This window comes from Ochotona princeps, chromosome 4, assembly GCF_030435755.1.
Source record: "Ochotona princeps isolate mOchPri1 chromosome 4, mOchPri1.hap1, whole genome shotgun sequence".
Taxonomy (NCBI): domain Eukaryota; kingdom Metazoa; phylum Chordata; class Mammalia; order Lagomorpha; family Ochotonidae; genus Ochotona; species Ochotona princeps.
In genome coordinates, this window is record NC_080835.1 from 1,897,489 (window position 1) to 2,458,987 (window position 561,499).

The window sequence follows — 561,499 nt, forward strand, 5'->3', positions numbered from 1 at the left end:
CTGGAGCGCAAGGGTGGCCATGGCCGTGGCCGGGTGCTGTCTGCCTGCAGGCCTGGCTGGGAGGCTTGCTGTGTGTGTCGGTGTGCAGGGAGGTCACTAGCTGTCTGTGTTGGGAGCGCAGGGGCTGTTTTCCTGTTGCGCAGGTTTGCAGGTCCTTTGAAGAGTTCATGAGGTTCATGGAGAACAGAATGAGAAGACATTTATTTTAATGCCAAGGATTTGGGAAGCCACGTGTGGTGTCCTCATGGCACGCCCTTTCCAGAGTTCCTGCTAAGCTCGTTGTCCTGAATAGGGTCCCTGCAGGCCTGGGCCTGTGCGGGGGCGGCCGCGTGGATGTGTGGCTGGGAGATGTTCCATGTAGCGCTGTTTGTTTCTGAACCGATCTGTGACCGAGGCTCTTTTAGTGCCCAGTACTGCAGCACCCAGGAAGCAGACGAGAGTGGGCCCTGCTGGTGTGCGGACTGTGCCAGCCGAGTGCTGCATGGCCCAGGCCTGCCCCGTGCCCTCCCGCTCGCCTCCCGCTGCCGCATGCCCACGGCCCCTGCCTGCCTGCCTGTGTGCTGAGGGTGCGGCTGCCGCAGAACTTGCCGTCCGGTGGCTCCTGTTTCCTGCTGCTGGCTGCTGCTGGCTGCTGCGGGCCTGTTGGCATGTCTGCCAGCCTGCAGCCGGCTCTGGCTCGCACTGACCCTGTCTTTGACCACCTTTCAGACTACTCCAAAGGATTTGGGGGAAAATACGGCGTGCAGAAGGATCGGATGGATAAGGTGAGCAATGCCGGCCCAGGCCTCCCGGGCTTTTCTGCATGTGTGCTGGGCTTGCTCCCGAGGCCAGGCGTGGCTCGCTGCCGTGCAGCTCGGGTGCTGCTGCAGGCCAGGCCAGAGCCCAGGCACGCTCGGCGGCCAGTGTGGGAGTGTGGGACGACAGTGACATCAGCTTAGGCAGCGGTCATGGCTGCAGGGGTCCGAGGCTGCCACTTGCACACAAGATGGACTCAGAAGGCATGGCCACTGCAGGGACACAGAGTGCTCCCCAAAAATGCCCCTGGGACGAGGGCTGGGCCAGTGGAAGCCACTTGCTGCATCTTGCTGTTCCTAGTGATGGCAGTGTCCCAGGTGTGCGGCTGTCTTGTTTCTTCCTTTCCAGGAGCTGGGTGAGGAGCGGAGCAGCCAGGAGGCTGCTTAGCCGGTAGCTCTCAGCTGCCCGCCCTGCCCCCAGGGTGTCTCTCTCAGCCTTCACCCTCAGGAGATGTAGATGTGGCAGGAGGAGTATTAGCCTGTTGCCACCACACTGGCCCCAGTCACTGAGTTCATGGACTGTGTGGGCCGTGTGGGCTGTGTAGACTGTGGGCCATGTGGGTTCTGTGGCTGTGTGGGCCGTGTAGTCTCTGTAAGGTGTATGGGCTGTGTGGGTCGCGTGGGCCTTGTAATCTGTGAGCTACGTGGGCCGTGTAATCTGTGTGAGCTGCGTGGGCCTTGTAATCTGTGAGCTGCGTGGGCCTTGTAATCTGTGAGCTGCGTGGGCCTTGTAATCTGTGAGTTGCATGGGCCATGTAATCTGTGAGCTGCGTGGGCCGTGTAATCTGTGAGCTGCGTGGGCCTTGTAATCTGTGAGTTGCATGGGCCATGTAATCTGTGAGCTGCGTGGGCCGTGTAATCTGTGTGATCTGTGTGGGCCGTGTAATCTGTGAGCTGCGTGGGCCATGTAATCTGTGAGCTGCGTGGGCCGTGTAATCTGTGTGAGCTGCGTGGGCTGTGTAATCTGTGAGCTGCGTGGGCCGTGTAATCTGTGAGCTGCGTGGGCCGTGTAATCTGTGTGAGCTGTGTGGGCCGTGTAATCTGTGAGCTGCGTGGGCCATGTAATCTGTGTGCCGCGTGGGCCTTGTAATCTGTGTGGGCCACGTGGGCCATGTAATCTGTGAGTTGCGTGGGCCATGTAATCTGTGAGTTGTGTGGGCTGTGTAATCTGTGTGATCTGTGTGGGCTGTGTAATCTGAGCCACGTGGGCCGTGTAATCTGTGTGCCGTGTGGCCCATGTAATCTGTGTGGGCCACGTGGGCCGTGTAATCTGTGTGGGCCTCGTGGGCTAAGGCTGAAGAATTGTAGGTCAGACACTGTGCCTTGAGGCCGCAGCTGAGAGGCTCCTTTCCCCCGGGAGTCCGTGGTCAGTGCTGGCCATGGGGATGCCATGGGGGGACATGTGTGAGGTGCTGCCCTGTGCCGTCTCTCCTGGCCCTACCAAGGACCGTCACTCTTGCCTGGGCTGTGGCCACACTTTCAAAGATGAGTGGCCGGTGGGGTCCTGGGATGAGGGGGTGCCATTGGGACCCCTGCTGAGCTCTGGGCCCTCCCTGAGGGACGGGGTCCTCATTGGTCCCTGTGGTGGTGGAGACCAGGGAGAGCGCCAGCAGATCCCAGCTGACGTGAAGACTGTGGCTTGGCATTGGCCGAGGTGCCAGCCTGCCCGGGCCTGAGCGAACCCGGAGTGCCGTGAGACGGAGGCCAGCTGGAGGGAGAGGCGGACGCTGAGGTCATGGGTGCTTCCTGGGTGAGGCAGCCCAGGGGGTGACCTGGGACGGGCGGAAGTTTGGGGTCTGGGACAGAAGGCCCTGCTGGCCCACAGGAGGGCTGTCCTGCCTCCCCGGTGGGATTGAGGGCACGTGGCAGGGTGTGAGGCTGCTGGATATGAGGAGCAGAGGGTCTCGGTGTGAGGAAGAACGGGCAGCCAGATGGACCGGGGGGGCATCCCTGCAGATGGAGTGGAGCACGCCAGCCTCCCTGGTGGCAGGAAGTGAGTGTGAGGAGGGGAGGCTGCGGGCAAGTGGGTGGGCGGCCTGTCACACTGGCCCTGCCCACTGTGGACGGGATTGCCGAGTAGGTACAATTCTTGCTGAAAGGTTTTGTTAGCAGCCTTGTGCAGTTGGGTAGCTGCCTGGAGAGCACCTCCTGGGAAGGTGGGGAGGCGGTGCAGGGCCCTTAGCGGCCACCGGCCTGCGCCTCCTGCCCCGCCCTTCTGCCACTGCAGGATCAGGGCTGGGAAGCGCAGAGCTTTGGTCGCGGGTGGCAGCCGTGGTGCCCAGTAGCTGGCGTACTGGCATGGCCGGGTCTAGAGAGGCTCCTGGCTCCTCTGGGCCAGTGGCAGAGGACGGGACGAGGCCAAAACTGGTGGCGCTGAGCCCAACTCTGGTGGTTAAGGCCACTCTGCCTGGCCTAGGGAAGGGTTGGATTTTGCTTGGACCTCAGGGTGCCCATCTGGTTACCTGCTGCTTCTGCCCTGCCTCCTGGTTGGAAGGTGATGCCAGCTGCAGGGCTGCGTTGAAGAGCCCAGAGCTTTCGGGGGTTCCTGACTAGTGGCCCCTAACGCCCACCCAGGGGCTCTCAGGGGTTCCTGACCTGTGGCCCCCAACGCCCACCCAGGGGTTCTTGGGGGTTCCTGACCTGTGGCCCCCAACGCCCACCCAGGGGCTCTCGGGGGTTCCTGACCTGTGGCCCCCAACGCCCACCCCACCCAGGGGTTCTCGGGGGTTCCTGACCTGTGGCCCCCAACACCCACCCCACCCAGGGGTTCTCGGGGGTTCCTGACTAGTGGCCCCCAACGCCCACCCAGGGGCTCTTGGGGGTTCCTGACCAGTGGCCCCCAATGCCCACCCAGGGGCTCTCGGGGGTTCCTGACCAGTGGCCCCCAACGCCCACCCCACCCAGGGGTTCTCGGGAGTTTCTGACCACAGCCCCCCACGCCCACCGAGGGAGTGAGACGACGGTGTTCAGCAGCAGGAACCACCGGACACGTCTGATGGGGTGTGTCCATTTACTGTGAAGCAAGCACAGACTTGCATAGACAGGGAAGGGCACAGCACTGACAGTTGGCTGGAAGGCATGTCTGTCTCTTTGGACCCTCCAGTCACGTAGTGGGTCACGTTCAACACGCACGGCTGGCAGGTAATGTGGGCCACACCTGACTGCTCAGAGGTGCTTATCAGGAAAGTCCCAGTACAGCTTGTCCAGGACAGAGCAGAGAAACTAGGGTGCAGCCCACTGCCCGTGGCTGTACAGCCAGAGGTCAGGTTGAGGTGGTACCGAGACCATCACTGCCGGGGCTCCTCCGGGGACGGGAGTGGCCTCTACGTGCGCCGCGGCCATCACTGTCCACACAAGGGTGGAGCGGATGGGCCTCTGAGCCCCGGGCCGGCAGGGCTGCGCACGTGAGCTCCCTCCGGGCCAGGCGGGAGGCACACAGGGCCCAGGGCGGCGCCTGAGCACTGGAGGCGCTGTGCCTGTTCTGTTCTGATGTTGATTCGTGGTCACCAGTGTGTCAGGGGCCTGTGGGGGAGGACTTGGGTGGAATACGCATGCAGGAGCCACGGCCGGAGGAGTGGAGGGAGGAGCCTTCCTGAACCCTGCCCTGCTTTGCAGAATGCCTCGAGCTTTGAAGATGTCACCAAGGTGTCCTCCGCCTACCAGAAGACTGTGCCTGTGGAACTTGGTGAGCACAGGTGCCGGGGCATGGGGGCCGAGGGGGGCTGCCCTGTGCCTGGGAGTGCGCAGCTCCCAGGACACTGCTGGGGGCCGAGGGGGGCTGCCCTGTGCCTGGGGGTGCGCAGCTCCCAGGACACTACTGAGGGCCCGAGGTGGGGGGTGCGCAGCTCCCAGGACACTGCTGGGGCCCGAGGGGGGCTGCCCTGTGCCTGGGGCACAGCAGTGTGGCCCCTGGGTACAGGGTCCCGAGGCTTTGGGCCATCCTTGATTGCTTTCCCCGGCCACAGCAGGGAGCTGGCAGGGAGTGGGGCCCTGGAGACGAGAGGCAGTGCTCGTGTGGAAAGCTGCTCACAGGTGGTAGCTTTGCCAACCCAGACTTTGATTTTTCCCACTGGTGGCAGAGTGTAGTGACCACTTGATGTGAAGCCTGTCGGGCACTCCCCCAAGGCCCACTCCTCGCGCTCCGGGACACACAGCGGCTTGTTTGTAGACCAAGTGACTGTCCGAGCGTTTGTTCCTTGAGGCGCCATCGGCTTTCGTGCGCAGTAGCAGTACCTTGTGTATTCTCAGGGCTGAGTGACAACTCACTGTGAGTGAGTGTGACTGTGTGTGAGACTGGTGTGTGGCTGGTCTGAGTGTGTGTGAGTGATGTGTGACTGTGTGTCTGTGAGTGTGACAGTGTGTGGCTGGTCTGAGTGTGTGTGAGTGATGTGTGACGTGTGTGAGACTGGTGTGTGGCTGGTCTGAGTGTGCTGTGAGTGTGGTGTGACTGTGTGTGTGTCAGTGTGGTGTGACTGTGTGTGTCAGTGTGGTGTGACTGTGTGTGTGTCAGTGTGGTGTGACTGCTTTTCCAGGGACAGACACGCATGCAGAAGTGGCCTTGGCATCTTTCAGCCTGAGTGAGCGGCGGGTGTGACGTGTGGGTGAAGGGCTGCTCAGGCCCACCGAGCGCGCTCTGAGGCTGGCCAGCATGTGGTTGCAGGGAAGTGGCCCGGTGTCCTGAGGTGGCCTCTTCTGCCTCTGCAGTGAGCAGCAAGACAAGTAACATCAGAGCTAACTTTGAGAACCTGGCGAAGGAGCAGGAGCAGGAGGACAGGCGGAAGGCAGAGGCAGAGCGAGCCCAGCGCCTGGCCAGGGAGCGGCAGGAGCAGGAGGACAGGCGGAAGGCAGAGGCAGAGCGAGCCCAGCGCCTGGCCAGGGAGCGGCAGGAGCAGGAGGAAGCCGCACAGAGGTCGGAGGTGAGCGGAGGGTGCGCGGGGTCGGGACTCCCCTGAGCGCCCCTGCAGCTACCCCGGACAGCTGGGTGTGCCAGGACTGCTCCAGGCATACCTGCCGTGCTGCAGCCCATGGGGCACCCTTGGGTGCTCTGCAGAGTGGCCAGGGCTTCTGCCAAGGCTCTTGGGAGCCGTGGGGCAGTGGCATCTGGGTGCCGCCCTTGAGGCCATCTGGTACACTGGGAAGCTCTGTGTCCGTGTGGGTGGTCCCCGCCTCAGCAGCAGTGGGGCTGCGAGGACCCCATGGCCGGAGGAGGTGTGCACAGTGTGGCTGGGAAGGCAGGCAGGTGAGGCTGCAGCCAGGAGCACCCCTGTTGGCGCCAGCGCCCGGAGTCGGACAAGTAATTAAATAGTTCTGCTGCTGTAGCCCCTGGCACGGGGCTGCTTTCCCGAGCTGCGGAGCGCTCACACACACGGGCACTTCCCTATGCCCCGTGTTCTGGCTGGGAATTCTGATGCCAGCTCGGGAGCCCCTCCCTGCTGCCAAGGGACTGTTCTGCTGGGCCCTCTGGGCGGGAGAGGTGTGCCCCAGGAGCCAGGCACTCACACGTGCCTGGGGCTTCTGCTGAGAGCAGACTCAATGGAGGCCTCTGCCCGCACCTCTGGGCACCCAGGATCCCGTGACTCGGAGAGGCCGGTGCCGGGCCAGGGCGGACCGGGGAGAGAGTTGGCGAGAACTGCTGGGTCCTGTGCCATGTGTGGGGTGCTGCCTCCGAAGGCACGGCTGAACCCCACAGCCAAAACCCATGCATGTGCCCTCAGGCACGGAGGTCAGCGGCCCTTGTGGCGCCCGTCTCCTGGCCTCCCCGTCTCCCAGCCTCCCCGTCTCCCGGCCTCCCCTGCCCCTTTCCCCATCACGGTTCCTGCATGCCTCCTCCAGCTTGCAGAAAGCGTGTTTGAAAGCTGGAGAGATGAGCAGACCCCTGGGTTACTCCCCAGAGGCCACAGCACTTGGAGCTGGTCCCAGCAGATGCCCAGGGACAGGAGCTCCGCCTGCCCTCTCCCTTGTGGCAGGGGCCCTGGCCTGAGCTGTCACCTGCTGCCTCCCAGGGAGGCAGGAAGCTGGCTCAGACACAGAGGACCTGGACTGTGGGGTGGCGTGATGTTGTCCCAGCTGGTGGCTCACCCACTGTGCCCAGTGCCTGCCCTGATGGCAGGGCCCATCGGGCACTCCAGGCCCTATCACAGACCCCTTGGGTCAAGTGCAGTCCCATTGCCTAAAGGATCGCACACACACAGGATCTGTGGGTTGATGGCAGCGGCTCTGGGGCCACTTTGTTCACTGTAGGCCAGAGCGCCACATCTTTCCCACAAACATAGACTGACCCCTGCAGGTCCTGGGTGTCCTGACTGGGAGCATCTGCTTGAGGTCCCGGTGTTGGCAGCCACATCGGCCACCATGCTGCCACCACCTCTCTGTGGTCCTGGCAGTGAGGCCTGGGGATGTGTGAGCCACATGCCACCTTGCCGCCTTTGGGATGACCAGCCAGAGTGTTTTTGATTGCAGGAACAAACCCGAGCCCAGCAGAGTCCGCCAGCATCTCCTAGTCCTCAGTTTATGGAAGAGAGGCTGCCGTCCAGCCCCATCTATGAGGTGGGTGCTGCTAACCCCTGGGATGAGCGTGTGACCCCGGACACCAGGCTTCTGGGCACAGCAGGCCCTTGTCCGGTCCAGAGGTGTCAGTGTGACTGCGGGGACTGCTTGCTCCACTTCCTGCAGGTGGACACTGGTTGCCGGAGTGAGCTGCTGATGCTGAGTGGTTCAGAGGGGACCCTGGTGGCCGAGTGTGGCTCTGGGTTGGCCTCCCGCCCTCACTGTGCCTGTGGCTTTACCTGGAGTGGGCACAGCAGCTCCACAGGGCGGGGATGGTGTGGCTGGGTGGCTGTTGCCCTTGGGAAGCCTCCCTGGCTACACAAAGTGTCCCCTTGCCCTTCCAGGACGCTGCTTCACTGCGAGCAGAGCCGGGCTGTGACGACCTCGTGGGCCCGGACACAGTCGACGAGAGCTCGGAGGGCCACTACCAGTCAGGTGCGTGCCTTCCCTGAGGGGATCCTGGGGAGACCCCTCACCGTGTTCTGCAAGAGTCCATGCTCTGCATGTCTGTCTGCAGGGCGCCTGCTGTGCCCTGGGGCCTGGCAGGTGCGGTGGGCACGTGTCTGTAGGGCGCCTGCTATGCCCTGGGGCCTGGCAGGTGCGGTGGGCACGTGTCTGCGGGACGCCTGCTGTGCCCTGGGGCCTGGCAGGTGCGGTGGGCACGTGTCTGTGGAGCGCCTGCTGTGCCCTGGGGCCTGGCAGGTGTGGTGGGCACGTGTCTGCGGGACGCCTGCTGTGCCCTGGGGCCTGGCAGGTGCGGTGGGCACGTGTCTGTGGGGCGCCTGCTGTGCCCTGGGGCCTGGCAGGTGCGGTGGGCCTGTGCACTGGGCCTTGGCTCCTGCTCAGCTCCCTGTCCTTCCTTGCAGAGGACAATACCTATGACGAGTACGAGGACACGCTCGGGACCACGGCCACGGCCCTCTACGACTACCAAGCCGGTACGTGCGGGAGCAGGCGCGCCTCTGGAACCTGAGTGACCCTGGTGTGGTCTGGGGTTAGAGGAGAGCCATCCAAACTCAGAGAACTCCAGTGTGCGCGCACACCACACACACACACACACACGTCGTGTGTGTCCACACGCATCCCCCATGGCCTCCTAGTATGTGTGCATCCTAGGACTAGGGAACGGTCTTCCCCCAACACTCCACCCACAGACCACAGCCCTGTGGCCTGGCCCGGGCCCCGTCCTTCAGGGCCACGCCAAGCCTGTCCTCTGGGGGCAGGAAGGCTCCGGGCCCCGTCCTTCAGGGCCACGCCAAGCCTGTCCTCTGGGGGCAGGAAGGCTCCGGGCCCCGTCCTTCAGGGCCACGCCAAGCCTGTCCTCTGGGGGCAGGAAGGCTCCGGGACCCCTGGGGTTTGTGCGTCTCACTGTGGTTGCATTGCGCGCTGTCACCTCAGCCATGCAGGCCTCCTTGGCAGCGTGTGGGCATTCTGTGGGGTGAAATGGCGGGGCTGGACCAAGGCCCGCCTTCCACCGTCACTAGGACCTGTTGCCTTGCCACCTCTGTGGGTTCAGCCACGCTGAGGCAGCGCCCTGCCATGGCTGCTGCCCGTGGTCGCCCACACAGCATGGCGCCCTCTCCAGCCCCCCGCTCTGTAACGACCTTGGCCCATGTAGATGGGGCCTTGGCTGAGGAAGCAGAGCCACCAGGGCCTGGGCTGGGAAGGGGCAGGGTGTGGGTGGCCCTGCTCAGTGGCCAAGCAGGACACGGGGCCACAGGCATCTCAGCGTCTCTCCTTGCATGCTTTCCCACAGCGGGCGATGACGAAATCTCGTTTGACCCTGATGACATCATCACCAACATCGAGATGATTGATGACGGCTGGTGGCGCGGGGTGTGCAGGGGCAGGTACGGGCTCTTCCCCGCCAACTACGTGGAGCTGCGGCAGTAGCCCGCTGTGCAGCCCGCCCTCTCCCGCGCGGCTGGGGGTTGATGGTGAGGAGGGGGTACTCGTGTCGCTGTTGTATGTGATGCTGTGGTTGACGCCTTCAGTAATGTGTGCGCCACGAGATCTGCTAATAGATTATAATCACGTTCCTTCAGCAGACTTGACCATTGTTTTCACGCATTTAAGCTGTTTTCTTTTTGTTTCTTTTGCCAATGGACTGTCCTGTGCAGCTGTGTGGGCCCTCGGTCCTCCCTGGCTTGGTTGTGCATGTTGTCCTGTGCTGTTGTGGTCCTCTGGGCACGGCCACACATGTGGTCCCCACCAGGGTGCTGTCCACAGAGGGAGGCGTGGTGTGGCTCTGTGGTTTTTGAGAAAGAGGCGGCTCGCTGGAGAGTTCAGCTCACGCCATGACTCAGGACTTGCTGTGGCCACTGCAGATCAGGCGTGCAGCCGAGGCCCTGGCCCCGCTCCTCAGCCTCCACGCTCACCCCTCCGCGATGCCCAGCAGGCCGCTGGGCCCGTCCTGTCTCACCCTGCCAGGTGTCGCCCCGTTGCTTTGTTGTCCCCTCCTCTGCTTGTCTCCAGGTGTTGCTGCACCACAGCCTGGTGCTCCGGGTCGGGTTGACACTGGCTCAGGGCTCCATGTGACCCATAGGCGTGGTCTGTGCGGCCACGTGGCTGTGGGAGGCAGGGACCTGCCCAGTCATGGACTGCCCAGCGTGGTGTTTTGCCTTGAAGTCATGCTGTTGTTGCCAAAATAATCCGTTGAATTCTGGTGAACTGTGGCAGCCGGCCCTGCCGAAGGTCCCGCGCACAGGTGGGCGGACTGCCAGAGGCCCAGAGCTGCTGGCCCTGGGCACTGCCGGCCACTCTGTGCTCAGAGGGTGTGGTTGTCCCAGAGGCCAGGAGTCCGCATGGCTCCCGGAAGCCCCTCCCTGCCGCATCTTCCTGCAGGTGTGGTTCTGCCTAATCCTTGCGTTCCTGGGGAGGCTCGGTTTTATATGCAACTTCTGTATCAGGTTCTGAGGCACACCTCACAGTCTGATTTTTTAAATTAAATAGCCAGAATACATTTTTTGATCCTCTTGCTGTGTGGTCTGGTTCCTTTGTTCTGGAGGAAGGTGTGCCGCCGCCGTCCCTGTACAACCCGTGCTCCGTCCTGGCTTTAGAGCCCCTGAGCCCCCGAGGGGCTGCTCCTGGGAGAAGCTGCACCTGGGAAAGGCTCCGGTCCTAGGAGAGGCTCCGGTCCTGGAGAGGCTCTGGTCCTGGAGAGGCTCCGGTCCTGGAGAGGCTCGGTCCTGGAGAGGCTCCGGTCCTAGGAGAGGCTCCGGTCCTGGAGAGGCTCCGGTCCTGGAGAGGCTCCGGTCCTGGGAGAGGCTCCGGTCCTAGGAGAGGCTCCGGTCCTGGAGAGGCTCCGGTCCTGGGAGAGGCTCCGGTCCTGGGAGAGGCTCCGGTCCTAGGAGAGGCTCCGGTCCTGGGAGAGGCTCCGGTCCTGGAGAGGCTCCGGTCCTGGAGAGGCTCCAGTCCTGGGAGAGGCTCTGCTCCTGGAGAAGCTGCTCCTGGGAGAGGCTCTGGTCCTCTGTGCGCAGCACCAGCTCTCCTGGATTCCAAGCTAGATAGAGTGCCACGTGTGGGAATCGCGTCCGCGTCAGGCTTTGCAGGCTGGCCCTGGCTAGTCCTGGTATGGCTAGCTGTGCTTCAGGGTCCCAGTGTAAAGGAAATGTTCTGGGGCCCCCTGGACCCACCCTTGGCTGACCAGGGTCAGTGAGAAAGCAGTCAGCCATGTGGGCATGGCGGAACAGCCAGGCTAAGTCAGCTCTTGGCCGGGCAGACCCCCAGGGGCAGTTTGCCCAGGCCCGTCTCTAAGGTGGCAGCTCCCAGAGCCTGTGTGCAGGACAAGAGCAGAGCGAGCCACTGGCCCTCCTTTCTCCTGTGATGGGCCTGTGCGCGACCCTCGGCTGCCCGGCTGTCACTGGGACACGGCCAGACCCTGTATGCTCTGTTCCCTGTGTGCCAGGGTCCTGCGCTGACGGGGACCTGGTACCTTCCCACTCTTGCCCCTTCGCAGCCCTGCCTGGGGAGCTGCTGTACCCCCTTGAGACCTGCTCTGGAGGCTGCTGTGTTGGGGCCTTGGCTTTCTCAGTGGTTCTGGGGACCTGCTGCGCCCCAGGTGTAGTGGTTGCCTTGCCCTGCAGATGGAGAACAGAAGGTGGCACCTGCTGTGCCAGCCGCCCCCCACCCTGCACCCCAGGAGCCCCGTGAGGCTCCATCGTGTGGGGGCTGCCCAGGGGTGTCCGTGGCCCCTCCCATGGCCGTGCAGAGTTGGCCCTCAGGCCCCTGCGCCCAGGTGTCAGATTCCGTGAGCTCCCACTTCTACTCCAGCGTTCAGACTCGACAGGCCCTGGGCTGGTGGCCACTCCTCTGTGGTGGGGCTGCCAGGCCCAGCAGGCGTGCAGTGCCCCCTCCCGTGGGAGGACAGGCCAGTTTGCAATTTAGGTCAGCAGCGCCGGAGGAGCAGTGGGCAGGGCTGGGATGCGGGCCTGTCAGGGAGATGGGGCCAAGGCCCAGGGGCGCCTGCCTGGCTGTGCCTGTGACCACGGGAGTGGACAGGACTCGGGCCGAGCAGCAGCAGAGCCACCCTGCACGGCTCTCTGGCTTGCGCTTGTCCACCAGGCAGCCGAGCATGGCGGGGCGCTTGGACATGCGTGCCCTCCACCCCACCGGGCTGTTTGCTTCCTTCTTCCCCTCTCTGCTTTTTTCTTTCTCTCTCTCTTTCTCCTTTCCTTTCCTTCCTTTCTCTCTCTCTCTCTCTCTCTCTCTCTGTCTCTGTCTCTGTCTTCTATTGCAAAGGCACTTACAGAGAGAAGGAGAGACAGAAAGAAAGTCCGTCTGCTGACCCATTCCCCACATGGCTGAGCCAACCCAGGGCAGGGCCGCCGCATACGGTCTGTGTAGAGTGTGGTGAGCGTGGAGGAGTGTGCCTGTGAGGTATGTTTCTTTTTTTTTTTTAGAAGATCTGTTCATTCTTACTGGAAAGGCAGATGCATGGAGAGCAGACAGAAAGATCTTGCGTCCGAGGGTCCACTGCCTAAGTGGCCACAACAGCCAGAGCTGAGCCGACCTGAAGCCAGGAGCCTCTTCTGGGTCTCCCCCACAGGTGCAGGTCCCAAGGCTTTGGGCCATCCTCTGCTGCTTTCCCAGGCCACAGGCAGGGAGCTGGATGGGAAGTGGGGCCGCCAGACATAAACTGTCCATATATGCTGTCGGCACTTGCAGGTGGAGGGTTAGGTAGCTGAGCCTCACACTGGCCCCATGTCACACTTGTGTGTCCCTCATTGAGAGTGGGAGCGGGCATCCCTGGCCATGTGCTGGGACTCCTGTGGGCTTGCCAGAGCAGAGCTGTGAAACGGGGGATTTGACAAAGAACTGAGCCAGGAGTTGCCCTAGTTCAGATTGCATGTTCCCTGGCCCGCCCTGTAACATGTGCCTCTGTCGCCGCGGAGAGCAGTCACCCTGTCCTGTGTGCCTCTGTCCCTGCGGAGAGTGGTCACCCTGTCCTGTGTCCTGTGTGCCTCTGTCCCTGCGGAGAGTGGTCACCCTGTCCTGTGTCCTGTATGCGCCTGTCCCCGAGGAGAGCGGTCACCCTGTCCTGTGTGCCTCTGTCCCTGCGGAGAGTGGTCACCCTGTCCTGTGTCCTGTGTGCCTCTGTCCCTGAGGAGAGCGGTCACCCTGTCCTGTGTCCTGTGTGCGCCTGTCCCCGAGGAGAGCGGTCACCCTGTCCTGTGTCCAGTGTGCCTCTGTCCCCGAGGAGAGCGGTCACCCTGTCCCCTGCACATGGCACATGCACGCTTGGCTTGCCGTGGGGACAGCGGTGTCTGGTCAGGTCGCTTGGCAGCACCATGCTGTCCTGACTTGGTCTTCTTCCTCCACACAGATTTTGAGAATTCTGATACTGTTTGCTTGTTTTTTTGTGTGTCTCTTGAGAGTGGTCTTCTATATACTGAATTACTCATTTTAATATGTTCTTTATTTGGAAGGTCGAGTGGCAGAGAGGGGGAGACAGATCAGCAGGTCACTCACTGATTTGCTGCACAAGTGGCCACAGCAGAGGCTGAAACCAAGCGCCCCACACAGGCTCCCACGGTGGCAGGGCCTGAGCATGTGGGCTCCTCTGCTGGGTCACAGCCTTGTTCTGACATGACCTTAAAAATTGTATCCTGGGACCCAGTGAGGTAGCCTAGCAGCTAAAGTCCTTGCCTTGTGTGCCCCAGGATCCTATATGGGTGCCAGTTCGTATCCTGGCTGCTACACTTCCCATCCAGCTCCCTGCTTGTGGCCTGGGAAAGCAGTCGAGGATGGCCCAAAGCCCTGGGACCCTGCACCTGTGTAGGAGACCTGGAGGAAGCTCCTGGCTCCTGGCTTCGGATTGGCTCAGCTCTGGCCATCGTAGTGAAGCAGCAGATGGAATAGCTTTCTGTCTCCTTCCGATGCTGGCTTCACTTCGCTGGAATCTACATTGGTACAAGTTAGCGTCATCTGTCTCAACACCCGGTACTGATAACCCACTTTTGTCATGCGCATATGTGTTTGGGTCTGTTGCTGCACTTTTTGGCAGGCAGAGAAGCAGAGAGAGGAGAGAGGGCTTCCAGCTGGCTGTCCACTCCCCACGCATCCTGACCACCAGGGCGCTGGGCCGCAGCTGGGAGCCAGGAGGCTGCAGCTGGGTGCACGGCCGTGCCCTGCGGAGGGTGCAGACCACCCTAAGGCGCCCGCCGACTCCTGGCTACTTTATTGAGATTTGTTTGTTTGAACGTCAGAGGCAGAGGGGAGCGGGACAGGTGTTCATGCCTTGCTTCTCTGGCTCAGGCTGTAACAGCTGGGGCTGGGCCAGGCCGAGGCCAGGGGCCAGGAGCTTTCCTGGTTTCCCATGTGGGCGCAGGGGCCCGAGCACGTTGGCCATGTTCTGCCTTCCCAGGCCACAAGGAGGGAGCTAGCTCAGAAGTGGAGCGGCTGGGATAGTGCCCGTATAGGATGCCGGCAGCTCAGGCAGCGGTTTATCTGCCACGCCACAGCGCCACCCTCAGTTTCTGGAGTCCGTATTTGTTCCATTGGTCAGTTTGTCCTGTCACGTGCCACCACAACAAGGATTTAACCCCATGGCGGAGACCTGAACAATATATGGAAGGAGGTGGCCCTTCGCTAGCGCCTTAGAGACAGCGACGTGGGGCCGTGTTGTGAAGGTGTGGCCCACTGTCTGACGCCTTCCCACAGGGCCTGGGCCGTGCTCCGAGGCGGATGCTGGCCCGTGGTGGCCAACCCCACCACACCGCAGTGTGCTCCGAGGCGGATGCTGGCCCGTGGTGGCCTACCCCACCACACCGCAGTGTGCTGCGAGGCGGATGCTGGCCCGTGGTGGCCTGCCCCAGCACACCGCAGTGTGCTCCGAGGCGGATGCTGGCCCGTGGTGGCCTGCCCCAGCACACCGCAGTGTGCTGCGAGGCGGATGCTGGCCCGTGGTGGCCTGCCCCAGCACACCGCAGTGTGCTGCGAGGCGGATGCTGGCCCGTGGTGGCCTGCCCCAGCACACCGCAGTGTGCTCCGAGGCGGATGCTGGCCCGTGGTGGCCTACCCCACCACACCGCAGTGCTGGCTCCACCCCCAGCATCGTCTTCCACAATGACATGCTGGAGATGACTCAAAAAAGCACGCACGCTCTGCGCTGCTTGCCGCCACACGTGTCCCTCACTGTCACCTGGCGACTGACCGAGCCACAGCCACGCTGCTGTCCTGAAGGACCCCGACACCACAGAACAGAAGTCAGCTGCAAGGGCTGCATGTCTCCAGGGAACACAGGGAACACAGCAGCATGAGAGAATGGCGGACTCCCTTGCCCGTGAGGGAGGAGGGGCGGGGAGGGGAGGGGCGGGGCTGCACCTTGCTGGCACATGCTGGGGGTCAGTGTTGTGTCTTTCTGAAGCGCCTTGACACCCACATCTTGGAGTCCCCACCCTCCTAGCTCACACACAGCCCCTCTCCCGGCTCCAGGAAGAGATGTAGTGCCAGGAACCGGAATGTTTGGGGATAGTGAACTGCGCGGCCCCCCAGGAACTGGAAATGGGGGCTCACACAAAAGTGCCCGCAGGGTAACAGCATCAGGCCCTGGCATCCATCCGCCAGGAGGTGCAGTGTGGCATGTCCACGCTGCGCAAGGTCCGTCAGGGCCAGGGACTGGGGGAGGGGCCCGAGGAGGGAGAGCCCCAAAGCCAGAGCCTGGGTGGGCCGGTGCCCTGAGGCCAGCCACCTGCCGGTGGCTGCTGCTGGCTGAGGACAGAGTCTTCCCACACCTGAGCCAGGAGTGGGGCTCCCAGGAGGCACTGACAGGAGCTCTCTAGGCAGCCTCAGGCAGGTTCCAGGCGATTGACTATTTACAACAGCAACTCAAAGACTGCCTCCCAAGTGGGGAGGAGGGAGGACTCTGCCTAGGGGCTTAGGGCAGGATCCGGTCCCCAGGGGGCCCAGGGTACTCTGCACTCACACCTGCTGTGTGGGCTGTGGGTCAGGCGGACCTAGCATCGCCAGGATTGGCCAGGGATGGGTCTGCTTGGGGTAGGTGGTGGGGGGGAGCCAGCATCCCCTGAGGTGGCAGCCAGGAAAATGAGAACAGACCGGTCACCAGGTCCTGGGGCTGGCGACCAGCAACTGGGGCCGGAGGCCGGGCACTGGGTCTTGTGACCAGGGCCAGGACCTGGTGACCTGAGCCTGGGTCTGGTGACTGCTGTGCCCCAGCTCCACCCTGCTGCCCTGGCAGGCAAGGCCAGCAGGAAGATAAGGGTGACGTCCTGGGTCTTCAGCTGGTCTTGTTTTGGGGGGCTTAAGTGGAAAGCCGTGAGGGGGCACTGTGGGCACCGCCAGCTGGGTTGGCTCACAGGGCCCGGTTGCCGGGTGTCCCTTGTTGAGGGGCAGGGTCCCCAGGACCAGGGAGCCTTGTGCTTGCTGTGAGGCCTGGGGTCCACGTTGGGGACATGGCTGAGAGCAGGTTGGAGACGGGTTAGAACCCTCAAGTCTTATTGCTGAGGGGGAGGGGCGAGTCTGGAATTTTCTAGGCCTCTGTGGAGGCGAGGCCGGGACTTCTTTTGATATTTAGAGGGGATTATAGCACCCGAGGCCGGCCCTGACCTGGCAGGAGAAAGGGGGGCGTGCAGGCCCCAGCACATGCCAAGCCAGTCTGTACACCCTGGGTTCCCCTGGAGACCCTGCTGCCCTTGCCCTGTGTCTGCAGCGCTGGGACGGGCGTCCTGCAGGGACCACACGGAGTCCTCCGTGGATGTGGGGCCGTGGGCTGCTAAGGTGCCTCAGCACGGGACGTGACCGTGACCACGAGGGCCACACCAGTGCATTTCCGGCTTGTTCTCGTGAAAGGGAAGCCCGGCCGTGCCACTCCTGCTGTTGGACAAATGGCAGTGGTGGGTCTCTGTGCTGAGCAGCCTTGGCAGCACGCCCAGGGCCCTGGCGGGGCTCTCCCTCCCGGAGCGATGGGCTCTGGGAGGCAACAAGCAGTGAGCACGCAATCTCATTTCAACTTTTTATTTATTTTTTTTTACTTAAATGACTGAGTCTTGGTAGTCTTGGGGCGAGCCATGTTCCAGCGTGGCGCCTGGGCCTGGGGGCATGCCTCCTGCTTGCGTTCCGCTGTGTGCTGTGCGTGGACGTGGGCCTCCCAGCTCAGAGAACAAGGCACTGGGACTGTGTGACATGAGTGTGTCGCGGCGTCCGTCCTCGCGCTCGGAAGACAGCGTGTTTTGCGCAGACCAGGCTCAGAACACCCGAGGGAGGCACACACTTTTTCTTTCCTTTTGTGTGTGGATTTGGAGGCTTGTATTCAAATTTCTGAATTGCTGTGACAGAGTTGGCGAGCAGCAGCAGTGGCCGGCGATGGCTGCAGCGTGAACCCGACGGTGAGGGCATCGTGTAGGCACAGAGGGACAGTGGAGACGCAGTCGCCCGTAGGGCTGGGCTGCTCACATCTGGAGTCCGAGCCGAGTCCCCTGCCTGCCCGCGCCCACACGGGCCTCTCCCCTGCGTGGACCCAGATGCCTCCTGGCTTGCCTGCTGTCCGGCGCCTCCAAGTTCAAGTGCCAGTGAGTTCTCCTGCCATGCTTCCCCTGGCCAGATGAATCGATATATTTGTCCCAGAATCCCAGTGAGGCGGGAGGGCTTGGGAGGGGGAGTTGCCGTGTGAAGGACTCGGGTCCTACATGAGTGTGGAGACACACGGGGACTGGAGCCCACGGACTTCCCCTGGCCATGAGGCCACGCAATGGGCCCCTGCGTCCAGGGTACAGGGGAGAGCCATGCCTCTGCACGTGGCAGCCAGATACCAGCTCTGCACGTGGGGTCACTGGCCAGCCCAAGATGCCCAGCGGGGGTGGGGGCCGAGTTCTGAGGGTGCAAGTTTGCAATCTGCTCATGCTCCCTCACGGTCCCGAGCCGATCCCCAGTGAGAGGCCTGAAGGGATGGGGCTGGCCAGGGCCTGCCTGGAGGCAAAGCCGGCTGGAACCCTGCGTGTGCCCTGCCGCGCAGCCTGTGTTGCAGGTGGCCTGGGCGAGCCCTGCCCCGTCCTCACAGTGGTCACCGTTTGCAATCAGAGCCGGACCCTTAGTGCAATAGTAGATTTATTTTTTACAGTAATTTTGGTTGCCATACAAGAGATTTAAGGATTGGGAGAAAGTGCAAATTACAGGAGCTTTTTTTTTTTTTTTAATAAAGTCTAAAAAGAATAAAAGCACAAAAGTCAAAAGTAACAAGAATAAAGATATTGCGAACACAGTTGTTACACAAACTATAGTGTGAAACGTTAATATTTAAAAACCAAAAAAAACCCATTAATGAGAAAATCAATATTTGTGGCCCACACACAGTCTGCCATTGACTGGGTAATGCTTTGTTCTGTAATTCAGGAAGGTCGCCGTCGCAGGAACTGGAGTGCCACAGGTAATCCACTTGGTGAGACGGGGGCAACAGTCACGTCGCATTTCTGTCGGTGTGTGAATGAACGAAGGGTGTGCGCCCGCACCCCGGAGAAGGGGTCCTGGCAGGGCTCCAGGGTGTGCGCCCGCACCCCGGAGAAGGGGTCCTGGCAGGGCTCCAGGGTGTGCGCCCGCACCCCGGAGAAGGGGTCCTGGCAGGGCTACAGCGCTTACATCTGAGAGCTTTTGGTTTTGTATACACAATATTACAGAAACTAGGCATGGAAATGCAGTTTATTTAAATTACAGTATATAACAAAAGGTGATCTTAAAACCTGGAGTAATCGTAACAGAATCGTCGGGTGAGCAGTTGTAACGTTTGTTCCTCCGTGCGGAGGGTCATGGGGCCGGGCGTGGTCTGGCGTGTCCTGCGGCCGGAGGACCTACTGCTCTGACCATCCGGCAGAGCCCGAGGCGGCTCGGCTGGGCAGTGTGTGTGGGGGGGCGGCCAGTGCAGGCTCGCCTGGGCCCTGCTGCCGCTCCCTCTGCAGAGGGGCCATTGGCTCGCTGCCGGGCTGGCAAGCCCAGGGTCCTCCCCCTGCCCCCCGCGTGGGTCCCACCTCTTGCCTGGCACAGAGGCTCGAGGCACACCTGCCTGACCATGGAAAGAGGAGCAGAGGTGGAGGGAGGTGCTGGGCTGGATGGAAGACACTTTAATGGCCGAACCAAGGGCAGCTCCTCTGGGGCGTGTGCGGCTGCTGCTGGCGGCCCCGGCGGCCACGCGTGACCTGGTATGTGGCAGGAGCACGGTGGGTGACGCTGGCACTGGCTTCATTCCAGGTGGGACTGACGCTGGGGGCAGAGGCTTTGCACCCAAGCCGGTCGAGCCTTGGTTTCAGGTCCAGGGCCTGAGGCTGGGAGGTGTGTGTGTGTGTGTGTGTGTGTGTGTGTGTGTGTGTGTGTGTTGGGGCGAGAGACTGCCGTGATGTGGACTGTAACCACTTATGAAGAAAGAATCGTCCTTCAATGGCAAAGTTCTAGCAAAGACAGAAAATGAACACAGCGCCGCTGGCTCCAATGCGTCCAGATAAGGTTGGGAAAAAGGTCACCCTTGTGTAACTATTCCACAGAAATAGCAGTATTAAATCACAAAAGGTTTTTTTTTTCTTTAACTTTCTAGCACTGAAGTGGCACAAAGGCTCCTAGTAGACCAGCCACTTTTTTTTCTTAAAATATTGTGCTTATAAACTATCTGTACAACTATTTAAACTTGCAGTAAAGAAAGATTTTAAATTGCTAAATTTTACGTGTTCGTTCTAGAGCAGTTCCAGACCTGATCAGACACTTGGCCGTGAGCATGAAGAACACAAAGATGGTTTATAAGAGGAGATGGGCCAGGCTAGTTCTGAAATCATAAAAAGAAAAGAAAAGAAAGAGAAAACAAACCCCCAAACCTGACATTCGGGTCTTCTCCAAGTGTGGGAGAATGTGCTGGAAGCCTGACTGGATGTTCTGCAACCGATGACCTCCTGTGGGCACTAGAGGAAGGACGCGGGCATAAGGGGCCCGCCGCGAGATCTGCACTCACCGTGAGCCCACAGCCTGGCGCTGCGTCGGGTCTACACTCCATGCCCGTGGGGCCTCCGAGAGAGACCCTGTTGGACGGTTAAGACAAGCTGGTGGGATACCTGGACACCCAGGGAGGAAGGACCGTCTCCCCTCGCCTCTGCGAGCCCAGGGGCTGCGCCCACCCAGCTCCGGGAGATGCTGTCTGCCCTGGTGGCGGGCAGGCCCACTGTGCCAGGGTCTCCTGCCCTTGGAGTCAGAGTGGACGCTCCCCCCACTTGGGTCCTGGCCTGCCTCAGCAGCCCTCCCTCCACCCGCGACAGCCCCTCCGCCAGATGACAGCTCCCTCTGGGGCCTTGGGTCCCGTGGCCAGGCCCCCTCCTGCCCGGAATCGTGACTCTGTGCTTTGACTAACTCCACATGCCGTCTGGCCACCTTGGAATTACTCTAGTAGGTGTGCAGAAAGCAAGCAAGGCAAGCAAAGCCGAGCGCGATCCTGTTACACCCCTGCCGCCAGGAACCTCGGCCAGAGAGCCGCGGCTGCACAGGAGGCGGCCGGGCGCCAGACCAGGGCCGGCAGAGGCTGCTGGGAGCACCTCACTGCACCTCAGTTCAGGACAGAGAAGGGGCCTCCTCTGAGAGGCGAGGCCTCGTGGGGCCTGGGGTGACGGGCAGCTGCCGAGTGCAGAGGAGGGAGGCCTCAGGAGGTATGTGGAGTGCAAGATTGGGGGGCCCGCGCAGACCCCACGGGGCCTCTCAGCTGCAGAGCCAGGCAGGCTGGGCATGTCTCCTCTTGTCCCCTGTTGGCAGGAACCGGCCAAGAGACCCACAGAGAGCCGGGGCGTTGCCAGGCCTCGGCTCGGCCGCGCGGTGGACACTGTCAGCGTTTCTTTGGGTACCAGGAGACAGACCCATGGGACGGGGTTGGCGCTCACAGGCTCTGCCCTCTCCGTGTCAGCCCATCTCTACTCAGAACAAGAAGCAGTCTGGGGGGAGGCACAGCCACCCTTATCTGTCTAGCAGCTGTCTCAAAGCCCTTTCTATGTTCATCCTGTGGCCGACGCGCGTCACGCCCAGGTCAATGAGGTCCTCCTTCTGCAGGTTGGGCAGGTGGCTGCCATCGATCTCGTTGTCCAGGAAGGTCTCCTTGTGCTCGCCCAGGTTCAGGCTCTCCAGCCAGTCGGCCACGTCGGGTTTAGTCCACAGGTGCACAGGCTTAGTTGTGAAAGGCTTATTTGAGATTGGCTGTTGCAGTATTGAGGGGGACGGCGACCTGCTGCGTCCCGCCGGGTTCAAGCCAAACAGGTCCCCTGAAGGAGGCTGGCTTGGAAGGCTAAAGACGTCAGACAGGGCAGGGGAGGGCGACGCGGCGGCAGAGAGCGGGGCGGGCAGGAGCTCTTTGCTCAGCTCTGTCGGCGAGACCACAGGGCTTGGGGCACGTCTCGGCCCTGAGGTCCTACTTTCGTAGTCGGGGGGCCGGCTCTGCAGGGTGATGGGCTGGGAGGTGCCGGGGCGGACAGTGAAGGTGACCGTCGTGCTCCGTGTACCTGAGACAGTGCTCATGACCTCTGGGCTTCTGAAAGGGCAACAAGAGACAACTGTCACCTGCCAGCCGCTCAGGAAGGGGACACACACACCCAGACCACGCCAGAGGCCCATGCGCTGGCAATGGCCCACCAGCGGCCATGCCAGGACAGGGTGGAAGGGAGGAGCGGCAAGAGGGTGTTCAGCACAGCACGCCAGCCACTCAGCTGAACCTGGGCCGGGGGCACGGGGCCAGGGGCTTCTGTTCCCAGGCCCCTGGCGGCCCATTGCCAGGCTGGCCCATCTCAGTGAGTGGCAGGCCTGTAACCACGGAGCAGCTGAGCAGCTCAGCCCAGCCCAGGACACAGGCAGCCACAGCTTACAGCAAGGTTGTGTCACTGTGAGGTAGCGGGGGGTGCGCCGGCTGTGAGCACCCCTCACCCCTCTGTGGGCGATTCTGGCGGGACGCAGGCCTTGTCACAGTGATCGGAGAGCCCTTCCTCAGTGGCATGCCCGCATCCGGCCCTCCCTGGCCCTGGAACGTGGGTAACTGCCCACAGGGAGGGGCGCCCATCCTTTGGATGGTCCAGGCATCTCCCCCACACACACACGCAGGAAGATAGAGCTGCCCTTGGGCCCCAGGCCATGCCCTGCCGGCCCTCGCTTGCAGCCGTGGCCAGCCTGCCGTCCTGCGGAGGTGCCAGAGCTTTGCGCCTCCTGCCTTCCATGCTCACCCACCTCATGGGAGGGCAGTGCCCCTTTCTGGAACGATCCTTGCTCATTAGGCCCTGCCCTCAGGTGTGGCCCAGTGTCTGAGGTGCGATTTGAGCACCTCTCCCTGCGATTAGGGGACAGCGGGCTGAGTGAGCCCCAGAGAAACGCACCGACATGGAGGTGACCGCAAGGCCCTGGATGGCAGCAGCTGACCGTCCTGTCCTTGGAAAGGAGTCATGGGCGGGAGGAAAGACCCTGACCCCGCTTCTCCCGCTGGCCACTCTGCATGCATGGGGAGTCGTGGGGGGCTCCAGCTGACCTGCAAGGCCCCTTGCTCATGGAACATTTCTGCAGGCGGTGGGATCTGCTCCGCGGCCATCCCCACAGCACCCCCCGAGAACAGCCGGCCAGGCCCTGGGATTCCTTCTGGGGCCTGCAGGGAGGTCACACGGCCACTTCCCCGCTCTGCTCCTCTGGCTGCTTGCTGCCTGCCTGCTCAGCACCCAGGCACCTGTTGACCTGCGGAGGTTGCTGACGGTGGCCGTGGGCATTGGCAGGCACGGCAACTGGCAGGTCTGCCACGGACTCAGCTCAGTCCTGCGTGGGGCTTGACTGTCGTCCCCCAAACCGTCTGCGGTACTGGGCTTCCCCAGGTGCACAGCTCGAGGGGACCCGACCCAATAGTGCCACACATGGCCACTCAGAACCCACAAGCTGGGCCCCGGGGTCAAGACTTCCGTTGTTGAGTGAGGGGGCTGTGGACACAGGAAGGACCCGTGGGTCCTCTTGGTCTGGAAGAGGCCCTGCAGTGCAGCCTGCTGGCAACATGTCCACCAGGAGCCACGTGGGGTCTGAGCCAGGACCAGGAAGAGGAAAAGGCTTTGTAAGGAAGGAAACAGAACACCTGGGGTGGCTGTGCCTCCCAACCCAGCACAGCTGGACCCGGCCAGGCTGCCGCGCAGGGATGCTTCCGGCGGTGAGTGCACCCGGCCCAGGACCCAGTGCCCACGCTGGCCTGGCCGGGGAAGGGAGGCGAGGCTTTGCAGCAGGAAGTGGAGAGGCGCTGCCCAGGGCCCTGGCAGGCGAGAGAGAGAGAGAGAGAGAGAGAGAGAGAGAGAGAGAGAGAGGCACACGGAGGTCACGCGGTCTCTGCAGGCAGCACTTACTTCTGTTCAGCATGACCCTCTTCTGTTAACACCGTCATGGAGCACATGCAAATGACAAAACAGGCGACTTGAGACAGGACTGCCAGGCGGCGGAGGAGGGGACAGCTGCTTCTGGGGAGGAAACGAGCGTGCTGCTGGCAGCCTCGCTCCTCGGGACAGTGTGAGCCACTTATCAACAAAAGGACCAAGGAGGAAGTTGTGGGAGGTTAGTCACCTGCTGCTCTCAAGGCCAGCGTTCCCCGCTGGAGGGCTGCGTGGGTGCCAGCTGCTCCACTTCCCGCCCCGCTCCCTGCGGATGCGCCTGGGAGCCAGCGTGGGGGCTCCCGGACGGATGTGGCCCCTGCCGCCCCGCCCACGGGAGGCCTGGAGGGAGTTCCTGGCTCCTGGCCCAGCCCTGGCTCTCGTGGCCATCTGGGGAGTGGACCAGCAGATGGAAGGTCTCCCCCATCACTCATTTTTCAAATCAATGAATCTTTTGGAAAGGGAGACACAGAGGTGCAGCAGCGGGACACGTCAGTCGCTGCCTGGCGCCCCAACCGGGGCTCCTGAGCAAGAGGCCCCCACAGCCATGGGCAGGAACGGCCATCCCAGCCCACCCCGAGTGCACACACCAGGGCGTCTGGCCTGGCTTCACCAGTCCCTGCCTGGCACTGCTGGCACAGCGGGGAAGGCTGTCGCGCTGCGGCAGCACCCTGCTTGTCTGGTCACTCGCACTGCCACACACCGGGCCTTCCCTCGCACAGCTGCTTCCGTGGCGGGCAGAGCCCTGGGTCCTCCCGCTTCTGTGGGAGGCAGACCCGGTGTGCACGCACCCTCTCGCTCTTTGCTTCTGAATCATATCCAGACAGAAACAGGAGAATCCAGCAGGACCCGGGTGTCGGCGAGACGCTGGGACGCACTGTGGTGGCGTGCAGGCAGCCCCCTATGCTTCCAGCCGGGCTCTTGAGCAGCGAGTACACATGGGCCAGAGGCCGCTCGCTGCCCCTCACAGCTGCCTGCTTTTGGTTTGAAATTTGTTCCTGCAGCGTGGTCACATCTCCACATCTTAATGTTGGCCACGCTGCAACCATGATTCCCACCAGCTCCTTCCAAGCCAGTCTCACCACATCACTGTCCGCACTCTCCTGAGAGTGGGGAGGGCACCAAGCTAAGCCCAGGCCCGACGTGTGGGGCTGCACAGAGTGCCACTGCCCAGCCTGGCCCCAAGCAGGGATGCAGAGACAACTGTGACTGGCTAATGGACCTTGGGCCCAGGCCCCACAGCACTGTTGAGGAAGCAGACCCGGGCATGGGTTCGGCTGCCACCCACCAGGGCTCCAGGCCTTGCTGCCGGGAGCCCTGAGTAGCCACTCGCCTTTCAGGAACTCGCCTCCCCACACTGTTGGCCCCTGGTGGCTGATGGGAGCTGAGGTGTCTCTGTGGACCAGCCTGGCCTTTTCCACCCTGCTTGCTCACATCATCGTCAGAACTCAGAGAGCCGCCTGGCACTGCCCAGGCTGTAGGCATGCCAGCAGCTCTCCCTGGCAGGCCGGAAGTCTGCTCCTGACCAGCTGGGCAGAGGAAAGGTTTAACAACCCAGACCAACTGGAAAGCAAGAAGCATTCAGCCGGGCCGGCGGGGAGGCAGACACTGCAGGTGGGGGGCGGGGCCCTAGAAGGGTCCAAAGCCTCTGGGGGTCTCCGGATCTCAACCCTGCAGACGGTGACTTCCGAGAGTCCCAGGAGCCAGCAGGCACCGTGCCTACTCCCTGCTGTCCCAGGCACAGGGGAGGGCCGCACAACCCACCTTCCCACAGCAGCATGCCTTCTTGCATTAAAAACCACCACCTGCTATTTCTCCTTCTGGGGTGTAACTGGGGGCGCAGCCGCCTGCATCCCCCGGCACGTGAATCCAGCAGGCGGGGCGCCTCCTGACGATACCTGACCCATCCACCTGCCCGTCTCCACGGCGCAGCCCCCCTCGTCCCAGCCAGCACCTCCCAGCTGCTCCTGGCACACAGACGATGCCTGACCCATCCACCTCCCTGTCTCCACGGCGCAGCCCCCCTTGTCCCAGCCCACACCTCCCAGCCGCTCCCAGCATGCAGGCCCCCTCATCCCAGCCCGCACCTCCCAGCCGCTCCCGGCACACAGGCCCCCTCGTCCCAGCCCGCACCTCCCAGCCGCTCCCGGCACACAGGCCCCCTCATCCCAGCCCACACCTCCCAGCCACTCCCAGCACACAGCTCTGGGCTGTTGCCAGGAGACGGATGACCGTGCCTCTCCCGTGGCTGCCACCATTTGGAAAGCGGTTCCCTTCTTCCTGGGGCCCTGCCTGGCCCTTGTCGCTCGGCTGGTCTCCCAGGCCTGGCCTCGGCTTGGTGTTCACCGACCCTGCACATGGGCACAGTGCCCCGGGCTTTCTGAGGTGGCTCAGTGGCTGCTCCCCCGTGTGCACTCGGCATGTGGGCACACTCCCAGCTGTGTGTTAACTGTGGCCCACTTCTCTCCGAGACACCCAAGGAGAGGGGTGAGGCCTGGCCTGGCTGCCCGTGACTGCTGGGCCCTGCTGATGCCCCCTCCTGCTCCCCGGCCGGGGTTCACCAAGGGCTCAGCACTGCGGTGGCCCCCATCGCGCCTACGTGGTAACCCAGAACTTCCCCAGAACACCCTTGGCCCACCACGTGGTGAGAATGTCGCCCAGGCACGTCCAGGGTGCTGTGAAAACCCAGCGCTTCAGCAGGCCGCTCACTGCTGGCCTATGAAAGCAACGAGGGCTGCAGGGTCCCTGTCGGCACCAGTGGGCAGATGAGGAAACCGAGACCCACTTCCTGCCCCACAGTCACTTCCTGCCCCATCGTCACTTCCTGTCCCATGGTCACTTCCCACCCAATGGTCACTTCCCATCCCATGGTCACCTCCCACCCCATGGTCACTTCCTGCCCCACGGTCACCTCCCGCTCCATGGTCACTTCCTGTCCCACGGTCACTTCCTGCCCCACGGTCACTTCCTGCCCCAGAGTCACCTACCGCCCCACGGTCACCTCCCGCTCCACGGTCACTTCCTGTCCCACGGTCACCTCTTACCCCAGTCACCTCCCACCCCACGGTCACCTCCCGTCCCACGGTCACCTCCTGCCCCATGGTCACCTCCCGTCCCATGGTCACCTCCTGCCCCATGGTCACCTCCTGTCCCATGGTCACCTCCCGCTCCACAGTCACTTCCCGCTCCATGGTCACCTCCCATCCAACAGTCACTTCCTGTCCCATGGTCACCTCCCACCCCACAGTCACCTCCCGTCCCATGGTCACCTCCCACCCCACAGTCACCTCCCGTCCCACGGTCACTTCCCACCCCACAGTCACCTCCCACCCCACGGTCACTTCCCATCCCACAGTCACCTCCCGCTCCATGGTCACCTCCCGCTCCATGGTCACTTCCCACCCATGGCCACTTCCTGTCCCATGGCCACTTCCCGCCCCATGGTCACTTCCTGCTCCATGGTCACCTCCCACCCCACGGTCACTTCCTGTCCCATGGTCACCTCCCACCCCACGGTCACTTCCCACCCCACGGTCACCTCCTGCCCTTTGATTTGGCGATACTTTTCCTGTAGTCAGCAGCTGCTGGCTGCTCTGGACAGAAGGCCAGTTCTATCTTAATTAGTGTGGTCACCTTCCTGTAACTCCTTTTGAAAGGAGACGACAGAGGACGAGCTGCCAGCCCCTGCGTCTCCCTGGTCTGCTCTGGGGCGGCAGGCCATGTACTCTCCACGGCTCTCCCAGCGTGCAGTCAGCAAGAAGCTGGAAGGGAAGCGGGGCCAGGACTTGAACCTGGTACTCTGACAACGGGCCGTGGCCTCAGGACTGTGTGAAACTCCCTGCTCTGGACATGGTGTTTCCATCCCGCGTGACAGCCAGAGTTCAGCAGATATACCCCGAGGGTCCCAGCCCCTGGACTCCGCCGGCCGCCAGCAGGAAGTGGTACAAGACAGCCTGGAACTTCCAGGGCCAAGTTCAGCTGAGGTTGGTGTCCTGCAGTGAGTGAGCAAGGGACAGTGGGCCCTAGAGGGGGTCCCCTCGAGGGCCTGCCGTGGAGAGGGCAATTTGCTGCATTGCTCGCCTGTCATTTCAAAAAGCGTGACTGGTTTTCAATTTCCCTTAGAAAAACTCATTTCTTTCTCCTCAGTAGGAATTCCCTTCATCCAATTTCGTGCCTCATTTTGCTCAGGGTCAGTCACAGTCTTTAAAGTTTTTGAAACATTTGCATGTTGATGAGCCGCCTGGGTAGGCTGGGCCCTGTGGGTGAAGGGCCCTGGCAGGGCAGAACCGGCCCGAGCACACTGCCACGGTGTGGAGTGCTGGGAGGGGCACAGCTCACTCAGCCCTGGCTGCTGGGGACTCCGGCCCTAGCCCCCTGTTCTAGGCAGCTGTCCCGCTCCCAAGCCCCAGGCCTGCCCAACACTCTGTCTGATTGGTGGGGGAGACATGGACTCCCTGGCTCTGTGACTGACCCTTGCCCTGCACCTCGGCCCCTCTGCTCCTGGCCCAGTTCCGTGTGTGCCCCTGGGCAGGAGCAAGGCTGACGGACATGGGCTCTCGGTGCCCAGCTGAGTGGGGAGTGTGCAGGACCAGAACCATTCCAAGGCCCCGGGCAGCCCTGTGGCACCTTTGGCCATCCCAGCCATGCTGGTGGCCATCCCTGGCCCCAGGAGCTGGGCCCTGGCTTGGCTGTCTGCCCACTGCAACCTGCTTCCTGCCAGGCTAAACATGGGCAGGTATAGACCCTGTCTCAGGGGTGCCGGGGAAGCCTGGGCCACATTTGGTGGGAATGATCTCGTTATGGACAACCAAACAGCCAAGCACTGGCCAGAGCTGCTCTCAGGAACCGCCAGAGCCTGCCGGGAGACGCCCTTCAGCCCCGCCTGGGACAGGCAGGTAGTCCGCAGGACACCGCTCTGCGGAAGCTCCGCCCCCAAGGCCAGAGAAGGCTGCCAGCTGCTGTTCCCAGAGACCCCACGGGCGTGGTCCCAGGACTTGCTGGGCGCACACACGGGGCCGTGGCCCACGTGGGCCGTCCCACAGCCTGGATGGGAAAGTGTCCTGTGAGCTGCGGGACCATTGCTTTTCAGCTCCTGTGTGAGATCGCGCCAACGCGGACCTGGCAGCTGTCCCGGCCGTGGGCCCTGCTGGCCAGGCCTGTGGGTGACCCCGGGCCTATTCGTGAAAGGGGTGCCGGCACTTGCTTCCCGCCCCCACTGTCCACTCGGCATCCATGGGGAAGGACCCCCGTGCTGGGGGGCAGACAATGGGGGGCCGTCTCAGAGGGCGCTCCTTCCCCCAAGCCCCAGCTGGGTGTCACGGTGACTCCTTCAGGGCCACACAGGCGGCCCACACCCCGCGTGGTCGTGCTGCTGGCCCACTCGGACCAGCACAGGTGTTTCCTGGGGTAGCGGAGGCCAATGGGCAGCAATTCCAGCCGGGCCACCCCTGCCCTCAAGCCCAGGCAGAAGAGAGCCCTCAGCCTGTGCTGGCCACGCCCCGTACCCCAGCTGTGTGGCCGCTGCCCCCTCAACAGCTTCAAGTTGTCTGGGCCTTGGCAAGGTCCTAGCGGCCTCTGAGGGGGTCCTGGCAGAGTCCGCAGGGCCGTGCTGCACCTGCCAAGGTGGACGTGGCCTTGCCTGTGCTGTCCGGGGTTCCTGGCGGCTGCGAGCGGAGCACGTGTGGCCGGCACGAGGGCGTGGCGCGTGCCCCCGTCAGGTCGGCCTGGCCAGCATCGAGCGTGAGCACCTGGGCCGTGGCGGGACTTACCTGGCAGCGAGGCTGGCGGACTTGGCTCCGGCCAGTGAGTCCAGGCCTTCCCCCGGCTTCACCGCTTTCTCTCGGTTCATTTGCTGCAGGATTGAGTTCAATTCACTAATAACGTTGGCCTTGGGGCCGGAGAGGATGGGGCCCTTGACCTCCGTGACGTCGCCCCACAGCTTGGAGGTTCGCGGCTGGAGGACCTTGGCAATGGCCGGCGGGATCCCTCCGGGGGGCGGCGGGGGTGCGGGTGGGGGGACCCCGCAGCCGTCCGCATCCTCCTCCAGGAGCGCGTCCTGGTACAGGGCATTACTTTTGTGAATGATGGGTTTCACTTTTGGCTTCGGAGGTACCGGGGGCTTGTCAACCACAAACGCTTGCCCGTCTGCATAGACCGTGCAGGTGTCTGCGTTCTCGCCGCCTTCCGACGACAGCGTGGAGATGCTGGACACGGTGGAGATGGTGCTGGTCGTCTCCAGGTGGTGGTCGCTGCTGCTCCTGCTGTCCACCTCCTCGATGCCGGAGTCGGCCACGGCGTCGAAGCTCTCCGGGGGCGGCAGGAGCGAGGCGGGCAGGCAGTTGGAAAGGCTGGTGGGCTTCTTGCCATCGGCTGAGCTGACCGAAGGGGTCGGAGCCCCGTCGTTTCTCTTCTGCTTGACCAAGTCCGTGAGCGCGGGGACGGAAGCGACGCGGTCGTCGGGGATATCAAAACTATTTGCAAATTCCAGGGGAGGGGGCAATGGCTCTGTAAAAATAAACTCCTCGTCCAGATCCAGGGACGCCAGAGGGGGAGGAGGGATGCGGAACGGTAAAATCACCGCCTCTTCCACGGAGCCCGCCGCCACGATGGTCCTGCCGGGCGTGGCGGGGGGCTCGGGGGCTGCGGCGATCTGTAAAGCACCTTCGGTTTCGGAAATGCCTTCTGGCACCTCAGGCGGCGAGTCGTCCGGCTCCAGGTCCGCGCTCTCGTCCTCCTCCTCCAGGGCGCCATCTGCCTTGGCCGCGTCCACCGTGTGCACCATGAGTAGGCCGGCAGGCTTGCGCTGCGACGTGTCCACGATGTCGATGAGCATGGGCCGCTCCTTGCCCACGTCACTCTCGTACTTGTTCTCCGTCTCCTGGCGCCGCAGGGGCCCACGGGTGTTCTGCCTGGTGACCGGAGGGAAGCCAGCGTCCACGCTGGGCCGCATTTTGGTATCGATGTAGAGAGGTTTGTTGAGGTCGGCTTTGGGGGCCTCCCCCTTGGGACCCTGTTGCGACTCCTTCATGGCTCGGTCCCTGGCCGAGAGGGCCAGGGCCAGCGGGGAGCTGGGGTCCAGAAGCCGGCCAGTGAGCGGGTGCACGTAGCTCTCGGCTGTGGGGCTGCCCTCGGGCCCCTTGGCTTTGGGTGGGGGGTTTAGGGGCCTCCCTGCCTCGCCCTGGGTGCCGGCCTCGCCTCCACCTGTGAAGTGATCCTCGGGCTCCCTGGACACAGCTCCTGGCGTGGGGGGCGTCAGCTGCTCAGCGCCCTCCTCGTCGCCAAAGTCACCCTCCTCGGGGAACTCGGGGGGCCGTATCCTGGGGGCGGGGGGCCCCAGGCCCACATCCTCGTCCCCCAGGTCCGTGGACAGGAAGGCGGGGGAGTTCCTCTTGGCCTCCAGCCGCTTCTCCCGGTCCCGGACCGCCCCGGCGATGGCGGCGGCGAAGGGGCTGCTGACCGTGAGGGTGTCGTCGGGCCGCAGCGGGCCCGGAGGCTCTGCGGCCTGCGGGTCAATCTCCACGCTGCTGCCCTGGCTGCTCTTGCCGCTGCTGCTGGTGGAGGGCTCCTTGACAATGATGGTGGGGATGGGGATGGAGCAGGTCTTCTCCGGGCTGTCCTCCACGTTGGACTGCTTCACCAGCATGCCCTTCCGTCGAGCCGGCTTGGCGGGCACGTACACGGCCTTGCTCGCGATCCTGCCCACCTCCGAGTAGGGGTTCTCGGGCATCTGGCCCCGCTTGCTGCGGAAGGTGGCCTGGGGGGCGGCGGTGCGACTGTACAGGTCCTCCGAGTCCAGGGAGTAGCGGTCGAGCTCTCTGCGGTAGAACACACCCTTGTCGCGCATCACGGCGGCCACCGTGTCCGACCTGGTGGCCGGGGACACCTTGGCGGTGGGATTCTGACTGAACGCGGGCTTGATTGTCCCATAGACCCTGGGAGTCGGGGACTTGGGGCAGTTGTAGGTGGTCGGGGAGGGCGGTGGTGGAGACGGGGGCACCGCCTGGGGAGGGGCGGGGATGTCCTCCGAGGTGTCCGGCATGGACAAGCTTCTGGTGAACTTCAGCATCGGAGGGGCCAGGAACTGCCTCTCTTCCTCAGTTATTCCTGTAGGCGGAAGACAGGGCTCGCTGTAGGCCGCGGCCATGAGCAAACCCCAGGCGGTTCCCGGGCGGTGCAATCTCCCAGTTCCCACAGACACACACCGACCGCGTATGAGGCCACCAGCTTAGCCCATGCGGTGCTGCGGAGCCAAACAAAGATAAAAAACCTCCAGACAAGAGGGATGCAGGGGCATGTCAGGCGCATGCTGCCGGCAGGTTCTTCCGGGCACAGGTGGCATCCAGTCAGGCCCGGGGGTCCTGGCCCCTGAACCCCAGGCTGCTCTCTGGGCACAGCCTGAATGGGCCCAGGGGCTGTCCCAGCACACCTGTGTATGCACACATGTCTGCTGGGGGCTGGGCTGGCTGGATCAGCAACCGTCCACCTTGTCCCTTCTGGGCTTGCCAGGGTTACCCCACTGGAATGAGGGTACACAATGCCGCATCTGCTTGCATGGCACGGGCAGCCTGCAGCACCAGGCCCCGTGCCCTGGGGGACTTGGGGGAACCTGGAGTCCCTTCCAGGAAGCTGGCTGCCTGCTCTGACCCCGTGGGCAGTGCTACCTGCCAGCCCCTCTCGGCTCCGCAGACAGCTGTGTGGGAGCGGGCTGCACGGGCCAGCCCGGAGGTGGGCACTCTGGCCATGGCACACACCCAGGAGGGGAGACATCCACCACGGTGCCGCACTAAGGAGTGGGGGGGCCTGTCAGGGCTGGGGTCCACATGCTCTGGGCTGGGTGCCAGAGGCCACGCGGGGCACAGGAGTGCAGGTGTGGGTTGGCTGAAGCATCCACAAGCGAGCGGTGCCTGCGCGTGCTGAGGGACCCAGGGAGGGGTCCTGACTTGGGGCATGCAGGGGCGTCAAGCAGGATGAACTTGAACTCAATGCTAGGACAAACCAGCAGGATGCACTGGATGGGAACTTGCATCCAATAAGGGTATTCCAAATTTACTGTACTCCTGTGGGAGGGAGGGCACTGGACTGCCGCTGGGCGCCTCCCGGGCCACCGACCACATGGCGGCTGCCGGGCAGGGTGGCTCCCAAGGAGTAGTGATTTAGAATACGCCTTTTGGTGGTCACAGTCTCAGGGCAGTCTGAGGCGAGCGTCACTAACCTGATAGAAAGATTCTGCTGTCTGATAGGAGAGATCAGGCGTTATTAACCAGGACAATAGCAGCGACACAACACGATGCATGTCACACAACGCGGCCCTCTGCCGGGTCCTGCCTGCTGGGGCTGCGCGGGGGCCACAGGCAGCACTCCAACAGCACCGAGGGCTCCCAGAGGCGGCTGCAGGGCGCCCCTGCCCTCCACACGCACACTCTGGCATAGACGCACGTGCCTGCACACACACACACACACACACACACACGCAATCACATTCCTCCTCTTACACTCTCACACATGCGCTCCTCTGTGCACGGCAGGGCCCTCCAGCGTCTGGCTGCCGGCTGCTCTCCCTGCTCTCGCTGGCGCTGGCTCCTCTTCCTGAGGGTCCAGCGTTCCTTTGTGCCCATCAGTGGGGCTGTCTGGGACACTCATGGGCAGGGAAGCTGCTTTCTGCGACCCACAGTGCATTGGCCCTTCACCAGTCTCTGGGCAGCAGCCTGTTGGCAAGGGACCCACCTCCCAACTGGTTGTGAGTGTGCCGGGGGCCCAACCTGTTCTGCAGGCCCTCAACTGGGCTGCTCTACCACAGACACTGCCTTCTGAATGGGAGATGTCACCATGGTCTTGCACTGTTGGTAGAAAAGCATCCTACCACCTCACCTGGTGGGCCAGGCCAGGTCCCTGCCCCCTGGGGAACGGGCAGGTGCTAGCCCTGGCGGGCCTGGCGTGGGCCCGGTGGCCAGCCCTCCCAGGGGCCCTGGGCTGCGCTGCTGAGCCAAGAGCGACTGTGCGGGCGAGGCCATCTTACCTATGGACTTCTGCCTTCGCATCGTACCTCGAGGGAGACCCAGAAACGGGCCTTTTGGGCTCCCGGGAACAGTGGGTGTCATCACAGCAATGCCTTGGCGCTCGTACACGGACTGTAAACCAGAGAGCCCCGGTGAGGCACGGCCCGGGGCCGCCACAGTGCTGGGACCCGGAGCAGGGGGTGAGGAGGGTCTGGGGACTTCTGTCACCTGCTGCCGCCTGGGCTCCTCCGGGCCCACGGACGTGCAGGGACGCTAGCCCCGCTCCACGCCTGCTCCTCCCCGGTGCACTCTGGCAGTGTGGACACCATACCTCCCACACTCTGGATGCGTGGCCCAGAGGCAGGGCTGGGACAGGTGCTGGCTGCTTTGGGAGTGGGCATGCTAGCTGGTCGGCTCAGGCAAGCCCCAGACCACCCTGGGTGGGGCAGACAGACGGCTCCTGGGACCACCTGGGCCCTAGGCTGCCCCAGGCAGCTGCTTTCCGCAGAATCACAGGCACTGGCTGGCATCGGGCAGCCACAGGGAGGTGCTGGATCCTTGGTGGGAAGCGGTCCCTGTATGAGTGAACTCAGGGACCGGGCACAGCCACTGTGAGGTGAGGCAATGGAGCTGGGCGCTGACGCTCGGGCCGGGCGGGGCTGTGCCCAGCAGCAGCCTAGGCCCAGCTGTGTCCCTCTGCTGAGACAGGCAGCTGGTCTGGGTAGACCAGCTGGGATATTCCAGCAAGTCAGCACTAGGCCAAGGCTGGGCTACAGAGTGAGTCAATGTGAAATGGATTCGGGGAGCCCAGTACGCCTTCAGGGAGTGTGTGGGTCTTGCACACAGGGCTGTGTGTGCACCAGCCCATGCCTCCTGAGCTGCCCGGCCCTCCTCAAGGCCCAGGGGAGGGCGTGTTGAGGGCACCTGCTCTGAGCTGGCCTCAGCTGCCTCAGGGTGCTGTGAAGCCTGAGCAGTCTGGCAGCTCTGTCCCTGAGGAAGCTGTGGCCGGAGCCCTGGGCACTGGCCTGCGCCCGGGCAGAGCCCCATGCCCCCAGGGTCCCTGAGCGTGCTGGACCCGGCTGGAGCTGCACAGGACACCAGGAGTGGCTGCCAGCTGGTCCGTGTGTGCACTGCAGGTCTGCGCTGGGCCAGGGCACTCCCCCTCGGGCCCCTAGACTGTTTGGGGAGCTGAGTTTCAACACTGGCTATCCCACCCAGCCAACCCTCCCGGGTGACCCCAGCCCCACCACCCCCGCCACTGCTCATCCTGTCCCGGGTGGTGTGACTCACATTCATGTCCGAGGTCGCTGGGAAGCACCGGCTGGTAGGCCGCTGTTTGATGGTTGCCACCCTCGACTCCACAGCCACGTTCTCGGCGGTCCGGGAGGGCTTGGCCACCGGCAGGACCTCGTCGGGTTTATCTGCAGTACAAGCACGGCGGTTAGAGGCCCTGGGGCGCCGACGGCTCAAGCCTTGAACGGTGCTGAAGGGCACTGGTCACCCAGGACAGCAGGGGGGTACCCGCCTGCCGCGTTTGCACCGCGAGCCGTACTGACCCCAAAGTGTCCAATGACAGAGGGCGGTGGCGGTGGGGGACGCTGGGACTCCTGAAGTCAGTTTGTAATTGAAAGAGTACTTGAAAGGCAGTGTAACACACAGAGGGGACACACACACACACACACACACACACACACACACACACGAACAGTGCATGGTTTCCTTCCACTGGTCCACTTGCTAGGTGCCAGCGTGGCCACAGGGAGGCAGAGCTGAGCCACGCTGGAGCCCTGGGGCTCATTCACAGCAGAAAGCTGTGAGCTATTTGCTCCTCAGAGACTAAGAAATCATTTTAACCCCCAGAGCCGTCTGGGAGCCCTGGCTTTGTCCCCGAGGGTCTCTGGGCTGTGAGGACACAGGGCCCCGTCCACGGAGGCCAGCAGCGCCTGTCCTGAGGGCCACCGGACACCTGGCAGAGGCCAGGGTCTGCTGCCCTCCGAGACACAGCACTGCCCTTGCCCTCTGGAAGCGGAGCGACCAGCAGGTTGCGTCCACGAGCCCAGGTCAGAGTTAGGAAACGCTCACCCTTTCCTGGGCCTGGGCGTGCCTGTGATGTGCACAGCACCCAGGGACCCAGGCCCATGATGGTGAGAGGCCCCGAGGAGGGACACGGCCCTGGCTGTCTTGCAATGGGGGCTTCTCAGGAAGAACTGGCCTGCCAGCTAAGGCCCTGAGCCACAGCCTGCTCTGTCTCCTCCGGCCTGGGGCCGCTGGAGGCCAACATGGCAGGGCAAGGCAGAGGACAGGAAGGGACAGGGACCTCACGGAGTAGCCAGTGGTCCAGACAGTCCAGGAGCTGGGTTCCCTGTGTGTTCCCATGCAGCCGTGTGTGTGTGTGTGTGTGCAGTATCATAAATAACAATGATAAGGACAGCTTATAGCACAAACCCCAGGGCCTGCCAAGGCCAAGTGGGAACCCATTCTGCCATGGAAAGCGAGCCCATGACCTGCACCCCAGGCCCTCCTGAGCAGGGAGAGGTCACCAGCCCCCAGAAACATCAGCTCCCTGCCCCGTTCCGCAGCCCGCTCCCAGCAGCCCCAGCCTGCTGCAGCCTCTGCGCTCCTGGCTCCGCCCCACGATGCTGGGCCCTCCTCTTCACACGCCTGGGCTGGGATGCCCGCCCTGCCCTGCCCCCTAGACTGGCCAGTATCACTAGCCCTGGACGTGGGCTCTTGGTTTTCTCGCGGTCGGGGCTCTGTGGGTGCTCCAGTGGACACTGGGTCCTGCTGCGAGGGTGCCGGGCTTTGTCCCCTTTCACGGGGGGCCGCTTGCTTTCACCAAGGAAGGCAACCGAGACCCCTTTTCAGCTCTGTGGGGCACACCGAGCCAACGGGCCTGTGGAAGACCGGCCAGCCCCGCTCAGTGGCCATGGGGCATTCGGGGTTGGGAGGGATCAGAGACGGGCTGCTGGTGTGGCAGCCGTGCACCGGCCGCTCGTCTCGAAAGCGGGGGCCACGTGCTGAGAGGCAGCAGGCCCCTGAGGGCCAGGGGGCACGCCTGCATGCTGTGCTCAAAGCCCAGTGGTTGCTGGGTCGCTGTGGCTGGATTAGCAGGTGAGTAGACAGCGCTCCCAGGACCAGCGGGGGCCCGGCTATGATGGCGATCGTGCCTGGGTGTGTCAGCGGTGCAGGACGCAGCAGTGAAGGTGGACTGTGTCAGGGGCCAACAGGTGGTCCTGTGGGTCTTCCTGAGGCCAGGGCTGCCGGGGCTGCCGGGCCGAGCTGTCTGACTTCGGGCATTAGCCGTGCCCTAGACACGATGGCTGTGCTGGGACGGATAGGTGACCACAGTCCCTGAGCCCGGGGAGGATTGAGGTCTCCAGCCTGTTTGTCATCCCAGTGAGAGTATGGCTGAAGGATCTGCAGTTGAGAGCTTGAGCTCACACCAGGGTTCTATGCCCACTGTCCGCAGGGTGCCCAGTTGCCGAGGGCCCGGCACGGTAGCCTAGTGGCTGGAGTTTTTATCTTGCATGTGCCGGAATCCTATGGGCACTTGTTCATGTCCTGGAGGCCCCACTTCCTGTCCAGCTCCCTGCTTGTGGCCAGGGAAAGCACTCGAGGACAGCCCAAAACATTCGCGTGGGAGACCTGGAGGAGGCTCCTGGCTCCTGGCTCCTGGCTTTGGATCAGCTCAGCTCTGGCTGTTGTGGTCAACTGGGGAGTGAATCAACAGATGGAAGATCTTCCTCTCTGTCATTCCTCCTCTCTAACTTTGCAATAAAAATAAATCTTTTTTTTTTTTAAGGAAGGCAAGAAAAGCAGTGTAGAGCCAGGCCCTGGCAAGGCCTTGCATCCTTGTTGGGCCACATAGTTGCCCTGGCTGTGGGCGTGCTGGCCTTGGCTTTAGGGGCCCCCTCTGTCCTTCCCCCAGCCCCAAAAGTGTGTTTTCAACCAGAATGTGTGAGAGCACTCGGTGTCCTGGGGCGGTGAGGCCGGGCCACATGTGGCCTGGTCTGGGAGTGCCGCCCGTCTGGCGCCCAGTGAGCCGGGCCGCTGGCTCCCAGCTCGCCGTCTGGACAGGCAGGCTCTCAGAGGTGCCGGGAGGCGTAGTTCCTGTTTCTCGTTCAAGGTTGCCAGGAACTGTGCTTCATGTGTAAAGGGTCCATTCCAAGGCTCGGATAAAGGGGAACCATGAACTGGTGCCCGGCTGGGCTGATGGAGGCTGGCAGAGCCTTCTGAAAGCTCTCATGTCTACCAGCCAACCCGCGTGGGACCTGCGGGACAGGCGACCAAGGCATTGGCTCTGGCAGTGACCTGGGGATGATTCCCTAAGCAGACTCTCACACTCTGAAGACCAGCGTGTTGTCAGCTTGTCGGCGCGGGGAGGACAAGCCCCGGAGGGCAGGGGAGCCACGTCAAGGCCCAAGGCCCCAGCCCTGAGCTGCCAGAGGGAGCAGGCAGAGCCTGGCACACTCCGCCGCTCACTGAGCACGAAGCTTTGTGGGATGGCATGCTGGCAAATTGTGGTGTGGAAAGACCCTGAAGACCCTGGCTCAGGGGCAGAGGGGGTCCCGGCTGACACAGGCACTGCGCAGCCATGGTGAGGCCTGCTGGCCAAGGTTAAGACCAGGAACCGTGGCAGCGGTCCTGGCTCCAGCCCCTTACTGGGGTTCTGCTGGCAGCTGGCCCGCAGCCTGCTGGGCAGGTCTTGGCAGGGAGCGCCCACCTGGCTTGCCGAAACCTTGCTGGAGCAGCGACCAGCAACCTTGGTCCAGGAGCCCTGGTTCGGGGCTGTTACTCTCCAGGCCATGTGGCCTGGTGCACCATGCCCGCCTCCGGGTGGCAGAAGCAGGGGCTATGTGCTGGCAGCACTGCACACCAGGCCACCACATGATGTCGTCTCCCCAGAGGCCTGGCCGGTGTGGGCTGTGCGGCTGGGTGCTGGTAGACAGCTTCCATATTCTCAAAAGACAGGTCTGAGGGGGTGGCCAGAGGCGCCAGCAGAATCGGAAAGGGGGCTCCTTGGGGCCTGGGACAGACGCTGGTCCCACCTCTGCCCTGTTTGTTCTCTGGGCACCTTCTTCTGGGCTGCTCCTGGGCAGCCTGCACCTACTGGGTATGGCTGGCGGGACCCAGCAGGACCCTGAAGCTGTGCTACTGGGTGTAGACCCCGTGGACGCCTGAGCCCGCCTTCCCAGTGCCCCAGGGTACACAGCAGGCGGAGCCAGGCTGTGCCTCCCTGGCCTTGGCAGTTGCAGTACAGCCCTATTTTCATAGCCCTCTTCGTTGTCGTGTGAGCCCATTTGCATAGATTTCCAAAGAACCCATGGGTTCCAGGGAGACAAGACACGGGGATGGGCCCAGGACAATAGCCTAATGGCTCAAGTCCTTGCCTTGCACGCTCTAGGATCACATATTAGTGCCAGTTCTAATCCCGGCAGCCCCACTTCCCTTCCAGCTCCCTGTTTGTGGCCTGGGAAGGCAGTCGAGGACGGCCCAAAGCCTTGGGACCCTGCACCCGTGGGAGACCTGGAAGAAGCTCCTGGCTTCAGATCATCTCAGCTTTGGCCGCTGCGGCAGACGGAAGATCTTCCTCTCTGTCTCTCCTCCTCTGTGTACATCTGACTTTCCAATAAAAATAAATAAATCTGAAAAAAGAAAAGATTTAGGGTACAGTGTGGAGACGCGGTCTGTCTGGGATGTCACGGCTCTCCACAAGAGGCCTCTCCACAGCCGGCAGGGGGCAGTACTGGGCTGGGGGGCGGAGCCTTCACCGTGCACCTGCTGCGGGCAAGCCCTGGCAGGCCCAGGCCCACGTGGGACTTGCAGTATGGACGGGGGGGCTAAGGCCCCACTCCACTGTTATCGACGGCGGGTGCCCACAGATGACTCCCGCCCCCTCTGGCCCTGCTGGAGCCTCCCACAGAACGGGCTGGCTGGCTGCCTTCTAGAATCTGTGGCCCACAGCCCCACCTCCTGTCCAGGAGCTCAGATGAGATGTGGCTCTCCGGTCCCCTGCCCCAGCCAGTGTCTGGGCCCCACATAGTGGCGTCCGACCTCCGCCCTGAGGAAGAGGGAGCAGTGCCCACCGAGGCCTCACCAGCCCGGGGCTGGGCTCACGCTGACACACAGCCCTCTGCCCCGAGGGAGCAGGCGAGCATGGCCTGGCCCCCGCCTGCCCACCACACAGGTGTGAGAGGCCCGGGCCACAGCGAAGGCAGCAGGGGGCGTCCCCCTGCTCTGGGGGCACAGCTGCAGCCGAGGGTGCTTTTCAGTGCTGTGAGGCGGCTGAGAACCCCACATGTGGCGCTGCTGTGGAGTGCTGTGCGTCCCCAGCAGGGGGACCGCAGGCCAGGAAGGCAGTCAGGACTCCCACTGAAGCGCCCCAGTCACAGCCCCACACACTCAGCACTCTACTAGGCCCACACAGCTGGGCCTCGCCGGGCCGGGGCAGGCCTGGCGGCCCCTGAGCGGGGGACACAGCGGGCGCTGGACAGCCACACGGACACACACGGGACAGGCCAGGCACACAGGACGGACTGAGGGGGAACACAGCCCTTGGGCAGAACCGGGCAGGGAGAAGACAACACGAGGCACAACCCGGACGCCACGGGATGGCCACAAAAGGGGCTTCCTCCCCCCAGGGTGGGGGGCGCAGGGGCAGGGGGCTGGAGACAGACACTGGCTCCCCTTACCCTTCTTCTTCCGAACTGAGGCTTGCAAACAGAAAGGGCAGTGTGAGCCACGGACAGAGGGGGACCCCCAGCCACGGACAGAGGGGGACCCCCAGCCTCCTCAAGGGCACTGCTCGGCGAGGCTCAGGCGTGAGCCATGGGCAGAGGGGGACCCCCAGCCTCCTCCAGGGCACCGCTCGGCGTGGCTCAGGTGTGAGCCACGGACAGAGGGGGACCCCCAGCCACGGACAGAGGGGGGCGCCCCAGCCACGGACAGAGGGGGACCCCCAGCCTCCTCCAGCGCACTGCTCGGCCAGGCTCAGGCGTGAGCCACGGACAGAGGGGGACCCGCAGCCTCCTCCAGGGCACTGCTTGGCCAGGCTCAGGCGTGAGCCATGGACAGAGGGGGACCCCCAGCCACGGACAGAGGGGGACCCCCAGCCTCCTCCAGGGCACCGCTCGGCGAGGCTCAGGGGCTGGGCTCAAGGCGGTTACAGCGGCAGCACCCCAGGGCTCCCCAGCCGGGCACCTGGTCCTCTGCCCTCAGGTGACTGCTGCTGGCTTGCTGGGACCTCAAGCCTTCCGTGCAACCCCAGCACCCTGCAGAGGAGGAAGTGGGCTCCCCAGCGGCAGTGGGCCCGGTGTGCCCTGTGACCAGCGCTCTGCTGTGTCGTGTGTGTGTGTGTGTGTGTGTGTGTGTGTCAGTGTGTGGTAGTTCACACCCTCTCCCTGCCCTCGAGGTGCGGGCGGGTGGACAGGTGGCCTGGCTGGGGATGCAGGGCCATGTTGGGGCAGGGCAGGCAGGGCAGGGCGGAAGGAGGCTGGGGACACTGCAGGCCGTGAGTGGGGCCTGCAACCGGAGTGCAGCCTGCGCCACCAGGCCGGCCTCAGCCCTCGCACCTCGTGGGGCTCTGCCCTGGTGTTCCCCACTCCCCGCCCAGGGCTGCCTGGTGCCCAGCATGGTGAGAAGGTGATGAAAGGGGCACCCAGGGGTCCCCAGGGAAGGCAGCGCTGGCTGCACGTGCTCTTGGTCAGAGCACCACCAGCACCCTCCCACCAGGGCCGTCCGTGGACCTGGCCTGTGGCCCCATGATCGGCTTGCTCCTGTGACATCTAGGCTGCTCCCAGCCCGGCAGCTCGGGGCTGTCCTCAGCAGACCTGGGGCTCCCGGGCCAGCACCCCCCCATCACAGCCACCCACCATCACAGCCACCCATCCCCAGCTGTGAGACACAATCAGACAGCTGGAGCCTCCCGGTTCTTACAGACCTCCGGCCAAGGTGTGGGTTCTGGGGGTTCACAGGGCTGTGGGCGGAGTCCCCGAGGGTGCAGGGCCCCGAGGCAGAGTTGCTGGGGAGGGGGCTGGAGGGCAGGGGGAGCCGCTGCGGGGCCCCGTGCGGAGGCTTACCTTTGTCCACTAGCGAGAGGCCCAAAAATGCAAAACAAAACAATGTTAGACGCACATTAAGGACTCACACCCCGGGGGGCTCCCATTGGAGGCCACAGACATGGGGGTCTCCCAGCATGCGGGGCAGCCCGGGGCTGTACGTGGGCTGGGGTGGGCGAGACGGGCGACTCTTACCAAGCTCCTCCAGCTCCGAGGTCATGGACTTGGAACGCAGGGTGAGGGCCGTGGTCGGGGCTCGCTTTGGAGGTGGGGGTGCTGCAGAGCGGACGAAACTCGGGTGAGGGGCCGGCCACAGGCGGCCCTGGGCCCCAGGCGCAGGGGGGCTTCCCCAAGGGCGGGAGCTGAGGGGAGCCCCTCCCACGCCGCCGTGGTCCCACCTTTCTTCCTGGCCGTGTCGTCGGGGTCCAGGTTCCGGCTGACCGTGACCACCTTGAGGAGCAGGTGGTTCCCTCCTTGGCGGATCATGTTCACCACCTGCCTGTGGCCGACCTTGACCACATTCTCATTGTTGACCTGTGGGGACACGGTGGTGGGGCGTCCGTGACCGCAAACCAGGGCAGGCTGGCCTCGGGGAACCCGAGTGCCCCAGGACCCTCTTGGGCACCTGGAGATGGCCCAAGTCACCAGCCACGTGCGACAGGCTCCTGCTGTCCAGTGTCTCCAGCACTTAGCTGCTGCTGCTGCCCGGCTCTGGGAACGCACGTCACCTCCATGTGGCCCTCCTTCAGTACCCGTGCCCCCACCTGAGGCCCCAGGAGGCATGAAGCTTGGCCAGCCAGGGTCTCTGGGGGATGGGTGCCTTACCCTCCCGTCTGTGACCCTGGGGCTGCCTCCCCACGGACTGTCCCCACGCCCAGAGCACGTGGGCCCGTGGAGCCTGCTCCCTCCGCTGGCTGACAGGAGGTATAGACTTACAGCGCACGGTTGGGCCTTGAGCTCCCATGCTCAGCCAACTGGGTACACCCCCAAGCGACACATCCATCCTTGCCCGTGCCCACCATGGCCTCCTGCTGGCACAGCCCGAGGCTACTTCCCATGGTGTCTTGTTAGCACCTGGTACCCCTCCCATGCCCACAGAGGTCGCCACGGGCTTGGCCGCTGCCTTCTGTGTGGGACCTTCTGCCAGCTTCCAAGCAGAGAAGCAGGCCTTGGTGACCTGTCACAGACAGACACGTGGCACCACGGGACCCTGGGCAGCACCTCTCTCGGTTCTGTACTCTGTGCAGCCCTGTGGATCGCGAGTTTGGCCTCACTGCCACTCCTGCCGTGTCTGGAGGTGTGGGCAGGTCATCTGGCCATCTTCTGGAGCGTGTGTTCTCATGGGGTGGGGGTGTGGGGAAGGGTGCCAGGGCACGTAAGGGCACAGATGTAGTGGTAGTAAGAGAGGAGGGGCCGGGCCCTGTGGCAGGGCCACAGCATCCGGCTCTGGTGGCAGTCCTGAGCTGCGAGTGGGTGAGAATGGAGACCCCTTCAAGGAGCGGGGTTCAGGTGCCAGAGCCTTGGGGAGCCGTGGAATGGGAGGAGTCTGATCTCCATTAGACCTGGTGGGGCGGGGCAGGGGAGGCAGGAGGAGGCAGGGGAGCAGGAGTGGCAGCAGAGGGCAGCGGGGCAGGAGTGGCAGCAGTGCCATGAGACAGGGCTGTGGCCTGAAGGCAGGGCGGGAGAGGAGGGACCCACGGGAGGGCAGGTAGGACTGGGGCACCGGGCACTGAGTCTGCTCTGAGCAGCCATGAATGCAGGTGCCATCCCAGGTGTGGGCAGCACCGCCCGGACACAGCTGCTGTGTGCCCTAGGCCATTGCCCAGGCTGGGCCAGCCCCACCCCGCTGGAGACACTCATAGCCAGGCGCAGGCAGCAGCAGAGAGAGTGCCCTTCCCTGCTGCTCACCCTCGGGGCTGCAGTGGGGCACGCAGGGAGACAGTGTGGCTGGCACAGGCCGGTCAGCAGAGGGGCTCATAGCTGGGCCTCACACTCCAGTCCCTGAGAGCCCAAGCTGCTTACTGAGCCATGCAGCCCTGACACAGCCCCTAGTGCCTTCATCCCCAGAACCTCCTGTGCCCACGTACTCCTGGTCGCAGCCCTTGGCTGGGTGTGTCAGGCTGGAGGGTCCCAGGCAGACACTGTGGCTGTCTGGGGCACATTGGGGTGTGATTTGCACGCTGAAGGTGAACCTGGGCCTGGACGAGCCCTGCAGACAAGTCCATGGCCACAGCCTTGCTCATGCCCTCCATGGCCACACGGCCTGGCAGATGGAGGCCACTGCAGGCCCACACGTGGGAACCTGGAGACAGCTAGGCCGCTGGGCCTCCCTGCAGACCAGGTGGCCCTGAGGAGCCGGGCTGCAGCCACGGATACTTTAACTCCTGAGGTGTGCCTAGCCCGGCCCCCACAGGTTGGGGTTCCCGGATGCTCCTCCCTCTCCCAGCAGCCTTGGGGGAGTCCATCGTGTGCCCATCCAGGGGCTCAGCGACACCCTCCTCCCAGGGTACAGACGGTCCTTGCTAAGCCCCTCCAGCCCACACAGCGCCCCACACCCTGTGGGGTCCTGGCTGTGTCGCCCCTCCAGGGACCCTTGGACAGAGGTCCCATGAACAGCCTGCCCCATCGCTGCTAAGCCGGGAGGAGGGCACTGTGCCAACAGGGTGGCACAGCTCTACACGCCCAGGATGCCCTCCTGGTCCCTGAGGGCATCCTCTACATGCCCAGGACTGCTGAGGGACTGGCCCTGCCCACAGGGGTTCAACATGTAGGGCATGGTTTTAGTTTCCAGCAACCTGGGGACTCCGACTTCTGCAGTGCAGTGCCAGCTGGGAGCTGAGCAGCCTCCCTGCTGGGAGCCTGGGCCCAGTGTCACCTCCCTACACCTGTGACTCAGTGGCTCACCACTGGTTTTGGAGTCTGGGAGAGGGCCAGACGGCACAGTGCCCTACCCACTCTCCAAATCCATCGAGAGGATTTTATGAAATGGATTCTGATGCGCTTGGGGGTTAGCAGGTGAGTGGTCTTAGTTTCCAAGACCCGGTGTGTGTGCCGGGGCCAGGGGTGGTGAACTCTGCCCACTGGTACCCGCAGAGGGCAGGGACCCACCACTGCCTGACCGAGGAGAGGTACCCTGCCCACGGCATGAGGCCTCACACCTGATGGACCTTCCTCAGCTCCGTGTCAGTGCACAGCCACAGCCCCATGTGGCGGTGGCCTGACCGTCCCCTCCCCTGCTCTGAACACCACTTCATGCGGCACCCATGGAGGGCAGAGCCAGGGGCTGCCAGGTCCTAGGTTCCCCTGGGTTGGCAGCTGCTGCCAACAGTGCCAGTGGAGCCTGCCCTGAGTGTGCAGGGACACCCACTCCCACAGAGGAGCTGGGCCAGGGTAGGGGCACACAGAGCTGGTGCCACGGCTGGAGGGCCTCCCCCCACCTTCCCCCACTTTCCTGGCAGCGGGGACAGCCGACCTTGAGAACTTGGGGTGGTGAGGTTCCTCCCAGCCAGCCTGCAGTTCTGGTGTGCGGCCACCAGAGGGTGTGGGTGCTGGGGGTCAGGCGCAGCAACAGGCCACTCTGCCTACACGGTGGGCAAGGGGCCACTGCCGGGCAGAGGGCAAGAACCTCGCCTGGGACCAGGCCTTGGTGAGAGCAGCGTCACGTCCACTGCTCCTCCCCGTGTCTCGCCTCACCAAGCACCTGCTCCCGCCCCGACTCGGGTCTCAGTCGAGATGTCTGTGTATAGACAGCTGTGACGGTCCGTCCCCCCGGCAGCGACACCCTGCGCGGCAGGACCGCCCGATCTCGTCTGGCAGTGCGTGTCCCTTACAGTGTGCCCAGAAAGGCCCACAGCAGGCTCCGAGGAGCTGTGTGGTGCCGCCCTCACCCTCTATACCCCACTCAAGTCCAGGCCAGGCCACGCCCAGGTCCTTCACGACTGTGAGCAGGCAGTGCCCACGGTGCTCCGTCTGTGTGTCTGGCCTGAGCGGGACACTCTTGTGTTTACCTGCTTAATCTCTGAGGCACGTTGACTAGCAAACACGTCCCCAGTGACGCCCGTCTCCTCGTAGAACCTCAACACCACAGGGATCTCTCCCCACGGACTTGTGGGCAGCTGGGGCCTGTGCCACCCCAGCAGTGCCCCTCAGGGCCCTCCACCCTGGGCCAGTGTCCCCGACCCCAGAAACGGGCCTCTTGGTTTGACACTTCCCACTCCTCCCCGTCTCTCCTTCACCGTTCCAGCCCGCCTCTCTCTGCCTGCCTGGTGGTGGATAGAGCCACTCCCTTGCCGCTGCCTTGGCCGGTGCAGAGCTCGAGGCTGGAGGTAAGCTATAAAGGCTGCATAAAACACAAACCCCAGCTCCACACGAAACTGAAGCGCTTTCCTGAAGCCCTTGGAGACAGCAGGAGGGCAGGTGGGTTTTGCATGCACATGGGAGAACCGGAAGCCTTGGGACACAGACGGGCGGTGGTCACTGCAGCTCTGCAAGAAACTGTTGCCTCACTAGCCGGTACAGTCCAAGGGGCAGGCCCAGAGAAAGGTTGGGGTGCAAACTGCACCCCGCTACCTGCCCTGGGCTGGAGTTTGAGCCCTGAGCACACAGAACATGGCTATGCCCAGGCGCCAACCCGTGAGCTGCCACCGCAGGCCACACGATGGCTGGCAGTCTGTATCTAAGCAGGCTAACTAGCCCAAGCCAGGGTGCGGATGGGGCAGGGGACACAGGGAGCCTCGTCCGAGGACTGTCAGAGTCTGGGGCCTCCCCGGGTAGCACACGAAGCATTTGGGATATGGTTCTAACACACTTCGCAGAACCATCGCTGTTGTAGCAGCGAAAAAAATGAAAAAAAAGGAATGGATGAACACGTTGGCACGAAGCATACGAGACCCCAAAGCTACAAATGTCCCAGAGCGGCCAGCGCCGCAGTGCAGGGCGCAGGCCAGTGTGCGGAGCGGAGTGAACGTGACGGCCGCCCGACTGTGAGCAGACAGCAAGGAGGTGAGGGGAAGCTGGGCTCGGGGCCCGAGGGACAGTCTGGAAGGCCCAGCAGGGAGCAACCCGCGTCTTCAGGGCGCAGAGCAGAAGGGTCGGAAAAGCTCCTTGATCCACGAGGCAAGACGTGGAAAGGGACAGCATCACACCGCTGAGTGACCAACAGGACAAACACGGGACGATGAGCCCCGGAGCAGGGGCGCCGAGTGTCGTGGGAGGGAGAGTGCCCTCGAATCCGGGGTCCTGCGGGGGCCCACTCAGGGAGCCGGCAAGCCGAGGGTCCTGCCTCTGATAGCCCGTGTCCCGAGAGACGCTGAGGGTAGCCGGTCTTGGACACAAAGCACGCCCAGCAGCCAGCGCCCACCCATCCGGGGTACGGCGGACACAAGCCCTCCTCCCCAAAAAGAAACACGTGTGAAACACAGTACATGTATGAAACACACATGACCGTCACGGTGCAGAGGAAAGGCCTGCCATGGGGTCCCCGACGTGCAGCTGCAGCAGGCGGGGCGAGGAGGCGAGGGGTACGGGATCCTTTGCTGCCAGGAGGGTGCCAAGGGCAGCGCTTACAGCACTCAAGGCAATGAACAAAACCCACAACTGCCAGAACCCACAGGCAGGCAGAGGTGGCGGGAAGACCGAACACGGCCCGCAGGAAGCCATGCGGGACCCAAGGGGCCCCAAAGTCCTGGGCTCAAAGAGCAAAGTCAGAGCTGGCACCATCTGAGTCCAGCGCCCCTTGTGGAGGGACAGACGGCCAGGTGGACAGCACGCAGGCCGCTGGCCCTTGATGAAGGAGTGAGGACAAGATCCGGGCGTGGGCCGGGCTGCCCAACACCAGCCGGACACAGGCCGGAACCCCAAAGAGGCCACAGGCGCACACATGAAATGCAAACCCACCCATTCCTGGGCGATGTCACCTGGAGGCCATCCGGGTGATCTGCCCAGCGCTCTACTGAGTGAGTGAGGGGATGGTGGCTGCTGTGGGGGGACACTGACCAGACCCCCAGAGGGATGGAGACTGGAAACTCACAAACCAATCCTACAGTTCAGCCACGGGCAGCCAAGTTCAAACACGGGCCAAGTCCTGAGACACCTTGCCCTTGCCAGGGGACAGCACCTAAGCCACGGTGACACCAGTGTCCACCAGCCAGGCTGGCTGGGCTCCCCAACACCATCAACGGTGGGTGCCGGTCACAACGCGGGGCCATGTTACCACGTGGGGCCACACGACACTGACCACTGCCGGTGGGAGCACCAAGCAGCCCAGCCAGGTGGGAGGACGCGTACATAGCCCACCATGCCCTTAGCTCTGGGCACGTGGGCCCACACAGAGACCTGCTCACAGGGGTCCGTGGCCAGTGTCCTCATCCACCCAAGTCGCAGACACAGCCACAAGCTGGCGTGTCCGTACAAGGAAACACTGCTCAAGGACACAGACATGGCTGCCAGGGGAGGACTCTCATGTGGGCATGACCAAGTGAATGGAGTCGCATGCTGGGTAGGTGCCACTCCATGGCATTCCAGAGGGGCAGCAGCCGGGATTGGTGGAGGCAAGGATGGGCGGGGCTGAGAGGCCTGGCCACACTGGACGCTGCCCCGTTGGGTGCTAACAGTGGGAGACATGTCCCTATGACGTGACCCACAGACCTGGGATGGCTGCCGGAGCAGCTTTGTAGCCCTGGGACGTGCACGGCCAAGATTTGAGTCCTGCCCTGCTGGGCCATCCAGCTCCCTGCTGACAGCCCACGGAGTCTGACATGTCAGGCCCTGGCCATGTGGGAGACTCGGATAAAGTCCCTGGCCTCTGGCTGGTCCAGCCCTTGCTGGGCACTGACCAGCGGGTGGAAGATCTTTCTGTCCCTCCCTGTAATTCTTTCAAAACAAATCAATCTTGAGAGGAAGTGGAGACACCAGTGTACTAGGGCACATACGTGTGTACGTGTGTGTATTTGCACGTACAAGGCATGTGCACATGTGTATAAAAGTGGACACACACCAGGTGGCTCTGCAGGCCAGACGGAAACCTGGGGGGACAGGCAGCGCCACCAGGTGGCACCCCATGCCCTGTACACCACGCAGGCACTCGTGTGTCTGCACTGGGAATGTTTCAGGCCAGCTGCACTGGGCGCTCCCTGCTGTGCCCACGGAGCCCTGCCTGGGGAGCTGGCAGGGTGGCCTCGCAGCAGGTGGCAGGGGCGCGAGGGTCTGCCTGCGTCCCATCCCAGACCCTGAGTTGTGGAGGCTGGAGGCAGGCAGGCCTGGCGTGTTGGCCATGGCTCCCGAGGAACGCACATGCCACACTCGAAGGGCGGGCATGCGGTGGCAGTGTGAGGTTGAAGCTCCCCAGAAACACTGGGCACCATGGTCCACAGCAGTTCTCCTAATTGTGACCAAGTGCTGGCTGGCAGGTGCAGAAAGGCCTGTGGTGCAGGCAAGATGAGCGGGGTCATGGCCACGCCACGCATGGCCTGCAGGGACCTGCTAACCGGCAGAAGCCAGGCCCCAAGGCCATGCATAGGACATCTCGCCCAGGCTCTGGGGATCATCACCTCACGGAGAAACACCCTGCCCTCTGAGTGGCGCCCCTACACGCCTTGCCCCTGGGCACCTGCCAGCCCTGGACAGTACATGCGCACAAAGTTAGCCCAGCAGCTCTCTGCTGACCCCTGCTTGGCTGTGGGTCTGCGCCCACCCACATGGTGCCAGGCCTGCCCCTCGTTCTGGGTGTGGGTCTGCGCTCACCCACATGGTGCCAGGCCTGTCCTTTGCTCTGGGTGTGGGCCTGTGCCCACCCACATGGTGCCAGGCCTTGAGACGTCACCATTCCTTGCACCCTGGATCCTCTCGTTGGCAGGCCCACTACCTCCCGGACTGTGGCTGCCCCTGCAAAGGAGGAAGGACAGCTAGCACCTGGAGTTCTCTCCTCTGGGTGCAGAGACTCACTGGGCCCTTGTGCAGCCCTGGAGACAGGTCCTGACCATCACTGCCCACAGATGGAGCCACAGTGGAGGACCAGGCTGGGCCTGCACTTACATCAGGCTCCGGTAGGCGTTCTCTGCTGGGCTGGGTGGGCTCCTGAATAAGGTCAGCCAGATCAAAGCAGGGCTGCGGGGGCATGTCATGTTTCCATGAGTGACAGCTGCACCCCCAGGACTGCAGATCCCAGGAGAGGAGGATGTGGGTAGGGAGGGGAGCCCCATTCCACGTGAGCATCTGGACCCCAACTTCACCGAAGGCGAGCTGCAGGCCAGGGAGTTCGTTCAGGTCGGATAAGGGCTGGGGCTGCCAGATTTCAGAGTGAAGCCACGGAGGGACAAAGATGGGGCGCTGGGGCCCTACCCAGAGCCCAAGGACAGCTGGATGGGGGCCTCTGGTGGGGACATGCTGGGAAGCTGCTCCCCTTCTCCCAGCTGAGCAGGACGGGGCTGACCTGGATGGAGGGCAGCCCCCCGGGCAGGCTGGGCAGACACACAGGGCACACAGCCCCCCGGGCAGGCTGGGCAGACACACAGGGCACACAGCCCCCCGGGCAGGCTGGGCAGACACACAGGGCACACAGCCCCCCGGGCAGGCTGGGCAGACACACAGGGCACACAGCGTTTCCATCCTCCCCCCACAGTCACCTGCTTGTCCACACCCTCATCGGACCACCTCTCCATCCGCCCACCCGTGTAAGCTCGTCCTCTCTCCACTCACCCACCCACCCATCATCCACCTGCCCATCTTTGGGCAGGCATTAGTGGTCCACTCTCTGAAGTCGAACACTGTGCAAGGTGCTGGGGAACACGCAGCTCACGGCCCTGCCCCTGAGGGACGCAGGGCGCAGGAGGGCGGCCAGTCATGGGGGGCTGTGTCCACTGCAGGGCTGTGAGGGGACAGCCTCCAGCGCACAGGCCCCAGGGGAGGGGAGAGGACCCAGGTACCCGGGGAACTTCCCTCCTGGGAAGACTCCCCATTTCCCAGGAGCGCCCAGAGAGCCCTGCTGCTGGGTGCACTCCGGAGCCTTCAGTGGGCACCCAGCTGCCCAAGGCCACGGGTTCCCAGAGAGTCCCACTGCTGGGTCCACCCCAGAACCACCCAGCTGCCCACGGCCACGGGCTCCCAGAGAGTCCCACTGCTGGGTCCACCCCAGAACCACCCAGCTGCCCACGGCCACGGGCTCCCAGAGAGTCCCGCTGCTGGGTGCACTCCAGAGCCTTCAGCGGGCACCCAGCTGCCCACGGCCACGGGGGCCGCCCTTTCCGTGGGATCGTTTCTGACCCGCAGCCAGCAGGGCTGTGAGAGGACACGCCACCACTCCTTATGCAGGCCTTCCATGGCAGTCCCAGGTGGCAGCCTGGGGACCTCTGAATGCCCTCATGCAGGGACCCTGGCTAGTCCCTGCAGGCAGTGGCCCTGGAAGCACTGTGGGTGGTGTGTGGCAGGGGGTCAGGGCAGGCTGCTGGTGTCAGCTGAGGTGTGTGACACAGGTCCCTGCTGAGTGGCTTCCCTGAGAGCCCCTGGCTGCTGACTGACCCCAGAGGGCGGGACAAAGGCTCCGGGATTCACCTGTGTCAGGAACTGGCCTGCAGGTGCCTGCTGCCATCAGACCGTAGCCATGTGGCCACACACCTGCAGGTCAGGTGCTGAGCCGTGACCGTGACGGCTGCGGGCATTGGCGGGGCTGGGGACAGGGCATCACAGGATGAGGCCAGTCTGTAACCGCCCCTGCCCGTGACAGCTCCTGTGTGGACACAGCCAACAGACCCACCTCCTCTCTGGGTGTCGACCTGTCACACCTGCACCCCCGTCGTGCCCTCAGCTCCGCGAGCCCCTGGCAGAGCCAAGACCCAGTGCCATGGTCAGATGTACCTGGGCTTGCATGAGGCGGCCAGGCCTGGGGAAGACAGGTCTGGGCCCTAGTACCCTACCTGGCCTCATGGTTCTTACCCATAAATGCAACTGTCCCACACCTGCCCTTGAGGGGACCTCCAAGTGCAACCCCTGCTTGGGGGCATCGGCTGGCTGCTGCGGCTCCTCAGCCCGGGTGGGGCCAATGTCACGCCCCATGCCAGTCAGCAAGGCATGCGGGGCCACCTCCTGGTAAGTGACGTCCTCCCACACGGCCCCCCACCCCAGGGCTGGGCACAGGCCGGCCACCGTGGCAGTGAACGGGCCTTCCTGCCGACAGGACTGTGACCTGGCGCCGCCACCTGCTGCGATTGCACGGGTGAGACCCCAGCCTGCCCCCACTCCAGGTGACCCACACCTCTGCCCACTGCCTGCAAAGCTGAGGTCAGCCACCTGCCAGGGCAGTGCTGTCCCCAGGCTGATGGCGCGGGCTGCAGCCTCTGCTGGGGACAGAGCCTCCACGGCTCCTGCGGTGGCAACACTGTGTTGTTCCTGCAGCAGACGCCCCAGTGAAGGGACAGCCGGAGGCCCTGGTGGGGGTGGAGCGGCAGGCGAGTCACCACAGAACGAGCTGTTGGGGTGGGGGGAGGAGGCCTCAGTGGAGAATGCTGCCCAGTTCCACAGTTGCCCAAGCCTGAGCCCAAGGGGCAGGCCAGGCGCCCCCCGAGAGGCAGGCGAGGGGTCCCTGAGGAGCAGGTGAGGGGCCTCTGAGGGCAGATGAGGGACCCCTCGGGGCAGGTGAGGGACCCCTGAGAGGCAGGTGAGGGGCAGGCAAGGGGCCCCCGGGGATGGGCAGGCCAGGCGCTCCCCGAGAAGCAGGCGAGGGGTCCCCCAGGGGCAGGTGAGAGACCCCTGAGGTGCAGGCCAGGAGTCTCCCCCAGGAGTAGGTGAAGGCCCCCCCAGGGGGAGGCGGGAGGTCCCCCAGGGGCAGGAGAGTTGTCCCCAAGGGGCAGGCAAGGCATTCCTGAGGGGCAGGCAAGGGGCCCCCAAGGAACAGGAGAGGTGCCCCTCAAGTCCCTGGGTCTGCTTGGGGGCATGGGGTGTCCGCCTCCCTGTGGTCCCTGGGCTTGTCCATGACTTGGCACAGGAATCCCCAAGGTCCCTTTGCCTGTGGCACCACTCGCTGGGTGGACCCTGCCCTGTGACTGCCCTGTTACAGTGATGGCTCCTGTCCACTTCTCTTTGTTGCCAGTCACCACCCTGGCCGGCCCAGTCGGAGCAGGTGCCTCTGAGGTTACACAGCCCCAACCCACTGGAAGGAGGGGCAGACGGACCTGCCGGCTAGACGTGTGACTGAACCCTGGGTGAGAGGTGCCCGCTCCTCCCCTTGGCCTAGGCTCACAGCACAGCCGCCCATACCCTGGTGAAGCCCGTGCCCGAGGTCCACGGTGGCAAAGCGCCAGAGCAGAGATGGGCATGGCCCTGGGTCCCCGGGTGATTTACTCTGAGAACTGGTTGTGTTGCAGCTTGTTGACAGCTGCCAAGAATGCCCAAGGTCGGTGGGCGGCATACACGTCCCTGATCCATCCCCCACCATGACCCCATGATCGGAGAGCTGGGGTGAGATCTGCCGGTCTCCTTGCTGGGGACAGCAGATGGGCACTGCCAGTGTCCTGGCAGCCACTGCAGTGGGCATGTGCCCACTTGCTCTGCTTCTCCCTGCCCCACACACAGCTCTGGGCTTCCTTTTGGAACTATAGTCTTCCGATGTAAGCCTTAGACAGACATGCTCACGCGGGCTGTCCTAGCAGCTGACTCCTCCCGGGCCACAGCCACCCAGACAGGGAGGCCCGGACGTCCAGAGCCATCCAGAGCTGCCCAGCTTGCGTCCTGTCACCCAGGGCTGGCCCTGGGTACATGACCCCACCCCTCCCGGGGTCCCTGAGGACGGCCCCTTCTGGACCTCCGGGCAGGTGTGAACTGGCCAGCGGAGCCAGCTCTGTGACCTTGCTATTGGCACTGCAGCTTGTGCTGAAAAACATGCCCGGAAGGTCTGTCTGCATGTTGACCCTGGAGCTTCTGACAACGTCCTTGTTTGAAAATGTGGTCTCTGCCCATCTGGTCAAGTTAGGACATGGCCATCCTGGACCGCGGTGGGGCCCCTGACCAGTGGGACATGATTATTAAGAGGGAAGCTACCCAAGTGGACAGTAGCCACGGGGGGGTTGTTGCATAGGCAGGAGGAAGAAAGCTCTGCCCTGCTCTTTGGAACAGTGGCCCCCAAGCTGGCAGAGGCCAGCTGGACAAAGGGACGTGCCCCCACCCGGAGCACGGGACATGCCCCCACCCGGACCATGCAACATGCCTCCAGCTGTCTCCAGACATGGGACAGGGGTACCCTGGGCCCCACTGCATGCCCCACGCCCCCTGCATGCCCCATGCCCCACTGCACAGGCTGCAAGCCCTAATTGGGCTTGACGCTTTGTCTCATTGCTGGGACAAAGAGGGACTTCACAGCAAGCTGATTCGGGGGTCTCCCCTGATACCTGTGCCATAGTCCCTACCCCATGGCCTCTGAAATGACAACCATAAAAGTAGTGGTGACCTCCCAGCAAGACCCCGGGAGTCAGCCCCAGGAGCTGAGGAGCCCGGCTGCGACAATGCCCACAGGCTGGGGCTTCAAGACCAGGGTGGTCAGCTCTGGGTCTCTGAGGCTCCGGGGGCCCTTTTTGGTACTGGGCACGGGTTCTGATGGCCCGGCTTGCTTTCTTCCCATCCCGAGGTGCACACCCTGCCCACGGTCTCTCCTCTCATCTGGATGTCCCAGACCCGGTTCTCAGAACCCTAGCTGACACAGCCACAACGGTACCCCTGACTCTCACCCACACACAGGGGGCTGTGCCGTCACGTCCCCCCCGAGGGACGCCCCAGCGTGCATTCTGCCACCACTCTGCCCCGTTCCGGCGCCCACGTCTGGACTCTGCATTCAGACACCCTGGCCTGTGCTGAACCCAAGTACAGATGGGGCTTTAATTTAGGGGTGCTGTGATGACCCCAGGATACACGTGACAGTAACCATAGTCACCACAGTGCCAATAATGACCCCACCCGCTGAATGGGCCAGAGGGAGTCAGCCCCGCTCCCCCACCGGGATGCATCAGCTCCATTTGTGCACCTGCCGGTCATGGATCCAAGGCCCCAAGGCCGTGGGCTCTGAGTTCTGAAGCGCAGGAGCAGGTCCTGGGCTGCTGAACTCCCCACACAAGGCATGGAGCAGGGAGCAGCGCCAGGGAACGTTTGCAGGGCCTCCTGGGCACCGAACGGGAGCACACAGATACCTCAAGTAGCCCCTGAGAGCCCATTTACGTGTGGTCAGCCCTGAGGTCAGGGTGATCACCAGGAGAGCTGCATGGAAGAGGCGGCCTTGACCATGGGCACAGGCTGACCTGCCCTGGTAGGTGGGAACAGGACTGGGTACCCCAGGGGTCCTCAGGCCAGGGAAAGCCTCAGCAGGTGCCTGGCTGACCCCAGCCCCATGGAACAAGCAGCCGGATCTGACCTTGACCCCTGCTGGAGTGTGCCCCCAGCCCAGGGAGATTCATACTAATTTGCTCCTGCTCATTCCTCAGCGTGGTATGTGGTTTATCGAGTGTTTCCAATCGCAGACTCTAGCTGAAAAATTAATCCCAGCAGCCAAGCAGGTCTGACACCTTACTCCCACAGCCCTGACTGCCAGCGGTCCCCGGAAAGGTGACTGGTCACTTTCCGGCCGGGGCGATGCCGTTGGAGGCGGCCCTCGGCACCTGCTGTGGGGGCAGAGTGGGCCACGTGAGGAACCGGCGCTGGTGGGCACAGGGGAGGAGAAACGCCACGGCCCCACTGGCCATTCACTCAGGCCACTTCTGGAACATTCCACTCCCTCCTGAGACCCTGTGGGTCCTCAGGGGAGTCCTTTGTGTGATGCCTCCCAGGCCAGCAGCAAGCTCTGCACCTATGTGCAGCTTTGCAGGACATTTCAGAGTGACCTCTCTGCTGTCCGTCCCTTGGACTTGTGCCGGCAGCCAGGAGTAAGAGGCACCTGGCTACGTTTTACCTCAATTATGTTCTTTTCTGGAAATTCCTGGACATGCAAAGAGACTGGGCAGAATGCTCAGGGCTGCCAATGCCCCTCCTGCCCACCTCCCGCTGAAGTCGGCACGTCTGCTTCCATCGACGGCAAACCCTGATGAGTCCCTCTCAGTAGATGCACATGGGGGCGCTGAGGCTCCCGTCAGACAGACGCACATGGGGGCGCTGAGGCTCTCGTCAGACAGACGCACACTGCTATGGGGGGCGCTGAGGCTCCCCGTCAGACAGACGCACACTGCTATGGGGGGCGCTGAGGCTCCCGTCAGACAGACGCACAACGCACACTGCTATGGGGGGCGCTGAGGCTCCCGTCAGACAGACGCACAACGCACACTGCTATGGGGGGCGCTGAGGCTCCCGTCAGACAGACGCACAACGCACACTGCTATGGGGGGCGCTGAGGCTCCCCGTCAGACAGACGCACAACGCACACTGCTATGGGGGGCGCTGAGGCTCCCCGTCAGACAGACGCACAACGCACACTGCTATGGGGGGCGCTGAGGCTCCCCGTGAGACAGACGCACACTGCTGTGGGGGGCGCTGAGGCTCCCCGTCAGACGCCCACTGCTATGGGGGGCGCTGAGGCTCCCCGTCAGACGCACACTGCTATGGGGCCCTGTGGTTCACGGGCTCTCACAGACAGAAGGATGAGAGGTGCTGAGACGCAGCCCGCAGGTGCCAGGCAGGCAAGCAGCAGCCTGTGGCCGGCCGGGGGAGGTGTGCGTGCTGTGGCGCTCCTGGGAGTTGAGCACTGCGTCCGGGGCGGCAGCCTCTGCATGCACAGGGCCAGTGAAGGACAAAAAATGTCTCCAGGGAACTGTGCGTGCCCCCTTGGCTCTCAGCAGGTGGGTACAGGGAGACCCAGCAACAAGGGCAGCCACAGGCCAGCAAGACAGGACTTGGCTTCATGGAAGAAGTGGCCAGCATGGCAGCAGCTCCAGAGCCTGGAGTCTGGGCTGTGATGGGTGGGCCCAGCAGTACCCGGATCGCCCACTGCTCCCTGGAGACCCCCACCATGGGTCTGCACCCGGGCAGGTGGGCTGAGGTATAAGGGCTGGAAGGGGTGAGGTGCCCGTCATGGAGGGTGCGCACCAGCGAATCCTCCGCCAAGAGCCAACTGCCAGTGCTGAGTCCTCACACCAGGGCCTGCATCCATGACACTGCACCTGTCACGGGCCCCCAGGCTACTGTCACCCTAGGTCACACATGACCGAAGTCTGTAAAGCTCTCCAGAGCACTGCCAAGAAACGTACAGCGACTGGGCCAAAGCTGACGAGACCTGCGGGCACCTGACCTCACCAGCCGCCCCTTGGAGTCCCGGGCCACCCGGGCCACGCCCGGCAACGGGTCTGGGTTTCTGAGCCGGTATCCATGGCGGGCTCTGGGCACCGTGCACCAACAGAAGTGTGGGAGCCTGGCTGTGGGGTTGCCCAGCCTAACTCGAAATGCCATAATCTCACTGTGAACATTGCGAGAGAGCAGAACTAAAGTCCAAAGTCCTGAATATCACAGCCCCGAAAAATTAAAATCTCGAAGTTTGTAACCTAGAAGCTGAAATGTCTCAACTGTGATTCTCTTTAAAAAAAAAAAAGGAAAGAAAGAAAAGAAAATAGACAATATGGGGGCCAGTGCAGTGGCAAGGTAGCTTAATCGACCACCTTCAGTGCCAGCATTTTAAAAAAAATGATCCATTTATTTATATTGGAAAGACAGATTTACAGAGAGAAGAGACAGAAAGATCTGCCCTCTGGTTCACTCCCCAGGTGGCCACAATGGCTGCAGCTGAGCTGATCCGAAGCCAGGAGGCAGGAGCTCTTCCAGGTCTCCAAGGCGGGCGCAGGGTCCCAAGGCTTTGGGCTGTCCTTGACTGCTTTCCCAGGCCACAGGCAAGGGAGCAGGATGGGAAGTGGGAGACCTGGAAGAAGCTCCTGGCTTTGGACTGGTCCAGCTCTGGCCACTGTGGCCACTTGGGGAGTGAACCAGCACATGGGAGATCTCTCTCTGTAATTCTGACTTTCAAGTAAAAGTAAAATGTATCTTAAAAAAAAGAAAGAAAAGGAAATGATGCGGCTTGTGGCAGGGGGTCGGGGTGAGGGGCTGTGAAGGACCCTGAGCTTTGGGGGGGGGGGGCTGTCCCGCCGCGCAGCCCAGCAAGGACAGTGTATGCTGAGAACGGCCCTTCGTGCGCGGTGGGTTCCTGCTGCTGGACGCTTCCCTGGAGTGCTCCGTGAATGCAAACCAGCCGAGGGTGTGGGCCAAGCCCCCGACTGCCTGTACGCTCAGCAGGTGCGGGCAGCGTGGGGAGACCCTCATGCTGCTGTGCCCCCAAGGGCTGCGGTCAGTGTAGGGGGAACACGTCCTGTGGTGCCTCGCGCGGGGCCACACGTCGCAGTCCAGCCAGGCTGTGCCTGTGGACAGCCCTCAGGCCCCTCCCTGCCGGCCATGTCCCCCGTGCACTTCCGCATGTGTCCAAGTTTCCTCTGTGTTCGACGTTTTCTTCCCATTATTTCACATTGTTAGCCTTAATCGGTCTAATAGAGCTTTCTAAGCCACGTCTTTAATCGTCACCTCATCTCCAGTGCTGGACTGTAACTCCTGTGGACTTCCATTGTTTTTAACTTGTTTCACACCTTTTTAAAAATTTCAGTCTGCCAAACGTGGTGTGGACACACTGTAGCACAACATTGGCTCTGAGTGTGAGCACTCGTGTGCGCGCGATGAGAGCTGCCCTTGCCGCTGCCTCAGCTCCCGCCTCTGCGCGACTGAGCATGTGCGGGTAGCCCCTCTGGGCTTTCATCAGACCTCACTGGAGGACGTGGGTGTTCCCGACAGCTGCACACAGCCACCAACCACAGTGGTGGGCACCTGTTCCCAACTGACGTGCCCGTGTGGCCAGGAGTGCCACACCTGCTGGTGTTGGCCACTGTCTTGTGCGAAGTGGCTTGTGGCATGTTTCGCTGTGTTTCTAGGTCTCTCTGATACACCCCCTTACGTGATGTGTATTCGTGACTTTTTCAGCGCATAAGCTATTTTCTCCGGGATTACGTCAGCTGGTGGGCGGAGCAGCCAGAACACATCTGCTGGTTATCAATGCGTCTCATAGATGCCGTGTGTGGTGCCCCACACAGTGACCACGTCCACTGGAGATTGTGGGCTGCGGGTCACACCTCAGCAGGTGCAGGGATGAGGGCAGAACTGCTGGCTCTCATGGGAATGACTAGGGGGAGACATCAGGTCCCCCAGCTCGTGAAGAAGCAGCACCCAGCATCTTGGAGCGCGACACAGTGAGCTGCAGACCTGGCAGGCCATCCTGCGCCGCCGACGGGCCTCCGGGGGTGGCTCTGGGCACAGCCACGTTCTCTGCAAAGCCCGTGTGCTTTCTGATGCGAGCCCAGCTTCTCCAGCCTCGTGCTGTCCCCTCGGCGAGCAAGTGGGGACTCTCCAGACATCCTGGGTCACGCTGGGGTTGGAGGACACTTGTCCTGAGGCGGACAATCCTGAATTGTAGAGGCTTCCTTACGGAACAGGCACGGCCTGTCCTGATAGAAAAAAAGATGGAGCCGTGGGCCCCGTGGCTCGCAGCTACGAGAAGGTGCTGTGGGCCCCGTGGCTCGCAGCTATGAGAAGGTGCCGTGGGCCCCGTGGCTCGCAGCTACGAGAAGGTGCCGTGGGTCCCGTGGCTCGCAGCTATGAGAAGGTGCCGTGGGCTCCGTGGCTCACAGCTGCATCAGGCTGGTTGTTCTTCCTACTCCTGTGACTTTTCTACCTACCCACTTGCCTCTTTGTCATGCCTCAGGTACACAAATGTTTAGCTTCTTTGAAATAAATGCCTTTGGCTCTGCTGTTTTGTTCCGATGCCCACTTTGATACCAACTGAGGCATTCCGATTGTTTCCAGCGGTTCCGATTTTCTTAGACTAACTTCGTGTCTTCTACCTTCTCTGTGTTTCTGTCTTTATAACTGAAATGCGACCCCAGGCAGGCCAGAACCATGCGCCGTGATCCCTGGGTTAGCTCTGCCCTCTTTCTGTCGGGTTTCTATTTAACCCTTGTTCCCCAGTTGTTTTTCCTCTTTTTAGACTTTTTAAAAATGGAGCAAAATGGGGATGGCACCATGGCACGGTAGCACTACTTAGTGGTCCCGTTTTGTTCTGTTTTGTTTTGTTTAAAGTTTATTGTCTATTTTCATTCCAAAGGCAAAGAGGCAGAGAGAGAGAGAGAGAGCTCTCCTGTGCACTGGTTCACTCCGCACCTGGCTGCCAGACTGGGCCAGACGGAAGCCAGGAGCCCAGTGCTCAACCTCGGTATTCCAGGCTAGCACCAGGGTCTTGAGCTGCTCTGCTGGGTGGGCGGCAGCTGGAAGCTGGATCGGAAGCGAGAGGCTGCCCCCTCGTGTGGACGCCACTGTCCGGAGTGGCACAACACCCACCCTCCCACTGAAGCTTTTGAACATACGAGCCAGTTGCAGTGACTAGACTGTCCCAGCGTGCCGGCTCCGACATCTGGACCAAATTCCGCTGTAGTTCCCCAACACATTTACACCTCAGTGGCGGGACCCCCTGCTTCTCCCTGGGCCTGGGGACTTGGAGGGGACACCACACACGCTGAGTCTTCCTCGCGTGGTTCATGCAGGAACTTTGACAAGCTCACAGCAAGAAGGAACCTGGGGTGTGATCGAGCCACACAGAAGCTGGCCTGTGTACGCAGACACGTCCTGCGGCTGACTGACAGCTGAGGCCTGGCCGCTCCCTTGTCTCCTCTTTGGGACGCCCCCCACCCTCACGACATAGCTGCTATGGTCTCCCCGGACCCTCGGATCTATGTCTGCAGCCTGGGGGCTCCCTGTCCTGGTATTGCAGCCTGCACATGCTTGGCGTGGGGTGCTGGGACAGAGGCGGGCTGGGCCTGCTGGTCTTCTGTCCTTGGGTGGTCCCTGGCATCTGCTGCCCATGTCCGGTACTGTCCTGTGAAGGTTCCGACCACCACAGAGGCCCACGTACACATAGGAGCCAGCACTAGCATTGCTTTTTCATTTGAAAATATGCAGAAACCAGTGGGGATTAGGGGTGGCACAGAGCAGCCACGACCCCCTCCAAGTGTCCATCTTGGCCCAAAAACCCAGCCACAGCTCCCCGGCTTCCCCCACAGCACCTCTCTGCCCCTGGTCGCTGCTGGGGTGGCCCCTGACGGCGGGGCAGGAATGGCCCCCAGGCTCCAGGACTGGCTCCTGCTGGACTGCCCCCAGCTCTGCCCCTAGAGGATTCCAAGCCATCAGTGTCGCGCACCCCCCTGGGAGGCAGAGGGCACCCCAGCAGCTCTGCTGCTCACACGGGGGCCGGGATCAGACACACGTCAGTAGCAAGCAATTCATTTAGTCCCCATCACAACCACTTAGCCGTCCGCGCTCCCTCCACTGCCTGCTCGGAGCCCTCCAGGGGCGTTCATCTGAATAATTGATTTGAGCGGGAGGCCGCCAGCCTTTGAGGTTCCTCATTAATACCTGGTGGGGGGAGGAGGAGCCTGTCCTCGGCTGTCCTCGGCCACACATGCACAAACAATCCTCTTCAGGTGCCAGCTCCCATGGGTGGAAGAGTGCTTCTAGAACATTCTAGATGCTAGCAGGTATCTGCCCTCCACCCCCCACAAGTCAAACATCCCTGCAGGAAGGACATGTGTAGGTACCTCCCCTCTGGTACGGTCAAGGTCTGACCCCCACCCCCATTCCTGTGTTGCAATCCTGACCCCTTGGGCCCTCTGGAGGCAGCTACATTGGGGGACAAGGCTTTCCAGAAGGACAACGAGGGTGCTGGGACGGTCCTTACTGCGTTGGACTGGGATCCTCATGAGGAGAGGAGATGGGGACACGGGCTCACACGGGCGCACACAGCGAGGTCTGTGAGCCCGGGGCAGCAGCTCGCCCTGGTCACCTGGCCCTGGGGCAGACAGTGCCTCCAGCTGTTGATGGCTAAGCTGGAACTGTTGCCTGAGTCTAGGTGGACCCTCAGCTCTGGCCTGGGTGCTGGGGTGGGGCAGCCACCCAGGGAGAGCCGGTGTGGTTGGCTGGGGCGGCCCAGGCAGTGCACCCAGGTGTAGGCAGCTGGGGTGGGATGCAGGTCCTGCCCAGGATGGACCCCAGGAGGGGCTGGAGCTCTGGTTCCCGTGGAGTTGAACATCCCTCCAGCAGGCCCCTGCAGGGAACGAGCTATAGCAAGTTATAGCAAGGAAAGAGAACCCGAGGGCGCTAAGCTGCCTTTCATCTCTGGGGTGTGTCCCCCAAGTCTGCTGCCCTGAACGCTCCAAGCACTCCCAGAGCCACTGCCTGGGGCTGGCTGGACTCTCCCAGTGCCATCTAGAGCCCAGCTGGAGAGTGCGCCTGCACATCCCCCCCGTGGCTCCCCCGAGGGTGATGCTGGGTGACTGGCCTCCTGCAGGCCAACAGGTGGTTCTGTATGATACACGGCGAGCAGTGGGCCAGGGGTGCAAGGCCAGCGTGGCCAGCGGTGGCTCCCCTGGTTCTGGGTGTTACCAAGCATCCCGGCAGGTGGCACAATGAGGCCTGGCCTCGTGCCCAGCAAGAGTGCCTGGAGCATCACTCCGCATGGCGCCTTTCCTCTGAAGGTGCCCTTCCTCCACCTGCGGCCACATGGCACCTGGGTACCATCCCCCACACTGCGGCAGAGGGAAGTGAGTACCCAGCAGGTGCACAGGGAGGACTGGGTGGACAGTGCAGCCCCGGGAGGCCTCCACACCTGCGAATGCTGGGGCCCTCACACCCAGAGCGGGGTGGGCAGGCAGAGGGAGGGCGTGGAGGAGGGCCGGACAGCCGGCCCCCAGCCCCACGGCGGCCCCCTCACGGGCCCTCTCACTTGCGGCTCCCTGGCTGTTTCCTGACCTACAAACAGCAGCAGGCTTCAGAAGGCTGGACAGCGCGGCGCAGGCACTTGTGGCGCTGGCCTGCTCAGCTCTGGGTGCAGAGGCCCTCTGAAACCTTTTCCTCTTGGGGATTGTGGGGGCTCACGAAGCCAGGCGGACTGCAGGTCATTCCTGCCCTGCGGGATTTTGTGGGAAGCCATGCAGTTGGGACAGAGGGAGCGAGGGTGTGACTAACCGCTCCTGGGTGAGCAAGCTACCAGGAGTTTCTGGCTGCGTGGCCAGGCCCAGCAGGACGTCTCTGGTCACCTCGGTATGATTCGTGTAAGTGGTGTAACACCTCAAGCTGGCCGATCACGTGATGGTAAAAGCGTCTTGAGCAATGTAAGGCTAAAAGCATGCAGCAGGAAAATTGAGCCCACAATGTGTCCAAACATCCTGCTCTGTGCCCAGCTTTGTCCTGGAGCTCGCCCGAATATAAGTAATGTTTTCCTTAAGAAACGGCTTGATAACATCTTGGAACAGACGGTACCTGAAGGTACAAAGAGTTTGTTTACCATGCACCTCGAACTGTGACACATTTTGGTTTCTCACCACGGAAAGCTGAAAGTACACGGGCATCTTCTAAAGGGGGACAAATGTGAACCCCAAAGAAAAATGGCTGAAAACTTCTACCTTATATTGGCCCTTCTATTTAGGGAAAGAAAACAGTTTATAAAGAGAAAAGGAAGGTTCTTGCCAAGGCCCTCTGTTTGTAGAGTGGCTGAGTTGCCCTTTAACAACAGAACAAAAAACGTTTGAATCAGTATCAGGTGAGGGTGATGGTGATTAATGCATGATTGATTCTAAGATTTCATAAAGAATCTATGATACACGCTTTTATAAGTTCCCTTCCTTTATGAGCTTCCTAATTCTGTAGTCTTGATATTTTGAGTAATATTAGTTTATGTTTAGTGAGCACTGACTTTGGATGTCAGTAAACCACTTGTCACTGTGTAACCGCATGTGCTGCCGACCGTGGAGCTCCTGGCTTCAGCCAGATCACTGCAGTCTGAATGAGTAATAGCTTGCTGAAAATATTTTCTCTGAAATAAAATAAAAATAATTTTTTAGGATTGTTTTTGTAATCATTCTTTTATAATGAAGTAACAATGAAACAATTGGATGTTGTGCAAAGCTTGTGATGATTGTGTATAAATAAAGAAGGGATTTCTGAGTTTTCCACGTGGGCATCATGCCGTAGTGGTCCATGTCACCTCCTTCTTGCCTTCTCGCCCAGCCACGCATCCTTTGAAGGTCTCCGCTAGGATTGAGTTTCTAAAAACTGCATTTCCAGGTGTTCAGGGTGGAACTTCAGACAGCTGGGGTCCTGGTGCAGGAAGCTGCTGCCCGGCTCCCTGGAGCTCCGGCCTGGGGCACCCTGCCTGCACTGCCCATGCCACCTGTGCCTCCACAGGGAGGGCGGGGGAGGGCCAGTGGGGTGTGCAGCTGCCCGCCATCTCTGTCACTTCACCTGGGCCAGTGCTGCCGTGGGGAGCCCCAGAGTGTGTGGGACCAAGCCTCACACTCCACGGGGCTCCCAAGGGCAGTTCCAGCAGCCTTGGATCAGCCCAGTGGCCAATGCAGTGTGAGCCCAGGGCACCCAGAGAGCCCTGTGAGGACAACGCAGGAAACCCACTGGTCGCCACATGGCCTGGCCTTGCCAACCAACCTGTGCTTGTGCTCTGGGCACCACAGCTGGAGCGGAGGTGTCAGGGAATGGAGCGACAGGAGTGGGACCAGAGAAGACGCCTGTGTCCCTATAGGATGCAGTGAGAGCCCGAGAGGGCCAGAGCAACGCCACATCACACAGACATGTGGACTGAAGCCGCTGCGAGGACCCACCCCCTCCCCGGTCACGCTCAGGGATTGACTGCGTGCAGGGCACTCCCAGCTGGGCACCCAGAACAGGGCTGTCGCTCATGGGCGTCCGCTTCTTCCACCTGCCCTGGCTGGCCCTGTCTCAGGACATCACCAGGGGAGCCAAGCCACAGCCGCCCCCAGAGACCACGCAAGCAGCCACAGTAGGGACTGCCATAGAACCCCATGAGTGCGTGGAGGTTAACGGGGCCCTGGCCACCACAGAAGGCCTGTCTCTGGGTGGGGGAATGTCACGCTGGGGGCAGGCGGATGGTTCTGTTCATGCCACACTTGCAATGCTCAAGTTTAAGTTGGCAGCCGACGCCACACTCAGGCTCCTGACTGAGGGCTGCCTGTGTGCTGACGCAGTGGGGGCAGTGGCATCGGCACGACGGAACACAAGTCATTGCCAGGCAAACATGACGGTCACCTCCAGGTCCCCTCAACTGGCCAGTTCAAGGAGCAGCACAAGTCCATGGCTGTCCCTCATGAGCCTCTAGCTGCCTCTGGGGTGAGGGAGGGCAAGCGGCCACCCTGCCCAGTGCTCCAGGCCCCTAAGCCCTGCCCTGGCTCTCACCATGCCCTCCTTCTCTCAGGCAGGACTCCGGGTGCCAGCACCATGTCCTGCTCTCGGCTGGGCCCTGCCCATCTCAGCCCCCTCCCACCTGGGCCGAGTTCCTTTGCTGTGGCAGAACTGCGCCGGGCGGCTTTGATCTGAGGTCTCTGTACTCACATGGTCCCTGCCCAGTCCTCCTCAGGTTCTGCTGGGGAATGCTTCGTGACACAGTGGGCCGCTGCTCCTGACACCGGCATCCCATCTACCCAGCTCCCTGCTCATGACCTGGGAAAACAGCCCAAGGCGGCCCGAGGCTTGCACCCTTGCGTTCACGTGGGAGACCAGCCACCCAAGTGGGTGCAGCTTCCAGCTTCGGCTTGGACCAGCCCTAGCTACTGTGGCCATGTTGAGTCAATCAACGGAGGGAAGATCTCTGTCACTCTGCCTTGCAGATAAATAAATTTTTGCTTAATGAGTAACTTTGACATGAAGGCAGTATATTGAACACGAGAGGTGGTGAGGCCATGGGCATTGTTGCCCAGCACCCCCGGGCATGTTCAGGGCTGTGGGTTTACTATTGGGCAGTGGCTGAAGGGGGCCACCCTGGTGCCCTATCTGTCCCTGTGCCTCTCCACCCTCCGCATCCCTGGGTCTGTTTCTCTGTCTCCCTCCCTCTCTGCATGCTGCTCTGTCTGGGAGGGCACACAGGAAGTCCTCCCCGGATGCTGCCCCAGCTTCAGAGGTGTGAGCCAAATTAAAAAAACCAAACCTCGGTGGCTGATCAGATCCCCAGTCTGTGGTGTTGGGTACGGACCAGGGAAACCGACCCGGAGACCACACCTGGCGGGCGGCCACATGCGGGGGTCCAGGCATCCTGGGACGGTAGCAGGTGGGGCGGGGACCCTGGAGCAGGAGAGCAGGCCTGGGTCATGCTGCCGCAGCCTGCTCCGGCAGCCACAGCTTCTCGCTCATCACTGGCGGTCCCATTCACTCGCTGGCTCACCGGGCAGCCAGTCTCCCCTCTCTATCTGGCGCCTCCCATTTCTGCACACTGCAGGGGCTTCTGGGAGCAGGGGAGGAGGCGGCGTCTGGCTGTGAGGGTGGCTCTGGGGCCCCAGCCACTGCAGTGTGACACACTGGGGCGATGGAGGGTGGATACAGGGGTTACGGAGACATGGAGCGGTCTCAGCCCTGAACTGGGAAGTGAGTAGGAGCATCTCTGTTGAGGGTATGGAACGTGGCTACTACAAAGCCTGGCCCTGCGTCTCCCCAGACCACCGGGGTGCACAACCTTGTAAACCGCTCACCCTGTTCGCCATGCATGGAGCCCCACCCAGTCCGTCCTTCCAGCAACAAGGGTACCATCCTGCTTCAAAACCTTTGTCCCAGGCCACCCCACACACGGATAAGCCTCCTCCTGGGCCAGCAGAGGGTCCCCTGGACCCCGTCCAAGACTGGCAGAGCCCCTGGACAGGAGAGTGAGTTCTGTGCTGGGTGGATGTGGGGCACACAGCTGAGAAACAGGGTGTGTGACTGGGAGCTGCCTCCCGCCCCGGGCTGCCCCGCATCCCGAGGCCACCAGCCCATGAGTCACTGCCACCTGGAACCACCTGGTGACGGCCTGGCTGAGCACTGGGGCCCCCGGGTGTGAGCACGGGCCTGGGTCCACAGCTGAGAGACGTGGTGGCTTTGCTGCATGTTTAGGGTGGACAGGGATCTGACTTGGGGTTGTGGGAGTGCCAGGCTGTCCCTCTGCTCCAAGAGTCCCCTGCCCAGGAGCCTGTCCTTCTCCTCGGGGCTGGCCGGGGAGCCAGGGATCCCAGAGACAGCATGGGATGAGACCCTGCTCCCTGGGGAGGCAGCTGAGCCCAGAGGGCAGCATGAGCTGGGGTCAGGACGCCACGCCAAGTCCAGACTCAGGGCTCATAGCACAATGACACAGTGGGAAGAGCGAGTGGGCATCACACACACAGCAGGAGGGCAAGCCACAGGCACGGTCAGTGGTGGAGAGCCACCATCCCGGCTGGTCCCAGGCCCCACCATCAAGGCCGACCATCAAGGGTGAGGGTACCGGCGTTGGTGAGCGGATCGGGGAGGCTGGGCCTGGCTGAGACCCCCAGAGCTGGGGGCTTTCTCATTCTCCCCTCCCACCCCCAGCCTGGTTTCTTTGTAGGCAAGGCAGTGGAAGGCCGCTCCTTTGAGTTGAGCCATGCAATGGTGGGCGTGATGTGCCTGGCCACAGCCCAGCCCAGCCCTGCACACCCCGGGTCTCTCCTCCATTGCCGATCTGAGACAGCTGAGCTGAGCTGGGGGCTTGTAGTCTGGGGGGTGGGCAAGCTTGGAGCTTAGCCTTCTCCTCGTCCCCACCCAGCTTGGTCAGCATCCTTGGCCACGGCAGGGTCACAGAGCTGTCACACCTGCCCTTGGCCTCTGGCTAGATGCAGCTGGACCAGTTAGGCTCACTAGCCCTGGCTCTGCCATGACCTTCTCACCAGGACAGCCCCTCCTTCAAAAGCAAAGCACACACCTTCCCGTCGGTGTCCACCAGTGGGAAGAGCCCGTCATCCCCTCACGCGCATCGCTGCCAAACTTCCAACCAAGTCCACAGCTCAGCGGGTAACAGCTGGACAAAACAGGGTGGACTGAAAGCAGGCCCAGGACCTGGCCTGTGACAGCCTAATCTGTCCAGCACAGCTCCTGACCACGCAGGTGGCCAGCAATGTCCTCCCCATCCCGTCCCACACCTGGTGCCCGCGAGGGCCGGCCCTGCCTCCCCCCGGGAGCGGCTTCTCAGTGCGGGAGATGGATCCCAGGATGGGCCTTCCAGCAGAAGAGCTGACATATGGAGGGCTCAGCCATGACAGGAGAGCATTGGGTTTGGGGCAGAGAACATGAAGGGTGTTGGCACCCAGAAACAGCCCACCCAAAGGGGCAGTTAGAGGGGTCTCGCGGCAGCCAGGGCGGAGGTGCACCTAGAAACTCCTCTGTTGGGACGATGCCACAGGCCCCTTAACTCTGAGTTAACTGACTGGACGACACAGGGCCCACTCCAATCCACGCCTGCCCCCCGCTGGACAAGCGCGGCCTCCTCCCCTGGCCACCCATGACCCTTGTCATTCTGCCTGGACAGAGGCAGCAGATGACACTGCTCGGCCCACACTGGAGCGACATGGTGGCGCTACCTGCAGGGGCCATCACCCCACTCCCCAGGGAGAGGCAGGGAGGTAGTGCGGTGCCTGGGACAGCCTGAGAGGGGCCACTGTCCATTCCCCCCTTCCACAGCAAGAGACACGAATCCTGACAACTCGGGGCTGCTGTGCCGGACCCAGGGCTCTGAGGGCATCAACTCAGCCTCAAAGCACAGACATGCCCACCCTGCAGCCTGTCACACCCTAAACAGCCAGGCTCGTGGTGTCTGCTTGGGCACCCCATGGCTCCCACAAGGTACCTGTCCACCTCTGGGTCACGGCAGGCTGGGCGTGGCTTTGTCACATGCGACTGCCACCAATTTCCGGAGTTTACACCCATTTCTGTCCAAGCAGGAATTCTGAACCCACCAGCTGTTCCCAAAGGGTCGCACAACACTGAGTGAAATGTGGGTACAGAAATAAAAGCCTTACAAGCCTGGGGACATTAAGAAGTCAGCTGAGATTCATGTCCCACACCAGAGCACCTGGACTCCACACGCACCTCTGGCCCCTGGCTGCAGTGCCAACTCTGGCAGGTGGCAGGCGGGAACTGAAGGCTCGAGTGCCTGGGCCCCTGGCATGCACGTGGGAGACCCTGGCACTCGGAGTCCTTGGCTCCCGGCTTCAGCTTGGTCCAGCCAGATGGGGGCATGACCGGCAAGTGGGTGCTCTCTGCATCCCGCCAAGAAGTAAATTAAAAACATAACTCACTTTCCTGCCTGAACATTTTCCTACCTGCCTTTTGCTCTCCAGCCCTCACGTGTCATCCTAGCTCTGCGTGGCTCTTGGAAAGTCCTCGAGTTCTGAGCCCAAAGCGTCATGAAAAGTGGGGTCCCCCAGCCGAGTGAGGCAGCTACCCCTCCCACTTCTCTCATGGGACACCCCAACACTGCTGGCAGCTCTGGGGTCCATGGTTAGGGCGGGGAGTGGGGCCCCTATGCCCAACTCTGGCCCAGCAAGGAGTGGCTGCCCTTTGTGCCATGAAGGGGCCTGCCAGGAGCCCCCCCAGTCAGGGCCTGAGCGTGCAGGTGCCTGGCTGTGGGCAGGTGCCCGGTGGACACACAGGCCCTGGGAGGGCAGTAAAGCTGAGGGGACCAATCCAGGGCTGGGGCAGAACCTGCCCTGCGGTCTCCTGCACCACGGACACTCACCTCGACCATCAGACCAGCGGCAGGGCTGCAGGAGATGCTTCCGGGGTCCCCAACCCCATGCTGCAGCCACACTCACACCCTAGGGTCAGCAGATCAAGACCGGGTACACTTGGCCTGGGACACTGCCCCACCGGGGTCCCTAGAGGGACACCCCCATTGCAGGAGCCATCCTGCCACCCTCCCAGGCCAGCAGTGGTCCCAGAGACTGCAGGGCCACAAGGCTTAGTGTCCGCAGGAAACTGATGCTTCCAAAGGGGAACCTGAGGGGGCAGACGTGGACACGGGGGACAGCTGGCCTCCAGGGTCCTGAGCACACGTGCAGCTGGGCCTCCTTGGTGGCCTTAGTTTCTCTGTGCTTGGGCACAAGTGAAACCCCACTGAGGCCACCCTGGTCAGCAGCAGGAGTTCAAAAGCAAACCACATGAAAGCCAGGCCAGGAAGGGACAAGCTGCGGAGTTCCGACCCAGGACGAGGTGGAGACAGCCGCTGTGTTTGTTCCAGAGAATTCTTCCAGGTAAGGCACTGCCTCAGTGGGCCTCCGCTCAGTGCCTGCCCACACGGCCAGGAGGGGCTCATGCCAGGGGTCGGTGGACGGGCCAGCAGCCGCTGCAGCCCTACCAGGTGGCCATGTGCTTGGGCCGCAGCCGCCCCAGCCGAGATTTCCACATCCCGAGGGGCCTTTCCTCTAGTCCTGTCTCCTTTAACTGCCTGTGGCCTACTCTCCGTCCAGGCTCAGGCGACACTGCAGGCCGGTCCCTCTCGGGGCCCCTGGGGTAGGCCGGGGGTGGCCTTCCAGGCATACAGCAGCCTGCTGGGTGCCCAGTGCCAGTTCCCCACAGCACGGCTCCTGCAGCTGAGCCCACTCGCGCTTGTTAAAAATATACAGCACCATCTGCGGCAGCTCGTAATTTAATCAATGTGCCTGGGATGTGGCGGAGGCTCGTTGCAAAGGCCTGCCCTTCTCCCAGGAAGCCACCAGCCTGGCCCAGAGCCCTGTGTGCCCCCAAGGCTGTGGGCCCTGGACACTCCAACACTCACCACCACCGAGGCAGAGGCAGCCCTGGGCCCAGCCTGGAGCCCAGGCATGGGCGAGGTGAGGAAAGCAGGAACCAAGGGGTTTGTACCCCCGGATGTGCCAAGTGGTGCCGCCCCAGAGCTGCAGCTCCCAGAGTGTGGGAGAAGGATAGTTCCACCGGATGGCAGGGGTAGGGCTGGGAGCCAATGACTGGTGCCCCGTAAGAGAAAGGATGGGGAGATATGAGTTGTGGGCACATGGGGGGGACCCCATAAGAGGCTGGAGGCAGCACAGGCCAGATGTTTCTGGCCAGGGCTGCAGGCAGCAATGGTGGTGGGGGCAGAGGTGGGGCTCAGAGGGCAAATCCAAGTGGCCATCTGGGGTTCCAGGTGAGAAGTCTTCCCACAGCCCTGGTGGCCACAGGCACATGGCAGGAGCTTAACAGCAGCGGGAAGCAGGTCTGGCTGGAGCTTGGCCCAATCCTGGACTCTTCCCTGGGTCAGGCCCCGGGGTTGTCCCTCTGCTGAGCCAAGAGGGAGGGCGTGAATGCTGGCATGCAGAATTGACCCAGGGAGTGTCTCAGGGTCTAGTTCCTGACAGGTGGCTCCAAGGGGTCTGCTGCAGCCTGTGGGGGCCTCATTCTCATTCTCTGGGCAGACACAGGCCTGGTGTCCCTGCTGCCCGGAGTCCCTGATGCTTGGTGTCCCTGATGCCAGGTGTCCCTGCTGCACGGCATCCCTGCTGCCCGGCGTCCCTGCTGCCCAGTATTAGGACACAGAGTCGCAGCTCTGCCCACTCAGCTCAGGTCACAGGTGCTTTGACGGGCAGGGGTGGCCTGGAGCTGGGCTCTCCCTCCCCCACCTGCTGCCCTGGGCTGCCTCCCTCTTGCGTCTGCCCTGGCTTTCTCTGCATACGCTCTTCAGTGGCTCAGGCACAGCAACAGAGATGCTAAGTCTGAAGGAGACAGAATTTATGGAAAGGCACATTTACAGAGAGGAAGACAAAGAGGCTCTTTCCTTGGCTGGGTCACTCCCCTGGTGGCCGTAACGGCCAGAGCTGAGCTGATCCAAAACCAGGAGTTAGGAGCTTCTTCAGGGTCTCCCGCACGGGTGCAGGGTCCCAAGAACTTGGGCCAACCTCGACTGCTTTCCCAGGCCACAGGCAGGGAGCTGGAAGGGAAAGTGGGCCTGCTAGGACACAAACTGGAGTTCACATGGGATGCCAGCTCCTGCCGGTGGAGGATTGCTAGCCTGTTAAGCCACCACGCTGGCCCCTACGGAACCAAGAAATCCATGCAGGAGGCAGACAGTGGCTGGTAGCAACAGGGAGGGGACCCTTCATCTTCAGGCCTCACCTGAAGCATCACGTCCCCCTCTCTCCCCAGAAGTTCACCCCCAGACCAGGGGAGCCTGCCAATGGCTCGTGGAGGCTGGGACATCCCCTCCACTCCGCACGTGGCACATAAAGTCATAGACTGCTCCTCGGGGGTCCTGGTGGATGGGTCTTTCCATCTTGGCCATCAGCCGAGCTGGCCAGGACCCTACCAGGAGAGCTGCAGGTGAACTCCACTTCCAGCTGTGGCTGAGGGGACAGCAAGGGCACAGGGGCCTTCAGCACATGCTTGCTGAGTGACTGCAGGACACACAGGCAGGACACGGCCAGCTGGGGGTGGGCCAGGTGAAGGTGGGGCGGGGGAAATGCTGGCCTTGGGAGGGCTGGGGGGCTGGGGGGAGGCGCAGGCATCCCGGGAAGGGGTCAAGTGGATCTGCTCAAGTGACTTCAAGAGCACACATGCTGACAGGAACTGAGCCGGAGCTGGAGGTGGGGGCTGAGTGGCTGCCCATCGGGGAGGGAATGACAGATCTAACCAGTCAGAGAAGGGGGAGGGGCTCCCACCCCGTGTAAAGTCAGCTGGTCAGAGAACGGGAGGCGTGGTGTGGCTCACGCCCTGGCCCAGATCCCAAAGCCCCGAACGGCGCAGTAGCACATGGAACTGTGTGGCAGCAGCACGGGAGGTGGGCTCCGGCCGGGGCCCTGAGAGTGACTGGGTGGAAGGCCAGCGTGGTCACTCAGCAGAGCCACGTAACCTTGGCATGGAACACAGGGCGAAGTCAGTGTCCGCTCGGCATGCTGCGAAAGCGCCAGGCCTCCTTAACCCAAGGGGTTGTGTGGCCAAGACGCCGGCCGTCCATGGCTGCTCTGAAGAGGAGTAACAAGACCAGCTCTCTCCGACATGGCCAGCAGGGACAGAGCGGACACGGGCAAGGACAAGACACCACCAACAGGTGGGGTGGGGGCCAGCAAGCGAGCTGACGCAGTGGCTGCACAGCACACAGTTGCAGTCACCCCACGCGAGTCAGCAGCAACACTGTGTCCCCACAGAGATGGCAGGTTTCGGGAGACGTGACTGCGGTCACCACGGCTGTGGAGGAAGAGCTCTAAGATGGCTCTCTGTGGAGGCAATGCTGGGAACAGCTGGGAAGACATCGCAAAGACCCCCAGGAACGGGCAGCGAAGTCACACTCCAGGATCAGCAGACAGACTCGCAAGGTGTCTCTGCACCAGCGCAGCGCTCACCAAGCCGCGCAGGGCTTTCGGCCTCCGCTGTCCTGTGTCGGTGTGACTCAGGGAGCTGGTGAGAACCTCGGTCCGGGGAGGAGCCAGGCAGGCTGGGTGGCAAGGGGTGGCACTCAGAGAGGCCAGGAGCACACGGGACGGGCAGTCCCCCCACACAAAAGCTGTCCCGGCTCATCTGCTCACAGTCTCAGGAAATAGGCCATGGCCGGGTGTCCACATGAACACAGAGCTGGCAGCATGACCGCAGTGCCATACTTTCCCTCGGCACTGGCCCTGCCTGAGGCCAAGGTCAACTGGGGACGAATGGCCACACGCACTGAGGACAGAGTCTCTGTGTCTGCCCCCACCTACGCGCCATGTTGCAACAAGGAAAATCACCACGTCCAGTCCCTGGTAGGTCTGGCAGGCCACATACAGAGAGCACGAAGACCTGTCCCTTCAACTTTTCTTTCTAGGATAAATCACACTGCACTCCATCTATGACAAATGTCCTATAGTACAAAATAAACACACAGCAGTCATGCCAGCTCCTAGCGGAAGGTGTGTAGCTCTGGGTCAGGACAGGAGGCCACGCAGCGAGCCGTGGGCATGTGGACACACGGGGAGCCGCTAGGCCTGGAACGCAGGGAATGAACCTAGAAGTGGCAGGTCAGGCTGCGCAAGCTCCATCAAGAAGCTGCAGCCCAGAGGGCGAGTGCAGGGAAGCCCCTCAGAGCCAACGGCCTCCCGAGACTCCCCGGCAAGGCCGGCACCTGCTGCACGCGGGGAGGATGGGACGGGCACAGAAGGCACACCTCACCTGCCGCCTCTAGCCACTCCGTCTCCACGCATATCAGCCCGTGTGCCCCCGTCTCCATCAGCCCGTGTCCCCCATCTCATCAGCCCGTGTCCCCCCGTCTCATCAGCCCGTGTCCCCCGTCTCCATCAGCCCGTGTGTCCCCCCATCTCCATCATCCCGTGTGTCCCCCCGTCTCCATCATCCAGTGTGTCCCCCGTCTCCATCAGCCCGTGTGTCCCCCCATCTCCATCAGCCCGAGTGTCCCCCCGTCTCCAGGCACACCAGTCCATGAGCCACCCCCACTCACGGACATGGCTCAGGGCCCCTTCCCTGCCACAATGCTCAGGACATCACTGGCTTCGTGACTACTCAGGTCTTACCTAGGTGATAAAGTGCCACCACCCTGGGATCACCCAGCCCGCACTCCCAGGTCCCTGGGTTCCTGCTGCTTGTCAGGCCTGGAGGCCACGCTTAAGTCTGCAAATTGTTTTCTCAAGCTGTTCACATTCTGCCTCTTGGAGTGAGAAATGAACCAAGAAAAGGAACCATCTCTGTTTTGTCAGGGCTGTAAACCCTTGCTCTGCACGAGCACAACGCGTGCCTGAGTAGACGGCCACGGAAGTAGATGAGGTTAGAAGAAGAAGCTGCCAGAGCTGCTCCATTCACACACATCCCACGTGACAACAGCCCGTCACACAATCCCACGTGACAACAGCCCATCACACACATCCCACATGACACACCAGCCCATCACACACTCACAACCCACGTGACAACAGCCCATCACACACATCCCACGTGACACACCAGCCCGTCACACATATCCCACGTGACAACAGCCCATCATACACATCCCACGTGACACACCAGCCCGTCACACACTCACAACCCACGTGACAACAGCCCATCACACACATCCCACGTGACACACCAGCCCGTCACACACTCACAACCCACGTGACAACAGCCCATCACACACATCCCACATGACAACAGCCCGTCACACCCATCCCGTGTGACACACCAGCCCATCATACACACACATCCCATGTGACATCAGCCTGTCACACATATCCTGTGTGAGAACAGCCTGTCACACCCATCCCGTGTGACAACAGCCTGTCACACACAACACGTGACAATAGCCTGTCACACACATCCCACGTGACAACACCCCTTAACACACATCCCACGTGACAACAGCCCGTCCGTCACACAATCCCACGTGACACACCAGCCCTTCACACACTTACATCCCACGTGACAACACCCCTTAACACACATCCCACGTGACAACAGCCCATTCGTCACACAATCCCATGTGACACACCAGCCCTTCACACACACACACATGACATATGAAGCCATACGACTACATCTGTTCTGCATTAGCCTGCCGCTCATGTTCCCTTTCACACAGAATGTCACTTCTGAGAACACGCACAGCCTTCACAGCAAGACCACTGCACTCTCAGGGCAGCCTGGGTTAACCCCACCTTAGGTACAACAAACAGAATGGCAGAAGGACAGGGCTGGGATTTCTGCTCCCATCTGCCCTTGCACTGTCACAAACAGGCATGCACACAGTGGGTCAAGGCTACTGGGCAGGGGCAGGGAGGATCTGAGCAACCCGCAGCAGCCGTCCCAGGTGGGTGTCCAGTCAGGCCTTGGCTGGGGCCTGGGGCAGGCCTTGGCTGGGGCAGGCCTTGGTTTAGGGCCGGGCTCTGGCTAAGCCAGGCCTTGGTTTAGGGCCGGGCCCTGGCTAGGACAGGCCCTGGTTTAGGGCCGGGCCCTGGCTAGGCCAGGCTTTGGTTTAGGGCCGGGCCCTGACTAGGACAGGCCCTGGTTTAGGGCTGGGCCCTGGCTAGGACAGGCCTTGATTTAGGGCTGGGCCCTGGCTAGGGCAGGTCTTGGTTTAGGGCCGGGCCCTGGCTGGGACAGGCCTTGGTTTAGGGCAGCCCCTGCTGAGGTGCTGGAGTTCCTCACAGCTCAGGAAGTTTGGGGGCAGCACTGAAGCCTTCTATGTCTTCCTGGCAAGACAGGCTGCCCTTCTGTACACAAAGTCTCCTCACTCCCAGATTTGACATCCTGGTTCTGGGTGGACTTCACCCTCTGCTGAGGCCAGGGGGCAGTGGGGCAGGGGGTGGTGAGAGGTGGAGCCTCAGGCAGAGACACCCAGCCCTGCCTGGGATGGCCCCCATTGCCACCTGGTGGGGACAGACCGAGTCCTTGACTTCCAAAGCCCGGGTTCTCACACCCGTTTGTGACCACTGCCTGGTGTGAACTCTCTCACACATCTCTGTGGCCCGGGGCCACCAGTGACCTTATTTTCAGCTACAGTGACCACTTGGTGACACACAGATGCAGCCGACACACAGGGAATGCTCTCCAGAGAGGCGGGTGGGCAGGGCCTCACACCTCTGCCTCTGCCGGGGTACACAGGCAAAACGCAGAGGAGACTTAGGTCAGGAAGTGGCAGCCAATCCCTGGGGCAGGCTGGTGCCACAGCCCCATCCCTGTGACATTCCTGTCCCCTCTTTCTCCTCCGAGGGAGCTGTGAGCAGAAGCAGCATGCTGGTCTCCCCTTCCTGAAAGCAGAGGTACCACAGCAGGATCCCTGGATGGGGGGACCTCAGGCGAAGGGCTCCTGATGAGCCCTCGTGGGGGGACTTCGGGCACAGCACTGCTTCCCACTGTGGGGTCCCAGCTGGGGCAGCAGCAGGGTGACTGTGACCCACCCCGCTGCCACTCCACCTTGAATCTGGAAGGATTCTACAGAGCAGTGAGACCTTTGCACACAGAGCCATCCCAGCTCCAGGAAGCCCTCTGTGAACCCGCTCCACCTGCCACACCTCCCACTGCACGCTCACCAGCCACTCCTCCCAGCGCACACTACGGCCATGTTGCACGCTCACGGCTGTGTTGCGCACCCACTCCAGCAATGTGTGACACCTCAGGCCCTCCTAGACTCCCTGACGCCTCAGGCCCTCCTCCTGTGCTGACGCCTCAGGCCCTCCTCCTGTGCTGACACCTCAGGCTCTCCTGGACTCCCTGAAGCCTCAGGCCCTCCTAGACTCCCTGACACCTCAGGCCTTCCTCCTGGACCAGCTCCATGCCTTGCCCCTCAGGGACCCTTCCCAGGAGCTCAGCAGTGCCCGTGGCAGCCCTGTGATGGCCTCCTGGACACCTTGTGGCCTCTGCCCCCATGCTTGGTCAGGCAGTGGCAGCAGCAGCAGCCACTGGCACAGCAGGACAGAGCAAGGCAGCAGTGACTGGCAGATCTTAGCTCCAGACGGGAGGGCCCTGAAGTCTCAGCATTACCAGGTGGAGGGGCAAGGCTCAGGCTGACTGCCCGCATCTGCAGCTCCGATGGAGGTGAGAGGCCGGCCAGCGAGGACTCTCCGCACCTTAGAGGACACACCTGGACTTCTCTCCCAGCACCGTGGTTCTACGGGCCGTGGGGAGAGCTGACCACGTGGCTGCCTGACCACAGCAGAGGTGTTCAGCGCTGGACACCATGACCCTCTGTCCGATTCCTGCCACCTCCCAGCTCGATGTGGGCTCTCACACGCCTGGTGGACCTTCCCTGCCTCTCTCGCTGAAGCAGCCCCTTTTGCCATCCCTGAGAGAGCCCCTGTGGTGGCCTGCAGCCTCCAGGACAGGTCAGCCCAGGCCTGCAGGCAGGCCAGTCCTCTGAGCGCTGGGACCTGGGCGAGTCACCTGGCCGTGGGGGAAGAGCAGCAGCCCCCGCTCTGTGGCCAGTAGCAGGCAGTGGGCTACATGGACCTGTCCTCACGGGCCTCACCCTGCTCCCAGCAGAACCCACCACAGCTAGGGCCAGGGCGCTGCTGACCAAGGACACGTGGAAACCCATTCAACTTCATCTGTTTACAGCCCGGGATAGATCTAGGTCTCAAATTACAACCCTCCCAGCTCAGCGCGCAGCCTCTTACGCAAAACCTCATTCAGAGGGTTATAAATAGCCCTCTCACGCACTCCCCAGGAACTCTCCGGAAAGATGCCACCCGATTCCGAGCAAGGCGAAGCGATGCTGACGGCTCCCCGCCCAGCGCTCTCCCCTCTCCCCTCTGCTGGACGCGGCCAGCACAACCCGACCCTTGAGTGTGGGGAGCAGACAGGTGGCTTCCCCACAAGCAGGCCTGTGGCCGTGGTCACGTGAGGTCACCCCTGGAAGGAAGGCGGGACCCCGACACTGAGCAGAGCGGAGAGCGTGTTGCTCAGGGGCTGAGACACCTGCGGCCCGTTCTGGACGGCCAGCTCTCGTCCCGACTCCAGCTTCCTGTTCACGCAGAACCCACGAGGGAGCAGGTGATGGCTTGAGGGCTTGGTTCCGTGCCACGTGCGTGGGAGGTCCAGATGGAGTCCTCTGACTCCGGCTCTGGCCTGGCCTCGTCCCAGCTGCTGCAGGCATATGGCAGGATGCGACCAATGGGGAGGCGAGGGGCGTCTCTCCATTTTTTCCTTCTTCTTCTTCAATACATTTTTAAAAACCCTCACGAGATACGGAGATAGGGAGATACGGAGCTGACAACCCTCACGCAGCAGGTCAAGCAGCCCAAGGATAATGTTGGGGTTCCATGGGGGAGCACCTGCTTGGGCCTTGGCTGCCTTGCCTCTGGCCTGGCCCCTGCTCATGGTCCTGGGACAGCAGCACACGTGGGAGACACCGGTCTGGCCACTGCGGTCATATGGGGAGGGAACCTGCAGGTGGAATCTGTGTGTTTCCATCACCTCGCCTTTCAAGGCAGCTAAGGAATCTCCAAGGAGGGCTTTGGCACCCCTGATCCCATAAACCTTGAATCTTCTAACACAAGGCTGGGGCCCAGGGTCCCCACCGCAGCGCTGCAGGAAGACACACCTGGGCTTTGTGCCTCTGCCCTGGGGGCCATCGCAGCAAGACCTCTGCCCAGGCCACACGTGGCAACTGATGCCGACCTCCGCTCCCCCACCGCATCTGCGAAGGAATAGCTCCTTCTCTCCTTGGTTTCCTATTAACTGCCGCTCAGAGCTGCTGGGCAGCGCCCCTGGAGGGAGTACTGCCAGCAGGACATTCTGTGGCCTCAGCCCTGACCATGGCAGCCCAGGGCACCAAAGACACCCATGCTGTGTGCCCTGAGGAAGCCCCTGCCAGTCCCTGCCAGCCCCTGTGGGTCCCTGCTGGTCCCTGCCGGTTCCTGCTGGCCCCAGCATCTTTAAAGTAGCTCTGAGATCCCGGGGGCAGCCAGGGCCCAGAATCTCTGAACATTATCTGTGCTTCAAAGGTTCTGATTGGGCAAAGCACATGCCCTTTAAGGATGAGTGTTGCTTGGGAAGGCGCCTTCTCCAGGACAGCTCAACAGGAAGAGCCTGGACCACCTAAAACACCAGTTACAGCTCTGGTCCTTCCAACAGCCCAGAGATGTGCACACAGATGGTGCGCCCACTGGCAGGGGCCCTTGGGGAGGGTACCCTGGCAGAGCTGTCCCCTGAAGGACATCACCGTGGGGGACACTGGCCAGGACCGCGGGCTGCACCTGTATCCATCACCCGCTCACATCCCTAACTGCCTGCTGTCTGGCTTCGTCTTCTCAGAACTTTCTGTGAAGTGTGTTTCATGTTGTGTTTCCATCCGTCTTTTCTGATCTTATCCCTCTGTGGTGCTCAGGACCCGGCCCTCCCACCCACTCCTGTCGCTGCTGGGCCCACATGTGTGCCGGGGTGCCCCCTCCACACGCACAAGCAAGCAGCCACTGCAGGGTGGACCCTACCTCAATTTGCCCCTGACTCCCACAGTTTGGAGATGGCGTCAGACGCCACGGGTTGCGGAGTGGCCCCAGGGCTGATCCTCCCCAGGGGCTGAGTGGCTGGCCCCCACAGCTGGCCCCTCTCCCCAGGGGCTGAGGAGTGGCCCCACAGCTGACCCCCCAGCTGATCCAGGTCCCACTGACTTTCTGAAGCAGCTCCCGGATCCCAGGAAGACCCTTCCTTGCTCATTTACAGGATAACAGGGGCATAGACGGGCAGGTACCCGGGGGACAGCGACCTGCACAGAACTCCACAGCCCTGGCCATTCGCTTCCTGGGGCTAGGCCCTGTGGGATTCACGGAGGCCTCACCGCATCAAGGTGGCCACTGCTGGCTATGGTGCCCATCAGCTCGGCCTCCCTCCCTCCTTCCTGGGAAATCCCCCAATCCCACCCTGGGCTTTGCCGTCACCTCCACCCATCCAGCATCAAAAGGGACCAATCACCTTGAGGATTCCAAGGATTCCAGAAGTTGTGAGCTATAGCAGAGGGGCCCAGGCCAAATCACAGCTCACAACATCACCACCTGCCACCTACTCGGTCCCCACGGCAGAGCAGGCTTCCATGCAGGAGCCACTCACACTCCCAGCCTTCCTGGCTCCTGGAGGACTCCGTGTGTGTCCTGGGCTGGCCCACGTGTGTGAGTGTGGCCAGGCAGGTTCGACAGTGGGCACGTCATTAAATCCAGTATTTTCCATACAGGTTGCACTCAGAAACATTCTAAACACACACACACACACACACACACACACACACCCCAAGGGCAGAATGCCCACACGCAACCCTGTTGCAGGTGGACCTGTGTTGCCCCGGATCAACCCCACGGGCACGGGGCATGGCAGACATGACAAAGCAACAGAGAGGAAGCAACGAAGCTGCCGTTGGATGCATCCCATCCGGCGTGACTGGTCCTTCAAAGAGGGAAAAGTGCACGTGGCTTTGAGCCAGCGAGGGGCGATGTTGCTGACAGCCACGGAGAGCAGGCAGGGGCAGGAAGGAGGGATTCAGGCAGCTGAGCCACAGCAAGAGTTGTGACGTGCTTCCAGGCTGGCCGAGGCACTGCCAGGCTGGTGCTGCACCAGGGCCTGCAGGTGAGGGCAGCCTGAAGGGTAACTGAGAGTGGAAACCTGAGCCGCAGGAAGCAGAGACAAAATCCAGAGTCAGGAGCCATGTGCTCTCACACGCATGCAAGAGTACACGTGAGCATGCCAGAGTGTGCAACAGGTGTACGTGTGACAGGTGTGTGAGCACGTGTGAGAGGTGCTGGGGTCCGCGTGGTGGGTGTGGAGGACACAAAGGTGTGAAGAGGACTGTGCCATTGCAGGCTGGGCCGCAAGGAATTTCCCGCTGCATGGCAGGGCCCGCGGATGTCTGCATCCACCTGAAGGCAGCTCCACCTCCCTGTGCTTGGACACTGGACCTCCCCGCTGAGATTTCTGTAATCTATTCAGGCATTGTCTGTGGAGTTGGTGTTTACTGCCAATGTGAGCTTGGATGTTGATGTTGCTGATAACGTCTTGGCAAAAGGGCCTTTTACTATTCCTGCTGTCCCGGCTGCCCCCACTGACCATATATGAAGTCCCTACATGTAGCAGGAACCTATGCTTAGGGTTCTCCTCCCCATTGACCATATGCTAATCAAGGGCGCTGAGTCCCTGATGTAGTGGGAATCTACGTTAGGGTTCTTTCCCTGTTTCTCTGATCTTTAGCTCCCTCCTTCTGTGATGCCTTTCCTCCCTTAACTGACTCCAGACTAAGCTGTAGAATGAGGGTTGTAGTAGGAATATGTTACTGATTGACATATGGCATCTATTAAGAACCTCCTGACCATAGAATCAGGACGGCTGATATCCTGCCTCAAAGTGAAACAATTGGCGGAACTATCCTTAGGAATGTCCGCTTGACCAGGCGTGAAGCCTGTGCCAGCCTTTGTGACGGCTTCTGTATAAATAAAGGGGACAGCTTCCTCGCATGGTCCAGTATGGTCCCGGAATCTAGTGGTCCATTTCTTTTCACTCTACGCCTACTCCGCGCACCCTTCTCGAGTTCCGAGCTCGGCTGGACCTGGATTCTGGCAGACAGGTGTGACCATGTCTGATGTGTGTGTGAGCACATCTAACAGGGAGTGTGGGAGGGTTTATAATGTGTCTCACGTGAGTGTGTGGCTATAGGCAAGTGTGACGCGAAGGTGTATTTTATAACCTTTCCTTACATAAAAGCTGTTCTGTCCTGAAGGCCATCCGAGACAGAGTTTCTCGGTTGAACTTGGCCTGTGTGCCAATGTTTACCAAACCAGAGAATGAAGCAGTGTTTAGAACCCAGGAGCAAAGAGACCTGAGGGAGACCAGGGCAGCAGGGTGAGCCACACAGCCGTTGGCTCCGGGCTTCCCAGGGGACTAGTCACAAGGGGACGCTGTGACCAGGGACACCCAGTCCCCTCAAGTCCTCGAGCAAGGTCAAAGTGCAGAGAGTGAGATCACGGGTGGAACGCAGAGCGAGTCACGTCCACGAGGGAGGTGAGGTCAGTCTAAAGGCACGGTGACTATAGGGTGAATCGGGCCCCAGTCGGATCTGAAACATGCGGGGCTGATGCCTGAGTCACGGCCCTGAGGTCCCCAGAGCTTACACCTGCCCAGCCCTGCAAGGCATGACACTGGGGAGGCTGGGGACCAGTCCCTGGGCTCCAGGTGGGCCAGGCCCTTGGCCTGAGAGCCCAAGCATTGCTGGTCCTAGGACTCAGTTACAGAGTCAAACCCGAGTCTGCTCGCACCATGAGGACAGGCATGGCGACCCAGCTGCCCTGAAGGTGACTGCAGTGCCCTGTCCACTCCCGTTACATGAGCCAGCAAGGGCATGCCAATGGAAAGAACCCTCACTTCTCTAGCTGGGCATCTTCCATCCTGTTCTAGAATAATCCTCTGCCCTGGCTGGGAGAACTGGATGGCCATTTGAGGACAGACCTACACGTGGCTCCCAGGCTGTGAGAAACAGAAGGAAGCTGCCATGTCCTAGAGGTGTGTCCCTGAGTAGTGAGCTCGGCCAGGGACAGGTGCTGCTTCCCGCTGTCCCCAACCCAGGCAAGCGGCCTGACCATCGCACTGTAAGAGGCTCAGGTGTTGGGGCGAGCACACAGGATATGTCAGGGTGACCGCTCGGCTGGCCCCTGCTGGATAAGGAGGGCACTGGGCAGGGAGGGTGCACCCCTGCAGCTGACAATCTCCTGGTGCCAGCTGCCGCTCCCCAGGAGGGACTCTCTGCACTGGGCGGGGGGAGCCAGCAGGAAGGCTGGTGGGACACCGGACACGTGGATGGGTTGCTCCTGAGACAGTGGCCTGGGTCTACCTCTCCCTGTGTGACTCGGAGCAGCTATACTGGGGTAGTGCCCATATTCAGTGGCTAAAGCAGGCCCAGGGCATCAGGATGGAAGTTCTGAATGAGCCACAAAGCGAGCTTGGATCCTGACTCCTGCACCAAGGCCCCTCTGCTTCCTGGGGCACTGATGCCACCCTCCGGGATTCCACCCTCGGACCTCATCCATCCGGGCCCTCCTGACGCCCTCCCACTGTGAGCCTGAACTATAACAGACTGGGAGGAGAGGGTCTCCCCAAGCACTTGGGGTTCAACCCTTCCCCAAGGTCACACTGGAACAAGCATGTCACCGTGGGGAGAAATGGAGATTTGGTGGCAGTCAATGACAGGCCTGCCGAAGCAGAACAGGCAGGCCCAGACACACAGCGTGTTCACTGTGGGCCTGGAGGACACAGCCCTGCCTGGGTCCACTGCCCCTGCCATCCCGCTCGCTCCTCAGTAACCCCACCTGAACGGCCGTCTTGCCCTCAGGCCAGGTGTGGGGTCGGCCAGCAGTGAATGCCTGTGTGACCACAGCTCACGCTGGAGGGGGCTGCATGTGGCGAAGGGATCTGTGAGGCTAGCGACAGCACTGGTGCCAACCTGGCAGGAAGGCGGTAACCGGAGGCCAGCTGTGCCAACCTGCAGCCCCGTGTCCTCACCCAGCACCCCGTCCCCAACCTCTGGGCCAGCCCTGTCACTGGGGTTGCGTGTGCCATAGACGTCTGGTCTGAGTCAAGACAGCCAAGATGTCGGTCCTCAAGATGTCCCTCTGTCCTGAGCCCACAGGAGAGATGTCCCTCCGTCCGGAGCCCACAGGAGAGATGTCCCTCCGTCCTGAGCCCACAGGAGAGATGTCCCTCCGTCCTGAGCCCACAGGAGAGATGTCCCTCCATCCTGAGCCAATAGGAGAGATGTCCCTCCATCCTGAGCCAATAGGAGAGATGTCCCTCCGTCCTGAGCCCACAGGAGAGATATCCCTCTGTCCTGAGCCCACAGGAGAGATGTCCCTCCGTCCTGAGCCCACAGGAGAGATGTCCCTCCATCCTGAGCCCACAGGAAAGATGTCCCTCCGTCCTGAGCCCACAGGAGAGATGTCCTTCCATCCTGAGCCCATAGGAGAGATGCGGACAGAGGCTCCAGGTCACAGCAAGATGGCAGTGTGTGTCCCAGAGCGTGCAGCCCCGGATAGCCCTGGTTGGTGACTGTCACCAATACATCTGCAGACGAGCCAGGATAGCCCACGGCTGTGAAGGGGACCAAGTGATGCCTAGACACACGCCAAGGACGGCTCCGAAGGCTTCCGAGTCAGGGAGAGGAGCAGCTGTTGGCAATGGTGGGGTGCTGAGCCCGGGCCTCTCCCCTGTGTGTGCTGTGCTATGGTGGGAGCTCTCACAGCACAGCCCGTGAGGAGGGCACTGGTCCCCCAGGCTGCCCCAGAAGCATGGAACAGTCAAGGTTATCTGTGGGTCGCCGGGGGAGTGGTGAGCACAACGGGTGGCCAACCGTCTCAGGCCCTGCAGGTGCACTCTCGCAGGGCACAATGTCATGTCCCTGGCTCCCACGACAACCCACCTATCCCAGCTGCCAGCGAAAGCTCATGGCCATCAGGCTTGGGAAAGCCTTCCACACAGGCCCCGCAGCCTCTGCTTTGCCTCCGACTCACACCTATGCATCTCCCCAGGCCCCTGGATGAGGGCCGTGGGCTGCCTGGCTCGCCTCCGGGTCGGGATGAGGGCGTGGGCTGCCCAGCTCAACCCCAGGTCAGGATGAGGACCAATCCCTGGGTCAGGACGAGGGCTGTGGGCCGTGGACCACCCGGCTCACCCCCAGGTCAGGTGTTGAGAGGACAAGGAGCAGGCCCTGGAGCTGCCCGAGCACCCCAGCCTGTCCTGGGCAGCCTCCGGTGGGAATCTGGGTTCTCTGACATTGGGCGCTGCGCTCAGGGATCCGCTGTGATCCCAGGAGGACCCGTCTGAACCCAGAACTGACGACAATCAGACCCTGACTGCGGCAGCCACACCTCCCAACGAGCTCACGAGTGAATCGGGTTCAGTGTGGGGGAGGGGACACCATCCAGCCCACTGCACTTTGGTTCAGTCCTCACATGGAAACCAAACACGTTATAAACATGTGACACACGTGAACACACACGTATGTACCCATGCACACCTGACTGCCCTCTTGCACCCTCAGCACCCTGGGCAGCAAAGCGAAGCCTCTTGGTGCGTCCTGCAGGGTTCCTGCCTGCCTCACCCCGACACAGGCCCCAGCTGCTCACCTTTTGGGCCCTGGCAAGGGATGCTGACTGACACCCTGTCTGTCCTGAGGGGCGGGATCCTGTTGCTATGGTCGCTGCCTGCTCTCACCCCCCTCAACAGACCCCATCAACTGCTCCGAGGCACCGGCTGGGTGGCTGGGGGCCCGGGGCACGTGACACATTTCAGGAGATACAGGCTGGGAGACAGGGAAGGAGCGGGCCCGCCTCTCGACCTTCATCCAAACAGAAGGACCAATATGGGGTCACAGCCACCTTGGCTACTCACACTTGAAATAATTCAGTTGAAATAGAATTAGGGATTTACTGCCTTGGTCACACAGCTGTGTGCCGACTGCTCCAGAGCCACAGGGGGCCAGCAGGCCCAAGGCAAGCAGGTGAGGGCAGTTCTAGAAGTTCTCCTGGACAATGTTACTGCGAGAGGATGAGAGGTGGTCACCATTGAGGGACCCTGGGCTTCTCCAGACAGCCAGAGAGCCCTCGCAGGAGGGCAGGCAGAAGTTAGGGGCGTGTGTGGGACTTACAAATGTCAGGTGGGTCCCCTGGTCTGTGTCTGTGCAGGGAACGGCACGCTTGTGTGGGCGCCCATGCCAGGAGTGGCCTCCTCTGCCCAGCGGCTGACTGCCACAGACACGGGCGTGCAGAGGCAGGCAGCTCACATCAAGCATCGGACACACAACATGGAGGGTCAGTGGTCTCGCTTGTCCAACCCCACGGAGACTCCCAGGGGGTCCTGCGGATGTCCTGCTGCTCAGGCAGCCAGGGGCTGCAGGCCTGCTGGGCCCCCTCCTCCGCTTCCGCCGTCTGTTCTTGCTAGCTCCCCAGCAGCCTCCGTCCCAGCCTCCCATCCGGTTGCTAGGAGACCGTTGCCGAGAGTCACAACTCTGCTGGCAAGGGTGGAGGACACCCCCGGCAGGCAGCTCTGTGTGCCCGGCACACGCAGGGAGCCACGCCTGCCTGGCCCTCAGGGAGCATCTCCAGTGTGGCCTGCTGACTTGGCTTCCGGCGAGCAGGGGCTCTGGGTCCGGACGCAGCTGAGGGACACTCAGCAGCAGGTCTGCCCTGAGCATGGTGGGGAGACCAGCCCCAGGGCATCCTGCATCTGTCCCTCCAGCTGGAGAGGAGCCTGTTGGTCAGCCCCCAGGCAGCCAGCCTCCAGCCACCCTGCTCAGGGCCACCAGGCATGCCGAAGCAGGAGAGAATGGGGGCACCAACCCTAGGTAGAGGCCGGGGGTCTGTGCCCCTAGGATACACCATGAGACCCCCAGCCTGGAGAGGGCAGACCTCTCGCCAGCCAGGCTTAGGTGGGGGCGGGCACCAGTTCCTCAGCCCACACATCCTGCACTCCGTTGGCATCCAACCCAGGGATTTTTAAAGATTTATTTATTTGAAAGGCAGAGTAACAGATATTCCATCCGTGAATTTGGGTACATTCCCTAAACGGCCACCGCAGCTGGGGCTGCGCCAGGCCAGAGCTGGGAGCCCGGAGCTTCCTCTGGGTCTCCCGTGTGGGTGCAGGGCCCCAGCACCTGGGCTGTTCTCTGGTGCTGTCCCAGAAGCATTAGCAGCCTGCACAGGATACAGCACAGGGCCGCCTAGGGAGCCCCGAGAGGCCCTCAAGTGGGCCTTGGCATAGACACGCAGGTCAGAGGGGCCTGGAGTGGAGGTGGGAGCCTCGCTCAGGAGGGCTCCCCACCCCGCACTGGAGGTACTTACTTCTGGGCTTTGCCAGTCCTGAGGACTGTCCACCTGCCCTTGGATCTGCTGGTCATGGGGGCTGTCCACCTGCCTTGGATCTGCCAGTCCTCAGGGCTGTCCACCTGCCTTGGATCGTCCTAAGGGCTGTCCACCTGCCTTGAATCTGCCTCCTGCAGGCATGGGCAGAATGCTCCGCTCCCATGAAATTGCCATGGCCACCAGTCAAGCATTCCATGGAAGACTGATGCCACGCCCTGCCTGATTGTGGACACAGTTGGGGATGTCCTGTGGTGGAGCCTCACTCCCAGCCCAGCTTCCTGAGTGGGATCAGCTTACCCACCAGGGACGCGACCTGTGCAATTCTGGAGGGGCTGTCCCCACAGCTCGCCCCAGGCTGTGCTGGCCAGGCAGGGGTGGCACCCAGAGGAAGCCCCCTTCCCCAGTCCCAGCAGGAGAGATGTTCTCCACCTGCAGATTCTCAGCTGCACACGCTCTTTAAGTCAGGCCCCGGAAGCCCTGGCGGGACAGATGTGGGAGGCCACAGCGTGATGGGGCTATGGTGAGGCTTGCTGCCAAGTGAGCCATTACCGCAGGCACCGCAGCGGAGGTGGGCTGGAGGTGGAAGCCAGGCTCAGTATGGAGGAAGGGGGCTGTCAAGGCGCGGCTGCCCTCTCTCCCACACAGGCCCCACTTGCTCAGCCGTCTCTGGGTCCTCCCCATTCGGCAGAGGGGGAAAGAAAGACGAGGCCGCCCAGCCTGGGGAGGGTGGGGGAGGTTGGCGTCACGGGGCCTCCACCTGGGAGAGCTGCCTCCTGTGGGTTGCCAGCGAGGCCTCTGAGGGGCAGGGGAGTGTCGGTGGTGGCGGCTGCCACCCACCCATTCTGGACAGGTTGGGAATTGCAGGGGCCCAGGAGGCTGAGGCTGGATACACGGGTCCCTGCTAGACTCGGCCGAGACAGCACGCATAGTCAGGCTGACACTCCGTGTGGGAGAGGAGTCGATCCAGTCCTGGGGGACAGAGATGCCAGCGCTCACAGGGGGCTGGTCTCGGGCACACACTCGCTGTGTCCTGCAGGAGTCCACAACGGGGCAGCCTAAATTCCCCCAAGACACACACCCTGTTAGCAATCTCCCCTCAGCTGCTGGTAGCTAGAGGCACTGGGGCCCTCAGCTTGCTAGAAGGGCCACCTGCACTTCCCAGCCTGCTGCGCCAACCCCAGCTCAGATGTGGCCACCCCAGGCTGCACTGACCAGATACAAAGGGGTGAGCTGGGAGGGGCCGTGGGCGTGAAGCAGGTCCCAGCCCAGAGGGGGTTCCAGATCACAGCTACAGGCCAGACCAGCTGGTGCTTGGGGCTCCCCATGACCTTCAGGCTGCCCAGGTGGTTAATGCCCACGTGCGAGGGCCTCTCCACACACAGCCAATGTCAGAGGCAACAGGGGAAGGGTTCCTGAGCCACCTTGTCTGCTGTTGCTGGGTCTTGTAGCCTGCTGCTCAGACTGCCTGGAGATGAGCAGGAAATGAGTCCATCCGCAGGGTGTCCCCTGGACTCCCCTGCGCTCCCCCGGTGACTGCCCCGGTGCTCCTGTCCACCAACTTAATGCAGGGCAGGTGGGGGTGCTGGCTCACTGACGCCCTGGCCCTGGCAGCCTCTGGCAGGCCACACCCCATCTGGGGGTCTCGGTCTCCCCAGGAATGTGACAGCTCCTATCTGCTCTGCTCGTCACCACAGAGAGCCTGACTGTGCTGGGGGGCGGCAGGGTGCGTGTGGTAGCAGACTCAGCTGAGCCCTGTCCCCAGAGGTGGCTGGAGTGGACATGGGACCAGGTGTTCGTCCCTGAGACATGGGCGTGGCCACCTGAGGAGCTTCCAGAAGGCTCTCCACGAGAGGCGGTCCCAGCCTGCACCTTGGAGATGCAGGGCCTGTCCTCCATCCTCACCAGGCTCCCCCCATGCCAGGAGTTCCCTGCAGCAGGGGGACAGGGTGGGGGCTGTGTTTGGATCAGGAGAAAGCTGAGCCCCCCACCCGGCCCAGCACTGATCACACACATGGAGGCCAGGTGTGCCTGGCAGGGAGGACACACGGAGGGCAGCATGTGGGAGGGTGGCTGGCCCGTGGTGTCCACGTGGAGCCTTGGTTATTGCAAGCAAAATGAAGGTGGTGGGGTGCCCAGTCCCCTCAACAGCTCACGTCTCCTCAGATCCGAAGCAGGTGGCCTTCTCTGCAACAAGGCCCCTGCACAAGACCAGCTAATACGAGGTCTTGAGGGGAAGGGAAGACCCCACCCAACAGCAGATGCACGGCGGGAGTAGGGCGGGTGATGCGGCTGCAGAGCCAGGACGGCTGGAAGAGGCCAGCAGGTCCCATCTGGTCAGCCTTTGCAGACCCTGAGTTTGGACCCCTGGACTTCAGGGGGGAATACCTTGGAGAGCCTGGGAGCTGACCTGGGCGGGCACTCCGCTTGCTGGGGCTGGCTGGGGCCTGGGGTCTGGATGGTCATGGGGCAAAATGTGCAAACCCCTCCCAGCCAGCATTGGCCTCCCCAGCCCTGGAGCCCACCCTGGCATCTGCCATGAGCTGTGTGATTGGATCCCACCCTGGCTCGCTCAGGGGCCATCTCGGTTTCTGTATTACATTTCTCAGAACCCCATATGGAAGCCGAATGATTAGATTTCCACCTATTCTCCAAAAAAGTGAAAAAAAAAAAAAACCAACAAGTTGATGACACTGAAGACCCCAAGCCAAAGCCTTCTGCCCCAGCGGGTTGGCACTACGGTGTGGGGTGTCCGGCCCTGACTTGTTCGACGCAGGAGGTGTGGACTGTGCTGAGTGGCTGGGTGGCGGGGGACAACCGCCGACACTCCCAGTCCTGTCCTGGGCTCCGGAATGCCTTCTGTGAAGACAGCATTTCTGCCTCATCTCATGGCTTCAGTTGGTAAGGGTATATTCTTTCCGGCTGACCTACCCACAGCTGCAGACAGAATGCCACCGTGGCTGGTCTGTGCCCACAGCCAAGGCAGCCGGAACCCCCATGCCAGGTGCGCCCTGGGGACTGCTGGGGCTGGGTGGGGACCTGGAGTCCTGTCCTTCTGAGACACACGACGGAAGTGGGTGCAGGGAGGTACGACGGTGCTTGGGATGCTTGGGTGGGTGGACAGCAGTGACTTCCTGGATGGAACAGGAAAAGCGCATTCCACAGAAGACGGAGCGAGCAGGCAGCAGCCTTGGACTGGAGTCCACACCCAGGACGTGCGAGGATGCCTAAAGCGCGTGCGCCACGAGCAGCTCGAGGGACAAATGGCCAAGGACTCGAGCAGACGCCTCTCTCTGGAAGACACAGGCGGTCAGCAGCCACATCCAGAGAGGCTCACCTCACACGAAACCCAGATAACAGCAAGTGCTGCAGCAGTGGATCACTGGCGCCCCGGGGTACCCACCAGCACCATGCACCCTGCTCTGGGGCTCAGCGGGGAGGGGTCACTGGTGCCCGGGGTACCCACCAGCACCATGCACCCTGCTCTGGGGCTCAGCGGGGAGGGGTCACTGGCGCCCCGGGGTACCCACCAGCACCATGCACCCTGCTCTGGGGCTCAGCGGGGAGGGGTCACTGGCGCCCTGGGGTACCCACAGCACCATGCACCCTGCTCTGGGACTCAGCGGGGAGGGGTCACTGGTGCCCGGGGTACCCACCAGCACCATGCACCCTGCTCTGGGACTCAGCGGGGAGGAGTTGGCAGGACACACTACACACTCACCCTACAACCAGGCACCTCCACTCACAGGTCCACACTGTGTGGCTGAAAGCAAGTTTCCCCCACACACATGCCTGTGCCAGCCAAGGGGGCACCTGCCACCCACACGCCCACCCCTAGGTGAGCCGACAAGCCGTGTGGTCTCTGCACACAGTGGGGAACCTGCTTAGCTCAGAACGTGCAGGGGGCACTGTACCTGATCTGCCATGGCCACTCAGAGAAGTGTATTCCCATCTATAGCAGGTCCCAGAGGGGTCAGAGGCAAGGAGCAGGATGGGGGTGCCAGGGACTGGGGCAGGGAAGCTGGTGCTTGATGTAACCGGCATTCGGAAGATAGAGGCAGGGACAGCTGGGCAGTGACCCGGAGCCACGCTCGGACACGGCGGGAGGACGCATTTACATGACGGAGGCGGGGACAGCTGGGCAGTGACCCGGAGCCACGCTCGGACACGGCGGGAGGACGCATTTACATGACGGAGGCGGGGACAGCTGGGCAGTGACCCGGAGCCACGCTCGGACATGGCGGGAGGACGCATTTACATGACGGAGGCAGGGACGGCTGGGCAGTGACCCGGAGCCAGGCGCTCAGGAGGATGCATTCACACTATGTGAACGTCATCAGTCAAAACCATCACAGAACGTCCTGAAAAGCGAGTAGAGGGATGGGGAGTGTGCGCTACAACCTGTTCAAGCCCAGCTCAGCACGGGGTCTGCAGTTCCCAAAGGCTCCCGACTGCCCAGGGCCTGGTGCAAACTCAAAGGCCCTGCAGGGGGTGGGCCCTGCCCAGCCTCCCTATGCAAACCACCCCTCTGCCACACACACCTGTCCCTCTGGAACATTCCAGAACACACAGAGCCCTTGCCTGAACTCTTCCTCCTTTGCTAGGTCCAGCCTGAACGTCACCTCCGCAGGGAGACCCTGCCTGCTCCCTCCCTCTCCCAGGATGCCCTCTCCCTCTCCCAGGATGCCCTCTCCCTCTCCCAGGATGCCCGATGTGCCTCTGTTGGTTTCTTGGAGCTGCCCTAACAAATGACCAAATCACGCAGCTTTAACCCAAAGGGTGACATTGTCCTTCCCATCCTCAGGGGACGCTGGGCTGGACCCCCTCTGCAGGTGCTGGGGTGGGGCCTCCCTGCCTCCCTCGGGTCCCGGGGACTCCATCCATGTCCTCGTCGTGTGGCCAGTCACCTCCCCTATCTGAGCTGCCACTTGCCAGGACAAGAAGGTGGCCGTGAGAGCCTGCAGGACCATCTCCCAGGTCACGACCCTTGGGTGGCTGTGGCTCAGTGCACTGCCCTGAGCTTTGGCCTGTGTTTCCCCTGCAAGTGTGAGCTAGTATAACTACACGTGTGTGCATGCTTCCCCTCACACATGATCTGCTGGGTGCTGGGTGGCTCGGGTGCAGCCCAGTCCCCTGTCACGCATCCCAGGTGTGGGCTCTGCCCCCCGCCCGTTCTTGGCCCTGCCCCGTCCCACAGCTTTGCTGCTGGCCAGATTCCCAGGTGTTCCCTGACAAGCACTGAGCAGCACACCAGACATGGCACCTACAGACATCTCAGCAAGCCCCCTGCACCTACAGCTCCCCGCCCGGGACCTGATGTCCATAGACGAGGTGCAGTCAGGGAGTATAGGGCCAGCCAAGTCCCCCTCCAGCCCCTCAATGCTGCGTGCAGTATCTGTAGGCAGGCAAGAAGGACAATGGCCTCGGGAGGGGAGCAGAACCTTGGGGGGCCCTCCCGTGCACTGGGAAAGGATGCAAGCCCAGCACTCCCATGGGCCAGGCACAAGGGACACGGTCACAGAAAGGGGAGCCAGGGCCACAGAGCTTGATCGTGAGGTCCCAGCCCCAGGCCCCATACCTTTGGCTCTCGTACCAAGGAGCTACTGTCCCCACCTGCAGGCAGGCTCATGGGGGCTGGGGGCCTGCCAGGCCTGGGGGCAGCTCCTGCAGGCTCCAGCCTGTTCACCCTAGGGAGCCAGGGCTATGTCTGCTTCCAGACTTATGAGAGGAAGCCAGGAGGGACCCTTGGGACAGTGGACGTCCGAGCGGGCTGTGACACGCACATTGCCTCCTGCCAACAAGCTGATCCTGTAAACTGGCAAACAACATTCACGGTTGCCGCCTGCTCCTTCAGGGTCCGCGCCGGAGCCCAGGGCAACGGGCTCGGCACAGCCCAAGACGGGGACTGTTGGTGCCGAGGACATGCTGCCAGGAAATGAGCCGAAGCTGGTGCCAGGGCAAACGACCTCTGGCCCCGTGGACCCAGCCGTGGACAGGGCACATGGCCTCTGTTGTCCCCAAGTCCCCACAGGCCTGCTAAGCTCCACTCCCAGACCAGGAAGCTGAGGTCCCGGGGAGTAAGAGTGGCTCGGGTCCCTCTGTGGCCCCCATGGGGGAGCCAGGGGCCTCCTGGTCACTGACCCACGCCACCGCCCAGCAGTGCAGCAACAGCCCGCGGCTGGGCATGGGCGCCGGATGCACCATGCAAGGCGAGGCAGCCAGGGCAGCCCCCACTTGGTGCAGGATGTGCAGTTTCCTGCAGTTCTTTTTTCAAAAAGGAATTATCAGCATCCACAGTGGAAGATTTCCTAGAAAACTTCCATTCTGATTTTGTTCAAAGGGGACATGTTAATATGCATGGCGAGATGGATACTGCAAGCCCCAAGAGAACAAGACTGGCCCGCACGGCTCCCGCACGGCTCCCGCACGGCTCCCGCATGGCTTCCACACGGCAGGGTGCAGCTCGCCTTCTGATGCCTGGGCTGCGGGCACAAGACCGCCAGCCACATGGCAGTTTCTGAAGCAAAGAAATCTCTTGGGGCCTGGAGGTCAAGGAAGATGCCCCAGGAGAGGGGGGTGTAATGGGAGGGTATCCCAGAGTCCCTCCCCCGTACGCCTTCCCTGTACACTCCTAACCTCTCCAAGGAGTTCGATGTGGCTGGCACTAAGCTGGCAGGCCACCCAGGGTTCTGGCCATGGCACCTGCAGAGGGAACGAGACCCTGTTGACTGACCCCAGACCTCAGACTCAGAAGAACAAACTGGCAGTGTGTTTGTTAAAGCCAGCTGGCTGTGGTCACTGTTCGGCAGCCAAAGGACGGGGGGGCCCTGAGCCTGGAGCACAGATGTGTGACCAAGCAGACTCCACGTGGGCAGCAGCAGGGGAGGCCGCATGCCCAGCTCAGAGCGCCCAGAGTACCGGCTCCAGGCCGCATCCCGGCTGCTCCACTTCCCACCCAGCTTCCTGCTACTGGCCTGGGACAGCAGCCGAGGACGGGTTACCTGCTCGGGCCCCAGTCCCGACCAAGGAGACGCCAGCCTCTGGGACCATTTGTAGATTAAACCAGTGGATGGACTCACCTTCCAAATAAATAGATCTTCAGAAAGAAAACAGAGGGGTCAGCATGCTGCTGTCCTGTTTCGGGGACCTGGAGGGACTCGAGGCCCTCTTCAAGTGGGCTGTTCAGCACACGTAACTTGCATCGGCGTGGGCACCTAGACTTCCAGGGACACGGAGTGGCCCGAGGTGTCGAGTAGGGGACGGCACTGTTACCGGCGGCCTGCTGCCAGGCAGCCCTGTGAAATCGAGTGGCAACCGACCACGGGGACTCTGAACTGTAAATTTCTACTCTGTAGTTTTCTCACGAGTGAATCAGCTTGTCCTAGGATCTAGAACGAGGCGTTGGTGAGTGGCTGAGAACGGCTACTGGCTGTCCTTCTGGTGCCTCCCGGTGTCCCTCCGTGAGGAATGGCCACCTGACACGGTCCAGCAGAGCAGGATGGGGGCAGGAGTGCTGGGTGGGGCATGCCCCCAGGGGGATGCATTTCCCAGGCTTTTCCAGGGTTGGTGGGGGTCTCCGGGGAAAGGAAGTGGACAAGCCCCACCCCAGGCTCCCTGCAAGGTGCCCTGACCTTCGTCGGCTGTGCCCAGTCACAGGCTACTGGGCCGCCTTCCAGGGGCTAAAAATGCCCCTGGACCTGACAATTGTCTTTCCACTGAATTCAAATTTGAATCCACAGTTCCAGCCCTGGGAGGCTACGTGGGGGACGGTGGGGTGGGGTGGGGTGGATGGGGCTATGTCCTAGAAGAGCCCTGAGTGACAGACGGGACGGAGCGCAATGGCACACACGCTATGGCCATGCTCAGAGTGGAGTGGAGCTGCTGGGGCTTTGGGGACGGCAGCTGAGCCCCTCTCAAGCCAATGCCAGGCTGTGGCTCCCTGTGTCCGTGCCTCCTGGGTATTCCCCACCTGTCTGCAACGGCCCCTCCTTCAGCTCCCGGCACCTTCATCACTCCGGGAAATAGCAAGTGACATAAACAGGGCACGGATTTCCTAGAGATGAAATCCGCCTGGCTGCTGCACCTGCTGAGTGTGGAGGAGAATTCCAGTGGCTCTCCCCGCCGCCCGGAGTGGCCCGTGACAGACCCGCAGGCAGAGCTGCAGCGTCACTCACATGTCCCTTCCTAATCAGGTGAGGAAAAGGCTGTCTGGCCTTGTTTTATTTATTTGAAAGGCAGGGAAGGGCGGGAGGGAAGGCAGGCAGGCAGGAGGCGGTGATGGCAACCTCCGGATTGTCGCTTCGCTCCCAAATGCCCCCAGCAGCAGGGCTGGGTCAGGCTCAACTCAGGGGTCCAGAGCTCCAGCTTGGAGTCCACTGGGTAACAGATACTAACCACCTGAGCTCCCCACTGCCTCCCGGGGTGCATAGCAGCAGGCAGCTGGAGTGAGAAGCAGAGCCAGGACCTGAACTCAGGCAGGCACCCCACGAGTGTTTCCACCCTATGAGGTGTCTGCGCCCCACGAGGTATCTCCGCCCTATGAGGTGTCTGCGCCCCACGAGGTGTCTCCGCCATGAGGTGTCTGCGCCCCACAAGGTGTCTGCACCCAACCAGGTGTTGGCACCCCTCCCACATCTCGGTAAAACGTATCTTACTTATTTGAGAGGTGGTGGAAGAGAAAGAGGGAGGAAGCGAGCGAGTGAGTGAGTGTCCAAGAGCTGAGTCCGCTTTGTTGCACCCCACTCCGTTCTGCTCAGGCAGCCTGTCAGCACAGCCTCCCAGAGGTGCACAGCACCCACGCTCCCCCAGGAAAACCCAGAGCAGAGAGAATCAAAACGGCATTCCTGGCATACCCTTTAAAAAACCCAAAAAACGCAGGTACAGGCACAAAAACGGTTCAACATGCCTGCCCGCGTCATTGAGGTTCACGTAGCGGGAACCCCCTTGTGGTCGGGGTTCACATTGCAAGGACCTCCTTATTGTTGGGGTTCACGTTGCGGTGACCCCTTGTGATAGGGGTTCATGTTGTGGGGGACCCCTCGTGGTCGGGGTTCATGTCACAGGGACCCCTTGTGGCTGGGGTTCATGTTGGGGACCCCTTGTGATTGGGGTTCACGTTGGGGGGACCCCTCGTGGTCGGGGTTCATGTCAAGGGGACCCCTTGTGATCGGGGTTCACGTCATGGGGACCCCTCGTGGTCGGGGTTCACGTCCTGGGGACCCCTCGTGGTCGGGGTTCACGTCCTGGGGACCCCTCGTGGTCGGGGTTCATGTCACGGGGACCCCTCGTGATCAGGGTTCATGTCACGGGGACCCCTCATGGCCAGGGTTCACGTCCTGGGGACCCCTCGTGGTCGGGGTTCATGTCATGGGGACCCCTCGTGGTCGGGGTTCATGTCAAGGGGACCCTTTGTGATCGGGGTTCATGTCATGGGGACCCCTCGTGGTCAGGGTTCACATCCTGGGGACCCCTCATGGTCGGGGTTCATGTCATGGGGACCCCTCGTCATGTGCACACTCATCCCAGCCGTGCCGGTCCTCCTCCCTGGTCCCTGGGGCTGACGGCTCCTGCCGTGAGGCAGGTGACTCCTGCAGGAAGGCAGGGCCTGTGCTGGGTGTCGGAGGGGCAGAAGAGGGCCTGGTGTGGGGCACAGGGGACAGCGGGCGGGGAGGGGACAGCGGGCGGAGAGGGGACAGCGGGCGGGGAGGCTCCGAGCGGAGCCCCCTCCCCAAGGACTCTCCAGGGGCCCCAGGACAACTCACAGTCTTCCAGGACTGTGTTGGCCCAAAGTGGGGCTAAAGAAACACGCCGAGATGGAAGTTTAAAGGAAGTGAGAAACATGGTTTTCTCGTCTCTGGGTAACAGGCACAGTGGCAGGGGGGCAAGTACTCCGTGTCACACACACTGGCATCATGTTCATTTTTAAGTCTGCAGTGACAGGCATCAACTATATTCACATGTAAGACCTCACTTGGTGTCTCAGCTGGCCAATGTTCCACCTGCCCAGTACTTGCATCCTATATGGGCACTGGTTCGTGTTCCAGCTGCCCCACTTCCCATCCAGCTCCCTGCCTGTGGCCTGGGAAAGCAGTGGGGGACGGCCCAAAGCCTTGGGACCCTGCACCCGTGTGGGAGGCCTGGGGGAGGTACTCAGCTTTGGTCATTCCGGTCATCTGAGGAGTGACCCAGCAGATGGAAGATCTTTCCTTCTCTCTGACAACTTGGGGCACGTGATCCCATTGTGGAGGATGTGAGTTCAAGTCCCAGCTCCCTGCTAGGCACATCTTGGGAGGCAGCAGGTGGTGGTGCCAGTCCCTGGGAGAGCAAAATGGAGCTGCAGGCTCCTGCCTTGGGCTGGCCCAGCCCTGAACGCTGTGGGTAACTGAGGAGTGAACCAGCAGACAGAACAACTCACTGTCCACCGTTCTTCCTCCCTCTGCCTTTCCAATACACGAGAAACAGATCAATAGCAGTCGTTACGAGCGCACATCCACACTGCGTGCCCCATCACCACCCCAGACGGTTCCCATCTGCCCATAAGGAAACGCTGACCCCATTACACGCGCCCCCGGTAGTCTCCACTCCGTTTCCACCTCTGGCTCTGACAGCCTGAGGGGTCACCAATCGCTTGGGTCATTAACATCCATTTCCTGCCCTGGCCTCAGTCCCCTGCCCACCCATCTTCTGGCACTTCCCAGCAGGGTACCCTGTGGGCAGCAACAGCACTGAGAAGGGTGCCCACCCCAGGGTAGGGCCCACAGCCCCCTTTCCTGCCGTGGGGTCGCCTCTGACAGGGGCACTCCCTGGTGGGTCTCTCTGGATACAGGGTTGGGCCCTGCCAAGCAGGGGAGGGGTCAACACAACTCTGGGATCCTTCGCCAGCCCGACAGGAGCCCGGCTTGCAGTGCTCCCTTACTTAACTCTGTCCTTTGCTTACATATTCACGATGCAACAGCCCAGGGCTTCAGAACGGTACTGTTTAACTCGGGCAGGTGAGGGAGAGGAGCCCCCACGGGGCATGGATGAGTGAGGGGACCCCAGTGGGAGCACCTTGAAGGGGTGGACAAGCTGCCTTTGGCTCAGGGATGGCTGGGACATGCAGAGGGACATGCAGGCTGGGGACAGGCTTGGCTGCCGGCTGCACACACAACCAAAACAACACACCAAGCCGAGGCTTCCAACAGGCTCACGGAACACACCTAGAAATACTGACCCATAGAGATGAGGCCGGGGAAGGACAGGGAGGAGAACAAATGGCTCCCCAGCCCACCCGGGGGGCTGCAGAGGCTGCACCGCCGCCTCCATGACACGAGGCAGTGATGCCCGCTCAGGCCCTGGCAGCTGATGCCCTGAGCCCAGCGATCGTGTTGCTCAGCTCGCCTCCTACCAGGGTAGGGCTGAGGGGCCAGGATGGCCTGGAGGAGGCCGTGCAGGGACCACAGAGTCCCTGACCACTGTGCCCTTTCTGTGGCTACGCCTCGGGACACATGACCTGCAGCTGGACCTGGGAGAGAAGGGCTCGCCCTCAGAGCTCGCTGGGAAGAAGGACCAGGGCTCTCTGGGTAGATTTTATCAGCCAGGAACCCCAGGTCTGGCCTGTGCAGCCAGTACTCAAAGTCCAGGGCAGCTGTGCAAGTGTATACTGCCATCCGCCGTGACCCAAACACGGAAGTCAGGTACACGCCGCCATCCACGTGTGGCCCAAACATGGAAGTCAGGTACACACCGCCATCCACCATGTGACCAAACATGGCAAGCCAGGTACACGCCGCCATCCATGTGTGGCCCAAACACAGGAAGTCAGGTACATGCCACCATCCATGTGTGGCCCAAACACAGGAAGTCAGGTACATGCCGCCATCCACGTGTGGCCCAAACACAGGAGGTCAGGTACATACTGCCATCCACCATGTGACCCAAACACGGAAGTCAGGTACACACTGCCATCCATTATGTGACCAAGCACAGCAAGCCAGGTACACGCCGCCATCCACGTGTGGCCCAAACACAGGAAGTCAGGTACACACTGCCATCCACCGTACCAAAACACGGAAGTCAGGTACACGCCACCATCCACGTGTGGCCCAAACATGGAAGTCAGATACATGCCGCCATCCATGTGTGGCCCAAACACAGGAAGCCAGGTACACGCCGCCATCCACGTGTGGCCCAAACACAGGAAGTCAGGTACACGCCGCCATCCATGTGTGGCCCAAACACAGGAAGTCAGGTACACGCCACTATCCACGTATGGCCCAAACACAGGAAGCCAGGTACACGCCACCATCCACCGTGACCCAAACACAGAAAGTCAGGCACACACTGCCATCCATCATGTGACCAAGCACAGCAAGCCAGGTACACGCCGCCATCCACGTGTGGCCCAAACACAGGAAGTCAGGTACACACTGCCATCCACCATGACCCAACCACAGCTGTAATCCCACACGTGACCATACACTGGGGAAGCCCAAATGCTTGGTTCTATCCTGACATTTCTCTGCTTCTCAAGCAAATGATGACGAGAGGGAGGAGAGATGGGAGGCTCTAACTTGAAGGTCAACGCAGTGCCACTTGGTCACCTGGGCTTCTACCCAGTCTGCGTGTTAGAACAGCCCTTGGTGTCTCCCCGGCCGGAGCTGAGCCCAGCTTTCCGGCTAAGCTCTTCCTCTTGCTTCCTCCCCACCCTGCCCCCAGAACAGGAAGACAGCAACAGTTTTTGTCCCACGGGCCATTGATTAGCAACAACATCACTTACAGGCCACACAGAAACAGTCACTACAAAATCAGCCTGTAACAGACTTACCAGCTCTCAGGTCCCACCTGTAGCTCCCTTGTGATGTTCTGGGCCTCCAAAGTCAGGTCTGGCTGTGGCAGGTGCGGGGAGGGCAAGTGGGCGACAATGATGACAGGCGAAGACAAGGATACAATGACTACGGCCCATTGTCCGCCCCCAGCGCTGCCCCGGGACCGCGGTCATGTGACAGTGTGAGGTCGCTGTTGGGATTCCTGGATGCCCAGCTCTCATCTCTGAAGCCAGGTGAGGAGTTAGGCTGGATCCAGGCCATTGCTGAGAGCGGGGCTGCCTTGGAGTCCAGCACAGCATTCATGGGAGCTGGAGACTTCTTGGGGCAACAGGGGATGACAGCTGAGATGACCCCAGCCAGGAAGGGCCTGGAAGTCCTGGGAAGCCCCCCTGGTCAGGCCCCTGGTGGTCAGGCCTTCGCCCAACCTGGGACCAGCTCTGGGCACTCACGGACAAGTGGTCTGTTGGCCTCAGGACCACTCGGGCTGGGCCTTGGTTTCAGTTCCCTCAGGGCTTCAAGTGTCAATCCTGACCCCAACTGGGAGGCTCTGAGAATCCAGGCACCAAATCGGTGTTAGAGGAAGTCCTCACACAGGGCCCGCGCTGACTCCTGGCCGTGACCCGGCAGTCACACAGCCACACGCGCCCCATCTCTCACAGCACGACAAGCGCATGCCACCTAGGGACTCCCGCTAGAAGCCCTTGCCAGACGCGGCCTTGACCTGCAGAACCCTGAGCCAGCACGGACTCCTTCGCACTGTGACCACGCGGGAGTGGGTATGCACAGTCCCTTCACCCAACCATGTCGCCTGTGACGGGTGGGGACCCTATGTGCCCTCCGAGGACCGTGTCCCCCATGACGACAAGCAGGCGACAGGCACGTGGCAGGCAGATCTGGGCGTGCAGAGCCGAGTCCGTCTGCCCAGCAGTTCATCTTCCGCCTGGACATATTTGAAGCCCAGCCTTGCTTTGGGGCCACACTGCCTCCATTCTCAGTTCCGACCCAGCTCATCACTGCCCATGGACGGAGGCCTGTGACCAGAGGCAGGGTAAGTCCAGTCACTGGCTCAGGTGGCCACATGACCTGAGGCCAACCAATGGGAAGCTCTGAGCACTAAATGAGTTCAAACACACAAAATCCTGACAAAGATGCCCAGCACGTGGCAAGGGCTCAGGAGAGGGACAGTGCCACCATTGTCATGGTAGGAATAGCTGCCTGACATTTGAGCTTTGCCTGGGTTTGGCTCAGCGGCTTAAATACAGGCTCACCACCAGATTTAAGAAGTCTGTAGTCAGGCATCCCAGGGGTAGAGGGCACACCCAGCTGTGTCCCGCGGCTGGATGGGCACTGACCACTGCATGGGCCTCAGCGACAGCATGCCTGGCGACAAGCCAGACACAGACCCTGCACAGCGCCTGGCTCCATGGATACGACAAGGCCTGGAGAGGAAAACCCACAGAACACAGACGGGACCGGCTGCGGGGCGGGGAGAGGGGTAGGTGTGAGCCAGGTCAAGCTGGGCGCTTCCCTGGGGGTGGGGGGAGAATGACGGCTGAAGGAGTCCTGTGAGTGCCCCAGCCTGACTCTGGCCTGTCTCTACTTTCCTTGTGGTTGATGCAGCGTAGCTGAAGCTCAAGGTGCTGGTGCCATCAGACGCTGGGCGCTGCGCAGGTGGCAAGGGGGTTTACGCACCTGCCACTCGCTCCCTGCAGCTTCGGCTTGCTTTCTTTTGACCTAAGCCAGCCATCAGCTCCGGGATGCATTTGCAGTCTCTGACACGTCTGAGAGTGGGCCTGGGGGGGAGAAACCTCAGTTCTGACACAGTGCCTGCTCCCCGGGCCTCCGGGTGATGGATGGGAAATGGCTGGCCTCATCTATCCGATCAACAAACATGAACTGAGTTGGTGCTCTGCGCCAGGCCCTGCTGGTCTTAGGGCTGGGGTGATCCAGGGCATGGGATATGGGCTGGGATATGGGCTCTGGGCCCGTGGGAGGCACTGACCTGCCGGCCCGCGGTGCTAGCGAACAGCACATGGGTAGGCTGGGTTACACCTCTGGGCTGAGGAGGGCAGGGTCCTCTGGAATGGCGCAGCAGGGAGCCCCTCCCGGGCCCAGCCACTGGCAGGGCAGGGTTACGGGTTGGCCAGCCTTTTGCCAAACCTCAGTTCTGTTCTGAAGTCAGGCTGGGACCCGCGATCCGGGGATGAAGGCCATGGGGCCTTCCCATCAGGACGCCAAGGCTTGTCCATCCACGGGCAGGGCTCATCCGGCAACACCACGGTGGTTCCTTATGGAGGACCCTCTCTTGGGGGTGAAGGGCCTGGCTTGGAGGGACAGGTTTGGCACTGCTCCACCTGCTGTATGCCCTCCTCTCGGCCCCATGTCCACTCACTTCATTCTCACAAGCCTCCACGAGGCAGCTGCTGCTCTCTCCCCCGTTCGGCCAATGGGGAAATCGAGGCACAGAAGGACCAAGTGGCCTGTCCATGGCCACACAGTAGAGGAGTTAAACTTGTCTCTGGGCAGCTGGCTCCCAATCCTGCGTTTCTATGCCCTGATTCAGGGCAGTGGTCTCCAAGCCAGTCTGCCTCTACTTGCCTTCTCCAGCAAAGGCCTCCCCAGCTTGGCCATCAGCAGGTCACAGTCATCCTTGCCCAGTGGCCTGAGGCATCAGTGTGATGGCCAAGGACTTAGTTCAGCACTCCAGCCCCTCTTGAGCAGGCAGTGCCAGCTCTTGTTCTGACAGTTCCTAAACACCCCTGTCCACTCCTGCCCTCATGCTAGCTGTGCCCTGTCCCCACTCTGCCTCATCCTGGCTGTGCCCCCCCCCCCGCTCCTGGCCCCATCCTGGCTGTGCCCTGCACCTGTGCCTGCCCCCATCCTGGCTGTGCCCTGACCCCGCTCCTGGCCCCATCCTGGCTGTGCCCTGCCCCCCCGCTCCTGGCCCCATCCTGGCTGTGCCCTTGCCCCCCCGCTCCTGGCCCCATCCTGGCTGTGCCCTGCCCCCCCCCCCCCGCTCCTGGCCCCATCCTGGCTGTGCCCTGCACCTGTGCCTGCCCCCATCCTGGCTGTGCCCTGACCCCGCTCCTGGCCCCATCCTGGCTGTGCCCTGCCCCCCCGCTCCTGGCCCCATCCTGGCTGTGCCCTGCCCGCGCTCCTGGCCCCATCCTGGTTGTGCCTTGTACCTGTGCCTGCCCCCATCCTGACTGTGCCCTGCCCCTGCTCCTGGCCCCATCCTGGCTGTGCCCTGCTCCCATGCCCTCCTTCACTGAAGGAAAACGTACCAAGTGCTTGCCATGTGCATGGCTCTCACAGAACACATGCTTAGAGGCCACGGAGTGACAGTGATCTGTCATTGTGAGCAGATGTCACAGGACTTCCAGGAGTGGCTATGGGGAGGCAGAGGAGGGACAGGAAGTGCCTGGGGCAAGGGGCATGTGGCACATTCTGCACACCAGGCACATGGGGTGAGGTGGAGCATGTGCAGGCGTCCTCACTGGGCACCTCACTGCCCTGCCTGAGTGGCCACCGCTGGAGCCTGAGAGATCCCCCTCTTACGCCCTCATGGCCAGGGATGGCTACAGGCATCGCCACATCTCTGTACTGGCCCAAGTCTGCGGGAGTGGGCAGAACAGCCCATCCAGGGGGCTGGACTTGTGGGACAAAGTGGGAAACCCCTTTGAAGGACTTCCATGCCCGTGAACAGCAGCCGTGGCCTTACACACAGCCCCTCCAACTTCTCCCTCTCGCTCTGACTTCCTGCTGCCACACCCACACCCTCAATCCCATGGCTGACAATCTCCATCAATGACGAGATTCTACAGAGCCTTTGGCGTGGCCAACGCAACCACGTGGACCACAACCCATCAATGACGAGATTCTACAGGGCCTTTGGCATGGCCAACGCAACCACGTGGACCACAATCCATCAATGACGAGATTCTACAGGGCCTTTGGCGTGGCCAACGCAACCACGTGGACCACAATCCATCAATGACGAGATTCTACAGAGCCTTTGGTGTGGCCAATGCAACCACGTGGACCACGAGACACTACCACAAAAGGGCGGCACAGACAGAGGCAGATCGATGCCAATGGGAGCCTGCGGAGTGCATTGAGGGGGAGGTGGGCAGGCAGTGACCACGGGAGCCTGAGGGCGCAGGAAGGGACCCTGCACCAGGAGATGTCTGCTTGCTCTGCCGCTGCACACCTCACTCTACCTAGCCTGTGACTGTGTGCACACAACCCTGTGGGGAGGAAGACACCACGGATGCAGCACAGGGACTCAGGTCTGACCCCAGAACATGTGCAGACCCGGCATGCATGCAACATGCTTTAGGGCCATGCTGGATTTGAATCTTTCAGCGGCGTCAGCAGGCTTTTAGACTCTCCCAGGTTAAGTTTGTTACCCGTAAGCTGGGTCTGAGCCACTGATTTCCCAGAGGGTGGTGGTGGGAGGACACCCCAGAACATACATCTGTTGTGGGTCAGGCACCTCACCGGGCACTGCAGATACATCTGGGGTGCAGTTGGGCAGCGAGCCCGGCAGGAGATGACTCATGATTCATGGCAGCGATGGACACATTCAGCCTGTGTGTGCTCAGTGGCAGCCGGGAGTGCCCTGAGTGGGAGCATGTGAGCTGAGACCTCAGGGTGAGCACAGGAGATGCAGACACCCGGCCACGTGGTTCCCTCCACCCCTCCTCATGGGAGCGACAGCAAGGCAGGTGTGTCCTGTCACTAGAAGGGCTGAGGACATGGGGAACAGAGAAGGACTGTTAGGGGAAGGAGCGCGGGGATGGGATGAGATTTTTCTCCGGGCTCCCAGCACTCAGCTCTCTGGTTCAGCACCCTGGAGAGGGCCTCTGACCGGCAGGGTTCCATGCCCCAGGGGTTTCAGCACCGTGGACAGGGCCAGGCATCCCCAGCCTGGCCTCTCCTACCGCCCCCTGCCCTTGGCCAGCACGTGGACCTGCTGGAGCAGACATTCCTGGTCCTTCTGGAGTCAGCCTCAGCCATCCCCGGCCACTCCCTAAGCGAGCCCTGAACTTCCCTGACCCCCAAGCTGTCTCCTCCGCCAGGCCTCTCTCCCACTCCTGCCTTCACCATCTCCAGGGTCTGCCCTCATTCCAGGCTGTTCCCTCAGGAGCCCCAATCATGCCTTCCCCTGCTGCAGCCTGGGCGACCTCAGGCTGGCTACGGAAATGAAGGTGTGAAGTTGCAGAAATGGCTCTTACGGTCGCTCCTGTGGCTGTGCGCCTCGCTCAGGGTTCTGTTTATAGGTCAAGAAACTGGCTACCCAAGGAGCAACGTGTCCACATGCACACAGTGCTGGAGGGGCCGAGACGGACGGCACGGCCCGCGTGCCCTTGCCCGTGGCCTCGCTCTGCCGCTCCAGCCTGGTGTGCTACCATCTGCCAGGCCTATGGAGAACACGCACAGTAGCTACGGTCCCCTGAAGTGACTTGGAAGCTTTTTTTAGCCTGAAATTGAAATCACTGAACCTTCAAATTAGAGCCCCCAGAGCTGCTTCAGATCTGCCATAGCCAAGCTGCCTGTGTCCCCCTCCTCGGCACAACTGCAGGGCTGCTCGTCAGCCCCACCCACCTGTACCCTCTTGAGAGGAGAGGGACGGCGGCCCCAGCCCATGAGAGCCTCCCAGATGTCCAGGGGCGCCTCCTAGGGCAATGGTCTCTTGAACGCCACGGAAAGGCCAAGCCCTTCATGCAGCAGGACACTGCTGAGTGGCCACGCTCGAGCCCCAGGACAGCCTCTGCTTGCCACCAGCAGCCCAAGCAGCCGCACGAGCCCAGGTTGGCTCAGCAGTTGCCCTGGCTTCCTGTGAAAACCAGCTGGAGCTGGTCTTTAATGCAGTAGCTGAGTTAAATACACATTTAAAGCCACGTGAATACGTCACGAAGGCTTCATAGGGGTGGGGGATGCCGTGGGAGTGAACGCGGCTCCAGGAAGGCACATCAGGGCCATGACCAGGACAAGCGACGATGTGAAACACACAGGTGCTGCCTCCCCAAGAACATGCCACAGGGCTCTGGTCTCAGCTGTGGGATCTGTCACCGGAGGAAGAATGTCCAACACACACCCAGAACTGTACGAGCAGCCGAGCGCTTGGGGCGGAGCGGGGCATGAGCCTCTGCTGGCACAAGCAGCCACTGGCAGCTGCTGGCGGGAGCACTTGACATGTGGCGGCTTGGCTCTGTGACTGAGTGGCACCACTACGACACACTGACATCATCTTGTGCTCAACTCATGTCAAGGTCCTCTGTGAGTCAGGTGTATCGTCAATGACTACGAGCAACGTGCCCAGCCTCGCTGACCCACAGGCTTTGTGCCAAGGGTCTGGGGTCACACAGGTCTCTCAGGGGATTCAGTTTCTGCAGGTGCCCATGTAACTGAGCAAGAAACAGGGCCAGTGAGCAAGGCTGTTAATTCTTTTCCTCCAAATAACATTTAACCCTGGGGCTCGAACGGCAGGGCGGGGCAGACCTGTAAGCAGCAGGTGGACAGAATGTCTCTGCACCCCGACGTAGCGGGAAGTGGTGGTGCGGGCACCCGGGTGCAGTGCCCTGAACCTCCTCACTCAGACACTCAGACCCAAATGATCCAGCCCTTCTAGGCCCTCTCTGGCGCACACAGGAAGTTTGTGAAGCAAAGGGAAGCTTGACCTGCCTGTTTTAACTGTGAGGAAAAAAACCTATTTAGAGAAGTGAACACAAAATTAAGATTGGCCACTTCAGGGCAAAGGAGACAGTCGCAAGCCCACAGGAGACTGGGGACTCCGAATCAGGCCGGCCAGGGGAGGCCTGCGAGAGGAGTGAGGCCCTCCGGAGGACGCCTCCCTTGCCGAGCAAGCCCCGACACCTCGGCCTGGGGCCTGGGGCTCTCCCAGGACACGTATCTTCCTTCCTGTTGCTGTCTGTGGAAGGCAGAGGGACAGACGGAGGGAGTCAGAGCGCGCCCATCAGCGGGTTCACTCCCTAGTCGGCGGGCCGGCAGCCAGGAACTCAGCGTAGGCAGAAGCCCAGCGCTGGAAGTGCCACTTGCTCCCTCCCAGGAACGCATCCTCATGGTGTGCGTTAGCTGGACTTGGCAGTGGAGCCACCCAGGCCGGCCCGCGCGGGATGTGGGAGCCCTAAGCAGTAGCCCGAGTGTCGCACCACACACGCCTACCCTCTAAGAAATGGGTTTCTGCTTATTAGCAATGAATGCTGCTCTTCTAGAAAGCCTGAGAAACACACAAGCGTGAGAGAAAGAGGGATTTTTGCGCCGCCATCGTCAAGGGGTTTGGACAGCCTGCCTGCCTTGTTCTGCGCCCATCCGGGGAGCCGAGGTATTACTTAAGTGCACATCATTTTGATTCTACCGCTTGCACTAAATGTATCATAACCACTTCCCACTGGTATTAAGAGCTCCTCGTGAGCATGATTTTAATGCTGCCTTACAAATCCACGGCAGATGTTCACTGGCCCCTGCTTTTCCACAACACCGTGATGGCTGCCTGGCTTTCCACGGCTCCCCCAGGACGCCACGCGACTGCTTGATGGCTCTCATCCATTCTGTCAAGTGATTCCTAAAAGTTCACGGCAATTTGTTTTTTTTCACCTAGGAGTAAAAGTCTCCCACACTGGTATACTACTATGACTACTACTAATAAACAAATTTTAAAAAGCCTGCTAATTTGAAAATAGGCATTGGCGCCTCATGCTCTGTCTTCTAGCTTCAATAAACATAGCCCAGTGGCTCTCGGGCCTGGGCCGCACCCCCGGGCCCCCGGCCCAGCCTAGGACCCACCAGCCACGGCCGTGGATGAGGCATCCGCCCCCTGCGTGCCTGTAAGTGGAGGTGAGGATCAGATGGCAGGGCGCAGCGCCAGGGAGGAGAGGCTCCAACTATGCCCCCCAAGTGTGGCCAGGCCTTCGGTGTGTGCTGTGGACACACACCTGTGACCCTCATGCCCAACACTTGTTCAGATGTACGGTACTTAAGCCATGAATGAAACTAGAGGGGGCAGAGCTTGCTTGAAAAGCCAGTTGTGGTCCCGAGACAAGGTTAGCCTGGCACCTGCCGCTGACTGGGCTCAGCAAGTGCACTGCAACATGAGGCAAGGAAGAGATTCAAGTGCCAGCCTGTGTTGGGCAGGGGGAGCGGTGGTCAGGCTCTCCCCGCTTCTAACTCAGCAGGTAGTCAAGGGCCAGGCCCTGAGTGACCCATAGGCCTAGAGGACTCGGCTGCCTGGTCAGGCTTCCGCAGGGTAGGCTGACATGAGCACCACAGGATGCCCGGGCACATGCCAACACACATGGCATATCTAGGAGTCCCCCCATATCTTCCCCCTGGCCTCTGACCTCCTGCTCCCCCTGAGACGACCTCAGAGGGCAGCTGATGGGACTATCCTTGGAGGATGACCCTTCCCCAAAATTCTGACTGTGGCTCTCTGATCGCTTCTGCTACCATGAGAACCAGCCTAGACTGTGTGCCCTTCCTTATCCCTGGCTGGTGGGAAAAGCTGTCTTCCTGTCCTGCCCACTGCCCTAGTCCCAGAGAGGGCCAGGCTGCTCAGGAGGAGGGCAGCACGTGAGCCAGTCTGAAAATGGCAAACACACGCGGGCTCCGTACCCAGAGAGCCAACCAACTACAGATTGGAAACCGTTGGAAAGACTCACACCTGTATGGAACATGTGTATACTCCGCTCTTTGTCACGATTCTGTAAACAGCACACCGGAGCAAGTATTTACCCAGCAGTGACGCCGCCAGAGACATCACAAGGCAGCCTTAGATGCGAGGATGCGTGCCGCTTCCCGCACTTCCTGTGCCGTGGCAGAGGCCCCGGATTCCGGCATCTGCAGGGGTCCCAGAAGCCTCCACGGGTGCACACACCCCTCCCACCACCTCGGAGATGACTCTGCATGGTGACTCCAACTGTGTCATCTCGATTCTCCCCGGGAAGACGGCCTTTAGCCACCAGTTCTAATACTGCTCTTGACTTGGGCGGCAGGTGTGTGCCCGTTTTAGCAACAAGAATCAACTAAGGAACAAACTCTCCTTGAATACCCAGACAGGAGAGAAACGGATTCCAGAGGTACCCGTGCCCCCAAGATGATTGCTGGCGATGGAGACCCACCAGGCGCGGGTCCTGCTGCCACGCTGCCTCGGGGCTGCCTCCTCCAGGCGCAGCACCGGCTGGCAGTGCGCATGAGACAACTCCCTGACACACTTTCTGGCTCTTTCCCATCGTTGAGTAAAAGGCAGGCTCACCGAGGGGGTCTGTGGGAAATGAGGACAGTATGTCCAGGGCCGGCCAGCCCTCCCCACGGAGGCCTCAGGCTGACAGAGCTGAGGAGCCGCACCCACCGGGGAGCCTGGTGCCTGGACGAACATGCACCCTGGACATGCAAGGCTGTTTAAAATAACCCTGGTGAGGCCACAGGTTATCACCGAAACCACAGGAAAAGGACCCAGCATTTTAAGGCGAGGCGTGATTCCAGCAGTCTCAGGGCTAGATGTGAAAGCCCGGGCCCATAGCAGGTGTTCCACGTAGGCATGTACCCATGTAGGGGGGAGCTTTGGAGCCCCCCCTCACCCCAAGGCAGTCTGACCCCTCATCCCTGCACCTCATGGTGTCCGGGTGAGTCAAGCAGTCTGCAGGGCTGTAGGGAGCCTGGTGCGACTTCGCAGGGACCACACGGCCCTTCTTGCCTCCCGGGGGCACCCATGTGGGAACCCCAGGATGCAGAGGTTGCTCTGGGTGTGCCACTGACTCCATAGCAGCCCACGGAACAGGCGCCTTAAGAGGGACATGTGGAGGTCCTCGAGCCTCAGCCCTATGGCACAGACTCCGTGGACACCGCTGAGAGGTACGCTGCGCCCAAGGGAAGAGCCCGGGCGCCTCCCGTGTGCACCTGTTTTATTATCAGCCTATTCATCCAGGAAATGACCCACTGCATGGGCCACATGGGCTGCGCCTGCACCTTCTACCTTCACATACCACTCAGCGCCAACACAAGGAGCCCAGCCGACTGCAAGTCCTGGGAGGCCCCTCTCCAAGCCCCACACCGGCGCACTCTCGGCGCCACGCACCGCATGCTCACACGCCCACCACCGGCTTGGGCGCCGCCTCCCCGCCCAGGCCACGCCCCCTCTCCCTGTCTCCGGCTCCCGCACAGGAAGGGGACTTACATCACCATCACATCCCACAGAAGATAATTCAACTGCTCTGTGCATCTTCATGAGGGCTCCAAATCTAGTTAACGCAGGGAGCTGCAGCAGCTCCGTCTCCATCCTTCCGGACGCGCGTCCCACGGTCGCGGCACGGAGAAGCCAAGGGAGCTCACTGCCTGCTCCCATCAAGCCGGACACTGGGCGGCCATCATGCAAAAACACAGCTTTCGGCACAGAAAATGAGACTGTCGCGAGCCCCTTGGGAGAAGGCCACACACCATCACCTCCATCTTATCTGGCCTTCCTGGGGCTCCAGGGACATCGAGGAGACGCTGAGCGCCCCTGGGTACCAACACGTGGCTGCTCACGGCCATGCCGCTACAGGCATGTGCCTGGCTGCCCAGCAGCCAGGACCAGCAGGGACCACCATGGGGTCAGCTGGACCCCACACACCTGCTCCTCCCACTTGCTCGCGGCGTTCAAGGAACCATGTCTTGGGGTTCACACCAAGGAACCAAGAACCAAGAAAGTGACCTCCCACTGAGGGTCACACGAGTTGAAAAATGACAGTTTCCAGGCAACAACAGAGACAGAAGCGAAAGCCTACATCCCAGCCTCGGCGAGTGCCAGCCCCAGGCCACGGCCCTGCTACCCCACAGTGCATTCAGCCAGCATGAACTGGCGCTCCTTGCTCATGCTAAGCTCCTGGTGGTCCACGTTCAGATACTGCCTCTGTGCCACGGCCCATCTTGCCCAAGCCTCTCTGACAATTGCCAATCCACGGGCTATCGGCCACCGCTCACTAACCTCACTCCAGCAAACACCACGGAGAAGCACGGTGACCTGCCCTGGGGACACACAGTGGGTGCTAACGGTCAGTCACATCGAGATGGCCACAGACCCACACGTGTCCCCAACCTCACGGCCAGCGTATCTTTTTTCCACCTTCCACTTCAAGACCAAGGGTTAGGTCCCACATGTTTTCCTGCTTCAGGGACCCCAGGCCCCCACCATGAACCAGCACGCGCCCACGGCCGCCTCCAGCAGCGGCTCACAGCCTGCTCCCACGGCCACGCAGCCGAGACCATGGACCCTCTGCCCAGACGAGAGGCGGCGCTCTCTCCACGCAATTACAATACAAACACCTGGATCCCTACCTCAATCAGGAAGTCCCCAGTCCGCAGTCCGGCTTGCCATGCCACCCCACCTTCGTCCACGGACTCCAGGTACTGCAGGGCTGGGAATGCCGGCGTGGGTGTGAATTCTTCAATGGGCGTGTCGGCTGGAAGAAATGAGCCTCTTGTTACAGGCCTGCGGGTGGGGAGTGTTCCACAAGGTGGCCGAGCCTGACCTCCTCATGGGAGTCAGGGGGTCCTGCGCCAACCAGGAGAGCAGCTGCCCCAGGAAGAACTGGAGGGCCTCCTGTTCCCGCTCAGTACCAACTTGGGCACAGCTGTGGGCTGCAGGCTGGGGCCGCCATGTTTCTCGGCCTCCAAGCTGAAGCCACGGAGGAGGGCCGGGCTCTGCGGAACGAGGCAACGGGCCTGGCATGCTGTTTAAAGGCATCAGTGACTAAACATTTTTAGCTCTAAAAATGGAAAAGTTCCCACCGTGCCACACGGAGAGACAGCTACACCACCACCACACGGTACCACTTGCCGACTTGACGTCTGTGGGGACTCACTGCCCAGGGATTTCAACTTGGAAGGTGTGTCGCGCCCAACGCTGACCCTGCGGGTGGCCACACATGGGGATCTGCTCACGCGTGCCCACTCCGGGGGGCCGGCTCTCTGTGTGACCTCCCGTGGCCGGCGTCCACATGGGGGCTGTTCTACTCTTTGCTTCTCAGCAAACGGAGGCCTGGCTTCCGGGGCCCACACAGCTGCCACGAGCAACTTCACAGCCGGAACTGTACTTTCCCAGGCCATCACGAGTGGGTGGGGAGAGGGAGATGGTGGGGGAAGGGCAGCACATTGCTCAGGCAGCCACGGCTATACCCCCAGGGGTCAGGGCAGGCTCTCCCACCCTCTATGGGCAGGTCACCCTGGGGCTGCTTCCGGGTGGAAGTGGCCATGAGGCTTCCTGAGGCACAGGTGCAGGCCCCCAGCCCTGCAGAGATTCTGAAATGCAACTTCACACAGTTCTTCGCAACACACACAGGGGACAGGGTCTCTTCTGGCAGGAAGGCAAGCCCCCAGGCTCAGGCAGGCAGTGGGGACTCTGCCATGGACAGCACTGGAACCTTCCACCGCAGGCCACAGACCATGTGAGTCGCCAGCTCGGTCCACGGGAGAGGGGACCATCTTGCCACACTCCCTTTGCAAAGTCACCTTAGAGACAGGGACCCAGCTGCCTGCTGGCCTCAGAGTGGACGCCCACTCCCACTGTGGGGTGGTTTCAAGACACCTGCAACTCGGGGCCGGGGGGCTTCTGAGACCAGGAGCGCTGAGCGGAGCCACAATCCGGCCGTGCTGTGCCGAGGCATACCAGTTATCCCTGGCAATCAAAGCAAGCTGGGGGAGGGGGCAGCAGAGAGAAAGAGAGAGTGGAGGGGAGTCCCTTCAGAGCAATATTGTGTATAGAAAATGAGAATTATTCCTAAAGGAAGCCCCGGTGTTTTCCGAGTGAGGCAGAATATTAAAGAACACGGTTGTCTAGCAACCAGGTGCCCCCCGGAAAAATGCTTAGTGCAAGTGGGTCTCCAGGCCGAGTGGCATTGTTCACATCAGGCACGCACACGCGCGCACACACACACACACACACACACACACGGGCACGCCAGCCTCTCGGCCCCTACCTTTGGCCCCCCGGAGCACGAAGCCGAAGCCCTCGCTGTCTTTCTTCTGCAGCACCACCGTCTTCTCCTCGATGAGGCAGTCGCTGTAGAGAGAATTCCGGGGAGAGCGACCATGATTGTAGCCCGTCATCCTCACGGCGGCCGCTGCTCCTCCGCCCGGCGCGCTCAGCATCACGGCCGATTCATCCCCCGGCTCTCCGGCCGGCCGCGGCAGCATGGAGGCAGCTAGGCGGCGAGGGTGCCGGCGCGGCGGCGCAGAGGGGGGCTGGCGGGGTAGGCGAGCAGGGCACAAAGGGACCGGCAGCGGGGGGCAGGCGGAGCCAGCCCAGGGAGGCAGTCACACATGGTGCGGTGCGCGCTGCCCGGGCCTTGGCGAGGCGGGCTCAGGGCCCCCGGGGGCGGCCCAGAGCTGAGAAAGTAAGTGGCCCGGGGGGCGGCGGCGGCGGCAGCGGTGGCAGCGGCGGCAGCGGCGTGAACGGACTCTTTCGGCCTGGCCCGGCCACACGCATCTTTCAGGGAAGCCCAAGGAAATCAGCCCGAGGAGAAATGAGGCAGCAGTTCCGTTTTCGCTTTTCCTCCAGAGGGGTTACAGGGATGCGATTCCGTGCGCTCCCTGCACGAGCCGGCGGCGGCGGCGGCGGTGGAGACGCAGGACCTGTGCGCGCAGCCAGCGCCCCCTCCCTCGCCCGTCCTAGCGAGTGTGATGTGCGGCAGGAGCCCCCACAGTCATCTGATGAGCCCAGTACCTCGGGCAGCGGCTGCCTGGGCGTCATCCCGCGCAGAGGCTCCGCAGGCTGGGCTGGAGGCAGCCACCCGGGCGGGGGAGCGCAGCGCAGGGCTCCGGGGCTGGGCCTCGGAGGCGCCAGGCCAGAGGAGCCAGGTGGGGGGCAGGGGGCCCTGCTGCTGCCTACCACCTGCCCGCTGATGTGGCATATTCTTTTCTAAAGGCAAGAAAATAGAAACTCCAACTTGGCTCCCATCACAGCAACCTGTCCTCCTTTATCCTAAGGGTACTCTGTCGTCTGAGGGTCACCCCCAGAAGCCCCCAGGAGGGTAGAGCGGCTGCTGCAGCCTCCCCCACTCCTCCCCACCTCAATCAGGTTTCTGCTGCTGGCCTGGGAGCAAGTTGGGAGCTGGGGAGGCCTGGAAAGGAGCAGGTGCTGCAAGAAGGGTTTTCCCCAAGGCCTTGGGAGCTGGGCAAGGAGAAAGGACCCCCACGACAAGAGGTCCAGACAAAGAGGGCTCGGCTGGCCCCCACCCCAGAGGGAGAGGCCAGAGGGCAGCTGGCACACCCAGTCTGGGCGGCCCTGGGCAGGGGCGGAGCCCGTAGCAAGAGGTCCCCATTCCACAGACCAGGCAGGCGAGTTCAGGGAGGCAGGGTGCTGGCTGAGAGCTCACAGGGGTCCCCAGTGCCCCCACCACACCAGACCCTTCACAGGCCCCTGCCAGGTGAGGCTCCGGAGTGCAGCCCGACCCCAGCTGCACCTCCCGCCCAGGGAACCCAGGGTGACCTGAGTCCCTCTGGACTCAGCCCTCCTGCCCCCACTAGCTCGGGGCAGGGGCTCCATTCTGCCCCACGCGGTGAGGGCACACAGTCTCGTGGGACCTGTGGGATGTGGTCATGGCGGTGTGGTGTAGTAACCGCACCCCAGGGAGCCATCCCAATAACCGCAGCTCCCGGCTGAGGGCAGCCGCGAGTGGTGGCGCCCGTGGCCAGAGGCGAGGGGCCCCTGCAGGGACTACCACCTCCAGGGACAAGATGGACTCCCGCCCCTCAGGGGCAACCTCTGCTGGCTGCCCCTCCTTTCCCGGCTTCTCAGAGGCCAGGCCGCCTGCCTGCCCAGCACCTGCTTCACCACAGCCCGTGCCAAGCACCACTCTGCCCTCCACGCTCTCCTGCGGGACAGGCACAGAGGGCCGGGCAGGAGGAGGCTCCACCATGGGTGCTGGGGACACAGGTGGCTGGGGACAACCACCTCTGCCCAGCTCTGGAGTGACCCTGTCACACAGTCACAGCACGCAGTCCCTGCAGGTCCAGGTCCACCCCCAGGACTTTGCCTCACTTGCTGTCACTGTCCCCACGACCTGGCCATGCTTGGGGTGGCCCATGAGCCTGCTGGCCCTGCGAGAGCCTTGGGAAGCACTCTGGTGTGACCTCAAGGTCGCTCTGACCTTCAGCCCCAGGACCCTGCTCTGCATATTTAAAGGGGTCCTCAGGGGGAATCGGAAATGAGACACCTCCACCACCACCCTGCAGGCATGTGCTATGTGTGGGACACTGACCCCACCTCTGCCAGGAGGCCCTCCTGCCTTACCACCTGCTTGAGCTCCTGCTGGCACACATCTGTGAGGGGACCCCTGGTGTGGCCCCGACTCAGGACTCCTCATGGTTTCTAGTGTGTTTCCCCACAGTGTGACCGCATGATTAAAACAGCCCCGTCTGCCCACCAGTGCCCACTCATCCTCACTCATTCACAAACATGCCCGGGGCTGAATCCCAGCTCATATGCCAGCCTGGTTCCCCCGAGCCTCAGTTCATCCCAATGCTGAGTGGGTGCAAACCCGATCATTGCTCTGAGGGTTCCAAGCAGAGAGCGGACATTCTGTTCCCGAGAGGCTGGGGCTCGCTGCTCGGGGTTGGTGCCCTCCCCCTGCAAGCCTCTCCAAGTGCCCACAGTACGCACCCAGGCCTGGGAACAAACTCGGGGTGGCCAGGAGGACCTAGAGGGTACCTGGAAGAAGGGCCTGAGAGGAGGCACACCCAGCACTGTGGAGTGCCAGCTGAATGCAGAAGGTCCTGGAGACCAGAGAAGAGGAAAGGCAGCCCTGGGCCCAGGGAATGCGGGGCAGGCAGGAGCGCTGGGCTGGCCCTGTCCACGGTCACAGCTCTGTAGGGTCCCCGCCCCAAGGAACCACATCAAGAACCCCCTAACCATAACCCTCACCCTAACCCTGCTCCCTGGGGAAGCCTGGAGGAGCCCTGTGCCGATTGCCAGGCCTGTCACCTGCTCGGAGGTGACATACACAGTCTCCCCAGGCTGTCCTGGAGCCCACCTCTGCCCAGATGTCTCCAGACACAGCCCAAAGCCCCCGGGGACCTCTCATAGACCCCCCCCTCCCCCAACCAGCACTGCTCTGCTCGGGGTGCCTCTCACCACAGCACGTGAGGTACGGGTGAGCCTGTGGCAGTCACTGTGGGCTCCCTGGGACCAAAGTCTTGCCCCCCGTACTCTGAATCTCCCTGCATGGCGCAACGCCCACCTCTGCTCGTCAACTGAGCAACACACGGCAGGTCCTCTTCCCGAGCAGGGTGGGGGGCGGGCATTCAACACTCCCAGGCCCAGCCCCACTTTGCAGGAGCTCTGGAAGGCGGAGGGGGCGCTGGGCACCCAGCCGCACCAAGTACAACATGCCGCTCAAACACGGAAGACACTGTCTACACCCTGGCCATTCACAGCCGCGGATTTATCATGCCCACAACACACTCCAGGAAGCTGCAAGCACTTGCCTCTGGTTTGTACAAAGACAGAAGAGATGCCTCTGGCTGCGTAGGAAACATGGCAGGTGTCCATGCAGGAACCAAGTCAGCTTCTGTGAGTGACAGCCTATGGGGAACGCCTCCCAGCAGCCACAGAGTGGAGACCACCAGCAGGCTCCATGTCCATGGTCACCCAAGAGGCCCAGCCCCCTACGCTTGGCTAAGTAACTCCCAGAGAAGATGAGGGCTCAGGAGAACTCAGGGCTGGCCACTCTCTGGGCCCAGTGCCCTCACACCCTGGCAGGACCTGGCACCAGCCTCACACAGCCACCAGAAGCCAGGTGCCACGTGGGCTGCAAGGCCGATTGCCCATTTCTGGAGCCAGGAACCAGCGGTGTTATCTGGGGCAGGGTCTGTCGGACCCTGGAAAGGCTCCTTTGGCAGCCATACCTGAACCTGGAGGAGGCCAAAGGCACAGCCACAATGAGTCAGGCCTGGGCGGGCAGGCACACATGTGCCCCAGCGGCTCTGCCTGCCCCGTCGTACAGTCGTGGGCAGTTCAGTTTCAAGCACTGACATGTATGGATCCGGGCTGGGACGGCGTCTGTGAGGCCAAACAGCTACCATTTCCTCTCGATCCGCTAGGACTGAGTTTTGGTCCAAGACTGAATACAGAAGCTGTGGTGCTAACTAGGGAATCAGCCCAGCCGTGCTGGGCTGGGCACCTTTCAGGGCGTCAGGGGATGGGTTTCCGGGTGCAGCAGGCGGGACTGGTCCCCAAAGCAACACCCAAGTCCTGACTCCTGCGTCTGTGAACCTGACCTTATTTGGAAATCAGGTTCTGCGATTGGTTCGGGATGCTGAGGTCATCTGGATGTAAGGAGAGCCCTCCAACCGCGACTGTGCCGCCATCGAGAAAGACCGACGGAGGCAGAGGCTGTAGCAACGTGGCCGCGGCCAGAGGATGCCAAAGACCACTGGCAACAGGAGCTGGGACAGCAGAAGGCTGCCCGACCTGAAGTTTGCGGGGGCGGTGCCCTCAAGGCTCCGAGTCCCTTACTGCGTCACCTCCTCCTGCACGTGGAGGACAGTGTTGATTAGTGTCCACTGCCAACTCACACCCAGGGCAAGCGGCACCCACGAACTCGGCCACGCAGGATGTGTGCCGTGAGAACAGGGAGGGGGACCTGCAGGACTTGCCAGAGGAGGCGCGTGGGGCATGCTGCATGGGAACAGGCGGGGTCAGGAGCTCGGGAGGGTACAAGTAACAGAGCGTTTCAGACAGAAGGCGTACACACAGGGCAGAGGACGCGAGGGCCTGATGTCCAAAAGGCCCGAATGCAGCCAGAAAGTCAGCGAGAAGGCCATATGGAGTGTGCCAGGGCACAGCTGGGCAGCGAGCTCAGGCATCAGCAGGGCCCAGGATGGCTCATGCCTTTCCAGCCCAGGATACAGGAAGGCAGGTGGCAGGGCATCCTGCCTTTCAGCTCTCAGCAGGGAGGGCCTGCCAAGGTCAGAGCAAGTACTTGGCACAGGTGTGGCTGAAGTCTGAGGGCCAGCAGCAGAGGGGACCCTGAGGGACACAGGTCAGCACCCTGTAAGTATGCAGGGGCCGGGCCAGACTGCTGGTGGGGCAGGTCCCATCCACAGAGAGGCCCAGGCACCTGCTGTCTGTTTGCAGGCTTGATGGTGGAGCAGCGGGCCTCGCTGGGAAGAGCTGTGCTCTATGAGCGTCCCTGGGCCCTCAGGGGCTCAGCCCTGTCCTCGTCCCTCACAGGGCCCACAGATGCCAGGTGGGGAAGGGTTGAGAGGCCCCTGAGGCTGCTCCCCCACTCTGCAGCAGGCCCTGGGCGTGCCCACGGCCGGCGAGTGCACAGACAGTACCAGGGAGTGAATGAGTTACTCACAGATGATGTAGTTCAAAGGCAAAAATTATTCATCATTTCTGACATTTTTTTTTTTTTTTACGGCAAAAAGGTACATGGCATGTGTGCCATGCGGGCGTTGGTCGCATTGACGCACTCTGGGCTGGGACGGCTGGGGTTCGCTGCGTGGTGCCTGGCCTAGCCAACATGAAGCCCCTAGCGGCTCCCTCTTGGAGCACTGGTCAGGAGACCCCGGCCTCCCCGGGGCAGGAGCAGAGGCCGCACTTGGGAGTGCCTAGAAAGCGGAGCCTCGGGGAACCTCAGGCAGCCAGAGTGGATGTCCTAGAAAGCTCCACACGCTGCCAATCAGAGAGCCGTGGCACCTCCCGGGACCTGCTGGGAGGTGCTTGCAAAGGGGCAGCTCTCAACAAGTGGCCAGCTCGGCAGAGACAGCAGGCTGGGCCTGTGGCGGCCAGCCTGGCTCGCCATGGTAGAGCTGGCAAGAGGACAGCACAGAGGGCCACGCCACGGGCGGGCGGAACAGCCGTGCCCTGAGGAAGGCCTGGCAGGTGGAGGGCAGGGCTTCCCTGAGGCATCTGTCACTCTGCAGTGACGGATGGCTACTTGGCCCGTGCCCACACCCTGGCTCCCCGGGCATCCTGCTTCCACATCTACCTGGGGCTGCCTGGCTACGTCACCCTCCTCCAGCTCGGCTACCCCTCACAGGGGAAACACAGCCCCCTGCTCTGCGGTGTTCCGAAAGACAGTCGGCAAGCCTGTTCGGGTGGGTCCCACCTGCCCCGCACGCGGTGAACCGCGTGGCCACGGACACAGCTGCACCTCTAATGGCCTTCCTCCTGCTGTGGCCTCCCCCTGCACCAGCGTGGACCGGACTGTCCCCAAGGACCGAGGAGTACTGGGTGAGTAATTGTGAAAGCTGTTCTTCAAGTTGGCAATTAAGCCGACACCCCTCCCGGCGTCTCCCGGCGTCTTACGACCATTTCTCTCCTCATCGCTGGCGTGAGAAGCAACGCTACAAGTTTTCCCTAATAGAAACAATAACGTGAAAAGAACTTGATTCAAATTAAAATGTCTCATTACTTTGCAATAAATCACCCACAAGTGTGAGCGCCAGCAGGATGTTACCTGGCAGGGATGGCGAGTGGAGAAGGTAGACGGGGGTGCAGAGCGCTCCCCAGGATGGCTGGAAGCGATGCGGCCCTGATCACATGAACACAGGAACGTGGTTTGGGAGGCAAGGTTCAGGTGTCCCTGGCCACCTGACTTAGCCATGCAAGAGGGCCCTGCTGACGGTCAAGTCCTCACATGAGGCCAGCCTCATGGAGCCTCGACCCAGTGGGATTGATTTTTTAGAAGACATTGTTAGGGGCCACCATGGTGGCTCAGCAGGCTAATCCTCTACTTGCAAATGCTGGCACCCCATATGGGTGCTGGCTCATGTCCCGGCTGCTCCACTTCCCATCCAGCTCCCTGCTTGTGGCCTGGGAAAGCAGCAGAGGACAGCTCAGGTCCTTGGGACCCTGCACCTGCGTGGGAGACCTGGAAGAGACGCCTGGCTTTGATCGGCTCAGCTCTGGCTGTTGCGGCCATTTAGGGAGTGAACCAACAGATGGAAGATCTTTCTGTCTCTCCTTCTCTCTGTAAATGTGCCTTTCCAGAGTTATTTATCTCAAAGGAAGAGTGACTAAGAGAAGGGAAGAGACGAGGAGGAAGAGAATGAGATCTTCCACCTGCTGGTTTACTTTCCAAATGCCTGTAACAGCCAGGGCTGTGCCAGGCCGAAGCCAGCAGCCGGGAATGCCAACCTGTTTCCCAAGAGGGTGGCAGGGCCCCAAGTCCTTGAGCCACTGTTTGTTCCCCGCCCCCAGGCGCATTAGCAGAGAGCTGGATGGGAGACCCAGGGGCTGGGACTTGAACTGGCTCTGAGCAACAGGGTGCGGGATGCCAGCAGGTCATGGCAGCCTGAAAGGTTTATTTAGGGGGTCCCAGCATGGAACCCGGCACCAGCAGGGGTTGGCAGCTCCCTGAGGTGGTGGGAAAGCACCCTCTGCAAGCTCTCTGGGGACCCAACGCACAGTGGGGCTCCCGGGTGGCCTCCCCAGGGCTGAGGAATGGGGCGGCAGGGCATCCTGCATGCTGGGAAGAGAAGCACACCCCTCAGAGTTCCCAGGTTTGAGTGGCTGCCCTACAGGGGGTGGCATCTCTGTCGCAGAGCCCACGGGGCAGGAACCCTGGCTTCCCACCAGGCTCCTGAAGCTGGCGGGGTCTGCCTGGGATAGAGGGGGTCCCCTTCCCCACAGCCGAGCTGTCTGCAGGTGACCCCACAGTGTCGGGACAAGGCTGGCGGCTGCACGTGTGTTCACGTCCAAAGAGCTGGCACCACTCCACAGCAGACCCCTGTCATGAGCCGGACGGAAACCCCAATCCGCTGGCCTCATTCTACCAAAGCCCTCTGAGCACAATGCCTCTGGGCGGCCCTGCCAGCCCTGGACTTCAGCAGCCAGGCTGCTGTTGCCTCACGAGCAACAGAATGGCCACAAGTCTCCTGGGTGTCCCCAGTCCTCTCTTGCTCATCCTGCTTCTGGTCATTCTGTGTATTGGACTTGACCTGCCAATGGCCTGGCTCCCCGCCGGGAACAGCCTGGCCACGCACCGTGCTCCCGAGCCCTGACAGCACTGGCTACCACGGCTGAGGAAGAGGGCTGTCCAGCCGGCCCGTGGGAAAACTGGCCAGGCAGCTGCAGGACCCAGAGCGCCCTGTCTGCAGGTGGCTGGCTGCCCACAGGTGCGGAGTCAAAGCGAGGGCGGGACGTGTGTCAGCGTCTACGGTGCGGACGGAGAGAATGTCCTGCTGACTTGAGGCCCTCCCAGTCCAGTCCAGCGCCCACAGTGCTGTGTAAGACCACTCCCCCCGCCCTGCCCACCCCCAGGGACCCTGGTCCCTCAACCCTTCCCACTCCGGGAATCTCTGTGACAGCTGCTGTGGATCCGTACAGGGTTTGCCAGGGCCCCACGGCTCAGCCAGGGACAGGGGCAGCTCTGCCACCTCACTCTCAACTTGGAACGCAGTGTTCTAAGAAACCCCGGGCAAACAGAGCAAGTGCCTGGCATCCTGCTGCCGTGCCGGAAGAGGCTGCCTTCTCCTTCCTGCCTTAATTAAAACCACAAGACCAGGCCTGCCCCATCTGTCTGTCTCAAAGCTCTTGCACAGAGCCCGCACCGAGCGGGTTCCAGGACAGGCCCCGGGGCTCTTCTCTGAGGCCAGTCCTCAAGCCCTGGCCAGGGCAGGTGGGCTCCCCTCCCTGCCCCCACCGTGGGTGCCAGCTGAGGCCCCACACCCTGGAAAGAGGAAGCTGGGGGCTGGATGGGGGACTCAGCCTGTAGCCCCAGGCCAGCCGCGAGCCCACCCCAGCCCCTCACCTCCCCACACCTGTGAGGGCATAGAACGACTAGCTTCTGCTACGTGTGCCAACGTTTCCACAGAAGTGGCCCCATAGTGCGGGGTCTGCGACAGCAGCTCAGACACCACTTGCTGAAGCCCACGTCAGAGTTCCCAGGTTCGAGTCCCGCCTCTGTTTCCCACGCCAGGTTTCTGTTGAAGCGCCTGAGAGGCAACAGACGACAGTACAGGTGCCTGGGGCCCTGCTGCCCACGGGAGGACCTGGGTGGAGTCTAGGATCTCGGCTTTGACCCGGCTCACTGTGGAGGTTGTGGACACTCGGGGAATAACACAGTGTCTTCCAAATAAAGGTGAAAAGACAGAAGATATGGAGGTGCGGCGTTTTAAGGTGAAGCCCTTTAAGGCCTCTGTATGGGGTCTGGGCCATCTGTGAAGGCCCAGACAGCCACCATCCCGGCCTCAAGGGAAGATGGGCATGCTAAGGGAAGCAGCCATGAGAGCACGGGACCGAATGAGTGGGACCAGGTTCCACACGACTTTCTCCTAAGAAAGCAGGGGGAGGGCCCGATTTGGCCCACGGGCTAGAGCATCTAAAGCCATCTTCTACACACACGGCAGGTGCTAGGACAGTTCTGGCCGCCGCTGACCTGCAGCCGTGTGCAGGGCAGCTGTCCTTGGCCTGGCAACACGGTGCTGCAGGGAAGCCACAAGGAGGACATGCTGGGCAAGTGAGGTCGTCCCTGGGGTGCTGTGACAAGGCTGGCGAGGCTGGCACAGGTGCCCTTTTCTGGCCAACACAGCCACACTTCACCATGGCCTTAGCTTTGCATGCTTGGTTTGTTCAAAGTAGGGGGAAAACTGGATTCTGATTTAATGGGTAATAATTGAAAGCAGTAATTAATAATTTCACTAACATCATAATCGGCGTGCTCACGGTCTTCTGGGTCCCTGGCGGGTAAGGCACCAACGGTCCAGAGAGGCTGAGTCACCTGCACAGGCACACACGGCAGGTGGCAATGCCAGCTCAGCTCCCTGGGGTCCTCTGTCCCTCTCTGTGCATAGCGGCCAGGAGAGGAGGCCCCGTGGGTGGGGGGGACACTGCTTCCAGTGGCACCTGCTGCTGGCACCGTCTGCATCCCAGCTTCCGGGAGAACCCGGGACGGACTCCACAGTGGACGCTAGTCCACCTCAAGGAATTCAGCCAAGCGCTGTGGGCCAACAGTGGGGATGGAAGGCGCCAGCAGGGAGCTGAGGGTGTGGTGCGTGGGCTGTGGCCTCCCACTGGACAGCTGTGTGCATTGCTCATGTCAGCCTCTGACAGCACCTGGAGCCCCCGAGAGGCCAGTGTCTTTCCTGGGCCCCGGTCTGGGACCCTCCCCGCCATCGCTCCATCTCCCCTCCCTCTGCCTTTAATCTTTCTTCCATCATCTTGCATGGAGCAGGGGGCAGGACCTTCCTCCAGTCCTACAGTAGCAGTCACAGGACAAGGGTACACTTGCAAGCTTCATACTCCTCGTCCAGGCAGGGCCCACAGAGCCATGGGCCCTGGGCACTGACAGATGGATGTGCCTGGGTGGGGGGAATGGCTCATGCGGGCCGGACCCCATCCGCCCAGCTCCCTCGTAACTAACCCAGGGTGGGAGTGTCCCCAGCCACCTTAGGTTGGCTCATCAGCTACGAAACGCAGTCGTAGAGATGAGGCTCAGGCTGGGGGCACGTTGGCATGGGGACCAAGGCACAGTTGCGCTCTCCCCTCGCAAAGCCCCTCCCCCCGTCTGGTCGGTAGGGGACTCCAGGCAATCACCCACGCACACGCAGAAGGCAGGCTCTGCAGGTGCCTTGGATGGAGTGGGGGCAGGGCTGAACGGGCATATCACAGCACCTGCCCATTGGATTCGCTTGTACAGGAGTCTCCTGTCCGTGAGCTGGCGCCGCGCACTCTGCCCCTCACCACGGGCCCCCTTTGTCTTGGCAATGCCTGGTAGCGGCAGTCCACTGCATGCGGAAGCTGCAGACCCATTACTGGCAAGCAGCCCAGCGCAAGAGAATCCAGGGGACAAGTCTCTGCAGCGCACAGCCTACGGCCAGTGCCTGACCGGGCCCGTCTCAGGGGGCAGCGCCTGACCGGGCCTGTCTTAGAGGGGCAGCACAGCCCAAGGCCGGAGCCTGACCGGGCCTGTCTCAGAGGGGGCAGCGCCTGACCGGACCTGTCTCAGAGGGGCAGCACAACCCAAGGCCGGAGCCTGACCGGGCCTGTCTCAGAGGGACAGCGCCTGACCGGGCCTGTCTCAGAGGGGCAGCGCCTGACCGGGCCTGTCTCAGAGGGGCAGCACAGCCCAAGGTCGGCGCTTGACTGGGCCCATTTCAGTGGGGTGGGGCAGTGTAAGCTCCACCTGCAAATGGAGAGTTGGCTGATCTGCAGTCCAGAAACAGACAAGGGGAATAGAAAAGGCGGGTCCCTGGCCTGCCTCACCAAGCCTACGGCCTTGGGGACAGAGCAATCCCTCCGTGGCACCTGCTGAGTTCCCAGGGCATCCTGGGTCCCCTACTGGAGCAGGCACCCAAGCCTTGCAGGGCTTATCCTCCCCAAACTCAGGCCGAGTTCTGTCCGGGCAATGTAGGACGAGGACAGAGCCCCACGGGAGTGCTTTGATCACATGACCTGCTGGCTGTCATCATGGAGTGACAGTGGGTCAGCACACCAGCCCTCCCTGGCTACCCACCAGGGCTCGCGGTCAGGGACGGGACATACAGATGTCGACCAAGGCCACTACAGCAGGGCTTGGTGCATCTGGGGTGTGGTGGCCTATCCCACACGAGGGGCACAGCTTCTTTCCAGGGCTGGGGGTGGAGCTCAGCTCACCCCAACCTTCTGTTTGTTGAAGGCCCTAGCACCTTCACCATGGCCATCCAGGTACACAGGGACCAATCTGGTAGATACTGGTAGGGCTTTTCACAAAGCAGGTGGAGATATGGGTGGGGGGTAGGGAAGAAGGAGGCAGGAGGAGAGGTTGGTTGGTACAGAAGCAGCCCTAAGTCCCTGCCCTGGAGCGGGGAAGCATCTGTCCCCCACCTTCATAGAGGGAACCCCAGAGAGGCCTGGAGGCAGAAGAGATGGAAGAGAGCATGGCAGGGCAGCCAGGGTGAGCCGAGGGCAGCGGCCGCTCCGAGGGTGCGGGGTTGCCAAGCAGGAAGGGGTGGTGAAGCTGAGGCCTGGATAGGCTGCGGGCGGGTCAGCTGCCGAGGGTGGGCTGGCCCTCTGTGGTGGGCCCCTGCAGGTCCTGGCTCCCACCGGGCTGCCTGCCATGACATGGCATTGGAGCTCTGTCCTCTTTCGTCCCCCAGGTCCCAGGCCAGCTCTCGCCTGCTCGGGGCAGTCACTGAATGGTCCTCGGCCACCACACTGTCCTCTGCAGCCCTCACTGTAACTCTCATCTTGCTCGACCGGTGTTGCACCTGGCTGCCCACAGAGACCTTGGTTAGCTGGCAGGCCATGGCAACCACACATCGCAGCACGTCCTCTGGCTGCTGGGATGTAGGCACAAAGGCACCCCTTCTGGCCATCCCTGGGATGGAGAGAAGTGAGGCAAGGCCGGGCTGCGCTCTCACGGCTGATGCTCCAGGCCAGGTACCTCCCCTGCTTCCCCCAGCCCTGGCAGGCTGCAGGCGCCCCTGGGCCAGTGGCTGTGTCTGCAGTGTCCACCCGGGCAGTCCTGGGCCTCCTCTACTTCAGCCTACAAAGCCCCTGGTGCACGGATGGCATTCATAACCCAAGATCCTTCACTGTGACCCATGCAGAGCCCTCCCACCCCGTCCCCACACTCTGCCCCGCTCCGCTTTGGCCATTGTAGGTGACATTCACGGTACCAAGGATGTGACAGGCACATCTCTCAGAGTCCGTCTGACCACGGTGAGCCAAAACCTGGTACTCTTCTTGAAGGGATGAATGAGAAGGGGGGCGCTAAGGGCCGGAGGTGCCTGCCCGTGGTCCTTCGGATACCCGTGTGCCAGGGCCTCAGGGCCTCTGTCATCTCACCCACTCATTGTCCTTCACGTGTGGGAACCCCCTCTGCCCCTCAGAAGCCTTGACCAGGGTTGATCTGATCGCCTCCCGTTCCCCACCCCCTCGAGGGGAGTCTTGGCTATGGAAAGCCCAACCGACGTCTCCACGACGGGTTGGAGGCTGAACGCGTGTTCGGCAAGGCGCCGACGCCTCACTGCTCTCCAACACCCCTCCTGGTTCCCATGCACAAGGAGGGATGAGCCGCGTGTTCTGTGTGTCTCACAGGCGGGGACCCGAGGGGGTCTGGGGTCCTTCCTGGTCCCAGCACTCCCCTCCACTCTCGCCAAGTGTGCTACTCCAGACAGGGGCCCCTTCCGTGATCCCCGCTATGCCACCTCCTAGCCTTGCTCCTGCAGACAGCCAGGGCCCCACAGGCCCACTCTGGGGCAGGGCTGATTTGCCGTGCCAGGCTTCCGGTCGTCTCATGGTCCTCCACCTTGACCGTGGCTCGGGCAGGCAGATCTTCACCAGTCTGGGCTCCAAGTAGCCCAACCCTGCCCTGGCCCAGGAGTGTGGACTCATCTGACCGTAGGGGAAGGTTCCACAGGTGGTACCCCAGGACACCTGGGTGGACTGTGTCTTTCTGTAACCGAAAAGACAGGCAGGCCTGCCATCTCGCTGCTGCAGCACGGGGCAGCCGGGCTCTGAGGGGCAGGGAAGCTGCTCCTTCAGGGAAGTGAAGGCCTTCCTGACCTGCTCTTTGGCTCTAGGGTCACACAGGTCCCCTTGTCTGAGGCCACCTTGGATGACAACGGACCCTGTCTCTCAGAGGAAGGCCTGAGCAAGCTGCCCATCACAACACCTTCCTTGACTCTGAGTCACGAATCCAACCACTCAACATCCTCCACTCATTCACCCACCCACTCACTCACCCACCTACCACTCACCCATCCTCCATCCACCACCCAACCATCCTCAACCCATTCACTCACCCATCCTCCACCCACGCAGTCACTCACCCATCCTCTCTACCCATCCACACACCTGCCCTTTGACCTGTCCATTCCCTAACCTCCTCCTCAGACCGTGGACATGCCAGGCCCTACAACACAGGGTGGAGGGAGACACATCAGATGGCTGCGAAGGGCCTATCAGGAGAAGAACAGACAGCAAAAGCAGACACCCCCCCTTGACTGCCCCGCTCGGCCCAGGGAATGCCGAGTTACAGGTTGCCTCTTCCTGGGCCCCAAGGCAGGCATGAAGGCTCCCCAGAGGACGAGGCCCTTGGCGACAGATGGCGATGGACACAGCCTTTCCTGAGAGCCTGTGGGGACCAGGCTGAGTCCTGGCCTGGACACCCGCAGGGCTGATCTCCCTCGGGTGGTGTCCTGGAGACTTCCTGCCTCCTGGGTGCCCTGGGCCCCATGTCAGAGGGCTGACCCTCACTTAGGTGGGCCCTGGGCCCCTAGCCCTGCCAGGGGCTACTGTCCTATACACAGAGTGCTCCCCTGCAGTGGCCTCAGGGGTTTAGGCCTAACACCTACGATTTCATGACCAGAAGGGATCGTGGGACCACAACGCCATTTTCCCTTCGGACACTGACTGGTCAGGTCAGATAAAAGCCCGTCATCTGAACTCCTAGGCCTGGCCCCCTGAGGGCCCGGAACCCAATCTGCACAGATAACTCCACGGCAGGGGCTCAGTCCACTTCTGAGCCCGGAGTATGGGGCTGAGGCAAGCTGGAGCTGTCCCCCACCCCCACCACTCCTTTGCCCAACCCCCAGCTCAGCATTCAATGGCCACATGTCGGCAGCTGAGCACCCCAGAAACCAGCACATTATACTGTCAAGACTGAGTTAAGACAGGGGTTCGAGAGAGGCCCAAGAAGTGTGGGGTGGTCAGTGAACATAGGAAGGTCCAGGGTGGACAAGGATGAACGACCTGGGGTGGCTGACGACAGATACTCCTGAGCTGCCCTCGGCCATGTGAGCTGCAGTGGGCACCTGCTGCATGCTGGAGAACCAGGCAGAGCCCTTGGAGGGCACTGGGGGCTGCAGGGTGGCGTGGCTAGGCGTAGCCTGGAGGTGCGCCCGGATCCCAGCCTCCCCCGTTCCTCCTCCACAGCTTCTCTGTCATCCCCGCCCATCTGCCTGTACTCCCCCCGCCCAGACACCCACTCGCCACCTGGGAAACACACTAAATGTGGCCTGAGGATGCTCTGAGCCGGGAGCCGGCCTTGTGGGGAAAGGCTTGCCTCCAAGCCCCTAGGCAGGGACCCCTGGATCTCCTGCTGTCCTCCGCAGACAAGGCCCCGGTTTCCGGGAGCTTGGCTTCTCTGTGAGAGCCCCCAGCTGGGGGAGCCAGGGCCCAGGCTGGCACAAGCACCCCTCACCTCTCTCCCACCCACCAGGCCCCTTCTGCTGCCTTCACAGGACCTGAGCCACAGCTTCCTGCCTCGGTCTGCAGACCTGAGGGTCTGGGCCACGGCGAGGGCCCTGGGGTCACACTGGATGTGGGGTTGCTGAGCTGACTGGGCCTGCGCAGCTGGAGCCCCCAGCCAGCGAGGGGCTCATCCACTCCCCATCAGGAACGATGGCTAAACCTCGGTGTTAGTGAGGAACGAACACCAGCCTCCCAGTCACCGAGCTCACGGCAGCTGGCTTCCCTCCGGTCCGACGCCAAAGGGGCGGGCCTCTGGCACGGCGGGACTTGGCTCCAGGACCGGCTGTGAGCCCAGCGTCCTGGCCACCCACGCTCTGGGAGTCGGCAGTGATGGTGTGAGTGGCCGGGTCCCCGACACTGGCCTGGGACACCTGGACTGCAATCCCGGCTCCTGGCTTCAACCTGGCTGGTGCTACGGGGCTGGGGAGCGGGCCAGCGAACAGGAGCTCTGTCCCTCTGCCTGTGAAACACACTCTAAAAAGCTTTGTAAATGGCATGGCATTTGCATAGAGCTAATGAGATCCTCTTGCATACTTTAAATCAATGCTAGAGACTTGGGAGACTGCAAGCAGTGCAAACCCTGGCACGCCTAGAGTTGCTGGACTAGATGGTTCTGGCAAGCTAGCCTGGACACACACAGCATAGGCATGAGGCTACCTCCCTTCCCTCCTCCACTGGAGGTCACGGCCCTTCCCCTCCACTGGAGGTCACGGCCTTTCCTCCGCCCACTGAGGACACAGAGGGCACCAAGTGCCAGGCTTGTGCTCAGCTCCGCGACTCATGCCCTACATGGTGGAGATCCCAAAGCCCTCGGAGGCCAGCAGAACCATCGGTGCTGATCCACTCGGACAGCCGAGCTGGAGCAGAGCAGGAAGCCTTGTCTGAGCCACAGGCCAGCAGCAAGGGATTGGAGAAGCCAGGACACCTACATCGAGGGGCGGGGTCCTTTGCGCCCCACCGTCACCACACAGTCCTCCTGGCCAGGACACATCAACACAGAAACACACCAACCCTTCGTTTCTGCCTTCTTGTCCCACAGAGACATGTCTGCGTCTGCCTAGGAGCACCTGGGGGGCGGGGGGGCACACATCTTTGGGTTTCTTTCAGTGTCTAAAGGAAGCTATGAACAGTGGGTCCTGCCCTGAGACCGCCATCCGCACCTGCTGGGCTTATGCTCAAAGGTCAGAGGTCACAAACACAGCGGCTAGCACCCCTGAAAGGAAAAGCCGCGTGCCGGACAGTGCACCAGCACACCGGGGCGAGGGGGAGGTGAGGCAATGGCCCAGAATCCGGAGCAGAAGGCAGAGCCAGGGAAGCTGACGCGGGTGGGCGGAGCTCAAGTGGTGAGACGGGAAACCTGGAAAGATGGAACCAGGAGAGAAGATGAGAACTTCTGCATCCTCAAAGATACACTTGTTTATCTGAAAGGCAGAGCCGAGAAGAGAGGGGGAGAGAGAGGGGAAGAGAGAGGGAGAGAGAGGGATGGAGAGAGAGGGGGAGAGAGAGGAAGAGAGAGGGGGAGAGAGAGGTAGGGGTGGGGAGGGAGCTCTTCCACCCATACGTTCACTCCCCAAATGGCCACAGTGGCCTGGGTTGAGCCAGGCCAGGGGCAGGATCCTGAAACTCCACGCAGGTTTTCCCTGTGGGTGCAGGGGCCAGGCAAGGGCCCACCCTTCACTGCTTCCCCACATGCATAAGCAGAGCCCTGGGTCAGAAGTGGAGCAGCCAGGATTTGAATCAGCACCCATATCAGGTGCTGGCACCATGGGGGGTAACCTAACCTACTGCACGGTGACACCAGCCCCAGAAGAGCATGTTGGTGAGGGGATAATGAAGCGGTGCTCTCAATGCCAAAGCTGTGCCAGTCAGGACAGTAAGCCCACCCTGGGGCTCACCCTGGGGACCACTGCTATAAAACTTCAGGAAAAGGGGAACCCACAGCATTGCTGCAAATGTCCCAGGAAAGCATGGAGGGGGCAGGGCACAACCGTGGAGTGACAAGGAGGCAGCACTACCACCTGCTAGCAGCGACAGAAGTTAAGATGAGCATAAGGCAATGCCTTCATGGCTCCTGAGGACCTGGGACTCCACAACACTGGGAATGTCTGAGCATGAAATTTCCAAGATGCCGAAGTCAGCGCGCTAGAGACATTTGGTTGATATGATTACCTACGGATATGCCCCAGCAGCGCAAGGGCAAAGCCTGAGAGATAACAGGCAATGAGGGGGAACTGCAGAATGAGGGCCATGTTCTGGGATCTGGGATCCCAGCTGGAGCGCCAGAGACCTGCAGACACAAGGGGTAGTCCCAGGGACACCAGAAACACAGCGAGGCTTTAGCAGCACGGTGAACAACTAATTCCTCTCCCACAAGCAAAAAAGAAAGGCGATCAGAAACCCCAGGAAAGACAAACAACCCAAAAAGTCCAGGCAGAAATTACACCTTTAAGATGAATCTAAAGTGTAGGCTTACTCTGAACACCTGAGGAGTAGAAGAAAAAGACACATCAGGGAGGCTCTAACCCTGGGTCTGCAGAGAGAAGCTGCGTGTTTGCACGTCTCTGGGTGCTCCTGTAAACATACGTGTGGAAACAGACTGCAACACTTTCTGCTCAGGCCAAACACTTGAATCTGACCTGCAGACAGACCTAAGACAGACACAAAGGGCTAGCTTGTGGAACGAAGCAGGACCGAGAGCTTCGCTCAAAGGTCATCAGTGGGAAGGCCTTCCGTAACGACTCCAGGGGCGGGGACAAGACTCACCTTCCCCAGCAAACAGAAACAGGGGTCAGACCAGCAGAGCTGGGCAAGTCTCCATCAGGACACAGCAGAGGAAGGGAAACCCCGGCTCCTCAGCCCAGTGGGGTTGCTGGGTGGGGTGGCAAGCTCATGGTGTTCTTCTGCCCCCATCCCTGTCTGCTTAAGCAGTCAATTGTTGTCACTCTGCTCACGACATACCTGGGTCAGATTCAAGGGGGCGGGATGGCAAACCAAGAGCTTGCTGAGACTGCATGAGGGGACAGCTACAGGGGCGCGGACAGGACTCCTGCAGCCCTCACGGGAGGGAACAAGGCAGAGAAGAGCAATGGACACCCAGGCCTCCGCCTCGGGCACTGTGTGTATGTGAAGATGGATGCTACAGGGCAGAGCAACTCAGGGCGAAACCAGGACACGGGGCTGGACACACGGGTCCAGCTTGCTCTTGGTCTCCCCCCAAAGTGGCAAGGGCACCTGGAAAATCAAACCCACAGAAGTGCCCGGCATAAAAGGTCAAGCCTTGTCCTTTCCTGCCCCAAGCTGTACCCCAAGGACAGCCACAGAATCTGGTCCATCGCCAGGCCCGGCCCAGGATAAGGGGAGTCCACTCCCTCTTGCTTCCAGCTGGTGAACACACTGCAAGCTGGATAATACGCAATGCATACAAAATCCTAAACTGGTGGGAGAAAGAATGGGGGAAGGTAGTGTTTCCTGCCATCCAGTTCCTACTACCTACACATGGAGGAGTCTTTGGAGAACAAAAGTCGGATTTTCAAAGGAAAGCTGAGGACCCACACACACCGCTCTTGGCGCAGCACCCCCTGCGTGGCTGCAGCACGTGGCTCTGGATGAATCCTCATCCCTCCCTCGTGTGAGCCACACCGCAAGCCGCTGCACCTGAAGGCTTGGAGCGGGCGGTGAGTGGCCCAAGGGCACGCAGAGGCTTGGCCAGGAGGTCAGAGAGAAACCTCACAAGAGCATTTTGTTCAGGGGCTTTAAAAGGCCCCAGGCGACACACAACCAGGTTTCTGTGTGCAGAGTCCCTCTCTAGAAAGAGCCGAGGGACACAGGGGTAGAATGCTGGGGAAGAAGAAACGGGTTGGACCCAAACTTTCACCATGTAGTTTCCTATCACTTCTCTTAATGATGCAGAAATGACGGCTCGGTGCCATAAAAATCAGAAGGCTCCAAGAGCAAGTCGCCAGACACAGAAGGACCTATGTGACTTGTCACCACCCTCCTAAACCGGTCTCCACGGGCTCCCCGCCGAGGAGCTGGGCCCCCCATCCCTCCCCCGGCTGTACTCAGGTGCTCACACACACAGAGACACACCCTCCCCCGGATGTAGTCAGCTGCTCACACACACACAGACACCCTCCCCCGGCTGTACTCAGGTGCTCACACACACACACACACACACACACACATACACACCCTCCCCCGGCTGTACTCAGGTGCTCACACACATACAGATACTCTCCCCCGGCTGTAGTCAGATGCACACACACACACACACACACACACACACTCCCCCGGCTGTACTCAGGTGCTCACACACACACACACACCCTCCCCCGGGTGTAGTCAGGTGCCCACACACACACACACACCCTCCCCTGGATGTACTCAGGTGCCCACACACACACACCCTCCCCCGGCTGTAGTCAGGTGCTCGCTCACACACACACACACACCCCCTCCCCCGGCTGTAGTCAGGTGCACACACACACACCCTCCACACTCTGGATATGTGTGGTGGAAGTGCAGCCAGGCCCTCATTGCCAGCAAGGATTGGGTCTGAAGCCCTCACACTTCCACAATGTTGTTCTCTGCAGAAGCAGAGACACAGCTGAGCCGTCCTCTGTTCCACACCCTCGGGCCCAGCGCCTCCAGGAGCCGTTTCCATTCTGACTTCATCCCCACATACCACTCTGTCCCATCCTGCCCCACCAGCTCAAGCTGCCATCACCCCTGGCCTGCATGCCAATGCGGCCTCCCCTAGGGACTCCATCCAGCCTGCCCTCTCCTCATGAGAACGCCTGGCCTCCCTCAGCAGGCATTGGGTCTTTATCTAGTATTGCCTGCTCTGCTTGCTTCCAATGTACTGACAGGATCTCTTCTTGCCCCTGGCTCTGAATCTGTTGGGCCTCCTCAAGCTCTGGGTTCCAACTCTGAAGTCACCTCTTCAGAGGGACCTCCCCTGATCCCACCTGTCCAGGAACGCTCTGAGGAGGGCCGCTCCTTTCCTGTATGGTGTCAACCACACGTGAAACTATATTATTCAACGTCAATGATGAGTTGTCCATGAGTTGGTTTTCTGTCACCGTAATGACACACACGAGGGGAGCTTCTGGGAGGGAATGTGTGCTTGTTTCAGCCTACAGTTTGAACGTCCACAGTCTGACGGGGCAGTCCTGCAGGTCCGGCAGCTGAGCGCAGAGCAGGTGCAGAGGGAGGGTCACACGGGGGAGGAAGTGGGGCCCAGCACATCTGAAGTAGTGCTCCCTCCAATGAGAACTGCTCCCCAGGGCACATCTCCAAAGACTAGGGCAGGTTACCACCCGAAAACTTCCTAGGCCAAGTTTCCACCTTTCATCCATCCATTCATTAGCTGTCAACATATGACTTTGGGAGTTCAATGTCTGCAAATTTAGGGAGCTAAATCCAATTCAAGCCATCCTACTAGAGGTTAAAGATTGTGCTTGCCTCATTTGCCTCACCAACTTTAGTTCCCAGAATACTCAGGTCTTGATAAATATTGGTTAAATAAATGGATGGAGGAGTTCTGTGGATGGGTGGAGGCACAGATGGCCAGTAGGTGGATCAGTGGATGACAACAGATGGATGGATGGATGTGTGAATAGTTGGCTGGATGGTAGGAGAATGGGTGGAAGAATGGATGGATGAATAGTGCGTGGATGGGTGGATGGTTGGATGAATGAATGGGTGGATGAATGAATGAGTAGTTGTGGATGGATGGATAGTTGGATGGATGGGTGGCTGGCTGGGTGGATGGATGGATGGATGGACGGATGATTGATGGATGGATGGACGGATGATGGATGGATGGATGGATGATTGATGGATGGATGATGATTGATGGATGGATGGATGGATGATTGATGGATGGATGATGATGGATGGATGGATGGATGGGTGGTAGATGGTAGACGAATGGCTAGAAGAATAGATGGAAGAATGAATGCATAGTGGATGAGTGCAGGGATGGGCAGGTGCATGATGGATGGGCAGGCAGAAAGCAGGTGGAGCGACTGATGAATAGATGGTCAGAGGCCAAGTGCAGCTTGCTCAGATTAGTGCGAAAGTCCAAGGTCTCTCCATCTGTCTCAGGTGGACTCCTTCTGGGCCTCCTGTCCGACGGGGCTGACGAGATGAAAGAGGAGTAGATTCCCTGCACTGAGACACCCTTTGGAAAATTTTCTTATTTTTAAAAGGAGTTGCTTATTAATTTGAGAGAGAGAGAGAGAAGAGGGGAGAGGAGGGGCAGGAAGCAGAGAGAGGAGAAGAACACTAGCTTCCATCTTGCATGCCGTGGCCACTCCCCAGATGGCTGCAGTGACTGGGCTAGACCAGGCAAAAGCCGGAAATTTCACCTGGGTCTCCCATGTCAGTGGCAGGGCCCCAAGCACTTGGGCCAGTTTTGCTGCTTTCCCAGCAGGAAGCTGGACTGGAAGGGAACAGCAGGGCACCTGTGCCCACATGGGATGTCAGCGTGGTATGTATGGACAGCTTTACCTGCTATGCCACAACCCATTTTTAGAATGACACTAAATACTATAAATATGAATGAAGTTCTGCAAAGCCATGACCTTGATGGACGTGGCCACAGCTGGAAGCCCACTTCTTGTGCACTCAGGGGAGGGGGGCAGGGAGTGGAAGGTCAGAGCTGGGCATCTGCTAGGGCAACCGGGCACCAATGCCACAAGCAGGTAGGCTGAGGCACTAGGCTCCTTCAGCCAGCGTCTCTGAGCAGGCTCTGACATGAGGGGAAGGGGCAGAGGGACAGAAACCTCCCCCACTCAGAAACCTCTCCACTGGCTTTTCAGATCCCATCGTTGCTGTTGATTATGTTTGCACCTGCAGGGGCAGCCCCCGTCCCCTCTGCCTAGAGGTAACCCTGCCGCCTACGGAGGATAATTGGCCAGCGGGGCTGGCGCAGCACCGGCTCCCCAGCTCTCTGCTGCTTGTTGGGTCATTTCTAACAGGAATTCTGCAGTGGGCTAACGAGCTGTTGGCGGTCTCGCCTTGCGCTGCAGCGTGCACGCCCCGCTAATGTTCTCAGTCGGCACCATCAGAGGGGTGTCCCCAGCCTCCCCTTCAGTGCTCACACAAGAGCTGGGCCAGCGGCCAGGCCTCTAGGGGCACAGAAGACCCACCCACCTCTTCAGTGGCCGGCTCCCACACTGCCTGCCCATGTCCTCCCACTCAAGTCCACAGTCTGGTCTCTCACCCCACAGGTACCCTCAGGCTAACGTTTGCACCCTTGATGGACAAACTCAGCCACACATTAGCCAAGGGAACTTGGTTCCATCTCACTGAGTTGTGTAAGGGGTCAGTGAGGATTCTGCCTTGCCTGGATCTGGGCCAGACACGCCTTCACACAGGGCCTCACTTCACGCACTGGGCCATCCCAAGGCAAACCCCTTCCCTTGGCCTGCCCCTCCCTGCTCTCCAAGGTCCTGCAGGGTGAGTCTTGCCACGACCAGGGCAAGGCACTGGGTGCCCGGGGCACACGCAGCTCTCCTGAGCATTGAGAGCCACGAGGCCCCGCCTGTCTGTTCCTTTTGTCCCTTTCCAGCCCTGGCAGAGCTGCCTCCTGATTTTGGGGGAGGCAGGAGCTGTCCAACTTGGGCTCCGAAGCCACTGGTGACCTCTGTGCGGCCTGGATGCTCAGGTTCCATTGCACACACTAGCTCTGACCTGGACCTGGCCAGCATGATGGGCAACGGCTCTGCCACAGACACTCCCGAGGTCAGCTGCTGCCCAGGGCCCTTCTGCCTTTCAAAGCTTGCCCCTGAATCCTCCTGGGCAGCCCTTGACATTGCCATGGCAAGCAGCCTCCCAGTTGTGCCTGGGCCACAGGCACTGCAGATGGCCGGCTCTGCTGGACCCTTCCTGCCAGGACGGAAGTGCCATGTGGTTGCGGCCACCTGTCCAGGGCCCGCTTGTCCATCTTGCTGCTGCCAAAATGACCCATCTGGCTCCCTTCTGGCCTCAGCAGCAGCAGCTGGGGTCAGGTCTGGGTGCCCTGGAGCTACTGTCTCCGGTGGCCATGCTTGTGGCCAAGGCACGGACACCGTCTAGCCGCCAGGATGCAGGACGAACCATTGGTGGCCAGAGCTGCTCGGCATGGCTGTAGCACACCTAGGATGTGAGCGAAGCCAAGGAACAGCCCGCAGCAGACCCAAGTCTGCCCCAAATGCAAGTTCAAACTAACAGCCAAGCACAAACAGCCAAGCAACACCACTTGTCAGAGCTGAGGAGGGGCGGCCAGCCCCGTGCCTCTCAAGGGGCAGATGTGGTCAGCTCACCCGGCCTCAGAGACAGCCAAAGAGTCAGACAGGCAGCCTGGCCACACCTCGAGGACCACCCTGAGCGGAGCAGCAGCGGAAAACACACAGACAATGCTGGACTCCAGCAATGTGGAGGTAGACACTGCCAGGCACTCAGAGCCAGGAGGGTGCTGGGTGGTGTCTGAGGGGCACAGAGTTGGAGAAAGTTCTGGAGCGGGTGTGGCTGTGTTCAGGGTCCCTAAGCCATGCACCTAACAGGCCAGGATGGACACACACACTGTGTGTATTTTACTGCAATGACAGAAACTCCCGCATGGGTGGCAGAGGAAATGACAGACCCTGAGACACACAGCATGAGAATAGCCGGCCACTCCACAGCCTTCTTTTGGATGGCACACCCCGGAGACGGGCAGCAGCCTGAAGCCGTCGGGGGCTGTCGAGAGGGGCGTGCCTGCTGGGAAAGGCGAGACTGTTCTGGAGCTGGAGGAGGTGGGCTTGCCCGCACCATGCTGTGAACACGCTGCACGCCCCGGGCTGTGCACTTTCAAATGGCATATTTCATATCAGGTCAATTGTACATCCATAGAAACAAACTAGGCCAGGCTGGATCCCGCAGTGGAAGATGACGGCAAAGGGACCGAGACTGGACCTGAGCCACTCCTGCCTGGAGCCATAACGTCTCAGGCTGCAGGGGTGGGCTCAGCCGTCACCTGCCCTGTCTGTCCACTCCCCAGCCTCGTGCCTCTGTCTGCTCAGGGTCAAGCAAGGACCCTGTGGGGCAGGGGCAGGGTGGCCCATGGACAGGTGGCCTTCCTGCAGCCCTCACTGGCCCCTAGCATGGAGGCCAGGGCAGGGGCACACACGATTTGAGTCATGCAAGCCCACCATTCATGATGCCATCCTTCAGAAAGGGCATCCCCTCCCAAACTGGGTCAGCAGACCTCACTCCGGCCTCAGCCTCCAGCACAGGAAAGGACATGGAGACCTGAGGCTGCTTCCACAGTGTGTTGGCTGTGCCAGGTGTGAGGCTCTGAGTACAGCAAACCAACCCCAACAGGTGGGGCTGAGCAGCTCCACCCACTTCCCCAAGCCCCACCTTCAAGGACAGGACCCGGCAGCCTTGAGTATGGGAAAGGTACCAGAGTAAGTCTACACCAAAGGAACCGAAAGGCCTCCAGACACTCGTGGCTGCCCTCTGCCCTCTGAGCGCCAGCCCCATCCCAGGGGCCTTGGCTTCTAGGATCCCAGCACACGGACACAAGAGGAGTGTAAACTAAAGCCGCCCCGATGCTCTGGGGGTCTTGGCAGAGAAGGCAGACCCTACCTGGCCGCGTCAAAGCTGTCGTAGGAGCCGACTGTGTAGTGCCTAAAGAGCTTCTTGCTGCGGTCCACGCGGGTCTCTGCAGGAAGAGGAGGGACGCGGGATTAGAAAGGCGTTAGAGCCCACGCCCCGCCGCCCGCCCCCCCCCCCCGCTGCCCGAGCATGCCACACCTGCAGGAGGCTGCTGGCCCGCGTGCGTCCACCCCAACTCAGGCGAGCACAGCCCTTCTGCCTGCCCTGAGACAGTGCACCTCGGTGAATTACAGTGCTGCTCACTGCAGAGTTAGGAGCCCTGGGCCAGCACAGAGCCGGGAGCCCAGGGCCAGCACAGGGCCGGGAGCCCAGGGCCAACACAGAGCGGGGAGCCCAGGCCCAGCACAGGGTCGGGAGCCCAGGGCCAGGAGCCCCGGACCAGCACAGGGCCGGGAGCCCAGGGCCAGCGGAGAGCCGGGGTCTCAGCGGTGAAGCAGGCTGGGGTCTGGTCCTGGGATGGGGGCTGTCATGGGTTTCAGCACACAGAACCTGCTGGAGCCACACTGTGGATGGGCATCCTGGCTGGTCCACTGCCGTGGGGAGGCAGGGAGAAGAATGTCTAGTGTTTTTTTTTCATTCTAATGTTGCTTTTTCCTAAAACAAACAAAAAACCACTTAGCCACTATGACTGTTTGTTCCTAGAGAAGTCCCCTGCTTGCTACCTGACTCAGTGTATTGTGAACTGGATTTCACGGGAAAGGCAACAGCCCCATGATTATGTTAACTGAGAGGCAAGGTGTGTGTGTGTGTGTGTGTGTGTGTGTGTGTGTGTGTGTAGGGGAGGCCCACCTCCCACTCTAGGACCATTCGGACGCCCGCCATGCACTGTTGCCCGTCTGCAACACTCCACGCATGGCCTCTCTGCTGCCCCCTCGAGGAGCTGCACTGCACCACGCACTCAGCTGCAAGGAAACGCCTCCGGCCTGCAGCTCCGGCTGTGGGCTCCCCGGGTGCGGAGTCTCCACCCAGAGCCCAGCACGCTCATCCAGAGCTCCAGTGGGAACCTGGACAAGCGCATTGGCAGAGAACCCACTGCTGTGTGCCCAGAAAGGCTGGCAGCTTGCAGTTCCACCAATGGGCACACTTTCCTCTCTTTTGCCTTATTTGAAAGGCTGAGAGTGAGGGCAGGCTCTTCCACCTGCTGGTTCATTTCCCAAATACTCCCAATGGCCAAAGTCGGGAGCCAGGGACTCTGTCGGGCCCTCCTCAGGACTTGGGCCATCACTGGCTGCTTTCTCGGGCACATTAATGGGAAGCTGGATTGAAAGTGGAACAGCTAGGACTCAAACCAGTGCTATGGTACGGGATGTGGGCATTGCAAGCTGTGGCTTAACCCACAGCGCCAAAAGCCTGGACCCTTGGGAGTAGGAAAAGCTGGGGAGCCCCGGACTACATTTCCCTACTGCCCTTTCACCTGGGACAGTCATGTGACTAGCTCCCGCCAATGGCGCGTGACCACAGCTGGACTACATTTCCCTACTGCCCTTTCACCTGGGACAGTCATGTGACTAGCTCCCGCCAATGGCGCGTGACCACAGCTGGACTACATTTAACAGCTGTGGCCACGTGATCAACCTCCATGGCCTGTGATGGTAGCAGGGGGAGCTCGCTCTTGCCTTCCCTGCTTCTGAACGCTCTAAGCAGAGAGCTCCGAGCCCTGGAAGACAGCGGCGCCCACAGTGGAATCAAGCTGGGGCCCTGGGCCCTGGACAGCAGAGAAACAAGCAGGCCCGGCATCAGGCTGCGCTCTCTGGGAGCATCACCGTGCCTACTGAGGCCATCACGGACCCTGACGACAAGGCTTCTGTGCCCTGTCCGCCCCGTCTGAGCTCGACGAGCCCCCAGCAGCCACACGCTGTCCTTGCTGCCGCCCGCTGGGTGCCCCCTGTGCGCCAGCCTTGTGTGCAGCCAGCAGAGGACTCCAGGGCTGTGAATGCCAACCTCGGACACCCTATTAGCTAAATGAGTGATTCCGCTGCAGCCGCAGTGTGCAGCGCTCTGCCACGTCCAGTGTCCACGACATCACAGTCTCCTGCCACCTCCTCTGGTATCCAAGGAACACAGCAAACATGCCGTCCGTCACCATGCCCGACGGCTCATCTCCATACAGCCGAGCATGCAACATGGGCTGCCTCACACAGTGGACAGATTGCTGCCCAGGCGGCTGCCCTCCAGGCGGATGACCGGCGCCCAGTCACGCTGTACATAAGATCCCTGGGATGGAAAGCTGGTAGGCTGCTGGGTGCCCGTCAGCCCCGCATTGTCACCATATCACCTTGTCCTTCCCTGACACCGGGAACCATGGCTGCCTGGGCACATCAAGGGAGTGGGGCCACTGCTGACAGTACGGGTTGCCACACTCCCCTGCCTGCAGGGTCCTCCCCTGGCTAGGACGCCCTCCCTGGCCCCTGGGACATGCCACACACCGCCCCGTGCTCAGAGATGGGGATTTGGGTCACTTTTGCCCCTAGCACCCCCAATCCTGTGTCTGGGTTTGTCTCTGCCCTGTGCCCCAGAACTTGGAGGCCGGGTCCTTGGCAAGAGAATTGGGGTAAGAGGAGGTCACAGGCTCATGGGAACGGGGGACCCTGCAGACATCAGTGGCTGAGGAAGAGAGCTCCGAGCAGCGGTCCTTGCACTGCCTGGCCGTGGGACGGCCAGCGCTCTTTTGGGCACTGACGAGTTGTTCCCAGCAGGAAGGGCCTCCTCAGGTGTGCCTGGACAGTGCCACGAGCTGAGTGGACATTCACTCCGAGTGCCCCGGCCAACAGCTTCTAGTCACACAGAAAGTGGGCTAAGGCAGCCGGAGTTGACTCCGATTCAAAATGTGAATTGCTGACCTCAGTTAGGGACCCACTCTACAAGCAGCGCGCACACAGACACAGCCCACTTCCGGGAGCTGGCCAGCCCGGGGACAGTTCCAGCCCAGCTGCACACCGCTCCCCGTGCTTGGTGCAAGGCCCTCTGGTGTGGGGTCAATCCGGGAGCGGGTGAATTCCTTGGGAGGTGAAGCCCAGCAGCCCGCAGAATTCTGTAGGCGCGCAGCATGGTCCACGTGGCCATCACTCCGCACGGCCCCTTGTGGCAGCGCTGGGCTGCTCACCAGGAAACCCCGGGCACAGAGGGCTGACTGGGGCAGGATCCTGGGGCAGGCAGGCTACGCCTTCCAGGGCAGAGGGAGCACATGGCGGGACTCGTATGCATGTGTGGGCACGCATGTGTGTGAGGGTCAGTGCATGTGTGTAGGCGTGTGTGTGTGAGAGTGTGCGTGTGCACGTGCTGGTGTGGACAAGACAAACATCTATCAGAACCAGAACCTAACAGGCTGGAGTGAACTTCTGGGACCAGTGGTGTTTTCAGCGAAGTGGGGAGGGGGAGACAGTCACTGTCACCTCCGTCAGCATCATCTCCATCATGACTGTCACTGTCACCTCCATCAACAGTCACTGTCACCTCCATCAGCATCATCTCCATCATGACTGTCACTGTCACCTCCGTCAACAGTCACTGTCACCTCCGTCGGCATCATCTCCATCATCACTGTCACTGTCACCAAGTGCTTCGTTCTCTGCTGCCCACATGGGGAGGGTCAGATGGAGCTCCCGGCTCCTGGCTTCAGCCCGGCCCAGTGTGGTTGTTCAGGGCATTAGAAAAATGAAGCAACAAGCGGAAGATACCTCCTCCTTCTGTCATTCCTTCAAATAAACAAATCAAAAATTTTTAAAATGTGCAAGTCAGAATGGCAGAGAAAGAGGGCGAGGACTCTTCCATCTGCTGGTCCACTCCCCAAACACACCACGGCTGGGCCGGTGTCAAGCAGGAGCCTGGCCCTGCATGTGACTCTCCCACATGAGTGGCAGGAGCCAACTGCTTCTGGAAGCAGAGCAGCCATGACTCGAGTCAGTGTTCCCAAAAGGGATTCCGGCACTGCAGGTGGTTGCCCAGGCTACTGTGCCACAACACCAGCCCAGTACATGCAAGTCAGGGATCATGGTCTGTGAGGATGGAATCCCACATGGGTGCAGGTGCAAGTTTCTGCTGTCCCATGTCTGATGCAACTCCCCGTTAAGGCACCTGGCTCAAGCAGGAAGGCAGGCCCAAGTCCTCCGGCTCCTCCTGTCCACAGGAGAGACCTTGAAGAAGCTCCTGGCTCCCGGCTTCAGACCACCCTAGCACCAGCTGTTGCAGCCGCTTGGGGAGTGAACCAGCAGATGGAGATCTCTGTCTCTCTACCCCGGGTGTCCGCTGCAGCCACAGGAACCTGCTGTTCCTTGGAGGCAGTGAGCAGACCTGCACCTGAGCACTGCTGTTCCCTGCATGGTTAGTCCCTTGCAACGTAGCCGGGCACACGGAGCATGCCCTGTGACCACAAGGAAAAGCACATGGGTAAAACCCAACTGCCCTGGACCCTCTGCCAGCAGTGGCTTCCCCTGGTGTACGCCACATGGAAGATGGAGCGTGGAAGGCAGGGTCAGCTCCTCCCAGAGGCTGATGGAACGGTACATGTCGTGATGACTGCCACCAACCCTACCCCCACCAAACCCACAGGCCTATGTTCGGGCCCGATCGGGGCAGTGGCCACCTGTGAACTGCCCACTTCTGGCACTGTCGCCTGCTCGGCTATGGAACACGATGCCTGGGCCCGAAGCCTGCTGGGTTCCTGTTCTCCGCATATCTGCCCCTCCATGTAGCCAGGCACTCGGTCCTGTTCCCGGAAGATGGCCCCAGTCTGAGCAGCCCACACAGGCAGCGTTCAAGCTGGAGTGCCCCAAAAGCCACACTCTGGATGTGGCCTAAAAAAATCCATATACCTAGAAATTCCACTTCATTTATCACTTGGGACTTGTGCAAGGCAGCATGACAGCTCGCCTGACAAGCTTCTGAGTGCCAGGATTGGAAACAGCCCTTTAGGCAGAGCAGCTGGGATGAGGATGCCACGCGGCTTGGCAAGGGAGCCACCAGGGGGCACCGGGGAGATGCCAACAGCCCGTGAGCCCAGGGTGCATTTCTGGAAGATGAAGTAAGAGAACGTGTTCCCCCAGAATTCAGGACGGCTTGAAAGAGGAGAAACGCACTCGCCAGCAAAGGACCGTCGCGGGGTTGGGGAGTCTGCGGAAGCAGCTAGGCCAGGGACACCAGCAAAAAGTGGGTGATGGCAACAGGCCCCCTGCGCACACCGACTGCCTGGCACCTGGACCCTGTTTTGTGGGGGGCAATCCCTTCACCCCCAGATACCCTCGCACACAAAGGATGGAAAGACACATGTCTACACAAAACAAGCTTCATGTCCCCAAAGCCAATGCCCCCAACCCTGGCTCTGGCCAGCTCAGGCTACTGCGCCCAGGGGCCGGTGGCAGGACCAGCACAGCCTGAGCTGTGGTGAGAAGGGGACACAGCCCCACATCCAACATTCCCTTCTGAGTCCCTGGAATGATAAGGCCTGGCTTGGTCAGTCTGCTCTCTCTCCAGCCCTGCCAACACCTGCTGCCCACCACACAGGATGGTGCCTTCGAGGGCCATCGCCATGAGATGTCCTGCAAAGGGCAGGCTGGCCCAGGAGATGCCCCCAGGCCCCCTCCTACGAGACTGGGGCAGAAGCGGCCAGTGTCTGCCCCTTGGAGCTAAGGCCTTCTCAGCCTAGGTGAGCCAGTTGCTCCCATGGACAGAGAGGGACAGTGTGGCCAGGTACCTTGGACAAGCTCCACCTGCTTCCAGAACACGCAGGGGCGTGGCTGCCGAGAAGGGGTCCTGGGACCCTCAAGTAGAGTCTGGCACATCACTCGGCCCAGCTCACGAGAGCTTTATGTTTCTTGCCCGCAGGTCCTTCCGGGCAGCTTCCTAAAGGGATGGGGGAGGCGTTCCCGGGTTTCATCCTGGATCCCGACTTGGTGGCCCCCACCCTAAGCGCACAGCCCAGGACCCTGTCCAGGACACTGTGGGGCTCCAGGCCCCCCCCCGGCTCCTATCCCTCAACTCGGTCGGCCTCAGCAGCTGCCGGTCCACCGTCCCCACACTCCACCAGGAACAGATGCATTTGCTCACAACATGAACAGACTTGTCCCTATCAGGGTCACCCAAGCGACAGTCAACAGCATGACTACCACCGTGCTGGACCTCAGAAGTCCCCGGAGGTGCTGTGAGGTGGGCAGGGCCACATGACGAGCTCCTGGCACACCCTGCTCCCTTACACGTGGAGGGGAAGCAACTGCAGATTCAAGGCCAGTGCTGGCCACCCTGGCCCTACTCCCCACAGCTGGGTCAGGCCCTGCGCCTGGAGGCTGGGCGGTTAAAGCGCCACAGCCCTAGGGTCTGGGGAACCCCATGCAGGTGACACCCCGCAAGGTCTCCGAAACTCACTGGCAAGGGCAGAACATTCCATCAATGACTTCCTCTGAAAACTGGGATTCAGGGCAGAGAGCAGGCCAGGCTGGCCACTCCCAGCAGGCTGTGGGTCTCAGGCATTTCAGGAAAGTGGGTTATGTGGCAAGGCGACGGGAACAGAGAGAACTCAAGGTGGGAACAAGGTCGACCACGAACAGCTGCCAGTCTACAGCGCTGGTCTTCCGCTGCCCAGGTCAGGGACGACACAGCACGCCGAGATGTCGTGTAGTTCCCGAAAGAGGCGGAAAACACAACCGGAGCAGAGGATTTGGGGTGCATCCCCCTTAAAGAAGCAATGCGGGTTTGAGGAAATTGCTGGCGTAGCCTGACAGTGGCGCGTGCCTATGCTGAGCTGTCCCCACACTGCCTCTGACTACGCCGGCATTTCCCTCAGCACGGGTGTCAGACTTCAAGGACAAAGAGAAGCTACTACAGCAAAGCTGTTTTTGTGGCAATTGGCTTTTTTTTGTTTGTTTTGCTGTGCTGGGGACATGTAGAGTGCCTTCCTGGAACCCCAAGATGTAATTGGGGCCCTGGTGTGTGGAGCAGCAGCCGAGCCACCCACACACAGGGTGCCAGGGGCTGGGCTGGGTGTGTGGTAAGGTTAGGCTGGGGAGCCAGACAGTGCCCCCAGCACTGGCCCTCGCTAGGGCCTCCCACACTGTGCCGAGGGCACTGCCCGAGGGCTCCCCTGGTGCCCACAGGCACTCCCACTCCCGACCCAGGCAATCCCTGGCCAAGGTCTGAGCTCCTTGTTAGCCCCACCAGCCTGGAACTGTGGGAGGGATGGAACAGGTTCTGCCAACACCTCTCTCAGGTCCAGTCCAGGTGATGCTCTCCCTGGCCCCTCCCCTTCCCTCGGAGCCAATAAGAAGAGAGCAGGCACCCTCTGACGGGCCTCCCTGTGACCACGGGGCTCCACCCACGGGAAGGACCAGCCAGCCGGGAGGACAGTCCTGCTCCAGGAGACAGGCGCTGTCCTTACAAAGTCACCCAACGAGCTGGGTAGCCAAGGTCCAGAAGGATGTCAGCAAGTGTCAGGAAGCAGGCAGCTCAGCTGAGCAATCAGTGACCCGGGTTTGGAGCCGGGAGGGTTCAACCACTTGCTGGTGCCCCACTGGTGGTCCACATGGTGGGGGGAAGCCTGGCTCCCTGGAGGGCACAGTTCTTCCCACGTCCCCGGGGCTGTGTTCTCCCTGCAGGGTGAACAGCGGGAACTGCTCCTGGGAGCTGCCCATTTGTGAGGTTGGGAAGTGGGATCCATGACAACAGTCCCTTCATCTCAGAACAAGCCAGAACCGGTCCAAGTGCATGCAGCCAGGACGCGGGACATGCAGCCTCCTCCCTGGGGCTCTGCCAGCAGCTCCACAGGCTCCCCGAGTGCCTGCCACTCCGCCACTCCCCGTGGGCGGGCCCATTCTGTCCCTTTCCCAGCCCAGTGAGGCTGGGAACCCCGGTGGTGGGCTGCTACCCTGTGCTTGGAGACCACGTGTGTCCACTGCCCCCCTCCCACGTTGGTCACGCAGATGACTAAAGCTATCGCCTGTCAATGAGTTGATCTCTGCTCCACCTTAATTAGAGGGTTTAGAACTAGTGGGCCGGGAGCCTGAGAGCAAGCGTGGAGACCACTGCACGGGGCCAAGTGGAAACTGGGGTGACTGGAACCATTGGGCCTGGTCTGCTTACACTAACTGGACGGGGGGTGGTGGGTGTGTAGACCCAGGTGGCCTCCATCTCCCAACACTTCACTGACAGGGAACCCTCGGTGGCTGGGAGTGGCCAAGGAAGCTGGCACGCCCAGCAGCCCACGAGACACAGGTACACGGGGGTCTGGGACCCGTCTGGAAGCCCTCTTTCTGTCCTCAAGTCACCCCAGCTGAGCCCGGGGTGGGAGGGGGAGCAGCCTTTCTTTTTCCCAGGGCACCAATTCACAGCTGTTTTGTAGCCTCAGTTGGGCCCCCCAACACACACACACACACACACACACACACACACACACACACACACACACACAGCATGCCCACCAATGCCTGTGTCCTCAGCCCCAAAGCAGCCCTGTTGTCTGTGCCACTTGACAATCATCTCTAATAAACGAGGCCATCTGAGTGCCCACCACCGTGTCCTCCCACATGTCCTTGGCAGGAGGGGTCTCCCCTGCCCCCCCAGAGGACCTGGATGGAGGGCTTGCAGGTGTGAGCGGCAGAGCCAGGTTTAAATCTAGGAACCGCCCGGGGGCGGGAGCACTCTTTTTAGCTTCCTCATCTTTTTTAAGGACACTGGCAGCTGAGGATCAGGAAATAGGACGTGGAGGAGAGCGACCTGTTGAAGCTCGGGAGGCCGCCCCATCCTGCGGGCAGAGCCGAGTCTGTGGTGTGCAGCTCGGCGTCCGGCCCCCCGGCCTCCCGGGCTGAGCAGCTGGCCGGGGCCAGCTGGGTTCACCCTTCATCCCAGTGCTGAGCAGCCTCGCCTTGGCCACGACCTGTGCAGTGTTGGCCAGGCTGCTGGCCACTCACTCCTTGCTGCCTGTCTGCACAAGACACCCCAGCTCATGACCCAGAACCCCCACGCCCCAGGAGTAATGACTGGGGCAAGGGGGTGCCATGGTCTTGAGGATCCTGCATCGCATGCCCACCTGTGCCCCTCCAAGTGACATCAGGGAGGGAGGTTCCAGGAACAGGGGCCACCCCACCTGTGCCCCTCCAAGGGACATCAGGGAGGTGCCAGGAACAGGGGCCACCCCACCTGTGCCCCTCCAAGTGACATCAGGGAGATGCCAGGAACAGGGGCCACCCCACATGCCAGCTGTGTCCTGCTGTGCCTCTGCCCAGGGGCGCAGTGGGAGGAAGCAAGCGCTCCCCGCCATGGCAGAGGCCAGAAGAGAGAGAGAGAAAGCGAGGGAGAAAATCTGAGAAGGCACACAGAGCTCTCACACTCCTCTCCATAAGAGCACCCAGGCTGGCGCCCACCCTGGGCCAGCTCTGTGGACACTGTGGCTCAGTCTGCTGGTGAGCATCGCACACAGGGACCCACACTGCCACTGCCCGGGCCACGCATGCACCGCCCAATGCCACCGCCCTCCTGGAGGTGAGCTGCTGGGCTGCTAGGAACAGCTGTCCAGCTGCTGGAAGGGACTCGAACGCATGCCCCCCTGGGGTCACCCAGGAGTCCAACAGCCACTGGGCCACCTGCATCCCCACCCCCACTACCGCCTCCCCACAATCCCACAAGCTCTCCGGATTTCCACTCTCGATCCGATCGGAAGCAGGAAAAAGCCCCTCTGGGAACAATAGCCTCCTGGTACGTGGCAACCAGCGACACATCGCAAGGCACGCAGTTTGGGAGGTGATCGCCCACACAGCGCGCCACCCGGTCCCCTCCGGTGGCAGCTCTGCCTGAGAACAAAGACTCGCAGCACGGCAGCTGAGCGGGCTGGAGAGGCGCACCGTACCTCCGAAATGAACTTTCTTCTTGAACCGGGAGTTCTCAGCCATTGTTCCCTCCCCGGTGTGACCGTCTCACTCGGGCCGGTCCCGCCGCAATGCCGGCTCCACGCGGGGGTGAGCCCACGGGGCCGGCCTCATCACTACCACCGCTTGCTAATCCAACGGGAGACAAAGTTGTAGCCCACGGGGCTCAGATTTGAAGCAGAAAAGGAAAAATAGAAAGAAAACAATCAGCGGCTGCAGGAGGATGGCCCCGGGTGGGGGTTTAAATCCACAGCCAGGGTTAATCTCCAGAGAGGACTTCGGGAGACCGCACGCAGGCTCGCCTGCAAATTCGCTTCTTTGACACAAGTTGTAAGCCCCAGACTGGAGTCTGCATCCTTCCACTTCCCACTGTACCAGGGACTTTTTTTTCCTAGTGCCGGTTTCCATGGCAATGCATCAGTCACTAGTCTAAATAAGTACGGGTGAAGGACGCTTGAAAAACCAGTGCTATCACGCATGCCGTGAGCAGGAGCGGGGAGTGATTCAACCCGCTATTAGCTCGGGGCAGGGGTGTCGCTCTGCCGCGGCTGGCTGCTGGCCCCAGCCCAAGTAATTGCGCTCTCATTCGGGAAAGCTCAGCATTTTCGGGGGTGCAGCCACCACAGAGCCCAGCTCTCTGCAGATACAGCCAAGTCCATGTTGGCTGCCCTGAGCCAAGACAGAGGAAAGCAAGTCCTGCTTGGTGAAGCTGGTCCCAGCCTTCATCCCAGCTGGGCTGGCACCCCCGGGGTGCAGGGCTGGGGTCATGCCTGGTCATATTACAGATGCCATTTTTGGGGGGGGGGTGCAGAGCTGCACTGAGGAGCCCCGTGTCCCCCCGCCCCCGACTTCCCGCCGCAGCTGGGTCTCCGTCCCTCTGTGTCACTGGCCAAACCCCTCTGTTTTGGAGTGGTGGGTCTGCATTCACCGTGTGGCCCGACAGGATGACGCATCTCTGAGCCGCAGGCTACCAGCTGGTTGGGAACAGGATGGGAGGGGGCCAAGGGGGCCTTGGATGGTTCTCTGTCTTAGGTGGCCTAAGGGGGGACCAGGTTTGCCACTCACTGGGGCCTGACTTTCGGTCCATTCCCAACTTTCCCTATCGGCCAGAGGGGGCGTCTGCCCCTGGCCACACAGCCCGCCACAGGCGCACAGGCATGAGGTTAGCCCCAGAGGTGGGATTCCTCGGAAGAAAACAAAACAAGGCCTCGAATGGGGGTCTGGCCTGTGGGGAACTTCTTCATGCTGTCTGCAAGCAGCACCGTGGGATACTGCTGGCTGGGGGTTGGGGGAGCGGGGCTCTGTCCCTCCTGTGGGGGCCCCCGGCTCTCTGCAACCAAACTGATCAGCTGGGAAGCTCTGATGTGATCCACGGGCTAATCAGGGAGTCACAAAAATACCCTGTGTGTGGCCCAGGAGGGGCTGGGCACGGCTGCCACGCACCAGGGCTCTCGTGGGAGGCAGCAGCCAGAGAACAGGAGGTAAAAATAGCCAGGGTTTCCACACGAGCCCTGTAGTCCCTTTCGCCGGTGCCCGAGGCAGCCCTTGGCGCAGGCCTCTTCCACGTCTGTGTCCTTGGAGACGCCCGAGCTCACCAGGAAGGTGAGACACTCGCAGGTGCGGAAGCCTCCGCCCCCTTTAATTCCACCCTGTCAGGCTGCAAGCAGCCAGTGCCGCGGGAAGAGGGGGGCCGGCCCCTTACTCATTCCTGACTGCCAGTAGCTTCCTGGGCGGGAAGAGACAGCAGGCAGACAGCTCCTGCTGCCACGGCCAAGGACCCTGGGCCTGGACCCCAACAGCAGGGTGCACACAGCAACCTGACACCACACACCCCCAGGGCCTCATGCCCAGGGGGTCCTGGAGCTGCCCAGCACAGTCCCAGAAGGGCAACACGGACAACCAAGGCACCGTCTGCACTACCCAAAGAAGTGACATGTGTGTCCCGTGCACACAGGCACATACATGAACACACACACATGCATTCACATGCCATGGGCACACTTCACAATTCCTACACAACGCACTTGCACAGTGAGACATGCAAATGCAGAGTCACAAGCTCATGTACACATCACGTAACACGAACCTACACACACTCCACACACAAACCTACAATGCTTCCATATGCATCCATGCACACACACATCTAGGGAAAATAACCAACACGGCAACATATATGTAAGTCACCCAGGTAGAAATACTTACACAGGCACACCTGCATAAACAGAAATGCTCACACATGGACACAGGTGTGAGCCCTCACCCACACCTGCACGGACACAGGTGTGAGCCCTCACCCACACACCCGCACGGACACAGGTGTGAGCCCTCACCCACACACCCGCACGGACACAGGTGTGAGCCCTCACCAACACCTGCATGGACACAGGTGTGAGCCCTCACCCACACACTCGCACGGACACAGGTGTGAGCCCTCACCCACACACCCGCACGGACACAGGTGTGAGCCCTCACCCACACACCCACACGGACACAGGTGTGAGCCCTCACCCACACACCCGCACGGACACAGGTGTGAGCCCTCACCAACACCCGCACGGACACAGGTGTGAGCCCTCACCCACACACCCGCACGGACACAGGTGTGAGCCCTCACCCACACACCCGCACGGACACAGGTGTGAGCCCTCACCCACACACCCGCACGGACACAGGTGTGAGCCCTCACCCACACCCGCACGGACACAGGTGTGAGCCCTCACCCACACACCCGCACGGACACAGGTGTGAGCCCTCACCCACACCCGCACGGACACAGGTGTGAGCCCTCACCCACACACCCGCACGGACACAGGTGTGAGCCCTCACCCACACCTGCACGGACACAGGTGTGAGCCCTCATTCACACCTGCACGGACACAGGTGTAAGCCCTCACCCACACCTGCACGGACACAGGTGTATGCTGTCACTGGTCTCCTACGTCCATCCACCTACCCATATTTGTATACACTCACACTTTTGTTGGCTTGTCGGGTGGATGGACGCGGCGAAGCTGGTGATACGGAATTCTTTGGAGATAACACCCAGAACCCCAACAAGTTTTCCCTCCTTCCCAAGGAGTCCAGGCCTCTGTCCTCAGCCAAGCCCGGGCAGGCTCCAGTGTGTGAAGGTGAAACCGGTGAGAACTCGCTGTCCTGCAGCCCAGGCTGCTGTCCCTTGGTGTCCCGTGTGCCCCCAACAGAGCTCTGGGCATCTGGCCTCACCCGCCCGGGGAGGGGCTTCCTGGTCCGCTCTGCCTCTTCCGCTGCTGCTCGCTGTCACCCGCACGGGTGAGGATTTGAGGAGCTCTTCCTGACTGTGGGCGGCTCCCGCACACACGTTCCTGACCAGGCTCTAGCACAGTGCACAAGCGGGGTCAGTTCGCCACAGGGAGCAGGGACGCCGCCTCTCTGGGCAGGCCCTGTGTGTCGGGGCAGGTGCCCTGCTGGGTGGGCGGCCTGGCGACGCCCAGAAGTGCAGACCCAACCTGGAGAGAGGCCAGCTTTCCTGAACACTGTTAACTGGGTAACTGTCCCCATGGGCGTGTTCTGCTCCTGCCCGGGGGTAGCAGGTGGGCACAGTACAGGCCTGCAGTGGTCAGGAGCACTAGAGGGGCATGGCCAGCACGTGGTGCACGGGGACTGGCCATCCTGCAGACCGTCCCAAAGGCCTCCCACGCAGCGAGGGTGTGGGAGGCCCTTGTTGAGGGACATGAGCTGAGAGCACTGAGCCTGATTCTCTTCGCACGCTCAGGGCGCAGCGCGAACACTCGCAGGATGCCTGAGCGACACGACACTGTGACACCCAGGGCAGCACGCCTTCAGGCCCTCACCTGCCTTCGGAAGCCCGCTCGCGGGTCCCGCCGGCGCCAGGGCCTCCCGCAGACCGGCCTCATGCTTTCTGGACTGGCAGCCCCAGGCGTTGGCCCTGGTCTCCAGCCGTGCTCGCTCAGGCCCTGCTGTGCCATCCCCGCCTTTCTCCAGCTCTTGCCACGGGCATGTGTGCCGTCCACACCCTCACCGTGCCCAGTCCCCCACGCCTGGGACAGCAGTCCGCTGGGCTGTGGACACCTCGCAAGGCTGGGGTCCAGCTAGGGAAGCCCAGTGCCCCCCGGGATCCTCACTTTCCCTTCCGCAAGCCTCCAGCCCTTTCAATGCTTGTGAGAGCGAGTTCCTTCATTCAACCCCGACGTCTGAAACTCCGGCAAGTGTGTGCTCAGGAATTTGGACTTGCACGGACCAACCAAGGGCATTCATGCCCGACCCCCAGGAGGTGTTCCTCCCCCTCTTTTTTCCCTGTAAAGATTTTATTTAAGGAGCAGCACTGTACCACAGTGGGTTAAGCTGCTGCCTGCAATGCTGGGATCCCCTGTGAGAAGTGTCGTGAATCCCGGCTGCTCAACTTGCGACCCAGCTCCCTGCCAAGACAGCCGAGGATGGCCCAAGGGCTCGGGGCCTGCCACCCACGTGGGGGACCCAGGAGGAGCTCCAGGCTCCTGCCTTCACTGGGGCCCAGTCCCAGCCATTGTGACCCTCTGGGGAGGGGCCAGCAGGTGGAAAATCTCTCTCTCCCTCCCTCCCTCCCTCTTTTAAACTAATACATCTTTTAAAAGCTTCGTTTAAAGATAACAGGGGAGTCTTGCACACAGCATCTCAGACAATAAGCTCAGACGTGGCCGGACGAGAGCGGCGGGGCTACCGTGAGAGACGGCTGCTCGGGTTGAGGAGGACGCCGCCACTCCGCCCTGTCCTGCCCGCGGGCCTCCAGGGCCCCTCACAGGGCCACACCCCCTCGGTGCTCAGCAGCTGAACCGCCACCTTGGAGAGGCAGAACTAGACAACACCGGGCGGGCTCCAGCCATCTTGGGCTGCCAGGAAAGCGGTTTGGGGAGACCCAGCAACTTCCAAAACAGAGTTAGCTGGCTGAAGTCACACCCTTGTCAGAAACAAGCCATGGCTTCCCTTCGGCTCCTGTCCTCCCCAGAGGGCCATCTCGGCCACCGCACATGGCGGGAACCCCACCGAAGGCGCCCGCCGCGAGCCCGCAGCCTTCGCGGGGGAGAACACCACGCATGGTTAGGATTTCAGAGAACAGTGTTTCGTAGTTTGAGTCTTTGGGGGAAAAATACTTGGGCCACGTCCATGCTCAGACTGTCATTAGCCTAAATGGCACAGGCACAGTGCGTACCGTGGGGCGCACCGAAGGGCAGGGCTTTCCCGCTGTGGGGAATCTGAGTACATGTTTTCCTACAGTATTCATAAATGCCACCAACACCCCAAACCAGCAACATTTAGCCTATCTGCAGCTGGTTCTGTGTCATATTTAAAATGACTCATTCTGCAACACTTGGGGACCCGTAAAAGCTAAGTGAGGCAGAGGGATCTCCGTGGATACCAGGATAGGCAGCCATGTGGCACTGGCTTGCCAGTTGCCCGTGGTACACAGCGATCTCCCATCAGGGCCCCAGGCCCGTCCTCAGTCGAGACGGGGGGCTAGGCCCTGGGCCCATCATCAGCTGAGATGGGGGCTAGGTCCTGGGCCCATCATCAGCCGAGATGCGGGGCTAGGCCCTGGGCCCGTCCTCAGCCGAGATGGGGGGCTAGGCCCTGGGCCCATCATCAGCCAAGATGCGGGGCTAGGCCCTGGAGCCGTCCTCAGCCGAGATGGGGGGCTAGGCCCTGGGCCCATTATCAGCCGAGATGGGGGCTAGGCCCAGGGCCCATCATCAGCTGAGACGGGGGGCTAGGCCCTGGGCCCATTATCAGCTGAGACGGGGGGCTAGGCCCTGGGTCCGTCCTCAGCCGAGATGGGGGGGCTAGGCCCTGGGCCCATCATCAGCCGAGATGGGGGGCTAGGCCCTGGGCCCATCCTCAGCCGAGATGGGGAGGGTAGGCCCTGGGCCCGTCCTCAGCCAAGATGGGGAGGGTAGGCCCTGGGCCCGTCGTCGGCCGAGATGGGGGGGCTAGGCCCTGGGCCCGTTGTCAGCCGAGATGGGGAGGGTAGACCCTGGGCCTGTCGTCGGCCGAGATGGGTAGCTAGGCCCTGGGCCCGTCATCAGCTGAGATGGGGGGCTAAGCCCAGGGCCCGTAGTCAGCCAAGACGGGGGGCTAGGCCCTGGGCCCGTCCTCAGCCAAGACGGGGGGCTAGGCCCAGGGCCTGTCATCAACCGAGACGAGAGGCTAGGACATAGGGTCAGGTAGGGTCAGGCAGGATCTGATGCCCCAGCAGGCTCAGCTGGGACCTAGGCACAAGGGCAGTAGGCACCGCTCGGGGACACACCTTACTCCACAGAGGCCATGGGGCCAAAGAAACACAGAGAGGGCAGGTGTGTGCTGAGGTGTTGGGAGAGCCTGCACACCCAGGGCAGGTGTGTGCTGAGGTGTGGGAGAGCCTGCACACCCAGGGCAGGTGTGTGTTGAGGTGTGTGCTAAGGCGTGGGAGAGCCTGCACACCCAGGCCAGGTGTGTGCTAAGGTGTGTGCTGAGGTGTTGGGAGAGCCTGCACACCCAGGCCAGGTGTGTGCTGAGGTGTGTGCTGAGGCGTGGGAGAGTCTGCACACCCAGGCCAGGTGTGTGCTGAGGCGTGGGAGAGTCTGCACACCCAGGCCAGGTGTGTGCTGAGGTGTTGGGAGAGCCTGCACTCCCAGGGCAGGTGTGTGCTGAGGCGTGTGCTGAGGCGTGGGGACAAGGGTGTTTTACACAGCCTCCCAGTAACGGATACATTAGGTGTCTGACCTCAGGCAGCCATGGTTCCACAACCTGCCAGATGTGGAACAGAAATCTTGCCTCTCCTTGCAGAGTCCCATGGGAGATGGAACCTTGAACTCGGATGCACAGGGCTCCCTGGGTGGGTGTGGGCAGCGCTGGTGACGGCACCTACAGACCACGGCAGTCAGTAGCCTCTTCCCTGAGAGGCGTGGTGTGGGGGTGACTGACTTCGGGGTGTACCCGGCAGGCAGGGTGTCTCTCACAAGTTAGCTGTGCAATGCGGCAAAGGCATTTCTTCTTCACTGATGTGTGCTCTAAGTATGGAGAGTGAATGAATGCAGCCACAGTCACGTGGAGTACCGCCCCCGGACCCCAGGGCCCTTGGAAGCTCCCAGCATGGAACAGGATACACTCCCGGGACCCTCCCTGCATCTGCTCACGCAGGTGCGGGCCATGGTCCCCCATCCACGAGGCAGGTGGGCCCTGGAGGGTCCACACAGGACACTCAGGCAGCGGAGCTACTGCCAGGTGCTATGGCTTAGGAAGGTGGCCCCATTCTGCCGATGAACGTGAGATGGCCCAGCAGCCGGGCCCAGCCTCTAGGCTGCAGAGTCCAGCCAAGTCCAGGGTCAAGCTGAGAGAAGCCCCTTCACTACAGAGTGTGTGGATGGCAAGGGCTAGGCAGCCTGGTGGACAAAGGCGCAATGTCCCCCCAGCACAGGCAACGAGGCAGCAAGCAAGGGCCCTTCCACTCGCCCCAGCGTTCTGGGGACTGCTCTGCTCCCCATGCTGGCTGGCTTGGCTGAGCAGCAGAAAATGGGTTCCAAACGCTTGTATTTACACATCCCCCCACGCATACCCTCAGATCACATAAGGAAGCCGGCAGCTAAAAATATCCTGAAGGGGCCCTGGAAAATGATCCTCCCAGCGGGCGAAGGAACAGCACAGACCAGAGTAGGATCCCTTGGAGGGAACAGAGCTCCAGTCCTAGCCGTAAGCTGGTTCATGCTGCAGGAAGGGTGTGGGGCACAGCGGGTTAGGCAGCTGCTTGCAAAGCCACCTGATCAGAGCCCCAGTTCATGTCTCCGCTTCCGGTCCAGCTCCCTGCTAGAGTACCTGGGAGGCAACCTAGGATGGCTCAAGTGCTTGGCTGCCTGCCACCCACGAGGGAGACCCTGAGAGGCGTTTGTAGTTCCTGGCTTTGGCTGCTGCGGGCATCTGGAGAGTGAACCAGTAGACCTCTCTCCCCCGCCCCCATCACTCTACCTTTCAAAAACATAATAATAAAGTAAGCCTTGACAAAATATCAGACAAGCCCGCTCCGTGGGAGCACCCACAGCTGCGAGTTCCATCTCCAAGCAGAAGTCACAACCGCGCAAGTCCCGGGAGGGTGCAAGGGCCTGACGAGAAATGGGGTCTGAGGGTGCTGGGGGGGCTCTGGAGGCCCTTGGTAAGCATGATCTGGAACTGGGCGGAGGCTGTGCAAATACATGACGCCCTGCCCTTCAGGGTGTGCCTTCAAAGGCACTTCAACACCATAACACACGACTACATAACCACACACAAAACACAGCCAGATGACCCAGGGCCCATGCTGTTGAGCACATATGACTCCAGGTACATGGGCAAGCTGACAGCAGCGTATGTCATACGGGGACCGGAGATGTTACTGTGCCTGAGGCCCAGGAGGGGGTGCTCTGGCCTCCGTCCGACTGGCAGCTGGGCGTGCGGGCCTGGCACACTGGGCAGCAGGAACGTCTCCCTCTGGAGAGCGCTCGGCTCTCGGGCAGCTTCAACACTGTCCTGGTCTCCCAAGTGCCACCAGCCCTGGGGGCAAACCCACGTGACTCCGCCTCCACGGGCATGACATCACACACACACACCCCGACCTTGGGCGTGACATCACACACACACACCCCGACCTTGGGCGTGACATCACACACACACCCCGACCTGGACTCGCCACCCCCTGCCCTCGGAGCTGCCTGGAGAGCTGGTGTCTTCCTGGACTCACTTCTGCCCCAGTGCCCGTGGCAGAACCACCTGCTCCCGACCGGGCCCTTCTCCCTCTCCTCACTCCTGTGGGCGGTGCTTATTTTTGTTTATTGGGGGGTGATGACACTTGAAGACAGTTACCCATCAGCTTTGGTCAGTGCAACTGACCCTACCTTCACCTGGTCCCAGAACATTCCTGTCCCTCACAGGGCCCCTGCACCCACGAGCCCTGAGCTGTGGACTGCACTGTGCCCTGAGCCCCAACCTGGTGTGTGCCAAAGAGGTGACCAGGGCCTCCGCCCAGTCATTAAAGTGGGACCAGATCCCTACAGGAGTGGCCCTCGACACGGGGTCGGTGTCCCTGCAGGAAGAGGACGGAGGAGACGCCTCCTGAGTCCCCTTCCCCATTCTTCCTCACACTTCCGTGCCCACGGAGAGAGGGCGCGGTGAGGACACAGCAGTGGGGAGGCTGTTTGCACCACCTGGGCAGGCACTGCCAGCACTTCGCCCTGGGACTCCCATCCTCTGGGGGTCACAGGAAAGCAAGCATGTGTTGCTGGAACCCCAAGGTCACGTGGCTCAGCCCTCAGGCTACCGCGGGCCAGGCTGGGTGTGTGCCCCTCTCCTCCTCGGCCCGGCACGCAGGAAGCGACCCAGGGAAGCTGCGGGCATGCGGGGCTCCCCACCGGAAGCCCAGCTCCCGTAGCACAGCCTGCACCAGCAGGTCCCCTGTGAATGAATCAGTGCATGTCAGACACTGCCAATGACTAAGCCGTGACGAGGACACGGGCTGCCCGGAGACAGACGTGCTCGCCATGAGCAGGTGCCTCGCGCTCCGGAGGAGGGGGGCCCCTCGCACCCTGGAGCATGGCCACCCTGGCCACAGGTGAGACGCGACCACCACTTCCAGGCCATGCAGGAGGAGCAGCACAGCTGCAGGCCAACAAGCGAGAGAGGAACCCCACGCAGGAGGAACAGTGAGAACGGAGCCAGGAGTTGGTGTGGACGTTGCCCATGGCAACAACTAGGGCTGAGCCATTCACAGCTCACCGCGCCCCAGACCAGGGGCCGAGATCATCAGACCGAGATCTCTGTCCGCAGGCCTCACAGCCTGCTGTGTGAGGAGCAGGAGCTGACACTCAGGTACCTGCCAGTCAGACCTGCTTCTAAGGTCCATGAAGCTTCATGGGGACCCAGTCATCCCTGCTGGTGTCTGCAGCACTGGGTGGCAGCCAGGGCACAGCAGCAGACATTTCTCTTGGGCTCCTCGTATGCTTTGGCCAGAGTGGGTGGGGACCCCCAGGCAAGGAGCCAGCGGGCGGAGACAGGTGCAGAAAAGAAGAGAGGACGGGGTGGGCAGCTCTGGGCCCTGCCCCCGTGAAGGTGCCCTGTGCCCGTGAAGGCACACTGCCTCCATGCAGAAACAGCATGTGGCAGAGGGGATGGGTGACTCCCTAACACGTGGGTATGCTCCTTGTGGCCGCAGTGTGGCCCAGAAGCAAGGCAAAAGGTGGCCCATAGGCACTCGTAGCTCCCAGAAGCCAAGCCGGCCCCAAGGCAGCGAGCTGGGCGGTCACGGCCAGGCAGAGGGGAGCCGGCCCCAAGGCAGTGGAAAGCAAGGTGTGTGCTCAGCTGGGGGCCTGGCCCTCGGCAACGTGCATTCTGGTGTGTGTACCCAGGCTCCTTGGCACCGTGGTACCTGACGTTTCTGAGCAGGGACTGCACGACCAGGACAAGCCATGTTCAAGGGGCCACAGCAGCCGCAACACTTATGGCTCAGAGCAAGTACTCTGCCCGGGGCCAGGGTGCCTGGGATGGCCTGCTCTGCCCGGGGCCAGGGTGCCTGGGATGGCCTGCTGTGCCCATCGGCTGTGGAGGATGCTGGCACACACATGCTCCTGAGGCCTTGGTGAGACGCCCCTGGGAATGGTCTACCTGCCCCAGGGCGCAGCGGGGGGGAGGGCGAGAGAATGGCTGAGCACAGAGCACGCAGCCCACGTGCCTGGGCCTGGCAGATATTTCCAGCACACAGGGGGGACTCTGCGTTGCCCTGGAGACAAGCGGGCACAGGCCCCGGCACAGCTGTGCTCAGCGCAAGGCTCGCAGACGCCTGGACTCCAACGCACAAGTTGGGCAGTGGGCTGTGGGAGAAGCCAGGGCCACCCCCAGGGTAGTCGTGTCCAAGTGACCCTGCCCGGCGATCAGCACCCTAAGGACATGGGGCGGCCACAGCTCAAGACGGATGAGGCCTGGGACGCAGAGGCTCACTCCGTCTCTGACACGCATCCCAGGCTGAGCTGGGCGGGCCACGGCGTGGCTGGTAAGCTTCCTGCTTGGGGGCACAGCTGAGGGTCACTCTCAGCCTGGTGCCTTTGGACCCTGAGGGCCTGGCCAGCCCTCCAGTGTGCTCAGAAGAACATGTCAGGCACACAGAGCTAAGTCGGACTGGCTGAGTCCCTGAGCCTCGGGTCCACCCTGGGCACCTCCCAGCGCTGAGGCCAAAGCCAGATGCACCCTTCTCTGCAGGGGACCACCTGCAAATGCTCCCAGGCCAGAGGAACAGCCAGCCTGGGGCAGGTGGAGGACAGAGGATGAGCCTGCCTGAGGAAGGCGGAACCAGCGCTGGTCATGGATGGTAACATCGCCCTCGGGTGGTAACATTGCTAATGTCACCAGGACCAACGAGTCCAGGGAACAGCCTCTGCGGGACCACTCCTAATGGCACGGAGACCAGTTAGCCATTGCTCGTTGGTCTCAAGCTGGCAGATGACCCGGCAACAAAGCATGCCTTCGTGAGCCCGTGCAGGGCCAGTGTGAAGAGCGTTACACCCTGGCAATGAGGTGGTGGCCCAGGAAGCGGGGATTCAGGGCCACGTGTGGCCTCATGTCACTGTGAAGTCCTGCCAGGCTGCTGCTAAGAGTGCGCGCACACACACACACACACACACACACACACACACACACCGTGCAGTGGCACAGAAGGTGTAAGAGCTGTCTGACACGGGGTACGGGCTGTGACGTGTACAGACGCCAAGACATACGAAACCATGGGAGCCCAGGGGGTCCTTGAACCCACAACAGCCAAAGCTTTGGAAGAAACCAGGCGTGGCCATCCGCGGGCAATGCAGGGTATCAGGGGACGCCCCATGCCTCTGGCTGCCACCCGTAACCCAGCACACTGCCCTCACAGAGCCATGTTCTCAATGCCAGCACGGAGGCAGCAACGTGATGCCCGGGGCGCTGGCTTGGGACTGGTTGGCACCACACCCACAGCATCTCAAAAAGCTACAAATCTCCACTGTGTCTGGTCACGTGAGGCCCACAGTGATCGGACATTTCAACAAACTCAGGGACAGTGGGAGGATGGTCCCCAGCGAGACGGCCCTTCTGGCCTTCTGGGAGGGGCCGCTCACTGCATTGCACAGCCCGCCTCGGGGTCGCCGCTCACTGCACCGCACAGCCCGCCTCGGGGTCGCCGCTCACCGCACCGCACAGCCCGCCTCGGGGTCGCCGCTCACCGCACCGCACAGCCCGCCTCGGGGTCGCTGCTCACCGCACCGCACAGCCTGCCTCGGGGCCACGCGCAGGGATGACAGAGCCCCTGGCCACCTACCCATGCAACACTCACCCACCATGCTCTCTCTCTCAGGCTCAGTGCCCATGGGGAGTGGTGAATCTTGCCTTGTTTGGGGGCTGACCAGCGAGGGTTACAGTGTGCACCAGAGGGGCTGCACGGTGCCGTTCCTAGCGGTGAGCACTGGTGGACAGGCGGGGACGGCAGGCCCCTGGCCCCACAGGACAGGGTTATTAGAGGAGCTAAGGACACAGACATGGGCAGGGAAGACACAGGAGGACGCCCTACAGCCCAAGGTTGTAACAGGGACTAGCTGAAGCGGGGGTGCCAGCCTGTCTCACCCCCCAACATGCCACAGGCAGAGCGGCTGACAAGCATGCGACATTCCTGACGGCTCTGATGTCCCAGGTCTGAGTGCCTGCCTGACTGCTGGCTGGTCAACAACACCTCACTGCGTCCTCACATGGCAGGAGGGACGGGGATGCTCCCCCGGGGGCGGAGGCTAGGAGCACCAGTCCAACCCCAAGGGCTCCACCGCCCGCAGAGGCCCCCCTCCGGCCACTGGCCCACACACAGGGAGGGGACACAGGCAGAGACCAGAGTCCGTGCGTGCCACCACGGAGGTCTGCTCCCATCTGCTGTGACACGCACACAGCTGGTCCTCCAGAGGCCAGTTCAGGACCACAGCCCCTGGCCATGACAACAGGACCACATATGGTCAGGGAGGTGCCACTGAGCCCCAGGCAATGCCCAGAACTGTGGCATTCGGTGGTGAACAGGTGGGGGACAGAGCTCCAGCTGGCCCTTCTGCTCCCAGGAGACCTCGGAGGATGAATGGCCAGAGGGACCAGGGCTCCCACGGTGGACCAGCAGCTCCTGCAGTGGTCAGTGGCTGGCACCCAGCAGGTGCCCCAGAAGAGAAACTGGATTAAGAAGGCCTACAGGGGGTGGTTTCTTTAGGTCCCTGTACCACACGCCATGAAGAAGCCTCTACAGTCTGCAAGCCCTGGGGGTGTGAAGATACAGGAGACAGGGCCCCCCCAGCCCCACAGGACTCATGGAAACAGAGCCCCCTGCACCCCGCCCACCCTGCCAACATGCTCACGGAGTGCTACCTCATGTCCGATCCGTGTGGCTGGTGCCCGAGACCCCTACACTGGAGACACCCCCTCTTCCCGAGTCCCTCCCCTGCCCCCGCACTCACACTGCCGTTGTGAAGCGCCCCCACCTGCCCCCCCCCCTCGCTGAGTCGCTTCTGCCAGTGAGCAGCACCACCAGCAGGGGTTTATTTTAATCACATGACCGCCCGGGGGCTTTGCCGCTGCCGCAGAACTGGGAGAGGCAGTCCTTCCACAGCAGAGCTGTCGGGGAGCCAGGGGAGCCAGGGGAGCCAGGGGAGCCAGGGGAGCCGGGGAAGCCAGGGGAGCCGGCGGAGCCAGGGCAGCCCTCAGAGGTGCAGGAAGGAAGCCTGTCCCAGGAGCCAGCCCCTGGACTTCGGGGCACCCGAGGCCTGTCTTGCGCTGTCAGAGCAGAAGGCCTCTGCTGGGAGGTGGGGAGATGACCCCCGAGGACCTGCAGCCCAGGCCAAGGGGTGTACAGGGGTGCTGCTCATGGGGACTGGGCACCCCGGGAGGGCTTGGATGGGCGGCAAGGGGAGAGGGCGCAACATGTCTCCGCTTCTCTTCTCACCGTCCACTCTCCCACCCACCCATCCAGCCCACCCATCTGCCCACCTGTCACGATCCACCCATCGGATCCTCCCTCCTATCACACACCTGCTGTTCCCTGAACACCTGCTAGGGACTTCCTCCTCCCTTCAAACCCCCTCACCTTCCTCAGGATTGGGCCTCCTCCGTTCCTCCAGGTGCCCAACACTCCTGTGGCCCCTTGCCCATGGTTTGTCCTCGGCCAGGCTCCTCCATTGCCCCCTCCCAGCCATCAGAGAAGGAAGGCATGAAGGGACTTAAGCTATGACATGCTCACATGGTCACTTCCCACCTCACTGGGTAGTGAGCTCTGCATTGGTAAAAAAATTCATTATTTATTTGCAAGGCAGACTTACAGAGAGAGAGAGAGAGAAGGGGAGAGACATCTTTCATCCACTGGTTCACTCCCCAAATGGCTGCAATGACCAGGGTTATGCTGAGCTGAAGCCAGGAGCCTGGGATGTCCTCTGGGTCTCCTATGTGGGTGCAGAGGCCCAAGCATTTGGGGACACCTTTCCCTGCCTTCCCAGGTGTATCAGCAGAAAGCTCAATTGGAACTGGAACAGTTGGGATTTGATGTCCAATTGGGGTGCTGGCACGGCAGGCGGCGGCTTGAGCTGCTGTGTGACAGCACTGGCCATCCAAGCGGACTTCGGGCCCAGATCCCTTGGTGTGGCCCCGCAGGAAGGACACCAAGGACAAACTGCATCCACCCAGATCAGGACCGCACCTTGTCGGGTCTCCACTTCCTTAGGTGCAAAGTGGAATCACAATATCCAGCTCCTAGGCACTTGAGCTATTCACCTGGGCAGAGTGAATTGCAACAGCCTCCAGCCACGGAGGAAGGCTGCTGCCTTGCCCCGAGCCACACCCTGTGCAGCCTGCAGGTGCAGGGAGCAGCTGGCCTGCCCCGAGCCACACCCTGTGCAGCCTGCAGGTGCAGGGAGCAGGTGGCCTGCCCTGAGCCACACCCTGTGCAACCTGCAGGTGCAGGGAGCAGGTGGCCTGCCCCGAGCCACACCCTGTGCAACCTGCAGGTGCAGGGAGCAGGTGGCCTGCCCCGAGCCACACCCTGTGCAGCCTGCAGGTGCAGGGAGCAGGTGGCTTGCCCTGAGCCACACCCTGTGCAGGCTGCAGGTGCAGGGAGCAGCTGGCTTGCCCCGAGCCACACCCTGTGCAGCCTGCAGGTGCAGGGAGCAGGTGGTCTGCCCTGAGCCACACCCTGTGCAGCCTACAGGTGCAGGGAGCAGGTGGCCTGCCCCGAGCCACACCCTGTGCGGCCTGCAGGTGCAGGGAGCAGGTGGCTTGCAGCCCTCTAGGTAGCAGAGTTTCTTCCTCCAGTGGTTTCAGAGACCTCCTGTTTCTTCCTTAAAACCAAGAGAGTGGGGCAGGGACAGGGCATGGGTGGGCACTGGGGCAGAGGCTGGGGGCTAGGGCAGGGGCTGGGCAGAGGCCGGGGTCTAGGGCAGGGGCTGGGCAGGGCATGGGTGGGCACTGGGCCAGAGGCTGGGGGTTTGGGCAGGGGTTGGGCAGGGGTTGGGCAGGGCTGGGGCGGGCTAGGGATAGGGTGGGACTGGAGCTGGGGCATAGTGAATTAACCCCTAGCGTGTGATGTTCCCATCCCTTAACAGTGCAGTGGTTCGATCCCAGCTGCTGTTTCTGACCCAGCTCCCTGCTAAGGCACCCAGGAAAGCAGTGAAAGACGGCCCAAGAAGTTGGCTCTCTCTTGCCCCCATGGGAGACCCGGGTGGCGTTGCTGGATCTTGGTGCAGTGTGACTTGGAACCAGCTGTCTGGGTCATCTGGGGAGTGCACGCCTGGCTGGCTGGCTCTTTCCCCGTTGCCCTGCCCCTCAGACAGGAAGTCTCTGTAAGAACCCAGGCCGTGCCACTGCTCTAGGAATCAGGGCTTTTGTTGCTGCTTTTGTCTTCCAAAGCCTGCCCTTGACCCCACAGGCACGGGGCAAGAGCCCCTGGTCCCCGGCCCTCAAACCGCCTGAGAGTCCACTCTGGGCCGCTTGTCCCAAGGAAAGAGATTTCCTGTGTCCACACTGCTTCCTGGCGGAGGTCTTAGCAGGAACTGCCTGACACTGGCTATTAACGTGAGAGCTGGCCAGAGCAGCTGACCTCAGGAACCACAGAGCCCCGCAGGCGTCCTGCCAGCATGCTTCGCCATCTCCCCACGCCCAGTGTGCCAGCAGGACAGCAGGCCAGGCCCAGGACACAGAGAATCCCAACTGGCAGGCCCCAGCTGCCCTGCAGGGAACTCCACTGGCTCCAGGGATAAGGTGTGGGGGGGGCTATTGGGCTGGGAGGCAGGGTGAGGGGCTGGCATGGGGGCTATTGGGCTGGGAGGCAGGGTGAGGGGCTGGCATGGGGGCTATTGGGCTGGGAGGCAGGGTGAGGGGCTGGCATGGGAGCTACTGGGCTTGGAGACAGGGTGAGGGGCCGGCCTGGGAGACAGAGGAGGGACTGGCATGGGCTGCTCCCTGCTCCCATATTCCTGCTCAGACACTGGAACCTACAGATGGAGTCAGGAAGGTGGGGTGCCTGTCATGGGATTCGTGCCCTTGTAGGAGGCCCCCAAGAATTCCGTCCAGGTCACATGAGGTCCTTACAAGGGCGCATGATGGGGCTTCCAAACCCCAGGGGTCGGAGCCTTCTCGGTGGGCTCTGAGAAGCGGAATGAGGCCCTGGCTGGACAGCAGGAGCTGGGAGGGTGTCGGGAGCATCCGTGGGTGTGCATACATCACACGCGTGTGGGCCACACACGCCGGCCCGCATACACGGGCACGCACACACATCCCACCTCTCAGCACCCAGGCGGTGTCTGGGGACAAGCAGGGAGGTCCAGGGCAGCCCTGTCCTGACACCCACATGTAGGACAAGCGACCCCTGCCTCCTGCCACACAGCTTTTGGGACACCAGGTGACCAGGACCAGGAGATACCCAGGAAGGCAGACTGTCCAGGCAGCTGGCTGCTAATTGTCCAGGCTGCCGCACACCCCCCTTCGGCTGCTCTGGAGAGTAGAGCTGAGCCTGGCAGCAGAGCCCACCCCCTTGCTGTGGCCTGCCCTTTGCCCCCACCAGGCCATGCCCCCTCCACCCTCATGTCACGGGGTCTGGGATCCCAATGGAGTGCTGTCCCTTGGGGGTGTTGCCCTGGCCGGCCCTGACACTGGGAAGGGGGTGGGGAGCAGAGAAGGCAGGAGAGCCACAGAAGGCTCTGGAACAGCTGGACATCAGAATGGGTGCAAGCAGGCAGAGGTGGGTAAGGACCCCGATGTGCCCGGGGTCACGGAAGTCACCAAGGGTCACCTGATTGCGTGCTAATGACTAGGGGAGGTGGGGGGCAGGGAGAGGAGGTGGGGAGAAGGGGCTTGGCTGCCCAGTGTCCCACCTGGCTGTCTAAGGATGGCTGGGAGCAGGGCTGCCCCACAGCCAGGAGACGCCAGAGCTCAGAGGGAACCAGAGGCCCTGCTGTGGCCCCTGGCACCAGGCACACTCCCCACCCCCCCGGGACCCTGCGGGCGGCCATCCAGGCTGACCTGAGGGGCCCCAGTCCTTGTCTCCTGGCTAACAGATGTGGAAGAGTGGGCAGAACCGGGGAGCGCCTCTGCACTCAGACACAGGGCATTAGGGACAAGCTGCAGGACAGGCCTCAGCACCAGGAACAGCCTTGCCCACAAAACACGCTCCTTGGCTGCTCCTGCCCCAGGGCTGCGGCTGAGGTGACCTGCCCACTGGAGCCCAGTCCCTGCACCACAGGGCAGGAGAGGCTGGGCTCCCAGGTGCCCACGTCCAGTCACGCACAGGGGCTCCTGGGGAACACGGGGATGCCGCCCCTCTGAGGCATCATCACCACGGCTTCTGTTCTTGTCCACAGCCCAGGACAGCTGCCCTGCTACCGCTGTCCCTCCCTGGGGACACAGCAGACACCCCAGAATCGGACAGCAGGTACTCTAAGGGGCTCTCCTTGGCATCTAAACCATCGCTACTCCTAAAGCCCTTTGGAAGGTCAAGGATTTGTATAGCCTGCCCTACCCTCTAATGACACCTGCTAGGTGACAAAGCCCCCTCTAGGCCAGGCCCCAACCCAATTCCTCCCAGCTCTAAGGTGCGGGTGGAGCAGAAGGCCACGGCTGCGTCTCCATACACAAAGCCCGCACCTGCACACAGAAACACGCAAACCGTAGGTGCGGAACATGTGGGGCTCGCCTCCCACCATCCCTGCTGCTCTCAGCATTCAAGGGCAGAGCGCGCTTTTGAAATGTCCCAGAAAACCCGGCTCAGCAGAGCGTCTGCCTTCAGAGCTGCTGGCCAAGAATGCTGGAGGGGAGTTCCAAGATGGCGGCATAGAGTACAGACACGTTTCTCAAGGCGGAGAATCTTCAGGCAGGGAGAAGTACAATAAGTAGATTACAGGGAAAAAGTAGGGTTCAGGCAGTAAGCAGGGGGTACCAGGAACCCCCCTGGACACAGGGAAGCTGCAGAAACGAGACAGCAGTGTTGTAGTGGCGAGCAGCAACTCAGACCCCAGTGATCCGGTCTCCGACGATCCAGGCTCCAGCAAGCCGTTTCCAGCGCCCGCCAGACATCCAGCCGTGGCCTCCACACAGACGTTGTGACCGCCAGGTGAGAGCCTGGGTCCGCGTGGGGAGCTAGGAAAGCGAGTGTGGTCTGGGAGCAGACAGACAAGCTGAGAGACTGGGACCAGCTGCAGGGGAGAGAGTCGGGGACTCAGGGCGCCATCTTGTGTGGAGAGGCGGAACGCGGAGTTGGCAGAGCAACACACAGGCCCCTTTCTGGCTGTTCCTATGGAACTGATCCAAGGGTGGAGGGGAGCACCAGCCTTGCTCCCTGCAGGGTCGGTGTGGTCCCTGGAACTCAAAGCCAGCAGCTGCAGTTCTCCACCTGGTGCCATATCGGTGGCAGGGCAGCAAGTGTGGACCCCAAGTGGAGATCCGGAGTGGGCGTGTTGCTGGTTAATTGTGCGGAGCTGAGCCCACGGCAACAGCCTTGCAGCCTGTGGGGTCTGTGTGGTCCCTGGAGTTGACGGCGACAGCCCCTGGATCTTTACTGGTGCCCCATACGGGCGCCATCTTGGACAAGGCAGGCCACCAACTCCACCCAAAATAACCCCAGAAGGTACTTAGACTTATTGGCCAGCAGGGGGCGACAAGCTCAGTGCTGCTTACAAAATCAGTGCCGCGGACAAAGCAATTATTCAGGACAACTGTGCCCGCCAAATCCAGGGCACTGATTGAATAACAATCAACTTATAGACCTGTAGGTAATACACCATAGAGATGATTTCGTCAACCAGATTGGCAACTACAAAAGGTAAAAGACAAGACAAAAGCACTATGAGTGTTACTGAAATCTCCCCAACAAAGGAGCAAAAGCTTCCCCACTCCCAGAGTTAACTGAGGAAGACATTGAGAAAATGGGGGACAAAGAACTCAGAAAACTCATTGCAAAGCTGCTGGTCAACAATGAGAAGTACAAACAAGAGTTCAAAGAAGAAATAGCAGTAATACATCAAATTAAGGCCGATATATCAGAGATGAAGAACACAGTAGAGCAAACTAAAAATACAGTGGAGAGTCTCAACAACAGAATGAATGAGGCAGAAGAAAGAATTTCAGAATTAGAAGATAGTTCCTGTCACCATGAAGAAACAAGCAAAAGCTGGAAGCAGAGCTAGGTCAAGCTAAAAAAAGTATCCAAGAATTAAAAGATATAATTAAAAGGTCTAACATAAGAGTTATGGGAGTTGCAGAAGGTGCAGAAAGAGAAACTGGGATTAGAGGCATATTCAGTGAAATAATACAGGAAAACTTCCCTAATCTAAGCAAAGAATTAGAAAGTAATATACAGGAGGGCTACAGAACTCCCAACAGAGTTGACCAAAACCGAACTTCATCACGACACATGATAATCAAGCTCTCTTCAGTTGAACAAAAAGAAAAAATCCTTAAATGTGCACGGGAAAAACATCAAGTGTCATATAGGGGAATCCCAATCAAACTCACAGCTGACACTTCAGAGGAAACATTACAGGCCAGAAGAGACTGGAGTGACATATTCCAGATTCTAAAAGAGAACAATTTTCAGCCCAGAATAACTTACCCTGCAAAGCTCTCCTTTGTCTTTGAAAATGAAATAAAATTCTTCCACAATAAAGAAAAACTTCAAGATTTTGTCTCATCTAAACCTGCCCTACAAATGATATTCAAGGAAGTTCCTATGAAAGAAAAAAGAAATAGCAACCATCAGAAACAAAGGCAAATGTGGAGAACATCCAACTAAAAGGCTAACAGAAGACCCAATCATAGAACAACACATCGCCAAAATGACAGGACAAAACTGCCCCTTATCAATAATAACGCTGAATGTAAATGGCTTAAACTCATCAGTCAAACGCCATAGATTGGAGGATTGGATCAAAAAACAAAACCCAACTATCTGCTGCTTGCAGGAGACGCATCTCACCAACAAAGATCAGAAAAAATTGAAAGTGAAAGGATGAAAAAAGATATTTCAAGCAAATGGTAAGGTAAGACAAGCAGGAGTAGCCATTCTTATATCAGATAACATAGACTTTGATGTGAAGAGCCTCAAAAGAGACAAAGAAGGATACCACATAATGATCAAAGGATGCCTCCCACAAGAAGAGATCAGCATAATAAACGTTTATGCTCCAAATGCCAAAGCATCTAGCTACGTGAAACAAATATTAACGGACTTAAAGGGAGAAATAGACTCCAATACGATCATAGTCGGAGACCTTAATACCCCATTAACGCAAATGGACAGATCAAAAAACCAGAAACTCAGCAAAGAAACAATAGAACTCACCCAAACTCTAGAGCAAATGGACTTAGTTGACATCTATCGAACCTTTCATCCTACAAACAGAGAATATACCTTTTTTTCATCAGTACATGGAACTTTCTCCATCATATTATAGGCCATAAAACAAGCCTCAGCAAATTTAAAAAAGTGGAAATCATACCATGCATCTTCTCAGACCACCAAGGAGTGAAGCTTGAGACCAAGAACTCAAACCACCAAAGAAGACTTACAAACATATGGAGGCTGAATAATGTTACTAAGTGAGCAATGGGTTAGAGAGGAAATCAAAGGGGAAATTAAAAAATTGCTTGAAACAAATGAAGGCATCAACACAACTTACCAAAACTTATGGGACACAATCAAGGCGGTGCTGAGAGGAAAGTTCATTTCAATCAGTGCTTATGTCAAAAAACAAGAAAAGCACCAAGTAAATCAACTAACCCTACAGTTGAAGGAACTAGAAACACAACAACAAAGCAATCCCAAGATGAGTAGGAAAAAAGAAATCACCAAAATAAGGGAGGAAATAAACCAAATAGAGACCGAGAGGACTATACACAAGATCAATCCATCAAAGAGCTGGTTCTTTGAGAAAATCAACAAAACAGACTCCCCACTAGCTCGACTAATTCAAAAAAGGAGGGAGAAAATACACATCAATAGCATCAGAGATGAGAAAGGAGATATAACAACAGATACCTCAGAAATACAAAGAATCATCAGGAACTATTACAAGCAACTATATGCGAACAAATCAGAAGACCTAGAGGAGATGGATAGATTTCTGAACACATACAATCCACCAAAATTGAGTCAAGAAGCAATTAACAATCTAAATAACCCAATAACATGCATGGAGATTGAATCAGTAATTAAAGCCCTCCCAACCAAGAAAAGTCCGGGACCAGATGGCTTCACTGCTGAATTCTACCAAACGTTCCAAGAGGAACTTACCCCAATCTTACACAAGCTTTTTCAAACAATAGAAAGAGACGCAATCCTTCCAAACTCGTTCTATGAAGCTAATACCACCTTAATACCAAAGCCAGAGAGAGAAACAACAGAAAAAGAGAACTACAGACCGATATCCTTGATGAACATAGATGCAAAGATCTTCAATAAAATATTAGCCAACAGGATCCAACAACACACTAGGCAGATTATTCACCCGGACCAGGTGGGATTCATCCCAGGCATGCAAGGATGGTTCAACATCCGCAAAACAATAAATGTGATACATCACATCAACAAGTTGACTCATAAAAACCGTATGATCCTCTCAATAGATGCAGAGAAGGCATTTGATAAAATCCAACACCACTTCATGTTAAAAACCCTAAACAAGATAGGCATAGAAGGAACATTCTATAACACAATCAAAGCAATTTACAATAAACCCAATGCCAGTATCATACTAAATGGGGAAAGACTGGAAGCCTTCCCGCTAAAATCTGGAACTAGACAGGGATGTCCGCTCTCACCGCTACTCTTCAATATAGTTTTGGAAGTCCTTGCCAGAGCTATTAGGCAAGAAAAAGCAATTAAAGGAATACAAATTGGAAATGAGGAATTGAAATTATCGCTATTCGCAGATGACATGATTCTCTACATAGGAGAACCAAAAGACTCAGTCAAGAGACTATTGGAACTTATAAGAGACTTTGGCAAAGTAGCAGGATACAAAATTAATGAACACAAATCAATGGCACTGGTGTACACAAACAATCCCACTGCTGAGAAAGAAATTGTAAGTACAGTTCCCTTTAAAATAGAGGAAAGGAATCTTAAATACCTAGGAATTAAGTTAACTAAAGATGTGAAAGACCTCTATGATGAAAACTATAAATCATTTAAAAAAGAAATAGAAGAAGACCTTGAAAAATGGAGAACCTTACCATGTTCTTGGATTGGCAGGACCAACATTATCAAAATGGCCATATTACCAAAAGCAATATACAGATTCAATGCAATCCCAATCAAAATCCCAGCAACATTCTTCTCAGAAATAGAAAAGATGATACAGAAGTTCATCTGGAATCACAAAAGACCACAAATAGCTAAAGCTGTCTTGAAAAATAGAAATCAAAGCGGAGGAATCACAATTCCAGACCTCAAGACATACTATAGAGCAGTGGTTATCAAAACAGTCTGGTACTGGTACAGAAACAGAGAAGAAGATCAGTGGAACAGAATAGAAACACCAGAAGGAGATCCACACATGTATAGTCAACTAATCTTTGACAAGAAAACTGAAAACAATCCAGGTAAAAAACCTGGGCTATTCCACAAATGCTGTTGGGACAACTGGATAGCAGCTTGCAGAATAAAAAAGCAAGACCCGCACCTGCCGCACTATACAAAAATCAGCTCTAACTGGCTCAAGGACCTAAATCTACACCCAGAAACCATCAAACTATTAAAGGAAAACATAGGAAACACATTCCAAGATATAGGAACAGGAAAGACTTCTTAGAAAAGACGCCTAAAGCAAAGGCAATCAAATCCAAAATGAACAAATGGGACTATATCAAACTAAAAAGCTTCTGTACAGCAAAGCAAACAATTAACAAAGTGAAGAAGCAACCAACAGAATGGGAGAAAATTTTTGCATACTACACAAGTGACAGGGGGCTAATATCCAGGATCTACAAAGAGCTTCAGAAACCCAGGGATAGTGAAAACACAAACCCTGTAGCAAAATGGGCAAATGAAATGAACTGACATTTCTCAAAAGAACAGGTTCAAATGGCTAACAGACATATGAAAAGATGCTCAGGCTCTCTAGCCATCAGAGAGATACAAATGAAAACCACCTTGAGGTACCACCTAACTCCTGTGAGACTGGCCTACATTTAGAACTCGAAAAACAGCACATGCTGGCGTGGATGTGGGGAGAAAGGCACCCTCCCTCACTGCTGGTGGGAGTGTAGGCTAGTCCAACCACTGTGGAAATCAGTATGGAGAGTGCTTGGAGAATTGCAAATAAACCTGCCATATGACCCAGCAATCCCGCTCCTAGGAATATACCCAAAAGGAGTGAAATCTGCATATGAGAAGGGGATCTGTAATCCTATATTTACAGCAGCACAATCTACAACAGCAAAGTCATGGAAACAAAACAGATGTGCGTCCAAGGAAGAGTGGTTAAAGAAACTGGTACATCTACTCCATGGAATATTATTCAGCTATTAAGAAGAATGATATTATTCTATTTAAAACCAGGTGGTCCCAACTAGAAGCCATTATGCTCAGTGAAACAAGCCAATCACAGAAGAATAAATACCATATATTCTCTCTCATATAAGGAAGCCAACATGGAAAGTGTAACTCCAACAGTCCAATCTATACTGTTTTTTTTAAGTTTTATTTATTCATCTATTTTTGATTGTCTGTTTGCTCTTTTGGCTGTATATCATATGTTTTGATGTTTTTATGTCAGTTTGCTTGCTTCCAAATAAGCTCTTTTCTTTAGTAGAATTCATCCAGTGCTCATGAAGTATATGATGGCATCATCTTTCCCAACAGACTTCTGTGTTCCCTTTAGTTAAGCATGTGTTGCTTACTCGGTGGCACATTATTTTATCAGGGTGCTGCAATGTGTTGTTGATGCTGTTGTTGTTGTTGTTGTTGAGCTCGATGTGGCTGTTATGAAATGATGTCAATCCGAAAAACAGTAATATTATTGCAACCCCCAACTGCCTGTATCTCATGCAATAAGATATTGTGAAGTAACCAATGATATGAGGCAGATTGCTTATGATCTACTTCAAAGAATTGTAAAACCTAATGTACTTGTAAGGCCCCATGATACTTGGAAATGGGGAGGGAGAGCAGAGAAATCTTACATCACCCTAGAAGGTGTGAGGAAGACGGGAAATATAACCTATCAGGATCATAACTGGTAACTCATAGACAACAGACTCGAATTAGCATTAGACAATAGTAAAACTACAAAAGCATATGGGGGAATCAGGAGTAATCCTAACAACCTCTTAACAGGAGGTCATACGCATAGAGCGGGGGGGGGGGACCCCAGAGTGTAGCAGGCGGACAGGAGGAGGCTTTTATCCCAATCCTGAAGACTCCCAGATCCTCACCAAGGAGCACCGAGGACTACATCCCTACTGCCAAGGAGACCACGGGGAAATGGAGTGCCTTCAGAGACCAAGAGCTCTGAGGTCAATCGTCCCCATTTGGATCTACCACATGGGATGGAAGAAGCCCAAATCCTGCCTTGCAGGATCCAAGGTCATCGGAACAACAACCAGGAGCCCTGAGCGGTCCGCAGAAACAGAAGAACAGTAAACTTCCTTTGGGACTAGGGAGAGGAGCTTTCTCTGGTCCTTGCCTGGTTCCGACTTTGGATCCCCACCCCCTCTTGTAATAACCATCAGGAGCGCTCCAGAAACCCCTCAAAACAAACAAACAAAACTAGAATAGATAGACAGAGAACAACAAGGAAAGCTTAGAACCAGACAGGAAACGGCCAGCGGGGATGCACTTATACCTCACTGGGTGGGACACAAAGATTAGTTACTCCTCACTGGGGTATGGGAGATTTCTCTGCACACCCCTCCTAAACATGCTCACCTAAACTGTTGACATATATCCTGTTAGAATTATAGAGTTAGACCACCCGAAAAACAGCCAGGTTCGGCGAAATCATGCTTCAATGCTATAACCTGCTAATGACTAAAATTAAAATAGGCATGAGACAGCTGAATAGCAATCTAAGCCATTTTAAGCTGCATAGAACACGGCTGAATGTAAACCAAAATTGAAATGTCTATGAAGAAGTCACAGGTTGTGGTTGAGAACCTGCATTTTCCTATTAACATATTGGTTAATTAATGCCATAATGTCAATTAATGCCATAATGTTGTAATTGGTTGGAAATATTATGTTGGGACTTTTAATTGATTGGAATGATACTCTGCCGGCTCTACCTTCAGACCAGAGATGGTCTCACCAAGAAACCATTGAACTTACCAGGACAATAAGATGCTGGACTTTATGCTTGGTAAATACCTCCAATGAAAGAATGTCAACTGAATTTGAACTATGGAAATGCAACAAGGTGGAGCAATCCGCCGTGGGGGGAGGGTGTGGGGAGGGGCGGGGGAATCCCAGTGCATTAAAAAATGTATCACATAATGCAATGTAATTAGTTTTCAAAAAAAGGAAATGCAATAAAAATATATGTTAAAAAAAAAAAGAACGCTGGAGAGGGCCCTGTGTGGTCACCTAGTGGCTAAAGTCCTCGCCTTGCAGGCTCCGGGATCCCATACGGGCACCAGTTGGTATCCCAGCTGCTCCACTTCCCATCCAGCTCCCTGTTTGTGGCCTGGGAAAGCAGTGGAGGATGGCCCAAAGCTTTGGGACCCTGTGCTTGTGTGGGAGACCCGGAAGAAGCTGCTGGCTCCTGGCTCCTGGCTCCTGGCTTCGGATTGGCTCAGCTCTTGCCGTTGTGGCTACTTGGGGAGTGAACCAGTGGATGGAAAATCTTTCTGTCTCTCCTTCTCTCTGTAAATCTACCTTTCCAATAAAAATAAGTAAATCTAAAAAAAAAAAAAAAATCGCTGGAGAGCGCCACTCCCCTGACTGCAGAGAGAATACGCCACGCAGCACAAGCCACACAGTACAAGCCACGCAGCACAAGCCACACAGTACAAGCCACGCAGCACAAGCCACACAGTACAAGCCACGCAGCACAAGCCAAGGCTGAACGCTGCCCCAGCCCCCAACAACAACCCAGGGAGTGAGAAGCCCAGGAGCCCAGGGTGAGGCTGCACTTCAGGGGCTCTGCCTGGCAGGCACACTGCAGATGTGGTGGGCACCCAGGGTGCTCAAATCCACAGCAAAGGGCACCCGCCTTTCTGGGTGGAGGGCCCTGAGAAAGGGGCACAGGCTCCAAGAGGACGGTGAGGCCATGGCATGGGGACCCTGGGCTCTGGGTATGCACCTGCTGGACGCCCCAGCTGACCTCGACTCGTGCCTACAAGGACAGGCTCAGAGAGCAACCCGAGGCGGAGCCACTGCACCTCACGTCACAAGCCCCCTTCACAGGCACACGACAGAGGCTGCGTCCCAGACCGCTCACCCCCCACCAGCAGGAGACGCGACATCCTAACGTAGATGCCTGGAGGAGTGGGCAAGGCCACCCGCACGTGCGTCCTAACGGGGCCAGCAAACGCAGCCCTCAACAGAAGGGAGAAGGCAGAGAAACGGAACAAACCCTGAGAAGCCCAGAAAGCTGGATCCCCCAGGATCAATGGGAAACAGAGAGACAAAAGGACTGAAAATCCAGAAAGCATCAGGGCTCCCAAGGTCAACAGACATGGACAACAGCTAGATGTCAGAGTAGCAGGGAATGTGGCCAGGAAACAAACCAACCCAGAGGCTGGCACTGTGGTGCAGTGGGATAAGATGCCATGGTGGTGCTGGGATCCAACAGAGGCGTGCCAGCTGGGGTCCCGGCTGCTCTGCCCCTGACCCAGCTCCCTGCTCATATGCCCGGGAAAACAGCAGAGGATGGCCCCTTGGGCTGCTGCACCTGCCACGTGGGAGACCCAGAAATCCTGGGTGCTGGTTTTGGCTTGAGTCAGCCACAGCTGTCGCAACTGCTCGGGGACCAGACCCAGCCAGCAGTTCTCATTGCCTGTAGCCGTCACTGTGCCTTATGGAACAGCACGCACTTGCCACACGCCCCTACGTGGTGCCTGCCGCAGTGGGCGCAGCAGAGGCTTGGACAGAGGCTTGGAAAACCACACAGCAGCAAAAACGGTATGACAGGGAGCTCCGACTTCGGGTTATCACTGTACAAGCTACGAGTGTCCCTCGGTCCGGGAGTCACGGCTGTCCACCACTAGTGTCAAGGTAAGCCCTTGGAACAGGACATGGGAAGGGAAGAAGGGAATCTTTCCTTTACGATATTTACTGTCTCCCCCCGCCCCCACGGTGCCAGGCAACCCCGCCAGGGCACTGTGGCAGCAGTCTCAGATGCCCCTGACATTTGGAAGAAAGCCCAAGGGACTGGCCACAGGCGCCGGGGCTGCCGAAGGCCAGCGGCTGGAGGAGCCCCACTCGCGCCCCTCCAACGCCATTGAGAGCACACTTTAGAAAGCCTGAGGCCCTGTTTGCCAGCTGGGGCCCCACCAAAGGGGTTCCCACTAGGGCCGTGAGAAGTGCCAAAGCAACACGCGTGCCCTGTGGATGCCAGGGCCCCAAGGCCTTGGACCAGCTTCCACTAAGCAAGTGGAGCGGCTGGGACAGGAACTTGCCCCGAGATGGGGCTAACGCCACCAGAGGCCAGCTACTCAACTTCCACTTTCCATAAACTTTGGAAGTGTGTGTCCCACCATGTCAACAAGATCCTTTCAACGGCATCCTTTAGAAAACAAAAACATTCGCAAGCCGCCGAGGCACCCTCTCGTCTTGCGTGGTCAAGAACGCTGAGCACCCTTCCCAGGGGCACGGTGTTCCTGCTGTCGCTCTTCCTCCCCACTGCGCAGGTACTCGGGTAGGAGAGGACTTGGAGAGACTTGCGCACAAATGGAAACAAGTTTGCTTTCACAGCAGAAACTTTGGGAAACCCAGGTACGGTCTCTCCTTCTCAGGATAAGCCACCTGCCACAGCAGGAGACGCACTGCAGAGCACACGGACCGGAAACACAAGGACAGAGGGGCCAGAGGGGCCAGGCAGGTGCAGAGCGACACCAGCGAGACGCCAGCTCTTCAGGCAGGCCAGGCAGGTGGATGCCAGACCGAGCCAGGACCAGAGACACAGCAGCGGAAACCGCACTGTCCCCCCCGCCGCAGAGTGGACTCAATGTGGGGGGCGAGGGAAGACCACCAGCACCTGGGGACTTGACAGTTCAGGCGAACGTGCGCCCACCCTCGGCAAACGGAGAAGTCCAGCGCTGCCTCAGAAGCCGCTGGCACCGTCAGACGCTCAGCGTGCGCTGGCAAAGTGTTCGGAAGAGACACTTTCAGGTTCAAGTGGCCACACTGAGCGCTTTGATATGGAACAATAGTTCCACACGACTGCTGTCGGAAACAAGCAGCGGGGTGGGGGCCCAGTGCTGTGGGGCAGTGGGGTGAGGGCCTGGGGCAGCGGGGTGAGGGCCGAGGCAGCGGGGTGGGGGCCCAGTCCTGTGGGCAGTGGGGTGAGGTCCAGGGCAGCGGGGTGGGGGCCCAGTGCTGTGGGGCAGCGGGGTGAGGCCTGGGGCAGCGGGGTGAGGGCAGCAGGGCAGTGGGCAGTGGGTGTGAGGGCAGCAGGGCAGCGGGCAGTGGGGTGAGGGCCAAGGCAGCGGGGTGGGGGCCCAGTGCCGTGGGGCAGCAGGGTGAGGCCTGGGGCAGCGGGGTGAGGGCAGCAGGGCAGTGGGTGTGAGGGCAGCAGGGCAGTGGGCAGTGGGGTGAGGGCCGAGGCAGCGGGGTGGGGGCCCAGTCCTGTGGGCAGTGGGGTGAGGTCCAGGGCAGCAGGGTGGGGGCCCAGTCCTGTGGGCAGTGGGGTGAGGTCCAGGGCAGTGGGGTGGGGGCCCAGTGCCGTGGGGCAGCGGGGTGAGGCCTGGGGCAGCGGGGTGAGGGCAGCAGGGCAGGGGCAGTGGGTGTGAGGGCAGCAGGGCAGTGGGCACTGGGGTGAGGGCCGAGGCAGCGGGGTGGGGGCCCAGTGCCGTGGGGCAGCGGGGTGAGGCCTGGGGCAGCGGGGTGAGGGCAGCAGGGTGAGGTCCAGGGCAGTGGGTAACAAACCACGTGTGATCCCAGCAGCCCACGGGGAGAGCTGGCTGGAGTCCAGGCTGCCCCTCTTCTGATCCAACTCCGCGCTAATGCGACAGGGAGGCCAGGGAAGGACGGCCTGAGTGCCTGGGGCCCTGGACCCACGGGGGAGAGTTCTCTTAGCCTGCCCACACTTGGCTGTTTGCTGAGTGAACCAGTAGACACACAATCTCTCATGTTTCTGTCTTTCAAATGATAAGCAAAACTTAAAGAGTAATTTACTTATATATATAATCAGTGCCCAAATCCCCGCACACAGTGACCACAGGGCAGTGCCGGCCTGACAGCCACACCAGCGACTCTGGGTGTCCGCAGGAAAGTGGGTCCAGACTGTTTCCAGGCCCTGTGGACAGTGAGGGGCAACAGTCCTTCCAAACGTTCTGGGCCAGTCCCACTCACAGCCATTGGAGCCTCGCTTGGACCCCAATCTCCTCTTAAAACTCTGGCAGTACCCCCTCCTCTGCGGGATGGGGGCACCGTGCTAGCTCCTGGGGGCTGCCTGCTCTGGGGGGGCACTGCCTAGCTCCTGGGGGCTGCCTGCTCTGGGGGGCACCGCCTAGCTCCTGGGGGCTGCCTGCTCTGGGGGCTGCCTGCTCTGGGGGGCACTGCCTAGCTCCTGGGGGCTGCCTGCTCTGGGGGCTGGGGGGCACCGCCCAGATCCTGGAGCTGCCTGCTCTGGGGGCTGGGGGGCACTGCCTAGCTCCTGGGAGCTGCCTGCTCTGGGGCCTGGGGGGCACCGCCTAGCTCCTGGGGGCTGCCTGCTCTGGGGGCTGGGGGGCACTGCCTAGCTGCTGGGGGCTGCCTGCTCTGGGGGCTGGGGGGGGGAACCGCCTAGCTCCTGGGAGCTGCCTGCTCTGGGGGCTGGGGGGCACTGCCTAGCTCCTGGGAGCTGCCTGCTCTGGGGCTGGGGGGCACCGCCTAGCTCCTGGGGGCTGCCTGCTCTGGGGGCTGGGGGGCACCGCCTAGCTCCTGGGGGCTCACAAACTGGGTGGGCCTCACACGTGAGTGCAGACAGGAACTGCTGATCTTGTTACCAGGAAACCGAGGCACGGGCGGCCAGCACTCGTCAACACGACTTCCTGGACAGCAGGGCCTGGGAGCCCAAAGCCCTTGGGCAGGCCTCAGCCAAAGCCAAGGTCAGGGAGCACTCCCTTGACCACAGCTGGGTCCAGCGGCTGCAGGGATGACGGGGAGTGAGGGTTTGCGGTCCTCCCTCCTCTGACCATGTGCAGCGACTGCCCCCTCAGCCCCTGCACCTCAGCTGTCCAGCCCCAGGCTGCATCTTGCGGGTCCCCAGACAGGGCGAGTCCTCAGCCCTGGCCTGGGCCTGCAGAGGTGGCAGCAAGACCAGAACCCTGGACCTGGCCCCTGGACCCCAGCCTGGCAGCTCTGGATCCTGTGGGTGGCCATGGCCCTATAGCATCTGCTCAGAACATGAGTTACAGAGCCGGTTCTGCAGGGAGTCCCCCGTGCTCCTCCCCGGGCCACTCCCGGGCTTCTGTGTCCAGCGGCTGCCATCTAGTGGACGAGAGGGGCACCCACAGCAGGAACCAGCTTCCTAAGAATGGCACAAGTGAGAGTGAACAGAGGCGAGGGGTACAGTGACCACAGGGCAGCTTTGGGAAACACAAGCTCTATTTCTATGTTGGACAGGGCTCCCGTCCTCCCAGGCTTGGAGTCACTGTCCCACTCCTGGTTGGGTAAACCGGTTCCAGACCTAGGTGGCTGCAGACAGTCCTGGCCTCTGTTGGCTCAGGTGGACAGCGGGTGCTGGCCTCCCACTGCCTGGCCCAGCCTCATGCTTCAGCCGTGTCACCCCGTGCCTACAGTGAGCTTCCAACAGTACCACTTTGCAAACGGCCTCTCTCCCCTGGGAGCCCTCCTGGGCCCTGGGTAGATCCCAGCGGGGCCAGCGGGGCTGGATTAGGGGGCCCACCGAGCCCTGCTTTCGCCTGCGGAACGGGGGCCAGGCTCCGTGAGGGTCGTGCCACCCTCTCTGACAGGGGACGGAACTGCCACTTGGATGAGCTGCCTGGTCTTCCTGGCCTCCGTCTGATTACTCGCAGTAGAAGCCGAGGCTAGCCGATTCCCTGAGAACAGAAGCAGTCCCTCACAGCTCTGGAGGCTGAAACCCAAGGTCAGTGTGCTGGCCAGCCTGCGCGCCTTCCTGCTGGCAACCACAGGCGATGGAGAGACACGGGCAGCAGCCCATTCGGAACAACAGCTCCATGACACGGGTCTGCACTGGGCATCCCAGGTCCTTGCAAAGCACCTGTCACCAGGCCACGCCCACCCGAGCACAGGCCCCGCCCATACGCTGACCAGGGCCACGCCCACATACAGTATCAGACCCCTAATAAGGCGCTGGCCGGGCCCCGCCCACACAATCCCAGGCCACGTTCATGCACTGCCACCAGGTTCCACCCACCCACAGGCCCAAGACACGCCCACATATGACCACAGCCCCGCCCACGCACCATCACCAGGTTCAAGCCCCAACTCAATATGCATTACTAGCCCCGCCCACACGCTGTACTGGGCCCCACCTCCACATGCTGCCACCAAGCCCCGCCCATTCATGACCACAAACCCGCCCACACACCGCCCAGGCCCCGCCTCCAACGCAGCCAAGGATGTCCACTCCATCAGGAGCCCATGTTCACACGGTTCACAGCTTTGTTCATGAGGAGACCTGCGTGGCGAGTTAACAAGGAGGCAACTGCTGGGAACAGGCCCTCACCTCCTCCCGCCTCTCCCAGTCTCCCTCACCTCCTCCCGCCTCACTCAGTCCCTCTCCCAGCCTCCCTCACCTCCCCCAGCCTCTCCCAGTCCTCTCCCAGTCTCCCTCACCTCCCGCAGCCTCACCCAGTCCTCTCCCAGCCTCCCTCACCTCCTCCAGCCTCACTCAGTCCCTCCCAGTCTCCCTCACCTCCTCCCGCCTCACTCAGTCCCTCTCCCAGCCTCCCTCACCTCCTCCCGCCTCTCCCAGTCCTCTCCCAGTCTCCCTCACCTCCCGCAGCCTCACCCAGTCCTCTCCCAGCCTCCCTCACCTCCTCCAGCCTCACCCAGTCCTCTCCCAGCCTCCCTCACCTCCTCCAGCCTCACTCAGTCCCTCCCCCAGCCTCCCTCACCTCCCCCAGCCTCCCTCACCTCCCCCAGCCTCCCTCACCTCCTCCCGCAGCCTCCCTCACCTCCTCCCGCCTCTCCCAGTCCTCTCCCAGTCTCCCTCACCTCCTCCCGCCTCACTCAGTCCCTTTCCCAGCCTCCCTCACCTCCTCCAGCCTCACTCAGTCCCTCTCCCAGCCTCCCTCACCTCCCCCAGCCTCACTCAGTCCCTCCCCCAGCCTCCCTCACCTCCCGCAGCCTCACTCAGTCCTTCCCCCAGCCTCCCTCACCCCCTTTCCCAGCCTCCCTCACCTCCTCCAGCCTCTCCCAGTCCCTCTCCCAGCCTCCCTGACCTCCTCCCGCCTCACTCAGTCCCTCCCCCAGCCTCCCTCACCTCCCGCAGCCTCACTCAGTCCCTTTCCCAGCCTCCCTCACCTCCTCCCGCCTCACTCAGTCCCTTTCCCAGCCTCCCTCACCTCCTCCCGCCTCACTCAGTCCCTTTCCCAGCCTCCCTCACCTCCTCCCGCCTCACTCAGTCCCTCTCCCAGCCTCCCTCACCTCCCCCAGCCTCCCTCACCTCCTCCCGCCTCACCCAGTCCTCTCCCAGTCTCCCTCACCTCCTCCCGCCTCACTCAGTCCCTTTCCCAGCCTCCCTCACCTCCTCCCGCCTCACTCAGTCCCTCTCCCAGCCTCCCTCACCTCCCCCAGCCTCCCTCACCTCCTCCCGCCTCACCCAGTCCCTCTCCCAGCTGTTCTCCTGTCCCCTCTCTCCTCCAAGGACACCTGTCCCTGACCGCAGGGGCCTCCCAATCCAGAATGATCTCTCGGGAGATCCTTTGTCACCTCAGCACACCCTTTTCGGAAACTAAAGCACATACCCAGGTCCTGGGCGTGGGTCTCCCTCCTGCCACGGGGCCTCGGGGAACCACGCGTGGGTCTCCCTCCTGCCATGGGGGCTTGGGAATCCACGCATGGGGATGTGCGGGCTGCTCAGCCTGGGTGCAGCTGGGAGCGTTTCTGCGTAGCTCCCTGATCTTGGGGCAAAGCAGACACAGCTGTCTGCCCTGGACTCAACTGTGCAGCTCTCCCCCAGCTCCAGTGTGGCCGCCCTGAGCCTGACGGTTCTGCTGTCTGCTGTGTAGGACGGCCCAAACAAACAACTCAGACCTGAAGTGGCTGTGAGCCACACGCACTCTGCGGGAGGCGGCCAGCAGGTGCCATCTGGACCTTTCTCTGCTGGCACCGGCAGGCCTGACTTGTGCTGGTGGGCAGCGGCAGCCCTGGGGGCACACCATGGCCCTACACGCACTCTTCCATCATGGAACCTTCTGAGCTGCAGGCACGTCGTGCATAGGAGTTGCCTAGGGACACAGCAGGCCGTGGCAGGGCCTGGGCTCACACCTCTAACAGGTGCAAGGTGGCCGGCCAACGTGGCAGGCTGGTGCCCCATCAGGCTTCACACACAGGTCCTCGCGCCCTGCTGTGCTGGGAGCTACCGGTCAGGAGGTCACCCCACAGTCACTTGTTCTAACAGGTGCCCAGGTCTAGCGGCACCACTGGGGGCCCCAGGATCTGTCTCCACAGCCCCTCAACTCCAGGCTGGGTCACACGGGGTAAGGAAGACGAAGCCCCTGGGGGAATCAGGGACCCCGACCTCGCCCCTGTCTTGCTCATCCGTCTCCCAGCATCCTCTAATGAGCTTTGCATCTATAGCGTGGGCACCCAGGGGTGAGCCTAGACGCCCAGGAGACGGTGCTGTGACACGCTGGGTGCAGCTGGTGAGTCCCAGCTGCTTGCCTTGCTCTCCCTGCTGATGTGCTGGAAAGGCCATAGAAGATGGCCCCACGTGCTGGGCTGCCACGCCCACGTGGGAGGCCGCATGGAACTCCAGGTTCCTGGGCTCTGGCCTGGCCCAGCCCCAGCTGTCGAGGGTATCTGGGAAAATCTCCATCAACTCTTCCTTGAAACACGCAGAAGAACCAATCTTACAATTAAATCCAAAGCCAGGGAGTCACAGACACCCCATCTTGCGCATGGGGCCTGACACAGGGCTCATCTCTGAACTTGCTGGCTGTGTGACGGGGAGACAGCCACCACCCTCTCTGGGCACTGTCCTGGCCATGGTTACCCCAGGGAAAAGCAGCAGGCCTGTGCGGGAGACTATATCCCCTAACAGACACGCTACGTGGCTGCGTGACAGGAAGCACGCACAGAGGAGGACAGGGACAGGGTGCTGTGGGCCCCTGCGGCACCCCAAGCCTGGCGACTAGAGGCATGCTAGGCAGGACGGCACACAGCACATGAGCAACACGTATGCAGGGTTACTGGCATGTGTGTTGTCACGTGTGTGCAGCCTGCGTAGGGTGGGCACGGGTTGTTTGTGTGCCAAGTGTGTAGGGTATTTACAGTGTCGTGTGCTGGGATCCAGGCATGTGTGTGTGTGTGTGTGTGAAGGGCATATGAATGTACTGTGTGGTGTGGTGTGTGTGTGGGTGTACATGGTATTGTGTTTAAAGTGTCATGTAGGCGCAAACTATAGGGAGTGTGTGTAGGCCACGTGTGCTGTGTGTGTCATGTGTGGCATGCACACGAGGTTTGTGTGTGATATATGTGTGGTGTGTGTGCTAGCAGCACGCGGCACGTGTAGGTGTTCAGTCAGCCCTGCCTCTGCCATGGACAGGACGGTGAGGGTCCTCCACGCGCCAAGTGGCTGCCCCACGCGGGCTGCACCGCTCCTCCCCAGCACCGGGCCGTCCTCCGTGGTCTTCCAGGCATGTCACCAAGGAGCCGGGTGGGAACGGGCATGGCTCTCTCCTGCTCCGCCCTGGAAGGGCTAACTGACGGGGAGGAGCCCACACTCTGGCCAGAGGCCCCCGTGGTGGCAGACAGCCGCTCTGGCACCCAGGGCAACTGGTCGGCCTTGCATGGGATGGCAGATGTACCCGACGTGCTGGGCTGCCCTGAAGGGACTTGAGAGAAGGGGGAGGCAAGCAGCTACCTGCGAGCTACTGGGGCAGGGCGGTCAGCTGTCCACCCCGAGTTCTCCACTCACCCCTCAGAGCTCTCGGCCTCCTCGGAGACCATGCAGTAGCCAGTAAGAAGCAACACTTGAAGGCACAGTAGGCCACTTTCATGTCCTTAAAATCAAGGGGCACCTCTTTGGGGGAGGTCTCCTCCCCTCTTCTTCTAGTGGAATGTGGATATCATGGCTGGAGTCTAGGCAGCCACTTTGATCCATGAGGCATTTTATCAAGGACACTAGAAAAGCGAGCCTGAAAAAACCAGTTCCCTGTGAGCTTGAACGTGAGATGACGGAGAAGCAGACCCCGATATCTCACGGAAGCCGCGTTCTTCCTTGGTGTGCTATCGTGTGGACTGAAGCAAGTCTGGGCTGACACGGACACACCAGAGGGTTAGACAGTGTGGTTGGGCAGCCCAGCTGCGGGGACAGGACACAGCAAGGGGAGGGTGGGCCACTGCTGGCCAGCTAGGAATATCAAACTTGAAACCATCTCATCTAGGGTTTTTTTTTTTTTTGGTCAAACACCCCTGTACCCCAGTCTAAATTGCCCAAATAATGTTTACTTCTAAGCAGCGGAATGGAGCTGCATGTGGCCATGAACACCCTGGGACCACTCACGGCACCCCTGCATGCCTGGAACCACGCAGGGCATCCTCCCGTGGGACTGTGCCCCGGGACCAGGCCGGGCAGACCCGCTCCGGCTGTCCCAGCTCCTCACCACACACCTGTCGATTTTCCTCTTGTTTCGTAACAACTCCATTTTGTCACTCTAATTTTAGTGGGAATGTTTTTGTTCCAATCAGCGATCATTCTGGAAAAGTAGGCTGCGAGAAGCGCTCTCGGCATACAGAATGACAGACACGGGATTTTGAGCCACACTGAGTGTCAATCTGGGGCTGGTTAGCTCCACGTTGGAAGGCAACTGTTACCCAGGGTCCCGACACTGCGGGGGTGCTGGAGCGGACCCCACTGTGCCAGACACGGACGCAGGAAGGAGCTGAGCGGGACACGGTCGGGGGTTGGGGTGGAGCTGGACATGGCTCGGTGCACCAATGCAGGCTGCAAGGGAGGGGCCAGGCCCTGCAGCTCGGAGCCCACGGTCCTGCCTTTGCACCCAGCAGGCCCTGCCCCTTGGGCCTCCCTCTTGGAGGTCACGATTCCAGAGCGTCTGGAGGAACAAAGCACAGCTGCCATGGGACCCACCAATGCACCAATGAGCACCCGTGAACACTCAAGCCTGGCGGCTGTCAGGTCCCAGGGCAGGCAGGGGTCTCTGCGAGGGGACCACTGTCCCAGAGTCAGACACAGCTGGGACTGCCACTCAGAGTCTCAATGCCAAGAAAGGGCCCGCTCACTGTCACATGATTCAGCTGAGAAGTTGAGGCACACACACTGCCTGGAACATTCCACTCTAGGCTCTGGCCAGCCACTGCCACCTCCCTCAGCCCCTCCAGGTGCGGGCTGCCATCTGAGCCCACCCAACCCGCACCCTCCACTATATGCAGGGTCCTGGGTGGCAGGGTGCTAGAAGCAGGCACACTTCGTCCAGAGCTGGGATTCTGAGAGGGCCTGTGACATGGAGGTGGCCACGTGTCCTACCCTGCATCCATGGCGGAAGCCGAGCGTGGAGGAAGGGAGTGGTATGGCCAGCGTCACCTGCCTGCAAGGTCAGGGGCCCAGCTGGTGGAAGCACAGCCGCACCCAATGGCTGCAGCAAGCTGGGAGGGGCGGCCCGGCAGCAGCACACCCACACCCAGGGGCAGCTAGTGTGGCCAGAGCTGCATGCTGCGGGGAGCGGGGTCCAGGATGGCAAGGGCCTGCTGGAAGGCTGAGGGGGCAGGGGTCTGGGAAGGCAGGTGGGAGTGCCAGAACAGGTGGGCAACGGCAGGGTGGGCAGAGCAGTAAAGACAGGGGTGGGGCAGGCATGAAAGGCAGAAAGCAGCCCTCGCCCACCCCGAGCGGGACCCAGCAGAGCGATACCGGCAGGAGGGGCCGATTCCTCACGTTCCACAGCCAGTGCCTCCCAGGGCACTGTGGCATTGCTGGTGCCATGTTGGGCACCGACAGAGCCCAGCTGCCACTGCCTGAAAATCCATCCACCCAGCAGAGCTGACACCCCCGGCATGGCCCAGGCACATCGACTTGCTGGCCGGGGCTCTGTCCACGCAGGGACCCGTGCTTTCCCACCTACGCATTACTCCAGACAGGCTCTGGTGTCTGCATGAGGGCCGGGCCCCTGGCTGATTCCTACAGAGAGGGTAGCAGGCAGGTGAGCGAGTGCCCAGGCCCCTCCAGCCAGGCACGATGGCCGACTTTAGGCGGCGGCCCCGTGGGGCCTCACTGGGCTAAGTAGGACAGCCCAGCTGCACTCAGCTTGCCGGCCTGGCTGCCAGTCCCGCTCTGCTCTCAGGAATGACCCCGTTTGGATGACAAATGACTCGGTCAGCGTGGCAATGAGACTCCTTCTAGTGTCACCCAGTTTTTGTTTCAGGAGCAAAAACTAGGTCAGCTCTTCACTGGGGCTTTGTGTGTGAGCCAGAGCTCAAGGACAACGCATGGCCCAGAGCAATGTTCAGCCGTGCCTTCACACAGGCTGCGTTCAACGGGAGCACGGTGCACCTGGGGCGCATGGCACACCAGTGACACGCAGCACACCAGGGGCATGCAGCATACCTGGGGCACACGGCACACCAGGGGCACGTGGCACACCAGGGGCACACGGCACACCAGGGGCACACGGCATACCTGGGGCGCACGGCACACCAGGGGCACACGGCATACCTGAGGCACATGGCACACCAGGGGTGCATGGCATACCAGGGGCACGCGGCACACCAGGGGCGTACGGCACACCAGGGGTGCATGGCACACCTGAGGCAGACAGAACATGTGGGACACATGATGGGATTACTAGAGAGTGACAAATCACAAGTTGTGCATGAGCACATGACATGACGCCACATGTATCTGCATATGTATGGGTGTATCTGCATATGTATGGCTGTATCTGCATATGTATGGGTGTATCTGCATATGTATGGGTGTATCTGCAGCCCACATGTACACAGGGGCTTCTCCATGTCCTGCCCACATGTACACAGGGGCTTCTCCATGTCCTGCCCACATGTACACAGGGGGGCTTCTCCATGTCCTGCCCACATGCACACACACACACACACACACACACACACACAGGGGCTTCTCCATGTCCTGTCCACATGCACACACACATACACACACAGGGGGGCTTCTCCATGTCCTGCCCACATGCGCACACACACACACACACACACACACACACACACAGGGGCTTCTCCATGTCCTGTCCACATGCGCACACACACACACACACACACACACACACAGGGGCTTCTCCATGTCCTGTCCACATGCGCACACACACACACACACACACACACAGGGGCTTCTCCATGTCCTGTCCACATGCACACACACACACACACACACACACACACACACAGGGGCTTCTCCATGTCCTGTCCACATGCACACAGGGGGGCTTCTCCATGTCCTGCCCACATGCACACAGGGGGGCTTCTCCATGTCCTGCCCACATGCACACAGGGGGGCTTCTCCATGTCCTGTCCACATGCACACCACACACACACACACACACACAGGGGGGCTTCTCCATGTCCTGTCCACATGCACACACACACACACACACACACACAGGGGCTTCTCCATGTCCTGCCCACATGCACACACACACACACACACACACACAGGGGCTTCTCCATGTCCTGCCCACATGCACACACACACACACACACACACACACACACACAGGGGCTTCTCCATGTCCTGCCCACATGCACACACACACACACACACACACACAGGGGCTTCTCCATGTCCTGCCCACATGCACACACACACACACACACAGGGGCTTCTCCATGTCCTGTCCACATGCACACACACACACACACACAGGGGCTTCTCCATGTCCTGTCCACATGCACACACACACACACACACACGGAGGCTTCTCCATGTCCTGTCCACAGGTACACACGGGGGCTGCTCCGTGTGCTGCACAGGTATGCACGCACAGCTGTGGTCTGGGCTTGGTGACATCTGTAACACCACACGAAGGCGGTGGCCGGAGGCACATGACTGGCGGGGACTTCCCTGGGTGCCCAGGACGATGGAGTGAGGGAGCTGCCATCGCACGGGGGGCAGCTGTGGGGGTGGGCAGGGATGTTGGTCCAGGCTGCTCGCTGCCTCTCCGATGCGGTGTCAGTGGAGGAATGGACACAGGGAGACCAGGGGCGAGCGTGACGGGGAGGCGGGCACAGGCACTGGGACAGGACACACTGCGTGCCCATATGACTGTGTTTCCTAGGCCTGGGCACAGGGTGGAGCGGGTTCTAGACCGGGAAGCGTGGGTCTCTATGGAGAAGCCCAGTGGCCACTTGTTTGTATATGCGTGGGCTGCTGTTCTAGAAACTTCTGGAATCAGTGAGGGGCAGCTGCATGGGGCCATCCAGCACTCCTGGCAATTACTGTCAAAATGTCATCGACGTGACCTGGAGGGAGCTGGTGGCGGCTGCCTTCCGTGCTCCATGCCAGCCTGGGCTGCCGTGGTCACCCGTGGCCACAGACGGCTTGGGGTTTCAACATGTGGTGAATTCACAAACTTGCCCTGGAGCCAGAAGGCTTCGCCGGCGGGGGAGAGGGGGAGGCTCCTGTGTGCAAGACGTTCTGGAAGTTTCCAAGGCCAAACACCTTTGTCTCTCAGTATCTATGGCTGAGTGTCCTGCCCACTGGGCCAGGAGGGGGACCCACGTTCAAAAGGTTGACAAACCTTAGACACTACAGCAGCACGGCTCATGTCATGAGCCCAGAGTTGGGGTGTCCTGGTGTTCCCGGAGTGGGCAGGTCCTGTGTTCAGGGAGCTTGAACGGGGCTTCCTGGAACTTCTGAAAGGAGCCGGAAAGCTGCCAGCACGCCTCTGCCCTGGATGCTGGAGCACTCCCCGGGCCGAGGACAGAGAGCAGGCGGTGCTCACGGGGCCACGTGACCGGGCCACGAACAGAAACCTTCCACATGGCACCAGCACTTGGCTCTGTTGGCTCTGTCACAGCCCCTGCCTACTGTATTTCCGACTTGAAGTGCTTTCTGATAGAAGAGGCGGGATCGGCGAGGCCAGAGAGAGGCGAGCTGAAGGCCAGCCAGGCCACAGAATCACAAGCTCCCTAGGGACCGTCACCAAGGGTGCCTGCCAGTTTCTGCTCTGCGACCACATGAAACTTGTCTCAGGAACCAGTAACTTACAAAGCAAACTCCTCTCCCGCCAAAACCAGTGAGCCCAAGCAGAGATGCCAACTGCCACAGCGGCCAGGGACGGATGCGCACTGAGACAGCTCCCCACTCACCCAGCAACAGCAGGGAACCTTGCACGGGAGAGTCTGGGAGGACGCAGAGGACGGGGAAGCGCAACGATCACGTCATCGTCCAGAGTTGGGAGTGACCCCCAAGGACTGCGAGCGGAGGGTCCAGCCGAGACTCAGACCCAGTGCAGGGCAGCACCAAGGGCACGCAGTTGGAGCAGCTGTAGAGCGGGCACGCCCAGCCTGGCAGACAAAGGAGCCTTCTGCAACCACAAAAGGGTGCCCATGAGGCCGTGGGGGTGGGGGAGGGCGCAAAGCACTGTGTGCCCGGCGAAAACAGCCACTCACGGGATGGTTTGGCTCCAGGAAGCGTCCGAGCAGGCAGCCCCGGAGGAGGAGAGTACACCCATGGCGGCTGCCAGGGACAAAGGCGGGTGGGCGGCATGGGCAGCGGCTGTGGACAGGACAGGTCTTCCTGCCGGGGGTGGTGAGAACGTTCCGGACGAGCAGCGCTTCTAGAACAACTGTGAACACACGCAAGCCGACTGACTGTTGAAGGGAACACGCCACAAGAGAATTCACCTCCCAGGAAACGCGGCTGGAGACACACACAGCCCTCGGGCTGCCCAGTGATGGAAATCAAAGCAGGAGGGCGAGGGCCCCACAAAGCACTGATCCTACCACCCACCGATGGCTGACCAGAGGGAAGCTTCCGGAAGCCACCTGTGCTGGCTCCAGGCCCTTGCAGACAGACGGTCCTCAGGCCACTACTTGCTGCCCTCAGGCTCTGGTTCCCAGAACCGGTTTCCCTGGAACAGCAGCTTCCCCGCTGCTCCTAAGCTCGCACACCTAGCCAGTCCCCTAGCCAGTCCCCAGGCTTGCAGGGCTGCCTCCCAGGCTGGCCCCTGGCCGGTGTGATCAGAGCCCGGCCGTGACAGCTCCATGTCCATGTGCTCCGCCAGCGAAGACCTGGCCGGCAGCACACAGCCCCCACATGCCGATGTTTATTCATAACCCCAAATCTGCTTCCTTTCGACTATTTCAGAGCAGCCAAAAACAACATCTCCATTCAGCAGCCGAGCTCCGCACGACAGCTTTCACTTCCCACAATGAGCTGCGAGGCACGAGGCGGCGGGTGCGCCCCTGGGCTCCAGGCTTGGCCCCATTCCAAGGACTGGGTGGTGGCAGCGGTGGGTGGGAGGACCCTTGCACACTACCTTCAAGCCAGGTACCTCAGTGCCGCCCCTGCCCCTTTGGGACTAAGGAGTCCGCTCACACCCCTCTTTGAGCCTCTGGAACTCACCAGAGTCCGACGTGCTCGTAGGGTTGGCCAGAAGAAACAGCTCAGCCATGCTTCCCCAGCCCCGGTCCTCTGGCTTCAGGCTGATTGGGGTGGGGACCGGCAAGGCTGCTCATCCTCCCCACGGGAGGAAGGGGGCTGCCATTTCAACCCCCAGGGCCGAAGGCACCCAGAGAACCTGTGTGGGGTGCCCAGGACACTGCCGATGTGCCTCTCAGTTGCACATGGCTGCCTCACTGCTCACGAACTCTGGTTGCAAAGACATCTCACTGGGTGAGACCTACCAGCCTCAAATAGTGAGGGGTGCACTCCTGGGGTTACAGCGAGCCACGCATGTGGCAGAGCGTGGGTGTCCACAACCAGCCATCCAAGCACCCACGGGGCCACCCAGCCACTCATCCTTCCACCCTCCAACTTCCTTCTGCCTGTCCGCCCATCCTGTTTTAACCACCAGACGAGGTGCAGGGACCACCATTGTGAGCCTGTCGCTGCCACCTGGTTCTCGGTTCTTGGGGAGCTCCAGGCTCTGCCCCTTGCATCACTCTGCCTCATCAGCAGGTGTTTGCAAAGTAGCTTCCCTGCTCTGACGGAAACCGGCTCCACCACACGGTCCTCACTCTGCTGGGAAAGCTGCTCAGGCGCGTCAGGGGCCGGCAGAGCCCTGGCGCCAGCTCTGGAAGCACGCCTCGGGAAATGGGTTTAGAGCCACACACTGGCTGCGTGCGTGCGTGCGCCATGTCCTGTGGGCATCTGCAGCTGTGGCGCCTGAGATGGTCAGGCGGGAAACGGCTGAGAAGGGCTGAGCGGGCTGTTCAAGGTCACGGCGAGGAGACAGCAGGCCAAGGCCGTGACCTCTAGGGAGGGACCTGGGTCCTGACTAGGGCAGGGGATGCCTCCCGGTAGCCACCTGCACCAGACGTTGACAGGTGTCACGCAGCCCTGCCAGGAGGAAGGGGGTGGTCCCTGTCCCAAGTCACCCCTCCCCAGCCTGGAGGATGGCAGGTGCACCGGGGAGGGGCTCCGGCAGTCACCTGTGTAGCTCATGGCACAGAAAGCCCGGTCGCACCTGGAGCTCTGCATCCTGCCACAGCCCGAGCGCAGTCCCCCCAGAAAGCCCACACAGGGAAGCCCCGGCCCCAGGCGGACTTCATGTGGAAAGGGGAGCAGTTAAGATTAAGGAACGGCCTAGAAGTTTGTTTGAACCCAGCGGGTCTGGGGAAAGAGACACTGGCCACGCACCTGCACAGGGCAAGGTCCTGTGAAGCCCCAGCGGAAGGGGCCACCTGCCAGCCAGGGGGAGCGTGCCTGTCAGCACCCGGCTGACCACACCTTAGTCTGGGCTCAGCCTGAGATAATGTCCGTTGATCCTGGCTGCCAGGTCAGTCACAGGACAGCCCGAGCACTCTCCTGACTCCTTCCCTCTGCCCAGTGAACCTTGGTGAGAGTCCACAAGAAGACATGCCTGCCACCACCTGCGCCCCCCTCACGACCAGCTGCTGCCCCAAGGGTTCCCTGCAGGCAGGACATCGGGCAGCAGTCACAGGGGCTGCTGGGAAGAAGGGCTGGGCTGGTTCCCAGGATCCCCAGGTTGCCATGGCAACCCCAGGCTGGCGTCCCCCAGGGGGTCAGTTGCAATGTGGAGAGATGGACTCCCCCAGTGGCACCCGAGACAGCCAGGCCTGAGCCCTGGCGCAGCAGAGAGCCGTAGCTGAGCAGCAGCAACCCGCACCCCCAATGCTTTGGCAGCCCCAAGTACAGTTTAGTAAAACTGGTGGGGGTGGGGCCTGTCCGGCTCCACCGAGCAGCAGCAGCTGGGACAAGGGGCTCCCATGCTTGCTCTGTGCTTGTCAGGGGACAGCCAGTGACTTCTGTGGAAGCCAGCTTCAGAGACCTAATGGTGCTCACAGAGGCGTGGCCTGTATATATATTTTTAATACTCCAAAGATAACACAAACAGTGTTTTGGAAGACCTGCACACGGCCACGGTTTGCAGAGGGATCCCCAGAGGACAGCTCCCACCCCTGCTTTGTTCCTGCTGCCTGGGCAGGCCGGCTGTGGCCAGACGCGCCTCTGATCTACAGAGCTCAGACCCAGGGCTGCCCCAAACAAGGGACGTCTGTGGCCATGGCAGGCCCAGCCGGCTGCCGGTCACTGTGTCCTGGCTATCCTTGGCACACTGCCCTCTCACAGCTGACCCAGGCCTGGCCCGTTATGCTTTCTACATACACCTGGCTCCAGGGTGGGCCCACACGGCACGGAAGTCATTCGGGATTTCTGCTAAACAGCCAGAAAAGAGCCAGTCTTGGTTCTGCTGGGCAGGGGCCGCGGATAAGAGAAGCCTGTGGCTGTCAGGGACCCCCATGCTCAGCTAGTCAGAGAGCACAGACCACCCGGAGGAATCGGAGTCAGACAGAGCTTCCTGGGGACACCTGCTGAGCACCCCACTGCAGGCTGATCACCCTGGCCTTTATGATGGTGTAGGCTAACAAGGATTCTGTTCTGAGGGGCTCGTGCTGGATGGAGCTCTGGGATTTCATCCCTCCAGTTACAAGTGTGAGGATGGGCATCAGGGTGCGGTGGGCGAAGCTGCTATTTGCAATGCTGCCATCCCAATCAAGCAACGGTTTGAGCTCTGGTCACCCTGCTTCTGGCGCCTGGGAAAGCAGCAGAAGACAGCCCAAGGGCTTGAGCCGTGCACCTGCAGGTGAGACCCAAAGGCTCCTGGAGCTTGGCTTCAGCCCTTCCTGGTTCCGGTCTGAAGCCAAGAGGACCAGCAGATGGAAGATCTCTCTCTCTCTCTCTCTCTCTCGGTCTGAACGCGGGGCACTCCCACCCACTGCCCTTCCAGACTCTCACAGTGCGGGGCAGGGTCTGACCATGGGACTACCTGCCAGGATGTCACCCCCAGGTAGCACAGCCACCAGCAGCCCTGTCCTCACCTCTGGGATGCGCTCCCAGCTGGTTCCCCTTCCAGAGGCCCTGAGGTGCTGGGCAAGCTGCTGGATGGGTCTAGCCACCGCTTGTGGACAGGTGAAATGGGACACTGCAAGTTGCTAGGCAGGATTGTCCTGGAGGTTAGCAGGCACCACGGCTCACCAGTCAGTGTGGCTGGTGTGTGCCTTCGGGTCACCCTGCTGCCACAGGGTCCCAGGAGGGATCTGTGTAAGTGGCTGGTGCCCATTCCAGCCCCCTATTGAGGTTCCCTCAAACCAAGAACCCTAAAAGTCTTCAGAACATCTGGTCTTTGCAGAGCTAAGTCATGGCTGCTGCTTGCAGGAAGCTGGAGCGGGGAGCTGGGTATGGGACGCAGGCATCTAAACCACTGGGCTGAACGCCCGGCTCTGAATCCTCCAAGTGGAAACCAGCTTCCCTGGCATAGACAGACGGGCACCCACACTTGAAACAGAATGGAAAGGAACTCTTGGGTAGGCAATGGGGCTGCCCTGGGGTCTGAGCAACACCAGCCTTTTCCAATTGACCCAGCAGCCATATCCATATCCACTGTGAGGAAGACTTCACCTCCACTAAGGAGAGACCAGCTGTGCCTGGAAGCAGAGATCTGCGAATGTGGACCCATGCTGAAGGTGGGCTCTAGGGTTTACGCAGGTGACCACTGTCTTGTCCACGAGAAACAGCAGGCAGTGCACCTGCATGGAGCTTGGCCTTGGAATCCAGAGCAGGAAACACAGATGGGAGGACAGAAGCAGGCCTGGACACCTCCACCGTGCGGCTGGCCACCTCCATCCCCACACCCACAGCAGGACACGGCAGGGCACCTCCACCATGGGGGCTGGCCATCCCCACACCCACAGGACATGGCAGGGCAGCTCTACCATGCAGGGGGCTGCATGTCTGGGAGGGGTTGAAGGTCCATGAGGTCATGCGGTGGGGACCTCCAGACAGAACTGAGAGGACCGTCCTTGTAGGATGTTGGCCCTGTTGGCCCGACTCAGTGACCCGGCAGGGACATGCCGACTTGATCTGCCCTCTTCCTCTGCCGACAGGCCCGGGGTGGGAGGCCAGGCGCTGACCTCATGTGCCAACCCGATCTGCAGACAGCATGCCAACAGCAAGACCCCAGTTACCGTTGCGGGAGACAGGAGAGAGACAAGGCCTGCGACAGAAGCTGAGGGAAGACGCACACCCGGGACAAGGCGGGCGGGTGAGGACTCAGCGCACGGGGCCTGTGTCCCCCAGATGAAGGCGCCACTGCAGGCCCAGGGACGAGGCGGGCGGGTGAGGACTCAGACCACGGGGCCTGTGTCCCCCCCGCCCCATGAAGGCGCCACCACAGGCCCAGGGACGAGGCGGGCGGGTGAGGACTCAGACCACGGGGCCTGTGTCCCCCTGGATGAAGGAGCCACCGCAGGCCACCCATGGGAGCCAGGGACCCAGAACCACATGTGGCCTATTTCCGTTGGCTGAAAGACGCGTTGGTGGCCGCTGGCCACACGGATTCTGGTGCCTGAGTTGGAAGGGCAGTCACTACCAGGACAGGTCCTGGGCCCAGGCCCCTCCTGCACGCAGCACTGTCCTCTCAGTGTCCCCTCCTCGTCAGGGCCGCTCGTTACTTGTGACTTGTGACAACCCTGACGTCGGAGGCTGACCCGTGCATGGGGCCACCGTGGAGTGTCTCCCGTTGGATGACAATGGCCTCTGCTCGGGGCATGGGTTCAGGCCGCAAGCAGGGATCTAGTCCATTCCCGGGGTATCCCAACTAGCGGGGTCTGGAGGAGGCAGCTGAGAGGTGCACCTCTTGGGCAGTGAGCAGGTGATGCCCAGAGACGACACCGAGCTGGTAAGATGTGCCCTGCGAGCCTGAGACACATGGTGGCAAGTCTGAGTGCAGCCAGAGCTGGCTCTGCCAGCCCCTGGCCCAGGGCAACGCTCCAGGCCCCTTGGCACAGACACGGGGGCATTGTTAACAAGTACTCTGCTCAGTGAAAACCCGAGGAAGGCAAATGGCACCCTGGGTCGCCATGTGGTCCCAGGGTCACGCCTGGCAGAGTGGCTGGAAGGGGCAGTGGGGACACCCTGCTGTGAGAGCGCAAGCAGCCGCCCCTCCTCAGCCATGTGACCCAGCAACGGGGAGGCATGGGACTGCGAGCCCGGGCCGAGGGCCACCTAGGTGTGCACCCGCAGGAGGACGAAGTGACATGGCGTCCACGCGGGACGGCCGCCTGCCACACTGCTGTCCCCCGAGGGCACGCACGGCTCACTGCTGCCCACCCCCTACTCCCCTGCCAAGGCACGCACGGCTGGGGAGGACCACCAGCAGGAGACCGGACGCAGGGCCCCACCCGGGGAAAACACAACAGGCACAGAAGGTGCTAGAAAAGCGAAACCTGTTTGTTGTTAAACCCTAAGGAAAAACCACCACCAAATCACCAGGAGGCTCTGACACCGAGAGTCCCGCATTGCGCCTGACCGTGGGAGCCATCACAGCTGACCCCGCCGGAAGCCCTCCTGGAGGCTTCTGCAGACACACTCAACAAGCCCTCCCACCGTCCAGCTCCTGTCCCTCTGTGCTCAGACTGGCGCCACCCTTGCTTCTAGTTCTGCGGCATCAGAACAGCTGACACTGCCATCCGTTGCTCGACCTGTCACGGCTCCCTCGGGCTTCCCCGCTCGGACACGCACACAGTGGCCATCGCTGGCCGGGGCCTCCTGAGCAGAGCCTGTCAGGGTTGGAGAAGGCAACAGGCATGATGAACCCAGGACAGAAACCAGCCCCACGCCTGCCCTGCTGGGGTTGGGGGAGGAAGACGCTTCTGTCTCCATGGTGGTTGGAACCGCAGGCATGGGCAATCGTCAGATGTGTCACACTGAACCCTCCCTGCGAGCGCTGTGCAGTGTATACAAGCTGCGACCTGCCGTGTGGACAAGCTGCTCTATCCAGGAGTCAGTGAAGAAGAGGGCGCTGGGTCAGAAGCACAGAGAACAGAGCCCAGTGAGGACTCTGCGGACCCCTCCGCAGCCTCAGTACCGCTTGGGTTCTGTGGCCGGGGGCGCCCACTGCACCACCGGGACGGGGAGGCCTCCCTCCTGCAGCCCAGTGGGGTCTTCTGCCGTGTGCTTTGAGCTGTGGAAGGCAGCGAGGCCCCAGCTACAGATGCCCGCACTTCAACTCCCACTCTGTAAAGTGTGGCCTGAAAGGTACCAGAAAGTTGGCAGTGTGCCTGGCTCTGCATTCTCATACCAATCTGGGTGTTTAGGCCCAGGCAGCCCTAAGTGGCCTTTCTCAGAGGCCCTGGAATGGGAAACCCCAGCTGGGCGTGAGCCTGGGCCGAGAAGGTGCACAGAACCTGGGTGAGGCCACCCTTCCAGGAATCGGCAGCCAGCACGGCCTGCAGCTCCCTCCCAGGATGGGCGTCAGCCTGGCACACTCTGCCTCACCCACTCCGGGGTGGGGACCCCACCAAGGCTGCCACCAATCTTTTCCCAGGATGTGTGGCGACCCTGGCAGGTGGGCGGAGGGGAGGCAGGGAGGCAGGCTGTACCCAGCTGCCCTGCCTTTTGCTGCCTGCTCTCCTGAAGGCCACCACTGCCTGGAGAAGGGAGAGGGCAGTAAGCCCTCCCAGGATGCCCATCCAACTTTGGCAGAGCCAGCAATGCCGGTGCCAGCAGGCTCCTTCCAAGGATGGCTGCAGGGTGTGAAAGCAGGTGCTGGGAAAGGAGCCAGTGCAGGAGGGGAGGCCGCAGCTCCAGGAGGGGAGGCCCCAGAGCGCCACAGAATGAAGTGCCAAGGCAGCCGCTTGAAGGAGGGAATGCCGGTCACGAGCAGCCAGGGGCCTGCGAGCGTCGGCGGCTTAGGGCAGGTGTCCCTGCCTGCACCTGCAGTTCTGGCTTCGCATCACATCAGGAAACAGCTGCCCAAGGCCGCTGCCCCACAGGCCACCTGGGCGTCTGACTTGGAGACTCCATGAGCAGACGGAGTTCAGCACTAGTGCCCGCCTGCCTCATTTCAGAAAGTATCATTCACAGACCGCGCTGTACTGTGACCCCCAGGCAGACCTCAGGGGTGTGGTGAGGCACCGGGGGCAGGGAGGGACCTCAGAGACCCAGGGCAAGGGACTCGCACACAGAGCACAGCTCTGCTCAGTCCAACACTGCGTGGTTCAGCGGAACAGCTCAGGGGGCCTCCCCCAACCAGCTTGTCCATCGCCCAGTGCTCCTCCAGGGACCAGGACACGGGATCCCACTTGCTGGGACCACGGCTGAGCCTGCCTTTCAGCTCCCACACCATCTTGTAAGCAATTTCCGGTTTACACAGAGCCCAGTGGAACCAACCAAGCAACCTGCTCTGGAGTAATCCAACAGAACAAGCCGTCTGCTACCACACACCGCAGGAGACGCAGCATGCTGAGGCCGAGCGCAAGAGGCGCTCCGCGACGCCTGCCACCTTACCTGCCTGGCTGTCCTTGGGTTTGCACTGCACCTCCTCCACGCACGCTGCCGGGAACCACCCGACATGGCCACGGGCGCTGCCTTCCCAGAAGCCGCCTTCGCCGATGCTAAGAACTGGGAGAGAGAGCAAGGCAACGGAGTTAGCTGGAGGTGGGGAGGGGGACGCACGGTGGACGGGAGAGGAGGCTGGCAAGCTCTGGGCCTGTGCAACAGTCTGGGCCATGTGCCTGCTGCCCCCAAGCCTTTCGGCTCCTTGAAGAGCACACGCCTACTGCCCTGGCCACCTCCCCTTAGGTGGGGGTAGAGTGAAGCCCCGGGTATCCTTCAATCTGACACCTGTCACGCCCCACGTCCTAGAAGCCCACATGCAGTCCTGGCCAGCACAGGACGACCCACGTACCCAACACCGTGGGCTTCCGGTCTAAGAGCTGGGGACAGTCCGCTCCTGGGGAGGAACATGCCGAGGTTACCCGTGGCTACTTCTAAACAGGAGAAAAACAACCCATCCAGATCTTTTAACTCCACTGGACGTGCCCCACGGCCAGGTGACATCATCACTTTTGCAACAGGAAGGGCTGGATGCAGGGCCTCGCCTGGTCAGCACCCTAGGGACCCGGCCATCAGCCTGGCTGGCACCCTAGGGACCTGGCCAACCACCTGCTGACTTGCGATCACGTTTGCTGACGAATATCTGGGGTTTCTTCCTGGCCCATGGCATGGAGAAACCAATCCCTTCTGAGGGACTGGAAGTGGCTACCCAGCGTCCTGCCCTCAGGGACCACTGGGCACAGCAGGATGGGCACGGCTGCCGCAGGGTGGGGGCACCTGTCCAGGCTTAGATGTCCCTCCCTGAACCCAGCACTGGGTCCATGTGGGTCCCACAAACATTGCCTGCTTGAGAGAAGAGGATCTTAACTTTAAGCACGAGTGAGGCATCCCAGCCCTGACTCCAGCAAGTAGGGGAAACGAACAGCTCAGCACCCTGTTGGTGTTAGGGCATGGCAGGGCAGGGCAGGGCTGGGCAGGGTTGGGCAGGGCAGGACCATGGTGTGGGCTGCAGCCACCTCATGCCCTCACCCTGTGAGCATGCGTGGCTGTGTGGTGGGCAGGAGACCAGCACCATCCCTCCACACCTCATCAGGCAAGCCCCAAAGGCTCCTTCCTCCTCTAAGCCTTGGGATCAGACAAGCAGCACTGGGCTCCGGTTGCTGAGGGCCGAGGGGAAAGGAGACCCACGGTGCAGTCGGAAGCAATGATCTCACACAACAGGAGCTGTGTGCTGGCTGACCGGGACAACCCTGCAACCCCAACCCATGCTGGCCTCCGTGACAGAGCTGTTTCCCACAGAGTCCCAGGAACTCCCCATCTGAGCCATGCTGCAGAGAGAGGGGTGCCACAGACCAGCTTGAGCTGAGGCCCACAAAGAAGCCCACTGCACCCTTTACTCTTGGTGACCAGTGGGTTGTTCTGTGGCTTCAAGTGGGCCGGGGGACATGACTGTTAAGGTAGAGCTTGGGATTCTCTCAGTTAAGGCTCTGCCACATTCTGTTTGTGCAGCACATGGGAGACCATCTCAACAGCTCCTCACTGCTCGGGGGCACGTGGCATAAAGATGGAACTCCCTTTCCCTACTCATTTTCAGCCGGTGGCCCACTCTGTGAGAACCACTTCCCAGGTGGTGGATTTAAGCTCTGTCGGGTACCAACCATCATCCTCCATCCATCTACCACCTGATAACCAGCCCACCAACCATCATCCTCTATCCATCTACCACCTGATAACCAGCCCACCAACCATCCATCCTCTATCCATCTACCACCTGATAACCAGCCCACCAACCATCCATCCTCTATCCATCTACCACCTGATAACCAGCCCACCAACCATCCATCCTCCATCCATCATCTATTGCCCAACCCACCAACTATCTATCTACCACCTGTTAACTAATTCACCTATCCATTCACAGCCCATCGTCTCCTGGTTCACACACCTACCCACCCGCCCATGCAGGCAATGCCCATCTACCCACCTTCCATGCCTTTATCCACTTATCCATCAATTTGCCATCCATCCTCTCTTTAAATCACCATCCACCCACCCATCCATCCACCCACCCATCCATCCATCTACCCATCCATCCATCCATCCATCCACCCATCCTTCCATCCATCCACCCACCCATGTACCCATCCACCCACCCATCCATCCATCTACCCATCCATCCATCCATCCATCCACCCATCCTTCCATCCATCCACCCACCCATGTACCCATCCACCCACCCATCCATCCATCTACCCATCCATCCATCCATCCATCCACCCATCCTTCCATCCATCCACCCACCCATGTACCCATCCACCCACCCATCCATCCATCTACCCATCCATCCATCTACCCACCCACCCATCCATCCATCTACCCATCCATCCATCTACCCACCCACCCATCCATCCATCTACCCATCCATCCATCTACCCATCCATCCATCCATCCACCCATCCTTCCATCCATCCACCCATCCATCCATCCATCCACCCATCCTTCCATCCATCCACCCACCCATCCATCCATCTACCCATCCTTCCATCCATCCATCCACCCATCCTTCCATCCACCCACCCATCCATCCATCCATCCACCCACCCATCCATCCATCTACCCATCCATCCATCTACCCATCCATCCATCCATCCACCCATCCATCCATCCATCCACCCACCCATCCATCCACCCACCCATGTACCCATCCACCCACCCATCCATCCATCTACCCATCCATCCATCCATCCATCCACCCATCCTTCCATCCATCCACCCACCCATCCTTCCATCCACCCACCCATCCATCCATCTACCCATCCATCCACCCACCCACCCACCCACCCATCCACCCACCCATCCATCCATCCACCCACCCACCCATCCATCCATCCACCCACCCACCCACCCACCCATCCACCCACCCATCCATCCATCCACCCACCCATCCATCCATCCATCCATCCATCCATCCACCCATCCACCCATCCATCCATCCATCCACCCATCCATCCATCCACCCACCCATCCACCCACCCATCCATCCATCCACCCACCCACCCATCCACCCACCCATCCATCCATCCACCCACCCATCCATCCATCCACCCACCCACCCATCCATCCATCCACCCACCCATCCATCCACCCACCCATCCATCCACCCACCCATCCATCCACCCATCCTTCCATCCACCCACCCATCCATCCATCCATCCATCCATCCATCCACCCATCCACCCACCCACCCATCCATCCATCCACCCACCCATCCATCCACCCACCCATCCATCCACCCACCCATCCATCCACCCACCCATCCATCCACCCATCCACCCATCCATCCATCCATCCATCCACCCATCCATCCATCCACCCATCCATCCATCCACCCATCCAGCCAGCCACGCATTCACCATCCCATCTATCCTCCTGCTTGTTTATCTATATCTGTCCATCTGCCCACCCCTTCTTCCCCACCTCATCTATCCAAATTCCTAGTGCTGTGCCAAGAATGAGACAGAGTACAGGCCCAGCAGGGTTCCATCTACCACCTGCCAACCAGGCCACTAACCATCCATCCTCCATGCACCTACCACCTGCTAACCAGCCCACCAACCATCCATCCTCCATCCATCACCTGATAACCAGCCCACTAACCATCATCCTCCATTCATCCTACCACCTCTCAGGAACACTGTGAAATCACCAGCGAGCTGGCTGAGTATTCAGATTCTCAGGACCTGTCCTGGCAGATCCACGAGCAGCTGGCGGGAGCACCCACAGGCTGTAGACACAGGCACTTGGGGAACACAGGCTGAGAAACTGAGCCTGCAGGCGGAAGCCCTGACAGAGCACCTGGCTCCTCCACAATGAAGGATCAGGGTGCAGGCGGGCACGTGCTGGGCAAATCAGGGGCCCTTACACCCAAAGGAAATGAGGCTCCTGGCAGGACAAATGAGCAGCCTTAGCCTGGGGAAAAAATGTTGGGGAGCCACCCAGGTGCCTAGTATCCCACTCTCTCCTGAGGACGCAAGCCCCTGCCCTCACGGGACTGAATAGGAAAGATGTCACTAAATCGTGACCTACGGTGTTCTTGGTGGGAGCCCCTTCCCATTGTCAGCACCCCAGGATCTGACCCTCCTTGCCAGGCGGGAACCATGATCTCTGGAAAGTCCCTCAGACCCCAGCCAATCGGGCAGCAAGGCCCGCTGCCCGCTACAGGCTTCCCATGAGGCCAGGGAAAAGGATCCCAGCAGGCTGTGCAGTGGGGGCTGACCCCACCTGCACATTGCAGATCCACCAGGAGAGCTGCAGGAACTTGAACGTCCACTCAGGAGGCAGGCACCAGCAGCCGGGCCGGGAGGGGAAGAGGCCCAGTGAGTGCATACAGCTATGCTGTCTGCTCCGGCCTCCTAGCAGAACCGTGGGATTTGATGGCCTGGCCCATGGCAGGTGAGTTCTAGAAGTGAGGCCCATCTTATCCCTGGCAGGCAGACCCCGTCCTGCAGCACAGGGTGCATTCTGCTCTGCAGGTGACGACTGGGGAGCGGTGAGAGCTGGACCCCACCTGCTGGTGTGGGGCAGAGGGAGGAGCCAAGGGGGCTCAGAGCCTGGCCTTGGCAAAGGCCTTTCCCTGCTTGGACCGTGCTGCCCTCGTGCCTGGGGCGCCCCCAGCTGCTGCGGGGAATGGCTGAGGTGGGCATCTCCACAGCCATCTCTGTGGGGGCCTTGCCTACCTTATGGATCCCCTCCCACCCTTAGCCCACCTTCCACCCTGCCCTCGGGACAGAGGCAATAGCCTCAGGACGGACAGCTCCAAGGTAGGAGTCCCCCGCTTCCCCAGGCCAGAAGCTTGGGGTGCAGGCGTCCTTCAGTGCCCTCTCCTGCCCCTGCCAGCTCTGCATCTCAGGGCTGGGATGCTCCCAAGGAGAGGAGCACAGTGTGTGTGTGTGTGTGTGCGTGTGAGTGTCCACTGCCGTCCAGTCTGATTGCTCCGGTGGATCGTACCAGGCCCCTGCCCAGCTTGGCGTAGTTGAATGAGTCCTACCAGACCCTGCAGGAGCCACTGACCCCAGCCCAAGTCACTTTCTTGTCCATAAAGAGCTCTGAGGGGACCTGATGGAGGGGCAGGGTCCTCACCTCCGGCTCCCACAGACCTCCGGCTCCCCATCTCCACAAGGGAGACGAGATTGCATGAGGTGACCGGGAGGCTCCGTTCTGCCCAGAGGAACACGAGTCTCCTCCATCCTTCTCAGGCTGGGGGTGGGAGAGGGCAGGGTACAACTTTGAACCAAGGGTCTTGGGTCTTACCCACGTAGAGGTCAGCAGCATGGTCGTGCTGGCCTTGACCCTGATGCAGGCTGAGCCCTCCCAGCTTCCCGCCACGTGGTCCTGCCATCTGTTACTCATCAGATCAGGATTAGGATCAGGCTTGCAGTGGTGGGGGTGTGGGGGTCTGATCAGGCCCTGACTGCCGCTTCGCATCCTTGGGCCACACCTGGGGGCGGCTGGAGAAATGGCCTGGGGAAGCACACGGAGCCCTGCTCAGCGGCTGCACCCACCCCAGCTCCCATGACCCTGGCTCACAGCCCGGCAAGCATTCCCACAAGACACCCTCTGCAGTGACAGCGCCTGCCACTCCCTGGTGGCCAGTACAAACCAACAGGAGGGGGGCCAGGGGGGCCACTTCGGCTCCCAAGCTCTCCAAATTCAAGACAAAGAGGGTCCAGCAGAGACGCAGTCCCGCCCAGCCTCCTGCTCAAGGGCACACTCTAACACTCACTCACCCAGAGCCCAGCCTCAGGCTGCCCACTTCATGCCCTGGTCCTTGTCCTCCCCTCACTGAGCTCGTGAGGGCAGGGATTTGGTGTCGGGGGACAGTGATCCCGGGGCTCAGGGCCGGGCAAACTGGGTGGGACTCCCCAGCAGCCTGTGCTGAGACAGCGTGGAGGCGCCTCCCCCACAGTGACACCCACGGCAGACCGGGTCAAGGCCGACCTGCATCCACACGCGTGAAGCCCTCACCCCACAGCACCCCAGCACACGACTGCGAGACACCATTAAACCGACCAAGGTCATCCCTAGCCCCACGGCGTGGGTTCTTCCAAGAGAAGATGAGGAGAGAGGGAGGCCCATGTGAGAACATAGCAGGAAGAGGCCCCAGGACTGCGTGGCGGGGCAGGCCTAGGACACTGGGGTCAGGTACCTGAGGGACAGGGCGCGATGCCTCTGCCCAGAGCCAGTGTGGCTGACCGCACATGGCCCGCGCCTGGCCTGCTCTTGGCAGCTCACTCACACATCTCCACCCTCTCCTACTGCCTCAAGGTCATCTCTGCTTTATGGAGGACACAGCAAGCCAAGAAGAGGGGCTGCCCAGAAGCCAGCCTGGCTCTGTGCTTTCAGACTCCACACGGGAGGCACGGGCAGGTGGGTCCTTGTGGAATAAGGCAGGGGCTCTGCCCACTTCCACATGTGGGAGGAAGAGGCCTGAGCTGGCTTTGGGGTCACGGGGAGGGCCAGGGCACAGGCTATCCTCTGGCTCCTGGCTGGCAGATGCAGTTGGCCCAGGGGTTGCCCGGAAAGATGCGGAAAGCGCGTTTCTTGGCAGCATAGCTAGGCAACGGCTCCTCCACACGGGTGTTCCGGGCACCTGCCCGCCCCCTGCTTCTCAGAATAGAGCCTCCTCTTGTCTGACAATGGTCGCCTTCACATTTAGCACATGAGGCGGGTGGTCAGGGGCCGGGCCCAGAAGCCACGACTGCAGAGGGGGTTGCAGGAAGGCCCACTGGCCTGGCCTTCCCTGGTCCTGACTTTCCTGGTCACAAAAGCCACGCAGCCAAGAGGACGGTCAGCTTTGATGGGTGTGGGGCCTCCGGGCTGCACCTCGTGATGCCCTTCCACACCTGCGGTGCCCTGGGCATGACAGGGAATGCTGCAAAGGCAGCTGAGAGGCAAGGGCTCCAGTTCACACAGGCCGCACGCTCAGCCAGGACGCCTCACACCGGCCTCTGTGGGCACCGAGGCGGAGCTGTGGACAGGGCAGCTGTCGGGTCACCGTGCTCAGCCAGGACGCCTCACATCGGCCTCTGTGGGCACCGAGGCGGAGCTGTGGACAGGGCAGCTGTCGGGTCACCGTGCTCAGCCAGGACGCCTCACACCGGCCTCTGTGGGCACCGAGGGGGAGCTGTGGACAGGGCAGCTGTCGGGTCACCGTGCTCAGCCAGGACGCCTCACACCGGCCTCTGTGGGCACCAAGGCGGAGCTGTGGACAGGGCAGCTGTCGGGTCACCGTGCTCAGCCAGGACACTCGGCCTCTGTGGGCACCAAGGCGGAGCTGTGGACAGGGCAGCTGTCGGGTCACCGTGCTCACCCAGGACGCCTCACACCGGCCTCTGTGGGCACCGAGGCGGAGCTGTGGACAGGGCAGCTGTCGGGTCACCGTGCTCAGCCAGGACGCCTCACACCGGCCTCTGTGGGCACCAAGGCGGAGCTGTGGACAGGGCAGCTGTCGGGTCACCGTGCTCACCCAGGACGCCTCACACCGGCCTCTGTGGGCACCGAGGGGGAGCTGTGAACAGGGCAGCTGTTGGGTCACCGTGAGCCATGTCCACACAGGCCACACCTTGTGCGTCCTGGATGAAGCTGCCCCTGTGTAACCGCCACAGTCACAGTGAGCATTAGGGATGACAGAGGCCAGTCTACAACAAGCTTTCACCAAAATTCAAAATTGGTGAGAGGAGTGCTTGTAGGTATAATTCAAGCTCTGAAATGTTCTGTGTTACATTAAGTTGGGAGAGAAAATCTGAGGGCTTCTGTGTCAGGGTGAACGAGGACTCTAGGGGCTATCACCCGTGCAGGCTGTGCTAAAAGCTAAGCTCTGCATCGAGCACAGCCACCCCAAGGGGCTAGAAATGGGCTGGAAACAGCCTGGCTGTGAGGAAGACACGTGCCTGCCTGGAGCAGCGGGTGGGAGTGGCGGATGCAACAGAACGTCCCACTCCCACAGATACCTGGGTCACAGGCAAAAGTCCTGCATGGCTCAACAGGATAAGCCTCCACTCTGTGGCCCTGGCATCCTACAGGGGCACCGGTTCAACCACGGCTGTTCCACTTCTTATCCAGCTCACTACGTACGGCCTGGGAAAGCAATGGAGGATGGCCCGAATGCTTGGGGCCCTGCACCTGTCCTGGGGGATCTGGAAGAACCTCCTGGCTCTTGGCTTTGGATGAGTTCAGCTCAGGCTGTTGCAGCCACTTGGGGAGTGAACCAGCAGATGGAAGACCTTCTCTCTCTCATCTCTCCTCCTCTCTGTAAATCTGCCTTCCCAACAACAACAGACACATCTTTTGAAAAAAAATCCTACAGTCTAAATGGTTTGAAGAGCCAGCAAAGTATCACGCCTAAAAGCCAAGGGGCCGGACACTGTGAGGGACAGTCAGGGAGGGGCAGGCCAGGGACCGGACACTGTGAGGGACAGTCAGGGAGGGGCAGGCCAGGGGCCAGACACTGTGAGGGACAGTCAGGGAGGGGCAGGCCAGGGGCCAGACACTGTGAGGGACAGTCAGGGAGGGGCAGGCCAGGGACTGTGAGGGACAGTCAGGGAGGGGCAGGCCAGGGACCGGACACTGTGAGGGACAGTCAGGGAAGGGCAGGCCAGGGACCGGACACTGTGAGGGACAGTCAGGGAGGGGCAGGCCAGGGACCGGACACTGTGAGGGACAGTCAGGGAGGGGCAGGCCAGGGACCGGACACTGTGAGGGACAGTCAGGGAGGGGCAGGCCAGGGACTGTGAGGGACAGTATCTGGGGAGGGCTAGTAAACTCAAACTTCCCAGCATGTCCTCACCCTCAGTGTGTGCACCAGACACATATCAGTGCAGCCCTACACTGGCATCTGAACTCGTATAGAACTGTCACCTAGCCACCTGCTGAAATGAAAGGAAGAACTCACAAGCCAAGAGCATCCCACAGCAACACCCACATCTCATAACCCTATGTCCAGGACACAGCCGAGAACCACCAGAGAGGTGACACTCAACACCCTACTGTCCAGGTCACAGCCGAGAACCACCAGGCAGGTGATGCTCACACCCTATGTCCAGGACACACCGAGAATCACCAGAGAGGTGACACTCAACACCCTACTGTCCAGGTCACAGCCGAGAACCACCAGAGAGGTGACGCTCAACACCCTACTGTCCAGGTCACAGCCGAGAACCACCAGAGAGGTGACGCTCACACCCTACTGTCCAGGACACAGCCGAGAACCACCAGGCAGGTGATGCTCACACCCTATGTCCAGGACACAGCCGAGAACCACCAGAGAGGTGACACTCAACACCCTACTGTCCAGGTCACAGCCGAGAACCACCAGGCAGGTGACACTCACACCCTACTGTCCAGGTCACAGCCGAGAACCACCAGCAGGTGACACTCACACCCTACTGTCCAGGTCACAGCCGAGAACCACCAGGCAGGTGATGCTCACACCCTATGTCCAGGACACAGCCGAGAACCACCAGAGAGGTGACACTCAACACCCTACTGTCCAGGACACAGCCGAGAACCACCAGGCAGGTGACGCTCAACACCCTACTGTCCAGGACACAGCTGAGAACCACCAGAGAGGTGACACTCAACACCCTTACTGTCCAGGACACAGCCGAGAACCACCAGAGAGGTGACACTCAACACCCTACTGTCCAGGACACAGCCGAGAACCACCAGCAGGTGACACTCAACACCCTACTGTCCAGGTCACAGCCGAGAACCAGCAGAGAGGTGACACTCAACACCCTACTGTCCAGGACACAGCCGAGAACCACCAGCAGGTGACACTCACACCCTACTGTCCAGGACACAGCCGAGAGTCGCCAGAGAGGTGAAGACCTAAGACAACACAGCGCGTTCTCTAGAGAAGGGGCTCACAGGCGTCGCCACCTGCCAGGATTTTAATGTGGTGATTATACGAATCCACACGCTGTGAAATAAAACATGCTTTCAATGGGCTAGGAATTTCGACTGAGTACAGGAAGCCTTGGCAAATAAAGGGGCGATGAAAACATACATGTGGGAACTATTAAACATATGGTGTCAGAAATGACAGAAACCACAGAGGGGCTACACAGCGAAAGGGAAATTTCAGAGGGAAGACAACATCAACAGAATATGATCCACTGTGAATACAGATGGCTGACGGAACAAGGAGAGTTCCAGGAACCTGTCTGGGATGACCAAACACCCGTGCAGCCAGGTCCTGGGGTCCACAGGGGTGGGGCCTGACCGACAGCCGCCTCTCAGAGTGACTCAGGTGGAGAAGGAGTGTGATGGGCATGGGGTCAGCCGCCTGCTGCAGGGCAAATGGCACCCAAGTGGGGAAGGCAGGATTTGAATCTGGCCTGCTGACCATGAGGGAATACACTGTCCACTTAGGGCCGCCTGTCCTTCAATGGCATGACCTGGGCACGCGTGACATGCTTCCCTGCCCTCCGTGAGTTCTGGCTGCCCTTGTGTGGACAACCCTTGTGGCCCAGGGTGGCCACAGCCCTCGGATGCTGCCCCGGCCAAGCCCCCCTCCACCCGGCTGCCCTTTTGTGACCTCTGCACCCCAGGGTGGCCACAGCCCTTGGATGCCACCCCTGCTGACCCCCTTACATCCTACAGACACTGCCTCCTCTTCCTGGTGCCCACACGCCTCCTCTCTGTGTGCAGAGACCACCGCCCCAAGAGGTACAATGCAGCCTGACACCAGCCCTCAGGTGACTTCCCAGCTCAGATGGTGCAATGAAACCCCTCTCCCAATCCAACCTGTGCCTGGCGCTGCCCCACCCTGCTTCCCCAGCAGCACGGTTGTACTTCCCCAAGCGACTTGCCTTCCTGCTGGACGACCACCGATCTCCCTCAAGCCTGCCCTCCTGGGGGTCGGGGGGCGTCTGAGAGGTGCCACCCCAGGAGGATGGCCGAGGGCACCTCCGGGACCTCCCAGGAGGAGGTCCCCTCTCCTTCTCCCTGGCTTGACCCTGCTTTGGAAGCACAGGACACTGACCTTTGACCCTGTCACCGCGGTGCAGGGGGATTTCGCCATCGACTTGGGGTTGGTATGGCTTGACGACAACGAACAACCTGCCGGGCACTGCGCTGTAGAGCTTCCTCCTGGGCCCCGGGTACTCAGAAGCCGAGAGGGCATCCTTGCTGGAACCAGGAGCAAAAGGTGACCTGAATAAGGTGGGGGAAAAGAGAGAGAGAGAGAGGAGGGTCACAGGTCACAGCCATGTAGAGTGACCACTGTCCTCCTCACAGGGCACAGAAGGGAGGGAGGGAGGAAGACACACACTCACACACTCACACACACACATACACACACTCACTCACACACACACACACACACACGGTGATCCAGCAACAGTCTCAGCAGACCCAGTGCTGACTGCAATCAAGCCATGACTGGCCTGGGGCGAAGACCCAGCCAGACCCACCAACCCCAACCGGGGCTCAAACCGTGAGCAGCAAAAGCTGAGTGTCAAGGAAGCCCACTCAGGACTCAGGGAAGCCCACTCAGGACCACAGGGATGCCCACTCAGGATTCAGGGAAGCCCACTCAGGACCACAGGGAAGCCCACTCAGGACTCAGGGAAGCCCACTCAGGACCACAGGGAAGCCCACTCAGGACTCAGGGAAGCCCACTCAGGACCACAGGGAAGCCCACTCAGGACCACAGGGATGCCCACTCAGGACTCAGGGAAGCCCACTCAGGACTCAGGGAAGCCCACTCAGGGAGGGCCTGTGTGCCTGTGCCCCAGGAGGGCCTGTGTCCCACAGAGGGTCCACACCCCACAGAAGGCCCGTGCACCTGTGCCTTGGAGAGGGCCTGTGCCCCAGGGAGGATCTGTGTGCCTGTGTCCCACAGAGGGTCCATACCCCACGGAGGGCCCATGTGCCTGTGCCCCAGGAGGGCCCGTGTGCCTGGCCTTGCGCAAGATAAACCCGGGGAGCAAAACACTGATCCCCACGCGTAACCTCCCAGAGACATGCGTGCCACCCCAGGTGCATGTCAGGGGACGGGAGCTCTGAGCCCTACCTCTGCTCTGCCTGTGTCTCCCCGCCCCCTCCCCTTTGTAGGTCAGGATGGGCACAGCCGTTACTGAGGAAAGCAGGTCCCAGCTCCACTGGGAGCCAGCCTCGGTCCCGGTCCCGGTCCCAGTCCCCTTGCATGCCGTGTGTTCCTGAAGGAGGTTTCTGGGGTCCTGGGTGAGTGGACTCTGCAGAAGAGGCTGTGCCATGTGGCTTGTGTGCCTGGGCAGTGGGCACACTTGGAGGGCAGGCGGGGTTCGAGCCTCAGGGTCTGTCCCCTACCTGCCGGGATGTGCTACCCCTGCCCCAGCCGGCTGGCGTCCGTCCCCTGGCTGAAGGAACCCGCGGTCCTCCACTTCCTGCCCCAGCAGCCAGATGAGTCTCCAGCTATCAGCAGGTCAGCTTAATGACAAGCTGAGACATGGCCAACTTCCTGTAGAATTTGGCAGCTCTGCACAGATCAGGGCCCCACTTCACAGAGGAGACAATCGAAGCACACAACAGGCAGGGACTTGGGCCAGCACGATGGCTCAACTGGCTAATCCTCCACCTCCTAGCACCGCAGCCCACATGGGCACTGGTTCCTGTCCTGGCTGCTCCACTTCCCATCCAGCTCCCTGCTTGTGGCCTGGGAAAGCAGTCAAGGACGGCCCAAAGCCTTGGGACCAAGAAGAGGCTCTTGGCTCTTGGCTTTGGATCGGCTCAGCTCTGGCCATTGTGGCCATTTGGGGAGTGAGCCAGCAGATGGAAGATCTTTCTGTCCGTCTCTCCTTCCCTCCTTAAACCAGCCTTTCTGATAATATTAATAATGATGATGATGATACAGAGGCAACAGACTTGCCAAGGTGGCCCAGTGAGCCTAGCTGGGGGCACCCCTGACGTGTGGCCTAGGTGGAGTGGGGATGACAGGGTGCTGCCCCCCGAGATGGCGATGTCAGGTGTCCTCCCCAGGCAGTGAGGAGTGTCCTGACGCAGCACAGGGCTGTGGTGACGACCACAAAGGGCCCGGGGGACCCTGGCTGCACGGAGGCTACAGCCGGGGCACTGCACCCCAGAGCCGTGAGCACAGCCCAGCCAGCAGCAACCTGTCAGCCCGGAGGGAGGGCGGGGGAAGCAGCAAGGGCCAGCCTGGGCTGGGCAGCAGGACCGAAGCACCTCCCATCCTTTCCTGCCTAGAAAAGGCCATTGCCTCAGCCGGGCACGGAGAGCTGGCCCCGGCCGCCCAGCCGGGCAGTGCTGAGACCTGAGCGTGCACGGCGCTCCAGCCATGTGGGTCAGGGTGACCAGCTGGGGGCGGGGAGGATGGACAGGTCAGGGTGACCAGCCGGGGGCGGGGAGGATGGACAGGTTAGGGTGACCAGCCGGGGGCGGGGAGGATGGACAGGTCAGGGTGACCAGCCAGGTGGGGAGGATGGACAGGTCAGGGTGACCAGCAGGTGGGGAGGATGGACAGGTCAGGGTGACCAGCCAGGTGGGGAGGACGGACAGGTCAGGGCGACCAGCCAGGTGAGGCTGGAGGCAGGCTGGAGCAGCTCTCCCTGCATGGGAGCCATGGGCATGGATTTCGCAGACAGCATTTGAAGGTGGCCGCCCTGCCCAAGGGTCTGCCTGGCTAGGGGTGTAGCCTGGCTGAGCCCTGGGCCTGGCCCGGGTGGGGATTTGAGCTCCAGGGTCAGGGAGGATAGGGTACGGCTGGGTGCAGGCCCCCTGCCAGCTGCTCTCATTTCCTTCGTTAGCCCTGAGAGTGACGAGACACCAGGGGGAAGAGACCCCTGAGCCACAGCGCAACTCAGCAGCGCAACTCAGGGGATGGGTCGCCCAGTCCAGGCAGTGGGCTGCAGGGTCTAGCTGAGCACTGTGAGGATCACTTGGACACACTGGACATGAGGGCAGGCCTGTGCGCGCGCGCGCACACATACACACACGCGCGTGGATGTGAGGGGCCGACAGAGTTGGTGTTTCATCCCCGCACGCCGCACACATGCCGCACACACGCCGTGCTGGTCATGCCACCCTTAGTATCTTCCGAGGAGCTGTCGGGGGAGGGGACACTGTGACATTACAAGCACACTCCTGGCCTGGAGTGAGCGAGAATTGGAGTGGGCTGCCTCTGGGGATTCCTCTAATTTAGCTTTATCCACTCTCACTTAGCACCTGGAACCCGCCCTGGGGGAAGCCTGAAGCCTGAATTTAGACCAGAGCTGGGAGCCAATGGGCCACAGAGCTGCAGACCCGGGGGCTCTGGGCCCCTGGGGGCAGACCTTGACCCACCGAGGGGCAGGCACATGCCAGGTACATGCTCTGCCACAGCCCCTGCCTGCCAGCAGCATTGAGAAACATCCTTTCTCTTCTGGGATCCCTCCGTACACTCACCCTGGGCTTGCAAGAAGGAGAGCCCTTGGGGTCCCCTCCCTAGCACCCCAATTTCAGCTGGCCCCAGGCAAGCTTCAGGGTGTTAGGCTGGGAACCCAAATATCCCCGTGAGCCCACATGAGCCCACAACCACAGCATGCGTGGCACAGGATTCCTCGAGCATGGATACTGGCGGTGGTGGCCAGGAAGGAGGCGGGAGAGCTCCGCTCCCAGCACAGCGGGCCCTCCCTGCTGCTGCCCGAAGAGCTCAGAGCACAGGGAGCTAGGCCAGGCAGTCCTCCTTCCTCATAAAGCTTCAGAGGAGGCCCACACGTGCCCAGGAGGTGGCGTCTGCACATGCCAGCCTTCTCGGAGCCTCACTTAGCCCTGTCGGTCAGGGGTTCCTGCTGCTGCTAATCTGGGATGTCCACTTTGGACTGGGCACAGCTGTGGGCTGGACCACGACACACAGACCTGGCCCGCAGCCCTGCCACCTGGGCATTGCAGCTTGTGAAGCTCAGAGACACACCTACCCCGGGAGCTCAGCAGAGTCGAGGCCATAGCACCCCCCCACCCCGCCAGAAGCTCGGTCCGGCGTCCCGACTGACCCCGGGCCCCCGAGAACCAAATCCCCACGGCTTATCAGCTCCACTCGAGGTAAGGCGAAGAACGGGGCCACGCAGACTCGGGGAGGGGGCGGGGACTTCCCCTTATGTGTGCAGGACAGCCCCACCCTACTCGGCAGCTCCTTACCCCACGTGCCAGTGCGGCTGGGACCGCGTGCTGTCTTCATTGGCACCGCCCAGTCTGTTGAGTGACGGGGACCGGCTGCGGGGCCCAGGAATGTAGCTCGCAAGGGTCTTCACGGCGCTCTCTGGCTTGCCTGGCATCTGCTGCAGCAGCTGGGGTGACAGGCTGCGGTGGGCGGGGGCCGCGGGGCCCACGGCCCAGGCGGGCGCGCTGGCATTGAGGTTGTTGTCACTGTTGGAACGCAGCAGGACCCGGGGGGCAGCCAGTGTGTTGGGGGGCCGCCGCCTGCGGTTGGAGTAGGCCGGGGCCTCTCGGAAGGGCACTGGGTTGGGAGAGAAGGGGAAGAGGCGGTCAGTGTGGCAGAGGTGGGAGGCCGGTCCAGGAGAGGGGCCCAGGGTCCCAGCACTCATCGCATACACGGAACAGGGACAGACAGCAGGAAGCAGCTCAGAGCGGAGTCTGCACGCGGCCAGCAGCCGGGAGCCCCCCGGCAGGTGGCGGCATCAGGACAGCTGCTCCAGGTCCTCCTCCTGAGGCTCTGGATGGGGTCTCCGTGATGCGTGGATCTGCCCCTTCGCCCGCACGAAGTCACCCTCAGGAAGCCTCAGAACAACCTTAGAAACATGCATTGCCATCTGGCCCCATTTTCCACAAACCTGGGAAATGTCCTTGTGTTGCTGTCCTACCCCAAGACCCCAGGGGTGACTGAGCTCACAGACAGGTCGTTTAAGTCACCATGGGGCAAGGAGAGCGGCCCTGACGCAATGACGGGCACTCCTAGCAGGACACGGGGACACAGGCACACGGAGGGACGGTGGCGGGGTTGGGGAGTGGAAGACACAGTGAGGACATGCCGTCTGCAAGCCCGGGAGAGAGCCCTCGGGAGCTTCCAGCCCTGCACACCCAGGTCTCAGGCTGCAGCCTCCAGGCCTCGGGATGGGGACCAGCCCCCTCCAGCTGCTCCTTCCAGCTCTGGCCTGCAGGACCTGAGCGCCAGGGTGGATGCGGCCTCTGAGTCTGCCAGTTAGAACTGCTCCACTGCACCCCAGCAGAGTCCTCTCCCCCTCCTCTGTCCCGGGGCTTGCCGTGCGGGGCAGCATGAGGAAGAGCCGCACACCAGACTCCTGAGGAAGTTCCAGGCAGAGGTAAGGCTCGACGCTGCTGAGTTCTGTGTGCCCGAGCAGTGCTGTCTGGGGCGCTCAGAGGTCTGACTGCGACAAGGCTTCCTGCTGGCCTGCGCAGCGTGGGACAGTGGCCATGCTGGTGACAGAAGCGAGTCCGGGGCTGCAGCCACAGTGCCCGAGGCTAACAGGGCTGTCACCTGGCAAACCAGAAGCCACGAAGCTGAAGGAGGCACAAAAGTGAGGAAGGGACTTCATGTTTCCAAAGAGAAGTCTCAGAGATTAGGGGAGAGTCCCGGACACTCTCCGCCCCTGGCTGCCCAGGGACACCAGGGACAGCTGAGCCATTCACGGAGCTCACCAGCTCATATACACTTGGAAGCAGGGCGCCCAGGGGACACAGGTGGCCCTGAAGAGGTCACGGGGATGGAAGTGGCTGGCCTTGTTGATGGGGACAGAAGTGGCTATGGAAAGACTTTGCAAGTGACAGAGCTGGTGCTGGCAGGGCACAGAGGGCACACAGGTGGCTTTGGAGGGCTGCACAGAGCTGGTGCTGGCAGGGCCTCCAGGGCCCCCAGGTGGCTTTGGAGGGCTGGACAGAGCTGGTACTAGCAGGGCACAGGGGGTACACAGGTGGCTTTGGAGGGCTGGACAGAGCTGGTACTGGCAGGGCACAGGGGATACACAGGTGGCTTTGGAGGGCTGGACAGAGCTGGTACTGGCAGGGCACAGGGGGTACACAGGTGGCTTTGGAGGGCTGGACAGAGCCGGTACTGGCAGGGCCTCCAGGGCCCTCAGGTGGCTTTGGAGGGCTGGACAGAGCTGGTACTAGCAGGGCCCCCAGGGCACACAGGTGGCTTTGGAGGGCTGGACAGAGCTGGTACTGGCAGGGCACAGGGGGTAAAGGCAGTACAGACAGGGCTCTGTGCCACCCTCATCCCCCAGGACTCAGGACTGAGTAGGGCAGCAAGCCCTGTGAGCCACACACGTCTGGCAACCTTGGCGAGCCTGGTGCCTCTCAGCTCCTTCCTCGGGAACCTGTGAGGGAGGCAGACGCCCCAGCAGGAAGCCGAGCGCTCCCCAGCTCTTCCGGAGCTGATGGACTGGTGCAGCAGCCGGCCTGCCAGGGGAGTGGTCACACAACGCCAGCAGGAAGACCTGTGTGTGTGTGTGTGGTTGCTCACGAGGCGTGCCTCCTAGGAGCATGGGGAAGTTGGGGAAGTGTGAGATTCACCTGCCATGGGGGCACTGGGTGGCCTGCCACTCAGGGGAGGGGAGACCTTGTAGAGCAAGATGGTGACCCCCAAACTCAGCAAGCATGTGCCTGTCCCTGTCAAACACTGTGGGCTGCACGGCCACGTGGGCCTGAGAGCCCAGATCTCAGGCAGCTGGAGCCTGACACAGGGACAGAGGGACCGTGTGCCTGCCATCCAGCTGCCCTGTGGCCCAGCAGCATGGCACTTGGCAGCGCAAGGTCTCGGTGCCCTTGGTGGAAAGCTGATGGGGCTTGGGGAGGGGTCGCATCAGGGCTGAGCCAGACCAGGCAGTGAGGACGGTGCCTGCAGAGCACCCTGGAGGCTGGATTCCAGCAGCTAACAAGAGAATGGGCGGCAAGGAAGGCTGATTGTCCCAGAGGAGGGTGGCATGGGCTCCATGGGAGGGGACGGCAATCGGCAGTGAGGGGGTCCTCGTCAAGCATGCAGTGCCCGAAAACCCAGGCAGCGCCCGAAGCCATCCCCAGAGGTGACATTCACAAAGACCGCCCCGCTCCACCACCACACATCCTATCACGGACGAGCCGCACGGCCGGGAGACTTGCTCCATGCTGATTTTACGGCCAGCTTGGGCTGGGAGGCAGCCTCCTGCTTTCTCTCAAGTCCCTTCTCTTTCCCGGTTTCACCAAACGGGAGCTCGCGGCACGCCTAACCGCCACCAGCCACGGGAGGGATGGTTTTTGTGGAAAGGGTTAAAAATGACTTCCTGTCGGAACATGATTATTATTCCACCATACGGCTTCCTCCTCGGAGGCAAACTCCAGTGGGTGGGTATTTTCTTAGCTGTCTTACATGCATTCATTTATCCGTCTCCCGCACAGGAAAGATCACACGGGGCGTGACCAAAAGCGTGTGCACTCTGAAAGTCCTCCACGCTCCATGCTCTTTGCAGCCGGTGCCAGCCTAAGCCCAGGGGTGGCCGGGCAGTCCTGCGCCCTGGCCCGCCCCCCGGCTGTCCACAGCAGCCCTCCAGGTGCCCCGCAGGCCAGAGGCAGCGCTCTGCTCCTTTGGCTCAGCACTTATCAAACGGAACCTCCAGCCAGGTTCTTGTCCAAACCAGCTGACACCACGCCGCACACCCCTCCCCAACTCGGCTCGGCACAGCTGAGCCCCAGTCATTTCCAGGGAGCCCAAGTCCCCGTTTCCCTCTGAACCTCCGAGGGTCAGTGAGAAGCAACGGCTCCCACGCACACACTCCCCACAGCATCTCTCTTACCTTCCTTCTTGGTGAAGGCATTTAACAAAGACTTCATTTTCCTTCTGACCTTGGCAGTGGTCTGCACATTATAAAACCCTCTTGGTGGGGACGGAGGTGAGGCACGCAGCCCGGCCCCTGGGTGCTGGAGCAGCGGGGCCCCGGGGAGCGGTGGCGGCGGCGGTGGCGGCGGCGGGCGTCTGGGCACTGTGCACTCCGGAGCATCGCTGGGCATTCCAGACCCAGCGTGCCGGCGGCGAAGCCCACCCCATATTCTGTCTGTCAGCTGGGAGCCAACTCTGCGTAGACGGTGGGGCTGCTCTCAGAGCTGGCCGCCTCTCAAGGCGTCCGTCCTGGGAGCCGTGCTACTTGGCTTTTGTGCTCAGCAGCACTGCGCGGGGTTAGCCGGGATCAGGCATCCTGAGCTGGCAGCCAGGAAATCCCGGGAAGCACTTGTGAGCCGGAGCCCCAGTTATCCACAGAAACTCGGGCGGCTACGGCGGCGGCGGCGGTGGCAGCGGCTGCTGCTGTGTGCGCCATGCGTCTGTGGCTAAATATAATGCACTGTGCTCTTCTTTTTCTTTTAATCTCCAAAGGAAAAGCCAAGTTTATTTGTCAGCCTCGCAGATGTAGAACCAAGAGGACAAGCAGCAGATAAGCCTCGCTCCAGACGCGCAGGAGCTGGGCAGCCGCGCCAGCCTTCGGCAATTGCCGAGCGCGACCTATATTTCCATTCAAAGAATCCAACACAAGTACCCATTACTTCCCTGGCTCACCCCATCATGATAATTACCCTAGGGGAAAAAAAAAACAGAACGCCACCCCCTCCCACCTTCCCTTTATAAAGGGAATGAGGGAAACCATTACATTGCAACACAGCCCAGCGTGACAGTGGTTCTGGGCAGCTGGTCGGAAAAGAGCAGCGTGGAGTCCCTGCCCGTGTTCCTTCAGTCCAGGGGAAGCGCGGAAAGGTGGCCCCGTCCACGCTACCGGCAGACGGCGCTCGGCGGGGACAGTGTGTCCAACGGCAGGCGGGGCAAGTGCTGCCCAGGGACGGGGTCGTCCTGCCTCCCCCTCCCCCACCCAGGAGTGCCTTTGCAGCCAGAGCTGTAATTAGGTATGCATTTCTCCCGTTGCTAAGAGAACTGCTTTGGCAGGAGGGAAGGCTCTTTAAAGGAGAAAGACAAGAGATGAGAAGAAATCAACTGGAAGCCGAGCTGGACCACACATGGTTGACGTATTTGTCACTGTTCCAATGGTGGAGCGAGGGACAGAGGGATGCCCGGGACAGGTGACAGGAGGGTCCGGGGTGACACTCCAAGGTCTCAATTTATGGAGCATGTGCCCCGCATTAGCTGAACATGTGGACAGGTGGCAATGGGGGGTCCAGGGTCCAGGGAGGCACACCCTGAGGTCTTGGTTCAGGAGGCATGGAGCCAGCAATGTATTCACAAGCGTGTGTCCTGCGTTAGCTGAGCGCGTAGAACTAATTTCCCAGTGAGCACACAGCACAGCAGCCAGGCCCAAACGCCTCCCCGGAGACCCTTACCCAGAAGCTAGAACTCCCAGCCCATCCCCTCTGGAGGCACAGGTGTCTCCCCAGGAAGGGCCAGGGGTCTTCCAGAAATCACAGCCAATGCATACACGAAGACAAAAATGTTGCACCCCAGAACATGACTCTCAGCACACTTGTCTCACTCCACAGGCTTCTGACTCCACACCTGTGAACCTGCTCCTTGAGCTGTGCGTGGGGCCTTGGAAACGGGCAGCCAGGCAGCGCGGCGCATCAGCCAGGGCCTGGCTGCTGCCTCTGGGTGGTGGAGAGGTTGGTACCACGGTGTCAGCAAAGCAGCCCTTCCGCCCCACGCACATGCCTGGCCCGTGCCCAGCGAATTCGCCAGGCTCGGAGAACACCCTGGGAAGGTGGTCAGCATTCTATTGGCTGCTGATCCACATCTTGCCAAGGCACAGAGCCTCGTCCCTGCCAGTCCTGCCTCTAGCACAGCTGTCTACACCGCCAGCCACGAAGAGGAGGACGCATGCCTGCTCTTCAGGTTGGGGTGGATGGGAGAGACCCCTTGTCCCAAAGGCCAGTGGCCCGCCACCGCTGACCTTGCCTGGAGACGCTTCCCCGAGGCCCACGTGAGGACCCCACAATGCTTTGGAGCCAAAGGGGGCGGAGCCTCTGTCCTCAGAGGCAGGGAGAGAAGCCCGCTGCCCCAGCCAGCCGGAGCAGGACCGGGAAGCCCTGCACGTGAGCCACAGGTGACACACAGTGACGGCTCCTCACTGCGTAGGATCCAGCTCTAGCAAAGGGGCCCAGGGCTGGCCAATGAGACCAAGAGGGCAGCTTCACCCTCAGGAACCCCTGGGCCCAGCATGCCCACTCCAGCCATCCTCTGCTCCCACGTGTGGGCTTGGCAGCCCTGAACTAGGCAGGTCCCCAAACACAGAGGATCCTGAGTGCCTGCCTAGATTGCACAGGGGCTGTAAGGGAACCCTGGAAGCTAAGATGACCCCCGAAAACACCCCTCAGTGTGAAAAGTGACATGGAAGCTTCCAGAAAGAAGTCTCGTACTGTGATGAACTCTCAGGCGGACCAGTTCGTCCAGACTCCACTCACCGCGGTCACTGCACAGCAGTGGACCTGCAGTGTGTGAGCTCAGCTCGCTCTAACTTCACCACAGTGCCAAACCAGTAACACAGGTGGCCTCACGACCTGAGACATGGGCAGACAGCTGTGGTCTGGCGCTGGGGCTTAGGGGCCAGTGGCATCCTCCCCACAGACGGGCGCTGGGGCAGATTGCACTGAGGGTCCTTAAAGCTGCGACAGAAGCGGACATGATCCCACAGAGGTCTGCAGTTCTGGAATGTTCCCCCATCGAGCCTCTGTGCTCTTCGGGGAAGGCTGCTGAGGCCCACAGAGCCGGGGTCAGGCCCCACCTCACTGCTGTGGGGCTGAATTCCTGAGCCCAAATGCCCAAGACGGCCATGTGCTTCCTCTCTGCCAAGGCCCCTCGCTCCTGCATGGGTCCTTGCCTGGGACCTGGGAGGCCCCTGGAGGTCACACTGGCCAGGCACCAACTAAGGGCTCAGGGCACAGGAGCTTTCATCTTAGGCAAGTTTCCTCCTGCAGAGCAGGCAGCCATGGGTGCAAGCTGGGCTGGGGTACGGCAGATGGCTGAAGGTGGGGAGAGTATGGCTGCCTACTCATCCCTCAAGTTGGGACCCTTTGGGGTCCGGGGACAGACACAAAAAGCAGGAAGGAAGGTGAGCAAAGGAAGGAAGCAACTCAGCCCAGCTCCACCTCCTCGCTGGTCACTATGGTCAGGCTCCACCCAGCCTCACTCCAGTGCCTGGCCATGGTCAGCTGAAAGCCGGCCTTGCCCATGCAGAGCTGCAGTCGTAGCCCTGCGCCCACAGGTGCAGCTGGAGCCCCCCGACTCTGCAGTGCTAGGACCCTCCCACTGGAGTCCACATCCTGCCAACAACTGCCTGGCGACAGGCTGAGCACCCTCGGAGCCGCCTGCAGGAAGGGAGCCTCACATGTAGTCGCTGAGGCTCACCCCGACAAGAAAGCAGAGCCGGCTGCCACCAACATGCCTGCATGACTCAACGTGCCAGCAGGTCTCAGAAATAACCCCACACGTTCTCGCCATCCAGTGCCTGTTGCAGGGGCGGGGAGGGCTAGTCTGGCATGTTCTGTCCTCGCTATTCCCATCTGTAAAATGGGGAAGAACCAAATGACCCACAGCACTGGTGTGTGGGGGTCCCTTTGGCTCACATTTGCAGCATAAAGGGGGGCGGGCAGGTCCCTACTCCGTGATCCTGGGAAAGCCACCGGACCCCTCCCTCCCCCGCCCTGTCTTTGTGGGGACAGGAAGAGTGTTGTCTCGCAGGACAATGAGGGACCATACTCTGCCCCCTGTAACGCCATCTGGGCCTCAGGCTCCTGGTGGGCACTGGGTGGATTTACAAAGTCTGCATGTGGAAAGAGACCCAACTCACCGAGTCTCGCCCACCACCTGCATCTGTGTGAGAGCCAGCTCCTCCTGGAAGCCCCCCGAGCAGAGCGCCTGCAGGCCGGTCTGTGCAGCGGCTCCTGGCCAGGACACTCAAGCTCCTTGCCACGGTCTGCGCTCAGCAACCCCTCACTATGTTCCTCGTGGGAGAGCCTCACCAGTGTTCTGGAGAAGAATGAATGAATGGATGGATGAATGACGAATGGGCCAAGGCAGACAGATGTGGGGAGTCCTGGCTGCTCTCTGCTTGCTGGAGTGCTTCAGGGCACTTTCCCAGGTACACTAGGCTGCTCTGTCTGCAATTCTACTCAAGTCACAACTACTGTTTCCTGGGGTAGGGAGCATGTGCCCTCCACAGACTGAACCAGGGCTAACCCTGGCCTTGACCCACAGGCAGGTGCACCAGGTGACAGCCAGGCTTGGACCCTAGCGTCCACAGGGCTGGCCTCACCCTATACCTAATGGGGCACGCAGCCCAGTCTCTCCTGAAGTTCCACCAATCAGATCACGCACACAAGGAGGAACGCTCTGATGCCGGAGGTGTGTGAGAGCACCAGCAGGTGCAGAACTCACTTCTAGAAGAACGCAGAGTTTCAGCCCCTGTTGCTGACTGTCCACGGCTCCAGGGGTCCTTGGGCAGGCTCAGCCCAACTCCACTGGGACCTCTCCCTAGTGTGAAGGCAAAAGGCTGGCCCTGGCCTGGGACGCTCCTTCCAAGGACCGGCCCACAGCTTCAAGTATGACCTCAACCCCGCCCGAAGCCTAGGATGCAACAATGCAACCGCCAGGTATAGAGACACGACGGTGGATGCTGCGAGCAAGTGCCCACCGACTCCCCAGGACACCTGGACATCCTGGACACAGACCCCTTCACTTCCCCTCCCAGGAGCCCCTCCCCACATCTCCAGGGGTCAGGATACGTGCAGGTGGGGGCACCCAACCTGCTTCTTTCTCACACTGTCTGGGACATGCTCTGGCCCCCTGCTGACACAGCCTCAGAGCGCCAGCTGCTGGCCAGGCCTTGCTGGCCCCTGCTCTCCTGGGCAGATGCACCCACCGGATGCTGACAGGAAGCAGATGTGTGGGTCTAGCGGGCAGGTGGAGCAGCTGGAGGTGAGAGGCAGTTTCTTCCTGTCCATTCGGCACCAGACCCAAACCAGCAGACCTCCCACCGCCTGCCCGTGGATTTGGAGAACTGTGATTTAAATATTAGTCGGCACTTGTCTCCATCCCACGGCAATTGTTAGATGAATCATACTTTTATAAATAACGCCAGATATAAAAAGGCGTCTCGGCAATAATGCGGGGTTATGTTTGCACAAAGGTGTGGGTGTCTGGGGGGTGTGTGTGTGATGTGCTGTGGTGGCAGCCGTTGGGGAAGGCTGGGGGGGAGGGCACGGCGGCCGGGGGCACAGGGGAACAAACTTTGGAACCCCCCCCCACCACAGTAGGCCTGACCAGTGAGGTGGAGAGCTCCCGAAGGACATCCAGGAAGGTCACCAGCCCCAACACTGCTCAGGTCCAACTCCAGCCAGGTTCCACGGCACTCAGCAGGGTGGCCAACGTCCCCATAGCACTGACATCCACACCCCTGTTCTGAGCAGGAGGCCTGGCATGAACCTGTATCGGTGACACACCGCAGGTGGCACATGGCTGTCCCAACGTCAGAGAGGTGGCAGGCAGACCTGCCACTTTGGGAAGGCCGCTGGGCTGCAGGACCGAAGGAAGGGTCCAGCTGCCCAGAACAGAGCCCGAGGGCCTGTGCAGCTGTGGGAGACACACAGGGTTGTATGGATCTCTCTGGCTTTCCCAGAATTGCCACCAGGCAAGCTCCCAGTCATGGTCACCCTGCCCTGGGCACAAAACGGCCACCTTGCCCATCTGGCTTGGGGAAGGACATCCCTGTGCCCACCCCACCCAACCCCCTCCTGTCAGCTCAAGGCCAGATGGGGCACCTTCTCCAGTAGCCTGCCTCCCCTTCAGCACCGTGCAGGGACCTCCAGGCCCAAGCCAGGCCCCTCTCACCACAGGCCCACCCTGCCCATCCCGCCCTACTTCTCTCCTTCTGCCCAGACAGGACTGAGGCCCACCTCCAGGTCCCCAGGGGCCAGCTGCAGGCCCAGTGTGTGACCTGCTGACCCAATGTGCGACCAGGCGTCTTTCCTCTTCACTCAGCCCCCCAGGCCGAGTCCCTGCTAAGGCAGCCCTCCCCCGATGTTCAGGACGTGGCCCGGAGGCCCGTGCGGAGCTCAGCGTTACCAAGATAGCCATCCTGAGGGACTCTAGCAATTACCGACAGCGCTGGTTAGAGACAACCGCTGCTCCCTTTCTGCAGGCGCCGGACCCAGTCCTTGTTCCCAGCTTACTGTAGGGCCTGAGCAGCGGGTAGAAGACGCGGGCCCCGCGTGAGGAGGTGGAGGACGCAGGGCCTGGGTTGGCCTAGTTCTTGCAGCATCTGGGGGCTTGGGGCCCTTGTCTGTGGACCGAAGGGGTGGCCTCAGCCCTACTGATCTCATGACAGCTCTGGGGCCCCCACAAGCCAGAGGAAGAAGGGGGGTCAGAGACAGACCTCAGTGGGGCTCCTGAGGGGAGCGGCAGGTTCCCCACCGCCGGCCATACCTTGTGCGGGCTGCCAGGCAACGTCTCGCACTGACACAGTGATGCGTAACGGAGAGGGGTCTCCGTACATTTTTAGTAGGAGCTCTGCCTGGCTTCTTCCGTGGAGTGGGACACTCAGGACACAGAGCACACATGGCTCCCAGCACATCGGGGGACAGCCTGGAGACGCACCCACTCAGAATTGGATGCTTGCCATGTTCTATAGAACAAGAGAATGGGTCTGAAAGGATGGGCCAGATCCTGTCTGCTCTTACCCCCACTGCTGGAGATCCCAGGGGCATGGTACTGCCCTCCTGATGAGCCCAAGTCTGTAGGCAACAAGCAGACGACAAGAGACCGTGCTGCGAGCTGACCTTCCAGGTGCCAGCAAGGCTGAAGGGAAGAGAGCCCCCAGTGCAGGGGAAAGCCCTCACCACGAGAGCCCTGAGGGCCACGGAGCAGACCCGGTGCGTGGGCCCCTCCTGCCTCCACAACACCCATCTGCATTCATGCAGTGCCAGCACTGCCCAGGTACGTGCTCACTGGCAATGTCCAGGTGTCGGAACACCCACAAGCCGCCTGCACCCAGTGGCTGCCCATACCTGGTGGCTGCCCACACTCGGTGGGTGCCCATACCCGGTGGCTGCCCACACTCAGTGGCTGCCCACACTCAGTGGATGCCCACACCCGGTGGCTGCCTACACCTGGTGACTGCCTATATCTATGAGCCACCTGCACCCATGGCTGCCCATACCTGGTGGCTGTCCACACTCAGTGGCTGCCCACACCCATGAGCTGCCCATACCTGGTGGTTGTCCACACCTGGTAGCTACCCACACTCAGTGCCTGTCTACACCTGGTGGCTGCCCACATCGAGTGCCCAGTTCACTCAGTGGTGTTCAGCGATGGGGGTCAGGAAGTAACCAGGGCTGGCTGAGGCTGGGATGGGGCTCGTGACCCTGCTGGAAGGACAGGGGGCCATCTTGCTCCCTGCTTCTCTCTGCCACAAGCGAGCATGCAGCCAACAGACCAGGGCAGAAAGGCAACCTCACTGTGCCCGTCCCCAGGACCTGCGAGCAGCCTATGTCTCCTGTGTAAGCCACAGGGCAGCTGACCACACAGGCTGTCACCCCGAGGCCTGAACCACAGGGCAGCATGCTGACTGAGGTGCTGTGAGTGGCTGACCACACTACTCTGCCTGAGGCCTCAGCTATCCCTCACCAAGCGCCTTCATGCAGTCACCCTCAGTGGTCCAACTCGCTGCTCCAAGCACACCTAGAGGCTAGCGCCCTTGCTGCGCCCTTCCACACAGGCCCCCTGCTGCTCACGTACAGGTCCCTCTGGTGGGGACCATGTGCTCTCCTCGGCCACCACACTGGGCCTATCTTCCTCCCTTACATCTGTCAAAGCGGCTGAGTCAACGTTCTCACCCCTCTCCCTCTGCAGACACCTTCAAGCCGAGGGTGCAGCCCGGGGCTGCGGGGTCACCCTGCCCTCCTGACCAGGACCGAGCCAGCGAGCTGAGGATGCAGCCCAGGGCTCCTGGGCCACCCTGCCCTCCTGACCTGCAGGACCGAGCCAGCGAGCTGAGGGTGTAGCCCAGGGCTCCTGGGCCACCCTGCCCTCCTGACCTCCAGGACCCAGCCAGAGAGCTGAAGGCATAGCCCAGGGCTGCCAGCTCACCCCAGCCTCCTGGCCAGGACCGAGCCAGCGAACTGAAGGCATAGCCCAAGGCTGCAGGGTAACTCTGCCCTCTTGACCTCCAGGACTGAGCCAGTGAGCTGAGGGCGCAGCCCGGGGCTGCCAACTCACCCAGGCCTCCTGACCTCCAGGACCCAGCCAGAGAGCTGAGGGCATAGCCCGGGGCTGCCAGCTCACCCCAGCCTCCTGGCCAGGACCGAGCTAGCGAGCTGGGGGCATAGCCCAAGGCTGCCGGGTAACTCTGCCCTCTTGACCTCCAGGACTGAGCCAGTGAGCTGAGGGCACAGCCCGGGGCTGCCAGCTCACCCCAGCCTCCTGGCCAGGACTGAGCCGTCTCCCTTGCCAAGGCATCTCCTCTGTCCTCAGTGAATGGACAGAGGCAAAGGGGGCGCGTTCCCCCCACCCCACACCTCTTTCTGCATCAGCCTCATCTCCCGGCACAGTCCTTGCGTGCCACACCTGTCTGGCTCTGGGCTCTGGTGTCCTGCCCACAAGCATCCTGGGAAGCAATGGTGCTGGCTCACAGGGCTGGGTCCTTGCCCCCAGACAGGAGACCAGGACAGAGCTCCTGGCTCCTGGCTGAAGCCGGGCCTAGCCCCCACCCCTGCCAGTGTTAGGGACATGGATCAGTGGACGGCGACTCTCTTGCCGCTTCTCAGACTTTAAAACACTGAATGTGCTCACACGCCCAGCAGGACTAGAGCAGAGCTCCGAGCGACAGGATCCAGGACTTGGGAGTGGCAGGAAGGGGTCCTGCTCTCTTTGGGGGGAGTTGGCTCAGTGAGAGTTGGGGCTGGGTGCCCCAGTCACATGGCCTAGAGGTGTGTGCCCGCGGGGAAACGGCAGGTATGTGCAGGCAGACGGGCAGCGGCTGAACAGACAGGAGGGGCGGCCACCCTGGGCTCTACGGGCACCTGTGCAGCCTAGTGGGCGGGAAGGAGGCCCACTCTCATGTCTTCACTACTGCAGGGCCTGCAGGGGCGGCCCAGCGTGCTGGCTAATGGGAACCCTCGAAAGCATCAGGACATCCAGCCCTGGTGAGCGGGTGCTGACAAGGCCGGGCACAGAGGGCACCGCCAAGTGGACCCAGCGCAGACCTGTGTCCTGGGAGCTAATTAAAGCTGGGTGACTGCGTGGACCTCCACGTACACCCCTGCGTGCGGCCTTAGCCCCACGGAGCCCAGGCAAGGCCAGCCCTGAGGAAGGGGCAGGGGGTGCTAGGGGCCCCAGGGCTGGAGAATGGGAGGGCCGGGGCAGACTGGCCAGCTCAGCACGCCTGTCCCTTAGCCCCAAACCCAGGACCGCTGCCTGCACAGCTGAGTGCCAACGCTGGCCACACTTCGCCACCACGATGTCACAGCCCAGCAGAGGTGCCCGACTTCCTCACAGGGATGTTGCTGAGGGGCCCGCGGGGTTGGGGGGACTCAGTTGGAGCCCCAATGCAGTGTCCAGCTCTGAAAGGAGTGGACAGCTCCCTGATGTGTGCCTAGCGGCCCCGCTGCTCAGCCGGCAAGCCTCAGACAGCAGGTTGCCCCCACAAACACAAGGACCCTGCCTGCTCTGAGGGGCAACCTTGCCTGGAAGGACCGGGGAGCCTTGGGCCAGGGGCAGACACAGCAGAGGCCGGGTCTCTCCCCTAGATGAAGGGCATGCAGGAGCTGTGGGACCTCCAGTTGGAGCTGTTCTGGGCAGGGGCAGCCGGGCCAGGCTTGGGGCACAGGGTGGGGGCACAGCTACTGGCTCCAGTGGACAGACCCAAGGCACTGGGGGATGAGGACGGGCACACAGCCGACTGCTGAGGGACTTGGCTCAGGCCACCCTGCCCTCCCCGGGGCTTGACCCTAGAGAAACTGCTCTGTCACATGTAGAAAAGGCCAGGACACGGCGCCAAGACCACCAGAAAGCAAATCAGGCAGCACCCGCAATGGGCAAGCGGGCAGCAGCAGCCCCAGGCCTTGCCTGGCCCTTCTCACCACCCTGGGGACAGGCGGTCCTGCTGCGGTCCAACCCAGGGCCCGGAGGCCCAGAGAAGTGACCCAGACAGGCCGTGAGAGCTGGGACATCTCCATCCTGCCCAAATGCCCACAAGCAGCCCCAACAGGCTTCCTGCTCCAACACACTCGAGCTCCAGGCTCCGGCGGCCTGCTGCCCTGCGTGCCATGGCCTCTCCCTGGGTGCCCAGGTCAAGCCTGCAACCACTTCCTTCCCACAGTACTTTGCACACCTGGATCCAGCCAGCTCCCAGTCCTCCTCCTGCACATGCCCTGGCAGGTGTCCCTCGAGCCATCCCGCCACGGGAGTCCTTGTGTGAGCAACACGCCCACGGCTAGGACAGCACCACCCTGGAGAGCCCAGCTCCTTGTTCCCACTCTCAACGCTCTGGGCTCTGGCAGGACATGACAAGGACCCCGGCTGTATCGTGCTCGCAAGGTTGAGTCCACCAGTCACAAATGGGACAGAATGTGGGTTCCCAGGGGCACCGGGCCTGGGCCCCTTTCTGTAGGTACAACTGTCTGTGCTAACCACCTTTGCACATTCTACCGGGGAGCGGCGAGGTTTCACCCGCAGGCGGGCTGTTCTGGTAGCGAGGTTTGATTTCGTGCAGTGCCTCCCGACTCTCCCTCTGCCTGGCGGGCCCACGCTGCGAGTGCTCCCTGCGAGTGCTCCCTCCACAGCCATCCCCGTGACCCGACGCCGAGATCCTGACCACGCTGTACTGTCCCAACCGACCGCCACTCGACTATGGTGGATTCATAAACGCCACTTTGTCACAATTGCGTGTGTACACTGGCTGAGGGAGGGGGGTGGCCACAGACACCTCATTATGCTGTGGAAACATTTTTTAAAATGTCACTCATTCATTTTTAGCACAATTAGAGCATGGTTTTACCTTCACCTGACATGAGGCCAAAACAAAGAACAGACGTTCTGAGGAGCGCAGCATAGCCCCGACACCCAGGCAGCCAGGGAAGCCTCAAGAACCTTCCAGGGCACTGTGGGGAAGCCACACGTGTCAGTTCAGGCCACCGCCGCTATGGCAGACGCCTGACTGTCCCAGCTGAGTCTAGGCCAAGAGTCAACCACGCAGCTGGGCACAGGCCCGGCACCTGCCCAGCCCCCTGCTCCTCACAAGGCCAGAGTGCCCCAGAGCTGCCCCAGAGCCAGAGGGCAACATGGACAGGACATGTGTGTGTGTGTGTGTGTGTGCCATCTTTGGCTCCAGCCATCCTTTGTACAGGGGGCAGGGGGAAGGGCCTGGCATACAAAAAGAAGGCCATGGCCAGGGGCAGAAGGCCACTGTGTCCATCTGACCACAGAGTGAGGGCAGCAGGTGGACACCTCACTTCCTCTGACCTCCCAAGCTCCTTTCCAAGCAACGGCAGGCATGGCCCTGGGCTGTGCAGCCTTCAAGGGACAGCCAGGCCACCACTCCCTGAGCACAGAGTTGGGCCCCTTCCTGGGCCCCCGATAGCCCAGCAGACATGCGCCTCACGGGCACATGGAGGGGCAGGCTTGGGGCTGTGGGGCTGTGGGGCTGAGGCTGGGACACAGGAAGCTAGGGCTGGGTCGGGGTGGGCTTGGCGGACATGGAGGGTACGGATACAGCTCCAGGGTGGCCACACCCATGAGGAGGCTGGTAGGACAGGCTGGCCATGCCAAGGAGATCCAGCCTGGGAACTGGTCGGTAGGGTGGGTAGGTGGGCAGCGTTCAGAACTATGTCCCCCTCAGACGTCCAGCGGAGAGCAGCCAGCCCTGCCTGCCCCAGGACCCTGAGACGACAAACGTGCAGCTCTCCAAGCCGCACCAACCCACTGCACGGCCTCCTTCACGTACCACGCTGCTGCCCTGCCTGAACGAGCCCTGACCGCCTCACTTCAACTCATTAATACTTGAAGAAAAAAAAAAAGCTGTGCCCAACGCCCCACTTTCCTAACGGGGTCAGGCAAGCGGCTCCTGGGACTTCCGCCCGCACCTTCTGGGGGCAGCCCTGGAGCCAGCCCTCTCGGCGAGGCACACTTCCCAGCCTGGCACAACCAACACAACACCGCGGCATCAGGAGCCACGCCTGGAGGAGCGGGCCTGACTGCAGGCTGGGTGTACCAGCCCGCTGCCCCGCTGGGCCTCCCAGCCGGGATCCACTACAAATTCCCCCGCACCGGCCTGAGACGAGGAAGAAAACAGGCCCTGGGAATCTCCAGCCCCTTCCCGCCTCCGAGTCCTGCTCTGTGGACGAGGAGGGCCCGGGCAGGTGTCCCCTAGAGGCTGCGGGCTCTGCGCGGTGTCAGAAGGACAAAGCACTCCCGAAACCCTGTGGCGGAGCTGAGGGCCCAGCAAAACCGGGGCTCTCTGCCCGGCCCCTGGCAAGGGCGCTCATAGGGCCTGCCACTGCACGTGGGCCGGGGACCACCACAACGGAGCCCACAGCCCACAGCACTCGGGCATGGGGCCGCACCTCCGGGGAAGCCCTGTGGCGAACACAGAGCAGGCGGGCACTGCCGGCCCTGCCCTCACCCAGTGGCAGCAGGTGGAGCAGCGGTGGGCAGGTCAGGCCCGGCTCCAGGCACCCCAGGAGGACGCTGGCAGAGCCAGGCCGGGCTCAGCGGGCTCCCAGGGCACAGCTCACCCGGGCGCTGACCAGGCCGTGTCCAGGGCACGTCCGAGGTGGACATGGCTGCCTCGGTGTGTCTGCTGAGCTCCACGTCCTGTGTGGACGTGCCCAGGTAGGCGTGTCTGATGGGTGTGTCTAACATGGCCAAGTCCAGTGTGGGCAGGGCCAAGTAGGCATGTCTGAGGGGGAGCGTCTGACTGGACCTGCCCAACGTGGGCGTGCCTGGGTAGGCATGTCTGACCTGGGTGCATCAGACTGGGCGTGTCTGACTTGGGCACACAGGTGCCTGCTGGATGGCCACAAGGATGCCACAAGGGATCCCCCCCCAACACCCAGGTGGTGACATCAGCTCAGACAGGGTTGGTCGCCAGCCTGCAGCTGCGCTGCTGGTGGGAACCCCGGGCTCTGAGTCTTCTCTGGTGCAAACCACCGTGCTCCCTCCCCCGCATCCGGCACGCAGCACTGGGGGACCCACCTCCCATGGGTGCTGGGAACGCTGAATCAGACACGCCAAACTGGGAGCCTTCGGCGCACCCCGTCCACACAAGGGCAGCCACGGGTCCAGGGAGAGCATGGTGGGTGCCCCCCAGAACAAGACAGGCTGGCGGCTGCGCCCCCAGGTCCCTGCACTGCCCCTGAGAGCCCTGGGGAGACCTGACAGGAAGCTGGGGCAGGTGGGGGGCAGGTGGGGGACAGTGATGTCCACACCCCCTGCCACCCTGGGTCTGATGTCACAGGGGGACTCGTGGGGTGATGGTAGGTCTGGCAGCAGCTGGCATGCCCTACCCCCGGGTTTTTAAGCATGCAAGCTGTGCCAGGAAGAGAAGCCGTCAGTGCTGGGATCTGCTGTCGGTGTTAAAAATAGGGGAGGCGTGCTTAGCTGCCAGATTGCCCAGCTCAGAGGGGACTGCCCATCCCCCAACAGCATCACTAATTAATTTAAAATTGCTCGGGAAAGGGGACCGGCACAGCGCACCAACCCCCGCCAGGTGCCTCCTCTGTGTCCCCCAATTTCCCAGCGCCAATTAACTCGCTCTGGGCTCGGGTTCATCTAGAGTCTACCAGGCAAACACGCCCACGGCCCTGGGAGATGCAGGGGCCATGCATGCCCAGTTCTCCTGCTCGACCCCCTCGGTAGGCGGGGCAGGCAGCCAGGGGAGAAGACGGGGTGACCCCAGAGCCAGACCCCTTGGACGCATGTACAGCTTCCCCCAGGCTGTCTGGGAATGGTTGTGGTTTGGCCAAAACACGGGCGAAGGCGTGGGGCGGACAGCGGCCCTCGTGACGGAAGGCCCCCCCAGGCACTGCCTCGCCCCAGCCTTGGAGCCAGGATGGCTGCTGCTTCCAAAATGAAGGGGGGGAAAAACCCAAAACCAAAAGCCAGAAGCCAGTACGTTTATGTGAAATCTGATTTTTAAATACCAGCGCCTCGTTGCTATTTTATCAAAATGTGCCTTACAGTATGGGCTAAAAGAACCTCCTGCAGGCGGCCAGGAATTTGGGGGTGGGAGATTGACAGACAGCTTCTGTCAGGGCTGTGCGCTGGGGGCTGGGGGAGGGGCACAGGAGAAAAAGGCCCAGGGTTCCGAAATGGGGTTCCATGGCACCTGGCAGATGGGTGCTCCCCCAGTCGGGCTCAGGAGAAACCCGTGGGAAAGAGGTGCGGGCGACCTGGAGGCCCGACAGGGCCCACAGCAGGCAAGGCTTCCTAAGAAGCCAGACACCAGGTCCGTGTCAGAGCACCGTGGCCTCCTGCCAGAACTCAGGAGCAGTTCTGTGCACCTCAAGAGGCGAGCAGAGTGTACAGCGGTGCCATCAGGCAGGTGCCTGCCACCCTCCACCAAGTGCCAGCGTCCTCCCCAAGGTGGCAAGCCCGACTGTGACGAGGAGGACTGCAACGTGGGACTCAAGCGGCCTCGCGCTCCCACGAGGCTCAGCGGTAGGGGGTGCAATGAGTGGAATGCAGGGGGCTGGCCGACACCACAAGCCAGGGTGGGCAGCTGGCACTTCAGACCCAGCCCCCAGAGTCCCGAATGTTAACCTGGTTGCAGGCACAGCTGGCTCAAGAGAGAGGCAGCAGTGCCAAGGGTGACCCCAGCTCGGGCCAGGCAGAGATGCCACCCCAGGGTCCTGCAGGCTCTCTCCGGCAGCCACGTGGTCCAACGTAGACAGGTGTAGCACGGTTCTGGCTAGGGGCACCGCATGTTCCGCTGCCGCCCACCCTCCGACTTCATTACGAAGTATAATTAAAAATGCTCGCCCCGCATCACCCCAGCTCGCGTTCCCCTCAGTCACGTGATGGAGAGCTTTCAGGAAGCTAAAATAGCATCCGAGACCCATGAGGCAGCCGATCGACATGCTGGGCATGACTGGGCTTCTGAAAGCTCCCAAGTGGGCTGTCAGTGACACACAGCGGGCACCGTGACCCAGCCCACATACACAGATCAGCTCCCTCCTAGGGGAACCCACAGAGGATGGAAAGGACCTGTCCGGCTCAGTGCTGGTGGCAGGGGCTGGAGGTGGCACCAGCCCGTGGGGTAGGCTGGGAACGCACCATCTCCCTGAAACTCCCTCCATTGCCCCCCCTCCGCCCCAAGCCACTCCTCCCTCTACACGGCAGAGTCTTGGCCAGCCTTCAGAAGGTGCCTCGGCGGAATCAGCAGGGCACGGTACCTGCATGAACACAAAGTGCCAGCCCTGGGCACACGCAGCCTGGCGGCTGGACACAGAGGCGCCCTGCATGTCCCTGCAGGGCTCATGCAGCGTGGACGCTTGCTGGCAGGGTCAATGATGCTGAGCTGACCACCATCAACACTTTAGTGGCTGGAAGGACTTGGAAATCATGGCTCTAGCACGCGGCATGTCAAGGAGACCCAAGGCTGGCCACAGTGGGGGTGGGATTTCCCAGCATGGGTGCTGGAGGCCAAGGGATCCTAGTTCTCACCCGACCCTGCCCAACTTCCTGGGAGTAAAGGAATCCCTGAGCTCAAATCCTGGCCCTGACCTCAGAGCAGACAGCAGGCGCACATAGCAGGTAGCAGGGGGCTTGGACTGTGGAAAACCCACAAAGCTCACAAGATGGGAGGGAGGGAGGACAGTGAGTGAATGGTGGTAGTGGTGGATGGGTGGCTAGGTGGATGATGGATGTGTAGATGGGTAAATGGGGTAGGGGTGGGAGATTGGAAGACGGATCTGTGCGTGGGTGGGGTAGGTGGCTGAGTGGGTGGATGGGCGGAGGTGTGGAGGAGATGGGTGGATGAGTGGGTGGGTAGGCAAGAGGTAACCAGGCAAGAGGTAACAGACGGACAGAGCAGCTGAGTCTCAGGGCAGCCTTACTCCTTGGGTTCACTTCACCCATTTCCTCCTTGTACCATGTCAGCCTCACTGGGTTACATCATGACAAGTACTGATGGTCCTAAACAGAGCCCTGTGACATCAGAGCCCTGGCCAACACGCCGAGAGCCCAGCTAAGTCTGCCTGCCCGGGCCCTGAGCCCGCTGCCCATCAACCTCTCACAGCTCTCCCAGCACCCCACACCACTCACAAGGCCAGGCACCCACTGGACACTCACATAGGGCCCTGCCTGCCATGTGCTCCCGTCTGGCCTCTGCCACCCAGTGTGGGCACAACCATTTGGGGCTTGTGGCTCAGTCAGCAATCTGCTATACAAAGACACCCCCAGCACAGGGTTAATGCGGACACGTCCCAGGCAGTGGAAAGAGTTGGCTCTGGACTTCACAAACACCTCACAGGTTCCCAGGGCCTGGGGCCGGAGAGTTCAGCTCAGGATAGCTGACCAGGGGCCTGAAAGCCCAGCTGGGCCTCAAGATGGCCGACCCAGGGCTTGAAGGCTGACCTCAAGCTCCCTAGCTATAACATGGACGGGAGGGTCTCCACCAGACGTGTTTAAGGGTCACGCACAGCCGTCAGTGAAGACTCACCTGGCATAGGGATAAGCAGGAGGGGCCATGGTCACTGCGGCCTCCACTAGCCCCACCCTGGCATTTCCACTAGGTAACCCAGAGACACAAGGTCCGTGAAGTTACAAGACAGCGTTCAGAGCACAGACGACCCACATCACGGTGCGCCACCAATCCATGCATCTCAGTATCAGCCCAGGCCAGAAGGTCAGGCAGGGCTGCAGTCCGCCTGCACAGCCATCAGAGTCCACGGCCATATTCACACACGGCCAGCAGCAGTGGTGCCCAGCCTGTGCACCCAGAGTTCACGGTCAGATTCACACACGGCCAGCAGCACACTGGCATCACAGGGCGCTGGATTTGTCCAGCACTGTACAGCCAGTATGTCTTCACTTGCTCCTGCACACAACCGTGCCAGGCAGGTGGAGTAGGGAGGACTTGACGTTTTGCACATTGTGTAGAAAGCAGCAAGGTGGCCAGGCGGATCGCAAAGCTCATGGCTGCCTCCAGTCTTTGCCATCCATTCATGGGCACCCTTGGCAGCAAGGTAGGGTCCAAGACAAGAGGGGTTTGACCAAAGCTGGTCTTTAGAATGTGCCATCCACACATCTCCTTGGGGCAGACTCCTCCTGCCTTCTGTCTCTTAGCCTGAGCACTGTCCTTGGTACACCCTGTTGAGCATCCTTCATTCGCCCTTATCTCTTGTGACCTCATCAACTGTTCTCCACTGCAGCACTAGTGCCACGTCCCGGTTGAGAAAAACTCAGTATCCGACAGCTCCGGATAGACAGAAGGGTGGGCGGATACGTGCCCAGGGGATGGCAGATGCACAGTTGGTTAAGTAGGTGGGTGTGTAAATGAATGCACAGATGGATAAATGGGGAGGTGGGTGGACAATGGGGAGGTGGTTGGTGGACAATGGGGAGGTGGGTAGACAATGGGGAGGTGGTGAGTGGACAATGGGGAGGTGGTGGGTGGACAATGGGGAGGTGGGTGGACAATGGGGAGGTGGTTGGTGGACAATGGGGAGGTGGTGGGTGGACAATGGGGAGGTGGGTGGGCAATGGGGAGGTGGTGGGTGGACAATGGGGAGGTGGGTGGACAATGGGGAGGTGGTGGGTGGACAATGGGGAGGTGGGTGGACAATGGGGAGGTGGTGGGTGGACAATGGGGAGGTGGTGGGTGGACAATGGGGAGGTGGGTGGACAATGGGGAGGTGGGTGGACAATGGGGAGGTGGTGGGTGGACAATGGGGAGGTGGTGGGTGGACAATGGGGAGGTGGGTGAGTGGACAATGGGGAGGTGGTGGGTGGACAATGGGGAGGTGAGTGGACAATCGGGAGGTGGTTGGTGGACAATGGGGAGGTGAGTGGACAATGGGGAGGTGGACGCGTGGCTCTGTGAGTGAATGGATGTGTACATGGATGCAGCCCTGGGTAGGTGGACAGCTGGACAGATGTGTAGATATATGATGGATGGACGGATGAGTGGATGGATAAATGACCAATGGATGGATGGAGGGATGAAAGGAGGGGTGAATGGATGGACAGATATCACAAACCCCAATGCAGAGTCAAGAAAACTTCTTCAAAGAAGAAAATTCTGAACATAAGACACACCACAAGTGGTACACAGCTTGGTTCTGTGAGGTGAGCACACCTGCCAGGGGAACTTGTCACACACACACACAAGCTGGTCACCCCCAGGGGTGTTGTCCAGCATAGCTGGGGAGACACCCTATGCCTACTGCTCCCATCAGGACAAACGTCCCAGGACACCCAGAGGGCTCTGTAGTCGCAGGCATGCCCCACTCCCACTCAGCACCCCCATACACACCCAGCCTGACTGCCCCACAGCGCAGGTCCCTGCTGGGAGCTACCTCACAGACCTCTCAGCTGGCCACGGACGGATGGAAGCGCTTTTGGAAGTTAAAGTGACAAGTGAGTCAAAATCAAGGATGTTCATTCACAGCACCCGGCAGGAGCACCACTGGCCTGCACCCATGGGAGACAGGGCCCTGCCGCTCCCCGGGAGCCCACTCAGGGAGCTCTGCCTTCACTGCCCACCTGGCCTGCACCTGTGGGAGACAGGGCCCTGCCGCTCCCCGGGAGCCCACTCAGGGAGCTCTGCCTTCACTGCCCACCTGGCCTGCACCTGTGGGAGACAGGGCCCTGCCGCTCCCCGGGAGCCCACTCAGGGAGCTCTGCCTTCACTGCCCACCTGGCCTGCACCTGTGGGAGACAGGGCCCTGCCGCTCCCCGGGAGCCCACTCAGGGAGCTGCAGCCTTCACTGCCCACCCGGGCAGAGGGATGGATGTCTGCCTCTTGACCTCTGACGGCTATGAAGAGAGAAGCAGAAGAGAGATAGGAAACTGCATGGACAGAGTGAGACAGGGCCCATCCAGCAACACCCACCTTATGTCCTCCACCCATGCCTTATGCTCACTGAGCCAACACTGAAGAGGCACTGGCTGTGGCCAGGCACTGCGGTGGGCATACGGGACACGGTCATGACCAGATACATCCAGGAGCTTACTGCCTCATAGGGAGGGCTTAGGGCAAGCCCAAGAAGAATATATGTGTGTGGACCCCAAATCCCCTCCGTGTACCACAGCCACCCCCCAGGAGCACAGCACGGGCCTGGGCCCACATCCTAACCCCAGCACAGGAAAATGGCTTTCAATCAAACCTCAGTTGGCATCACTGGGCAGAGTCGGCTCCCTAAGTGTGGCATCGTGCCCAGTCCCAGGTGACGGACACTGCCCAGCACTTCCGAGAGCCTGGGATGGCAAGCCCCACCCTCCATGCAGGCTGACCACTGCCACGTCTAGCCCTGCCACAACATCTCTACTTCTACCTGTCAACAAGTGACTCCCCAGAGCGGGCTGCCTCCGATGCCAGCATCCCACATGGGCGCCTGTTCAAGTCCCAGCTGCTCCACTTCCCATCCAGCTCCCTGCTTGTAGCCTAGGAAAGCAATTGAGGATGGCCCAAAGCCTTGGGACACTGCACCCGCATGGGAAACCCTGAAGAAGCTTCTGGCTCCTGGCTTCAGATCAGCTCAGCTCCACCATTGTAGCCACTTAGAGAGTGAACCAGCAGATGGAAGATTTTTCTTTGTCTCTCCTCCTCTCTGTGTATCTGACTTTCCAATAAAAATTAAGTAAATCTTAAAATACATTCCAGCAAGGTCTTGGTGGGTGAGTGCCTGATGTCTTGGTAAGGTTTTGGGGGGAAGGGTTTGATGTCATTCAGACAGCATTTACACAAGCTCTGAGCTGAAACAGTGAGTCATCGGGGGTGCTGTGGTAGGAAGCAGCCATGTCCCAGCCTGGGTTGAACCCACCACGCAGCAGAATCCCACTTGGTGGGAAGTAGGCTTCTCAGATTAAACACGTGCAAAGGCCTATTTCAGCCTCCGCTGCCCTGAGGTATCCTCGTCCACAAGCCCGTGAATCCACTGTAGCTCAAAGTCAAGGTGTCTGTTCCCGCGAAGGTCCCAGGCCACCCGTGCAGGCCTCAGGGGCTCGGCCGGTGGAGGAGGATCCAAGGCCCACGGCGGACTCCTGTGTATGCCAGCGATGCGTCCGCCTCTCTGCCCGTCATCCACCCACGCACACGCCCAGCCGTCCACTCATGCATCCATCCACCCATCTGCCGCTCAGCGTCGGCTGCATCCTGGGTGCAAGTTCTCACAGAGAATAAGCCAGTTGTGGTCCCCGACTCAGGGAGTTAGGGGGTAGATAATAAAGAAAGAGCGAAATGGGTGGATATTCTAACCTGGGCGAGATCCCACGATCATGAGAAACATGGCAGAGCCCAACTTGGGCAGGAAAGACTCGGAGCAAAAGAATGGCACAGAACAGGGGACAGGGTGGCCAGAGCCAAGCACAGGGACAGGCCATTCAGTCGCCTGGGCTCTCTGGGCTGGGAGGATCCCAGGTGGACACCAACCCACAGTGGTGAGGGGCCCAGCAGTGCGGGCTAAGCGAGCGAGGCAGGACTGGCTCCGGGCCTCGTCTGCATGATCCTTCTCCATCCGCTGCGGTGGGCGCTGGGGCACAGGCAGCACGGAGCCTGGCGCGCAGATTCCTGCCCCGGTCCACGTGCCTGTGCGGCAGCCGGTGCTGCGGGGCCGTGGGAGCACTGAGATGTGGGACACGACAGTCAGGCCTGCATGCGGATAACATAATGAGGTCTGGCTCGGGGAATGCAGAGTGGATCCCAGCAAAAAGGAGCCCTCTGTGTGCCCAGGGAGAGGCAGAACGGGCAGCAGGCCAGAGCGCCGAGGCTGGGCACAGTGGCAGCAAGGACACGGAGCAGCCTCAGGGTTCTGGGCGACAAGACATTTTGCAGCCAGGACTCCGGGACATGTATGGGCAGTGACCAGCTAGGGGTCGTCAGGAAGGACTGACCGACAGAGAAGTGTCTGCCCCCTGAGTGGACATCACACGCTGACACGCCCTCCCCGTGGACCTCCCCACGTGGTCACACGCTGACACGCCCTCCCCGTGGACCTCCCCACGTGGTCACATGCTGACACGTCCTTGCCGTGGCCCTCCCCACACGGCCACACACTGACACGCCCTTCCTGTGGCCCTCCCCACACGGCCACACTGACACGCCCTCCCCGTGGCCCTCCCCACACGGCCACACACTGACACGCCCTCGCCGTGGCCCTCCCCACACAGCCACACTGACACGCCCTCCCTGTGGCCCTCCCCACACGGCCACACTGACACGCCCTCCCTGTGGCCCTCCCCACACGGCCACACTGACACGCCCTCGCCGTGGCCCTCCCCACACGGCCACACTGACACGCCCTCCCCGTGGCCCTCCCCACACAGCCACACTGACACGCCCTCCCCGTGGCCCTCCCCACACAGCCACACTGACACGTCTTCGCTGTGGCTCAGGCTGCCCAATGCTAGCCATGCCTGGATAAGGTCCGCTGGGTCCCCATGGCCACTTCTTGAGGCCCCTGGGCATGGCCGAAAGTGAAGGAGGCGGGGCACAGCAGCAAGGGAAAGACGAGGGTCTCTCTCTCTTCCCCCCTCCCTCCCCCACAGCCTTCCCTTCCTCCTTGCACTCTCACTTTCAACACCGTCCCATCAGAAGGCTCAGCTGTGAGGCTAGAACTCGTATTCACAGCCAGCGGCCCTCTCCTGCGGTCACGGGCAGGGGTCAGCAGGCAACTTGTGGTCTCTTCATGGTGGCTGTCAGAGTGGCAGTGTGTCCCACCCCCAAGCCCCGGACCCTGGGCCCTCGAATGAGATCTTCGCTGAGGTCATTACATTAAAGCGACATCATTCAGGTGGCCCTTCTCTGATGTGAAGGTGTTCATTCCTTTAAGAAAATGACATCAAAAGGCCTAGCATGACGGCTCAGTTGGCTAATCCTCCTCCTTCAAGCACCACATCCCCTACGGGCAGCGGTTCATGTCCCAGCTGCTCCTCTTCCCATCAGCTCCCTGCTTGTGGCCTGGAAAAAGCAGTGGAGGACGGCCCAAAGCCTTGGGCATTCGTACCCACATGGAGACCCAAAAGAAGTTCCTGGCTCTTGGCTTTGGATCGGCTCAGCTCCGGCCATTGCAGTCACTTGGGGAGTGAGCCAGTGATAGAAGATTTTTGTCTCTCCTCCTCTCTGTAAACCTGCTTTTCCAATAAAAATAAATACATCTTAGAAAGTTGGAGAGCCAGGGAGATGCCAGCTGAATCTGGGACTTCCGGCCCCACACTGGTAGGAAATTTATTTGCACGTGTGAGGTGGCTCTGTTCGTGGTGCCGCCTTACAGCACCCTGGGCAGAAGCTGCAGGACGCTATCATGAGGGGGACACACCTGCTGGGCACCTGCCTTCCTGGGTACACGGACAGGACGATGGAAGAACACCCCAGTGGCCCCACGTCACACCCCAGGTCCACCTGCTTCCTTGAGCTCTGCTTACCCAGAAGCGGAAGAGGCACCCCGCCTCCCTGCAACACCACTGGGAGACGGCTCACCCAGAAGCTGGAAGCCAGTTGCTGTTGCCATGGCAACCCTGGAGTGACTCAGCCACCTGCTAGTTTCCGAAATGGGGGGAGGGGTGGACTGTGAGACTGGGGAGGGGGGAGGGGCAATGAGGAAGACTGGATTGCCAGGGTGAAGCTGGGACCAAGAGAAAGTGGAAGAAAAATCCAGGAGCGACAGAGCCTGCATGCTGTCCAGAGTCAGGGGACAGCATGAGGACCCATGGTACCCACAGTCAGCCCAGGTGCCCGGTGTCAGCGGCTCGGCCACACGGATGGACAGCCAGGCCCCTCATTGCTGGATGCTGCACAGGCGCCCCTCGACTGGCAGGCAGCTGCATGGTGGGCAGCTGAGCAGCCCTGGCACGGACTGAGGCCACGGTCCCCTGGCTGCACACACGGGGCTGGTGTCAGGTGGGGATTTAGTCATCAGTGGCACCCGGACCTTTACTGAAGGAACACGGGAGCTTGGTCACCCTGGTCCCAGCCACCAGCCACCAGGGCTGTGGCCACAAAAGCCTATCCTTCCCAAGCTCCCCAGCCCCCGTCCATGGCTTCCTGGCACAGCAGCCTGAACAAACTCGGACACTGCACCCAGAGTCCCTGTTGACCCAGTGGTCAACATCAGGGCTTAGCAAGCAAGGCTTTGGCCTGCAGTAGCAGCAGCCCACATAGGTCCAGGTTTTTAGAGTCTCAGCAGCTCCACTTCCAGCCTCCTGCACGTGGTCTGGGAAAGCAGTGGAAAATGGCCTGCGTCCTTAGGCCCCTGCCCTCACGTGGGAGACCCGAAGGAAGCTCTGGTTCCTGGCTTCAGATGAGCTCAGGTCTGCCCACAGCTGCCATTTGGGGAGTGAGCCAACCGATGAAGACTTTCTCTTTGTCTCTCTTTCTCTTCGAGTAATTCTGTCTTCCAAATTAAGAAAGAAAGAAGAAAGAAAAGGAAGGAAGGAAGGAAGGGAGGGCGGGCGGGAGGGTAGGTGGGTGCACTGCCCTGAAGCCCACAGCGGGTGGCAAGGGGAGACTCCACTTCTAGTCCCAAGCCTGGCCCTAGCAGCATAAATTCCCTGGCCAGACACGCTCTGCAGTAGAGTGATGAGGGCCCAGGACAACGTCCACCTTGGGCCTGACAAGGACCAACAGCACAGGTACAGAGTGAGGACTTTGCCAGCGAAGGTACAAAGACGGAGGGCCTGGGAGACTAGCTCGACCCCCTGAACACTGTGACGTCAGAGCGCCAGGGCCAGGCTGGGACCACGGTGCCACTGTGTGCAGCCCGATCCCCTCCCGGCCCCTAGAGAAGGGTGGGGACTCAGACCGTGTCTCTGTTCCTTCCTGCCTGTGGTACTAAGCCCAGGCCTGTGCCACCTGCATGCCCACTCTGACCTGGCAGGCAGGGCCACACCACGGCCACGGGGAGGAAGCAGGGTGCTTCCCACTGGCACAGCACTCCAGGCCCAGGACACGGAGCCCTCCCACAGCCTCCACGTGGCTTCGGTGCTAAGGCAAACAGCTAGGAATGAGCACACACCTAAAGCGGGGTCTCAGCAAACTTCCCCAGGCTCCTAGGAGGGCTGGGAGCCACCAGGTCACGCCACGGACCGACAGACAGGCCGGAGGGTCCAGTGTCCCCATGCATCCCATTGCCAACGCAGCATATGAACACATACCCCACACATCGCTGTGATCCAGCGGGAGCCCTCCTGAGGAGGTGCCCGTGGGGTGTGGGGCCGGTGGCTGGGGGCAGCCATTGCCTGGCATGCCCACTGGCCTCCAGCCAACCTGTTCTCTCCAGCCTTCCTCCTCTGCCCACCGCCAGGCCAGCGGACAGCTGTTAACCTTCTCCCCTCTGCCAGGGCGACACTTGCAGGACTGAGCCACTTCCCTTTTAGGGAAAAAGCAGCTTCCAAAAGACGTCAAGGCTCAGCATGCCAGGGGCCTCAGCTCTCTGGGGCAGAGGGGGCCAGGACGGGGGAGGGGGGTCCCCTAGAGACAGCCTTGCACATTTGACTTGTCCTTGTCAGGCCAAGGTGGAGAGTACAGCCCAGGAACAGGACCTTGTGCGGAAGCCCCCAGAGCAGCCATGCCCAGTGTGAGTCCCAGGCACTGCACACTGTCTTGAGGGGTATGGAGCTGGTGCCCAGAGGGGTGCGAGGTGGGTGAGGCGCATTTCGGAGAGAGGGTTCCCCCAGGGAGGCATACCCACCTGGGCTCTGCCAAGCTCCAGCACAGAATAGCCCAGGCAGGCAGAGGGAGCCCACCAGGTTCATGGCCCAGTGAGCATCCCTGCCACCTCTCCGAGATGCCGTGACCTCGGGCTCACAGGGAGCTGAGTCATGGTGGCACAGGAAGGATGGGGGACAGTCACTTGTGGCACTGGGCTGCATGAAGCGAGGCAGGGAGCCTCGCCAGCAGGCGGAACTCCAGAGGTCGGGCACTACGGGATCTGTTCGTATCTCCACCTCTGCATACATTAAAAACTTGAAAAAAGAAATGTGGTTTGACTGGACTAGGACGGGCTCAAGGCTCACCAGGGGCATCCTGGCAGCAAGGGGGCACCCAGGAGTCTGGGGCGATAGAGCAGCACAATGGTGCAACGTGCCACATGTACGGCTCAACACGGCGGACGGATCAGACAAGAGCCTCCACTTGGACACACCGACTCCCAAAGAGCCTCTTTGCAGACACTGGGGCGTGGGCGGAGCTTGATCAGGGCGCCCCATTGCCACACCTCCCTGTACCCCTTCTCCCACCCCACCAGGGGGCAACGCCTGTGCTCCCCCACCCCATGCGAGGTCCCAAGCAGCACCCTGGGCTCATCATTATGTCATGGAAGGTTCCTGCCGACACCCCTGTTGCCTTCAGGAACCCTAGGCTGGGACAAGGAGGTGGCTCCGCCCCCAAGCCGGCCCTCCATGAATATTCATTAGGCCCCGCCCGAGGCCCCGCCCCCTGTGCGCCAGGTTCCCTACAAAGGGGAACCGGATCTTGCTAGCACCAGCTCTCTCTTGGCCGAGTCACTTCCGCTCGGTGTCAACATCTGTCCTGCGTCTCCGCTGACCTTTCCCCAAGGCTCGTCCTTGAATGCCCTCTCGCATCCGTGACAAGAACCTGAGACTTTGCGGTTCAGGCTGGGCAGGCAGGCAGGTGCTGCAGGGGCTCAGAGCCACACCCACGGCGAGAGGGACCACCCAGCCCACCCAGGGCAGCGTCCCAGCTCAGGGCCACCTCTGCCTGCCATGCAGGTGGTCAGCTACAGGAAAACAGGGCTGTGCCCACACCCCCAGACCACCCCAACAGCTGAGTACAAGCAAAGGAAGGCCATGAGGGTGGGAGGTACAACAGTCACAAGTAGAAACCCCAGTTCAAGGCGGGAAGACGGCAGGACGAGGGCCACCCACCTGGGGCTCGCAGGCCCCTGGGCGTAGCTGGGAGGAGAGCTGGGGGTGGGAGGCAATGCTCCCGTGCGGACTGGCATGGCGGATGGCCCGTGCGGACTGGCATCGCGGATTTCCGCTAAAACTCAAAGCCAGCCCATGTACCCCCCACACCTCCTCCAGGGAGCCCCAGGATTCTTAGAAGGCCGACTTGGGCTTGCTGCAGGAATGCCAGTGCTCCAGTGCCTGAAGCACACAGGGCCCCCCGCCACACCCCGAGACAAGCTCAAGGACCCGCACGTTTCCTGCCTCACCACAGCGACACACATACACACGTCACCAATGGCTGTCATGTCACTGCAGACCCAACAGCCAGTCAAGGGCAGCCACGAGGGCCTGGCTACAGAGGGCAGAGGGGCGGCACGTAAGGACAACAGCGAGCAAACGGCCACCGCGCTCGTTTCGCAGCTCTGTGTGTAGCCAAAACACTAAATAGAACCCCAAACAGTAAAACAAAAATCCCCAAATGACTAAAGCCCCAATACCAACCCCAAGCCAAACCCCAACCCCAACCGAGCTCTGACTCCAAGCCCAACCTTCCAGTCCAGCAGGTTCCCTGGCCAGGTGTGTCGGGCTTGGCATTGCTTGCTGGGAGGAACAATGCCAGAGGACCCCTCAACACAGGGGGTCCCCTTGCAACGGAAACTCACTTCCTCCATGGATCCTGGCCACACAACTCATGGCCCAAACACAGACGAGGCTGAGCCACGGGCGCGCAGGAGGCGAGGCAGGGGACCCATCCCAGGTGCACCTACACCGCTGCCTGGCCGGCAGGGCCCACAGCAAGGTGAGCGCAAGCGGCTCCCCAAAGAACTGCTGCCGAGCAACAGCGGCATCCCAGAACTCAAACGCAGCTGACAAGAGCTGCTTCAGATGATGCTAAGATTCTCTGACAAGATTGGGGTTGAGAGGAAGAGAGGGGTCCCCCCACCCCAGGCTAAGACGCGCACGCACACAGTACCTGTGGTTATACACCAGACCAGAGGACACCACGACCTGAGACCCTTCTATTAAAAATGAAACCAGGGTGGGGGCGGTGCTGTGGCAGATCAGGGTAACCCTCCTCCAGCAGTGCCGGCATCCCACACGGGCACAGGTTCAAGTCCTGGCTGCTCCACTTCCCATCCAGCTCCCTGCTAGTGGCCTGGGAAAGCAGTCGAGGACAGCCCAAGTGCTTGAGGCCCTGCACCCACATTGGGGACCCAATGAACCACAGATGGAAGAGCTCTCTCTCTCTCTCCATCTCCCTCTCTCTCTGTAATTCAGTCTTTCAAATAATAAATAAATGTCTTTTAAAAAGCTACTCTCATAGTACATTAAGGAAAGGACACAGAAAAGATAGAGCATTTCACAAATTTTGGGTAAAATAAAAGATAAATTGATTTGGATGCAGGAAAAAAATGTGAAGCCCACGTACTTATTTCCGAATACACATTTTGCAGTAACTTTTGGCAGGCCTCTCCCAGGCAGGGATTTCAGACTCTTTCGCACCTAAACCATCTTTTCAGTCCTCTTGACATGAACTTTTTTAAGGATCCCAAGGAGGAAGGAGACAGGGCCACAGAGAATTCCAAACAGCACGTGAACCCATGAGGTCCGAAGGGACTGGTGCGGTCCCAGGCAGAAACACACAAGCCGGGCTTCCTGCCTCCGCTGCACGGTCCCACCTCACCCCTCCTCTGTGTCCGTCCTGGACATGCTGGTAATTAAGAGGCGACATGTGCTGCTCCGAGACCCGTGCCCCTTTGGGACCTGGCAGGCGTCCTCCTGAGGCTGGTGGGCGACAGCCCCTACTCAGGCCACATCTCACTGTCCTTAAACTGGCGTCGAAGGCAGCCGTGCACCTGGCATTCTTTGCCCCGCTCACTGAAATCATGCCCGCCCAGGCCCTGCTGGCCGCAGGGTCGCCATCCGCACCCAGAGCTGGCCGTCGGCATCAATGCTGGCCGTCCATCCGCCCTTCTCCCTGCGCCCAGCCCTGGGGCAGAAAACGGACACATTCAACTGCCGTGGGGCTGCACGGATGACAAGGCTGGGGTCCCAAGGCAGACAGACGGGGAGCAGGGGTCTCCCAGGGTGGAGTGGGGTCCGGCAGGAGACACCACAGTGACACTGCACGGGCTTCTAGTCTGCCCCGCGGGACATCAGGTCTTAAAAGCGCTGTGTCCACTGGTGCCAGGCCAATCAGGAATGTAACAGGTGCCAGGTACCAAGCTGTGACCCCTGGCTGACAGGACGAGCGTGCTCAGAGAGGGCTCTGGCCAGTACCGGCACTGCCGCACGGGCAGTCCAAGTGCCCGTGGAGACGGAGCTGAGGGTGTCCGTGGGGCGCTGGCCACATGGCAGTAGATGGCCATGTCACTCGGAAGGGAGACTGATCACGTCTAAATACCAACCCCAGCCACACAGGCCAGCTTCCCCTCACAGGAGGGGACACAGGTGACACAGGCCCCACTTCTCTCGGGCAGGAAGACCCCAGGTAGCCACACACCCCACCCCGGCCTCTCCGTGGGAGGCAGCCACCCAGGGGCACTTCCGTGGTGGCCTGCCACAGGGGCAGCAGAGGAGTGCAGCCCACGCCCCTCTGGGAGCCAGGCCTTCCTTCGCCCTGCCGGGGGCTTCTGCCAGCTCCCCTCAGGGCTGCCTCAAGGTCGCACCGGCCGCACCTGCCGCATGGCCAGCCAGCCTCAGCCTCTCCATCCCGGCCACGCACCTCACCTGCCGTCCAGTTCCACTCACCATGGGAGACCTGGAGCACGCCCCGCTGCACCCGATCTGGGGGAAGGGCAGCTTTGTCTGGGGTTCTGTGCTCTGCTTCCTGAAGCTGCCCCTGGCGAGGGGAGAAGGGGTGTGCCAGGTAGGGACGCCCCAGGGAGCCGAGCTCACAGGTATGTGCACCTAAGCCTGAACCCCCAGGCCTTGTACACAGGAGCTGGGGCCCCTCCCGGGCTCCTGGGCTCCTGAGCTCCCGCGCCAGCAACGGCCCAGGTCCTTCCATCTGTCCCTCCCGGCCAGGCTAAAATCGGCAGCTCATTCGCCCACGTGAATAAGTTCTCCATTCTCCCAGGATGAAAAGTCCCATAGATTTAGCCTTCCCACTCGGGCTCATTAGCACCAGAATTAGAAGGCTCGTCTCCATTCAGCTACATTCCATTACACAGGTCCTCCACCCCCTCAGGAGCCCCAGGCCCCTGGAGCCCGCCCAGAGCCGCCAGCAGGGGCCTTCAGGCCCGCTGACTCGGCCTTCAGCGCGAAGAGAGTGGCAGGGTCAGGGCCTTGCCACGGCCACCACGGTGGCCCACAGACATGCACAGCCCTCCTGCCCAGGGACTGGGTCTGATGGTTCTGTCTGCGCTCCGCCGGCACTGGCCTCACCAGGCCCCTGTCTGGAGTCTTGCTGTTGTTGGCAGGCCTGGAGAGTGAGGGAGATGGCCAAGGAAGGTCACGGTGGGTATGGGGGGGACACAGGACCTCTGCCAGACACCGGAAGGAACTGTACTAGGAGTTAGGCACAGCTGGGGGTTCTACCTGCCGCATCCCTGCCATGTTGACCCCAGCACCGAGCTCAGGGACGCTGATGGGCAGACAGCTCACCTGAGGGTGTGTGACACAGGGAGCAGTTACAGGGGCTTTCGTTCTGGGCCCATCCCCAGCACCCCCACCCTGTCCAAGGGGGAGGCAGAGCTAAGGCTGCCAGGCACTGGGAGGACAGAGCCAACCACAGGCTCCTACGGGTCATGTCCCAGGCCAGGTGCAAATCCCCAAGGGGCCGGCTTGGATGTGTGGCCACCTCTGTGAGCTGCAGGCTGCGACTGGGGTACCCCCAGACTACCCTGGACTCCACGGTCACCCCCAAAGCACAACGACTTCCGCCAACACCTTGAGATTCTTCTCACAGCTTCCATGAGGAGCAGCAGGAGGCGGGGGACGGGGCTGGTCTTAAAATAGAGGCCAATCTCCAGGGAGCCAGGACAGAAGCTCTCAGAAGGCTCCCCCGGGTGCGTGGCGGCGGGACTGCTCTGGACACGCCCCTGCACTCGTGCTAAGAACTCATTGACCTCTCCAGCCACAGGGGTTCCGTGGGGACGGAGGCTGGGGAACATGCAGTAAGGGCTTCCCAACCTCCACAGGGAGACACCCGAGGGCCAGAGCGCAGGTGGGTGTGGCAATTGAGAGAAGGCGGCTGGCCACTGCTCAACGCCTGCTCTAGGGTGAGCGAGCTCAGGAAGGGGGTACGGAAGGCCCAGCTCTGTGGCAAACGCCCTCAGCAACCCACACCAAGGCACTGACTGCACCCCACACACGCTGCGCTTTAGACAGAGGTCAGGAATTCAAGCCCGAGGACAGCTCTGAGAGTCGAGCAGGACGGGGTCGGGGCCGGGCACAGCAGGACAGGGTCGGGGCCGGGCACAGCAGGACGGCGGGCAGGACGGGGTCGGGGCCAGGCACAGCAGGACGGCGGGCAGGACGGGGTCGGGGCCGGGCACAGCAGGACGGGGTCGGGGCCGGGCAGAGCAGGACGGGGTTGGGGCCGGGCAGAGCAGGACGGGGTTGGGGCCGGGCAGAGCAGGACGGGGTCAGGACGGGCAGAGCAGGACGGGGTCGGGGCCGGGCAGAGTAGGATGGAGTCGGGCCGGGCAGAGCAGGACGGCGGGCAGGACGGCGGGCAGGACAGGGTCGGTGCCAGGCAGAGCAGGATGGGCTGTGTGGGCTGGAGGAGGGGGGAAGGCAGGGACACCAAGGCTACAGGGACACGACCCAAGGCATCGGTGTGCCTCCACCTGCCCTCACCCCCCCATCCACCTGCTCCCAGCTCCCGGAGACTGCACGTGGCCGGGTAGCAGCTACTGGCCCTCCAACTACAGCTGTGTTTACAGGGGGGAGGGCAGAGCTAAGGTGATAAGGGTCACGTGAGGGTCACACGTGTGCCGTGAGCTAAGGTGGTGAGGGACACGTGAGGGTCACGCGTGTGCCGTGAGCTAAGGTGGTGAGGGACACGTGTGCCATGTGACCTGGAAATAACGAAGGTGCTGATCAAAGGGGGGCGGGTAGCATGGGTGCACCTGGCCAGAGACGGCAGGGGGCAGGGGGGCATGGGGCCCAGCTGCCCAGGCCCTGGCTCCAGCTCTGCCTGGGCTGCCTCTGGCTGAAAGGGGACGGGCCACACGCAATCTGACCTGGCGAGCAGGCTAATGGGAGGTACACGCGAGACGGCACCAAGGGAACACGGTCCCAAAGCCACAGCTCACAGACACACGTGGGGGACCAGAGGCCGAGGCCTCGACGTCATTCCTATAGCCTATTAGGATGAAGTGCTCGAGTGCCCACGGGCGTGGTGGGAACACAGCTCCCAGGATGAGCCTCAGAAGAGGCCCTTCCATCCCAAACATCAGTGCTGGGAATTGGGCAAGCGTACCGCCCAGCCCGCCCTGCCTGCCCGCATCTGTGCCCTCGGGTGCTGGCATGCCCACGCTCACAGATGATCCTGGGGAGCAGGCAGGGCAGGGGCGGGCAGGGCAGGGGAGGGAGGTGGAGCTGTACACCAGACCAGTCCTCCTGCAGTGGCCCAGAGTGTGGACAGAGGGAGCGCCCGCGGCGCTGGGTGAGCGCCTGCTGAGGCGGCACAGAACGAAACCCACACGCCAGCGGGACCCTGCACACTCTTGCAGCCTCTCATCCCAGCTCGCTCGTGACTGTGTCCACAGGGGCTGTACGCCTGCCCCTCTGCGCCACACAGGGGTGAGGCCAGGCCCTGGCTCAGCTGTGGGGGTCCCGCTTCACGCTGGGGGAGGCAGAACCCACTGGGGTCACCCCCCAGGCACGCTCTAACGGCACAAGTCCATTACAGCGCAGCGTGGCTGGATCCGCTGGTTACACCCCCAAGGCAAGGGCCAGTGCGGAGGCTCGTCTCCGCTGTCGGCGGCTCTTGCAGGCAACGCCGGGAACATGGGAACCTCCCCTGGCATCGGATCTGTTTCCTCCAGCCAGCAGGTGGTCTCCACCACGCAGGTACACCACATCGCCCTGGGTCTCACATCCCACCAGCCCCTCCCCCAGAAGCACACACACACTCCTTCCATCCCTGATACACGCTGCCACGTAATTATACAGGCACCGGCCAGGAAGCCTAGCAACGGTATCCAAGAGCCACCGGCAGGGCTGGCTGGACCGAGCGGGCAGGCACAGGCGCTCCCACCACAGGTCGATGCGCTGCTCGGGACACGCACCCAAAGCCCCCCTTGGGGAGTCGAGACTGGCGGCCACCAACCTCGCTCACTTGAAGAGGCGCAGCCCATGTCCCTGAGTCGGTCGGCCTCGGCATCTCCACCGGAACACAAGGCAACAGCAAAAAGAACCAGGGCCACAGCGCTTCAGCCGGCAGCACGCTCCGGGTCGGCACGCTGGCTTCCAGTGCTCACTGTCCCGCTCCCCGGCAGCCCGGCCCCTGGGGACGTCCACCCCATGGAAGCCATGGCACGTGCCCTCTGCCTAACGCTTTGAGAGCCAGCTGTACGCGGGGACCCAGCTGGCGCTCGCCGCTGGCCAGCAGCAGGCAAGGATTAACTCTGCCGACCACGGGTGCTTTCAAACCAGCATTTTGCATCAGCTGGCAAACGCAACAGCTGGACAGAGGGTACGCTGCTGCTGCTGCTTTTTTTAAAGAGAGAGGGGTCTTGGAGTAAGGAGCAGAGACCCCTCGGTGTGAACACGGAATGCTCTACCACACAACCTGTTACAGGGACGCGGCTAGCTCCATGCGGCGTGACTTCACCAAGCTGCCAGCCCTTCCCCCCAAGGTCACCTCCAAGGCTGCCGACCACCCGGGCCTCCTGACAGAACAAGGGCTCTGGCTCTGCAGCGGATGCGGCCTGCCGGACCCCCCGACGGGACCACACGGCGTGTTCTCCTTCACCCACCGGAGGCTTCAGAATGGGCCCCAGGTCACCCTCAAGTTGGAACCCGCAGATTAGCAATGTGAGGCTCCCCTCTGTCCACTCCACGCTCCGGTGAGGCAGGGATCTCCCACATAGCCCGCCCCCGTCTCAGGGCCCAGGCATTGGGCTCATGCGGCGGCGAGCGACAGAACCTCACGGAGAGCCGTGACAGGTCTCAGTCCATGTCTGTGCTGTGGCTGCAGGGTCCAGCCTGGCTAGGACCAAGCAGAGGCCCGGGCCCTGCTCAACTCCTGCTCAGTGGCCTCTGGAGGGTGCCCTGGATGGACAGAGATGAGGTGTGCACCCTCCAGGGTCACAGTGAACACTGTACAGACGGGCTGAGCCAGCGCTGGACAAGAGGACCAGCCTGCAGAGCAACTGACACAACACAGCTGCCAGAGACAGAGGAGTCGGGGGACCCCCAATCCTCCACACCTCGACTGTGGAAACGGGGTCTCTGCAGGTGGGGCAGAGGGACAACTTCACGGTGATGTCACCCGAGTTCAGGGTGGACCCTCAATCCACAACTTTCAGAAGAAGTGCAGAGGGACGCATGAGGCCCAGCCAGGCACCGGGGAAGCTTGAGTGAACACCAGGCCGCTGCCAGGGCTGGGTGGCCCACGAGGAGCCCCCGCCGAGGCCTCTGGAATGCCACCAGGGCTGGGTGGCCCACGAGGAGCCCCCGCTGAGGCCTCTGGAATGCCACCAGGGCTGGATGGCCCACAAGAGCCTCCCTGAAGCCTCTAGAACGCTGCCAGGGCTGGGTGGCCCGCAAGGAGCCTCCCTGGGGCCTCCGAAAGGCACCTGCCAGGCTGACTTGGGATGTGTGTTCCTCACATCCGTGACAGATTCATTCCAGCAGGGGCGAGCCACAGGAGCCGCAGGGCACAGCACAGGCCAGGCCCAGCCCGAGCACTCCTGCAGGCTGGGGCGGGGGGCCGTGCTAGGACATCCAGCACAGCAGGAACTGAGACGGGGAGCAACCGGATCAGACGCCCCAAAGGGGCTTGGGGCCCCTCGCATCCTGCACGGGCTCCAGGGGAGTGAGCGGATGGCATGGCTGGGTCTAGGAGCTGCAGGCTCACACCAGGGAGCCCAGACGGAGTCAGGAGTGAGAAGGGGCACAGAGCAGCTGGTGCTCCTGCTCAGAAGGCAACTGGGCACGGGGGGTGGGAAGAAGTCAGTGGCACCCTTGGCGACAGAAGCGGGCACGGAGTGCAGCTGCGGCACTCGCCACTGCCAAGCACGGCGGGGATCCTGATTGCACAGTCACGTGTCCCCTCAGCAACAGGTAAGCAGCTGGACGGGGCCTGCGGCACGACAAAGGTCATTTCTAGCTGTGGGGGAGGGGCACTGGGCGCACACACGTGTTCCCAAATCCCCAAGTTCACTCAGGTCTGACCGGGAGAGGCAGATGAGCCCGCACGTGGCGAGCTACGGCCACCGCTCGGGCCCTGAGGAGGTCACAGCACAGCCAGGCTTTCACGCACAGCAGACAGGAAAGGGGTACGCGGCTCTCCACGTACAAAGATCCCAGCCAGGCCTGCGCCCTGCAGCCCAGGGGTTCTCTAAGGCAAGGAGCCAGAGGCGCCAGGGCGAGCACGGATGTCCCACGAGCACAGTTCCACCAAAGAACCAACCGTGACCAGAGGGGTCACTAGACCAGACCCCGCCACCACATGTGCTCCTACACCAGTGCCAAGCCCAATATCAAGAGCCAGATCCTAAAAACCCATTTGCAAAGAGGCGTGCAGTGTGGACGGAGCCCAATTCCACGTCAGACGTGAAGAGTGTGCCCCTCGCCGGCTGAGGGCAGCCCAGCTCCTGGCCCCAAGGACGGGTCAGGCCTTGCTGGCCTGGGTCAGAAGAGGAGGGAGAGGGAGAGGCGGGCCGGGAGGGTCCCATGTCCCAGATACCCGGCAGGGGCACTCAGAGTTTGCACCGCGCAGCCACCACCCCTGCCTGCAGCTGTTGCGTGGGCCGTGGCACCTGTCGGGGTCTCACAGGGGCAGCCCAGAGCCTGTGGCCATCCAGGGGGCTCTGCATCCCAGGAGACCACGGACAACCCTTGCAGCTGTGGTGGAGGTTGGGGGGCCTGCACCTGCAGGGGCTTCCTCCTCTCTTGCTCCGTGGGGTCTCCATTCCCGGCAGGGCTTTAACCACTATGCTATCGTGCTGGGCCCCGTTCCCGGCCAGGAAGCCAGCATCTCCAGACCCCCAGTTGAGGCTACGCTGCTGAACTCATCCCACTGTCTCACACTCAGCGAGGTGGTGGGGAGACGCCTCTGGTACCGGAAGCAGCCGGCTCATTTTCCAAGTGGCTGTGCAGACTCTCAGAGGCGCATATGGACAGCACGGTGCAGCGCCTCGCGGAGCAATCCTGGGATGTGCTCCAGCTCGCAGGGGGCGGGCGGGCGTGTCGGCATCGGGCCAGACTCCAGGAGGCCCCGATGCCCGCCGTGGGGCAGTGATGATACAAGCCAAGCAGCTGCTCGCATCCCTGCACACCTGCCGGGGCGGGGCGTGCAACACGGAGGAGACGCCACAGCCAAACACACCGATGACAATGATGGCAGGAGAGCCCTCTGGGACCCCGCCCACCGCCCGCATCGGGACGGTGCCACCTCCGGAAGCTCACCGCTGCTGGTCCAACGGGGCGGCTCCCCGCTGCAGGTCCTCTGGAGCCCCGGGGCCGGAGGCAGCAGGCCAGCGGGCACCTCTAGGGTGCAGGACTGGGCCCAGCCGGCGGCAAGGCGACGGGAGATAGGAGGAGCCCCCGGGACTAACCTCCGGGTTGACACGAGAGGCACTGAGGGGGGAAGGGCAGTTAGCACCAAGGCCAGGGAGCCGGCCCTCTCCTCCTACGCGCAGCCGCCCCCTGGTCACCCAGGCGACCTGCGCGAGTCATGTCGTCTTCCAGGAGACACGTGGAATCGGCAGTGAATGAACCCGACTCGGAGCTAGACCAATGGCCGCCTTCCCCAACTCAATGCCCAGTAAACTTCCTCTGGGTTCTTCCCGCTCACCCTCCCGCCCTCACGCTAAGACGCCCAGCAGAAGGAAGCAAAGGCACAGACGCCTGGCCCAGGTCCCACACATGCATGCCCCAGGATCGACCCCCCACCCGCTGACCAGATGGAGGGTCACCCCGGGGGCTGGACACATGACAGATATCTGAGTAACAAGTCACAGAGCAGCAGCTAGATGCTCCCCGCTGCTCGCCCTGCCCTCCTAGGTCAGCAGGGACCCTGCGGGGAAGCAGTCCCTGCCGCAGGGGTCCTCCTGCGCCCCACCCCAGCGGGAAACCGGGCGATCCAGCTGCGGAGGCTGCGGGGCCACTGGCAGGTGTGTCCGTGACCCGAGCCAACCCGCCACCCTTCCTCCCTGCACCCACTCACCAACGTCAGTCTCCTTGTGGTTCTTGATGTACTCGGCCAGCTCGAAGTTGCCCGCGATGATCGCCACCTGCGAGGGAGAGACACACGAGATGTAGAGCTGGCGGCCAAGGAACCTCAGACCCCCACCCCAGACAGGGCCCAGTCCCAGCCCTTCAGACAGCAGCCCCGTCACCTGCCCGCCAACCAAGCTCCCGAGCGGCGCGCGCCGCTAAGGTTCCCACTGCACCAACACACGTGCCTGTCCTCTGAGCGCGAGGCACACGGTACACGCAACCTGTGTAACCACAGAGAGGCCACTGAGGCTGGGCCTGGAAGTCCCAACCGGGACGTGGAGCACCCCTTCATTGTAGCGAGGCCAGCATCCAGGGAAGCGGGGACCTCTGCACCCACGGGAGCGCCAGGTCTTCGAAGGCCAACCTGGGAACTCACACGCATCAGCATTGAGCCGACACCAAGAGATGCCACCGGTGGGCCTGGCCCAATCAGTTGCAGACCTCAGGAAAAAGGCAGGGGACTGGGCCTGACACGGTAGCCTAATGGCTAAAGTCCTTGCCTTGCACGTGCCAGGATCTCATATGGGTACCAGTTTGTGTCCCAGCGGCCTTGCTTCCCATCCCAGCTCCCTGCCTGTGGCCTGGGAAAGCAGTCGAGGACAACCCAAAGCCTTGGGATCCTGCACCCACGTGGGAGACCCAGAAGAAGCTCCTGGTTCCTGGCTTCAGATTGGTTCAGCTCCACCATTGTGGCCACTTGGGGAGTGAACCAGAGGATGGAAGATCTTCCTCTCTGTCTCTCCCTCTTCTCTGTATATCTGACTTTCCAATAAAAAATAATCAAACAGAAAAAGGCAGAGGATTCGGAAGTGGTGGAAGGCCACTCCTGTTGGAGCCAAAACCCATGGTGAAGGGCCTGGCTTGGCTTTCCGCGCACGCGCAGACTCAGCGGGGCAAAGCCGCTCTTCACAGCCGGCATCTGCAGACTTGGCCACGGAGCTCCGCGGCGCGTGCTGTGGGGATCTGGCCGACCTTCCAGGGCCCGGCAACCTCGGAAAAAGGCGGCAAAGAACTTGGCCAGACGAAGACAGGCGCGGCGAGCGACAAAACCCCAGCTCTCCGAGCAGAGTGCCGGAGAGGCAGCCCGCTGCTCACAGCACAGAAATACCCTGAACGGCAACGGGGGATCTGGAAGTCCCTCAGCCTACCCAGATGGCAGGAAGGCACAAGCCCACCCGCGCCGGGAGAGACACCTGACAGGCATGCAGGCAGGAGCTGCCAGGCTGAGCCGGGGCAGTGCAGAGCCGGGGCAGGCGACAGCTGTGTTCCCCAGCCCAAGGCCCCGCGGGAGTGTCCAGGGCCAGGCCCCGGAGGACCCCGCAGGCAGTGCCCAAGGCTGTGGGACAGCATGGTGTGCGTCTGGCCCCTGGAGGAGGATTTGAACCCAAGAGGGCCAGGCCACAGCCTGGCATGTGCCCCGCAGCCTCTCAGCCCCTGGAACACCTCCCGTGCCCACGTTCCTGTCAGTGCAGCCACGGGGTATCACACACAGGCGTGTGCAGTGCCTCAGGCAACAGGTGCAGAGCGATCGTCTGGGGATGACTCAAATGTCACCCAGGCCCAGTGCGTCCTGATGACCAGACCCCGGGGGCTGGCACTGTGCTGCAGCGGGCCGAGCCACCACCTGTGTGACCTGGCATCCCCAGGGTGGTGCTGTGCTGCAGCCGGCCAAGCCACCACCTGTGACCTGGCATCTCTGGGGGCTCACCGGTTCAATCCTGTCTTCCCCTCTCTCTCTGTAACACTATCTTTCAAGGAAGAGAAAAATCCACCTTAAAAGAGACGAGTGAGCTGCTCTGGGCCTGGATTCTGGTCCCCCAGATCCCATCCTAACCCGCCACAGGGCACGGCCGGAGATGGGATAACAGGTGGCAAGGAGCATGGGTTCTGAGGAAGCCACGGAGGTCAGGGCGCCATCGGGACAGGACCCGCGGCTTTACGCAGATGTCTGTGAGAACACGGAGCGCAGGGGCCCTCAGCCACCAAGGCAGACGTCTCTCCCACACAGCCACAACCCCTTCCCCGGCTCCGATGTGCAGGCTGCAGGGCTGCGAGGGTGGACTTGGCAGAGTAAGACAGGAGAACTCGCAGAGGTGACCGCCCAGCCACCTGCCCGCAGCAACCCCAGTGGCCATGGGACAGGGAGGGTCCCTGCACGGAGGAGGCCGCTCAGGGCTGGGGAGTACTACACAGCCCTGGAAATGGAAGGCACTGGGACACTGGCAGTGTGCGAGGCCTCCTGTAAGGTCGCCCCCGCATACAGCCCTCGCAGGAATCGGCCAGAGAGAGGCGGGATGGGGAGCTGGGGCCGGGAATGGGGCATTAGCATGTTTCAGGGTGGTGTTTTAGACTGTGAAGATGAGAAAGTTCTGGAAATGGAGGCTGTCAGCCGAGGCCCTGGCTGGGCCCAGTGCTGCTGGGCAGTGCACAGAGACATGGCACAGATGACGGCTCTGCAAACGGATCCGCTCCCAGGAGCCCATGCCAAGTCAAGGGGGCCCACCTGGACAATATCCACCCATACCATTGCCAGGAAATGCCATCGTGGGGTGCCAAGCTGGGGCAGGACCCTGGGGTTGCATGGGCTAACAGCACTATGGAGCTGGACCAGCCCCGTCCCCCAGCCCCAGCCAGCCAGGCACACGCCCTCTGGTGGCCCTCCAGAGCCGGGACAGCGTCAGACACTGCTTTGGCTGAAGTGTCCATCCTGCACAGGTTCCCAGGAAACCCTTCCCTGCAGACGGGCACAGGGCCCTCGCTCTGCTGGCGCTTCACTGGAATCCATATGGAAGGCATCAAGAAAAGGCGTGTGGCCTAGCGGGCGAGCCTGCAGGGCGCACACGCTCACCTGCGGCCCAGCCTCCCGTGGGTGCCCATTGGGCAGCTGGCAGTGAGGAGCCCAGCGCTGCTGGCTGTGGGCAGCTCGGGGAAGAGAGCTGGCCGCAGACAGCTGTGTGTGTGTGCACGCCTCGCAGCTCTCGAACAGGTCACAGATTTTAGAGGATAAACTTCATCCAATTCCTGCCTACACTTGGGAGTGCCTTCCCACTGGAGCTTAAGGACCCCCACGCCCCACGGCGCCGTCACAACCGCCAATCCCAGCTGCTGCACACACTCAGAGCGGGCTCCCCTGTGCCACTGCAGAATTGGGGTGGGGTTGGCTGCTCTGGGGGTCCCCAGTAGAGCTGGGGTCACCCAGTTTTCCTACCACCCCTCGGGAGACCAGGCCAGCCTCCTGACATGGCACCTTCAACACGGTGTGATCCACCTGGACAGAATCAAAGCTACACCCATACACCTTCCAGAATATTCCATGGGACAGAGCACCTGGATTCTAGCATGCAGGCAGACCTGGCCTGCTGAGGGAGGGGCTGCAGACAGCAGCCTCCAACCCTCTCCCCTCCCCGTGAGGTCAGCGGCCTCACACTCCACTGTAACATGCAACAGTGGTCGTGACTACGTCAGCACGCACACCTGCACGTCTTGTACTCCCTGTCCAGCGTCCTGCCTGTCCTTTGTCTCAGCGCCATTAACGTACACTTCCCGTGGTGCAGCGAGCAAACTGGACAAGGGGGCCCTTGCATTCTCATACAACACTACTCCTGCTCAGGGCCACGGACAAAGCTTCTCAAGTCAACACGGCAAGCTCAGAGCCATGCCCACGTCGCAGCACGCACGGCCCTGGAAGGCAGCTAGTTCAACAGTGACCAGGGGTCATCCTATCTGGCCAGCCGTCGCAAGTAATTTCACCAGCGTCACGGTCACTGCCTCGCTGGAGAGGACTTCCAAGACAGGCGGCAAGGTGCCTCGTCCAGGGGACCAGGACGCAGGAGCAACACCGCGCCCTTCAGCTCCATGGCCTTCAAGCCCTGATGGCTTAGTACCCCCGAGAAGCAAGGGGCGGAAGTAAGGCCCTCTCCGTGTCCTGTCCTCCCTTCCCCAGCCTGCCAGGGTCCCCGGCAGGGTCACGTGCCTTGCAAGAAACCTCAAAGTTATCATCACCATTCCCGGCTTGGCTGAAGAAGCCGTCTTCCTTTCCCTACCGCCTCTAGAATGAGTCTCCGTTGCAACAACTGTCTCCGGAGAAGGCACCTGCCAGAACGCCAGGCACGCAAGAAGATTAAACACCAGCACTATTAAATAGCCGAAAATTGCCTTCCAACACCTGCAGGGACTGGTAAGTGGGGAGAGAAGGTGCAAGAACCAAAGGCATTTGCCTGGATGAACATGTACGCTCCTCACCCCCAGCAGGTGAGCGTCAGGATACAGAGGAAGCCCTCGGTTCTCAGAAGCAGAGGGAAGCTGGAGCGAGGAACAGGCGGCAGCCTCTCTAAGCATCAACACTTTAAACTGTAAAATGTAAGCCAAGCCAGGAGCTGCCAGGGGTTACATGCTGATTCTAACACCAGCCCCGGTTACATGGGGGCAAGGGGAGAAGCTGGAGTTTGAGGCCGGCAGTCCCTGAGGGCAGGCCCCCAGCAGACACTGCACCTGCTCCAGGCCACAGGTCCTGCCTGAAACTGAACCCCAGGAACAGACCTCTCGCAGCACGGGTCACCTGGCACCTGGAGACAGCTGCTGGGCTCTGCCTGCTCATCTGCCAAGGTCGGGTCCCGAACGGACCCGTCAGAACAGGTACTTCCTCATGGCGACCAGAGCTGGTCCCTCGGAAGCGGCTGCTGCCAGGGCGTTGGGGGGACTTGTCTATGTGTGCTGTCCCTTAGCAACTGCAGCCCAGCGCGCCAAGCATTTTAATTCCTTTGGTTATGATTCATGGCTGCCATCTGTGGACAGATAATGAGCGGCAGGGCTCCGGGAATAGCTGTTGGGGTGCTGGTGCGGCACGGTCCTCACCCGTCACGGCAAGGGCGGGGGCTCCAGGTGCCTGGGTCGGGGCTGCCAAACCCCGCGTAGTGACATCACAGGCCCCACGGAGGTCCGACGAGGACACGGCCAGTTGCCCTGCCCACCAGGGTGGGGACAGGATACAGGAGGGGGTGAGTCCACCTCCCCTGGAGGCTGGCTTCCCCCCTACACAGCCAAGGTCACACCATCGGGGTGTCAGCACCCCAGGCACCTCCCCCTGCTCAGGACGACCCTTCCGCCACTCCCTCTCGTCATGCCTTCCCCGCACCTGCCCCAGCAGCCCCTGCTTCCTTCCTGGAGCCAGGCACGTCTGTGGAAGTCAGGGATTTTCCGCAGGGAAGGGTCAGTCAGAGTAAATGATGTGATAATGCCCTGTTTCGGCGGTTTATCCAAAGCCCCTAGAAACTGGGTCACAGCCCTCCTCTGAACTTCCGGGATAAGCAGAGCTCCCTGCTACCCCCACTTCTCACCCAGCCCCACGCCACCTTCTGTGCTGGGCTTAAAACTCCCAGGAGACACGTGGGTGGCGGGGCGATCAGGGCACCGCAGACCAAGCCGGAAGGGGCCAGGGTGGGAGCCCCAGCAGGTGGGCCAGCCCCAGGCCCTTGTGCAGAGCAGGCAGGGGTAGGGAAAGGTCCTGGCGCCCCCTGGCGGCGGCGGCACCTCCTGACACGCAGCACATGCACGCTCCTGCGGCCGCCCTGGCAGGGCAGCACGACCAGCTTAGAGACGACTACAGAAGTCCAGTGGGGCAGCGTTCACGGCTGGACACTGCTGAGGGGCCATCTCAAGAGAGCAGGCTGCACAGTGCCAACGGGGCTACTCAGGAGTGCCGGGCTACCGGCCAGCTCCACGTGCAGCCAAGGCCGTTCTGGAATAGAGCAAGGGCCAAGGGCGACGTCTTAAGCCCATCATGTCCCTCAAACAACATCACGTGAGAAAGGAGCACTTGCAGTCAGACAGGAGGCCTGCTCACGAGCGGTCAGCATGCCTAACATGCATGCGTGCCCCAGGCGCAACCCGAGCTGCAGGCAGGAGCAGCTGTGCCCCCGCGTCCCTGCTCAGCTCTGCGCACACAGGTCGCCCCGGCTGTGCCCCCGCGTCCCTGCTCAGCTCTGCGCACACAGGTCGCCCCGGCTGTGCCCCCCGCGTCCCTGCTCAGCTCTGCGCACACAGGTCGCCCCGGCTGTGCCCCCCGCGTCCCTGTTCAGCTCTGCGCACACAGGTCGCCCCGGCTGTCACCACAGCGGCTGCTTTTAAAAGCCATCAATGACAGGTGCATTTCAGAAACTAGCACCTCTGGGGCTGGCAGTGTGGCGGCATGAGCTAAGCTGCCACCTGTGACCCCAGCATCCCTTCTCAGAGCGTGGGTTCAAGTCCCAGCTGGTCTGCTTCCGATCCAGCTGGCATTTAACCCATTAAGGAAGGCAGCAGGCAACCAGTCCTTGGGTCCTCATCACTCATGTGGGAAACTCAGTCCCACGCCCCCCGCTCTGACCCGGCAGGGTCCCAGCCCATGCTGTCACTGGAGGAGTGTAAACCAATGGATGGAAGGCCCCTGTCTCTCCTTCTTTCTCCTAAAACAAGAGAAATGAACCTTGAAGGACACGTCAGAAATTACCAGCTCGGCAGAACAGGAGGACGGGAGGGCTGGACCCGCTTCACGGCCGAGACCTTCAACATGCCAATATTTTATGCAAATCACAAGCCAGAATTAAACATTTGAAAAGGAATCACTCAAAAAAATAAAAAGAAAGAAACAGAGGACGCTCGGCGAGTACTCCAGTACAAACATGGCAAGTTCCAAATGGCAGGTCCCCGAGGGCTCTGCTCCGCGACACCATGAGCTGGAGGTGAGGGCCTGGCACCAGCGGGCACCAAGGGCAATGAGCTGGCTTCATCATGCAGGCAACTGGGGGGCGGGGGAGGCAGGGGGACGCCGCTCAGTCCAATACAGGTGGTCACACCCACGCACGACCCGGCAGTTAAATAAGGGGTCAGCCTTGAGGGGTTGTTACAACCTTGGCATCCCAGAAGCACGCAGCTTCCAGTCCCAGCTGCTCCACGTCCAATGCAGCTCCCTGCTAATACGCCTGGAACGCAACACAAGACGGACAGTCCAAGGCTAGGTTCCTGCCAGCCGAAAGGGGACCCGGCTGCAGTTCCTGGCTTCGGCCTGGCCTAGGCACACCCCTGGGAAGTGGCTCAGGGTGGGAGATTCCTGCCTCCCTCTGTACCCCTGACACTGCAGTAAATCCATCAACCTTCCACAAGCAGGAGTTGGCATAAAAACTGACAGCAGGCAAGCCTCTGGGAGGGAAACCACCTCCTCCAGGGCTTCTAGCACTTTCTCAGGACTAGACGTAAGCCTGGCATCTCACAGGTAACTCCCTGGTGCTAGGGCCTGAACTGGGTCCTTTGCACCCTTGCAGGACTGGATCCCCGAGTCTTCCGCTAAAGACATTAAGGGGTGAGGCCCAACATCAGAAGTGGCGCTTGGAGGCGGGGCCTCTGCAGGGCGTGGGAGCTGATTGGATGAGGTTTGGCTGTGAGGGTGGAGCTGCCGTGATTGACATTCAAGGGTGGCGAATGTGCTGCCCACCAGTAGGCCTCTGGGTGTGGCCCATTCCCAGCAGCCTCAGCCGGGACCCTAAATTCAATAAGCTTCCAGCAGCAGCCTGCTCTCTGATACTCCCAGGGACCGCAAATGGTGTCCAAAACACCCAGAAAGGGTCCCAGCCTTGCCTTCCAAGGAGACAGGGAAACAGCCTTGGGCCACATGGCCAGCACCCCACGTCACCTCAGGACTGCACCCAGCCTGGTCCCCAAGACACCGTGACGTTGATCTACTTTGTGACAGCAATGAAGAGCCGACACACCAGTTGTTCTGAGAAATGGTGCCACGTGGGAGGAAATGTGTCCACGCAAAGCAACCCACGGAGGAGCCAGAGTTCATAGAACCATGACAGATAAAAGATAATTGAGAAGATAAAAGATAATGCAGCCAAGTGGCTTAAGAGGCGGATCAGGAGAATCGAAATGATGAACTAGGGTAAGGACTCTGCGGCAGTGTGCGGGACTCTGGTTCCGGAGGCCACTGCAGCCCTGGACCAAGTGGGTCCAGCACCAGCTCCTGCGGGCGGCAGGCCTTGGCATGCTCCAGGTGCAGTAGGCTTTGCAAGTGTCATAGGGTCAAGGTCAGGCGGCCAGGAGGCCAGAAAATGCTGTCCCTGAGACGTGGGCGATGCAGGGGCTGCTCAGTGAACGGAGCAGCAGAACACCTCCCAGCAGCCTCCTGGTGCAGCCCTGCAACTGCTAAACCCCACCCCTCCACGCAGATTCCATGCCCCCCACCGCCCCACCCCACATGGGACACCATGAGGCCACGGCAGGCATGCTGAGCTCCACGTGAAGACGTACCAAACCCCGCCCCAGTTCTGTATGTGCATATTCAAATAGGGGCACCACCCCCTACCCAGTGAAGGGGGTGGCCATCTCCCTGCCTGCCTGCAGACCCCCCGCCCTTGTCTCTTCAATCAGCATGTTCCTATCCCTGCCTTGGGCGTGCATCCCTGCTTCAAATCCATCTCAAACCAAGACAGGAACTGGAGCCATTCGGACCTGCACAGAGCAGCAGCACCACGGAAGGCCATGGGCATGGCACCTGGCTGCTGACCTCAGTGGACAGCCATGAGAGCAGCCGTACTGCACCTGCAGAGCTGTGGAGGCCAGGAGGCTGCAAAGGCGTGGGACATGCCGGGGGTCCAGAGGCACCTGGGTCACAGGGAGGGGACATCTCAAGGCCCAGAAGAAACACAGGGGTGCGGCTGCCGCAGAGTGCCCACCCGGAGCTGCCAAGATGAGATCCTGACTCAGGGACTGACGCATGGACGGTGAGCAGCCAGCCTGCAGGGGTGGTAAGTCCAGGCCGTGGAGAGCCCAGCCCCGTGCACCAGTTGCTGGACCCTGGATGCCACACTTGCCCTGCCGGTTCTGGTCTTGCTTTGGCCTGATGGAGTCCTCATTCCCTTGTGCAAGTGGAGCAGGCAGGATGGGCACCAGCTGGCATCAAGCCGCTGCATGCCTGAAGAAATGGGGCATGGTGTTGCCCCACTTCTCCAACCTTACAGCAACAAAACTCCACCAGCACACAGGCACAGATCAGGATCCGAGTTCAACATGGCCCTTCCTCCCGGTGCCACACCCACCAGTGGGCAGAACAAATTCAGGATCCGCCTCACACTGAGCTGCCTCCTAACAGGCGGACAACAAAGTCCACAGGCAGCCACAGGGTCCACGAGGGCTGGCAGCACAGAGCGGGCCTGTTAGAGTGGAGGGATTCACCAGGGTCCCTACTATACCTGCATGAGTTGGAGGTTTTAAGAGGCTTCTGAACACTTATCTAGCTCCTGAACGTCTCAGAAAGCAACCGTTACACACACGCTTGCTTCGGTGGTAACTGTGCAAAATCAACATGCCAACGGCCCCCTGCTAGGCTGAGTCTGAGCTAAGGAGAAAAATTGCCCACGTTGAAGACCCTCCCCCTACCACCCAGACAAAGCAGACACAGCCCACGCATGGACATGGACCCCTGAGAGTCATCAGTGCCACCGGGGAGCCACACTGTTCAGTGGGGACTCAGCAGGGCCACAGAGTAAGGCAGGATACATCCTGGGGTCCTTCCAGGACCTGCAGCCCCACTCTCAGCCGTTGGCAGAAGCTTCCGCCTGGAAACGCACATGTACAAAAACCAGACACTCCAACCCAGGGCAAGGATGGCGCCTGCTCCAGAGCCTCACCGGGTTCCTACAAGAGAACCTGCAGCGTCTATGCCGGTGGCAAGAGGAGCTGCTTGTGGTTACGATCGTGGGAGGCATGTGGCCTGCCCGGGATGCTGTGCCCAAGGGCCCGTGGCAGTTAACACCCTGGGCGGCACCTCCACCAGTGCAACCACCAACCAAGAGCACAGACACCCAGAGAAATGTGGCGCCAGGCAAGCAGCAAAGACGCCAGTCTAGAGGGAACAGAGAGCAGCGTGGCACCCAAAAGCTGCCAGGATCATGCTGCACTGCCTACCAGTGACAGCCCTCCATGGCACTTCTGCACTCCGGTGTCATGTGGACGTTTGGCGATTCACACAGGGGTGGACCCTGCACGGCGAGGGGTTCAGAGCTCCCCACTGCACACCCTCATCATTAGTCCTCCCCACACACCCTCTTTGAACACACAACACCACCAGTGGTTAGAATTTCTGCCACATTCTGCAGAGACCAAGCAGGCACACAGCGTATGCTCCTGAAAACATCTCAATCTGTTAGTTTCTTTGTTTCAAAAAATAAGGGCCTACAATAATAAGCAGCAGAAGATGCCACAGGCAGACAAAGGAGTTCTTTGTATCTATTTATAAACAGTAATGCTCCCCCATGTGCTACAATAAATAAGAATCCCTGAACTGACTCTCAGCGCCATGTACTCCGTCAGGGACACGCCAACACCAGCTCCCCGGCCCTGGCCCACTCACTGCTTATGCGGGCTGTCCAGCTCCCAGCCCTGGCCCACACTGACACCAGCTCCCTGGCCCTGGCCCACACTGACGCCAGCTCCCTGGCCCTGGCCCACTCCCTGCTTGTGCAGGCTGTCCAGCTCCCAGCCCTGGCCCACACTGACGCCAGCTCCCTGGCCCTGGCCCACTCCCTGCTTGTGCGGGCTGTCCAGCTCCCAGCCCTGGCCCACGCTGACGCCAGCTCCCTGGCCCTGGCCCACTCCCTGCTTGTGTGGGCTGCCCAGCTCCCAGCCCTGGCCCACGCTGACGCCAGCTCCCAGCCCCAGGCTTGGCTCAGAGTCGCACGGTAGGCTCTACCGGCCTCTCGAAGGTGATGGTGGAAGACAGGATCCCAGGGTCACAGAAGCCAATTCCTTACTCCCCTCCTCGCTACACACACACACACACACACACACACGCACACATGGACACACAGGTGCATACACAGCACCTCAAAAAATCTGCCCATGGAGCTTCAAAAAGTTTGAGCAATGGGTCCAGTTCAGTAGCCTAGTGGTTAAAGTCCTTCCCTTGCATGCACAGGGATCCCATATGGGTGCTGGTTCTAATCCTGGCAGCCCTGCTTCCCATCCAGCTCCCTGCTTGTGGCCTGGGAAAGCAGTCGAGGACGGCCCAAAGCCTTGGGACCCTGGGAGGCTCCTGGCTCCTGGCTTCAGATTGATGCAGCTCTGTCCATTGCAGCTGCTTGGGGAATGAATCAATGAACGGCAGATCTTCCTCTGTCTCTCCTCCTCTCTGTATATCCGGCTTTCCAATAATAATAAATCTTTAAAAAACAAAACAAAACAAAAAAAAGTGTGCAAAATGGAAGTAAAATTAAGTCCAGCCTCGTGGTTAGAATGCCCAGCGCGCCCGGGCTCCACTGCTGGCTCTGGCACGTGACCTCGGCTCCTACCCACGCACACCCGGGGGCAGACGCAGCGAAGGGTCCAACACCTAGGCCACCAGCAGTAGCCTGGGAGGGAAGAACCTGTGGATGAGAAGAACTCTTTCCCCCTCCCACAAATCAACAGAATAACAAAGGAAAAACACATGTGTTTTGGCTCGAAGAAACTCTAAAATCCATGTGCATAATGGGTCTTCAAGAAGTCCACAAAAACATGTGTCCTGAAAACCTTCCACGCAGAACTCCAAGTCCTCCTGGACCACCTACACTTCTCTCACCTGCGTCTCCCGCGAGACTTCGCGAAGGGCCTTCACGGTACTCCTCGCCTGTATTCCAAGAGACGCACGGTGGGTGCTCAACGGAGTTCCTTTGAACCTGAGGTGAGCCAGGCAGGCCCCACGCCCCTGGTGGCCCATGACCATGGCCCAGAGACGCCGAGAGGGCAGGCTGGGCCATCCAGAGGGGACCATAGAGCCCAGACCCCAGGGCAGCGGCCAGCGGGCCTTGCCAAGAATGGACTCTAGGATCAGACTTGGGCACAGATCAAGACTGCCAGGAGTGGCCCCATGGCGTGCTCCCGGCATGTGGTGGCAGTGTGGTCACCAAGGCAATGCCACTCCCAAAAAGGGCCCTGCCAGGGGGTGAGGAGGCCAGGGTCTCATTCAGCCTTGGCAGGGAACAAGGGAGTATGTGTGTGGGGTGTGGGGCAGCAGGTGAGACACCTGCACAGACAGGACAGCTGAGTGGGGACCCAGGATCACTGTCCCCAAAAGAGGGACTGACTCCCTGTATCAGGATTCACAGGGCAATGTCAGCTCAATGACCCCCAAAACATGACAAGAGGCATCAGTAGGGGTGGACATCATGGCTACAGGCAGGATTCGGCCTGTGACCCTGACCCTGACCCTGGGCAGGTGTTCAGACACCTCCCCTCCCATGCCCAGAGAGCATGGGGAGAGAGGCTTGACTGGAATAGGCATGGGGTACACCTGGGGACCTCCAACCCCTTCCAGAAGGTGCAGGGAGTGTGGCCCAAAGCGAACTGCTGGGGTCCGCGTGGTGGGTGTGGAGGACAGGAAGGGGTGAAGAGTATTTTTCCATTGCAGGCTGGGCCGCAAGGGATTTCCCGCTGCATGGCCGGGCCCGGGGATGTCTCTGCATCCACCTGAAGGCAGCTCCACCTCCCTGTGCTTGGACACCGGACCACCCCGCTGAGACTTCTGTAATCTATTCAGGCATTGTCTGCCGCTGCGGAGTTAATGTTTACTCCCAATGTGAGCTTGGAACTTGATGTTGCTGATACTGTTTTAGCCAAAGGGCCTTTTATTATTACTGCCCTCATTGACCATATGCTAACCAAGGTGTTCCGTCCCCAGGTGTGGTGGGAATCTATACCTTCCCTCTTTCCTTGACCTTTAGGGCCGTCCTTCTGTGATGCCTTTCCTCCCTTAGCTGATTCAAGATTAAGCTGTAGGATGAGGATCGTAGTAGGAATGTGGTACTGGTTGATATGCACCATCTATTGAGATCTTCCTGGCCACAGGGTCAGGATGGAGAACATCCTGCTTCAAGGTGAAACAAATGGCAGAATTAGCCTTAGAAACACCCACTTGACCATGACGTAAAAAGTCTGAGCCAGAGTTTGACTGGTCCTGTATAAATAAAGCAGACAGCTTTCCCGCATTGTCCACGATGATCATGAAATCGTAGTGGTCTATTTCTTTCCTCTTTACGCCTCATCCACGCACCCTTCTCGAGCGCTGAACTCAGCTGGAGCTGGACTCCGGCAGTCCTGGGCCAGGTAGGTGGGGAAGCCGAAAGACATGGCACAGACAGGTGGGGCTGGAGCTGGAAGGCAGGTGCAGCAGGGACAGGTGGGGCCGGAGCTGGAGGGCAGGTGCAGCAGGGACAGATGGGGCCCGAGCTGGCAGGTAGGTGCAGCAGGGACAGATGGGGCCGGAGCTGGAGGGCAGGTGCAGCAGGGACAGATGGGGCCGGAGCTGGAGGGCAGGTGCACCACACAGGCGGGGCCCTAGCTGGCAGGTAGGTGCAGCAGGGACAGGTGGGGCGGGAGCTGGAGGGCAGGTGCACCACACAGATGGGGCCCTAGCTGGCAGGTAGGTGTAGCAGGGACAGGCGGGGCCTGAGCTGGAGGGCAGGTGCACCTTGCCAAGTGCCTGCCTGCCCTCCTCCAGGGCCACTCCAGGACCTCCAGCCACAGTGGCCCCTTCGGAGCACCACACACATCCTCACGGAAGTGAAGTATGGTGGGGGCGCTGGTGCCTGGGTGAACATGGTTCAGCCCACACTGCACACTTCAAAGCTACGGTGATGGTGAAGTCAGCTTTAGGTGGGTTTTAAGTTCGTTTTATTTGAAAATCAGAGTTACAAAGAGAGAAATAAAGCCACAGAGAGAAGCCTTAGCACGTACTAGTTCACTCCCCAAACCACCACCATGGCCAGGAGCCAGGGGCAGCTTCTGGGTCTCCCACATGGGCTCACGTTCCCAAGTACTTGGGCCACCCTCCATGGCTTTCCCTGGTGTGTTTGCAGGGAGCTGGAAGTGGAGCAGCCAGGACTCAAACTGACGCCCCTATGGGATGCCAGCAGCAGGCGAAAGCTCAGCCAGCTGGGACACAGCTGGGGCTTTATACACACTTTAAAAAGAATCTTGAAGGTTCAATTGGCTAATCCTTCTCTTCAAGCATCGGCATCCCATACGGGTGCCAGTTCGTGTCCCATCTGCTCCACTTCCCATCCAGCTCCCTGCTTGTGGCCTGGGAAAGCAGCAGAATACGGCCCAAAGCCTTGGGACCCTGCACCCGCGTGGGAGACCCAGAGGAAGCTCCTGGCTCCTGATTCTGGATCAGCGCAGCTCTGGCCATTGCGGCCATTTGGGCAGTGAGTCAGAGGATGGAAGATCTGTGTTCTGTCTCTCCTTTTCTCTGTAAATCTGCCTTTCCAATAAAAAAAAAAAATTAAGCTTTAAAAAATTGGATTTCTAAACTGTCTTGGGAAAGCGAAAGGTTTCAAAATAATGAACATGCGCATTTCTTGATTTTTTTTTTAAACACCACCGCACTGAAACCAGGTGTCTTCTCTCTGGGTGATGCGGAAATCTGCCCACAGCCCCCCGTCCCTGCTCCCCACCCAAACAGCCCATGTCCTTGTGATGGGGCCTGGGACTGCCTGCCCGCTCCTAGCACAGGTCAAATCTCCCAGATCAGGGCCAGGGAGGCTCATCGGCCCGGGGGGGCGGGGAGGGGCTAAGCCAGCCCGCGACACTCGGGTGCTGGCCTGCCGTGCCTTGGCCCCTGGTCCATCCCATCACAGCCAAGCCACACCAAGAAAGGAACTCGCCTCTCACACATCAGAGGTGGAGAAGATGCTGCAGCAGGGCCCGCCCTGCAGGGCTGGGTGCTGACTCCAAGGCCGAGCTGCGAGCGGCTCCACTTCCCATCCAGCGCCCTGCTCACGGCCCGGGAAGCAGCCGAGGACAGCCCCAGCGCTTCAGCCCCTGCGTCCATAGAGGAAGCCCAGAAGGGGCTCCGAGTTCAGGCCTGGGCCAGCCCATCCACTGCAGCTACGCGGTAGAACATCCGTCTCCATCCCACTCCCCTTCAAATACATATTTTGTTTTCCTTTAATGCAAAAGGAGGTGACTGTCCACTGTACACCACCCAAGAGGGCATGCGAAGGGCGCCCCCATGTGGCAGGTGCTGAGGTAATGCAGCAACGAGCTCGCCGCCGGAAGCCTCCGGGTGCACCTCAGCATAGGCTGGCGGATGAACAGGCTCAGACCGCAACGGGCAGCAAACCGGGCAGCGCGGGCGACATGCACCCAGGCAGAGGGAGTACATCCAGGGAGGGGTGCCACCACAGTGTCCCAGCCGGTCGTCCGTCCAGGTGCCAGGAGGCCTTCCAGGGTCCCAAGGTGGAGCAGGCATCCCCGGGCCTGGTGAGGCCACAGGGCAGGCAGACAACTGACCACAGCAGCACGAGGGACCCTGACATGGGCGGGACGGCCCCTGCCAAGCAGACCAGGCTGTTGACGTGCGAGGCAGCGTGTCCACCTGGGAGTGCCCCCCGACTCCCATGCTTACGCCCCCAGGGCAGCGGCTGTCCTGTGCAAAGGCAAGCCCTGGGCTCCCGCCACACCCACCCATCCACTGCGTCCACTCGTCTGAGTCTTGAGTTTAAACTGGCCTTGGTCAGATAGACAGTGGGCACAGAGCAAAGCCACAGGCGGGCTGGCTGGCATGCTACCTGGGGCAGTCACACCCGTTACCCTGACCGTCCCCACACCCCACAGCGGGAAGCATGGTGCCCTCTGCCTGGTGTTCCGGAAGCCTGCAGTGCCCCGGGATGTTGTTGGTTTAATCCGCAAACATGCTGACTATGCCAGATCGGGGCACTGCCTGTGGTCAAGAGACGAGGGGGACGGAGACTCTGAAAATGCCTCCAATCACCACGCTCCGCCCCGTGTCGCCCCTGCCTGATGGACGTGGTGGTGGTGTCCACGAGGCCATCCTGAGGGTCACAGCAGCAAGGACTCCTTCCCACGCCGGAGCCAGCAGTGTTGGCTCAGTGCCAAGTGTTTCACAAAGCTCTTGGGTAACTGAATTACCAAAGACAAGGCTGTGAACTTGCCGGAGGATGCCCCAGGCGAGTGGAGACTGCACCTACTTCCGGCGGCATCTCCTGCTGAGATCCACCTGGCCATGTTACCATCACGGCGGCTGAGAGAGCCCCTCTTGAAGCAAGACTGCACCTTCAACATGGCTCTGGGGGGCTAACGCACATCGCCAATGGAAACCCAGTGCCGGTCCTGGCTCGGGCACACCCCGGGAGGCCTCGGGCGCATCCTTGCCAATGGAAACCCAGTGCCAGTCCTGGGAGGACTCAGGCGCGTCCCAGGAGGGCTCGGGCGCACCCTGGATTTCTGGTTTGTGATCAGGGTCCAGGTTATTCTGAGCAACTCGACGACACCCCAGGAATAGAAGGCAGGGAGGGACAGAGCCCCTCACAGCCCTCCCTCTCATAGCACCCCCAAGTGCTGGGCACTGCACTGGGAACTGGCAGGACACAGCCAGAAGGCAGCTTCCGGGCACAGGACACCCCTCCTCCAGGCTCTGTTCCTTCCAGGGAGCTCCGGGCTGGGGTGGCCTTGTTCAAGAGGCACAGAGCAAACAAACAGCTCCCCCGGGGAGCAGCCAGACCTCCCATGTCAGGACAGGGATCGAGCACCTGAGCCCTCACAGGCTGCCTCCCAGGTCTGCACCAGCTGATGTTGGGCCAAGGCTCAGAGCCAGGAATCAAACCTGGGCCCTCTACTGTGGGGCACAGCTCACCCTGGTGTTTCAACACCCACCCCAGGGTGACCTGTCTCAGGACAGCACTACAGCTGCCCCTCTGCAACCGTTAGAACTGCACGCTGCAGTAAGTGGCACAGGTGCTGGCTCCGGCAGCACGGATACTGAAACTGGAGCTCTGTGGCAGAGGTAGTTTCTAACAGGTTAGATGCGGTGGGAGCAGCTGCTATTATGTTACATACAGTGGGGTAGCTGTTTGGGTCCATGGGGGAGCTTTTATTAGGTTATATACAGCAGAGGTAGAGGGGTTTTTTGGTTTTGTTTTTAGATGGAGAGGAGAGCTGCTATTGGGTTCTCTGGTGGGTACACCAGCCTTGGGGCTCTAAGAGTGCAAGAGGGCTGGGACACGCCCAAGGAGTGAGCCAGCGCCCTCCCAACAGAACCGGAGGCTATTCCACTTGGTCAGGACAGACCTCGGGGAGCCCACTGTTCTCTCCAACCTTCTCTGGTCTGGGCTTTGCTGGAACCTTCTCAGGGCTCACTGGAACAGTGGCACCCCATAGTGCAAGCCCAGGCTGGCCTCTGCCTCCACGGTGCTCCCCACCCCGGACCCCTAGCAAGCTATGCCCTTTTATGCTCTGTTCCGACTGGAGCAGGCAGCTAGACGCCCACCAAGATCCTTCTAGTTTGCTCAGCATCCCCCGGGAACTACAAACCTCTCCACTGAGAAGCAGAGCTGACCACCCCAATATCCTGGCATGCACGAGAGGTGACCGCAGCTCTCCACGCCAGGAGGTCACATGGCCCCCAGGAGGTCACACGGCCCCCAGGAGGTCACACAGTCCCCAGGAGGTCACGCGGCCCCCAGGAGGTCACGCGGCCCCCAGGCTGGCTGAGAGGTGAGGGACTAGAGTCTAGGGTGGGGCGGACCCCTGCGGAAGCTGGACGGGACCAGGGGAGTGTCCTCTGGCCAGGGTGGATTCTGACAGTAGAAGCAGACGAAGGAGGCTCAGACGCAGCCAGGGGCACCTGCTGGGAACAGGGATGGAGGAGGATATGGAGGCCCCTGCCCTGGGCTACGGTGTCCCTCCCACGGGGAGAGGAGCCAGGTGTCAGGGCCTGGATGTCCACGCCGCCTCGCCACCCGGCTTGGAACCTGACCCAAACACACAGGCGACGACTGTTGTGGCTGTGTTCTCAGTCCTGGTCCCCCTGCCTGGTCCTCCCAGGCTCTGGAAAGCCACACACACGAGCTTGCACATTTTCTTGCACCAAAGAACACCTGTCTCCTAATCCCACTCCCTAGGAGCTTCCTGCAGGACCCACGCAGCAACGGAACTGGGGAGCCAGGAGAGTACCCAAACTGAGTTCTCCATCTCCTTAAGCTGCTGCCCTGGGGCCAGCGCAGGGCCACCATGCTGGACCCCCCACGGGCAGCTGCCCTGCCAGGGGACACAGAACCCTCGCCTACCCACCCCTGAATGGCTGAGCGCTGGAGCTCAGGTCAGGCCCGCCGAGGCAGGCAGACCCAGGGCCGGTCTCCCACCATCCACTTCCCACTCGGCACCAGAAAATGCAAAGCTCCAGGCCAGCCCAGATGGAGGGGGCGGGCAATCCTGCGGGAAGGCCACACTCCGCCAAGCTTGGTGCCCACGGCACGTCCTGCAGTGAGCACCCAGCTCCACCCACAGCAGGCAGAGCCGCCAGGCCTGCCCACCTTCCCACCGACGCACGGAAACCTCAGGATCTTTGATTCTGGCCATGCTGTCCCTCCTGGCACATTCGGCACAGTGCATAAGGACGGCTGTGGCATCTGGGGTCACTCGGGCCTGCGCCCTTCTTCACTGCCCCTGCCAAGCCAGGGTTCCGGGCCGTGCACCCAACCTGGCCCTGCCCCGTGGAGCCAGGTGGAGGCTCAGCACACCAGCCATGGCCACCGGTCATCCACCCACCAGCTCCAAAAGACAAGAACGCCAGGACCCTGGCCATAGCATCCCACCTGAGTGTTAAAACATCACTTCCGGCTACAAACAACTTCACCCTACAGAGTCGGCTGCCTGGCGACTGGGGTCACAAGCAGACTGTCCAGCTGCCCAGGAGGGAGGCACGGCCAGCTGCCCAGGAGGGAGGCACGGCCAGCTGCCCAGGAGGGAGGCGCGCCCAAGGTGGCTCAGGGAATTAGGAGGAGAGCGGAGGGGCCAGGCACAGGGCGCCCCAGGGTGCCTCTGGAGAGCGGAAGGGACAGGCACAGGGCGCCCGCGGTGCCTCTTCACTCAGGTGCGTGGCCGGTGTGGGGGCTGAGCAGGGACAGAGGGCCTGGTGCAGCTGCCGGCTGGAGTGACTGTAACACGCAGCTACCAGCTGCTGAGTCACAGAGCCATCCTGCAGGTGGACAATGCCATGGAACGTGCAGTGCTGCCTGTATTTTACTGCTTAAAAAAAAAAGCTTAGGACCGGGCCTGCGGGCCTCATCACAGAACCCCATGGCCAGGTTCATGAGCCGCAGTCATTAAATGTGGTGGCGGAGCCACGGACAGCAACAAAACCCCTCCCCAGGAGAGGCGCTGGAAGCTGTCCTGCTCGGTGGACAGCTGAAGGAGCCGGCACTTCCAGCAGCCACCTTGCCCCCACAGCCTGACAGGGGACAAGTAGCCTAGACAGGCACCTGGCAGGTCGGCGGCTTCAGCACTGAGCCAGAAGGGGAACCTCTGCACCACTGTCACGGCCACCATCACAGGGCTTGCCGTGACACCGCCCCACGGCCACCACCACACCAGGCTCATCATGATGCAGCCCCATAGCCACCACCCCTGGGCTTGCTGTGACGCCGCCCCACGGCCACCATCACAGGGCTTGCTGTGACGCCGCCCCACGGCCACCACCCCTGGGTTCATCCTGACGTCACCCCACGGCCACCACCTGCAGGCTCTTGATGACACCACCCCACGGCCACCACCCCCGGGCTCATCCCAACGCCACCCCACAGCCACCACCACACCAGGCTCATCATGATGCAGCCCCATGGCCACCACCTCTGGGCTCGCCACGATGTCGCCCCATGGCCACCACCTCCAGGCTCTTGGTGACTCCGCCCCATGGCCACCACTCCCGGGCTCGCCACAATGTTGCCCCATGGCCACCACCTCCAGGCTTTTGGTGACACCGCCCCATGGCCACCACCTCCAGGATCTGGGTGACACTGCCCCATGGCCACCACCCCTGGGCTCGCCACGATGTCGCCCCATGGCCACCACCTCCAGGCTCTGGGTGACACCACCCCATGGCCACCACCCCTGGGCTCGCCACGATGTCGCCCCATGGCCACCACCTCCAGGCTCTTGGTGACTCCGCCCCATGGCCACCACTCCCGGGCTCGCCACAATGTTGCCCCATGGCCACCACCTCCAGGCTTTTGGTGACACCGCCCCATGGCCACCACCTCCAGGATCTGGGTGACACTGCCCCATGGCCACCACCCCTGGGCTCGCCGCGATGTCGCCCCATGGCCACCACCTCCAGGCTCTTGGTGACTCCGCCCCACGGCCACCACCTCCAGGCTCTTGGTGACTCCGCCCCACGGCCACCACCCCTGGGCTCGCCGCGATGTCGCCCCATGGCCACCACCTCCAGGCTCTTGGTGACTCCGCCCCATGGCCACCACCTCCAGGCTCTGGGTGACACCGCCCCATGGCCACCACCTCCAGGCTCTTGGTGACTCCGCCCCATGGCCACCACTCCCGGGCTCATTCTTTACCTGGAATGGCGTCTGGCTGTTGTAGTTTTTCAACTCCTTGTTTCCCCCTCGGAACAGCAGCACTCTGGCACAGCTGTCCTGCACAGCAAGAACAGGAAGGGCCACGAGTGAACTGGGCAGCGTAGACCCGGCCGACGTGACCCCACTCCAAGGACCCCACGCCTGGGCCATGGCCCACGAGAGACCACCAAGCTGGGGCGAGGAGTGCCTTTCCCTCCCCAGAGAGGCAAGAATGCGAGCGGGTGAACCAGGATCAGCTGAAAATGGCCCAATCTATAGAAATCTAAGCTCCACGGTACAGGCGGTGGTGAGGTATAGTGGGTTAAGCCTCAGCCTGCCATGCCAGCATCCCACAAGGGCACTGGTTTGAGACCCACTCCATGCTAATGCACTAGGAAAAGCCTGTGTCCACCCAAGGGCCTGGACCCTGCACCTACACGGGTGATCTGGGAAGGGGCTCCAGGCTCCTGGCTTCAGATAGGTTCAGCTTGAGTTGTTGCAGCCCATGTGGGGAGTGAGCCAGTGGATTGAATATCTTCCTCTCTAACTCTTTCAAGTAAATAAAGCATAAATCTTATTAAAAAATGACCACAAGATTCCATTTCTAAGATTCATTTAAAAGGCAGAGAGTTGGAAGACCCCAAGTTACCCGCCACCCACTGGTTCACTCCCCAGCTGGCCACGAAGGCTGGGGCCCAAGGACAGCACCCAGAAATCTGCACACGCTTAAAACATTTGACATGTGGAAACCACACGCAAAACAACAGAAAAAAATGGATGAGGAAAGATGCAGGCAGGGCATGTGGGGCAGTATTCTGGAACATTCTTCACCCGGCCAACTGCAGATGGACACAGCATAATGAGAAACTCATCCCAGTAGGACAGGCACCTCCGGGCCAAGGGGAGCTCCCAGGGGCGTCTGAGAGAAGGGGCCGCCCGGCTCAGGGACCCCCGTCCAGGAGGGAGAGGCCTTCCTCGGCCCAGTGCGGCTGGCCAACGCCCGTGAGGGGGAGGGGGCGTCGCTGCAGGGCTGAGGGACCACATGCGTGGACACACCCCAGCCTGCGTCCTCTATAATCGGCACCGTTGGGTCCCATTTTGTGTCCACCCAAGAGCCCTCGTTAACGACAGAACCCCAGGCTGCAGCACACAGCTGGCAGTGAGAAGGGGAGGATGGAGACGGGGCAGGGGAGGGGGGAGGGGGGAGGAAGAGCCCTCAGCAGTCCTGGGGACCGAAGTGATGAGCAGTGACCACAGGTGCTAACAGGTGCACACAGAAGGCCAATTACGGTGGCCAGGACCAAGGCCAGAGCAGGCGGGCCTCAGCATGGACTGCCCAGTGCAACCAGAGACAAGGCTGAGGTAGGATGCTTCCTGGGGGTCACGCAGCAGCAGTGCCACCGCCTGACCTGTGCCCATGGGGTGACGCCCACCAGGCTGACATGCTGCAGGCCACCTCCCCGGCCAGAATCAGCCCGTACGGAGGCCCCAGCCCACAGCAGCGCATGTGGTCACAGCGTGCCAGCCTCTACTTTCAGAGCCTGCTGCCCACCATGGGGCACCTAGGCGGCAGGCTCCAGTGTCTGGGCTCCTGCTGCCCGCTGCATGAAAGACCTGGCTGGGGCTCCTGGCCCTGGCTTCAGCCTGGCCCAGCCCTGGCTGCAGGGTGTGCCCGGGGGCACGGGGAGCCGGGGGATGAGAGATCTGCTTGTCTGCCTTTACAAACAGAAGTAAAGGCTCCACTCAGAGAAGGGCCTCCCTCTCTGGTCCTCCACGCTCCTGAGGATCCACAGGAGAGCTGGGGCTGGACGGTGGGGCCAGGGTGTGGTGGGATGGACGGTGGGGCCAGGGTGTGATGGGATGGACGGTGGAAACAGGGTGTGGTGGGATGGACGGTGGGGCCAGGGTGTGGTGGGATGGACGGTGGGGCCAGGGCCAGGGTGTGGTGGGGATGGACGGTGGGGACAGGGTATGGTGGGATGGACGGTGGGGCCAGGGTGTGGTGGGATGGACGGTGGGGCCAGGGTGTGGTGGGGATGGACGGTGGGGACAGGGTGTGGTGGGATGGACGATGGGGACAGGGTGTGGTGGGATGGACGGTGGGGACAGGGCCAAGGTGTGGTGGGATGGACGGTGGGGCCAGGGTGTGGTGGGATGGACGGTGGGGCCAGGGCCAGGGTGTGGTGGGGATGGACGGTGGGGACAGGGTGTGGTGGGATGGACGATGGGGACAGGGTGTGGTGGGATGGACGGTGGGGACAGGGCCAGGATGTGGTGGGATGGACGGTGGGGACAGGGCCCAGGTGCTGTGGTGACACAGGGAAGTGACATTGTCATGGTACCACCGATGGCCTGAACCGAGTACTAAAGCAGATCCCAGCTCCTACATGGGTGGTCACCTCCCATATGGACGGTCACCCGGACACCTTGCTGAGACAACGTGGTCAATCATTCCCAAAGGGTGAATTCTTCAGGGTCCCCCCCATACAGGGTCCCCAGGGACAGGAAGGGGGGGCCCAGTGTGCCAGCAGGGCACTGGGAGCTGCGTTTGGTGGGGACATATTTAGAAACACCAGGCCTGCACTTCAAACAGGGCAGAACTTGCAGCGTGCAAACACCAGTGGGGGGCGTGAGTCTGGGTGCTGGACGAGACGGGCTCCTGGGAGCTGACGGCTCTGGGCGGCCCTTGCCACCAGGCCAGCCGGGCACACACGCTAGCCAGGAGGCTCCTCCCACGTCCCCCCAACAGCGCCCTGCCCTGGAAGGCACCAGCATTCCCACTGACCTGGTTGTAGAGGGCGCAGATGTGCAGGGCCGTGTTCCCCGAGGCGTTCTGGGCGCTCATGTCGGCCCCATAGAAGAGCAGATGTTCCAGGTGCTGCACGTGCCCGTACCTGCAGGCCTGGAACCCCCCGCCAAATTATGCAGTGAACAGGAAACCCCCTGGCTAGGCACCACACCACCCAGCCATGCCCACCAGCTCTGGCCACACCCACTGTCTGGTCATGCCCACCACCTGCCATCACAGGCCACACCCACCATCATCCCACCCCGTGGACAGCTGCCCACTGGGGCTTCAGAGCAAGGGGCAGGGTCCACATGTCTAGCTGAGGACTGGGGAGCAGGGCAGGTTTTTGGGGCCTGTGCTCAGCTGTTCAACGGGGGCTCTGAGCACGGGCCCCAGAGTTCACTTTGCAGAGATCCAGGGCCCAAGAGACCAGCCCAGCCCTCACAGCATGCAGGCAGGGGCAGCCCGTAGTGAGACCCTCTCTGCTCGTTCAAGGCCCTTCCGGGGTAGCAGGTGAGTGGTACAGGCCCCTCCAGCGTCCTGGCCCCCACCTGACCCTGGTCACATAGCCTTCCCAGAGCCTCCCCCACACTTCCTCGCCTGTCGGCAGAACCACGCCCCCCGGCAGGATCACGCGGGACCAGGTCCCACGGCCAGAGGAGGTCACCACAGCACAGACCCCACACATGGACACGCTACTGCTCCTGGACCGCCCACGGTGAGGGAGCCACGGAAGACGTGGACAGTCCCACCCCGAGTTCCTGCAGGAGCCTCCTGGGGACAGCGTGGGTCCTTGGAGACCCGGATGGAGTTCTTGGCTCATGGCTCGCTGAGGTCAGTGGGAAATGACCCATTAGGTGGAGTCTCTCTGTCATCCTGCTTCTCAAATAGATACATCAATTATTATTATTTTTTAATCTAAGACACAAGAAAATTAGAACGGTCATGGTAGCGGCCTGGGGTGTGTGGATTGAGACCGTCTGTGGGCACAGAAGACAGGAGGGTACAAGGCTTCAAGATAGGGGACCAGAATGACCGCACCCCACTCCCCTCCTCCAGCAAACCTAGGCTTCAGGGGCCAGCTTGGGGCCACACGTCTCACCGGGGGTCAAGCAGGCCAAGGCTGAGGCGGCTGTGAGCCAGTGCTGGGCAGGTGCGTGGCAAACATGGGCTTGGGGCCTCCTGCTGGCTCCAGCCCTTCTTGTATACCCCTGCCCGGCAGCTGAGCCCCCAACCCACCCCACAGCCTGGATGCCCTTTGTCCTGGGGAGACAGCTAGCCTCCTGACCCACCCCGCAGCCTGAACACCCTCTGTCCTGGGGTGAGGGCCATCCTGGAACAGCTCACGACACTTGGAACATGAGCCATTCTGCACCTGCTCTGAGCAGCTCCGAGCAGCTTGGCTCACACTTTTCCATGCTACCTGATGGGCACAGGGGCGCGGGCAGCTGGGGTTGGAGGACAGAGTCGCCCCCCCGCTCGGACGGGCAAGCCGTGGATTGTGGCCACTGGGAGACAACCCAAGGAGACCCTTGCTAGCCAAACACAGACTGCAAACCCAGGCAACATAACCACCTTCCAAGGCCCGGGCTGTGGGTGCAGGTGCCACCCACAGCTGCCGTTTTTGGGGCTCGTGGCCTGGACTTGGAAAGTGCTCCCCGACAGGTTCTGGGTTCCCCCAACCTCCTGGCTGGTCACAAGCCAGCCACCCCACACTTCCCTGCCACCTGCTAGGCAGTCCTGTTAAAACTACAAGCCAGCGTCAGGGCAAGGAGCAGGGTGTCCCAACGCAGGCCCCAGCACCCTTCGCTCGGTCTGTGCTGCGGGTCACCCTACAGCAGCCTGGTGCCCAAGGCTGACCCGGCGGTGAGAGGCAGCCCCAGGCACCCAGGAAACGCCCAGCGCCGGCTCCGCGAGGGGACTCTCCTGCTATGACAGAACATTTGGGACATGAACTGAGCACAGAAGGTCTCTCTGTCTCTGTCTCTGTCTCTGTCTCTCTGCCCTTCAGATCAATCTTAAAACAGGAAGGTGCTCTTCCGACATCCGCCTGCAGGGGGCAAGCAGGACCTGGATCTGAAACAGCCAGGGAGCCGCAGGGGGCTGGGAGAGTGGCCAGGCCCCCAAGCAGGGCACTGGAAGGGCCCAGACGCCCTCCTGGCTGTGGATGAGGAAGGCGCTGAGCCTGTGTCCAAGGACATGCCCAAGGACACACAGACAGGGCCCCGCTTGGCCGGGTCAACGCAGGTCACTTGGGAGGGCCTTGTCCACCTTCCCTGCCAGGCCTGAGCCCATGCCCACCTCGCAGCAGCTACGCTCTGTTTGGGGGACATGGAGCCAGGGCAGGCAGGGATGCCCCTCACTGACGTTGTAGGTGCATGCGTGTATGGCACGGAGGGGAGGGGGGCAGCAGAGGGGAGGGGAAGAGAAGAGCGGCGTCAGAAATGCCTGGAAGTTGTGCAGGCACGCGCCAAAGGAGACCTGGGGCCCTGCCGGGGAGCTCCAAGCACTATCAGGCAGCGGTGTGGGGGGGAATGCAGGTGTGAGCCCCCAGCTGAAGGCAATCCCCCAGAGCTAAGAGCTGGTGTGGTGTCCCCAGCCCAGTCAAACGGCCAGCCCTGCATGACCCAGGCTGCTGCTGCTGCTGCCAGAACTCTATCCGGGTCTCTCACAGCAGCGATGGATCCTGCACCCGGACCTCACAGGAACCGCAGCAGGGGGCAGATCGGAAATGGAACCGACTCTGATGTGGTGTGCCAGCACCCCAAGCAGGGGCTTCCCGTGCGCCACGCCGTACCTGGTGCACCTCGTGCCAGCCGTTCTCATCCTTGCAGCACACGCTGGCGTGCTCATGCAGCAGGAGCTCGCAGCAGTAGGGGTCGCCGCCCACGATGGCTGTGTGGTACAGGGGCGTGAGGCCGTAGCTGTCCTTGTAGTCGGGGGAGGCCCCGAGCTCCAACAGCGTCTAGCGAGAGATACAAAGCTACAGCCCAGGGTCTCGCGATGCCTTGGGAACCAAGTGAGACGAGCAGGGAGGAAGCTGGGAGGCGCTAGGCTGCAGGGAAGGGGGCTCCCCCTGTTAGGGACACCCCAACTTCGCACAGCAATGTTCTTAGCCCCAGGTGTGTAGATGCCAACAACCCAGGGATGTGGCCTTGCCACATGAGACCGGTCCTGACCTGGCAGGCTTTGGGGGAGCCACAGGAGACGGAGCCCAGACACAAACCCCACACGGCCTGGCCCACCCGGCTCAGGACCCCACCCAGGCTCCTCTCCCTTGGGGAGGCCTAGGACGAGCAGGCAGCATGCGGATGTCCCCTGGGAGGCGGGACCTTCAGCGGGGAGGAGGGACCTTCACCTGGGAAGGAGGAGCCATCGGCACCCAGGCAGCAGGGGCTGTCAGCAGAGGGGTCCCAAACTGACCTTCAGGGCCGCAGCGTTGCGGCAGCGGGCAGCGCGGTGCAGGGCGGTCATCCCGTCTTTGGCGCGGAAGTCCAGGTGCGCCCCGCCGTTCCTCAAAGCCTTGATGACCTCAGTGGGGTCGTCCAGCTGAGCAGCAAGGGTCAGCGGGGTCTCTGAGGGACCCCCAAGAGGCTCGGTGAGAACCCACAGTCGGGGAGCCCACTGAGCCCCTCGCCCACTGCAATCAACCCTGCCCCCAGGCGGGGACCTGAGCTCACAGGACTATGCCATCCACCAGGGCAGCTCGAGGGGCCACACAATGCAGGGGGTGCCCACCCTGGGCCAGAGGACCCCAACGACAATAAGGATTTCTCCCTGCACACAGCACAGGACTCGGGGGGCCCAAAGCAGGTCGCCAGATGGCCCTGTGCTGTGGTCATAGCTGGTGACCTCGACGCATTCTGAAGGGCAAAAGCACTGGCTCCCATGCCCCACCTGCCGCTGAGCCCCGCGCACTGCACCTGCTGAGCGTGTCCCAAGTAACACTGGCGAACCATGACGGTGGAGCCACCTCGAAGGACCCACACAGCCTTTGAAAGGTTCTAGAAGGTTCTAGAAGCTCCTCTCTGGCCAGGAACCACCCTGGATGAGACAGAGCCCTCACCAGACCACCTCCAGCTTAGACAGCAAATCCACAAAGAGCATGTCCAAGGGCTCTCTCCCCAGGGCGCTGAAGGAGCACCCCAAGAGGACACGGGGCTGATGGCGAGGGGCCGCAGTTCTGCCACTTGGACCACATGCACGAATGTTGCAGCCACCCCCTGAGCCACTCGCAGCCACACAGGAACTGGCACCCGAACTCCAACTATTCCTCCGTGGCTGCCTGCTGATTCTGTAGCTGCCCTCTGTGGCTGCCTGTTGGTTCCGTGGCTGCCCTCCGTGGCTGCCTGTTGGTTCCGTGGCTGCCCTCTGTGGCTGCCTGCTGGTTCCGTGGCTGACCTCCGTGGCTGCCCTCCGTGGCTGCCTGCTGGTTCCGTGGATTCCCTCTGTGGCTACCTGCTGGTGTGTCTTTGCTTTTAAAAACTCGGGAGGAGCTAGCATTCTGGTGTTTAAGCTGAACTGCTGCAGCAGCCCCTGTGAGCATCTACAACCCAATTCTCTGCTAACACACCTGCAACAGCAGTGAGCACAGCCCAAGGCTTGGGCCCCTGCACCCATGTGGGAGACCTGGAGGAGGTTCCTGGCTCCTGGCCTCTCCCTGGCCCAAGCTGGCTCTTACAGTGGGCAGAAGACAGCTCTCACTCTCTGACTTTGACATTCAAATACATAAAAATTTTTTGAAACATATTGGAACCTCAACACATCTAACCTCTGAAATGGGCCCGTCTTCCTCCACCTGAACCACACGTGGGAGGAGAAGCACCACATTTTGGGGAGTGGCTGGATGTGCTCAGACAGCCACGATGGGCAGGGGTGAGAAACACAGCCTCCAACACAGAGCAGGAGAGGAGGAGGTGTCTTCTGTGTGGACACCCTCTGGGGGGGAGAAGGTGGGTGAGTGCGAGCCGACGGCCGCCACGGTGGCACCCGAGTGTGACGTGAGAGCCCAGCCACTGCCCACCACTGCATGAGCCCCGCCCCTGGGAGAAGGCCGGCAGCTCCCACGGGGCTGGCAACCAAACGGCCGGTTAGCGCAGCACACAGCGTACGGAGGGAATCGCACGGGTGCTGGACCACGCGTGCGCTGTGCGTGATGAGCTCCCGCTGACCCTGACCGCAGGGTCTACAAAGAACAAAGGGCAAAGCAGCCAGCTCAGCCATGGAGGGCACAGGGCTGGGTCAGAGTTCCCAGGGCACCGTGACCACCACCACGGGACAGCGACACACAAGTAAATGGGGGGGACAGACACAGGGGCAGCCTGACTGCAGTACAGCGTCTTCCTGCCCAGGAGACCAGCACAGAAGGACCAGACCCCCGTGGCTGCAGCCCGGTGGGCAAGGTGACAGTGGACACATCCCACTGCCACCACCACCCTCGACACTGTCACGGTGGTCCTCCCGCAGACACCCAGCCCTAGGCTAAGCATGTTGCAGACATCAACAACGAGGCACGCTTAGAACTGCTCAGGTAATTACGCAGCAATGAACATGGCACACAGGCCAACGAAGACAACAGAACGCTCAGCAGTTAGTCCACATATTCAGAACAAGCTACTAAAAATATCTATATTTATCATAGGACGCAGCATGGTGGCTCTACTGTCTCATCCTCCCCCTTCAAGCACCTGTGTCCCATATGGGGGCAAGTTCATATTCCAGCAGCCCCACTTCCCACCCAGCTCCCTGCTTGTGGCCTGGGAAAACAGTCGAGGACGGCCCAAAGCCTTGGGACCCTGCACCCGTGTGGGAGACCTGGAAGAAGATCCTGGCTCCTGGCTTCAGATCAGCTCAGCTCCATCTGTTGCAGCCACCTGGGGAGTGAATTCGTGGATGGAAGATCTTCCTCTCTTTCTTTCCTCTCTGTAAATCTGCCTTTCCAATAAAAAATAACTTTAAAAAAAAGTAAATAGATTATATGACTAGTGACTAATGTAAATTCAAAACATTATTGCAAAAATAACTAACTCAGAAAAACAATGCCAAGGTCATCGGACTCATAAAGCAAGGACCGCTTGGTACAAGGCTGCGAGGGAAGACACAGGCCACCACGCACCTGTCCAAACCCACGGGCCGTGAGACCGAGGGCTGAGCCCTAGGGGACCAGGAACTACCAGTGACAACGCGTGGCCTACCACTTTGAAGGGCAGAGCAGCGACGGGGCCACCTGGGGTCGCAGGGGTGGGGGGAACCGAACCCCACTCTCCTGGTGTTTCCCTGAAAGATGTTGTCAGACAGGCAAGAGTGACGGGGAGAGGGTGGAGACAGGGAGAGAGACCATCCACCTGCTGGTCCACTCCCCGGGTGGTTGTCAAGCCAGAACAGGGCCGGGCCAAAGCCGGGGCCCAGCCCAGTCTCCCACACAGGTGCCAAGGGTGCAAGTCCTCAGGCCAGCACACGAGCAAGGGGCTGGGTCAGAAATGGAGCAGTCACAGGATGGCGGCATCTCAAGCCGTGGCACCACCGGCTCTGCCACCACGGGAGCCCCGGCTGCACTTCCGGACTGGGTGCCCTGCCTGCCCCTCCTGACTGCCATTCCTCCTCCCCTCGAGGCCTTTCTCCCGCCCCTTACGGCACAACCAAGTCTGGGGTGACTGGCTCCTCCATTAGGCACCGCGCCCACCCAGCCGGAAGCACCTGTGTGGTGGCCAAGGGGACGGTCCGCAGGAGACCAGGCACCTCCACTCCCCCCGACAGCTGGAGGCTGACAAGGTCCCACAGGCCCCCACATTCTGAGCACTGCACTTCCCAGAAAATTCGGTACAGTGGCAGCCAGACACGGACCACGCATCCCAGCGCGCCCCTCACGGCTCAGAATCCTCCTTAATTGGGCCATGCGGGAGCTGGGCGGGGGCCCCTGGGAAGCTGGGAGCGGTGTGGACACAGGCAAGGGACGCATCACAGGCGCTCTGCCGCCTTCGCCCGAGGAAGAGCAAGGCTCTGTCTCCCTCCTGCACCTGGCTGGCCCTCCCGGGGCACTGGACAGGACGTGGCTGCGGCTGCCAACGCCACCATCTCAGCCCAGGGTTCCAGCCACAGCGCGGGGGGCGGGGGCGACGTCCTGGGGGGTCCTTGGTTCCCTGCCTGACCTTCACCACTCCGCACAGCGCACACTGCCTGCATCACCACGGGCGTCCGCCTCCCACTGACCGACCCTTCCCCAGGGAGTTCATGAGCCCTGCCTGTCAGTCACTGCTCTCCCTGGATGCGCTGCTCTCGGCTCCTGACACCCTCCCCCATGTGAGTGCAGCCAGCCTGGCGCCCAACTACAGGATGGGGAGACACGCGGCGTTAGGGACGAGAGAGCGTGAGCCAGCTCTGCTGCCCACGGGGTACCGCCCAGAGCTCCACATGCGGCCCTGCCCTGGACAGACGGGACCTCACCCAGGGGTCACAGCAGGCGGGGTGCGGATCCAGGGAGGCTGCTCCCACAGCTCAGGAGGCCCAGTGGCAGCTCTCCCAGGCCTGGACACTGGGCCAGCGGTCACGGGTCACAGCCTGTACCCCTGCTGCCCACTAGAGGGCAGGATGTCATGTGCAGGTGACAGGAAGGAGGGGGAAGAGTGGGAGGAGCAGGAGGAAGGGGAGGGGGAGGAGGGAGGGGAGGGGGAGGGGAGGGGGGAGAGAGGAGGGTCTCCAATGCCTTGACTGCCCATCGGAGTCAGGCAAGGGAGGTGGTCACACGGCCACAGCCTGTGCCCCACAGAATCTTCTGGAAAAGCCACGAAGCGCCAGGACAGAGGCCTGAGATGTCCACTCGGGGCAACCCAGAGCCAGGGAGCAGCACACTGCCAGTCAGACACCTGCTGCTGGACTGCACCGATCCACTGACAGCCATGGCCCCGGCTGGCAGAAGCCGCCCAGCCGGGCACCAGGAACCAGCCAGCAGATGCCATGCAAGTGGAGTCACACCCTCACGTGGGAGCAAGGAGGGCTGGGCCTGCCAGGCTCCTGCCCACCCTGCCCATAGCTTTTGCTGCCCAGCCCAGCCCTACCTCCTACCCTAGTCCCACCCTGGGGCAGAACCAGTCAGGGGTCACACGCCCTCCTCCCCTCTGAGTGTCCTGCACATCACTCCTTCTCCCCCTCCTTCCTTCCAGGGGTCCACACACTGCATGGGTCCACCTCAGCCGCGTCCTCCACGCCCAGAGCTGCAGCCACGGCTGAGCCTGAGCCCTGACCTTCCCACCCACCACCTACCAGTGTGCTCACCATCTTCCAACACCTATACCCCAACCCTGCCAAGCATACGCCCGAGCAGCTCAGGTGTCCTAGCTCCCATTGGCAGCCAACCCCACGCCCTGCCTGCCAGCCTCCCACCACTCATGGCTAACCTTCAACACACAGCACAGCCAGGTCAATGGCGGGCTGAGCACCCCAGCCGCATCCCTGTCCAGCACTGGGGGCCAGCAGGGTCTCCCACCAAACAAGAGAAGCGTATGCTGAGCAACTCGAGGCACCTGTGACCCAGAGGTGGCCTCGGCAGCTGGTGCCCACCAGGGCCCCCTCGGCTGCTCTCCCCCGCACAGGGCAACATTGAGACAGCTCTGGTCCCCAACCTGGGGCTGCTACTGCCATGGAGGGAAGCCTGCAGGGGCCACTCACTGCCCGACACCGCACAGGCCGGCTCCCACAGCACAGGACAGAGCGGGGGTGGGCCTTGCCTGGGCAGTGTCAAAGTCTGCAAGGTGTCAGCCGCCAGGCGTCTAGCGATGAATGAGGGGCATGAGCTGCCTCAGCAAGTGCGTGCCTGCTGGGTGCCGCCCCCAGACCCAGAGCATCTTGCCTGGGGCTGGTACGACAGCACCGCACACACAGATCATTCAGCTGCCTCTCCAGTTATGATGCCCCATGTGCCTGCTGTGGGCGCTGGGGGTTCTGGGAAAAGCGGCGGCTCTGGATGGATGGCGCATGTACACACCCAAGGCTCACCAGGCCAAGCAGGTGCACAGCTGCTGGAAGCATCCACACCCAGGGAGGAGTGAGGAGGTGTGGGGAGGAGTGGGGAGGAGTGGGGAGGAGTGGGGAGGTGTGGAGGAGGTGTGGGAGGAGTGTGGGAGGAGTGTGGGAGGAGTGTGGAGGTGTGGGGGAGGTGTGGGAGGAGTGTGAGAGGAGTGGGGAGGAGTGGGGGAGGTGTGGGGGAGGTGTGGGGGAGGTGTGGGGAGGAGTGTGGAGGAGTGGGGAGGTGTGGGGAGGAGTGTGGAGGAGTGTGGAGGTGTGGGGGAGGTGTGGGAGGAGTGTGGGAGGAGTGTGGAGGAGTGGGGAGGTGTGGGAGGAGTGTGGGAGGAGTGTGGAGGAGTGGGGAGGTGTGGGGAGGAGTGTGGAGGAGTGGGGAGGTGTGGGGAGGAGTGGGGAGGAGTGGGGAGGAGTGGGGAGGTGTGGGGGAGGTGTGGGGAGGAGTGTGGAGGAGTGGGTAGGTGTGGGGAGGAGTGTGGAGGAGTGTGGAGGTGTGGGGGAGGTGTGGGAGGAGTGTGGGAGGAGTGTGGAGGTATGGGGGAGGTGTGGGGAGGTGTGGGGAGGTGTGGGGAGGTGTGGGGAGGAGTGGGGAGGTGTGGGGGAAGTATGGGGAGGAGTGTGGAGGTGTGGGGGAGGTGTGGGAGGAGTGGGGAGGAGTGTGGAGGAGTGGGGAGGTGTGGGGAGGAGTGTGGAGGAGTGTGGAGGAGTGTGGAGGTGTGGGGGAGGTGTGGGGAGGTGTGGGGGAGGTGTGGGGAGGTGTGGGGGAGGTGTGGGGAGGAGTGTGGAGGTGTGGGGAGGAGTGGGGAGGAGTGGGGAGGTGTGGGGAGGAGTGTGGAGGTGTGGGGAGGAGTGGGGAGGAGTGGGGAGGAGTGGGGAGGAGTGGGGAGGTGTGGGGAGGTGTGGGAGGTGTGGGGAGGAGTGGGGAGGAGTGGGGAGGTGTGGGGAGGTGTGGGGAGGAGTGGGGAGGAGTGGGGAGGTGTGGGGGAAGTGTGGGGAGGTGTGGGGAGGTGTGGGAGGAGTGTGGAGGAGTGGGGAGGTGTGGGGAGGTGTGGGAGGTGTGGGGAGGTGTGGGGAGGAGTGGGGAGGTGTGGGGAGGTGTGGGGAGGAGTGGGGAGGAGTGGGGAGGTGTGGGGGAAGTGTGGGGAGGTGTGGGGAGGTGTGGGAGGAGTGGGGAGGAGTGGGGAGGTGTGGGGAGGTGTGGGAGGTGTGGGGAGGAGTGGGGAGGAGTGGGGAGGTGTGGGGGAAGTGTGGGGAGGTGTGGGGAGGTGGGTGTGGGGAGGTGTGGGGAGGAGTGGGGAGGAGTGGGGAGGTGTGGGGGAGGTGTGGGGAGGTGTGGGGGAGGTGTGGGGAGGACGGGGGTGTGGGGAGGTGTGGGGAGGTGTGGGGAGGATGGGGGAGGTGTGGGAATGTGTGGGGAGGTGTGGGGAGGAGGGGGGAGGATGGGGGAGGTGTGGGAGAGGTGTGGGGGAGGTGTGGGGAGGATGGGGGAGGTGTGGGAATGTGTGGGGAGGTGTGGGGAGGAGGGGGGGGAGGGGGGAGGTATGGGGGAGGTGTGGGGAGTAGTGGAGAGGTGTGGGGAGGAGGGGGGAGGAGGGGGGAGGTGTGGGGATGTGTGAGGAGGAGGGGGGAGATGTGGGGAGGTGTGGGGAGGTGTGGGGAGGTCCCCACCCCTGCCTCTCCCAAGAGCCTACCTCCCGTCTCCAGGTCATGGAAGTTGGGATCCAGGCCTCGGTCAAGCATCTTGGCAATCTTCTCCACCAATCGGTGCTGGACATGATCCATGAATTTCTTCAGATTCGACTAAACACAGACAATTAAGTTGTCATAGGCTAAGGGCAAGCTCACCTGCACTCACCCTTGACCAGAAATAGGGAGGAAACGGGGCCCTGCCAGCCCCAGGGGGTTACTACATAGCCTAATTGTGCATCTGGGACCCCGGGGCTAGGCGTGGGGTCACCTGGTGGCCGCTATCTCTCTCAGCCTGCCGAGCGTGGGGTCACCTGGTGGCCGCTGTCTCTCTCAGCCTGCCGAGCGTGGGGTCACCTGGTGGCCGCTGTCTCTCTCAGCCTTCCCCAACCCCTCAGCACTCACTGTCCTCATTCCTGGACTCAGCATTGGTGTCTTTGCAAAAGGCATGTGTCCAACAACCCGGACATGACTGCACGCAGACCCGGGGCTTGGGAAGGCTGTGGATCTTCACACCCAGAGCCAGCAGCACACCGTCCCTGAACCCCAGAGCTGGCCCCACCAGGTGCCTGGTCCACGGCTACCCGAGAATTCCCGGGCTCCAGGAGCATCTAAGACCAGCCTCTCAGAGCTGCGCCCTCAGCCCAGTCCTCCACCCTGCCCAGCACCACCATGTGCCAGTCCTGCTGCCCCAGCAACCACCGCCATGGGTCAGCTCTGGCACAAGGGGACTGGCCACGTCCCCACGTACCTTGGACCGGAGCTTGGCCAGCTGCTTCTCGTCGAGGCTGGACTTGTACACCCGCTTCTTGTACCGAAACTGCACAGACAGAAAGACACACACACCCTGCAGGCTCCGTGTGGCGCCCACGGGGACACTGCTGGTCGCCCTCGTGACCGTCCACAGCCTCTCTGCCCCCGGTCTCTGGAGTGCAGAGCACGCGGCACAGCCCACTCGGACTGCGGCAGGCTCAGCCACCCAGCCAGCCGGCGTGGACAGCACCTGCCGACCACCACGTTCGGACCAGAGGCTGTCCCACCCTGGCCTCCGCTCCTGTCTCTGTCCCCCAGAAACAGAGTAACTCCCACCTCCCTGAGTGGCCTGCGGGCTCCCTCCCTCCCCTCAAAATCAGACCCCACACAAGTGCAGAGCTGCAGAGGAAGGGGCTCACCCCGGGATGGTTTTCAGCACACCGCTGCCCCCTCCCCAACAAAACGGCGCCAGGTGAAGTGAAGGCCCGTGGCAGGCGAGGCCTCAGACACACGCTGGCAGGAGGGAACCGGCTTCAGGGCCTGAAGTTCCCGGTGCGTGGCCGCCGGAAGGCGAGGGCGCAGGACCCTAGCTCTGCCTGCTGCCCTTCCAGCCACGCCTCACCTGGGAGCGCCAGGCAGGACGGTGGCCCGGGTCAACAGGGACTCCATGGCAGTGAACAAGGGTGGGCAGGGCATGCTGAGCCCCCAGGCCACGACCCACACTCCCCGACGCCAGAGTCAGCAGGCTGAGGCTTCAGGGTTACACATCGGAGGTCCACTTGTCCTGATCATCTCCCAGGGTTACCATGGCAATGGTGAATGACAAGAACAGCCTGACACTCCTCCCCATCCCTGGTCCATGGCCTCCCGGGGGCAGTAACAGGCCCTTGGGATGAGGACAGGGCTCTCGGTGCAAGCGGCACACCTGGAGAGCCCCGGCACACCGCAGGCCTGCAGGGATGAGCTTCTGCGGTTCCCAGGGCATACCCACTTCACAGCTGAGCCAACCGAGGCCAGCAGATGAACTGCACAACTTCCAGTGGCACCTGGAGCCTCTCCCCCAGCCCAACACCTGTTCCCCATGAGCGGTGTTGACCCCCCTCCTCCCTGCAGGTGCAGAATGTGAGAGTGCCTCAGTTCTCTGCTCACACTGCAGGGTCAGCCCCCGCCTCTGAGAAGACCAGAGAGCCCTGGGGCCTGCTGGAGCGTGCGCCAGCTGCCACACTGCCAGCACAGCCTCTCCTGGCTGGCAGAAACTCGTGGGGCCAGCGTCCCTGCCCGGCACCGTGGATAAGCACCTGCTACACAGGACATGAACCTGCAGTGAACTTCCTGTGACCAGCCACGCAATGAGGGAGACCCCAGGGTGAGGGACTGGCCACAGCAGCTCCAGGGGCCCCCAGCCGCTGTGGGGTGCCAGCCACACCTTGGTGCCCGAGGGCAGGCGGAGTGTCCCTCTGGTCATCACCAGGGGGCACGGCTGGAATCTAAACACTGCATGTCTCCCACTGGCCAAGGAGATGGAGTGGACTCCCCTCTGGGTTCCCGGATTCACAAGGCAGGTGGGAGCTCAGCGGGCGGTGTGCGGGTCATCACAGGACAACCACACCATGACAGCAACGTTGACAAACACGCCTATGTGCTGGGTGGTGCACCCCAACTCCTCGGGGACAGGTCTCCCCCTGTGCCCCCTCCCCTGACAGCCCTCACCCTGTGCCCCTCAAATCGATGATCCCCGGGTGGTGTGTGCGGCACCATCTCTCCAGGGACCCGAGGCCGGTCAGGCGTGCAACACGCACCCTAGGGTCTGTGCTCACCTGACAGTCTCTCCGAGCAGCCACGGTCAGGACAGCCGCAGCCCACTAGAGCTGGGGTCTAGCGAGCCAGGCAGCGGGCTGGCAGGGCACACAGCACGCTCCATGTCAGGAGGCCAGCCAGCAAAGCCGGCAGTGCCCACGGGCCCATGCGAGACCGGCCTGCTGACCTGAGCTGAGATCAGACCCGTGGCTTGTTCACACCAAGGTCCTGGTGAGGCTGCTCCAAAAACCCCATGAGAAATGGAATTGCCAGAAAGGCCTCTGGGGCGCAAAACTGTTTGGAAACCACGTGTGGCTTTGTCACACCACAGGATCACCACCAAGGCTGCACAAAGACTACGCCCACTTCCAAGCACAGCTTCAAAACCAACGCGTCCTCTCGATGCCGCTTCCCACGAGGTTTGGGAAGTGCTCCCACGTCGGTGACACCACGGGGACAGTCACAGGACGGCCCCTATTCAAGTCAAACCCAAAACCACAACCCCAGGCACAGTCTGGCATGGGGGCGTGTGGGATGCCAGGCTCCCAGGCACAGCACGGCACAGGGGGCGTGTGGTGATGCCAGGCTCCCAGGCACAGCACGGCACGGGGGCGTGTGGGATGCCAGGCTCCCAGGCACAGCACGGCACGGGGGGTGTGTGGTGATGCCAGGCTCCCAGGCACAGCACAGCACGGCACGGGGGCGTGTGGGATGCCAGGCTCCCAGGCACAGCATGGCACGGGGGGCGTGTGGTGATGCCAGGCTCCCAGGCACAGCACAGCATGGCACGGGGGCGTGTGGGATGCCAGGCTCCCAGGCACAGCACGGCACGGGGGGGCGTGTGGTGATGCCAGGCTCCCAGGCACAGCACGGCATGGGGGCGTGTGGTGATGCCAGGCTCCCAGGCACAGCACAGCATGGCACGGGGGCGGGTGGGATGCCAGGCTCCCAGGCACAGCACGGCACGGGGGGCGTGTGGTGATGCCAGGCTCCCAGGCACAGCACAGCATGGGGGCGTGTGGTGATGCCAGGCTCCCAGGCACAGCACAGCATGGCACGGGGGCGTGTGGGATGCCAGGCTCCCAGGCACAGCACGGCACGGGGGGCGTGTGGGATGCCAGGCTCCCAGGCACAGCACGGCATGGGGGCGTGTGGCGATGCCAGGCTCCCAGGTACAGCACAGCACGGCACGGGGGCGTGTGGGATGCCAGGCTCCCAGGCACAGCACGGCACGGGGGGCGTGTGGTGATGCCAGGCTCCCAGGCACAGCACAGCATGGGGGCGTGTGGCGTATCAGGCTCCCAGGCACAGCACAGCATGGCACAGGGGGCGTGTGGCGATGCCAGGCTCCCAGGCACAGCACAGCACGGCACGGGGGCGTGTGGGATGCCAGGCTCCCAGGCACAGCACGGCACGGGGGGCGTGTGGTGATGCCAGGCTCCCAGGCACAGCACAGCATGGGGGCGTGTGGCGATGCCAGGCTCCCAGGCACAGCACAGCATGGCACAGGGGGCGTGTGGCGATGCCAGGCTCCCAGGCACAGCATGGCACGGGGGGCATGTGGCGCCATTTGGCTCCCAGGCACAGCACAGGGAGGGGACAGGGAAGTACCTCCAGCGAGGGCACGCCCGCGCCTGTGGGCTGCGGGTACTCGCGCAGGAGCCGCTCCTCATCCAGGAACTTGCCGTGGCGCCCATTGCTGGCCGGCTGGAATAGCCCGTAGTTGAGCACGTCCTTCAGGCTCTGGGTCAAGGTGCACAGGATCCGCTGCTTGGCCACCCACACGGTGGCGTCCGGGTCGAAGCGGATGCACTTCTGCAAGGAGGGGCAAGGACAGCTGCCCAGGTAGGCCGCCCGAGGCCGCTCCCCTCCCCCACACGGCAGGCGGGGCTTCAGCGGCTGGGGCAGAGACAGTCCAGGGCTGAGGACCCTGGTCCTACAGGGGTAGGGACCACCCACAGCCTCATGCCCGCTCACAAAGGTCGAGGCATGGAGAACAGGGCCTCCAACCTAGGCTTGGGGTCAGGGAATGACAGAGCACACAGCCCAAGGGGTTCCGCTAGTCTGAAGGCCAGGGCCCGTGACAGGACACATCTGTGTGGACAGCCAGCCAAGTCACACGGATGGAGACTCAGAGAACCTGTGGCCACAGGGCCATGTGTCAGCCAGGACTAAAACACCTGCTTCCCGTTTGAGGCTGCTCCGGCCTGTGGCAACCCGACCGCAGGGTCCCCGTCCGAACGCCTGAACAATGGGGATGAGGGTGACGGCACGTGCTTCCGGACACGCCACTGTGGCAGAGAAGGGCCTGGCCCGCTGAGCGCTTCTTCCTCCCTCAGTGACCACTCAGGGACACAGCCCACCAGGGGCCTCTGACAGGCGCCCAACTCACCTTCAACCTGCCTGTTTGCACGTTGAAAAATGGCCAACATCAAGGTCAAACACAATTGCACTCGCGCCTGTCCAAAGGATGTCAGACGGAAGCCCAGGTGGCCAATACCCAAACACGGCCACGGACAACCACAGGAAGCCTCCCACGGGGCTCCCCACGGGACAGGGAGACACTGGGTGACCGTGACCCGCAAGGGTGACCCCAAGGAAGCAGAAGTGGGAGGATCAGGTTAGGGCCTCTTTCCCAGGGCTGTGGATTCAGCATTCAAAACTGAACAATTTATATATATATACTCTTTTTTAATAATAAAGGCAGAGTGAAGAAGAGACAAGAGAAAGAGAATGATCTTCCATCACCAAGGCAGGAGCTTCCTCTCAGGGCACCTTCTTCCTGTCCAGGGCCCACAGAGGGAGCTGGATCCACAGTGGAGCAGCCAGGACTAGAACCAGCGCCCTTTTGGGACGCCTGTACTAAGGTCCATGGCTCCACCCACTCTGCCCCAGTGGCTTTTGGAAATAAAGCCTCACGCAGCCCTCAGACCACCACGCCACGCAAGGCAACAAGTGCCAATCCAATCAAGCCCTCTCGGTCTGGGGCACCAAGCGCGGCCCGAGAACATCCTCCTGGTTTGTCTTAAACACCTGACAACTCCCACGTCTCCTGACTAAGGTTGTAAAGTGTGCGACATCCCAAATAAGGGCAGTGGGGCCAATGTTCGGGATGTGACAGAGAAGGGTGGAGAGGGGGCGGTGACCTCCAACCTTAACAACCAACTCAGGAAGCCTCAGAGGACACGGAGTTCCCCGCCTCCTCCCAGAGTGGACCACACGGCAACCTCGGTCACGGTCATTCAGGGAAGAGGCCGAAGAAGCTGTGTGTCCCTGTGGCGTGCGAGGGCAGATGGGACGGGGATGCAGGCGGGCAGCCACGCAGGTGGGTGGAAGGAAGGAAAGAAGGATGGGGCGTCTGTCCACAGAGGCAAATCTGAATGCACCACGTTACAAATGGCACGTCTCACACGTTAACAGGTGCAGTGACGCAACGCAGAAGTACAGACGACTGGGGTGTGCTCAGAAGAGAAACACACTTCATTTACCACGGATTTGCCTCCATTACACCCAGCCTGCGAGAGGCAACAGGGAGGACTCGGATGTCAGTCACACTTCAATCCCACGACTCCCATGGGAGGACACGTACTGCTGGACACGGGGTCCTCTGGGTACATCCATGGTCGTCACCTTGCCTAAATACAAGCGGGTTATGCAAAGCAGAGCTGTAGCCTTCCTGGCCATCCCCTGCCCGGTCCTCTAAGATGACTCTTGCTGCTGGGTGGGGGCGAGTCCACCACCCCTGCCTCACTGAGTCGGGAGCTGGGTGCTGGCCCATGTACACGGGGGGGCGCTGGCCCGTGTACACAGGGGGTGCTGGCCCGTGTACACAGGGGGTGCTGGCCCATGTACACGGGGGGGAGGGGGGTGCTGGCCCGTGTACACAGAGGGGCGCTGGCCGTGCACACAGAGGGGTGCTGGCCCGTGTACACAGGGGGGGCGCTGGCCCATGTACACAGGGGGTGCTGGCCCGTGTACACAGGGGGGGGGCGCTGGCCCGTGTACACAGGGGGTGCTGGCCCGTGTACACAGAGGGGCGCTGGCTGTGCACACAGGGGGTGCTGGCCAGTGTACACAGAGGGGCGGTGGCCCGTGTACACAGAGGGGCTCTGGCCCGTGTACACAGAGGGGCTCTGGTCCATGCACACAGAGGGGCGCTGGCCGTGCACACAGGGGGTTCTGGCCCGTGTACACAGGGGGGCGCCGCCCACCTGTGACAGACGGCCGGGTCCTGCCACCCAGCCCACATACAAAGGATGTGGAATGCTCAGGACAGGTAAAGCCATAGGAGAGTCTGGGCACCAGGGCCAGGGAGAGGGGAAGGGGAACTGGCAGTGATGGGTGCAGGGCTGCCTCGGGAGGCAACAGCATGTGCAATCCGTGATGATGTCGTTGGTGAGTGCATTCGGCCCACACAGTGGACGTACTGTCCACAGCCATGTAGGGGCACAGAACCAGGGGGATGGCACCCACATCAAGTGAGACCCCCACAGTCATTCAGGGCAACGGCTCCACCCAGATGGACCTGCCAGGGAGGCGAGAGGTGGCCCTGTGACAACACCATAGGAGGTCCCGACAGGCACTGCCCATGGACAACCCGCCTGACCGTGAAGCCCCACTGCCACTCCCCAGGACCTGCGGCGTGCGGGGGGTGACCACAGGACAGTGGCCTGGACACTTCTCTGGAGAAACATGAACGAGAAACGGGGAGCCTGAGCGCTTTCAGCCTAGACACGAGACACACCCGAGCGCAGACACGGACACCACGCATCACACGCGTGCACCGGAACCCGTGTGACATGCCTTTAGAACAGAAAACCAGCTCAAAGAAGCCAGACCCAACGTCACGCCTCGAGCAACCCCATTCACCTGAAACGTGCAGCCGTCAACAGGCATGGATCCTAAGCCCTACGGCGATGGTGGTGGCACCAGCCAGGGGCTCCCCGGGAATGGGTGGGGCAGCAGCAGGTGCTCCTGGAGAACTGTAAGCCACAACTCTGTAACACTCCCAAGAGAATCGGGAGGGCCGGCAGGACGGTGAAAACTAGGCCTGCCCAGGGCAGGGACCGAGAGTCCACAAGGTCCGGCCCCGATGGAGGGGGCTTGGGCAGAAGGGCCACTGGGGCCTCACAAGAGAGCTAACAGGTGATGGTGGAGACCAGAGGTCCGGGCCACTCCCTGGTCAGCAGGAGGGCTGAGGGGGCATCCCACCTCGGGGGGAGGGGACAGGAAGCAGGAGAGTCCAAGCCAGCACTCCGGGACCGGATGCCTGCACAGCAAACTGCTCCACGGCTATCCTACAGCCGCCTTCCGGAAGCTCAAGGTAGCAAAGGTTGATGCTGGAACAGTACAAGCTTCAAAAAGGCCACTCCGCAAGGCTGACACAAGTTCCCCCCAAGAGCAGACCCAAGAGAACCTGGGAAGACACCTCCACGGGCCTGGAGCCCCCCACTGCCTGCTGCTGGTCTAGGGAGCCTGGAAGGCCATCCTTCAGTCCCTCAGGGGCGTGGGGCAGGCGGGAGGCCTGGGAACTGTGCCCCGCAGGAGAAGCGGCCCAGGCAGAGGGATCCAGCCACAGGTTCTGCTCACTCCCCAGCAGGACTGCAGGAACTCGCGGCCCGTTTCCACAGGAGGGCCAGTTCGCAGGACACCTCTGGGGAAACAGGTGCCTGCCCTGCACCCCAGGGCAGGGACGGTCAAGCTGGAGAGGGGGCAGACAGATGGCAGGGCCCCCAGATGAGGGCTGAGACAGAGCTGTCTGGAATTCCCAGCACCTGGCTTTCCTCCCCTCGCCCTGGATACAGCCGAGTGTCTCCCAAGGCTGCACGGCACACACAGGAGGCGGGGCAACAGCGACAGTCACGCCGCAGGTGCCCGGTGGGTGCTGGACACAGGCAGAGGCCCCAGCCCAGAGGGCCTGAGCCAGAGCGCTTCCGGCTTCAAGCGTCCTCACACTTGACAATGCCTGCACGTCTGACCAGGCACCTTGGGAAGGAGATACAAACTCGGCACTCACTCGCGTCTCACACAGGACTCCTTCAAGGGCGCGTCACAAAACAGCAGGAAGCCTGTGAGGAGCTGATGTGAGGCTGGCTGCTCAGCCTGCAGTCAGGACAGCCGTGGGGAGGGCCTGAGCTGACGCGGGCCTCACAGCCACCCAACAGCCACCTGTCCCTCCGGGAAAGCCACTGCCTGCCCACGCTGGCACATGCGCTGGCGTCCTGGGTCATCAGGCCACCCAGGAGGGGACTCCAGCGAGGGGTCTCCTGGCTCCAGGACAGGGTCCACGTCTCAGTCCCTCCCTGCACCCCCAAGCAACGCCAAGAGAGCCCGGGACCTGCTGGACTGGGAGCTCCGGGCATCAGGGAGGGTGGTGCCCACATCCAGCCCTGCCCAGGGCCTGGCCCACGGCGGTGCTGCCCCAAGGCAACCACTTGGCCCCTCCACCGTGCCAGAGAACCCAGGTGTGCACAGAGCAAGGGGCACTGGGGGCAGCCTCCCCAACACCACAGAACTGTGGTTCTGGTCCCCCAACTCTGGGCCCGGCAAGGATCAACCCGGACTCCGGCTGAGGCCTGGGCCTCAGGGTAGTGGCCACGGCTCCCCTTCGGGAGTGGAACGCTGCATGGCCACCCTGGACCCTCTGGCGGCCCAGGTCCATGCGCACCCACAATTTAAGTAGGTCCTGCAGGAGTTGGGGGCCCATGGTGGGGGTGGAGGAGGGAAGCCGCTTATGCCTTGACACACAGGGACCCCAGAGTGAAAGTGACCCAAGGAAGGGCAGTGTGAACAGACACAGGGCCACCTGCGGGTCACTCCAGAGGCCACAGGACACCAAGAGCTATCCAGGAAGAGCCACCCTATAGCCTGCCTTCACCCCCACCTCCACATCAGGGAAGGGGGCAGGACTGGCCCAGGACTCCCCACATGGATGGGACGGATGATGGAGGCCCAGCTGAGCAAAGTGGTCACTCCCCACGCTCCCTCGGCAGGACGGGCCACAGCTGCCACTGCTCGGCACACAGCAGGTGCTGGGTCACTGTGTGCGGTGGGAGCCAGAGACAGCTCAGGGACAGCACAAGGACCGGCGGGGGGACTGGAAGGGACACTGGGACCCACATGGACCAGGGACTGGGGGCAACAATGTGGAGAGAGCAAGGGACTGGCCAGGCTTGCGAGGCCACCTGGCGGCATGCCTGCCCGAAGGCTGCAGGAGGGGCACGCAGGGCAGGGCTCCCAGCTCACCGTCTGCTGCAGGTCCGGGATGACCACACGGATGACCAGCGTGCTTGCCTGGCTCTCATCGACGCGTGCCCCGCCCGGCTTCTCCGCCCTGGCCCGGATGGAGTCATAGACGGTCTCCTCCTTGGAGCTGTCCGTCTCGGAGCCCCCGGAGTCGTCCGAAAAGCTCTGGGCCATCTCGTCCTCGCTGGACGTCGGGCTGCGCGGCATGGCTGTCTCCGCTCTGCATGACAGGCAGGAGAGGGGGACAGATGAGGAAGAGACGTGAAAATTCACACAAACCAGGAGCAGTGGCAGCAGGGAGGCTGAGGAGGATGCTGGCACGGGAAGGGGTGGGATCCGCACTGATCCTGGAAGGTGGCAGGAAGGCCAAGCCAGAGGCAGCCCCACGGCCTGAGAGCTCTGACGAGCAGTGGGCAAGACCCGCTCAAAAGGCTGCCACACAGGGCAGGGGCAGCTTGAAACTTCCCACGGCGGGAAGAAAGGCTGTGAAATCTCCTTCCCTTTGAGGACAGAGTCACAGGATGGGAAGAAAGACGGGCAGGCGTGGGTCAGCTCAGCCACGAGCTCCGGCCATAATAACCCCCTCTGCTTCAAACACAGAGCGCTGATAGGCACCGTGCAAAAATAGCAGGTAAGGACGGGCCAGCCCCAGAAGTGAGACCACCTCCAGGACCAACGCCACGAACAGGCTGAAGCCGGCAGCCCTGAGTGCGGGAAGCCACGATCAGCAAGAACCTGGGAGTCCAGCCCAGCCACACCTGGGGGCTTGATGCTGCCTCGAACCAGGGTGCCAGCCACCTGCAGTCAAGGTGCCATGCTGACCCCGTGAGCCCACCTCGACATAAGATCCGCAGACTACGTCAGGGTCATGCAAGCCAACCCAGGCCACCTGAGCCATTGAGGCCACACAGACTACAGTGGGGCCACATGAGCCGCACCCAGGCCACCTGAGCCATTGAGGCCACACAGACCATGCCAGAACCACATGGGCCACACCAAGGCCAACTGAGCCACTGAGGCCACACAGACCACAGTGGGGCCACATGAGCCACACCAAGGCCACCTGAGCCACCGAGGCCACACAGACCATGCCAGAACCACATGGGCCACACCAAGGCCAACTGAGCCACTGAGGCCACACAGACCACAGTGGGGCCACATGAGCCGCACCAAGGCCACCTGAGCCATGCTGGGATCACACTGAGGCCACACAGACCACAGTGGGGCCACATGAGCCACACCAAGGCCACCTGAGCCATGCTGGGATCACACTGAGGCCACACAGACCACAGTGGGGCCACATGAGCCACACCAAGGCCACCTGAGCCACTGAGGCCACACAGACCATGCCAGAGCCACATGGGCCACACCCAGGCCACAAACACAAGGCCAGACACTTGCAGTATTTCCTGCAGAAGCAGAAGGGACACAGGGTGAGCGCTTACCCTCAGCACACAGAGGCCGCTCGAGCACTCCACACACAGACCACCTCCCCAAGCTGTTAGGTGAACAGGGCTGGGGAAAGAGCACCCCAAACTCGTCATGACTGCTTTCCAAATGCAGGCAAGCACTGGCAGCAAGCCCCAACCAACTTCCTCCCTCAGGTGGAGCAAAGAACGGACAGTGGACGAGCGTCCACCATGGGGCCACAGTGAGTGGGTGGCTGACAGCAGGGGGCAGGGACCCTCAGGGCCTCCTGTCACTCTCCTGGCCCCGCAGAAGATGCCAGTCAGGGGTACACTCAAGCCTCTGGCAGCAGACAAGCTGCGGGCACAGCCACTGCCTTCCTTCCCTCGGGCACCGCAGGCACCTCCCCTCACATGGCACATACCAAGAGCACCTCAAGCTGCCACATGGACCAAGCCGGGGCCACAGGTCACTCCAGTCTCTAGCAAGGGAGCTTTCACACCAACATCTGGATTCTACTGTTCCCATGAAACCCACAGCAAGCAGCCACCCTGGGCTACCCTGCCCACCTGGCAGTCACGAGCTGGCACTGGGCTGTGGCAGCCTGACAGGGCAGGAGCCACACAATCCACTAGCCCCCCACCCCATCCCTGCACATGAGGGCAGCCACTAGCCTTTGGGGCCCCCACGTGCCGCAGCTCACTCTGGACCCAGCTGGCACACCCCCACCAACCCCAGGCCTTGGCAGGTGCTGCGGCCACAGCCTTGCTTCCGTGGTCGGAGGCTTGGGGCAGCTGGGGGTGCCCAGGAATTCCCAGGCAGGACATGGGAGGGCTGAGGCCTGCTGCTGCTTGGGGGTTCATCCACAGACGGCCAGTGCTCACACTCCAGGCCATAACTTATGGGACACTCTGCAGTATTGCCAAGGGCTGAAGTGGGCAGCTGTGCCTTCAGCTGGCACCCAGGGACACCTCGGATGCTAGGGGACATGCCAGGCCCAACACCTGCTCCCTGCCTCAGGGCAGCGCCAGGCAGTGGTCGCTGTCAGCTGCTCTGAAGGCCCACAGAGGACCAAGAGCACGCAGCCCATGGGCACCGTTCAACGGCACCCACCCTGCTGGCACGCACAGGGCTTAGCATCTAAAGAAAGCAAATAGAAGCCCTCCTTTCTCGGGTCCTGCCTTGTGGCTTAGCCAATAGAGCTGTCATCTGTGACTCGGCATCCCATACAGGCGCTGGGTCAGGTCCCAGCTGCTCCACTTCTGACCCAGCACCCTGCAAATGCGCCTGGAGAGACCGCAGAGCACGGCCCAGCGCTTGGCCGGCACACACATAAGGACCCCGATGGAATTCCACACTCCTGGCTGCCGCCTGGGCCAGCCCTGAATGCACCTGGGAAGACAGCAGAGCAGGCCCCAGCGCTTGGCCGGCACACACAAGGACATGGAAGATCTCTCCATCTCTCCCCACAGCCCCTCCCTCTCTCTCACCAACACCTCCTTTCTGGATCCGACCGCCATGGGCACCAAGGGCAGGAGGGACACTTGGCTACTGCCTCAGTGCCTGGCCAGTATCATCCCATCTCCTCCCAACCACCACCATGGTATCCCATCTTCAGAGTAAAACAAGGGCTCCCGCAAAATCAGCCTCAGGTGCAAACGCTGCTGTGGAAAGAGGGACAGGGACAGGAAGCCCACCTGGCACGAGGGCCCAAGCTCGGGTGACAGCCGGCCAGGCCCTCAGCCCCACCCGTCCACCGTGCGAGGGCACACGTGCTGGGGACCACGGAGCTGGAGTCGCCCACCTCACACACAGGCCAAGGAGGCTTCTGCCAAGTCCCTAGGCAGGAGTATTTTGCTGGCCGCCTGTCAGCTGCATGGTTTCCCAGGGGCCCTGGGAAAGCGGGAGGGTTGGGCCGGGGGTATTTAAGCAGAAATGGCCACAACACACAAGCACATGGCCACTGCGTGCCTTTTGGTTCACATCCTGACCCCTGGCCGGTGCTGCCCTCTGCCTCCACGCCGTGCCTTGATGGACGGCTGCAGGCTGACAGGCGGGCTCGGGGCCAGTTAACCTTGGCGCTCTGAGTTCAAGGACTGGGTCACTGTTCCAGGCACAGGACTGAGTGTATAACATTTTCACATGGACAGGCACGGACAGGGTGGTGTCCACCACTGGTGGTTGTGGGAACCAAGCAGGGGAGGGGACTTCCAGGGGCAGGGAGCTTCACTCTGCACTGCTGGGCACGACCAGGGCAGCTCTGGCACCCCTCAGGAAAGCCCTCCCCTACCTCACCCAACCACCCCTGCAACACCTCCCAGCCCAGCAGCTCCCTGGGAGGAGAGCCAGAGAAAGGATGCAGGGACCTGCCCTGCCTCCACCCACAGAACCTCCGAGGGCTCCCGGCGTGCAGTAGCCCCCAGGAGTCAGCTCCAGACACACCCAAGCCCCTCCGTCTCTTCCCACAGGGGTGGGCACCTGTCTGACCTCATGGGCCTGCAGCAGCCAAACGGCGCTTGAGTCCTGAAATGGGTGTGCAAAGGTCTGAGGCGGGCAGCTGGTACAAGCAGGATCTGACACTGACGACTCAGGCAGCGCCGGCAGGGGCAGGCAGGAGCCCCCAGGCTGCCTCCAACCCTCACAGCTCAGGCAGCGCCGGCAGGGGCAGGCAGGAGCCCCCAGACTCACAGAGAGAATGAGAGACAGAAAGATCCGCCACCCTCTGGCTCATTCTCCAAGTAGCCACAGTGGCCGGAGCTGAGGCAATCCAAAGCCAGGAGCCAAGAGCCTCCTCTGGGTCTCCCATGCCAATGCAGGGCCCCAAGGCCCCAGGCCATCCTCACTGCTTTTCCAGGCCACAAGCAGAGAGCTGGAAGGGAAGCGGAACAGCCGGGACCTGAACCAGCGCCCATAAGAAATCCCTGTGCATGCAAAGCAAGGACCCCAGCCACCAGGCTATTGCACTGGGCCCACCCCAACATCTTGAACCTCGTTAAACGTGTGACCCTGTCTCTGGCCACTCATGCCCCCTCAGGAATGAGAGGCCCAGGCACGCAAGACCTTGGGTCTACGTCACTGCTTATGGTCACTGCAGTGTGGGATGCTTGATGGACATATGCCAGTGTCCCCCCACACCTACAGTCAACAAGAACAGTGGCAGAGTGGAGGGTGCCGACCGTGGCCTCCAACCAGCCGACAGAGCAGGCCAGCTCCAGCCAAGCTGTGGCTCCATGTCCCAGGCAGCTCAGGTGTGGGCCAAATCACACAGAAAAGCCGTAGAGTTGGTACCAAAGGCTTACATGGCAGACCACACACGAGGGACCCATGTGGCTCAGCCACGGCCCCAGCGCAACCCCTGTGGAGGCCACGGGTGGTCATTTGCAGGTGTGTGTCGTTTGCAGGAAAAAGAGGCTGGGAGGCAGAGGGTGCACACACCGGGCCAAACCAAAGCAAAAAGAAGGCCGGGAAGGGTCCCTTGTGACCCCTGCAACTGGCTTTTGGGGGGATGTTCACAGATAAACACATTTGCTACCAAACCCTGTACGGGAGAACCAGGATGGGGAGGGAGGCGGCCGGAGAGGAGGCAAGGCTGAGAGACCTGGTTCTATCCAGGGTGGTCCTGGAGCATGCAGACCCCACAGACGCGCCCCCGGGGCAGCGGGTCTAAGCACCACCCCCTGGCAGCTCCACCCCCTGGCGGCTCCACCCCCTGGAGGCTCCACCCCCTGGCGGCTCCACCCCCTGGCAGCACCACCCCCTGGCAGCACCACCCCCTGGCAGCACCACCCCCTGGAGGCTCCACCCCCTGGAGGCACCACCCCCTGGCGGCTCCACCCCCTGGCGGCTCCACCCCCTGGCAGAGGCTGCAACTAAATGAATAACCAGGCCGGGACAGCGGAGGGCTGCGCACAGGCCACCTGATGTTCTGCCATCAGCCCGCCCCCAGGCACCTTCCCCCTTCTTTCCAGAATCCAGCAAAACAGGTGTGACATCAGGAGGCTGTCCGCTGTTCCAGCTCCTTCTCTCTCCCCACCTCCCTCCTCCCCAGGCGCCAGCAGACACCATTCCCACGCCATGCCACCATGCTGCCATTAAATGCAGGTCAAGGGTCATGGTCATGGCCTCCCGGGAACCTGTGAAACCAGATGCCAGCAGGGGAGGAATGCAGGGCTTGCTGCCTGACCCTGAGAGATGACCCCGAGTGGCTGTGGGCATCCAGGAGGAGTGGGGTTCAGGGACTGGTGGAGCCTGCCATTCCAAGGCCAGATGGCCAGGCTCGGCAGCCCAGAGGACGGCGGCCTTGTCCCTCCAGGCAGCTGCTCAACACACACCTGAGGGCTGCCTGAAGGGATGTTCTGGAAGCTTCTGCAACAGCAGACCTCCTCACATCGACCCCCAAAGTGCCAAGGGGTGAAGGCACCTGGCGGAGGATGGCACCAAACAATGCAGCATGGGGTCCGGCAACAGCCCAGTGCCTCCGAGAACAGGGGGCTTCAACCAAGCTCCGCATTCTCCAGCAAGCCCCGCCTCCCCTGCCCTGCCCACCATCCCCACAGGCAAAGCCACGGGGACCCCTGCCTCTGAGGCTGAACCATGCCCCCTCCCCAGATTCATCCATGAGCCCCCATTGTTGCAGAAGGTGAACAATTTCTTCCAAGCAAGAGACATCCACCTGAACCATGCTGGCCATGCTGGCCATGCTGGCCACGCCAAAACAAGCCAGCCATGCCAGTTAGACCAATCACACCAGTCAAGCTGAAACAAGCCAGCCTGGCTAAGAATAGATACCCCAAGTTTTTATGGAACTCCCACCACAGAGAGAAAGCAACAGAGCCAGCCCACATTGGCAGGAGGGGGAGATTTCCCCTGCCAAAAGAACTGGGGTGTTGCCAACACCACTGGCAGGCCAACTTCAAAAGGAGCCTGCCATGGCTATGCCACCTGCAGCTGCCGGGGTGGGCCGGAGCCAGGGATTCCGTGGGCCCCTTACACCCCCTCCCCACTCCGGCAGAGCAGGGATTCCGTGGCCCCCACAGCCCCTAGGCCCGGATGCCCCCCACTCTGGCACAGCAGGGATTCCGCGGGCCCCACAGCTCCTGGGCCCGGATGCCCCCCACTCTGGCACAGCAGGGATTCCGCAGGCCCCACAGCTCCTGGGCCCGGATGCCCCCCACTCCGGCAGAGCAGTAACCAGTGGGAGACCAAAGCAGGAACTCTCTCAAAGCCTCTAGCTTTTTAAAGCGTTGTTCTCTGGAGCTGCCACATGCTGCCGGCGGGTGTGGCACTATTCCTGTGTCTGCGATCTCTCTGTGGCTACTGCACTTCTGAATTGCGTGCAAAAACCTGAGCATTAAACCAGGTGGCTCAGGACACAGCTACAACAGTCTCCCACACCAGCCTTGCCGGACAGCAGGCTGCGGGTGCCCAGTGAGCAGGTGACAGGGGCTGCCCATGCCACCAAAGGGCAAACCCAAGATTCACAAGCTCCCTGCCTGGCACCTGAGTCTGAACTCACCTCTCTGCCTCCTGCAGCCCTCAGCCGCAGGCGATGGCACGCCTGGCACCACTCCAGCCTGCAGACAAGGGGAGGGGCCTCAGGCCATACCCCTGACCTGCGCTAGCCAGGGAGGGAGGCCCAGCAGAGCCCTGCGGTGGGCTGGGAGCAGAGGGGGCGCTGCCCCAGCCCGACACACACACACGCAGGAAACTAGAAAGAAATGGCCCTGGGAGAAGACCATGGGGGTCTCGAGGAGTCAGCTCACGCCCACGCCCAGCCATGCACAGCGCCACCGCGGGAGCAGCAGGGCAGGAGACACGAGGGTGTGTGAGTGGGTGTTTGTGTATCTGTGTACATCTGCACACGGTGCCTGCAGAGCAGTGTTATGTGTGAGTGTGTGTGTACGGGTGTGAGTGTGAGTACAGGTGTGTGTGAGTACAGGGGTGTGTGTGTACAGGGGTGTGTGTGTACAGGTGTGTGTGTGAGTACAGGTGTGTGTGAGTGTGTGAGTACAGGTGTGTGTGTACAGGTGTGTGAGTACAGGGGTGTGTGTGTACAGGGGTGTGTGAGTGTGTGAGTACAGGTGTGTGTGTGTACAGGTGTGTGTGTGAGTACAGGTGTGTGTGTGAGTACAGGTGTGTGTGAGTGTGTGAGTGTGAGTACAGGTGTGTGTGTACAGGTGTGTGTGTGTACAGGGGTGTGAGTACAGGGGTGTGTGTGTACAGGGGTGTGTGAGTGTGTGAGTGTAGGCACGTATGTGCTGGGTGGTTATGTTGGCCTGCGTGTACATGTGTGTTTATTTGTAGGTAGTTGTAAGTGCCTCTGTGTATAGGGGTGTGTGTATGTGTCTGTCTGCAGGTGTGTGTGTGTAAATCAACAGGTTGTATTTTTAGTGTGGGGTTCACGGGAAACAGCTAAGCGTACAGGATTCACACAGATCCGTGTCTGCAGCTCAGGCAAGCAACTTCCTGCATCCCTGGACCAGCTCTGCCCAGCAGGGCCCCCAGGCACTGGGCCTTCCCACCCAGCCCAGCACGCACGGAGGTCCCTACCGGGAAAGGAGTCGAGGTGTGGAGGCGGCTTGCCCACACTGGCCGGCTGACCTCAGGATGGGACATGACATGTCACGTGGTCATACCCAAAAGAGCCCAGGCTCAGCTTCCCTTTGTGTTTGCAAACCAAGGGATGCTGGGACCAGCCGGGGCGCCTTAGCCTTGCCCGTTCTGAACGCACTGCAGTATGACGGCCGGCACATGGCGCTCCACTGGGCCTGCCTGCAGAGACAAGTGCACTTTCCAAACGCTTGTAACAGCCGGGCCAGCAGCCAGGAGCTCCCTCCAGGTCTCCCTGGATGGCAGGGGCCCCAGCAGACAGCCGAAGCAGCTGCCTACATACGGGGTGTGCAGCAGCAGGGAGCGGGAACCAGGAACTGACCCGGGCTCCAAGCCAGGCACTCCGCGATGGGACGTGGCCTCGCCACCCACGCCACACACTCCACCCCACGCTGATTGTTACGTATCTGAGTACAAGAGCCAGGATTCACCTGATGTCCTAAAAAAAAAACCCTGTAATGGGATCAAGTTTTAAACACTTAACACACAGATGTTCCCACTTTACACTGATTTAAAATGACAGTGTTCATGTTAAAGTCTATTTTGCCTCCCAGTGGATAATGTGAGCCAGTGAAGTAGATGTTAATGCGTTCATGACAAGTATTTAACAGCCTATACTTGTACGAAAACCTGCCCAGATAAAGCTTAGAATGCAGAACATCTATAATCCTGGGAGGTAGGGCCGGTGCAATGGCTCAGCAGCTCTCGGCTCCATCCCAGCCGGGGCAGCCACAGCCACGCGCCATCGGCGAGCAGCCACTACGGTCCCTCCTGGAGGAGACAGCAGCACCCTGACCATCCAGCTACCACTGTGCGCCACCACTCCAGGGCAGACCTGAGGGGGAGGTGATGGGCCACTAGGGAGAGGGGACTCCCGGGACATCACAGTGGACGTACCGACTCCCTCCCCAGCTCACTTGGGCCTCAGTGCGAGGTACCCAGGTGGGGGTTCTGTGGCACCTGCTCCCTGGGGTGGCAGCGCCGGCCACTCCCGAGGTCCCACCCTGCCCTGGGCTTGCAGACGGGACAGTGCCATCTGCCTGTGCCCCCGCATGGTCATCCCCACTCACGTCTGTGTCCTCAGCTCCACTTCTCCTTAGGACCTGGTGCCTGGGGGGAAGGGTCACCCCTGACCTCGCGGACCATCATCACTCCCAACAGTCACACGCCAAGTCCCTAGGCACTAGGGCCTCACCTGGGAAACTCAAGGGAGGGGCTCAGGAGGCCCACAGCGACCCATACTCCTTCATCCCGACCTATGACCACTGCACCCCGGCCAACTGCCGACTAGGCCTCTGGGAGCCATCTGCTCCCCCATTCACAGGAGAGACACCTGCCCCAAGCCCCTGCCTGCAGCAGCTGCCTGAGTGCTGGGCAGTCCCAGAATTCCTATGTATTTATTTACTTTCCTTTGTAAGACTGAGACAGAGGCAGTGAGAGAGAGGTGTCTTCCATCTGCTGGCTCGCTCCGCAAACGGCCACAATGGTACCAACCCAGGAGGCAGGAGCTTCTTCCGGGGTCTCCCACGTGGGTGCAGGGGCCCCAGAACTTGAGCCAATTTATGCTGCTCTCCTACATGTGTCAGAGGGAGCTGGATGAGAAATGGAGCCGCTGGGACTTGAACCAGTGCCCACACGGGACACTGGGGCAGGGAAGGGGATGTTGCAGGCAGTAGCTTTACCCTAGGCCTCATGCCAGGCCTCACACCAATGTTTTAAACGAAAACACAGGGTGCAGGTTAATGGACCCGGCCCAGACACCCTGGCAGCCAGCGGAAAGGTGCCTTTGTGGATGTGAGCGTGCCGCTTGGCGTCTGTTCGTAAAGCAGTGGACAACGAAACGTGTGCTCACCAAGGCCTTCTCTCGGGCCCCTGCTAGAGGGGCCAGGAGACGCAGGAACCAGGGAGGGATGTCACTGCGGCCCGGCCATCCGCGCAGGGAACCCACGGAACTGCCTGAGGACCTTCTAGAACATGCTGTGGCTGAGCTGGGGAGACACTCCCAGGTCAGCCAGAAGTCCGCGTAGCCTGTCCTACCTGCTTCAAAAAAAGTCTGTGAAACCAAACTTGCTTATCTTGAAAGTTCTAGAAAACGGGGGGGGGGGGGGGGGGGGGAGGGGAGGGCTGTAAAATTCTTTGTCTAGATGCTGTCTGTAAGTGACCGACTCTTGAGAGGCATCCAAGGGACTCATGCTTTTGCCAGTGGTCTTCATTGCCAGGGTACCAGTCAGCAGGGCAACGAGTCCACTCCCCACCCCGGCAGTGACCCCCAGCAGGCCTCCGACCCTGCAGAGTCGGCAGCCCCCTTACAACAGATCAGAACCAAGTCTGGCAGCCAGCCAGGGTCGGTCACAGGCCAGCAGGCACCGGCCATGCCGGCTCAGACCCCGCTGCACGCCTCGGGCCGGACCACAGGCCCGGGAAGTGGGACAGAGCCCACAGGGCATCCCAGTGACCAGCGAAACCGCCCAACAGGACGGCACACGGGCCTGCGGGCCCAGGGGAGGACCCGTGGATGTCCTCACGGCACAGCTGACGGTGACTGCAAGAAAGGCCAGACAAGAACCATGCTGCTTCCAAATTCAGCCACTAATGCTTGCCCAGCCGTGCCTGCAGAAGACAGCGGCGGCCCTGGCCGGAGGGCATCAGCACCCCGGCCTGGTGAGGCTGCAGGAGACCCCCCCCAGTCCCCAACCCTGGCTGGGGCTCGGCTCAGCAGGAAGGAGCTGATGCTCACTCCACCATGGTCCCCCCCAGCAACTGGGGGGGCACGCCAGAACACACAGGCGACAGTCCCCTTGGGGGCCGCTCTCCCGACCAAGCCACTTTGTGCTTGAGCACATCAGACCACACACTGCAAGTGGGGCTCACACCCAGCTCCAAGGCCCCTTCTCAACAGGTCGTGTGCAGCCGAGGGACGGGGTTGAGCCAAAGCTGCCAGCACCCACAAGGCTGTGAGCCTCAAACTCCAACACGCATGAGCCCCTGCGCCCTGGGGGAAACAGTGGGAGCCCAGCCACGTCTGCCACCTGTCACTGCAATGACACACAGCTACGTCCCCACACGCGCACCTGCCCAAGCCCCGGGCCTGCCTCCCCAGGCTCCTGCTGCTACGACAGGAAACGACCCACTCCTCACCTCCTTCCACATGCACAAGTGCACCTCGTGAGAGACCCTCCGTGAGCTGGTCGGAGACACAGGGACAGGCAGGCGTGTGGCCTCACATCAGGGTACCAGGGCTGGACCCCCGGCTCTCCTGCCTACATGAATGCTGGGGGAGAAGCAGCAGCGACCGCGATGCCACTGAGTTCCCAGCTGGAGTTCCCAGCTGGCAGCACTGGCACAGCCCAGTCCCAGGTGCCGCAGGCACGCGGGGAGTGAACCAGTGGGCAAGAGGTCTACGCATCTCACCAACATTTTACTTTAAAAAAATAACAAAATGCTTTGCACGGCATCCGCCTACCGCCCCTCCAAGCTCAGCACGCTGGACAGCGTCGGACACGTCCCCATGTCCACGGGGTGCCGTGCTCACCCCAAGGCCCGCCGGCCCAGGAGAAGACGGCACGGCATCGTGCCAACCTGGGCAGGGATCCAAACACCATGGCAGGAGCACGGGATCCACACAGCACACGGAGAAAACCCTGGGCAGGCTGGGCTGCGTTTCTGGAACACCCAGCTCACAGTAACCTCCCTCCTAAGCACCTGGGTCCCCCATACACACCAGAACCCACAAGACACGGTCTACCCGGGAGCCACTGGGAATGCCAGCCATGCCCAACAGGAGCAGGCATGACAACAGCGCCCAGCACTGCAGCAGGGTCGCCCTGGAGACGTGGCATCCTCCACCCCAACAGGAGCAGAGCCCCACGCCTTCCTGGGGAGGGGACAGGGCAGCATCCTGGGGCACTCCCCCCTGCTAACTCTCTCCCACCAGGCCTGCCACCTGCACTGGGGGATGGCAGAGCCCGAGAGAGGGCCTCCGTAAGCCCTCGGGCAAGCAGCCGGCAGGCGCCTTTCAAAGACCCAGAAGGCAATTTCCCAGCCACGGGGCGCACCCACACTCAGCCCCTAGCAGCGAGCACTTAAAGCTGGGAGACTCAGTCGCCAGCACCCGGCCGTGACCCCCACCGGCAGAGCGGGCTGCAGGTAACTGCTCACAGCGGAGCTCAGACTGGCAGAGCGCCAGCTCCCTCTGAAGGGGCAGCCTCCCGCCAAGTCCTGAGAGAGCAGCATCAGCCTGGCCGCTTGCCCGCCCCCGGACTCTGAAGATGGCCGGAGCGAGTGGACCCCAGGCCACCTGCCCGAGCTGTTCTCGGCTCCTTCCCTCTAACCCCGGCTTGTAGCCTCTGCAGCCAGGGATCCCAGCGACGGGAGCGGCTCCGGTAGGGCCCCTTCCTCAGGCCCCAGTGGAAGAGACTCAAGTCCAGGAAAATGTTAGAAAGAGACCACTGGCTTACTCAAATTCAAGAGACTCCATGACGGAGTCCTCCCGAGCCGACATCACGGCCCCCTTTTGGGCACCACACAGGGCAGCTGAGGCAGCCCAGGCGGCGGGCAGGACAGGAAGAACTGGCCATGGTTCCCAGGACAGCCCCCGTGGTGGGCCCTGAAGCAGGACCATGGAGGCAGGATGGCCCCGGGGCAGAGCCCCAGACCCTGCACCAGCAGACCCCACGAGCAGGCCGGCCCATGGGGCAGATGCTGCGGCCTGAGTCCACCACGTGGGGACGGGTCTAGCAGGACGGCCAGGGGCCAGTGGGGGCAGCCCACAGCTTAGGGCATGGCCTGTTCTTGACCCTCTCCTTTTGCTCTCTCCCCCTCCGTTAGCAATGTTTCCCTTGAGACAAAAGCTGGGCTTTCAGCTACCGTGTACCATCACGGACCCTGTGACTTAACTCCACCACATCCTGGGAACCCCCACAGGAAAACCCCGCAGCCACCCGAGGTCCCTCCTCATCCGCTCAGTGCCTGGACACCACTACTCCACTTTGTCCCTTCGTGTTGGGCGTGTCGCTCAGCCCACCGTCCCCAAGGTCCACCTGAGCTGAGGTGTCAGGAGCCAGGTGCCAGGCTCGGGCCAAGCCCCACTGCACTCTGGACAGGCCACACCTGGTTCCACAGCGGAGCCCAGCTCCAGCTCTCGAATCCCTGGGAGGCAGCCATGACAGCTCGGCACCGGGCGCTGCCACGCACGCTGAGGACCTGGACAGAACCCAACTCCCATTTGAGCCCGGCTGATGCGGGCATTCAGGCGTGCACTTATTCTGCCTGCCTCCACCTCTTAAGGCAAACAATAAAACAGGCAGAGATGCCTCCCTGAGGAAGAAACACACGCTCAAGCCGGCACATGCAGCAGCAGCCTCTCCGGGAACACCCACCCCGGCTGCTCCACTTCCCATCCAGCGTCCTTCCCACACGCCTGGGGAAGCAGTGGAGGATGGCCCAAAGCCTTGGGCTCACATGCCCACACGGGAGACCCAGATGGTGCTCCTCCGGCCCGGCCAGGCCCCAGCCTCTGTGTCCCTTTGCAGAATGAACTCGGTGTTAAGCAGATTTCTGTCACTCACTGTACCTTTCAAATAAAACCTTTTTTCTTAAAAAAGCTCACATTAGTAACTCCCAAGCGGGGGCGGGGGGCAGGTCCCAGCCAAAGCAGAAAGCAAGAGAAGGTTGGGGGGACGGCGACCTCGGGCATGTGGCCGAACACGCGTCCTAACACTAAGCCTGGAATCACCCCAAAATCCAGCCCGGGACCCCCAGGGGCCACAGGAGGGGACAGCAAATCCACAACAGCCAAAGGACAGAGGGCACGCGACATGCACCAAGACGTAACCCGAAGGCCTGGAGCTCCACGCAACGGGCCAGACACAGAAGCACAGAGTCTGTCTGCCTCTGGGCCCAGGAGCTCCCTCGGGGTTGGACTCACAGACAGGAAGGAGGATGGGGGTGGGGGAGTGGGTGTCGAGCAGGGACCAGGCACAGGGAGGCACTCCACGCCACAGACCCAGCACTTCCACCGGTTCCCGGGCAATGAGCTCAGCCCGGCTGGTCAGATGCCGACACCTGCTTCAACCCTTGTCCCCGGCTCCTGACCGCAGCTTCCAGCAGAGCTGGGAGACAGCAGTGGACGGTGCAGGCGACGGGAGACCCGGACAGGGCTCCCAGCACCTGCTCTGGCCCCAGCCCAGCCCGGCCCGGCATTACGGGCATCTGGAGAGTGAATCCATACATGTGTGTGTTCACTCTTGAGAGTCGAAAGGCTTCATTCTCCCGTTAGTTCTCAACTCCTGGCTTCAGCCCGGCCCGGCCACCCCGGGGAAAGACGAACATCTCTCCCTTTGTGCCTTTGAAAATGAAAAAACAAAGGCAGCAAAGACAATATTGAGACACTCGTTTAAGGAGAGAATGACTCCCGAGCGCCAGCCCAGGACACAGCAGGGAAGGAGAACCGGGGCTGTTGCGGTACCATCGGAGCCCCCTGGGGCTGCGCCTGCACGCCTAGGCAGGAACCAGAACTCGGGCTGGCAGCACAGAACCTGGCAGGAAGACCAACGCCTCCCGCCTGGCTGCTGCGGCTTCCCAGAGCACAGAACTGAGCCTCATGACCCTGGAGGGAGCCCTCAGCCAGGACCCACAGCTGCCCACCACTCACCAGCCATCCCTGCCCCTGGGGCCACTTCCCGCCTCTTCCCTGCACAGGTTCAGTACGCAATCCCACCAAGTGACAGCTTGGGGGACATGAGGCACCCGCGCACGGGGCAGGCCGAGGGACAGGCAGGCGAAGCTGAGAAGAGGGGCTCCAGGCAGGCAGAGATGAGGGCGCAGGGTGCCCAGGCCCATGCTCCAGCTGTCCCCACCCAGGACACAGCACCGCCCGCAGCTCTCTGGGGTCACCCCCAAGCCCAGTCCCCGCCCCATGCACAGCTGCGCCTCCCGGCCTCACCGACAGAGCACCCAAGTGTCCTGTCAGAGTGTCCTGCCAGAACCAGGCAGGAGAGGGGCTGCTCACTGACTTGGGGGGGTAGAGCTGGAAACGGGTTCCTCGGCAGGCGGGGGTTGACCCCTGCTTTGCCAGGTGCTCCCTAGGTGGACAACAGCGGCACAGCCTGCCAGGGGACACCCCCATCCCAGCCACCATGACACACGGTCAGCAGGATGGGGGGTTGGGGCACCAGTGGTAAAAGTGGCTCCAAGGACAAAGTGGGGCTTGAGGGCAAGCTGGGAGGGGAACTGGATGTCAGTGAAGCATGGGACGTGGCTGCGAGGCGGACGGGGCCTGGGGGAACAAGGGCATGCTGGGGGGCCCTGACGCTGCACTCTGGTCAGCCGGGCACCCTGGGGTCGTGGAGGGAGAGACCACACACACACACACTCGCAGAAACGGACACACGGCCGACGGGGAGGGGGTGCATCTACAGGGTTAACCATCGGAAACCAGGCAAGTGTGCAAAATGGGTCCAGGAACTCCCCACCCTGGCTCCTGGTGTGTGAGGTTAAACATGAGCATAGCCAGGCTGTGTGCGCGCAGGCGCTCGGCGCCCACGCAACGGCACCAGCCACCACACAGCACACAGCGGCAGAGGGGAAGGGCCAGCGGGATGACCAGATGGCTGGAAGACAGACACCCGACAGCAGCCCCTGTGACAGGCCCATGGGACCTTGCCACCATGCAGGGCCCTCAGCCCCGGGAGTCTTGGCAGCAGATGTGGGGGTGGCCATCACAACTGCGCTACACACCCCATCCAAGGTGGCCTGCACCAGACACAGCCCCAGCTCCACCTCCAGATGCTGCGAGTACCACAGGCCTGGCTGCCGCCCTTCCCTCCAGCCCCCTGCTGATGCGCCTGGGGGAGCAATGGGGGACAGCCCACGTGCTGTGCCCCTGCGCCCGCGTGGGAGACCCAGAAGAAGCTCCTAGCTCCTGACTTCCACTTGGCACAACCTGGCCATTGTGGCCACCTGCAGAGTGAGCCAGCAGAGCAAGATCTCCCTGCCTCACTTTCTCTCTGACTCCGCACTTGAAATAATTTTTTTAAATGGATCTTAAAAAAAGTCAATTGTATCCCCACATCTTAGCAATGGTTATACAGACACCAAAATTTAAAAATACAGTATCACTCTCACTGCCTCAAAACAAAATCAAAACAGAGGAGCTCGGACACAAACCTAGCACCATGCGTACGGGAGGGTGCTGACGTCTACACACGCACAAGGAGACACACGAGCTGAGAACGCGGAGATGGTCCTCGGTCCCTCCCCAGACTCGAGAGAGCCAGCAGCATCGAGCAGCAGGGTGAACGCAAGTCAGCAGGACCTTCCTAGACACGGACAAGACGGTCCTACAACCTTCACAGAAGGTAAAGGACCGAGACCAACTCCCTGTGGCGAGCAGCTCGGTGCAGAGCTCACGGCATCCTGACAGAGGGACTCGCTGGAGCGTCCAGCACGACCCACAGCCCTGCCCCGCCCTGCCCCATCAGCAGGAACTCCGCAGAAGAGGGTCCCAGCAGCCCGTCTCACTCACATGGCTGCCTCACCTGCCGCCAAGGGCTTCCTCCTCCTCGTGCCCAGTGCGAGGGCAGCTCAGGAAGTCACCACGGCCATGACTATTCCACAGGACACCGTGGCCAACACAAGCACGGAGATCCAGCAACATGTGCAGCATGGGTAGTGATGGGAAGGCGGGGCCACAGCAGCTGTCAGTCAAGGCTGCCTGCAGGTCACCACTGTCATAGCCAGTTTGTCCCTCTGCAGACCTGCCCCCTGAGAAGTGGACCCCCAGCGCCCCCGACGAGGCAGCCACGCAGGCACGACGGCAAACATGGGGCCCAGCAGGGGCTGAGGGACCCCCAGCGCCCCCGACGAGACAGCCACGCAGGCACGAGGTCGGCAGGGGCTGAGGGACAAGCACCTGCTGCGGCTCACGGTCCTCACACCGGGCTGGGAGCTGAGTCAGGGTGGCCAACCCACCGCCCAGGGACAACATCTGTGTGACTCTCCCTGGATCACACCCACGCTGGGCACGCACGCTCATCTCTCCCTGCCACGTGTGCTGTGCACACGTCACCATCAAGGGCTTGGGACACATGGCTCAGGCTCCACCTGACGGGAGCGAGCGGCCGGTTGTGCAATCCCAGGGAACAGCTCCTCACCAGGCACTGTCACCAGCCACAGGCACAGCACAGAGGGCTCCAGGAACCCATCCCAAGGAAAGGGGGCGGGGCCTTGTGCACCTAGGGAGCACCTGGCAAAGCAGGGGTTAACCCCGCCTGCCAAGGAACCCGTTTCCAAATCCGGGGGGCCCCCCCAAGTCACTGAGCAGCCCCTCTCCTGTTCCCAGCCCCTTCAATAAAAGATGGCAGGATCAAGTTCCCTGTCAACATCAACCATCCAGGCCAGCCACAGCCAGCGGGAGTGACACGCTCCACCACGCTCCGCCACGCCCCGGCCAGGTGGCACCCGGAGCAGATACACACAGGGGCAGGGGGCAGGAGCACGCCAGCCCTGAGGGCCCCACGGCTGGGGTGCCGCAGGAGCGGGATGGGATGCAACGCTGTTCCAGCACCCAACCCCTGCTCTGCCCGAACCAGCATCAGTGCACAGCCCTATGGACAGCCAGCCTGACCAGGCGTGGGGGCTGAGTGCCTGGTGACCCTTGCCCTACGGACAGCCAGCCTGATCAGGCGTGGGGGCTGAGTGCCTGGTGACCCTCGCCCTACAGACAGACAGCCTGACCAGGCGAGGGGGCTGAGTGCCTGGTGACCCTCGTGTGGTCAGGACGGAACGCAAAGAGCAGGAGGCGCAGTGGACAAGCAACAAGGGCTGACCGCTGTCCCGGCTCTGCATGGCTACCCAGGCCTGCCAGGCTCACACCGCCAGCCCTCAGCCCAGCCTGCCCCTCTGCTGGGACCCAGCCCCACAGCCTAGGGGGCTCAGGGCGGCAGCAGAGACGGACTCCTCACTGGTTAGCAGTTGCTGTGCCGACCCCAGGGAGGCCCTGGCACCAGGTCACCCCACAGTGGAAGAGGGAGAGCATGAGGGGCATACCAGCTTTTACCCAAGCGGACGAGCCAGTCACCTGCAAGGGTCCCGCCTCCCAGCACCACTGCGTGGGAGTCAAGTCTCTCATGGGTGAACTCCGGGGACACGGCAGATTCCTCCCAGGGAGAGGCACGGAGATGCCGCAAGAAGCACCCCACACATGATGAGCGAGAACCAGCACAGGAGAGAGACTGAGTCACTTGAGGGTGCAGGCGCCTTGGCTCGCAGGAGTGTGTGTATAAAGACACTACACAATCGGCCCTGGCATGAAAAGTCCACCACGTCAGCTGTGGACGTGGGCAGTGGCTGGGAGATCTCGAACCCCACAGGCATCTCCCATCCCCCAGGAGGCAGCAGCTCCACTCCAGGCCACTGACCGCATGGGCAGCACCGGCCATGCAAACATCCCCGTGGAGGCCACACAGCTGCCTGCGCGTCCAAGGGCAGCAACAGCCACCCAGTCCCAAGGGCGCACCGTCCCCCCTACCCACGTGTGGGAGGCTGACTTTGCAGGGAAGCGACCTGGAGGCCAGTTGGTCCCGATGGGTGCCAGTCAGGCATTGTATTGAAATGAAGCTTGTTGAGTATCCCACACAAATCAATGTCCTAGCTGCTCCTGTGAAACGCAGCCAACTCCACATTCAGAGAGAACTTCAGCACCAGGGAAATTTTCAGCTAGCCTTGAAAACCAAGGCTCTGGGATCTCACGCTGATCTCCCAGGCACCCCGTGGCTGGTGGAATTGCCTGACCAGAACTGCCTGGGAGCCCTGGCAGGCACGTCCCCTGTGTGAGGTCCAGCTGCTGCTACACCTGCCAGGGTGGCACAGCAGTGGCCGAGGAGAGACAGACAGAGACACAGCCCCCTGGAGCAGAAGTCCACAGTCTCACCCAGCCTCTCACTTGCCCCTCCCTGTCCCTCTGCCCCTCCAATTGAAGACTGATGCTTGCCACAGCAGCTGCCTCCGTGGGTGGCAGGGGGGACACCGTCTGGGGACAAGAAGCCGGCGGGATGAGGGCCTGGCGACAAGCTCACGAGGAACAGATGCCAGCCCCTGGCAAGGAAAGCTACTGACCTGGGCTATCCCACGGCAACGCAATTCAGGTCACACGCGCAATGCCGCAGGAAAAAGTGAAACACGGGGCGTACGTGGGGCGCCGCACGTGAGCAGCCACAATTCGAGTCCTGGTTTCTGTACTTGCAATCCAGCTAGCTCCTTGGTAAACGGCAGAGGATGGCCCAGGCATTTGGCCTCCAGCTACACACGTAGCCTGGAGTGCCAGGCTCTGGCTTCAGCCTCGCCCACTCTGCCCATTGCAACCACTGGAGCAGCACACCAGCACACACAAGAGTCTCTATCTCCCTGCCTTTAAAAAAATGAAGAAACCTTTGAAAAATACACACACAGTTGAAGCTCATCTTCCCACTGCTCTTCATGTAACCCTCAAAACACCCAACAGGACCCCGAGAGGACGCAGCACAGCGTCCAGGTGTCCAGCAGCCAGGCCTTGCAGAGCCAGTGGAATGAGCGGGATAGAACACTAGGCTCCAGCACAGATCACACACAGTCAGACACCCGGGACGCACAGCCCACGGATTCACCATCTACAGGGCCACGTCCGTGGACCTCAGCCAACCACTGCGTACAACGAGCCACATGCCGACGGCAGACAGACACGCTGCGTGGCCACAGTGGATCAGCGTGACAGCTGCTCACAGCTGCAGGGAAGCGCTGCTGGCCACAGCCGCGTCAACAGCTCCTAACCAGGCACCCACCTGCCCGAGGGACGGCAAGTGACCACCACGGGATTTGAGCAAGTGGCAGGGGTGTGCAGGTTTTGTGCAAATCCTACACAGAGATGTGGGCACTATGGTGTGTGGGTGTCCCAGAGCTATCCACCAGCTGGCATCCCTCACCCACTCGCCCTGGCTGGGTGAATGGTCACTGGGACCATGGCCACCTAGAAAGCTCCTGGGAACAGGAAGGGCTTGGACACACCTGGCCCCCTACCTCACATGGCCCACCTCCTTCTACACACCTTCCCCTCCTCCCCCTCCATGCCCAGCCCCTGCCTCAGGCCCCAAGACCCCAGCAACAGACTTGCTCTGGTCAGGACTGTCCAACCCATCAGAAAACAACCCAGCAGAGAATGCCCGGCGGAAGGGCCACGGAGCAGAGAGTGCCCGGCGGAAGGGCCACGGAGCAGAGAGTGCCCGGCGGAAGGGCCACGGAGCAGAGAGTGCCCGGCGGAAGGGCCACGGAGCAGAGAGTGCCCGGCGGAAGGGCCACGGAGCAGAGAGTGCCCGGCGGAAGGGCCACGGAGCAGAGAGTGCCCGGCGGAAGGGCCACAGAGCAGAGAGTGCCCGGCGGAGAAATGAGAACACACTCTGAAACAGAAGAGAAATGACCAAACACGCTTCTGCCCACGTTCAAAAAACAGTGAATCTTCACACCAGTACCCAGCCTTCTACTTCAGGGGACAAAAAGAATAGCCACAAACCACAGGAGCAGGGTGAGCATGGCAGCATAGCATGCCAATCCCCCACCTGCTAGTGCCAGCATCCTATATGGATGCTGGTTCGAGCCCTGGCTGCTCCACTTCCCATCCAGCTCCCTGCTTAGAGCCTAGCAAAGCAGCAGAGGGCAGCCCAAAGCCCGATACCCCACAGCAATGTGGGAATCCCAGAAGAAGCTCCTGGCTTCAGATCGGCTCAGCTCCAGCCACTTCAGCCTTTTGGGAAATGAATCAGCAGATGGAAGATCTTTTTCTTTTCTCTCCTCTCCATAAATTTACCTTTCTAATAAAAATAAATGAATCTTTAAAAACAAACAAACAAAATGAAATAAAACAAACAACAACAAAACACACACACACATACACAGGAGCAAACAAAGCTAGGAAAAATGGTCGGGCAAAGAGAAAGAAAATCAACCAAACTCAATGTTGGTTATTAGCAAACCTGGCAAACCCTCGCCAGACTGACCCAGGAGACAGAGAAAGGAGACGCCTCAAACTGCCTCCTGGCGAAGGGAAGCAGAAACCTCACCCGCGTCACAGGATCCCAGGGAATCCCACGGGCTCCTGGGGGTGACGGCACGGGACACGACACAGCAGCCGAACCGTTCTGCAGCACGTGCACTTCTCACCAGGCCAGCCCGACAAATGGGACTCCCAGTGTGACCCGAGGCTGAAGGCAGAGAGCTAGGTAGGAAACCACAGGGTCACACACACACATACACACACAGATCACAGGAAACCACAGAGTCACACAACAGAACCAGGAACCTGGATTCAGCCGCCCAGACGGCAGACCATGAGCCACGACCCACGATTAAAGCCAGGATGGAGCCGGCAAAACCCAACGACCCTTGCAACCAAACGGCCAAGCGTCAGACATGCCGGTGGGCTTGCGTACACTGCCCGGGAGCAGCCGCCAGGAGCCCGGCTGGCATGTGACCAGCCTGAACGACGGCCATGGCCCTGAGAACTAGACAAGACGAAGCCACTGCTCATGCTGTCCCAGCGGCTCCCACGCAGGCACCAGCGCCAGACGACAAAAGCGTCCACAGGGGCCAGACGCCCTCGTAGCAGCCAGCACATTCATGCTGCTACAGTGACCTCGGGAAGGTGTGAGAGCCAGTGCGCAGACCCAGCAGCTCATGGGACACTGTGAGCCACACAAAGCAATTTGAGCAGTGAACTTACAACTGCAGGAAAAATTAATTCTTGGGCCGGGGCCAGGGTATAGTGTGTAAAGCAGCCACTTGCAGTGCCAGCCACCCATAGATGCGCTGGTTCAAGTCCCAGCTACTCCAGCTCACTGCTAGCAGCCTGGGAAAGCAGTGGAGATGCCCAAGTCCTTGGACCCCTGTACCCACTTAGGACACCCAGAAGCAGCTTCTGGCTCCTGGCTTCAGCCCAAACCAGCCTCAGCCGTTGCAGCCATTTGGGGAGTGAATCAACATATGGAAGATCGCCTAGTCTCCCCTTCTCTCTCAAATAAAGAAACAAATCTTGCAAAAACATTACATTCTTAGGAGTATATTCATCAGAAGCGCCAAGTTTCATCTAGAAACTGAAAAACACCATTGAAAGAAAGAAAAGAGTGAAGGAGAAATCACTGAGCCTCACAGGACGGGACCTGACACTCCGCCGAGCCCTCCGCTCCCAACACCCGCACGGGAGAGCCCGGATGGCGTCTCCACAGACACCGAGCAGCCAGCCGCACGTGCGCCCCACGGGAGCATCCCAAGGGCCAGAGCCCAGCAGGGCGGTGGCACAGCACGCTCAACTACCTCCTGCAACGCCGACACCCCCCATGGGCCCTGGTTCAAGGCCGGGCTGCTCCACTTCCGAGCCGGCTCCCTGCTCCGGTGCCTGGGAGGCAGTGGAAGATGGCCCTGCAGCCCCGTGGGGCACGTGCAAGAAGAGCAAAGGACAGAAGTGGAAGCACTCAGCTTTGCTGATTTCAAAACCTGCTTCGAAGCAACACAACGTAGCAGCGGCACACGTGCCCATACGCATGGGAGGGGCAATCACAGCCAGGCACGCGTCTGGCATGGGTGAAGACACCCACATCACGTGGCACAGCGTGTGGCTCAAGGCCCAGCCCTGCTCAGGGCTTCCCACTCACGTCCGGGGCACAGCATGCAGGGCTGGCCACCCGCGAGAGCCTGGCATGGAGTTTTCATGCACTCCTGGCTGCGGGCTGGCCGGTCCTGTTCCTTGAGGGGCATCCGCGATGTGACCAGCACCTGGGCAGTGCTTGCCCACTCCCTCCCTCCCTCCCGCTGCCTTGCAGATAACAAGCTTAGGACACACGGCCTGGCAGGAGGATGTGACAGTCGGCAATGTGACCACGTTTCTCGCGCCAGCCGGTTTTCCACAAAGGGGAAGGTCAAATCCACGTGTCAAGGCTTAGGTCCCCTCCCAAGCCATGTGCCAAAAGTTAACGCGAAACAAGTCAGCTCCCTGAAGGGGAAGACATGGACAGAAACGACCTCGAGACGGGCAAGTCCTTCCCGCACGTGACTCTACAAACACAAGCGACCCGTCTCGGAAGAACTGCGCTTAAAAGCCAGGGGCGCAGGACCAGACGGGGAGGCAGCAGCGCCTAAGCCGTCCAGACCACAAGAGCGACCCTTTCTCCCAGGAAGAGCCACAAACCTCCAGAGGGTACCAGGAAAGATCCCGGTGGAGGCTCTGGCTGCGAGGGAATCCCGGGAAGATGCCATTCGGCACCTGTTACGATGCCTACACTCGAACAGGCAATGACTGCCACAGAGGTCCATCCACTCGGCATCCTCCCCTGCTCTCACACCACAGTGACCTCACAGAGGCCTCCTGCGCCTGGCCCGGCAGCATGACACCACCAGGCAGACATCAGCCGGGCATCTCCAACCTACCCAGCACCGCTCTGACGCTGCTGGCCTTCTCCAGCAAATGGGATTCAAAATTCACTAAACGTTCACCAAACGTGAGTACCAGGGCCACACAAGTGGGTGAAGCTGCGGCTTGAAACATCGGCCTTCCACATGGGAATGCTGGTTCAAGTCCAGGCCGATCCACTTCCCATCCAGCTCCCTGCGAATGCACGCGGAAGGCAGCAGATCACGGCCCAAGAACCTGGGCCCCAGCGGGCAGATGACCTCTGTGTGTGTACTCTGCCTTTTGAATAAATAAACCTCTTTTTAAAAAGCTATTATGCATAGATTTTAAAACATTTTGGGGGGCAGAAAAATAAACTTGTCTTCAAATTCCATGTTGCCATAAACACTGTGAGGTGCCCTTGTGTATACCAGCAGAAAGCATCAAATCCCTTTACAGGGGTGTGTCTCAGTCCCCGGGAAGCCCCCCACTCATGCACAGTGCCCATCCCAGACCCCAGCCTGGCCTCTGTAGACAGGCTCGCTAGGGTGACTTGCAGAATCTGCTGGTTCCAAGGTTGTTAAAAAGAGACGCAGGGAAGGACAGCGGGCAGAGCAGAGCCCCTTCTCCGGGCACCGCCCAGCAGCAGCCACGGTTCAGGAGCTCGAGGGGCCCTGAACTTGTGGTTTCCATGGAGACCTTGCCACATGACCACGGCTGAGGCTCGGGCAGCCGGATGGGAAGATGAATGGACTGGCAGGGCAGTCTCCAGCGCCCAAGGGCTGTGTGGGGCAGCCCAGCCCCCGGTCTGCCATCACTCTCCTCCAGGCAGGAAGGGACAGGGCAGGACTCCGCCCCGAATGAGCACTGCCACACACAGAGGCCAGAGGACATCACTCCAGGGAGCTCCAAGGCTGGGGGAGGTCACAGTCCCTGAGGTTCATCACTCAGGGAAGGAGTTGGGAGCCAGGCACACAGCTGCAGGTCAAACTCCACCTGCCTATGGGAGCATCACAGGTAGGAAGTGTGGCCCTCAGGGCGGGGGTGGTGGACTCCCCACCCAAGGGGAGGGCAGACCAAGAGTCCCTCAAACGCTCAAGTCCGAGTGACCACGGGACCCTGCCACGCCCCTTGTGGGGAAGGCGCACGCCACAGCGTGCACAGGGTGCCCACAGCAGCCACGCTCTGGACGGCCAGGCAGCAGACAGCAGCCTGGGCCGGCCACAGGCAGGTGAGTGACTCCACAGGGGCATGCCAGCCTCGGAATGCTGAGCAAAGCACCAAGCGGTGACTCCCACAACCACGTGGACAGGCCACCATGTGGCCCCAAGCGACGGACACGGGCATGGAAATCGGCAGGGCACAGAATCCCTCCAGACGAAATGCCAGACCTGGCAGGAGAGGGACACCGGGCAGGCCCTGCTAGAGGTATCGGATTTCTTTTTGGGTGATGTGCTTGTCAAAAGCCAAACACAGCATTGGGCCGGTGCTCTGGCGTGGCGGGTTAAGCGGCCATCTGTGACATCAACATCCCATATGGGCACTGGGTTGAGTCCCGGCTGCCTCGTTTCGAATCCAGCTCTCTGCTTGTGGCCTGGGAAAGCAGCAGAGGAGGACGGCTCATGTGCTTGGGCCTCTGCACCCACGTGGGAGACCTGGAGGAAGCTCCTGGCTTCAGCCCAGACCAGCGCTGGCCATTGCAACCAACTGGGGAATGAAGCAGTGGAGGTAATCTCGCGTGCTCTCTCTCTCTCTCTCTCGCTCGCTCGCTCTCTCTCTTTCTCTCACAACCACAGGTTAGACCTTGCTCCCAACAGTGCTGTCTGCCAGATCATGACATGACACAGCCATGGGGTCCGGGGGACACACGCCAGGCACAGACCAAAGCACCCTGGCCCTGCTCAGCCCCGCCAGGCAGCCCAACACCCACCACAGCCTCTCCGTCCCCACCTGCAGGCCACTCTGAGCCCTCCAAACCGTTGGGGCTTCCCGGGGTAACTCGGCCACCCCAGGGCCCACCCCTCATAGTGGACACCATCTGGGAACCGCCGAGAGGCCCCAACCAGACGTCACAGGAGCATCCTGACTGGCAAGAAAAGGGACACGTGTCATCCAAACCACACGCCTGACCTCAGGACCGAGTCGGCCAGCTCTCCAATGCCAACCCCGTCCACGCCCCGGTCCCACCCTCCCCCCTGGGGTGTTCTCAGTGTGGCCAGGGGAGCCCCAAGGGTCCCCAGCGAGGCCCTCTGGGTTATCAAGAAAGCCATCTTCGCAGCAGTGAGCCTCCCTCTCATGCTGGCCCGAGGGAACAGTGCATTCCGAAGCCACAGGAAGGGGGACAGCCCAGCAGGCTACAGCCGCGGCCGGCGACGACCCAGGCAGCACAGCCCAGCAGGCTGTGAAAGTGAAGTGTCGCTGCTAGCTGAGCCGGCAGAGTAGGCGGGGCGAATGTCTGAACAAAAAGCACCGACACACGGAGACCACGATGGTGGTAGAAGTGCTGGGAGCCGTCTGCCCCTAAGCCTCTTTATTACCATATTATATCCTCTTCCCCCAAGCCCATTAACAGGACAATAGGACGCCAATGAGTCTGCAAAAGCCAGGTGCTACTGCCGTAGGCCGATTCCTGAGTGCTCAGCTAAAGCAATGTAAATCAACTCCTCAGCCCACAACAGTGAAGGAGTGATGAACCCTCCCCCATCTGGCTCACCCCCCATGTGGCACCCGGCCGGTGCTGCAGCAGGCTGAACCAGGAACCGGGGGCTGCTTCTGGGTCTCCCACGTGAGTACAGGGGCCCAAGGAGCGGGGTCATCCTTCACTGCTTTCCCAGGCAGGGAGCCAGACAGGAAATGGAGCAGCCGGGACTCGAACCGGTGCCTTATGGGTTGCCAACATCACAGGGGCTAGTTTTACCTACTACCCACAAAAAAAAACAGCCATCTTCATAAAGTACATGACTTACATGATCACACGGAAGGTTCACCGTTGCTGCCTTAAACGCACGACTAGACCGTGAAGCTCTCCCTTGCCGTGTCTGATGGCGGCCCTCGGTCCTTCAAGCCCCTTCTATAGAGGCAAGGGTCCTCAGTCCTGCGTCGCTGTGACGCCCCGAGGTGGCCGGGTGGCCTGGGGAAGGGGCGACGCGGGCAGGTAGTGGGGGCTGCCTGATGGCAGATGGCCTGTGAGAGCTGTCCCAGCTCGCTCCCCTGGAAAGCGGGGCCCAGGGCTAGTGCCTCTCCTCCGGCCAGGACACGGCCACCGTGAGGTTGTCATTGGAAAAGGGTGTGGGGACCCGGGGGGCCAAACCACCCGTAACTCTCCTCCAAACAGCACCAAGTCAAGGAGCAGCTCCGCCACACGGCGAGGCGGCGACATGACATGAGGTCTCCTCTGGTGTGCAGTGAGCCCCACGGGAGGGGTGTGGGCAGTGTCCTGTGACACCCTGTCCCTTCTGATTTCTGGCCACACCCACCCAAGCCTGACCCCAGGACGGGAGACTGGCCCTACACCCAGGCCACCAACCAGGAGCGCGTGACTGTTCCCACAGCCAAGGGGCTAACCGGCCCCACGTCCCTGAAATACGTCTCTCCACTCCTACTGCCAGTCTGAGAGAGGTGTCTGTTGCTCACTGCTCAAAGAACCCCATCAACCACAGGTGAGCTTCTACCTGCAGTGCCAGCATCCCATATGAGCACCAGTTCAAGTCCCAGGGGCTCCACTTCCATCCTGTGAACGGCCTGGGAGAGCAGGAGCAGACGGTCCAAGTCCTTGGGCCCCTGGAGCCACATGGGAGACCTGGGTGAAGCTGCTGGCTTCAGCCCGGCCCAGCCCCGGCCACTGTAGCATGGAGGTGTCATCTAACCTTGGGATCGGCTGCCTGCACCCCATGACGGGTTTGGCTTAACTCCGGCCCCGGACTCCTGACAACGGCCCCTGCTAACGCACGGCCCAGGAGGCAGCAGCCGATGGCGCAAGCCCCCGGGACCCTGTCCCCATGTGGGAGACCAGGATTGAGTCCCCTGGCTCCTGGCTGCTGCTTGGCACAGCTGTTTCGGGCATCAGGAGGACCAAGCAGCCCATGGGGCCTCTAGCTGCCTCTCTCCGAAACGCCTTTTTAAAAAAACAAGGCCGCCAGGCCCAGGACTGGGCCAGCTGTTCCCAGTGTCGCACAGCTGCCAGGACTGCAGCTGGCTGGCTCCCTCCTCCTGTTCTTGGATTGCCTGCTCTGGTGCAGGCCTCCAAGCTGGCCCTGCCTGGGGGGGGTGCGGCCCTTGGGCTCCAGCTGTCAGGACGGACGGGACCTGGGAAGTGCCCGTGGCACTTCCAGGTCCCGTCCGTCCTGACAGCTGGAGCCCAAGGGCGCCCAAGGCAGGGCAGCTTGGGGCCTGCACCAGAGCAGGCAATCCAAGAACAGGAGGAGGGAGCCAGCCAGCTGCAGTCCAGGCAGCTGTGCACCTGGGGCAGAGGCCCAGTCGGCCTGGCGGCCCGAGAGCCAGTGTGAATGCAGAGAGGCCGGAAGGAGCAGGCAGCAGTTGGAACCCTGGCCAAAAGCACCTCCCTGTCCTCACGCAGACCCCTGCTCCCCACCGTCCCAGGAAGGCAGCCAGGGCTGCACGCTCAACAGAGTCCCAGGCCTGAGGCTCTTCCCCCACTGGCAGTAGCTGGAGTCAGCTCCAGGCCCAGAATCTTCCAGAGGCGAGCCTGCTCAGAATGACACACGTCTGGCGCCTCCCCTCCAAGCCCCGCCACCCCACCACCTCCAGGGTCCCCAGCCCAGCAGCTGCAGTCTCCATGGCTCCATCCTGCAAGCAACAGAGCCCCAAGACCACAGCTGCCCAGGCTCCTGGCCATTCCCCGCCCTCCCATGCCGGCTCCAAGCTGAGGGTTCTGGGGGACCCTGCACTGTCCTGAAGAAGGGATGGGGACCCCAGAAGGAAGGTCTGGGGCAGGAACCCTCACGTGAGCACAGGAACCTTTGGGTGCGCAGGCAGGTTGTGGGGGCTCTGAAGAGCTCACAGGCCATGCAGGTGGGGCCCCGGGAAGGAGGGTGTGGGGCAGGAACCCTCAGGTATGCAGGCATGTCGGGGGTCGGGGGGCTGGAGAGCTCAGAGGCACAGGCCATGCAGGGGGGGTCCCCAGGAACCCTCAGGTGTGCAGGCATGTTGGGGGTCGGGGGGTTGGAGAGCTCACAAGCCCAGGCCATGCAGGTGACACAGCCATTGCCACCCTGCCCTTGGAATCACCTGCCAGGCCCGGCAGTGCAGGTGCAGTCCGTAAACTTAAGCCCTGCCCCCACAGGAGGCGTGGGAGCCGGCACAGCCTGAAGCCTGAAGGGGGAGCTTGGACTAAGGCTTGGTGAGCCCTCCCCAGCTGCGCCATCTCAGCCCCTCCATGCCCGAGCATCCGCAGCACACAGGCATGGGATGCTGGGTCCACTGTCCCCCAGCCCGGATAGTACCACTGATCCGACCACACTCGGCAACTGCGGTGGCTGCAGATTCTCCCTACAGATCCACTCACATGCACTGCTCCTGCAGAGGAGCACGCTGGGCAGATCCACAGAAGCCATTCCTGCAGCGCCAGCATCCCACGGGACACTGGTTCTAATCCCGGCAGCTCCACTTCCCAACCAGCTCCCTGCTTGTGGCCTGGGAAAGCAGTCGAGGACAGCCCAAAGCCTTGGGACCCTGCACCCGTGTGGGAGACCGGAAGAAGCTCCTGGCTTCAGATCGGATCAGCCCCCATTGCCTCGGCTCTCTGGGAAGTGAACCAGCAGATGGAAGATCCTCTTTTCTGCCCTCTCCCTCTGTAACTGGCTTTCAAATGAATAAATAAATCTAAAGGCAAACACATATGGAACACAGTGGAAGAAGCAGTGAGAGCCCGCCCCCCCAAGCTTGCTTGGCAGCTGTCAGCAGAAGTCGGACGCCAGCCCAGGGAGTCTGTGCAGGCTGACCTCCCGGAGGGGGACTGAGGCCCTTGGCAAATATTTAAACCTAAGCGAAGAATGCCCCATGCTCTATGCTCTCGTTACAGCACACCAGGGTCTAGCCAATGATTAACGCACTGTCGGCGGCAGGTATCAGGGAATTCACCCAGCGGCTCTCCCATGTTCTGCTGCTGCATGCTGATTGTTCTAGAACCTGTGGCAGGAAACGTAAGAGAAAACCACGTTTGCCAAAGACCCCATCCAGAGCCACACTGAAAGGCAGAGTTGGCGGGGTGGGGGGGGGCGAGAATGAACCATGCGCTAGGTCATTCTCTGAATGAGCACAGAGACTGGGCCCAGCCAATGTCAGAAGCCAGGAGTTTCATTAGGTCTCCCACGTGGGTATAGGGCCTCAAGGCTTTGGGCCGTCCTCCACTGCTTCCTCAAGCAGGGAGCTGGATGGGAAGTGGAGCAGCCGGGACTCGAACCAGCGCCCACAGAGGAGGCCTGTTTATATGAAGTACCTGGGACATTTCCACCTGTCACTCCTCCAGGTCACACTGGTGTCTCAGGACCACCTCCAGGGTGGGGTAGGAACAGGGACGTCCAGTCCAGGATGCAAGGGGTGAGCCAGGCCTGCTCTGCATGCCCTGAGGCCCAGAAGGTGGACTCTGCAGTCCACATCCAGCTGCAGCAAGCGGCCTTCCCAAGGTCAGCCCTCCCCCTGAGACCTGCCCACCTGACACTGACCGACAACTGGCGGCCCAATCCCGGGGGGCCCACTGGTCACTTCCCAGGCACTCCCACCTGCCACACCGCTGTCCCCCAGCTGGGCAGCTCTCGGCACCACGGTGTGTCACAAACAAAACATCCCGTGCTGACAAGACTGGAAGTCCCTCAAACTGGACAGGGAGGTCACCTCCAGGACCCCGCAGTCCCACGAGAGCTCACAGAGGAAGCGCTCATTACCAAGGGCAAGCCGTTGCTCGGATCCACCACCAGCAGCAGTGACCACCACACGAGACCCAGGTCTCCCCCACAACAGACCCAGCTCCCTGATGTGTCTGTCTGCCCCACACCCGGAGCCCAGCACGCTGCGGGGAGGAAGGGCTGGGCTCCCCAGGCAGCCTCATGCCAGCTCCACACTCCCCAGCTGTGTGGTCCAGGACAGACGGCTTCAGGACTTACCACCTCCCAGCACCTGCCGGCTGCTGGCAAGCAGGAAGCGCCCTGAGACTGCAAGTGGTGGTCCACTCTGGGCTCAGCACACCACACGGGGCAAGCCCACATCTACTGCAACAAGCAGAGAAAGCCAGGCCCCAGTGAGCTCTCCGGGAGTGGCAGGTCAGGTCGGGGCGACAGGGAGCCTGCAGGCCCTCGGCCTCCGCTCGTCCTGGTCACGTCTCTAACAAGCCGCTCAACCACACACGGTCCAGGCACGCACAGATGTGAAGGACCTGGCAGGGCCTCCCCGCCTGGGGACGTCTGAGCATTTCTCAGAGTCCACCATGCTGCCCGGAGGCTCCAGGCCCCCAGGGGGGTCGGGGGGAAGCTGGCAAGCTGGCAGCCTCCAGTCCACCAAGCAGGAGGCTGGACTCGCAGGCAGGGGCCAGGTGCACCCCAGCTGGAAAGCTCCCTACCCTGCCTGTGGGGGCTCGGGAACTCTCCTGTTGGGGCCCACCCCCGGACATCTTGGGCAGCGTCCCCTGCGTGGTGGTCGAGTGACCCCAGCTCGTTCTCCTTAGTCCCCAGCTTCTCCTCAGGCCCCATGTGATGCCAGCCACTGGGCCAGAACAGCCCCCCTGGGAGTCCCGAACTCGCCACACGCACGGGGTGAGCTGGCAGGGGGACCGAGCGCAGAGCATGGAGCACCTGCCACACACATGAGCAAACGAAGCTTCTAGGGCTGTACAGGCATGCCCCTCCCAGGCTCCCCAAACCAGAAGCAGCCCAGCAGGGTGCCGTGGGTGGCACCCCTGGGGATCCGCCTTAACTCGCCTCCCACAGAGGACCAAGGGTGAGGCCGGCTTCCTAAGCCATCCACCTTCCAGGAAATCGAGCAATCCCTCAACAGCAGGCAGCAGCACTGGGGCGGGAGACAGGTGACCCTCTCACCTCCTCCTGGAAGGACTCTGTGACTTCTCACATGCACCAGGCATGATGGTTCAATTTCCTGATCCTCCCCTTGCAAGTGCAGGTACCCTTACGACACCAGTTCACGCCCTGGATGCTCCATTTCCCTTCCAGCTCCCTGCTTGGGGCCTGGGAAAGCAGCAGAGGACGGCCCAAAGCCTTGGGACCCTGCACCCACGTGGGAGACCTAAAGGAAGTGCCTGGCTCCTGGCTTTGGATCGGCTCAGCTCCAGCCATTGTGGCCACTTGGGGAGTGAACCAGAGGATGGAAGATCTTGCTCACTTCTCTTTCAATCTGCCTTTCCAATAAAAAAAAAAAAGGCCACTTCCATCACCCACCAAACCCCGGCCCCAACCCCTCAAAAACCATTGCACCTCTCTATACCCACACCGCTCCCCCACCCTAGGCAAACCGCAGCTCAGCCTTCCAGGCAACCTTCCGCCTGCAAACCCTGGGGAAGCCTGGCACACAGTAGGGCTGCCTAGTTGGCACTGGCACCAGTGGCAGGGACCTGTCTCCCTCTGGGGCCGCACCTGCAGCTCCAGAGTCCAAAACCCTGCCCCCACCCTCCAACCCACACATTTATCCAGAACCACCTGTCCACGTCTGGAAGCTAAACTTAATTAGCTGGTTGACCTCATTAACAAAGGAACTTGAGCTCCAATCGAAAAATGAGGCCACACAACTCCGCAACTCACCACCTCCAGTTTCCACGAGGACACTTATGGGCGGCTGGCCTCTGGGACTCCAGAAGGTGCCCGCAGCCGCAGCCCTCAACACGCCACCTGCAGGGCCCAAGCACCTCCCCGGGCGCTTTAAAAGCTGGTGGCCCAACCCACCACTACCACCACTACCAGCATCTCCCGACTCAGCGCCTCCCCCCACCCCGTCCCCACGCAGGGGCGAGCCTCACCAGCGCCTGCGCCCGCCCTGAGTGTAGCGCAGACCCTCCAGCCCTGGCGGCAAGGTCCACCGCTGGCCCTACCCTGCACCCTCCACCGTGGGCAGCGGGGATCGCACCTGCTAGCTCAGTCTGACGACTCCGGCTCAGGAGTGGTGGGCGCGTGGTTGACGTCCCCCGGGGGTGCGCCCCGCGGACGGAGCTGCCGGGGCAGCGAGAGGAAAAGCCCGGGTGAAAGTTGCCAGGGAAACTTGGGCAACTCGAGCACGCCTGACCCCGCCTCCTGCATAATTCACTGCGGGGCTGCCGGACACTGCGGCCGCTCCCCCTCCGGGCTCGTCGGCTGCTGCGGAGCGCGGCAGGCGGGGGCCGGACGGCCGGCGGGGACTCCGCGCGACCCCGGAGCCCGGGCGCCCGACGTGCTTCCGAGGGCCCGCATCGGGTGGCCGGCCCGGGGCTGCGGGAGTCCGCCCGCCGCTGCAGCCGCGCGCGCGCCACGGGCCCGGCCGGGGTGACAGCTCGGGGTGCCCGCCTCCCCCAGCGCCCTCTGGCGGCCCCGCCGGCCCGGGGTGCCCCGGCTGGCGGGTTCACCTGCGCCGTCCCCGGGCAAGGGGTCTGTGCGCTCCAGGACTCCGGGCTGCTGCTGCTGCTGCTGCGCCCTTCGCCCGCCCAAAGCCTTTATAACCCGACCCGGTCCCGGAAGAATGCCTTGGGGGGGAAGGGGCGCCTCGAGAGAGAAGCAGCACCCCCCCACACACACACACATCAGGACATGCGAGTCCCTCCCCCACCCCTGCGGCCCAGGACGCCTCCTGCAGCAGGGTCGAGGCCCCCGGGACCACCGACTGTGCCTGCCGGCCCCGCCCACTCCCCGCGCCCCCCACCTCACCTGGTTCCACGAGTGGGGGGCGGCGGCGTCCGCGCGCACCTGGGCTCGGCCTTGGGGACCCGAGCGGCGCCGCGCCCTCGGCCAGCCGGAGCGCGGGAGCCGCCGCGGCCGCCGCCTCCCAGGTGCCGGGGGAGGGGCAGGAGGCGCGGCCCCGGCCCGCGCTGGCGCCCCCGGGGTCCTCCCCGGAGGGGCGGCTCGGGGGAGCGGAGGGAAGCGGGGGCCGCCCGGCCGGCTCTGCGCTCCGCGCCGCACCTGTGTCGCCGGCGCCCGCGCGCGCGCGGGGTCTGTTGTAGCAACCCCGGGCGCGCCGCCCCGCCCCGGGCCGGCCTCCCAGCCCCGGGCTGCGCGCCTCCCGCCAACCCCCGCCTCCCGGGGCAGCCCAGCGGCCCGGGAAGTCGCCGAGTGCCGCGAAGCCGGGTCCGGAACGCGCGGCGATCCCGCCCGGCAGGACTTACAAAGAATCGGAAATCTGGGGCCCCCGTCGCCCAGTGAGCACAAACTTCGTGCGTGGCTGCTGGCCCCTTCTGCCCTCCTGGACCACAGGGGCGAGCGGCCAGGCGCCCTGGGGCCCCTGCGGCTGCTCAGCCTCTGGCCTGGCAGCTCCGAGCCCTCCCACGGAGCCCTTTAGGGGCGGTGACCTCCAGCTCCGGTCCGCCCGGCCTGTCCTCCTATCCCAGGGAGGAGCCACGCGCCAGGAACCCCGCTGCAGACCCTGCTGGCCCCACTGGGGGGGTCTCTGTGTCCTGGACTTCCTGGATTAGGAAGAGGGGGCCTGTTGGAGGAAGGAAGTGCAGACGGCGCTCCAGGCACACCCGGCGCCTGACACACAACCCCAATACCATCCTTTTTTTCTGCCTCTTGAATCCATCTTTTAGGATATGCATGAGGGCTGTGCATGCCGTTGGCTTCTAAATACCGAAAGTAAAGTTAAATATTTGCTCTAGATACTGTTTTTTCTGCTTGCATAATTGTCCCACATTTCAAAGAAATCTTTACAAGCATTTAGGCTCAACGAAGAAAAAAAGAAAAAGACGTGTTGAGGGCCTGAATATTTCAGGACAGACTGGAGTAAAAGTTGTAATTCCTGGAGGGCAGCTGCTGCAAGAGCATTCATGAAATATTCGTGGGATGAGTGCAGGACGCAGCCCAGCACCTGCTGGAACCTACTGGCCCATGGGGGAGTAGGGGGCGGCCGGGGACCTGGTGGACAGGGAAGGGCAGAGGCTGCGTGCGTGCCCCTCCCCCCAGCGGCCCTCTGACTCCAGCGCCAATGCCCACTGCAAAAGCGCAGCTCCACACCCAGCGGGCAAGGTCAGAGTTCAGCAGGCTGTCCTCAGTGAAGGCTCAAGTCCCACAGCAGCAGCCACTCAGCCATCTTCCAAAGATGCCTCCCGCAGGTAGATACCACCCACCTCGGGCTCCCTGCTCGGGGGCCTGGGCTCTGTCCGTGCCCAAGAGCCTGGCCGCTTGGCATTTGAAGGGCAGTGTCCTGCTCACGCCCCAGTTTCTTTGTGTGACTCCCAGAGGTCCCGTTCAGCCCCAAGCTCCTAGGCAGCCGCGTCCCTCGAGACCTGAGGAGGTGCGCGGCCTTCCCTAAGAGGCTAACTCAGGGTTGTGGGGCCCTCACAGCTGTCCCACCTTTAGCCTCATCAGGAGTTCCAGCTGCACCGGAGCCACCTCCTGTCGGGGACACCTGTGCCTTGCCCAAACTCCTGATCTCACAGAAGTGAGCGGCCTGGCCAGGCCTGGCCAGGGAGGAATTAAGCAGGTTTGAGAAGGGAGAACACGTGGGGCGTGTGGCTGTGCCGCAGCATGCCAAGCGCCCCAGGACTGCCTGGACAGAGGGACCGCGTTCGGAGACAGGATGCCATTGCTGCGGTCAGTGGGGGAAGCACGGGTGCCTTTTTCCATCCCAGGAAAACATGATCAAGATTTGGTGAGTCTGATGATACATATTTGGTGCTCAATGTCGTGGCCCTCAGCAGCAGCCCCGTCTGTGTGGCCAGAGGACCTTGGGTTTGGGCCTGTGGCACCAGGAGGAGGAGCATCAGACCCCCACCCCCAGTGAGAATGACCTGCTGGAACCCTAAATGTGCTGAGGTTCAAGGAGGGAATGAGACCTGCTCAAGGTCGTGAGTCAAAGAGGCTCAGGCAAGGCCAGGTAAACTCGGGCATGCCTAGGAAGAGCCTGGTAAAGGTAGGCCAGCCAGCGCCTCTCCCTCGGCCCCACCATAGCCATTCTCCATTGCTTTCAAAGCCTCTCCATTGTCTCTTCCAGCCAAATTCCCCTCCTGGCCGTACTCATCCAACATGGGGATGCTGGGCGCAGTTCTCGCCTCTCTGGACAGGTTGCAGCTTGGCAGGAAGCTGCTGATACAATGTTCCCTGGTGGCGTGGGATCCCTGCAGGGTCCCTCTGCGGGTACAGCGCTGGGTTCAGCCTCCGCATCTTAGTGAGGGCTTGCCTCTGACTGTGCGTTTGCCCTCAAGGGGCTCCTGGGACTTGGAGCAGAGCTGCCAGGGTGGGGCACCGGGGGCAGGCTGACCAGGGTGGAGTGCAGAGGAGAGGCTCTGCTTTGCCCTGGAAGCTGAGATGAATTGAGGTGCTGGCGGGCAGGCTCCCCCAGGCCTCCAGAGTGAGGCAGGAGGGGCCCGAGTCTCAGAGACCAGAGAAGAAGAGCTGGGAAGCCAGGAAGGGGAGGTTGCAACCTCAGCCCACTTGGGGAGACCCTGCCGAGGGGGTCCTGTTTATCTGGGGGCTTCCTGCCCCTGGCACAGCTATCCCCTACTGTAGCCTGCATCGAGCGCTTGTTGCAGCTCTCATGGGTAGGCCAGATGTTGTCCTGTGGTTCTGGCTGGAGCCTGGGGTGGGGTTTGAGGGACTGTATGAAAGCACCAATCTGCAGGTGGGCACACCCCTTGCCCCGCCCCCTGTTCTTGGAGTGAGGCTGCCAGGGGTCGCCAGAACAGTCCCTGAGAAAATGGAATTCAAAGAAGTTTGAATTCAGTTGGCACTCCCCACTGCAGACCTCCTGCTGTGGCACCAGACAAGTGGGTGAGGGGCCGGCAGTGCTGCGAGCTCAGCCATCCCAGCGCAGAGCCCGGCTGCTCCCTTTGCTGTGGTGCCTGGGACAGACGGCGCTGCTGAGGTCCACGTGGGAAACCCAGATGGAGCTGCTGGTCCTGATGTCTCCCAGTCCCGGCTGTGATGGCCCCTGGAGGAGTGAACCAGCAGATAGGAGATATCTCTTGCTTGCTTTCTTGCTGTCTGCCACTTCTTTCAAATAAGTGAACTTTTTTTTTTTAGAATAAAAGGAAAATCAAGCAAGAAATGTAAGCATGGGAAAAAGGAGGCAGGGCCACCGTCGAGACGGACCCTGTCCTGTGCTGGGAATGAGATGTACCCAGAGACCCCTGGGGCTAGGGGTCTGGGGAGCAGCCTGCCCAGGGCCAGCACCGCCTTGGCAGGGCCAGCAGCCATGGGTGAAGCTCCTCTGGCAGCAGCATACAGGATGCCAGCAGAGCCTGAGCCAGACGGACCGGGAGCGGAGCCTGACCTCTGCCGGGAAAGTGGTCAAGAAGAAGTGGACAGAGCCAGGAACAGGTGTCGGGCCAGGCTTAACAGCTGGCTCGCCTGCAAATGGCCACAACAGCCAGATCCTTAAGCCAAAACAGAGAAGGCTGTCTGCCCCACTCTGAGCTCGTAAAGGAACAGAGCCGGGGAGTGGTCGGCACGGGAGTCGGGGGTCCACGTGCTCGGACGCCCATCTGATCGGACGCCCACCTGCAAAGCCCACTTTGCAGTGGCTCCCCCGCCACAGGGGGGCTTCTCCCAGGCCTTGTGCACACCCCAGCTTCCCCCTCTCCTGGCCCCCAGTGTCCCCTCCTACTCCCACTGTCGCTCTTGTTGGCACCGAAGCACCCAGGGCCCTGCATCTCAGGGTGGCTGGTGCCCAGGCTCCCCCGTGCACATCATGTCTGGGCACGGCCACATGCTCACCCTCCCCACCCAGGCAGCTTGTTTTCCAGGACGGGAGGAAGCTTTCACAGATGTGTTGATGCCGCCAACCCAGGTGGGAGCAGCTGCGCCCCCTGCCCAGGGTCAGCTCCTGGCTCCAGCTCTCCTTGGGCTGCGCACTTGGTGAGACAGAAGGGGCAGCGGCCTGCCCTCCACCTGGGGACCCAGCCACAGCCCCGGGCTCCGCGGCCCGGCCCAGCCTCACCGCTGTGTGCATCAGGGAAGTGGAGCAAAGGAGGGGAATAGTCACACTTTATTTTGTTCTCCCTTGAAATAAACAGATAAATATTAATGTATAAAACAAGAACGCTGCCATAGGAGGTGTTGTCATACAGTGCTGGCAATTTGGGGGGAAAAATATTGCTAAATCTTTTCACCATGCCTTGTGGCAATTATAAGTCATAGCTTAGTTAAAGCTTTCACCACTGGGCGTCAGCTAATGCAGTGCCAGAGGCACGCCGCCAAACCAGCGTCCAGCTGGGGAGCAGGGAGGGCGGCCTTCCGAGCTAGCCCGACGCCCCAGGGCCGAGACAGTCCCATGTCCCCCAGACCAAAATCCGACATCAGACAACTGCCAGGCAGGTCGAGGTCCTCTCCCAAAGCCGGCTGTCCCCAAGGAACGAAATCATCAAAGCCCTAATGGAACACAAGTGATCGTAAAACACAAAACAAGGTGACCTTCTGGGATGACCGGGCCACCCAGCGGGGGAACGTTACCTCAGTCCATTACCCACACCTCACACCAAGATGACCCCCAAGGGACACATGAAAGCTCAGACGGAAAAACAAAAGCAAAAACGTTCTTGGCAGTACGTCCTCGGTTCTGACAACAAAACCATGATGCATCAAAGACAAAAAAATGGATGTGTCGGGCTCCATCAAAGTTTAGCATTTTCTCTCTTTGAAAGTTGCATTATCCACAGCATGAAAAGACCAGCCCCCGGCCAGGAGAAGGGATTTGTGAGGTGAGGCTCCTAAGTGGAACATGAGTGCTGTGCCCTCCGCCAGGGAGAACACACAGTCCGACTTCAAACACGGACCACCACACCGGTGAGCCTCTTCCATGGGGGAAGGTGTGGGGATGGCAAGCAGGGATGGAAGAGGCACACCTGTCAGGGAGCGCTGGGGAGAAGTCCAGGCAGAACCTCTGCATTCTGCCACTGGGGGAGGCTCCCTGGGAAACTGAGCCCCCACAATGGCAAGGTCACACTCACCCGCAGAACCTTCATTCATGGTGATCCAAACCCAGGAGCCATCTACCTAGCTTAGGGCCCTGGAGGAGGCAAGTTGAAGAACCCCTCATCGCCCCTGCTGGTGGCACCTGCTGGTCTGTGCCACGGAGCACCCACCTCTCTGATGCTGGTGCCCAGAACAGGCAAGTGCTTGGAGGCCGGGAAAGGTCGAGTCCTTGTAGGGGCTGCTGGGAGCTGGTTCCCAGGGAGGCTACGGGAGGAGAAATGAGATCACTGATACTTGGTTTATTTTAATATTCACATGTCAGACAGTGAGAGAGAGAGAGGTGCAGAGCTAGACAGAAATTTTTATGCGCTGGTTCACTCCCCAGATGCCACAAAAGCCAGGGCTGGGACAGGGAGAAGCGAGGAGCCAGGAGCTCATGCCAGTTCTTCCGTGTGGGTGCAGCGAAGCAAGTCCTGGCATCAGTGACCACTGCCCAGGGTGTGTGTTGGCAGGAAGCTGGATCGGAAGTGGAGCAGCCGGGACTCGAACCAGGCACTCAGACGCGGCAGGTGCCCAAGCAGTGGCTTAATTCTGTGCTCTCAGCCTTGGCGAGCCTGACGGTCACCTGAGTGCACACTGAGCTATGGGGAGAGGGGGAAGGAATGAATCCATTCTGAGTAAAAACTGACACACATTTTTGAAAAACCACTTTGTTTACCATGAATCCATACCGTGAAGACAAACCAAAGCTGCTTGCTTTCTTGTTTTCCAGAACTGGGAGGCGAGGGCAGATACAACCCAGCACCTTCCATGGTGGAGACGTGGGGGCTCCAGCCAAAGCATCTTGGTCAGTTTTCTGAGTGAAGATGAAGCCCCTGGAAGTGGGAATGTGGAGAGGGAGAGGTGCGTTTCGCTCACAAGGTACAGAGGCTGGCCAGCCCCGACCGGGCGGCCCCACCTGCTGGCCCCTGGCATGGGTGGGGACAGCAGCAGCATACTGCGGCACAGGTGTAGAAGGGACATGCCCAAGACAGGTCCTGCTCTTACGGGGGCTGAGCAGAGACCCATGAGACCCGCACTAACTGCTTCTGGGGAACCTGTCCCATGGCCAAATCCCAAATGACTCAGCACCTTCCCATGGCCACGGTGGGACGAGAATTTGGGGCTCACACCCACAAACCATATTCAAGTCACATGGCTTCTGAGAGTGTGGTGTGGCCACAGGCATTAGGGCACAAGATGCAGGGACTCAGGGAACTGGCTTGCAGGAACTTGCGTGTATCCACAGGAGACTACCTGTGCACCTGGCCACCTCCTCAGAGCTGCCCCAGCCCCAGAGGACTGCGGTCATCGAGTGTGGGTGTCCGTTCGAGTCCGGGTACGCAAACAGCTGGCTGAACCTTTCCAGACAGCCTGGGAGAACATTGCAGGAAGCGACTGGCAGGTCACGGTCACGGGGGCACTGCCTGAGACACAGTGTCCCCTGTTGGAGCGCTCATTTCAAGTCCCAGACACCCTAGGAGGTAGCAGGTGATGGCTTGAGAGCTTGGGTACCACTGTGTAGGGGACCCGGATGGGGCCCGCTGAGGACATCCGGGGAGCGTGCCAGCAGATGGGAGACTCTCTCTCTCTCTCTCTCTCCCTCTCCACACACGCACACAGACCCGCAGACGGACCAACAGTGAATGAATCGAGCCACCTCTCTGTGCAGAGTCTCTGGGTTACTCTCAAAAAACAATGAACCTCCCGAGTCCAACGCTTCCCACCAGCAGGCTCCGACACAGATCCTTGGCAGAGACCCGGGCAGCTGACAGCACCGGCAGGTAGCCCTGACCAGGTAGTCCCAATCCCAGGGACATGAGCCACAGCAGCCTGGTTAGGGGAGCCCAGAGTGGCCCAGGTCCCTGCGTGGCTGTACGCCTTGTGGGTGTCTACTCAGAGGTTGCGCAACAGGGTGCCGTTCCCCCAAGCAGGGGTTCTGTGCTTGAGTGAGGGCCCTGAAGCTCGTACTGGGAGATGTTCACATGGGCCACACAGCGGCAGGTGTCACGGCACAGCAAGTGCTCCCGGGTCACAGTCCCACTCTTGCTGCTGCTGCTCCAGGAAGGAGTGCGTTACAGCCCTGCTTGGGGGCACGGCACCCTGTGGCACAGCCTGGATCCTGGATGCTGGGGTCACGGGAGCCCTGGCTCCCTCCTGCTTGCCCCCGCTCTGGAGAGCTCATCCATCTCACACCTGCTAGGCTGCCCACTTCGAGGCCTGCTTGATGGCTGAACAGCTCAGGAGAACGCAGTCTTGCTTGTGGCTGAGCTGGGTGCCTCTTCCAGCCTCTGTTGGCACAGCACACACCCCGTCACCCCACCCTGGTCCAACCCCAGAGCCCCTGCTGTCATCCCCTCTGCCCTCAATCCCTGGCCTTCTGCTGGGCACTGACGGGTGGAACGCAGCACCCATGCTTGCCCTTCCCTCTGGCTTCTAAGCGAATTTAGTGGGAGCCTGGGCTGGGGTAGAATATTTGAAAACCAGCTGGCCCCAGGAGGGCTCCTGTGGACACTTTGTCTTGCTTGGCTCAGCGCTACAAAGTGTTCACAGAGCACCCCCACTGCCCTAGGTCTTAAAGTAACCAGATGCAATTTAGAGTATGGGGGAGGCGCTGGGTGGGTTTGGTGCCAACCTACGCCATTCTGTACCAGGACTTGAACGCACGTGGGCTTGCTGTTGTTCAGAAGATCCTGCCCTGTCCCAGAGATGGGGGAATTACCATGCTGCAATGGGGACACAGAGTCGTGCTCTCAGAGAGAGAAGAGAGGCTGTTACTGACAGGAGCCGCTAGGTAAGAATCCCCAAGGCAGCAGATGGAGGGAGTTAACACGAGGCGGCAGGAGGCTTTTTAAAGTGCGCGTGGATCGATCCATCGAGGCAGCCGTGGATCTGGCCAAGCGCCATGCCCGGCAGGTGTGGGAGCCGCCAGCTGAGCCCTTCTGGGTCCCAGCTGAGGAAACAGCTGGCTGCCCTCACGCCCTCCCCCGGGGGCTGTCCATCGGGAGCCACCCAAGCTGAGAGGACAGACTTGGAGAGGACTGGGCCTCATTTCCACAAGGTGAGGCAGGAGCTGGGCGGCGGGGTCTGGCTCAGGACTTGCAGGGCTGGAGGGAACCCTAGCACCGCCCACTCCCTGCTGGTCTAGGCTCTGGGGTGGGGGCTGGGTTTGCAGACTTCAGACAGGAGGCCATCTGGGGTACTGCAAACTGCAACCCTGCCCCATCAACAGGCGCCACCCCGAGGACCTGCAATCCCACAGGCCCAGGAATGGGGAGGCAGGAGGCGGGGCGGAGGCACACCCCATTGCGCACTTGACAGAATGTTGCACTCACCAGTGACAGTCACAGCAAAGTTTTATTACAATGAGAGGTAAGGCAGCCAGCCCACCGACCGGGACCGACCCCGCTTACCAGGGTGCAGCCCGGAACGCACATGCACAGGGTTTTATGGGGGCAGTTTACAGCAGCTTGTTGTGGCTGGACAGCCTGTGCCTGGTTCTTCTCAGGTCTGGTAGTTAAGATAAGCCGACTCGGGCCTTGGAGCCCCCTGTGAGATGCCCAGACTCAGGCCTGATTCCTGGGGCCTGAGAACTGTCTGTGTTTTAGGTCACGTAGGAGGCTCGCCTGCGGGCTCACACCGTCTCTTACGGTTTCATAGCCAAAGCAGCAAAGCAGAAGTTACAAAAGCGAAACGTATTGCTGTCAGCAATGAGCCGTGTTTATTACATTTTTGTTCTCAACTCTACACCCCTACAGGACAAACCTCGCACAGGAACCCTGCGGGGCCGTGAGCCTCAGGCTGCCCGGCCGACTCCTTCATGCCAGCGCTCCCCCACGGCTGAGCCAGGGCCCACGGCGGCAGTGTTATCAGTGATCGTGGTAAGATGGTCCTGTGACAGGACAACAAACTGCTCCAGACGATGGTGGAGCCATGCGTTGGCTCAACTGGCCAATCCAGTACCTCCAAGCGCAGGTACTCCACAGACACCGGTTCATATCCCGGCTGCTCCACTTCCCATCCAGCTCCCTGCTTGTGGCCTGGAAAAGCAGTCGAGGACAGCCCAAAGCCTTGGGACCCTGCACCTGTGTGGGAGACCCGGAAGAGGCTCTGGGCTCCTGGCTTCGGATCAGCTCAGCTCCGGCCGTTGTGATCCAGCAGATGGAGTATCTCTCTGTCTCTGCTTTTTAAATCTGCCTTCCCAATAAAAATAAGTAAATCTTAAAAAAAAAAAAAAAAAAAAAAAAAACTAACCTTTTGGGGAAAAAAAGACAATGGCTGACGGTTGCCCCATAACCGGAGGAGGGCAGAGCTTGCTGCAATCCAGAAGGCTGGAATTCTGGCGGCCCCTGGGGCAGTGGAATCAGAGAGGGGCAGGAGCGACCCGTTGCAGCGTCCATGTCAGCGTCCATGCGCCCCTTACGGGATCTTCCTCTTTGCCCCATCCTTCATGTCTCTCTGTTACCCCCTGACCACAGTTCCCCGGAATAAAGACCATCCAAAGTTCTTTTCTATGTTCAGCCGAGGTGTCCTCCCCCTGGTGGTGGGTGAATCTTTCAATGGAGAAGTTCAGGGACCCCTTCTCCAGTCCTGAGGGAGGAATGGGGCAGCAGCCTGAGCGTGGGTGGAGGGGAGCAGGAGGATGCAGGCCTCGGCCCAGCTTCCTGGATTCCAGGTTCTCTCCAGAGCCCCCGAGGCTGTCCTCACCCTGTGGCCTCCTTGGGCAGCCGCAGCTACAATCCCTGCCCCCGAATCTACATGCCCATTGCATGACAGGCATGTCCTGGGTCACAGCCTTGAACCCTCCCTTAGGAAGCTCTGGCTGCCCAGGGACCCCGGGGACCCGGCTCCGCCTGCGGCCTGCTTCCCCGTCGGTGACCACGCAGCAAGCGTGGGAGGAGCAGGCTCTGGCCCCGGAATCCTTCCTCGTGTCCTCCACTGCCTGCAGCCCGCCTTTCAAGCCCGAGTGGACTGCCCAGTGCCCTCGGGAAGCACGAACAGGGCCTGGGTGGTCGTGGGGGGAGACCCCTGAGGTTGAGGGAGGTTGTGGTGATGGGTCGCTGCAGCCAAACGCGATTTCATCCACACCCAGATGTCTCACGTGGCAGTTTCAGTGGGCAACCAAGGGCTTCGTCACTCGTGGGGAGGACTAAACCCTGGCCGCCACACGGACTCTCAAAAAGAGCAGATTAGGCCTGGCTGCTACTCAGAGGACCCTCACACAGCCCAAGCCCGGCCATGCCCCATCCCTGCCCATGGCCACGCTCCACCAGGGCCCTGACCACACCCATGAACAAGCCCCCGCCCATGGCCATGACCACGGCCATGCCACCCACGGACACACACACAGCCCTGTCCATGCCCATGTTTCTTCCACCCACGGACATGACCATGGACATGGCCCTTCCCACAGACACCCTCACAGACATGCAGACTGGCAGGTGCCCAGGTAGGGCGGGCCTGAGACAGTGTTCTGAGGGGCTCCGGTTTGCTTCAAACCTGATTCAGCAGGTTGGCTACCTGAGTTTTGATTATTATTTATTTATTTTATTTCAAAGAGAGTGAAGAGGAGAAAAGAGACCTTCCATCAGCTCATTCGCTCCCCAATGGCCTCAACAGAGCTGAGCCAGTCCGAAGCCAGGAGCTTCTTGTGGGTCTCCCACATGGGTGCAGGGGCCCGAAGTGTTAGGCCATCCTCCACTGCTTTCCCAGACCACAAGCAGGGAGGGAGGCAGAGCAGCTGGGACAGGAACCGGCACCCGTATGGGATGCCGGCACCACTGGCCAGGATTAGACTATAAGCCAGCCGACCCCTGGCTGCCTGATTTACAAGTCTCTCTCTCTCTCTCTCTCTCTCTCTCTCTTTCTCTCTTTCTCTCTCTCTCTGTTTTGGGACTAGTAACCACTAACCTGGCCAAAAAGCAACCTAGGCTCACGGGGGCTGGAGTGCTAAGTGGCTTGCCATGATTTCACAGCACGAATGCCCAGGGCTGGAAGACCAAGCCAGGACCAAGGTCCCACCTGCTGACCCCAGCCTAGTAACCCCAGAGCCCTTCCTGCCCACAGGGCCGAGCTGGTGACGGATGACAGCCACGCAGGCCTGCCAAGGAGCCAGGCTCCCACAGGGCATGCGGTGCTGTGGGCAGCAGCTCATGTCAGCTCGTGCCACCCAGGGCTGCCCAGCAAGGAAGCAAGCTGGGGTGCCCACGCCCTGTTCAAGGCCTGCTCCTGGCTGTGGCCCCTGCACTGTCATGTAGCCAGCACGCAGCTGCCCTCCCGGTCAGTCGGTGAGCACTAAGTGGGAACCACACACAATGCTAACAGGCGTGCCGGTGCCCCAGTTGGTACCCCGAGCCAGACACCTGCTAGTGTGAGGCCTTCAAAGTGGGAATGATCATGACAAATATCCTGTCAGGTTGGGATGCGAAGAGAAGATGGAAACTTCAAAAACAGCAGCAACAGCAAGGCCGCAGCGGCCCCTGGCACAGTGGGTCCAGCTGCTGTCCTCAGCGCCAGCATCTCATATCGGCACTGGTTCAAGTCCCAGCTGCTCCAGTTCTGATCTGGTGCCCTCAGATGCAGCAGCCGGTGACACATGTCGTCGGGCCCCTGCATCCACACAGGACATGGAAAACTCCTGGCCCTGGGCTTCGGACCAGCCCAACCCCGGCTACTGCGGACGTCTGGGGAGCCAAGCAGTGCAGGAAGACCTCGCTCTCTGGAACTCTGCCTTTCAAATAAATAAATAGTTTTTCAAAAATACTCATAAGTGCTCTAATCAGCGGGCTTCCTCCATCCCTGTTCGCAGTCTAATTCCCAGTATGTTAAGCAGAGCTAATCTCTTTCTCATTAAAATGCTGGATTAAAGTTTAATCCCCACACATGCCGAAGTAAGAAACAAGGGACCCTCTGTAGGCTTGTTCATCTCGTCGGAAGAGTGGTGCTTTGCCCTGACAAGCGGATCTTGCCTCATACAGGAATTCAGGGTTAGGTCACAAGGTTGTTTCTTCCATTTTAGTGACAGGAAGACCTCCCACTTACCTGAGTTTTGGTATGTTCTGCCGTGCGTCCTGGCCCGGCCTGTGAGGCCGACAGCTTTTCGTGGCAGTGGGATTCCCAGGTGAAGGCCAAAGCCAGGGGCCCGGGGCCAGTAAGCCAACACGTCCGGGGCGCGGTCAGGGTGGGGTGTGCTTCCATGTCTCTGGTGGGGGGCAGTGAGGAGAGACTTGACCCCCACAGACCCACACGGGGAGCACCCAGGCCAGGGTCCCTTCACTTGCTAGGAAGTGTTAACGCAGCAGAACTGAGGGGGTGCCTTGCGGCGGGAGGTGCCCAGCCCCCAAGGTCCCAGGGAGGGGGCCGGAGCCATGTGGGCGATTTCGCAGGGCCTCCCTTGGGGTCCCCCTCTCCTCTTGGGACTTCTGTCCTGACGCCAGGGCCCCAATTCCTGCCTGGTGCACCCTCCACTCCCAGTTGATCCCTGTGGCCATATGTCCCTGTGCACAACAGTGTGGCAGCCCCTGACAGTGAGCTCGCCCGCTGCCCTGCTGTGCGCAGCCCCTGACGGTGAGCTCGCCCGCTGCCCTGCTGTGCGCAGCCCCTGACAGTGAGCTCGTCCGCTGCCCCTGCCATCTCCCAAACCATGCTCTGAAGGTCCATGGCTGCTTTATCTGCCACAGCCCCAGACTAGAGCCCTCCCTGATCAGCAGGTATATGCAAACAGGGGGTGCAGGTGGACGCTGACCCCTCCCCACCCTGTCTTATGCACGCCAAGCGGTTCCTTGTGTGAGAACAGAAACGCCCAGAAAATGCCAGCAAGATCTCTGAGGACAGAAAGCAGAGCAGCAGGTAGCGACAGGTGCTGAGGGACGGGAGGGCCTGGCAGGAAGGAGGATGTGGGGTGCTGCATACAGGCTGTGGTGGCCTCGGGGCGCACGTGGTACTGAGGGGTGAGTGTGGTGTGTTCCGAGGCTTCTGTGGTGGCAGAGTGGTCCCCAGGGTGGGTGGAGGTGGGAGCAGGAGCAGCGCCCCAAGGTGCCTTCCCAGAAGGGCTCGGTGCTGACTCCTGAGTGGCCAGGTGGACATGGCTTCCCTGCTTCACAGCCAGGAGGGGATGCGGCCATGGGGACCCCGACAGCCGAGAGTACCCTGTTTGATCCCACCAATGGTGTCTCACGGTGGAGGTTCAGCGCATCTACACATCCCCCAGCGCCCTGCACGCATCACGCTGAGGGCATAAACCTTGGCAAGACCTACCCAAGTGTGCCCTCCTCAACCAGTGTGTGCGTCAGTCACACGTCAACAAAGCCATCCCATAATACAACTCCAGCCCCGTCCCCCACCAGCTAGGGGGCCCCGGATGACTGTCCCCAGGTGAGCGAAAGAACAGCCGAGCTTCCTGCGGCCCGTGGCAATTCAGAGGGGACAAGTGGGTGAGTCCCGGAGTTCCCGGCTGTGCAGTCTCAGTCTGTGGTGGCCGGCTTTAGCCGTGACCTATACACCTTTACCGTGTCCTCCTGTGAGACACCCCCAGAGCCCTGGAAGGCCCACGTGACAGCCCTGGTCTCCTGGGAGTGTCAGACCTTGGTGTGACCTTGACACCTGGTCCTCAGCCAGCTCCTGCAGGAAGCTGGACTCCATGATCCATGAGGTCGAGGCAGACTCCTGGCCAAGCTTGCCAGTTGCTGGATTTCAGCCACAGCAACACTAGGAAATCCGCGAGGCCGCCCAGGGCCCGGGCTCTGTGCCTGGAACCACCGCCGGAGGACCGGGCTGCAGGACGTTTTCGCAATCCAGCCGGAGGCGCCCGGTGAGTGCGGCGTTGTCTGGCCTTGTCCCGCCCACCTCCACCCGGCAACACCTTGAGGAAGAGGAGGGGAAGAAGGCAGCTTAGGCAGCAAGGCTCCACAGCCTCAAGGGGCTCTTTGTTCTCCGTGACCCTGGGCCGTGGGACAGAAGGGCTGGCAGCCAGCACACGACACCTCCGGGGAACCTTCCGAAATCCAGGGGTCAGGGAAGGCGGGGCTTCCTCCACCGCGGCAGCACCTTGAGGTGCCCCGGGTGCTGGGGTTTAGTGGGGCGGTGCTGCCCCCAGAAGAAGCCCCAAGCACCCCGGTGAAGGCTATGGCTTGTCTGCCTTTTCCAGGGCCCCTTTCGCTCTCACCCTGCGGGGCCGGAGGGCAGTAGGCCCCTGAGCGTCCGCCCTGGCCGAGAGGGTTCCCTCTTTGGAGAATGCTGTTCCCATTTCTCTCCCTGGGCACGTCCAGCCTCAGAATCGCCAGGTTCCCTCAGAAACACAGTCCTGAAGCTGACCCACACCCTCCCCCACCACCTGCCCCTGCCCGCCTCACGTGGCACTGGCCTCGGGCGCTGGGTCCCTCTCTCAGTCGCGCAGCCAGAAGCATTTCCTACTCGCGTGGGAATCCCAGCAGTGGGTCCACGGTGACACGATGGTGAGTGTGGCCTGGAGGTGCTCATGGCAGCGTGGCAATGCCGGTAGGTGTGGGTTTGATACTTGGTACCAAGGGGACAAGAGGCCAGATGTGGAATTCCAGGGGGTGTCTGTCCATCCACAGACCAGCGGACGCACACAGAAAACAGTGTGTGTGTGTGTGTGATCTTCCTCAGCCATGAGCAAGAGGTGCTGTTGCCTGGGGGTAGCATGGCGCGGCTCCGGGCGGGGCCCGTGGGGCTGCCAGCCAGAGGAGAGGGTCGTGGCTGCTCCCAACGCGAGGGTAGGATGAGCCAGTAGCCAGGGGCCCAGTGACCCTGAGTTACAATGCCCACGTGCAGGAGGTCATCCCGTGCGCCGCACCTGTGGGCAATCACCACGTGTTCATCTCCACACCATTTTGTGAAAATAAGACAAATTCCACGCAGAAAGCAAAAGCAGCAGGTGGCTGCCTGGGCCATCACAGGAGAGGTGGTGCTGAGCCCACGGGTGCCAGCTGCCTGGGTCCAGAACAGGCTGGGCTGGTTGAGCTGGTTGCAAGGGGGCACCAGGAGGGCTGGGGTTGGCTGTCATAATCCAGCGTGTTTGTCCAGCAAACAGCCGAACAGAGGGCAGGATTGTTCTGCGACCAGGATGGCATCCGTGAGAAAGACCCCAGCGGCCAGTCCTGGAATGCACGGGGCCTGGGAACCAGAGGAGGGGCTGCTGTAAACATCAGGGCCGTGGAGCTGTGTGGTCAGTGACGGCACCTGGCATGGAGGAGCGGGGGGCACTTGGTCCTTCTGGGCTGGGCTGGCATGTGGCCTGCACAGCAGGTGGGTGGGACCCAAGGCTGTGGGGGAAGGGTTGTAGCTATAGCTAGAAGGCAGCACACCTGTGCACTTGGCCTCCGTGGAGCCCTGGGGGGCTGTAGCGGGCAGAGTGCCCCTCGCCTGGACTTGCACGAGGCTGCCAGCAGCCACCTGTGTCTCCGGCAGGCCAGGCACGGGTGGGGCTCCTGCTCATTTCCACTGCCAGGGAGGCGGGGCTTGTCACAGGTGGCGGGGCAGTTCAGCCCTGGGTCCTGCATGGTTCGATGCTGTCTACTCTTGTGGTCTTACTTTATTGATGCTGTTGTTTTGTTTTGTTTTGTCTATTCTTAAGAAGCAGTGTATTTGGTCTTTTTCCTTCTTCTTCTTTGGTTTTCTTTATTATTTTATTTTGATAATCTTTACATAGTTGATTAGGGCACAAAGGGTTAAGGGCTACAGGAAAGAGGGTAAGACCATTGTTTCCACATTATTTTTTTTCTGTATCTGGGGTAAGGGGGGAGATAAAAGGAGAAGCCCCACCCAGCATCCCACCCATCCTAGGGTCCCCGATGTGGGGCGTGCTCTGAGGGTCCTGCTCAAGTGGTTTTGATAGTTCAGCAGTTCTGAATTGATGCCAATCTCACCATTCCAAACACGATGAAATCTCTCCAGAATCCACTGGTTGGCATTGTCCACCCCAGAGTCTCCGTTAGCCCAGCTTTTCACGGCCAACACTTGGCTGGGGGAGATATTGGTTTGCTCTGTCCTCCATCCTGCTGTGGTACCAGGTGTCCTCTGCAGGTTCTGATGGCCTGCCATATCCTCCATGTGCACCTGGTATGCTGTCCGCTGCTCCGTCTGAGCCTCTGAGGAGGCTCAGCTTTGACACATGCACTCCACGGTCAGACCATGGAGCCTGCACTTCTCTTCATGGCTGGGGTTCTGAGTCCGGCAGTTCAGTTGGGGGGATCCCCAAAGAAACTTTGTCTGAGGTGATCCCAGACCTGATTCTTGTGTGTGCGTGCCAGCACAGGGCCCAGCACAGTCCATTGCCCCAATCAACTGGTAGCTGCAATTACTGGGTCAGTTCTGTTCCATCCCTGTCTTCCACACGAACCAATGGGTGTTGTAGTCCAGCCCGATCCTGCCCACCACATACTCAGCCCTCTCGCAAACCAGTGGGAACTGCAGCCTAGTCAGGGTGACTCCCAATAACCCCCACCAGGCCCGCCCCTGCCCTGTACTTGCCAGTATGTACAGCAGACTGGTCTGGTCTGCCCCATATCCCGTTCAGCTTTTATACATGTCAATGGGCATTGAAGCCAAGTTCAACCCAACCAGGCCTGTAATCCAGCCCACACACGTGCTGGTGGGTGCCATTCTGTCCAGCCACATCTGCCCCAGTCCTGGATGCTACTGTTTCTTAAACAATTACAGTAGAATGCAGCGTACCAGTCATCTCCAGAACTTTCTTCCCACACTGAAACTCAGTCCCGCTCCACACCAACTGCCCTTGCTCTCTGCCTGCCCTGGCCTGCCATGCTCCTTGCTCCCACCCATGGCTCTGACTCCGCTGGGGGCCTCCAGCAGGTGGACTCACATGGGGTTTGTGCATCGGCGGCAAGCCAGGTCCCTGCACGTGGCGCCAGCATCCCTCTCTGTTCAGAGTGACCTCACCCTAACCTGCTTACCTGCTCATCTGCCAATGGCCTCAGGAGACTTCTTCCGCTCTCCCCCAGAGAAGATGTCATGAGCACAGGTGTGCAGCCCGGCTGAAACCTGCTCCCAGCTCTCACAAGTGCAGGCCAAGGGTGGAGCTGCTGGGTGTCTTGGCAGTGTGGGCTCTGCCACGCTACGGCCACCCCGACCACCGTCCCCACTGTGCACCTCCCCACCCAGCTCTTGTGCCGTGTGAGATTTGGCTGAGTCGCTGTGGTGCCTGTGTGCCATGCCAGTGCATCCCCACCATAGCAGTCATGCGACTGTGGGGCCCCTGTACCATCCACCAACTCGTCATGACGTTCCGCTCATGTGGTCGACACTGCTCGGCTGCATGACAGCTAGGTATCTGAGGAGCAGCTGAGGATTGCACCCAGCCGGTCCCTGACCCTGAGAGTGTGGCCGGTGGCCTCAGGATGCAGCCACGGAAAGAAGCTCAAGAGCTGTGGGCTCTGCAGCAGTGACACCACCAGTGACAGGTGTCTGTTGCCATGGGGAGTACGAGCCTCAGGCACCAGGCACTCTAAGCACTTAGTGGCCGGCACAGCGTCACCCTCAATCACGGGCAAGCTGAGGGTGCCAGCATGATGGAGGCTGGCTGTGTCCAGTGGCGGGTGTGTCAAGTGCAGGGGACATCAAACTTCCAACCACAAACCATGAGAGGAGCAACTGAATCGCTTTGGCTGTTCACTGCCTAGTCACAGAACCATCTCAGATGCCGACTCTGTAAGAGGCAGGGACCATGCCACCCTGGTGCTGGCACTTGTGTGCCTGCCACACTGACAGCCTGGCAGGCTCCCACCCCAGGCAGCCCGGCTGCTGGGCTTGACCCAGGTGGGAGAAGGTCCTCTAAGCCAGCAAGGCTGTTGTTGGAGACCTCTGTGGTGTAGGCAGCCACTGTTAGCCAAAGCAAACGTAGGAGAAAAAGAGAGGCCCGGGTGACAACCGTCAGGGAGCTGCCGCCTGGAGCAGCAGTGAGGCCCACAGCATGCCTGTTGGCATGCCCAGCACTGTGGCTGGATCAGCTGGTGCCCCGAGGGCCGACGTGAGGGTGGTCCCTGAGCTCTGGTGCAAACATTTGATGCTGATGACCCGTAACTTTGTAACTGGGCTGACTTCCAGGAAGGCTATATGTCACCCAGTACTCAGCCAATGAGGAGCCGGGGGCTCATGAGAAGTTCCAGTTACCCTGCCCTTCCTGAGTGCCAGTCTGTGTCTTGAGTGGACAGGGCAGGGCATTTCCCACAAGCAGGGCCTTCAAAGAGTTCATGGAAAATTAGACTAGAGACTTGTATTCCAGGGCAGGGCACCAGGGGGAGGGTAGTCTGCAGCCTGGTTAACTCAGCCCATGAATTAGCAGCTCCTTGGTCCGTCCCAGCCCCAGCCCTAGTAGCCTCATGGGCCAGGATGCTAGCAGCCACATTGACACCAAGGCTCTGGAGATGGGTCCCCCTGAATTTAAGGTGGCACCAGTACATCCATGGGTGTTCTATGAGGGGAAGACAGAGGACAGACCCCTACTGAGTTGGGGTGCGTCCAGTTGATAGCTAGCACCCCATAGCAGTGGGCAGCTTGCCAGGTTAATTGTCACCATGGGCAGTGTAGAAACATCTCAGGGCTCCGTGCCTGCTCTGCCCTTCTCACCTCCTCCCGCATCATCCAAGTTCATTGACAGTGCAGCAATGATTCCAGCGGATCCACCCACTTGGCCACTCCTGCCTCCTACTGCGGTACTTAGGTCAATTAACTCCAGGGAAACTTTGGGCTCCTGCAGCTCCCCCACCCCCCCGTCTGCGCTTAGTTAATTGAATGCATGGAAACTGTACTGCTCTCATCTGATTGGAGGATGAGAGCTTAAAAACTCCTGACTTCAGCCACACTAGGCAGTGGCTCCTGGGGTGTAGTTGGAGCTGCTGTCACCAGGCTTGACCAGTTGACCCCTCCTAACATCCTACACGTGTGTTCAGCATGATCTCTGTCGTACACCAGAACACTGTGAGGTGAGAGCAAATCGTGGCCAGGAAAGCAGGCATGGCCAGGAGCCTCCCCACGGAAGGAGCCCTGCTCCTCACTGGAGAGGCATGGGGCCCTGCCCTCTCCTTGATCCTGGGCTTTGGCCTTGGCTGCTGTTTCAGCCCGTGTGTGGCCCCTGGACTCGTAGGGGTATCAGTCAGTAAAAGGGTGCTCTGGGGGTGCCCCAGGAAATGCCTGCCTGTTACTGCTGCGTCCAGACATCTCTTTCTGATGAGCAGCAGACATGGGGTGAGACTCAAGGAGGAGCCCAGGGTGCACTATGGTTCTGCACCATAGATGGGGTCCATGCAATCCCAGGGTACCTGCCTCCCAGGGGTAGGGTTTTCAGGCACCTTCGGCAGGTGGGGTGGATGTGGCCAGGTCAGGGTACCACACAACTGTTCTCCCCAGGGTGGAGCCCGGCTGACCCAACTTGCTCCGGCTGACCCAGCTGAGCCTGGGGCTGACCCCGCTGGCCCCAGCTGATCTTAGCTGACCCCCGCTGATCCTGCTGACCCTGGAGCTGACCCAGCTGAGCCTGGGGCAGACCCCACCGACCCTGGCTGACCCCTGCTGACCCTGGAGCTGACCCAGCTGAGACTGGAGCAGACCCTACCGACCCCGGCTGATCCTAGCTGACCCCAGCTGACCCTGGAGCTGACCCAGCTGAGACTGGGGCAGTCCCCACTGGCCCCAGCTGATCCTAGCTGACCCCAGCTGACCCTGCTGACCCTGACCCTTAGCCTTGGTGCAGGGGGCCAGCTCTGGAGTCCTCCAGGGTTCTTTCTGTCAGTGCAGAAGGAGGCGGAATCAGGCACGAGGGTGAGGGCTGGGTTACCACGGAAACGTCCAAGCTCCCGGCTCCTGACTCCTGACACAATGAGGGCAGGCCACAGCTGCCAGGAGGAATGGGCACTGGGCCCAGCTCGTGGGGACGTGTCCTATGGACACAGCTTAATCTCTTGCAAGTACCTGAAAAGGCAGGAGTGGCAATGACGACCTTGAACTTGCCTCGGCTCCTTCTGCTGGCTGAGTGGCCACGAAGTACCCTGAGCATGGCTGTTCCTCAGGGCCCAGTGCCAGACACTGCCTACTGGCCACACAGGGTGGGTGCTGGAAACCTTTCCCTAACGTGGAACGTCTTATTAACTACAAAAAGGGGACCCCACGATGACCTCACTCTGTGAAGTTGCAGGCTGCACCCCAGGGGAGCTCTGCTCTGTGTTTTGGCATCAGGCCACCTGGGCCACACGTGTCTGAAGGTGACTGGGCTTCTCCAGGGTCCTTCCTCCCCAGCCCCTCAGCCAATGGGGGGCCCAGGTCAGGTGGGCACTGAGCCGGGCAGCTCCAACATGCAGCACCACAGTTCTGAGAGAGGGAGAGGGAGAGAGCCAGCAGCTTCCTCTACGGTTTCCTTTCACTTGTCTTCGTTTGAAACCAGTAAGAGAGAGAGAGAGAGATGATCCAGCGGCTAGTCCACTCCTCAAACATCCATGGTGGCTGAGGCTGCTGGTCAGGTTAGCCAGGTGTTGGCCAAGGTCCCCCATGTGGGTGGCAGGGCCCCCCATTGGCGCCATCATCTGCTGCTTCCCAGGATTGGCCCTGGCAGGGAGCCAGAGGCGGGGCTGGGGCCAGGCATCGAACCTGGGCAGTCGGATAAGGACACAGGTGTCCTGCACTCAGGTCCCCCAGTCTGTAGCTTCGCACGGTGCAGCCCAGAGGCGGGCAGCAGAGCCCTGGCCTGGTACATCCCTTACCAAGGGGTCATTGGGGTCACTGCTCCAGGGCATGGGATCGAGGCCCCACCTCCTGGGGCCACCACCCTGTGCTCTGGGCTTGGTGGTGAGGATGTGGGCTGCTGGGGGGCCCAGGGTTTGCATCCCTGGGGTCACTGAGTCCCCTGCACAGACCCTAGCAATTGGGGAGATGTCATCCTGGAACCTCGGTGTGTGGGGCAGGTGCTGTGACCTCCTCCCCACGTCCCGTCTCTCTGTGTGGGCTGGGGTCTCCCCACCTGCAGGTCAGGGGGCCTGGGCTCTGTGTTCACAGGGAAAAGCAGACTTGCTCTGCCCAGAGCCCAGACATATGCCACGTCACACCACCAGAATCTTCCACAGGTCTGTCACAACCCTGTGTCCCAACATGTGAGATGGACATGACGTTTTGCCCCACCAAGCCAAGCCCTTGTTAACTGTTCCAGCTGCAGGTGACCGGAAGCCATCACCGTGCCGGTCCCTGTGCCTGGCCTGGGGCACCTTCCTGCCAGTGCCCATGCCCGGCAACTTGCAGGAATCTTCTGGAAGCATCCCGCATGCATGATGTCAGCAGTGGCAGCTGCTCTCTGAAGGTCACTGGTGATGACCGGGTTAAGCTGGCAGTGGGGTGTGGGCCTGGCCAGAGCAGACCATGCAGGAGGTCACCCAGGCCCCTGAAGGTCACTGGTGATGACTGGGGTATGCTGGCAGTGGGGCAGCCTTACCGGCCAGCTTAACCATACAGCACCCACCCACCATGGTCCTGGCAGATTTCCCACCTGGAAGCGGCCCCATTCTCATGGCATTTCCTGTGGCTCAGAGAGGGTCCTGGGGCACGAGGGTTTGGGAAGATGAAAGGTTCGCTCATTTGGTTTGTGGTTCTCAGGCCTCGTGCTGTGCCATCCCACGGGGAGGCAGAGCCAAGGCCCACTGGTATCTCTCCTCTTGTCTGGAAACTGCTGGCCCCATCAGTACAGGACCCCCACTGGACTGGTGACCCTCCTGGAGCCTCCCTGTGCCCACCCCATGATGCCACTAGCATGTGCATGTTGGGGTAGGTTTCACGATTACCCGAGTGGACCCTGCACCCGACAGCCACTTCGCAGACAACACCCTGACTTGGTTTCTTACTTGGGAGGCCCGACAGCGGGGCTCATAGAGGCTCTTGTGGCCGTGGACGTCCGGCCTGTGAAAAGTTTCCCGGCATCCCTGACCCACCGGACGTCTGACGGTGATGAATGTGTCCCCATGTCACGCGAGCCTGACCATGAGTGTTGCAGGACACAGCGCAGCATCCGGAATGAGGAGGCAGGCACAGGGCTGGCTGGGTGTGGGAAACGCATGTTCTAGAACTTCCTGAGCCCCGCGTTTCCCGTGGGACTGCGATGACAATGGCGGTGGGCGCCGTGTATCAAAGGCTGTCCCCGGGGGAAGTGGCCACTCCAACGGCAGCACACGTTTTGTTTGTGCTGCTCTCTCAAGCTTGTAGGGGGAGGGGTATTCCGTCCCTGGGTGCTCTGTGTCGCTAAGCAAGCAGCAGATGGCAGCGGGGTGAGAACCTGCTGGGACAGGGACTTGGTGTCCCAGCGTCACTGTCCCCAGCCCTCTGGGGGCCCTCCATGGGGATTTGTGATTCTAATTTCCCCATAAGCAGGACAGCAGAAAGCCCCCCTCCTGCCCCCTCCCTGACCTGGCTCTCAGCTTGGGGTTTGCGTAGCTGCTGCTGGAATGTCGTGGCTGGCTGGGAGCCACTCTCCCACCCTGGGAACCGGCCTCTGCCCAGCGACACTGCAGACACCTCCTCCCGCCATTGGAGACGCACCTGGCCCTGAGCCACACGGAGCCTGCATGTCCTCATGCCACTCACGCCACCCTGTGTGCCCACTGTGTCCCTCACTGGCCTGGGCCCAGGGAGATGGGACTGTGCCGGGTTGGAAGACTCCCTCAAAGAGAATCCACTGCTTTGACACGGGAGGGTATTTTCTGACTCTAAATTATAGTCTTTCTTTTTCACAGGGAGTGTGTGGGTAGCTTTTATCATCAGAAAGCCTTTGGCTGTTCCCAGTGCTGAGCTGGCTCTCTCATCCTCTCAGGAGCCCCCGGGGCCTCGCTGGCTGTGCAGGGCGGGAGCCAGAGCTGCACACACACTGCCCCAGTGCCCTACAGGCGCCCCACCTCTGCCAGCCGTGCCCCTCTGGCAACCACGGAGCTGCCCGCTGCCCGCCGGCTCTGCCTGCCAGGCTGTCGTCCTTGGCCCAGCAGCATGCATTCCTCCACCCCGTGCGGCCCCATCACTCGGCCCTTCCCGTGCTGGGTCGCCCGCCGCCCTAGTACCAGCGGTCATCTGGCCACCCCCGTGTGATGGCAACAGCTAGCCACTTCACACATGCACACCTGCGCACACAGGCATGCAAGCTCAGACATGCACAAACACAGAGGCAGGCAGGCGCGCACACACACACACACACACACACACACACACACAGAAGGGCGACACCTGCACGCAGCAGGAGCTCTCCACCCTCCCACCGCAGCCCCATCAGCCCTGAGGTTGAACTCCTACCCTCGCCTGCCTTTGATTTGACACTGTAGCTATTTGAATTGCCACATAGTCGTTGGATATTTATACAGGATATAGCTGCGCAGACTTTGCCTGGGTACTCTGTTTCTTTTTAAATTTACTTTTATTAGAAAGGCAGATCAGATTTACAGAGACAGAGAGACAGAGAGAAGGCTCTTCCACATGCTGGTTCACTCCCAGCTCGCTGTAGTGGCTTTGACAGCGCCCCACAGGCCCTGCCTTGCTGTTCTTCCAGATCTGTGTCTCCTTTAGATTTTTGGGTCGCGATGTTTCTGTCCCCCCATGCACACAGCGCCACTTCCAGAGGCTGCACAGTCAGGGGGCCATGTTCCCTTCTAGCACGTCACGGTCCCTGGCCCCTGGCTGCCCAGCTGTCGATGTGCCTGCACTGGGGGCCCGCCTTGCCGGCCACCCTCCACGCGGGGGCCTGCCTTGCCGGCCACGCCTCCATATGTAGTGACTTTCAGCTCTCCCTCCGTGGGTGCCTGCAGCTCGGTCTGTGACGGCTTCTTCTCTCGTCATGGTCCTTTCCTGGCCGCATGCGAGCTGGCCCGCCTACACACATCTGCCTTCGTTCAGGGCACAACTCCCGACACAAACCCAGAAAGACCCCGGCGCCCCAGTGTTCAGGAGAATGACTGGGACACTCCCTCTGCACCCAGCAAATTCGAAGGGGACCCCAAGGGGCATGCGGCTGTGTAGACAGGGCCAGCTATGCGCCGGCCCTGCGCTGTGTCCCCCAAGTCACTCCAAGCTCCCAGGAGGCCAGCAGGCCTGTGCCCCTTCGCTGGGTCTGCAGCCCAAGCAGTGGTGCCTGCTGAAGGCATCAGCTGGCTGCAGCCCGCCCGGCAGGCACTGAGGGCCCTGGTTCCCAGCCTCTCCCGCTCCTCCCTCCCAGGGAGGAAAAAGCTGGAAAAAGCTACTGTGACTCCAGGGAGTGAGAAGCGCCACGGACTGCACGGTCCTACTGGGAAGGAAGCGCCAGGAGCTGCGGTTGGGAGGACTTGGGGCTCCCAGTGTACCCACCTTCCTTCTCACAGCTCAGGCATCCCTCGACCTCCACTGCAGCAAAGCCTCGGTGTCTTTGTCGGCAGAGTGGGGTCCCGAAAGCACCGTGCGGTGGCGACGGTCGGGATCCTTGTCCCCTGTTGAGCAGCCTGCAGGTGACGCACGGGCTCTGAAGTGATAAGGCACCACTTTGCAACGGCTCTGCCCGTCTCCCCACCTTCAGAGCAGAGGCCGTCCTAGGATACCCCACAAGCCAGGCCAAGCGCTAGGCAGGCCACATGCTTGGTTTTCCTGAACGTGAGCCAATACCCCAAGAGCCAGGGAGTGACCAGACCAGGCTGGGTCAAGGGCAAGACAAGGGTAGACGCCCAGGCTGCTGCTGCGGCCCTCACTGGTAGGCCACCGGGTACCTGGGGCTGCCTCCCAACAAAGCATGTGGCCAGCGTCTGGGGTGTCTTGGGTGCCAGGACCCTGCAGAAGACAGCTTCCCAGCTCTGGTCTGCTCAGGGAGAAACTGCAGGTTGACATTCAAGAACACCATGCAGCTAGCAGGAAGCGGGCCGCTACCTTGCTCTGAGGCCACGGAGCACCTGACTGGCTGTCATGTAGGTGTCTGAGGGCAAGCTGCTGTCAAATGAGGCCATTTACAGGGTGCCAAGGGGTGCCCAGCTCCTGCCTGTCTTCGGGGAGGACCCCAGGCTGGGCAGGGTGGCCACAGGGCACTCTTGGGGTTCTTTCTCCAGCCCAGCCTCCTGACACTGCCTCTCAGCTGAGCCTGGGTGTCCCCTTGCTGTGGGAAACAGATGTGGGATTCAAGCAGTGGGGGCCCCAGCTGGAGCTGGCCCCTCTGTTTTGCACAGCTGTGTCCCTTGCCCCTGGTATGAGACCCCAGCTTGGTGCTCCTGGCAACTTCCCATGATGCCCAGTAGGCCTGGTCCTGGCCCCGTCCCTCGGGTGTCCCTGTGGGTGGCTGCGAGGAGGGACTGCGGTCACTAGAGGCTGTGGTGCGGAGAGGTCACCCTAGAGGCAGGTCCCGGGGGATGTCAGAGCCAGGAAGAGGCCGGGCACCGGGACTGGACCCTGCAGGAGGAGGTGGTGTGTACCGGGAGGGCTGTGGAGCAGCCCACGTCCAGTGCCTGGCGGGATGCACTACCCCAGACAGACAGAACGGGAGAAAGGCGGGAGCCAGAGGCGAGCGGAGTCCCTGAGGCCTAGGGAGGAAGGGCGGCTGGGCTGGAATGGAGAATCAATGCCTTGGCCCTTGATGGTCCTGCAGGGGGAGCTTGGCAGGGGCCGGAGTGGACATGATGTGCGCCGGGCGTGGGCCGGGAGCAGACGCCGTCTGGGCTGTTTTGCCGAGCCCTGGGCCGGCCTGTGTCCTGGGCCTTGTGCTTGGGGACCTGACGCTGCTGGGCTGGGGGCCAGATGGATGGCATAGCCCCCTTCTGGAAAGCAACCTTTTTGTTGTGTTCTTTCCCTGGCTTGGTCAGCAGATGCTGCGCCAGGAGCCTCCCTGCACCCAGGAGCAGACGGCTAAAAACTACCACCATCCACCAGCCGCTGACCTGAGTGGGGCCAGAAGCTTCTAGAAGACTGCAGGTTCACACCAGGTCCAGCTGCCTTAGGCGGGACATCTGTGGCGTGGGGAGGGGCTCTGCAAATGGAGCTCCTGCTGAGTTTCAACGCCATCAAACCACAGATCAGCACAGCGGGCTGCTGAGGGGTCTGCAGAGGACACACGGTTGCAGGAAGCCTGCAGTGGTAGCTCGCTGTGCTAAGTTGGCTGGGGTCTTCCCCTCCTCCTGGGCGCCTGCTCGTCTTGCCCAGTCTCATGTTTGTCGCTGACAGATGGGCGGGGCTTGGGGCCAGGTAGGTGACCTTGGCAGAGACCTGCCTCAGCCGGTGACACTGTAAAACCTGGCGTGCAGCAAGCTTCCTGCAAAGGGAAGTTTGCAAAGGTGTGGGTTGCAGGCATGGCAACTTCTTGGGTTCTCTGAGACCCCAGAGGCTGTATGGCGGATGTACACTTGGTCATCTGGACAGAGCGGCTGCGGGAGGGTGGCTTGTTGCCCTCTGTGCCCACCCCACAGACATGGGACAGGCTGTGGGCCCGAGAGAACGCACTCCCGCCAGGTGCAGGTGGCCCGCGGCTGTTCTGCATCCGAGCCCATAGAATGCACAAGAATCCACCTGGGTGTGAGTTAAGTCTGCTTTCCCAGCTGGCCACGTGGGCTCCATGTGGGGGCAGGAGCATGGCCGGCAGTGACGGCTGAGACCCTCGTCAGGAGCCCTGGCCCCGGCCCCAGCTCTGCACCCCAGTGCACAGAGGGGGTTTTTGCACGCTCTGCTCATTGAGCTGCTCCAGCCTCCACTCCAGGCCAGGCCTCCGCGGCCCTGTTCCTGTCCCCAGACAGAACCAGCGGGGAGGTGGGCAAGGTGCTCCCAACGTCCCATGCACACGGCCACGGGCAGAGCGCGGAGTCTCTCTGAGGCTGTCGTCCGTGTGAACCTGCACCCAGGGCAGCAGAGGCTCGAGTGTCCGGCCTGAAACACGCGGTGTCTGCACAGAACAACACACAGCCTCAGATGGGGCCAAACAATTCGTGATGCCCAGTGTAACCCGGGCCCCGTGGCTGTGGGTATGGAACGTGTCTGCCATGGTCAGCCACATCTGTGGGCTCCAGAACTCAGAGCCCCCCAGTGTCTGCCCACCTTTAGGCAGGAACAACTCCCAGGGCCCGCAGCCTCTGAAGACAGCTGCTGGCTGCTAGCCAGGACAAGAAGGCGCCCCTACTGATGTCTTCCGCAAGCCTGAATTGGGGCATCCAGCGAAGGACTGTGTGTGCCCCTACCCCTGACCCCTCCAACTTGATTCCGGAACAGAGGTCATCTCTCTCCACCTGGCCCCAGAAGTCGGGGAGGGGAAGACCTGGAGCCGCTGGGGAGGGGCAGGCAATGGCGCACGGCTGTTGGCTTCCCCCACCTGGAGGAGGGGCGGGGCTTGCTGGCCTGGGTGCTTCAGCTTGGGTAAGCCCATCTGTGACACGGGCCATCGGGGTGCCAGACTGCTCTGCTAGACCTGCGGCCTGAGTGTGCATGGGCCTGCCTCTCTCTTGCTGCCCGGGGGGAGTCCCTTCCGGGACACTGGGCAGAGCCCAGCCCAGACCCTGGGTGGGATTCCGGGTAACCCAGAGACCACAGCGCACCCTACACCTCATGCTCTCACTGGAAACCCGCCCACGCATGGAGCAGATAGAGCTCCCAGTGCTGGTGGCCAGAGCTGCGGAGCGCCCAGCCGGGGTCACTGGGTCACCAGGCCACCTCTTGGAGGTGAGCTTTCAGCCTGCCTGAGGGGCATCGAACCCCTTGAAGCTTGAACCTGCGTGTGTACTCAGACACAGCCTGACGCAAAGCCCGCATTCTGACTGGGAGGTTGAGAAGGACAAGGGACGAGGTGGCACACCCAGTCATGTGCGTGTGCCTGTTAAAACCACCACGAGCTGCACAACCAACGAAGAACCAGCGGAGCCCACCTCCCCGCCCCCTCCCGGGAGCCCTGCTGGCCGCTCACCTGCCGAGCACTGCACCTGACACAGCTGGTTTAGGGCAGCCTTCTGCCGCGGGAAGACCCAGCTACGTCCCCACAGAGAGACTGCAGCTCAGACCCAGTGCAGGATAGACTCAAGGCACCCTTCTGGACCCTGGCTGTGGGCATCTGAGCCTGTCCTTCCGTCCTCCTGAGCCTGGGGCATCAGCCTGGCCTGAGACCTTGCCTCATGCAGCCAGGCCACTGTGTGGTGGGGGGCTCTGGCCTGGCTCACTGGGATGAGGGGCTGTGAAGGCAAGGTGGGGCCTTCTAGCTTTGTAGCTGCCCCCTGAAGGGGCACCATGAGCAAGGACTGTCCACCTGCCACGGCCCCGGGCAGAGGAAGGGGTTCAACAGGAAAGTCCCCAGGGTTCCAGGCCAGACAGGACCCTGCAGTGAGAGGCCAGCTCTGGAAACTTCCAGACTTTAGGGGTGTTTATCTCTGACCCCCATCACACACACACACACACACACAGACCCACAGACATACACACACACACACGCACACAGAGACACTCACAGAGAGACCTACAGACATGCACAGGCACACACAGGCATACACAGCCCCATACATGCACACACGCCCTGCTGCAGAATGGCTGCCAGCCATCGGCTGACATGCAGGGACGGGGGACGCTGGAGGAGGCGGTGCCATCAGGACCAGGGATGCTGCTGTCACCACTGCTGTCCATCCCTGGGTGCTGTCCCCTGGTGTTGAGCCCTGTAGTCTGAGCTTTCACCCTGGGCATTGGGGGGACTTTCAGGGGAGGATGCCACAGTTGGCCAGCCCTCCTGAGAGGGAGATTTGCTGAGGGACGGCAGGTCTGCTTGTGCCCACCTAAACAGGTGCCAGTGGCTTGGGCACTGCCCTCAACTGAGACTCACTGAAGACAGGACAGGAAAGCACCCCGTCCTGCCATCTTCTGCCTACCTCGATACCTTGGCCAATAGGATGAGACTGCGTTGCCTGTCTCAGCCAATCAGATGCATCCCAACTTATCCCAGCAGGTGCCGGCTCTGGCTCAGAACCACAGAGCAAGGAGTTGGGGGCAAGAAACAGTCTCTATGGCCTGGCAGTCCAGATCTGGGGCCAGCAGTGCAAATGTCCACAGCCCCTCACCTGACCGGGTCTGCGCTGCCTCTGGAAATTTCTATCAAATTTCTGCCCCACTCTACGAACACAGCCTCTCCTTTGCTTACAACGGAAGGAGCGTTGGGGGACGCCCTGCCTGCCCTGCTTGCAGACGGAGAGCACCTGCTGAGCCCTGCTTGCAAGGAGATCACGGAGCCAGCCAGTTTTGTAAAGTGATGATGTTGCTCTAGCTCGAAGCTCCAAACCTGGGCAGCTCCTTGGGTCTGGCCTGGGGTGAGAGCGGCAGACGCCGAGGTGGGGGTGGCATTAGGGAGGACAGGCCCCAGGGAGAGCTGGAAGCAGAGTGCATGTTCCCTGTGTGTGTGTGTGTGTGTGTGTGTGTGTGTGTGTGTGTGTTTAAGGGGACTCACCGGCACATGTATACATAAATCCTACTTGCTACTCCTGAGGCAAGTATGATGAAGGGTTTTTCAGTTTTTTTTCTTTTCATCATACAACTTTATGTTTTAGATAAAATGAGTGCTTGCCTTTCTTTTTTAAAAAATTACTTTATTTTGTTTTTTGTAAGATTTATTTACTTTATTCCAAGAGCTACCGCTGTGAGCTACGCGGCTGGTCTGGGGGAGAACCCGCACCCAGTGCAGACCCACAGCCCACAAGTTCACCCACCCTACCCTTTCATTTTCACCGTCTGTCGACCCTTAGGCCAAGTTCAACTCGGGCACCAACAGGGAGAAGCAGGTGTCTTTCCAAGTGTTGCGGGTCGGGGCATCTGGGAGCTTCCTGGTGACCACTCTGCTGGTCGCTGCCCCCCCCCGTGTGGGTGGCTGTCACACTGGCTTTCTGGGGCTGGCCTGGCTCAGTCATTCCCCTGTGGAATCGGAGCTGTCAGAGGCCCAGGTGGCATTTGATGGCCGTTCTCTTCCCAGAGCCAGGGTGGGATAAATATTTCACACCCACACCCGTGTGCCATCGCGGATGTGCTCAGCACCATGCCGTCCCAGCGACATGCTCCAGGAAACTGGGGTGCCAGGGAACAGGGTGAGAAATCAACAGTTCTGTGGATTTCGGTAAACGTCCCACACTTCCTTGACCAGTGCTGACCCCAGCCAGGCAGAGTCTCCCAGGAAACAGCTCTGGCTGTGGGGAGAAGAGGCAGGTGCACGCCCTAGGGGACAGAACCAGACACCTGTTCACCTCTTTGTCTTCCCTTTAGGGGCCGTCACCTCGCCTTAGGACATCCCTGGCCAAGCCCTGGCCCTCACACAACCGTACTTCATTGACATGGCTTCCCACCAGAACTGCCCCCAACACCCAATTCTTCGCTGCAGTGGTGTGGGCTGCCCAGCCAGAGCAGGGCACAAGCCTGCCTCGGCCCTCAGATGTCAGCCTGGCACCACTGGCTGCCGCCAACACTGTCTCTCCTCCAAGGCTGCGTGGCACTTCTGCTGGTCCCTAAAGACCACTGAGACAACTTCTCTCTTTCTTAAAACATTCGAAGCGTTAAAAGCAGACGCAGTTGCCGTGGGAGCGGGAGTCGCCGCCACCACTGATCACCCAGCTCCCCACACGAGGGTTCCGGGCTGTGGAATTGGGGCCTTTCTATTTCTGATGACCCCGTTTCTTGAAATAGCTGGTGCGGGAATGGATTCATCGGCCCAGATCGCCGGCCTGGGTCCCAGGGTCCGAAGCAGTGACATGCAACAGACGTGTCCCCAGAATCCTGCGCGGAGGTCCCTAGGGACCACACTCCAGGCTCCACCTCCTCCCAACTCCCCGTTTGTCTCTCCCGAGGTGACACTAAACAGCAGAAAATGCGGGGTTTTCTTAGAGATGGGCGGGCATGCTTGGGGAGCACAGAGCCCCTGTCCTCCCCAGTGCTCCCGGCGGGACGGGGACAGACCGCCCCTCCCCTGCACACACCTTGCCTGCACACCAGGCTCCAGGGCAGCTCTTGCAGGAAGGTGGAGACCATGGCCCCTCCTCCAGAGGCTGGGCGGAGGCCCCGCTCCCTCGCATCCCTGCCCAGGGCCTCCTGCAGAGCGGCCCCCTCCTCTGACACAGCCCACCTGCCTGTGGGCCCGGCAGAGAGAGAAGCAGAACCAAGAGCAGACATGGGACTGGACACCAAGGCTGTATCCAAGTCCTTAGGTCCGGCTCTGCCTGGATCCCATGCAGCACACGGTGAATGTGCCCATACAGCCTTCCTGGCTCTGTGGGGCACTCCTTTGCCTGTGGTCGGCGGTGGCAACAGTAGCAAAGGCCGAACAAGCAGACAGGAGAAGTGCAGGAACAGGGCTCACCCAGGCCCGGCGCCCACTGCCACCGTTGGCTCAGACCCACAGCCCAGCTGCCCCTCGCCCCACCGACGGCCGGAGCCCGGTGTACTGCCCACAGCCTCCGGGCTGCTGGACGGCACAGCTGTCCGGTTTCGCCAGCCTCCCCGGCAGTGACCTAGCAGCGGCTGCTCCAGGCCCTGGTTCTAATGACAGAGTCCAGCTGCTAACGACTCCTGCCTCCTAGGGTCTTCCAGAACTTTCTCCCTGTTGGCTGGTGACATGCATAGACTCAGAGGTGACAGGGGTGGGCTCGGCCAGAACCTCCAAGAGTGACCCACTTCCACGCAAGTTCTGGAACACAGTGTTCCCCCATTAATCACAGCCACCTCGCTCAGCACCTGGCCTTCTCTCACTGCTGCACCCCCCAACCCTGATGGCGAGGGACAGCCTGCAAAGCTGGGGGTGAGCCAGCCTTCATGCTGAGGCAGGGTGGGGCCTGAAGTCAGCACTTCCCACCTCCCTCTGCAAAGCAGCCAGCCGAGGCCGCATGCGAGAGGGCCACAGGCGGTCTCTCGGGCACCTGCTGCTCTCTGGGAGTCCGGACCACCAGGACCACGTCTTCTGGGCTGGAGGGTAACAGGAGGCCCAGGAAGAGGCCAAAGGTGAAAAGAGGCCAGCCTGGGGGTGGGGCAGCCTGAGAGGCCAGCCCCCTGCTCCCAGGCTGTCTCCTGGGTTGGGATATAGGGGTAGAACTAGCAGGGGGTGGCATGTGGCAGGCTGGAGATCCTCCTGCTCTGGGCATACACCATGGAGCCGCTCAGTGTGAGCGCTGCGGGTGGGGGTCCGGGTATGAGCCCCCTTTTTGGCAAGTGTTATCTCCAGATCCCGTCATGTCTGTACTGAAAACCAGAAGAGAAGAGACGAAGCAGCAGGAGCCCCCGCCTGGGCACAGCTGGCTTTAACGTCAGGCTGACAAGCAGGCTCTGCGGCTGTGCCATCCAGGTGAGAAACTCACCCACACCGAACCTCAACTTCCGCACGCACATCGGGCACTCGAACAAGTTAACCAGGTTGGTATGTGAGCTAGCGGGGAAAACTGCCGTCTGGGATGCCGGCATGTCATATGGGCGCCAGTTCAAATCCTGTCTGCTCCAGTTCCCATCTGGTTCTCTGCTAAGGCACCTGGGAAAGCGGCAAAGGCTGGCCCAAGTGCCTGGGCCGCTGCACTCACAGGGGAGACGTAGAAGAAGCTCCAGGTTCCTGGTTACAGTCTGGGCCAGCCCCATGCATTGTGACCATGTGGGGAGTGAACCAGCGGATAGAAGATCTTTCTGTAACTTTGACTTTCAAATAAATACATCTTAGTTAATTAAACTGCATCAGAAGGTCCTAGGAGAAGTGGATGAGATGCGTCTGTGGCTTGACTGATTCCAGGAGTGGGGCCACCCTCTGAGTGGTCTGGGATGGAACTGTTCAGTCACTCAGCAAGGCGTCCGAGTCCTTGGGGCCCCGCTGCCCAGCTCTGAGCCTGCTCCTCTCCCTGCTCACTGCACAGCTCGTGGGCTTGGCTGCCCCACCATGCTCTCTCCTCTGCCTTCCCACAGGGCGGCAGTCAGTCGCGTGGCAGCCAGGAGACTGTTTCGCAAGAGCAGAGCATGTTAGTGCCACCGTGTGTCCCCAGGGTTCTGTTGCTAAGCAGGAAGGCCGGATGGACGGGGCAGCAGCAGCCTCTGCCAAGGCTGGGCTGTCCGAGCACGCAGCAGGGTTGAATCTGAGCTCGGCCACCTCTGGGGACACTGATCCTTGCCTGCGTGGCAGCAAGCCCTTCCTGCACCTGCTGTGGCGGGGGAGGGGTCTTTCCGGGGTCACCAGGAGGGCCAGCTGCCTCCTTCAAGTGCAGTCCAACCCCTTTCTTCACCTGCCAAGTGGAGCTCCCTGAGCCGGAATCATGCCCTGGTGCGTGGCGGAGCCCAGGAGGTTCTGAGTAAGTGAATGAATGAATTTTTGAGTGGATGCCGAGTGGCTGCCAGCCAGTTGCCCCCTCGACCTCCAGGGTGCTGTAAGACCTTGCACTTTGGCTAACAGAGGTGCCTGTGCCGGACCGGGGACTTGGGCCGTGGAGCGAAGGACAATGGTGAAGGGCAAAGGGCTTGTCGCACAGCTCTCAGGGCATGCTGACTTTGCGGGAGCCAGAGGAAGGACACGTACCCCAGAGCCTCCATGAGGGCCAAGAACCGGGGTGCCAAGCTCGAGATGACCTGCAGTAGGACCGCAGCAGGAAGCTGGCCTAACAGCTGGGTAAGGAGACGCTGCTGGAGGCGGGGCAGCCATGAGCATCAGCACCGACAGCAGGCACTGGGGGCAGGGCCCTCTGGAGAGCCTGAGGCTCGGGCTGCCCGGGCCGGGGCACAGCTGGGCAGCCCTGCCTTGCTGGTCGCTCCAAGTGTCCCCAAGGACAGAGAGCACAGACGGCGCTATGTGGCCGCCCCTTAGCTGGGCCTCGGCTGCACGTAGCTATACAGGCACGCCGAGGGCCCCAGCTGTCAGTGGTGGGAGTCTGTGGGCCAGGAGGAGGCCCCACTCATGCCCAGCAACTGAGGGAATGTGGGGGACCTGAGCTCCAGGCTTCGCGCGTGGTAGGCTGTGAAATATTCGGACCCAGGTCCAGACAGAGCCCACCCTTGGGAGACTCCTCCATCCGCCGAGACCTGGAGTGGACAGTCCAACCCTGGCAGAGGATGGGGAGGCGCTGTCAGGGTGGACCAGTTGGCTCTGGGACAGGCTTAGGGGATGTCACCTCATTGTCATGTCTTGAGTCACCTCAAGCCATTGAAGACATGATCCCTGAGTGTCCACTCCCAGCATCCCTCAGGGGACCCCGGGGCCATCCGCCTGGGAGGACCCAGGCTGCATGAATTTGCTTTCTTCCCAGAATGTTGGCCACTGCCTCTGCTCGCCGTTCCTTGCCTTCCTCCCCTTTGGTCCCCCCTAGTCCCAGCATACCCCACCCACCCAGCTCTGGGAGGTCTGTAGCTCCCAGGGAGAGCGAGGGAGCTATCTCGCAGCAGCCCCAGGAAGCAGTCAAGAGGCCTAGCTGGTGCTGTTCCGGGCTGGATCCCATTTGTGGACCAGGGAGATGTCACCCAACATCTGGCTGGCCCTGGCTGGCCCTGACTAGCCCTTTCTGGTCCCTTCCTGGCTTGGGCCATGCTGGGTTCTCGCAGGTCACTGGAAGTCTGCTCAAGGCAAAGGTGGTTGCCTGAAGATGGCAGTGCAGCCCTCATCCTCCAGTGCCGACGACCAGCATCTGGCAAGGAGCAGCACTGCGTGCTCTTGGCCTCACTTCCTGATCTGCACAGCATGTCACTCAGGCAGGTCTGGCCTGTATTCCCACCAAGAGCTCATTCACCATCTATCCACCATTCCACCTATCCATCCATCCACCTATCCATCCATCCACCCACCCATCCATCCACCCATCCATCCATCCACCCATCCATCCACCCACCCATCCATCCACCCATCCACCCACCCATCCTCCCACCCATCCATCCTCCCATCCACGCATCAGGTATTTCAGGTAACCATGGCATTGGCTTCTGTGGGAGCCAGCCTGTTCTGGGTTCTTGTACCCACAGCCTGTCCTGGCTGGCTAAGGGCTTGAACCTTCAGTGCCAAGGAATCCTCTTAGAGAGGAGCTCAGAAGGCCCAGGAGCCTTGAGGCTAGAGACCACCAAAGAACCCTGGTCAATCCCTGGGAGCTGTGGCCAGTAGCTCTGGGGCTGTGACCCATGGATGAGGTTGGTTCCTCATTATTTGATCCCCTCCTTACCTCGGGCTTCTCCACAGTGCTGCTAGATGCCCCATCCCAGCTCCCATCACGTGTGGGGTGCTCTGTCCACGGCCGTGTCCTGTGAATCCCCTGCAGTGCCCTGTACAATGTCAGGGTCCATGCTGCCCCCCTCACTGAACCTGGGGCTCCCCCAGTCCTTTCTTTACACATTGCCTGAGGTTGATGCTGGCAACCAGTCCCCCACAGTAAGGGCAGTTTTGGGGGCACACTGCCTGAGTATTACTTGTGCAACTATGCCCAAAGACCTGGCAGAAGCGTGGTATAGTCAGGGGCCCATCCCACAATGCCTTGTTGGCTTAACTCTACCAGCATATATGAACTCGAGACTTTGTGGCCTGATGACTTGGGCAGAGCCCAGCTGGGTGGCTCTTCTGTCACTTTTGACTAGGTCCACACACGACAGGCGGGGAGCTGACGGTCAGGTGGCTTCTTGCTGCTTTTCGACAGGTGGCTGGGTACTAGCTGACAGACAGCAGGGACAGGCAGGGGCTGTGCTGCATGAGGTCAGCCAGGCACCACCGCCATCAGCGAGCAGAGCAAACCTGGGGCAGAAACACCCAAGCACGCCCTGCTGGCACCAAGTTTGCCCTGGTCGCCTCGGCCGGAGCTGGCCACATGGCTGACCCATCTTGTGAGGGTGGCAGGAGACTCCTCCCCCAACAGGAGAGGAAGGTTCTGGGCAGGTTCAGGGGGTGACCGCCGCAGGCAGCAGCACACACACAGTTTCTGGGGCACTGGCTGCCTTTTCGTCATCCCGCTCTCCCCATCTGGTGCAGCCCTCCTTGCGTGGCTGTAATTGGCCCCGTAAGGCAAGGCTCTGATTTGGGGGGTTGTGACACTTACAGGGGCTGAGCTCCCCCAGGTAGGAACGACATCTGGTGGTTGCGTCCCACAGCTCCCAGCGTGGGCTCTGGCGATGTCTGACTCCGAGAAGGCTTGTTACACTGGGTGATGAGAATTCGAAATGAAAGAGCCAAAGGAGCGGGCACCGTGCTAATTAGACCCAGAATTCAAAAGTCCAGATGGGCAGAACGCCAGCTGATGGAGCTGGGCAGAAGTCCCCTCCAGAAGCACAAGCTCAACATGGCTCAGCCCCTCAAATGTCTTGGGAACATGGAGGGTCATGGGCAGGTGAGGCTTGAAGCTCTCTTGGGGGAGACAGCCCCTCGAGAAGCTGCCGGGAGTGGTGGGGCTTCCCCGGAGAGAGTGCTGCCCCTACCCCACTCCTTGGGCAAGCCAGGCCACTGCAAGCAGGAAGGAACTTGCAGTGGGGCCAAGGGCGGGGGCGGAGGCTGCGATGAATATTCAGGAATGATCTGGAAGCAAAACTGGACCACTGCTCTGGTGGCTGAAAGCCACCTGCTGCGCCTCCCCCAGTCTCCCCACGGTCAGGCTGCTGCTGTGGGGGACGCTGGGCAGGGCCCTCCAGCAAGGACACCACAGCGCTGGCCACTGTCAGACCTGCCTGTCACTCACAGGCAGGCACCTCCAGCAGGTGCACGAGGCTCACCTCCAGGGATTCTGGGAAGACCTGAACCGGGCGGGAAGGAGGCCGAGGCCTGAGCTCCGGCCAGTCTGCGGCTGCGTCTCTCCCCCTGCCCCAGTGTCGGCCCCTGGAGTCTACCCTCATAAGAACCCCGAGGGGACAGCTGCAGTTTTAGATAAAGGCAGAAGAAATAAAACTTTCAAGGCCTTATCACTTATTCATTATCTGTGGTGGGCAGGATTTAAAACTGCCTCCTCTGTAATTCCAAGCACAGGCTAGATTGTCGTCACTCTTTTTTTAATTGTAAAAATTCTATTTTTGATACTTTTTACATATTTAATAGGGTGCAAAGGATCAAGGGTTACAGGAAAGTGGGTGTGACCATTGTTTTGACAGTCTCTTTTTTCCTTCCTGTGGGGCGGAGGGGAGAGATAAGGGGAGAAGCCCCACCCAGCCTCCCACCCACCCCAGGTCCCCAGTGTGGGGCCCCGAGGGTCCTGCTCGAGTGGTTTCCATAGGTCAACTGTTCTGGATTGCTGCCGATCTTGCCACTCCAGTCACTATGAAATCTCTCCAGAATCCACAAGCTGACATATCCACCTTAGAGTCTCTGTTTGCCCAGGTATTCATTGCTAACTCTTGGCTGGGGTAGTTGATCGATTTGTTCTGTCCTCTGTTGCGGTACCAGGTGTCCTCTGCAGGCTCCAATGTCCTGCCATATCCTCCATGTGTGCCTGGATGCTGTCCACTGCTCCGTCTGAGCCACTGAGGAGGCCCAGCTCTGACACATGCACTCCACGGTCAGACCATGGAACCTGCAATTTCCTCCACAGTTGGAGTTTTGAGTCCAGCAGTTCAGTTGGGGGGATTCCCAAAGAAACTTCATCTGAGGTGATCCCAGACCTGATTCTTGTGTGTGCATGCCAATACAGGGTCTGGCTCCGCCCATCACCCCAACTGGCTTATGTGCACACTGGTAGTTGCAATTGCTGGGTCAGTTATTTCCAGCCCTGTCTTCTACACAAACTAATGGGTGGTGCAGTCTAGCCCGATTCTGCCCACTGCACACTCAGCCCCCACTCAAACCAGTGGGAGTTGCAGACTAGTCGGAGTGAGCCACGATAATGCCCTCCAGGTGCGCCCCCCTCTTGGCTCCTGTGCTTGCCAGTATGTGCAGCAGACTGGTCCGGTCTGTCCCACATCCCATTCTGCTCTCATACATGTCATTGGGCATTGAAGCCTAGCTCATCCCAACCAGCCCCACTATCCACTCCACACACATGCTGCTGGGTGCCACTCTGTCTAGCCATGCCTGCCCCAGTCCTGGTTCTCATGCTCACCAGTCAGAGTGGCAACCCAAGAGGGAGGTGCCCACTGTTTCCCTCCTGGGCCCACTCCCAGATCTTGCACTCTCCAGGTAGTACAACAGTTTTCCCCCGTGCCAGCATCTGCCAGCTGATGCTGCAGCAAAGCCCAACGAACCCACACCCCCTCTGGCTTATGCACGTACTAGTAGGTACAGTCCACCCAGCCTGGCTTGTCCCCGATCTAGCTTACACACAGGCCAACAGGTGTTATAGCCCTGCCTGGCCTGGTCTGCCCCCAATCCCAGCTCTCATGCACACCTGTAGGAATAGTGGCCCAGCAGGGGAGCTCCCTGCAGCCCCTCTACCGGGTTCACCCACTCTCCCCAGGGTCTCACGTGTGCTGGTTGGGCACTGCGGCCCAATCTGGCATGGTCTGCCTCTCCTCAGCATTTGCCAATGGGTGCTGTAGCCTGGCCTGGCCCGGTCTGCCCCCAGTTCCAGCTCATGCTGGTGGGGACTACAGCCTAGCCAGCCCAGCCAGCCCCTAGTCAGCCCTAGTGTGAACTGGCTGGTTCTGGGCTGCTCCCTTTCTTGGTTCTTGGCTCACCTGCAGGGACTGTGTCCCGACAGAGGGATTCCCCAAGTTACTCCATCAGCACCTCTCCCAATACCAGATCTCTCACCCACCGGTGGGTCCATGGGCTTAGTCTGCCGCCACTCAGTCCACCACACCCACTTAGTCCACCTCCTATCCTAGCCAGAACGGTGGCCTTTCCTAACTGGCCCTCACTCATTCCGGTTTTTAATGTTGGGTCTACAGCCCAGCCGAGCTTGGTCCATACCCAGACACAGCTCACACATGGCTCAGCAGGGGCAGAGACCTAGCCCAGCCCATCCTACACCCTTCTGGTTCTCACAAGCTCCAATGGGTGTTGGGGTCCAGCCCAGTCTTGCATGTCAGATCCAGTCCACACTTGTGCCGGCGGACGCTGCAGTCATGTCCAGACCAGACCACAGGCCCCACTCTGGCCCTGGGCTCATCGGTGCATGCCAGTGGTTGCTCTGACCCAGCTTGGCATAGTCCCTCCCCTGTCTTGGCCTTTGCCTTCAGATACTGCAGCCTGGCCTGGCCCAGCCAGCCCCCAGTCCTAACTCTCACTGGCAGGTGCTGCAACCTGGGCCTACTCAGTCTACTCTCATCCCTGGTTCATGCAAACCAGCAGGTATGGCAGCCTAACCCAGCATGACCTACACTCCATCCTGGTTTTTGCACTTGTCAGTGGACTGTGGTTTGCTCAGCCCTGCCCAATCCACCCCCTTCTAAAACCAACTCACATACTTGCCGAGGGATGGAGCTACCCGGCCCAGCCTGCCCAACACCCAGGTCTGGACCACAAGCTCATCAGCAGGAGCTATGATCCACTAGGGGAGTTTCCCAGGCTCCCCTACTCGGCCTACTCCCAAACTCAGATCTCATGCATGCCAGTGGGTGCTTGGCCCTTACATGGCATGGCCTACCCCCATCTGTCCTGGCTGGTGTTGTCCGGCCTGCCCCACACACTGTTTTAGAGTGCTCATGCGGGTGCTGCAGCCTGGACCTGCCCCGCTTGTTCCCAGCCCCAGTACCAGTGAGCACCTAGCTCAGTCCATCACCATCCCAACTCTCAAGCTAACCAGCGGGACTTGTAGTTCCACAGGGTTGGGCCCACATATCCCCCACAGAATTCACCTCCGGACCTTGTGTGCTGATTGGTGTCATGGCTCAGTCTAATATGACCTGTCCCCTGATCCAACACCCACTGTCAGGTACCGGGATCTAGCCCTGCCATTCAGGCCCCCAGCCATAGCTTGCATGTGCGCTGTGAGTGGTGGTCAGCCATGTTCCATGCTAACAAGCCCAACCCAGGGCTCTCACGTGAGCTGGTGCATCAGTCTGACCCAAAAATATCTTCAGGTCTCTCCCCTCCAAACCACCAGGTCTCAGTCCCCCCGCTTACTGCAAGTACAGTGGCCCTGACATTGGGTGTCCCTCAGGATTCATTCCTCACCTACATACACAGTGGCCTTGTCCATGGATGACCCTAGGCAGTAATTCCACAGCCCCAAGACCCCAGAGCTCACCGCTGGGTGGTCAGTGGGCAAAATCAGGTGCTGGCTGGTGCTCTGGCCGCCCACAAGCCCAGGACCCTCTCCCTGCCTAGCAGAGATGGATGGGGAGCTAGGATCCCCAGCAGGAAGCCTGGACCAGCACAGGTAGCCCCTGCCACAGCCATGTGGCTGAGGGACCAGACGCCCACCTGCTGCTCAGACTTCCCTGGGCTCCGCACACCAACCCTCTCATCACTCTTGTCAGCGCTGTACAAAGGATGAGCTAAGTGAACCTGAACACCCCCAGCCCTGGGAGCCAGCCCCTTCTATTCAACAGCCCCACAAGTGTGTCTTTATTATTTTAACAAAGTTTTATTTTTTTATTTGAAAGAGTTATAGAAAGAGAAGAGAGAGATTTTCATATGCTGGTTCATGTCCTAAGTGGCCTCCTCATACCTGGCCAAATGGGCTAAGGTGGGCACGGCTGCCAGGGTACAGATGGGGAGTTGGCCCATGGCATTGCCACCCCAGGGCCAATTGGGGAGGGGAAAGGGGTCCCACACCTTCTACCTCCAAGAAGGTGGAGATGGTTAGAAGCGGGGGCAGTGAAGGTTTCTCTCCTGAAGGCCCCTGGCCCATGTAGAATATGGTTAACGGGCAGCATGGGCCCCACAGGCCATGACCACTGCTGAACCCCTGCCTGGGCAGCCACCCCCACACCTCCTCACCCTTGAGACCGGCAGCCAGAGCCCGTCCCTTGCACAGGCAAGTGACTTGAGTGACACATTCCAAGCCCTGTCAGCAACTACCTCACTCACCAGGGGTTTCCGCCGTAAGCCACTGTGCACGTTCTGAAGTGCACACAGCGTGACAGGCCCCACCGGCCCCGAGGGTCCAGGCATCTCAGACACACGGTGTGACAGGCCCCACCAGCCTCAGGGGTCCAGGCATCTCAGACACACAGCGTGACAGGCCCCACCTGCCCCGAGGGTGCAGGCAGCTCAGACACACAGCATGACAGGCCCCACAGGCCCCGAGGGTGCAGGCAGCTCAGACACACGCGTGACAGGCCCCACGGGCCCCGAGGGTGCAGGCATCTCAGACACACGCGTGACAGGCCCCACGGGCCCCGAGGGTGCAGGCAGCTCAGACACACGCGTGACAGGCCCCACGGGCCCCGATGGTCCAGGCATCTCAGACACATGGTGTGACAGGCCCCACCGGCCCCGAGGGTGCAGGCAGCTCAGACACACGCGTGACAGGCCCCACCGGCCCTGAGGGTGCAGGCAGCTCAGACACACGCGTGACAGGCCCCACGGGCCCCGAGGGTGCAGGCAGCTCAGACACACGCGTGACAGGCCCCACGGGCCCCGAGGGTGCAGGCAGCTCAGACACACGCGTGACAGGCCCCACGGGCCCCGAGGGTGCAGGCAGCTCAGACACACGCGTGACAGGCCCCACCGGCCCCGAGGGTGCAGGCAGCTCAGACACACGCGTGACAGGCCCCACGGGCCCCGAGGGTGCAGGCAGCTCAGACACACGCGTGACAGGCCCCACGGGCCCCGAGGGTGCAGGCAGCTCGGACACACGCATGACAGGCCCCACGGGCCCCGAGGGTCCAGGCATCTCAGACACACGGGTGACAGGCCCCACCGGCCCCGAGGGTGCAGGCAGCTCAGACACACGCATGACAGGCCCCACGGGCCCCGAGGGTGCAGGCAGCTCAGACACACGCGTGACAGGCCCCACGGGCCCCGAGGGTGCAGGCAGCTCAGACACACGCGTGACAGGCCCCACCGGCCCCGAGGGTGCAGGCAGCTCAGACACACGCATGACAGGCCCCACGGGCCCCGAGGGTCCAGGCATCTCAGACACACGGGTGACAGGCCCCACTGGCCCCGAGGGTCCAGGAAGCCTGGACACATGGGTGACAGGCCAAACCAGCCTCGGGGGTCCATGCAGCCTGGACAGATGCGTGACAGGCCCCACCGGCCTCGGGGGTCCAGGCGGCTCAGACCCCCGGCCATTTCTCCGGAGCTGGAAGCGCCTTATAGATGAGGCAGCCTGATTCTGTCAGGACACAGGAATTGAGAGCCACTTCCTTCATGAAGTTTCCGGGAATCTGTTGCTTTTCAGATTAAAAGGTCCCTTTCAGGATGGGGGATCCGGCTTTCTTTAAAAACTTCTCTGTCTCAGCGTGGGCTTTTCCAGAAGTTTAACGACGACGGTAGGACCACAATGTTGTCCTCTTTCCTGAGTGGTCTGTTAGCAGAGGGTTCCCCTGGAGCCATCACATGACCAGGCTCCCCCTAAGGGGCCCTGGAATGCCAAGCAGGCAGCCAGCCCCACAGGGGGCCACACGCAGCCAGACCTGCACGCAGTAGCCCCACACACAGCCAGCCCCGCACGCAGGCAGCCCCACTCGCAGTCAGCCCCACTCGCAGCCAGCCCCACACACAGTCAGCCCCGCACGCAGTCAGCCCCGCATGCAGGCAGCCCCACAGACGGCCAGCCCCACAGACGGCCAGCCCCACATGTAGACCAACCATGCTGCCCAGTCCCTGAGCTTCCAGGAAGTCCTGGTGAGGGTTTGACTGACAGGCACCATGGTGACAGCAAACGCCACCCTCCAGGTGGAAAGCCAGACATGATACAGGGGGCTTGGACCCAGTGCGGTAGCCTAGTGGCTGAAGTCCTTGCCTTGCACGCAGTGGGATCCCGTATGGCCACTGGTTCTAATCCCAGCAGCCCTGTTTCCCATCCAGCTCCCTGCCTGTGGCCTGGGAAAGCAGTCAAGGACGGCCCAAAGCCTTGGGACCCTGCACCCATGTGGGAGACCTGGAAGAAGCTCCTGGCTCCTGGCTTCGGATATGTTCAGCTCTGGCCGTTGTGGTCACTTGGGGAGTGAATCAGTGGATGAAAGATCTTCCTCGCTCTCTCTGCTCCTCTTTGTATATCTATCCGACTTTCCAATAACAATAAATCAACCTTAAAAAAAAAGCAAACAAGATATGGTGGCTTGCCGGCAAACCCCCTGCACTCCTGTGTGTGGCCATAGTGTTTGGTAGACGGATGGATGGACTGGCCGCATAGATTGGAGGAGTGGATAATTGGTTGTATGGAAGGTTGTGGAATAAGGGATGGCTGGACGGCAGACAGCTGCTGACGGGTGACGACCGGCTGGCTGTACGGAGGGTGAGAGATGACAGGTACATGTGTGACTGCAGGCAGGGACGATGGAGAGTGGGACAGCTGATGGTGGGAACAGAGAGAAAGTCACTCTGTCGCCCTCCCAGCCTGGGCTCTACGACCCTGAGTGGCCAGTAGCAGCGGGGGCCGACACTGGCTGACCCGGGCCCCAGGGTTAGAGCTATGGTGCCGTGTGCATTTGTCACGCCCTTGTCACTTTGAGCAAATACCAGTGGGCCGAGTCTAAGCACAGGGAATCTTAAGGGTTTGGAGTCTGAGGGTGGTCATGGCAGCAGTGGGATGCGTGTGGGGGGGAAGGGTCCCACGAGGGCCAGGAAAGGGCAGCTGGGTCCAACCCTGTCCTCAGAAGACCCCCTGGTGTTCTGACTCCCCTGTCCCCCGCTCCGACCTAAGGCCCTCCCACCAGGGCCTCCTCCCAAACACTGGAATTGGAAACTACACTCAAAGGGTGGCAAGAGGCATGCTCTGGGGCCTGGGGTGCAGTAGGGCCGGGGCAGCCAGCCTAGGCAGCCCAGGGTGCATCATGGCCCCAGCTGGGCCTCCCCCACACGCCTTCACCCCGGGACATGAGGAGGCCCACAGTCAGGTCTGACATGGAGCTCGCAGGGCACAAGGACCCCGGGGCTTGAGCTGGCCATGGGCTGCCACCCTCAGGTCGGCGTGGCAAGCCTGGATTGGCAGGTATCCATTCTAACCCCTCGCTTGGCATTTAATGAGGCGCCTGACTCAGTCACTGGCCTGCTTTGTCCCGGCGGCCCTGCTTCCCATCCAGCTCTCTGCCTGTGGCCTGGGAAAGCAGTGGAGGACGGCCCAAAGCCTTGGGACCCTGCACCCGTATGGGAGACCAGAAGAAGCTCCTGGCTCCTGGCTTCAGATCAGCTGAGCTCCAGTCACTGCAGCCACATGGGGAGTGAACCAGGGGAAGGAAGATCTCTGTGAGCGTTCTCTATCCTTCTCTCTGTGAAATCTGCCTTTAAACAAAAATAAATCTAAATCTTAAAAAAATTAAAGTTCGGGCCTGGCGGCATGACCTAGCGGCTAAAGTCCTCGCCTTGAATGCCCCAGGATCCCATACGGGCGCCGGTTCTGATCCCGGCAGCTCCACTTCCCATCCAGCTCCCTGCTTGTGGCCTGGGAAAGCAGTTGAGGACGGCCCAGAGCTTTGGGACCCTGCACCCGCGTGGGAGACCCGGAAGAGGTTCCTGGTTCCCGGCATCGGACTGGCGCACACCGGCCTGTTGCGGCTCTGTCGCCGCCCTGCAGCAACACTAAAATGGCGAGGAATATTCCTGGAGGTCCGGGAAAAACTGGCAAAAGCGGCTGCGTTTAAAACCTTTGCTCCGCTGCTCCTGTCCCCGTCTGTCTAAGCTTTCCTATCCGCTTCTTCGTCACACTTCCTCCCGTTTTCCACCACCCTTCTTCCCCATTCCCCACGTAAGAGCCACCAGAACGTCACGAACCAAAGAGCCCTTTATTGCTGAAAGCGAGCTGCTTAAATAGAGTTCTTCCACCAATCACTTCTGCACGTGGTCCACGGGGCGCCATCTGATAGGCCAGCAATCGCAGCCAGGGAGCATTAGCCTATCCCTGTGACCTCCTGCCTGCCCACTGGCGGGGCAAGTCCCGCCTCCTGGCACTCGGCCAGCCGCCATCTTGAAGCCCCTCATCCATGCGGGGTCAGCCGCTCCCCACACGGCTCACTTGGGGAGTGAATCATCGGACGGAAGATCTTCCTCTCTGTCTCTCCTCCTCTCTGTATATCTGACTTTGTAATAAAAATAAATCTTTAAAAAAAAAGAAAGTTCTACATGTTCACTCAAGGTCAGAATGTGGACACTCTGGTTGTGGCCCCTGTGGCATTCCCTTGTCCACTGCTGGGCTGGACAGGGGTCCCACAACTGGGGCTGGCACGGAAGGCTCGTGGGGTCCCAGAGGTGGGGCCGCCCCCCAGAAGGCTCGTGGCGGTGGGGCCGCCGAAGGCTGTGTCTTGTTTATGCATTTGATGGTCACATGAGAAGAAGGCTTGTTTGCCTCCACCTGGCTGGAGCAGGTGCGAGAAACTGCCTCCCCCGTCCACCCAGGGCTGGGTCAGAGTTGCGAAGTACAAGACTTCATCCACAAGGACCCCCGGAGACCTCGAGCCTGCTGGGCTGGCTTCCATGCTGCTCCCTCTCCCCGCTCCTCACTGGCTGTTTCGCGGACCGGCCACCTCCCCGACGTGGGCTGCTCACTCAGCTTGGGCCACTGGCACCCGTCCTGCCTCAGGACTGGCTGGCACTTGCAGCCGGCACCCCGAGGGCCGCCTGCCCGCTCAGGCCAGCATTTCATTTGGCAGCTGAAGCACAGCGCCCCGCTCCACTGGGGCCAGCGACTGCTGTGGCTCCCGGGATCTCGGCCAGCGTTGCCAGGGTTACTGAAACAACGCTACCCCGTTTTCAGGCCAGAAGAAATTAGGGCAATGGCTGGGAATAAAGAAACCTTCTTGATGGCTGGCACTGCAGGGGTGTCCCACGGATGGGAAGACAGCTTCCTGGTGCAGGGGGCACTGCTGGCCACCTGAGCCACCGGGCAGCTGGGGCTGGGGAGAGGCGGCCGACGCCTCTGGCTTTCCCCGGTGGACGGCGTGCTGAGATGCGAGCCCACGCGTCACCAGGGCCGTTCCTCTCAAAACTCCTCCTGCCAAGCCGGTCTCTTTCTCCACCCTCCTCCCTCCTTTCCTGGGATCCCATTTGCTGGAATTTCACTTCCTAACCGCTCTGGTTTCTCACACAGCTTTAACTGAACGAGCTTTCAGGTTGGGGCTCACTCCTAACCCGTCGCGACGCCCCTGGGTGGCAGGCCGTGTCACCTTGGGGTGGGCCAGGTCCCAGGACAGGCTTGGCAGCTTGGCCCATTTCTCTAAGTCAGGCCGGCTGGGGCTGGCTGCTCAGCTCAGCGCTCACCTGTCCCTGCCTCCCCGGCACCTGAGGCTTGCTGGTCAGAACCCAACACACAGAGTCTCGCTTCCTCCCTTGGAGCAGGGGCCGTGGCTTCCCCTGGGATCTCATAGTGTGCACACACCCACACATATACACAGTGCCTGCCCCCCACACCCTGTGGGTGCTCCCTGTCCGAGGTTCCCTTCCCTGTGCCCCTGGATGCTTTTTCTTGCAATTCCACCCTCTGCCCAGCCTGTCCTTGCAGGTGCTACCTTGGGACTTGCCTTGTTTTAGATGCCCTGGGCTGGCAGCCACGAGCTCTGCCCATGGAACCTTCCGTGCTGACCCCACTTGGGGTGCTGTCCACAGCTGGAGGCCTCTCTCTCTTTGGCTCTCTCGGCTCCCACCCCCAGCACTCGGGGGCTGGTGATGGTGGCTCCGAATGCCCCTTTGCTAACTTCACGCCAGTTAACCGACCTCTCAGCTTCAGCACCTGGAATCAGTCTTAACAAAGCCTGTCTTGCAGGGCGGGTGCCATGGCAGAGCATGTCACAGCCTTCACCTGCAGCAGCATCCCATATGTGTGCCAATGTGAGTCCCGGCTGCTCCACTTCCAGTCCAGCTCCCTGCTAGTGGCCCGGGAAAGCAGTGGAGATGGCTCAGGTCGTTGGGAGGTAACAGCTCCTGGCTCCTGCCTTTGAGTCAGCCCAGCTCTGGCCGCTGTGGCCGTTTGGGGAGTGAACCAGCAGATAGAAGGTTTCTTGGTCTCTCTGTAACTCTACCTTTCCGGTAAAATGTGAGCTCGTGTGCTGGCTTAGCCGTTCCAATAGATCCCCCACACAGCGAGGGCAGCGGGGCCCTCCCTCGCCCACTGGCCTGGAGGACACAGACAAGGGGGGCTGGGGCAGGCAGGTCCTTCCACCCGAGTTGGTTCTGAGCTCTGACCAATGCAGCCACGCCGGTGCTCAGCCTGGACTTGCTGCCCACAGCCCAGGCGAACGGATCCCGCCGAGCAGGTGTCAATAGCTTCTCCTGCTGGCGACAGAGCAGCCGACTTCCCTGTACTCGGAGCTGGTGACCCACATGTCCTCGAAGGTGGAGAGGGAGCACAGGATGGAACCACCGACCCAGGCGCCATAGGCAGAGTAGGGGCAGCTGCACACCTGCGGGGCATGGGGAGGCGGGGCCAGGGGCGGGGCAGGAGGCGGGGCCATGGGGCGGGAGGTGGGGCCAGGGGAGAGCAGGTGGGGGCGGGAGGACAGGCCAGGGGTGAGTAAGTTCGGGGTGGCGGGGCAGGGAGGGAGCAGAAGGGGGGCAGGACAGAGAGGCAGAGATTGAGATCAAAGCAGCACTCGCCCCGTGGAAGGCACACCAGCTCACCCCCCCCACCTCGCTCCTGGCTGGTGCCATTCCTGATGCGACATCAAGACACTGGCCCTCATGCCAGGAGATCCATGGCCCAAGACGCATTCTGTCCTGTCACGAATGTGTGGTGGGCAAATGGGAAAACACAGAACCGTCAGTCAGCCTGTCACCAGGCACCAAACACACCCCAGACTGCCCTGCTGCCCCAGAGCGCCCAAGAGGCCCTGGGCTCTGGCCCAGCGCTCCCTTCAATGCTAAAATCCGCAAAGAGCAGCTGCTCCAGGGCAGCTGGGGCCGGGCCAGGTGAGAGCCCCCCACCTGCCTCCCATCCCACCTGTCCCCACCTCTCCCCACCTGCCCCACTTACCTTCCACTCTACCTGTCCCCACCTCTCCCCACCTGCCCACACCTGTCCCCACCTGCCCACAGCCGCCTGCCTGGCTGCAGAGGCTCAGCAGGTTGAGGCCACCAGCTGAGGTCAGAGGCTTCTCTGTCTGCCAGCGCTGGCTTCCTTAGCATGCGCACAAGGTGGTGGTGGGGAGGCAGAGAGGGAGGCACGCCTGGTGGTGCCAGGAGCCCCAGGAACGCTCTGGGAAGGGGCTGGGAAAGCCAAGCTCCAGGCCTGGGACGGGGAGGGAAGGAGGGGCGGGAAGGGGCGCTGTGACGTGAGGTCCCACCGCCCCCAGCCGGCCAGCTGTGCCCCTCCGTGGACCCAGGGTCAGCTGGGCCGCTTCAGACAGCTGCTGGCAGTGGGAGGTGGGTCCGCACTGGTGCGAACCTGGCGGAAATGCTTGCACCCAACATATGCTCCATGAACATTGGAAAACGCTTTGCATATTTTAAGGTGGCACCGACAGACACAGGGAGGAAAAGGGAAACACGTGCCTCTCTGTGCCACAACAGAGAGAAGGGACGTGGCCCGGGGTGCGGCCAGGTGCTCACGGCCTGTCCACTCAGGCAACCCGCACTGCTCAGTGGCCCCTGCACCGACCATCCCATATCTCTAAACTGCCAAACCATCACCCAGGCACCTACACATTGAAACATGCGCTGCCCACATGTCCGGAGCAGCCTGGACACACCTGTGGGGGGAAGTTGGGGAGCCCTGGGGCCGGGGGGCAGGAGGGCCATACCTTCACGGTGAGGGCGGGCGAGACAAGTGCAGTGATCTCTCTCTGCAGCCGGAACCGCAGGCCCGCGAGGCAGCCGGTGCCCCCTGAGAGCAGGATGTGGCCGAAAAGGGCCTTCCAGTGGGCGGGACGGCAGGCCGAGACACTCTGCACAGCCATCATGGGCATCCCCACGCTGTTCCTGCCTGGCCGGAGACAGAGCCAGTGCTGGGGCCACACTCCGAGCCGCCCCCACCCTCCCCTCAGCTGCAGGTGCCCCTAGGGACCTTAGAGAAACCCAGAGATGACCTTGGGAAACTGAGGAACGACCTGAGTGAACCCAGTGGTGACCTTGAGTTCAGGACTGGAACAGCACTCGGACCAGGAGCACCATGTGTCTCGGGCTGTACTCCTGTCCCCTGGGATGCACCCAGTCGCCCTAGAGAACCCTGGTCTTGGTGGGTATAGAATGCCACGACCTCTCCGTTTGTCCACTTGGTACCGTGGGGCCACATGCGCGTGGCTGTACAACTCTGTCCCCTGCCCCGTCTCGTGGAAACCAGATGCCCAGCCCGCATGTTCAGGCTGCAAGGACCGCTCACCCGGTCTGTGCAGGGCCCTCCCTGGGCATGTGGTGCCTCCCGGGTCCATTCTCTCCGTCCCTAGGGAGTGGAATGAATCATCCTGCAGACTCTTCCTGGGGTAACCAGAGCTTCCAGAATCTACCATCACTTTTCTTTCACCACACTGAAGGAAGCTCTGATCCGGTTATTTTAAATTTCTAAAGCACATTAATGCAATTTTAAAGACGTATTTACTTATTGGAAAGGTAGAGTTACAGAATGCTTCAACTCCTCTAATGGCCACAATGGGCAGAGCTGGGCGAGACCAAAGCTAAGACCCGGGAACGCTGGTGCCCCATGTGGGTGCAGGGACCCCAGCTCTCTGGCTGTCCTCGGCTACTATCCAGGTGCAAGGAGCTGGATGGGAAGCAGAGTAGCCAGGACGACAACCAGGACTCACGTGGGATGCCAGCGATGTGGGTGGCATCTTCACCCACTGCACCACCACTCTGCCCCTGCCCATACCTCCCGTGGACAGCTCCTCCTTTGGCATGGCTTTGAAGTTCAGCTTTAATTAAAGGCCGTGATTTTTATATTTCTAATGATTGTGTGACTTGGTCACTCAGAACAGTGACTTGCATGTCACAAAGGAACAGGCTAGGGGACCAGGCAGGGAAGTCACCCAGACCCCATGGTCTGCAAAGCACGGCAGTGTTCCAGGGACGCTTCCGAAAATCCGTGGAAAACGCAGTCACAAGACACTTGTTATGCCTACCTGGCTTCTATGAACCCCTCCCATGTGAGTTGTTCAGGAAGTGGCCCCCGAGACCACAGGTGGGGGACGGGGTGGCTCTGCAGAGGCCACCTCCTGGGCTGGGCTGCCCCGCAACCTCCTGCCACCCCAGCCCCATTCTGCGTGCAGGACAGCTCACAGCTGGCTGAGTTCCAGTCCCTTCCTGCCGACTCACCTATGAGGCCTGTCTGGAAGAGGGCCTCAGGGCAAAGGAACCTCTCAGGCCCGAGGCGGATCTCCTGGCCGTCCGGGAGCCGGTAGGTCTCCTGGCAGGGAGCCCCGGCGGATTTCCCCTTTTCCTTATCGAAGTCCAAGGCCACATAGCAGCATTTCTCCTTCAGGTCCCTGATCCTGTCCCGGTCAGCTGCAGGCAGAGGGAGACTTCAGGAGTGGGAGGGCAGGGAGGGCTAAGGGGAGGAGTTGTCAGGGGCCTGGGTCTCCCCAGGAGCAGGTGCAGACAGCCAGGGGCAGGGACTCAGCAGGACACTGCAGGCTGGACACCACCAGCAATTGGAAGCAGGGCTGAGAACCCCACTGGGTCCCCCATGTGTGGTGGGAGGAGTGGGTGGCAACCCAGCGGTGGGGAGTGGCACAGCTACCGCCCGTGTCTCTGCTACATTTTGGCTGACCTCACCTCTAAGTCACTCAGCCAATGGGACACTTGCCTCTCCTTCCCCTCACTCCACCTCAGCCATTCTTGCCAAGGCCTCTCCTGGCTCCCCAGGCCCAAAGCCCAGGGCAAGCCTTCAGCTCCCGGCTGGCTTCCCTCCCTCAGGTCCACAAACTCCTCCCTTCTCTCTCTCTCTCTCTCTCTCTCTCTCTCTCTCTCTCTCTCTCTCTCTCTCTCTCTCTCTCTCTCTCTCACATGCCTCTTGCTCGGGAGCACCGAGAAGGTCTGTAAAAACTGCAGACTGGGCATCTGGCCCGCCCTCAGGTGCCCAGAGGGAAGGTCCTGGATCCATGTCCCTGTGCCAGGCCCACGGCTTAGGGGCTACCGGCAGAATCTCCCAACCTTTCCACGTCTCTTCCTCTTTCAGTGGAAATAATTGTTCCTCCTCATCAGGTGTGATATGCAATGGTAGAATGTGCTAGAAGAGTTCACTTGGCCAAGTGCTTTGCACAGGGAAGTTTTCTGAAGATTAGCTCACCATCATCATCATCACCATCACCGTCATTAATCTAGCCGATGTCCCTAAGCAGGGCGTGGTGCCTTCGGAATTCAGGAGTTGTTCAGGCAGCACGTGAGCGGCTGCAGGCGGTACACCCGGGGGCTGCAGGGGGCTCCCTGGCGCGGAGGCCATCTCTACCTGTGCTCACGAGTAAGTGGCCCTTGTCGGACAGCAGCCGCAGGAGAAACGTGGTCAGGTCCTGACCCGCTACATCCACCTGGAGGGCCGACTGGTGCAGAGCGCAGCCTTCGATGATGGGTACGAAGTGCGTCATGCCCTCCCCAGACTCGATAGTGGTGCCTGGATGGGACAGCAGAGCTGGCATCAGGGCGGTGGCAGCAGAGAAGCCACGCAGGCAGGTGAGGGCCGGGGAGCAGGGCCGGGCGTGGGGGAGGTGGCTGTTGAGGAGGGTGCTGCTGGGTCCCCAGTGGCCGGCATGTGCAGGTGTTGGCACAGCTAACCAAGAAGTCGGACAGGCAGGGGTCTGCACAGATCTGGCCCTGTGTGAGCATGGTGGCCGGTGTTGGGGGGTGGGGATCTGCCTACAGGGTGAACACACCACCCAAGCCACTTCCAAAAGGCTGGCGCATGGTGATGGGGACCCACGGCCCCCCTCTGGGTGATCTGGTGGCTTCGGGAGCTGTTGGGGTGACTAGTGTCTGGGTAGGGGACCTGTTTCACCAGATGCCTGCATGGTGGCATAGCCAACTAATCCTCCACCTGGGCCATCGTCATTAGAAATGAGCCACTGGTACAAAGAACCTCACGGCTAATGCCCAACAATGCTGCTGGAGGGGAAACACACCCCGATCCCACTCACGCAAAATCCCAGCGGGGCGCTCCTAAGGGCCAGCCTGGGTGGGCAGTGTGGAGGGTATGAGGGAAGCTTTGGGGTGCTGGAGAGATTGCTGGGGGTTGGCATGTCCCGTGTGTCACCCTGGTCAACCTGCTCCTTGGTGTGTGGGTGCTCCTCAAGGTGCGTGGGTGAGAGAGAGCAGACGAGCCAGGGGAGGGCAGGAAGGGGGCTCCGGAAAGGACAGGAAGCACAGATTTGCTGGAATGGGGGGAGTGGACTGCCCTGTGCCCCTTACCGGAGGTGTAGCCAGAGGAGTAGAGAGAAAGCACGGCTTGGTTGGCCAAGTACAGGGCGGGCACATTGAAGGTCTCAAACAGGATCTGGGAGGACATGACCAGCTGTTGCCAGTCCCCTACAAGGCAGGCAGGTCTCCCCACTCCCCAGGCCCCCAAGCACCCCACTGCCAGCGCTGGGACAGAGCATGTGCGGTTTGAACATCAGGTGCTTAAACTACAGATCCGAGGTCCCCCCACCCTCACCTCTCAGCTGCAGGTGCCTCTGGCTGCCAGGGCCTGGAGGGTCAGGTTGGCCACCCAGCCCCATCATGGGGTTTAGCTCGGTCGCCAAGCTGCCCTTCATGTCCTGCTGGGATTCCTCCCTCCAACATGCCTGAGCCACATGGCCGAGGGGAGCACCCAGCTGAGGAGCCAGAGCCGTGGCCGGAACAAACCTCCTTCCCTGCGAGCCACTGTTCTTGGGCCATTCACTCCAGGGCGGCTGATGGTACTCGAAGAAGAAAAATAAGTGCCTAGAGGATTGTACCCGCGTGGATGGAGGCATGCACCGGGGTTCTGGCACGCCCCAAGAGTGGGGGCAGGGACTGTGACCTCATCATCGGGGTGGGAGTCGGGAGGGGGACGGGCAGGGCAGCCACCAAGGATACGGGCAGTGTGACTCCTGGTGTCTGGCACCCAGGCGGCCGGTAGGCCCTGCTCCAGCCCCGAGGAGGACTCTGGCTGGTCTGGGTCCAGCAGGGGACACTGTCCTGTGGGAGAAGAGACCTAGACAGGGTCCCATCTGACAATGGTGACTGGGGGCCCCCAGTGACGGCCCTTGCATCCCGGCTGAGTTGCTGGAGCCACCTGCTGCTCAGTGCCCTCCCCTGGGCCCTCTCAGTGCCCAGCTCCATGCCTGCCTGCCAGCGAGCTCCCCAGTGGTGGCCGGGCTCCCCGAGGGCCTCCCTCCTCCTGCCCAGGAGTCTCCCCCCAGGCTAGAGGCGTGGTGGCCACATAAGTCAGCTGGCCTCCGTGCATCCAGGCACCTGGCACATTTTCTCCTTGTTGGCCCGGGAGTTCAGAGGTGGCTCCGTCATCAACACGGGGTGCTGCTCAGGGGCCACGTGCAGCAGCTGGTAGAAGGAGTGATGCCAGATCTGTGGGGGAGAGGTCACGTGTCTGCTAACCCAGCCGCCGGCCAGCCACCCGTGCACCTGCCTGCCTGTCGTCCCTCTCATCTGCTGATCCATGCATCATTTGCCTACTGCCGATAGATCTGCCACTTAGACTCTACCCATTGGTTACCTCCTCCTGTGCCCGACACCCTCACGGGGTCCCTCCCGTCTGTCACCCTGGGGACCTCGCATGGTCAGCTGTGGTCACCCTCAGGACACAGCTGACTCTCCCCCATCCCAGCCACCCAGGCTGCAGCACAGGAGATCATGGTATAGTCAGCTAACGACCCCTCATACACACACACACCGCCCAGATGCTGGGGTCAGGACGCTGGTGTGTCCGTCTGGGGTGGGGGGAACACAGCCTGGCCCGGAGCACTGGGCTGTCAGCAGAGGGACAGCCCCGAGGAAAGACATGAGGAGCGACACGATGGCTGTGGGGCAGCAGAAGCTGGGTGCCACCGACAGGTGGGACAGGGAGATGACACCAGTGGGAGTGAGTGTGAGGAAGGAGCCCGTCTCCCCCACTACTGTATAGACAGGTGTCTGGCGAGAGTGTGCCACGAGGGCCAGATAAGCGGAGACACGGAGACACAGCTACATCAGGGCTCAGACCGTGAGAGGCAGTGTTGTGGGGCAAGGGTGGCAGCCATGGCCGGATCAAGTGTGTGTCCCCTAGGCAGGGGGCTGAGCACCCCAAAGACTCGCAGGCGCAGCTTCAGTGTGGCTGGGTCAAAGCAGAAACTGCCTGTGCGTGAGATCCTGCGGCCAGCGGCCAAGACGGGACCTGTGAGCCACACCCACTCCGCGGGAAGACCCCGCTCGGGCGGGTGGACTGCCCTGCTGGCCAGAGTGGCACTGGGGACATTCAAGCTCGTGTCCTGCGGGCCTCCACTCGTCGTCCCTTGGGAGGACATTCGCTGCTGCCCCCAGAGTGGTTGGTGCAGGACAGCCAGCTTGGCCAGCTGGACCTACAGCTGCACGTGACCCTGGGCAAGGCCACCCAGGGCTCCCTGGGCCTCGGTTGCAGCAGCCACTGGCAGAGGTGTGAGCTGGGTGCTGGGTGCTAAGCCCCTGCAAGTGGGGGCAGTGCTACATGGCCCGGGGAGGGGCGTCTCCCCATCCCAGGCTGAGCTGGGCGCCACCCCATCTGGAAGGGCTGTGTCTCCCTCTCCCCAGGCTGAGCTGGGCATAGCCCCAGCCGGGAAAGGCCCCTGCAGATGCCAACACGAAGGGCCATCCTTTGAGGGTCCTTTCACAGGGGGTGGGGAGGCCTGTGCAGATCCAGGCAGACACCCCCAATGAGCTCAGCTGCTGTGGGAGCTGCCAGCATGAGCGACTATGGGTCCCCAACCCAGAATTCAGACCTTGGCACCAGCCCCAGGACATTCACGTGACAAGAGGGCCACAACCCGCAAGGCCCAGAGGCTCCCAGCTGGACCCCTCCCCTCTTGGTCCCTGGCGATTCCCACAGCAGTGGGAGCCCGCGGAAGGCGGTGGCCCACCATCTCCAGGGTGTCCCAGTTGGTGGTGCTGCTGCGAGAGATGGGATATTGCAGGATGATCTTCTCACAGTTTCTCTGAGCCTCAGCCCCGATGAACCACTCTTCCTCCTCCATCCCCACCAACAGGTTCTGGAAGACATGGGCCACGGGAATGGCTGGGGGCTGGCACCCGTGGGTCCATGGGAATGGCTGGGGGCTGGTGCCCCTGGGTCCACAGGAGGCGTGAACAGCCTCTGTGACCTCGTGTGACCTCAGGCGTGGAGTCAGGCACGGCTGCAAGGGGGTCCCAGGCACGTGCCAGGTAGGGCAGTCCTGAGGGTCATCACACAGCTGGTGTCCACTCTGTGGAGGGAGGAGCTGGGGGCAGCAGAAGAGGGAGACAGGAGAGGAGACACAGGGGACTCCACCAGTGGGCAGGGGAGCAGTCGGCTCTGTGGCTCCATTCCTGCTCCTTGGGGGTGGAGAGAAAAGCCCCCCATCCCATCACTGCCAGAGGTGGGGCATGGCCTGCCTGGGGGCTCATCTGGGCCCACCAAGAAGCAGGCAGCAAGACCAAGATGGGCCTTAAGGGGAGGGGGCTGGGGTCATGGAGGGTGGAGATGGGCTGGGTGGATGGGGGGATGTGGTCTGGGGGATGAAGAGGGTAGGCAACCTGAGGGGAGGTGAGGGGGGCTGTGGAGGGGAGGTGATCTGGGGGGTGGAGGGGAGGTGACCTGGGGGGTGGAGGGGAGGTGAGGGGGGGTGGAGGGGAGGTGACCTGGGGAGTGTGGAGGGGAGGTGAGGGGGGGTGGAGGGGAGGTGACCTGGGGGGTGGAGGGGAGGTGACCTGGGGGGTGGAGGGGAGGGGAGGGGGGGTGTGGAGGGGAGGTGACCTGGGGGGTGGAGGGGAGGTGACCTGGGGGGTGGAGGGGAGGTGACCTGGGGTGTGGAGGGGAGGTGACCTGGGGGGTGGAGGGGAGGGGAGGGGGGCTGTGGAGGGGAGGTGACCTGGGGGTGGAGGGGAGGTGACCTGGGGTGTGGAGGGGAGGTGACCTGGGGGGTGGAGAGGAGGTGACTGGGGGAGGAGGGGAGGTGACCTGGGGAGTGTGGAGGGGAGGTGAGGGGGGCTGTGGAGGGGAGGTGACCTGGGGGGTGGAGGGGAGGTGACCTGGGGGTGGAGAGGAGGTGACCTGGGGTGTGGAGGGGAGGTGACCTGGGGGGTGGAGAGGAGGTGACTGGGGGAGGAGGGGAGGTGACCTGGGGAGTGTGGAGGGGAGGTGAGGGGGGCTGTGGAGGGGAGGTGACCTGGGGGGTGGAGGGGAGGTGACCTGGGGGGTGGAGAGGAGGTGACTGGGGGAGGAGGGGTTCCTGGTCCATCCTGTAGACAAAGTCTACCAAGGCCACTGAAGTTCTGTTTTATTTGGAAGTCAGAATGAGATAGAGAATTATTGTACATCCACCAGTTTATTCCCCCAATGCCTACAGCAGCCAGGCTGGTGAGGCCAACGCTGGGGGCCAGGAGCGCCACGCAGGTCCCCCTGTCCCCTGTAACCTTGTCAGGAATCCATATATGTGAGCCAACCCTGCTGCCCCACAAGGAGGAAGCGAAGTGGGGCTGGATCCCCCACCCCAACATGAGATGCTAGGATTCCCAGCAGAGACTAAACGCTCAGTGCCGCTGGGCACACTGTGCCTGCTCCCCAGGGGGGCTCCTGAAGCAGGCCTGTTCAGCAGAGGTGCCCTGGCACCCCTGCCACGCAAGGGGGCAGGGATGCAGTGGACCACAGCCATGGGCAACGATGCCCCTGAAACAGGCGGCAGGCAGCCTGTAAAGGAGGCCCCCTCCTCACAGTGCACCACTCCCAGGGCAAAGCCCAGGGCATCCCAGACCTGCAGGCGCCACAGTCTGTCTGTACAAGGCCCCTCAGGAAAATGAGCTCACACAGAAACTGGTCCAGAAACCTGGAATTCTCGCTCCCAGGATCCAGCAGGATCCAGCGACCCCACCTCTAGGCCAACAGCACCCAGAAGAACTGAAGGCAGGCGGGATCTCCAGGGTCGGGGTAGAGGGAGACGGTAGTGGCGGAAGAAGAGAGAGAGAGAGAGAGAGATTGCACATCCCTGGTCAGCGTGACTATGTTCCCCAGTGCCAGCAGGTGGCACGCCCGGTGTGTGGCTGCAGGGCCGTCCACCCGGTGCAACGAGACTTCAGAAACGCTGGGCTGGGGTGGACTCCAGAGATGGCCGTGGTGAGGCTCCCAGTGCCCCCCAGCCATGTTCTAGGAGTCGCTGGGCAGCACCTGGCAGCCCAGAGACTGGCCCCCTCAGCCACCCTGGGGGCACGGCAGGGGCTGGCAGGCGTCACGGCGCAGGGGCTGGCAGGCGTCACTCACATCGTGCCGGAGTTTCCCGAGGATGGTGGGGAAGATGACCTGGGGCGCTTCCTTTCCTGCAAAGCCCACCTTGCTGAGGGCCGAGCCATAGTCACAGATGAGGGGCACGCCGTCGGCCATCGCGAGGCTGTGGGGACACACGGTGACTTGTGTCCTGAGCGCACAGAGCGGGGTGCTGCCCAGGGTGGAGCGGCCGTGGGGGGCAGGGGGTTAGGCTAAGCTATGCTGGGGGAGCTGTCCACATGTATTTTATTCTGTACCTGACACACCGGAGACGCCTCGGGCCGCGCTTTCCGTGGAACTTGCCCAACCTTCCAAGTGTTTCCATTTCGCACAGAACCCTTGGGAGGATGCCTGTAGGCTAGCGAGGGCGTGGGATTGTGGGGTGCGCGTCAGGCTGAGGCTGCCTGTGCCACCGTGACACCACGGACCGCGTCACCCACCACGATGGGCAGGTGGCTGCCTTGCTCACGCACTCCAGGCCCTCCCAGCTGCAGACCACACAGGCACACGGTTCACATAGCTCCAGCCCCGGCGGGCAGCAGCCCTCAGTGCCCTGATCCTGCATGCTGGGCCACTCCTTCCCTCAGACCCGGCCGGGGGCAGCTGTGGCCGTGGCCCTTGCACTTCGTGCCATGGTGCCATGATGCCACCGTGCAGCTGACAAGCACTCAGCTAACCTCAGCTGCATCACGGCCTTTGCAGCCGCTCACAGTCCCGTCCACATGTCCCGTGTCACCAGGAGGCCACATGGGCCTCCCAGGCAGGGGCCTTATCTCCCCCAGACTGAGTGTGTTACAGGGGACCAGCTGACTCTGCCTCAATGGCATTGATTAGTTCATTTGGGGGTCACGTCACAACCTCCTGCTGTGGGGTTTGTGGAAGGTCCTCCTGCATGTGTGTTATGGGGTGCAGCCAGTGATAGCCAGCACCCAGTAACAGTGGGCAAATGAAATTTGGCCGTGTCCCCCAACCTCTGTCCTGAAGGTGGGTCCTAACAACAATGGAATGATAATTCCGTCCTCAACCACTTCCCCCACGTCCTAAATGAGCCAGGATATTGGAAGTCCAATTGGTCTAGGTGTTTTAGCTACAAGCCCAGTTCCTGTTCCTGTCCATCCCAAGGAGCACTCATCAACTCCTTAGCCCACAACACTTAGGTTTTCACTCCTGCCCACCTGGGACTCCCTATCATCTGAGAGGGGACGGTATTGTGCTGTGTGTAACCACTCCCCTCACAAGCCCCTTTAAAAGGCCCAGGAAGCAGAGGCTCTCACTCTTTCTGGCCAGGTGCTTCTGTTACTCTGGCACCCTGACTCTTGGCTGACCGAGGACAGGTAATCCCCTGAGCATGGTCCCTGTGTGCTGCTTAGATGAGGCAGTGATTATAATAATGTTGTTTCTGGTTTGTGTACTATCTGGAGTTCCAAGAGGGGTGAGGCCTAGCAGTAGTAGAATGTGGGCAGAGAAGCCAGGGAAAGGTGAATGCCTGCAGCTTTGTAAGTGTGTCCAGGTTCTTTGTGAGTGTGTCCAGGTTATTTGTTGCATGTCTCTTAGGATAACATATATTGCTGGGGAAGCTGAGACATAAGTCTTCAGCTTAATGGATGGACTTAAGGATGATGACCATTTGTTTCTTTTGGGATTATGATTGGTTGGGTTATGATTAGGTGGATTGCTGTATGGACTTGTAATTTGCTATTGTGCTCTGTTGTCTTCAAGTTTGATTAATAAAGACTCCTTAATAAACCTTAGACATGTCTGGTGTGATCTCGCTCACAACCTGCAACACACTCACTCAGAGCCTGTTGGATTGGGAAGATACGCCAGGGGGATGTGGGAGGTTCTCAGAAAACATAAGGAAAAGAAAAGCAGACTGGGGAGCCCCAAGATTTAGAATCTGTACCTCACTTGTTCAGGATGGAATTTTCTGCGAATGCTGGGAAGCCCCTGGACCAAAATCTAAACTCACATTTGGGATGACGCTTTGCTAGATGGCTAAGTGGATTAGCTTGTGGAGGCTCAGCCACGCCTCCGTGTTGACTTTTTATTGTGTTCGAGGGAAAGCGAGGTCACCCGTCTGGTGGTTCATTCCTCAGATGACCACTACAGCCAGGGTTGTGCCAGGCCCAAGTCACAAGCCGGGAGCTTCTTCTAGGTCTCCCGCGTGGGTCCAGAGCAGCTTCTGCTATCGCTCCAGGCCAGTAGCAGGGAACCAGGTTGGAAGTGGAGCAGCCGGGACTCAAACCAGGATCCACGTGGGATGCCAACATCACAGGTGGCAGCTTAACCCGCTCTGCCACTGCACTGGCCTCTCAGCCCCCACCTCTTGCCCATCCCTGCCCAGTCTCTCTCTCTCAGAGGTGTGGCTAATTCCCTGGTTCTCCTTAGTGGTGGAGAAAAGCAGGTTGGAACCCTGAGGGAGAGGCTGTGTGGTCAGCCCAGCTCTCAACAGCACCCCGGCCCCATGAAGGCACCAGCAGAAAGGGCACTGCCTGGAAAGGCCGCTGACCCAGCGTCTCGCATGGCATGGGTGTCCCCTGGTGGCCGCTGCCTGCAGCCCGTGTGCATACACACACCGTGAGGGACATGACCTGGTTCCCACAGCAGCGGCCCCCAAGCGTACCCCTCGTGGAGTGCGTGGAGATGAGGGCCAGGGTGACCCCCAGAGTAGCATCGGAAGGCAGCTGAAGCTGCGGCCTTTGGCCAGCAGCGGCCTGGAGCCAGGTACACAGCAGGGGAGTGAGAACAGAGCCGCAGAGTCCTGCAGAGGCAAGCAGTCCCGGCGAGGTGAGCAGAGAGCGCCCTCCCGCTGCTGGTGGAGCGGGGCGGCCGAGACCTCTGGCGTCTCCGCTCACTAACAGCCCAGAAGAGACCCTGTCTGATCAAGTCTCGCGTTGTGGTCGTTCATTCGACAAGCTGTCGCCTGCCCACTACTGCGTGCCCAGCAGGTGGCATCCCTGGCCAACAAGAGTCCACAACATTGGTAGACTCAGAGTTTTCACCAGGACAGTGGGTTCCACGGTCACCAGCTCTGACTCGTCCAGCTCCCTAGCGGCCTTGGCTGGCGTGGCGTCAAGGGGTTGGGGCAATAGGTAAAAACATGTGCGTGTTCATCTACAGGCAGCCATGGGTGGCGCAGGGTCAGCTGGGCTCTGTAGACATGACCTGGTGGCTGTGGTGGGTCCCGTCTGACGAGCCTACGTCCCCCAGGGTTGTCCTGGTCTGATCCCAGCCCTGCTGCCCGACCACAGCTGAGGCCCCATCCAAGGACATGACTGAATTCCAAACACTTCTGGAATCGGAGCCCTAACACCCTCCCCTTCCCCTTGCACCCACCCGGGAAAGAATCGGCCTCGCGTAGGAAGTGCTGAAAACCTCAACATTCACTCACTGGATGGGGCGGCTGCCCACGGCGGTGTGCAGATGGCAGGTGGAGTGGAGGCCGCGAGTTCTCGGGGCAGGGCATCTGCTCAGTGGGCGGCGCTCCTCCTCAGGGGCATCTGCCCTTCCTGTTGGCAGCGAACAGATTCTGACATGCCCCTTCAGACCCCAAAGACCCCCCGAAACCCAGCCCTGCGTGACCCAACCCCCTCAGACTCCCGAGGGGAGCAAGTGCCCCGTCCTACGGCATCATCCCACCGTATTTCCAGCCACAGTGGCAACCTCAGAGGAAAATACTCACCCTGGCTGGCTGCTGGACAAGGCCAGGTGGTGGAGGTGAGGGGTGGGGGAGGTGTCCCTGTGCAGGGTGACTGGCCCAAGAGGCCCTCTGTGCTGTCACAGCCGTGGCTGGGGGCCTGGTCCTCCCTTGGCCAGCCCAGACAGTGCTCTATGAGTGTGTGTCCTAGCAGCTGCTTCTCGCACACCCACTGCGGTTGCTGGGAGGTGTTCTTGCAGAGTAAGACACTCCACGGGCCCCCCAGCCTCAGGCCAGGGGAGGCAGAGGGCACGGGAGCCGCTGGCCAGGCTGGCCAGGGTGGCCTCCAGCCTGGAGCACGGCAGTCCATGCCAGATGTGTTCCAGGGCTGACCATGTGGACAGAGGGGGGACAGAGGGGGCAGAGAAGGTGGAGGGAGGGCAGGTCCAGGGTACAGTGGGCTTTCTTTTTTCTTTTTTCTTTTTCTTTTTGCCTAAATCCAGCTGAGTGGAGGCAGGAAGGGGTGTTGGTTGAAACCACAGCACCGTAGTCCACATGTCGTGGACACGACACGGCCAGGGCTGGGGAAGCGCACAGAAGGCTGTCGGCATTGCCCCGGCACATTAGACATGGGAGAGTCTTGGAGGAAGCTCCTGGCTCCTGGCTTCACATGGGCCCAGCCCAGCCACTGCAGCCATCTGAGGACTGAACCAGCTGATGGAAGAGCTTTGTCTGTTTCTGCCCCTAATAAATATTTTTTAAGAAGAAAGATAAAATCTATCTCTTTATTTTGAAATTCAGTCACAGGTAGATTTTCTGTTTGCTGGATTACTCCCAGATGGGCACAAACCAGGAGCCAGGAGCCTCCTCCAGGCCTCCCTCATGGGTGCAGGGACCCACGCACCTGGACCATCCTCTGCTGCTTTCCCAGGCCCATTAACAGCAAGCTGGGTGGGAAGTGGAGCAGCCGGGACTTGAACCAGCAGCTGAATCTGCCACAGCCCCAGCCCCAGACACAAACGCTTCTGGATGAGAAAAGTGAAAACACACATCGCAAACCCTTCTTTGCAAGCCTGCAGCTCCTGCTTCCGGCGGTGGGGGAGCCCACACACAGACCCCCTCCCTCTCAGCCCTGGCAGGTGCACCCGAGGCCTGCGCCAACGCTGCCCCCCTCCACGCCCTTGCAGCAGGCGGAGTTCACCTCTGCTGCCCTGAGCGGCCTCCGCATGGGCAGCACCGAGCTGTCTCAGGTTTCATCATTGCTCCTTCTGGCCTCTGGTTCCTGGCAGAAACATCGGCCTGTGAAGCAACTTCCTTGCGATGCGTAAGTTTCACACAGGGTTATCAGGCTAATCCTCCACCCGAGGTGCTGGCATCCCATATGGGCAGCAGTTCAGGTCCTGGCTGCTCCATTCCCAGACCAGCTCCCTGCTGTGGCCTGGGAAAGCAGCAGAGGACAGCCCAAAGCCTTGGGCCCCTGCACCCGCCTGGGAGACCCGGAGGAAGCTCCTGGCTTGTGGCCATCTGGGGCATGACCCAGCAAATGGAAGACTTTTCTCTCCTTCTCGCTCTGTAAATCTGCTTTTTAAATAAAAATAACTACATCTTTAGAAGTTTCTGGGCCCAGCGCGGTAGCCTGGTGGCTAAAGTCCTTGCCTTGCATGTGCCAGTATCCCATATGGGCGCCCACCACCACCTGATTGCAATTACAATTGGTTGCTTTCAAAGCTAACTTTGCATTTTCAGGACCACACTCGCTATTGTTAGCAAGAGGACAGGTTCCTAGTGGTGGGTTTTCAAGCGAGCAACTTTCTTTTTTTTTTTTTTTTAAAGATTTATTTTATTTTTATTACAAAGTCAGATATACAGAGAGGAGGAGAGACAGAGAGAAAGGTCTTCCATCCGATGATTCACTCCCCAAGTGAGCGCTGCGGGGTCTCCCCCACAGATCCCTTTAGTAGCCCATTGCCAGAGGGGATGAGCCTGCTGCCTGCCACCCAGCCTCCCGGCCCGCAAGAGACAAACAGACGGATGGGGGTTCTGTCTAAGCAGTTCCGATTTATTGGGGAAATTCAGTTTCTTATATAGGGTAAGGGATAGCCTCAGGCTGGGAATTTTGGGAATTCCAGGAGGGGAGAAACTAGGAGCCAATTCCTAGGAGAATGAATGTGGAAGCCACCTCCCATGCGCCAGGGGTAGGTGAGGGGGTGGCCCTGGTCAATCAGTACTTCCTTGGAGCTACGTGACTCCTGCCCTGGTTCCCACACAGGGCTCTGTCAATGGCCGCCGTCTTGCCCGCCAGTGACCTGAAGTGTTAGTCGCCATCTTGGTGACCTCTTTGCCCCTAAGTCCCACATTTCCCCCTTTCTTTGTTAAATGGGGCAGGGATCCATAGCGGCTGTGTCTGGCTTAGGTTGCGCTCCTCTGAGGGTCTTACCCGTCACTGATTAGCCGGCCAAGCCAATGAGATGGGCTTTGAGGGCTTATGGGGTGCCAGGCCGTTTTGGCGATTTATTGAAGGGCGACATGAACCCAGGCATCGGGCGGGCAGTGATCGGCGGCCAAGTCTTCAACCACTTCAGCCAATAGGGTCACGGTCCTGAAGCGCTGTTCAATAAACTGAACAAGTTTATTAAAAATGTAGGGACCAAAGGTGAACAGAAGTAATAAGATAGCCAAAGGGCCAGCAAGGGTGAAAATTAAGGTGGTGAGCCACGGAGACGCCTGTAGTGCCCCCGTGAGACTCGGGCCCATCAGGGCAACCAGGGTGACAGCACTCACTGGTTCTCGATGGACTCAGAAACAGGTTAGAGGGTCTGCGGAAAGTATCTTTTCCCAATATATTATTTTTAGAAGCAATATGATAAAATACAAAAATCATTGCTGCTACTATTTAATACCTTCCCCTAGCACAAGGGGTCTATCTGGTTTGGCACGACCAGGTCCAATTGGCAGGAGCCGAATATGATTTGATTGCACATAGGCCAGTGTCGAAGGGGGACTTTGCCAACACAAAGACCTCGCCCGGACAGGACGGGATAGTGAGTCTTGCTGTGCCCAGCTGTTGCCAGCAGCACCGATGAGGCATTGGCAGATTCGAAAAACTATCCATTACTACAAGACCCTCATAGAGTGGGGGTTGACCACTATAATGTAGCCAGCAATGATGAGTGAAATTAAAGCCAAACATATTTAGGGCCCCCCATGCTGCTTGCATGAGGGTCCAGAGAGGGTCTAAACTATCTAAATAAGGGGAGGTTGAGCTGGACAGCTCTGGCGGGGGTACCGGCCTGGAGAGATCTCCTGCTGGGACTCTGTTGGGTCCCACCGCCAGGGAGCAACTGAATGATTAACTGAAGAAAAACAAAAGACACCTGCATCGTATCCTTTCCTGTCCAGCCTTGATCCCCGCAGCTTTAGGGGGGCTCGGCCTCAGGAACCTCTGGTTCTTGGGCATCACAAGTCGGATTCTTAAGACGATCTGTTATAAAATGTTGAGGCTTCTGGCTGGTATCCATAATGCGCTTTCTCCTATTGGAAAGACACCCCCAAATCCTCTGCCCATTGTTAATAATGGACCTGGGCCTCTGCACTGTCCGGTCATTGGGTCCTTCCATCTTACCATAACCTCAGGTTTAACTTCCTGACCGGACCAATGTCTTTAAAAAATAGGTTACCAGTTCATTTTTTAAAAATCTAATATATGTCTAATATAAATAATGCCAGGCCTATCTACTGGCGGGGGCTATCCCTTTTTGTTTTTGTAATTGAGTTTTTAGATCTTGATGGAATCTCTAACAGCTTGTCCTTGGGGATTGTAATGGATTCCAGTAATACGGCTGAACAATGACTGAGCGCGTCTGGCTCGCTCTCCGGAAGGAGCGGTGGCCCAGGCTGCACAGGACAAGTGTCTGCAGTTACAGAGACGTATTTTAACTTACCAAACGGTGTGTATAAAGTAACATCTCTCTGCCACAAGGCATTAGCCCTAGGGGTTTACCCCAGGAGATTGTAGGGGTGGCGCCTGCATGAAGTGCGTGCATGATTCGCAGGGATGGAGAATCCTCCTGCGATCTTCAATTGGCACATTTGGAGACTGACTATGAAGGCTTCTCCAATTAGCATGGTATGATCATGTAGATCTTGGGCGGCTTGTAATGAATTAATAAGGGCTCTTTGAGAGGCTGACTGATGAGCCATAGTTTCAAGTTAGGGTTGTTTTGGTGGCCCCTAGGATGTGTCACACACAGGGGCTGCTGCTTTGCACCGGGGTGCAGACCACTGAGGTCCTTCACAAAGGGGACACTCTCCACAGCAGTGTCCTGGCTTTCCACACCTGACATGCTGGCTCTCTTGCTGGCTCTCCTGTCAGACCAGAATGCCTATGGCTGATTCTGAGGCCACTGAGACTGCCAGTCTGTGAGTCTGCCGTAAGAGCCGCTTCCCATGTGGGAGCAGTTTAACATTCCTTGGCCTCTGAGTTATCACCAAGCACTTGCTTACACATCCACCTGGCACACGGGGATATGCGGCCTGTGGCCAGTTTCGAAGCTGCACCCTGAGCGGTAGGTCCATTTGAATGCATGCCGAACGTGCAGCTGAGCAGACGCTGCAGGTCCTGAGAAAACGAAGAGACATGCCTCTCCAAGAGCATAATTGTGCATTTATACATTATTTTCAAAAAGGATTCAGCTTAGTAATTCTCATTGATGACAATTTTCATCTATAAGCTGATTAAAATAGACTACACAGCTTGCCACGTAAACTGGTCCGTGCATAGCAGGTAATGTACATTATAGAACAAAATAGCTTTTGTAACAGCTGCTGGAAATTTCTCTCAAGTGTTTTAAAGTTGCCAATTGTTTAGAATTACATCTGGCTCTTAGTAGCCTGAATAAATCATACCTATTGTTTACTATTTAGCTTTACTGGGTACAATTGGTCTGCTGGAAACTAGAAAACAAAGTATCCATGTTTAGAATTATCAAACATTAAACAAGTAGAGACATCTGTATTTCACATAGCACTGTGAAACCACCTGTAGGATTTTACACACTCTTGTACCGCAACAGCTGGAGCTGAGCCGATCTGAAGCCAGGAGCCTCTTCCTGGTCTCCCACACAGGTGTAGGGTCCCAAGGCTTTGGGCCGTCCTCAACTGCTTTCCCAGGCCACAAGCAGGGAGCTGGATGGGAAGTGGAGCTGCCGGGATTAGAACCAGTGCCCATATGGGATCCTGGCATGTTCATAGTGAGGACTTTAGCTACCAGGCTACTGCACCAGACGCTTTAACTGCCAAGCTATCACACCAGAACCCTCTGAAAATTGTCAGATATTCAGTAGCATTCCTATGTATGCACACTTCATTCTAATGTCCGCATACATTAGGTATTAATGTTAAACACTTAAACGATGTTGTAGTAGTATCTTAAAGTATAGACAATTATATATGTAAAACTTACAAGGCTCATTTCTCAACATGCTTAAGCCCCTAAGTATTTTGTCCCAGCTTTTCCTTTCCATTGCATGATAGCCATACTTCTGTAGGACAAAATATTCTATAAGCAATTCTCCTAATAATCTGCTAATTTTCTTGATTTACCCTTTGAAACAATCATGTAAGGCTCCGAGTTAAGACATTTTCTAAATAAAAGCATACCAAAATTTTTAAATACAGTTGCTTTAAGCAATTTTTAAGCATTTCTCTTAGTTCATGGAAACACATTTTAACACAACCTGCCTTAAAACTGGGAATGAGAAGTTTTTCAAATAACCTGCTTCTAGCTGATTTGGGAATGTCCCCTTCTCAAAAGAAGGCAGATAGGAACCAGGATGAGGACCTGGAGGAGGCCAGGGTCCTAAAGTCCTCCCAGAGCACAGACTCCAAGCATGCTCCTCCCTTCTCCGGGCTGGGAGGCCTGGAGCTCCTCCTTACCTTCTGCTTTATTGAAGTCAAGAGAGCCGAAAAACTTCAACTTGGCTGTTGTCTTAACAGACTCCCTAGGAATTTATTAGTTATCAATAAGATGAAAATCACTTAAAAGGAGATGTTAAAACACTGTTGTTCTTCACAAGGAATCAGACTTCAATTCCGTTGTCTTCAAGGCAAAATTTGAAATTATATACGTCATAACCAATCTCACTATACAATTTAAAAGAATTTGTTGTTTTCCTGCAAGGCAAAATCTCACGTACTTCTTTGTAAATAAGAACACAAATCATTTACAATCTGGATCAATTTCATGATTAGGAAACATTTTGATCAATGAACATAAATACTCATTTACTTTCATGGCTTATATGATGCAACAAATTTAGCATAATTTTACAATATTGTGAGATTATAATCCAAATTATTTTAAATGACAATTACCATTATTCAAATTTTGTCTCAATCTTTGAGAGTTCCAGGGATCCTACTAGAAGGATCTTGGTTTCAAACTGAAGAATGTAGAGGTCTAAACGAGTTCAACAAAAGTACCTTTGGCATTTAACTGAACATGTTGAATACTGTATGCTGGACCTGATCAATGCCAAGACAACACTGTAAGCTGAAGATCAAACAGCAAGAAAACACACGAACCTTTCCCAACGGAGGTGGGAGTCTGGTCTGGCCAGGTCCTGTTAGATAAGTGAGACCTCTCTAAAATTATTTATCAGGAGAGAGAAAGGGGGCCAGTCATGGTCCGGCCCATCTGTCAGTCAGTCACACACACACCCAATTCAGAACAAGAACAACTAAACAATTCATGACGAAGATAGAAGTCTTGTCCGGTCAAAAGGAATAGGACATCAACAATGAGCAAATATCTAAGCAATCACCAAACACGTCAGGACAGAGAGGCATTTAACTCTCAAACGTTCTGCACCTTCCAACCTCTTCTTCGACACATTTTAACCTAGAGATGTTTTGTAAAGCAAGCACCTAGGTTCATCTCATGTTTTGAGTTAATTTAACAGTGGATTTGGAACACTCTATATCATATTGCTTTTCTATGTAACTGTTAAATCAAGTTACAGAACAAGTTTCCATTTTTTTTTTCTTCTTATAAATGTTAAGTTGCTTATCTCTTACCCCGCCCTCTCAGCTAGGGGTTAGGGCTATGAGGTAGAGCTAGAGAAATTTAGATCCTGAGGGTGACGGGGTGTGGTTAAGTCCAGAGAGATTGGGAGAGCAGGTTAGGGCAAAGGTTAAAGCGGTTAGGATGGAGGGGAAATCTCTGTCTGCTACCCAGGGAGGAGAGCAAGCGGAGACCTTCAGACAGGGGGGATGGGCCCGCCTCGCAGCAAGGCTCTGGCCTACATCATGAGGGTGATAGGATTATCATCCAGCCTTATGCATGCCTGAGCCAATTCTGGGAGCAAATTTACAGCATCCTTGACATGGCTCAAAATAGATCTCACAGACACGATGGGCAGAAAAACTTCTCCTGCGGCCCCTTCTCTTCCTCCATCCTCATGGTTTGTTGGCAAAAGGCAGGATTTTCCCAATCCAAGGGATTGAAGGAGGTGACCCACTTCTGTGGCCCATAATGGCAGTCAATGGTGCCGAGATAACCTTCAAGGGAGGCTGCCAGCCTGTCGCTGTTTCTTCGAACTCATTCAAAATCACTCATTCAATAAGGGACAACAAGCTTTGCTGGTTCAGTCTTAATACCTAAGGGCTAGCTCTCTGACTTTTGAATTAGATCTGCCAGCTGATCGCAGCAAGTATAAACTCCGGGCGCCCCTCCAACGGACAAATGGCCCCGCTGGAGGGGACTGCCTCCTGGACAAGGGCAGCCATAAGAAGAATTTGAAAATGTCCACAGTTGTAACTCTTTCTTAGGGCAGTGACGAGCAGGCTGAGCCTTGCTCAGGGCTTTTGAGTCTCCTGTAAGGCTTGTAGATGAGGGAAACTCAGTCTCCTAGCATTTTGCCTTTTCAAATCATGGAAGTAACTGCCCCGTACGCATGGGTAGCCAATTGACCTCTCCAAGAAGCTTTCCAGATTCTACGGGTGAATATTATTCCTTAACGCGTAGCTGGGGTTTCAAGGGGGAGGCCTGTTCAAAACAGAATTCTGTCCCTAAAATTGTAAAAAGAGGGAGTTCATTTGCACCTTCTCTGAGGAGACATCCACGTTAGCTCTCTCTAAAAGCTCTTTTACCTTTCCCCAGACTACTAGCAATTCTACTCCAATCTGCTGGGATACGGGGTTGGTGGGCAAGACCCTGAAGACTGGCCTCAGCTCAGGGTGAGTTAGGCTCATTTCTGCCCCAGCTTTCTTAACTCTCCTGCATTCCAGGGATATCACGCGGCTGGGCAGTTCCCTCTAGGGTTAACATTAATGGGAAAGGACTGGACTGGCTGGTGGAGCCCCGCCAGAAGGCTTGCACCTGGGGCTGTGATCTGACTCCCCTTGACCTGGGGGTGGTTCCTGCCCTTTGAGCCTCCCAGAAGCTCTGGTTGGGACGGCTGAGGTGGGTCAGGGCCAGTGTTCTGGGCGTCAGTTTTGCTCTTTTGTTCCCAAGTATCACAGGCAAATCAATTAGCCAATGTTACCCACAGTGCCAATGTGACCACAGTCCCTCAGACCTTGACCGCCTGAGCGTCTGAGATTTCTAACCCTCGGGACTTCAGCATGCATTTTAGCGCCTTAAGCACAGGATCACCAATTTCCCCACAGTTATTGCCCATGGCTTAACAAAGACAGCAGAGAGGAGAGTGGCACTGGGATACCCAGTTGGGCTGTCGGGCCCAGGGGATCCCCTGCAGAGTTTTGGGTAACGCCGAAATGTCGCCTCGGCCAGAAACCGTCAGTCCTCAGACAGGTTCACCCCAGAGCCACACATCCCCGGCCTCCCTTAAAGCAGAAGATGAGAGGATAGGAAAGAAGCCAACTGGGTGCCCAACACCTCCCTTCCCTTACAGCCTCTCAGGGGATTCGACCTTAGCTACGCCGTGGCCGGTGGGGGGAGTCCCCACGTCGGTGCAGAGCTGCGAGGTGCCAAGGGTCACTTCCGCAGGGTACATGCCCGTTCGAGAGGAGGAATACTGTACCTCACATACCTCACGTCGCCTTCTTTTCTTTGGGGCTCACCTGAAGAGCCACCACTTCTCCGGCAATGTGCTTCTCTTGGAAGATGCTGTGCTGAAGCTGTTTGCTCAGCCATTCCTCGTTCCTCTTTCAAAGCCGTGCAGGGAGAGTAGAGGGTCCAGGCTTCAAGCCCCACGTTGGGCGCCAGTGCTGCGGGGTCTCCCCCACAGATCCCTTTAGTACCCCGTTGCCAGAGGGGATGAGCCTGCTGCCCGCCACCCAGCCTCCCGGCCCGCAAGAGACAAACAGACGGATGGGGGTTCTGTCTAAGCAGTTCCGATTTATTGGGGAAATTCAGTTTCTTATATAGGGTAAGGGATAGCCTCAGGCTGGGAATTTTGGGAATTCCAGGAGGGGAGAAACTAGGAGCCAATTCCTAGGAGAATGAATGTGGAAGCCACCTCCCATGCGCCAGGGGTAGGTGAGGGAGTGGCCCTGGTCAATCAGTATTTCCTTGGAGCTACTTGACTCCTGCCCTGGTTCCCACACAGGGCTCTGTCAATGGCCGCCGTCTTGCCCGCCAGTGACCTGAAGTGTTAGTCGCCATCTTGGTGACCTCTTTGCCCCTAAGTCACACAATACAGCGTTCGGGCAATCACCAATCCCGAACAGCATCATGGAACCTTCCCCCAGGAACAGGGACTGAAGTCACAGTGAGGCAACCAGGCAGGCATTTCAAAAAGGATTTATTTATTTACTTGCAAGTCAGAGGGACAGAGAGAGAGAGCTTTCAACACCAGAGCTGGGCCAGGAAGGAGCCCGGGGACTGTCATGTGGGCCTCCCAGGCACTGGAGCCAACTTCTGCCACTCCCCCAGGCCACCTGCGGGGAGCTGGGTGGGAAGGACACCAGCAGGGTCCCGAGCTGGTGCCCGTGTTGGGTGCCAGCTCCTCGAGCGTTGGCTTAACGTGTTGTGTTGTAATGCTGGCTGCAGGCACCCGTGTTCCAAACAGGATGAGAGCTCCGTCGCCACGGAGGGAGGCCAGGAGGAAACTGGACTTGGACGAAAAGCACCGGCCAAGGGACGGGCTTGTCCTTGGTGTCGGGGCCACCTCCCACAGGGCCCCAGAACTTCTGCACCCGCAGAAACTTCTATTGTAATTGAGTGTGGTCTGGAAAGTTAAGCAATTGTAACTGCGACTTTGTAAGTTAGCCAATCGAGAGTGTTAGAGTGTAACTGTGAGGAGTTCCCTGAAGCGTATAAGGACCCTGCACTGTCCTGCCTCGGGGTCTCAGCCTAGAACTGTCCCCATGGTGACTGGAGCAATGCCCCACTCCGGGCAATTCTTCGGGGACCTGGGGACCTGCTCAGAGTGATGGCAGGTGTCACTGCGGTTCCGGCAGCCTCAGCAGATCCGAGCTGCCGCCGCTAATGCATTTCTGGGCACAACACAGACCGCTAAAACTGCTGCCCCCAGAGCACAGTTCTAAATTTATTTTTAAATGTTACACAGACCCATGCATGTTTGAGGGTGGGATGGGACAGGATGGGAGAGGGAAAAGACCACTCCCTCTTGCCTGTGACCATGGGGCTGGGGGAGGAGGGGGAGCTGTGGCCCGCTCCTTGCTGCCAGAACCCAGTGTCAGGGACAGAGGTGGTCCCCTGCTGTTGTCCCAGTGGCCCTGATGGGGGAGCGTCCTGCGGGTGTTACTTGAGTAACCTCGGGTGTCGTGAGATGGCGTTGGCCTCATCGCCCCCGGGGTGAGTTACCGCTTCCCACAGCCGCCGGCTGCCCCGTTCTGGTGTGTCCGTAGCCTTGGCTACTTGCTGGAGAATTTGGCCTGGAGCGTTGTTCCACCTGCTGCTTCCATCTTTCGGTGGGGCAGTCCAGGTCCTCTGTAGAATCAGAGGCTGATCTGGCTGGCCCGTCTTTCGTGTGCCTGCCTAGCAGGGGCGGCTCAGCCCCACACCCTGTGCTCCGATGCCAGACCAGACGTCCCTGTGTGTTCCCTGAGGTTGGGGAGCGAGTGGCGTGGACCCATGGGGCCGACTCCTTAGAGCCCCTACTGAGCTGGTCCTCAGACCCCGCTCTCACTAGTGCCAGTGGGTGCTGCAGCCCAGCCTGCCCATAGACAAAACCTCATGTACAACACCCATTGGTTCCAGTGCAAGTCGGAACTGAAAACAGAACCAACCCAGCAATTGCAACCACCAGCTGATCGTGGTGATGGACTGTGCCGGGCCCTGTGCTTGCTAGAACATACAAGAATCTGGTCAGGGAATACCTCAAAGTTTCTTTGGAGACCTCCCCAATTGAACTGCTGGACTCAGAACCCTAGCCAAGAAAAGACAGAGGACAGAACAAGTCAATCAACCACCTCAGGTATATGTTGGCAGCGAAATACTGGACAAATGAACACTCTATGATGGACTATGTCAATCAGTGGACGACCTCATTGAGCGAAAATGGCAGCGATTCATAACTGGAGAACTATTAAAACCACTTGAGCAAGGATCTCAGAGCATGCCCCACACCCGGGACTTGGGGTGGGTGGGAAACTGGGTGGGGCTCCTCCCTCAATATCCCCCTTTACCTCAGATACATGATGGAAACAATATGGACATAATACTATTACCCACTTCCCTATACCCCCTCAACCTTTTTTTTTTTTTTACCGTAATTAACTATGTAAAGATTGTCAACACAATATAATAAATTATTAATAAAAATTTAAAAATTAAAAAAACCTCATGTAAAACAGTGGGTGCTCCAGCCTGGTCAGGGTGACCCCCAAGAACCCCAGCCAGGCCCACACTCAGACCTGTCCCCCATATATGCCAGCGGGTGCTCCCGTCTGGCCAGTCCCCACACCAGCTCCTGCATGAACCAGTGGGTACTATGGCCCCTTCCAGGCCCAGACCCCTGACCCGGCTCTCATATTCACGAATAGGTGCTGCAGCTAAACTGGCCCCACCCCCAGACCTGGCTCCTGTGCGCACTGTGGGTACTGCAGGCTGGACTGGCCTAGACCTCGCTCTAGGTGCACCAGAGGGGGTACCACTTAGCCTTCTGCAGCGCTGGCACTCATGCGTGTTGGCGAGTGCTGCAGCCTAGTCCAGCCCGGCCTGCCTCCCAGCCCCAGCTCTTGCATGCCCCAGCAGGTGCTGTGGACTGGCAGGGGTATACTCCAAGATGCTTTACCAAGCACACTCCCATGCCTGATTCTCATGCATGCCAATGGGTGCTGCGGCCTAGCCCAGCATGGCCCACCCCAGCAGTGACACCTGCTGGTGGGGTTACTGAGACCTAATTAGGGGTGACCCCAAAAAACTTCTATCAGGCCTACTCCCAAACATGGCTTCCCCAAGAGCCACGGGATGCTGCTGCCTATCCTGGCCTGGCCCACCCCCAGCTCTTGTGTGTGCAAGTGAGGGCTTGCCTGACCCAGGGAGGCCCTGCTGATTCTCTGCTTCTGGTCCACACCATCTCAGCTCCCGATCACCTGTGGGTGCAGGGGCCCCGTCCATGGGAGCTCCCCAGAAATCATCTTACACTTGTCAGACAAGCCCTCCGTGGCCCCCATTCTGGCCCATCCCAGCCAGGCACCTCCCGTCCCCTTACATGCGTGTGCGGTGGCAGCGGTAATAGGGTGGCCCTGGCTGGTGTGTGCCACAGTGTCCCCTTCCCCCAAATCATGAAGAGAAGATTAGGCAACTGTGCTGGCACAGTGGCATCATGTACACACTGCTGGCATGAGCCAGGCCCAGAATGCCCGCCAGCTATCGGCTACTTTTCTTCCGTCCGTGCAAAGCAACCCACGTGGGATTCGGGACTCTGTGCACTTCCTCATTAAATAAGCCAAACTGGTCTCCTCACACGGAGTTCTTTGTCACCCCACAACAGCCAAAGGTAAAAGGCGTGCGCGTGTGTGTGTGTGTGTGTGTTTTATTACTGTTTACTTGGTTGTTTGACAGAGTAGCAGGGAGAGGGAGAAAGAGAAGCAGGGACAGCTCCTGCTCCGCCCCAAGGCTGCCTGCTGCCCCGCCTACCCCCCTCCCCGCCCCAAGGCTGCCTGCTCCCCCCCTACCCCTTCCCCGCCCCAAGGCTGCCTGCTGCCCCGCCTACCCCTTCCCCACCCCAAGGCTGCCTGCTGCCCCGCCTACCCCCCTCCCCGCCCCAAGGCTGCCTGCTCCCCCCCACCCCTTCCCCGCCCCAAGGCTGCTTGTTCACCCCCTCCCCGCCCCTGTTCACCTCCCACAACTTCCTGACTCAGGCACCTCTCCACTCTTGCAGCAGCCCAGGAAGTCGCCAACCACCCACACCGGGCGCCCAGTTGGGCTTCCTGATGTACTCCTGACGTTTGGGGCTTGCAAAGCCGGGGTCGTGGGGCTGCTGCTGGCCCAGCTCTGCGGGCAGCGTCTGGCCTGGCCGCTCCAACTGGCTTCCTTCTGGGCCAAGCTGCCTTTGCGTGGCAGTGAGCTAAGCCACCAGCTGGGACACCAGCATCCTACGTGGATGGGTGTTGGTTTGAGTCCTGGCTGTTCTGCTTCTGATCTGCCTGGGGCAGCAGTGGAAGATGCTGGAGCACTCAGGCCCCTGCACCCACAGGGGCTCCTGGCTTGGGCCTGTCCCGGCCCCAGTAGCTGTAGCCATTTGGGGAGTGAACCAGTGGATGGAAGATCTCTCTTGTGGCTCTGTCTGACTCCAGCTGATCAGGAGTGACCTGTGCGGCCCCATCCCAGAGTCACCCCTGTTAGATTTTAAGGCGCACTTAGAGTACTGATGTTGTTACTCGCAGCTCATTCCTGCAGCTGTTGTACCCAGATTTTGAGATCCCCCGAAATCATCAGGAGTTTAAAGTCGATGCAACCACAGTAAACCTTCGTAGGGAGTGTCCCAGCCTGCGTGCCGGCCAGCTGGGAGGCCCAGCAGGACGCAGAAGGAAGTTGGGGAGTGCCTCAAGTCACTGGCTCCGTGGGGTGGCGCCTCCGGCAGCCCCGTGGAGCGTCCTCACCCATACCCAGCATGTGCTAAAAGCCATCTGGAACGGAGCCTATGCACCCGGCAGGTCTGCACTAAGACCTGCCCTGTTCTCTAAGAGACATGAGACCTGAGTGCTGGGATCCTGGAACCAGTCAGCTATGGGAACCGAGGGACAGCTGTGGCACGTGAGGCTCGTGCGGTGTCAACAGAGGGCAGAGGCCGTGTCCTGGGCGGGGAGGAGGGCGAGGAGCCAGGAGCCCGGGACAGATAAACTCCTAAGCAGGCAATTTACATTCTGTGCCCAGAAGGCAAGAGGCAAGAGCCCTGAGGTGGGCAGAGTGCCCAGAGCTGGAACCGCAGCCTCACCGTGGGAGAATGCAGAGTGTGGGCGATTGGGTGGCAGCCAGAGGGCCAGGACAGAGCCTGGGCCTGTCTCACCTGGCTGTGTGGGGGCATGGCTGACGGCAGTGCTGGGCACCTGTGGGAGGAACAGCCCACACGCTTGGGAGTTACAGCAGGTGGTGTCTGGGGAGGGGTTTAAATGACTGTGCATGTTAGGGGCAGGGTCTGGAGCAGGGTTTAATTGATTATGCACAGGGGGAGGAGTCTGGGTGGAGCTTACCTGATTATAAATAGAGGGCGGGGTTTAGGGCACAGGTGCCCTTCCTGGTACGCGGGTCAGGCTGCATCGGCTCTGGGCAGCAGCTTTGTTCAAAGAGCGGTTTTTCCCCAGCACAAGAGGTGGTGGAGGCAGGGCTGTGGGAGGCACTGGGACCTCCCTCCTCAGGGCAGCAGGCGAGGCCAGCAGCAGGCGAGGCTAGCACCATGGCGGCTGCTGTTGCGGTAGCCCGAGGCCTGCAGTTGGACGAGCGGTGGGACAGCAGGGAGCTGGGCGACTCCAGCGGGCAGCAAGGACCCACCTGCTGTCCAGAGAGAGTCTCTGGCGCCATCACTCAGGGGGAAAGCAAAGGAGGCCTGGGGACTCTGCAGCGGGGCTCGGGACAGGGACTCAGCGGAGGTGGCACTTTGGGGTCACGCAGGGTTCCTGGCTGCCTGCCTCTTGCCAAGAGCCCTACTGCGATGTCCCTGGTGCCAGATGGGAACACCGCAGCCTCCACCCACTCTGTGTCCACAGAGCTGGCCTGGCCGGTGCGAGCCTCCCTGCCGGGGTCACTGGGGCGACAGTTGGCCTCAGGTTCCACAGCTTCTGCTTTCCATGCTCTGATCCTTCCACAACTCCCTCTCAAGGACCCTGTATTTTAAAAAAGTTTTTATTTTTCTTTGGAGTAGTGCAGAGAGAATCTTATACCCCTTGCTTCATTCCCCCAAGGCCCACGACACCAGAGCTGGGCCAGGCCAAAGCCAGCCAGGAGCTCCGAGTCTCCCTTGGGGGTGGCAGGGCCGGAGCACGTGGGCCACCTGCTGCCTCCCAGGCCGTGCCCTGGTGGGCAGCGGGCCGGAAGTGGAAGTACGGCTTGGTCCCAGGCTCTGCCATGAGACGGGACGACCTACACGAGGCTTACCGCGCCGCATGAGCGCCCGCCACTTTATATCTGATCGACCGGATGCCAACAGAGGAGCACTTCAGAAAGTTTGTGGGGCCTGGGCAGGAGGCCTTGAAAAAGCTCATGAAGAACAAACGTTAGGGAAGAGAGAAAACGGGGGAGCCCCAGACCACCTCCTTCCCGCTGCCCAGGAGCTCCCAGAAGCCACCCTGTGTGCCACCCTGTGTGCAGGGCAGGCATGCACAGCACAGCAGGCAGGCGCCTGGTCTCCTGAGGCTGCCACGGAAGGTGCCCGTGTCCCCGCGTGTGCCTCCCACACCGGCGCTGCCAACAGCCACCGTGATGTTGTTTCCACAACACACTAGGGTGTCACCAGGGCAAGATGAACCCACTTCACCCTCACTGGGTGTGTCGCTGCGTTACCCGAGCTGGGGCTCCTGTGATGGTAGTCCCATGGTCTCAGGCAGGGCTGTGGGCAGGCCAGCTCCTGTGTCTGGGGGCAGCCCTGGCAAGTGGGTCAGGGTCGGGGTCCTCCAGCTGGGGAGCAGCAGGACGACAAATTGGCTTCCACTGCTGTGTAAGTTGGGGTGGTGGGGGGCACTGGCAGGAGCCCTGACCTGGAGCGGGACTGTGGCTGGGAATGGGGTGTCTGGTGGGGCCCAGGTCTCCCCCACCTCCCCCCATGCCGCCCTGTGCACAGAGCTGAGGTACCCCTGAGAACAGAGTGCATTTTGCAACTGGCGCAGGGCAGTAAGACAGAAGTCTGCCCTAGCAAGGGCAGGCAGACAGCCCAGGACACTCACTCAGGCGCACGGGAGACGAACCTGTAGCCCAGCTGGGAGAGCTGTGGAGCCGCAAAGCAACCTTTGGCCAAGAGCGTGGGCGCCTCCCAGTAAGGGTGGGAGGGTCCTGACCCTGGCTTCCATACAGGGAGGCTGGGCCACCAGAAGGGCAGGCCACCTGCTCATGGCCACGCAGTCACAACCCATGACTGCTCCGAGCTCCAAACTCCCACAGCAACCTCCTGGCAGTGAGCTTGCTCAGCACTTTGGAAGAGTTGTCCATGCCACGTAGGGCAGTGTGACATGGACACGCACAGGTGGTTAGGACCCTCACAGATCCGTGCGTTGGGGGGACAGGGCTGTGCCCTGGCATTTGCGTCAGCCTGGGTGGGGTCTGTGCCTCTGACCCCCTCCAGCCCTGTCCAGCCAGTTCCAACTGCCCCACCTGTGGGCACCCTCTGTGTCTCTGCCCTTCCCTTCACAAAGGTGACACTTCACACCTCTGGTCTGAGCCTGGCTCCTGCAGAGGGCCTACAGGGGTGGCCCCACTCACCTGGCTCCTGTGGCAGGTAGGCCCACAGACTCCCTCCTCCAGAAACCCTGGGCCCATGGGGACGGTCAGACTCGCTCGGGACATAGAAGTGCCACCACGGTTTCCCTCCACAGGGGCCTTCACAGGACGAACGGCTTCTGCAAGGGGGACTCCCCAGAACAAGAGAAATGCGACATGCCAGCAGTTTTGGTGTGAAGGTTCAAATTCACGCATCTTCCCCCCCGCAAATACACTCTGCTATGCGTGTCCAAAGCTCTGTATTTCAAAATACTCTTAGCAACAACAACAAATGATCTTTTTTCCCTCTCTCCTTTTATATTTGAGAGAAAGGGACCCAGCTTCTCCCCCCCCCGCCCCCATGCGTGCGTCAGCAGGATGGAGTCCAGAGCAGGAGCCGAGGCACACCAGCATCAAACAGGAACGCCACGACCAGCATCCTAGCTGCTGTGTGGGACCCCTGCCCCAAGGCAAGCGCTGGAACCCACTTTCCACAGACAGAGGTACCCTCACTCCAGGCCCAGGCCACTTGTCTAGCGAACCTCACAGAGCAAGCCCCAACAAGCAAGCAACGTGCAGGTCCCCCGATACTCCCTGTCGCCATCTCTGTGGTGCCGCCAAGCCCACCAACAGGGCCAGGCAAGCAGGATAGGCAGGTCAAGGTGACTGGGCAGGGGCCAGCAGGAGAGCACTTGGCACGTGACAACTGCTCGGGGCAGGGCCCCCTCAGCACGCTCCATGCCCACTCGCAGGTGCAGAGCAAGCACAATGAGCTAAGTGCTTCACCCCGGGCACCCCTGATAGACCAATGTCAAAGTTCATTGACTAGGAGAAAGGGCGGCCCTGACCGTGGCGGGTGGGGCCTGGAAATGCCCCATGAAGGGGGCAGTAACAGCTTGTCCAGGCAGTGTGCAGCGGGCTGAGAGGACACGAATCGCTCTCTTGACCTAGACGTGGAGAGCCACCGGTGCAGAAGGCAGCTGGGGCCACAGTGGCTCCTGGTGACCAGCCCCTGCCTAGGGTGGGCTCTCCCATCTGACAGGTGAGGAAGCCGGGCTCTGTGAGCAGGTTGGGGGCCGCCCTTCCCCACACCTAGAAGACTCCGGGCAGCAGGCGGTACGGCACGGCGGCTTTGTAGCGCGCCCAGTCCTGGCCGTACTTGTGGGCACAGCGGTGCTCGTCGCGCAGGCAGCGGTGGGTCAGCAGGATGGTCATGTAGATGATGTAGAAGTAAGGCAGCAGGTGGCCGCCACCACAGGCCAGGCAGTAGGCCAGGCTGCCCATGAGGTCACCCGTGTAGTTGAAGTGGCGGGCCACGCCCCAGAAGCCGGACACCAGCAGCTTGCTGTGGTGCCTCTGCCCATCGGCCGACGTGTAGACACACTCAATGGCCTTCGGCTTGCGGCCCCAGATCAGGCAGTGCCCATTGGTGCTGCGGAACAAGTCCTTCTGATGGTTGGCCACCCGGAAGATGTAGTAGCCGAGCAGGCCCAGCAGTAGGACGCCCACGGCGTGCGGGGTGGACAGCTGCACCGGGTGGTAGACCAGGTACAGTCCCTGCCAGACAGGACAAATGAGGCTCAGGGGAGCAGGGCTGTCCCAACCCCAGCTCCGCCTCCACCACCTGCCACGCCTCCACCACTGCCACGCTTCTGGCCCTCCAGGGTGGGCAGGTGTGGGGTGAATAAATGAACCCGCATCACTCTCCACCTGCCTAGCTATCAATGTGTCGGCGTCTATCTGCTAGAACAGAATTAACAGGTGTGTTTGATTTATTGGCACCTGACACCGGGTCACCGTTATGTAAACAGCTCCTCAATAGCAGTGCTCGGCAAATAATCGCAGGCTGGCGGGCTGGCCCTGCCCGTGCTCAAGGTGCGTGAGGGGAACCTGAGGATACAGAACCCGCAGCTCTGCTCATGCGGCTCAGAGGTTGGCAGAGCAGCAGGCATGGTAGCGAGAGCCACGTGGCAGGTGCCACGGCCCCAGGGCAGCACCCTGAGCCCCTGCAGCACACATGGGGCCGTCCCACGGTGCCTTTCCCTGCCACACACTCTGCTCCCCAGGCCCTGCAGGGTGCATTGGCCTGGGTCCTCACCCACCAGCCTTCCCAGTGGCTCCATGCCACGGAATGAAGCCAGCACGACACGTACAACCTGGCAGGCGCATCCCGTTAGGGTTTTTAGGGACACCGTGCAGCGTAGTCCAACACTCCTGCCCTAGTTCTAAGCACAGTTGCTCTTGTTTGATGTGGGGGACTCCGAGATGAGGCCTCCTGCACCCCACTGCCCTGATACCTGGGCACCCACCCAGCAGGCAGGAGCAAGGTGGGCTGGCGTCCTCACGGGAAGGTCAGGCCCCTCCAACAGGGCAGGTTGCCTCCGACAGCCCTGGATCCACAGACCCGCCTGCCGCCCGCTGTTCTGGCTCTCAGACAGCCGTACGTAAGCGGATGCTCCCTGCAGGCCGGCCCCATGGGGGGATACTGCTGCCTGGCTGGACCTGCCTGCAGCACCCTTGAGGGCAAGTTCAGCTGAGCCGTGACTTTCCAGAGCTTAGCGAGCAAGCAACACAGCCCAAGCTCTTGTGTATAATAATATTGTCAGCCTATGATGGGTTTCTGGGCACGGAGGCCCTAGTAAGTCGAGGCGCACCTGCCACGGTGGGCCTTCCCATCACCCTAGAACTCCAGGGAGTTCTTCCATGAGGGCCAAGGTTTGGCCTGGACCCTGAGTCTGCTGGGGAGAGGGTGGCCCCAGCACCCATGGACCACACAGCCCCGTGTCCCGGGCGACAGCTGCCCACCTCCTCACCTGCAATGTGTAAAGGTAGGGCAGCCACACGCAGTCGCCCCAGCCCAGGTACCAGCCGAAGTGGTCGTGGCAGATGTCGATCGTCTTGAGATACCAGGCCTCATTCCAGAAGAAGTCCAGCACATAGATGCCCTGGGAGACACAGGTCGCCATCAGTGGCCCGCCCTGCGGGAGGCCTGGCCCTGCACAGGTGTGGAGCCAAGCTGGGTGTCCTGCACTTCCTTCCGCACCGGGGACATGGGATGGGGCGGGCCCTTCCTCGGGGTCTGCAGTTCCCTTGGAATGAGGATGCCCCCCGGCTAGCGGGCTGGCTCTGGGAGGGAGGGCCCACCACGAAGGTTGTCTCAGCCTGAACAGGGAGCAGCCAGTGCTTGCTCTGCCAATGGCCCCAGCAACCGCAAGTGGCCGGCATCGTTGGGTGACCACTGTGGAGACTGCTGTATGAGCACCCAAAAACAAAGGCTCTGGGCCTCGTCCTGGCCCAGCCCCCACTGCTGTGGCCATCTAGAGAGTGGGCCAGCAGATGGAGGATGTCTCTCTCTCCATGAGACTGACTTTAAACCCCCCTCATGGCAGGGACCTCCCACTGGGAGCCCCGTCCCGTCACCCAGCTGACCCCAAGGGAGATCTTCGAGGACCAGGGCAGGTCAGAGTCCCCGTGCCCTACCGGGCCAAGGCAGCAGTAAGCGCTTGCACTTGGTCACGCTGGGAAGCGGTGGGTTAGGGTGGGCGGACAGGGGTGGTTGCCATGACTGTCCTCTCAGCTACCTGCAGGACATTGACCAAGACCATGGAGTTGGTCACTTGGCCGTAGAGCTCCCGCTGCTTGGCCGCAAAGGACAGGTTGATGAGTGTCCAGGCCACAATCCCTGGGCGCCCGTTGAAGAAGAGCTTGAAGTCAAACCACTTCCCAATCCGGGGGTTGAACTCAATGCCCATCATGAAGTTGTAGAAGAAGTTGCCAGTGAACTTGCTGAAAACCAGAAGGGAGACATCTGGTACCAGGACATACCTCAGCACGCAGCCCCAGCCTGCTCCTGTGCATTCAGCTGCTGGGCACGGGCCTCCCCGCCCTGGGACAGCCTGTGTCCTCAGCACGCAGCCCCAGCCTGCTCCTGTGCACACAGAGCTGGGCACGGGCCTCCCCGCCCTGGGAGAGCCTGTGTCCTCAGCACGCAGCCCCAGCCTGCTCCTGTGCACACAGAGCTGGGCACGGGCCTCCCCGCCCTGGGAGGGCCTGTGTCCCCAGAGGCCCCGCCCATCTTGGTCTGTGTCCAGCTAGGGCTGGGCAGACATCCTCAGAGGGCTGTGCCACCGGACCCACACTGCGAGAACTCCCAGAGCAAACTGCTCGTCCAGTCGGGGATCTCAGCAGAAGCAACGAAGAGCCGACAGGCAGCCGAGCTCCAGGCTGCGTCCTGTTCCAACTCATCTCCTTGGTTACCTCGGTTACCAGTCACCTGCCCGACCTGCGTGCAGCAGTTCAAGAAAACACACCTGTAAGCCTCACTGCCAATGATGGGGTGCAGAGGAGGAGTGCACGGATGAGGGGGTGAGTGGATGGGTGGATGGGTGGGTAAGTGGATGGATGGATGCGTGGGTGGGTGGATGGATGAATGGGTGGATGGACAGATGGATGGATGGATGGGTGGGTGGGTGGGTGGATGAGATAACAGGTGGCTTAGACAATGGGTGGATGGACGGGGCAGTGGCTGAGTATGCAGCAGGGTTGGTTGTTAAGCCAGCTAATCACTACCCAGAAGCACTGCCCAGAACTTTCACGGGGGGCCTGACACGTTGGCTCAGCTGGCTAATCCTCCATATTCAAACACCAGCCTCTCCTTATCAGCAGATGAAAGCTTTCTCTGTCAAATCTGCCTTTCCGATAAAAATAAATTTCAAAAAAAAAAAAAAAAAAGACTTTCTTGGGGATGGAACCAGCTCGCACAGCTGTCCCACGAAGCTGATGGGCTGAAATCACTAAGCCACCAGAACTCTGGCCCCCAGCGATGGCAGAGGCAGCGGGCAGCCCGGCCGGGCCTGGCCGCCAGTCGCCTTTGCAGCTGGTGGGGTCCTGTGACAGCCCTGGAGGTGACACCTCAGGGGCTGAACATACCAGTCAGTGGCGCTGGTGGGGAAGAGGTAGCCCTTGACCATGGCGAAGACGGACACGGCGTATCCAAGAATGTTGGCGCACCACAGCAGTGGGATCCAGTTGTCGAAGATGATGGTGGGTGAGAACCAGGACAGGAAGTAGGCATTGGCCAACCACAGCAGGTGTGTGATAAGCCAGGCTTGCAGGCCATTGATCTCGTACTTGTTAACGATCCCTGTGGAGGAGGGGGAATCCCGGAGTCACATACAGCCCTCCTCGCCTTCCGGGCTCCGGTTCTGTCGGTCCTGGCCCAGGGCACATGCACGACCCCAGAAAGGGCCAGGTTCAAGGGCCAGGGCGGCCTGCCAGCCACTGCTGGAGGAGCAGCCTGATGGGGCCAGGTCCCCAAGGAGAGGGGAGACGGCACCTGTGCAGGGAACCCCAGCAGCCCGTGTGGTATCCCTGTGGCGTCCAGGCCCCCTGCGCCTCAGCGTCCCCAAGGGCAAGGTGAAGACGCGGTGGGGAGAGCAGCCCGCATGTTCTGGGGGCCAGTGAGGAATGAACGCCCAAGCTGAGCCGTGGGCCTGGGCAGGCAGCGGGCACAGGCGGCTCTCCTGTCCTCCTGGCTGTCCCACTGGTCGCCCGGGCCTGCTGCTATGGAACCATTCCAGCATGCCTCACTTTTCCCTGGGGACGGGTCCTCAGGGTGGACGACGGAGGGCAGGCCCCACGATGTGAAGGGCTGGACATAGGCAAGACCCTGACTCTGCTGGCCTGGATGTGTGCCTCAGCGTGTGGGGTGTGTTCACCTGCGGGGGTCACAGCCCCTTCTTGGATGCCTCCGACATAGCCTGGCAGGAACTTATGGCAGACGTCAGGGAGCAGCACGTATAAGAACACCTGCAACACACAGGGGATGCCCGTGACCCACAGCCCCTGGGCCCAGCTGTGCTGGTACTCACTGGCAGCCCTTAGCCGAGCTGGGGGGACCCCGGGTTTTACTCTAGAGGTGTCAGGGAACTCGAACAAGCTGAGCTCAGGGACTCCCCAGTAGGAGCAGCAGGTCCACCATGGCATGACCCACCCCAGGACACACGGCTCCCTCCTGGCCACTTTCCTCTGGAGCTGGGGGAGGCAGGCATTGTAAGACACCACGCCACACACCTACTGCACAGCCCACCCGCGATGTGCGAGCAGGGCCGCGGCAGCTGGCGTGTGCTAGGGGGCCTCTAAGCCTGACCTAGTCAGGGAACTTGGTCCTCACTGCTCGCACTGGGGCGGATCACCCTGCTGCCGGCTGAGACGGACAGCCCGGGGTTGGTGGGGGGTGTGGCCTCTGGCTTCTTCCCGCAGGACGGTCCTTTCCGGGTGGATCCAAGTGCAAGCCTAGATCAGAACTCACTCCTCCACTGCCAAACAGCAGCCCAATGGCGGACGACCACATGTTCTGTCTCTCATGACCTGGGCTGCCCCTGACACGACGACAAAGTGACGTGCAGGGGCCTCAGGCGGCGCCCTCACGGCTGCCTGAGCCGAGCAGCTGGGCACAGCCCTCACCGGCCTCCAGGGCAGGACCACTGACCAACCTGGAACGCGACCCAGCAGGTGTAGAGCTGGGCGGCCGTCTTCGTCACAGGCGGGGTCTTGGCCCAGATGTCGGCGAGGCGGGCCCGGCCGGTGGCAACGTCCAGCAGGGGGCCGGTCAGGGCGCAGCTGTACTGGTCACAGGCCATGATGAAGTAGTATACGATGAAGGGCGCGAACAACAGCAGGAAGACGACGCTGACCAGGGAGAACCAGTCCACCTCCCTGCGGGAAGCATGGCAACATCACCCAGACGCCCTGGCAGCGGGCGAGGGACCCCTCCCATCGCGGCGGGCAGCCCCCCACGATGCACATGGCCCCATCTGAGGACAGTGCCGCCCTCACCCTGACACCAAGCAAGAACAGAGCTAGGCCAGGGCGGGCAGTGGCTGGCCGCCACCTGTCCCACACCCGCCCCTGCCACCGCTTCTACCCTACTCACGACATGGAGGAGCTCAGAGTGTCTGCGGACCAGAGGCTTCTCACGAGCCAGGAACACCTGGGGTCTTGGAGCCACCAAGCCCCACTGCTCTCTCGGCTGTCCGTGAGGGCAGCAGACCCCCACCCCAAGGCTGTCTCCTCCTGTCTCCCTGTGTTCAGGTTGGCTATGCTGCTTTCCCTTTTTGACTTTTAATAATTAGCAAGGAATACCAGCCCTAGACTCCGAGTGCCACCCAAGATCGTTTGCTAGACAAAGGGCATCGTCCTCAAAGAGCGGACGATGGCCGCAGTGTAGTTTCGTAGAATCATTTCTCCGTTAAGCATCTTCTCGTTGCCTGATCGATCCTGACAGTGACATATCCTAGCTCACGGAAAACCAGACATGCTCGCTTGCGACTCACCCTAACAATGAAAATCCATAATGCCTCCCCAGTCCACCCGGCCCCCCCTTGCTGGGAGTACGGGGGTAGCCTTACCAGGCGCGGCCCCACTGGCCTTGGCACGTAGGCTGGCCATTGCTGACACTGTCCGGCTTCTCCGCCTTGGGAGTGCTGGCCTGGGACCTGGCAGCCATTGGGCCCTGCGGGGAGAAGACACGGGCTCAGAGGGACGCCTGCCTGCCGGCTGTGGCCACTGCACGTCACTCCTTGCAGCTGGTCTCCCGTGTTCCTTCTGGCACAGGCCCAGAGCATGTAGGAGGCATGGAGGTTTTGCAGGCAGTGGAGGCCCTGGGGCGGCACCCTGTACCCAGGAGTACGCGGCTGAAGGTGAGTTTATACAACCTGCCTTCTCACCGGGACTTGCCTAACGAGGTCGGCAGCCACAGGTGTCTGGCGCTTGAGATCTGAGATTAGATACGCTGGCAAGTGCGGCAGGACGGCGCTGTCCAGGAGAGGCGCTGCCCAGGGCCACGCGTGTCCCCCGGGGTCCAGGCGTGCGGGGACCCCGGGGTGTGCTCCATCTCGCCCTGGGCCTGCTGCCCACCCCGCGTGGGACACGCCCGCACGTGTCCTCTCTCAGCAGAGCTGCCGTCCCCGCAGCTTCTCTCCATGTCCCTGCCAGGGCACTGGGCACAGGACTGGCCTCCTACCTGTCCACCCCATGTAGCTGTGCCAGGGCCAGAGCCCTGAGTGTCCTACCCCTCCCGAGTCAACAGTACACACGGCAGGGGTTGGCAGGAGGTGGTTAGAATAAACCACCACCACCAGGAACGAACCTGGCTGCCAACACACCTGGGTGCCCACAGCTGCTCACCTGGCTATAACCTGGGGCTGAGACCAGAACTCCTGCGTCCTGGACAAAGTGGACCAAGGCAGCCGGGTAACCCCTGCTCTGCCTGTGACACCACCTGCCCACACAGCTCTCCCTGCCAATGTGCCCGGCAGAACAGCAGGAGGTGGCCCAAGTACTTGGGCTCCTGCACCTACGTGGGCGACCTGGGAGAAGCTCCCGGCTCCCAGTGTTGAACTGGACCAGCTGTGGCTTCTACGGCCACTTGGGGCCTGAACCATCGGATGTAAGATCTCCCTCTCTCTCTGTAACTCTGACCTCCAAGTACACAAAAACACAAAAATCTTAAAAACCGTTTTCAGACCAAAGGCAGGACTAGCATAGAGTGGTTTGGGCCGTGTTGTAAGCAGGTGGGGCCCCGAGGTGACGGTGGAAAATTCTGAGCTTGAGCAACTGCTACTGAGTCACATAATCAAGGCAGCCTCTCGGGATGTGATCCCCGCCAAACCCAGAGCAGTAGCAGGCAAGAACTTCTCCACAAGACCAGCGGCAGGGGACCAGGGTTCTGGAGTGACGCAGCTTAGAGACCTTTGCAGGGAAAAACTGAAGCACCTGCTAGCTCCAGCAGAAATGGAAGTCACACAAAAGTAAAAACACAACAACAAAAAAATCATAAAGCTTGGTCAGAGGCGGGCAGGACGCCCTGGGACCCACCCACACAGTCCCCCACTTGCCCTGGCTTCACCACCAGGAGCGCCACTGCCAGGTGCCCAACGAGCCCCAGCACTCGGAGTGGGGACCCTGCCGGGCGCGCGGAGCCGGCAGAGAAGAGGAGTGCCTTTGTGAGGCCAGGCAGCCCCCGCGCAGCCCCAGGCAGCTCGCCGCGCTCCCGGGAAGACCCAGGCCGGAAGCCCCCGAGTGACCGCGGCCTCGCAGCTCCAGCGGGCTTGGGGGGAGGCGGGTGTTCCCGCGCACCTGCTCTCCGCCTCTCCGCGGGCACCGGCAGCGCTCCGGCCGTCCCGGGAGTTCGGGGCGTCCGGCGAGGGTCGGGGTGGCCCTGGGGAATTGCGCGGGACAGCGTGGCCCTGGCCCCCGCCGCGCGCCATCACCGCTGTCCCCGCAGCGCAGCGCAGCGCGCGCCCAGCACGGGACCTACGCGGCGCGCCCAGCCCGCGGCCTCACCTCCGCTCCCGCTCCGCCCTGAGCGCGCGCCGAACTGGGCACCGATGTGCCCTCGCGCGGGAGACGGGCAGCCCACCCCACCAGCTCAGCCCGCCCTCTCACATGACGTGGGGGCGACAGGAGGCCAATGCGCAGCGCGCTCGGCGAAGGCCTGCGGCATCTGCGCCCAGCCATTGGCCCATGAGCCTGAGCTGACTCTCTGGCCCAGTGCGCGCGCCACTCGGCGGCCGCAGGACACGAGACTGACGGCCAGGGCCCGCCCCGCGCGGCCACCGGCCCCGCCATGGTCACCTGGCCCTCCCGGGCCCGGACGGAGCAGCCCCGGAGCCCCGGAGGCAGCCGGGCTGAACCGCCGGGACTGGCGCGGAATCCCTGAAAGGAGGCGCGGGGCTCGGCCGCCTGAGCACAGGCCGGGACCCCCAGGAAGCGAGCCCCGGGCGAGCTCAGCAGGGCACCCCTGAGCCAGGACAGGAGGGCCTCGGTGGCCGGCGGGGACGGTGATGCGCGCACGCAATGGGCAAGATGTTAGGTGGGCCCGCGCCCCTGCCTCCCACCAGCTGGAGCTGGACACTGGCCAGTCTCGGACAGAAGGGCAACAGGCCCTGTGGACAACCGGGTGGCAGGGACCCAAGTCCTTGGGCCGTCGTCTCCTGCTTTGCCAGGCGCCATCAGCTCGGAGCTAGGCGGCCAGAGCCGGGGTGCTGGCCATACTGCAGGCCGCCATGTGACCTACCCAGTCACAGCACTGGCCCCAGACGGTGGGAAGGTGCATTCCCCAGAGACAAGGCGCCTCCCTGAGAAGCAGGGCGAGGGAGTTCCCAACAGGAGGAAGATGGCCACTCCTGCCTTGAGCAACCTGCCTCTTCTCCCGCCGACTCCACAGGGTGGGTGCTGACGGACAAGGCAACATGGAAGGGGCGACGGGGCCTGGAGCGAGGGCCGGGGCTGCTGCAGGTGTCCTAAAAGCCTCTCTGTGGCCGCAGTGACACCAGGCCGGGAGAAGACTGCTCCAGGGGACGGCCTTGAGGCAAGGGCACTGGGTGCCTGGCAGTCCTCCACCAGGGTCATGCCCCAGCCTCTGTGTCAGAGCCATTTCTTCATAGCTTCCCTGTGGCTTATGCCTGTCAGGAAGATGTGACACCAGCTGGCTTTCTCTGCCGGCCTGGTGCCTTCTGAGTGCCACTTATTACAATTACTTTGACACAATTCTTTATTTGAGGGCCCGGCACAGTAGCCTAGTGACTAATGTCCTCACCTTGCACGCTCCAGGGTCCCATATGGGCACCGGTTCTGATCCCGGAGGCCCTGCTTCCCATCCAGCTCCCTGCTTGTGGCCTGGGAGAGCAGTGGAGGACGGCCCAAAGCCCTGGGACCCTGCACCTGTGTGGGAGACCTGGAAGAAGTTCCGGGCTCCTGGCTTTGGATCGGCTCAGCTCTGGCTGTTGCGGCCGCTTGGGAATGGAAGGATCTTCCTCTGTTTCTTCTCCTCTCTGTGTATCTACCTTTCCAAAAAAAAAAAAAATTTTTTTTAAAAATTCTTTATTTGAAAGGCAGAGCTGCAGAAAGAGAGCCGGGCTAGTCCATGGCCAGGAGCCCGAGGAGTTAGGCGCTCCTCCGCTGGCTGGGAAGTGGAGCAGCTGGGACCAGAGGCCGGACGCAGATGGGGCACCGGTGCTCAGCCTGCGGAGTCAGCGTGCTGTTTACCAGCCAAGCCGCCACACGCACCCGAGTGTGATCTTGGAAGATTATCTCTGCTTAAACCTTTCCTGCAGAACAAGCGTGCCGGAGGGCCCACTCGCCCTGTCTCCAGCCCCTACGCTCTGGGTGATGGGACACTCTGCATGGTGGCTGTGGCCCCCCGCCCCCCGCCCACGCCCTGTTTATTCTTGCTTTCTTCCTGACTTTGTCGCTGCAGGAACAGGACAGCTCTTCTGCAGCTCCCTGTGCCCGGCCTGCCTTCTGGAAGCTTCCGACCGCATCAGTACCATCTCCTGTTGTCTCTGCAGTTTCCCACAGAGGTCCCCGGGTGGGCCTGGGCGGCTGTCCCTTCCGAGCAAGGAGCCGCACCCTGCGTGAGGGCCTGCGTGTGGGGAGGGGCGGCAGCATGGCCTGAGACCGCACGGGGCCTGCTGGGCGCCCGGTGGGCAGGCTGCACACCGCCGCTCTGGGTCACCGTCCACACCGGACCTACGAGGTCTTCTGGGGTGCCGCAGGCAGCTGGTGCCAGAGACCAAGGCCAAGTTCTGGGGGCGGCCGCCGAGCATGGGCAGAGGCCAGAGGTCGAAGCCTGTGGGCGAGGTCGGCGGCTGTGCGATGACAGCCTAAGGCCACAGGACCATGTGTGGAGGTGATGTCCTTGGGACAGCCAGTCCGGACGTCTGTCCTGGGGCAGCGCAGTTACCTCCTGAACATCAGACCTTGACTAGCAAACATCAACAATGCTCGGGCCCTCAACCTTTGCAACACGCCACGTCCCATCATTCCACTGCCCCCCAGCGGTTCAGTCAAAGGTCGAGGCGACAAGGCCTTCTGGGCCGAGCTCTCGTCCCCACTTTCACCATTCTTGGCTCGCGACTGTCTCATTTCTCCGTTTCTCCATTACACATCGCCTGCCTCTCCAGCCAAGCCTGTTCATGCCGCCCAGGTCACGGTGCAATGGCTCCCAGCACAGGCCCTTCCATCTTCGACTTCCGACGGACGCGTAAGCAGTGAGTGGCACTGTGTGCCAATGTGTTGCTCGAGAAGCTTTGATCCAATCCCTTGTGACGCCCGCCCGGTCCCCTCTGGGCACACACTGGATGTTTTCTTAGTCATTTCTCTCCCTCCCAGCAGGCGCTGTGTCATAGCGTGTTGGCTGTCTGAGTTCCCTCCCAGGCCTCTCCCTCTCTCCCAGTTCCCTCCCTCTGCCCTGGGAGCACAGTGACTCCTGTCCCCCCGGGCCCCTGCTGATCACACGGGAGGCCCCGATGGAGATACTGGCTTCCGGCGTCACCCACCTGGGCGAGGAATGAACCATCAGAGGGAGGGGACTCTTCCACTGCTCTGTCTCTCACTGAAAATATACTTTAAAAAAGAGATTTTATTTATTTTTATTGGAAAGTCAGATATACAAAGAGGAGAGACAGAGGGAAAGATCTGTCCGTTGATTCTTCACTCCCCAACTGACCGTAATGGCTGGAGCTGAGCCAACCTGAAGCCAGGAGCCAGGAACTTCTCCAAGGTCTCCCACATGGGCACAGGGTCCCAAAGCTTTCGGCCGTCCTCCACTGCTTTTCCACAGACAGGGAGCTGGAAATGAAGTGGGACAGCTGGGAAACGAACTGGCCCCCATATGGGATCCTGGCGCATGCAAGGTGAGGACTTTAGCCACTAGGCTGCTGCACCGGACCCTGAAAATACACTTTTAAAGTTTGTATTAAATGATGAGTAGCTGGCATTATTCTGTAAATATTCTCTGTACATTCTATTAGTATAGACTAAAGGTTTATTTTGTAATTAAGATTTATTTTATTTTTATTGGAAAGGCAGATTTACAGAAAAACCTTCCACCTGCTGGTTCACTCCTCAACCAGCCCCAACAGCCAGAGCTGCGCTGATCTGAAGCCAGAAGCCAGGAGCTTCTCCTAGGTCTCCCACACGGGTGCAGGGTCCCAAGGCTTTGGGCCGTCCTCGACTGCTTTCCCAGGCCACAAGCAGGGAGCTGGATGGGATGCAAGGCCTCTGGGACATGGACCGGCGACCATGGGACCCTGGTGCTTGCAAGGTGAAGATTCACCCACTGAGCCATCACACTGGGCCTTGGGTTCTTTTTTATAATCGCTTCTTACGCCCCCAGAATAGCAGCAAAGCTGGGGTTGGGCCAGCAGAGAGCCAGGGGCTGCTTCCGCGTCTCCCCCAGGGCGGAGGGTCAAGCACTTGGACACGCTCCTGCTGCTGTCCAGGCCTTTTGTGGGAAGCTGGGTTGAAGGTGGAGCAAACCAGCGCTGACTCAGGATGCTGTGCCTCAGGCACTGGCTTAGAATGCTGCTCACCGTGCCGGGCCCCGCTTGCCACACACCGTGCCGGGCCCCGCTTGCCACACACCGTGCCGGGCTCCGCTTGCCACACACCGTGCCGGGCTCCGCTTGCCACACACCGTGCCAGGCCCCGCTGGGGTCGACTCCTGAGGACGCCACACTGCAAGCTCTTTTTATTACTATTACTATTATTAGTTTATGATACAGTTCCATAGGCCCTGGGATTTCCCTTACCACCCCCCGCCCCCATTGAGTCCCCTTTATTGTTGCTATAGTGTAGTTCTTCATGCACAGTCATAGGTCCATCATTACGGGCATGGACAATGGCAGAGTTCACCATCCTATTGTCAAGATACAGTAAACAGTTTCATTGGGAGTCCATCTTGGTCTGGAAGTCGAGATGCCTACTGCATTGTATCCTCACATCTGGATAGGATAGTCTCCATGACACAGCTACTGTACATCCCATAAATGAAAAGCCACAATACAAAATCAACAACAGGAAGAAAAAAAGAAATTAGCAACACCATGAAGTTAAATAACATGCTACTGAATGACTAATGTGTTGCTGAAGAAATGTAAAAGAAAATCAAGAACCTTCTTGAAGAAAATGATGCTACTGTATGATCTCTGAGTCACTGACGAATTTAATGAGAAGAAAGTGTTTTAAAGAGGTAAAACTAACAAAAAATCAAAATCCATAAGGTATAGTTTCTGCTGATCTTTGTTGGTGAAATGTGTCTCCCGTAGGCAACAAACAGATGGGTTTTGTTGTTTTAATTCAGTCTACTAATCTATGACATTTGATTGATGAGTTTAAGCCATTGACATTCAGGGTTACTATGAATGGGTGGTGATTTGGCCCTGTCATTTTAGCAATAGGTTGCTCTTTGATTTAGTCTGTCATTTTGCTGGGATGTTCTTCGCATTTGCCTTTGGTTTTGGTGGGTGCTATTCCTCTTCTCTGTCAAGAGAAGTATCATTTGTAGGACAGGTTTGGAAAAGGCAAATTCTTGTAACTTTCCTGACTGTGGAAGAATTTTATTTCATTTTCAAAGACAAAGGAAACAACAATTGGGCCAACAATTTTTTGCTTTTGGAATCTGGAATATGTCACTCCATTCTCTTCTGGCCTGTAGAGTTTCCTGTGAGAGATCTCCTATAAGTTTAATTGGCATTCCTTTATATGTCAGTTGATTTTTTTCACGTGCACATTTAAGGATCTTTTCCTCATGTTCAATTGAAGAGAGCTTGAAGATCCTGTGTCTTGGTGAAGATCTCTTTTGGTCAGGCCTGTTGGGAGTTCTGTGCCCCTCCTGGATCTTGTTTCCCAATTCTTTCTCTTGATTAGGGAAATTTTCCCTTATTGTTTCATTAAATGCATTTGTAAACCCAGCTTGTCTTTCTGCACCTTCTGGGACTCCCATAACTCTTACATTTTGCCTTTCAATAGTGTCTTTCAATTCTCGAATACTTTTTTTGGCCTGATCCAGCTCTGCTTCCAGCTTGTTGTTTGTTTCCCCCTGGTGACAGGAAATATCTTCTAATTTTGAGATTATTTTTTCTGCTTCTTTCATTCTATTTTGGAGACTTTCCATTGGACTTTGAGTTTGCTCTACTGTGTTCTTCATTTCTGATAGATCAGCTTTCACTTGATTCATTCCCAGTGTGACATACTCCTTGAATTCCTCGAATGCCTGCGGTACCTGCTTCTCATTGTTGATAAGAGGCTTTATAACAAGGGTTTTGAATTCTGTGTCCCCCATTTTCTCAATGTCTTCCTCAGTGAACTCTGAGGTTGGCAAAGGGTTTTGCTCCTTTGCAGGGGAGTCTTCAGTAATATTCATTTTTGTCTGTCTCTTTTTTTTTTTGCTCTTGGTCATTGTAGTTCTAGTTAGCAGATTCTTCTCTTAGGGGCCGGTTTCTAAGCTCTGTCACTCACACGTCTACAGTTCGATTTTACTTAGTGCAGTTGGTACTCAGCTCTTTGTTTGCAGTCACTTGTGCCACTCCCTCCAGCGAGTTCCAGGTCTGGGTTCTTATGTTAGATTTCCACCATGGTCTCAGTAGCCCCAGCTCCTGGCTCACCACTCCCCACCTCCTGTGATACCATGCTGAGGCTGCACCATTCTCTGTACAACCTTTCTCCCACTTCCGGTTGGAGTAGGTCCCAGGATGAGGGAGACACCAGGTGTCCTATATAGCTAGGTTGTTGGTGGTGGGAATTTTGCTAGAACCTGTTGTCTGTTAGGTCTGAGGGTCACATAAACCTATTTTGGCCTGTACGATGCAAAGTCGGTCTTATTTTTCTGCGGGACCAGTGCAATCCACGGAACTCAGTGAGTTCTCGCGAGCTCAGCACATGCACAGTTCACTGTTGTGCCCTGCAGTCCTAAAGCTATTGCCACAGTGTGCAAAATGGCGCCTGACGTACCACTACTAGAGTTCTTGATCTGCTGGCCATGAGGTCTGAGGGCTACTTGGACCTGTCTTGGGTGGAACCTGTAGAATGCCACATTGCTGCAGTTCACTGAGTCAGAAATGAGTTCACTCCCAGCTCAGCGCATGTGCAGTCCTGTCCATTGCCCTGGCCTCCTTCAACAAAATGGTGCCCGATATGGCTTTAAGGAGTGGACTGGGCTGTGAAATCCACCCTGTTCCCGCACTGTCCGTCTGGGATCTGCTGCTCTGTCTCTGCTCCTGGTCAAATCAAACGGACCAGCAGGACAGGCAGTTCTTTGTCTGGGTTCACCTCCCAAGCTCCCAGTGAAAGTCCCTTCCCACCTGGTTGCTGGTGGAGTTCAGGCTGCCAGTGGAGTTCTGATCTCTGTTAGCTGAATACCACTGAGGTGTTGGTCACTACAGCACCACACCGTTGTGTCTATTGCTTTCCAGTGTCTGTCAGTCTCCAGGTGCCCCTCTGCTGTCATTCTGTCCTCTCCTATTTCCTGGAATGTGTCCTCTCTGCTTCACACTGGCTAATATTTCTCCATCTGTTTAATCATGCCCTTACCCTTTTCCTCCATCTTGATTCTCCCGCACTGTTTGTTTGTTTGTTTATTTTATTGGAAAGGCAGATATACAGAGAGGAAGAGAGACAGAGAGGAAGATCTTCTGTCTGATGATTCACTCCCCAAGCAACCACAATGGCTGGAGCTACACCCATCTGAAGTCAGAAGCCAGGAGCCTCTTCTGGGTCTCCCACGTAGGTGCAGGGTCCCAAGGCTTTGGGCCGTCCTGGACTGCATTCCCAGGCCACAAGGAGGGAGCTGGATGGGAAGTGGAGCATCTGGGATTAGAACCAGCGCCCATATGGGATCCTGGCACATTCAAGGCAAGGACTTTACCTGTTAGGCCACGATGCTGGGCCATTGTTTGTTCTTAAGTTTTTGAGGGAGACCTGGCCCTCAGGTCCTCATCACTCTGCGACAATGTGCCCATTTCCACGTGCCCGTGGTCCCCTCTGCCTCCGCCCCAGGCCTGGGATCTGCCACGGTCGGCACGAGAGCCCAGGACTCGGACCTGCGGCAAGGCAGCCTGTGGATGTGGTGGGTGTGGCATTGAACACTCGGCCTGCGGCCTCTGTGAGGACTGAACCATGCAGCTGGCACGCCTGAGCTCCTGCCGAGTGACCAGACTGGCCTGGGCAGGCATGACGTCACACATGTCGAGAAGCGATTTACAAACACTAAACATGGGGCCGTTGTGGCACAGCGCAAAAGCCGTCGTTTGCAGCTCATACAGGCACATGGTGAGGTGCCAGCTCCCCATGCAGCTCCCTGTTTATGGCATGGGAAGACAGACAAGGACAGTCCAGGGCTTGGGACCTTGCACTCGCATGGGAGACCCGGAGGAGGCTCCTGGCTCCTGGCTTTGCATTGGCTCAGCTCCAGCCACTGTGGCCACTTGGAGAGTGAACCAGCGCTGGATGGAGAATCTGCTGGAAGTGACCAGGCCAGACAGCCTGGAGAAGAAGCGGGCCTTTCTCTGCTGTTGCAGACGGCCGTGGGCGCGCTGGTGTCCCGGCTGAGGCCGAGCTGGACACACTGTGGTCAGTGTGCAGGTGCAGGAGCAAGAAGGCAGCGACCACAGGGCAGCTCCAGCAGCGGGAGACTCCGAGGGCTGGGGCGAGCGGCCAGCGTGCAGGGGGCAGCATGAGGCCGCCGGGCCCCTGCACCTTCCCAGGTCCTTGCAGGACCACGCTGCCACCCATCACTTCTTCCTCTGGTACCCGTGACTGTGCAGCGGGAAACAGGTTCAGGCTGCAGAGACACAGCCGAGCTCCAGAAGCGCCCCCTGCGAGCGCCCTGCCGGGCTCCAGCGCTGGGGGGACCCGCAGCACAGGACGCGGCCACAACGCTGGACCTGCAGGCTGGACCTCGGGGCGGGCGCAGGGATGCTCACTGCGCAGGCGCGGCCGGGCGCTTCACGGGAGGGAAGGCAGTGGGCGGGGCGAGCGTGCCATGGGCGGGGCGGAGCCGACGTGAGCGGGTAAGCTTCAGTGGGCGGAGCGGCCGTCACTGGGCGGGCCGAGCGGCCGTGGGCGGGGAAAGCGTCAATGGGCGGGGCCGGCATGGGCGGGGCTCCAGGCTGAGGCGCCCGGGTTCTCCCAGGTCCGTCTCGCCCTGGGGGCGGGGCTTGCGTCGCGGGGGCGGGGCCTCACGGAAGGCTGGGCTCACGTCGCGGGGCGGGGCTTCGCGGGGCGTCCGGCCGAAGCCGCCGACCGGAAGTGCTCTGTGCTCTTTGCTGCTGACACCTGGGCGACCCCGGGCAGCATGGGCCGGAAGGTGACCGTGGCCACTTGCGCGCTCAACCAGTGGGCCCTGGACTTCGAGGGCAACCTGCGCAGGATTTTGAAGAGTGCGTGTCGGGGGGTGCGCGGCGGGGCGGTGCGCCTGAGGGGCCGCGGTGCAGCCGTGCACGGGCGCCCACCTGCACCCCGCTTTCTGCAGGGGTCCGGGGTCCTGCGAGGGCAGAGCAAGGCCCTTCCGTCCACACCGCCGGCGTGGAGGCGGGCAGTGACCTGAGCAGGGAGCCGAGCCGGCTCACCTGGGGTCGCCTGGCCCGGGCGCCCTTGCGCCCCTGCGCCCCGGCACCCCAGGGACGGCCTTGCTTGCTGCCAGCCACCACTCCGAGCTGCTTCGTGGGGAGGCAGAGGCTTGGGGGGCCGTCCCCGGAGACCCCTCCGCCGCAGAGCCTCGGTGGCACGTGGCTGCCCTCGCCCAGCTGGTGGATGCTGCCCGGGCTGGAGCCTTGGCGCGTGGGCAGCCACCTCCCAGCTGCCCAGGTCAGGCTCCTCCTCGGGGTGCTGAGGTGGGCTCTGCGAGCCCCTGCCCACCTCCTGCGGGTGTGTGCCCGCGAGCCCCTGCCCACCTCCTGCAGGTGTGTGCCCTGTGAGCCCCTGCCCGCCTCCTGCAGGTGTGTGCCCGTGAGCCCCTGCCCGCCTCCTGCGGGTGTATGCCCTGCGAGCCCTTGCCCACCTCCTGCAGGTGTGTGCCCTGCGAGCCTCTGCCCGCCTCCTGCGGGTATGTGCCCTGTGAGCCCCTGCCCGCCTCCTGCAGGTGTGTGCCCTGCGAGCCTCTGCCCGCCTCCTGCGGGTATGTGCCCGTGAGCCCCTGCCCGCCTCCTGCAGGTGTGTGCCCGCGAGCCCCTGCCCGCCTCCTGCAGGTGTGTGCCCGCGTGCCCTGGCCGCCGCTGCCCACTTATCAGCAGGAGGACACCATGTTTGGGTTGCTTGCGATTCATTTTCTTTTTTTGTTTGTTTAAAGATTTATTTATTTTTACTGGAAAGTCAGATACACAGAGAGGTGGAGAGATAGAGGAAGATTTTCCGTCCGCTGATTCACTCCCCAAGTGACCTCAGTGGCCAGAACTGAGCTGGTATGAAGCCAGGAGCCTGAAGCTTCCTCTGGGTCTCCCACGCGGGTGCAGGATCCCAAGGCTTTGGGCCATCCTGGACTGCTTTCCCAGGCCACAAGCAGGGAGCTGGATGGGAAGTGGAGCTGCCGGGATTAGAACCGGCGCCCAAATGGGATCCTGCTGTCTGAGGCGTCCCATGTCCCAGTGCTGGCCCCATTTCTGTGTTTCTCTGAAGTGTAACTGAGGCAGCCGTGTGTTTTATCTGCCTTGGGGCGAGTCGTGGGGGCTGAAACTGCCTCCCCCTCCCTCTCTGTACAAACAGGTATTGAAATTGCCAAGAGCAGAGGAGCCAGGTACAGGCTCGGACCCGAGCTGGAAATATGGTGAGAATAGGCACACTCATGGGGGTGCATGGGTGTACACACACACGTGCCCTGAGGGCCGAGCCTGCCGGGGAACTGGGGAGTCCTGTGAGAGCCCCCGCTCAGGAGGCTGGCCGCCACCTGGGTGGGCCTGGGGGTCCCTTGGGCAGGCTAGAGCCTGATCCATCTACATCCCGATGTCGGGTGACTGTGGGCGCCAGGTCTCGGCAGGTGGCATGGTGGGAGGCTGGGCCTTGGGGAGGGCATCCAATCAGGGTTGCATGGGCACAGCCAGCTGTGACAGAGCGTCATCTGTGTGGCAGAGAAGCCCCCATGCCCCTGGCATCTGCTTGGGCGTCCCAGGAGCAGGAGCCGAGAGCGGACATGTGCTCCCTTGGTGACCCAAGGCTGGGAGTGCGCCAAGTGGGCCCAGGGCTCCTTAATTGCAGCTTGAAGGCGTGGTCTGCCTTGGCGCTGCGGCCACCTGGGCCTGCTCAGGGGACTCACCTGGGAGATTGGGAAGCTGACCCATACCCCAGCTGCACCCCCACACAGGCGGGTACAGACAGCACCGGACCCTGGACCCTGGGCCTGCTGCTCACCGGGCGTGTGCCTGGCCTCACCTGTTCCTCACCCTGTCTGCAGTGGCTACGGATGCTGGGATCATTACTACGAGTCGGACACGCTCTTGCATTCCCTCCAAGTCCTGGCCGCCCTTCTGGACTCTCCGGTCACTCAGGACATCATCTGTGATGTGGGCATGTGAGTGTAAGCTCAGGGGTGCTGGCACACGGCGCCCTCCTCTGGCTGTGTGAGTGCGGGGCGGGGAGGGGGCACGCAGCGCCTGGCTCGCCAGGGGGGAGGGAGTGAGATGTGCCTGTGTCCCAGGTGTAAGAGGCCCTGTGCTGGAAGAGGGGTCTGTTCCTGCCCTGCCTCCTGCCTCCCAGCCACCTGACGCCCTAAGGAGGCACTCCTTGGAAGCTATTTTTTGCACGTTCTTCTAGAAGCTTCCTCTGCACACACGGACACCTGCTCTGCCTGTGGGTGCATGCTGTTGCTTCCCTCCCTTGCAGGGAGTCCTCCCCACGTCCCACCCTACCTGGGGGTTGGCTGCGTGTCACTCCACGCTGACGTGACCACACGGCCCCGGGTGGTGTGGGTTTTGTAGGTGTGGACGCGCTGCAGTGTATTCTCAGGGTGCTGTGCCCACCCCCGGGGCTGTTCCCGCCTGCCGCTCTCTCCTCTCGGTCTCCTGGAGCCTGGCATTCACCCGCATCTCCTCTGCCACCCCTCCCATCAGTCCTCGCGCTGACGGCCGTGCCGTGGGATCTCTCAGGCAGCACGCCACGCACTCCCACTGTGGCGAGGGGGTGTGGCGCTGTGTCTCTGTGTGGCCCGCTGTGGCCGGCGACCTCACACACAGCAGTGGCCTGAACTTTAAGATTTGTTTACTTTTATTTGAAAGGCAGATTTACAAAGAGAAGGAAAAACCGAGATCTTCCATATCCACTGGTTCACTCTCCAAGTAGCCAAAATGGCTGGAGCTGAGCCGATCTGAAGCCAGGAGCCAGGAGCCAGGAGCCTCTTCCGGGTCTCCCACATGGGTACAGGGGCCCAAGGCTTGGGCCAGCCTGCTCTGCTTTCCCAGGCCACGTGCAGGAAGCTGGCAGAGCAGTGAAGCAGCCGGGCCACAAACCGGTGCCCATATGGGATCCCCGTGGCACAGGCAGAAGATTAGCACGCTTACCCCCTGAAGCGAGGGTGAATGTTGACCTGGGGGTGAGAGGTTGCAGTGGGGACAGGCCTGCAGCAAGTCTGGCTGCTCTCAGAGGCCTTTGGGGAGGGGCCGTGTCCTCGCCTTCCCAGCTTCCAGAGCCAGCCGGCAGCCCTTGGCCGGAGCCCGTCCCAGCAGCCCAGCATCGCCCCGCCGCCTCCAGCCCTGACCTGCAGAGCCCGCCCGATGAGAGCATACTGCCGTGGTTCATCTTTCCCCTCAGACCTCTCTTGGTGGGCTTGGAACTTTAAAAACCTATTTTTTCTTTTTAAATTATTGTTAATATTTTATGATATAGTTCCATAGGCCCTGGGATTTCCCTTACCATCCCCCCAATTTCCTCCCTGTCACTGAGTTTCCCTATATTACTGAAGTATAGTTCTTCATACACAGTCATAGGTCCATCATTGCGGGCATGGACAATGGCAGAGAGTCCAGCATCCTATTGTCAAGATACAGTAAACAGTTTCATTGGGAGTCCATCTTGGTCTGGAAGTCGAGATGCCTACTGCATTGTATCCTCACATCTGGATAGGATAGTCTCCATGACACAGCTACTGTACATCCCCTTAAATGAAAAGCCACAAAACAAAATCAACAGCAGGAAAAAAAGATAACTTAAAAAGCCTGTTTTTAAACAACGTTATGGAGAGGTGGGGAGATAGGACACTTTCCATGCACTCTCCAAGCTTTTATTGTTAAAATGATAGGAGTCACATCTGAATTTTTTCCCCCCAATTTTTTGTTTATCTGAGAGTCAGAGATAGTGACCAATGAAGCAGCCGCCACCTGCTGGGTGAGTCCCCAGGTGTGCTCAGTGGAGTCGGTCCGAGGGCACAGCCATCCCCAGGTGTGCTCAGTGGAGTCGGTCCGAGGGCACAGCCATCCCCAGGTGTGCACAGTGGAGTCGGTCCGAGGGCACAGCCATCCCCAGGTGTGCTCAGTGGCTGGAGTCTGTCCGAGGGCACAGCCATCCCCAGGTGTGCTCAGTGGAGTCGGTCCGAGGGCACAGCCATCCCCAGGTGTGCACAGTGGCTGGAGTTGGTCCGAGGGCACAGCCATCCCCAGGTGTGCTCAGTGGAGTCGGTCCGAGGGCACAGCCATCCCCAGGTGTGCTCAGTGGAGTCGGTCCGAGGGCACAGCCATCCCCAGGTGTGCTCAGTGGCTGGAGTCGGTCCGAGGGCACAGCCATCCCCAGGTGTGCTCAGTGGAGTCGGTCCGAGGGCACAGCCATCCCCAGGTGTGCACAGTGGAGTCGGTCCGAGGGCACAGCCATCCCCAGGTGTGCACAGTGGCTGGAGTCGGTCCGAGGGCACAGCCATCCCCAGGTGTGCACAGTGGAGTCGGTCCGAGGGCACAGCTGGGAGCTGGGAACTCAATGTGGGTCACCCCTGGGGATGACAGGATGACACTTGAACCAGCTGTGCTGCTTGCTAGGGGTGGCCAAGGAACCAGGCGCCAGGAGTGGGGGTGTGGGTGTGGAACCCAGGCCTCTCATGGGGGCGCACTCTGGTATCCTAACCGCTTTGCCAACCACCCATGCTGATTTTTTTCCTTTCCTTTGAAGCATAATATTTAGGAAATTTGTAAGCTGACACGTGAAACAGGAATAGGAACTCCAGAGCTCCCCCATGCTGCCTGGGAGGGGCTGCTGAGTCCCGCCCCAGCTACTGGGGCTGGCCGGCCTGCCCTCTGTCCCGTACCCACTGCCGCCCTGGCCTGCCCTCCGTCCCGTGCCTGCTGCCCTGCCCTCCGCAGCGGGCCACGCCTCTGGGCTTGTTCAAAGCAGATGGGGCAGGAGCGTGGTGGAATGCCTTTTCGGGATTCGCCCGTTTCTCGTGTTTCCTGGTCACTTGCAGCACCGTTCTCTGTTTGGTCTTTTCTGGATCACATGTGTCTGGAATGTTCTTTAACAACGAAAGCTGGCCTCCACGGGCAGACGGGGACAAGTGCTTCCTGGTGGGCGTCGGTTGCCGTCGGCTGGCGCTGACGGGCTGACGTTGAAAGCGTTCGAGTGACTGCTACCTCTGAACTCTGACCTTTGCTCTCTGTGCACGCGGCTTGCGAGGTTGGAGGCCAGAAGTGCTGTGGGAGGCGTCTCCATCTTGAATGCCAGACACCCTGGGATGAAAGGGCCCCTGTGTGTGTGTGGGCCATGGCACATCTGGGTTTGACTTCGGGGGGGGACTAGACGCTCTCCAGGTCCACATGCCGTGGCCAGCGCTGGGCCGGGGTGAGCCACCCCCGGGTGATCCCGGGGTGGAGGCTGAGGGTGCAGGGCCAGTGGCAGAACGGCAGCCTGTGAAGCCCCAGCGCCCATCTTCCTGCCATGTGCTACACATGCCGTGTCCCTCCGCCGCAGCCAGGGCAGCCCAGCTCTGCCCCCACCACACCCCCTGCCATGCCCCTCTGACCTGGTCCCTTAGCTGCAGCCAGGGCAGCCCAGCTCTGCCCCCACCACACCCCCTGCTATGCCCCTCTGACCTGGTCCCTTAGCTGCAGCCAGGACAGCCCAGCTCTGCCCCCACTGCACCCCCTGCTATGCCCCTCTGACCTGGTCCCTTAGCTGCAGCCAGGGCTGCTTCTTGTTGTCCAGAGGGTACAGTGAGCGGGAAGCGCCACCCTGTGGCCAGAGGGGCTGATGCAGCATAGAGAGGCGATGCTTTAGAGCCCAGTGGTTCTCAGGCCGTGTCCTGCTGGGGCTGGACCTCGTGTCCAGGTGTGGCAAGAAGCCTCCTCATTTGAGCTCAGTGAGGGCAGGGGCCAGATGTGGACACCTGGCCTACCACAGTGTCTTCTGGTTTTGGGTCAGTGCCCATGGGAGGTACATGCAGGCCCTTTTTAGAAACTCCATCTGAGAACATGACAGGAGGGCCTGTGGTTCCCACTGCTGCTGGGGAGGTGTGGGGGACTGGGGGGACCCCACTGTGGTGGGCAAATGCAAGCACCTGCCCTGTTTCCTGCAGGCCCGTCATGCACCGCAATGTACGCTACAACTGCAGGGTCATCTTTCTCAACAGGTAGGAGCCCCTGCAGGAGGTGGCCTGGGAGGAAGTGGCCCTGGGGGGCAGTGGTCCTGCGGGGAGGAGGTGGCCCAGGGGGAGGTAGCCTGTGCTGGGCGGGGGAGGTGACCTGGGACAAGGTGGTCCTGGGGGAAGCAGGTGGCCTGGGAAGAGTTGGCGATGAATCCCCTTGGCCCCAGGCCGGGATCTGAGCTGGCATCCTGGGAGCCCAGTGCTGGATACTCCAGGAAATACCCACCCTGGTTCAGGGTAGTGCGTGGACACATGGGTTCTGTGACCTCTCCGGGCTGGGTCTCAGTCACCACGGGCTCCCAAGGGCACTGGCAAGGCCCAGAAGGTGGGGTTTGGAGCCAAGCCCTGGCGGGGGGCTTCCTGTGGCTAGCCAGGGCTGTGGCTTGGCAGCTGTGCTGCTGCCAGCCCGAGAGCCGGGGCTCAGCACCGTCTGACCTCTAGGAAAATCCTGCTCATCAGACCCAAGATGGCCTTGGCCAATGAAGGCAACTACCACGAGATGCGCTGGTTCACCCCGTGGTCGCGGAACCGGTGAGTGGCCGCAGGACACAGATGCAGGGACAGGGCAGGGGCCTGGCATTGGCTGCCTCCAGGGTGGTGGCTTCAGGAACATTCTGAGTGGTGGATTTTTGGTGGCCAGGGCTGTTTAGTCAATCAAGAATGTGCAGCCCATGGTGCAGTGGCCACGCCCTCACTGTGAGGGACGCTTGGCTCATGGCCAGGGCTGGCCCTGGTCTGCAGTGCAAGGTGGTTGGAGGCCTCCTGTGAGTGCCATAAGTGTGCAGGGCCCTGTGTGTGTCAGGTGGGTGTGCAGGGCCCTGTGTGTCAGGTGGGTGTGCAGGGCCCTGTGTGTCAGGTGGGTGTGCAGGACCCTGTGTGTGTCAGGTGGTTGTGCAGGGCCCTGTGTGTCAGGTGGGTGTGCAGGGCCCTGTGTGTCAGGTGGGTGTGCAGGGCCCTGTGTGTGTCAGGTGGGTGTGCAGGGCCCTGTGTGTGTCAGGTGGTTGTGCAGGGCCCTGTGTGTCAGGTGGGTGTGCAGGGCCCTGTGTGTCAGGTGGGTGTGCAGGGCCCTGTGTGTGTCAGGTGGGTGTGCAGGGCCCTGTGTGTGTCAGGTGGTTGTGCAGGGCCCTGTGTGTGTCAGGTGGGTGTGCAGGGCCCTGTGTGTGTCAGGTGGTTGTGCAGGGCCCTGTGTGTGTCAGGTGGGTGTGCAGGGCCCTGTGTGTTGGCTGGGTGTGCAGGGCCCTGTGTGTGTCAGGTGGGTGTGCAGGGCCCTGTGTGTTGGCTGGGTGTGCAGGGCCCTGTGTGTGTCAGGTGGGTGTGCAGGGCCCTGTGTTTCCCAGGTGGGTGTGGTCGTCTCCCCATCTCCTGCGCACACATCTCACCCCTGCTCTGCCCCCCCAGGCAGGTGGAGGAGTACTTTCTCCCCCGGATGCTGAAGGATCTGACACAGCAGGTGAGGCCCTGGACGGGAAGCCACTTCCCTCGTGGGTTTGCTGTTCCTGGCTCTGTGTGGGCTGGGCCTCTCCCCCACATGGTAGGAGGGGCAGAAAGCGCTGTGGAGGGCATGGCCGTGGGGTCCCCAGGGAGCTGGCTGCCCTGGTGTGTGTGGGCCTCTGGCCAGCCTGGCAGGACTCTCCCCCTGTGGGGTCCCAGTCATCCTGGATGGGCTCCTCCTGGCCTCCTGGGACCGAGAAGGACTTGTAGGGGTTGTATTCATTGGCTTCTTCCTCTGTTGGGCCTGATCCTGCTGTGTCCCGGGATCGCTCACTGCCATGGGGTGCAGGCTGTAGAGTCCAGCCCCTGCCCCTGTGCGTGGCAAGGAGGGCTGTGTGGCCCGGTCCCCTTGTGGACAAGTGGAGGTAGAACTCCATCATGCCCACGTGGTCAGGCTCAGGAGGCACCCGGAAGCCAGGGTGCAGGGTCCAGCAGCCAGCCAGCATGGTGGTCTCCTGGACTCGGGGTGGGCTTCCTGGGGTGGGCATGTTCTGTTGTCTGTTGGCGGGGGCGGGGGAAGGGGACATCTTCCTGGGTACAGGATGGCGACGGAGCTCACAGGGGTGGCTGACTTCCACCTGCAGGAAACTGTGCCCTTTGGAGATGCGGTTCTGGCCACCCTGGACACCTGCCTCGGGAGTGAGATCTGCGAGGAGCTCTGGACGCCCCACAGGTCAGCGGGCAGGCCTGGGCTCCAGGAGGGGGGCCGTGGAGATGCTGGGGGAGGCGGCTGTGAGAGTCCACGCCTGCCTCTGCCTGCAGCCCGCACGTGGACATGGGCCTGGATGGTGTGGAGATCTTCACCAATGCCTCAGGCAGCCACCACGTGCTCCGCAAAGCCCACGCCAGAGTGGACCTGGTGACCGTGGCCACCACCAAGGTAGGCAGGGTCGGGCAGGCGGCTGGAGCACTTGGGGCCTTGTTGCAGCCCAGACTCAGTGTGCTGACCTATGCTGACCAGTGGTGGGTGGACTGGTGCTGACCACGCCCCCTCCATTGGGCAGGCCTTGCGGACCACGCCCCCTCCATTGGGCAGGCAGGTGCTGACCACGCCCCCTCTTTTGGGCAGGCCTTGCTGACCACGCCCCTTCATTTGGGCAGGCCTGTGCCAACCACGCCCCCTCCATTGGGCAGGCCTTGCGGACCACGCCCCCTCCTTTGGGCAGGCCTTGCCCACCACGCCCCCTCCTTTGGGCAGGCCTTGCCGACCACGCCCCCTCCTTTGGGCAGGCCTGTGTTGACCACTGGGTGGGCCTGTGCTGATGACGGCTCCCAGGTCTTGGCATGCTGGCCCTCACCCCTCCCTCCTGGCCACTCTGGGAAGAGGAAGAGGCACAGTAGTCTGTGCTGTTACCGGTGTCAGAGCATACCCTGCCTGGGGCTGGGGCAGAGGGAGAGGCCAGCACCGACAGCTCTCGCCCCGCCCTTCCCAGAACGGGGGCATCTACCTGCTGGCCAACCAGAAGGGCTGCGATGGAGACCGCCTCTACTACGATGGCTGCGCCATGATCGCCATGAACGGCAGCATCTTTGCACAGGGGGCCCAGTTCTCCCTGGAGGATGTGGTAATGGACGGGTGCCCAGGGCCGAGGCCTGCCCTTTGGATGCGGGCTGCCGTGGGCAGGGGTCTCCGCCCGGGGGGATGGTGCTTGGTACAGGAGCAGGGGAGGCAGACCCTGGTCACAGATGGCACGGCCCATACATCCAAGCAGCATGTGCTAGTCTGGCCCTGGAAGCGGGGCTGTGGAGACCCCACAGCCGCAGGCAGGAGGGGGCTGTGGAGCGTGCACTGGCCAGCGGGAGGGAGGGTGCCCTTTTGGCACCGTTACCTGCTCTGCAATTGCATCCACGAGGCTACCCTGGTGTGGTGTTTCTGGAGGTGCCGACGGGGAGGTGGTCGCCACACCTACGCCCAGGCTCTCCTGGCTCTGCTGCGGCGGGAGGCAGGGGCCGGTGATGCCATGGGCAGCCGGTGCGGCCACAAGCTTCTCCCTGCAGGCTCCTCCAGCTGCCCTCAGGGAGGACAGTGTCCCAGGAGGCCCCTGGAGCTCACCATGCACCTTAGCAAGACCTGGGGGCTCCTGCCGTGGGCCGAGTGTGTGTCTGTGCCCTGTCCCTCTGTTCACGTGGGTTTGCCCAGGCCATGGCAGCTGTGTGCCTGTTCCAGGTCCAGTCCTCCACCCCTCTGCTGCATTGGAGACGCTGCAGCCCGCCTTGCCACCAAGCACCTGGGGATCTGTGTGTGCGCCAAGATCTCAGAGCCACCAGCCCTCCCTCCCCACAGGGCCACAGCCCAGAGTGCTGCACTGTTGGCCGTGTCCATGACTGGCTGAGAGCAGCTGGTGCTGACCCCGGGCTGGACCCTCCTGGGGCCTTCCTGGTGATGGGCAGGGGTGTACATAGTCACTTTCTCTCCCCAAACGCCTCCTCCAGGAAGTCCTCACAGCCACCCTGGACCTGGAGGACGTCCGGAGCTACAGGGCAGAGATATCGTCCCGCAACCTGGCGGTGAGTGCCCTGGTGGCCATCTGCTTGGCGCTCGCCAGGTGCAGAAGTGTTGGTGGGCACGCCTCGGCGTGCGTGTGTGTGTGTGCGTGCCTCAGTTTCCTGCATTGTCCTTGTAGGCCATGGGCACATCTGTCTGCTGGGAATACTGGCAGGGGTGTGTTCCTGTCTGCGCGTCTCTGTGCAGTGCTCCTGGGCATAGAGCCGCTGGGGCTTGTGGGAACTTGGTATTCATCTTCCCGGGCAGCAGTCTGCCCGCTGCCCCCCAGGGGTTGCTGTGCTCCGTTCCCAGTGGCTGTGGGCAGGGCTCTGTTGCCTGCACCGCTGTCACCATCCCCTGCCTCACCTCGGGCAGCCGTGCGGCTCCCGGTGGGGATGTTCCAAGGTCTGACCGTCCACCACAGGCCAGCAGGGTGAGCCCCTACCCCCGGGTGAAGGTGGACTTTGCCCTCTCACGGCCTGAGGACCTCCTGGAGCCCGTGTCTGCACCTGTGGAGTGGACGTACCACAGCCCTGAGGAGGAGATAAGGTGTGTGCCTGGCTGTGCCCAGGGCTGCCCGGCTGCTTGGGTGTCTGTGGGTGAGGCTGTGGACAGTGGAGGCAGTGTCCGGCACCCAGGGCGGAGTCAGATCTCCAGGGCGGTTCCCACAAGTTCCCTCCCCCACCCCTGCAGGCTGGGAGTGGGAAGGGTGGGGCGTCCCAGATGGGCGCAGCTCATGTGCGTACTGCCTGCTCCGCAGCCTGGGACCTGCCTGCTGGCTCTGGGATTTCTTGAGACGAAGCCAACAGGTGAGCGGCGCGTCCAGCCTCCACGGCTACTGCTCGGGCTGTTTCCACCTGCTGTGCTTTGCTCAATACGAGCAGCCAGACGCGGTTCACCTCTGTCTCAGCGGGCAGCTCAGGGACCCGGTGCCATGGCCGGGCTGGGCCCCACTGGCAGCCACAGCCCCTGGGCTCACCACACACCTTCCTGTGGGGTCCTGTCCCTCAGCCAGCTGGCGCTGCCCCATGGCCAAGGGCGTTCCTCCCCCTGGCCTGGGCATTCCACACCTGCTTTCCCGGGGTCTGGGCAGCAGCTGGGCAGGTCCCTGGGTAGGGCTCTTAGCTGAGGCTCACACCTGTGTCCACCTGCCCCTTGCAGGCCGGGTTCTTCCTGCCACTGAGTGGGGGCGTGGACAGCGCGGCCACGGCCTGCCTGGTCTACTCCATGTGCCACCAGGTCTGTGAGGCTGTGCGGAGTGGAAGTAGGTGATGGTGGAAGCCTGAGGGGCTGCAGTGAGCAAAGGGGCATGGGGTGGGGCAGGGGAGACTGCTGGGCAGGGGGCATTGCAGGGCTGTGCACAGATGTCACGGACGTGGGTCCAGCCACTAAGGACCTCTTGTGGGTGTGGTGCCCACGTAGCCTCATCTGCCTGCTCACGTGTCCCATCTGTGGCCAGGGCAGGGGTTCCAACCAAGGGCCAGGCAGCCCAGGCCCAGCTTCCTAACCCCCCGTCCATACACGGCACACAGCTGAGGGCATGAGAGGCTGTAGGGGTACAAGGTGGGGCTGAGCTGAGCGCCTGTGACTGTGAGGCTGAGCTGGGTGTCCGGTGACCATCTGAGGCTGAGCTGGGCTCCGATGACCATCTGGGGCTGAGCTGGGCTCCTGGTGACTGTTTGGGCTGAGCTGGGCTCCTGTGACCATCTGGGGCTGAGCTGGGCTCCTGGTGACCGTGTGGGGCTGAGCTGGGCTCCTGTGACTGTGTGGGATTGAGCTGGGCTCCTGTGACCATGTGGGGCTGAGCTGGGCTCCTGGTGACTGTTTGGGCTGAGCTGGGCTCCTGTGACTGTGTGGGATTGAGCTGGGCTCCTGTGACCGTGTGGGGCTGAGCTGGGCTCCTGTGAACCTGCGGGGCTGAGCTGGGCTCCTGGTGACCGTGCGGGGCTGAGCTGGGCGCATGGTGACGCTGTGGGATTAAGCTGGGCTCCTGGTGACCGTGCGGGGCTGAGCTGGGCTCCTGTGAACCTGCGAGGCTGAGCTGGGCTCCTGGTGACCATGCGGGGCTGAGCTGGGCTCCTGGTGACTGTTTGGGCTGAGCTGGGCGCCTGTGACCCTGTGGGGTTGAGCTGGGCTCCTGTGACCCTGCGGGGCTGAGCTGGGCTCCTGGTGACCATGCGGGGCTGAGCTGGGCTCCTGGTGACTGTTTGGGCTGAGCTGGGCTCCTGTGACCGTGTGGGGCTGAGCTGGGCTCCTGTGACCCTGCGGGGCTGAGCTGGGCTCCTGTGACCCTGCGAGGCTGAGCTGGGCTCCTGGTGACCATGCGGGGCTGAGCTGGGCTCCTGGTGACTGTTTGGGCTGAGCTGGGCGCCTGTGACCCTGTGGGGTTGAGCTGGGCTCCTGTGACCCTGCGAGGCTGAGCTGGGCTCCTGTGACCCTGTGGGGCTGAGCTGGGCTCCTGTGACCCTGCGGGGCTGAGCTGGGCGCGTGGTGACCGTGCAGGGCCGAGCTGGGCTCCTGTGACCATGCGGGGCTGTCTGTCTGCGGGCGTGAGTCTGAACCCCACACAGCCCTGCTGGCCTGTCCCTGTGTTCGTGACTCACAGACCAGGACGTACTGGCTGACATCCGGGCCATCGTGGACCAGAGCAACTACAGCCCCAAAGACCCCCGGGAGCTCTGTGGCCGCGTGCTGACCACCTGCTACATGGCCAGCCAGAACTCCTCCCAGGAGACCTGCAGCAGGGCCCGTGAGCTGGCCCAGCAGATCGGAAGGTAGTGGTTGGCCCGTGGGGTTCGCCAGGCAGGCAGTGATGCTGGTGCCTACACTGGGGTCCTGCCGCGGGCATCTGCACTCCCCGGCCCCAGCTCCCGGCTCCAGGCTGGGCAGGATGAAGCCCGCCCTCTGCCCTCTTCCATGCGTCCTGGGCGTACCTTTCCAAAGGGACGGGGGTGGCAAGGGCAGGGCCTTCCCCACCTCCACCTGAGGCAAGTGGGCCGACACCTTTCCAAAGGGGGTGCAGTCCTTTTGGCAGGTTTCATTTGTCCTGCCTCTGAGTGGGAGTGTGGGGGACAGCTAGCGCTGGGGTAGTTCCTCTCTGTGCTGTGCTGAGGGACAGGAACCAGGCCCAGGGCCAGGCGAGGGGGTCTGTGCCAGACAATGCCCCGTGTGGCCGGGCCCACAGGCAGAAAGAGCAGTGGCCATGAGCGCTGCAGGGTGCAGGGGCCTTGGTGGTCATGTTGGACTGTGGCGCAGTGATGTGTGTCACGCGAGAATTGCCTCACACACGCGCTGCTCTCTCGCTGTCCCCCCCACAGCCACCACATTGGCCTAAGCATCGACCCCGCTGTCCAGGCCGTGGTGGGCATCTTCAGCCTGGTCACGGGCAAGAGTCCTCAGTTCGCAGTTCACGGAGGAAGCTGCAGGGAAAACCTGGCCTTGCAGAACGTGCAGGTGCCGCCCCTGGGCCGGGGTCGCCGGGCGGGTGGGGCCTGGGGGGCAGGGGAGAGGCCGTTCATCCCCAGCGTCGTGTGCAGGGCTCTCTGCAGCTGCGTTAAGGTGTGCATGGACCAGGCTTGTGTGGGAGGGACAAGCGTGTGGCTCCGTGTGTAAGCATGTCACACGCACACGTATGTGTGATAGTGTGTAAGTACATGATCACATGTGGACACGGGGACTGTGTGTGTGTTGAACATGTGTGAGCCTTACGTGTGGTGTGAGTATGTACATGTGTGTCAGGATAAGTGTGAGAGTGTGTGTTTGTGGTAAGCACCTGTATGGATGAGCCTGTGTGTGTGTGTGTGAGCTCCATGTTCCCCGCCTCTCCTGGCTGGGCAGACCAGGGCTCATAGATGGACAGCCTCTGCTTGTCACTGCGGAGTCCCAGGGTAGCCTCCCAAGGGTGCTGGGCCCCTGCGTGCTCAGGGTGCCCCCTACCACGCCCACAGGCCCGAATCCGCATGGTCCTCGCCTACCTGCTGGCTCAGCTGAGCCTGTGGTCTCGGGGCGTCCGCGGGGGACTGCTGGTGCTGGGGTCTGCCAACGTGGACGAGAGGTGCGTGCAGCTGGCAGCGTGTCCCAGGGTCCCCCAGTTCCCACACTGTGACTGCCATGTTTCGTCACGCACCCCGTACTTCCTGGTCCCTGTAACCGGCCGAGCTCCTGGCTGCCTGTGTGGCCGGGCTCTGAGCTCGTGCCCTGTCTGTCGCAGCCTGCTGGGCTACCTGACCAAGTATGACTGCTCCAGCGCGGACATCAACCCCATTGGTGGCATCAGCAAGACCGACCTGAGAGCCTTCGTCCGCTACTGCATCGGGCGCTTCCAGCTTCCGGCCCTGCAGGGGTGAGCGGGCCCCTGCCGAGCCGCCCTGACGACCGCCTTCCATAGCTTTCCCCAAGGAGAGCAGCTGCCCTCCACGGAGCCCTGGGGACACTTGCTGTCTGTGGTAGCTTCCCCAGTACCCTCGGCTCTGCTGGTTACCCTGCGGCAGACAAGTACCCAGCGCCCACTGAGTCTGCTGAGTGGGAGAGCCCACGGTGTCCCCTCTCTTGTCTGGAGACGTTACTGGTGTTCCCAGCAGGAGTGGAGCCAGGGGTGACCCCCGGAGGAGCTGTCCCTCTTAGGGCCCTAGGCGGTTAGGCTGCCTCTGCCCAGGGTGCCTCTCCCTGTGGGAGGCGCCAGTGCCCTGAATCTCAGCTGGGCTCTGCCCACGGTTTAAGTGGCCAGATGAGGGCATTTTTGGCCCTGGTGGCCGACCCCATGTCATGGCCACAGGATCCTGTCGGCACCAGCCACTGCGGAGTTGGAACCCTTAGCCCGAGATGGACAGCTGTCCCAGACGGATGAGGTAACGGCCATGGCTCCGAGGCTCCCCCCCCTCCTCCCTGCCTGGGGTGGGAATACCTTTCTGCCTCCTGTCCCGGGCAGGACCGCCAGGCCTCTCTGGGTCTGTGACTTCCCACGTGCATTCTGGGGTCAGCCCAGCTTCCAGCTTGGAGATACCTAGGGGTGGCGCAGGACCAGCAGGTCAGAGTGAGAAACAGATCTTCCATCCACTGGTTTGCTCCCCAAATGGCAGCAGTGGGCTGGGCTTCCCCAAAGCCAGGAGCCAGGAGCTTCTTCCAGGTCTCCCACGTGGGTGCAGGACTTGGCCATCCTCTGCTGCTTTCCCAGCTGCGTTAGCAGGGAGATGGATTGGACAAGGAACAGGCAGGACTTGAACCGATGCCCATATGGGTTGCTGGTGCCACCGGTGGAGGGCTGGCCTGGAACGCCACTGGGCCTGGTTTCCTGTGATCTCACTTCGGCTTTCAGGAACGGCTGGTTTTCAGAGCATCATTCTTTTTGGTGCTGCTCTAAGTGCAACTGTTTCTTGAATTTAGTTTTTGGGTTGCCTGTTGCTCATGGGAATGGATACAGTTGATTTTTGGTTTTGATCTTGATAGTGGGACCTTGCTAAAGGCACTTGTTGGTGCCGGTGCCCGTGTAGTACAGGCTGCAGCATGGCGCCTGCGGGCGGAGAGCGGGTCCCGCCTTGCCTTGGCGGGGGCCTCGCGGTCCAGCTCCCTGCCTGCTCACACATGCTCAGCACATGCCGTAAAGGGGCACCCTGGCTCCTCGGAGAGCATAGCGGAAGACCCAGTCTCTCCCGATTCTGTGTGTGAGCCCTGGGGTTTTCTTTTTCTAAGATTTATTTATTTTTACTTGAGAGGCAGGTCTGCAGAGAGGAGAGACACGAAGATCTTCCATCAGCTGGTCCACTGCCCAGAAGGCTGTAGCAGCCAGGGCTGGCTGGGCCAGGCAGAAGGCAGACGCCTGGAGCCTGGCGCTCCCTCCGGGCCTCCTACATGCGTGCAGGGCCCAGGCCTTGGGCCGCCCTCTGCTGCTTCCCACATGCCTTAGCGGGGAGCTGGCTGGGAAGTGGGACAGCCACAACTGCAGTTAGCACTGTCTTCATTTTGATTGCATCTCCTGTGTGTCCAGTGTGTCGGGATTGTTCGGGGAGATTTCGTTACGGGGCCTGGCTCCCACCACACTGGTCGCCTGCAGGCTGGAGAGCCAGGGAGCTGCAGGGGGCGTGCCTGAGGGAGGTGGGCCGGCCGCATCAGGCGAGGGGTCATCCGCTGTTCCCGGCTGTCTCTCTGGTGTGAAAGAAGCGTAGCGGGCTGGAGCAGATGCTGAGAAACACAGGCCCAGCCTGGCTGAGCCTCGGCGTGCCACTGAGGGTTCAGGGCTGGGCTTGGGGTTCTGTGGCCTGGCACCGTGGGGCTGCTGCCACATGTGGGCGCTCCCATGGCCCAGAATCATGGGCTGCTGGCACCCGTGGCCCAGAGTTCCGATAGTCAGTCCCTCCGCTCCGGACCTTGTGTGCCTTACAGAGGCGGCTCCGGAGGCAGGGGCAGGACACGCCTGGGCTGGGTGCTGTGCCATGCAGGGTGCCCCTGGCCCGCAGGAATTTCTCCTCTCAGTGGTCTTGAGTCCAGCCCTACCAAGCCCAGGTACTAGCAATGCCGAGAGCCCCGAGGTGTGGGGGACAGCCCCCTCTGCCTCTCCCACCTTCCCTGGCATTGCTTAGCTCCCCATCTTCCCAGGGGCACCCTCCTCTTCTCCATGTGTCTCTCCTCTGACACCCCACCCTTGGACCGAGGGCCAGCTCACCGCCGGCTCTGACTCAGGCTGCCTGTCATCCTATGGTTGGTGCCTGTCCCCGCAGGAGGACATGGGCATGACATATGCTGAGCTCTCGGTCTTTGGGCGGCTCAGGAAGCTCGCCAAGATGGGGCCCTACAGCATGTTCTGCCGCCTGCTGCAGCTGTGGAGGGACACTTGGACCCCCAGGCAGGTGAGCCTGGGTGCCTCGTGGAGGGACGGGCCCGGGAGATGCTGCCGGAGCCAGCCCACGTGAGCAGAGCCGGCGTGGGCTAATGGTACCTCACCCTTGGCTCTGGGCCCCACAGCCCCCAGCCACCTGAGCCCTTGTGAGCATGAAGGAGCTAGCCCTCACCCCTTCCTGGGGCAGACGCACAAGCCAGGGCGATCATAGGCCTGGTGTGCTGCTGGCTGGGGCTGCTGCCCAACAGCTGGAGCTGACCAGAAGCCCTGTGGTGTTCGTCCACTGCCCCGAGTCAGCCTGCCCTGCCTGAGCCCTGGCCTTCCTACTGCTGCCACTTGGCAGGGACGCATGCACGGTGACCCATGCTGGCCTGTCCAGCCTTGGCGTGCCCCGCCGCCCTGACCCACGCGCGTGCCTGCAGGTGGCCGACAAGGTGCGGCAGTTCTTCTCCAAGTACTCGGCCAACAGACACAAGATGACCACGCTGACGCCCGCCTACCATGCTGAGAACTACAGCCCTGACGACAATAGGTTCGACCTGCGGCCGTTTCTCTATAACACCCGCTGGTCCTGGCAGTTCCGCTGCATTGAGAACCAGGTGCGTCCGGCCCGTAGCTCTGCAGACGCATGGCTGCGGCGCCTGGCCCCGGGCGGCCCGAGGCTGCTCTGGGTACTCAGGGGAGCCGTGGTGCCCTCTGACAAACCCCTCCAGGGTGCGGAGACGGTGGCTTGGGGTCTCTTTTTCTTTTCCCCCACTTAAATGCCTCAATGGGCAGATGCCTGTGAGCAGACCAGGCGGACCAAGGTGTCCGTCACTTCACACGGGAGGATGTTGGCATCCATGCCCAGCCATTTCCTGGCTCACGTGGGTTGCTATGCCATGCTGCCGAGCTCTGCCTTGGGACCCCCAGCTGATCCCCGCCCGGCTGCTGGGCCTGGCATAGCAGAGAAGACAGGACCGGCGTCCTGGCAGTGTGCAGATCCCGTGCTGGACTCGCAGGCTGTCGGGTGCCGCGTGTTTCCTGTCATGGCTCACGTACACACACGTGCGTGGGTGTCGGTGTCCACAGGCGTGGCTGCAGGCCTCTGTCGGTCCCCGTCATCTCAGCCAGCTCTCCCCTCCCCCCACCGACCTCTCACCCCCCACCGTCCTGTGTCTGTGATGGAGTCGCTAGCAGAAGGCCAGCTGCCCCCACTGCGGGTGGACATGCTTGGTCAACTCTCCGCCAAGAGGAGACGCGGGCAGGAAGGCCAGCCGGTGTGAGCTGGGGTCTCCCTGAGAGGAAGCTAGCGACCTGAGGGGACCTCTGGGTACAGCGGGCAGCTGGCAGGCAGTGTTCAGGGCCAGCTTTAGCCAGCTGCCACAGCTGGTCACCTGTGTCCTAGCTGCTGGACTGAGGGCCTTATACGGGATCGGGGAAAGGAAGATGGCCGTGGAGGAGCAGAGCAAGGCTGGGGCCAGGCAGCAGGAAGTGGGGCTCTCTGTGGATGGGGGCCGCCAGCCGTGGCTCACCACTGGCCCTGGCATTGCTGCATTGGTGGGCAGGGGCTGGAGTTGCAGGAAGTGCAGAGCCCAGGGTGGCATGCAGTACGGCGTGTGTCCACACGGGGGAGGCGGAGGTCACTGGTCCCTCGCTCCTCGCGGTGGGCCAGGATGCGCACGTGTGTGTGTGTGTGTGGAGGCTTCTCACGGCTTCCCTCCGCAGGTGCTGCGGCTCGACGTGGAGTCGCCACAGGCCCTGGGCCTTCCCGACTGAGGACCCGGGTGGCGTCAGCCGTGCTGCCCTGTCCGCACCTCCACCGCATCCACTTCCTGTGTGTGGGCCAGCAGCAGTCTCCAGACCTCAATAAAGTGAACGCTTCTTGCTGCTCATGCAGCCCAGGCCGCCTCACCTGCAACTTCCCCTGTCCAGTCCTGCGCTCCAGGGGGCCCTGGGGCCCGCCAAGCCTCTTTATTGGGCTGTGGGACTGACCGTGCCCTGCCCTAGCTGTGAGAGTGGAGGCCATGGCCCTGGCCACTGCTCTGACCCTGCCACGCATGGCCCTGCCATGAGTTCCCTACCCATCCTGCAGAGTCCACAGAGGCTGTTTGCGGGGTGGGGAACCCGGCATTCCCCTTGGTTCTGAAATCCTCTATCCCAGGCCCCAGGGCGTCTCAGTCTCTCAGCCCTACAGGGTGTAGCTGGACAAAGGCCCAAGGCCAGGGGTCTCCAGGTATGGCAGGCCTGGGCTAGGGAGGTCTGCTGAGCAGAGGCGGCCCCTGAGGGCTCCAGGAGGACAGGCCGCCACGGTGGCCTTGCTGCTTGTCAGCTCCTGATGTCCCTCACGGCCTCGGCCTGGCCAGGAGTGGCTGTGCCCTGTGGCCTGTCCCTTCTGCGGGTGAGAGAGGGCGTCCCAACTGAGAGGAGAAGCTGCCCCATCTGAGGAATGAGCCCCATCCTCTGGGGGCCCCGTGTAAGGGGGGAGGCCACCCAGTCCTCGATGGGCCCCGTGTAAGGGGGGAGGCCACCCTGTCCTCCAGGGGCCCTGACTGAGGCATGAGGCTGCCTGTCTAGGGGAAGGCCTCCCGGTTCTCAGGGGCCTCGTGTGAGGGGTGAGGCCACCAGTCCTCTGATGGGCCCCGTGTGAGGGGCAAGGCTGCTCCGTCCTCCGGGGGGCCCAGGCTTAAGGGTCCCCAGGCCTGGTGCCCGAGCTGCCCCAGAAGCAAGATGGCACCGTGACCCAGTGATCTGCAGACCCTGGGTGCCTCCAGCTCGGCCGAGGGTTAGGGTTAGCAGCGGCCGAGGCCCTGAAGGAGGTGAGGGTGTGGCCTCGTGGGAGGAAGGACACACCTCCCTGCAGAGGTCTTTGGGGAGTCGCTGGGGCCAGGAGCAGGGCACGATGCCTGGGGACCGCTTGGCCGCAGTGCTGGGCGGTGGGTGCCCGTGGAGTCAGTGTGACACGGGCTGGGTCTGCCTGGGGACCTTGGGATCAGTGTGACACGGGCTGGGCCTGCCTGGGGACCTTGGGCTCAGTGTGACACGGGCCGGGCCTGCCTGGGGACCGTGGGGTCAGTGTGACATGAGCTGGGTCTGCCTGGGGACCTTGGGCTCAGTGTGACATGAGCTGGGCCTGCCTGGGGACCTTGGGGTCAGTGTGACATGGGCTGGGCCTGCCTGGGGACCTTGGGGTCAGTGTGATATGGACTGGGCCTGCCTGGGGACCATGGGGTCAGTGTGACACGGGCTGGGCCTGCCTGGGGACCTTGGGGTCAGTGTGACACGGGCTGGGCCTGCCTGGGGACCTTGGGGTCAGTGTGACACGGACTGGGCCTGCCTGGGGACCATAGGGTCAGTGTGACATGGGCTGGGCCTGCCTGGGGACCATGGGGTCAGTGTGATATGGACTGGGCCTGCCTGGGGACCATGGGGTCAGTGTGACACGGGCTGGGTCTGCCTGGGGACCATAGGGTCAGTGTGACATGGGCTGGGCCTGCCAGGAGACCTTGGGCTCAGTGTGACACGGGCTGGGCCTGCCTGGGGACCATGGGGTCAGTGTGATGTGAGCTGGGTCTGCCTGGGGACCATGGGGTCAGTGTGACACTGGCTGGGCCTGCCTGGGGACCATGAGGTGCTGCGAGGGGGGCTCCGCACCACAGAAGTTTCACAGCAGGTGCCTGCCGAGGGTCCCACACACCTGGACTCCCCACTGCTGTTCCTGTGGGGCTCAGCAGCCTGGGCAGCTGTGGGCACAGAGGTGTGGGGAAGAGGCAGAGGAGGGCACAGAGCCCGTTGCCACTGGTAGGGCAGCTCCAGGGAGCCCAGGAGCAGAACTCCCACTCGCTGTCCAGTCAGCCACCCACGTGTCCTTGCTGGCTGCTTCTGAGCCTCCCTCCTGGCCAATGTCCTGGCAGGTGCTGGCACCTCTGTTCTCTGTTGTGGCTTCCATGTAACACAGGGAGAGGAGTGTTACCTGGTGTGTTAGGGGCTGTCACCGTTAGCTGGTGAGGTCCCTGGAGGCCTATGGATGTGTGTGTGTGGAGGTCAGGGCAGGGGCTCCCGGTGCAGCCTTGGGGTGGGAGTGGCTGTGGTCCAGGGACTCCCCTGACTGGCCTGAGGGCTGAGACTTGGCCAGAGCAGCAGGTGGCTGCAGGAGCCATGGCCTCAGCTGTCCACCGGATGGAGGGCAGGCGAGTGTGGCCCAGGGAGGGGTGGAGGGGCTGTGGGAGGTGGGACATGTGCACTGTGGGCCGTGAGGACCAACCAGCTATGCAGAACCGGACCATGCAGAACCGAGTTTTGCAGCGCTAGGCTGTGCCTCCACCATTTGGACACTCTGCAACCCTGGAGGCCCACAGTCAGAGCCCACTCCAGGCAAGCCACAGACCCCAGCGAGTGTGTGGGGTACAGTATGCTGCTTGCAGATCCCAGCACCTGGCTCCAGAGCCTGCTGGTGGGGATTGGTCAGCACCCCAACTCCAGGCTGGGTCCAGCAGGGAGCCATCTGGCTATGAGACCCAGCAGAGAACTGGCCCCCTCCGAGCTTCCCTGCGTCTGCCTGTGAATGAGTGGCCCTGGGGTGGGTGTTTGGTGCAACGGTGAACCCACTGCTTGGGCCATCCCATACTGACAGCCTGGCTCGTGTCCCAGCCACTCAGCTGCTGACCCAGGCTCAGCACATCCAGGGATGCTGGACACGATGGCTTCAGCCCTTGTCGCTACCCGGATGGAGTTCCTCACACACGACTGCGGCCTGGGCAGCTGCTGCTGGAGGGCATTTACAGAGTGAAAGGAGAATGCCTACTTTTTAATAAAAGATTTGTTTATTTCTACTGGAAAGGCAGATTTACAGAGAGAAGGAGAGACAGGGAGAAAGATCTTCCATCCTCTGGTTCTCCCATGCAGGTGCAGGGTCCCAGGGCCTTGGGCCGTCCACTGCTGCTTTCCCAGGCCACAACTGGAAAGTGGGTGGGAAGTGGGGCAGCCGGGATTCAAACGGGCGCCCATACGGGATGCTGGTGTTGGTGGGTGGAGGATTAGCCAGCTGAGTCACAGTGTTGGCCCTTCTTTCTCTACGCTTTAAGATGAAGACAAGCAGGGAGTGGAGTCCTGAACTGACTCAAGGTTTAGGTTCCCTAACTGGGTCCTCACAGCGGAGGTGGAGGAGGTGGGATTGGAGCCTGCAGGGGGAGGGAGGTGCTCCTGAGACGCTCCTGCGTGCTGTCCCTTGGCCCTGCCCATGGCGCAGTGCCACAGGATGGCGACCTGGGAACAGAGGCCACAGGGCCGCCCGGGGCTGCGCTGCTCCAGTGCGGTGTGCACTGAAGGTGGTCACAGGTGATGTTCGCTCCTGACACAGCCACGCCTGTCCACCATAACGGGCAGCCCCAGGTTGGGGTCCGTAGATGTGGGGGTGCATTTTAGGTCCACGAAACCTTAGATTGTTAGGTTGTAGGCTCAGGGGTCAGGATGCGGGCACCCTTGGGAAAGGATGCCAGAGCACATTGCCACGTGCCCCGTACTGACACTCATTGAGGGACACGTGTGCGGACAGACACGGGGCACACTTCAGCAAACGTGCATCTACAGGCATGGGAACAAACCTCCCACACCAACATGCACACGAGGGCACGCCCACGATGCAGACACTTGCAGAACCCAAGCATGTGAACACAGACATGCAGACACGCAAGGCACGCACGGAGTGTGCATGCTCACACTCTGAGAGGCGTGAAGCCTGGAACTTCTACAGCAACCCACCAGAAACGCATCCTCCCGCACCTGCAACACCAGCCCTGGACACGTGGGGGCGGTGGCCTCAGGGTCCCCCGCGCACAGCACACACGGACAGCATGCATGCGAGAACAGCGTCGCACATTCAAATTTATTGCCATGAACGTCCAGCCACAGTTCCCTGTGGATTTGGGTACATTCACCTTAAAAAAAAAAAAAAAAAAAGATGGTTTCCCATAAAAGGACTTTTGGTCATCACCTCATCTTTAATACGACATTTATATACAAAACCCCATTTGAAGCTGCTTGCTGTACATGAGAACACAGAAGCACGAGAAACAAGGAAACCCTGGGACACCTGTGGCTCTCGGTCACGGTGCCCGGGTCGCGCGTGCCAGCATCACACCAGGGCCCCGGCCGAGATGCCTGTTGCTCTGTCTCCCGTGGCTCCAGGAATTGTAGAGGATTGGTTAGTGCAGTGGCCGCCAATTTAGCACTCGTATAGATCATGAAGGAGACTAATGGTACAAGCTTTAAAAATGCTAATTTTCTGACAGTGGCGTGGCCGTGAGTAAAAATAGAGATAAATGTTACCAAAATAGAAGCCTTTATTCATAAAAATCTTTGGTAATAACGGCATCTTAAGTTCCTCTCAATGATATTTGCTTAACTAAGATAATAAACTTCCACCTTTGAACTAAAAAAAAAAACCAAAAAAGGAGCCCTCAAATTCACCACAGAACTGATTTCCTATTTTAAAAAAAAGGCAATAAATACCCCAAAGGCCAGAAGGCGTTCCTTGCTCAAGCCGTTGGCTTCCGGAATGTTCCCAAGGCCACAGTCAGCCCCACGGCTCGGGGGTGCAGGGAGACAGATGGGGGGCCTCGAGGGGGCTGGCTACCTGCTCAGCCAGGGGCGCCCGCACCCACCGGGGTCTCAGATAGGAAATCAGAAGTGGCCTCCCGCTGCCCAGGGCGGCCCGGCTTAGTCCTCGCTCTGTATACCCCGCGACCTGGCACCTGCGGGTACCGCCTCGCAGGGGACTCGGGTGGGGGGCTTGGAGTGGGGAGATGCGGGGTTTGCAGGAACCGGCTCCGTGAACACAGGTGCCACTGCCCCCAGACCGGCTGGCACTTTGGGACATCTTCAACACTAGAGAGAAAACAAAACAAAGAAACCTCCCTGCAAGATGGCTTTGTGCAAAAACAAGGAGAAACAAACGAGAAAGAGAGGAACCCGGTCCTACGGGAGCGGCCGTCTGGGTTTGAGGGCACGGGCCGCCCGGCCTACAGGGCACTGCCGTAGTGGCCGGGGCCGCCATCCTGGCAGGCCTTGGGGCTGTGGTTGCTGCAGGGCCCGTCGCTCCGGGACTCCTTCTCCATCCACGTGTCCAGCAGCTGCTGCTTGCCCTGCTCCTCCCGCATGTACAGCTCCACCATGAGCGCCTTCTCCTTGTGGATCTGCTGGCTGATGTCCTTGGGGATGTCCGGGATGACCCAGTCCACGAAGTCGCTCATGAACATGACCAGGTTCTGGGGAAGGGGAGAGGCGTCACCGGCTGGGGAGGTCTGGGAGCCGCGCCCACCGCCCACCTGGCTCACCAGCCTGCCCTGCCCTCACTCCCCAGCAGTCCCTAGGTTCCTGTCCACCTGCCGTTGCTCTGCCACCCTGAAATCCCCCAGCTGGCTCCCACCTCCCTGCTGAGTGGCACCCTGACCATCACCTACTGACCCCCAGGCCCTTGCAGGGAGCTGGGTGGGAAGCAGCGGTGCTGGGAGCTTGCAGGGTGGCACGTGGGCACCCCCAGGACGGTGTAGCCTGCTGCACCCCAGCACCCATGTCTGTGTCGATTCTCCCAAGGACCCTGACCCCAGGAAGCAGGAAGATGCGGGGATGCCGAGTCCCTTGGCCAGGAGGCTGAACACATGACGGCCGGGCCCCGCCATCAGCAAATACGGCTTCCCGGAATGGGCTTCCCAAGTGGGAACAGGGGCCACGTTGAGGGTGTATGATGCCTGAGCTGCCACCCTGGCTCCTCTGTGGGGTAGCAGCAAGTCCCACTCCTCTACAGGACAGAAGCCTAAGTCTCACTGTTGCTGACCTGCCCAGTGAGTGACCGTCACCACCCGGGCAGAGCAGCCTGCCGCTCCCTCCGTCCCCATGGCCGCTCAGCTCACCACTGCCGGGCTCTGCCTGCCGACTGGGCACACTCTGGGGTCCCCCTGGGTCAACGGAGGCCAGCCCTGACCGAGGCCTCTGCGGCCTGTGGCTGACCCTGGACACCCGTCGCAGGGATGACCACGTGGAGCCCGCAGAGGGGGCGGAGAGGGGACAGCCAGTGTTCTCAGGTCCTGCTTGCTACAAACGTGCACCTGTAAGGCAGCAGGTGCTGGCCTGTCCACTTGGGTCCCTGCCGCCTACATGGAAGACCTGGGTCGAGTCCCAGACTCCCAGCTCTGGCCTGACCCCACCCTGCCTGCCGTGGGTCTCTGGAGTGAACCAGCAGGGAGGAGATCTCGCTTGTGCCTTGAATATCAAAGTTCAATGGCATCGATTAGACACTAAACTCGCTTGCCCTGAAGGAAGCCGACTCCCGAGTTCCCGTGCTTGCCAGCACCCGCGTCGGACTTGCCTTCCCTGCCCTTGGTGTGCCAGAGCAAGTCCGCCGGTGCCTGGCTGGGCCTCCCGGGGCCCCCTTGGCACCTCACCTGGAAGACAATGACAAAAGCCAGGCGAGCTGCCAGGACGGCCCAGAAATCCTTGGAAATGTCATACTTGTGTTCCGACCATGGGGGCTCGCGGTAATCCTTGTACCTGCAAAGAGAAGGTGGGGAGTGGAGGGCGTGGCTCCCGCCCGCCTCAGGCAAGACCAGTGCCACCAGCAGCAGGTAGCTCCAGGCAGCACGGGGGAGAAGGCAGAGTTGGCCAGATAGGTGGTCACACCAAGGGGTGGCCTGATGTGGCCCGCACGGCCCGGTCCAGCCTCTCACACTGCTGGCAGTGTGTGCGCCGGGGTGGGAACTGGGCAGGACCCACCCTGGGCTGCACAGGCCCCATGGGACAGCCTGCGGAACCCAGAGTAGGGGGTACTGCTGCCCGTGCCCACCCGTGCCCACCCTGTCCCCTCCGTTCTTCCAGCCACTTTATCATCACATCGTGAGCCCTCAGCCAGATCCATGTGCCCACTGGGTGTGGCCAGCTCACAAGCTGCCAACACACCTCCTGCCCAGAGCGCCTTGGAGTGGGCCCGCCCACCTGGGGTCCCTCCCACTGCTACAGACTACCAGGACTGCCACTCAGCCCGGCAGTGCTGGCATCGGGGGTCCTGGCACTCACCTGCAAGTGCGTCTGGCTGAGCGCTAAGAGGTCAGATCCGGGGTAAGGCCAGGCGAGGAGTCTCTAGGGACCCAGTCCTGACCCATGACCCCGGTGCACACTCCGTAGGGGCTGGCACCTTGCTGTGTGTCCTTGGGTGACCACGCAACCTCTCTGGACCTCTGTGTGAACATCCGTTCCCTTCCTGCCTCCCTCGTGTTGCCAGCATTCATTCGCTGAACCCTTCCTACTAGCCACACGATGGGTGGAGATTCGGGGGGGTGGGCAGGACAGCACATCCCTCACCCCCTGGAGGCCTGGAGGAAACTACCTGCAGCCTCAGAGAGCCTGTTCAGGGCTAAGCCGCCTAGCCCCCAAGCAGAGCCAGGCGGGCAGTGCGCATCTGCGCCATGCGGATGGGAGCGAGCAGCCGTGTTCTCTCGGTGGCTGAGGCCCCACACCTGTATCTCCCTGGCCTCCCCCGCTCTCAGGACCCGCTGGCATCCTGGAGAATGTGTTCAGGTCACCTGGAAGAGCCCGGTGAGAGCTGGTTCTCGGGCCGTCTGCCACAGACGTCTCTCCCCTCGTGCTGTCCCCGAGGGTGGAGGCCTGTCTGGACTAGGTGGCAGAGACAGCTCTGCGAAGGCCGCCTCCATCCCGCTCCTCCCCGGCCGGCTGTGTGCTGCTGTTCTGGGAGGTCCTTGGGCAGTGTGTGGCTGCTGTGGGCGGAGAGCTCACAACCCCTGCAGTGCAAGGCCACGGCCATGGCCACGGATGGTTGCGAAGGCCTGGCTGGAGCCCCAGCTTGGGGGCCAGTACTGCGGCACAGCCGGCTAAGCGTCCATCTTCAACGCTGCAGCTTACAGTCCTGGCTGCTCTGCCTCCAGTCCAGCTTCCTGCTGAAGCTCCTGGGAAGGCAGCCAAGGATGGCCCAAGGACTCAGTCCCCTGCTACCCACGTGGGAGGCCTGCATGGAGCAACCCTGGCCGTTGTGGCTACCGGCACAGTGGACTAGGGGATGGAGATTCTTTCTCTCTCTCTCCCTGCCATAAACCAAAGTCCAGCCTAGGAAGAAGTGTGGGAGACGCACAGTGATGCCCCCACAGCTCCCCCTCCCCACCCAGGGCCTGGGGACCAGCACTTGGGCTTGTTGCTGCCAGGTCCCCATGGGTACCAATGCTTAGTATGTATGGGGGGGATCTTTCAGTAGAAAGAGCCTATTGTTCTGGTTCTTTCCAGACCTTAGTCACTCTTGTAAAACTCAGCATTGGGTAAATACACAAAGCCCTTGATCAACTGTGGCCGCTGGAGAGGGCAGGGTGGTGGGCAGGTGCATTGCGCTCTGCCCCAGGATGCCAGCAAATGCTCCCTGCCAGTTCCCTTGTCGCCTGCCTGCCCCTCCCCACCCCCAACTCCCCTTTGCACCCTGGTCGCTCCAGGACAAGAGTGGCTGACAGGACAGCACCTGGCTGGCATCCTCCCTTTTGCCTGGCTTGCCGGCACTTACTGCCCTGCACTGAGACCCCCGGAGGGGCAGCAGGGACCACATCAGCCACTCCCAAGTGCCCACACTTTGCGCAGGCCAGGAAGGCCTGCCCCGAGTGGTCAGCCCCAGGTTCTGCCCTCGCTCCTTGCCTGGGCAGACTCCTGTGGCTCCCGGCTGGGCAGGGCAGCTGTGACTGTGGCCGTGGAGATGACCGTGAGTGAGAGTGGCTGCACCCCAGAAGCCTGGGGCCTGGCTGCTGGCCCCCCACAAGCCTGGGGCCTGACTGCTGGCACCCCACAAGCCTGGGGCCTGACTGCTGGCACCCCACAAGCCTGGGGCCTGGCTGCTGGCTCCCCACAAGCCTGGGGCCTGGCTGCTGGCCCCCCACAAGCCTGGGGCCTCAGACATCTGCTGCTTTTGTCTGTCTAGCTGCATTTTTTTTCCCAGAGGATTCTCCCAATTCTCTCTGATTGCATCGGTGGCCCTCAGCCCAGGCCTGGCCAACATGCAGCCCCCAGCCCCTGGCACCAACAGCTGGTGGAACTCAGGAGCAAAGACGTCTCTGGGCAAGAGGTGTCTGCCCACTGGAGCTGAGGGGCAGGACTGCTGGGAGGCCCTTTCTGCCCGCCGGACATGGAGAGAAGTGATGCTGAGGGGCTAGGCCGGAGCAGGACCTGCTGGCTCCTGCTAGGGCACACCTAGGTCCAGCCCTGCCTGACGCTGCCTCGGCTGGCTGAGTGGCTAGAATTAGCGGCCCCCTCCTCTGCCACCACACCTGCTTAGCTCTGTGTGAATTGTGATGTGTGACTTGCCTCTGGGTCCCCAGGCTCAGAGCAAGGGCGCCGGGGACCGTACCTGCAAATCTGGACCTCGTAGCCCAGGTCCAGGGGCTCGTTAGGGGCGGTGCCATTCTGGAAGTCGCTGACGTTGAAGGAGGAGAGCGTGTGGTTGATGAAGCCATGCATGGTCCCGTCCCGACTGTACATGTACAGGTACACGAGGCGTGGGATAAAGTCAGACGTGAAGGAGATCACGAAGGCCTGTGGGCAGACCGCGGACAGGTCGGTGGACACGGGCTGTGGCGTGGGCTCGGGGCCTCGGCATGCTGAGAGTGAGCGGAGGGCTGAGGGTGCCCGGGGAGAGGCCCAGATGCCAGGACTGCAGTGCCTGCTGGCTGCCTGGGGCCAGCCCCCTCACCTCGCCGTGCCTCAGGCTGGCCAAAGCAGAGGGCACGACCGGGCAGGGGGTGTCGACTGAGCCATCTCTGAGGGCAGACAGTGGGCACCTGACACCCAGTGGCTGCCCCTTACGTGGCTGTGTAGCCACGGCGACATTCTGACCTCTCTGTGCCTGGGATGGATGGGGTCATCCCAGGCTCCGCTGGAGCAGCACAGTAGGGAGGAGGACCGGCCCAGTTCCTCCTCCCAGCGCCCTGCCCACCCGTGGCTCCTCCTCCAGGGCCCCGCCCACCTGTCACTCACATTGATGATGACTGCGAGCTTCCCCACGCCCCGGAGGATGTTGTACCAGATCCCTGTGGGGAGAAGCGAGCGCAACTGTAAGGGTCCCCCTGTGAGCCAATGGGAGTGGTGGAAACTGCGTCCCTCAGGCCCTGTGCAGGCTCCCTGCCACCCGTGGGCACAGGTCCGCTATGCACCCTAAGCAGGCTCCTTGGCCACCAACCTGTCCCAGCAGGCCTGGCCACGTCTCCTTGCCCAGAGCCGGGTCTGAGATGAACAAAACCTGGGTGTCTCGATGGGCAAGCCGGGCGGTGAGCCCAATGGTGGGTCAGCGGTCAGCGGTCAGAAATGCCTGCTTCGGGCAACCCCCACAGCCCTCTCCCACTCCCTCTTCCCTACGGTATCCCACGCTGAGAGCCCTGTGGGGGTCCCAGGCCCCACGGTGCAGCCTGGCTCCTTAGTGACTGTGTGTCCCTGGGTTGCTGCTACTCCAAGGACGTCTGATATCCAAAACGAGGGTGATGAGGTTTGGAGATGTGCAACATGGGGTGCCCCGCGGGCAGCACTGCGCATGGCAGCCCATTGCACATTCCAAGCACTGACACTCCTGTTGCTGGCTGCTGGCCAGCATGGCCACCAACCAGCTGATCGCAGCCTCAGCCCTCTGCCTTTAGAGAAATATTCATCCTGGGGCCAACGCGGTGGCTCAACAGGCTAGTCCTCTATCGGCAGTGCCGGCATCCCATGTGGCACTGGTTCTAGTCCTAGCTATTCCATTTCCCATTCAGCTCCCTGTTTATGACCTGGGAAAGCAGCGGAGGAGGGAGGATGGCCCAAGGCCTTGGGCTTCTATACCAGCGTGGAAGTCTAGGAAGAGGCTCCTGGCTCCGGATTGCACAAACATACTCTGGGCGTCTCACACGGCCTGTCGGGGGCCCTACGCCCTTGTTCCTGCTTCCTGAAGGAGTGTTTCTAACCACCCACTTCCAAGGACAAGATGGAAGGTTTCTGGGCAGATCTGAAGTCCACAGGACGAGGGAAGAGTGGCCAGGGTGCCCTCCTCCCTACTGGGCTGCACACCCGCAGCACCTGCTGGCCAAAGTGTGGCCGGGCAGGCCCTGAAGCACAGGAAGTGGGTACTTGGCCCTCAGGAGCTGGGGACTCACCACTGTGACCTCAGGGCTGCAGCTTCTCCTCTAAGCCACGATAGGGACACCAAGCGCCCCATGCCACGGCCCATCTCCCCCGGCCACCCAGGCAGGCCCAGGAGGGCACAGCTACCAGGATGCACTGCGGTCCTGTCTGTTTGGGCACCTGCCCAGGGGCCCTGCCCTGCACGCATCAGGGGAGGAACACAAAAGCCTCTTGAACACAGGGTCACAGTGAAGGGGCCCCGCGCCCAGCCGTGTGGAAGAGCGAGGCCGGACACAGCCTCCTCTGCCAGGCTTCAGGAAGCCAGAAGTCAGCGGCTGATTCAGGACAACCGTGGGCAGCGGGACACACACTCCTGAGGTGCCCATGGAAGCACCACTGGCGGCAGGGGCTAGGACAGCTAGGAGGCCACGGCGCTGTCCCTGGTGGGTCTCCAGGTTTCCAGCTGCTACTGTGTGGGGACGGTCAACATCTCCTGCAGCTGTGGACGCCAAAACAAACAGCGGCTGTGGGCTGGGCGGGGGCTGCGGGGCTGGGGAGAATGGGCCCTTTGTGGAGTGGGAAGGTGTGCTGGGAGGGCCGCTGTGGCCGGGCCTGTCCACTGCCCAGCCGCCAGGCCGTCTCAGGGGTGCGGCCTGCCTATGATGTCTGCTCCACTCTTGGGGGGATCTCAGCCTCTCTCAGTGACGGGGGCCTTCGTCTGCCGAGCTGCAGGATGGGGTGAGGGTTTCTCTGGGCAGTAACTTGGATGACCCAAGAGGCTGAAGGCCCTGGGGACACTACTCAGGCTGGACGCAGCACCCTGGGCCTCCAGAGCAGGGTGTGGGACCAGGACCCTGGAGTACAACATGGTCTTGCTCCTGGGAGTGGCCGTGTGAGTGACAGGGCCCCTCAAAGGGTGCCTGGAAGACGCCTCTGGAGGAAAACTTGGCCGGGATTTTTGTGCACCAGAAAGAAGTGCTGAATTCCTTGTTTCCACAAGTCTGCTGGAGTCCCCATGTGCGTGGCCCAAAGCCTCCTGGAGTCCCCATGTGCGTGGCCCAAAGCCACCAGGAGTCCCCATGTGCATGGCCCAAAGTCTCCTGGAGTCCCCATGTGCGTGGCCTAACGCCTCCTGGAGTCCCCATGTGCGTGGCCCAAAGCCACCAGGAGTCCCCATGTGCGCGGCCAGCACCGGCCCTGCTGGCTCACAGCCTGCTTCCCGCTGAGCCGCCTTCCACACAGGCATGCGCAGGACTCAACCTCCCAGTAAGGATGGGGGCTCTGAAGCCACACCCCTACAAATCAGGTGCTGTGGAGGACCCCCAGGGGGCTTGCCTCACGGCCTCACGAGAGGCAGGGGAAGCGGGGGTGGGGCGCCAGTGGTCACTTGGGGCAGGTAGCAGCCCTTGGACATTTGGCAGCAAAACCTTACGGTCCATTCGGGACAGAGCGTGTCTGCACAGACCCTGGAGTTCAGGAAAGAGGGGGCAGAGGCAAGTGCCCAGGCCAGGGGAGATCTTGGACAGGAGGGCTCAGGTCCAGCTGGCCTTGCTCATGGGGCACCCTGATCCCAGGCCCCATGCCAAACCTGGGCTCCTGTGAGCGGCAGGGTGACCAGATGAAATCCACAGGCACTGCTTTGTGTCTGACCTGAGCAGACCACGCACTGCACTGTCTGACCTGAGCAGACCACGCACTGCATTGTGTCTGACCTGAGCAGAGACCACGCACTGCACTGTGTCTGACCCGCAGAGACCACGCACTGCACTGTGTCTGACCCGCAGAGACCACGCACTGCACTGTGTCTGACCTGAGCAGAGACCACGCACTACTGCACTGTCTACCCGCAGAGACCACTCACTGCACTGTGTCTGACCTGAGCAGAGACCACGCACTGCACTGTGTCTGACCCGCAGAGACCACGCACTGCACTGTGTCTGGCCTGCAGAGACCACGCACTGCACTGTGTCTGACCTGAGCAGAGACCACGCACTGCACTGTGTCTGACCCGCAGAGACCACGCACTGCACTGTGTCTGACCTGAGCAGAGACCACACACTGCACTGTGTCTGACCCGCAGAGACCACGCACTGCACTGTGTCTGACCTGAGCAGAGACCACACACTGCACTGTCTACCCGCAGAGACCACGCACTGCACTGTGTCTGACCTGAGCAGAGACCACGCACTGCACTGTGTCTGACCCGCAGAGACCACGCACTGCACTGTGTCTGACCCGCAGAGACCACGCACTGCACTGTGTCTGACTCGCAGAGACCACGCACTGCACTATGTCTGACCTGCAGAGACCACGCACTGCACTGTGTCTGGCCTGCAGAGACCACGCACTGCACTGTGTCTGACCTGAGCAGAGACCACGCACTGCACTGTGTCTGACCTGAGCAGAGACCACGCACTGCACTGTGTCTGGCCTGCAGAGACCACGCACTGCACTGTGTCTGACCTGAGCAGAGACCACGCACTGCACTGTGTCTGACCTGAGCAGAGACCACGCACTGCACTGTGTCTGACCCGCAGAGACCACGCACTGCACTGTGTCTGACCTGAGCAGAGACCACGCACTGCACTGTGTCTGACCTGCAGAGACCACGCACTGCACTGTGTCTGACCTGAGCAGAGACCACGCACTGCACTATGTCTGACCTGCAGAGACCACGCACTGCACTGTGTCTGACCCGCAGAGACCACGCACTGCACTGTGTCTGACCTGAGCAGAGACCACGCACTGCACTGTGTCTGACCTGAGCAGAGACCACGCACTGCACTGTGTCTGACCTGCAGAGACCACGCACTGCACTGTGTCTGGCCTGCAGAGACCACGCACTGCACTGTGTCTGACCTGAGCAGAGACCACGCACTGCACTGTGTCTACCCGCAGAGACCACGCACTGCACTGTGTCTGACCCGCAGAGACCACGCACTGCACTGTGACCTGCAGCGATGGAGCTCTGATGGGCATGGCCATCACTGGCAGGCGTGGCCATCACTGGCATGTGGCAGTGATGCCACTAGAGGCCGCTATGGGCCAAGGAGCTCACAGCCCAGAAGTGCTAAACCCAAGGAGAGGTTTGCCAACCAGGATGACCCAGGTGCCCCCGACTGATTCGGCAACTGGAGGGGCCGGCGCAGCACCCACACTGCAAGACCAAGCCCGCCCCAGCACTCGGACCCAGGACAGAAGCTGCTCTCTGACATTCCGTCTCCTCTGGCTCCGAGGATGTGTACCGAGGTGCCGTTGTAGCTCCAACTGTGTGGCATGTGAGCCAAAGTGGCCGCGTGGCCGCACTCTCCTTGTCACCCTGGACACCTGGATCCTGTTTCCTGAGAAGTTCTCACAGGTCTCCCATGTTCTTGTCGCTCACCAGCCCAGCACAGAGGTCCACAACCCCACGGCAGATCTACCCCATTGGCACCTGCTACAAAGTTCCTTCCACACTACCCCTTTCCACGGAGCAGGCGCCTGGGGCCCAGGCCGACTGAGTCTTGGATTTGAGCTTGACCTCTGTAGGCACATCCTGCCTGTCCTACAAAGGGGGCTCCTCCTCCCATTCCTGCCGCGTGGACGCTCACTGTTCGCCTGACGAGGGATGCACTTGCCGGCCAGCCCCAGTTCCCTTCCCGCTCAGCCCCTGGGGGGCGGCAGCCACCAAAGCCACTCACCGATGTCCTTGGCCCTGACGGCCACGGGCCTCTGGAGCTCAGTGACGAACTTCTTGGCGTCCAGGCGGATCTCAATGATGTTGTTGAGCAGTGCGAAGAGCGGGGCCAGGGGGAAGGACGCCACGAACAAAGTGACAAAGCCAAACTGGATGACTGCAGGAGAGAGGGGCCGCCGGTCAGCACCAGGCCCTACGGAACCCTGGGACCACCTGCATGCCCCCAGTGACCTCCACTGCAGGCCCCCTGAGCGCCAGGTGAGCCCTCCTCTTGACAGCTGACGCCACACATCATCAAGTCTCTGGCTTGCCCCTCTACAGGGCTTCCTGTGGGCCAGCTGGGAGGCCCCAGATCCCAGGGTATACAGCAGCCAGTGGGCGAAGCCAGTTCAGGTTCACTCCTGGCAGTGCCCAGCTGAGCAGTGGATGGGGGAAGCCATGACTCAGCGGATGGTGGAGATGCGGGGAGCTGAGCTCCGTGCACAGCTGGGGTTGAGGAAGGCGACCCAGCTATGCTGCGTGGCAGCTATGGCTGCTGGGGCAGGGCCACTGCCGAGGGACATGGAGGGGGACCTTCCCAGCCGGGACCACCTTCCCATCACCCACCGCTGTGTGCCCTGGGCAGCAGGGAACCGTCCTGGGAGGGGGACCCTAAGGGTAAGAGCAAGGCAGCAGGCATCACAGGGCCCAGGGTAGTGGGCACGGGGGGAGGCACCCCTTCTAGGATGCCCATTCTCCAACATGACCTCCAGCCGGTAGGCACGTCATGTCTGAGGACACACGACAACTGCTGCTCCAGCCAGCCACGGGCCAGGCCCTCTCACTGTGTGGGCCGCCATGGCAGGCGGGGCCCCCTGGCCCTGTGGAGCCTAGTCCCCGGGCAGGGGGTGGCTGTCGGCCCTGCTCTTCCACACCCAGGCAGGGGCTGGACACCCAATAGCTTGGGCAGAGCTGAACCCACGGGACAAAAATGCCCGAGGCCACGTGGAGCAGAGCTGGGTCCACTCTCCCAGCCCCATCGGCCCCACGCGTGCCCCACGCGAGACCAGGCCAGGGCCTGGGATGCTCGCTGGAGCCTCCCCGTGGCACGGGTTGAGCAGCTGCTGTCCACCTGGGCTGTTCCAGGGTGGGGCAGGGCTGCCAGGAAGCCCCCTCCTGCCTCCCACGCGCGCCCGAGCCCCCACGCACTCATCTCCATGTACTCGGGCGTGAGGCCGGCAAAGGGCTCCAGGTTGTAGTCGACCTCGTAACGCTGCTTCTTCTTGACGCCCTCCTCAGGGGCCGGGGGCCTCTGCCGCCTCAGCTTGAGGTAGCGGATGAGTTTCTTCATTTTCCTGGAAGATACACAGAGTCCATGGGTGAGGCTGGCAGCGAGGCCAGCGCCCCAGGCCAGGTTTCTGGCTCTCCGTCCTGTGTCGGAGAGGCAGGGCCCAGGTGTGAAGGCAGCCCTGCTGCGGAGGCCAGCAGGTGCAGGAGGGCCAAGGAGGGTCTGAGGGTCTGGCCCTGCCCACGTGGGTGTTTGGGGGCATGAGACCAGCAAGTCCCTGACCCCAGGGTGCTGCTGCTTCTGGGGAGCAGGCATGGGACCTGGATTTCTGAAGGGGGAACCCTCAAACTCCACCTGCCAGTGGTGAGGTTTGGTTTGTTAATCTGCATCTTCAGGCAGCTTGGGGTACGGGGGTCTCCCCAGCTTCATCCTACTCCCTCGTCTATAGTGGGGTGGCCTTACCCCTCGGTGCTCGCCACTTCCCTGTTCCCGGGGTACCCACTCACCCACACGCAGACCATCCCAGGAATACCCAGGCCTTGTCCAGGCCTCCCTGCCCCGGCCCCGCAGGTGCACTCACGGGATGCCGATCTCGAACAAGTTGTTCTGGATGAGCTGCTTGCCAAGCATGATGATGCTGAGCTGAATGCATAACTCCATCAGGCAGCCCCCCGGGGCGCACTGCGGGCAGAGAGCCGAGTCAGCCCCGCCAGGCCCCGGCCCCTGGCACCGGCACCTCCCTGCCATAAGGGTCCCTCAGCCACGACAGCTGTTTGAGTCAGGCAAGGTTGTCTTGGAGCAAGGCGCCCGAGCTAATGACTGGCACGCTTGGCAGAAGGGAGCACCCACAGGTGCAGAGGGAGTGGCAGGGGCTGGCAGGTGTGGAAAGAAGCACCGAGCTCCGCAGCCACGGGGACAGGCCCTGCAGACAGCTCAGCTCGGGACCGCTGGCCTCCGCCTGAACAAACACTTGCCATTCCTGTTTGTTTTCTTAAGGATTTATTTTAATACAAAGAGCTGCCATGGCTGGAGCAGGAACCAGGCTCTCACATGGGAGGCAGGGCCCTGAGGACCCCAGCCGCCACCTGCTGCCTTTGCAGAGCTGCTAGCGGGAGCTGGAGTGGGGTGCAGCTAGGGCAGGAATCAGGGGTCGAAGGACTGTGCGTGGGGGAGGGGGCGCTCTGCCAGGGAGTGGGCGTGCTGGGCTGCACGGGCCCTGGCCCGGCTGCCTGTCCACAGGCTGTGGCCCTGGCAGGTAGCCCCACGACGAGGCTTCCCGTTTCAAGGCCTTTAATGCCCAGCTCTCCATGGGTGTGAGCCATCTTAGGCCGGGCATGGGGCAGGCAGGGGCCAGCTCAGCAGCTTTCCAGGCAAGCAGCTTAGTTCGTCTGAAGCCCAAGAAACTCAAGAAGCTGTGTGGTGGCCCCTCCCTGAGACTTCACGGAAAATGGGATGAAAATATACATGCATTTCAGTAGAAAAAAATTTAAATATAACTACAGTATTTTCATAACATGCTTTCTTCATTTTTCCATGAACATTTTTTTTTAATTTGAGGGGTAGAGAAACCTAGTGCCAGAGAGAGAGAGGTGCTCTGGGAGGGAGTGGGGGGCTGCACTCACCCACCAGCTTCCTCCCCACATGTCTGCAGCAGCCGGGGCTGGGGCCCGGTCAAAACTGGGTCTCCCTCGAGGGTGGCAATGGCCCGATGACCGAGCCACCGCTGCTGCTCCCAGACCCTCCGCCGGCAGGAAGCGGCGAGTGGGAACAGAGCCACAAGCTGGGCCTTGGGAGTCTTAACTGCTCAGCTAAGTGCCGGCCCCGCCGTGGGTTTTGTGTACATTTTCCTATTACACAGTTACCAATACATCTGCCTGCGAGAGCCCTCATTTACTAAACCACAGGCAACGCCCTGGGCTGCGCTCCGCTCTGCAGGGCATTCCGTCAGCTTCTCCAAGGCCGGCAGCTCTGGCAGGGCAGCGTCCTCTGTGTTGCCCAGCCACGTGGGCCCCCTGTCGTGCCTGGGGCCTGTGGACAGAGCCCACGCCTGGGTGGTCAGATCTGGGCTGCACTCAGGATGGCTGGATCGCCCTGTCCCTGATGCCCACTGCAGCACACAGGAAAACCTTTCGCCTTATTTTCTCAACAGTTGAAGGGAAGCCCGAGACCCAGACTACGGGCAGGCTCCTAAGAGCCCGGCCACTGGACACGGGGAGGAACAGAGCAGGGCAGGGTGGGGCCTGGACTCAGAGGCTCCACGGCCCAGATCCTCGGCGCTAGGAGCCGGAGAGGCTGCTGCTGCTCCCCCAGGCCTCCTCCTGCCCGGGGTTCACGGCAGCACTTGCCTTCCCTAACTCGGACGGAGCAAGCCAGGTCAAAGACCCGGGGGATGTACGGAGCTGCCAGCGAGAGACACGAACAGATGCAGCCTCCCTCAGCTCCCAGCCCAAGAAACTCTTACCTCTTCCATGCGGAAGGAACGGAAGATGTACACGTAGTCACCCGGGCGCCCCACAAACCTGCAGCGATGGGGGAGATGGTCAGAGAGGGGCTCAGGAGACGTCCCCTGGGCAGAGACGGCCCTGCTACCCACAGCCAGGCCTCGTGCCTGCACCTGTGCCAGCTGCCCCCTGCCCCATTCTCACTGCTCAATGATGACCACCGCGGGCCCTACGGGAGGCAAGCTCATGGGCGGAGGTGGGGAAACTGGGCAAGTAGTGGGCCAAGGCTGGGATGGGGTTCTGCTAGCCATTGGAGTGGGATGTGTGTGCCAACTGGCAGCCCGAGGCCCGTCGGACGGGCCTTGCTGGCTCCTGTGAGGGGGTTGCCTCTCAGCCTCCGAGATCCTGCCCGGAGCTGTGGATGCCCTGGGGGTACTGGTCCCCTGCCTGGAGCATGTGTGGACAGGAGGGCTCCTGGTGGGGTGGGGCTGTTCCCAGACCAAACCTGCCAGCCTCTGTGAGGTGGGTGGGCTTGTGGCAGGCTGGGGAAGGCCCCTGCACAGCCTGGGGGGCTCCAGGGCAGGAGTGGTTCACCCCACTGTGAACTTAGAGCCACGGCCCTGCTGGCCAACGGCCGCACCGCTCACAGCTGCCTAGCCAGGGACTGCCCTCACCGGACGTCAGAGGAGCAGCTTGGGGGTCCCTGGTGTTGGGGGACCTGCTGATGTTGGGGGTCCCTGCCATTAGGGGTGTCTGCCGCCCAGGGTCCCCAGCAGGAATCAGGTTTCCCCCACCCCCCGCCCTGCCTTGGCAGCTGGGTGAGTCCTGGTGCCAGCTCCGCCCTGGGCTTCCGGAGATGGGGCAGGGCCGGCCGGGGAGCCTCCCGCTGGGCCAGGGTGGGGTGAAGGAATCCTCACCGGCCCTTGAAGAAAGCCACGTAAAAGATGGGGGTGTAGGAGTTGACAAACTTCAAGAGAAAGGCCTTGAAGATGAGCCTCTCTTCGAAGCTCTTCTCCGTCTTCGGGACTTCTGGAGGGAAGCAGACAATGAGGCTGGCAGCCGGGGTCCTCCCGGGAGCACCCTGGCCGGCGCTCGCGCCCCCACACGCTCATGGCACCGCTCACGGGCGCGGCCGAGGCGCTCACCGATCTTGGTGAGCCACCTGGCTATGCAGCCGTACAGCTCGTCCAGCAAGATGATGACCACCAGGTTGATGATGACCGCCGTGGCCGTGACGGTGACCCGGATGTTGGAACGCACAGAGGGGGACGAGTTCATGGCCAGGGCGGCGGCCGTAGAGATCCTGTAGATGATGACCCCGAGCACGATGGCGAAGGTGACTGCTATCTGCAAGGGCGGAGCGATCGTGCTGGGCTGGTGGTTGCCTGGGAGACAACTTCATTGTGTCCGTGTGTCTGTCTCTTCTGTATCCGACTCAGCCGGAAGTCCTGCTCCTTGTCCTGCTCTGCCCAGAGGCATGGACACCCAAACCCCAGAGTTTGCTGAGGGACCTGGGGATGTGTGTGGGCAGTGCAGGGGAGGCTCTGTGTGGAATGCAGCTGCCACCCACGGCCCGTGTCAGGCCCCTGTATCTCAGGCCATCTACATGCCAGCTCCCAGGCACGTGCTGGTCACTCTCCTGTGGGTCCCACTGCTGGCCCAGGACAGGTGTCTGCCGCAGCCCAAGCAAAGCTCTTGCTAAAGAGAGCTCATTTAAAAACCTGGGCTTCTGCAGAGGGCCGCTCATGACTAAGAGGGACCACACCCGCCCGGGGAGCCGCTGGCGGCCATACTGCAGCCTGACAAAGCGGCTGCCGGCATGGGTGTGGGCACCACTCCCTGCCAGCCCCGGGGACCAGGACTTCCCTTGGAAAACCCCTCAGCACTGCCAAGAGGCGCTTCCCTGGGGGGGACACGCCGCGGCCCGGAGGATGCCCCGGCAGGCGTGGGCAGGGGTGCAGGTGGGGCCTGGGCAGTGCTACCCTCCAGAGTGAGTCCCTGAGGGTGGGAACCTGGCTGACCATCCACACCAGCATTGCCTGGGTACCACCTGCAGAACAGCAGGCACCTGGTCACTGCAGGGAGCCCTGAGCTGGGGCTGACCCGGACATGGCAGGCAACGTCCTGCCGTTGCTGTGCGGTGAGGTGTTCTGTCCTGTGACCCCGCAGATCAGATCAACATGGGCTGGTCTGTTGAGGAAGCTCCTCCCATGAGGGGCCCCTCTTCCTGCTGGACAGGAGGCAGCCACGTTGTGACTTGGCTATCACTGTGAGCCAAGCTGGGAGAAGCCTTCTGCTGGCATCAGGGAGCTGGCAGGGAGCCCTGGGCGACTCTTGGGTGTGTCCCCTGTTCTGTTCAGGTGTCCTCCGGCTTCTCCAACATGGGACCTGGGAAGCTTGGGGCTACCTGCTTCCCACGGGGTGAGGAGATGTGACCCCACTACTGGCACAGCTGGCTGGGTTCAGGCACCATCCGTTCTGGGTGAAGTTCCCTCAGGTGGCCCTGCCACTGAGCCGGCAGTCATGGCCCACAGCCATGGGAGAAGCCCACGCCCTGTTCCCAGCCCACAGCCACTGGAGAGGCCCACGTCCCGCTCCCAGCCCACAGCCGTGGGAGAAGCCCACATCCCGCTCCCAGCTCACAGCCATTGGAGAGGCCCACGCCCCGCTCCTATTCTGTTGATCTGGTAGACTTGTTAGAACCGCCCCACTTCTGTCTCCAGCGCTAGCTGGCTGGGAGGCCCCAAGCCCATGATTTGAGAAATAAGCTCCAAATTGGAAGCTGTGTTATCAGGGACCTGTGACCGGCTCATGGCTGTGTCGGGGTCACTGCCCACCAGGGTCCCTTCCCAACACAGGGGTGCTCCACCTCCCCCAGGAGCAGGGCCAGCCTCGCCTGGGGATGGGTGGTGGGTGGGTGGCTGCACGGTGCCGCTCTGCACGGCTGCCCACCTCCCAGGAGGGGTTTCCTCCCTGTAAACCTTCTGGAACTTACCATGAAGATGATGGAGACGAGATTGGTGAAGTAGGCTGGGAAGCGGTCTTTCCAGGTGAGTTTCACCTTGTCGGTCTAGGACATCAGACAGTCTGGGTCACTCTGGGAACCACCAAGTGTGGGGAGAGTGTGTGTGTGTGTGTGTGTGTGTGTGGACACGCACATGCGTGCAGCCAGCTGAGACGGCACGGACACAACCCAGTCAGTCCCTGAAGACTCTGCAGGTGACGATCAGGTACGGCATCCGGTGCTCCCAGGGATATCCGGGCCCAGGTGCGCGGCTATCGCTGGGCACCCCGGGAGCCCTCGCTGCTGGGGGAACAGCAACACCTAACACCTTAAGAACAGACTCGGGGCCGCCACACAGGCTCAACTGACTAATCCTCCCCTTGCACGTGCCGGGATCCCACATGGGCATCAGTGCAAGTCCTAGTGGCCCCACGTCCCATCCAGCTCCCTGCTTGTGGCCTGAGAAAGCAGTAGGGAACGGCCCAAAGCCTTGGGACCCTGGACACGCATGGGAGACCTAGAGGAAGCTCCTGGCTTTAGATCGGCTCAGCTCTGGCACTTACAGCCATTTGGAGAGTGAACCAGCAGATGGAAGATCTTTCTCTCTGGCTCTCCTTCTTTCCATAAATCTGCCTTTTCAATATAAATAAATAAACATAAAAAAAGTCTCGGAGTGCTGCTCCTTGGGGGAGCCACGTCCCCAGAGGCCGCGCTGAGGCCCCGGGTGCTAAGCTGCCTGTGGCTTCAGGTGCCCAGGGCGGGATCACTGTTCCCTCCTGCATAGACCAGTACAGACGTGCACCCTGCGCAATGGTGGCTCATGGCCCACTAGGGCTCTGTCCCTGAGCTGGCTGCAATGAGGGCTGTGGGTGGGTTTCCGATTGCCCCACAGGTTACGCATTCCGGGTTGGGATAACACGCGGGTGACCGAGCGCACAGAGCAGCAGGCGCCGCAGGCAAGTGTGACAAGCATGTTCCACGAGCACCCATGTGAGCGACCCCTCCCCCACACAGGTCCACACAGCCATGCAGTGACAACACGGGGTGGGTGTTAGCGCACGTCGCCTGCACCCGCGACACACGCCCACAGGATGTACCAATTTCACCCCCGCCATGGCTGTCCTAACCCTCTGCTTCCACGTGTTTGTGGGCTCCTCCTGGAGCGGCCGGCGCTTCTGAGGCGGGAGGGGGAGAGAGCAGCTTGCGGTGAAGGGGACAGCAGCGGGACACACACACACACACACACCATGTACCCGCAGCGGGACACACACACACACCCCTGCAGGCCAGCGGCAGTGAGCTGCCCACCTCGCCAGCGGGCTGCTGGGGCCACCACGAGCTGGGTGCCCTCAGACCCGGAGCTCCCGGCTGTAGGTGCCCCAGACTGGCTCTGGCCTCTCCCTCCTTCGGGGTGGCTGCTGTGACATGAACAGATGCAGGACACCAGGCCTGACTCCCGCCAGCTGCACCCCACAAGGCCCAAGTCCATCCACCAATCAGTCAAGTGGTGGGCTCCCCACCCCCTTTTTAAATTCCAAAGCTGCAGCCAAGTGAGAAGGGAAGAAAACAGGTGGGGTGGGAGGGCTAGGGTCATGGGCAGACCCCACACCTCAGCTGCCCTCCCACGGTGAGGGGCTCACGCTGAGACCCAGGCTGGAAGCCAGCTCGGCTTTTAGGGCTCCATTAGGTCCCCGGCCTCGTGTGGGCGTGTGGTGCTCCATCAAGCCACCCTCCCTTTGGAAGGAATGTGACGCTGAGCCCTGTGGGCTGATGCCAGGAGGTGCAGCCTCAGAGCCGCTGCAGACGTCTGGCCCCAGGCTGGTGTCTGGGACACTTCCCTGGAAACCCAAGGGAGCGCCTGGCTCCTGGCTGGCGGTGGTAGCAGTGGGGCAGCACCCGCATCTGCTCGGCGTGAGCAAGTGTGGGCAGTCTTATTGGAGGGCGAGGCTTTGGCTCTGTGGCCAGTGTCCTCAGACGGCCTAGCCACCTGCGGGAGGCATAAGTCGTGGCCTGGAAGCCCCCAGGTAGCAGTGGTGGCCTGGCCACCCTAAACCAGCCAGCCGTGAGCAGATTCAGCCCCAAGGAGGGAGAGACCCTGGCTGGGTTCTGCTCAGGTGGCAGGGTCAGGACCCTGTAGCCTGAGGGGACACTCTCACCCATGACCGCCTGGCCCTGGGACACCTCCTTGGATGCCAGTCACTCACCCCTGCAGGTGGAGGGGACATTTTGTGAAAAGAGGCGGCCCCAGGCACATCGCACTAAAGGCATTTCTCTGTCCCCAGGAGCTTCACAGCAGCAGGCGTGGGGACCCTGGCTGCACACAGAAGGCCAGGCGTAGGCACTCCATGGGGAAGGCCCTGGGCTCAAGGCCTGGGCTCTGCCACAAGGGTGTGATGGCCCATGGTCCCTGCATGCCACTGCGTAGGGCCGCGGCCATGTCCATAGGCTGACCTTCCCACAGGGCTGCTGACCCAACAGGCTGCATTATGGCAAAGGGACCCACAGAGCCTGAGATGGGGTAGTCGGGCCGACTCCGTCTACACCAGGGAACAGTGTCTCCTGAGCCCATCCACACCGGGCGCACGCTGCGTCCCTGACCCCGTCCACACCGGGCGCACGCTGCGTCCCTGGCCCCGTCCACACCGGGCGCACGCTGCGTCCTTCAGCCCGTCCATACCGCAGACAGACAGGCTGATGGGACCTGTACCTCTTTGTGTTTAGATTCTTTCCTCAGTGACTTTTCCAGGACTCTGGCCTCGTATTCGGCCCTGGGATGGTCCTGGAAACACAGCATCGGAGAGGGGTGTTACTGCACGCCCGACCCTGCTCCCAGCCTCCGCGGGTGAGTCCACAGGAACCCATGGGCACCCCGGGGCCAGCTCACGGAGGGCTCTCACTGCGCCTGCAGCGTCCCCTGCACCCCGCCACCCCTGCCCGGGGTGAGCTGGCCCCAGGGCTGTCAGCAAGCAGACCCGGGCGCCTGGCAGAGAAAGCGCTGGAAGGAAAGGAAGGGGTTATGAGAGAGTGCTGGCGGGAGGAAGCAGAGACCAGGCCCGCACGTGGAGCTGTGAGCGGCAGGAGCTGTGAGCCCAGCCCGTCTCCCGGGGACAACCCAGTGACAAAAAGGTGCAAACCTTGACCGCCTCCTGTGGGGGGACCAGAAAAGGAAAAACAACAGAAATAGTCATGATGGCGCTGCTCCGTGGGATGTGCGGGCACACCCGTGCCATAGCCGCCCTCCTCCGGCCCTACTTCCCCCAGCACAGCTGACGGCCGCTGCCCGGCAGTCCTTTGTCCGCGCTGCCCATCATTCCTGCATCCTGAGATGGACACAGCTGCGGAAAAGGGCTGAGACAGCCTAGGGCCGCTGGGAAGCAGGTGCGGCCCCGGGTGGCCAGGATGAGGACGCCCAAACTCTAGGTGGGCTTCCACGCAGCTGGCTAAACAGCATCTCCCAGCTCTGCCCAGGAGAGACAGTGTGGGGTGGGCAGACCCTGGAGGTGGCTGGGGCAGTGCTGTGTGTGCAGGTGGCTGCTGGCCTGCCCTTGCCCTCCGATTCAGCTGGCAGTGAAGTCCTGCAGGTGCCGGCAGGCCAGGGACCACGGGGGCGGGAGGGCAGTGGGGCACACGCCCCCACACTCCCCAGCGGCCACTGCTGTCCCTCTCTTTGGAACCCGAGGTGGTCTGTGTCGGCTGTCCACCTCTCCACAAAGGCTGCGTCCCCACCCCACACAGCCCCGCCCAAGGGCAGGCAGCATCCTGGCCTGTCTATACCCCACTGGCCAAGGCTCCGAGGTCAGTGTGGCCAGCCCCAGCTGGCCTCCGAGGCCGCACCGCTGGGTGGCATGTCTGTAGGAACTTGGAGATGACCAGCACGGAGCGGTCACCCCAGCAATGAGGGCATCTGGAATCCCGGGAGGATGAATCAGCTAGTGGGTGGGGGACCCCCGGGAGCCTCTGCCAGCACGGCTCTGTGCTGTCTGGGGGAGGGCACGGGGCGGGGCGGGATGGGGTGGGCCTGGCAGGCCACTGGCACTGACCTCCTCCTCCTCGAAGCCTGTGAGGTCCCAGCGGTAATTGAGTCGCATCTGTTTCCGCTTCCAGTGCTCCATGAAGGTGGCGGCTATGCAGGGAGGGAGATGGGACTCAGCTTCGCCACGTCCCCGGCACCCCGGGATGGGTGCCTGTCACCCGATGGACTCGCCCTGTGAGCAGACTCCTGCGCTCTAAGGTGTCCGCAGCCAGGCAGGGAGGGGCAGGGACCACCTTGCTTCGTCATGTGATGGGACTGAGGCCAAGCAGAGTGGAGACGTGGGAGATGTGTCACTTGAGTCTCCCACGTGACCTCGTAAGTGTGAGGGGCTGTGTGGACTCTGGCAGGGGTGTGATGGGGGCGTGAGCCTGCCCGCTCCGAGAGCTGGGGTCCCCTGGCGCACGTGCTCAGTGTCAGCCGTTGAGCATTCCGGAAGTGAGCCCAGCTGGTGATGGGAGAGTTGATGAGATGCACAGGGGTTGGGGGTGGTAACACAGGCCTGGGGGCCACTGCAGCCACTCCCCAACCCAAGGGCATTGGGCAGTCAGGGTCCTGGGGGTGAGGGTGGAGCCATGGAGGATCGCGGGGTGATGTCCCAGTTCCTGGCTGCCTCCTGCCCTCTGCCTCTCCTCTGCACAGGTTTGATCTGGCAGAAAGCGGGACAGTAAGTGGCCTGGGTTTGCAGGTTCCATGGCACAGAGCTGAGCAGGGACCGGAGAGGGACCCGCAGCTGGTGTGGGCGGCAGGTGACAAAGGAAACATGCGGCAACAGGACCACCTTGGACAGGAAGCCGCACCACCGCGGACATGACTGGCAGAGGGCAGAGCCAACCCACGCCACGGGAGACCAGAGCTGCAGGCTCCTGCTGTCCCACGAGAGGAAAATCCCAGGACAGGAAAGGCACTCAAGCGAAACCCCCAGACAGCCCGGCTTAGGAAGCTGAGCGTTACATACACAAAGGGTGGCACACAGCTGGCCAGCAGGTGCATGCAAGAAAAAAACCCAAAAAACAAAAAACCAAAACACACTTAATGCTGCAGACATAAACAGGACCACAGTGGGATTCCACCTTAGTGTGGTGAACACAAAAAGACAAAAAAAAAAAAAAAAATTGCCGGCACATGCTGGCAAGCGCACGTTGAAAAAGGAACCGAGACGCCACCGGTGGGAGCTGGACCGTGCCTTTAGGGCAGTCACGCTGTGCCGTGAGGCCTAGCGAGGCCGTGGCCCGGGCCACACCCATAGGAAGTGACGCTGTCACATCCATGCGGCACGCCTCCACGGAGCGGAGCTGTGACAGCCGCCAGCAGAGCCCACACCAGGAGGGCCGGTTACTGCACCTGCCGAGCAGGCCTGTTCACCTGACCATCCCTCTCCTTTCTCACGCCCAGCGAGGATATGATGGCTCCCACGCCCCTTGCCAGCACTGTGCTCCATCCGCACTCACAAACTCGCAAGCAGCACACGGTGGGGCTGCGAGGGCCTTGGGTTGGCTGCAGGTGGATGGTGAGAGGTGTGGGACACCGCACGGCTTGGCGCCCATGCCTGAGCCGAGCCACTGCACTGGGCCGTCCTCTGCCGGTTCTGGGCATGCCTGCTCCACAAGGCCACAGACCCCCTACACACACACACACCCCACCACCTGGTCCCGGTGCCATGGTGGGGTTAGTGGGGGCAAAGGCCCAGGGGTAGCCAGAGGCCACGCGTGGGCTGGGTCCATGAGGGTCCTTCCCACCTGCTGTGTGGAGAGCACGGCTTTGTGGGTCCCAGCTATGCCCTGTGAGGTTCTCAGACACGGTCACCCCGAGGACACAGCACAGCTTTACCCGGTAAGCCTCAGCTGGGGAATGCCCAGACATCAGGTGCCAAGGGGTGTGGGGGTGGCACCTCCCCTGGTCCCAGGCGGAGCTCAGACTGGTGAAGCAGGGCACAGAGGCCGCCAGCCCAGGGCCACGCCCTGAGCAGCTCCCCTGGGAACGCCAGAATGCGGCTCCCTGCCAGAGGGGGTCTTAGCAGTACCCCCAGACACCCCAAACACCGGGAAGTTCTTCCCCAGCCTCTTGAGCCGGCAGGTGGCTGAACATGCCCATGACCGTGTGGTGACCCCAAGAAAGCCTCATGGGAGGCCCGCCAAGGGCAGCGGGGGGCCAGCCGGACGGCAGGTAGGTTGCCCCAGCTGCCAAGTGGCACAAGTGCAGGATGGCTCCTGGCAGTTGTGGGAGGGATGATGTGAACATGTGGCCAGGAGTCGCCGGGGAAATGAGCGGTCCCTGGGGACCACGTGGTCACTATGGCCCTGACAGTGGCAGGGCAGGCCGGGGTGGACAGCGCCGTGGAAGGGGGCGGCTTTTTCCTGACTGTGCCATGGGAGAGCGTGCAGCTGAGCCTGTGCCCCGAAGACCGGACATCTCGCTGGCTCACAGGACAGAGCCGAAGCTGGCCCGGGACAGGGACAGACTGCAGGTGTGTGGCACAGAGGCCCAGCGTAGCCAGGCCCCTCCCCTCATCCCAGGGCCTCTTCATGAGCCACGCCCTCCTGCACCCTCGGCTGGGAGCTCTCAAGGGCGGTGACGCCGGCCACATCGGGTCTTATCAGTCCCCCAGGTGCTGGGTTCGGGCCCAGATCCACGGACCCCAGGGCTTGGCAGGGACAATATCACCTTCATGTCCCGTTGGCCTCACAAGACTCCAGTGGTAGCAGTCCTATGCCGGGCATGCGCCCGTGGCCCCTCATCCCCCTCATGCGCCCATTTCACAGACAAGGAAGCTGAGGCTTAGAGTGGCCAAACGGTCACACGGGAGGTGCTCTGTGAGCCCCCAGGTGTACGTCAAGGCCCCCTGGACCACCAAGTTGACCCCGAAAAGGCAACACTGATGACCTTTCCATGGCTTGCGTGGCGTGGTCCCTTTGAGGGGCCCGCACACCCTGAGCTGGCCCCATGGTGCCTGCCAAGGACACATGGCTGCCAGGCACTGGCTGTCCGCACAGCAGCCTGGGGACAAGCCATGCCCACCCTCACAGGGACCCCTTTCCAGAGCCAGCCGCTGGGGTCCCCGGACTCCAACAAGAGAAAGGTGACTGAGCTGTGACTGGGTGGAGAGGGCCCAGCCTGGCTGCCCCACCCCGGGCCTCACCCGGCCCCTCCACCCACACCTGACCACACAGGGGCCTGAGTGTCGGCCCTCGGAAGCCGGTGTCACATGGGGTCGATCACCTGGAACTGGGACCTCGCTAGAGCTTTCCGAATCCCCCCATGGTCTGAGGGCTGGCAGAGGAGGCTGTGAGCGGCAGGGCCAGGTGCTGCCGACTGGCATGTGGCCAGTGGCCTGCTAGCTCTGCTCCCCCGGTTGCGGCCACAGGCGGCCTCCCCTGTGCCCAGAACTCGGCTCAGCAGCCTTCCACCTCTTCCAGGAAGCTCTTCCTGACTTCCCTCCCCCTAGGGGATCTGACTGTCTCCTCTTGTGCGCCGAATGGCCAAGCCTTGGAACTCAGGGCCTGGGGAAGGCTCAGCCCACTGCACGGATCCCAGATCCCCAATCCCAGCACCTGCCACTCTCTCAGGGCCTCTACCTTCTTAGAAATGGGCTCAGGGGCTGAGTTGCAGGGGTCAGCACGTGGGCTCTGAGGCGGCCGCCCCTCCCTGGGCTACCGCGCGGGGAGCCCCACTCACCCCAAAGGGCCATGAAGACCGAGAAGAAGACGGTGGCGGGGTTGTCAAAGAGGTGGCTGGCGCGGGCTGTGGCGCAGGCCGAGCTCATCTTCCAGTAGCTGCAGGTTTTGTCGCACAGCGGGCACATGGTGATGTTGTGTCTCTGGTCACACATTTCCATGCTGGAAGACAGGGACAGCGCGGGGACGGGCACCCCCTGGGGCCGCATGAGCCGACCACCCCCATCCACCTGGGCCCAGGCCACCTGCGGGGGAGGTCCCTGGGCCCCAAAGACAACGCCGGCTGGGCTGCGTGTGAGACAACTGGAGACCTGGCAGAGGAAGCAGGCCAGGCCACCAGGGTACCAGGTCCCTGTCCAGCCTTCGTGGGCTGGACACGGAGCTGGGCACTGTTCCCATGGCCGTCCCTGTCCTGGGCCTCCACCTACAACCTCACCACACTTGAGACAGGAGGCCTGTCTGCAAGGAACACGCCCAAGGGACTGGCACAGGAATAGGTGTGCCCACACCCTGGGGGCAGTGAGGTGCTGTTTTACCCAGCAGTCAGGCGCACGGGGCCGGAGCCCCTGCCGCACGGCACCAGGAGCCTCGCGATGCCCGGGGTGCCTGGCCGGACAGACAAGAGGAGCCCAGGGAGGGGCTGCACCTTCCTCGGGGGGATTGAACTGGGCCCTGCCGTTGATTTTCCCTTCTGGAAACAGAATGGAGGGGAGAGGCCAGGGTAAAGACCACCCCCTGCCCGCCCTCCAACCCTTCTCCTTCCCTGACCCAGGGCAGAGGCCTGGACGTGGCCATCGAGGGCAGCGGGAGTGGGCGTGGCCTCTCTTGCAGCATTTCTGGGCTCTGAGGGACACAGACCCAGGATCTGCTGTCAGCCTCTGGGGACAGCAGTGTGTGTGCTCGACGCCCACCAGACGCGCGGCCAAGGCCACTGCCCAGGGCGCCCTGGTTGCCCTTCCCCTCCTGTCACTGGGCCACGTCCGTTTCTTATCTTGCATTGGAAAGGCAGACGACAGAGCTGCCATGTGCTGGCTCACTGCCATGTGCTGGCTCACTGCCCAGGGGCCCACAACAGTCGGGGCAGGGCCAGGCTGAGGTCAGCAGCTCCCTCCAGTTCTCATGAGGTGGCAGAGCCCCACCTGAGGACAGGAGCCAGCACCACCACCTCCCAGCTGAAGGCGGAACTGGGACTAGAACCTGGGAACTCCAACACGCGACATGGGCGTCCCCCAGTGGCACCGTGGTACTGTGGGGATTCTAACTAGAAACCAGCAGCTGATCCCGTGGGGTTCGCAGGGGTGCTGGGTTAACTGGCCGCCCTCACTACCTTTCCTCTCTGAGATACAACAGAGGTGAAGAGTCTGTGGGGAGATGGGCCATGCCGAGCTGTGTAGGAGCCAGGTCCTACCCTGGGAGCAGGTGGGTGGAGCTCTGAAGCCACAGGGCAACCTAGCCAGGGGACCCTGGAGCCCTTGGCGGGTGGGCTCAGGTGCAGGAAGTCCCGTACCAGTGCCCGGCCTGCTGCGCCTGTCAGAACCCAGCCTTCCGCCTCTCATTTCTCCACCTTCAGCCAAAACAGTGACAGGGAGCTGGAAGGGGTAGGGTGGGGTGTACCACCTGCAGGCTGGCTCCCCTGCAGCCTTGGCTGGCTCGGGCAGCTCCCTGGGGCATGCTGCCACCTGCTGCTGCACATGGCACCAGCAGGGTGGAGACCAGGGTGGGGATGGCCCGCTCTGCCCAGGCAGCTGTAATCGGGACATGCTTTCTGGGGACAAGGCCACACAGGGGCCATGGGTGCTGAAGGGCTCCTCACCGAGGAAGGAGGGCTCCTGAGTCCAACTGAGCAGACACCTCAGCTTCGATCTGCCTTTCCCTCGGGGCTTGGGGCCCTTGCAGCCTCGAGTCACCATCAAGTCCCCCCTACCCACCTCTTCCCTCCTCTGCCCTTAGCGTGAGCTCTGGGCTCCCTACCACCTTCAGCACCAAGAGCAATGACCTCATGGCATATCAGCTAGGGCCAAAATAACCCTTCAGGGAGCCAGGCCAGATGCCCTCCGGTCAGGTCCTGGGTGGGTGGAATATTTGAGGTGTTATTCATGTATTCAAACATCGGTTAGACAGAAATTTGACCAGATAAGGTCTTTTCTGTGCTGCCGTTGTTTCTCCCCGAATCCGGGGCGCTGGCCCTGCTAACTACCCGGAACAGTGGGCGAGCTTTCCAACACTTGGCAGAGCCATCAGACAAAACCACTGAGTGATGGATGGAGGGGTTCCGTGGTGCTCACAGGACACAGAACCGAAACGCCAGGGTCAGCAGCAGGCGGCCAGCCTGGCGGCCAAGAGCCCAGCGGCTGACCCTGGAGCCACAGGCCTGGCTCCTGGCTGCATCTGGGTACAGGCCCCGAGGGAGCGGCAGCCAGGGCTGGGGACGTGGGAGACCCCGATGGAGCCCTTGGCTCCTGGCTCTCGCCAGGTTCAGCCTGGCCTTTACAGCCGTGTGGGGAGTGAACCAGCAGATGGAAGAGCACTCTCCCCGGACTGAGCTGACACAGATGTGAACTGGGACCAAGACAGACCCCTGGTGCCTTGCTTTGCCCAACATGCCCTGAGCTCTCCCGTGCTAGGACCTGGGTCCACGGTCCCCGTGAGGCAGGGCCCTGACTTCCAGCGCACCCCTTGCTCAGCCTGCAGGCCCTGGCAGGGCGACACTAGTAGTCCCGTGGGTGCTCTCAAGGCTGCAGCCCCTGGGTGGGCTGGTGCCTTCTGGGCCAGTAGGCAGTCTGCACCCTAATGAGCAGTCGCTCCCACCTTGGCTACACAAAAGGTCCATCAGCTACAGACTTCTGGGGGAGTGGCTGTGTGCAGGGGTCAGGTCAGAGGTCATGGCTGTGTGCAGGGATCAGGTGGGAGGTGACAGCTGCTGGCTGTGTGCAGGTGTCAGCTTGGAGGTGATGGCTGTGTGAAGGGGTCAGCTGGGCGGTCAGAGCTGGCTGTATGAAGGGGTCAGGTCAGAGGTCATGAGTGTGTGTAGGGATCCATTAGGCGGTCAGGGTTGGCTGTGTGCAGGGGTCTGTTGGGAGGTCAGGGCTGACTGTGTGCAGGGGTCAGCTGGGCAGTCAGGGCTGGCTGTGTGCAGGGGTCTGCTGGGAGGTCAGGGTTGGCTGTGTGCAGGGGTCTGTTGGGAGGTCAGGGCTGACTGTGTGCAGGGGTCAGGTGGGCGGTCAGGGCTGTGTGCAGGGGTCAGCTGGGCGGTCAGGGCTGGTTGTGTGCAGGGGTCAGCTGGGCGGTCAGGGCTGGCTGTGTGCAGGTGTCAGCTGGGTGGTCAGGGCTGGCTGTGTGAAGGGGTCTGTTAGGAGGTCAGGGCTGGCTGTGTGCAGAGGTCAGGTGGGTGGTCAGGGTTGGCTGTGTGCAGGGGTCAGCTGGGCGGTCAGGGCTGTGTGCAGGGGTCAGCTGGGAGGTCAGGGCTGGCTGTGTGCAGGTGTCAGCTTGGAGGTGATGGCTGTGTGCAGGGGTCAGCTGGGCGGTCAGAGCTGGCTGTATGAAGGGGTCAGGTCAGAGGTCATGAGTGTGTGTAGGGGTCCATTAGGCGGTCAGGGATGGCTGTGTGCAGGGGTCTGTTGGGAGGTCAGGGCTGACTGTGTGCAGGGGTCAGCTGGGCAGTCAGGGCTGTGTGCAGGGGTCAGCTGGGAGGTCAGGGCTGGCTGTGTGCAGGGGTCTGTTGGGAGGTCAGGGCTGACTGTGTGCAGGGGTCAGGTGGGCGGTCAGGGCTGTATGAAGGGGTCAGCTGGGAGGTCAGGGCTGTGTGCAGGGGTCAGCTGGGAGGTCAGGGCTGGCTGTGTGCAGGGGTCTGCTGGGAGGTCAGGGTTGGCTGTGTGCAGGGGTCAGCTGGGCGGTCAGGGCTGGCTGTGTGCAGGGGTCAGCTGGGAGGTCAGGGCTGGCTGTGTGCAGGGGTCAGCTGGGCGGTCAGGGCTGGCTGTGTGCAGGGGCAGGTGGGTGGTCAGGGCTGGCTGTGTGCAGGGGTCTGTGGAAGGCTAAGCTGTGACAGACTCCAGGGCGGGCCCCAGGACGGCTCAGGTTGGGGCCAGGGTGTGTCCTACCTGGGGACATTCTGGTCCACGGTGGCGCATCCGTACAGGAAGACGATGACTCCCACCACGGAGGCGGGGATGAGCATCTGGGTGTAGACGCCTAGCCAGGCGAAATACAGGCCAATCTTCTCCCCGAAGTACTTCCTACACCGTGGGGCCGGAGGCGTTGTCACCACAGCACCGCCCACAGGACGGCCCACACCCAGCGACGACCCACCATGGTGGGGCCCTGCGCTCCCCGTTTAAGAGGCAGAGGGCACGGGCAGGTGTGGGGTGCCCTCTCCCCATGTTGCCTGCACCTGCCCCCTTTGCCCATGGTGTCTAGTGAGGTGGATGATCATCCATCCTGATGGGCACAGACAGACCTGCCTTGGGGGCTCTGGCTCCACCCCAAGTCCCAGAACCAGAAGTTACTGTGGCATACAGGTGCTACCCTCCCAAATCATTGTGAGCATGTTGGCTGCAAGGCGGTTCAGGCAAGCTTCCACGGGCAAACGCCGGCCACAGGGGGGGATGGTCTGTGGCCATGCCAGTGAAATAGCTCTTCTCTCTTTCCCTCCTGTATGTCCATCTGCATGGGCATCTGGCCACAGTGACCGTGAGCAAGGGGCTTCACGCCACGCTGGCTCAGGCTGCCCAGGTCTCCCACACAAGCTTCTCAATTCAGACAGGTGCCGACATCTCCGAGTGGGTCACCAGGCCTGCCCGGGCCCCGCTTACCTGACTAGGTCAATGGGCTGGTACTTGTAGAAGACCCTGTAGCTTGCCCACTCTTCATACAGCAGCTGTAAGAGGAGATGGGGGTAGGGGGTGGGTAAGGGGTAGCACCCACAGGTGGTGGCACAGCCTAGCCACCACACCACACCACACCACACCTCGGACTCCTTTGTCCACTCACTCACTCGCAGGACACACACGGGGACAGCGGCCATGGGCAGGCAGCGGCCACGCCGAGGCGGCAGCAGCCATGGAGAGCTGCTTCTAGCCATGACAGCACACTCACTTCTCCCAGTCCGTCTAGAAGTGACCAGGAGTGGCCTGATGCCACCGGCCTGTCCCATTCAGACACTTGGTTGTTTCTAGTCAAATCATTCTGTTTAAAAATTAATTCGCTTGAGGACCCAGAGCGGTGGCCTATCAGCTACAGTCCTCGCCTTGAACGCGCCAGGGTCTCATATGGACACCAGTTCTAATCCTGGCTGCCCTGCTTCCCATCCAGCTCCCTGCTTGTGGCCTGGGAAAGCAGTCAAGGACGGCCCAAAGCCTTGGGACTCTGCACCTGTGTGGGAGACCCGGAAGCGCTCCTGGCTCCTGGCTTTGGATCAGCGCAGCTCCAGCTGTTGCGGTCACTTGGGGAGTGAATCATTGGACAGAAGATCTTCTCTCTCTCTCCTCCTCTCTCTCTCTATATATGACTTTGCAATAAAAATAGAATAAAATCTGTAAAAACGTGATTTGCTTGAAAGGCACAGTTAGAGAGAGAGAGCTCGCCCACCAGCTGGTTCACTTCCCAACCTGACCACCAAAGCCAGGACTGAGACCAACTCCATGTGCGTGCAGGGGCTGCGGCACTGGGGCCACCCTCCACTGCGTTCCCAGGCCACAGCAGGGAGCTGGGACTCAACCCGGCGCCCTATGCCATGCCAGCACTGCAGGCAGAAGAGGGTCATCAACTCATTTTTTATAGCAATGCAGAACTAGCAGGATTTTGAGCAGAGAAACACCGATGGACAGAAGAATAAAAAATAAACACAACAACAAAAACACAACCTCACAGGCTGCAGGACAGCCTGAGGGCCACCTCCTGTGGTGGGCTGTTTGGGCACAGCGCACACCCACACTCGGAGGGGCAGTGCCCCCAGGGCCTTGGGCAGGGACCATGGTGGCCAAACGGCAGCAGCAGCCTTGGTGGACACGCAGCAGTGTGCTCAGGATGAGGCTGTGTGGGACCTGCTGGTGTGAAAGCCACTTCCCTTCGCTCCAGGACCCCCTCCCTAGCTGCAGGCTTTGCCATGCCCACACCCCACATGGGCCCTGGTTCGTGTCCCGGCTGCTCTACTTCCCATCCAGCTTCCTGCTGATACACCTGGGCAGGCAGCAGAGAGTGGCCCAACCCGCTTCGTCCCGTGTATCCACAGGAGACCCAGCGCAGCCATGTGGGGAGTGACTCAGTGGATGCAAGATCTCTCTGCTATTCTGCCTTTCAACGAAGCGGATCATTCTTTACATAGATACGATGCTGACCTAAGCCCCCAGCAGCTGGCAGAGCGGCCTGAGCACACACTGGTCCTGTCCTGGCTGATGGGAGGGTTACCTGCATACACAGCCTCCTTCCAGAAAAATCTTTGAAAACCCATAAAAGGTTCGTTGGGCATGGGCACGCAGAGCAGGGATGGTGGGATGCTGCGTAGCAAGGTGGGCGGGGGGCGGGGCCTAGGGTAGACTTGGGTGGGGCCTAGGGTGGGGTGGGCTGGGGCAGGGCTTTCCTGGCTGCAGTGAGGGGAAGCTGGAGCGGAGGTCCAGGAGTTGCAGCCCTGTGCAGTGTACGTGTGTGTGCGTGTGTGTGTGTGTGTGTGAGAGAGCCCTGGTGCCTAGTCTGACCAGTGACCCATGCTGCCCCTCCCCAGGAGGCCGAGGGCACCACAATGACCCCAGTGTATTTTGGAGATCTGCTCGTTGTAGTGGGAACAGCAGAGGCTGTGTGGATGAAGACCTGGGCCATGAGCCTCTGGGAGGAGAAGCCAGCAGAACGGTCCTCCTGAGGGTATGGCCACGTCCCCACTCTGGTCACCACGTCCCTGGGGCTGGCTGCCCCAATGCAAGTGCCCAAGGAGGCGCTTCATGGCTTGGTCCTGTCCCCAGCCCCCTGCAGCAACCCCTGACCTAGAAGAACCGCTCATGCTCCCCTGCCATCAGCGTGGCCACCAAGCCTGAGTCCCTGCAGCTGCTGGCATCTCGGCCACGGAGGCCTCGGGGATCAAGAGTGTGGGCCGGGAAGGGGAATGACCAGGGCTGGCGGCTCCAACTGCAGGGACCCAGTCTACACTTCGAGGGGCTTGGGGCTCCGGCTCGGCCCCAGCACCCTTTGCCCCGACTGCTCCGGTGGACCAGGTCTGTTTGGCCCTCTGGTCCTCGCCTCCACACAGGTGCTGGGGCCGACAGGTTCTTAGTGAGTCATTGTTGACTCAATGTCCAGCCCGTCGTTCCTGGCCCTACACCTGTCCTCGGATGGGGGTTAGGCCCCCGGAGGTCCCCACCCCTGACAGAAACCACTTTGATGAGAAAGGAAAATGCTTAAACCGTGCCACTCCGTAGGAAGCCAGTGTGGTGGGGGGGGAGAATTTCCCCGGGGATTTGAGCCTTCTCCGTGAGCCACGGATCTGTCCACCTGAGCAGCCACTCCATCCTTCACTCGCCATCAGTTCATCCGTGTGCCCACCCACTCATCCATCACTACTGTCTGGCGGCCCCCACAGGCCAGGTGTGCACCCAAGGCTGGGGTCTCAGCAACATGGGGGTGGGGGAGGGGAGGGGTGGTACATAGTGTGCCAGGGTGAGGACGCAGTCGAGCCAAGGTGACCTGGCACTGTTTGCTGGGCCTGGCACTCTGCAGGGCCTGGTCAACATTTCTTGAATAAGCAGACAGTGCTGGCCCTGATGTGCCCATCTGCCCGGCAGTCCTGGCCAGTGTGGGAAGAGCTGGGTGTAACAGCGGGAGAGCCAAGAACTTGGAGAACAGTTTCCAGCCAGAAATGTGTGTGTGTGTGAACTTGTGTCCACAAGCGGGGTCTCTCAAGGAGCAAGGCATTGCAGCTGAGGGGGACAGTGAGGGCTGGGAGGGGCTGGACCCCGGGCATTGGTGGTCAGGGCCAACGGGCAGGGAGACCAGGGGTGTTGGTCTCAGGCAGACGCCAGTTCTACACGACAAACAACCCAACGTGTCTTTTCAGAGCTGAATCGGCAGCTGCGGCTGCATTCCGGGGCAGGCAAGTCGCATCAAGCCGCAGAGACTCAAACTCATGCTTGGGGGCCAGGGGGAGGCCAGGGGCCTGCAGGGCCCAGCGAAGTGGCCGTGCACCAGGGAGGGAGGCGGGGAGGAGCCCCCGGGAGTGCGGGTAAGGGCCTGGGTGGGGGAGCACAGCAGCCTGGGGCAGGAGCTGGGGACAGGCCTCCTCTGGCCCCACCCAATGGGTCCTAAGATGGTCTGCCCCCCACCCCTGGCTGGACAGGGTCCGCCCACAGCCAGCACAGCCCGCCTGCATACAGCAGGCTTTGGTTCGGCTGCAGGTTCTGGGCCGGAGGGCTGGGTGGTGAGGCAAAAGGCACAAGCAGGGACCCTGCTGGGGAGGGGGTGTCTTTCCTGTCAGTTACCTCCCATGGGGGCTTCTCTGGAACACGTGGGTGAGGAAATGGCACCCCTTCCCCCCAAGAGCCCACCCTGTAGACACCGCGTCCCTGCCGCACCCCACACGCTCTCACCTTCCTGTCGTTGAACTCCACACTGTCGCCCTCGTAGTCTCCCTGGGAGGGAGGGGAGAGAGAAATAGGAGGGCGCTCAGCACCCACAGAGGTGCAGGGGGGCCTTGGCGGGGTTACCTGGAAGGCAGGGAGCTCAGGGGCTGTCCCAGCGGCCTGTCAGGGTGGCACCCCTTTCCTGCTCCCTGGAGGGGTGACAAACTACACACTCGTCATGCATCTGGATGGGAGAGCCCAACACAACCATTTCACAGGTGGGGACACTGAGGTGCCACAGAGCCGATTGGCATTTTTGTGGACCCGCAGCTTGGCTTAGAGAGTCTTGGGTGGGAGGGTGCCCCCTTTAAGCCAGGCTCAGAGGATCTGACGGTGCATCCCAGAGGGCAGTGCCTCATAGCAGCTACGCTGGCATCCCTCAGCAAAGCTCTCAGGGCCCATGCCCACCTGAGCCTGCGCTCACAGCGCTGTCTTTTTGTGGCTGAGCTGGCCCTGGGTCTGCCTGTTGGTGGCCTCTGTGAGCTCTGGCAGGGGGGTGTGGCACCCAGGAAGGAAGCCAAGGGGTCGCGAAGCAGCCAACGCCAACGTTGAAGCCCTTTTCGTGAGGTTGGGAAGGCCAGGGCACTGGCTGGTCAGGTGGGCCCCTGGCACCCTGCCCGGGGAAGACAGCCTGGCTGGGTGAGCGAATGCATGAATGCAGAGGGTAACTGTGGGATGGCAGGAGCCAGCAAGAAGGCAGCACAAACTCCTACCCGCCCCAGGTAGGGACACAAGGGGGTGGGCCGAGGCTTGGTCAGCGGCCTGGGCATGGCAAATCCTCCGGGTTACAGGCCCCCCACACCCATGCACAGAACATGCTCTCAGAGACGCCCCGCTAAGCCTTAACGGGCAGCTCAAGGTGGACTGAGGGTCCTTTCCTGAGTCCCCACCTCTGTAGGGGATGGTTGGCTTCAAGGCCTGGTGCCAGGCCACCTGCTCTGGGCGGGGCAAGTCAGAGGGGAGGGAATCCCTGCCAGAAGCCACCCTGGGGACCGGGGACCCAGAGCCCCACCCTCCCGACCGGCTCAGAGCTCCAGGGACCTCCCCAGGGCTCCTGGTCACAGCCCAACCCACAGCCACACGCCCTTGCTAACACGTGGTGGGGCCACCGTGCGTGACAACTCTGGCAGCCAGCAGAGGGAGCAAGAGACCAACGGGGTAGGGGGAGAGGGGAGGGGACGGTGGACTGCAGGGGGGTGTGGGGAGGGTCCTTGAGGCAGGGCCAGAGGGTGGAAGCTTCCCTAGAGGGCAGACGCCAAGGAGGGGTGCGACCGTGGGGGTTTGCGTGGGTCAAGGTTACTCACGTCATGCAGTGGGTACGCGGCTGAGTACACGCCGTTGGCCAACAGGCTCGTGATGCCTTCAAAACAGAACAGAGGTGTCAGGTGAGGGAGTGGGCCGACTGCAGGACACGGCTCCACACTGCCAGCGCCTCCACCTCCGTCACCCAGAGCCAGCCGGGGCAGCCGCACCTGGGATCCCCCCGCCCCTCTACCAACTAGGAGAGGAGCAAGCATGCTTGATTGACAGAACTCGCAAGAGACCCAGAAAGAAATCCCAAGAGGAGGGGCAGGCGCCCGCAGCCCCCAGGTCCCGGCTCCACCACCAGCCACCCACCTGCTCCACCACAAGCCTGCAGACTGGACGGTAAAGAGCTCAATCACGAGGACCCACACGGCTGGGCACGCCAGTGGCGCCAGGAGTGGGCATACAGTTTGAGGCTTCGGGTTGATTGGAGGAGCCGGGAGGCGCCCGCACTTACCGTACTTGCCACATTTGCGCCTTTTATTTAGAAGGGCAGACTCCTTCTTTCCCTCTCCTCGTCCTGTTTACACACCGGCCATTAGTTCCACGCAAGGGCCCACAGGATGCTGAGCTAGCGCCCGCCGGGTGAGGGGCTCACCGCCACCTGGGGTGTGGGCTGCCAGGCCTGGGGCTGGGTGCCCGGAGTGGCCCCAACCACCTGTAGGTGCTGCTACAGCCAAGGAAGGTGGGGGGATGGGGATGTCAGGGCTGTGCGTGGGGGCTCCTGGGACTCTGACGTCACTGTTGACACACTGCACCCTGGAGGAGCCCCAAGGGGCCCCTTGGCCCGGCAAGGAGCCCATCCAGGCAGTAATCACGTCCAAGTGTCCACTCTGTGACCCCTACATCCCCTTACAAACGGACCATCTTGGGGCTCTCACTGTGGTGCAGTGAGTCAAGCTGCCACCTGCAGCACCTGCAACCCACGCAGGCGCCGGTTCTAGCCCCAACTGAACCACTTCCCTTCCAGCTCCCTGCTAATGCTCCTGGGAAAGCAGCAGAGGCTGGCCCAAGTGCTCGGGCCCTGCACCCACATGGGAGACCCAGAAGCTCCTGGCTTGGTCCAACTGCAGCCATTGAGCTGAACCAACAGATGGAAGCTCTTTCTCTAAGTCTGCCTTTCAAACAAATTCATATTAAATGAGAGGACCATGTGTTCAGTCAGTGAGCTGGGACCTGGGAGGACAGAACCCCAGGAGGAGCCGCACGAGGACGTGAGGTCCTTGGCTTCCTTACCACCCACGTGTGGACTGCATTGGAGCCAGAGCCAGAAATTCCTGCGACAAGACACCGTCGTGAAGTGGGGTGCACAGGAGGACCCTGCCCCCACATCCAGCAAGCGGGAACGTGGCCCGCTCTCCCTCAGAAGGGACCCTTCAGGGAGCAGGTGGGGAGACAGAGCCACACTGTAGGTCCTGAACCAAGAGCTGAGCTCAGCAATCCAGGCCCCGCTGGCCTTGCAGGACGGGCACGGGGGAGGAGCTCGTGTGCTCCTGGTCCTCCGTGCTGCCCTGCCCCCCACAGCCCGCCTCCACCAGGCAGTGTAGAGAGGGCAGGCATGCGCAGGACCCAGGAAGGAGGGGACACCAGCTGTGGGCATGGTCCCCACCCACCCACCTCCCTGAGAAGGGTCTGCCTTGTGTGACTTGGGGCGCTTTGGGGGCCCAGCTGGTCACATGGCAATTTCCCGCACTGGGGTGTCAGGGCCAGCATACTTTTGGAAGTTGGCGGCCGGTGGATTGGAGGCCAGGTGGTGGCCCTGGCTGGGCAGGGAGGACGCAGCCGGGGACATCGGCATCTCCGGTGCCCGGCCTCTGGTTCTCCCTTCCGGCTGCTATGCACCCTGGCAGACGGCAGCAGGGGATGGTTCAAGTCCATGGGTCTCTGCCAACTCTGCGCGAGACCCGGATGGAGTTCCGGGCTGCAGGCTTCAGCCTGACCCAGCCCTGGCGGCCGTGAGCGCGTTAGGGAGTGGACCGCGGGAGGAAAGCTCCCTCTTTGTCTAGCTCTACTTCTGTCTCTGCCCTTGAGATGAATGAAAATGAGTGTCATTCAAGTATTGCAACCCACATGTCGGGAATCTACACACAAGTACACAGAAAAGGCGTGGTGTGAAAACAAACCAGGCATGGACTGAAAGGTTTTTTCACATTGCAAGACTTATCTTCTAATCCCACCTTCCGTGAACTTTATAAATTTGTTGTTCCTCCTTTTCTCGCTTGAGACGTACTTATTTGAAAGAAGGACAGAAAGAGGGAGAGATCTCCCAGCAGCTGGTTCACCCCCCGAAGGTTTCCAACAGCTGGAGCAGGGGCCAGGACACTCCATCGGGGTCCTCCCCCAGGGCTGGCAGGGCTCAGGTCCTGGGGCTGCCAGCTGCCGCCGCCCCCGGGGGCATCAGCCTGGGGCTGGCTTGGCGGTGGAGGCAGGACTTCTGGCAGGGACCCTGGAATGTGGGCATCCAGAGTGGCAGCTTAAGGGGCTCTGCTCAGGGCAAGCCCTGGGGTGGCATTGCACTGGTGTCTTCTGACCCAGCCTCCGGCAGCCTCGGAAAGCAGCCCAGGCCATGGCCCAAGCAGGCAACCCTGACACCTGCCCAGCGGGCTCCGAGAGTCCAGAGTCTGGGCTGCAGGCTCAAGGCCACTCAAGCCAGAACTCCTATTTGCAAAACCTCGGCCATCAAACCACCCAGCCGGGGCAACAGCGACACAGGCTGATCTCCAAAGCCACCAACAGACCTTGGAAAGATTCTCTCAACCCTGCAGTAATGAAGCCAATGACGTCCCCAGTAACACCATGGGGACACTCCTCCCCATGTTGGGGTCTCTAAGGTGTCATGGAAGGTCCGGCCACCCTCCCTGGGTGTTGAGGCAGTTTGACAAGAAGGCGTGGCCCCTCCTCCCCTGAGGATATAGCAGGGAAAACACAAAGCCCTGAAACAAAGTGTCCCGCTCACCTTCCTCCACCCTCTCAACTATGTAAACAGTGTTCAGAAGAAAATCAAAATTAAAAAAAAATAATAATGCAGAGAAGCCTCTGACGGCCGGCCACCTCCCACGGAGGCGATGCGGAGACGAGATTACCACTCGCAGAGCCCAGCCCCCGCCGTGTCCTTACCCATGCTGTACTTGGCCTTGGTACAGGTCGTTCTCTTCAAGATCTCGTAGACCTGGGGGACGCCGAGAGGTCAGCAGCCGGCCACACGGCTGCCTCTTCCTGGGCCCCGGGAACAGAGGATGGCAGCCCTGTCCTAGGAGCGCTTGGTGGGGGGCAGGGGGACCCGGGGAGCTGTGCCCCCCAGCAGGCACAGGCACATAAGGACAGGAGCACACCTCACAGCAGGTGCCCGCCCACTCCAACTCCCCCGACCCTGTGTCCAGTCCCCTGCCCCACGCTCCTGCGAGTATTCTGTGGGTGTTCCCCTGAGAGTGGACAAAGTTGGGGTGCCCAAATGAGGTGGCGTGAGTCTTGGCAAAGTGCGCCAAGAATGCACGCTACGCAAAAACGCCCAAATCCTTTTATCTCCTCATCCCAGTTTCCGGCCAACTTTTATCTGTGTTTTCAAGAGGCAGAGAATTCCCACCTGCTGCTTGGCTTCCCAGATAGCGGCCGTGGCCATAAGGCTGGCGAGGGGCCCCCCTCGGCTGTCCCAGACCCAAGGAGCCTCCCAGGGTGGGCACCAGCAGGGGTGTTGGAAGGAAGCTGATGCCATCTGCCCTCCACCGTGTTCCCCAAGTCCCCTCGAGTCCCACACGAGGCACAGGACCCTGATTACAAGGCAGCTGCTGTGGATTCATAGTGAGAAAAACACGGACCCAGCAGGCTGGTGCTAAGGCGGGCTGCTAACACCTGAGCCAGTGGTGGCCGCTCTGCTGCTCATGCTCCAGGGAGCGGCAGGTGCATCGGTAGTAACAAGCTTATCACCAAGAGCACTGATCTCGAATGTTAACAAGTGACACTGTTAAGAAAAATCCCAGCAGCTGCCCGCTCATGCCTGGTGCCCTGCCCACGTGGCCTGGAGCTCTCCACAGCAATGCAGGGGGTTGGGGGGTGAGAATCCTCATTCGGATGCCTACTCTGTGACTCTCCTGAGGTCCTGGGGCTAAAGGAGGGCAGGGGGGAAGAAGGCAGAGAGCACCCAGGTCTGTCTGTCCCAGCAGCAACTCAGGATCCCCACATCCACACGGAGCGCACTACTGTCCCACAGCCAGCTCCCTGTCTGTCTCGGGAGCGGGCAGTGAGGGGCAGCTGGGAGCACCTGGCCCCCAGGCTACCGCCTGGACAGCAGCGAGGGCTCGGACACTGGGTCAGCTTCTGGCTGCTGCAGAAACCGAGCCCCAAGCTTGGCCGGCAGGCGGGCAGCAGGGAGGGTGGTCAACTTCAGCCCTCCGAGAGCTCTTCTGGCACAGGCTGTCCCAGGCCACGTTCTCAGGCCTCCACCACGCCGGCCCTCCTGCTTGCTCAGAAATCCTGGGCCAGGGACCAGGAGTGGGGGTGGAGTGAGGGGTTCAGGCGCAGAACCCAGCTCAAGCCCCGGAGTGGGCAGGGGGCTCCCCGCTCCGCCCCACCCGCTCAAGCTCTTGTCACTCTCTGCTGTGAAGCTGCCCTGAGCCAGCCCGAGGCCCTGGCTCCCCCTGGGCCTCCGGCTGCCCTCTTGTCTCATTATTCTAATTATTTCTGTGGCACACAATTAGAGCCGGCTGCCCCGCGGGAGTTCCCAGGAAATGAAATGATCAAAGGCATCCCAGGGCCGCCCGCACGCATGCACGCTGTACTCACAATAGTGCTCCGGGTTTTGCTGTCAAAAAATGAGTCTTTGTCGGACAGGTCGAACCTGCGGGAAGATTGGGCACTCAGCGCACGGGGCAGGGGGCAGGGGCTGACCTTTGGGGCATCCAGAACAGTCTATGTGGTGTTGCCCCTGCCCTTGGCGGGGGCGCCGACACCCACTCCATGAAAAAGTAATCCTGGAGTCGGGGGGGGGGAGGGCGACGTCCCCTCCCTGCTTCTTGTTTTGGGGACCCCTCTAAGTGCAAGGTTTTGGAGCATGGGGCCTGCACCGAGGTGACCCAAGGCTTCCTACAGGCAGAGGGCATGTTAGGAATAGCCACCTGCCACCTGGCACTGGGGCTGCGGAGGGTGGTTCCGGGACTTCTGCTATTTGGAGGTGAGCAGCTGCTGGCCAGGCAGGCAAGGGGGGTTTGGGTGAGGCTGTGTGTCTCTGAACCCCTGGTTGGGGGACTCGCCTTCCCTCAGGACCCCAGCAGCACCGGCTCACAGCAGGTGCCCACCCACCCACACAATGCTGGGACAGACACCCCGACTCCTGTCCTTTCTCTCAGGACCCCAGCGAGGCCCACGGAGACGGGCTTCCAGGCCAGCTGACCCAGGCGGCTGTATGCCACTGCCTCTAGGGAGCACAGTAAGGGGAGGTCTGTGGGCAGGTGAGGGCTGCTAGGCGACGTGGGGGACCCTGGGGATGCAGGCTCCAGCTGCGGCCACTTGTAGCTCTCCCCTCTGGGAGAGAGGGATGAGGGGCTGGCCGGGCTTAAGGCTTTTCAGGAATGGGAAGCATGGTGCCCCACCTTCCGGCCAGCGGTCCCCCAAGGGGCTTCCCCGGGGGGCAGGACCACCAAGCAGCGCTGAGTCCTGCTCCCTCTCCCTAATTCTGCAGCAAGCGGCGTTCTTGGAGGTCCCCTGGTCGCCGGGCCTTGCCGGGGCGGGATAGGCGGGGCCTCACTCACAGGTGCTGCTTCTCCCGGGAGAAGGGGTACGAGAGCCTCTTGGTGGTCTGCGGCCTGTGCTCGGCCACCTTGGGCTGGATGGGGGCCGTGACCTTCTGCAGAATAGAGTTGACCTTCTTCAACAGACCCCGTGTCTCATTGATGTGGTACATCTGCAATCGGGCACAGGGTGGGCTTCCGGGTCAGTCTGGGGATCAGGGGCCCCGAGACCTGCTGCTGAGGGTCCCAGTCCCACTCCGCCCCGCCACGGTGCCCCATGGCTCACCCGGGGGCTCTATTGCCACACATCTCCCTGTGGCGCTCAGCAGGCCCTGGGCTGACCGCCTGGGGACACGGCCTCCTCGCCCTCCCCTCCTCCCTCCCCCAAAAGCAAAGAGGCCTCCACGCCAGGCGTCCCTGTCAGATCGCCTATGGCAATAAAGTCTTGCAAGATGAAACAGAAAAGTCCCAGCCAGCACGGAGGGGGATACAGTGTGTCTGCGGCGATGACACATCCCAGGGACGGCTGGCCTGCAGCCTGCCCGTCCCCGCCCCCACCCCCACGCATGAGACCCCGAGCTCTGGAGACCACCCACGGTGGGGCCCCTCAGCCAGGGACGGGCAGGCCCGGTGGCGCCCACCTTCTTCGTGGGCATCTTCAGCCGGAGGAATTCTGCCTCCCTACACAGCACTGACCAGGGCGCGTGGATCTTCACGAAGCCCATGCCGTGGATTTTGGTCTAGAAAGAGATGGAGGGGGTAGAGTCAGAAAGCTTCCTGTCCTACTGTTGCCCCTGCCCCACTGTGAGGCACCGCCCCTCCTCATCTGCCCCGGGCTCAGGGCCAGCATGGCACATGACAGTGCAGACCCCAGCACCCCTGAGCCTCTGGGCACTAACAGTGGGCCCGGGTGGGCATCCTTGCCCTGTAGAGTCAGGGCTATGTCTCTGTCGCCTCCCAGCCTGGTGCAGGCCTCAGCTCACCGGTCTGGCTGCTCCAGCCCAGGGCCCTGTGTAGGGGTGGGGAGCAGCATCCCTGAACACAAGCCTGACTCCATCACCCCAATGCCGCAGCGGCCGCTCCCATCACGGATGAACCCCAGCAACCCCCCACCCCATCTGTCAGCCTGACCATGCCCCCTGGGGAGGCCATGGGAGGACACTGCTTCACCAAGGCAACAGCCCTGTGGCTCGCAGCTCAGGGCCCCAGTGGCCCTCCTTGGCTGTCCTGCTGTCTGAGCAAGCTGCCCCGTGGGCCACACGTGCCCTTCCAGGCCTCAGCAGCCTTGACCCAGGCCAAGGAGCTTCCTTCCGGCAACCCTGAACTTTGCAGAAGTCCCAGCTAAAGGGAGCCTGGGTCCTCCGTGATGCCACAGCTGCACAGGGAGCAGCAGCATGAGGCGCCACTCCGTGTGGCTGGCAGTGGGTGACTGCGGAAACCAAAGCCTTGGAGGAGTGATGGCAACGGCCCCGGCAGGGCAGGGACCTGAGCAGGTGACATCTTGGCACCTGGGCCACGCCGGCAAAGATCCTGGCATCAGCTGGCCATCTGACAAAGGGAATCAGACCCCTCAGTCTGACTTTCTGCGCCTCCCCAACCCAGATCTCGCTCTGCTGGACCCAGCAGTGGGTACGTGGGTCCTGGCTTAGCGCACAGCTGGTTCAGCTCAGGCCTCAGCATAGCACGGGGGCTCCCGCGTCAGTGAATGAATGAATGTCAGGCGTGGTGATCCCCACCAGGGCTCAGGGCACAGTCTGAAGCACAGACCGTCTGCTGGCCTCAGAGTGGACGCTGGCTGAAGCTATAGGACCTGCAGCCTGAGCAGAGGATGCTGCCCACCTCCCCCGTGCTGCCCCAGCTGCACAGCGGGCAGACTTCAGAATGCCCTGGCTCAGCCCCAGCTTGGGAGAAGTCGGCTGGGCTCAGGGTAGCCTCCCCCTGCCCCCTCACTACCCCCACCAGCTGCTGAGGCTACGCCCATCTCTGCAAGCTGACTCCCCCATGGCCCCAGGGCTGAGGTGGCCAGCGAGGGTCCCAGGCTTATTTCTGCACACAGGGAGCAGGGAGATGCATTGGGCATGGGGCCACAAGCGCCTGGAGCCTGCTGCTGCTAACCACGAGAGAAGGTAGCCCTGCGGACCGAGTGCTGGGGCTTCCTGGGGAAACATCTGGCCAGACGCAGTGAAGGGGCCATGGGACACCCCAGCATGGGTGCCCGGCCTCACCACAGCTGCCCACAGCAGGAAGGACCCGTGGAGATGTCTGCGTGGAGTGACAGGTGTAGGCTGGAGTCCTGTCCCCCTACCCTGACCCCTCAGACTGGGAATTGGGTGTCCATTGACCAGCCGAGAACCGTGGCTGTGGGTGTGGACTGCAAAGTAACAGGGTCATGTTGACCCCAAACCGAGCAGGGAGTGGACGTGGCCAAAGGCAAGCACCTCAACCCTGAGCAGAAACCAAACACAGATGCCCCAAGTCTCCCAGGGGAGTGAGGTCTCCAAGTTTCCATCGGAGACCGCAAAGGTACTGGGCGGGCTGTGCTGAAAGGCAGCCAGCCCAGTCCAGCCCTCACACACCTGACGGCTGCCCTGGCCAATAGAACCCAGGCCCGTGGGGGCAGCTGGGCCCACAGAGGTCAGCCTGGGAAAAGACCCGCGTGGCGCAGAGGCCGCCCCATTGCCAGTGGGCCACCAACTGTGAGCCAAGCAGCCTCACTGGGATGGTTTCTGGCATTTTCCATCCAGAAGGAAGAAGAAAATTCACAAAGAAAACGCAAAAGTCCCCTAGGGAGGCCAGGGGTGCCTCCCACGGCTGCAGGCCTGCACGTCCATCCTGCACGCAGGGGCAGGGAGACCCTGAGCAGGGCCCACAGGGCAACCCTGCCGGAGAGGGCAGGCATACAGCTTGCCAGAAGTGTTGCACCCCCTGCTGCTCCCATGGGTAGTTTTCCGGTTTCCCTAGCTTCCCGGGTGGCTCTGGGTGAACGGCACACCCCACAAGGTCCAGGAAGCTTTAGAATCGGGGTCCAGCGCCCTGGGGAGGGACTGAAGCCTGGGACCACAGAGTCACCAGGGGAGACCCCTCTACCAGCCCCTCCCTCAGACAGGTCCCAGGGGGGATGTGAGCCCCTTCCACACCCAGGCCAGCCCAGCCTGCCCACTACGTGCCCACCTCTGCCCGCCCACCTGGAGGGAAGGCCCATCCGTTGAGGACATGTGGCTGCATGGCCAAGCCCCCTTGCCCTCTGCTGTCTGGCAATCCCGGGTTAGGCTCCCCCATGCTCGGCAGCTGCCACCTGGGCTTGTGCCAGCTGGGCTTGTGCTTGCCACTAACATGGGCTTCCGCAGCTGCTCCCACAGCCCTACCACCTGCCCTCCCTCCTTGCTGGCACCCAGAGATGGAACACTGCTTCCCAGGCAGGAGCTGTGGCTTTGGGGGTGGCATCCGGCGTCTGGCACGGAGTGGGCGCTGGACACTGAGAGAGGAAGAAGAAAGGAAGGAAGGGGGGACCTCAGACCCACCCCCCGCATCTCCCAGGCAGCGAGGCTGCTTCCCATGGGCCCACGACGAATGACTGCCAGGTCCATCGGCAGCCGAGATGGCGCCAGTGGGAGAGGCAACAGGTGCTGGCCAGCTGGGCTCGGGGTCCCCAGAGCAGGTGTGGGGTGTGGGGTGTTGGCGTGAGTCCGCTCTGCTCACCCCACTTAAGAAACAAACGCCGAGACAGACAAGCTCTATGGGGAGACAACAGATGGCCTGGGCGACACGGAGCAGGCGCTGGGCTTGGACAGAGCTTGGGCAGGCATGGAGCCCAACGGCGGGGGAGCTACCTGGGACACCCTGGCCCACAGCGGCCAGCCCTGCCCTGTTTCCCTTCACAGCTTCTGGGCAGCGAGTCCCCTGGGAAGTGGCAGGTGGCGGCTCCAGGCCCTGCCGTCCATGTAGGACACCCACAGGACAGTCCTGGGCTCCTGACTCCAGGCGTTTGCGACAGCTCTGACCTTGCCTCTCAGGGAAAAACGCATGAAGGTAAAGAAAAGGGATGTAGAATTCACTTAAAACGAGTCAGTCTGCATAGTGCCCAGCCCTGCCTCCAGAGAACCAGGGACCAAAGTGACATTGCACGCTTGTGGGAGAAAAGTTAGGACTGGAGCTCCAAGGCCAGGGTCTGCTGGGTGACAGGGAGAGGGGTGCGCCCTGGGGTGGCAGAGGCTAGTCTGCTTGCAAACAATGCTCAGGGCTTGTGAGCGGAACTTCTTGGAGTGCTGTGCCGTCTGCAGCCAGAAGCCCGGAGCTGCCCCCGACACCTGCCCACCCTCTCCTGTTATCAAGGCAACCTGGCCCCACTCACTAGGTCACCTCACCTGCGACCCTCAGTTCCTGGGAGCCCATGGTTGGGTCTGTGCTAGGCAGCAGGGGGCGGGACGTGGGAAATTGACCCCTCACTCTGTGGTCGCCTGCTCTGAGCTGGAACTCCACGCACACATTCAGCTCAGGGGGCAGAGTTGGAGCGAGGGGGCGGAGCCCTCCCTCGGCAGCCAGGCATCCTTCCCAGTGGTCCCATCCCAGCACGCTTTTCAAAAACAACATCCGAGCAGGACAGCACAGATGCTGCCGGTCTGCTGCGCCAGCTCGGGGTGGGGGTGCGGGAGCAGTCTGAACCCAGGGGAGGAGGGGACATAAGTGAACCCAGGACAGAGGCAGGAAGGCAACGCGCTTGCATGGGGTCCCGGGTCCAAGACCTTGATGGAGTCTGCCAAAGTCAGGGTCAAGTTCAGCATGGGGCAGTATCCGCCTCCCTGCCCCCCGCAGCAGCACACACAGCCTGGACTTCAGTGGGCGGCCTTCTCGGCAATGACCCACGGACATAAATAACGTGAGCGAACTCTGAGAGCGGACTTCAGAAATGCGCGCGGGCTCCAGTTGCAGGGAAACAGGCTAGCCGCAAGCATCTCCCGTCCCTTTAATGGGCGCTCTGGGAGCCGGCCAAGGGCAGGGGGAGGCTGCTGCGCAGGCAGAGGGGGAGGGCCAGCTCCTTCCGCCCTCCCCTGGGTCAGTGTCCAGGGGCCGCAGGCTCCGAGGTGCCTGGGGCATTCCTCTGGGACCCAGGGCCCTGACTTTATCCCATGGTTTGGGACACTGTGGAGGGGGCCCTGCCTGCTCTGGGGGTTCATGAGCAAAAAAGCCTTCAGGGTAGTTGTGTCAGTGTTGGGACACCGAGCAGTGTCTCCCAGATGTCCTGCATTGCCCCCTGCAAGGCCCTGCGAATGCATTACAGACCCTTCCCTGGACAGCAAGGACAGTCAGGCTGCGCTAGGGCGGCCGCTGTGACCACGACAGGAGAGGCCGGGGACAGTGGGGGACCCCAAGGGTGAAGAGGCCCAGGCAAGGCAGCTGCCCGACCAGGAGCCATCGGAAGTGCCCAAGGCAGGAAACAGCCTCCTCTGTCCCCCAGCATCGTCACAGGGCCTATGTCCTGACCACACCTTGACTGGACACTGCCAGCCTGCAGGACACAGCAAGCCTAAGCCACCAGGGAGGGAGGGGGAGCCCCCTGCTCCCTATCCCACCACAATAGCTGCAGGTGACAGAGGCTGTTACCAACACTCCCCTGCCCGGAACCAGCCCGGGGGGCACTCAGCTATGTCCACCCTGCAGGTGCGCAGAGGACAATGACCTCTCGTGGACACTGTGAGAAAGGCAAGGACAGAGGGCTTCATGGGACCCCAGTGTGGTGCCCAGGGTGGGTGCAGAAGGTGGGGCCAGCACTCAGTGGGGGAGAGGGGTGGCTGCACCCCACCCCAGATATACCATTCCCCAGCCCAGCCTTGAAAGCAGGCACATATTTGGTCTCTATGGCAAGGAGGCTGCTGGTAGCCAGGGATGGCTAGGGACAGGGTTAGCAGAGGGCCAGCAAACCGGGCTACGTCCTGGGTAGGAGCGTGCAGTGTGGCTCACCCAACAAAACCTGCAACTTGAATGGCCGGAATCTGAGCACGCCTCCCCTCCCCCACCGGGAGGAGGAACTGCTCCTGAAATTAATCTACCCCGGCTCCAGGTACACACTAATCGCCCTGGCAGCAGCAGGTGCGTGCATGGCCCCCACGGATGCTGGCTCTGCGGCGGGGGGCGGCAGGTGGAAGCCGCAGCCCCAGACACGGGACCTCCCGGCAAGGCCCTGGCATCAGCGGGTGAAGCTAGGAGCTGGAACCCCCAGTGTGTACATGCCAGCCCCCTCCCGCTGTGAAGAGCCAACTCGGCAGCTGCCAGGCCCACTCAAATTATGCAGCGCGTTTGGGGATCACTTAGGAGGAAAATGAATTTTCCTCGTGATAGGAATGGATGTTGCTACGTTTTCTTTGTATTTCAAAATCCCGGGAGAGGATGGTGTTTGGGAAATGAGACTTCTTATGCAGTTTTTAATCACACAGGGAGGCACACTCTCTCACCACAGCTCTGCCCACTCTGCATTCAGGGAAACTGAGACCTGGCAGTTCTACAGGGTCAAGCGCAAGGCCGGGGGTCTGCCTGACCTCACAGGCTCTTGTCAGACAGGAGCTGGGGTGCGGACAGCATATCACAGAGCATAGACGCAAACTACCGGCCCTGCACGCCTCCACTCCCACGCAGAGGCCAGGGCTGCAAGCACAGCCAAGTGAGGCAGAGATCCACGGGGGCCAGCAAACCCTGGGGCTGCGGCTCGCTAGCTAACATCAGGAGCCGCGTCTTTACCAGGCGACAAGGAAAGCTGCTCCGCCTCAATGATAACACGTGTGCGCCCACTGCTCCCACCCCACGTGCGCCCATGTGCTCCCACTCCAGCCTGGGGTCCGGTGACTACGCTCGTGCGCCCGCCTGCTTCTATCCCAGCTCCAACCCGGTGCTGTGCGCCCGCCTGCCCATCGCGCCCCCGACGCCCGGATATAGTTACGTCCTCGTCGCGCTCCAGCTGCAGGCCGGCCTCCAGGAGGTTGCCCTCGTACTCCTCCCTGCGGAAGCGCTTGTCATCCTCGTGGTAGTCCATGGCGGGCTCGGGCGGGCTGGCGTCCGAAGTGGGCAGTGGCGACGGCGGCAGGGTCACCGCCTTCCCGGGCAGGGGCTGGTCCTGCTTGGCACCCCGAGTGCCCGACGCGGGCTCGGCCTGCTGCGTCCTGCGGGCCACGGGCCGACTGCCCGAGGGCCGCTTGTGGTGGTATACAAGAATGTAGTCCACCTTGCGTTTGCCGTCCCGGAAGTAGAGGCCATATTTGCAGCTGGCGTCGGGGTCCACTGACAGCGAGTTCAGCAACTGAGCAGGGCAGGGTGGTGTGGGGAGACAAGACACTGAGCATGGCGGTGGACGCTAGGCGCCACAGAGCCACCCAGCCAGCGGCTTCCACCGGCTCTCCCCGCAGGGCCAGCCACCCAGCCAGCCCCTCTCCACCCCACCCATCCGACCCCCTGTGGTGGAGAACAGGCAGCCCACAGTACCAGGGCCGTCGCCTGGGCCCGGGTCACCCAGGACTGATTTAAAGTCTGAGGAGTGCGTGCTGGGGCTGAGGCCACTGCTGTGCCGACTCCTATGGGGAACACAACCAGCCTGGGGTTCGAGCGTCCCAGAGACATCCCCTAAGGATGCCGTGCAGTGTACGGGCTGGAAGGACGGTGCCGAGGGCCAGGCACCTGCCCAGGCCCTGAACTCAGCAGGGTTCGCAGCCTCCCCACCTCCACACCTCCGCCTGGCTCTTGCCCTACCCTAGCAAGGCCACAGAAGCTGCCCTTGACCTGGGTGCCCCGCCCAGCAGCCCCAGCCTGGAATACCCCTCCCCACTGGCACCACGTGGTCACCTGGCATTGGTGGAGTGGGTGCTGGCCGCTCTACAAGCCCAAGTGTCAGAGGGGAAGGAGGACACCCCAATACCGAGTGCTGGGGTCAGGGGTGCCGGCAGATGCATAGGAAGGGAGGGGAGGAGCTCACGGCCAGGCGGTGGAGGCTGGGTCCTCATCCTCACTGAGGGCATTGGCAGGGTCAGCAACTGGGGCTGCGCGTGGCGACAGGTCTGCCTGTCCGGGCCACCTCCGGGGGACCTCACCCAGCTGGCTTCCCCGGACTCCCTTCTGTTCTCTAAGATGATACCTCCCCGAGGGCTGGTGGGCTGGGACCCCCACCCCACCCCAGGCCAGGAGGACCCCAGCTTCTGCCTTCTTATTAAAGTAAACCAAGGCACACTGAGAGCAGCTCTGAGGTCACAGGGCAAGCGGGCAGTGGGGCCCAGCTACAGGGCCCATCCACATGGCCCTGGGCGTTCGGGGACACTGACCCCATGCCTGCTGGGCCTTGGGCGCTGACCGGCGGGTCAGCAAGGGGAGGCCAGGCGAGCGGGTGTGCCCTCTGAGGTTGCCGCAGCAGTGGCAGGGCTGTGCAAGGCTGGGGCAGGGCCTGTGTCCGGTCGGTCCCCGACCCTGCAGCCACCAGGCTCGGCTTCCTGCCCCAGCCCTGCGGCCCCAAGGAGGTCAGAGTCCCAGGAGCTCCTCACCCCGGCTCCTTCCCCATCACCCCCCACCCCCGCCAAGGGGCATGCCCCAGCTGCTCACTGCCGGCCCTCCCTGGCCTGGGCTGCGGGTCTCAGTGCTGGGGATCCGGAATAGGAAGGGGCCCAGCCGTTCTCCAAGTCCCCCAGCCCGATCCCTTGCCTGCAAGTGCCTAAGGGGCCCTGACCTCACCACACAGTGGGGCTCAGCCTCCTGGGGGGTAGGGGGTCCTGGCTGGCAGTGGGCAGGCCTTGCCTGGAGCAAGGCCAGATAGTAAGGCCACCCATGTGGGGACCTGCCGGGGGACTTGCCAGGGGACACGTTTGTCCCAGGGGCAGGTGGAAGGAAGCAGCAGCAACTTGCACGCGTAGGGCAGGGAGTGGAGCCAGAGGCTGGACCGGAAGCGCATGCTCCTGCCAGCTGGCCCTCGTTGGTCCTGCGTGACTGCCCTCGGACGTGCTGACTTCCCGCACGGGGCTGCTGGCAGATGGACGCACCATGGACGTGGTCAAGGGCACACAGAAAAGGCAGGTTCATGGCTCTGGGGCCAGCTTCCTGCCTGGCTCCCTGCTCATGTGTCCTGGGAGGCAGCAGGGAGGGCATGGCCCCTGTGCCCCACGTGGGACAGCTAGATGCGGGCTGCAGCCTGGCCCAGCCTCGGCTGGTGTCGGCCCCCAGGGAGTGAGCCAACAAATGCAAGCTCACTCCCTCTCTCTCTCTGCCTTTGAAGCAGATGAAAAAAAAAAGAAAACAAAACATGTTCCAACAAAACAAAGTAAACAAACAAAAAACAGTAACAGCTAAAAGCAGTTAGAAAAAATCGGAGTGGACCAGAAGGAGACGGTGGGAGTGCCCAGTGCGGGCCACCACCACGAGCTGGCCGCTTGCTGCTTTCTCTTCCCATCTGAATTCTGGATTTGTAACTTGGGATGAGCCTGCGAGGCCAGGGCCTGGGGGGGTGGGGTGGTGGGTAGGGGACAGGCCAGCTCCATGTTGGGCTCTGGGAGGAGGGGACAGAGACTGCTGTGGGGCTGTACAACTGTGGCCCTGCCCACGTGGAGGCCAAGCAGGACAAGAGGCTCGTGAGAGCTGCAGGGACCCCAGGGAAGGGGACAGCCTGGGAGCATCTCTGTAAGTGGTGCCTTATGCTTCGTTTCCATGGCTGGCAGGGAAGCTGCGTTTGAGGCAGGTGCACTGCAAGCAGAGTGGGTACATGCAGAGGCTGCCCTCCCCCGTCGCTACTGGGGGCGCCCACAGACCCAGGCAGGCCTGAGACTCCAAACGCAAAGCCCCCACCCCAATTGCGTCCTGAGCTATGGACTTGCTGCGGCAGTAGGGGCAACAGGGTGGGAGATGTGAAAATATTTGAGGCTGACCCCCTAAAGTTCTAGGGTTGGGGAGTGCTACCAGAAGCTACGTCCCCAGCAAAAGGAAACAGAAGCCAAACAACAAAATGCCTGCTGGGGCCCCCATGGGGCAGTGCCAGGTGGGGACAGAGCACCCTCCCGCAGGGGCGACCTGGCAGCCTGGCCTTGGCCCTTCACGGGGCATGAGGGCAAAGGAGGGCTACAGTCCTTGCAGTGGCACTGGGACCCTGTGCACCTGTCCCCCCTCTGCTCACAGCATCTGCGTGTGCCAGCATAGCTCTCCTGTGGGAAGCTCCTGCCTTCTCTGTAGGCGGGCAGGTGGCAGCGGGGTCCCGAGACGGTTTCCTTCTGGTTTGAGGACTCTGCTCTCAGGCCCAGGAACATTCCTTCTAGATGTCATTTTTTTTTTTCTAATAGTGAACCCCCAAGCCATGTGTCTGAGCCTGGGGAAGCTCGGCGAGCTGTGACAGGCAGGCAGGGAACCATCCTTATCTCTCTGCAGGTGCACAGGTAACAGTGAGTCAGGTATGGCCGAGCTGTCTGGGCTTGCTCGGGCCGCACAGATCCTGGGCCTAGCAGCTGCCAGCTGGAAGCAAGAAGGCAAGGACGCCGCTGGAGGGGTACCGCAAAGCAGGGAACACAGCCCGGCTTTTACATTCATTCTTCTCCCCATTGAACCTGGGGTTCACGCAGACAGCAGGGGACCGGGCTGGAAACCGCAGCCTGCATGGGCTGGGCTTATCCCGCAGCCCATCAGAGCAGGGATGGGATGGGACTCAGGTTCTGGTAACCCTTGTCAGAGGCAGCCCACGCCCTGCAGCCTCCACGTGGAGCCCGCTGGTGACTCAGGGCGGGCGATGACTGAGCCACCACTCGACCTGGGCTCGCGGCTACGGCTGCCCCCATCCACCAGGCTGCCTGCCCTGTCCCAGCAGCCCCCTTGGCTCCAGAACCGTACGCCGCCTCCCCTAACCCCGCTCCCCATGCCAGCCCCACACCAAGCCCTGCCCCAAAGCAGCTGCCTGGCGGCCAGCTGAGTGCCGCCTCTCCTTCCTGCCAGCAGGTCCCAACCCCCTTCCCCACAGCCCCACGGCACGAGGGCTGCCCCACCTGCCCCCACCCGCCTCTGGGTGAGCAGCAGGGCCAGGGCTCACTCACCAAGGACTTCCTTTCCTACCCCACACTGGAATCACCTCAAGTCAAGAGGGTCAGTTTCTGGAACTTCCACTCCCCCTGGGCGTCGGCCAGCCCCGCTGTCTCACGCCTCCCACCGGAGTCCCTCTGCCCCAATTCCGGGTCTTTGCACATGTGATGTAAAAGCCCCGACCCATCAGGAGCAGGTTCACCAACAGCCCCTGCCCCACTGGTCTATCCTGAGAGCCCAGTGAGCCACGGCTGTCATCACCATGGCCAACAGGCGTGTCTCATCTCTGTCCTTCCACCCCTGGCGGGCGGAACCTGCCCATTTCTGCGCCCGCCTGTGCCCGGGGACCAACCGAGCCTGGCAGGCAGTGCTGTGCGGTCGCCAGCCCCGGAGCTGTTCGGCTAGCATCCTGTTTATCACTGCAGGTGCTCTGCCCTACCCCTCTCCAGCCCTGCACTTGCTGCCCACCCCCACCTGGATATCCCAGGAACCCCTCCACTCTCCCCCTGACCCCGGATGAGACCCTGCAAGTGCAGGCCCGGGCTTCTGCCTGCCCTGCAGCCCTGGAATCCTGCCACCCGGACTTGTCCTGTCCCCCACCCCGCACTGGCATGCTGAGCCTCCAGCCACAAGGACAGGCCAGCACAGCTCGGCCTGGGCTGAGCCCTCAGCTGGCCAGGAGCAGGGAGGTGGGGGCAGCGGGGAAGATGCCTGAGACGGAGAGAGATCCAGTCCCCGCAGCCACACCCCAGCCCTTTCCTCTCCAGGCAAAGTCTCCCTTGAGCCAAACACCTGGGGGACAAATTCTGCCTCCCAGGGGTCCCTCCTCAGCTGTTGCACCCCGCCCCAGGGAAGAGGTGGAGAGCTGCGGGGGGAGGGGGCGGGAGGGAGAAGGATATTTGGATGGGGGTCCCTGACCACGTGATGGGCTCCGGAACAGGCACCCTTGCCCAGCCACTATCAGGAACCCATTAGCAAACAGCGCGGAGGAAACAGTTTGGAGAAACCCGAGCCGCCCGCAGGCTGCCCTGAGCGCCAGGCCAAGCGCTGAGTTCCCCTCGCCGGCTGGGGCAGGTGGGACCCGGAGCCGGAGCTCCCGGGCTGGCGCTCGGCCTCTGCCCTTGATCGGCCATCCCCACCCGGCTGCCCGTACGGGCTTGGAAGGGAGGATTCCATTTGGGGGGCCACGGAGCAAGGGCCCTACAGGCCATGTTCGTACTCGGCTGGGGCTCGCCCCATCCCCAGGCGCACGTGCGCGAGTGGACGCCCCCCACTGTATCTCACGCGGCACAGAGGGTGTCGCCAGCCACGCTTGGGGCCCCGGAGCACCACCCCTGTCCCTGCACCCCCTACCCCGGTCCCGCCGCCGTGCGCCTCCAGCTCCAACCCGCCCTGCGCACAGGTGCGCGGCCCGTGCGCCCGCCGCCGCACTCACTCACCGTGCCCTCGGACGGCAGGTGGCCGATGTCCTCGATGGCGCAGATGTTGATGACGTGGACGCTGCGGTCCTCGGCCGGGAGCGTCGAGTACTTCTCGTTGACCCTCATCGTGGCCGCCTGAGCGCGGGCACCGCCGGGCGGCGCGCCCTCCCCATCCACGGCCCCGGCGGCCTCTGCAGGCGGAGACGGCAGAGTTCGCGGCGCTCGCTCGCTCGCAGGGGGCCGGGCCTCCCCGCGTCCCGGCCCGCCGCCCGGGGACGTGGCCGCCTTCCGCTCCGCCCGCCGCCCTCGGCCCGCCCGGGTGCGGGGTGCGCCCGACCCGCCCCCGGGGGCCCGTGGCGCCCGACCTGGCGGCTGGTCCCGCGGGCGGCCCCGCGCCTGATCGGGAACTTGGCCGCCGGCCTGGCTTTCTTTTCCTTAAAGATAGAAGCCCCGTCCCGCCGGCTTGCGCAGGGGCGGCGGCCACGCGGGTCAGATTTTCCGTAGGAATTTAAACACAGGAAGAGAGTATCTGCGGGGCCCCTCCGCTCCAAGATTTATTTTTATCCGGGGAGAATGCCCCCTTTGGATTTGGGGCCCAGGGCAAAAAGGGAGGGTTCCTACTAGGGAACTGCCTGTAGTCCCTGTCCTTCAACCAAAGCACCCCTCTCTGGCCCTGCACCCGGTGTCCCGTCCCCCAGGGTCTCCCTCCACCCCGTGCAAACCACTGCTATCACTCGGGTCTCACCTCCTAGGGGAAACCTCCCTGATTTCTGCAGCCTGTTATGTCTCCCCCCCCCCGCCACCCCCACTGGACACTGGCTCCAGGAGTGAGACCCTCCCCGGGGCCATCCCATCTCAGGAGACACTGATATCACCCAAGTCCCCTACTGACCAGGCTCAGCCACGTCCGTTCCAAGGGCCTAAGTATGCATGGCCCCAGGTAGCTCCATACCCCTTAGCTTTCAAGGGAGGAGACAGGAACTCCTGCCTGCTCAACCCAGGAGCCTGCCAGGGGCTTGGCTCCCCCAGAGGTCTCTCAGCCTCCATCCCTGCAGGGGGACAAAAAGGCAGGAGGCCAGGGACAGCCACATTCAGACTGTGCCTCCTAGGTGGGGGTGGGAGGGGAGGATCCCTTTTCTAGGGAGTCCTCCAAGGTTTCCCTTCTGTCCACCTGGACAGGGTCTGTCACCCACTCCCCTCTAGCTACCTGCCGACACTTGAACTCATCTCTCCCTCCTTGTGGCCTCACAGCGGTTGTGTCTGCTAAATTAAGGTCATGGCGCAGGCAGGACAGGGGCCGTGTGGCCGCTGTGTCGCTCACTGCCAGGGGCACACAACGTGCCCCACTCACACACGCAGCTTAGGGGTGCTTCAACTTGGAAGGTGCCAGAAGTTTGTCAGTTCCCCTGCCAGCCAGAGTCAGTCCTTATCCCCAGCAGAAGCAGCCGCCGTGGCCTCCACCACACCAGGCCCACTGACTGGCTGGAGGCAAGCTCCCAGGGCCTGGAGGAATCGCACACGTGGGCCCACACATGAACTCAGGGCCAGTGAGTGAGCCCCCTTCTCCATGCCAGCGCCGAGGTGCCCCCGCTAGCTGTCTGAACGAGGGTTCTGGAGGCAGAAGACAAAGTCGTGAGGCATGACCTGTGCAGAAAGCAGTAAGTGTAGCATGGTCCCTTGTGGATGCTGGGTGGGGGATGCTCAAACGCCAGAGGTGACCCTGGACTGCTGACCCCAGAGGCCCTGGGGGAGCCCCCACATCGGGGCGGACCTCCCAGGCCTGCTCACACCAGCCTTGCACCCTGCATCCACTCACCCCGTGTTCCCTAAGACAACAAAGAATCATTTAGCCAAGTGCAGAGGGGAGACCAGGAAGCCTGAGGTCTTCAGAAGCCCTGCCCCAAATCAGGAGGGAGGATGGCGCTCCACCTCCACGGAGTCAAGGCACCTCCCCGATTCAGGGCTGCTCCTGGGGTCCCTGACTCGCTCCCTCCCCCCCTCCTTCCACCCTGGCACACGCCCCAGGCTATGGTTCTGGGCAAGGGCTCTGCCCACCCCGCTTCCCACCCACCTGGAGAGCAGGCTCTCCCATGCACTGTGCCCCTCCTACTGTGGTTTCTGCTTGCTGCCCGTGGGTACCACCTGATGCTGGGCGTTGTTGGACGCCTCCGTGTTCTGACATCTGGACAGTCTCCAGGGGCCCAGCGGGACATGGTGAGAAGTGTGGGAGCCCGGGAAGGCCACCAGGAGGGCGATGACCCTGCCAGGGGTGCTCTTTCCAGCAGCACTGCCTCTCGTAGCCACTGCCACGTGGGAAGCGGCCTACCCGGCTGCTACAGAAGGCGTGGACAACGGCCACCCAGCACACAGCTCAACATAGGAACACAGCTCGAGGTGCTCGAGTGGACATCAGGGCTTGCCAGCCTGTGTGGCCCTGACTGCCGCAGCTGCTCCTTCTGTGAGCTGGGAGGTCTGAGGGGGCACCTGTTCCCCACACCCTGCCAGAGTCCCATATGAACCTGCAGCAGGCGCCCAGGACAAGGTCCCCAAGCTGGTGCCACTGCCCGGGGCTGTCCCGGGGGGTCACTTCACAGCCACCAGGGGTCCCAACCCTGCAGAGGACGGCAGTGCCCTCGTCCTGCCTGCGGGAGGATGTGGCCGCGTGTCGCCTAGGGCAGGAACTTGGCTCCCAGCGCAGCACCCGGCCTGCCCTGTGCTCTCCCAGGAGCCCCCGGAGGTTGATTTTATCGCCTGTGTCGCCCAGATGAGCGTGTCCAGGCCCAGAGAGGGGGGACTTTCAGGTCAGGCACAGGCCCGGGGACAAAGGAGATGCGAAGTCTAGATCAGCCAGTCCCTCCCCCCACTGGCAGCATGGTGCGCGCGCACACACACACACGTGCACACACACATATGAACATTCACCCACGTGGGAACTTCCAAAAGCTCCTGGGAAATAGAAAGAATTAAGCTGATCTCAGTGCAAAATCCACATGAGCTGTTCACAACACATGTTTCCTGGAACTTTCGGAAGGTCCCTTGTAATCGGGGATTTCAAAGCTTCACACAGCATCCCACTGAACTCTCCTGCCCTCCACGCACAGAGTGGGCCAGAGCAGACCCAGCGGCTACAGCTGCAGCTCCCGCTGGTGGGCAGAGACAGGGCCGGGGGAGGCTTCACGAGCAGGGCCCTCTTCCAGGCAGCCCTCCGGAGGAAGTGAGCGGCAGCCATGACTCAGAGCTGTGGTCCCGCTCCCACGCCGCCGGCTCCGCTCGGTGGGCATCCCGTGTGGGAAAGGTGGGTGACATCAGGAGCTGCTGTCACCTTCCCCGGGGACGGCGAGCCTGGTTTAGAGCTGGCCCACTGTCATTTCCTTCCCTTGCATGATGTCAGCGCCGGGGCTGGGGAGCCTCCTCCGGCAGGGAGACCGCCAGCCCTGGCCTGGGACGCGGCCAAGGCATGCAGTCCTGTCTGGGCACGGGTGGCGAGGGGGGATGCCCTTCCCCCGAAAGAACCCAGGGCTCTCCAGTTTCCATGGCAGGAGGGGTTTTAGGAGCTCAGAAGTGGATTTGGTTAACCCAAGACCCGCCTCCGCCTCCGGAGAATTCCGAGGGCCAGGCCCGCAGACCCCCACCTCTCGCCTCCGTCCCTCCTGCCACACCTCCCAGAAGCCCGTCTGGTGGGCTCTTCATGCTGCTCCCTACCCTGGCCTGGCCCATGGCCGTGTCCTGGTGTGGGGGTGAGGGTGGGGTTCTGGGGCTCACCTCTGCCCCTGCGCCCTGCCAGTCTGGCTTTCCAATGTGTTCATTTATCCTGCAGGTGGGCCAATCCCAGGCCACATTCTAGACCAATGCCAACTCTTGCCAGGGGGTCCCCACGGGGCTCTCTCTTCAGAGGGAGGGGCCTCCAGCGGGCGGTGATAGGGCTGACCTTACCTGGGGGAGGGGTGAGAGCCCCTTGCAGCCCCCTCTCCAGGAGCTGGGGGACTGCACACACTCCCCAACCCCACATAGATCCTGGACCCCAAGGGCAAGCCCCCAACACTCGCATGGCTCCATGATGCCTCCTGTGAGCCTGCGGAATGTCACGGGAAGCTGCAACTCAAAGATAACTGTGTAAAAATGTTTTTCAGCCCTCACAGTCACACAGCTCTGGGAGCTAGCTGCAGACCCCTCAGACACTCAGATCTCACACTGGGAAGCCCAAGCCAACTACTCTCAGGGTTCCCTTTTCCCAAGAGCGTTGGGCAGTTTCCACGGATGCCCTGGGCGTGGCAACCAACCACACACACTGGGGACGTGGCTATCCTATCTTGGGGGACAAGGGAGAAACTTACATCCCAGGGCGCTGCGGTAGCCGGCACAGGGCCAGAACAGGCGGGCCCTCGTGCCAGCCACACAAGCCCCCATCCCCACTCCACGACCCAGCATGACCAGAGGTGACCAGTCAGACCCCAAGGCTTCTGGGACATCCCAACTGTCTCCTGTGCAGCTCAGCGTTGAGGGACTCTGCACCTGCCTGGTGCCCAGTAGCTGTCTTGCAGTGGGGTCCCTGCCCGCTCTGGAGTGTCCCTCCTGCAGAACTGCCAAGCTGTGGGCTTTTCTCAGGTAGGGCGGCAGAGGAGGGCGCTTTTCTCAGGGAGGGCGCCCAGATCCGATGACCCGGGAACATCGTGTTCTCAGGACCTCGTGCTTGTGGGAGCAGTGAGCGAGCGAGCCTAGCTTGCTTCCACAGCAAGGACACCCATTGTCCCGACCTGACTCTGGGGCAGCGGGGCAGTGAGGGCACGTCCCAGCAGCAGCTGCCCCCACCCCGACAGGAGAAGTCAATGGGAGAAGGGGCGACTGTGTGCGGCAGCGGTGGCTCTCCCTGGAGCCCTGCTGGGATTTCCACCTGTTTGGGCTCATGTGGAACAGTCTGCCGGCAGGCCGGGTGGAGGCTGGGACACAGCCGAGGATGGGGCTGGTCACGTGGAAGTGGAAGACACGACCAGGGACACTGTGCAATAGATTCCTGGTACGTGGTGTCTGCCCACCCACCCAGGAACTACCCAGCAGTCCTTCTGGGGGCGCTGAGGGGGTCACATCCCTCCGCCGGCATTGCAAGTGCTGCACAGGGCTGCCCCAGCAGCCTCGGCGGTGGGCCCTGCATGGGGGCCTCAGGCTCAGTCACCTGGCTTTTCTGGGTGGCTTTTGGGGAGGGGGCAGGCATCCCATCACGATTCGCGCAGTGCTCATTACTCATGCACACACTCTCCGGCCATTCAGCCGGCCATTCAGCCCACTGCCTACTCCCTCACCATCCTCCCTCACTCATCCGTTTGCTCCTTCACGCCATCACTCCCTTGCTCACCCACCTGTTCACTCCTTCAGCCACTCCCTGCCGAGCGCCTCCAGGCACCATGCACCTGCTCACCGGGTCACTCACTGCTATGCTGACCCTGCCCCCATGCCCTTCCAGACCAGGGCTGACCCTGCAGGCTCCCTGTCCTGTTTCCATCTGCCAGCTCTGCTCCTCCCCAAACTACGGGCTCCTCTGCCACCATCTGATGGCTGCACCTTGCTTTTCAAGCCTAAAAATGACGCAGAAGCAAACCGCAGGGACCTGGAGAAGTGCAGGCCACGCAGCCCGTTACTCAACAGTTACAGGGCCCCGAGGCATTTGCTCTTGAAAAGTGGAGTGTCGGGGAGCAGAGAGCATGAGAGCCACTGGCCTGGGCAGCAGGGCGCTGGCTGCTCGGCTTCCTGGGTCCCCTGTGCCAAAGGAACAAACTCAGGGCTTGTGTCCCACGGCGAAGTGTACGCATGCCCTCCGGCACACGTGTGCACACCCACAAGAACCTGGGACCTCCTCCCCTGCAGTCTCCCGGGAGGCTGGCTCTGACCTGGGGGCCCAGAGGCTCCCCACCACCTGGGGGCTCTGCGGGGCACATCGACCCTCAGACTTGCCCCCCACCCACCGTTTCCTGATGGTGCATGGTTCTGTCTGACTTTCTGGAAAAGCCAAGCCTCTCTCGCCCCTCCCTCACCACCCTTCACATCCACACTACACAGGGAGTTAGCTTGGGGAGAAGGGTGGGGGGAGCAGAGGCAGCTCGCCAAGGCCGGGCTTCCTCCAGGGTCCAGAGGTGCCCTCATCTTTGGTGGTCTTGGTGCCTGCTGGACAGGAGACGCCCTGAGAACCACTCAGGGAGTCAGCCCCACCTCTGCCTCTGGCCTTTGGCACCCAGCTCCCCTGAGGCACCCCTCGGGTGACGGAGCTGGTCTTACTGCAGCCAGCCAGGTCCCCTGGAGCTCCAGCACAGCTGGAGATGTGTGTGCACCCAGCTTGTATGCTGCTCTACCAGGGAAGGCTACGGGCTGATGGGACATTCAGCCACAGGTGGGGGGAGACGGGTGGGCTCCCATGGCACCCAGCAGACACCTGCGGCACAGGGCTCGGCAGACACTTGGGGCCACACTGCAGAGGGGGTGGCCGCCAGCCCTGCCCACTGCTGCCCGCTGCTGCCCGCCACAGCTTCGCTTGTCCTGGGGACCTCAGCAAGGCGGGAGTGTATGTGGGAGGCCTATCTTCCCATCTTCACCTCTGGGAACTTCCTGCCCTCTGCCACTTCGGGACAGTCAGGAAGGACTCGCAGGGGGCCAGTCTCCCTTGCCCCAGGCTCCCTACCTTGGCACTCTGGGTTCTCAGCACCCAGCAGAGCCCAGCGTGCAGTGGACAGCTGCCCAGGCTGCCCCCAGCCGGCACCTGCCGTCACAGGCCCCTCTTTGTCTCCCTTGGGCAGTCCAGGGACCTGGGTGACAGGGGTTCTCCCCCAGGCAGGACAACTGTTGTCTTAACATTTACCAACACGCGGGGCTAGGGCCGCCCCCTCCCTTCCTCCGACTGCTGGGACAAAAGCCCCATTGAGGAGCCGGGCTGGTCCGCCTCTCACCTGAGGGCCTGGCCGGGCAGCGACAGGAGGGGCTGGGATTTCCTGGCAGGACAGGGGTGGCCACACGCTTCTAGAGCCCTCCGGGCTGCCAGCGAGCGGGGACACAGAGGGCACGGCCCTGGGCCCGTCAGGAAGTCGGCAGGGCTGCGGCACGCAGAAGGCTGGAGTGCGAAAGGTTACCGGACGTTCGCACGGCCTCCCCGAGGGCGTGGCCTCGCAGCCAAGCCCCAGAGGGCCACGGGCAAGGAGGGACGGCCTGCAGGTGCAGCAGAGTGGACGGACTGACGGTCACACCGACTGACATCCACAGGAAAGCACCTGCATGGGGCATGACTGGAGCCGGTCAGGGTGGAGGGGTTGGAGATGGTGGGCAGGGGGCTGGGCTCAGCTGGACAGGAGTCTTGGGTCACAGGGTCTCTGCCTCAATGGACAGAGGACATGGCAATGCCTGTCATGGACCTGGATGACTCTCGGGGAGCTCCTCTTATTGGCTGATGGGAGGGTCGGGAATGGGGGGAAGGGTCAGGGTAGGGGGTCTCTGATTCGGGGCCTAACCACAGTGCTAGTCTATACCTGAGTGTGTCTCTCCACCACAGAGCTGGGCCATCACCAGGGACAAGACAAAACACCCATGGGCTTCTCTCATCTCCACAGCACCAAGGAGTCAGGGATACGACGTTTGCAGTTCTGGCACACAACAGGTGCTGGTGGCCCCAGCACACAGTGGGTCCGCACTTAGCCCCAGCACACAGTGGGTCCGCACTTGGCCCCAGCACACAGTGGGTCTGCACTTGGTCCCAGCACACAGTGGGTCTGCACTTGGTCCCAGCACACAGGAGGTCCATACTTGGTCCCAACATACAATGGGTCTTCACTTGGCCCCCATGCACAGTGGGTCTATACTTAGCCCCAGCACACAGTGGATTTGCACTTAGCTTAGGCACACACAGTAGGTCTGCACTTGGTCCCAGCACACAGTGGGTCTGCACTTGGCTCTTGCACACAATGGGTCTGTGCTTTGCCCCCTCACACAGTAGGTCTGCACTTGGTCCCAGCACACAGTAGGTCTGCACTTGGCCCCACACACTAAGTAGATCTGCACTTGGGCCCAGCACACAGTGGGTCTGCAAATGGCCCTGGCACACAGTGGATTTGCGCTTAGCTTCAGCACACACAGTGGGTCTATACTTAGCCCATACACAGAGTGGGTCTTCACTTGGCCCCTGAGCACAGTGGGTCTATACTTAGCCCAGCACACAGTGGGTCTGCACTTGGCTCTTGCACACAATGGGTCTGTGCTTTGTCCCCACACACACAGTGGGTCTGCACTTGACCTGAGCACACAGTGGATTTGTGCTTAGCCCCTGTACACAGTGGTCTGCATGTGCTCCTAGCACGCAGTGGGTCTGTATTTCGCTCCCCCGCACAGTGGGTCTGTATTCAGTCCTAGCACACACAGTGGGTCTATACTTAGCCCAGCACACAGTAGGTACTCACCAATGCCTGAAAAGTGATTGACCCGGAAGACTGCCAGGTGCCACTGGCTCATCTGTCAGGAAGTTCTAGAAACTCCCAGGGACCGGCGCCAGGCACAGGATGGGCCTCCTCCCTCCGAGTCCTGCGGCCCTGCAGGGTGACCCTGAGGGTCACAGACCTCAGGATCCCTGTTCCGAGCTGGGCCCCAAGCAGGGACCGGCTGTGGAGTACACACATGTACACACACACACACACTACCACGGGCACCACCAGAGCAGCTGTCACCAGGTCAGGGCCCGGAGCGTGAGGCTGGCCTCCCCCTGGCTTGCTCACTCACGTGATGGACGCTCCCGCGTTCTACAAACACTTCACTGCTCCAAGCCCAGAGCAGAGAACGCCACAGGAGTCCCTGCTGCCCCCCACTCCCACAGGACTCACATTCCAGTGCAGGGAGGCAGAGAGAGAGGGAGACAGACACAAAAGGCCTGAGGGCAGGGCTGGGAGCACCTGGGGGTGGCCGGGGGAAAGTCTGCTGGGACGGACTGCCTGCTGGGGAGACTGCAACCCGAGGCTGGGAGGAGTTGCAAGAGCCAGACCGGACCGAGAAGGGAGACGGGCAGGTGGGGTGAGCTGCACGGTTGAGATGGCCACAGCCGCTCTTGGCGCTGGAGGTCGGCCTGTGCCGTTGACATTCTAGCCGAGGACCCTGAAGCACCCGGGCCCAGCCCCGGCAACATGCATCTCCTACCCACGGCTGAGCCTCCCTCCTCGGGAGGCCATGAGGGGTCCTGGCAGCTCCACTGTTGCCTAGGAGACATCCCCACTCCGCAATCCAGACCTGGGGTCTCCCGGCCGGGGGAGGAGACGTCAGAGCCGGGGCCAGAGCCAGCTGCCTCCCACGCTTGCCCAGCCAAGCAGCACCTGGGGCCTCTTCTCCCTTCCCGCCCACCCCGGGGGCAGCTCCAGATCGCTCTCAGCCACACACTTCTAAATTCCTTTGTCTGGGACAGGACGGTGCCAGCATGGGGCTGGCAGGCTGTGTGTGTGATCATGGCGGCCCCGCCCCTCTGCTTAAAGCTCCCCGAGAATCTAATGCTGTTCGCGGGGACAGCGAGAGCAAGGATCCCCAGGGAAGGCAAAACCAAAACCAAACCACCATCTTGTTCACACTAGGGTGTAAATGACTTTCTCCCACCCAGGACCTGCGGCGCCAGGCTTGGTGTCCGGGATGGGGAAGAACAGAAATGGAAGAAGGAAGAGTTTCTCTGGGGTGGGAACGGGAGGACCAGGAAGACCCAAACCTCTTTCTCGAGGTAGCCCTTCCCTGCCCTGACGCAGGAGGCCAGGGCTGGGGGAGAAGGAGGGGACAGGCAGGCCCGCTGTGAAGTCCGGGAGCCTGCCAGAAAAACCTGGACAGAAACAGGACCAAGAACAGAGCAGGGAGGGAGGGCCCGGACACCTGTTCCCCTGCTTAGCATCTGGCGTTCCTGACAGGCCCACTCGGGCCAGGAGGACACTGGCTGGACCCGCTGGGCTGAGGCCTATGGGCTCCAGCCCCAGGGCAGAGGTCACCAGACCCGCACCAGCTGAGCCGGATCCCGTCTTGTGCCTCTGGGGCCCCCAGGCCTGTGAGGAGACCCGGGGACGACCACACTGGGTCGCCCAGCTGTACCTGGCCACAAAGCAAGTGCTGCCAGTGCAGCGGGTAGCGCTGGAGGAGGGAAGGAAGGGGAGACAAAGGGCCCAAGGGCAGCCCCACGCCCCACGGCCAGGGCTCCAAGGCACCCCACGCCCCACGGCCAGGGCTCCGAGGCACCCCACGGCCAGGGCTCCGAGGCACCCCACAGCCTGCCCTGGGCCTCCCCTCCCCTCCCCTCGCCTCCTCACATCCACTCCACACAAGCACAATGCTGGGACATTTTGGTCTGCGTCAGCTGCCGGCTCCAGCAAGGTCAGGGGTCTTGTCCAAAGTTTGCCAAAGGTCCCCCCAGTTGCCACTGCTCCCGTAGCCTGGATTCGGGCACTTCCCACAGGAGGGTCTCCATCCCTGTGCACCACCCTGGGGTCCATCTGGAAGCCTGCTAGGTTTAACAGACGGGCACATGGGTAACAGTGGCCGCAGCATCCCCTTGCAGGCACAGGTGTGGAAGCACAAGGCAAGGTTCCAGAACCTTCCATGCTGACTGCACAGGCGCTCCAGGCCACTGTGGCTTAACTGCAACTTTCCAGGGCTCTGGTGCGGGGTCCTCGCGGAGCAGCCCTGCCCCTGCACGTGGCCCCACACTTTTTGGACTCCACTGCATTTGAGCAGGATGTGGAAGCCTGGGGTGTTGTCAAGGTCATGCCGTGGGAAGCAGCCCAGGGATGGTCTGCTCTCCTCTAACTGCAGGCTCCAGGTCCCTCCTACACGTGCATGGCCCTCCCTCTAGCAGGCAGCTCTGTTTCCAGCCACACCGAGCAGCTGTGGGGTCAGGAACAAGCCTGAAAGGAAACAGACCAACACGGCAGAGCCCTGGTGCCAGGACAGCCCGGAGCATGGCTGAGGTCTCAGGCGTGAGCTCCTGGGCTGTCCTCTCACTGACCCCCGAGTCGCCCCACGCACAGGCTGAGGAACCGAGCAGACATGAAGGATGGAGAGAAAAGAGAGATACTGGTGGGGTCACAGAGCTGCCAGGGAGCCCCTCCAGGCTTCCAGAGGACCAGAAGGAAAGCAGCCTCCCGTGACTCCTGAAGACGCACCCCAAGCCCGTCCCACCCTGCAGAACTGAGTGAGCCGGTCTCCCAGGGGACATGAGCAAGAGGCCCCTGCCGTGCGCACAGGATGTCTGGGTGCTTCAGGGACACACATCCCATGAGGACATCCGTGGAGCACGCAGGGGGCCGGCGCTGTGGCATGGGAAGCTGCCCCCTGGACGCCTGCCTCGCGTACGGTGCCGCTCCACTCATGGTCTAGTCCCTGACGATGAAGCTTGGGAAGCAGCAGAGCACGGCCAAGTCCTGGGCTTCTGTGCTCGCACAGGGCACCTGCGTGGAGCTCCTGGCCACAGCCGTCGCAGCCATTTAGGGACTGAACCCGTGCATGGCTGAGCCTGATCTCCGTGTGTCTCTCTCCAGATAACTCTGCCTTAGAAATAAGTAAAAACATCTTAAAAAAAAAAAAAAAAACCTAGAGAACTCCACTAAGGAGCTGGAATTTCCAAACAGAATGAAATGGAAACTCTGGAGATAAAAATAAAGATTCGACAGAAAGATACAACAGCAGATTGGAGTGCAAGAGATTACTAAACTTAGAAGTTATTAAAGTTGGATATGGAGGGGGAAAAAAAGATGTGAAATTGAGCAAGAGGCACACACTTCTTGGGCAGCGCGCCTAACTCACAGGCAGCTGGGGCACTGGGTGGAGCAGAGCAACACCAAGACAGCGTTGGGAAAGTCAGACCCCGTGTTCTCACAAAGCAATGAGAAAACGCACAGGGCCGAGCGAGTGAGGGATGTGGGCAGTGAGATCCACAGGTGGGACATCCCAGGCGGGCCAGGCAATAGGCAAACAAGACTCCTTCAAGATGCCAGAGAAAGGACAGCCGCTCCCAGCCAGGCAGCCGTCAGACAGGCAGCCGACTCGCCCCCAGGAACCGTGCGGGCGGGAGACAGCAGAGTGGTGGATTTCAGCCGCCTGAGGAAATCCTGGCAGGTGAGCAGGAACTAGAGATGCCACGGATCTGCACTCACAGGAAGCCTCCAGGCCTACGGAAGAGCACCCCGCGTGGATGGAGAAGGAGCCAGACCCGGAAAGCGGAACACAGCAGGGACCGAGGCGAGCGCCGCTCACTCGTTTCAAACAGCAGCCACGGTGGTGTCTTGTGAGCGACAACATCCAAGGAGTGGGGACAGACATGCCGCAAAATAACAGCAAGATGAAAAACACGCACACCATGCAGAAAAAGCTAGGATCGTGCAGCCACGCTACACGAAGGGCGAACGAGCGGACAGAAACGTTGCTTTGATTCAACAGAAAGCGATTGCACGCTTCAACCACCTGAGGCCTTGAAAAACATACAACAAGAACCCACAGAGCAGACGCGTCCGTCACAGCTCCCCACCCCGATGGTTATCCTCATGGAACTCGTCCACAGACAATGGCTCTTAAGCCTGCATCTCACAAGGCCACAAGACTACAGCCAGTCAGACCCAAGGTGGAACCAGCGAGAAGTTCCGAGAGCCGGAGGCCTAGGCTCGGGCCGCCCCACGAGGCTGGGGACCTTGCCTCGGGACATAAGCCACGCGTCAAGTGAACAAGCCATGGCCTAACTTCTCGCACTTTGACAAGCAGGCTTTCCGTCCACTGGTTCACATTTGCAGCGCTGGGTCAGGGTGAAGCCAGGTGTCCCCTGTGGGTGGCAGGGATGGCACAACCACGGCAAGAGTGTGGTGGCCTGGGACAGTGACCAAACCCCCAACGATGGCAGGAGAACACACTGACCAGGGCCTTCGCCTGGAGCTGGCCCAGAAGCGTGGCCACCTGCCATCTGCATGAGGCCCTACCCATGCAACAAGGCAGGAAAAATAAATCGAAAGTTGTAGGTTGAAAGGAAGAAATAAAGCCACGTGCTCCAAAAACAACAGTGTTTCCAATGGAGAAAACCAAGATGAACATTAGGGAACTCAGAAGTACATCTGCCAAGGTCACGGTCAAGAGTCAATCATTCCTGAAAACATCTGCCTTTCTAAGCAGCACACTGACTGGCCAACAAAAAAAGATACGCATGACCTCCAAAGAGAAAGCTCCCAACCCTTCCTTGCAGAGAGGCAGGAAGCCGCCGGGCGGAACGTTCCAGGATTTCAGCTGTCAGCCGCCATCCCGGCCCGCGGGAGCCGGGAGCGCCCAGTCAGTGCCAGGAGGGGACAGGTGTGGGTGCGGCCTGACAGGCGGACCCCAAAACCCACCAGGAACACCGAGGCGGCCAAGGGGAGGTGGGAGGAGGGGAGGGCAACACCACGCCAGTCCCAAGCCATCAAGGTTGGTGTCAGCACCAGCATGGCCGAGGTCGAGTTGTTTGATTCACTGCAGAGTGTGGCCGCACTGCACCACATGGTACAGGACCAACAGCGGGCTTGATGAACGGGGGCACGCAGGTCAGTGAGGGGCGTGGTGTCCCATGCCAGGACCTTGGCTTGCTCCCTCAACCCAGGCGCCAAGCCAGCTCCAGGACCCTGTAGGGGACAAGGTGAGGACCTCGGGGTGGCTGGGCGAGCATCACATGCTACGGCGACCACCGCGGGAGGACGGATCTGTTGGCCTCAGGTGAGAGTGGGCCTGGAGAAGACACTGAACTCCCCGACAAGGACTTGGAACCCAAGCCAGAACCCAAGGCCACAGCCACGCAACTGCAAGCCTGTGGACGCCTTGGGCAAAGAAGCCTTCTGGGGGTCCTCCTCGGAAGGGGAGACACAGGCGCCCACCCCTGGCAGCCTACGCCTGGCAACGTCTCATGGCCCAGAGGACCCCTCAACCATGGCTGGCTCAAACTCAGGAGATCGGGCAGTAGTGTCTCAAGTGGCTCAGTGTCTCAGTGTGTCCTGCACTCCGCGATGCCACTATGAGGGGGGCTATGCCTGGGAGTGGGGGACACAGAATGGTCCATACAGATCCGCTCCAGAGGGTTCAGGAACGCCCAGTGCAGGGTGGGAGAGAGACCAGAGCTTACAGCCAGGAGACGCAGGTGCGCTTCTGCCTCAGGAGGGTGTACCACTCAAGTGCAGGATTCCTGGGAAGCCAGTGAGGGGTGGAGCTGTGACTGGCTCCAGAGCAGTAGCCTGGGTGCAGACAGCTTTCAGCTAGGCCGCAGGGCCATCACTGCGTGTGTTGGCTTGGCAGGGACCCAGAAGTGTTTGAAATGATGAGCTGGCCACTTCTACACATGTCCTCTTCAACAACTATGTCCCCAAGGGGCTCATGGCATTGGGGCCTGTGGATGAAATTCCCCCTGCACCTGCTGTTGTTTGAGTCCTGGCTGCTCTGCTTAGGATCCAGCCCCCTGCCGTTGCAGCTGGGAGAGCAGCACAGGATGGCCCAGGGCTTGGGACGAAGCTCCGACTCCTGGCTTCGGCCTGACCCGGCCCTGACTGCTGTGGCCACAAGCCAACTCCCATCAGAGGAGAGTGAATCAGGTCACAGGGCCAGGCATGGCAGGCAGCACTGAGCCCCAGGGTGAGTTATCCCCCAGGGGGAGCGGGAACACGTGGGACCTGGAGCCTCTGGACTCTGGGAGGCTCTGTTCTCCAAGGGTGGCCCAGGAGCTACCTGGGGTTGGAGGTGGTTGGGGGATCTTGAGGTCACTGAGGAAGGAGAAGCCAAGGGAGAAGGGAAGGGGCGGCCCCTGGCCCCTGGGTGCTTGGTCAGGGGCAAGGCTGCGGTAGCTGTAGGTGGAACCCCTGGGCTGGGGCAGGAGGGCCCCAGCCGTCCGGCTCCATCCTCCTGGGATGTACCAGCAGCTCTAACCCTGGGTCTCCACCTCCCAGCACGTGCTCCCAGCTGCTCTCCGTGTGGAAAGATTTGTGCAGGATCCCTGTGGGACCTGAGTCTCCCTACCTCCCCTGTCCCCACCCCCCGCCCGCTGTGGGATGCCGGGGTTTGCAGGTGCAGGGGCGGGGCCAGGCAACAGGTAATGGATCCTCCCAGGGCGCACCTGTCCTCCCGGTCGCTCCTGCAGCTACCCAGGCTGCCGCGGCTGTCAGCTGCAAATTTCTGCTGCTTGTCCATTTCTCACCCCTCCATCCACTTCCGGAACAGTCACCCCTAAAAATCCACCCCCTTGGGGGGAGGGGACAAAACAGTTCCTGGCACAGAGCAGGAATGTGCCACCTGATGTGTAAATGCTCCAGGGACCAGGACTCCACACCACAGCCATCTCGGCCGCCTCCCAGGACCTCTGCCGGATAGGGACGTGGAGGCACGGAGAGGAGACGCGGGCTGCCCATAGCCACATTGGGATTAAAGCTGGTCTCCGCACCCCCTGCCCCCAGGGGCTAGGGCTCTTGGCTGTGACCGCTCTGACACGGCCGTAGTGATAAGGAGCTGGCAGCGGCCACCAAGATCCTGCTCCTGTTGTGTGCCAGGTCGTGGCTGGCCCTGCCGAGCTGGCCTGTGGCACCCATGGGGACCTCCAGCTTGCACCTCCCACATGTCACAGCCAAGGCCCCATAGCAGCCGCCACAAGCAGTCCAGGAAGGAAACACGTCCCGGGGGTCAGAGAAACTCATGCCCCTCCCATCTCCTGGGGACCCAGAGGAGCCCCGGGCGCCTTGCCCTGGACTGGCGGGAAGAACCGGTCTGAGCTGGCAAGCACGCCCAGAATCCCGTCTGTCCACTTTGCTCCCCTGAGTGCACAGTCCCCAGGCCCAGAGTCCCTGGTGAGCAGAGCAGGCCCTGCCCTGGGGGCCTGCGTGCAGCACGCCCCAACAGCACCTAGTGGTGGGAGGGAAAAGTGCACTGGGCTCAGGGCAGGTGGCAGGAGGGAGAGAGAGAAATGGAGAGAGGGAGAGAGTGGACATGGCGGGGAGGGGGAGAGGGAGAGAGTGGACATGGCGGGGAGGGGGAGAGGGAGAGAGTGGACATGGCGGGGAGGGGGAGAGGGAGAGAGTGGACATGGCGGGGAGGGGGAGAGGGAGAGGGAGAGAGTGGACATGGCGGGGAGGGGGAGAGGGAGAGAGAGAGTGGACATGGCGGGGAGGGGGGAGAGAGAGGGAGAGAGTGGACATGGCGGGGAGGGGGAGAGGGAGGGAGTGGACATGGCGGGGAGCGGGGAGAGGGAGGGAGAGAGTGGACATGGCGGGGAGGGGGGAGAGGGAGAGAGTGGACATGGTGGGGAGGGGGAGAGAGAGGGAGAGAGTGGACATGGCGGGGAGGGGGGAGAGAGAGGGAGAGAGTGGACATGGCGGGGAGGGGGAGAGGGAGGGAGTGGACATGGCGGGGAGGGGGAGAGGGAGAGAGTGGACATGGTGGGGAGGGGGAGAGAGAGGGAGAGAGTGGACATGGCGGGGAGGGGGGAGAGAGAGGGAGGGAGTGGACATGGCGGGGAGGGGGGAGAGGGAGGGAGTGGACATGGCGGGGAGGGGGGAGAGGGAGAGAGTGGACATGGTGGGGAGGGGGAGAGAGAGGGAGAGAGTGGACATGGCGGGGAGGGGGGAGAGAGAGGGAGAGAGTGGACATGGCGGGGAGGGGGAGAGGGAGGGAGTGGACATGGCGGGGAGCGGGGAGAGGGAGAGAGTGGACATGGTGGGGAGGGGGAGAGAGAGGGAGAGAGTGGACATGGCGGGGAGGGGGAGAGGGAGGGAGTGGACATGGCGGGGAGGGGGAGAGGGAGAGAGTGGACATGGCGGGGAGGGGGAGAGAGAGGGAGTGGACATGGCGGGGAGAGGGGAGAGGGAGGGAGTGGACATGGCGGGGAGAGGGGAGAGGGAGGGAGTGGACATGGCGGGGAGGGGGGAGAGGGAGAGAGTGGACATGGTGGGGAGGGGGAGAGGGAGGGAGAGAGTGGACATGGCGGGGAGGGGGGAGAGAGAGGGAGAGAGTGGACATGGCGGGGAGGGGGAGAGGGAGAGAGTGGACATGGCGGGGAGGGGGGAGAGAGAGGGAGAGAGTGGACATGGCGGGGAGGGGGAGAGGGAGGGAGAGAGTGGACGTGGTGGGGAGGGGGAGAGGGAGGGAGAGAGTGGACAAGGCGGGGAGGGGGGAGAGGGAGGGAGAGAGTGGACATGGCGGGGAGGGGGGAGAGGGAGAGAGTGGACATGGTGGGGAGGGGGAGAGAGAGGGAGAGAGTGGACATGGCGGGGAGGGGGGAGAGAGAGAGGGAGAGAGTGGACATGGCGGGGAGGGGGGAGAGAGAGGGAGAGAGTGGACATGGCGGGGAGGGGGGAGAGAGAGGGAGAGAGTGGACAAGGCGGGGAGGGGGGGGAGGGAGGGGGGCAGGGAGTGAGAGAAAGCCATGGTCCCATTTCCAGCCTTGAAGTCTAAGCAGTAACTCGCAGGCCGCGCTGCCCAAGCCCCGGCTGGTGGGAAGGCAGCAGAAGCGGAGTGGCTGGCACCTCTGGAGCAGGGCGGGAGAGCAGAGCTTCAGCGGACCACGGAGGACTACTCCACGCGAACCTTAAACTTTACTCAACCTCAGAAGGAGCTAAGACATCCAATAAATTGATACAGTTTATAGAAACGAGATAGATTATTAAACGGCAAAAACATTTACTATGTTTCAAAAATTCAAACCCACCAGCTCATCCATTGGGTAAATGTTTATCCCAAGGTCCAGGGGCAAAGTTAAACAGTTGAAAGAAGCTGGAATTAAGCCTTAATATTTTGTTTTACTTTGAGCACAGATGGGAGACAAAAATAATATCTCATAAAACGGAAAGTTTCTATTTTCACCAAAATATTTGGAAAGTTGCTTTATTTTTAATATGGATACCTAGGTTCCATGGGGCGTTTGCAAAGGAGGTTGGGCCCAGGGTGGGGGTGGGCCCATGCTTGCAAGCTGGCTTGCATGATTATTTAAAATGTTTCATTCCACAGAAACACAAGATGTTTCGAAAACTGTCAGCCCCACGGGGAACTGCCTGCCATTGCAGAGCCTGTTAACCACCCCCACTCCGACCGGGGGAGGCGCCAGGCCCTGGCTGCTCCTCACTGTTCAACCCAGGGTGGCCCAGCACCCGCACACTTCGGGCATGCCCGTGGGCACACTGGGGAAAGCCGTGGAGATGGCGGAGGGCTTGGGCCCCTCTACCTGTGTGGGAGATCTGAAAGGAGCTCCTGGCTCCTGGCTTTGGATCGGCTCAGCTCTAGGCTTTGTGGCCGTTTGGGGAGCAAACCAGGAGAGGGAAAACCTTTCTTGCTCCGTGGCTCTGTAATTTCAATTTTCAAGTAATATAAATCTTAAAAAAAAATAGTACCAACCTTTGTCACTTTTGACCTTAACAATTCATTTTTTTTAAAATGCTAGGGGCTTTACCAGGACACAGTGGATGAAGCCGTTGCCGATGGCCCTGGCACCCACATGGGCCTGGTTTCAAGTCTTGACTGCTCCGATTGCCATCCAGCTCCTGGCTCCTGGCTTCACACCGGCCCAGCTCCAGCCACTCGGGCAGTGAACCAGCAGATGGAAGATTTCTCTCTAACTCTGCCTTCCAAATTCACCAATAAACCTTTAAAGCTTGCGTCCTCCGGGCTGGCTTCTGGCTCCCTGTGAGGATGGCAGGCCACAGGGTCTTGCTTTTTTGATTCAGAGAGCTACACAAACAATTAAGGGCAAACTTACCAGGAAAGGGAGCGCCTGCTAGCAGAAGCGACTGGGCTAGGAGTTTCACGCATGGGGTCGCGCGGCCGCAGCACAGCCAGAGAATCCTGGGGGATGCCAAGTAACAACCGGAATGCCATGTTTGGCCACGGTGCATTCCCGAATGGAAAGCTAAGAGGAGTCGCTGCTGGGGGGACCTGTCCCACAAGACGTGGTGATGGAAACCGTGGAGAGCTGAGCCTCGCGTCCACGCACACAGAGGCAAAGCAGCAGTGGTTAGAAATGGAGGTGTTTAAGTTCTCCAAAGACATCCCCACGCTGCCGGGGTGCTAGCAGTGTCTTGAGGGGGGGGTGGATCGCCAGTGCATGGAAATGATCTCCATGCACCCCCAGGGCTTGATCCTCCCCATGCAGGAATGACACAGATCCCCAGCAGCCTGAGTCCTGGACCTGGTGACGTGGTGCTGTGTGTGCCACAAGGGTCTTTCCTGCAGCTGGGACACAGAGCCATCCACAGCTCGGGGACTCCCTGCTCTTGTCCCCACAGGGGCAGCTCAGCCAGAGCCTCCAGGGCCCCTCTGGGCTCATGCCCTGTGCACCCGTCCCTGTGCAACTGTCCCATGGGTGCAGGCACCCAAGCACCTGGGACAACTTCCACTGCCTCTCCCAGGTGCAGGAAGTGGAACAGCCGGGACTCGAACCCATGTGGGATGCCAGCATTGCAGGCCAGTGAACCAGCTACGCCCAGTCCACGCACCTTTCCCGATGCCCACTCCTGCGTCTGGTCTGGGGCAGTGGCTTCTCAGCGGAGTCCTGGCCACCCTGAGTGGGTAATGAGATGTAGAAGCCAAGATTCGAGGAACTAGGGGTGCTTATGGCAATGGGTGTGCTGGCAACATTTTAATACTGAAAACTAAAGGCCTGGTCACTTAACAGCCACAGTAGGGACTTGAAGGGAAGTCCCACGTGACTCATTCTTTTTTTTTTTTTTAAAGATTTATTCATTTTATTACAGCCAGATATACACAGAGGAGGAGAGACAGAGAGGAAGATCTTCCGTCCGATGATTCACTCCCCAAGTGAGCCGCAACGGGCCGATGTGCGCCGATCCGAAGCCAGGAACCTGGAACCTCTTCCGGGTCTCCCACGCGGGTGCAGGGTCCCAATGCATTGGGCTGTCCTCGACTGTTTTCCCAGGCCACAAGCAGGGAGCTGGATGGGAAGTGGAGCTGCCGGGATTAGAACCGGCGCCCATATGGGATCCCGGGGCTTTCAAGGCGAGGACTTTAGCCGCTAGGCCACGCCGCCGGGCCCGTGACTCATTCTTAATGTGACAACATTGTGGAGTTAAAAAAATAAATAAATAAACTTTCAGGGACTGACGCAATGGCAACTAGCTAATCCTCCAACTCTAACCATCCCATACGGGCACTGGTTCATGTCCTGGCAGCTCCACTTCCTCCCAGCTCCCCGCTTGTGGCCTGGAAAAGCAGTTGAGGACGGCCCAAGGCCTTGGGACCCTGCACCCGCGTGGGAGACCTGGAAAGGGCTCCTGGCTTCGGATCAACCCAGCTTCAGCCATTTGAAGAATGAATCAGCAGATGGAAGATCTTTCTCTTTTCTCTCTAAATCTGCCTTTGCAATGAAAATAAGTAAGTCATTAAAAAATAAACCATCAGAGCTGGCATTGGTGGCGCAGGTGGCTAAGTACCGCCTGCCACCATTCCCTATCAGGACACAGGTTCAAGACCCAGCTGCTCTCCTTCTGATTCAGCTCCCTGCTTATTACACATGGAAACGCAGCAAGACGGCCCTGCTATTCACACAGGGGACCAGGATGGAGCTGCAGGCTCCTGGGCTCAGCCAGGCCCAGCCCTGGCACGGCCACTTGGAGAGTGGAGCAGCAGAAAGAACTCTCTCTCTCTCTCTCTCTCTCTCTCTCTCTCTCTCTCCACCATTCTGCCTTCCCAATAGACCCGTCTTTGCAAACAACCCCTTCAGCACTCTCCACCAGCAAACCACATGGACCAGGGGACCTGCTGTGTCCGTATTTTGCCATGAAGACCGCCAAGCCCCACCTGGGAACGGAGGAGCCATCATGACAGAGTTCGGCCCTGACTCTGCCCTGGCGCACGCCTGTCGTCACTGCTCCGTGGCGGCTGCACGTGCTTGCTTTCAGGGCGGCTCAGGTCTCCTGCCTGCTGCAGCATGCGTCTCCTCCAGCCCTCACTCCCTGCTCTCAGTCAGGGTTGGGATCCCAGGCTTGGCCACGGCGAGTGAGTGTGTACCGGGCTGCCTGCGTTTCCCCAGGGGCCAGAGGCGGTCAATGTGTGCCCCCCCAGGTTGTGCGAATGCTCCTTGCTCATGGCAGGGAAGGGCCGGTGTGGAGTGGGGCAGGCAGGGAGCGCAGGTTAATGGGAGGCGCTGTCTGCAGGGAAAGGCGAGGCTGAAAAGCCAAGGTCAGCCTCAGGACACTGCCTGACCTTGATGGCCAGTCCCCAAGGCCACGTGACCCAAGCCCTGGAATCCCAGCTGAAGATTCTAAGACCCCCCCAGGGGTTCTTGTGAAGCCCTAAGGGGCTGATTCTGGTCCCTTCAGGAGTTGCACACAGGAGGCTTGGCAGGGGGGAGGGGAGGGGCGTTAAGACAGAAGCAGAGGCTGCAGCCACAAGGCCACAAAGTCAGGGGTGGCAGCGGCCCCTGGCAGCTGGAAGAGGCAGGTGCCTGCTGATCCAGGGCCCCTATTCCAACATCACCCGGTCCAACAGCCCCGGATGGATCAGTAACAGGGAGCCCTCACTGCAGCTGGGACCTATCTGGGCTGTCCCTCAGTGCCCATACCAGGACGTAAACCACATGGGGACCCAGGTCCCAGGTGCTGTGGGAGCCATCCTCCTGTGTTCTGGCCTCAGCCCTGTGCAGCTGTCCCCCCATGCCAGCTCGCTCAGGGACTCTCAAGGGGAGCAGCAGGGGAGCTCAGGCAAGAGGGGCCCCGGCCCTGCCTGCCAGAGACCCTGGCAGTGTCCCATAGCCCCCGCATCCTCAGCACATGAGGCACCGAGGTGCTGGGAGGCCGGATGCTGTCACTGCCCTGTCCTTTGGGACACGCCCAGAACAGCTTGGCTGTTGGCCTGGCAAATATTTACAGAGCCGGCAAAGGCCCTGTGGTCCTGCCCTGCAGGGGACACTCGCATGGGCTCTTGTGGCTTGGCCAGCACCTGCACCTTGGAACTCACAGCCTCGGGAGACAAGGACCATGGGAGCTGCCTCCATCAGCCCAGCTTCTTCCAGCGCCACACGCACTTCTGAGGGTCTTTCCTTCCAAGCTGTGACCACCACCTTCGTCCGAATGAACAAACCGTAAGACCCATGTGCCCGGCAGCGGTGGAGGCCATGCCAGCCACCGGCCGCCACCGCCAGGCCCTGTGGCAGAGGGGAGGAGAAATCAATGCCAGATCGCTGCCTTCCCCTCTGCGCGGAACACTTCACCTTGGTCTCCGATGTGCTTTGCATTGATCAGGGAAGTCGACCAGTTGGCTCCTCTGCTCTCCAGGTGCCTTGGCTACCCACAGGGTTGGAATCTGTTTGCTTCCCCACCCTTGGGAGCCTCAGCCAGTGGGGTCCTTTGGGCTGTGGCAGCAGGAGGACAGAGCCGGGCAGAGGCAGTGAGCACACAGTGGGGGGACAGAGAGGGAGGACAGAGCCGGGCAGAGGCAGTGAGCACACAGTGGGGGGACAGAGAGGGAGGACAGAGCCGGGCAGGGAGCACACAGTGGGAGAACAGAGAGGGAGGACAGAGCCAGGCAGAGGCAGTGAGCACACAGTGGGGGGACAGAGAGGGAGGACAGAGCCGGGCAGTGAGCACACAGTGGGAGGACAGAGAGGGAGGACAGAGCCGGGCAGAGGCAGGGAGCACACAGTGGGGGGACAGAGAGGGAGGACAGAGCCGGGCAGAGGCAGGGAGCACACAGTGGGAGGACAGAGAGGAAGGACAGAGCCAGACAGAGGCAGGGAGCACACAGTGGGGGGGAGCATGGCAGAAATCCAGACACACCCCTCACTCATTCCTCTTCCATCAATATGTGAACTCTCCCAATGCATCCGTTTCCATCCACTCTCCATCACACACCTCTGACACTGTCACACACCCCTACACTGTCACACACCCCCTACACTGTCACACACCCCCTACACTGTCACACACCCCTACACTGTCACACACCCCCTACACTGTCACACACCCCCTACACTGTCACACCCCCTACACTGTCACACACCCCCTACACTGTCACACACCCCCTACACTGTCACACCCCCTACACTGTCACACACCCTCTGACACTGCCATACACCCCCTACACTGTCACACACCCCCTACACTGTCACACACCCCCCACACTGTCACACACCCCCCACACTGTCACACACCCCCTACACTGTCACACACCCCCTACACTGTCACACACCCCCCACACTGTCACACACACCATACACTGTCACACACCCCCTACACTGCCACACATCCCTTACACTGCCATACACCCCCTACACTGTCACACACCCCCTACACTGTCACACACCCCCTACACTGTCACACACCCCCTACACTGTCACACCCCCTACACTGTCACACACCCTCTGACACTGCCATACACCCCCTACACTGTCACACACCCCCTACACTGTCACACACCCCCCACACTGTCACACACACCATACACTGTCACACACCCCCTACACTGCCACACACCCCTTACACTGCCATACACCCCCTACACTGTCACACACCCTCTGACACTGCCACACACCCCATACACTGTCACACACCCCTACACTGCCACACACCCCATACACTGTCACACATCCCTACACTGCCACACACCCCATACACTGTCACACACCCCTACACTGTCACACACCCCCTACACTGTCACACATCCCCTACACTGTCACACCCCCTACACTGTCACACACCCTCTGACACTGCCACACACCCCATACACTGTCACACACCCCCTACACTGCCACACACCCCATACACTGTCACACACCCCTACACTGCCACACACACCATACACTGCCACACACCCCCTATACTGTCACACCCCCTACACTGTCACACACCCCCTACACTGTCACACACCCCCCACACTGTCACACACACCATACACTGTCACACACCCCCTACACTGCCACACACCCCTTACACTGCCATACACCCCCTACACTGTCACACACCCTCTGACACTGCCACACACCCCATACACTGTCACACACCCCATACACTGTCACACACCATACACTGTCACACACCCCCTACACTGTCACACACCCCCTACACTGTCACACCCCCTACACTGTCACACCCCCTACACTGCCACACACCCCCTACACTGTCACACACCCCTACACTGTCACATACCCCCTACACTGTCACACACCCCCTACACTGTCACACACCCCCTACACTGTCACACACCCTCTGACACTGCCACACACCCCATACACTGTCACACACCCCTACACTGTCACACACCATACACTGTCACACACCCCCTACACTGTCACACACCCCCTACACTGTCACACCCCCTACACTGCCACACACCCCCTACACTGTCACACCCCCTACACTGTCACACACCCCCTACACTGTCACACACCCCTACACTGTCACACACCCCTACACTGTCACACACCCCCTACACTGTCACACCCCCTACACTGTCACACACCCTCTGACACTGCCACACACCCCATACACTGTCACACACCATACACTGTCACACACCCCCTACACTGTCACACACACCCTACACTGTCACACCCCCTACACTGTCACACCCCCTACACTGCCACACACCCCCTACACTGTCACACCCCCTACACTGTCACACACCCCCTACACTGTCACACACCCCTACACTGTCACACACCCCCTACACTGTCACACACCCCCTACACTGTCACACACCCCCTACGTGTCACACACCCCCTACACTGTCACACACACCATACACTGTCACACACCCCCTACACTGTCACACACCCCCTACACTGTCACACACCCCCTACACTGTCACACACCCCCTGACACTGTCACACACACCATACAGTCACACACCCCTGACACTGTCACACACCCCCTACACTGTCACACACCCCCTACACTGTCACACACACCATACACTGTCACACACCCCCTACACTGTCACACACCCCCTACACTGTCACACACCCCCTGACACTGTCACACACACCATACAGCCACACACCCCCTACACTGTCACACACCCCCTACACTGTCACACACACCATACACTGTCACACACCCCCTACACTGTCACACACCCCCTGACACTGTCACACACCCCCTACACTGTCACACACCCCCTACACTGTCACACACACCCTACACTGTCACACCCCCTACACTGTCACACACCCCCTACACTGTCACACACCCCCTACACTGTCACACACACCCTGACACTGTCACACACACCCCCTACACTGTCACACACCCCTGCCATGTCACAGAAGGCTCTGCACCCCCACAATACACCCTGCACTAAGTCACCATCCGAGGGGCCCCGGGTTCTCCCCTCCTAACCCCATGGCCTTGCCCGGGACACACCTGGGAACCCTGTGGATTTCATTGGCTCGTGGGTTGTATCCCTGGGAGCACTGCCACCCCCGCACTATCCTCTCCCATCCCCCACTCCCTCTCCAGTCTTCCCCCCCACCCCAGCACTGGGCTGCAGGCTCCTGGGGAGCCCTCGGAGCCCTCTCCATTTGGCCCTTCCTGCGTGTCTACAGCCTGACAGCACCCTGCACCTGTTTCCTGGCAGTGCGCACTGAGGGCTGCCCCCTGAATGAACAGTGGTGTGGGGGAGGTGAGTGGACAGAAGCCTGCTCATGATCCCTGGGCCTGCACGGCCACCAGAGGCGTGCCCATAGACACGCAGAAAAGGCAGGCAGAGTTGAGGCAACTATAGGCAGGGGCAGCCTGACAGCCTGACAGGAGCCCGAAGGGGTTGGAGGGACCCTGCCTGGCCTAGGACTGCAGCTCCCAGAGCGGGAGAGGACCCCTGTCTACTGTCCCCATAGGGGCACCAGGTCCTCTGGAGCCCCCAAGTGGCTGATGGGTTGGGGACAGTTAATTGGTACAAAGACACGGTGGCCAGAGCGCTTGGCACGGGGACCTGTGTCCCCACGGCTGCTGAAGGGGTTGGGGTCTCTCCAGACCAGCCCTGGGGCTCACCACCACCCGTCCTTCTGGGCTGGGAAACAAAGTGCCTTCATCTGTAGCAGCATCCTGGGTCCTGGCAGGCTCTACCAGCTTCTACCGGCTTTCGCCTTGATGTTAGTTGTGCAGCGGAGTCCCTACGTGGTGCAGGGGCAAGGCTCACGGGCCACAGAGCCCCCACACAAGGCACAGCGACGTAATCAGAAGGGCCTAGATGGGGCTGAGGCCCGGACCAATGTAAATCCCAAAGGTCTCTGTCACACACACCCTGACACCCACACCAAAGCCCAGGGGGGCAGTGATAGCTGGACCCTGCGAAACCACAGCCAGTTGCAGCACCAGCCTCCATGGCTGGGATGCTGCCCTGCACCCAGGCACCAGTGGGCACCAGGGCTGGACACATTGTTCAGTGCCTGTGGACCAGGGACTGGAGGCTCAGCGAGCCAGGGACAGAACAGAGGGCCGAGGCCACGCTGGCCTGTGACCTTCCTCCATCCCTCCTGACTTCCCAGCCACCGTCTTCCTTTGCAGGCACTGTCCACCTGCCCTGCTCCATCTTGGTATGCCAGATGAGGCCGGCGCCTGGCACCATCCCTTCCTTTTCCGGTGGTCCTCGCCTCGCATGCACTGATCCCTCCACGTGCTACGCCAGGAACCCACATCGGGGCTGGTGTCTCCCACAGGAGATGGACCGGCCCCAGCCATGCTGGGCTGCCCTGCCCAGGGGTGACAAAAGTCAGAAATGGTGCCTTTCATCAGACCAGTGCCTGAGGGACAGAGCCATCCAGGGAACAGCAGAGACAAGAGACGGAGCAAGACGGAGCTCTGGAGATGCCAGGCTCCTGACCCAGCCGTGCCCGAAGCTGGCCTGGGCTTTCTGTCACCCGCACAGCCAGTCTGCTGCCCCATCTCCACTCCCGGAGCACGCCTGAACTGCAGGCCAGCCAGGATGGAAAGTTGTACGTGAAATCGCAAACGTGCCCCTTCTTATTTTAAGCCATCCCGCGATGGTTTAGAGATTTGGCATTTCCTAAAATAAACAGATCTCCCTGGACGTACGGATGGTCCCGCGGCCCCAACATGAAGCTATGACTCGCATACCCACAGCGGACCCCAGGCCAACCCAGCCAGCCCCAGTTTAGGCCACATGAGGGTCCCACAGCTCCACCTGCAGGGCGCACCCAAGGCCGCATCACCACTACTCCATCCCGTTCAAGCCAAGCTCCTTGCAGGGTCGGCTCTGGGGCAGGCACAGGCACCCACATCTACCCGGGTCAGGGCGACCCGGGCTCACGCCTTCTCTTATCTCCCCGCCTCCGTGCTGTTCATGACAGCTGTGTGATTATACGGGGGTCCCCTTCCTGTCCGCAGGTGCAGCCCCATTCCACCTGCAACCACGGCCCCCCACCATCTGCAACGAGAGGTATCCTCTCTGTGCTCTCTGGCTCTGGAGCTAGGACACAGGACTCCCCAGAGTGGGCTACGGGCCCACCCATTCACCCCGCAGTCAGCATGAATGATTGGTGGAAAGAAAACGAACAATGGGACTTCCAGTGTATTCTGTGGGCATTTATTAAGCACCAATGAATGGTAAGCCCTGTCTAGTAACAGGAGCTGGGGGCAGGGGCAGCAGTGCAGGGGCCCGCCTCTCACCTTTGGGGGGTCTCTGAGGTCAGACCAGGAAGACAGAGAGGAAGGACTCCAAGGAGAGGACGGGGGCGTGCTAGACGCCAGAGGGCTGGGAGCTGGGGCAGTGCCAGGCAGGGGCTGCTCTGCTCTGGGTTGGGGTTCAGCGAGATCAGAGAGGGCTCCCCATACACAAACACCCCCATGCTCTGGAGAAGCTCCCGGTCGCGCCTGGAGACGCCACGTGCATGCTTACAGATTCAGCCACGTGCCCTTGACTGTCCTCCAGGAAGGGGCCTGAGAAACCCGGCGCTGTGAGGGCGGGGTCCAGGCCACCCCTCCTCCCGCCAGCTAATTGAAAAATCAGCTTTATTTTCCATTTGCCTCTGCCTAATCTCTTCTAATGGAGCTAAAAAAGAAAATCCTAAAAACAAATTTATATCTGGCTGGGAAAAAAAAAAAGACAAATGGGAGGGGCTGAAACACAGGCGGGTCAGGGAACGGCCCTGTCACTTCCAAAAGTGAGTGGAAACCACGTGATTACAGATGACCTTGACCTCCGTGAGCCCTGCCCAATGGTCCGACCTGGCACTCGCTGTCCGCCAGGCAGTTGGTGTGCTGCAGGCGGCCAGCCTGGGGACCCTGGGCGGGACACAGCGACCACAACAGGGAGAGAATTGGATGGGGTTGGGGAGCATGGCTTAGTCCCCCCGACTTGAAGCTCCAAGGGATCTGCCGGGCAAGAGGGGCTCTGCCTGAGGGGGCGGGGGTGTTCCCATGGCCTGGAAGACAAGGCCAGGAAGGCAGAAGGCCAGTGCTGTCCCTTTAGCATCCTTGAGTGACGCCACTCAGCTCAGTCTCAGCAGCGGGCGCGTAGCTGTGGGTCTCGGCTCCACTCCGGACCCCGCTTCCTGCCGCTGCACACCCCTGTGGGTGGGTGGTCCGGATGGAGACCTCAGCGCCCGGCTGGGCCCTGGTCACTGTGGGCACCTCTCAGAGTGAGCCAGCAAATAGGAGTCTTCTCTGTCTTTTTTCTGTTTCTCAAAAATAAATAAATAACGAAGCACACACCTCCCACGTGAGGGAGTGACAGCCCAGTGGGATCGCGTGGTGCCTGTCACGCCGGGCTTCCCTGCCCCCATGGCAACACCCCAGGGCCCAGGCGGAGCAGAGAGACTAGCGTGGGGTGGGATGCACGCTGCAGGCAGGGCTGGGCCTGGGCCTGGGAGGCCCCGCTGTGGGACTCGGAGGGACTGGGAAAGCTTGTCCCAGGAGGCCGGCGGAGAAGGAGGCACTGGGCCTGCGCCAGAATCGCCCAAAGAGAACCGATTCGCAGCACTGGCCGGTGGCTGTGGCCCTGCAGCTTCGCTGGGGCTCTCCCTGTGTACAAAGCAGGAAAGACACACACAGATGCAGGTGGGAACTGCGGGGGACCTGGTCGCAGGACCAGCCAAGACCCAGTGAATGAATCAATGAGGCGTTTCCTCCAAGAAGCCCTCCCAGATCTCCACCACACACTGGCACTTTAAAAAGTCCTGGGGCTCCTGAAGGTCGCCCTCAGAAGGCAGGGGACCCGGGGCCTGGGTGTGGTGGCTGCTTGCTGGTGTCACGCCTGCACTCCTGGTGTCATGCCTGCACCCTGACATCCGACCCAGGCCTGCAGGGGGCATGGCCAGCACCCCAACAGTGCCCGGAGAGTATTGGGAGGCAAGGCAACGCCCACTCCACAGCCTCCACTCTCTGTGGAAGAGCGGGGCTGAACGTGAGGCTGGCAAGGGGACACGAGTCCACCTAAGATAATTTTCTCCAAAATGTCAAAAGATATATTTATCTGAAAGGCAGAGTTACTGAGAGAGAGCTGGGGGGAGGCAGAGGAGTATCTTGCACCTGCTGGTTCATGCCCCCAGTGGCTACACACTACCAGGGCTGGGCCGGGCCTCCCACGTGGGTGCAGCTCCATGGCTTTCCCAGGAGCAACAGCAGGGAGCTAGATGGGAAGTGGAGCAGCCGGGACTCAAACCAGCACCCACACGGGATGGCGGTGCCACAGGTGGTGGCTGTGGCACAATTGTGCCCCTAAGCTGACACGTACTGAATAGAATGTTTGCATCTGGATGTCCCTCCTCCTCCTAGGACAGGTTGAGGGGCTTCCTGGAGCTGGGATGAGGCATAGCCCCAGAATCCACATTGAGCTCTCCTCAGATGCCACCAGCTTCCCCAGGGACAAGCTCAAGCCCAGGGCAGGGCAGTAGCCATGGGCAAGGTGGCCGGCACTAGCAAGGACCTCACCCGCCCCACCACAGTTCACTTGGAAGTGCCAGCAGCAGGTTCACTCACCGCCAGGCAGCAGGTATACATGCAACCATGTCCCAGCATCCTTCTGGACCATAAACCCAGCAGGTGCACATGGAAAAGTCTCCTGGCTTAGCCAAGAAAACAACCTGAGGGGCCGGCACGGTGCCTCAACAAGCTAACCCTTCTGTGTGCAGTGCCCACAGCCCATATGGGCACCAGTTAGTGTCCCGGCTGCTCCACTTCCCATCCAGCTCCCCGCTTGTGGTCTGGGAAAGCAGTCAAGGACAGCTCAAAGCCTTGGGACCCTGCACCTGTGTGGGAGACCCAGAAGAAGCTCCTGGCTCCTGGCTTCACATCAGCTCAGCTCTGGCCATTGCGGCCACTTGGGGAGTGAGCCAGCAAATGGAGGATCTTTCTTTTCTTCCTCATTTTCTTTCTGTAAAAATCTGCCGTTCAAATAATAATAAATAAACCCTTCCCCCCCCATAGGTCTTTAAGTACCTGGACCTAGCAGGTCCTCGACAAACCCATTTCCAGGAATTGAGTCCAAAGAGGAGGAAGAGATCTGACCCAGGAATCCACTCACTCTGACCTCCTTGGCTTGAGGGTTTTAAGACTTCAGGAGACAGGGCCTGGCACAATGGCGTAGTGGTTAAGGTCCTCGCCTTGCACTCGCCCTGGGATCCCATGTGAGCGCCGGTTCTAATTCCGGCAGCTCCACTTCCCATCCAGCTCCCTGTTTGTGGCCTGGGAAAGCAGTCGAGGACGGCCCAAAGCCTTAGGACCCTGCACCCATGTGGGAGACCCAGAAGAGGCTCCTTGCTTCGGATTGGCTCAGTTCCAGCCATTGTGGCCGCTTGGGTAGTGAATCATCAGATGGAAGATCTTCCTCTCTGTCTTTCCTCTCTGTATATCCGCCTTTCAAATAAAAAATAAATCTTAAAAAAAAAAAAAAGACTTCAGAAGACAAAGGCAGGGAGACCTCCCATCCCGTCTTCAGCTGTGGAATTTGGGAGACACGAGGGCCAGGAGCCAAGGGGGCAGCTGGGCAGCCCACGCAGGGCCAGGCCACTGTCACCTGACCTTGTGTCCTCACCCCTGGGCCGCAGAGCAGCCTGAGATCTGGCCTCCACTACCTGCACCCACTCTCCAGGCTGCCGGCAAACCAGAGGGCTGAGGCCTGCAGGGCCGGGTAGGGCGAGGGTACTCACAGTGGCTGATTCATACAGCATAAGGCTGGGGGTGGGTGGGCAGACAGACATGACTGCTGGGGGACTCCCCCAAATGCCCACAGGGGCTAGAGCTGAAGCCAAGACTCCACCGAGGTCTCCCACCCAGTGGCAAGCCCCTGAGCCATCTTGGCTGCCCTTAACTGCTGGGGCCCACACCTGTCCCAATCAAGGACAACAGGGAGGCCACACTCCCTGGAGGGAGGCCACACACACACCTCGACCAGGCAACTCTGCTCCCCAGCACAGCTCCTGCAGACATGTACCCAGGGGTCTGCCAAGAGCCCAGCTCAGGAACCCAGTGCCCCAAGCCCCAGCACTCACACACCCATTCACAGAATAGGCGAGTCACGTGGGGCAGAGCCACCAACAGGACATGATGCGGCAACAGCCATGCACAGACCAGGGTGGCCCAGACCCACACAGACCCAGGTGGGCATGGACCCGTAGCTGCCACGTCATGCCACAGCGTGGGGTGCAGCCTCCCCCACGTCCAGCAGCTCTTGGTAGCAAGGGCAGGGGGAGAGGAGAGGGAGGCAGCACAGGCCACATGGTCAGATCCTTCACCCAGGTGCCAGGCTCCCAGGGGAGTTCTCTTCCATGCAGCCCCCTCCCCAGGTGTGCAGGCAGGGGCTCAACCCTGAGCCCTCCTGGATCCAGGAGCCGTGGGATAACTGGCTGCCGCGTGATCTGGGGTGCGTGACCCCTGGGCATCCGGGCCTGTGCATCCGACCTTCAGTCCCACAGTACTAGATGGGGATCATGGCCACACCCATCTACAGTCCTCTACCTGCCAACCATGGCCACCCCCACCTGCAGGTCCCCCCGGTGCCACCTGCTAACCACCGTCACCCCCACCTGCAGGTCCCCCCCGGTGCCACCTGCTAACCACGGCCACCCCCATGTGCAGGTCCTCCCCACCCTGCCGCTGGCTGCCGGTCAGCACTGAAGATCAGGCCTGGGCCTTGGAGACTAGTACAAGCTGCCCCGTGTCCTCCACATCCTCGTGCTGCTCCCGCCCCTCCCGGGCCCTGCCCTCCCTCTGGGCCCTTGCACCTGCTGGCTCCCTTCCTCACGTACTTCCCGTTTGAATGCTGTGGACAAGCTCCTGCTCATCCTACAGGTTCCTGTGGCTGAACCTCGGGTGTTCCTGATTCCAAGCTGGGGTCGATCCCTAGGGTGTGAGCTCCCCAGTCGCCTGCCCTTTTCTGTTCACTGCACCCACCCCAGCTAGCAACTAGGGGAACTTTCTGTCTGCCTCTCCCATTAAGCTGTGGGCACCAAAGGGCAGGGTTGGGTTTGTCCCCCAGGGGAACACCATGACCACAAGTGAAAGGATGGATGGTTGGGAGCGTGCACAGATGCAGCATGGACCAACCCAGGATGAGCAAAACGACAGAGGCAAAGAGACGAATGGTGACGAGGGGGACAAAGGGATGGATGGGTGCATAGATGGACAGGTGGATTTATGAACTGTTGGGAGCACTGCACGAGTGCCCTGCTCTAAAATAATGACTGGTTCAAGGCCAGGAGGCAGCAGGAAGACAGAAGGTCACAGGTGAGGCGGATCTGCCTCCTTTCCAGGGCCTGGCCAGTCAGGTAGCACCCAGTGGACCCACGGGAATGCAAGTGATGGGAGTGAGAGCTGAAATTGCTATGGCAATAAGTATAGTTATTGTTATTTTATAGGCTAGCCAGTTTTTGCAATTTTTTGGAGCATAGAAAATGTAGCTGTTTCAGCCGCTTTTATAATTTTTAGCTAGAGGAATTAAGGATGCTTTTATTAAAGAAAAATGTTTTTGATTATTGTTTTATTTATGGGGTTGCAAGGTCTATAGTTGTAGGGGGATTTAATATTTGTAATTTTTGTTTTTAGAATTATATTTTTTCCCTTGTAAACTATTTTCCCATTGAATAATGGGCAAGTTGTAGAAATAGAAATGTGGTAGAAATGTACTACTGATTAGCAGGTAATCGCATGTGCCTTGGCCTTGGAGTCCTGGCTGCCGCTCCATGGCTACTGTTGAAGAATGAATAATGGCTTGCTTTGAAGAATATGAATACAATGTTTTAAAGAATTATCTCTGGGGACACCTGCTTAGCCTTGAAGTGCAGACGGAATGACCGAATGTCTGTACATGCCCCCTTAGTCTTGAAGTAAAAAAATAGAACAATTAGTTGCTTGTGCAGAAGCTTGTGAGGTGTCTGAGTAAATAAAAAGGACAGCTTTTTCTTGGGCTGTTGTGAGAACGCATCAAGTGTCAGTGTCTGTGTCTTTCTTTATCGCCGACTCCACGCACCCTTCCCGAGCTCCGAACTCTCGGCTGGAGCTGGACTCCGGCAATGAACAAAGGACTGGATAAGTGGATACATGCATTAATAGTTGGATGGACAGAGGGATGGGCAGAGAGATGCATGGATGAATAAGCCAATTAATAACTTGAGGAATTCATGGCTGGATGGATGGGTGGATGGATGGATGGATGGGTGGATGGATGGATGGATGGGTGGATGGATGGATGGGTGAATGAATAGGCGGATATATAGGTGGACGGATGGATACATGGATGGAGGACTGCATGGGTAGATGGGTAGATGGTTAGGCGGACGGATGAGTGAGTGGGTGAATGAGTGGATGGATGGGTAGGTGATAAGCGCATCCAAGAACTGCTGATGGATGGATGAGAGACGGTGTCTGGATGGCTGAGGGGTTAGCATTATTTCCGAGACACCATGAGCAGGAATTCCGTTCATAACTTCTGACCCTGTGTGAGCCCTGGGGTGTGACCTCTCCCTCTGTGACCCTGTGTGAGCCCTGGGGTGTGACATCTCCCTCCGTGACCCTGTGTGAGCCCTGGGGTGTGACCTCTCCCTCTGTGACCCTGTGTGAGCCCTGGGGTGTGAGCTCTCCCTCCGTGACCCTGTGTGAGCCCTGGGGTGTGACCTCTCCCTCTGTGACCCTGTGTGAGCCCTGGGGTGTGACCTCTCCCGCCGTGACCCTGTGTGAGCCCTGGGGTGTGACATCTCCTTCCGTGACCCTGTGTGAGCCCTGGGGTGTGACCTCTCCCTCCGTGACCCTGTGTGAGCCCTGGGGTGTGACCTCTCCCTCTGTGACCCTGTGTGAGCCCTGGAGTGTGACCTCTCCCTCGTGACCCTGTGTGAGCCCTGGGGTGTGACATCTCCCTCCGTGACCCTGTGTGAGCCCTGGGGTGTGACATCTCCCTCCGTGACCCTGTGTGAGCCCTGGGGTGTGACCTCTCCCTCTGTGACCCTGTGTGAACCCTGCGGTGTGACCTCTCCCTCTGTGACCCTGTGTGAGCCCTGGGGTGTGACCTCTCCCTCCGTGACCCTGTGTGAGCCCTGGGGTGTGACCTCTCCCTCTGTGACCCTGTGTGAGCCCTGGGGTGTGAGCTCTCCCTCCGTGACCCTGTGTGAGCCCTGGGGTGTGACCTCTCCCTCTGTGACCCTGTGTGAGCCCTGGGGTGTGACCTCTCCCTCCGTGACCCTGTGTGAGCCCTGGGGTGTGACATCTCCTTCCGTGACCCTGTGTGAGCCCTGGGGTGTGACATCTCCCTCCGTGACCCTGTGTGAGCCCTGGGGTGTGACTTCTCCCTCCGTGACCCTGTGTGAGCCCTGGGGTGTGAGCTCTCCCTCCGTGACCCTGTGTGAGCCCTGGGGTGTGACATCTCCTTCCGTGACCCTGTGTGAGCCCTGGGGTGTGACATCTCCCTCCGTGACCCTGTGTGAGCCCTGGGGTGTGACCTCTCCCTCCGTGACCCTGTGTGAGCCCTGGGGTGTGACCTCTCCCTCCGTGACCCTGTGTGAGCCCTGGGGTGTGAAATCTCCCTCCGTGACCCTGTGTGAGCCCTGGGGTGTGACATCTCCCTCCGTGACCCTGTGTGAGCCCTGGGGTGTGACCTCTCCCTCCGTGACCCTGTGTGAACCCGGCGGTGTGACCTCTCCCTCTGTGACCCTGTGTGAGCCCTGGGGTGTGACCTCTCCCTCTGTGACCCTGTGTGAGCCCTGGGGTGTGACCTCTCCCTCTGTGACCCTGTGTGAGCCCTGGGGTGTGACCTCTCCCTCTGTGACCCTGTGTGAGCCCTGCGGTGTGACCTCTCCCTCTGTGACCCTGTGTGAGCCCTGGGGTGTGACCTCTCCCTCTGTGACCCTGTGTGAGCCCTGGGGTGTGACCTCTCCCTCCGTGACCCTGTGTGAGCCCTGGGGTGTGACCTCTCCCTCCGTGACCCTGTGTGAGCCCTGGGGTGTGACCTCTCCCTCCGTGACCCTGTGTGAGCCCTGGGGTGTGACCTCTCCCTCCGTGACCCTGTGTGAGCCCTGGGGTGTGAAATCTCCCTCCGTGACCCTGTGTGAGCCCTGGGGTGTGACCTCTCCCTCTGTGACCCTGTGTGAGCCCTGGGGTGTGACCTCTCCTGTGACTCTGTGTGAGCCCTGGGGTGTGACCTCTCCCTCTGTGACCCTGTGTGAGCCCTGGGGTGTGACCTCTCCCTCTGTGACCCTGTGTGAGCCCTGGGGTGTGACCTCTCCCTCTGTGACCCTGTGTGAGCCCTGGGGTGTGACCTCTCCCTCTGTGACCCTGTGTGAACCCTGCGGTGTGACCTCTCCCTCTGTGACCCTGTGTGAGCCCTGGGGTGTGACCTCTCCCTCTGTGACCCTGTGTGAGCCCTGGGGTGTGACCTCTCCCTCTGTGACCCTGTGTGAGCCCTGGGGTGTGACCTCTCCAGTGACCCTGTGTGAGCCCTGGGGTGTGACCTCTCCGTCTGTGACTCTGTGTGAGCCCTGGGGTGTGACCTCTCCCTCTGTGACCCTGTGTGAGCCCTGGGGTGTGACCTCTCCTGTGACCCTGTGTGAGCCCTGGGGTGTGACCTTTCCCTCCGTGACCCTGTGTGAGCCCTGGGGTGTGACCTCTCCCTCTGTGACCCTGTGTGAGCCCTGGGGTGTGACCTCTCCCTCTGTGACCATGTGTGAACCCTGCGGTGTGACCTCTCCCTCTGTGACCCTGTGTGAGCCCTGGGGTGTGACCTCTCCAGTGACCCTGTGTGAGCCCTGGGGTGTGACCTCTCCCTCTGTGACCCTGTGTAAATCCTGGGGTGTGACCTCTCCTGTGACCCTGTGTGAGCCCTGGGGTGTGACCTCTCCCTCTGTGACCCTGTGTGAGCCCTGGGGTGTGACCTCTCCCTCCGTGACCCTGTGTGAGCCCTGGGGTGTGACCTCTCCCTCCGTGACCCTGTGTGAGCCCTGGGGTGTGACCTCTCCCTCCGTGACCCTGTGTGAGCCCTGGGGTGTGACCTCTCCCTCCGTGACCCTGTGTGAGCCCTGGGGTGTGACCTCTCCCTCCGTGACCCTGTGTGAGCCCTGGGGTGTGACCTCTCCTGTGACCCTGTGTGAGCCCTGGGGTGTGACCTCTCCTCTGTGACCCTGTGTGAGCCCTGGGGTGTGACCTCTCCCTCTGTGACCCTGTGTGAGCCCTGGGGTGTGACCTCTCCCTCTGTGACCATGTGTGAGCCCTGGGGTGTGACCTCTCCCTCTGTGACCCTGTGTGAGCCCTGGGTGTGACCTCTCCCTCTGTGACCCTGTGTGAGCCCTGGGGTGTGACCTCTCCCTCTGTGACCCTGTGTGAGCCCTGGGGTGTGACCTCTCCCTCTGTGACCCTGTGTGAGCCCTGGGGTGTGACCTCTCCCTCTGTGACCCTGTGTGAACCCTGCGGTGTGACCTCTCCCTCTGTGACCCTGTGTGAGCCCTGGGGTGTGACCTCTCCCTCTGTGACCCTGTGTGAGCCCTGGGGTGTGACCTCTCCCTCTGTGACCCTGTGTGAGCCCTGGGGTGTGACCTCTCCAGTGACCCTGTGTGAGCCCTGGGGTGTGACCTCTCCGTCTGTGACTCTGTGTGAGCCCTGGGGTGTGACATCTCCCTCTGTGACCCTGTGTGAGCCCTGGGGTGTGACCTCTCCTGTGACCCTGTGTGAGCCCTGGGGTGTGACCTTTCCCTCTGTGACCCTGTGTGAGCCCTGGGGTGTGACCTCTCCCTCTGTGACCCTGTGTGAGCCCTGGGGTGTGACCTCTCCCTCTGTGACCATGTGTAAACCCTGCGGTGTGACCTCTCCCTCTGTGACCCTGTGTGAGCCCTGGGGTGTGACCTCTCCCTCTGTGACCCTGTGTGAGCCCTGGGGTGTGACCTCTCCCTCTGTGACCCTGTGTAAATCCTGGGGTGTGACCTCTCCTGTGACCCTGTGTGAGCCCTGGGGTGTGACCTCTCCCTCTGTGACCCTGTGTGAGCCCTGGGGTGTGACCTCTCCCTCCGTGACCCTGTGTGAGCCCTGGGGTGTGACCTCTCCCTCCGTGACCCTGTGTGAGCCCTGGGGTGTGACCTCTCCCTCCGTGACCCTGTGTGAGCCCTGGGGTGTGACCTCTCCCTCCGTGACCCTGTGTGAGCCCTGGGGTGTGACCTCTCCCTCCGTGACCCTGTGTGAGCCCTGGGGTGTGACCTCTCCCTCTGTGACCCTGTGTGAGCCCTGGGGTGTGACCTCTCCTGTGACCCTGTGTGAGCCCTGGGGTGTGACCTCTCCTCTGTGACCCTGTGTGAGCCCTGGGGTGTGACCTCTCCCTCTGTGACCCTGTGTGAGCCCTGGGGTGTGACCTCTCCCTCTGTGACCCTGTGTGAGCCCTGGGGTGTGACCTCTCCCTCTGTGACCCTGTGTGAGCCCTGGGGTGTGACCTCTCCCTCTGTGACCCTGTGTGAGCCCTGGGGTGTGACCTCTCCCTCTGTGACCCTGTGTGAGCCCTGGGGTGTGACCTCTCCCTCTGTGACCCTGTGTGAGCCCTGGGGTGTGACCTCTCCCTCTGTGACCCTGTGTGAGCCCTGGGGTGTGACCTCTCCCTCCGTGACCCTGTGTGAGCCCTGGGGTGTGACCTCTCCCTCCGTGACCCTGTGTGAGCCCTGGGGTGTGACCTCTCCCTCTGTGACCCTGTGTGAGCCCTGGGGTGTGACCTCTCCCTCCGTGACCCTGTGTGAGCCCTGGGGTGTGACCTCTCCCTCTGTGACCCTGTGTGAGCCCTGGGGTGTGACCTCTCCCTCTGTGACCCTGTGTGAGCCCTGGGGTGTGACCTCTCCCTCTGTGACCCTGTGTGAGCCCTGGGGTGTGACCTCTCCCTCTGTGACCCTGTGTGAGCCCTGGGGTGTGACCTCTCCCTCTGTGACCCTGTGTGAGCCCTGGGGTGTGACCTCTCCCTCTGTGACCCTGTGTGAGCCCTGGGGTGTGACCTCTCCTGTGACTCTGTGTGAGCCCTGGGGTGTGACCTCTCCCTCTGTGACCCTGTGTGAGCCCTGGGGTGTGACCTCTCCCTCTGTCACCCTGTGTGAGCCCTTGGGTCTGTGACCAGCATGAAGTGAGTCAGCACCCCACGTTCTGCTCAGCATTAAGAAGTGACCTAAGATTACACTTGAGTTGGCATTGATGAGGCCAACAGTGGCTTCTTTAAATATTTATGGGCACAGTGCTAAAGTTGGGAAACATCTAGGAAATACCGCACATAATGAAGAACTGCTTTAGCATGCCTGCGGATCCACTGGGAGGGATGGAGGCGCTGACTGGCGCCCGGCGGTGGCTACCCCGCATCCCCATTTGCCTCTGTCCTGCTGTCCCACTCACGCCTGCCCCTCTCGTGCCTGCCCGGTGGCCCCACCCCTGGCGCAGCTGACCCAGGCCAGGCACCAGTGGCGAGGACCAAGCAGAAAAGCCGTATGCTGTGGTCCACCTGCAGGGACACACAGAGATCAGTAGCATCTTCTGAGAGACAGAAAACAGAATGATCCCAGGAGGGTTCTTGTAGAAGTTTCTGGAAATATACACTGGAAAAACACACACACAACCCAGCATGGACTTCCAAGTGGCATAGCATCAAAACAAGCTTTTCTCTCATTTTAATAAAATATTTATTAGGTTTTATTTGAAAGGCAGATTTTACACAGAGAGACAGAAAGTTCTTCCACCCTCTGGTTCACTCTCCAAATGGCTGCAACAGCTGGAGCTGGGCTGACGTGAAGCCAGGAGCCTTTTCAGGGTCACCCACGAGGATGCAGGGTTCCCAGGCTTTGGGCCATCCTCCACTGCTTTCCCAGGCCACAGGCAGGGAGCTGGGTGGGAAGTGGTGGAGACCCAGAAGAAGCTCCTGGCTTCAGCTCAACCCCAGCCAGCGCCACCATGAAGGGAGCGAGCCAGCAGATGAAGACCTGCCCATCTGCCTTTTGAATCAATAAAAGCAAGCCATTAAAAAAAAGAGTCCAAAATAGCGAAAGGGGGTGGGGTGGGGGGAGACTAAGAGACCGAGCCCTCAGGAATTCACCAGCTCATTTCCTCCCGGGCAGGCTGGCCACACACCCGCGTGGGCAGCGCAGAGCGCAGACGGCCGCAGGCCTGCGCAGGAACTTCGCACTGCCCTCCGTGCTGTGCCGGGCGCCTGACACACTCGGAGACTCACGGCTGGCGCGAGGCGCACAGGAAATAACCCAGGCAGGGAAAGGCCCGGACTTTATTTATAGAAAGCTCATTTTGCTATTCATCAAGAAAATAAACGCAGCCCACCTTGCGCTAAAAATACGCCTCTCAACATCAACAATCCGCGGCGGCCTGGGCTCCACGGAGGGTCAGAACCTACACGATGGGGCATCCGTGAGGACCACGCGCTGGAGGGGACCACGCGCTGGAGGGGTCCACGGGACTGCGCGCCGGCCAGGGCCCTTGCTCTGGCCCACCCACTGCTCCGTGCTGGGCGGCTGCTGCCAAGTTCTCTCATCCCTGCCTTCATGGCTGCTCCCCCACCCCACAGGCGGTGGAAGCTGCCAGGGCGGCAGGTGCCCCCACCCGCGTTCCCGGAGCGGACATCGTGGTGGCTCAGCCAGCCCCAAGCACCCAGGCTGTTCTGATTCCTTGGATGACAAGTGACCTCGGTCCACCCGCCCCATCAGTTCCTCGGGGACTGGATCAAGCGGCAAATGGGTTTCCTCCACTCAGTCCTCTGCCCCTCTTCCCAACCCACACATTCATCCACCTGCCCATTGTCCCATCCACTCACCCACAGCATTTAATGTTCTCGCGCCACAGTCACCCCTTGGAGCGCTCAGAGGTCGTTGCTTGAAAACAAACCAAAGCAAAGACGTGTGCCAAATGATGCCCTCTGCCCCATGCCGCCTCCACACGGGCAGCCATTCATCCTACAGCTCCACTTTCATTGGCCACGTCACCCTACAGCTCCCGCATCAGCGGCCACGTCACCCTACAACTCCCCCATCAGCGGCCACGTCACCCTACAGCTCCCCCATCAGCGGCCACGTCACCCTACAACTCCCCCAATCAGCAGCCACGGGGCACCATGGCCATTTGGGGTCCTTGATGACACGGTTTTGCCGACGGAATGGGGCAAAGTGACCTGCCCCAGGAAACCTTGGTTGCCCTGTTCTCCTGGGTCACATGACAAGCTGGGCTGGCCTGCTAGATGGTGACACACGTGGGCAGGTCACCCCCATTACCCCAACAACCAGGCCAGCTCCTGGCCACCATCACACGACCAGCCCAGGTCAGCCTATCACCAGGTCTGGCCGCAGAGAACAGCCAATCCCAGCCAACCAGCCAGGTGAGTCCTGCTGACTTGTGAGCTGCCAAGTGTGGGAAGGGTCACCTCCAACAGCTATGGGGGCCCTGTGGTTTTTTTCTTTTGCCCGACAAGATGTGAAGCAATTTCCCCCTGGAACCACCTGGTTGACTTGGAATTAGCCCCTTCGGACAACCAGCTCCCTCTGCCAAGAAGCCCACTGAGATGGGACGGCTCAGCCAGTGTGACAGGTAATGGGTGACACCTGGACCTGCTGCTGGCAGTCCTGGGCAGGGTGCAGGGCTCAGGAGCCCATAGTGCCCGCCTGCTGCTGGGCAGGGTGCAGGGCATAGCACCCAGGGCTCAGGGACCCACAGTGCCCACCTGCTGCTGCTGGCACTCCTGGGCAGGGTGCAGGGTGCAGCACCCAGGGCTCAGGGACCCATAGTGCCCGCCTGCTGCAGGCAGTCCTGGGCAGGGTGCAGGGAGCAGCACCCAGGGCTCAGGAGCCCACAGTGCCCGCCTGCTGCTGGGCAGGGTGCAGGGCGCAGCACCCAGGGCTCAGGAACCCACAGTGCCCGCCTGCTGCTGGGCAGGGTGCAGGGCGCAGCACCCAGGGATCAGGGACCCACAGTGCCCGCCTGCTGCTGGCACTCCTGGGCAGGGTGCAGGGCACAGCACCCAGGGCTCAGGAGCCCACAGTGCCCGCCTGCTGCTGGGCAGGGTGCAGGGAGCAGCACCCAGGGCTCAGGAGCCCACAGTGCCCGCCTGCTGCTGGCACTCCTGTCTGTCAGAGACAGGAAGACAAGCAGCTTGAAACCATGTCTGCCAGTGCTGAATCTCTGGGCAATGTCAGTCATCGCGTGGGGGTCCTGGGAGCAGCGCCCCCCAGCCAGGGGCACAGGGCACAAGGAACTTCCACCCCCACGCACTGGGGCTGCCTGGACGGGCTCACACACAGGGCACCCTCTGGAACTGCTCTCTGCTGAGCTTCAGGAGAGAGGTCAGCCCTGCCGCGGGGCAGCATTGGAATCCCTCCCACACAGCTGGGGCACAGGTGGTGTTGTGTGCGGGGTGCTGGCACCTCACACGTGCGCCTCTATGCATGACCTGCTTATGGAAGGCTCGTCGAGGCCCAGTGCAGACCACGCCCTCGCTTCCCAGGGCTCCCGGCTCCCCATCTGGCTCTCCCGGGCTGTACACTCCAGCCACTGTGAGGGCGTGGGACTGTGTGATAACTAATCAATGACTCGGCAATTTAAGGCTCATCAGGCCCCTTCTTTGAAAACTGCTTTGTAATGACCTGAGGGTGCCTCTTGGGCGGCTCTGGTCTGTTCTCTGAGCCGCTCCAGGGTCCCTTCGGACTGCTCCATCCACCCCCATGGGACTCCCCGCTGGCATCTGATTACACCTGCCTCGGACGCTTTTCAATGCAACTGCCCACGCCAGGCTGGGCAGAGGACCCCTGGGGCCTCCCGTGCCTGGGAACGGTGCCAGGGAAACCCCTTGCACTGTTACTGGACACCGCTCAGCATGTCCACCGGCCTGCCTTCCTGCCTGCTCTGTCTCCACTTCCACAAAAGGCCGGGGGCCTCTCTGCATTCGGTCCCCCAAGAGACACCCAGGGCCCTGGCTCAGGGCCACAGCGTGGGCAGTTCCATTCAGCAAGTGCTTCTTGAGTTCCTTCAATGCACCTGTCACCCTGCCAGGCGTCCCACATGCCAGCAGATGCCGGAAGCGAGAGATGGGTCCCTGCCGACTCCACACCACTGGCGAGCCTTGGCACAGTGGGCAGGCCCGCAATGGTGTGGTGGGTTCTAGAACAGCTGAACACCAAGTCTCTGCAGCCATCAGAGGAACTAATACACAGTGCACCCATGGGAGCTCCAGCCAGCCAGCCAGAACACCCACAAGAGGCAGGGAGCAAAGCTGAGACACCCAGGAAGCTGTGCCTACTGCACACCTCCACGCCAGGCAGGAGGACAGGCCATAGCTCCCTCTCTTAGCAGGTGCAGGCCCATGTAGCCGCACAGACGAGGCTAAAATGGACCTGGGTGACAGTTAAGCCCCTAGCGAGGAGACACAAGGACAGTGTGCTCCAGGAGAGGGGCAAAGGCCATGGGGACACCACCACTGCCTGGTGGCCTGGGGGATGGGCAGGCCTGGTGGCTGGAAGTCAAGCCCAGCGCTGCCGGCCCAGGTCTGGGGCTCAGCGCGGGGCTTCCTGCGCGTCTCCCCGGCTCCCATCCCCACCACTCCACACCTGGGAGGCTTGCGGTGGAAGACACGATGGCTGGCCCAGCTGGCCTAGCTCAGGCAAGGGTGGCCCACAGAGGTGCTCCCTTGCAGGAAAGGTACCGTGTTCACCCTTTCGGGAGCTGCCAATCGTTGAGTCATTGCCTCAAGCTGTACCCAGCCAGCAGCCAGCAGCCCTGACCCAAGGCCTGGCATGTTCTGCTCTCCTACCCACCTGCTGAGACCTGACAAACTAACTGACCGACCGTGGTCTGATGCTGGGAAGGGGAGGGTGGAGGAGGCCAGGTGACTTAGAAAGCCCCAGGCAGAGAGACAAAATGCACACCGAGATGGGCGTCTTGAGGAGTTGCCCACCCCACATTGGACAAAAATGGCAGCCCCACATGCCCACGCCCTGCCCGTGCCCGTGGCGCTCCCCGGTCAGTCCATCTCCCACTGCGCTGTGCTTGGCGAGCGTGCATGCTGGGCCCGCACACAGTGGCCTGCCCAGGGGTCTCTGCAGACAGGCCAGGAGGCTCAGGGGCCTCCCTGGGGGCGGCTGAGGCTGACTGGGCGCATGACAAGCTCAGCGACACCCTCACTTGAATGTCCTTCCCACCCCGCCACACGCTAGGAACCGTCCTCGGGGAGTGACCGAGATCAACATTCACAGCCCTCACCTGAACCGGAGCGTGGAAGTGACGCCTCGCCGCGCTCCTAGCACCAGCAGACGGAGAGGCATGGGCCCAACCCACCGGCAGCTCAAGGTCGCTTATACGAGGTCTGACCTAGGCCACACACGTGTGTGTACCAGGCTTCCTAAGCTCTCTCGGCAACTGGCAGCACCTGACCCAATGGTGATTGGGACTTGGCGCTAATGAACTGGAGCCTGCTGTGTGAGCTCAGGCAGGTGTGTGAGCTCTGGGCCAATGATCTGCTGTGATCTCTCTTCCATCCGCTCATGGACTCCCACCTGCCTGTGCTGATGGCGGCAGTCAGGGCCATAACGCACTCAGACACAAGCCGGGTGAGTGTTGGGCCAGCTTAGCACAAATAGCTCGGTACCTGCCAGGAACCTTCTAGATGGACCAGCATCAAGCCCACTATTTGGCCCGGGATGCGGGGTGATGGGGGGCACCGTGGTGGCCCAGCAGCTTAAAACGACACCTCGTAGGACCAGCATCCTCTGTGCGCACCAGTATGAGTCCTGGCTGCCCCGTTTCTGACCCAGCTCTGTGTTAATGTCCTGGGAAGCAGCAGAGGACGGCTCAAATCCTTGGGCTCATGTACCCACTGGGAGGCCTAGTAGAAGCTCCTGGCTCCTGGATTTAGCCTGGTCCAGCTCTGGTTGTCACTGCCATTTGGGGAGTGGACTGGCTGATGTGAGTGCGCTCGCTCGCTCTCTCTCTCTCTCTCTCTCTCTCTGCCTTTCAAATAAAACAAAAGTAAATAGATAAAAATGATTTGCAAACACTCCTGGAGTCTGTGGAGAAATCCCTGCTGCTGTAGACAGCGGCTCGGGGAAGACAAACAAGCCAGACGAGACTCCGGGCATCCCTCAGGGCCAGAGTGACGCCGCCCCCACACATACCCCAACCCAGAGGGGGTCAAGTGCCCATGAAGGGACACCCACAAAACAACCCGGCTTTAGCTGCTCACAGCCGGAGGGCCAAGCCAGGGCAGCAGGGAAGGCCGAGTGATATGCGGTGTCCCGGGGTGCTGGGGGGAGCTGCATGAAGCAACCCAAAGAGGTCACCAGGACTTGGACGGGCGTCTGGTTGCACCCATCCTTGGTCATGAATGTGCCACGTTTGTGTGAGAGGCTAGTGACGAGGGGACGGGGGTCCCGGGCAGTCACCGCCTCAAACCTGGGGCTGTGCTCAAGGAAGGAGAGACGCTGACAGTCCAGCCCTGGGAAGCAGCTGTGCTTACAGCTGCCCGAGGCGCCCCTGGGAAGCACACTGGGACCCACGTTGTGAGCCCGGGGAACCAGCCACACACTGCTAAACCCACGGGCTGACAGCCGACACGCAGCACACCAGGAGGACGGGGCGGTGTGGGCTACATCTGGTAGGACAACACGAGCCCAAAGCAAACGCAAAACGCATTTTCCCGCTCACACTCGGTCAATCAGCTTTCTCTGTGCCATGAAGGAGAGCGAGCTGGTGCTGGGTCAGCATGGAGCGTTGGCATCCTGCATGTGTGTCAACACAGACCACATGTGTCCACACGCAAACACCTACCCCTGAGGCCACAGACATCAGACAAAACACCAGTTCCTCCTGCCTTCCATCCACCCAGCCAGCTCTCCATCAGCCCACCTGCCCACCCCCGTTTCCATCCACCCACCCATCTACCTACCCATCGCCTCCATCTATCCACTCACACACCCACTCGACCATCCTCTATCCATTCCTCCGTTGTCCGCACACCTATATCCACCATACATCCGTGCATCGCACATCCACTCACCCACCCACCCAGGTGTTTCTCCACCTACCCACCCACCACCCCTCTGGCCATCTCTCCTGGGGTTGGGGGTATGGGGGAAGGTGAATAAACCAGCACACACCTTGCACTAAGAGACCAATATCCAGAAGGAAGAATTTCACTGGAAACCACTTCTGTATTGTTTGGCGCGCGCGCAGACACACACACACACACACACATCGACTGGCATGGTGAAGTCCCTGGAGGGCTACTGAGGCTGACAGCATTGGGCCAATGTTTCCAGCGTGCTAATGGCCCCATGGGCGGCACAGAGGCTCAGCCTGGCCCCAGCTGAGCCGTGGTGGCATCAGGACAATAGAGGATATCAGATCAGACTGGCAGCATGCCCTTTGGGGCAGTGACACTAACTACATACGCAGTTTGACATGGGGCAGTCAGGTAGGTGGGTGCCCAAGGGTAGGAGCCTGGGGCTGAGGAAGGAAGCAGTGAGAGGCAGAGCGGGGGAAGGGGGCAGGGAAGAGCTAGCAGGGGCCTACGGGACGGCCAGGCAGAGGGCACAGGAGCTGGGGTGAGGAGGGGACCTGGAGCTGCAGGTGTACGTTTCCTGTAGGGCCGGGGAGGTAAGGGTATGTGGAGGGCAGGGTGGCTGTGGACAGGCTGGTGAGGAGGGGGCCCACAGGCAGGGAGAAGCTTGGGGCAGCGGCCCAGGCCCGGAGGAATGGACCGGCTTGAGCCATGCCCAGGAAGGGATGCCAGCAGCTCAGGACAACGAGCTGGCAATGGGGGAAGAGGACAGAGGCTGTCCACTGCTGTATGACTCATGACAGTGATGACCTGGGGCGGCAGCACCCGAAGCCAGATGTGGCTTAGGAAGTGGACGCTGGCCACCAGCATAGAAGCCCCTGGACACAGCTCCCGGCAGTGTCCCCACACGCCTAGGCCCTGTCCACCACCCCCGGCCTCCCAGTGTGCTTTGCCAGTTAGCTCTCCTGCTCTGTTCTAACCCGTCACATCCAGGGCGACATGGGCATTCACATGTCAGGGGAAAATGTGCTAACGACTGTTATCCGCCACAGGCCATCCGTGGGCAGGTGCGCCATTGCTGTGTGCGGGACACACAGGGCAAGGCACTGGAGTGGCCAAGGTCGAATGTGCACACAGCACCAAGTGTCAAACAGGTGCAGTGGGAGATGCGGTGGGGTCGGCATGCGTCATGTCCAGGAGCCTGGCCACGGAGGAGCCCAGTGTGCCACCTTCTGTCCCCTGCCACACACACACTGCGGCAAGAAAGCCAGCGGAAGTGAGCAGGCGATTCAGCTATTGTACAAGCAGGTCCCCTCCCAGGGCTGTGCGCATGAAACTAGTCATTTAGCTACCTGAGGGCCACGTGACCCTCGTCAGACGGCTTTCTGAGGGTTGGTGAGGCTCTTAATTTCTTTTACCCAGCAGGGGCACTGCAGCGCATGTGCCTGGTGCAGCCGTGGAGGCTGAGCCCTGAGCAATGCCACGGAGAGGCAGGTGTGGGGAGGGCTGGGTGTCTGCGTCCCCTGGGGACAGCGGGCAGGAAGGAAGGGACGACAGCTGGGAGTGGGAGCCAGGCCTCCAGCTGGGAGGCCTAGTGCCGAACCAGAGCCGGTGGCCCCAACTCTGAGGGATGCGGGGGGGCCGTCTCTGAACATCAGGGACTTGGCCCTGTGGGGCCTGGGCTCCCGATACCACCAACTAAACAAGTGAAGGTTCAGAGATGACACAGCCGAGTGACGCTCAACGGTGCCCATTCTCAGAGCTCAGCCGCCCTCAGCAGCAGCCGCAGCAGCAGGGGGGCAGTGAGGGGTGCAAGCCCCTGGAGAGGGCTCATCCTCGGTGCTCAGCTTGAACCCCGGTGGGTCGTCCCGCCGAGAGGTGGCGGCGCCTCCACACCTGCTCAGGGAGGAATGCAAGAGCACTGGACAAGAGGGGACAATGCCCTCGGTGGCTGGGCACCGCCACGGAGTTCAGGCCACGGTGGGACTCACCCTGGGGCAGGTGCCACAGCGTGTCTGCGCTTAGCTACAGCGGACAGGCGGGCAGTTCTGGCCTTGCTTGGTCAGGGGAGGAAGCTGCCTCTGGCCTTCGAGCCAGCCTGGATCCCTGCCTGTGTTGCTGAGGTTGTCCACAGGGCACCCCAACGCATCCCACGACAGCGCCCTGCCTGGCCATGGGTGCACAGGGTGTGCCCTGGAAGCTGCCGTCACTGTGCTCACACATAAGGCAGAGCCCCGGGGAGTGTGGCTTGAGTGGCACGGGGAACTACTACTTCCGGATAATGCAAGCCAGGGAGAAGGCAGGCAGGCCCCCTCCAGGGCACAGCCTGCACGGCCCGGCATGCGTCCACAGCCTCAGCACAGCAGTCCTATGGCAGGCATCATCCTTCCCACCCCCCCTCTCTGCGCTGCTCTGCCTCTCAGACCGGCAGACAGACACATCTTTGAAAATGAACGCAGCAAGGACATAGGAACAGAGCCCACGTGACTCCGTGAAAGAGTCGCAAAGACCGAGGAGCACATCCAAACACGCCATACCAAATCACGGCCAGCGGCCCACGCCACTTGACACCTGCTTGGCTGGCTGCCATGTCACAAAAGGAGAAAAGTGTGGAGGGACACACAGAGATGGGGACACCCGCTCGCTGCTGGTCCGCCCCCTACGTCCTTAAAAACTGCAGGGCACAGCTGCCATCCACGCTAGTGCACGGACCAACCCTGGGACGCAGCAGGCACAGAGGCCACAGCTGGGGGTGGGGACCAGGGGGGGCCGGGGATGGTTGCAGTTTTGTGGGTTCCCAGCTGCTACTTGGGGAGAAGGTTCTGGAGCCAGATTGTGGTTGTTATGGCTGGTGGGGACACTTCAAGAGGAACGGCCACATGGCCGATTCTGCCACAATTAACAAAGCTGAGGTGTCACTCCCAGCCTCCATCCACCACACCTGCCCCTCTGGGACTCTGCGCCCCACCTGCTGGGTGCTCAGCAGGGGGGAAGAAGGGGTACAGGCCCTGACCCTGTCTGACTCACAGCTCATGGCTCCCTCCCGTGTCCTGCAGCCCCCTCCACTCACTGTCTCCTGAGTGGTCCCGACGCACAGGGGGAGGGGGCAGAGAAGGCACGTGCAGCACCGTGCCAGGCTTCCGCATGTCCACGCCCCTCCCCCACATCCTCTTCCACGTAGATGTCCACACGTTACCTACCCAAGGAGCTCTAGTCCCCTGGGCCACGGAACCCCAGAGCATGCCACAGCGCCACCCTCCTGGGGTACACCAGGTCCACAGAAGGCTCAAGAAGGGCCCAGGCTTTCTTTGCTGTGTCCCTGGCATAGCCCAGGGCCTCAATAACTCTCAGTCGGCCGGGTGGGCCAGGCTGGTCCCTGCCCTGTTTCTTGGCAGCTGCGTGACCTTAATGTTCACAGAGATGGGAGGTGTGACAGGACCGCACTGCGGATTGGTCATTTCTGCCCCCTGGTGTGCCATCAGAGAGGCTTGGGGGCTGGGCGTAAGCAATGAGCATGGGTAGCCCCCCAGGGAGGTACACCCCGGGGGCTTGAGCTAAGGCAGGCAGTGTGGGAGGCGGCCGCTATAGCAAACAGGCACACGCGGGGGCTGGTGCTGGGCAGCAGAAAGGAGCGCACATCAAGTGTGACTTCACATCTGGCTCACAGCTGTGGACACGAAGACACCAGGTCTCTCTTGTGCCCGGGACTCAAGTCCTCGTCACAGCATGTCACAGCGCACGCCAAGAGCGGCTGTGCTGCCTGGCACTGGCCTGCGGCTACACTGTGGCACAAGCACCCACGCTGGCAGTCTGGCCGCCTGGCAGGTGCACTGCTGGGCTGGGGCTTCCCCCTCACAGTGCCTGTGTTTGCTCGGTGGGACCCCAAGGCTTCCGTCCACCCACGGCTCCTCTATAGCCCAGTCACCTACGCGTGCTAGCCGTGGCCCCTAGAGAGCTGAGCAGTGGCATGCTGCCCACCGGCTTTGCCAAGGTGCTTTCTCTGACTCGGCTACAATGGAATGGCGGGCCTGGTGCCAAGCTGAGGGACAGAGGCTGGGAGCAGGTCTCGCTCCCGGTGCTGCCGACAGCAGAGGACAAGGGCAAGGGCCACGGCCAGCAGGAGCAGGTGCAGGCCTGGGCCGGAAGGGCCTGCTGCTCCCCACTGTGGGAGGCCGTGGAGGCCAGCTGCCCTGACCCACTCACTGCGTCCTGCGTTGGGCAAAGATGCACAGGGGCTCGGCCTGTGTGCCAGGTTAAGGACTGCAGGGGGCATTTCCTGGAGGGAGACGGTCCAGCGGCAGCCACGGGCCATGGTCTCGTGGCATAGCTGGGTCAGATGTGCACAGCACTGGATCCTAAACACAGCCCGATATAGAGGCCCCCGAGGGGACCCGTGCTCCAGAAAAGCCACTCAGAAAGGCGGGTGGGCCCTTGCCTCACGGCCCATCTATGGTGTCACTTCTAGAAAGCAGCCAGAGCAGGCTGCCCAAGCCAACGGGAACCTGCACAGAACAGAGAAGGGGGATGTCCAAACAGAGGGGGCGGAGGTGGACGTTGTGGGGGGTGCCGCCAGGAGGGCAGCCTTCACCAGGGCACCTGCAGCCCCCCATCAGCAGCCTGCTCACCAGGGACTTGCTTTGTCACCTCTGAACCGCGAGGCCCAGCCATCCAGGAAGCGCCGCTCTGGTCGTTTATTTTCGAATTATTGGTATAAAAATACCCAGGGCGCTGATTTACGAGCAGTGAGCTAGGGAGGAAGTAAGGGACCCCCCCACCCCCGCGCCTCCCCGGCCACCCGCCCGCCTGCTGTCGGTTCCAGTATGATTTCAAGTCATCGTAGTTACTTCAGATCGCAAATAAATCTCCAGTATAGCACGGAAATATTCTGTGTATTAATAGCGCCTGTAAAAACATCCGAAAACCTTGCATCCGCCCCAGCCCTGGACGCGGCCCCCAGGCTAGGAGAGTGCTCCCAGGGGGACGCGGGAGCCGCCTGGACAGCCTGGCGGATGCGGCCAGGTGCCGCGCTGGGACCCTCCCCCGCAGGCGCCCCCTTCCCACCCTGGTGCAGCACCCCCACGGCATCTCGGTGCTCCCACCTTCGCCGGCGCAGCGCGAGCAAGGGGCCTCCGCGGCCGCTGCCCTCTCCCCGCGCGCCCCTCACCCTGGGCGTGTGCAAGCCGCACTCGGGGGTCCCCCCGCGCTGCCCGGGTACTCACGGGCTGCGGGGACTTCCCGGGGGCAGAGCCCCTCCCGGCTGAAGTCGCCCTCCTGCATGGCGCGGCTCGTTGCCCAGCTCCGGTGCGCGCCGGACGCACGGAGCCCGGGAGAGCGGACGACGGAGGGATCACCCCGAGGACTGCAGCGGCTCTGAGGGCCAGGGTCCGAGCCCAGCGCCTGCTGCTCCCCGGAAGGCAGGGCGCGAAGCCACGCGCGCGTCGGAGCCAAACTTGGCCGCCCTGGCGCACGGCCGCGCCGCTCCTCCCCCTCGGCCTTTTGGTCCGGGGGTCCCGGCCGGGCCTCCCCGCCCCCACCCCGCCCGGCCACCCGCACCCAGTTACCTGCGGGCGCCGCCCTCGCCCCGCCCCGCGGCCACCCCCACGCCCTGAGAGGACGCGAGCGCGGGACGCTGGAGCCGCCGGCCAGCTCGGCCCTCCTGCCCCGGCCTCCCGCTGGTGCTGCCAGGCCCCTGGCTCCCCGACCGGCTCTATCACTCCGGTCCAGCAACGCAGGGTGTCGGCAGGGGGCGTGGGGAGACGCGCCCCCAGCCAGGGCCCCAGGAGAAGACAGGGCCCCCAGAGAGGGCACAGTGGAGGCCAGGGGGCCGTGTCGTGGGTGGTCCTGGCCCCCCACCCGCTGTCAGTTTGTCCCATAAAGAATGGGCAGGGGTCCCAGGTGGTGGGTAGGGACCAGCACGCCCAGCCCCTCCTCTTGTGTGGGCTCCAGACATGACTTGGGGGTCTGGGTAAAATGGGGTTTTGCCTCCGGGAAGGAGATTCCAATAACTTGGTGCTGAGAGAGTTGGGCCTGGAGACAGCCTGGGGTGCCAGCTGCAGTGGGGGGAGGGGGGCCTGAGCCCTTACCCAGCAGGCAGGGCTGGGGCAGGGAGCCAGGGGCCCTGCCGGCTCTCCAGCCCTGCGGCGGCAAGGTCTGGACAATTCAGGGTCCCGGGAGACAGCAGCGCTGCAGGGCTCGCACCCATGACATCCCCAGATAAATACCATAAATTCTGAGACAAGACTCCCTTAAACAAAGCATTAAGCACGGCCTACTGCAGGCAGGGCCCTCCGGGCAGTGGGGGCTCCCCAGAACGGGGGGGGACAGTTAGCACGACCTTCTGCGGGGTCCTCCCGCCATTTCTGCACCCCCAAGAGAGGCTGCAGATCACAGCTGATCCCTGAAGACTGGGGAGCCCATGAGCTCCCCCGCCCGACCCCCCAGCTTTCGCTGGGCTCCAATGCCAGGGCACAGAGCACACCCAGGTGCCAGGAGCCTCCAGGCGGGCCTGCTGGGATTGGTGCCTGTGCACAGCTCTGGGCAGACGAGGAGGCTTCCACACCAAGACCCTGGAGAAGTGTCCCCAGCCTGCTGTCCCCAGCTCCCAAGCAGGGAGGACCTGGTGGAACTTGGGCCTGGGTAGTGGACAGTGGGCTCAACCCCTCCAGTAGAGCCAGCCCCAGGGGCCCCGTGGCTCAGCACCCCCCTCACTCCCCGCCACCCCACAGGCAAGATAAAAAGCTCATTTTTCTTGGAATGGGCCGATGGCCGGCCCGATCTCCAGCGACGGCTCTGCTGTGTAAATACACAGCAAGAGTCTCTGAATCCCTCCCCCTGGAAGGATGAACTATAAACCCAACATGTAAATCCGCCCCGGGGCTATTTTAAGGCCTTGTTTCCCTCTGGGGGCAGGGCCGAGGCCCTTGGAAGATGCTCTGCACTGGGCGCCCCGGGGATGAGCCAAGGACCGCGTCACAGCTGCCCTGCAGAGGGACCAGGGACCGCTCTCTCCAAAGGCCCTCCCTCCCCTGTTCTGGCCCTGGCCTTCGAGGACGTCAAGGTCTCTGCAGTCCCCTCATGGCCGCCGCACCTGCTTCCCGAGCACACCTGGGCCTAGCCACCCTTGCCGTCCACACGGTCTGTGGGAGACAGACACCGGGCCATCCTGGGGCCTCCGTGCCATGTTCCGTGAGGTTGAGCCCAGCCCTGCCCCCCATGGCAGCACCCCCCAAGCCTGCGCCGCCAAGGCTGGGCCTGGCTGGGCCAGGGAGGTATTTTCGGCAGGAGCTGAGTGAGCAGAGCCGGGCAGCGGCTTGGGCCGCCGAGCCGTCTTTCATGCATGGCCCTCATTACAAGACACCAGGCTTGTAATTACGGACAACAGTTTCTCTTTACTGCCATGTGGCAGCCGCTGGTGAGGCTGGGGCCTGTGCTCAGATGGGTCTAAAATAGGGGCTGGGGTCAGTACCCCTCTCCGCCCGCCGCCTGGCTGTCTTATCAGACGTGGGGCCCACGGTGGGCCCCCAGCGACAGCAAGCGCTGTCCACGGCCCCAGCTCCCATGGGCTGCTGACTCACACAGCCCAGGGCTATCAGCCCACCAAGACACCTTTCCTGGAGCCTCAGATAAAGCAAAGGCACCCCGGGGTCACATGCACCCTGCCCCCCAGCCCCCCAGCCCCGGCCTCAGAACACATCCGAGGTCATGGGTCATTTCTCACAACCTCCAGAAGTCTGTTTTCAGTTCTGTGGGGCTGTCTGAGCACCTGCCCTGGGGAGCGGGACTGAAAGACACAGCCACAGGCCGTGGCACAGGGTGGCTGACTCCCCTGGAGCCTCCTCAGGACCTGAGGATGTCCACCTGTGAGTCGGGCCTCGGCAGGGTGGGGAGGCTGTCCCGGGCAGGGGGGAACCAGCAGCGCCCCTCAGTGGAGGCTGGTGGAGAGTGGGGGCCATTTGCAGACTGTGGGAGGCTCAGGGGGGCATGGCACAGGTGGGGTAGGAGCCCCAGGTGGGGGTAGCAAGCTCACAGGCAGGTAACCAGCCCGGGGTGGCTGGGGTGGGTGTGGCCAGCAGGTGACCAGGGCCTGGGCGTGGCCACACTTCCGTAGGGTTCTAGAGCTTTTCCAAAACCCCAACCCCCTGCGCAGCCACCCCCAAGGCCATCACTCTTCCCTTTCATGGCTGTATAATATTCCACCAGACCCAGGGGGTTATCCTGGCATGCAAGGGCCGGACTGTGGGGACTTGGGGGGATCATCCAGGTATGAAGGCCCTGGACAAGGCCAGGAGGAGGAGGAGGAGGATGGTGGTAGGTGTGGGGGTGCGGCATGGAGGTGGAGGCACTGACCCAGGGGCCTCCCAGCTGATGCAGCTGCCCCAGGGCACAGCCTGGGTCCCCCAGGGAGTGTGTGCCCCTCACAGACACCCGGAGAGCTCCCACAGTGTGCCATGCTCTGGCAAAGACCAGCTTACTGGGGCCAGTGGCAGTCCTGTCACTCCCATGTCACACATGAGCTGAGGCTCGAGGTGAGATGTCGCCGGCCCACGGTCACGCTGAGGCACACGGGGACACCGCCTGAGCCCCACGCCCTGAGCCAAGCCGAGCGGGACCTGCTGTACCTCCCTGTCTTCCGTGTTCCTCTTGTGTGACTACCATCCTGGGCTGCGATTTGACTTGGCAGCCGTTTAGAGGGAGAACCAAGTGTCTCTCTGAGATCACTCCAGAAGTGCCATGGGAACTCAGTGGCGTGTGTTCTCGGTGGCTTCTGAGGGTGCCACGAGTTCCAAGCCCAGGAAGTGGCCCCAGACCCGGCCCGAGCCACGGAGCCATATTCCCATTTTTGCCTTCCCCACACCCACGCAGGCGAAGATGGCTGTGTTGTTTACTGCCAGGGAGCTGGACACCAGAGTGGAGTGCTGGCAAGGAGCTGGACTTGGATTCAATCTAGCGGGTACCAATGAGTCTAAAACATTCTAGTCAATTCCAGAAACCTTTTCGCAACGCCAGTTCAACCTTGCATTTACCTCCCACGGACGGCCCGATGCTCCTGTTGGAACGCGTGGTTACGGCAGATAATGAAAAGGGCCGGAGACCGGAAACAGCCGGAGGGAAGCTCTGCAATTGAGCATGTTCTGGGTCTGGGCTCTGGTCTGCTGGCCTCCACACGACCCTGACCACCAGTTCATTTGCAGGGACAAGGCAGGTGCAGGGCCTGGGGGAAGCTGAGCTGGCACTGAGTCACCCCCAGATGCCCGTTTACCCCCAGAGGGTGCCCACAGGGCTCACGTTTGGGAAATCAAGCTGACTCTAATTAACAGCACAAATATTTACTTTCCGTTTGCCATCAAAGAAGGCACAGACTGTTTTCTAATTTTTCCAGGGCAAACAGAATCAACGCCCAGGCCTGGGACCCGCGCGATGCTGGCCGCCGTGCGGGGACAGGAGGGAACAGGTGGATCTGGAATGTTCCAGAGAACACGCCCAGGGACCCTTTCCTCAAGCTGTCCTGGGGAGCCAGCAGACACCCCCGGTGGGCATTTTTGAGTCACAGGACACAGGCGGGCTTGCTGCTGGGCTTTGGGAACCCTGGAGGGGACAGTCTCAGGTCCAATGCTCCGCTGGCAGGAACTGGCCCCTTGTGGAGACCCCCAAGCTCCCGCTTCCTGCCCCTGGGACCCCAGCTTCGCCCCAGGGACGTGACCGCTCCCAGGGACTGCCCAGCCAGCCAGACACCCCCTGGGGGGCCGGACCCCGCCTGTCCCGCCCTGCCCTGCCCTGTCCGGCCCACGCTGTTGGGCCTCCAGCCAGTGTCTGTGGCCCTGGGAGAGGGGTGGTGTCCAAGTGGGAACAAGGCCTGACCCTGCTATCTCCAACGGCACACTGGGAGGGCGTCCTGCCCACTCCACCCACGAGCTCCCAAGGCAGTGCTGCTGGTAGCTGGCCCCGGGGAACAGTCCGGGGGCGGGGAGTGGCTTGCTTTGTCCTTGAAGACAGGGTGAGTCTGTGTCCCCAGGTCACCCCAAATGATGTAGAAATGAAGCAGGGGTCAGCTAGCCAAGCCCGGAAAGGGTCCCCCGGCTCCCTCCTGCTTGTGCCGGGCCGGAGCGGGACACGGGGGCCAGGCGGTCCCTCAAGGGGCCTGGCCCACCCTTGGTAGCTAGTCCTGGTTTGGAACAACGCTAACTCAGCACAGCACATGCCTGCCACCGTGGCTTCCGACTGTGGGGGCTGGAATCATGCGGGGTGAGCAGGAGGAAGACGGGGTACCCGTCACGGGACGTTGGTGACATCACATAGCCTCTTGCTTTGGACATTTTGGATTCGGTGTGGGGTGTTTGGGTGAGCCAGGGGCAGCTCCCCGCCAACCTCCCACAGTCTACAAGAGGCGGAGAGGGCCAGGCCTGGGGTCACCCTGGCTCAAGCCCTGCTCTGTCCCTCCCAACAGGAGCTTCGCAGAATTCTCTGCCAAAGATTTATTTATGATTTGACAGAGCTGCAGAGAGAGGGGTCTCCTATTTGCTGGTTCACTTCCCAAAGGGCTGCAATAGCCAGTGCTGGGGCATCCAGGAGCCAGGGACTCCGGCGGGGTCTCCCGGCAGGGCAGCAGGGGCTGTGACCTGCGGAGCCCTGGGTGCATCCACAGGGAGAAGGAAGGACAGAACAGCAGAGACAGGAACTCTGCACCCCTCCAGGGCACAGGCAGTGCGGCCGGAGGCCCTGTAGTCCGATCAGGGGTAGGGGCAATACCAAGGAAAGGGGCATGGTACCGGGTCACCGTCACGCAGGGACAGCCGGCGGTGCCTGCAGCAGGCAACCCTGTCTTGTGAAGCCCAGTGCAGGTGTGGCAGGACCTGCTGCCCTCCCCCCTAGCAGCCCCCACCCCAAGGCCTTGCTCCTTGGGCTGCTGGACAGCGCCATCTTTTCCCTGTGTGTCCGCTCTGGGCTCTGGGTGGGGCTGAGCGACAGGCCCTGGTGACCTGGTGTCACATCAGGTGGGCACAGGTGTAGGTGCTGCCGGGAGGGGACCTAGATGGATGAGTCTGGGGGCAGCTCCTCCCTGCCCACCACAGACCCAGGCCTGCCTCCCAGCTCCCTCTGCACATGGTGGGTAAGTCCCTGGCTGGCCTCATGGACCCCGGCCTGCCCACACTTCTCTGCCCAGTGGGAGCCAGGCTGTGGAGTGTCTCACCTTGTACACCCCTTGGGATGAAGGGCAGAAGAGAGCAGGAAGCAGGAGGACCGCCCATGGGTGTCCCCTGGTCTCCATTCTCTGCCTTGTGTCCCCTGCTGGGGCCCCCAGATCTGTCACCAAGGAAACAAGAGTGGAAGATGGCTCCTAGGGGAAAGCTTAAATGTGAAAAAAACTAGGAGAGGAGGGACTGGAGAGAATACCAGCTTGGGACCACCAACAGCCAAGACCACCTGCTGGGCCTCCCTCACAGCTAGACGTGTCTGTAGGACTAAGTTCCAGAGAGGTGAGAAGGGTCCGCTCCCCCCTCTTCTCTTTTTGGCTGCCTGGAATGCAGAACTGATGGCTTGAGCTCAAGCAGTCTCCCTGGGCACCGAGGCAGATGCTGGTGTCCAGCACCATAGACTAGCTGGAGAGAGAATTCGGGCCTCTGGTAGCTTTGTGGAACCCACCCACCCGACAGGGCTGGAATCCTGCGGAGCCCACAGCAGAATGCTCCCTGCTTTTGCAAAACGCCAGTTTCCATCTCTCTCTCTCTCTCTCTCTCTGTGGAACTATAGCAGCCCGGCCCGGGTCCTGTCCCGCTGCAGGGTGACGCTTGCGCTTCCCCCTCTTATGGCGACAGAGATGAGCAAACAGCCCCAGAGGAGGGGCGGGGCAGGGCCAGGTCACGGCGCTGCACAAACATGTCACTGTAGACTTGTGTGAAACAACCCCTAAAGCAAACAGCCCCGGCCCAGCCCGGCACCTCTCCCCTCTTGCCCCTCCCTCGGGAGCCCACCCCTCTCCCAGCCTGGCCTCACTCCTGCTCCACTCCCACTGGCTTACCCTCCAGGCCCTGTGGGGCTGCCTCTGCTCTTAGCCAAAAAGACAGACCCCCGAGAGGCCAAAAAGGCAGACCCCCTCTGGATGCAGAAGCCAGAAAGAGAGAGAAGAGGGAGGGAGAGGAGGGAGAGGAGGGGGAGGGAGGGAGGTGCTTCCCGCCCCAGCATTACCAGGCCAGCAGCCACACACCCATTGCACAGCAGGGTAAGCTGAGGGCTGAGCTGTGCATGCAGCCTCAGTGCCAGGACCCTGACCTGCCTCCCGCTAGATCCCAGCCCTGAGGTCAGGGCACCCCAGGGTCACCCCAGGACTCTCAGCCCATGCAGCTGACACAGACGGGCCCTCCCACCATGCCCATGCTGCTCCCCGCTGGAGGTGAGCCAAGCCCTGCTTCCCAGCCAGCCCCGCACGGGCGTGCCCATGTCGGGGAGCGAGTGACAGCTGTGTCCAGGGTCAATTGACCAATCATGGCGCACAGAACACAAGCTCCAACCCCGTTTGTGGGCGGCCTGGCTGCAGCTCTCGCTTGTCCCCACTTCTAGAATACGCCAGAAACATGGCCAGGCCCCCGGCTGTTGGCTTGCTCCTGCAGGTCCCCAGTCTCCGTGCTCTGCAGGTCACAGCCCTCCTGGAGCCCCTGGAGCCGGCTGGGGAGGTCGGCGGCATCTAGGTACACCCAGCAACCAAGCCATGCATTCATTCTTCATTCATTCACTCAGTAATCCAAGGGACTGAAGATGGCCAGGTCCTGGTGCTGGCCAATTTCCCGTGAGGCCTCCTACTGCACCCCAAGTCCAGACCCTCTGAGCCGCGACCCCCTCACAGCCCATAACGAGCCTGCAGTGAGAGGCTGCTCAGGTTGCCGCCGGCGGTCACCTACAAGGGTGCATGATCAGCCGGCACCAGTCTCAGGCCAATGAGCTCTGTCCCCTTCGCAGGGTCCCCTCCTCCGCCTGCCCAGGAGACCCCAGGGAGAAACGCCAGGGACACCCACAGCCCTGTGCACCCACCCTTTTGGAGTGGCCATATAGAGCGGGGTGGGAGGGTGCTGCTGGTTCCTAAACCATCTTGAAGCTCACAGGACCCCAACCAGTCCCACAGCACCCCAAACGTCGCCCCAAACATCCGTCCACAGAGCCAAGCAGAGAAGCCGGCATTGGCAATGACCACCTCTCCCTGACCCCACCCCCTTCCCATGGCGCCCCATCCTTACGTGCCAGCAGGGGGTACAGCGCCCTCTCTTCCATCTGATGGTCAGGTCTGCGCACGGCTGCCTGCTCCTGGCCGCAGGACCCAGTGCTGGGATCAGCTGCCCCGCCTGCACCAGGGGATGCCCCCTGGGGCTGGAGTCACCGGGGGAGGTGACCGAGGCCACTCCCAGGGGGAGAGGAGTTTGCAGAGTGAGTCAGCAGGACTGGGGGCCTTGAGCCAGGTGCCAGGGTCAGCACCTAGAACCCCCTCTCCCACTGCCCAGGGTTCCTAGGCATCACGACCCACTCAGACGTGGGTCATGTGCTGGGCCAGACTCCCAGCACACACCACCTGGTACCAACCCTGCATGCGGAGGGATGCGGTGCCTGCAGAGGCGGGGGGTGGAGGTGACAAGGGGGTGGTGGTGCAGGGTTTTACATGTGCCACCTACTCTGCTCTTCCCATCAACGGGGCTGTGACCTGGAAGGTCCAGGACCCCTGTCTGCTCTGGGGACCCAGGGGTCGGCGCAGGGCAGGAAGAGGGTCCAGTTTCACTGGGTGATGGATGATGTCAAGGGGTGTGGCCAAGGCTTGGGGTGGGGGTGAGACAGGGCTCTAGGAAGCCACATGGGGGTCCCTGAGATATTGTCACCCATCAGCCCCCCACCCCCGCCAGCCCAACGCCTGGGGAGGGTGTCAGTTTGCTTCAGGTAGGAGGGTGTGGTGGCAATTGTGCCTCCTGCAGCCCCACCTGCCACCCCCGCCCTGGGGCAGACCTGAGTCCCGTGGGATGGGAGCACAGGCTCTCCTGGGGCCAGCCAGTGTCCTGTCCCACCGTCCCCATGCACCTCCCTTGGGCTCTGTGTCTGATGCTCAGAGCATGTGAGCACCGCGGGCCAGGCAACAAGCAGCCGAAGTCCCACACGCAGGTGTGAGAGCAGGCGAGGGCGGCCCCGTGAACATGTCTCCGTGTGGCTACGCCCTGGCCAGGGGCCTTGGGGGCTGGGAGGAGGTGTGGGCGGTCAGAGCAGGGCAGGGGGACACCCAGGAGCCCCTCTGTGCAACCAACCGACAGCTGTTGGCGGCAGGGGCCTGGCTCTAGTGGGCGTTCCCGGGCCCGCTGCTGGACCCTGGGATGTAATATTGCCTTATTTGGTCACACAGCCCAGTTATCGCTGGTGGAGGGAGGTCCCTCGGTCTGGGATTTGATGAGAACCAATCAATTCTGTGTCCTTGGCAGCCAGCAGGGGGATGGGGGACCAAAGTGGGCTCCAGTTCTGACCTGGGTCCTTCCTGAGTGCACCCCCTTTCCTGGCAGGACTGAGCCCC

The 561,499-nt window shown here is 61.2% G+C and overlaps 7 protein-coding genes across 16 annotated transcripts in view; 3 read left to right on the forward strand and 4 right to left on the reverse strand.

Moving 5' to 3' along the window:
* Positions 1-9,236, forward strand: part of CTTN (cortactin) — a 24,570-nt gene extending 15,334 nt beyond the window's left edge. For both annotated transcript variants that reach the window (XM_058662691.1, XM_058662690.1), the window contains exons 10-16: positions 709-764; positions 4,410-4,479; positions 5,499-5,710; positions 7,254-7,340; positions 7,685-7,775; positions 8,207-8,278; positions 9,097-9,236. In XM_058662691.1, the coding sequence (XP_058518674.1) occupies positions 709-764; positions 4,410-4,479; positions 5,499-5,710; positions 7,254-7,340; positions 7,685-7,775; positions 8,207-8,278; positions 9,097-9,233 (725 nt within the window). In that variant the 3' untranslated portion in view covers positions 9,234-9,236. The remainder of the gene's footprint in view (positions 1-708; positions 765-4,409; positions 4,480-5,498; positions 5,711-7,253; positions 7,341-7,684; positions 7,776-8,206; positions 8,279-9,096) is intronic.
* An 11,187-nt stretch (positions 9,237-20,423) lies between these two features.
* On the reverse strand, positions 20,424-329,376 carry SHANK2 (SH3 and multiple ankyrin repeat domains 2). 2 transcript variants are annotated; one of them, XM_058662689.1, is made up of 22 exons: positions 329,113-329,376; positions 295,831-296,050; positions 290,197-290,400; positions 286,787-286,855; positions 286,041-286,149; positions 278,758-278,909; positions 278,132-278,299; positions 275,332-275,448; positions 272,547-272,624; positions 252,113-252,179; positions 211,902-212,220; positions 207,772-207,941; positions 196,680-196,793; positions 136,997-137,072; positions 112,173-112,255; positions 110,533-110,657; positions 41,639-41,774; positions 41,436-41,516; positions 34,474-34,604; positions 33,204-33,315; positions 28,957-31,291; positions 20,424-21,339 (listed from the first exon to the last, which is right to left on the reverse strand). In XM_058662689.1, the coding sequence occupies exons 2-22, from the start codon at positions 296,035-296,037 to the stop codon at positions 20,772-20,774; spliced, it is 5,421 nt and encodes a 1,806-aa protein (XP_058518672.1). In that variant the 5' UTR covers positions 296,038-296,050; positions 329,113-329,376; the 3' UTR covers positions 20,424-20,771. The 2 variants fall into 2 exon arrangements, with proteins under 2 accessions (XP_058518672.1, XP_058518671.1); XM_058662688.1 differs by lacking the exons at positions 136,997-137,072; positions 196,680-196,793; positions 207,772-207,941; ... (9 more) ...; positions 295,831-296,050; positions 329,113-329,376 and having other exon boundaries at positions 33,231-33,315; positions 112,173-112,432.
* A 41,160-nt stretch (positions 329,377-370,536) lies between these two features.
* On the forward strand, positions 370,537-371,424 carry LOC131480247 (S-antigen protein-like). Its single transcript, XM_058664142.1, has one exon. The coding sequence runs from the start codon at positions 370,537-370,539 to the stop codon at positions 371,422-371,424; it is 888 nt and encodes a 295-aa protein (XP_058520125.1).
* A 4,692-nt stretch (positions 371,425-376,116) lies between these two features.
* LOC101521192 (uncharacterized) lies at positions 376,117-390,336 on the reverse strand. The gene is made up of 10 exons (XM_004598274.3): positions 390,292-390,336; positions 390,001-390,118; positions 386,607-386,733; positions 384,235-384,363; positions 382,601-382,711; positions 381,575-381,659; positions 380,622-380,783; positions 379,490-379,678; positions 377,983-378,164; positions 376,117-376,647 (listed from the first exon to the last, which is right to left on the reverse strand). The coding sequence occupies exons 3-10, from the start codon at positions 386,724-386,726 to the stop codon at positions 376,504-376,506; spliced, it is 1,122 nt and encodes a 373-aa protein (XP_004598331.3). The 5' UTR covers positions 386,727-386,733; positions 390,001-390,118; positions 390,292-390,336; the 3' UTR covers positions 376,117-376,503.
* A 17,471-nt stretch (positions 390,337-407,807) lies between these two features.
* On the reverse strand, positions 407,808-416,506 carry DHCR7 (7-dehydrocholesterol reductase). Of its 2 annotated transcripts, none has more exons than XM_058662693.1 (8): positions 416,432-416,506; positions 414,496-414,599; positions 413,581-413,803; positions 412,804-412,894; positions 412,016-412,229; positions 410,668-410,872; positions 409,900-410,031; positions 407,808-408,643 (listed from the first exon to the last, which is right to left on the reverse strand). In XM_058662693.1, exons 2-8 carry the CDS (start codon positions 414,591-414,593, stop codon positions 408,179-408,181), a joined length of 1,428 nt encoding a protein of 475 aa, XP_058518676.1. In that variant the 5' UTR covers positions 414,594-414,599; positions 416,432-416,506; the 3' UTR covers positions 407,808-408,178. The 2 variants fall into 2 exon arrangements, with proteins under 2 accessions (XP_058518676.1, XP_058518677.1); XM_058662694.1 differs by lacking the exon at positions 416,432-416,506 and adding an exon at positions 415,274-415,315.
* An 8,644-nt stretch (positions 416,507-425,150) lies between these two features.
* On the forward strand, positions 425,151-444,153 carry NADSYN1 (NAD synthetase 1). 2 transcript variants are annotated; one of them, XM_004598272.2, is made up of 21 exons: positions 425,151-425,307; positions 426,629-426,689; positions 427,314-427,430; positions 431,409-431,462; positions 431,919-432,008; positions 432,876-432,927; positions 433,553-433,641; positions 433,731-433,848; positions 434,402-434,533; positions 435,402-435,476; positions 435,878-436,002; positions 436,214-436,262; positions 436,615-436,717; positions 438,059-438,227; positions 438,771-438,906; positions 439,401-439,507; positions 439,664-439,795; positions 440,228-440,300; positions 442,167-442,295; positions 442,708-442,884; positions 443,993-444,153. In XM_004598272.2, exons 1-21 carry the CDS (start codon positions 425,223-425,225, stop codon positions 444,041-444,043), a joined length of 2,124 nt encoding a protein of 707 aa, XP_004598329.2. In that variant the 5' UTR covers positions 425,151-425,222; the 3' UTR covers positions 444,044-444,153. The 2 variants fall into 2 exon arrangements, with proteins under 2 accessions (XP_004598329.2, XP_058518678.1); XM_058662695.1 differs by lacking the exon at positions 427,314-427,430.
* Positions 444,154-449,278: 5,125 nt separating this feature from the next.
* On the reverse strand, positions 449,279-552,467 carry ANO1 (anoctamin 1). 6 transcript variants are annotated; one of them, XM_058662696.1, is made up of 28 exons: positions 552,186-552,467; positions 501,574-501,746; positions 496,044-496,400; positions 489,754-489,852; positions 489,134-489,285; positions 488,169-488,223; positions 486,507-486,558; positions 483,847-483,909; positions 483,389-483,444; positions 482,052-482,093; positions 478,293-478,357; positions 477,582-477,716; positions 473,486-473,646; positions 469,821-469,903; positions 468,915-468,926; positions 468,488-468,559; positions 466,878-466,955; positions 465,772-465,846; positions 463,922-464,123; positions 463,694-463,805; positions 462,797-462,854; positions 460,916-461,016; positions 460,257-460,402; positions 459,073-459,225; positions 454,280-454,332; positions 453,654-453,838; positions 450,706-450,811; positions 449,279-449,529 (listed from the first exon to the last, which is right to left on the reverse strand). In XM_058662696.1, exons 1-28 carry the CDS (start codon positions 552,241-552,243, stop codon positions 449,284-449,286), a joined length of 3,150 nt encoding a protein of 1,049 aa, XP_058518679.1. In that variant the 5' UTR covers positions 552,244-552,467; the 3' UTR covers positions 449,279-449,283. The 6 variants fall into 6 exon arrangements, with proteins under 6 accessions (XP_058518679.1, XP_058518682.1, XP_058518683.1 ...); XM_058662699.1 differs by lacking the exon at positions 552,186-552,467 and adding an exon at positions 508,488-508,641; XM_058662700.1 differs by lacking the exon at positions 552,186-552,467 and adding an exon at positions 501,921-502,058.
* Positions 552,468-561,499: the final 9,032 nt, after the last annotated feature.

Excerpts from the sequence above, each read along its gene's own strand:
- LOC131480247 (XM_058664142.1), top strand. The coding sequence starts at position 370,537 with ATGGTCCAGGCATCTCAGACACATGGTGTGACAGGCCCCACCGGCCCC.
- ANO1 (XM_058662696.1), bottom strand. The coding sequence starts at position 552,243 with ATGCAGGAGGGCGACTTCAGCCGGGAGGGGCTCTGCCCCCGGGAAGTC. Across the intron at positions 496,401-501,573 it reads ACCTGCCGTCCGAGGGCACG|TTGCTGAACTCGCTGTCAGT; the intron begins GTGAGTGAGTGC and ends TGCCCTGCTCAG. Across the intron at positions 488,224-489,133 it reads TCCCGGGAGAAGCAGCACCT|GTTCGACCTGTCCGACAAAG; the intron begins GTGAGTGAGGCC and ends ATCTTCCCGCAG.
- DHCR7 (XM_058662693.1), bottom strand. The coding sequence starts at position 414,593 with ATGGCTGCCAGGTCCCAGGCCAGCACTCCCAAGGCGGAGAAGCCGGAC. Across the intron at positions 413,804-414,495 it reads GGCCAGTGGGGCCGCGCCTG|GGAGGTGGACTGGTTCTCCC; the intron begins GTAAGGCTACCC and ends TGCTTCCCGCAG. Across the intron at positions 408,644-409,899 it reads CCTACCTTTACACATTGCAG|GGACTGTACCTGGTCTACCA; the intron begins GTGAGGAGGTGG and ends CCTGTCTGGCAG.
- LOC101521192 (XM_004598274.3), bottom strand. The coding sequence starts at position 386,726 with ATGGCCGACGGCGTGCCCCTCATCTGTGACTATGGCTCGGCCCTCAGC. Across the intron at positions 384,364-386,606 it reads TCGGGAAACTCCGGCACGAT|AACCTGTTGGTGGGGATGGA; the intron begins GTGAGTGACGCC and ends CATGTCTTCCAG. Across the intron at positions 378,165-379,489 it reads CTTCCAGACAGGCCTCATAG|GCAGGAACAGCGTGGGGATG; the intron begins GTGAGTCGGCAG and ends GTCTCCGGCCAG.
- SHANK2 (XM_058662689.1), bottom strand. The coding sequence starts at position 296,037 with ATGCCGCGCAGCCCGACGTCCAGCGAGGACGAGATGGCCCAGAGCTTT. Across the intron at positions 275,449-278,131 it reads GCTGGCACGAGGTGCACCAG|GCCTGCAGGTACGGGCACGT; the intron begins GTACGGCGTGGC and ends GGGGGGTTCCAG. Across the intron at positions 196,794-207,771 it reads CCGCGGTGACAGGGTCAAAG|TTCTTAGCATCGGCGAAGGC; the intron begins GTCAGTGTCCTG and ends TCTCTCTCCCAG.
- NADSYN1 (XM_004598272.2), top strand. The coding sequence starts at position 425,223 with ATGGGCCGGAAGGTGACCGTGGCCACTTGCGCGCTCAACCAGTGGGCC. Across the intron at positions 425,308-426,628 it reads CCTGCGCAGGATTTTGAAGA|GTATTGAAATTGCCAAGAGC; the intron begins GTGCGTGTCGGG and ends CTGTACAAACAG. Across the intron at positions 432,009-432,875 it reads ACCCCGTGGTCGCGGAACCG|GCAGGTGGAGGAGTACTTTC; the intron begins GTGAGTGGCCGC and ends CTGCCCCCCCAG.